Source organism: Ips typographus, linkage group LG13 (assembly GCF_016097725.1).
Source record: "Ips typographus isolate SLU linkage group LG13, UJ_Ityp_2.0, whole genome shotgun sequence".
Lineage (NCBI taxonomy): Eukaryota > Metazoa > Arthropoda > Insecta > Coleoptera > Curculionidae > Ips > Ips typographus.
Genome location: NC_138434.1, coordinates 7,176,467 through 7,753,182, shown reverse-complemented (window position 1 = coordinate 7,753,182; position 576,716 = coordinate 7,176,467). Strand labels below are relative to the sequence as shown.

The 576,716-nt window shown below is 35.0% G+C and overlaps 11 protein-coding genes and 3 long non-coding RNA genes across 35 annotated transcripts; 6 read left to right on the top strand and 8 right to left on the bottom strand.

The window, feature by feature from the left end:
- Positions 1–25,997: 25,997 nt before the first annotated feature.
- Positions 25,998–28,957, bottom strand: LOC145737000 (uncharacterized). The gene is made up of 4 exons (XM_081991582.1): positions 27,943–28,957; positions 26,671–26,827; positions 26,471–26,609; positions 25,998–26,137 (listed from the first exon to the last, which is right to left on the bottom strand). Exons 1-3 carry the CDS (start codon positions 28,039–28,041, stop codon positions 26,536–26,538), a joined length of 330 nt encoding a protein of 109 aa, XP_081847708.1. The 5' UTR covers positions 28,042–28,957; the 3' UTR covers positions 25,998–26,137; positions 26,471–26,535.
- Positions 28,958–64,109: 35,152 nt separating this feature from the next.
- Positions 64,110–64,679, top strand: LOC145737338 (protein CFDP2-like). The gene has a single exon (XM_081991978.1). It carries the CDS (start codon positions 64,110–64,112, stop codon positions 64,677–64,679), a length of 570 nt encoding a protein of 189 aa, XP_081848104.1.
- Positions 64,680–97,044: 32,365 nt separating this feature from the next.
- Positions 97,045–98,220, bottom strand: LOC145737337 (uncharacterized). Its single transcript, XM_081991976.1, has 2 exons — positions 97,681–98,220; positions 97,045–97,482 (listed from the first exon to the last, which is right to left on the bottom strand). The coding sequence occupies exons 1-2, from the start codon at positions 98,218–98,220 to the stop codon at positions 97,045–97,047; spliced, it is 978 nt and encodes a 325-aa protein (XP_081848102.1).
- A 16,521-nt stretch (positions 98,221–114,741) lies between these two features.
- Positions 114,742–125,323, top strand: LOC145737240 (uncharacterized). Its single transcript, XM_081991855.1, has 4 exons — positions 114,742–115,139; positions 120,641–120,776; positions 120,880–121,011; positions 124,988–125,323. The coding sequence occupies exons 1-4, from the start codon at positions 114,865–114,867 to the stop codon at positions 125,153–125,155; spliced, it is 711 nt and encodes a 236-aa protein (XP_081847981.1). The 5' UTR covers positions 114,742–114,864; the 3' UTR covers positions 125,156–125,323.
- Positions 125,324–127,710: 2,387 nt separating this feature from the next.
- On the top strand, positions 127,711–286,748 carry Mical (Molecule interacting with CasL). 17 transcript variants are annotated; one of them, XR_014180326.1, is made up of 39 exons: positions 127,711–127,930; positions 160,469–160,658; positions 162,243–162,480; positions 173,562–173,805; positions 175,503–175,643; positions 178,100–178,317; positions 184,180–184,437; positions 188,163–188,368; positions 192,108–192,256; positions 198,562–198,786; positions 209,112–209,239; positions 209,320–209,355; positions 209,555–209,702; positions 212,459–212,610; positions 212,668–212,799; positions 214,464–214,719; positions 216,449–216,687; positions 221,624–221,935; positions 226,130–226,333; positions 232,495–232,737; positions 234,930–235,086; positions 236,080–236,256; positions 240,327–240,478; positions 240,600–240,727; positions 243,865–244,016; positions 244,492–244,572; positions 244,630–244,810; positions 245,343–245,521; positions 248,474–248,595; positions 261,003–261,530; positions 265,623–265,958; positions 274,473–275,081; positions 276,052–276,084; positions 276,645–276,753; positions 276,820–276,940; positions 278,869–279,152; positions 279,309–279,423; positions 283,122–284,002; positions 284,644–286,748. XR_014180326.1 is itself a non-coding variant. In XM_081991835.1 (38 exons), the coding sequence occupies exons 2-38, from the start codon at positions 160,519–160,521 to the stop codon at positions 283,207–283,209; spliced, it is 7,167 nt and encodes a 2,388-aa protein (XP_081847961.1). In that variant the 5' UTR covers positions 127,711–127,930; positions 160,469–160,518; the 3' UTR covers positions 283,210–286,748. The 17 variants fall into 17 exon arrangements, 10 of the variants coding, with proteins under 10 accessions (XP_081847961.1, XP_081847959.1, XP_081847958.1 ...); XR_014180325.1 differs by having other exon boundaries at positions 284,483–286,748; XR_014180329.1 differs by having other exon boundaries at positions 283,122–284,405; positions 286,175–286,748.
- On the bottom strand, positions 259,372–260,503 carry LOC145737247 (uncharacterized). The gene is made up of 3 exons (XR_014180334.1): positions 260,318–260,503; positions 259,956–260,136; positions 259,372–259,593 (listed from the first exon to the last, which is right to left on the bottom strand). It is a non-coding gene; the product is annotated as an uncharacterized LOC145737247 (long non-coding RNA).
- Positions 286,749–289,411: 2,663 nt separating the features above from the next.
- On the bottom strand, positions 289,412–292,572 carry LOC145737246 (uncharacterized). Its single transcript, XR_014180333.1, has 2 exons — positions 292,404–292,572; positions 289,412–291,610 (listed from the first exon to the last, which is right to left on the bottom strand). It is a non-coding gene; the product is annotated as an uncharacterized LOC145737246 (long non-coding RNA).
- A 2,377-nt stretch (positions 292,573–294,949) lies between these two features.
- Positions 294,950–297,839, bottom strand: LOC145737243 (uncharacterized). Its single transcript, XM_081991857.1, has 4 exons — positions 297,395–297,839; positions 297,207–297,328; positions 296,243–296,290; positions 294,950–295,649 (listed from the first exon to the last, which is right to left on the bottom strand). The coding sequence occupies exon 1, from the start codon at positions 297,784–297,786 to the stop codon at positions 297,472–297,474; it is 315 nt and encodes a 104-aa protein (XP_081847983.1). The 5' UTR covers positions 297,787–297,839; the 3' UTR covers positions 294,950–295,649; positions 296,243–296,290; positions 297,207–297,328; positions 297,395–297,471.
- A 7,775-nt stretch (positions 297,840–305,614) lies between these two features.
- On the bottom strand, positions 305,615–396,820 carry Vps8 (vacuolar protein sorting 8). 5 transcript variants are annotated; one of them, XR_014180331.1, is made up of 19 exons: positions 396,597–396,819; positions 389,830–390,027; positions 386,617–386,813; positions 386,374–386,557; positions 371,490–371,624; positions 369,126–369,289; positions 368,960–369,063; positions 363,205–363,435; positions 361,522–361,590; positions 360,072–360,234; positions 358,317–358,516; positions 357,874–358,018; positions 355,907–356,092; positions 350,494–350,629; positions 348,436–349,116; positions 342,697–342,870; positions 318,275–318,476; positions 310,022–310,686; positions 305,615–305,835 (listed from the first exon to the last, which is right to left on the bottom strand). XR_014180331.1 is itself a non-coding variant. In XM_081991843.1 (18 exons), exons 1-18 carry the CDS (start codon positions 396,660–396,662, stop codon positions 310,406–310,408), a joined length of 3,516 nt encoding a protein of 1,171 aa, XP_081847969.1. In that variant the 5' UTR covers positions 396,663–396,819; the 3' UTR covers positions 305,615–310,405. The 5 variants fall into 5 exon arrangements, 3 of the variants coding, with proteins under 3 accessions (XP_081847969.1, XP_081847971.1, XP_081847970.1); XR_014180330.1 differs by having other exon boundaries at positions 305,615–310,235; positions 310,309–310,686; XM_081991843.1 differs by having other exon boundaries at positions 305,615–310,686.
- An 8,515-nt stretch (positions 396,821–405,335) lies between these two features.
- On the top strand, positions 405,336–443,225 carry LOC145737242 (adenosine 5'-monophosphoramidase HINT3-like). The gene is made up of 4 exons (XM_081991856.1): positions 405,336–405,522; positions 409,442–409,625; positions 426,731–426,924; positions 443,078–443,225. Exons 1-4 carry the CDS (start codon positions 405,469–405,471, stop codon positions 443,141–443,143), a joined length of 498 nt encoding a protein of 165 aa, XP_081847982.1. The 5' UTR covers positions 405,336–405,468; the 3' UTR covers positions 443,144–443,225.
- LOC145737245 (uncharacterized) lies at positions 435,428–435,774 on the bottom strand. The gene is made up of 2 exons (XR_014180332.1): positions 435,653–435,774; positions 435,428–435,597 (listed from the first exon to the last, which is right to left on the bottom strand). It is a non-coding gene; the product is annotated as an uncharacterized LOC145737245 (long non-coding RNA).
- Positions 435,588–437,248, top strand: LOC145737239 (uncharacterized). The gene is made up of 3 exons (XM_081991854.1): positions 435,588–436,031; positions 436,082–436,213; positions 436,358–437,248. The coding sequence occupies exons 2-3, from the start codon at positions 436,111–436,113 to the stop codon at positions 437,032–437,034; spliced, it is 780 nt and encodes a 259-aa protein (XP_081847980.1). The 5' UTR covers positions 435,588–436,031; positions 436,082–436,110; the 3' UTR covers positions 437,035–437,248.
- Positions 443,226–454,946: 11,721 nt separating the features above from the next.
- Positions 454,947–520,816, top strand: RhoGAP68F (Rho GTPase activating protein at 68F). 2 transcript variants are annotated; one of them, XM_081991849.1, is made up of 11 exons: positions 454,947–455,220; positions 455,271–455,393; positions 466,881–467,026; positions 488,426–488,580; positions 493,773–493,971; positions 496,266–496,384; positions 496,453–496,625; positions 513,771–513,968; positions 514,016–514,122; positions 518,635–518,816; positions 520,211–520,816. In XM_081991849.1, exons 1-10 carry the CDS (start codon positions 455,178–455,180, stop codon positions 518,803–518,805), a joined length of 1,434 nt encoding a protein of 477 aa, XP_081847975.1. In that variant the 5' UTR covers positions 454,947–455,177; the 3' UTR covers positions 518,806–518,816; positions 520,211–520,816. The 2 variants fall into 2 exon arrangements, with proteins under 2 accessions (XP_081847975.1, XP_081847974.1); XM_081991848.1 differs by having other exon boundaries at positions 454,948–455,220; positions 518,635–520,816.
- A 447-nt stretch (positions 520,817–521,263) lies between these two features.
- On the bottom strand, positions 521,264–569,352 carry LOC145737235 (armadillo repeat-containing protein 8-like). The gene is made up of 14 exons (XM_081991847.1): positions 569,149–569,352; positions 568,875–569,088; positions 562,584–562,787; positions 557,736–557,852; positions 556,509–556,701; positions 553,147–553,240; positions 552,913–553,079; positions 538,961–539,181; positions 538,602–538,697; positions 533,864–534,014; positions 533,376–533,535; positions 527,966–528,097; positions 521,595–521,737; positions 521,264–521,533 (listed from the first exon to the last, which is right to left on the bottom strand). Exons 1-14 carry the CDS (start codon positions 569,170–569,172, stop codon positions 521,497–521,499), a joined length of 1,953 nt encoding a protein of 650 aa, XP_081847973.1. The 5' UTR covers positions 569,173–569,352; the 3' UTR covers positions 521,264–521,496.
- Between the last annotated feature and the right edge of the window lie 7,364 nt (positions 569,353–576,716).

The following is a 576,716-nucleotide window of genomic DNA, read 5'->3' as shown; positions in this document are numbered from 1 at the left end:
TAGTGGCCAACCGGTATTATCAATCATCTCATGTGGGGATATTTTTGGAAAGCTTGTAATCTGCTCTATCTTTTGTTTTCTATGACATTTTGACGTATCTTGTCAAGTAAGGGAGTAAATTAGGGCGAAAGCAGCGGGTGTCTAAAAATATGCGATTTTATGGTGAAGCAACTTTGACGCCCTCTAGCGGCCAAACGGTATTATAAATCAACTCATGTGGGGATATTTTTGGAAAGCTTGAAATCTGCTCTATCTTTTGTTTTCTATGACATTTTGACGTATTTTGTCAAGTAAGGGACTAATTTAGATTCAAAGCAGCGAGTGTCACAAAATTTGTGATTTTTTAGTGAAGAAACTTTGACGCCCTCTAGCGGCCAACCGGTATTATCAATCATCTCATGTCGGGATATTTTTGGAAAGCTTGTAATCTGCTCTATCTTTTGTTTTCTATGACATTTTGACGTATCTTGTCAAATAAGGGAGTAAATTAGGGCGAAAGCAGCGGGTGTCTAAAAATATGCGATTTTATGGTAAAGCAACTTTGACGCCCTCTAGCGGCCAAACGGTATGATTAATCAACTCATGGGGGGATATTTTTGGAAAGCTTGAAATCTGCTCTATGTTTTGTTTTCTATGACATTTTGACGTATCTTGTCAAATAAGGGAGTAAATTAGGGTGAAAGCAGCGGGTGTCTAAAAATATGCGATTTTATGGTGAAGCAACTTTGACGCCCTCTAGCGGACAAGTCAATATTTTGACAGAAAATTCAAAATGGCGGCATGGAACGCCATTTTGTCTGTCATTTCTTGAAACAACGTAAAGTTTCTTTTAAAATGAGGTGCAAGTCAATATTTTGACATAAAATTCAAAATGGCCGCCTAGAACGCCATATTTTCTGTCATTTCTTGAAACTACGCGAAATTTCCTTTAAAATGAGGGGCAAGTCAATATTTTGACAGGAAATTCAAAATGGCGTCCCAGGGCGCAGGAAATTCAAAATGGCGGCCTTGAACGTCATTTTGTCAGTCATTTCTTGAAACTACGTGAAATTTCCTTTAAAATGAGGGGCAAGTCAATATTTTGACAGAAAATTTAATATGGCGGCCTTGAACGTCATTTTGTCAGTTATTTCTTGAAACTACGTGAAATTTCCTTTAAAATGAGGTGCAAGTCAATATTTTGACAGAAAATTCAAAATGGCGGCCTAGAACGCCATTTGTCTGTCATTTCTTGAAACTACGTGAAATTTCCTTTAATATGAGGTGCAAGTCAATATTTTGACAGAAAATTCAAAATGGCGGCCTGGAACGTCATTTTGTCAGTTATTTCTTGAAACTACGTGAAATTTCCATTAAAATGAGGTGCAAGTCAATATTTTGACAGAAAATTCAATATGGCGGCCTGGAACGTCATTTTGTCAGTTATTTCTTGAAACTACGTGAAATTTCCATTAAAATGAGGTGCAAGTCAATATTTTGACAGAAAATTCAAAATGGCGGCCTAGAACGACATTTTGTCAGTTATTTCTTGAAACTACGTGAAATTTCCTTTAAAATGAGGTGCAAGTCAATATTTTGACAGAAAATTCAAAATGGCGGTCTAGAACGTCATTTTGTCAATCATTTCTTGAAACTACGTGAAATTTCCTTTAAAATGAGGTGCAAGTCAATATTTTGACAGAAAATTCAAAATGGCGGCATGGAACGCCATATTTTCTGTCATTTCTGGAAACTAGGCGAAATTTCCTTTAAAATGAGGTGCGAGTCAATATTTTGACAGAAAATTCAAAATGGCGGCCTGGAACTGTCAAAAAATTTAACTTTTTTATTTGTCAAGTTAGAGTTTACGTCTCGGTGTCATTTTATGTTAGAATTTCTCGGAAAAGACGCTGGTGCAGTCGGTTTTTTGATATCTCAAAAACTAACAGAGTTAAATCTGAAATTTAACATTTTAACCATTTCTTTGCCAGAAACTCGGCCGGAATAAGAGATACATGAAATCTGACTAAAAAATATTAATAATATGCTCGTAATATGTGATATTATGGTAAAGGAAATTTGACGCCCTCTAGTGGCCGAACGGAATGACCAATCAACTCATGTGGGGATATTTTTGGAAAGCTTGAAATCTACTCTATCTTTTGTTTTCTATGACATTTTGACGTATTTTGTCAAGTAAGGGAGTAAATTAATGTCAAAGCAGGGGGTGTCTAAAAATATGCGATTTTATGGTGAAGCAACTTTGACGCCCTCTAGCGGCCAAACGGTATTCTCAATCAACTCATGTGGGGATATTTTTGGAAAGCTTGAAATCTGCTCTATCTTTTGTTTTCTATGACATTTTGACGTATCTTGTCAAGTAAGGGAGTAAATTAGGGCGAAAGCAGCGGGTGTCTAAAAATATGCGATTTTATGGTGAAGCAACTTTGACGCCCTCTAGCGGCCAAACGGTATGACCAATCAACTCATGGGGGGATATTTTTGGAAAGCTTGAAATCTGCTCTATCTTTAGTTTTCTATGACATTTTGACGTATCTTGTCAAGTAAGGGAGTAATTTAGATTCAAAGCAGCGAGTGTCACAAAATTTGTGATTTTTTAGTGAAGAAACTTTGACGCCCTCTAGCGGCCAACCGGTATTATCAATCATCTCATGTGGGGATATTTTTGGAAAGCTTGTAATCTGCTCTATCTTTTGTTTTCTATGACATTTTGACGTATCTTGTCAAATAAGGGAGTAAATTAGGGCGAAAGCAGCGGGTGTCTAAAAATATGCGATTTTATGGTGAAGCAACTTTGACGCCCTCTAGCGGCCAAACGGTATTATTAATCAACTCATGGGGGGATATTTTTGGAAAGCTTGAAATCTGCTCTATCTTTTGTTTTCTATGACATTTTGACGTATCTTGTCAAATAAGGGAGTAAATTAGGGTGAAAGCAGCGGGTGTCTAAAAATATGCGATTTTATGGTGAAGCAACTTTGACGCCCTCTAGCGGACAAGTCAATATTTTGACAGAAAATTCAAAATGGCGGCATGGAACGCCATATTTTCTGTCATTTCTTGAAACTACGCAAAATTTCCTTTAAAATGAGGGGCAAGTCAATATTTTGACAGGAAATTCAAAATGGCGTCCCAGGGCGCAGGAAATTCAAAATGGCGGCCTTGAACGTCATTTTGTCAGTCATTTCTTGAAACTACGTGAAATTTCCTTTAAAATGAGGTGCAAGTCAATATTTTGACAGAAAATTCAATATGGCGGCCTTGAACGTCATTTTGTCAGTTATTTCTTGAAACTATGTGAAATTTCCATTAAAATGAGGTGCAAGTCAATATTTTGACAGGAAATTCAAAATGGCGGCATGGAACGCCATATTTTCTGTCATTTCTTGAAACTACGCAAAATTTCCTTTAAAATGAGGGGCAAGTCAATATTTTGACAGGAAATTCAAAATGGCGTCCCAGGGCGCAGGAAATTCAAAATGGCGGCCTTGAACGTCATTTTGTCAGTCATTTCTTGAAACTACGTGAAATTTCCTTTAAAATGAGGTGCAAGTCAATATTTTGACAGAAAATTCAAAATGGCGGCCTGGAACGTCATTTTGTCAGTCATTTCTTGAAACTACGTGAAATTTCCTTTAAAATGAGGTGCAAGTCAATATTTTGACAGAAAATTCAAAATGGCGGCCTGGAACGTCATTTTGTCAGTCATTTCTTGAAACTACGTGAAATTTCCTTTAAAATGAGGTGCGAGTCAATATTTTGACAGAAAATTCAAAATGGCGGCCTGGAACTGTCAAAAAATTTAACTTTTTTATTTGTCAAGTTAGAGTTTACGTCTCGGTGTCATTTTATGTTAGAATTTCTCGGAAAAGACGCTGGTGCAGTCGGTTTTTTGATATCTCAAAAACTAACAGAGTTAAATCTGAAATTTAACATTTTAACCATTTCTTTGCCAGAAACTCGGCCGGATTAAGAGATACATGAAATCTGACTAAAAAATATTTATAATATGCTCGTAATATGTGATATTATGGTAAAGGAAATTTGACGCCCTCTAGTGGCCGAACGGTATGACCAATCAACTCATGTGGGGATATTTTTGGAAAGCTTGAAATCTACTCTATCTTTTGTTTTCTATGACATTTTGACGTATCTTGTCAAATAAGGGAGTAATTTAGATTCAAAGCAGCGAGTGTCACAAAATTTGTGATTTTTTAGTGAAGAAATTTTGACGCCCTCTAGCGGCCGAACGGTATGACCAATTAACTCATGTGGAGATATTTTTGGAAAGCTTGAAATCTGCTCTATCTTTTGTTTTCTATGACATTTTGACGTATCTTGTCAAGTAAGGGAGTAAATTAATGTCAAAGCAGGGGGTGTCTAAAAATATGCGATTTTATGGTGAAGCAACTTTGACGCCCTCTAGCGGCCAAACGGTATTATCAATCAACTCATGTGGGGATATTTTTGAAAAGCTTGAAATCTGCTCTATCTTTTGTTTTCTATGACATTTTGACGTATCTTGTCAAGTAAGGGAGTAAATTAGGGCGAAAGCAGCGGGTGTCTAAAAATATGCGATTTTATGGTGAAGCAACTTTGACGCCCTCTAGCGGCCAAACGGTATAATTAATCAACTCATGTGGGGATATTTTTGGAAAGCTTGAAATCTGCTCTATCTTTTGTTTTCTATGACATTTTGACGTATTTTGTCAAGTAAGGGAGTAAATTAGGGCAAAAGCATCGGGTGTCTAAAAATATGCGATTTTATGGTGAAGCGAATTTGACGCCCTCTAGCGGCCAAACGGTATTATCAATCAACTCATGTGGGGATATTTTTGGAAAGCTTGAAATCTGCTCTATCTTTTGTTTTCTATGACATTTTGACGTATCTTGTCAAGTAAGGGAGTAAATTAGGGCGAAAGCAGCGGGTGTCTAAAAATATGCGATTTTATGGTGAAGCAACTTTGACGCCCTCTAGCGGACAAGTCAATATTTTGACAGAAAATTCAAAATGGCGGTCTAGAACGTCATTTTGTCAATCATTTCTTGAAACTAGGCGAAATTTCCTTTAATATGAGGTGCAAGTCAATATTTTGACAGAAAATTCAAAATGGCGGCATGGAAAGCCATATTTTCTGTCATTTCTTGAAACTACGCAAAATTTCCTTTAAAATGAGGGGCAAGTCAATATTTTGACAGGAAATTCAAAATGGCGTCCCAGGGCGCAGGAAATTCAAAATGGCGGCCTGGAACGTCATTTTGTCAGTCATTTCTTGAAACTACGTGAAATTTCCTTTAAAATGAGGTGCAAGTCAATATTTTGACAGAAAATTCAAAATGGCGGCCTAGAACGCCATTTTGTCTGTCATTTCTTGAAACTACGTGAAATTTCCTTTAAAATGAGGTGCAAGTCAATATTTTGACAGAAAATTCAAAATGGCGGCCTGGAACTGTCAAAAAATTTAACTTTTTTATTTGTCAAGTTAGAGTTGACGTCTCGGTGTCATTTTATGTTAGAATTTCTCGGAAAAGACGCTGGTGCAGTCGGTTTTTTGATATCTCAAAAACTAACAGAGTTAAATCTGAAATTTAACATTTTAACCATTTCTTTGCCAGAAACTCGGCCGGATTAAGAGATACATGAAATCTGACTAAAAAATATTTATAATATGCTCGTAATATGTGATATTATGGTAAAGCAAATTTGACGCCCTCTAGTGGCCAAACGGTATGACCAATCAACTCATGGGGGGATATTTTTGGAAAGCTTGTAATCTGCTCTATCTTTTGTTTTCTATGACATTTTGACGTATCTTGTCAAATAAGGGAGTAAATTAGGGCGAAAGCAGCGGGTGTCTAAAAATATGCGATTTTATGGTGAAGCAACTTTGACGCCCTCTAGCGGCCAAACGGTATTATTAATCAACTCATGGGGGGATATTTTTGGAAAGCTTGAAATCTGCTCTATCTTTTGTTTTCTATGACATTTTGACGTATCTTGTCAAATAAGGGAGTAAATTAGGGTGAAAGCAGCGGGTGTCTAAAAATATGCGATTTTATGGTGAAGCAACTTTGACGCCCTCTAGCGGACAAGTCAATATTTTGACAGAAAATTCAAAATGGCGGTCTAGAACGTCATTTTGTCAATCATTTCTTGAAACTAGGCGAAATTTCCTTTAATATGAGGTGCAAGTCAATATTTTGACAGAAAATTCAATATGGCGGCCTGGAACGTCATTTTGTCAATCATTTCTTGAAACTAGGCGAAATTTCCTTTAATATGAGGTGCAAGTCAATATTTTGACAGAAAATTCAAAATGGCGGTCTAGAACGTCATTTTGTCAGTTATTTCGTGAAACTTCGTGAAATTTCCATTAAAATGAGGTGCAAGTCAATATTTTGACAGAAAATTCAAAATGGCGGCATGGAACGCCATATTTTCTGTCATTTCTTGAAACTACGCGAAATTTCCTTTAAAATGAGGTGCAAGTCAATATTTTGACAGAAAATTCAAAATGGCGGCATGGAACGCCATATTTTCTGTCATTTCTTGAAACTACGTGAAATTTCCTTTAAAATGAGGTGCAAGTCAATATTTTGACAGAAAATTCAAAATGGCGGTCTAGAACGTCATTTTGTCAATCATTTCTTGAAACTACGTGAAATTTCCTTTAAAATGAGGTGCAAGTCAATATTTTGACAGAAAATTCAAAATGGCGGTCTAGAACGTCATTTTGTCAATCATTTCTTGAAACTACGTGAAATTTCCATTAAAATGAGGTGCAAGTCAATATTTTGACAGAAAATTCAAAATGGCGGCCTGGAACGCCATATTTTCTGTCATTTCTTGAAACTACGCGAAATTTCCTTTAAAATGAGGTGCAAGTCAATATTTTGACAGAAAATTCAATATGGCGGCCTGGAACGTCATTTTGTCAATCATTTCTTGAAACTACGTGAAATTTCCTTTAAAATGAGGTGCAAGTCAATATTTTGACAGAAAATTCAAAATGGCGGTCTAGAACGTCATTTTGTCAATCATTTCTTGAAACTACGTGAAATTTCCATTAAAATGAGGTGCAAGTCAATATTTTGACAGAAAATTCAAAATGGCGGCCTGGAACGCCATATTTTCTGTCATTTCTTGAAACTACGCGAAATTTCCTTTAAAATGAGGTGCAAGTCAATATTTTGACAGAAAATTCAATATGGAGGCCTGGAACGTCATTTTGTCAATCATTTCTTGAAACTACGTGAAATTTCCTTTAAAATGAGGTGCAAGTCAATATTTTGACAGAAAATTCAAAATGGCGGCCTGGAACTGTCAAAAAATTTAACTTTTTTATTTGTCAAGTTAGAGTTTACGTCTCGGTGTCATTTTATGTTAGAATTTCTCGGAAAAGACGCTGGTGCAGTCGGTTTTTTGATATCTCAAAAACTAACAGAGTTAAATCTGAAATTTAACATTTTAACCATTTCTTTGCCAGAAACTCGGCCGGAATAAGAGATACATGAAATCTGACTAAAAAATATTTATAATATGCTCGTAATATGTGATATTATGGTAAAGGAAATTTGACGCCCTCTAGCGGCCAAACGGTATTATTAATCAACTCATGTGGGGATATTTTTGGAAAGCTTGAAATCTGCTCTATCTTTTGTTTTCTATGACATTTTGACGTATTTTGTCAAGTAAGGGACTAATTTAGATTCAAAGCAGCGAGTGTCACAAAATTTGTGATTTTTTAGTGAAGAAACTTTGACGCCCTCTAGCGGCCAACCGGTATTATCAATCATCTCATGTGGGGATATTTTTGGAAAGCTTGTAATCTGCTCTATCTTTTGTTTTCTATGACATTTTGACGTATCTTGTCAAATAAGGGAGTAAATTAGGGCGAAAGCAGCGGGTGTCTAAAAATATGCGATTTTATGGTGAAGCAACTTTGACGCCCTCTAGCGGCCAAACGGTATGATTAATCAACTCATGGGGGGATATTTTTGGAAAGCTTGAAATCTGCTCTATGTTTTGTTTTCTATGACATTTTGACGTATCTTGTCAAATAAGGGAGTAAATTAGGGTGAAAGCAGCGGGTGTCTAAAAATATGCGATTTTATGGTGAAGCAACTTTGACGCCCTCTAGCGGCCAAACGGTATGATTAATCAACTCATGGGGGGATATTTTTGGAAAGCTTGAAATCTGCTCTATGTTTTGTTTTCTATGACATTTTGACGTATCTTGTCAAATAAGGGAGTAAATTAGGGTGAAAGCAGCGGGTGTCTAAAAATATGCGATTTTATGGTGAAGCAACTTTGACGCCCTCTAGCGGACAAGTCAATATTTTGACAGAAAATTCAAAATGGCGGCATGGAACGCCATATTTTCTGTCATTTCTTGAAACTACGCAAAATTTCCTTTAAAATGAGGGGCAAGTCAATATTTTGACAGGAAATTCAAAATGGCGTCCCAGGGCGCAGGAAATTCAAAATGGCGGCCTTGAACGTCATTTTGTCAGTCATTTCTTGAAACTACGTGAAATTTCCTTTAAAATGAGGTGCAAGTCAATATTTTGACAGAAAATTCAATATGGCGGCCTTGAACGTCATTTTGTCAGTTATTTCTTGAAACTACGTGAAATTTCCATTAAAATGAGGTGCAAGTCAATATTTTGACAGAAAATTCAAAATGGCGGCATGGAACGCCATATTTTCTGTCATTTCTTGAAACTACGCAAAATTTCCTTTAAAATGAGGGGCAAGTCAATATTTTGACAGGAAATTCAAAATGGCGTCCCAGGGCGCAGGAAATTCAAAATCGCGGCCTTGAACGTCATTTTGTCAGTCATTTCTTAAAACTACGTGAAATTTCCTTTAAAATGAGGTGCCAGTCAATATTTTGACAGAAAATTCAAAATGGCGGCCTGGAACGTCATTTTGTCAGTCATTTCTTGAAACTACGTGAAATTTCCTTTAAAATGAGGTGCAAGTCAATATTTTGACGGAAAATTCAATATGGCGGCCTAGAACGCCATTTTGTCTGTCATTTCTTGAAACAACGTAAAGTTTCTTTTAAAATGAGGTGCAAGTCAATATTTTGACATAAAATTCAAAATGGCCGCCTAGAACGCCATATTTTCTGTCATTTCTTGAAACTACGCGAAATTTCCTTTAAAATGAGGGGCAAGTCAATATTTTGACAGGAAATTCAATATGGCGGCCTGGAACGTCATTTTGTCAGTTATTTCTTGAAACTACGTGAAATTTCCATTAAAATGAGGTGCAAGTCAATATTTTGACAGAAAATTCAAAATGGCGGCATGGAACGCCATATTTTCTGTCATTTCTTGAAACTACGCGAAATTTCCTTTAAAATGAGGGGCAAGTCAATATTTTGACAGGAAATTCAAAATGGCGTCCCAGGGCGCAGGAAATTCAAAATGGCGGCCTTGAACGTCATTTTGTCAGTCATTTCTTGAAACTACGTGAAATTTCCTTTAAAATGAGGGGCAAGTCAATATTTTGAGAGGAAATTCAAAATGGCGTCCCAGGGCGCAGGAAATTCAAAATGGCGGCCTAGAACGCCATTTTGACAGTTATTTCTTGAAACTACGTGAAATTTCCATTAAAATGAGGTGCAAGTCAATATTTTGACAGAAAATTCAAAATGGCGGCCTGGAACGTCATTTTGTCAGTCATTTCTGGAAACTACGTGAAATTTCCTTTAAAATGAGGTGCAGGTCAATATTTTGACAGAAAATTCAAAATGGCGGTCTAGAACGTCATTTTGTCAATCATTTCTTGAAACTACGTGAAATTTCCTTTAAAATGAGGTGCAGGTCAATATTTTGACAGAAAATTCAAAATGGCGGCCTGGAACTGTCAAAAAATTTAACTTTTTTATTTGTCAAGTTAGAGTTGACGTCTCGGTGTCATTTTATGTTAGAATTTCTCGGAAAAGACGCTGGTGCAGTCGGTTTTTTGATATCTCAAAAACTAACAGAGTTAAATCTGAAATTTAACATTTTAACCATTTCTTTGCCAGAAACTCGGCCGGAATAAGAGATACATGAAATCTGACTAAAAAATATTTATAATATGCTCGTAATATGTGATATTATGGTAAAGGAAATTTGACGCCCTCTAGTGGCCAACCGGTATTATCAATCATCTCATGTGGGGATATTTTTGGAAAGCTTGTAATCTGCTCTATCTTTTGTTTTCTATGACATTTTGACGTATCTTGTCAAGTAAGGGAGTAAATTAGGGCGAAAGCAGCGGGTGTCTAAAAATATGCGATTTTATGGTGAAGCAACTTTGACGCCCTCTAGCGGCCAAACGGTATTATAAATCAACTCATGTGGGGATATTTTTGGAAAGCTTGAAATCTGCTCTATCTTTTGTTTTCTATGACATTTTGACGTATTTTGTCAAGTAAGGGACTAATTTAGATTCAAAGCAGCGAGTGTCACAAAATTTGTGATTTTTTAGTGAAGAAACTTTGACGCCCTCTAGCGGCCAACCGGTATTATCAATCATCTCATGTCGGGATATTTTTGGAAAGCTTGTAATCTGCTCTATCTTTTGTTTTCTATGACATTTTGACGTATCTTGTCAAATAAGGGAGTAAATTAGGGCGAAAGCAGCGGGTGTCTAAAAATATGCGATTTTATGGTAAAGCAACTTTGACGCCCTCTAGCGGCCAAACGGTATGATTAATCAACTCATGGGGGGATATTTTTGGAAAGCTTGAAATCTGCTCTATGTTTTGTTTTCTATGACATTTTGACGTATCTTGTCAAATAAGGGAGTAAATTAGGGTGAAAGCAGCGGGTGTCTAAAAATATGCGATTTTATGGTGAAGCAACTTTGACGCCCTCTAGCGGACAAGTCAATATTTTGACAGAAAATTCAAAATGGCGGCATGGAACGCCATTTTGTCTGTCATTTCTTGAAACAACGTAAAGTTTCTTTTAAAATGAGGTGCAAGTCAATATTTTGACATAAAATTCAAAATGGCCGCCTAGAACGCCATATTTTCTGTCATTTCTTGAAACTACGCGAAATTTCCTTTAAAATGAGGGGCAAGTCAATATTTTGACAGGAAATTCAAAATGGCGTCCCAGGGCGCAGGAAATTCAAAATGGCGGCCTTGAACGTCATTTTGTCAGTCATTTCTTGAAACTACGTGAAATTTCCTTTAAAATGAGGGGCAAGTCAATATTTTGACAGAAAACTTAATATGGCGGCCTTGAACGTCATTTTGTCAGTTATTTCTTGAAACTACGTGAAATTTCCTTTAAAATGAGGTGCAAGTCAATATTTTGACAGAAAATTCAAAATGGCGGCCTAGAACGCCATTTGTCTGTCATTTCTTGAAACTACGTGAAATTTCCTTTAATATGAGGTGCAAGTCAATATTTTGACAGAAAATTCAAAATGGCGGCCTAGAACGCCATTTTGTCAGTTATTTCTTGAAACTACGCGAAATTTCCTTTAATATGAGGTGCAAGTCAATATTTTGACAGGAAATTCAATATGGCGGCCTGGAACGTCATTTTGTCAGTTATTTCTTGAAACTACGTGAAATTTCCATTAAAATGAGGTGCAAGTCAATATTTTGACAGAAAATTCAAAATGGCGGCCTAGAACGACATTTTGTCAGTTATTTCTTGAAACTACGTGAAATTTCCATTAAAATGAGGTGCAAGTCAATATTTTGACAGAAAATTCAATATGGCGGCCTGGAACGTCATTTTGTCAGTCATTTCTTGAAACTACGTGAAATTTCCTTTAAAATGAGGTGCAAGTCAATATTTTGACAGAAAATTCAAAATGGCGGTCTAGAACGTCATTTTGTCAATCATTTCTTGAAACTACGTGAAATTTCCTTTAAAATGAGGTGCAAGTCAATATTTTGACAGAAAATTCAAAATGGCGGCATGGAACGCCATATTTTCTGTCATTTCTGGAAACTAGGCGAAATTTCCTTTAAAATGAGGTGCGAGTCAATATTTTGACAGAAAATTCAAAATGGCGGCATGGAACGCCATATTTTCTGTCATTTCTTGAAACTACGCGAAATTTTCTTTAAAATGAGGTGCAAGTCAATATTTTGACAGAAAATTCAATATGGCGGCCTGGAACGTCATTTTGTCAGTCATTTCTTGAAACTACGTGAAATTTCCTTTAAAATGAGGTGCAAGTCAATATTTTGACAGAAAATTCAAAATGGCGGCATGGAACGCCATATTTTCTGTCATTTCTGGAAACTAGGCGAAATTTCCTTTAAAATGAGGTGCGAGTCAATATTTTGACAGAAAATTCAAAATGGCGGCCTGGAACTGTCAAAAAATTTAACTTTTTTATTTGTCAAGTTAGAGTTTACGTCTCGGTGTCATTTTATGTTAGAATTTCTCGGAAAAGACGCTGGTGCAGTCGGTTTTTTGATATCTCAAAAACTAACAGAGTTAAATCTGAAATTTAACATTTTAACCATTTCTTTGCCAGAAACTCGGCCGGAATAAGAGATACATGAAATCTGACTAAAAAATATTAATAATATGCTCGTAATATGTGATATTATGGTAAAGGAAATTTGACGCCCTCTAGTGGCCGAACGGAATGACCAATCAACTCATGTGGGGATATTTTTGGAAAGCTTGAAATCTACTCTATCTTTTGTTTTCTATGACATTTTGACGTATTTTGTCAAGTAAGGGAGTAAATTAATGTCAAAGCAGGGGGTGTCTAAAAATATGCGATTTTATGGTGAAGCAACTTTGACGCCCTCTAGCGGCCAAACGGTATTCTCAATCAACTCATGTGGGGATATTTTTGGAAAGCTTGAAATCTGCTCTATCTTTTGTTTTCTATGACATTTTGACGTATCTTGTCAAGTAAGGGAGTAAATTAGGGCGAAAGCAGCGGGTGTCTAAAAATATGCGATTTTATGGTGAAGCAACTTTGACGCCCTCTAGCGGCCAAACGGTATGACCAATCAACTCATGGGGGGATATTTTTGGAAAGCTTGAAATCTGCTCTATCTTTAGTTTTCTATGACATTTTGACGTATCTTGTCAAGTAAGGGAGTAATTTAGATTCAAAGCAGCGAGTGTCACAAAATTTGTGATTTTTTAGTGAAGAAACTTTGACGCCCTCTAGCGGCCAACCGGTATTATCAATCATCTCATGTGGGGATATTTTTGGAAAGCTTGTAATCTGCTCTATCTTTTGTTTTCTATGACATTTTGACGTATCTTGTCAAATAAGGGAGTAAATTAGGGTGAAAGCAGCGGGTGTCTAAAAATATGCGATTTTATGGTGAAGCAACTTTGACGCCCTCTAGCGGCCAAACGGTATGATTAATCAACTCATGGGGGGATATTTTTGGAAAGCTTGAAATCTGCTCTATGTTTTGTTTTCTATGACATTTTGACGTATCTTGTCAAATAAGGGAGTAAATTAGGGTGAAAGCAGCGGGTGTCTAAAAATATGCGATTTTATGGTGAAGCAACTTTGACGCCCTCTAGCGGACAAGTCAATATTTTGACAGAAAATTCAAAATGGCGGCATGGAACGCCATATTTTCTGTCATTTCTTGAAACTACGCAAAATTTCCTTTAAAATGAGGGGCAAGTCAATATTTTGACAGGAAGTTCAAAATGGCGTCCCAGGGCGCAGGAAATTCAAAATGGCGGCCTTGAACGTCATTTTGTCAGTCATTTCTTGAAACTACGTGAAATTTCCTTTAAAATGAGGTGCAAGTCAATATTTTGACAGAAAATTCAATATGGCGGCCTTGAACGTCATTTTGTCAGTTATTTCTTGAAACTACGTGAAATTTCCATTAAAATGAGGTGCAAGTCAATATTTTGACAGAAAATTCAAAATGGCGGCATGGAACGCCATATTTTCTGTCATTTCTTGAAACTACGCAAAATTTCCTTTAAAATGAGGGGCAAGTCAATATTTTGACAGGAAATTCAAAATGGCGTCCCAGGGCGCAGGAAATTCAAAATCGCGGCCTTGAACGTCATTTTGTCAGTCATTTCTTAAAACTACGTGAAATTTCCTTTAAAATGAGGTGCAAGTCAATATTTTGACGGAAAATTCAATATGGCGGCCTAGAACGCCATTTTGTCTGTCATTTCTTGAAACAACGTAAAGTTTCTTTTAAAATGAGGTGCAAGTCAATATTTTGACATAAAATTCAAAATGGCCGCCTAGAACGCCATATTTTCTGTCATTTCTTGAAACTACGCGAAATTTCCTTTAAAATGAGGGGCAAGTCAATATTTTGACAGGAAATTCAAAATGGCGGCCTGGAACTGTCAAAAAATTTAACTTTTTTATTTGTCAAGTTAGAGTTGACGTCTCGGTGTCATTTTATGTTAGAATTTCTCGGAAAAGACGCTGGTGCAGTCGGTTTTTTGATATCTCAAAAACTAACAGAGTTAAATCTGAAATTTAACATTTTAACCATTTCTTTGCCAGAAACTCGGCCGGATTAAGAGATACATGAAATCTGACTAAAAAATATTTATAATATGCTCGTAATATGTGATATTATGGTAAAGCAAATTTGACGCCCTCTAGTGGCCAAACGGTATGACCAATCAACTCATGGGGGGATATTTTTGGAAAGCTTGAAATCTGCTCTATCTTTAGTTTTCTATGACATTTTGACGTATCTTGTCAAGTAAGGGAGTAATTTAGATTCAAAGCAGCGAGTGTCACAAAATTTGTGATTTTTTAGTGAAGAAACTTTGACGCCCTCTAGCGGCCAACCGGTATTATCAATCATCTCATGTGGGGATATTTTTGGAAAGCTTGTAATCTGCTCTATCTTTTGTTTTCTATGACATTTTGACGTATCTTGTCAAATAAGGGAGTAAATTAGGGCGAAAGCAGCGGGTGTCTAAAAATATGCGATTTTATGGTGAAGCAACTTTGACGCCCTCTAGCGGCCAAACGGTATTATTAATCAACTCATGGGGGGATATTTTTGGAAAGCTTGAAATCTGCTCTATCTTTTGTTTTCTATGACATTTTGACGTATCTTGTCAAATAAGGGAGTAAATTAGGGTGAAAGCAGCGGGTGTCTAAAAATATGCGATTTTATGGTGAAGCAACTTTGACGCCCTCTAGCGGACAAGTCAATATTTTGACAGAAAATTCAAAATGGCGGTCTAGAACGTCATTTTGTCAATCATTTCTTGAAACTAGGCGAAATTTCCTTTAATATGAGGTGCAAGTCAATATTTTGACAGAAAATTCAATATGGCGGCCTGGAACGTCATTTTGTCAATCATTTCTTGAAACTAGGCGAAATTTCCTTTAATATGAGGTGCAAGTCAATATTTTGACAGAAAATTCAAAATGGCGGTCTAGAACGTCATTTTGTCAGTTATTTCGTGAAACTTCGTGAAATTTCCATTAAAATGAGGTGCAAGTCAATATTTTGACAGAAAATTCAAAATGGCGGCATGGAACGCCATATTTTCTGTCATTTCTTGAAACTACGCGAAATTTCCTTTAAAATGAGGTGCAAGTCAATATTTTGACAGAAAATTCAAAATGGCGGCATGGAACGCCATATTTTCTGTCATTTCTTGAAACTACGTGAAATTTCCATTAAAATGAGGTGCAAGTCAATATTTTGACAGAAAATTCAAAATGGCGGCATGGAACGCCATATTTTCTGTCATTTCTTGAAACTACGTGAAATTTCCTTTAAAATGAGGTGCAAGTCAATATTTTGACAGAAAATTCAAAATGGCGGTCTAGAACGTCATTTTGTCAATCATTTCTTGAAACTACGTGAAATTTCCTTTAAAATGAGGTGCAAGTCAATATTTTGACAGAAAATTCAAAATGGCGGTCTAGAACGTCATTTTGTCAATCATTTCTTGAAACTACGTGAAATTTCCATTAAAATGAGGTGCAAGTCAATATTTTGACAGAAAATTCAAAATGGCGGCCTGGAACGCCATATTTTCTGTCATTTCTTGAAACTACGCGAAATTTCCTTTAAAATGAGGTGCAAGTCAATATTTTGACAGAAAATTCAATATGGCGGCCTGGAACGTCATTTTGTCAATCATTTCTTGAAACTACGTGAAATTTCCTTTAAAATGAGGTGCAAGTCAATATTTTGACAGAAAATTCAAAATGGCGGTCTAGAACGTCATTTTGTCAATCATTTCTTGAAACTACGTGAAATTTCCATTAAAATGAGGTGCAAGTCAATATTTTGACAGAAAATTCAAAATGGCGGCCTGGAACGCCATATTTTCTGTCATTTCTTGAAACTACGCGAAATTTCCTTTAAAATGAGGTGCAAGTCAATATTTTGACAGAAAATTCAATATGGAGGCCTGGAACGTCATTTTGTCAATCATTTCTTGAAACTACGTGAAATTTCCTTTAAAATGAGGTGCAAGTCAATATTTTGACAGAAAATTCAAAATGGCGGCCTGGAACTGTCAAAAAATTTAACTTTTTTATTTGTCAAGTTAGAGTTTACGTCTCGGTGTCATTTTATGTTAGAATTTCTCGGAAAAGACGCTGGTGCAGTCGGTTTTTTGATATCTCAAAAACTAACAGAGTTAAATCTGAAATTTAACATTTTAACCATTTCTTTGCCAGAAACTCGGCCGGAATAAGAGATACATGAAATCTGACTAAAAAATATTTATAATATGCTCGTAATATGTGATATTATGGTAAAGGAAATTTGACGCCCTCTAGCGGCCAAACGGTATTATTAATCAACTCATGTGGGGATATTTTTGGAAAGCTTGAAATCTGCTCTATCTTTTGTTTTCTATGACATTTTGACGTATTTTGTCAAGTAAGGGACTAATTTAGATTCAAAGCAGCGAGTGTCACAAAATTTGTGATTTTTTAGTGAAGAAACTTTGACGCCCTCTAGCGGCCAACCGGTATTATCAATCATCTCATGTGGGGATATTTTTGGAAAGCTTGTAATCTGCTCTATCTTTTGTTTTCTATGACATTTTGACGTATCTTGTCAAATAAGGGAGTAAATTAGGGCGAAAGCAGCGGGTGTCTAAAAATATGCGATTTTATGGTGAAGCAACTTTGACGCCCTCTAGCGGCCAAACGGTATGATTAATCAACTCATGGGGGGATATTTTTGGAAAGCTTGAAATCTGCTCTATGTTTTGTTTTCTATGACATTTTGACGTATCTTGTCAAATAAGGGAGTAAATTAGGGTGAAAGCAGCGGGTGTCTAAAAATATGCGATTTTATGGTGAAGCAACTTTGACGCCCTCTAGCGGCCAAACGGTATGATTAATCAACTCATGGGGGGATATTTTTGGAAAGCTTGAAATCTGCTCTATGTTTTGTTTTCTATGACATTTTGACGTATCTTGTCAAATAAGGGAGTAAATTAGGGTGAAAGCAGCGGGTGTCTAAAAATATGCGATTTTATGGTGAAGCAACTTTGACGCCCTCTAGCGGACAAGTCAATATTTTGACAGAAAATTCAAAATGGCGGCATGGAACGCCATATTTTCTGTCATTTCTTGAAACTACGCAAAATTTCCTTTAAAATGAGGGGCAAGTCAATATTTTGACAGGAAATTCAAAATGGCGTCCCAGGGCGCAGGAAATTCAAAATGGCGGCCTTGAACGTCATTTTGTCAGTCATTTCTTGAAACTACGTGAAATTTCCTTTAAAATGAGGTGCAAGTCAATATTTTGACAGAAAATTCAATATGGCGGCCTTGAACGTCATTTTGTCAGTTATTTCTTGAAACTACGTGAAATTTCCATTAAAATGAGGTGCAAGTCAATATTTTGACAGAAAATTCAAAATGGCGGCATGGAACGCCATATTTTCTGTCATTTCTTGAAACTACGCAAAATTTCCTTTAAAATGAGGGGCAAGTCAATATTTTGACAGGAAATTCAAAATGGCGTCCCAGGGCGCAGGAAATTCAAAATCGCGGCCTTGAACGTCATTTTGTCAGTCATTTCTTAAAACTACGTGAAATTTCCTTTAAAATGAGGTGCCAGTCAATATTTTGACAGAAAATTCAAAATGGCGGCCTGGAACGTCATTTTGTCAGTCATTTCTTGAAACTACGTGAAATTTCCTTTAAAATGAGGTGCAAGTCAATATTTTGACGGAAAATTCAATATGGCGGCCTAGAACGCCATTTTGTCTGTCATTTCTTGAAACAACGTAAAGTTTCTTTTAAAATGAGGTGCAAGTCAATATTTTGACATAAAATTCAAAATGGCCGCCTAGAACGCCATATTTTCTGTCATTTCTTGAAACTACGCGAAATTTCCTTTAAAATGAGGGGCAAGTCAATATTTTGACAGGAAATTCAATATGGCGGCCTGGAACGTCATTTTGTCAGTTATTTCTTGAAACTACGTGAAATTTCCATTAAAATGAGGTGCAAGTCAATATTTTGACAGAAAATTCAAAATGGCGGCATGGAACGCCATATTTTCTGTCATTTCTTGAAACTACGCGAAATTTCCTTTAAAATGAGGGGCAAGTCAATATTTTGACAGGAAATTCAAAATGGCGTCCCAGGGCGCAGGAAATTCAAAATGGCGGCCTTGAACGTCATTTTGTCAGTCATTTCTTGAAACTACGTGAAATTTCCATTAAAATGAGGTGCAAGTCAATATTTTGACAGAAAATTCAATATGGCGGCCTGGAACGTCATTTTGTCAGTCATTTCTGGAAACTAGGCGAAATTTCCTTTAAAATGAGGTGCGAGTCAATATTTTGACAGAAAATTCAAAATGGCGGCCTGGAACTGTCAAAAAATTTAACTTTTTTATTTGTCAAGTTAGAGTTTACGTCTCGGTGTCATTTTATGTTAGAATTTCTCGGAAAAGACGCTGGTGCAGTCGGTTTTTTGATATCTCAAAAACTAACAGAGTTAAATCTGAAATTTAACATTTTAACCATTTCTTTGCCAGAAACTCGGCCGGAATAAGAGATACATGAAATCTGACTAAAAAATATTTATAATATGCTCGTAATATGTGATATTATGGTAAAGGAAATTTGACGCCCTCTAGTGGCCAACCGGTATTATCAATCATCTCATGTGGGGATATTTTTGGAAAGCTTGTAATCTGCTCTATCTTTTGTTTTCTATGACATTTTGACGTATCTTGTCAAGTAAGGGAGTAAATTAGGGCGAAAGCAGCGGGTGTCTAAAAATATGCGATTTTATGGTGAAGCAACTTTGACGCCCTCTAGCGGCCAAACGGTATTATTAATCAACTCATGTGGGGATATTTTTGGAAAGCTTGAAATCTGCTCTATCTTTTGTTTTCTATGACATTTTGACGTATCTTGTCAAATAAGGGAGTAAATTAGGGTGAAAGCAGCGGGTGTCTAAAAATATGCGATTTTATGGTGAAGCAACTTTGACGCCCTCTAGCGGACAAGTCAATATTTTGACAGAAAATTCAAAATGGCGGCATGGAACGCCATATTTTCTGTCATTTCTTGAAACTACGCAAAATTTCCTTTAAAATGAGGGGCAAGTCAATATTTTGACAGGAAATTCAAAATGGCGTCCCAGGGCGCAGGAAATTCAAAATGGCGGCCTTGAACGTCATTTTGTCAGTCATTTCTTAAAACTACGTGAAATTTCCTTTAAAATGAGGTGCAAGTCAATATTTTGACAGAAAATTCAATATGGCGGCCTGGAACGTCATTTTGTCAGTCATTTCTTGAAACTACGTGAAATTTCCTTTAAAATGAGGTGCAAGTCAATATTTTGACAGAAAATTCAAAATGGCGGTCTAGAACGTCATTTTGTCAATCATTTCTTGAAACTACGTGAAATTTCCTTTAAAATGAGGTGCAAGTCAATATTTTGACAGAAAATTCAAAATGGCGGCATGGAACGCCATATTTTCTGTCATTTCTGGAAACTAGGCGAAATTTCCTTTAAAATGAGGTGCAAGTCAATATTTTGACAGAAAATTCAAAATGGCGGCCTGGAAAACCATTTTGTCTGTTAATTCTTGAAACTACGTGAAATTTCCATTAAAATGAGGTGCAAGTCAATATTTTGACAGAAAATTCAAAATGGCGGCCTAGAACGCCATTTTGACAGTTATTTCTTGAAACTACGTGAAATTTCCTTTAAAATGAGGTGCAAGTCAATATTTTGACAGAAAATTCAAAATGGCGGTCTAGAACGTCATTTTGTCAATCATTTCTTGAAACTACGTGAAATTTCCTTTAAAATGAGGTGCAGGTCAATATTTTGACAGAAAATTCAAAATGGCGGCCTGGAACTGTCAAAAAATTTAACTTTTTTATTTGTCAAGTTAGAGTTGACGTCTCGGTGTCATTTTATGTTAGAATTTCTCGGAAAAGACGCTGGTGCAGTCGGTTTTTTGATATCTCAAAAACTAACAGAGTTAAATCTGAAATTTAACATTTTAACCATTTCTTTGCCAGAAACTCGGCCGGAATAAGAGATACATGAAATCTGACTAAAAAATATTTATAATATGCTCGTAATATGTGATATTATGGTAAAGGAAATTTGACGCCCTCTAGTGGCCAACCGGTATTATCAATCATCTCATGTGGGGATATTTTTGGAAAGCTTGTAATCTGCTCTATCTTTTGTTTTCTATGACATTTTGACGTATCTTGTCAAGTAAGGGAGTAAATTAGGGCGAAAGCAGCGGGTGTCTAAAAATATGCGATTTTATGGTGAAGCAACTTTGACGCCCTCTAGCGGCCAAACGGTATTATAAATCAACTCATGTGGGGATATTTTTGGAAAGCTTGAAATCTGCTCTATCTTTTGTTTTCTATGACATTTTGACGTATTTTGTCAAGTAAGGGACTAATTTAGATTCAAAGCAGCGAGTGTCACAAAATTTGTGATTTTTTAGTGAAGAAACTTTGACGCCCTCTAGCGGCCAACCGGTATTATCAATCATCTCATGTCGGGATATTTTTGGAAAGCTTGTAATCTGCTCTATCTTTTGTTTTCTATGACATTTTGACGTATCTTGTCAAATAAGGGAGTAAATTAGGGCGAAAGCAGCGGGTGTCTAAAAATATGCGATTTTATGGTAAAGCAACTTTGACGCCCTCTAGCGGCCAAACGGTATGATTAATCAACTCATGGGGGGATATTTTTGGAAAGCTTGAAATCTGCTCTATGTTTTGTTTTCTATGACATTTTGACGTATCTTGTCAAATAAGGGAGTAAATTAGGGTGAAAGCAGCGGGTGTCTAAAAATATGCGATTTTATGGTGAAGCAACTTTGACGCCCTCTAGCGGACAAGTCAATATTTTGACAGAAAATTCAAAATGGCGGCATGGAACGCCATTTTGTCTGTCATTTCTTGAAACAACGTAAAGTTTCTTTTAAAATGAGGTGCAAGTCAATATTTTGACATAAAATTCAAAATGGCCGCCTAGAACGCCATATTTTCTGTCATTTCTTGAAACTACGCGAAATTTCCTTTAAAATGAGGGGCAAGTCAATATTTTGACAGGAAATTCAAAATGGCGTCCCAGGGCGCAGGAAATTCAAAATGGCGGCCTTGAACGTCATTTTGTCAGTCATTTCTTGAAACTACGTGAAATTTCCTTTAAAATGAGGGGCAAGTCAATATTTTGACAGAAAATTTAATATGGCGGCCTTGAACGTCATTTTGTCAGTTATTTCTTGAAACTACGTGAAATTTCCTTTAAAATGAGGTGCAAGTCAATATTTTGACAGAAAATTCAAAATGGCGGCCTAGAACGCCATTTGTCTGTCATTTCTTGAAACTACGTGAAATTTCCTTTAATATGAGGTGCAAGTCAATATTTTGACAGAAAATTCAAAATGGCGGCCTAGAACGCCATTTTGTCAGTTATTTCTTGAAACTACGCGAAATTTCCTTTAATATGAGGTGCAAGTCAATATTTTGACAGGAAATTCAATATGGCGGCCTGGAACGTCATTTTGTCAGTTATTTCTTGAAACTACGTGAAATTTCCATTAAAATGAGGTGCAAATCAATATTTTGACAGAAAATTCAAAATGGCGGCCTAGAACGACATTTTGTCAGTTATTTCTTGAAACTACGTGAAATTTCCATTAAAATGAGGTGCAAGTCAATATTTTGACAGAAAATTCAATATGGCGGCCTGGAACGTCATTTTGTCAGTCATTTCTTGAAACTACGTGAAATTTCCTTTAAAATGAGGTGCAAGTCAATATTTTGACAGAAAATTCAAAATGGCGGTCTAGAACGTCATTTTGTCAATCATTTCTTGAAACTACGTGAAATTTCCTTTAAAATGAGGTGCAAGTCAATATTTTGACAGAAAATTCAAAATGGCGGCATGGAACGCCATATTTTCTGTCATTTCTGGAAACTAGGCGAAATTTCCTTTAAAATGAGGTGCGAGTCAATATTTTGACAGAAAATTCAAAATGGCGGCATGGAACGCCATATTTTCTGTCATTTCTTGAAACTACGCGAAATTTTCTTTAAAATGAGGTGCAAGTCAATATTTTGACAGAAAATTCAATATGGCGGCCTGGAACGTCATTTTGTCAGTCATTTCTTGAAACTACGTGAAATTTCCTTTAAAATGAGGTGCAAGTCAATATTTTGACAGAAAATTCAAAATGGCGGCATGGAACGCCATATTTTCTGTCATTTCTGGAAACTAGGCGAAATTTCCTTTAAAATGAGGTGCGAGTCAATATTTTGACAGAAAATTCAAAATGGCGGCCTGGAACTGTCAAAAAATTTAACTTTTTTATTTGTCAAGTTAGAGTTTACGTCTCGGTGTCATTTTATGTTAGAATTTCTCGGAAAAGACGCTGGTGCAGTCGGTTTTTTGATATCTCAAAAACTAACAGAGTTAAATCTGAAATTTAACATTTTAACCATTTCTTTGCCAGAAACTCGGCCGGAATAAGAGATACATGAAATCTGACTAAAAAATATTAATAATATGCTCGTAATATGTGATATTATGGTAAAGGAAATTTGACGCCCTCTAGTGGCCGAACGGAATGACCAATCAACTCATGTGGGGATATTTTTGGAAAGCTTGAAATCTACTCTATCTTTTGTTTTCTATGACATTTTGACGTATTTTGTCAAGTAAGGGAGTAAATTAATGTCAAAGCAGGGGGTGTCTAAAAATATGCGATTTTATGGTGAAGCAACTTTGACGCCCTCTAGCGGCCAAACGGTATTCTCAATCAACTCATGTGGGGATATTTTTGGAAAGCTTGAAATCTGCTCTATCTTTTGTTTTCTATGACATTTTGACGTATCTTGTCAAGTAAGGGAGTAAATTAGGGCGAAAGCAGCGGGTGTCTAAAAATATGCGATTTTATGGTGAAGCAACTTTGACGCCCTCTAGCGGCCAAACGGTATTATTAATCAACTCATGTGGGGATATTTTTGGAAAGCTTGTAATCTGCTCTATCTTTTGTTTTCTATGACATTTTGACGTATTTTGTCAAGTAAGGGACTAATTTAGATTCAAAGCAGCGAGTGTCACAAAATTTGTGATTTTTTAGTGAAGAAACTTTGACGCCCTCTAGCGGCCAACCGGTATTATCAATCATCTCATGTGGGGATATTTTTGGAAAGCTTGTAATCTGCTCTATCTTTTGTTTTCTATGACATTTTGACGTATCTTGTCAAATAAGGGAGTAAATTAGGGCGAAAGCAGCGAGTGTCTAAAAATATGCGATTTTATGGTGAAGCAACTTTGACGCCCTCTAGCGGACAAGTCAATATTTTGACAGAAAATTCAAAATGGCGGTCTAGAACGTCATTTTGTCAGTTATTTCGTGAAACTACGTGAAATTTCCATTAAAATGAGGTGCAAGTCAATATTTTGACAGAAAATTCAAAATGGCGGCATGGAACGCCATATTTTCTGTCATTTCTTGAAACTACGCGAAATTTCCTTTAAAATGAGGTGCAAGTCAATATTTTGACAGAAAATTCAAAATGGCGGCCTGGAACGCCATATTTTCTGTCATTTCTTGAAACTACGCGAAATTTCCTTTAAAATGAGGTGCGAGTCAATATTTTGACAGAAAATTCAAAATGGCGGCCTGGAACTGTCAAAAAATTTAACTTTTTTATTTGTCAAGTTAGAGTTTACGTCTCGGTGTCATTTTATGTTAGAATTTCTCGGAAAAGACGCTGGTGCAGTCGGTTTTTTGATATCTCAAAAACTAACAGAGTTAAATCTGAAATTTAACATTTTAACCATTTCTTTGCCAGAAACTCGGCCGGAATAAGAGATACATGAAATCTGACTAAAAAATATTAATAATATGCTCGTAATATGTGATATTATGGTAAAGGAAATTTGACGCCCTCTAGTGGCCGAACGGAATGACCAATCAACTCATGTGGGGATATTTTTGGAAAGCTTGAAATCTACTCTATCTTTTGTTTTCTATGACATTTTGACGTATTTTGTCAAGTAAGGGAGTAAATTAGGGCGAAAGCAGCGAGTGTCAAAATTAGTGATTTTTTAGTGAAGAAACTTTGACGCCCTCTAGCGGCCAAACGGTATTATCAATCAACTCATGTGGGGATATTTTTTGAAAGCTTGAAATCTACTCTATCTTTTGTTTTCTATGACATTTTGACGTATCTTGTCAAGTAAGGGAGTAAATTAATGTCAAAGCAGCGGGTGTCTAAAAATATGCGATTTTATGGTGAAGCAACTTTGACGCCCTCTAGCGGCCAAACGATATGACCAATCAACTCATGTGGGGATATTTTTGGGAAGCTTGAAATCTACTCTATCTTTTGTTTTCTATGACATTTTGACGTATCTTGTCAAGTAAGGGAGTAAATTAGGGTGAAAGCAGCGGGTGTCTAAAAATATGCGATTTTATGGTGAAGCAACTTTGACGCCCTCTAGCGGCCGAACGGTTTGACCAATCAACTCATGTGGGGATATTTTTGGGAAGCTTGAAATCTACTCTATCTTTTGTTTTCTATGACATTTTGACGTATCTTGTCAAGTAAGGGAGTAAATTAATGTCAAAGCAGCGGCCCAATAAACACAACTACGTTGAATAAACGTTATACTGCAATGCAACCTAACGTTGATTTTAGGTGATTGGACAACGTTAAAATCAAGTAAAAATGTCGCTTGATTCAACGTTGAATTAACTTGCAGCAGCAACGTTGATCTGCAATTGTAATTAAACGTTTGCAAAAAATGCTTATCAACGATTATTTAAACGTTACCGAATAACTACAACTACGTCGAAGAAACGTTGTACTGAAACGTAACCTAACGTTGATTTTGGTAGTGTGAGAAACGTTAAAATATAGTAAACATCTCGCTTGAATCAGTATGTATCAGCAACGTTGATTTGCAAATGTAATTAATCGTTTGCAATAAACGCTTATCAACGTTTATTTCACGTTACTTAATATGTATAACTACGTCGATGAAACGTTGTACTGAAACATAACCTAACGTTGAATTTTGTGTATTGAGAAACGTTAAAATATAGTACAACTTTCGCTTTAATCAATATGCAACCGCAACGTTGATTTGCAACTGTAATTTAACGTATGCAAGAAATGCTTATCAACGTCTGTTTAACGTTACTTTGCAAATGTTTTAATACGTTTATAAAGGATAATGAACAACGGTATTTTTCAAATGTATTTAAACGTTCGTAAAACGCGATTAACAGCGTTGTTGTGCAAATGTAATATAATATTTTATTATTATAAGTAACGCGCAGTAAATTTTGTATACATACGTGTGAAATAGACATTTACGCTAATTGTCATATGTAGACCTTTTACTTGAAATCGTTAAAGCAGGACGTCTGAGGAAAATATCTGATGCGACAATAATAATTAAGAACAAACGTAAATTCACACGTATGTATATTGAATTTTTTGTGGGTTTCCTAGATTGTAACATATACTGTTGGTGAAAAAATAAAATGGAAAAATGCAAGAAATGACTTATTATATTGTGAAAAGCTTGGTTAGTGATCAACATGTGATTTAAAGTAAAATTTAAACTAATACGGCTAAACAGAAAATCTACATCTAAAAAAATCCTTTGTTGTGTTCCCCATCAATTCTCAACCTGTAACAGAAAATAGAACTAAAGCAAAGCTGAATTTATAGATTGATGCAGCACAGCATCATAATAACAGCATATCATAACAGTGTTTCACGAATTAAAAGTATTTATTTTTCTCTCTTGACATTTGTAATTCACTTTGATAAGGAAGAAACAAGGTTTGGTGAGTTTTCGAATCATGACAAAGTAGGACTCTAATACCTGGTGAAGTATGTAAATTTAACTATGATTCACCGAGTATATATCTTCTATTTTTTTAATGCTGTGTTGTATCACTTTGTGGGTACATACATTTGAGAAAAAAGTTGTTTCTCTCAGTTTTTACTTTTTACTTACCAAGTTTTAAATTGTTGCCGAGTTACGCTTAGTCGACCGTCTAGTTCGACGAATTTTAGCAAATTTTAGCCAATCTTAATAGCGTTTTCGACGTTAAGGTCATTTTGTTCATCGATAGGGAAATGTATTTTTACCGCTTCTAAAAAGTAAGATAATTTAAAAGATACAAATATGTTTATACGGTTTGATAACTTTATTACTTCGGATAACGCCGACTAGATGGGTGTTTTCAAAGCTTAACTTTTCGCGGCCTTTCCAGTTGTACAGCTCTGCAACTTCATCACTTATCAAGAACTTTAATATTCGTCTAGTTAAGCTTTCCAGCCCTGATCCGCCTACTGCGGATAATCTTCGCACCTAAAATAATTAACTAGTAAAATTTAGATAAAACTAACCACCATGATTAACAAAGGCTAAATTAACTCTGATAATTTTTATAAAAATAAAATCAATTATCAATATCAATCAATAATAGGTGTGCATTATGTCTTTATGATTCAAAAATACATTGATTGTCATGTATTTGGTATCAATCAGTATTAAATTTGGCACTTTATGTAATTTTTTAACGTTTTTTATGTTGCTTTTTAAATAAATTTTATATTATTATCATTGTTAGCTTTGAATGTCTTTTACGTTCGAGTCGTTGTATATTTAATTTAACATTATCATAATATTATGACATTATTAATATAACATATTAGCGATCAATATTTCAACTGGATTTTATTAAAAGTTTGATAAGATTCTGATAAATGGTTGAAATTAAAATAGTATACAAACCCCGGTAGAAAGTACCTACCTACAATATATCATCACAATTATAATCATAAATCCAGAAGGCCAGAATTTTTGCGTTTTTATTTAAACGTGTTTTTTTTTCGGAAACTTTTATAATGGCCGCATTCATAATAACAAATTGATTAGTAATTGATTAGTAATTGATTTGCGATGAATGACGTCACACAGAATCATCGATTTGTACTTCTTATAAATGCGCTTATTTTGCAGCAATAATCGATTTCACGGTGGTTGTCATTAGTAGGAGCTCTCAGTTATTGTATTGAATTTAAATATTTACTTCATTCATTGGTGTGCTGCTTTGTCGAATGGGAAAATGAAATATATCGTTATAAACCTAACAAATAATTTTATTAGCGATTTCTAATCGAATTGGTCTTGTGAATGCGGCCAATGAAATCCCATAAAATGTAATATCGATCTCACAAAAAAATGTGGAATTTACGTGTCCACTATATTAGGGTTATGTCGATATTGACACATGGTAATTCCTCTTTCTGTTAAGAAAGTCACTAACTGGTAAATTATTTCTCTTTGTTTAATATACCTATTTTGTCCAGCTGTTTGAAATTGTTTTCTAAAGTTTACCCTTTTCTAAATAGTCACAAAATAGTATAAGTTCGTTCCCCTAACCTCAGCACACACAAGTAAACTAATGAATTCGTACTTACCTCAAGATGCACTATTACTATTATAAAAAAGGGCACTCGCGCAACGTGCAGCTTAAGATTGTGGAGCATGTGCAATGTGCAAACAAAAGCATACACCATACAAGACTAACACCAGGACACCAGCAATTAAGAACGCGTGCGTGAACGTTCCGTCAAAGCGAAACGCGAGTCGAGGAAAGAACGTGTACGGCGTACGCAGACGACGCGACACCCGACGGGGACGGGCAACGCCCTTCCCCTTCCTCATTAACGTCACCCGTCATCACGTCATTTGTCGCTCATCGAGCGTCATACGTCAATGGGTAAGTTCATATGGCGTAAGCGGCTTAGAAGCTAACCGCTATTTGCACCGTCGTACTTTAAGCAAAGCTTAAGTTAAGTGTGGCTTAGAGTGTGACATTTTTCACCTGTACTGTCACAGTCTGACCCATACTTAACTTAAGCTCGGCTTACAATACGACAGTGAGTTCTAGCACTTCTAGCGACTGTAATCAGTCTTAGCAGGTTAAACCCGACAGCTTACTTAACTTATAAGCCTCAGACGTCGAGTGAACGTACTCAATTACTAATATGTTTAAGACGTATGTATTTTGACAATAGTATTTACTAGATTGTTTACACATGTCATTTTAACTCATTATTTTAAAACATTTTATTTTGATTCCTCTCACGTGGGTCTTACGTGTTATTTGTTTACAGTAATCACGTGATAAAATTATCGTGACGTTAAAAAAGAAAGCAGTAAAAATAATTCAAGCCATATAATAAATTTATGCGGAAGCCGGAGTTATTGTCATTCATAGGATATCTGGATTCTATGATAGCCGACCAGCTGGCATTTCTGAACTGTTTCTCGTTGACTGAATTTGTTTTTATAGAAACGTATAACAAAACAGTTTTTTTTCTTTGAATTTAAAAATAGGTTACAACTAAAGTTTGTTTTAACATTGATATGCAACGTTGCATTTCGGTTTAATTTCAACGTACAAATCAACGTTGATTTTCTGTGTAGTAGAAACATAGTATAAAAATGCTGAACCTGAAACGTGGATTTTACTAGAATTCAGACACGTTGCATTTACGTATAAATTGCACATACAACTTAAAAAATACTTTATAAATTGTATAGAAACAATTGAAAAATGGTGGTCTTCTAACGTTGTTTCAACTTTGATCATGCAACGTTACATTTAGGTTTAAATATAACATACAAATCAACGTTGATTTTCTTTTTAGTAGAAACTTGATATAAAAATGGTGAACGTGCAACGTTGATTCAACTTTGATTATGCAACGTTACATTACCGTTTAAATTTAGCATACAAATTAACGTTGATTTTATATTTAGTCAAAACTTGATATAAAAATGGTGAACGTGCAAAGTTGATTCAATTTGGATTATGCAACGTTACATTCCCGTTTACATGTAACATACAAATTAACGTTGATTTTCTGTTTAGTAAAAACTTGATATAAAAATGGTGAGCGCACAACGTTGATTCAACTTTGATGATGCAACGTTACATTCCCGTTTAAATGTTACATACAAATTATCGTTGATTTCCTGTTTAGAAGAAACGGGATATAAAATTGGTGAACGTGCAACGTTGATTCAACTTTGATAGAGAAACGTTGCAATTACGTAGAAATTCTATATTTAAATAACCGTTGATTTTTAGTTATTGAGAAACAAGTTGTAAAATACGGTTATTATGTAACGTTGTTTTAACGTTATTTGATAACAGTTTTCTCTTCAACGTAAATTCAACCTAAAATGATCTAAAAAAACACAACCAAAAATCAACGAGTAACGTTAAAACAACGGCCACAACGTGGTTTCAACGTAGAATAAACGTGGGTGTGTTTATTGGGGGGTGTCTAAAAATATGCGATTTTATGGTGAAGCAACTTTGACGCCCTCTAGCGGCCGAACGGTTTGACCAATCAACTCATGTGGGGATATTTTTGGAAAGCTTGTAATCTGCTCTATCTTTTGTTTTCTATGACATTTTGACGTATCTTGTCAAATAAGGGAGTAAATTAAGGCGAAAGCAGCGGGTGTCTAAAAATATGCGATTTTATGGTGAAGCAACTTTGACGCCCTCTAGCGGACAAGTCAATATTTTGACAGAAAATTCAAAATGGCGGTCTAGAACGTCATTTTGTCAGTTATTTCGTGAAACTACGTGAAATTTCCATTAAAATGAGGTGCAAGTCAATATTTTGACAGAAAATTCAAAATGGCGGCATGGAACGCCATATTTTCTGTCATTTCTTGAAACTACGCGAAATTTCCTTTAAAATGAGGTGCAAGTCAATATTTTGACAGAAAATTCAAAATGGCGGCATGGAACGCCATATTTTCTGTCATTTCTTGAAACTACGCGAAATTTCCTTTAAAATGAGGGGCAAGTCAATATTTTGACAGGAAATTCAAAATGGCGGCCTTGAACGTCATTTTGTCAGTCATTTCTTGAAACTACGTGAAATTTCCTTTAAAATGAGGTGCAAGTCAATATTTTGACAGAAAATTCAAAATGGCGGCCTAGAACGCCATTTGTCTGTCATTTCTTGAAACTACGTGAAATTTCCTTTAATATGAGGTGCGAGTCAATATTTTGACAGAAAATTCAAAATGGCGGCCTGGAACTGTCAAAAAATTTAACTTTTTTATTTGTCAAGTTAGAGTTGACGTCTCGGTGTCATTTTATGTTAGAATTTCTCGGAAAAGACGCTGGTGCAGTCGGTTTTTTGATATCTCAAAAACTAACAGAGTTAAATCTGAAATTTAACATTTTAACCATTTCTTTGCCAGAAACTCGGCCGGATTAAGATTTACATGAAATCTGACTAAAAAATATTTATAATATGCTCGTAATATGTGATATTATGCTAAAGGAAATTTGACGCCCTCTAGCGGCCAAACGGTATTATCAATCAACTCATGTGGGGATATTTTTGGAAAGCTTGAAATCTGCTCTATCTTTTGTTTTCTATGACATTTTGACGTATCTTGTCAAGTAAGGGAGTAAATTAGGGCGAAAGCAGCGGGTGTCTAAAAATATGCGATTTTATGGTGAAGCAACTTTGACGCCCTCTAGCGGACAAGTCAATATTTTGACAGAAAATTCAAAATGGCGGTCTAGAACGTCATTTTGTCAATCATTTCTTGAAACTAGGCGAAATTTCCTTTAATATGAGGTGCAAGTCAATATTTTGACAGAAAATTCAAAATGGCGGCATGGAAAGCCATATTTTCTGTCATTTCTTGAAACTACGCGAAATTTCCTTTAAAATGAGGGGCAAGTCAATATTTTGACAGGAAATTCAAAATGGCGTCCCAGGGCGCAGGAAATTCAAAATGGCGGCCTGGAACGTCATTTTGTCAGTCATTTCTTGAAACTACGTGAAATTTCCTTTAAAATGAGGTGCAAGTCAATATTTTGACAGAAAATTCAAAATGGCGGCCTAGAACGCCATTTTGTCTGTCATTTCTTGAAACTACGTGAAATTTCCTTTAAAATGAGGTGCAAGTCAATATTTTGACAGAAAATTCAAAATGGCGGCCTGGAACTGTCAAAAAATTTAACTTTTTTATTTGTCAAGTTAGAGTTGACGTCTCGGTGTCATTTTATGTTAGAATTTCTCGGAAAAGACGCTGGTGCAGTCGGTTTTTTGATATCTCAAAAACTAACAGAGTTAAATCTGAAATTTAACATTTTAACCATTTCTTTGCCAGAAACTCGGCCGGATTAAGAGATACATGAAATCTGACTAAAAAATATTTATAATATGCTCGTAATATGTGATATTATGGTAAAGCAAATTTGACGCCCTCTAGTGGCCAAACGGTATGACCAATCAACTCATGGGGGGATATTTTTGGAAAGCTTGAAATCTGCTCTATCTTTAGTTTTCTATGACATTTTGACGTATCTTGTCAAGTAAGGGAGTAATTTAGATTCAAAGCAGCGAGTGTCACAAAATTTGTGATTTTTTAGTGAAGAAACTTTGACGCCCTCTAGCGGCCAACCGGTATTATCAATCATCTCATGTGGGGATATTTTTGGAAAGCTTGTAATCTGCTCTATCTTTTGTTTTCTATGACATTTTGACGTATCTTGTCAAATAAGGGAGTAAATTAGGGCGAAAGCAGCGGGTGTCTAAAAATATGCGATTTTATGGTGAAGCAAATTTGACGCCCTCTAGCGGCCAAACGGTATTATTAATCAACTCATGGGGGGATATTTTTGGAAAGCTTGAAATCTGCTCTATCTTTTGTTTTCTATGACATTTTGACGTATCTTGTCAAATAAGGGAGTAAATTAGGGTGAAAGCAGCGGGTGTCTAAAAATATGCGATTTTATGGTGAAGCAACTTTGACGCCCTCTAGCGGACAAGTCAATATTTTGACAGAAAATTCAAAATGGCGGTCTAGAACGTCATTTTGTCAATCATTTCTTGAAACTAGGCGAAATTTCCTTTAATATGAGGTGCAAGTCAATATTTTGACAGAAAATTCAAAATGGCGGTCTAGAACGTCATTTTGTCAATCATTTCTTGAAACTAGGCGAAATTTCCTTTAATATGAGGTGCAAGTCAATATTTTGACAGAAAATTCAAAATGGCGGTCTAGAACGTCATTTTGTCAGTTATTTCGTGAAACTTCGTGAAATTTCCATTAAAATGAGGTGCAAGTCAATATTTTGACAGAAAATTCAAAATGGCGGTCTAGAACGTCATTTTGTCAGTTATTTCGTGAAACTTCGTGAAATTTCCATTAAAATGAGGTGCAAGTCAATATTTTGACAGAAAATTCAAAATGGCGGCATGGAACGCCATATTTTCTGTCATTTCTTGAAACTACGCGAAATTTCCTTTAAAATGAGGTGCAAGTCAATATTTTGACAGAAAATTCAAAATGGCGGCATGGAACGCCATATTTTCTGTCATTTCTTGAAACTACGTGAAATTTCCATTAAAATGAGGTGCAAGTCAATATTTTGACAGAAAATTCAAAATGGCGGCATGGAACGCCATATTTTCTGTCATTTCCTGAAACTACGTGAAATTTCCTTTAAAATGAGGTGCAAGTCAATATTTTGACAGAAAATTCAATATGGCGGCCTGGAACGTCATTTTGTCAATCATTTCTTGAAACTAGGCGAAATTTCCTTTAATATGAGGTGCAAGTCAATATTTTGACAGAAAATTCAAAATGGCGGTCTAGAACGTCATTTTGTCAATCATTTCTTGAAACTAGGCGAAATTTCCTTTAATATGAGGTGCAAGTCAATATTTTGACAGAAAATTCAAAATGGCGGTCTAGAACGTCATTTTGTCAGTTATTTCGTGAAACTTCGTGAAATTTCCATTAAAATGAGGTGCAAGTCAATATTTTGACAGAAAATTCAAAATGGCGGTCTAGAACGTCATTTTGTCAGTTATTTCGTGAAACTTCGTGAAATTTCCATTAAAATGAGGTGCAAGTCAATATTTTGACAGAAAATTCAAAATGGCGGCATGGAACGCCATATTTTCTGTCATTTCTTGAAACTACGCGAAATTTCCTTTAAAATGAGGTGCAAGTCAATATTTTGACAGAAAATTCAAAATGGCGGCATGGAACGCCATATTTTCTGTCATTTCTTGAAACTACGTGAAATTTCCATTAAAATGAGGTGCAAGTCAATATTTTGACAGAAAATTCAAAATGGCGGCATGGAACGCCATATTTTCTGTCATTTCCTGAAACTACGTGAAATTTCCTTTAAAATGAGGTGCAAGTCAATATTTTGACAGAAAATTCAAAATGGCGGTCTAGAACGTCATTTTGTCAATCATTTCTTGAAACTACGTGAAATTTCCATTAAAATGAGGTGCAAGTCAATATTTTGACAGAAAATTCAAAATGGCGGCCTGGAACGCCATATTTTCTGTCATTTCTTGAAACTACGCGAAATTTCCTTTAAAATGAGGTGCAAGTCAATATTTTGACAGAAAATTCAATATGGCGGCCTGGAACGTCATTTTGTCAATCATTTCTTGAAACTACGTGAAATTTCCTTTAAAATGAGGTGCAAGTCAATATTTTGACAGAAAATTCAAAATGGCGGTCTAGAACGTCATTTTGTCAATCATTTCTTGAAACTACGTGAAATTTCCATTAAAATGAGGTGCAAGTCAATATTTTGACAGAAAATTCAAAATGGCGGCCTGGAACGCCATATTTTCTGTCATTTCTTGAAACTACGCGAAATTTCCTTTAAAATGAGGTGCAAGTCAATATTTTGACAGAAAATTCAATATGGAGGCCTGGAACGTCATTTTGTCAATCATTTCTTGAAACTACGTGAAATTTCCTTTAAAATGAGGTGCAAGTCAATATTTTGACAGAAAATTCAAAATGGCGGCCTGGAACTGTCAAAAAATTTAACTTTTTTATTTGTCAAGTTAGAGTTTACGTCTCGGTGTCATTTTATGTTAGAATTTCTCGGAAAAGACGCTGGTGCAGTCGGTTTTTTGATATCTCAAAAACTAACAGAGTTAAATCTGAAATTTAACATTTTAACCATTTCTTTGCCAGAAACTCGGCCGGAATAAGAGATACATGAAATCTGACTAAAAAATATTTATAATATGCTCGTAATATGTGATATTATGGTAAAGGAAATTTGACGCCCTCTAGCGGCCAAACGGTATTATTAATCAACTCATGTGGGGATATTTTTGGAAAGCTTGTAATCTGCTCTATCTTTTGTTTTCTATGACATTTTGACGTATCTTGTCAAATAAGGGAGTAAATTAGGGTGAAAGCAGCGGGTGTCTAAAAATATGCGATTTTATGGTGAAGCAACTTTGACGCCCTCTAGCGGCCAAACGGTATGATTAATCAACTCATGGGGGGATATTTTTGGAAAGCTTGAAATCTGCTCTATGTTTTGTTTTCTATGACATTTTGACGTATCTTGTCAAATAAGGGAGTAAATTAGGGTGAAAGCAGCGGGTGTCTAAAAATATGCGATTTTATGGTGAAGCAACTTTGACGCCCTCTAGCGGACAAGTCAATATTTTGACAGAAAATTCAAAATGGCGGCATGGAACGCCATATTTTCTGTCATTTCTTGAAACTACGCAAAATTTCCTTTAAAATGAGGGGCAAGTCAATATTTTGACAGGAAATTCAAAATGGCGTCCCAGGGCGCAGGAAATTCAAAATGGCGGCCTTGAACGTCATTTTGTCAGTCATTTCTTGAAACTACGTGAAATTTCCTTTAAAATGAGGTGCAAGTCAATATTTTGACAGAAAATTCAATATGGCGGCCTTGAACGTCATTTTGTCAGTTATTTCTTGAAACTACGTGAAATTTCCATTAAAATGAGGTGCAAGTCAATATTTTGACAGAAAATTCAAAATGGCGGCATGGAACGCCATATTTTCTGTCATTTCTTGAAACTACGCAAAATTTCCTTTAAAATGAGGGGCAAGTCAATATTTTGACAGAAAATTCAAAATGGCGGCCTGGAACGTCATTTTGTCAGTCATTTCTTGAAACTACGTGAAATTTCCTTTAAAATGAGGTGCAAGTCAATATTTTGACGGAAAATTCAATATGGCGGCCTAGAACGCCATTTTGTCTGTCATTTCTTGAAACAACGTAAAGTTTCTTTTAAAATGAGGTGCAAGTCAATATTTTGACATAAAATTCAAAATGGCCGCCTAGAACGCCATATTTTCTGTCATTTCTTGAAACTACGCGAAATTTCCTTTAAAATGAGGGGCAAGTCAATATTTTGACAGGAAATTCAATATGGCGGCCTGGAACGTCATTTTGTCAGTTATTTCTTGAAACTACGTGAAATTTCCATTAAAATGAGGTGCAAGTCAATATTTTGACAGAAAATTCAAAATGGCGGCATGGAACGCCATATTTTCTGTCATTTCTTGAAACTACGCGAAATTTCCTTTAAAATGAGGGGCAAGTCAATATTTTGACAGGAAATTCAAAATGGCGTCCCAGGGCGCAGGAAATTCAAAATGGCGGCCTTGAACGTCATTTTGTCAGTCATTTCTTGAAACTACGTGAAATTTCCTTTAAAATGAGGGGCAAGTCAATATTTTGACAGGAAATTCAAAATGGCGTCCCAGGGCGCAGGAAATTCAAAATGGCGGCCTTGAACGTCATTTTGTCAGTCATTTCTTGAAACTACGTGAAATTTCCATTAAAATGAGGTGCAAGTCAATATTTTGACAGAAAATTCAAAATGGCGGCATGGAACGCCATATTTTCTGTCATTTCTGGAAACTAGGCGAAATTTCCTTTAAAATGAGGTGCGAGTCAATATTTTGACAGAAAATTCAAAATGGCGGCCTGGAACTGTCAAAAAATTTAACTTTTTTATTTGTCAAGTTAGAGTTGACGTCTCGGTGTCATTTTATGTTAGAATTTCTCGGAAAAGACGCTGGTGCAGTCGGTTTTTTGATATCTCAAAAACTAACAGAGTTAAATCTGAAATTTAACATTTTAACCATTTCTTTGCCAGAAACTCGGCCGGAATAAGAGATACATGAAATCTGACTAAAAAATATTTATAATATGCTCGTAATATGTGATATTATGGTAAAGGAAATTTGACGCCCTCTAGTGGCCAACCGGTATTATCAATCATCTCATGTGGGGATATTTTTGGAAAGCTTGTAATCTGCTCTATCTTTTGTTTTCTATGACATTTTGACGTATTTTGTCAAGTAAGGGACTAATTTAGATTCAAAGCAGCGAGTGTCACAAAATTTGTGATTTTTTAGTGAAGAAACTTTGACGCCCTCTAGCGGCCAACCGGTATTATCAATCATCTCATGTGGGGATATTTTTGGAAAGCTTGTAATCTGCTCTATCTTTTGTTTTCTATGACATTTTGACGTATCTTGTCAAATAAGGGAGTAAATTAGGGTGAAAGCAGCGGGTGTCTAAAAATATGCGATTTTATGGTGAAGCAACTTTGACGCCCTCTAGCGGCCAAACGGTATGATTAATCAACTCATGGGGGGATATTTTTGGAAAGCTTGAAATCTGCTCTATGTTTTGTTTTCTATGACATTTTGACGTATCTTGTCAAATAAGGGAGTAAATTAGGGTGAAAGCAGCGGGTGTCTAAAAATATGCGATTTTATGGTGAAGCAACTTTGACGCCCTCTAGCGGACAAGTCAATATTTTGACAGAAAATTCAAAATGGCGGCATGGAACGCCATTTTGTCTGTCATTTCTTGAAACAACGTAAAGTTTCTTTTAAAATGAGGTGCAAGTCAATATTTTGACATAAAATTCAAAATGGCCGCCTAGAACGCCATATTTTCTGTCATTTCTTGAAACTACGCGAAATTTCCTTTAAAATGAGGGGCAAGTCAATATTTTGACAGGAAATTCAAAATGGCGTCCCAGGGCGCAGGAAATTCAAAATGGCGGCCTTGAACGTCATTTTGTCAGTCATTTCTTGAAACTACGTGAAATTTCCTTTAAAATGAGGGGCAAGTCAATATTTTGACAGAAAATTTAATATGGCGGCCTTGAACGTCATTTTGTCAGTTATTTCTTGAAACTACGTGAAATTTCCTTTAAAATGAGGTGCAAGTCAATATTTTGACAGAAAATTCAAAATGGCGGCCTAGAACGCCATTTGTCTGTCATTTCTTGAAACTACGTGAAATTTCCTTTAATATGAGGTGCAAGTCAATATTTTGACAGAAAATTCAAAATGGCGGCCTAGAACGCCATTTTGTCAGTTATTTCTTGAAACTACGCGAAATTTCCTTTAATATGAGGTGCAAGTCAATATTTTGACAGGAAATTCAATATGGCGGCCTGGAACGTCATTTTGTCAGTTATTTCTTGAAACTACGTGAAATTTCCATTAAAATGAGGTGCAAGTCAATATTTTGACAGAAAATTCAAAATGGCGGCCTAGAACGCCATTTTGTCAATCATTTCTTGAAACTACGTGAAATTTCCATTAAAATGAGGTGCAAGTCAATATTTTGACAGAAAATTCAAAATGGCGGCCTGGAACGCCATATTTTCTGTCATTTCTTGAAACTACGCGAAATTTCCTTTAAAATGAGGTGCAAGTCAATATTTTGACAGAAAATTCAATATGGAGGCCTGGAACGTCATTTTGTCAATCATTTCTTGAAACTACGTGAAATTTCCTTTAAAATGAGGTGCAAGTCAATATTTTGACAGAAAATTCAAAATGGCGGCCTGGAACTGTCAAAAAATTTAACTTTTTTATTTGTCAAGTTAGAGTTTACGTCTCGGTGTCATTTTATGTTAGAATTTCTCGGAAAAGACGCTGGTGCAGTCGGTTTTTTGATATCTCAAAAACTAACAGAGTTAAATCTGAAATTTAACATTTTAACCATTTCTTTGCCAGAAACTCGGCCGGAATAAGAGATACATGAAATCTGACTAAAAAATATTTATAATATGCTCGTAATATGTGATATTATGGTAAAGGAAATTTGACGCCCTCTAGCGGCCAAACGGTATTATTAATCAACTCATGTGGGGATATTTTTGGAAAGCTTGAAATCTGCTCTATCTTTTGTTTTCTATGACATTTTGACGTATTTTGTCAAGTAAGGGACTAATTTAGATTCAAAGCAGCGAGTGTCACAAAATTTGTGATTTTTTAGTGAAGAAACTTTGACGCCCTCTAGCGGCCAAACGGTATTATCAATCATCTCATGTGGGGATATTTTTGGAAAGCTTGTAATCTGCTCTATCTTTTGTTTTCTATGACATTTTGACGTATCTTGTCAAATAAGGGAGTAAATTAGGGCGAAAGCAGCGGGTGTCTAAAAATATGCGATTTTATGGTGAAGCAACTTTGACGCCCTCTAGCGGACAAGTCAATATTTTGACAGAAAATTCAAAATGGCGGCATGGAACGCCATATTTTCTGTCATTTCTTGAAACTACGCGAAATTTCCTTTAAAATGAGGGGCAAGTCAATATTTTGACAGGAAATTCAAAATGGCGGCCTTGAACGTCATTTTGTCAGTCATTTCTTGAAACTACGTGAAATTTCCTTTAAAATGAGGTGCAAGTCAATATTTTGACAGAAAATTCAAAATGGCGGCCTAGAACGCCATTTGTCTGTCATTTCTTGAAACTACGTGAAATTTCCTTTAATATGAGGTGCGAGTCAATATTTTGACAGAAAATTCAAAATGGCGGCCTGGAACTGTCAAAAAATTTAACTTTTTTATTTGTCAAGTTAGAGTTGACGTCTCGGTGTCATTTTATGTTAGAATTTCTCGGAAAAGACGCTGGTGCAGTCGGTTTTTTGATATCTCAAAAACTAACAGAGTTAAATCTGAAATTTAACATTTTAACCATTTCTTTGCCAGAAACTCGGCCGGATTAAGATTTACATGAAATCTGACTAAAAAATATTTATAATATGCTCGTAATATGTGATATTATGCTAAAGGAAATTTGACGCCCTCTAGCGGCCAAACGGTATTATCAATCAACTCATGTGGGGATATTTTTGGAAAGCTTGAAATCTGCTCTATCTTTTGTTTTCTATGACATTTTGACGTATCTTGTCAAGTAAGGGAGTAAATTAGGGCGAAAGCAGCGGGTGTCTAAAAATATGCGATTTTATGGTGAAGCAACTTTGACGCCCTCTAGCGGACAAGTCAATATTTTGACAGAAAATTCAAAATGGCGGTCTAGAACGTCATTTTGTCAATCATTTCTTGAAACTAGGCGAAATTTCCTTTAATATGAGGTGCAAGTCAATATTTTGACAGAAAATTCAAAATGGCGGCATGGAAAGCCATATTTTCTGTCATTTCTTGAAACTACGCGAAATTTCCTTTAAAATGAGGGGCAAGTCAATATTTTGACAGGAAATTCAAAATGGCGTCCCAGGGCGCAGGAAATTCAAAATGGCGGCCTGGAACGTCATTTTGTCAGTCATTTCTTGAAACTACGTGAAATTTCCTTTAAAATGAGGTGCAAGTCAATATTTTGACAGAAAATTCAAAATGGCGGCCTAGAACGCCATTTTGTCTGTCATTTCTTGAAACTACGTGAAATTTCCTTTAAAATGAGGTGCAAGTCAATATTTTGACAGAAAATTCAAAATGGCGGCCTGGAACTGTCAAAAAATTTAACTTTTTTATTTGTCAAGTTAGAGTTGACGTCTCGGTGTCATTTTATGTTAGAATTTCTCGGAAAAGACGCTGGTGCAGTCGGTTTTTTGATATCTCAAAAACTAACAGAGTTAAATCTGAAATTTAACATTTTAACCATTTCTTTGCCAGAAACTCGGCCGGATTAAGAGATACATGAAATCTGACTAAAAAATATTTATAATATGCTCGTAATATGTGATATTATGGTAAAGCAAATTTGACGCCCTCTAGTGGCCAAACGGTATGACCAATCAACTCATGGGGGGATATTTTTGGAAAGCTTGAAATCTGCTCTATCTTTAGTTTTCTATGACATTTTGACGTATCTTGTCAAGTAAGGGAGTAATTTAGATTCAAAGCAGCGAGTGTCACAAAATTTGTGATTTTTTAGTGAAGAAACTTTGACGCCCTCTAGCGGCCAACCGGTATTATCAATCATCTCATGTGGGGATATTTTTGGAAAGCTTGTAATCTGCTCTATCTTTTGTTTTCTATGACATTTTGACGTATCTTGTCAAATAAGGGAGTAAATTAGGGCGAAAGCAGCGGGTGTCTAAAAATATGCGATTTTATGGTGAAGCAAATTTGACGCCCTCTAGCGGCCAAACGGTATTATTAATCAACTCATGGGGGGATATTTTTGGAAAGCTTGAAATCTGCTCTATCTTTTGTTTTCTATGACATTTTGACGTATCTTGTCAAATAAGGGAGTAAATTAGGGTGAAAGCAGCGGGTGTCTAAAAATATGCGATTTTATGGTGAAGCAACTTTGACGCCCTCTAGCGGACAAGTCAATATTTTGACAGAAAATTCAAAATGGCGGTCTAGAACGTCATTTTGTCAATCATTTCTTGAAACTAGGCGAAATTTCCTTTAATATGAGGTGCAAGTCAATATTTTGACAGAAAATTCAATATGGCGGCCTGGAACGTCATTTTGTCAATCATTTCTTGAAACTAGGCGAAATTTCCTTTAATATGAGGTGCAAGTCAATATTTTGACAGAAAATTCAAAATGGCGGTCTAGAACGTCATTTTGTCAATCATTTCTTGAAACTAGGCGAAATTTCCTTTAATATGAGGTGCAAGTCAATATTTTGACAGAAAATTCAAAATGGCGGTCTAGAACGTCATTTTGTCAGTTATTTCGTGAAACTTCGTGAAATTTCCATTAAAATGAGGTGCAAGTCAATATTTTGACAGAAAATTCAAAATGGCGGTCTAGAACGTCATTTTGTCAGTTATTTCGTGAAACTTCGTGAAATTTCCATTAAAATGAGGTGCAAGTCAATATTTTGACAGAAAATTCAAAATGGCGGCCTGGAACGTCATTTTGTCAATCATTTCTTGAAACTACGTGAAATTTCCTTTAAAATGAGGTGCAAGTCAATATTTTGACAGAAAATTCAAAATGGCGGTCTAGAACGTCATTTTGTCAATCATTTCTTGAAACTACGTGAAATTTCCATTAAAATGAGGTGCAAGTCAATATTTTGACAGAAAATTCAAAATGGCGGCCTGGAACGCCATATTTTCTGTCATTTCTTGAAACTACGCGAAATTTCCTTTAAAATGAGGTGCAAGTCAATATTTTGACAGAAAATTCAATATGGAGGCCTGGAACGTCATTTTGTCAATCATTTCTTGAAACTACGTGAAATTTCCTTTAAAATGAGGTGCAAGTCAATATTTTGACAGAAAATTCAAAATGGCGGCCTGGAACTGTCAAAAAATTTAACTTTTTTATTTGTCAAGTTAGAGTTTACGTCTCGGTGTCATTTTATGTTAGAATTTCTCGGAAAAGACGCTGGTGCAGTCGGTTTTTTGATATCTCAAAAACTAACAGAGTTAAATCTGAAATTTAACATTTTAACCATTTCTTTGCCAGAAACTCGGCCGGAATAAGAGATACATGAAATCTGACTAAAAAATATTTATAATATGCTCGTAATATGTGATATTATGGTAAAGGAAATTTGACGCCCTCTAGCGGCCAAACGGTATTATTAATCAACTCATGTGGGGATATTTTTGGAAAGCTTGAAATCTGCTCTATCTTTTGTTTTCTATGACATTTTGACGTATTTTGTCAAGTAAGGGACTAATTTAGATTCAAAGCAGCGAGTGTCACAAAATTTGTGATTTTTTAGTGAAGAAACTTTGACGCCCTCTAGTGGCCGAACGGTATGACCAATCAACTCATGTGGGGATATTTTTGGAAAGCTTGTAATCTGCTCTATCTTTTGTTTTCTATGACATTTTGACGTATCTTGTCAAATAAGGGAGTAAATTAGGGCGAAAGCAGCGGGTGTCTAAAAATATGCGATTTTATGGTGAAGCAACTTTGACGCCCTCTAGCGGACAAGTCAATATTTTGACAGAAAATTCAAAATGGCGGCATGGAACGCCATATTTTCTGTCATTTCTTGAAACTACGCAAAATTTCCTTTAAAATGAGGGGCAAGTCAATATTTTGACAGGAAATTCAAAATGGCGTCCCAGGGCGCAGGAAATTCAAAATGGCGGCCTTGAACGTCATTTTGTCAGTCATTTCTTGAAACTACGTGAAATTTCCTTTAAAATGAGGTGCAAGTCAATATTTTGACAGAAAATTCAATATGGCGGCCTTGAACGTCATTTTGTCAGTTATTTCTTGAAACTACGTGAAATTTCCATTAAAATGAGGTGCAAGTCAATATTTTGACAGAAAATTCAAAATGGCGGCATGGAACGCCATATTTTCTGTCATTTCTTGAAACTACGCAAAATTTCCTTTAAAATGAGGGGCAAGTCAATATTTTGACAGAAAATTCAAAATGGCGGCCTGGAACGTCATTTTGTCAGTCATTTCTTGAAACTACGTGAAATTTCCTTTAAAATGAGGTGCAAGTCAATATTTTGACGGAAAATTCAATATGGCGGCCTAGAACGCCATTTTGTCTGTCATTTCTTGAAACAACGTAAAGTTTCTTTTAAAATGAGGTGCAAGTCAATATTTTGACATAAAATTCAAAATGGCCGCCTAGAACGCCATATTTTCTGTCATTTCTTGAAACTACGCGAAATTTCCTTTAAAATGAGGGGCAAGTCAATATTTTGACAGGAAATTCAATATGGCGGCCTGGAACGTCATTTTGTCAGTTATTTCTTGAAACTACGTGAAATTTCCATTAAAATGAGGTGCAAGTCAATATTTTGACAGAAAATTCAAAATGGCGGCATGGAACGCCATATTTTCTGTCATTTCTTGAAACTACGCGAAATTTCCTTTAAAATGAGGGGCAAGTCAATATTTTGACAGGAAATTCAAAATGGCGTCCCAGGGCGCAGGAAATTCAAAATGGCGGCCTTGAACGTCATTTTGTCAGTCATTTCTTGAAACTACGTGAAATTTCCTTTAAAATGAGGGGCAAGTCAATATTTTGACAGGAAATTCAAAATGGCGTCCCAGGGCGCAGGAAATTCAAAATGGCGGCCTTGAACGTCATTTTGTCAGTCATTTCTTGAAACTACGTGAAATTTCCATTAAAATGAGGTGCAAGTCAATATTTTGACAGAAAATTCAAAATGGCGGCATGGAACGCCATATTTTCTGTCATTTCTGGAAACTAGGCGAAATTTCCTTTAAAATGAGGTGCGAGTCAATATTTTGACAGAAAATTCAAAATGGCGGCCTGGAACTGTCAAAAAATTTAACTTTTTTATTTGTCAAGTTAGAGTTGACGTCTCGGTGTCATTTTATGTTAGAATTTCTCGGAAAAGACGCTGGTGCAGTCGGTTTTTTGATATCTCAAAAACTAACAGAGTTAAATCTGAAATTTAACATTTTAACCATTTCTTTGCCAGAAACTCGGCCGGAATAAGAGATACATGAAATCTGACTAAAAAATATTTATAATATGCTCGTAATATGTGATATTATGGTAAAGGAAATTTGACGCCCTCTAGTGGCCAACCGGTATTATCAATCATCTCATGTGGGGATATTTTTGGAAAGCTTGTAATCTGCTCTATCTTTTGTTTTCTATGACATTTTGACGTATTTTGTCAAGTAAGGGACTAATTTAGATTCAAAGCAGCGAGTGTCACAAAATTTGTGATTTTTTAGTGAAGAAACTTTGACGCCCTCTAGCGGCCAACCGGTATTATCAATCATCTCATGTGGGGATATTTTTGGAAAGCTTGTAATCTGCTCTATCTTTTGTTTTCTATGACATTTTGACGTATCTTGTCAAATAAGGGAGTAAATTAGGGTGAAAGCAGCGGGTGTCTAAAAATATGCGATTTTATGGTGAAGCAACTTTGACGCCCTCTAGCGGCCAAACGGTATGATTAATCAACTCATGGGGGGATATTTTTGGAAAGCTTGAAATCTGCTCTATGTTTTGTTTTCTATGACATTTTGACGTATCTTGTCAAATAAGGGAGTAAATTAGGGTGAAAGCAGCGGGTGTCTAAAAATATGCGATTTTATGGTGAAGCAACTTTGACGCCCTCTAGCGGACAAGTCAATATTTTGACAGAAAATTCAAAATGGCGGCATGGAACGCCATTTTGTCTGTCATTTCTTGAAACAACGTAAAGTTTCTTTTAAAATGAGGTGCAAGTCAATATTTTGACATAAAATTCAAAATGGCCGCCTAGAACGCCATATTTTCTGTCATTTCTTGAAACTACGCGAAATTTCCTTTAAAATGAGGGGCAAGTCAATATTTTGACAGGAAATTCAAAATGGCGTCCCAGGGCGCAGGAAATTCAAAATGGCGGCCTTGAACGTCATTTTGTCAGTCATTTCTTGAAACTACGTGAAATTTCCTTTAAAATGAGGTGCAAGTCAATATTTTGACAGAAAATTCAAAATGGCGGCCTAGAACGCCATTTGTCTGTCATTTCTTGAAACTACGTGAAATTTCCTTTAATATGAGGTGCAAGTCAATATTTTGACAGAAAATTCAAAATGGCGGCCTAGAACGCCATTTTGTCAGTTATTTCTTGAAACTACGCGAAATTTCCTTTAATATGAGGTGCAAGTCAATATTTTGACAGGAAATTCAATATGGCGGCCTGGAACGTCATTTTGTCAGTTATTTCTTGAAACTACGTGAAATTTCCATTAAAATGAGGTGCAAGTCAATATTTTGACAGAAAATTCAAAATGGCGGCCTAGAACGCCATTTTGTCAGTTATTTCTTGAAACTACGTGAAATTTCCATTAAAATGAGGTGCAAGTCAATATTTTGACAGAAAATTCAATATGGCGGCCTGGAACGTCATTTTGTCAGTCATTTCTTGAAACTACGTGAAATTTCCTTTAAAATGAGGTGCAAGTCAATATTTTGACAGAAAATTCAAAATGGCGGCATGGAACGCCATATTTTCTGTCATTTCTGGAAACTAGGCGAAATTTCCTTTAAAATGAGGTGCGAGTCAATATTTTGACAGAAAATTCAAAATGGCGGCATGGAACGCCATATTTTCTGTCATTTCTTGAAACTACGCGAAATTTTCTTTAAAATGAGGTGCAAGTCAATATTTTGACAGAAAATTCAATATGGCGGCCTGGAACGTCATTTTGTCAGTCATTTCTTGAAACTACGTGAAATTTCCTTTAAAATGAGGTGCGAGTCAATATTTTGACAGAAAATTCAAAATGGCGGTCTAGAACGTCATTTTGTCAATCATTTCTTGAAACTACGTGAAATTTCCTTTAAAATGAGGTGCAAGTCAATATTTTGACAGAAAATTCAAAATGGCGGCATGGAACGCCATATTTTCTGTCATTTCTGGAAACTAGGCGAAATTTCCTTTAAAATGAGGTGCGAGTCAATATTTTGACAGAAAATTCAAAATGGCGGCCTGGAACTGTCAAAAAATTTAACTTTTTTATTTGTCAAGTTAGAGTTGACGTCTCGGTGTCATTTTATGTTAGAATTTCTCGGAAAAGACGCTGGTGCAGTCGGTTTTTTGATATCTCAAAAACTAACAGAGTTAAATCTGAAATTTAACATTTTAACCATTTCTTTGCCAGAAACTCGGCCGGATTAAGATTTACATGAAATCTGACTAAAAAATATTTATAATATGCTCGTAATATGTGATATTATGGTAAAGGAAATTTGACGCCCTCTAGCGGCCAAACGGTATTATTAATCAACTCATGTGGGGATATTTTTGGAAAGCTTGAAATCTGCTCTATCTTTTGTTTTCTATGACATTTTGACGTATTTTGTCAAGTAAGGGACTAATTTAGATTCAAAGCAGCGAGTGTCACAAAATTTGTGATTTTTTAGTGAAGAAACTTTGACGCCCTCTAGCGGCCAACCGGTATTATCAATCATCTCATGTGGGGATATTTTTGGAAAGCCTGTAATCTGCTCTATCTTTTGTTTTCTATGACATTTTGACGTATCTTGTCAAATAAGGGAGTAAATTAGGGCGAAAGCAGCGGGTGTCTAAAAATATGCGATTTTATGGTGAAGCAACTTTGACGCCCTCTAGCGGCCAAACGGTATTATTAATCAACTCATGGGGGAATATTTTTGGAAAGCTTGAAATCTGCTCTATCTTTTGTTTTCTATGACATTTTGACGTATTTTGTCAAGTAAGGGACTAATTTAGATTCAAAGCAGCGAGTGTCACAAAATTTGTGATTTTTTAGTGAAGAAATTTTGACGCCCTCTAGCGGCCAAACGGTATTATTAATCAACTCATGGGGGAATATTTTTGGAAAGCTTGAAATCTGCTCTATCTTTTGTTTTCTATGACATTTTGACGTATCTTGTCAAATAAGGGAGTAAATTAGGGTGAAAGCAGCGGGTGTCTAAAAATATGCGATTTTATGGTGAAGCAACTTTGACGCCCTCTAGCGGCCAAACGGTATTATTAATCAACTCATGTGGGGATATTTTTGGAAAGCTTGAAATCTGCTCTATCTTTTGTTTTCTATGACATTTTGACGTATCTTGTCAAGTAAGGGAGTAAATTAGGGCAAAAGCAGCGGGTGTCTAAAAATATGCGATTTTATGGTGAAGCAACTTTGACGCCCTTTAGCGGACAAGTCAATATTTTGACAGAAAATTCAATATGGCGGCCTGGAACGTCATTTTGTCAGTCATTTCTTGAAACTACGTGAAATTTCCTTTAAAATGAGGTGCGAGTCAATATTTTGACAGAAAATTCAAAATGGCGGCATGGAACGCCATATTTTCTGTCATTTCTGGAAACTAGGCGAAATTTCCTTTAAAATGAGGTGCGAGTCAATATTTTGACAGAAAATTCAAAATGGCGGCATGGAACGCCATATTTTCTGTCATTTCTGGAAACTAGGCGAAATTTCCTTTAAAATGAGGTGCGAGTCAATATTTTGACAGAAAATTCAAAATGGCGGCCTGGAACTGTCAAAAAATTTAACTTTTTTATTTGTCAAGTTAGAGTTTACGTCTCGGTGTCATTTTATGTTAGAATTTCTCGGAAAAGACGCTGGTGCAGTCGGTTTTTTGATATCTCAAAAACTAACAGAGTTAAATCTGAAATTTAACATTTTAACCATTTCTTTGCCAGAAACTCGGCCGGAATAAGAGATACATGAAATCTGACTAAAAAATATTAATAATATGCTCGTAATATGTGATATTATGGTAAAGGAAATTTGACGCCCTCTAGTGGCCGAACGGAATGACCAATCAACTCATGTGGGGATATTTTTGGAAAGCTTGAAATCTACTCTATCTTTTGTTTTCTATGACATTTTGACGTATTTTGTCAAGTAAGGGAGTAAATTAATGTCAAAGCAGGGGGTGTCTAAAAATATGCGATTTTATGGTGAAGCAACTTTGACGCCCTCTAGCGGCCAAACGGTATTCTCAATCAACTCATGTGGGGATATTTTTGGAAAGCTTGAAATCTGCTCTATCTTTTGTTTTCTATGACATTTTGACGTATCTTGTCAAGTAAGGGAGTAAATTAGGGCGAAAGCAGCGGGTGTCTAAAAATATGCGATTTTATGGTGAAGCAACTTTGACGCCCTCTAGCGGCCAAACGGTATTATTAATCAACTCATGTGGGGATATTTTTGGAAATCTTGAAATCTGCTCTATCTTTTGCTTTCTATGACATTTTGACGTATTTTGTCAAGTAAGGGACTAATTTAGATTCAAAGCAGCGAGTGTCACAAAATTTGTGATTTTTTAGTGAAGAAACTTTGACGCCCTCTAGCGGCCAACCGGTATTATCAATCATCTCATGTGGGGATATTTTTGGAAAGCTTGTAATCTGCTCTATCTTTTGTTTTCTATGACATTTTGACGTATCTTGTCAAATAAGGGAGTAAATTAGGGCGAAAGCAGCGGGTGTCTAAAAATATGCGATTTTATGGTGAAGCAACTTTGACGCCCTCTAGCGGCCAAACGGTATAATTAATCAACTCATGTGGGGATATTTTTGGAAAGCTTGAAATCTGCTCTATCTTTTGTTTTCTATGACATTTTGACGTATCTTGTCAAGTAAGGGAGTAAATTAGGGTGAAAGCAGCGGGTGTCTAAAAATATGCGATTTTATGGTGAAGCAACTTTGACGCCCTCTAGCGGCCAAACGGTATAATTAATCAACTCATGTGGGGATATTTTTGGAAAGCTTGAAATCTGCTCTATCTTTTGTTTTCTATGACATTTTGACGTATTTTGTCAAGTAAGGGAGTAAATTAGGGCAAAAGCATCGGGTGTCTAAAAATATGCGATTTTATGGTGAAGCAACTTTGACGCCCTCTAGCGGACAAGTCAATATTTTGACAGAAAATTCAAAATGGCGGTCTAGAACGTCATTTTGTCAATCATTTCTTAAACTAGGCGAAATTTCCTTTAATATGAGGTGCAAGTCAATATTTTGACAGAAAATTCAAAATGGCGGCATGGAACGCCATATTTTCTGTCATTTCTTGAAACTACGCAAAATTTCCTTTAAAATGAGGGGCAAGTCAATATTTTGACAGAAAATTCAAAATGGCGTCCCAGGGCGCAGGAAATTCAAAATGGCGGCCTTGAACGTCATTTTGTCAGTCATTTCTTGAAACTACGTGAAATTTCCTTTAAAATGAGGTGCAAGTCAATATTTTGACAGAAAATTCAAAATGGCGGTCTAGAACGTCATTTTGTCAATCATTTCTTGAAACTACGTGAAATTTCCTTTAATATGAGGTGCAAGTCAATATTTTGACAGAAAATTCAAAATGGCGGCCTAGAACGCCATTTTGTCAGTCATTTCTTGAAACTACGTGAAATTTCCTTTAAAATGAGGTGCAAGTCAATATTTTGACAGGAAATTCAAAATGGCGGCATGGAACGCCATATTTTCTGTCATTTCTTGAAACTACGCAAAATTTCCTTTAAAATGAGGGGCAAGTCAATATTTTGACAGGAAATTCAAAATGGCGTCCCAGGGCGCAGGAAATTCAAAATGGCGGCCTTGAACGTCATTTTGTCAGTCATTTCTTGAAACTACGTGAAATTTCCTTTAAAATGAGGTGCAAGTCAATATTTTGACAGAAAATTCAAAATGGCGGCCTGGAACGTCATTTTGTCAGTCATTTCTTGAAACTACGTGAAATTTCCTTTAAAATGAGGTGCAAGTCAATATTTTGACAGAAAATTCAAAATGGCGGCATGGAACGCCATATTTTCTGTCATTTCTGGAAACTAGGCGAAATTTCCTTTAAAATGAGGTGCGAGTCAATATTTTGACAGAAAATTCAAAATGGCGGCCTGGAACTGTCAAAAAATTTAACTTTTTTATTTGTCAAGTTAGAGTTTACGTCTCGGTGTCATTTTATGTTAGAATTTCTCGGAAAAGACGCTGGTGCAGTCGGTTTTTTGATATCTCAAAAACTAACAGAGTTAAATCTGAAATTTAACATTTTAACCATTTCTTTGCCAGAAACTCGGCCGGATTAAGAGATACATGAAATCTGACTAAAAAATATTTATAATATGCTCGTAATATGTGATATTATGGTAAAGGAAATTTGACGCCCTCTAGTGGCCGAACGGTATGACCAATCAACTCATGTGGGGATATTTTTGGAAAGCTTGAAATCTACTCTATCTTTTGTTTTCTATGACATTTTGACGTATCTTGTCAAATAAGGGAGTAATTTAGATTCAAAGCAGCGAGTGTCACAAAATTTGTGATTTTTTAGTGAAGAAATTTTGACGCCCTCTAGCGGCCGAACGGTATGACCAATTAACTCATGTGGAGATATTTTTGGAAAGCTTGAAATCTGCTCTATCTTTTGTTTTCTATGACATTTTGACGTATCTTGTCAAGTAAGGGAGTAAATTAATGTCAAAGCAGGGGGTGTCTAAAAATATGCGATTTTATGGTGAAGCAACTTTGACGCCCTCTAGCGGCCAAACGGTATTATCAATCAACTCATGTGGGGATATTTTTGAAAAGCTTGAAATCTGCTCTATCTTTTGTTTTCTATGACATTTTGACGTATCTTGTCAAGTAAGGGAGTAAATTAGGGCGAAAGCAGCGGGTGTCTAAAAATATGCGATTTTATGGTGAAGCAACTTTGACGCCCTCTAGCGGCCAAACGGTATAATTAATCAACTCATGTGGGGATATTTTTGGAAAGCTTGAAATCTGCTCTATCTTTTGTTTTCTATGACATTTTGACGTATCTTGTCAAGTAAGGGAGTAAATTAGGGCAAAAGCATCGGGTGTCTAAAAATATGCGATTTTATGGTGAAGCGAATTTGACGCCCTCTAGCGGCCAAACGGTATTATCAATCAACTCATGTGGGGATATTTTTGGAAAGCTTGAAATCTACTCTATCTTTTGTTTTCTATGACATTTTGACGTATTTTGTCAAGTAAGGGAGTAAATTAGGGCGAAAGCAGCGAGTGTCAAAATTAGTGATTTTTTAGTGAAGAAACTTTGACGCCCTCTAGCGGCCAAACGGTATTATCAATCAACTCATGTGGGGATATTTTTTGAAAGCTTGAAATCTACTCTATCTTTTGTTTTCTATGACATTTTGACGTATCTTGTCAAGTAAGGGAGTAAATTAATGTCAAAGCAGCGGGTGTCTAAAAATATGCGATTTTATGGTGAAGCAACTTTGACGCCCTCTAGCGGCCAAACGATATGACCAATCAACTCATGTGGGGATATTTTTGGGAAGCTTGAAATCTACTCTATCTTTTGTTTTCTATGACATTTTGAAGTATCTTGTCAAATAAGGGAGTAATTTAGATTCAAAGCAGCGAGTGTCACAAAATTTGTGATTTTTTAGTGAAGAAACTTTGACGCCCTCTAGTGGCCGAACGGTTTGACCAATCAACTCATGTGGGGATATTTTTGGAAAGCTTGTAATCTGCTCTATCTTTTGTTTTCTATGACATTTTGACGTATCTTGTCAAATAAGGGAGTAAATTAAGGCGAAAGCAGCGGGTGTCTAAAAATATGCGATTTTATGGTGAAGCAACTTTGACGCCCTCTAGCGGACAAGTCAATATTTTGACAGAAAATTCAATATGGCGGCCTGGAACGTCATTTTGTCAGTCATTTCTTGAAACTACGTGAAATTTCCTTTAAAATGAGGTGCAAGTCAATATTTTGACAGAAAATTCAAAATGGCGGCATGGAACGCCATATTTTCTGTCATTTCTGGAAACTAGGCGAAATTTCCTTTAAAATGAGGTGCGAGTCAATATTTTGACAGAAAATTCAAAATGGCGGCATGGAACGCCATATTTTCTGTCATTTCTTGAAACTACGCGAAATTTTCTTTAAAATGAGGTGCAAGTCAATATTTTGACAGAAAATTCAATATGGCGGCCTGGAACGTCATTTTGTCAGTCATTTCTTGAAACTACGTGAAATTTCCTTTAAAATGAGGTGCGAGTCAATATTTTGACAGAAAATTCAAAATGGCGGTCTAGAACGTCATTTTGTCAATCATTTCTTGAAACTACGTGAAATTTCCTTTAAAATGAGGTGCAAGTCAATATTTTGACAGAAAATTCAAAATGGCGGCATGGAACGCCATATTTTCTGTCATTTCTGGAAACTAGGCGAAATTTCCTTTAAAATGAGGTGCGAGTCAATATTTTGACAGAAAATTCAAAATGGCGGCCTGGAACTGTCAAAAAATTTAACTTTTTTATTTGTCAAGTTAGAGTTGACGTCTCGGTGTCATTTTATGTTAGAATTTCTCGGAAAAGACGCTGGTGCAGTCGGTTTTTTGATATCTCAAAAACTAACAGAGTTAAATCTGAAATTTAACATTTTAACCATTTCTTTGCCAGAAACTCGGCCGGATTAAGATTTACATGAAATCTGACTAAAAAATATTTATAATATGCTCGTAATATGTGATATTATGGTAAAGGAAATTTGACGCCCTCTAGCGGCCAAACGGTATTATTAATCAACTCATGTGGGGATATTTTTGGAAAGCTTGAAATCTGCTCTATCTTTTGTTTTCTATGACATTTTGACGTATTTTGTCAAGTAAGGGACTAATTTAGATTCAAAGCAGCGAGTGTCACAAAATTTGTGATTTTTTAGTGAAGAAACTTTGACGCCCTCTAGCGGCCAACCGGTATTATCAATCATCTCATGTGGGGATATTTTTGGAAAGCCTGTAATCTGCTCTATCTTTTGTTTTCTATGACATTTTGACGTATCTTGTCAAATAAGGGAGTAAATTAGGGCGAAAGCAGCGGGTGTCTAAAAATATGCGATTTTATGGTGAAGCAACTTTGACGCCCTCTAGCGGCCAAACGGTATTATTAATCAACTCATGGGGGAATATTTTTGGAAAGCTTGAAATCTGCTCTATCTTTTGTTTTCTATGACATTTTGACGTATTTTGTCAAGTAAGGGACTAATTTAGATTCAAAGCAGCGAGTGTCACAAAATTTGTGATTTTTTAGTGAAGAAATTTTGACGCCCTCTAGCGGCCAAACGGTATTATTAATCAACTCATGGGGGAATATTTTTGGAAAGCTTGAAATCTGCTCTATCTTTTGTTTTCTATGACATTTTGACGTATCTTGTCAAATAAGGGAGTAAATTAGGGTGAAAGCAGCGGGTGTCTAAAAATATGCGATTTTATGGTGAAGCAACTTTGACGCCCTCTAGCGGCCAAACGGTATTATTAATCAACTCATGTGGGGATATTTTTGGAAAGCTTGAAATCTGCTCTATCTTTTGTTTTCTATGACATTTTGACGTATCTTGTCAAGTAAGGGAGTAAATTAGGGCAAAAGCAGCGGGTGTCTAAAAATATGCGATTTTATGGTGAAGCAACTTTGACGCCCTTTAGCGGACAAGTCAATATTTTGACAGAAAATTCAATATGGCGGCCTGGAACGTCATTTTGTCAGTCATTTCTTGAAACTACGTGAAATTTCCTTTAAAATGAGGTGCGAGTCAATATTTTGACAGAAAATTCAAAATGGCGGCATGGAACGCCATATTTTCTGTCATTTCTGGAAACTAGGCGAAATTTCCTTTAAAATGAGGTGCGAGTCAATATTTTGACAGAAAATTCAAAATGGCGGCATGGAACGCCATATTTTCTGTCATTTCTGGAAACTAGGCGAAATTTCCTTTAAAATGAGGTGCGAGTCAATATTTTGACAGAAAATTCAAAATGGCGGCCTGGAACTGTCAAAAAATTTAACTTTTTTATTTGTCAAGTTAGAGTTTACGTCTCGGTGTCATTTTATGTTAGAATTTCTCGGAAAAGACGCTGGTGCAGTCGGTTTTTTGATATCTCAAAAACTAACAGAGTTAAATCTGAAATTTAACATTTTAACCATTTCTTTGCCAGAAACTCGGCCGGAATAAGAGATACATGAAATCTGACTAAAAAATATTAATAATATGCTCGTAATATGTGATATTATGGTAAAGGAAATTTGACGCCCTCTAGTGGCCGAACGGAATGACCAATCAACTCATGTGGGGATATTTTTGGAAAGCTTGAAATCTACTCTATCTTTTGTTTTCTATGACATTTTGACGTATTTTGTCAAGTAAGGGAGTAAATTAATGTCAAAGCAGGGGGTGTCTAAAAATATGCGATTTTATGGTGAAGCAACTTTGACGCCCTCTAGCGGCCAAACGGTATTCTCAATCAACTCATGTGGGGATATTTTTGGAAAGCTTGAAATCTGCTCTATCTTTTGTTTTCTATGACATTTTGACGTATCTTGTCAAGTAAGGGAGTAAATTAGGGCGAAAGCAGCGGGTGTCTAAAAATATGCGATTTTATGGTGAAGCAACTTTGACGCCCTCTAGCGGCCAAACGGTATTATTAATCAACTCATGTGGGGATATTTTTGGAAATCTTGAAATCTGCTCTATCTTTTGCTTTCTATGACATTTTGACGTATTTTGTCAAGTAAGGGACTAATTTAGATTCAAAGCAGCGAGTGTCACAAAATTTGTGATTTTTTAGTGAAGAAACTTTGACGCCCTCTAGCGGCCAACCGGTATTATCAATCATCTCATGTGGGGATATTTTTGGAAAGCTTGTAATCTGCTCTATCTTTTGTTTTCTATGACATTTTGACGTATCTTGTCAAATAAGGGAGTAAATTAGGGCGAAAGCAGCGGGTGTCTAAAAATATGCGATTTTATGGTGAAGCAACTTTGACGCCCTCTAGCGGCCAAACGGTATAATTAATCAACTCATGTGGGGATATTTTTGGAAAGCTTGAAATCTGCTCTATCTTTTGTTTTCTATGACATTTTGACGTATCTTGTCAAGTAAGGGAGTAAATTAGGGTGAAAGCAGCGGGTGTCTAAAAATATGCGATTTTATGGTGAAGCAACTTTGACGCCCTCTAGCGGCCAAACGGTATAATTAATCAACTCATGTGGGGATATTTTTGGAAAGCTTGAAATCTGCTCTATCTTTTGTTTTCTATGACATTTTGACGTATTTTGTCAAGTAAGGGAGTAAATTAGGGCAAAAGCATCGGGTGTCTAAAAATATGCGATTTTATGGTGAAGCAACTTTGACGCCCTCTAGCGGACAAGTCAATATTTTGACAGAAAATTCAAAATGGCGGTCTAGAACGTCATTTTGTCAATCATTTCTTAAACTAGGCGAAATTTCCTTTAATATGAGGTGCAAGTCAATATTTTGACAGAAAATTCAAAATGGCGGCATGGAACGCCATATTTTCTGTCATTTCTTGAAACTACGCAAAATTTCCTTTAAAATGAGGGGCAAGTCAATATTTTGACAGAAAATTCAAAATGGCGTCCCAGGGCGCAGGAAATTCAAAATGGCGGCCTTGAACGTCATTTTGTCAGTCATTTCTTGAAACTACGTGAAATTTCCTTTAAAATGAGGTGCAAGTCAATATTTTGACAGAAAATTCAAAATGGCGGTCTAGAACGTCATTTTGTCAATCATTTCTTGAAACTACGTGAAATTTCCTTTAATATGAGGTGCAAGTCAATATTTTGACAGAAAATTCAAAATGGCGGCCTAGAACGCCATTTTGTCAGTCATTTCTTGAAACTACGTGAAATTTCCTTTAAAATGAGGTGCAAGTCAATATTTTGACAGGAAATTCAAAATGGCGGCATGGAACGCCATATTTTCTGTCATTTCTTGAAACTACGCAAAATTTCCTTTAAAATGAGGGGCAAGTCAATATTTTGACAGGAAATTCAAAATGGCGTCCCAGGGCGCAGGAAATTCAAAATGGCGGCCTTGAACGTCATTTTGTCAGTCATTTCTTGAAACTACGTGAAATTTCCTTTAAAATGAGGTGCAAGTCAATATTTTGACAGAAAATTCAAAATGGCGGCCTGGAACGTCATTTTGTCAGTCATTTCTTGAAACTACGTGAAATTTCCTTTAAAATGAGGTGCAAGTCAATATTTTGACAGAAAATTCAAAATGGCGGCATGGAACGCCATATTTTCTGTCATTTCTGGAAACTAGGCGAAATTTCCTTTAAAATGAGGTGCGAGTCAATATTTTGACAGAAAATTCAAAATGGCGGCCTGGAACTGTCAAAAAATTTAACTTTTTTATTTGTCAAGTTAGAGTTTACGTCTCGGTGTCATTTTATGTTAGAATTTCTCGGAAAAGACGCTGGTGCAGTCGGTTTTTTGATATCTCAAAAACTAACAGAGTTAAATCTGAAATTTAACATTTTAACCATTTCTTTGCCAGAAACTCGGCCGGATTAAGAGATACATGAAATCTGACTAAAAAATATTTATAATATGCTCGTAATATGTGATATTATGGTAAAGGAAATTTGACGCCCTCTAGTGGCCGAACGGTATGACCAATCAACTCATGTGGGGATATTTTTGGAAAGCTTGAAATCTACTCTATCTTTTGTTTTCTATGACATTTTGACGTATCTTGTCAAATAAGGGAGTAATTTAGATTCAAAGCAGCGAGTGTCACAAAATTTGTGATTTTTTAGTGAAGAAATTTTGACGCCCTCTAGCGGCCGAACGGTATGACCAATTAACTCATGTGGAGATATTTTTGGAAAGCTTGAAATCTGCTCTATCTTTTGTTTTCTATGACATTTTGACGTATCTTGTCAAGTAAGGGAGTAAATTAATGTCAAAGCAGGGGGTGTCTAAAAATATGCGATTTTATGGTGAAGCAACTTTGACGCCCTCTAGCGGCCAAACGGTATTATCAATCAACTCATGTGGGGATATTTTTGAAAAGCTTGAAATCTGCTCTATCTTTTGTTTTCTATGACATTTTGACGTATCTTGTCAAGTAAGGGAGTAAATTAGGGCGAAAGCAGCGGGTGTCTAAAAATATGCGATTTTATGGTGAAGCAACTTTGACGCCCTCTAGCGGCCAAACGGTATAATTAATCAACTCATGTGGGGATATTTTTGGAAAGCTTGAAATCTGCTCTATCTTTTGTTTTCTATGACATTTTGACGTATCTTGTCAAGTAAGGGAGTAAATTAGGGCAAAAGCATCGGGTGTCTAAAAATATGCGATTTTATGGTGAAGCGAATTTGACGCCCTCTAGCGGCCAAACGGTATTATCAATCAACTCATGTGGGGATATTTTTGGAAAGCTTGAAATCTACTCTATCTTTTGTTTTCTATGACATTTTGACGTATTTTGTCAAGTAAGGGAGTAAATTAGGGCGAAAGCAGCGAGTGTCAAAATTAGTGATTTTTTAGTGAAGAAACTTTGACGCCCTCTAGCGGCCAAACGGTATTATCAATCAACTCATGTGGGGATATTTTTTGAAAGCTTGAAATCTACTCTATCTTTTGTTTTCTATGACATTTTGACGTATCTTGTCAAGTAAGGGAGTAAATTAATGTCAAAGCAGCGGGTGTCTAAAAATATGCGATTTTATGGTGAAGCAACTTTGACGCCCTCTAGCGGCCAAACGATATGACCAATCAACTCATGTGGGGATATTTTTGGGAAGCTTGAAATCTACTCTATCTTTTGTTTTCTATGACATTTTGAAGTATCTTGTCAAATAAGGGAGTAATTTAGATTCAAAGCAGCGAGTGTCACAAAATTTGTGATTTTTTAGTGAAGAAACTTTGACGCCCTCTAGTGGCCGAACGGTTTGACCAATCAACTCATGTGGGGATATTTTTGGAAAGCTTGTAATCTGCTCTATCTTTTGTTTTCTATGACATTTTGACGTATCTTGTCAAATAAGGGAGTAAATTAAGGCGAAAGCAGCGGGTGTCTAAAAATATGCGATTTTATGGTGAAGCAACTTTGACGCCCTCTAGCGGACAAGTCAATATTTTGACAGAAAATTCAAAATGGCGGTCTAGAACGTCATTTTGTCAGTCATTTCTTGAAACTACGTGAGATTTCCTTTAAAATGAGGGGCAAGTCAATATTTTGACAGGAAATTCAAAATGGCGTCCCAGGGCGCAGGAAATTCAAAATGGCGGCCTTGAACGTCATTTTGTCAGTCATTTCTTGAAACTACGTGAAATTTCCATTAAAATGAGGTGCAAGTCAATATTTTGACAGAAAATTCAAAATGGCGGCATGGAACGCCATATTTTCTGTCATTTCTGGAAACTAGGCGAAATTTCCTTTAAAATGAGGTGCGAGTCAATATTTTGACAGAAAATTCAAAATGGCGGCCTGGAACTGTCAAAAAATTTAACTTTTTTATTTGTCAAGTTAGAGTTGACGTCTCGGTGTCATTTTATGTTAGAATTTCTCGGAAAAGACGCTGGTGCAGTCGGTTTTTTGATATCTCAAAAACTAACAGAGTTAAATCTGAAATTTAACATTTTAACCATTTCTTTGCCAGAAACTCGGCCGGAATAAGAGATACATGAAATCTGACTAAAAAATATTTATAATATGCTCGTAATATGTGATATTATGGTAAAGGAAATTTGACGCCCTCTAGCGGCCAAACGGTATTATTAATCAACTCATGTGGGGATATTTTTGGCAAGCTTGAAATCTGCTCTATCTTTTGTTTTCTATGACATTTTGACGTATCTTGTCAAATAAGGGAGTAAATTAGGGTGAAAGCAGCGGGTGTCTAAAAATATGCGATTTTATGGTGAAGCAACTTTGACGCCCTCTAGCGGCCAAACGGTATGATTAATCAACTCATGGGGGGATATTTTTGGAAAGCTTGAAATCTGCTCTATGTTTTGTTTTCTATGACATTTTGACGTATCTTGTCAAATAAGGGAGTAAATTAGGGTGAAAGCAGCGGGTGTCTAAAAATATGCGATTTTATGGTGAAGCAACTTTGACGCCCTCTAGCGGACAAGTCAATATTTTGACAGAAAATTCAAAATGGCGGCATGGAACGCCATATTTTCTGTCATTTCTTGAAACTACGCAAAATTTCCTTTAAAATGAGGGGCAGGTCAATATTTTGACAGGAAATTCAAAATGGCGTCCCAGGGCGCAGGAAATTCAAAATGGCGGCCTTGAACGTCATTTTGTCAGTCATTTCTTGAAACTACGTGAAATTTCCTTTAAAATGAGGTGCAAGTCAATATTTTGACAGAAAATTCAATATGGCGGCCTGGAACGTCATTTTGTCAGTCATTTCTTGAAACTACGTGAAATTTCCTTTAAAATGAGGTGCAAGTCAATATTTTGACAGAAAATTCAAAATGGCGGTCTAGAACGTCATTTTGTCAATCATTTCTTGAAACTACGTGAAATTTCCTTTAAAATGAGGTGCAGGTCAATATTTTGACAGAAAATTCAAAATGGCGGCATGGAACGCCATATTTTCTGTCATTTCTGGAAACTAGGCGAAATTTCCTTTAAAATGAGGTGCGAGTCAATATTTTGACAGAAAATTCAAAATGGCGGCCTGGAACTGTCAAAAAATTTAACTTTTTTATTTGTCAAGTTAGAGTTGACGTCTCGGTGTCATTTTATGTTAGAATTTCTCGGAAAAGACGCTGGTGCAGTCGGTTTTTTGATATCTCAAAAACTAACAGAGTTAAATCTGAAATTTAACATTTTAACCATTTCTTTGCCAGAAACTCGGCCGGAATAAGAGATACATGAAATCTGACTAAAAAATATTTATAATATGCTCGTAATATGTGATATTATGGTAAAGAAAATTTGACGCCCTCTAGCGGCCAAACGGTATTATTAATCAACTCATGGGGGGATATTTTTGGAAAGCTTGAAATCTGCTCTATCTTTTGTTTTCTATGACATTTTGACGTATCTTGTCAAATAAGGGAGTAAATTAGGGCGAAAGCAGCGGGTGTCTAAAAATATGCGATTTTATGGTAAAGCAACTTTGACGCCCTCTAGCGGACAAGTCAATATTTTGACAGAAAATTCAAAATGGCGGTCTAGAACGTCATTTTGTCAATCATTTCTTGAAACTAGGCGAAATTTCCTTTAATATGAGGTGCAAGTCAATATTTTGACAGAAAATTCAATATGGCGGCCTGGAACGTCATTTTGTCAGTCATTTCTTGAAACTACGTCAAATTTCCTTTAAAATGAGGTGCAAGTCAATATTTTGACAGAAAATTCAAAATGGCGGCCTGGAACGTCATTTTGTCAGTCATTTCTTGAAACTACGTGAAATTTCCTTTAAAATGAGGTGCAAGTCAATATTTTGACAGAAAATTCAATATGGCGGCCTAGAACGTCATTTTGTCAGTCATTTCTTGAAACTACGTGAAATTTCCTTTAAAATGAGGTGCAAGTCAATATTTTGACAGAAAATTCAAAATGGCGGCCTGGAACGTCATTTTGTCAGTCATTTCTTGAAACTACGTGAAATTTCCTTTAAAATGAGGTGCGAGTCAATATTTTGACAGAAAATTCAAAATGGCGGCCTGGAACTGTCAAAAAATTTAACTTTTTTATTTGTCAAGTTAGAGTTGACGTCTCGGTGTCATTTTATGTTAGAATTTCTCGGAAAAGACGCTGGTGCAGTCGGTTTTTTGATATCTCAAAAACTAACAGAGTTAAATCTGAAATTTAACATTTTAACCATTTCTTTGCCAGAAACTCGGCCGGAATAAGAGATACATGAAATCTGACTAAAAAATATTTATAATATGCTCGTAATATGTGATATTATGGTAAAGGAAATTTGACGCCCTCTAGTGGCCAAACGGTATGACCAATCAACTCATGTGGGGATATTTTTGGAAAGCTTGAAATCTGCTCTATCTTTTGTTTTCTATGACATTTTGACGTATCTTGTCAAGTAAGGGAGTAATTTAGATTCAAAGCAGCGAGTGTCACAAAATTTGTGATTTTTTAGTGAAGAAACTTTGACGCCCTCTAGTGGCCGAACGGTTTGACCAATCAACTCATGTGGGGATATTTTTGGAAAGCTTGTAATCTGCTCTATCTTTTGTTTTCTATGACATTTCGACGTATCTTGTCAACTAAGGGAGTAAATTAGGGCGAAAGCAGCGGGTGTCTAAAAATATGCGATTTTATGGTGAAGCAACTTTGACGCCCTCTAGCGGCCAAACGGTATTATTAATCAACTCATGGGGGGATATTTTTGGAAAGCTTGAAATCTGCTCTATCTTTTGTTTTCTATGACATTTTGACGTATCTTGTCAAATAAGGGAGTAAATTAGGGCGAAAGCAGCGGGTGTCTAAAAATATGCGATTTTATGGTAAAGCAACTTTGACGCCCTCTAGCGGACAAGTCAATATTTTGACAGAAAATTCAAAATGGCGGTCTAGAACGTCATTTTGTCAATCATTTCTTGAAACTAGGCGAAATTTCCTTTAATATGAGGTGCAAGTCAATATTTTGACAGAAAATTCAATATGGCGGCCTGGAACGTCATTTTGTCAGTCATTTCTTGAAACTACGTCAAATTTCCTTTAAAATGAGGTGCAAGTCAATATTTTGACAGAAAATTCAAAATGGCGGCCTGGAACGTCATTTTGTCAGTCATTTCTTGAAACTACGTGAAATTTCCTTTAAAATGAGGTGCAAGTCAATATTTTGACAGAAAATTCAATATGGCGGCCTAGAACGTCATTTTGTCAGTCATTTCTTGAAACTACGTGAAATTTCCTTTAAAATGAGGTGCAAGTCAATATTTTGACAGAAAATTCAAAATGGCGGCCTGGAACGTCATTTTGTCAGTCATTTCTTGAAACTACGTGAAATTTCCTTTAAAATGAGGTGCGAGTCAATATTTTGACAGAAAATTCAAAATGGCGGCCTGGAACTGTCAAAAAATTTAACTTTTTTATTTGTCAAGTTAGAGTTGACGTCTCGGTGTCATTTTATGTTAGAATTTCTCGGAAAAGACGCTGGTGCAGTCGGTTTTTTGATATCTCAAAAACTAACAGAGTTAAATCTGAAATTTAACATTTTAACCATTTCTTTGCCAGAAACTCGGCCGGAATAAGAGATACATGAAATCTGACTAAAAAATATTTATAATATGCTCGTAATATGTGATATTATGGTAAAGGAAATTTGACGCCCTCTAGTGGCCGAACGGTATGACCAATCAACTCATGTGGGGATATTTTTGGAAAGCTTGAAATCTACTCTATCTTTTGTTTTCTATGACATTTTGACGTATCTTGTCAAATAAGGGAGTAATTTAGATTCAAAGCAGCGAGTGTCACAAAATTTGTGATTTTTTAGTGAAGAAACTTTGACGCCCTCTAGCGGGCGAACGGTATGTCAAATTAACTCATGTGGGGATATTTTTGAAAAGCTTGAAATCTGCTCTATCTTTTGTTTTCTATGACATTTTGACGTATCTTGTCAAGTAAGGGAGTAAATTAGGGCGAAAGCAGCGGGTGTCTAAAAATATGCGATTTTATGGTGAAGCAACTTTGACGCCCTCTAGCGGGCGAACGGTATGTCCAATTAACTCATGTGGGGATATTTTTGGAAAGCTTGAAATCTACTCTATCTTTTGTTTTCTATGACATTTTGACGTATCTTGTCAAATAAGGGAGTAATTTAGATTCAAAGCAGCGAGTGTCACAAAATTTGTGATTTTTTAGTGAAGAAATTTTGACGCCCTCTAGCGGCCGAACGGTATGACCAATTAACTCATGTGGGGATATTTTTGAGAAGCTTGAAATCTGCTCTATCTTTTGTTTTCTATGACATTTTGACGTATCTTGTCAAGTAAGGGAGTAAATTAGGGCGAAACAGCGAGTGTCACAAAATTTGTGATTTTTTAGTGAAGAAACTTTGACGCCCTCTAGTGGCCGAACGGTTTGACCAATCAACTCATGTGGGGATATTTTTGGAAAGCTTGTAATCTGCTCTATCTTTTGTTTTCTATGACATTTTGACGTATCTTGTCAAATAAGGGAGTAAATTAGGGCGAAAGCAGCGGGTGTCTAAAAATATGCGATTTTATGGTGAAGCAACTTTGACGCCCTCTAGCGGACAAGTCAATATTTTGACAGAAAATTCAAAATGGCTGTCTAGAACGTCATTTTGTCAGTCATTTCTTGAAACTACGCAAAATTTCCTTTAAAATGAGGGGCAAGTCAATATTTTGACAGAAAATTCAATATGGCGGCCTTGAACGTCATTTTGTCAGTTATTTCTTGAAACTACGCAAAATTTCCTTTAAAATGAGGGGCAAGTCAATATTTTGACAGAAAATTCAATATGGCGGCCTGGAACGTCATTTTGTCAGTCATTTCTTGAAACTACGTGAAATTCCCTTTAAAATGAGGTGCGAGTCAATATTTTGACAGAAAATTCAAAATGGCGGCCTGGAACTGTCAAAAAATTTAACTTTTTTATTTGTCAAGTTAGAGTTGACGTCTCGGTGTCATTTTATGTTAGAATTTCTCGGAAAAGACGCTGGTGCAGTCGGTTTTTTGATATCTCAAAAACTAACAGAGTTAAATCTGAAATTTAACATTTTAACCATTCCGTGTGGGGTTGCTAGTCCCCCATCGGGCGCCTCCCCAGGTCGGACCCAGAGTGGGCGGCTGAACTACACTCGCCAACACGCTCGGCAAGCGAGGCGTTTTAAATGCCAAAAACCTTTCACATATCCCATGTGGCTGAAATGTCGAATTTAAACAAGTTACCCCAGGTGAGTAGTGTCAAACACGCAAAATCTCACACTGATGTCAGATCAGTCTGCCTCACGTCGGATTCTGGGGGAGGCAAAAATTCGATAAATCGGAACGAACAACACAAAATAAACGCCACAAAGATGTATATAGCTACATATAATATCAGAACAATGAGCAATCCAGAACACCTTGTCAAACTAGAAAAAGAACTTGAACACATAAAATGGGACGTCCTCGGTCTTTGCGAAACACGGCTGCCAGGAGAAAAAATCACTATTCTGAAATCGGGCCACATACTACACCAAAACAATTCCGTCGAACGCACAGGCCAAGGCGGAGTGGCATTTCTTATTAACAAGAAACTAAAACATTTGATAACTGAAGTAAACTCGATATCTCTGACAGGGTTATTTACATGATACTTAAACTAAACAAAAGATACAGTATCCAATTCATTCACGGATACGCACCGACAAGCCAGGCAGATGACGAACAGATGGAAACATTTCTCGAAGATATATCCAAAGCCATGGACTCACACAATACTCACTATAAAATAATAAGTGGTGATTTCAATGCTAAAATCGGCCAGAAGAGCGCAACCGACTCAAACAACATCGGAAATTTTGGTCTGGGTGTGAGAAACCAAAGAGGAGATATGCTCATAAACTACTTAAGTAAGGAAAACTTATACTGTCTGAACACCTTCTTCAAGAAACCCCAACAGAGGAAGTGGACGTGGAAAAGCCCTGATGGCAAAATCAGAAATGAAATCGATTTTATACTCTCGAACAACAGGAAAATATGCACAAACGTCTCAGTACTAAACCGGTTTGACACGAACAGCGATCATAGGCTGGTAAGAGCATCTCTTAGCTTCAATCTCAAAATCGAAAGAAACAAACTCATTCGAGCAGAAAGGTTTCCTACCGTTGAAGAACTTGAAGAGCGACAGAATATCAGGAAGAATTGGGAAAGAAACTAGAACCAACCGAAACTTTGGATAAAATGGAGGACATAAATGAACTTAACCGTAAAATCACTACTGACATCTGCATTGCGACGAAAAAGATTTGCGCGAAGTCAAAAACCGAAAAGAACTCTAAAATACAACCAGACACCTTGCAACTTATGGAACAAAGAAAAAGAACTCCCAGAGACACACCAGATTATCAGGAACTAAATAAAAGAATCCATAAAGAAATAAGAAAAGACATTCGAACGTATAACACCAGGATGATCGAAAACGCGATAGAGGACAATGCAAATATGAGGGTATTAAGGTCAAAACTATCCTCAGGCAAACACAAGATTACCAAAATGAAAAATCCCCAGGGTAACATGGTTTCGGACAACAGAAGTATCGCGGAACACATTAAAGAGTTTTACAGCTGTCTCTATACGTCTATTAGACCAGACCCAAGAGCTACGAACACAATTATATCCAACGTAGGATCGGAGAACGTTCCAGAAATATCAAGACAAGAAATACAGGTTGCCCTTACGCAAATGAAAAATAGAAAAAGCCCAGGAGAAGACAAAATCAGATGTGAAATGTTAAAAATGGGGGGAGCCGTCGTCGAGAAGTCTTTACAAATTCTTTTAAATAAATGTCTGCAAGATGGCAATATTCCGGACGCCTGGCAAAACGCAGAAGTAATTCTGCTATTTAAAAAAGGAGATAATACTAATATAGAAAATTATCGACCAATTAGTCTTCTCTCTCATCTGTATAAACTCCTCACCAAGATTATCACCAACAACAGGCTAACCAATAAATTGGACGCATATCAGCCAGTGGAGCAAGCGGGGTTTCGCAAGGGGTTCAGCACCATAGACCACCTACAATCTATTAGAACACTCATAGAAAAAACAACCGAATACAACGTACCCCTTCACTTGGCATTTATAGATTTTCACAAAGCGTTCGATTCTATTGAAACGTGGGCCTTTATACAAGCAATGGACGACGCTAGAATAGATTCCAGATATACAAATTTATTGAAAAATATATACGAAAATGCCACTTTTCATGTCAAAATAAATGAAGATTTAAAAACAGATAAAGTCAAAGTGAATAGGGGAGTACGTCAGGGTGACACCATATCTCCGAAATTATTTACCCTGGCGCTAGAGAACATCTTCAAATCATTACAGTGGGAAACAAAAGGCATTAACATCGACGGGTCCTACCTAAATCATCTCCGATTTGCCGACGACATCGTCCTGGTAAAACAACTGAATGATGCTTCAAAAAAGGTTGGCTTAAAAATGAACATCTCAAAAACCAAAATAATAAGTAACAACGAAGAACACATACTTATAGATGGGATAGAATTGGAAAACGTGGAAGAGTATATATATTTGGGACACACAATAAAAATAGGCAAAGAAAACCAGTCGGCGGAGATAAGACGAAGAATAAGACTAACTTGGGCAGCGTTCGGAAAAATGAAGCATATACTTAGAAATAGTACCATCCCTATTAACCCTAAAAGAAAAGTTTTCGACACCTGTATAATGCCGGTGGCGACCTATGGCCTCGAGACGATGGCAATGACCAAAAAAAACCGCAAATCGGCTCAGAATAATGCAAAGAGCGATGGAGCGGGCGATGCTGGGTATTAGTCTCAGGGACAGAAAGAGAAACGAAGAAATCCGAGAGAAGAAGAACCAAGGTCGTAGATATAATAGAACGTATTGCAGAGCTGAAATGGCAATGGGTAGGACATGTGGCCCGACAAGACCAAACTAAATGGTCAAATAGATTAACACACTGGCGACCAAGGGAAACCAAGCGCAGCACAGGAAGACCACAGACAAGATGGCTTGATGACATCAAAAAGCAAGCGGGAAATAGGTGGTTCCAGATGGCACAGGACAGGACGGCATGGAAAAACATGAAAGAGGCCTACGTCCAGGAGTGGACAGGAAGTGGCTGAAGAAGAAGAACCATTTCTTTGCCAGAAACTCGGCCGGATTAAGAGATACATGAAATCTGACTAAAAAATATTTATAATATGCTCGTAATATGTGATATTATGCTAAAGGAAATTTGACGCCCTCTAGCGGCCGAACGGTATGACCAATCAACTCATGTGGGGATATTTTTGGAAAGCTTGAAATCTGCTCTATCTTTTGTTTTCTATGACATTTTGACGTCTTTTGTCAAGTAAGTGACTAATTTAGATTCAAAGCAGCGAGTGTCACAAAATTTGTGATTTTTTAGTGAAGAAATTTTGACGCCCTCTAGCGGCCAACCGGTATTATCAATCATCTCATGTGGGGATATTTTTGGAAAGCTTGTAATCTGCTCTATCTTTTGTTTTCTATGACATTTTGACGTATCTTGTCAAATAAGGGAGTAAATTAGGGCGAAAGCAGCGGGTGTCTAAAAATATGCGATTTTATGGTGAAGCAACTTTGACGCCCTCTAGCGGCCAAACGGTATTATTAATCAACTCATGGGGGGATATTTTTGGAAAGCTTGAAATCTGCTCTATCTTTTGTTTTCTATGACATTTTGACGTATCTTGTCAAGTAAGGGAGTAAATTAATGTCAAAGCAGCGGGTGTCTAAAAATATGCGATTTTATGGTGAAGCAACTTTGACGCCCTCTAGCGGCCAAACGGTATTATTAATCAACTCATGTGGGGATATTTTTGGGAAGCTTGAAATCTGCTCTATCTTTTGTTTTCGATGACATTTTGACGATGACTTCATAAAATGAGGTGCAAGTCAATATTTTGACAGAAAATTCAAAATGGCGTCCTGGAACTGTCAAAAAATTTAACTTTTTTATTTGTCAAGTTAGAGTTGACGTCTCGGTGTCATTTTATGTTAGAATTTCTCGGAAAAGACGCTGGTGCAGTCGGTTTTTTGATATCTCAAAAACTAACAGAGTTAAATCTGAAATTTAACATTTTAACCATTTCTTTGCCAGAAACTCGGCCGGATTAAGAGATACATGAAATCTGACTAAATAGTATATTCTATATTAAGAGCGGAAAGTATATATTTGCCGCTTGCACATGAAATTTCATCATGTAAAAGCGGCAAAAGTACTTTTGGCTCGAAATATAGACGATATTTTTTCGACGACTGCTGTGGGGTGGATTAGAAGGACAACTCACATCATTTTCGTCGCTCGAACTCATTGTCACCGATAAATCACTTTGACGGAATGTGGTTATTTCAAACAGGTATGTCAAGCGTTGTTATGGAAACGCCGAAAAAAGTTGGTGAGTAGATTGTTAGTAGAAAGCGAAAACGCTCTAGAGCAGAAAATCTCTCTTTCTGCTCGCGCGCGGCAAATAACCCCTTTCTGCTTCTAAATGGAAGCGTACATGAGGTACTTTCAAAGTAAGTCGTCGAAAAAAATATTTATAATATGCTCGTAATATGTGATATTATGGTAAAGGAAATTTGACGCCCTCTAGTGGCCGAACGGTATGACCAATCAACTCATGTGGGGATATTTTTGGAAAGCTTGAAATCTACTCTATCTTTTGTTTTCTATGACATTTTGACGTATCTTGTCAAATAAGGGAGTAATTTAGATTCAAAGCAGCGAGTGTCACAAAATTTGTGATTTTTTAGTGAAGAAACTTTGACGCCCTCTAGCGGGCGAACGGTATGTCCAATTAACTCATGTGGGGATATTTTTGAAAAGCTTGAAATCTGCTCTATCTTTTGTTTTCTATGACATTTTGACGTATCTTGTCAAGTAAGGGAGTAAATTAGGGCAAAAGCAGCGGGTGTCTAAAAATATGCGATTTTATGGTGAAGCAACTTTGACGCCCTCTAGCGGCCAAACGGTATTATTAATCAACTCATGGGGGGATATTTTTGGAAAGCTTGAAATCTGCTCTATCTTTTGTTTTCTATGACATTTTGACGTATCTTGTCAAATAAGGGAGTAAATTAGGGTGAAAGCAGCGGGTGTCTAAAAATATGCGATTTTATGGTGAAGCAACTTTGACGCCCTCTAGCGGACAAGTCAATATTTTGACAGAAAATTCAAAATGGCGGTCTAGAACGTCATTTTGTCAATCATTTCTTGAAACTAGGCGAAATTTCCTTTAATATGAGGTGCAAGTCAATATTTTGACAGAAAATTCAAAATGGCGGTCTAGAACGTCATTTTGTCAATCATTTCTTGAAACTAGGCGAAATTTCCTTTAATATGAGGTGCAAGTCAATATTTTGACAGAAAATTCAAAATGGCGGTCTAGAACGTCATTTTGTCAGTTATTTCGTGAAACTACGTGAAATTTCCATTAAAATGAGGTGCAAGTCAATATTTTGACAGAAAATTCAAAATGGCGGCATGAAACGCCATATTTTCTGTCATTTCTTGAAACTACGCGAAATTTCCTTTAAAATGAGGTGCAAGTCAATATTTTGACAGAAAATTCAATATGGCGGCCTGGAACGTCATTTTGTCAATCATTTCTTGAAACTAGGCGAAATTTCCTTTAATATGAGGTGCAAGTCAATATTTTGACAGAAAATTCAATATGGCGGCCTGGAACGTCATTTTGTCAATCATTTCTTGAAACTAGGCGAAATTTCCTTTAATATGAGGTGCAAGTCAATATTTTGACAGAAAATTCAAAATGGCGGTCTAGAACGTCATTTTGTCAATCATTTCTTGAAACTAGGCGAAATTTCCTTTAATATGAGGTGCAAGTCAATATTTTGACAGAAAATTCAAAATGGCGGTCTAGAACGTCATTTTGTCAGTTATTTCGTGAAACTACGTGAAATTTCCATTAAAATGAGGTGCAAGTCAATATTTTGACAGAAAATTCAAAATGGCGGCATGAAACGCCATATTTTCTGTCATTTCTTGAAACTACGCGAAATTTCCTTTAAAATGAGGTGCAAGTCAATATTTTGACAGAAAATTCAATATGGCGGCCTGGAACGTCATTTTGTCAATCATTTCTTGAAACTAGGCGAAATTTCCTTTAATATGAGGTGCAAGTCAATATTTTGACAGAAAATTCAAAATGGCGACCTAAAACGCCATTTTGTCTGTCATTTCTTGAAACTGCGTGAAATTTCCTTTAATATGAGGTGCAAGTCAATATTTTGACAGAAAATTCAAAATGGCGGCCTAGAACGCCATTTTGTCAATCATTTCTTGAAACTAGGCGAAATTTCCTTTAAAATGAGGTGCGAGTCAATATTTTGACAGAAAATTCAAAATGGCGGCCTGGAACTGTCAAAAAATTTAACTTTTTTATTTGTCAAGTTAGAGTTGACGTCTCGGTGTCATTTTATGTTAGAATTTCTCGGAAAAGACGCTGGTGCAGTCGGTTTTTTGATATCTCAAAAACTAACAGAGTTAAATCTGAAATTTAACATTTTAACCATTTCTTTGCCAGAAACTCGGCCGGATTAAGAGATACATGAAATCTGACTAAAAAATATTTATAATATGCTCGTAATATGTGATATTATGGTAAAGGAAATTTGACGCCCTCTAGTGGCCAAACGGTATGACCAATCAACTCATGTGGGGATATTTTTGGAAAGCTTGAAATCTGCTCTATCTTTTGTTTTCTATGACATTTTGACGTATTTTGTCAAGTAAGGGAATAAATTAGGGTGAAAGCAGCGGGTGTCTAAAAATATGCGATTTTATGGTGAAGCAAATTTGACGCCCTCTAGCGGCCAAACGGTATTATTAATCAACTCATGGGGGGATATTTTTGGAAAGCTTGAAATCTGCTCTATCTTTTGTTTTCTATGACATTTTGACGTATCTTGTCAAATAAGGGAGTAAATTAAGGCGAAAGCAGCGGGTGTCTAAAAATATGCGATTATATGGTGAAGCAACTTTGACGCCCTCTAGCGGCCAAACGGTATAATCGATTTACTCATGTGGGGATATTTTTGGAAAGCTTGAAATCTGCTCTATCTTTTGTTTTCTATGACATTTTGACGTATTTTGTCAAGTAAGGGAGTAAATTAAGGCGAAAGCAGCGGGTGTCTAAAAATATGCGATTTTATGGTGAAGCAACTTTGACGCCCTCTAGCGGCCACACGGTATAATTAATCAACTCATGTGGGGATATTTTTGGAAAGCTTGAAATCTGCTCTATCTTTTGTTTTCTATGACATTTTGACGTATCTTGTCAAGTAAGGGAGTAAATTAGGGCAAAAGCATCGGGTGTCTAAAAATATGCGATTTTATGGTGAAGCAACTTTGACGCCCTCTAGCGGACAAGTCAATATTTTGACAGAAAATTCAAAATGGCGGTCTAGAACGTCATTTTGTCAGTCATTTCTTGAAACTACGCAAAATTTCCTTTAAAATGAGGGGCAAGTCAATATTTTGACAGAAAATTCAATATGGCGGCCTTGAACGTCATTTTGTCAGTTATTTCTTGAAACTACGTGAAATTTCCTTTAATATGAGGTGCAAGTCAATATTTTGACAGAAAATTCAAAATGGCGGCCCGGAACGTCATTTTGTCAGTCATTTCTTGAAACTACGTGAAATTTCCTTTAAAATGAGGTGCGAGTCAATATTTTGACAGAAAATTCAAAATGGCGGCCCGGAACGTCATTTTGTCAGTCATTTCTTGAAACTACGTGAAATTTCCTTTAAAATGAGGTGCGAGTCAATATTTTGACAGAAAATTCAAAATGGCGGCCTAGAACGCCATTTTGTCAATCATTTCTTGAAACTAGGCGAAATTTCCTTTAAAATGAGGTGCGAGTCAATATTTTGACAGAAAATTCAAAATGGCGGCCTGGAACTGTCAAAAAATTTAACTTTTTTATTTGTCAAGTTAGAGTTGACGTCTCGGTGTCATTTTATGTTAGAATTTCTCGGAAAAGACGCTGGTGCAGTCGGTTTTTTGATATCTCAAAAACTAACAGAGTTAAATCTGAAATTTAACATTTTAACCATTTCTTTGCCAGAAACTCGGCCGGATTAAGAGATACATGAAATCTGACTAAAAAATATTTATAATATGCTCGTAATATGTGATATTATGGTAAAGGAAATTTGACGCCCTCTAGTGGCCAAACGGTATGACCAATCAACTCATGTGGGGATATTTTTGGAAAGCTTGAAATCTGCTCTATCTTTTGTTTTCTATGACATTTTGACGTATTTTGTCAAGTAAGGGAATAAATTAGGGTGAAAGCAGCGGGTGTCTAAAAATATGCGATTTTATGGTGAAGCAAATTTGACGCCCTCTAGCGGCCAAACGGTATTATTAATCAACTCATGGGGGGATATTTTTGGAAAGCTTGAAATCTGCTCTATCTTTTGTTTTCTATGACATTTTGACGTATCTTGTCAAATAAGGGAGTAAATTAAGGCGAAAGCAGCGGGTGTCTAAAAATATGCGATTATATGGTGAAGCAACTTTGACGCCCTCTAGCGGCCAAACGGTATAATCGATTTACTCATGTGGGGATATTTTTGGAAAGCTTGAAATCTGCTCTATCTTTTGTTTTCTATGACATTTTGACGTATTTTGTCAAGTAAGGGAGTAAATTAAGGCGAAAGCAGCGGGTGTCTAAAAATATGCGATTTTATGGTGAAGCAACTTTGACGCCCTCTAGCGGCCACACGGTATAATTAATCAACTCATGTGGGGATATTTTTGGAAAGCTTGAAATCTGCTCTATCTTTTGTTTTCTATGACATTTTGACGTATCTTGTCAAGTAAGGGAGTAAATTAGGGCAAAAGCATCGGGTGTCTAAAAATATGCGATTTTATGGTGAAGCAACTTTGACGCCCTCTAGCGGACAAGTCAATATTTTGACAGAAAATTCAAAATGGCGGTCTAGAACGTCATTTTGTCAGTCATTTCTTGAAACTACGCAAAATTTCCTTTAAAATGAGGGGCAAGTCAATATTTTGACAGAAAATTCAATATGGCGGCCTTGAACGTCATTTTGTCAGTTATTTCTTGAAACTACGTGAAATTTCCTTTAATATGAGGTGCAAGTCAATATTTTGACAGAAAATTCAAAATGGCGGCCCGGAACGTCATTTTGTCAGTCATTTCTTGAAACTACGTGAAATTTCCTTTAAAATGAGGTGCGAGTCAATATTTTGACAGAAAATTCAAAATGGCGGCCTGGAACTGTCAAAAAATTTAACTTTTTTATTTGTCAAGTTAGAGTTTACGTCTCGGTGTCATTTTATGTTAGAATTTCTCGGAAAAGACGCTGGTGCAGTCGGTTTTTTGATATCTCAAAAACTAACAGAGTTAAATCTGAAATTTAACATTTTAACCATTTCTTTGCCAGAAACTCGGCCGGATTAAGAGATACATGAAATCTGACTAAAAAGTATTTATAATATGCTCGTAATATGTGATATTATGGTAAAGGAAATTTGACGCCCTCTAGCGGCCAAACGGTATGACCAATCAACTCATGTGGGGATATTTTTGGAAAGCTTGAAATCTGCTCTATCTTTTGTTTTCTATGACATTTTGACGTATCTTGTCAAGTAAGGGAGTAATTTAGATTCAAATCAGCGAGTGTCACAAAATTTGTGATTTTTTAGTGAAGAAACTTTGACGCCCTCTAGTGGCCGAACGGTATGACCAATCAACTCATGTGGGGATATTTTTGGAAAGCTTGTAATCTGCTCTATCTTTTGTTTTCTATGACATTTTGACGTATTTTGTTAAGTAAGGGACTAATTTAGATTCAAAGCAGCGAGTGTCACAAATATGTGATTTTTTAGTGAGGAAATTTTGACGCCCTCTAGCGGCCAAACGGTATTATTAATCAACTCATGGGGGGATATTTTTGGAAAGCTTGTAATCTGCTCTATCTTTTGTTTTCTATGACATTTTGACGTATCTTGTCAAGTAAGGGAGTAATTTAGATTCAAATCAGCGAGTGTCACAAAATTTGTGATTTTTTAGTGAAGAAACTTTGACGCCCTCTAGTGGCCGAACGGTATGACCAATCAACTCATGTGGGGATATTTTTGGAAAGCCTGTAATCTGCTCTATCTTTTGTTTTCTATGACATTTTGACGTATTTTGTTAAGTAAGGGACTAATTTAGATTCAAAGCAGCGAGTGTCACAAAATTTGTGATTTTTTAGTGAAGAAACTTTGACGCCCTCTAGTGGCCGAACGGTATGACCAATCAACTCATGTGGGGATATTTTTGGAAAGCTTGTAATCTGCTCTATCTTTTGTTTTCTATGACATTTTGACGTATCTTGTCAAGTAAGGGAGTAATTTAGATTCAAATCAGCGAGTGTCACAAAATTTGTGATTTTTTAGTGAAGAAACTTTGACGCCCTCTAGTGGCCGAACGGTATGACCAATCAACTCATGTGGGGATATTTTTGGAAAGCCTGTAATCTGCTCTATCTTTTGTTTTCTATGACATTTTGACGTATTTTGTCAAGTAAGGGAGTAATTTAGATTCAAAGCAGCGAGTGTCACAAAATTTGTGATTTTTTAGTGAAGAAACTTTGACGCCCTCTAGTGGACGAACGGTATGACCAATCAACTCATGTGGGGATATTTTTGGAAAGCTTGTAATCTGCTCTATCTTTTGTTTTCCATGACATTATGACGTATCTTGTCAAATAAGGGAGTAAATTAGGGCGAAAGCAGCGGGTGTCTAAAAATATGCGATTTTATGGTGAAGCAACTTTGACGCCCTCTAGCGGCCAAACGGTATTATTAATCAACTCATGGGGGGATATTTTTGGAAAGCTTGAAATCTGCTCTATCTTTTGTTTTCTATGACATTTTGACGTATTTTGTCAAGTAAGGGAGTAATTTAGATTCAAAGCAGCGAGTGTCACAAAATTTGTGATTTTTTAGTGAAGAAACTTTGACGCCCTCTAGTGGCCGAACGGTATGACCAATCAACTCATGTGGGGATATTTTTGGAAAGCCTGTAATCTGCTCTATCTTTTGTTTTCTATGACATTTTGACGTATTTTGTCAAGTAAGGGAGTAATTTAGATTCAAAGCAGCGAGTGTCACAAAATTTGTGATTTTTTAGTGAAGAAACTTTGACGCCCTCTAGTGGACGAACGGTATGACCAATCAACTCATGTGGGGATATTTTTGGAAAGCTTGTAATCTGCTCTATCTTTTGTTTTCCATGACATTATGACGTATCTTGTCAAATAAGGGAGTAAATTAGGGCGAAAGCAGCGGGTGTCTAAAAATATGCGATTTTATGGTGAAGCAACTTTGACGCCCTCTAGCGGCCGAACGGTATGACCAATTAACTCATGTGGGGATATTTTTGAGAAGCTTGAAATCTGCTCTATCTTTTGTTTTCTATGACATTTTGACGTATTTTGTCAAGTAAGGGAGTAATTTAGATTCAAAGCAGCGAGTGTCACAAAATTTGTGATTTTTTAGTGAGGAAATTTTGACGCCCTCTAGCGGCCAAACGGTATTATTAATCAACTCATGGGGGGATATTTTTGGAAAGCTTGAAATCTGCTCTATCTTTTGTTTTCTATGACATTTTGACGTATCTTGTCAAGTAAGGGAGTAATTTAGATTCAAATCAGCGAGTGTCACAAAATTTGTGATTTTTTAGTGAAGAAACTTTGACGCCCTCTAGTGGCCGAACGGTATGACCAATCAACTCATGTGGGGATATTTTTGGAAAGCTTGTAATCTGCTCTATCTTTTGTTTTCTATGACATTTTGACGTATCTTGTCAAGTAAGGGAGTAATTTAGATTCAAATCAGCGAGTGTCACAAAATTTGTGATTTTTTAGTGAAGAAACTTTGACGCCCTCTAGTGGCCGAACGGTATGACCAATCAACTCATGTGGGGATATTTTTGGAAAGCTTGTAATCTGCTCTATCTTTTGTTTTCTATGACATTTTGACGTATTTTGTTAAGTAAGGGACTAATTTAGATTCAAAGCAGCGAGTGTCACAAAATTTGTGATTTTTTAGTGAAGAAACTTTGACGCCCTCTAGTGGCCGAACGGTATGACCAATCAACTCATGTGGGGATATTTTTGGAAAGCTTGTAATCTGCTCTATCTTTTGTTTTCTATGACATTTTGACGTATCTTGTCAAGTAAGGGAGTAATTTAGATTCAAATCAGCGAGTGTCACAAAATTTGTGATTTTTTAGTGAAGAAACTTTGACGCCCTCTAGTGGCCGAACGGTATGACCAATCAACTCATGTGGGGATATTTTTGGAAAGCCTGTAATCTGCTCTATCTTTTGTTTTCTATGACATTTTGACGTATTTTGTCAAGTAAGGGAGTAATTTAGATTCAAAGCAGCGAGTGTCACAAAATTTGTGATTTTTTAGTGAAGAAACTTTGACGCCCTCTAGTGGACGAACGGTATGACCAATCAACTCATGTGGGGATATTTTTGGAAAGCTTGTAATCTGCTCTATCTTTTGTTTTCCATGACATTATGACGTATCTTGTCAAATAAGGGAGTAAATTAGGGCGAAAGCAGCGGGTGTCTAAAAATATGCGATTTTATGGTGAAGCAACTTTGACGCCCTCTAGCGGCCAAACGGTATTATTAATCAACTCATGGGGGGATATTTTTGGAAAGCTTGAAATCTGCTCTATCTTTTGTTTTCTATGACATTTTGACGTATTTTGTCAAGTAAGGGAGTAATTTAGATTCAAAGCAGCGAGTGTCACAAAATTTGTGATTTTTTAGTGAAGAAACTTTGACGCCCTCTAGTGGCCGAACGGTATGACCAATCAACTCATGTGGGGATATTTTTGGAAAGCCTGTAATCTGCTCTATCTTTTGTTTTCTATGACATTTTGACGTATTTTGTCAAGTAAGGGAGTAATTTAGATTCAAAGCAGCGAGTGTCACAAAATTTGTGATTTTTTAGTGAAGAAACTTTGACGCCCTCTAGTGGACGAACGGTATGACCAATCAACTCATGTGGGGATATTTTTGGAAAGCTTGTAATCTGCTCTATCTTTTGTTTTCCATGACATTATGACGTATCTTGTCAAATAAGGGAGTAAATTAGGGCGAAAGCAGCGGGTGTCTAAAAATATGCGATTTTATGGTGAAGCAACTTTGACGCCCTCTAGCGGCCGAACGGTATGACCAATTAACTCATGTGGGGATATTTTTGAGAAGCTTGAAATCTGCTCTATCTTTTGTTTTCTATGACATTTTGACGTATTTTGTCAAGTAAGGGAGTAATTTAGATTCAAAGCAGCGAGTGTCACAAAATTTGTGATTTTTTAGTGAAGAAACTTTGACGCCCTCTAGTGGACGAACGGTATGACCAATCAACTCATGTGGGGATATTTTTGGAAAGCTTGTAATCTGCTCTATCTTTTGTTTTCCATGACATTATGACGTATCTTGTCAAATAAGGGAGTAAATTAGGGCGAAAGCAGCGGGTGTCTAAAAATATGCGATTTTATGGTGAAGCAACTTTGACGCCCTCTAGCGGCCAAACGGTATTATTAATCAACTCATGGGGGGATATTTTTGGAAAGCTTGAAATCTGCTCTATCTTTTGTTTTCTATGACATTTTGACGTATTTTGTCAAGTAAGGGAGTAATTTAGATTCAAAGCAGCGAGTGTCACAAAATTTGTGATTTTTTAGTGAAGAAACTTTGACGCCCTCTAGCGGCCGAACGGTATGACCAATCAACTCATGGGGGGATATTTTTGGAAAGCTTGAAATCTACTCTATCTTTTGTTTTCTATGACATTTTGACGTATCTTGTCAAGTAAGGGAGTAAATTAGGGCGAAAGCAGCGGGTGTCTAAAAATATGCGATTTTATGGTCAAGGAACTTTGACGCCCTCTAGCGGCCAAACGGTATTATTAATCAACTCATGTGGGGATATTTTTGGAAAGCTTGAAATCTGCTCTATCTTTTGTTTTCTATGACATTTTGACGTATTTTGTCAAGTAAGGGAGTAATTTAGATTCAAAACAGCGAGTGTCACAAAATTTGTGATTTTTTAGTGAAGAAACTTTGACGCCCTCTAGCGGCCGAACGGTATGACCAATCAACTCATGGGGGGATATTTTTGGAAAGCTTGAAATCTACTCTATCTTTTGTTTTCTATGACATTTTGACGTATCTTGTCAAGTAAGGGAGTAAATTAGGGCGAAAGCAGCGGGTGTCTAAAAATATGCGATTTTATGGTCAAGGAACTTTGACGCCCTCTAGCGGCCAAACGGTATTATTAATCAACTCATGTGGGGATATTTTTGGAAAGCTTGAAATCTGCTCTATCTTTTGTTTTCTATGACATTTTGACGTATTTTGTCAAGTAAGGGACTAATTTAGATTCAAAGCAGCGAGTGTCACAAAATTTGTGATTTTTTAGTGAAGAAACTTTGACGCCCTCTAGCGGCCAACCGGTATTATCAATCATCTCATGTGGGGATATTTTTGGAAAGCTTGTAATCTGCTCTATCTTTTGTTTTCTATGACATTTTGACGTATCTTGTCAAATAAGGGAGTAAATTAGGGCGAAAGCAGCGGGTGTCTAAAAATATGCGATTTTATGGTGAAGCAACTTTGACGCCCTCTAGCGGCCAAACGGTATGATTAATCAACTCATGGGGGGATATTTTTGGAAAGCTTGTAATCTGCTCTATCTTTTGTTTTCTATGACATTTTGACGTATCTTGTCAAATAAGGGAGTAAATTAGGGTGAAAGCAGCGGGTGTCTAAAAATATGCGATTTTATGGTCAAGGAACTTTGACGCCCTCTAGCGGCCAAACGGTATTATTAATCAACTCATGTGGGGATATTTTTGGAAAGCTTGAAATCTGCTCTATCTTTTGTTTTCTATGACATTTTGACGTATTTTGTCAAGTAAGGGACTAATTTAGATTCAAAGCAGCGAGTGTCACAAAATTTGTGATTTTTTAGTGAAGAAACTTTGACGCCCTCTAGCGGCCAACCGGTATTATCAATCATCTCATGTGGGGATATTTTTGGAAAGCTTGTAATCTGCTCTATCTTTTGTTTTCTATGACATTTTGACGTATCTTGTCAAATAAGGGAGTAAATTAGGGCGAAAGCAGCGGGTGTCTAAAAATATGCGATTTTATGGTCAAGGAACTTTGACGCCCTCTAGCGGCCAAACGGTATTATTAATCAACTCATGTGGGGATATTTTTGGAAAGCTTGAAATCTGCTCTATCTTTTGTTTTCTATGACATTTTGACGTATTTTGTCAAGTAAGGGACTAATTTAGATTCAAAGCAGCGAGTGTCACAAAATTTGTGATTTTTTAGTGAAGAAACTTTGACGCCCTCTAGCGGCCAACCGGTATTATCAATCATCTCATGTGGGGATATTTTTGGAAAGCTTGTAATCTGCTCTATCTTTTGTTTTCTATGACATTTTGACGTATCTTGTCAAATAAGGGAGTAAATTAGGGCGAAAGCAGCGGGTGTCTAAAAATATGCGATTTTATGGTGAAGCAACTTTGACGCCCTCTAGCGGCCAAACGGTATGATTAATCAACTCATGGGGGGATATTTTTGGAAAGCTTGTAATCTGCTCTATCTTTTGTTTTCTATGACATTTTGACGTATCTTGTCAAATAAGGGAGTAAATTAGGGTGAAAGCAGCGGGTGTCTAAAAATATGCGATTTTATGGTCAAGGAACTTTGACGCCCTCTAGCGGCCAAACGGTATTATTAATCAACTCATGTGGGGATATTTTTGGAAAGCTTGAAATCTGCTCTATCTTTTGTTTTCTATGACATTTTGACGTATTTTGTCAAGTAAGGGACTAATTTAGATTCAAAGCAGCGAGTGTCACAAAATTTGTGATTTTTTAGTGAAGAAACTTTGACGCCCTCTAGCGGCCAACCGGTATTATCAATCATCTCATGTGGGGATATTTTTGGAAAGCTTGTAATCTGCTCTATCTTTTGTTTTCTATGACATTTTGACGTATCTTGTCAAATAAGGGAGTAAATTAGGGTGAAAGCAGCGGGTGTCTAAAAATATGCGATTTTATGGTGAAGCAACTTTGACGCCCTCTAGCGGACAAGTCAATATTTTGACAGAAAATTCAAAATGGCGGTCTAGAACGTCATTTTGTCAGTCATTTCTTGAAACTAGGCGAAATTTCCTTTAAAATGAGGTGCAAGTCAATATTTTGACAGAAAATTCAAAATGGCGGCCTGGAACGTCATTTTGTCAGTCATTTCTGGAAACTACGTGAAATTTCCTTTAAAATGTGGTGCGAGTCAATATTTTGACAGAAAATTCAAAATGGCGGCCTGGAACGTCATTTTGTCAGTCATTTCTGGAAACTAGGCGAAATTTCCTTTAAAATGAGGTGCGAGTCAATATTTTGACAGAAAATTCAAAATGGCGGCCTGGAACGTCATTTTGTCAGTCATTTCTGGAAACTAGGCGAAATTTCCTTTAAAATGAGGTGCGAGTCAATATTTTGACAGAAAATTCAAAATGGCGGCCTGGAACTGTCAAAAAATTTAACTTTTTTATTTGTCAAGTTAGAGTTGACGTCTCGGTGTCATTTTATGTTAGAATTTCTCGGAAAAGACGCTGGTGCAGTCGGTTTTTTGATATCTCAAAAACTAACATAGTTAAATCTGAAATTTAACATTTTAACCATTTCTTTGCCAGAAACTCGGCCGGATTAAGAGATACATGAAATCTGACTAAAAAGTATTTATAATATGCTCGTAATATGTGATATTATGGTAAAGGAAATTTGACGCCCTCTAGCGGCCAAACGGTATGACCAATCAACTCATGTGGGGATATTTTTGGAAAGCTTGAAATCTGCTCTATCTTTTGTTTTCTATGACATTTTGACGTATCTTGTCAAATAAGGGAGTAATTTAGATTCAAAGCAGCGAGTGTCACAAAATTAGTGATTTTTTAGTGAAGAAACTTTGACGCCCTCTAGTGGCCGAACGGTATGACGAATCAACTCATGTGGGGATATTTTTGGAAAAGCTTGTAATCTGCTCTATCTTTTGTTTTCTATGACATTTTGACGTATTTTGTCAAGTAAGGGAGTAAATTAGGGCAAAAGCATCGGGTGTCTAAAAATATGCGATTTTATGGTGAAGCAAATTTGACGCCCTCTAGTGGCCAAACGGTATAATCAATCAACTCATGTGGGGATATTTTTGGAAAGCTTGTAGTCTGCTCTATTTTTTGTTTTCTATGACATTTTGACGTATCTTGTCAAGTAAGGGAGTAAATTAATGTCAAAGCAGCGGGTGTCTAAAAATGTGCGATTTTATGGTGAAGCAACTTTGACGCCCTCTAGCGGCCAAACGGTATGACCAATCAACTCATGGGGGGATATTTTTGGAAAGCTTGAAATCTGCTCTATCTTTTGTTTTCTATGACATTTTGACGTATCTTGTCAAATAAGGGAGTAAATTAGGGCGAAATCAGCGGGTGTCTAAAAATATGCGATTTTATGGTGAAGCAACTTTGACGCCCTCTAGCGGCCAAACGGTATTATCAATCAACTCATGGGGGGATATTTTTGGAAAGCTTGAAATCTGCTCTATCTTTTGTTTTCTATGACATTTTGACGTTGTTTATTAAGGATAAAAACAAAGAACAAAGTTCTAAAACTCATTTGACATTAAAAACAGACATTGACAGCTTTTAACTTCCAAAAATACTATTACCTAACAAAACGGTAATTAAGGTAAATGGAATTAGAAACAAAAAGAAATATAACTAAGTTCAAACACAACATTTCTTCCTCCCTGTGGGAATTCTAAGTACAATCGCTTGTTGAACAGGCCCCGTGGTCAAAGTCACTACAAAATCGTTGTGGTGGTCTGTGTATTCGAGTGGATCTGCGTGGAACGTTGAGCGTTTCAGCTTTGTGGTTGGAAGACTCACTTCTTTCTGATGTATTTTTATTATGATGATTTGAATCTGGTGTAACTGTACATTCGATTAGAGGTAAATTGCTTCCAACTGATATCCTTTCTTCTCTGACAGGTGATTTGGTTCGGTTTCGTTCATTGCAGATGTTTTTGGCATAGCTTTTGAAGAAGTTGAGCTGGTTCCAGGAAAAGTCAACAATCGAGGATTCCATTTATCTCTAGTGATGCAACGATTAGATGTATCATTCTTGGCTTGTCCAGGTTGTAGCACAATTTTATCTCTTTGATTTGGCTCGAATTTGATCTACATGTCTCTTGAAACGATTTCCAAAATAATCAATTTCATAATGTATATCTCCTAGCTTTGAAATAATCGTCCCAGGGATCCATTTATCCATTCTCGGATTTCCAGATAAGAAATAAACCGCTTGTGTCGGATGGAAAACACGAAAAGAAGGTTCAAAAGTTGCTTGTTGTCTCTCTGTAATTTTTGTATACAGACTTTCAGGTTTAAGTAAATCAAGGCGAGTTCGCAGCGGACGACCAAGGAATAGCTGAGCTGGAGATTGCCCTGTAGTAGAGTGGGGAGCTTTCCGATACTGCCTCAACAATTCGTTTAAGTTACGCTGTAAGGTCCTTGGTGTTGTAGCCATAATTTTGAGATGATCTTTAACGGTTTGTACATTCCTTTCCGCTTGACCATTGGTTGAAGGATGGTAAGGTCCGACTTGTTGCAAAAATTCTTTAAATTCTACAGAGGTAAATTGAGTTCCGTTATCAGAGACCACCGTAATGGGAACTCCATAAGCTGCAAACACTTCGTCAAGCATCATTATTGTGGAAGTCGCTGTTGTACTGTTTGTAATTTTAACCTCGAGCCATTTACTGTAGGCATCAGAGACTATAAGCAACATTTCCAGTGATGATCATGATATTTCGGTGGCGCATGCGCATATCTAGCACAGTCACTACAGGATTTGGCGATCAATTCAATATCAGCATCAATTACGGGCCAGTATACAAAAGAACGAGCAATTCCCTTCATTTTTACAACGCCCAGGTGTGCTGTATGAAGATCATTCAAAACAGCCTGACGAAGCCTAGATGGCACAACGACTCGATGTTCAAAAACCAAGCAGTTTCCGACAAGCTTGTATTCCAGCTGGGGCGACTTATATCCAACGCGAGCAAGACTTTGTCCTGACTCCAATAACCGAAACATTTTTCCAAGATGAGGATCCTTTACCGTTTCCAGCAGAAGTTGGAAGTTGCTGAATCTGCTTTATTATAAAATTTTCGAATTCATCAAATTCTTCTTCTTTGTCAACTATGTTCCAAGTTGTTGGCCTAACAACATTTACTAAATTGGGTAACGGTACTCTTGAACAATAATCTGCATTAACATTCAATTTTGTAGATTTGAATTTAACCTCAAAGTCAAAATGTGCGAGATAATCAGCATAATTTGCCAATACGACTGATGCAAAGAACAGGTAGTGATTTTTCAGGATGTAAAATTTGCGACAGTGGTTTGTTATCCGTGTACAGAGTGAAATGTCGTGCATAAAGATAATGGAAAAATTTTTGTACGGCCCACACAATTGCAAGTGCTTCTTTGTCAATTTGAGGGTACTTCTGTTCAGTTGAGTTCATAGTTCTACTTGCGTAAGCAATTGGTCGTTCACGTCCGTCGTTAAGTTTGTGCGATAACACAGCACCAAGTCCTATTCGGCTGGCATCCGTTGCCAAAATCAAAGGTAGAGAGGGATCATACGGCATAAGGACTTGAGGTGAAATCAATGCATGTTTAATGTCTTCATATGCTTTTTCTGCTTCTCTAGTCCAAGTAAATGGTTCCTTCATGCACATGTCACGTAAAGGGCGAACTCTCGTTGACAAATCCGGAATGAATGAACTATACTATACGTAGCTTTCCCTAAAAATAGCTGCATATAATCTTTTGAAACTGGTTTTGGCGCATCTCGAACTGCTTGAACATGCTTATCTGATTTATGAATTCCCTGTGCATCAATTCGGTGGCCTAAAAACTCAATTGAAGTTGCTCCAAAAACGCATTTACTTTTATTTAGACGGAGCCCATGCATTTTTATTCGTTCCAGAACTAAGTCCAAAACTTCCAACAGCTTATCAAAGTCCTCTGCGAATACAACCACATCATCAAAGAAATTTTTAACGTTTTGGAGATTTTGTAGCACTGATTCCATACGACGTTGCCAAATAGCAGGAATATTTGCAGCTCCATATACTGCTCGTGTGGGTCGAACCAATCCATGAGTTGGCGTATTGAGGGTCAGAGCCTCGGCAAACTCTTCATTAATCGTAAGATGTGAATAAGCATCTGTAATGTCCAGGTGACAAAAGAATTTTGCATTCTTCATTTGATTGAAAATATTGTTACGATTTTCCCGTGGGTTCACACAAAGTCAGTTTAACTCAACAATTAATAAATTTATTACACGTTAAAACACTCCGTACAATAATTAACACAGCTACTAAAAACACTACTACAATTCCACAATTACTCCGCTATTTAAACTTTACCGCGTTCCCAGATTCACTACTACACTACTCTCTAACTACACTCTCCTTCTTTGTCGACGCCGCTTCTTTTATATTCACAAACCACGTTCTAGAATGACCGCGAAACGCTTCGCGATTTGCTTCGAATCTTCCAGGTGTGGCGCTTCCTAACTGTGGCCTACTTTAATACGCGCCCGGCCAGATATTGCGGCGCATCGGTTTCATCGAGTATCGAGCATAGTAGGCCCAAACCGTAACACTGCCCCCCTCTTAAAGCTGATCGTCCCGATCCGCTTCATCTAGTCCCTGGTATTTCTTGAGTCTGTCCAGATGGACAATTTTCATCTTGCCTTTGGGGCTGCGTTGGACTCTGTACGCGACGTCATTTAACCTTTTTACCACATGGTAAGGTCCCTCCCAGTGTCGTTGCCATCTTTGACTTAATCCTTTGCTCCTCCTGGGTTGAAACATCCACACTGCATCACCTTCCTTATAACTGCCACCAGTTGGTCTGTGGTCCAGTGTCATCTTCATACGGTCGTTGTTTGGTTTCATCTTCTCTCTCTCAAGTTCCCGAATTGTGCTGGATCCCTTCTGTAACGAACACTGGTCACACCGTTTACACCATTCCTCAACGTCCTTTCTGAAGTTAATCCAGTAAAATCGATCTCTTATTCTAGCCAAAGTCTGGTTTACTCCAAAGTGTCCTCTTCCGCGACTGTCATGTAGTTCTCGCAGCACATTCTCTTTGCAGGAATTGGGCACTATTGTTTGGTAAACAAAGCGTTTTCCGTCTGGACTTTCCCATTTGCGAGTAACTAAGTCATCTCGCAGTCGAAGCGAATTCCACTGCAACCAGTAACCCCTTACTGTTGGTCCATATCTGGAAATCTGTTGCCAATCCGGTTTCAAATCCTTCTCCAACCATCTTCTGATTACTTTCAAATCAGAGTCTGAGCGCTGCCCTTTTATTATGTCCTCCTTAGAAACGCAGCTCTTCATTCTTTTTGTAGCCTCTTTATCTGTAACCATCGCGATTTGACCAATCCTCCAACCATTATGAATTTGTCCTTTCCGGTACCTTAAGTCACTATCCAAAGCTTGACGATCCTCTACATATCGCGGTAAATGTCTTTCCGGATTCTTCATTTCCTGCTCCTGGTTACGCCAGTTCTGCGGGGTCGGTAAACGAGACTGCTGTCTGCAATTCCATTGGTAATGTCCTTTACGTCCACAAACATAACATGTAATGTTTCTTTTAGCAGAGGAGTTCCGGTGATTTGTTCTGATGTCCTGGTTTCGTCGACACTGTGGGTTTGGAGAACAAGACCGCTGTCTGCAATTCCTTCTAATGTGTCCCGTACGTCCGCATCGATAACACTCCACTCTCGTGATCGGGCGTGACCGTTCTAACTGTCTGGACTGACCATTTCCTAATGCTGCCATTTGTTGCACTAATTGGCCGAACATTGATTTAATTTCATCTATTAATGTAGCAACATGATCGGCTGGCGGTACTCTTTCCTCTGGAATAGGCTCTGGCTTTAAATCATTGCACGCAGCTTCAATTTCCAGCGCTCGAACCAGTAATTCGCTGTTGCTGCTCCCTTTGAACATCTTCAGCCATTTCTTTACCTCCGGATCTCGAATCCCATCTACAAAATACTGTGCCACAAGTTCTTCTTGGACTTCATCCGGGACGGCTGGGTAAGCCAGATGCACAAGGCGACGAATTTCGGTTTCAAACTCTTCTAGATTTTCACCAGTTTTCTGCTGTCTTGCCATTAATTGCGTTCGATACAGTCCTTTCTTATGTTGATCCCCATAACGACGTTCTAATGCAGCTACTAATGCGTCATAGTTGCTTTGTTGGGCGATAGGCAGAGTCTGTAACAGCTCCAATGCAGGTCCTCGTAATGCCACCACCAGTGCTACAGCCATTTCCTCGTTACTACATCGATTTGCATTTGCAGCGGCCTCAAATTGGAGTTGGTACGTTGCCCATGAAGTTTGACCATCGTATGTGGGAGGCTTGATCTTGTTTCCGGTGATCACTGTAGAGCTGGGTGCTGTCAATTTTCTGCTCTAAGTCGCGTAGCTTTATCTCAACATCATTCTGAATTTTATTAATGTCCTCCCGAACATCAATCTGAATTTTACTAATGTCATCCCGAACATCATTAATGTCTTCCCGAACATCCTTTAATTTTTCCTCAACATCACACTCCATCTTTTTAAGACTATGGGTTACATACTCTTGGATTTCTGTTTTGGTCCCCGCTAGAACGTTCAATATTTCTTCGTTACGCTTTTCTTACCGCTCTCTATCTTCTTCTTTGTCTTGTTGTCGAATTCTTTCTTCTTGTTGTCGAATCCTTTCTTGTTCTTCCTTGTTTCGTTTTCGAATCTTTTCTTGTTTTTCTTTGTCTAGTTGTCGAATTCTTTCTTCTTGTTGTCGAATCCTTTCTTCTTGTTGTCGAATCCTTTCTTGTTCTTCCTTGTTTTGTTTTCGCATCTTTTCTTGTTCTTCTTTGGCTTGTTTAAGCATAGCTTCAAGTTGGGCCTCCATGTTTGCACTTCGACGTCTTGTTATTGGCATAAAATAAATTTAACACACCACTGTTCCGAAAATCTCTAGTCCGGTTCTGAACACAAGTCTCTAACCCGAAGTTTAGTTCCAATTCACGACGCACTAAAGTCTGATCGCACTTCTGACACCAATTATTACGATTTTCCCGTGGGTTTACACAAAGTCAACTTAACTGAACAATTAATAAATTTATTACACTTCAAAACACTCCGTACAATAATTAACACAGCTACTAAAAACACTACTACAATTCCACAATTACTCCGCTATTTAAACTTTACCGCGTTCCCAAATTCACTAATCCACTACTCTACTCTCGTCGACGCCGCTTCTTTTATATTCACAAACCACGTTCTAGAATGACCGCAAAACGCTTCGCGATTTGCTTCGAATCTTCCAGGTGTGGCGCTTCCTAACTGTGGCCTACTTTAATACGCGCCCGGCCAGATATTGCGGCGCATCGGTTTCATCGAGTATCGAGCATACTAGGCCCAAACCGTAACAATATGTTCACACTTTGGAATTGGATATTCGTCAATGATCATTTGAGGATTCAGCGTAGGTTTGTAATTACCTGTGATGCGCAATTTCCCATTTTTCTTAGCAACTACATGCGTCGGTGAAGCCCATCTTGAGTAATCAACTTTCCTGTACAGTTCTGTCGCAATTTTAAATTCAATTTCCTTAACATAAGCGTCGCGCAATGCTAGAGGAATTTCTCTTGCTTTAGGAGAAGATTGGTGTTGCTCCTGGTTTTAAATGTAATTCTTCAGGTGGTCCTTTTAGTTGTCCGGCGGTATCACTAAAAATGTCTGTAAATTTGGCCAGTAGACCATCCAGGCGAATTTTGTTTTCTTCATTTAAACTTGGCACTGACGTTAAAATACCATTTACTTGTTCAGACTTCGAAAAGAGTTTGTTGAAATTTATTTCGTCAATAAAATGTACTATCCATTCTCGTCCTAGCAGAGCGTCAAAATTACCTTTAACCACATAAACATTTAATTTTCTTAATTTTTGTTCAATCTTAACTTGTACAGGAAGACGTCCAAGGCAGACTATTCTATGACGAGTATAGCTAGCAAATTGTCTGTCGGATCTTAGTAATGAAAACTTCGGCTTGATTGATCGCAATGTTTTTTCACTAATTATGGCACATGGTGCACCAGTGTCGAGTTCCATGTCTACTACACGTCCGTCAATTTCTACTTTAATCATACGACGATCAATTGTTCTTGTAGCACAAATATCGTTAATTGTTCTGAAATAGTCAATATGATCAGTACTTTCGGAACTAAGATCTTCGACAGGTTGTAGTATACTAGATGTTTTTTGAGATAGGTTGTTGTCTTTTTGACCTGCACACCCGACTAATGTGACCCTTTTTTCCACATGTATTACGATTTTGGTTTAAGAAAAAACATTGACTACGTAAGTGAAAACCTCCACAACCATTACATTTGAAACGAGAATTTTCATACTCGCCTGCTGCTCCATCACGCATTACAGACCTCTTGGGTACTTTAACAACTATTTTTTTCTCTCTCAGAGAAAAAAATAGTGTTAAAGTTTGAACTGACAGAAACACAGTTTAAAAGGACAGCCAGAGACAAAGCCACTTGTAAAACCCACTTGGAGTGAGAAAATTACTATTTTTTTCTCTGACTGTACCAATTTTTTTAGTGTTTTTTATGTTATTGGATAGGAAATTTAATAAGGATTCCAAAAATGTGCTTAAAACAGTAATTTTCTCACTCCAAGTGAGTTTTACAGGCAATTTTGCCTCTGACTGTCTTATGTTTTTTATTTTTTAGTAAATTTTTTAATTTTTGCAATGTTGCACAACTTACATTCTTCCTGGTTCTATTACCAAGTTTTGCAATGTTGCCAAATTGACATTTTTTCTAATTTTTAAATTTAGTTTGGTAATTTTAGTTGGCAAATAGTCAATTATTGACAATTTATAAACTTTGTATTTATGCTTAATTAGCTCACTTTTTTGACATTTTTGCTATAGACACTATACAGGGTGGTCAAATGAACATTTGAAGTCCTACAAATTGATGTATTGAACCACCCTGTAACTGTTAAAATAACCGAAGTAGAGGGTGTCAAAGTGGCAACTATCAAATGCAGTCCACTGTGTATTTATGCTTAAATAACCCAATTTTGACAGTCTTACTAAAAACACTATACCGGGTGGTGAGAAGAGCATTTCAAGGCCTACAAATTGGTATATTGAACCACCCTGTAACTGTCAAAATAACCGAGTTACAGGGTGTTAAAGAAACAACTGGCAAATGCTGTCCACTCTGTATTTATGCTTGAATAACTCAGTTTTGACAGTTTCACTGAAAACACCTCCAGGGTGGTCAAAAGAGAACTTCAAGGCCTACAAATTGGTATATTGAACCACCCTGTAGCTCTCAAAAAAACCTAGTTACAGGGTGGTCAAAAATGTTTTTTTCACGAGTGCGCAGAAAATGCATTTTGACATCTACAAGCCAAAAAAAAGTCATTCTTATCTTTTGACAGGTGACGGTTGAATGACGTCACTAAATATGACAAAGCAGCGATGCCAATTCGAATTAAACGTTGCCAAATTGACTATTTTTCCTAATTTATTACCAATAGTTACATTGTTGCCAAATTGGTCATTTTCCACCACCAAATTGCCATTATTCCTAATTTCGTACTCAATTATTGCAACGTTGTCAAACTTACATTTTCCCTAATTTATTACTAATTTTTGCAATGTTGTCGAATTGGTTCATTTTTTTAATTAATTCTCAAACTTTTCCAGTGTTGCCAAAATGTTCATTTTTGGTAATTCAGTCCAACTTTTTGCAATGATGCCAAAATGGTCATTTTTCTGGATTAATTTCCAAATGTCTGCATTGTTGCCAAAATGCCCATTTTTCGTAATTACTTCCCAAATGTTTGCAGTGTTGTCAAATAGGTCAAACTACTTTTTGCTATTTGACACTTAATGACAGCCAGATAAAGACAGTTTTAATAGATTAAGACACTTTGCAACCTGAATTTTGACATTTGCCCTTGAAAATTATAGTTTCAATGTAAAAATGACAGATTTTCTTGTTTTTTTAATTCCCCTATTTCTACTTCAAAATTTTACACTTTCATCAAGAAAATGACAGTTTTGACAGGTGGAATGACAGATTATAACACTTTGCTACCTGAAATTTGACTTAACTTTAAAAATTACAGTTTCAATGTCAAAATAACAGATTTTCTTGTTTTTATCATTTTTTAATTTGTACTTTCAAAAATTGTCACTTTCAGCCAGATAAAGACTGTTTTGACAGATTATGACACTTTGCTATCTGGATTTTGACATTTAACCTTAAAAATTAGAGTTTCAATGTCAAAATGACAGATTTTCTTGTTTTTTTTAAATATTTTTATTTTTATTTAAAAATTTGACATTTTCAGCCAGATAATGACAGATTTGTCAGATAAAATGACAGATTATGACACTTTGCTACCCGGATTTTGATATTTACATTGAAAATTACAGTTTCAATGTTAAAATGACAATTTTTATTGAATTTAAAATAAATTATTTTTATTTTAAAATTTGACACTTTCAGCAAGATTATGACAGTTTTGCCAGAGGAAATGACAGATTAAGACACTTTGCTACCTAAATTTTGATATTTGCCCTTGAAAATCACAGTTTCAATGTCAAAATGACTGATTTTCTAGTTTTTTTAATTTTCTTGTTTTTATTTCAAAATTTTTCACTTTCGGCCAGATAATGACAGTTTTGACAGGCGGAATGACAAGTTATGACAATTTTCTATCTAAATTATGACATAATTAACTTTGAAAATTACAGTTTTAGTGTCAAAATAACAATTTAATTTTCAAACTTTTACAGTGTTGCCAAAATGTTCATCTTTCGTAATTAATTCCAACTTTTTGCAATGTTGCCAATTTGGTCATTTTTCTGGATTAATTTCCAAATGTCTGCATTGTTGCCAAAATGATCATTTTTCGTAACTAATTTCCAAATGTTTACAGCGTTGTCAAATAGGTAGTAAACCACCCTGTAACTGTCAAAATAACCAAGTTACAAGGTGTCCAAGTGAAAAGTATCAAATTCAGTCTTATTCACTCTCTTCCACGTCTGTTTTTACTTCTTTTTTCAGTTTTTGTTTCTTCTTCCTTTTGTTTTTTGTTCATTTTCCTTTTCCAATTGTTTTTCTTTTTTCTCCTTCTTTGTTTTTTTATTATTCTTTTCTATTTAGCCCTATTTTCGTTCTGATTCTTCTTTTCAATTTTCTGTTTAGATTTCGTTTCTTATATTCCTATTTTTTCTATTTTTTTGCTTCCTTCATATTTTTTTCTTCTTTCTTTTCTTGCTTTTATCTTGAGAAAAGATGGATTTGTAAATCCTAACTTGTTAGTTGGTTCTGATATAGGTACATATGTTGGTGGTTTCACTTCGTTTGCAGTGAAATGTGTAGCTTCCAGGACGTGTACGATTTTGTAAGCATCTGAAAAGTTGTCTGGATTCTTTGCAATAATCTCATCACGCATTTCGCACGATCGCACCTTTCCTTAAACGGAGAACGTACTGTGCAACAGTTTCATTTTCTTGTTGGATAATTTGTCTAAATTTGATACTTTCAGCGTATTTATTTTTACTTCGATCAAAATGTTCAATAAGAATCGATTTAATTTCTGTGTATGAAAGACTTTCAGCAGAACGGGGACTGATTAGAAATTGTATCACATTATTTAGTTCTGCACCCATGTAAACTCGTGCATAATTACCATGTTCATCATCAGGTATTCTAGATAGTTGCAACGCCCAATCAAACCGCTTAAAATAATCTTGTATTATTGGTTCTTCAGAGGAACGGTATTGGTCCATAGAAAAGTTCGGGGGTTTGCTTGATGATCGGGAGAATGTACTGAATTCAGATGCATCACCAGCTGCCGGCGTTGGAACGTTTGTGGCGGCTGTTTGTACTAATAGAGCTTGAAGAAGTTTGGAAGGTATTTCGCTCATTGTTGGTATCCCACTTCTGACACCACTATTAAATCTGTTTATTAAGGATAATAACTAGAGTCCGGATTAAAAAGCACTAAAATTGTGAAAAAAAGCGCTTAAAAAGCAAAATCATTTTCCTCCAAAAATGCATAAAAATCTGTAAAAAAGCTTTAAAAAAGCAAAAACTCTTTCAGAGATACAATTTTTTTTACTATTTTTGAGTTCAACTTCTAAAAGTTTTCAAACTGCTTTAGAAGCATACGGAAGATTATAATTTGGAAGGTTTTTGAACTGTAAAGAGCATATTGAAAGTTCTGGAGGGCTTTAGAGGCATTTGGAAACTCTTACAGGGTTCTAGGATTTTTTGGAAGCTTCTAGACTGTTTTAAAAGACTTCCGAATGCTTTGGAGGTTCTGTAATGTTTTGAAATCTTTTTAGACTACTTTCGGAGCATTGAAGTTTCTGGACTGCTTTTAAGACATTTTACTTTGAACTTTTGGAAGCTTTTAAATTGCTCTTGAAGCATGCGGAAGCTTTTAGATTGCCTTGAAACTTTTTGAGAGCTTCTAGACTAGTTGAAGACTATTTGGAATGCTTTAGACTGCTTGAGAAGCATTTTGCAGTTTCTCCAGTGTTTTAAAACCTTTTTAGACTAATTTAGGAGCATTTGCAAGGTGTTTGGACAGTTTCAAGATCCTTGAAGGTTCTAAGGCATTTGAAACCTTGTAGACGTTTGAAGCTGTTACTGCTCTAGAAGTATACGGAAGCTGACTTCAAGACTGTCTTGAAATATTTTGAGAGCTTTTAGATAAATTGAAAAGCATTTGTTAGTGTTCTAAAAGCTTTTGGAAGCTTCTAGTCTGTTTTGTAAGCTTTTGTAAGGCATTTTAGAGCTTCTTTAGAGTTTTGGAATATTTTTAATTTTTTTTAGACTACTTTAGGAGCATTTGGAAATTTTTTGGTCAGTTTAAATTTGTAAATTGATACTTATACATTTTGCAGCATGTTTTTGTCGTTTAAATACAGCAAAAGTCAATATTACCACTTGGCCCAATGGCCTACTGTGCGACGTTACAGAACCAATAAGTGTACGTCAAAACTCCTGCGTTTTTCTGTCAAAGCAGTTATTAGTTTATTTTTAAAAACTTGAAAACTAGTTAAACCATACAAAAATAGCAGTAAATAAGCACAAAAAACTAAAATAAGCACAAAAAGAAGAAAAAAGCAAAAAAAGCATGAACAAAATCTGTCAAATGACGTGTTTTTGTATAAATCGTTCACATTAGATGTCAAAAGTTGGTTGCTTTTATTATTTACAAAAAGCTAAATTTCTAGAAATCCGGACTCTAATAATAACAAAGAACAAAGTTCTATAACTCATTTGACAATCAAAACAGACATTGACAGCTTAAAACTCCCAAAAATACTATTACCTAACAAAACGGTAATTAAGGTAAATGGAATTAGAAACAAAAAGAAATATAACTAAGTTCAAACACAACACAGTAAACAAAACAAATCAAATTGATTAATGACAGATGACAGATGAAAGACGTTGGACAATTCAACTTGTCAGTTTGGAGCGTCGTGTGTCAAAAATAAGCTCAAAAGTCAATTTCGGTGTCACTTCCAGGAAAGATACTTATCACTGGCGAGAGGTGGCGTTGTCGGCTGGCTTGATCGGTAAAGTAGGAAGCAGCTGGAACCGGAACAACTCACTTGAGTAACACTGGCGTCTTCGGGAGACAAAATGGACGTCACACCACAGGTAGAACTTGAAACGGCAAACTTTCTTCTTTCTTCGCAAAACTCTTCTTGATGGCTCCAAAGTTGGGCGCCAATTTGTTAGGGAGGATCCGAGTGGGCTCCTCACTTGTGTACGCGGGGGTTTTAAACCTTTTGCTTAAGGGGCAGCAGTATTTTCCCTCACGAGTAGGTTCGAAGGCCAACAAGGTTGCGATGCGGATACTCGAAGTAAAAGTCTCACTGTACACACTGGGGTTTATTTCCAATTAAACTGGCAAGAAAAACGTTAGTTTTACTTAAGTTAAAAAAAAACAATGAAAGCTAGGAACTTTAGTGACGACGCTTGGCATTGGTCAGCACGCCCTCTATATGCGGTGTTGCCAACGTTGCCAACAATTGGGTGTAACAGTGCTATGTGAAGTGAATATTTGTGTTAAATCACTTTAAAAGATGGTTTTCACAGCTTTTTGGTCAAAATTAGAAAAAATTATGTATGCAACACGTTTCGAAAATGTCTTATTGTGTAACTCATTCAAACATTCATTCGTTACACAAAATCGATAAAGAAAAAAAAACATTAAATATAATAAATAATAATATAAAAAAAATAAAAATAAAAAAAAAAAATAAATAAAAAAAATAAATAAAAAAAAAAAAAATAAATAAAAAAAAAAAAAAATAAATAAATAAATAAAATAAAAAAAAAACAAAAAAAATATAAAAAAAAAAAAAATAAAATAAATAAAATAAAAAATAAAAAAAAAATAAAAAAAAAAAATAAAAAAAAAAACAAATAAAAAAAAAATAAAATAAAAAAAAAATAAAAATAAAAAAAAAAAAAAAATATATATAATTAAAAAAAATTATATATATATAAATAATATATTATTATTATTATATTATTATTATTATTAAATATAATTTTATTTATATTATTTTTATTTCATTTTTTTTTTCATTTTTACATAAATAGCTATTTTTTGCTATAACTGTCAGACCGTTGGAGCAATTTTGATTAAATTTTCATCAAGTACTTATGAAATGAATGATCCGAGGAATGCTCATTATGTGATGTGAATGACGGTTTGTCAAACTTGTTCAGTGGCACTCTATTTTCTACGCTGACTGGATATTTCACAAAAATTACAGTTTTTTTAATTTTCGTCTTCAATTTAAGGAAAGATGTATCTGCTGTAAAATTTTGATTCAAAAATTCTTTTTACGAGATAACTGAGTTATGACGTTTTAAAACCCAAGAAAAGAGGGATATCCGGGCAGCAAAATATCATTTTATAAAAGTAAATCTGCCAGAAGTGGATTCTCCTTCAAAAAATAAGTTGACATGTTTTTTCGTCTTTTTTAAAAGACTTCAGACTAAGAGACATACAGCCCTCTAAAATTCGGAAAAATCGTTGTTTTTTGTTATAATCTCAGACCATTGAAAGTGAAAACCGATCAATTTTTTTTTCAATAACATCACGTAATGAGTATTAATTATATTTAATACTTGTTCCAAATTTGGGCAAAATTTGCGTCAAAGGTCTGACAGTTATGACAAAGAAACGATTTTTTTGAACTGAAATTTTGGACTTTCTTAGGAAGTATTTTTTACAAAAATGACATAATGCATGTCAACTTATTTTTTGATGGGCAATCGAATGGTGAATTATTGACATTTAAAACTGGACCACCCTGTATGTTGCAGGAAATCAAAACTGACCTTTATGCCATGTACAAGGGTATATTACAAAAGAAAATCTACAACGTTTACAATTAACAATTTACAAATATTAACAAAATTCACAAAGTTGCCAATCCAAAATATTGAAACAAAAGGAAAGAATTTTAAAAATAATTGATGAAACTGAATTAAAAAATAATGAAAACAGGAAAAGTTTTCCCAGTGCCAAACTGGTCTCTAACTGCCCTTACCAGTTTTTAAGGACGATGTTTGGGTCCTGGAACCTCCAGTATCCCCTTCCCAGTAGTCAGCAGTGGCCACCGCTGATTCTCAGGTAGGGAATGGGGTCCAGAGACTGGTGACAGGTACCTAAGACAGAAAACAGCAGAACACCAGGGAAAACGAACAAACAGCTTCAACACTTGTTCCGGCAACCCAAAAAGATGACCAGAGGCAATGACAAGTGTTGAAGCTGTTTAAAGCAAACTAATATTAACTAAAAAATAAAAATTAAATTAAATCAAGTAAGGAATTGACCTGGTGGCTCAATTCTGACTGAGGCTCTGACCTTCTTAAACTCTGTGGCTGCTGGTCGGCTTTTTCAACACGTGGGTTGGTCCGGAAAACTCTGGACGGAGCAGTCCCGGTTAGGTTTATTCAATCCCCGACTGAAAGTTTAGATCTTTGGTCGGGAAAACACTTAGATCTCTAGTCGAAAAGATGATCCAGGTTTAAAAAATGTTAAGTCACACACGTGCCACAACGCTTAGAACCTAGGTCAGATGTCGGCAATTCGGGTGCTGTAGTGGTAAAAGGACCGATATCACAAAGTGGGGTGATTAAATAGGCCACATGGCACCTGACACAAAGAAACACACGACCACAAACCGACGCTTCCCCGACAAAAATCGAAACGAATCACGTGACTACGGCACCTGATAACTCATCAGGTCACGCACCCACATTAACCACAAAATGTGCACCAAGTGCAAATGGAGCTATTAAGCGATCGGAATCGGTCTACTAGTGTAACTAGGCCCACGGACAGTACGTAACAGTGGTTCAAACGGAACTGGGAACAGACAACGTGTTTCCTCAGGGCTAGTCCTAGAGTGCCATCAAGATTTAGCTAACGCCTCGGTAGATAGGAGCAAAGGTAATCGCATTGCCGACACTTTAGGCAGGGAAGCGGCTGGACTAGAAATTTTAGGACTTAGTGACACCTACGGCCTGATGACTTCGACAATTGCGAAACCCATGCTCAATCCCTAAAGAGATAGGATGGAATCAAAGGATGCAGTCTTGCCAGGATCACCCTGGGAAGCTGGCGCCGAAGAAATATTTGGCGATGACCAGGAAAAACCTACGTTTAACAGTAGGATACCTCTATGCAGGATGTGTGAACAGGAAGATGAAACTGTCGGGCATGTCTTATGCGAGTGTCCGGAGTTATCGCCAATAAAAGAGTGTGTGTGTTCGGTGAGTCTTGGCCTACACCTGCCGACATAAAAGAGATGTCCCCTAGTGACCTGTCCATCTTCCTGGGAGAGGCAGGATGAACGGTGACAACTCGGGAGGATGTACAATGGATCACATGTGGTCTAAGTGCTGTGGATTACACTCACCCTCCCCACTCTACAGATACAGATATACTTAACTTTGGATTTCCTAGACAAACTTTTTTTTTTTTTTTTCTTTTTCCATGGGTCTGTCGGCTGTCAGCTCCAGATAGCACGTAAGCCTAATGGCTTATTGTACTGTCCCCATGTTTGTGGTACTTTAGTTACACCAGTCCATTATCCCTGTTTCCCGTACGAGGTGAAGAAGGTCCTTGCTTGGTGCTCTTTGTATCTCTTTCAGTACTAACTTAGTTTTCCCGAAGATTGTTTGTCGCCTTTGACCAAGTGCTTCACATTCTCATATGATGTGTTCAAACGTTTCGATTTCCTCCTCGCATAGTCTGCAGTCCAGGTTATCATCGAATAGTTTCATGGTGAACAGGTGTTGTCTCACAGGTCCATGCCCTGTGAGAAGCGCTGTTAGGTCTTTCAGTTCTTTCCTGCTGTACTTTAGCAGTTCTTGAGCCTTATTTTTATTTGGTCCTGCAATAGCTTGCTTCCCATGCTTATTTCCTGGGTACGTCTTCCAGCGTTCCAGGTGTTTTGTGTTGATCCATTCTCCAGTGACCCGTCTTGTTGAGCATCTAGGTATGCCTACAGATGGTTCTGGTCCAATCATGTTTGCATTTGAGCCTTGCCTGGCAAGTTCATCTGCTTTTTCATTTCCAGGAATGCCTGAGTGACCTGGTACCCATACAAGTTTTACCCTGTTACGTTCTGCCAGTTCCGTAATTCTCTGTAGACACTCATCTACCAGTCTTGACGATGTTTTGCACGTAAGCAGTGCTTACAAGGCCGCCTGGCTATCAGTTATTATTAGAATTTGCTTATTTTTGTAAGTCCTTCTAATGTTTTCTTCTATGCACCATAACAGAGCATATATTTCCGTTTGAAAAACTGTGGCGTGTTTTCCTAGTGGTATGCTGATGCTTACCTTAGGTCTCTCGCCATAAACTCCTGCACCACTTCCCCTTTCCTGTTTAGATCCATCTGTGAACCATATTAGACAGTCCTGGGTCAGTTTTTTCGCATTATTTACCCAGAATTTTTGATCCAGTATTACCTCAAATTTCCTCTGAATGTGATATTTAGGACACATGTAATCCGATCTCATTTCAAGAATTGGATCCCTTACTGTGTTCCAAATTGATGTTGTACCTGTCGTTGTTATGTTCCCCGGCAGGTCAATCAAGTCCCGGAGCCTTTGGTAAGCACATCTTGCCTCCCCTAAAATTATTAGGTCCAGTGGAGGCAGGTCTAATATAGTTTCCATGCTCGCAGTAGGAGTGGTTCTTATTGCACCAGTTATGCCTAGACAGGCCATTCGTTGAATCCTCTCTAGTTTGTGTATCGCAGTGTTTTGCATGACTTTTGGCCACCAGCTTACAGCTGCGTAAGTTATTGCTGGTCTGATCACCCTGGTGTACACCCAGTGCACCATACCAGGTCTGAGACCCCATGTTTTTCCATACATTCATCTAACCATTGCAAATGTGGTTACCGATTTGTTTATGACTTTTTCCAGATGCTGGTTCCAGGTTAGTTTTGAGTCTAGGATGACTCCTAAATACTTAACCTCTCCCTTGAATGTTAACTCTTCACCATGAAGAAAAATTGGTCCAATTCCATCCAATTTTTTCCTTCTGGTAAATGAGACGATGGTGGCTTTTGTGGGGCTTATATTCAGCCCTTCACTTGCAGTCCATCTTGCTACAGTATTTAGGGCCATCTGCATCCTTTCCCGTATTGTACTTGTGAACTTCCCTTTCACCATGATAACTATGTCGTCGGCATATCCATTAACATGGAAGCCTTCCCTGCTCAGCTTATTGAGCAGTCCGTCAACGACAAGGTTCCATAGGATAAGCGATAGGTTACCACCCTGGGGACATCCTCCAGCTACTTGCACTGAAAGACTTTCACCCATGAGTGAAGAATGTACCAATCTGTTTTTGAGCATGCCCTTGATCCACCTGCAGCAGGTCAAGTCCTCTTTCTTTGGCTGCCGTGAAGATTGATTTAAAAGAGGTATTATCAAAAGCACCTTCTATATCCAAGAAGGCACCCAATGTTATCTCTTTGTTTTCCAGGCCTTGTTCCAGTCGATGTACAACCTGGAAAAGCGCTGTTTCTGTTGACTTGCCTGTTGTGTACGCATATTGGTCGTGGTGTAGTGGTCTATTAACTAAAACACCATCCCTTATATGTCTGTCCACCAGTTTTTCCAATGTTTTTAAAATAAATGACATGAGACTGATTGGTCTAAATGATTTAGCCAATTTTAGGACTTAGTGACTCCTACGGCCTGATGACTTCGACAATTGCGAAACCCATGCTCAATCCCTAAAGAGATAGGATGGAATCAAAGGATGCAGTCTTGCCAGGATCACCCTGGGAAGCTGGCGCCGAAGAAATATTTGGCGATGACCAGGAAAAACCTACGTTTAACAGTAGGATTTCTGACTGGCCACTGTCAACTAAAGAAACACCTCCATACTATGGGGCTAGTGGACACACCTCTATGCAGGATGTGTGAACAGGAAGATGAAACTGTCGGGCATGTCTTATGCGAGTGTCCGGAGTTATCGCCAAAAAAAGAGTGTGTGTGTTCGGTGAGTCTTGGCCTACACCTGCCGTCCATCTTCCTGGGAGAGGCAGGATGAACGGTGACAACTCGGGAGGATGTACAATGGGTCACATGTGGTCTAAGTGCTGTGGATTACACTCACCCTCCCCACTCTACAGATACAGATATACTTAACTTTGGATTTCCTAGACAAACTTACGATCGAAGTAATTATTTTGACCACCTGGACAATTTGGCTTTTTTTAGACTCACCAAAACGACCTGTTTGGATTTACTTACCGAAATTGAGCCGGAATTGAAACATAATAATGACTTGTGAGTCCTATTGATGAATTCTTTAGATAAAATGTAATTTGTGGTTTTGTGTTTTTGGTTTAATTTTCAACATAATTATACATTTTTAGAAACAATAGTGTGTCACCAATAAATCAACTACTATCAACACTTCGGTTGTATGCGTGTGGTGGTCACCAAATAAGTATAGGTGACTTTATCATCAAACAACGGTTTCCAGAATTGTGAAAAAAGTTACTAATGCTATAGCAAGACTTAGACCAAGATATGTAACAATGCCAAATGATCATGAAGCTATACAAATTGGAACCAAGTTTCATAATACGGGCGGGTTTCCAAAAGTGTTAGGATGTATAGATGGAACACATATTAAAATACAAAGTGCAGATGAGTGAAGTATTTTAAGTGTCTAAACCCTAGAATAAGAAAAATTTTATTAGATTTATATAATTATTTACAGTTTCCTATATCACATGAAAAAAATGTCCATATTAAATATGTTTTTAGTGTAGTTTGAATTTGTTTGCGTGGGAGATTTCGAATTTTTTCAGGAATGTAATTATAGTTATTTACATTACTAGTGGAGTATGAGCATTTTTATAGTCACGAGTGGGAGTACGTTAATTTGCCATACCCCACGGGTGATGTACAACATTTTATCTACGACCATCAGAAGCAGCGTAAAGTAAGAAAAAAATTCATATTTTGTGCAATGTGAACTATTTAGGAACGTCTCGTATAATATGCTTGCTACGGGTAGTTATTTGTTACCCTTAAATCTTGTCATCTACGCTGTACTGTTTTGGTGTTGTTGCTATGGTGGCCATTTGTTTCCACATATCACTTAAGCGACAATTTAACAGTGTCAGTCACAAATTTTTAAAAGTGCATTTCGTTATGAACATGTCTGAAGAACTTCCGTCAGATATTGAAGAAGCTGCCGCAAACGTGGTATCTGGCTTGTTGCCTGCCAAGTCAAAGGAGAAATATGAAAAAATGTATCAAAGTTATGTTTAAATTCAATAAACAATTACAGCAGAAATTTTCATTTAAAGTTGTTTTATCGCACTATATTTTTGGAAAGCTTGAAATCTACTCTATCTTTTGTTTTCTATGACATTTTGACGTATCTTGTCAAATAAGGGAGTAATTTAGATTCAAAGCAGCGAGTGTCACAAAATTTGTGATTTTTTAGTGAAGAAACTTTGACGCCCTCTAGCGGCCGCACGGTATGACCAATTAACTCATGTGGGGATATTTTTGAGAAGCTTGAAATCTGCTCTATCTTTTGTTTTCTATGACATTTTGACGTATCTTGTCAAGTAAGGGAGTAAATTAGGGTGAAAGCAGCGGGTGTCTAAAAATATGCGATTTTATGGTGAAGCAACTTTGCCGCCCTCTAGCGGCCAAACGGTATTATCAATCAACTCATGTGGGGATATTTTTGAAAAGCTTGAAATCTGCTCTATCTTTTGTTTTCTATGACATTTTGACGTATCTTGTCAAATAAGGGAGTAATTTAGATTCAAAGCAGCGAGTGTCTAAAAATGTGCGATTTTATGGTGAAGCAACTTTGACGCCCTCTAGCGGACAAGTAAATATTTTGACAGAAAATTCAAAATGGCGGTCTAGAACGTCATTTTGTCAGTCATTTCTTGAAACTACGCAAAATTTCCTTTAAAATGAGGGGCAAGTCAATATTTTGACAGAAAATTCAATATGGCGGCCTTGAACGTCATTTTGTCAGTTATTTCTTGAAACTACGTGAAATTTCCATTAAAATGAGGTGCAAGTCAATATTTTGACAGAAAATTCAAAATGGCGGCATGGAACGCCATATTTTCTGTCATTTCTTGGAATTACGCGAAATTTCCATTAAAATGAGGTGCAAGTCAATATTTTGACAGAAAATTCAAAATGGCGGCCTAGAACGCCATTTGTCTGTCATTTCTTGAAACTACCTGAAATTTCCTTTAATATGAGGTGCAAGTCAATATTTTGACAGAAAATTCAAAATGGCGGCCTAGAACGTCATTTTGTCAGTCATTTCTTGAAACTACGTGAAATTTCCTTTAAAATGAGGTGCAAGTCAATATTTTGACAGAAAATTCAATATGGCGGCCTAGAACGCCATTTGTCAGTCATTTCTTGAAACTACGTGAAATTTCCTTTAAAATGAGGTGCGAGTCAATATTTTGACAGAAAATTCAAAATGGCGGCCTGGAACTGTCAAAAAATTTAACTTTTTTATTTGTCAAGTTAGAGTTTACGTCTCGGTGTCATTTTATGTTAGAATTTCTCGGAAAAGACGCTGGTGCAGTCGGTTTTTTGATATCTCAAAAACTAACAGAGTTAAATCTGAAATTTAACATTTTAACCATTTCTTTGCCAGAAACTCGGCCGGAATAAGAGATACATGAAATCTGACTAAAAAATATTTATAATATGCTCGTAATATGCGATTTTATGGTGAAGCAACTTTGACGCCCTCTAGCGGCCAAACGGTATTATTAATCAACTCATGTGGGGATATTTTTGGAAAGCTTGAAATCTACTCTATCTTTTGTTTTCTATGACATTTTGACGTATCTTGTCAAATAAGGGAGTAATTTAGATTCAAAGCAGCGAGTGTCACAAAATTTGTGATTTTTTAGTGAAGAAATTTTGACGCCCTCTAGCGGCCGAACGGTATGACCAATTAACTCATGTGGGGATATTTTTGAGAAGCTTGAAATCTGCTCTATCTTTTGTTTTCTATGACATTTTGACGTATCTTGTCAAGTAAGGGAGTAAATTAGGGCGAAAGCAGCGAGTGTCACAAAATTAGTGATTTTTTAGTGAAGAAACTTTGACGCCTTTGATCGATTATTATCGCACTAGTGCGGTAAAATCGCTCATTACGTAACTCAAAATGAGCTATGTAATGAATGATTACCATGCTAGGAGTAGATAAAATATTTTAGTTAATGAGTACTCCGCATTTCTTTGTAAATAACTAAAATTGTATCTTTTCCTTTCTAGACCTAGTTACATAATCATGTTTGACACGAAGTGACAAAAACAGATCTTCATTATCAACCGCAAACTTTACACAGTCTAGCAAAGACTTGTGTGGTTCGATGCAACAAATTTTCAAATGAGTTGAAATTTGAGCACCTTGTAATTTTCTGTTATTTTTGGGAATTCAGGGAGGTTGAACCACTCAAATTAACCGTCTTGAGCTCCTACTGGGCTTGGTCGTGTGCTCGATGAATTTTTATTAGAATATAATCCTGCATCAGGAAATTCACTCTCTCATGTTGGACACACCCCTACGATCTGATAATACAGAAATACTTAATAGTTTACTGGTTTTTAACGGTTTTTGTATCAATGTCCTGGTGGAAAATACGACTGATTGATAATAATCGATTATACTATTGTGCAAGATTTTTCAATTTTTTTCTAATATCATTTTTCAATTTGGGTCACTGGGTTTGTTTCACAAAGGTTTCAAATTCATGATGGGCGGAAATTTACCGGAAAAGAGAAAATTATCGTGACAGGAAAATTTACCAATTTTACCAGTAAATTTATTAATTTTATTAGTCATTTTCGGTCAATATTGTCAAAATAAAATCCTGAAAAAAGATATTTTGGTTTGTCAATAATTAACTAAATAAAGTAAAACTTTTCTCACAAACCGATTCTTGTACCAAATGAGTTCCGATCTTTGTTAAGAACAAGTTTTTTCATAACAAAAATATAATTTTAAGCTAATTGTCACTTTTACAAAGTTACAACTATCATATATCTCGGAAACACATCCTGTTTCAAAAACTGTGTTAAACTGTAATTGTTGGATTTTAAGCAAATTTTGACATTAGTGACAGATATCACGTGATTTTTGGAGGATAATTTAGCTAGGCGGTCGCGTAACCATTGTCATAAATCTCAAAAACACGTTTTGTACCGAATATTACAAGAAAACTTCTCTAAATCCTGATTTGTGCAATTTTTAAGCCTAATTTGACAGTCAAAGACAAAGTTGCTTATCAAACCCTCTTGGAGTCAAAAAATACTGTTTTAAGCACATTTTTGGAATCCTAACTAAATTTCCTATCCACTACCCTAAAAAAACACTACAAAACTTGGTACAGTCAAGCAAAAAAGCATTGTCAAAGTTTGAACTGCTAGAAACACAGTTTGACAGGACAGTCAGTGACAAAATCGCCTCTAAAATTCAGTTAGAGTGAGAAAATGACTGTTATAAACAAATTTTTGGAATCCTCACTAAATTTCCTATCCACTAACCTAAAGAAACATTACAAAACTTGGTACAGTCAAGCAGAAAAGCGTTGTCAAAGTTTGAACTGCCAGAAACACAGTTTGACAGGACAGTCAGGGACAAAATCACCTATAAAACCCACTTGGAGTGACAAAATGACTGTTTTAAGAACATTTTTGAAATCCTTACTAAATTTCCTATCCGATAACCTGAAAACACACTACAAAACTTAGTACAGTCAAGCAGAAAAGCGTTGTCAAAGTTTAAACTGCCAGAAACACAGTTTGAAAGGACAGTCAGGGACAAAATCGCCTATAAAACTCACTTACAGTGAGAAAATTACTGTTTTAAGCACATTTTTGGAATCCTCATTAAATTTCCTATCTAATAACCTGAAAAAACACTACAAAACTTGGTACAGCCAAAGAGAAAAGCGTTGTCAAAGTTTGAACTGCCAGAAACACAGTTTGACAGGACAGTCAGGGACAAAATCGCCTGTAAAACCGACTTGAAGTGATAAAATTATTGTTTTAAGCACATTTTTGGAATCCTCACTAAATTTCCTATCGAACAACCTGAAAAAACATAACAAAACTTGGTACAGTCAAGCAGAAAAGCGTTGTCAAAGTTTGAACTGCCAGAAACACAGTTTGACAGGACAGTCAGGGACAAAATCACCTATAAAACCCACTTGGAGTGACAAAATGACTGTTTTAAGAACATTTTTGAAATCCTTACTAAATTTCCTATCCGATAACCTGAAAACACACTACAAAACTTAGTACAGTCAAGCAGAAAAGCGTTGTCAAAGTTTAAACTGCCAGAAACACAGTTTGAAAGGACAGTTAGGGACAAAATTGACTGTAAAACCCACTTGGAGTGACAAAATGACTGTTTTAAGAACATTTTTGGAATCCTTACTAAATTTCCTATCCGATAACCTGAAAACACACTACAAAACTTGGTACAGTTAAGCAGAAAAGCGTTGTCAAAGTTTGAACTGCCAGAAACACAGTTTGACAGGACAGTCAGGGACAAAATCACCTATAAAACCCACTTAGAGTGACAAAATGACTGTTTTAAGAACATTTTTGGAATCCTTACTAAATTTCCTATCCGATAACCTTAAAAAACACTACAAAACTTGGTACAGTCAAGCAGAAAAGCGTTGTCAAAGTTTGAACTGCCAGAAACACAGTTTGACAGGACAGTCAGGGACAAAATCACCTATAAAACCCACTTAGAGTGACAAAATGACTGTTTTAAGAACATTTTTGGAATCCTTACTAAATTTCCTATCCGATAACCTGAAAACACACTACAAAACTTAGTACAGTCAAGCAGAAAAGCGTTGTCAAAGTTTAAACTGCCAGAAACACAGTTTGAAAGGACAGTTAGGGACAAAATTGACTGTAAAACCCACTTGGAGTGACAAAATGACTGTTTTAAGAACATTTTTGAAATCCTTACTAAATTTCCTATCCGATAACCTTAAAAAACACTACAAAACTTGGTACAGTCAAGCAGAAAAGCGTTGTCAAAGTTTGAACTGCCAGAAACACAGTTTGACAGGACAGTCAGGGACAAAATCGCCTGTAAAACCGACTTGAAGTGATAAAATTATTGTTTTAAGCACATTTTTGGAATCCTCACTAAATTTCCTATCGAACAACCTGAAAAAACATAACAAAACTTGGTACAGTCAAGCAGAAAAGCGTTGTCAAAATTTGAATTGCCAGAAACACAGATTGAAGGGACAGTTAGGGACAAAATTGCCTGTAAAACCCACTTGGAGTGACAAAATGATTGTTTTAAAAACATTTTTGAAATCCTTACTAAATTTCCTATCCAATAACCTGAAAAAACACTACAAAACTTGGTAAAGTTAAGCGGAAAAGCGTTGTCAAAGTTTAAACTGCCAGAAACACAGTTTGACAGGACAGTCAGGGACAAAATCGCCTGTAAAACCGACTTGAAGTGATAAAATTATTGTTTTAAGCACATTTTTGGAATCCTCACTAAATTTCCTATCGAACAACCTGAAAAAACATAACAAAACTTGGTACAGTCAAGCAGAAAAGCGTTGTCAAAATTTGAATTGCCAGAAACACAGTTTGACAGGACAGTCAGGGACAAAATCGCCTGTAAAACCGACTTGAAGTGACAAAATGACTGTTTTAAGAACATTTTTGAAATCCTTACTAAATTTCCTATCCGATAACCTTAAAAAACACTACAAAACTTGGTACCAGTGGTGTTGAGCAACAAATTCTATCTCAGATATTGCGTACAGGATGACCGAAAACAGGAAAACACCATAATTTTCATGCACACCCTGCATACTGGAAGCAAAAACGGTATGCAATTTTTTTATTTTTCCTCGTTTTCGAGTTATTTAGCAAAAACTGGTTAGATGCAGTTAAATTGCAGATGAAATTATGGTTTGAAACTTGATCACCCTGTAACTCAATTATTTTTGAGAGTTCAGGGTTAAAAAACCAGTTTTGAGCTCCTCTTTACAGTGATGTAAAATCTTAACGATAGAGTGCATAGTCAGTTGTCCTGCTGGAAGCTCTTCCGCAAGTACTTTTATGCAGGGACGGACGTCCTCGCAGGACACAAATTATTCATTAACAGTCCTTATGGTAGGACTTCATATGTCCTGCCAGCAGTGGGCCGTCCTTCTGGCAGGATTCCGTTTTCAAAAATTGAAAGGCCTACTACATATCATACTAGGAGGTTTTACTGGACCTGATTAGAAGATAGAATTAATTAAAACGACTTGTAACGAAAATAATTCCCACATCTCTATTATTTTGGTTGCCGGTAGAAGAGGCCGATCGCCAAGAAAACAAAGAGAAGAGAGAAGACTTAGGTTAGATTGAAGAAAATTAGATTAGTAGAGACTAGATGACTTGTGATAATTTATGGCTACAATAAATGTTACTTTATGTTCAGCCCTTAGTTTTTGAGCTTTTCTAAGTGAGTAACCCTCTACAAACGATTCCGCACCCCTAGGCGACCCCCAGCTCTCCACTGCCTCGCTACAGACTAATATTTCCAAAACTTTTAAAAAAACATTGGTAAACTCTACAGAAATGTCTTTCAGAGTGTTTGTTTTTGAACATTGTCATGTATAAATTAAAACTAAGCTGGAATTCCTTTTTGAATATGATAGGAAAAACAGTTCCTTCCAGTTGTTGGTGCGCAAAGGACAGCTCTCGGTCCACACTGTAAACATTGGTAACTGGCTTTTTGCTGAACTCTGCGTATCCTACTACAAATGATACATTTTCTTTGCACTCTCTTTTTTTCGGACTCAGAGCAATTAGGCTATGGGCGCCTGGATTACGAACTTTCTCTTCTTCTTCTTCTTAGGACGCCGTCTCCCTACGGAGGTTGGGGATCCAACTGGCTATAATGGTTCGTGAAACCGCACCCCTGAAGATCTCTATAGATGTACGTCCGCATCTTCCCTTCGATAAGGAGCCGGAGGAACTCGTACCGCTCCCCCCTCATATTGTCACGTTAAGTAGTAGCCCAGAGGGAGAAAAACTCAGGTTTCCACAGATATCCCACTTTATTTCAGTAGTTAAAACAATGGGTACAATAATCTTACTTGTGATGTGGGAGGATATTCCGGGTTGAAGGGAGGTTTACGAATGACGATGCTTTATCGGGGATGAATGAAGCCTAGACTCGTGTTCCAGGGCATTCACCGGCCCGGTAAAGACGTTATGTACCTAGCAAAGGGAGGTAAGAAGGTGCGGCAACTTTTGCTGCACGCCCACACTATTTTCTTTGCTAGGGCTGATACTTGGGTGTGGCACTTGGTCCACGTTGCGTTGCACAATAGGCGTACCCAGACTAACCCAGAAATCAGTCAGTAACCTCCCTCTGGAGAAGACCCCAGAGTTCGGTAATTTAGTCGAGCTACGGTGCATCTTTTATATTCTTCAGCGATCTCATTACCCTAACCTTGCTGACTGTGCTGGTTAGGTTATTCTCCTTAGCACTTCCTCGTTGGTTAGCCTGTCTACCCAGGATATGCGCAGTATACGGCGATACAAGTACATCGCAAAGGCGTCAATGCGGTTCTCCATTGCTTGGCGTAATGTCCAACTCTCGGAGCCATAGAGTAGCACTGGGAAGATATAACAACAGTCCAATATACGTATGCAGAGCTGTAGGTTTAGGTCTCTACTAGTGAGGAGGTTCTTCATGGAAATGAATGTCCTTCTGGCCTATCCTTGATCTGATTTCCATTTTAGCGTCACTCGGTGACGAGGGCTCCAAGATATTTAACGGACGGCACTTGTTCCACAGCCTGGTTGCTAATCTGAAGGATCGCCCGTCTTGGTCCCTTGGAGAACACGACCACCTTGGTCTTGGCAACGTTTCTGTGTAGACCATACTGTGTGCTATGTTCAACGATGAGTTCCATCATATTCTGGAGATGTGGGAAGCTGTCGGCGACCACGACCGGTACCTTGGGGAACACGACCACCTTGGTCTTGGCAGTTGTGCCACACGATCCTATAAAGGTGTGGATTTTCTTTTCCCTCCAAGCCAAAGAAATAAGTGTACAATTCTCATTTTTAGTTGATGTAGCGTATGTATATCCACTTTGTTCACGTCCAGTGCCATGCCAAGGAGAGATCAATCTCAATGTTGTAGCGGTTCCGGCCCTAGTTCACTTTGCCATTTTTTCTAAGACTTGAATTTTTTTTTTTCATTTATTTCGAGACCATGTATCACTCCAGACTGCACATCAGCAACTGTTTTGTATTCGCAACCAACTCCTCTTGGTTTTCGCGGCAATTTTGATTACGGATGACATGCCATCTGTTTCTCCGTTCAATCCTTTTCCATACCAGGCGAACATTGACTCATCTACTGTAATTTTGTAGCCTGGTGTAAAAATATATTGCCACGTAGGTATGTATCTCCTACTAAGGCATCATCCTCGTCAACCATTGAAAATTCCATGCATGATAAGATTTCTTCAAATCGGTTTATGCCCATTCTAAATCTTTTTCCAAACGCAGGAATCAATCCACTCTCAGACTATGAAGGCTTTCACGGCCGGTAAGGGCTTATAAGCCGTGGTCCAATGGAAGTTCTTTCTGACGTTTCGTCCACATCTGCGGATCCACATTATCAAAGGCGATGACGTAACGGTCAAAGTGCTCTTCCGTACCACTCGACGATGACTGACTCGACCGCTGGAGCGTCGGTCGTATTTATACCCGTGGGGGACTGCACATGCGCACAACGTTCTTGTATCGGCGTGCACGGTGTCTGGCGCAAGACATCTACACCAGTGGGGGGCTTCACATCGGCGCGCAAGAAGTCTGGCGCAAGGTGGTTTGTTTCCACTCCGGATCTAACAAGGTGATCTCTTCCTTTCTGTTGATGATGTTCTCGTGCTTAAAGATCTCAACGGCTTCTCTAGTTAATCTGGGGTAGTAACGCTGTAATCGATTCAAAACCTCCACCTCTTTAAAACGAATATCATGTCCTCTAGAACTTACATCTGGCGAACGAATTACATTGGAGCTAACTACGAAATTAACTACGAATTACATTGAAACTATTGTCAATCTTACTCAAAAGGAACTGTCTGCTGATGAACAGAGTGTTTTGAGTAAAGGAGGACATTTTGCGATAGTACCTGCAAAGCTGCCGGTAGAGGAAATCATTGAAAATGTGAAGAGTGGAATACGGTCGTTGCCAATACATACCGCGGAGCACATGAGAGCAGAAACGTCACGGATTCTGCAGCGAGCAAAGCCTCCGAAAGACAATCTCACTTTTGGAGAAAGAACAGCTCTTAAAACACTCAATCAAGACAGAGAGATCCTCATTTTACCTGCTGATAAAGGAAACGCAAACAGTGATCATACTAACAACTGACTACGAACGAAAGATCGAAACCCTTCCGGATCCCGTAACCTACAAGAAGTTGCCACGTGATTCGAATACTTAGAACCCTACAAACCAACTTATTAAAGATGCGATTTTCCACTGGACATAGCCAAATTGTTCAGACACTGCCTAACCAAATTGTTCAAACAGAATGATAGTGTAGTAATGGGCAGTCCTCTCAGTCCGGTAATAGCAAACTATTTTATGAAAATATTTGAAGTGACTGCCCTAGACACCGCTCCAAAGAAACCAAAGTGCTGGTTTCGATACGTTAACGATACCTTTGTAGTTTGGAGCCCCGGTGAAGACAAACTGCAGCGATTCTTGGTACATCTAAATCCAAGAATTCAATTTACTATGAAAAAGAAGGACGTCTACCTTTCCTGGATGTAATGGTGACAAGGAAACCTAATGGAACACTGGCTCACACGGTGTATCGAAAACCAACACACGCGGATCGTTATCTCAATAGTGGATATCCAATCATCACCCTAGCCAAAAAAGAGGAGTGATCAAAACCCTATCGGAGCGGGCAAAAAGGATTTGCAAACCATCGGAATTAGAAAAGGAGCTTAAACATCTGGAAAGGGTTTTCGGATGGAACGGATACAGTAGACAACAATTCAACAGAGCCACTCGTCCAAGAAACATCGAACTACGTAGACAACAAACGGGGGATGTTGAAGAGAAAGTTGGTTGGACTTGCTTACCATACATACACAAGGTCACGGATAGGATTGGAAGGATTTTAGAGAAGCACAAGGTGAAGACAGTCTTTAAAACACCCCGCACGAACAGTGTCTCAGATCGGCCAAGGACAAACAGGATCCCTTTCAGCTGTGGATCCGCATACATTGGAACGACTAAACGTAGTGTCAACACAAGAATAGCAGAGCACAAGAGAAGTTGCAGACTGGGACAGACCGAAAAATCAGCGGTGGCAGAACATGTACTTTCCAGAGGACATGATATTCACAGAAAAAAAAACGCATATACGTACGCCATCTGTACTTTCTAACTCATAGAGTTGAGTACAGATGTCACCAGATGTTGCACACAACTATCATTTCTGGCATCCAGTTGACTATACTGGAACGAAGGTTTTGTTCTTTGGTTATCAAGCCCTATAGCCTCTCTGATGAGCCGTAATACGGCGAAACCGGTCAGAGGATTGGGATTGATAAGCAAAAAACAAAACCTCACCATTTTCAACCAATCAGATCGGTGTTTACCGAATGATGCGGCATTAATGGTGCTGTTCCTAGATTTTGGAACGCCATCTGTACTTTCTAACTCATAGAGTTGAGTACAGATGTCACCAGATGTTGCACACAACTATCATGATATTCACACATATACAAAATACAAATACCACGTGATATTTCTCCGCCATTTTAACAATTTCTAAAGGTTAAGTAGTAACATTTTTTTGTTATTTTGACCGTTACTGAAGGTCACGTGACACTTTTCGCATTTTGATAGTTTTTCAAAGTCATGTGACATTTCTCTGCCATTATGAAAGTTCCTGAAGGTTACGCGACCCGTTTTGTCATTTTTGATAGTTTTTTAAGGTCACGTGACATTGTCAGCCATTTTGTAACATATTTCAAATTTGGCAACATTGCAACGAAATTAGGAAACTGATCATTTTGACAACATTGCAAAAATAAGAAAAAAAATTACAGTTTGGCAACTTTGCAACTAAATTATAACAATTTTGACAATTTCTGACGGTCACGTGACACTCTTTTGACATTTTTGACAGATTTCCAAATTAGGCGGTATATTTTTCGCTTTTTTAACAATTTTTTAATACGACGTAATATTTCTCCGCCATTTTAACAATTTTTGAAGGTCAAGAAACATTTTTTGTCATTTTGACAGTTACTGAAGGTCACGTGACACTTTTCTATTATTTTAGACAGTTTTTCCAAATCACGCGACATTTTTCGCATTTTTGACAGTTCCTGAAGGTCACGTGTCACTTCACCGATATTTAAATCATTTTCGAAGGTCACGCGACCCGTTTTGTCATTTTGATAGTTTTTTAAAGTCACGTGACATTGTCAGCCATTTTGTAACATATTTCAGATTTGGCAACATTGCAAAAATTTGCAACGAAATTAGGAAACTGATCATTTTGACAACATTGCAAAAATAAGAAAAAAAATGACAGTTTGGCAACTTTGCAACTAAATTATAACAATTTTGACAATTTCTGACGGTCACGTGACACTCTTTTGACATTTTTGACAGATTTCCAAATTAGGCGGTATATTTTTCGCTTTTTTAACAATTTTTTAATACGACGTAATATTTCTCCGCCATTTTAACAATTTTTGAAGGTCAAGAAACATTTTTTGTCATTTTGACAGTTACTGAAGGTCACGTGACACTTTTCTATTATTTTAGACAGTTTTTCCAAATCACGCGACATTTTTCGCATTTTTGACAGTTCCTGAAGGTCACGTGTCATTTCACCGATATTTAAATCATTTTCGAAGGTCACGCGACTCGTTTTGTCATTTTGATAGTTTTTTAAAGTCACGTGACATTGTCAGCCATTTTCTAACATTTTTCAGATTTGGCAACATTGCAAAAATTTGCAACTAAATTAGGAAAATAGTAAATTTAGCAACATTGCAAAAAATTTGGCAACAAAATTAGGAAAATGATCATTTTGACAACATTGCAAAAAGTAGGAAAAATGGCAGTTTGGCAACCCTGCAAAAACTAAGAAAAATGACAGTTTGGCAACATTGCAAAAATTAGGGAAAATGTCATTTTGGCAACACTGCAACAAGTAAGAAAAATGACAGTGTGACAACATTGAAAAAATTAGGAAAAATGTCATTTTGGCAACATGGTAAAAACTATGAAAAATTACAGTTTAAGGATGCATATTGCAAAAATTAGGAAAAAATTACAGTTTGGCAACATTGCAAAAATTAGGAAAAAGTGTCAGTTTGGCAACATTGCAAAAATTAGGAAAAATGTCAGTTTGGCAACACGGTACAAACTAAGAAAAGTTACAGTTTGGCAACATTGCAAAAATTAGGAAAAAGTGTCAGTTTGGCAACATTGCAAAAATTAGGAAAAATGTCAGTTTGGCAACACGGTACAAACTAAGAAAAGGTACAGTTTGGCAACATTGCAAAAATTAGGAAAAAGTGTCAGTTTGGCAACACGGTACAAACTAAGAAAAGTTACAGTTTGGCAACATTGCAAAAATTAGGAAAAAGTGTCAGTTTGGCAACATTACAAAAATTAGGAAAAATGTCAGTTTGGCAACACGGTACAAACTAAGAAAAGGTACAGTTTGGCAACATTGCAAAAATTAGGAAAAAGTGTCAGTTTGGCAACATTACAAAAATTAGGAAAAATGTCAGTTTGGCAACACGGTACAAACTAAGAAAAGGTACAGTTTGGCAACATTGCAAAAATTAGGAAAAAGTGTCAGTTTGGCAACATTACAAAAATTAGGAAAAATGTCAGTTTGGCAACACGGTACAAACTAAGAAAAGGTACAGTTTGGCAACATTGCAAAAATTAGGAAAAAGTGTCAGTTTGGCAACATTGCAAAAATTAGGAAAAATGTCAGTTTGGCAACACGGTACAAACTAAGAAAAGGTACAGTTTGGCAACATTGCAAAAATTAGGAAAAAGTGTCAGTTTGGCAACATTACAAAAATTAGGAAAAATGTCAGTTTGGCAACACGGTACAAACTAAGAAAAGGTACAGTTTGGCAACATTGCAAAAATTAGGAAAAAGTGTCAGTTTGGCAACATTACAAAAATTAGGAAAAATGTCAGTTTGGCAACACGGTACAAACTAAGAAAAGGTACAGTTTGGCAACATTGCAAAAATTAGGAAAAAGTGTCAGTTTGGCAACATTGCAAAAATTAGGAAAAATGTCAGTTTGGCAACACGGTACAAACTAAGAAAAGTTACAGTTTGGCAACATTGCAAAAATTAGGAAAAAAATACAGATTGGCAACATTGCAAAAATTAGAAAAAATGTCAGTTTGGCAACACTGCAACAACTAAGAAAAATTACAGTTTAAGGATGCATATTGCAAAAATTAGGAAAAAATTACAGTTTGGCAACATTGCAAAAATTAGGAAAAATGTCAGTTTGGCAACATGGTGAAAACTAAGGAAAATACATTTTGGAAACATTGCATAAATTAGGAAAAATATCAGTTTGGCAACATTGCAAAAAATAGGAAAAATGTCAGTTTGGCAACACGGTACAAACTAAGAAAAGTTACAGTTTGGCAACAATGCAAGAATTTAGTGAAAATTAGAAATAATGTTAATTTTGGAGTGTTGTAAAAAAATTGATAAAAACTTTGAAAATGGTGAGTTTGGCAACATTGCAATATGTTGGTAAAGTTTAGGAAAAATTGCAAGTTAGCAATATCACACAAATATTTGGTTAAAATTAAAACTACAGAAAATGACAACATTGCAAAAGTATGGAAATCCAAGTTGAAAACGGTACGCACCCAGCAAAACCGGCAACACTGCTTACTGTCGCAGCCATTGACGTACTGTGTGGCGTCTTGCTGAACTAGGGTTCGATTCCTGTGCTAATTGTCACGTGTTGTGTACCTAGGGTTCAACGAACTTGATCGCCAGCTGAGTTGTTTCTGATTAAGGATACACAGGGATATTAATTCCTTCACAACAGTTTATTGATAACACAACAAATTCCACTTGGAAAATAAAAATTATGATTTGTACAGGCTACACATATTGATTTGCACTCAGAAAAATGCAGAATGTTCATAACTGCTCATCATTGAAAAACGTGTTACTGTCCGCCAACTGCCAAAAGTCACACACTTCACCGTCTGTGTGTTTTCTGTCATCGTGGCTGGATACTCCATAACTGTCACAACTGTCGAAAATTTCTGACATAATTCACAGTTGACAGCCGAGAAATAAACAAAAACAACTAATTTGTTTATAGCCCCTTTAGTTTAACAGAAAAACCAGAATTGGCGAGAAAATTACGTGAAAATTAACCGGAAAAGCAATGTCGCACAGCGACAGCGAACTGAAAAGCGATATGCGCGACAAATACCGTAAACAATTGCAAATCCAGTTCAAAGCAACGAAAAAAATCCGCACACCCCAGGAATTCAAGGCTTTTAAGGAGAAAATGACTCCGTTTTACAGGGAATTACGATTTATAGAAGCGGTCAACACTCACAACACTGACGAGGTTAGGAAACTGTTGAACGAAGGTGTCAGTCCGAATACCACAGACAGTGAGTTCCGCAGTGCTTTACATTTGGCTGTTACCAAAGAGTAAGTACAATATTCTAGTTTTCTGTTTTTTTGCTGTCTCTTAACCTGTTTATGTTGGTTTTCCCAACATTGTGCTTAAAACAGTCATTTTTCTCACTCCAAGTGAGTTTTACAGGTGATTTTGTCTGTGACTGTCTTTTTAAGTTGTGTTTCTGGCAGTTCAAATTTTGACACCACTTTTCTCTCTGACTATACCAACTTTTGTAGTGTTTTTTTATGTATTTAGATAGGAAATTTAATAAGGATTCCAAAAATGTGCTTAAAACAGTAATTTTCTCACTCCAAGTGAGTTTTACAAGTGATTTTGTATCTGACTGTCCTTTCAAACTGTTTCTAGGTTATCAAACTTTGACACCACTTTTCTCCCTGACTGTACCAAATTTTGTAGTGTTTTTTATTGGATAGGAAATTTAATGAGGATTCCAAAAATGTGCTTTAAACAGTAATTTTCTCCCTCCAAGTGGGTTTTACAGTCGATTTTGTCCATGACTATCTTTTCAAACTGTGTTTCTGACAGTTCAAATTTTGACACTGCTGTTCTTGCTAACTGTACCAAATTTTGTAATGTTTTTTATGTCATTAGATAGGAAATTTAATGAGGATTCCAAAAATGTGCTTTAAAACATGATTTTGTCACTCCAAGTGGGCTTGACAGGCCATTTTGTCTCTGACTGTCCTTTTTAAAGCCGGTTTTTGGTAGTTCCAACTTTGACACCACTTTTCTCTGTGACTGTACCAACTTTTGTAGTGTTTTTTTATGTATTTAGATAGGAAATTTAATGAGGATTCCAAAAATGTGCTTAAAATAGTCATTTGGTCACTCCAAGTGGGTTTTACAGGCGATTTTGTCTCTGATTGTCCTTTTAAGTTGTGTTTCTGGCAGTTCAAACTTTGACACCAGTTTTCTAGCTGCCTGTATCAAATTTTGTAGTGTTTTTTAGGTTATTGGATAGGAAATTTAACGAGGATTCCAAAAATGTGCTTTAAACAGTAATTTTCTCACTCCAAGTGAGTTTTACAAGTGATTTTGTATCTGACTGTCCTTTCAAACTGTTTCTAGGTTATCAAACTTTGACACCACTTTTCTCCCTGACTGTACCAATTTTTGTAGTGTTTTTTATGTATTTTTAGATAGGAAATTTAATAAGGATTCCAAAAATGTGCTTAAAACAGTAATTTTCTCACTCCAAGTGAGTTTTACAGGCAATTTTGTCTATGACTGTTTTATCAAACTTTGACACTACTTTTTTCTGTGACTGTACCAACTTTTGTAGTGTTTTTTATGTATTTAGATAGGAAATTTAATAAGGATTCCAAAAATTTGCTTAAAACAGTCATTTTCTCACTCCAAGTGAGTTTTACAGGTGATTTTGTCTGTGACTGTCTTTTTAAGTTGTGTTTCTGGCAGTTCAAACTTTGACACCACTTTTCTCTCTGACTATACCAACTTTTGTAGTGTTTTTTATGTATTTAAATAGGAAATTTAACGAGGATAACAAAAATGTGCTTAAAAACTTGATTTGGTCACTCTAAGTGGGTTTTACAAGTGATTTTGTATCTGACTGTCCTTTCAAACTGTGTTTCTAGGTTTTCAAACTTTGACACCACTTTTCTCCCTGACTGTACCAAATTTTGTAGTGTTTTTTAGGTTATTGGATAGGAAATTTAATGAGGATTCCAAAAATGTGCTTTAAACAGTCATTTTCTCCCTCCAAGTGGGTTTTACAGTCAATTTTGTCCATGACTATCTTTTCACACTGTGTTTCTGACAGTTCAAATTTTGACACTGCTGTTCTTCCTGACTGTACCAAATTTTGTAATGTTTTTTTATGTCATTAGATAGGAAATTTAATGAGAATTCCAAAAATGTGCTTTAAAACATGATTTTGTCACTCCAAGTGGGCTTGACAGGCCATTTTGTCTCTGACTGTCCTTTTTAAAGCCAGTTTTTGGTAGTTCCAACTTTGACACCACTTTTCTCTGTGACTGTACCAACTTTTGTAGTGTTTTTTTATGTATTTAGATAGGAAATTTAATGAGGATTCCAAAAATGTGCTTAAAATGGTCATTTGGTCACTCCAAGTGAGTTTTACAGGTGATTTTGTCTCTGATTGTTTTTTCAAACTGTGTTTCTGTCAGTTCAAATTTTGAGACCGCTTTTCTCCCTGGCTGTATCAAATTTTGCAGTGCCATCAGATAGGAAATTTAATGAGGATAACAAAAATGTGCTTAAAAACTTGATTTGGTCACTCTAAGTGGGTTTTACAAGTGATTTTGTATCTGACTGTCCTTTCAAACTGTGTTTCTAGGTTTTCAAACTTTGACACCACTTTTCTCCCTGACTGTACCAAATTTTGTAGTGTTTTTTATGTATTTAGATAGGAAATTTAATAAGGATTCCAAAAATGTGCTTAAAACAGTCATTTTCTCACTCCAAGTGAGTTTTACAGGCAATTTTGCCTCTGACTGTCTTATGTTTTTTATTTTTTAGTAATTTTTTTAATTTTTGCAATGTTGCACAACTTACATTCTTCCTGGTTCTATTACCAAGTTTTGCAATGTTGCCAAATTGACATTTTTTCCTAATTTTAAAATTTAGTTTGGTAATTTTAGTTGGCAAATAGTCAATTATTGACAATTTATAAACTTTGTATTTATGCTTAATTAGCTCATTTTTGCTATAGACACTATACAGGGTGGTCAAATGAACATTTGAAGTCCTATAAATTGATGTATTGAACCACCCTGTAACTGTTAAAGTAGAGGGTGTCAAAGTGGCAACTATCAAATGCAGTCCACTGTATATTTATGCTTAAATAACCCAATTTTGACAGTCTTACTAAAAACACGATACCGGGTGGTGAGAAGAGCATTTCAAGGCCTACAAATTGGTATATTGAACCACCCTGTAACTGTCAAAATAACTGAGTTACAGGGTGTTAAAGAAACAACTGGCAAATGCTGTCCACTCTGTATTTATGCTTAAATAACTCAGTTTTGACAGTTTCACTGATAACACTATACAGGGTGGTCAAAAGAGAACTTCAAGGCCTACAAATTGGTATATTGAACCACCCTGTAGCTCTCAAAAAAACCTAGTTACAGGGTGGTCAAAAATGTTTTTTTCACGAGTGCGCAGAAACTGCATTTTGACATCTACAAGCCAAAAAAAAGTGATTCTTATCTTTTGACAGGTGACGGTTGAATGACGTCACTAAATATGACAAAGCAGCGATGCCAATTCGAATTAAACGTTGCCAAATTGACTATTTTTCCTAATTTATTACCAATAGTTGCATTGTTGCCAAATTGGTCATTTTCCACCACCAAATTGCCATTATTCCTAATTTCGTACTCAATTATTGCAACGTTGTCAAACTTACATTTTCCCTAATTTATTACTAATTTTTGCAATGTTGTCGAATTGGTTCATTTTTTTTTAATTAATTCTCAAACTTTTCCAGTGTTGCCAAAATGTTCATTTTTGGTAATTCAGTCCAACTTTTTGCAATGATGCCAAAATGGTCATTTTTCTGGATTAATTTCCAAATGTCTGCATTGTTGCCAAAATGCCCATTTTTCGTAATTACTTCCCAAATGATTGCAGTGTTGTCAAATAGGTCAAACTACTTTTTGCTATTTGACACTTAATGACAGCCAGATAAAGACAGTTTTAATAGATTAAGACACTTTGCAACCTGAATTTTGACATTTGCCATTGAAAATTAGATTTTCAATGTAAAAATGACAGATTTTCTTGTTTTTTTAATTCCCCTATTTCTACTTCAAAATTTTACACTTTCATCAAGAAAATGACAGTTTTGACAGGTGGAATGACAGATTATAACACTTTGCTACCTGAAATTTGACTTAACTTTAAAAATTACAGTTTCAATGTCAAAATAACAGATTTTCTTGTTTTTATCATTTTTCAATTTGTACTTTCAAAAATTGTCTCTTTCAGCCAGAAAATGACAGTTTTGCATACCATGACACTTTGCTATCTGGATTTTGACATTTAACCTTAAAAATTAGAGTTTCAATGTCAAAATGACAGATTTTCTTGTTTTTTTAAAATATTTTTATTTTTATTTAAAAATTTGACATTTTCAGCCAGATAATGACAGATTTGTCAGATAAAATGACAGATTATGACACTTTGCTACCCGGATTTTGATATTTACATTGAAAATTACAGTTTCAATGTTAAAATGACAATTTTTATTGAATTTAAAATAAATTATTTTTATTTTAAAATTTGACACTTTCAGCAAGATAATGACAGTTTTGCCAGAAGAAATGATAGATTAAGCTACTTTGCTACCTGAATTTGACATTTTCCCTTGAAAATGAGTGTTTCAATGTCAAAATGACTAATTTTCTAGTTTTTTTAATTTTCTTGTTTTTATTTCAAAATTTTTCACTTTCGGCCAGATAATGACAGTTTTGACAGGCGGAATGACAAATTATGACAATTTTCTATCTAAATTATGACAATTAACTTTGAAAATTACAGTTTTAGTGTCAAAATAACAATTTAATTTCCAAACTTTTACAGTGTTGCCAAAATGTCCATTTTTCGTAATTAATTCTCACTTTTTGCAATGTTGCCAATTTGGTCATTTTTCTGGATTAATTTCCAAATGTCTGCATTGTTGCCAAAATGACCATTTTTGTTCATGTTTACAGTGTTGTCAAATAGGTATTAAACCACCTTGTAATTGTCAAAATAACCGAATTACAGGGTGTCAAAGTGGCAACTGTCAAATGCAGTCCACTCTGTATTTATGCTTTAATAACTCAGTTTTGGTATCTTTATTATAGACACTATACAGGGTGATCAAAAAAGTATTTTAAGGGCTACAAATTGATATATTGAACCACCCTGTAACTTGGTTATTTTGACAGTTCAAGTGAAAAGTATCAAATTCAGTCTTATTCACTCTCTTCCACGTCTGTTTTTGTTTTTTTTTTCAGTTTTTGTTTCTTCTTCCTTTTCTTTTGTTTTTTGTTCCTTTTCCAATTATTTTTCTTTTTTCTCCTTCTTTGTTTTTTTCTTCTCTTTTGTCTTTTTTTCTGTTTTTCTTTTCTGTGTTTTTTTATTATTTTTGTTTTGATTCTTCTTTTCAATTTTCTGTTTTGCTTTCGTTTCTTATATTCCTCTTTTTCTTTTTTTTTGCTTCCTTCATATTTTTTATATCTTTGGTCTGTCTTCTTCCCGTTCTCGTTCTTCTTCTTTTCATTCTTTGTTTTGTCATCGGTTTTTATTTTTATTTTATTTTTCTCCAATTTTTGTCTTCTTGTTCACTTTGTGCTTCCTTATTTTATTTTTTCTATTTGTCTTTTTTTGTTTTCTCATTTTCTACTTTTTTTTCTTTTTTCGTCTTTGTCTTTCTATATTTTTGGTTTTTCTCTTCTTTAAACTATTATTACTATTAATATTATTATTTAAATTTGTTTTTATTTATTTTATTTTTTGTCATTTTTGTTTTGTTTTTCAGATACACTGACATAGTACAATTGTTGCTAAGTTACGGGGCGGACCCGAATAAACGCGATTTGGTCTACAACACTCCATTACATTTGGCCGCCTGTATTCACAATTTACCGATCGTCACCATGTTGATTACGTCAAAGGTAAATTAGAAAAAACACTGTCAAACTGACATATCGGCGGCTGTCAAAACAAAATTTGACAGTTTGACAGATGTCAATTTGACAAATGACAGTTGTTTTGCAGGCTGACGTGAGCAGTTTGGATTTGAAGGGTCGCAATCCGCTCGATTTGGCCACGAGTAAATTGCGCATACTGTTGCGCAACCTGCGCAGCGGCTCCATGGAAATGTTGAAACTGAAGGAACAGCTCTACCAGGTATATGTGCTATAAAAAAATCCGTATACAGGGTGTCCCAAAAATTTCCAAATTTGTTTTTTTTTTAGGACACCCTGTATACGGATTTTTTTCCGTTTGTATTTCTCATCCTGATGATCCGAGCGGGTCGAAACTTGGGACACTAAAAGACAACACGCTTTTTAGTCTGTCAATTCTGAAAATTTCAGTTTTCTCGCACACTCTCTGTATATACAGGGTGAATTTGAAAGTGCAAATAGGAAAATTTAAAAAACAAGAAAATCTGTCATTTTGACATTGAAACTGTAGTTTTCAAGTGCAAATGTCAAAATTCAGGTAGAAAAGTGTCATAATCTGTCATTATCTTGCTGAAAGTGTCAAATATTGAAATAAAAATAGGGAAATTAAAAAAAATAGAAATTCTTTCATTTTGACATTGAAACTGTAATTTTTAAAGAAATGTCAAAATTCAGGTAGCAAAGTGTCATAATCTGTCATTTTGCGTGTCAAAACTGTCATTATCTGACCGAAAGTGTCAAAATTTGAAATAAAAATAGGAAAATTAAAAAAAACTAGAAAATTTTTAATTTTGACATTGAAACAGTAATTTTTAAAGAAATGTCAAAATTCAGGTAGCAAAGTGTCATAATTTGTCATTTTGCGTGTCAAAACTGTCATTATCTGACCGAAAGTGTCAAATTTTGAAATCAAAATAGGAAAATTAAAAAAACTAGAAAATCTTTAATTTTGACATTGAAAATGTAATTTTTAAAGAAATGTCAAAATTCAGGTAGCAAAGTGTCATAATTTGTCATTTTGCGTGTCAAAACTGTCATTATCTGACCGATAATGTCAAATTTTGAAATCAAAATAGGAAAATTAAAAAAAACTAGAAAATCTTGAATTTTGACATTGAAACCGTAATTTTTAAAGAAATGTCAAAATTCAGGTAGCAAAGTGTCATAATTTGTCATTTTGCGTGTCAAAACTGTCATTATCTGACCGAAAGTGTCAAATTTTGAAATCAAAATAGGAGAATTAATAAAACTAGAAAATCTTTCATTTTGACATTGAAAATGTAATTTTTAAAGAAATGTCAAAATTCAGGTAGCAAAGTGTCATAATTTGTCATTTTGCGTGTCAAAACTGTCATTATCTGACCGAAAGTGTCAAATTTTGAAATCAAAATAGGAAAATTAAAAAAAACTAGAAATTCTTTCATTTTGACATTGAAACCGTAATTTTTAAAGAAATGTCAAAATTCAGGTAGCAAAGTGTCATAATTTGTCATTTTGCGTGTCAAAACTGTCATTATCTGACCGAAAGTGTCAAATTTTGAAATAAAAATAAAAAAAATTAAAAAAACTAGAAAATCTTTAATTTTGACATTGAAACTGTAATTTTTAAAGAAATGTCAAAATTCAGGTATCAAAGTGTCATAATCTGTCATTTTGCGTGTCAAAACTGTCATTATCTGGCCGAAAGTGTAAAATTTTGAAAAAGTGACAGTTTTTGAAAGTACAAATAGAAAAATTAAAAAAACAAAAAAAACTGTCATTTTGACATTGAAACTGTCATTTTCAAGGGCAAATGTCAAAATTCAGGTAGCAAAGTGTGATAATCTGTCAAAACTGTCTTTGTCTGGGTGTCATTAAGTGTCAAATAACATAAAAACTAGTTTGACATTTTGGCAACAATGCAGAAATTTGGAAATTAATCCAGAAACATGACCAATTTGGCAACATTGCAAAAAGTTGGAATTAATTACGAAAGATGAACATTTTGGCAACACTGTAAAAGTTTGAAAATTAAATTGTCATTTTGACACTAAAACTGTAATTTTGAAAGTTAATTATGTCATAATTTAGATAGAAAATTGTCATAACTTGTCATTCCGCCTGTCAAAACTGTCATTATCTGGCCGAAAGTGAAAAATTTTGAAATCAGTCATTTTGACATTGAAACTGTGATTTTCAAGGGCAAATATCAAAATTTAGGTAGCAAAGTGTCTTAATCTGTCATTTCCTCTGGCAAAACTGTCATTATCTTGCTGAAAGTGTCAAATTTTAAAATAAAAATAATTTATTTTAAATTCAATAAAAATTGTCATTTTAACATTGAAACTGTAATTTTCAATGTAAATATCAAAATCCGGGTAGCAAAGTGTCATAATCTGTCATTTTATCTGACAAATCTGTCATTATCTGGCTGAAAATGTCAAATTTTTAAATAAAAATAAAAATATTTAAAAAAAAACAAGAAAATCTGTCATTTTGACATTGAAACTCTAATTTTTAAGGTTAAATGTCAAAATCCAGATAGCAAAGTGTCATAATCTGTCAAAACAGTCTTTATCTGGCTGAAAGTGACAATTTTTGAAAGGACAAATTAAAAAATGATAAAAACAAGAAAATCTGTTATTTTGACATTGAAACTGTAATTTTTAAAGTTACGTCAAATTTCAGGTAGCAAAGTGTTATAATCTGTCATTTTGCGTGTCAAAACTGTCATTATCTGGCCGAAAGTGACAGTTTTTGAAAGTACAATAAGAAAAAGTTAAAAAACAAAAAAATCTGTCATTTTGACATTGAAACTATAATTTTCAAGGGCAAATGTCAAAATTCAGGTTGCAAAGTGTCTTAATCTATTAAAACTGTCTTTATCTGGCTGTCATTAAGTGTCAAATAACAAAAAGTAGTTTGACCTATTTGACAACACTGCAAACATTTGGGAAGTAATTACGAAAAATGGGCATTTTGGCAACAATGCAGACATTTGGAAATTAATCCAGAAAAATGACCATTTTGGCATCATTGCAAAAAGTTGGACTGAATTACCAAAAATGAACATTTTGGCAACACTGGAAAAGTTTGAGAATTAATTAAAAAAATGAACCAATTCGACAACATTGCAAAAATTAGTAATAAATTAGGGAAAATGTAAGTTTGACAACGTTGCAATAATTGAGTACGAAATTAGGAATAATGGCAATTTGGTGGTGGAAAATGACCAATTTGGCAACAATGCAACTATTGGTAATAAATTAGGAAAAATAGTCAATTTGGCAACGTTTAATTCGAATTGGCATCGCTGCTTTGTCATATTTAGTGACGTCATTCAACCATCACCTGTCAAAAGATAATAATGACTTTTTTTTGTGCTTGTAGACGTCAAACTTCATTTTCTGCGCAATTGTGAAAAAACAATTTTTGACCACCCTGTAACTCGGTTTTTTTGACGGTTACAGGGTGGTTCAATATATCAATTTATAGGCCTTGAAATGCTCTTTTGACCACCCTGTATAGTATTTTTAGTGAAAATGTCAACTAACCGAATTATTTGACTATAAGTACAGAGTGGACTAAATTTGACAGTTGTCACTTTGACACACTGTAACTTGGTTATTTTGACAGTTACGGGGTGGTTTACTATACCAAATTGTAGCCTTTGAAATTCTCTTTTGACCACCCTGTATAGTGTTTTTAGTGAAAATGTCAAATAACCGCGTTATTTGAGTACAAATACAGAGTGAACTGTATTTGACAGTTGTCACTTTGACACCCTGTAATTCTGTTATTTTGACAGCTACAGGGTGATTCTATATATCAATTTGCAGCAATTGAAATTCTCTTTTGACCACCCTGTATAGTGTTTTTAGTGAAAATGTCAAAACTGAGTTATTTAAGCACAAATACAGTGTGGCTAAAATTTGACAGTTATCACTTTAACAGCCTGTAACTCGGTTATTTTGACAGCTACAGGGTGATTCAATATACCAATTTGTAGCTCTTGAAATTCTCTTTTGACCATCCTGTATAGTATTTTTAGGGAAAATGTCAAAACTGAGTTATTTAAGCATAAATACAGAGTTTGTCAGTTTCCACTTTGACACCCTGTAACTCTGTTATTTTGACAGCCACAGGGTGATTCAATATACCGAATTGTAGCCCGTGAAATCCTCTTTTGACCGCCCTGTACAACGTTTTAAAATTTGCAGGTGGTCGAACTGTTGCTGTCCTTTTTCAATCGATCGCAAGGTGAGCAATCGCTCCAATTGGTCCAATTGGAATTGATGAAACAATCGATCGATTCGAGTGACGACGGCGATTTGGACGGCAAAATGACGCAACTTTTAGGCGACATCGAAAATCTGACAATCACGTAACGAACGTCGCCAGTGTTGCCACGTTGACGTAATCACGTGATGTTCGAACGTTGCCACGTTTATCTTATTTTTAGGTTAAGTACTGTTTTTTGACTGCTTCTTGGTGCTTGCGTTACCGAGTGAAAATTATGATTTTTTTTCTGAAAATTAAATGTTTTTTTTTTGTGTTGTTTGTGTACTTATTTATTACCTTTAAACTAAAAAATTTGACAGAGAACTTTGTTCAAGTTTAACGCCCTCTAGCGGCCAAACTGTCTAACCAATCAACTAATATTTATACATGATTGGAAAGCCCATTTCATTAGCAATTCATCGACATATAAAAGTTCATACCTTGTCAGTCAAATAAAGCAGTTTTTTTAATTTAAACGACACCGTGCATGGACATTGGGTAGAAAACTTTGGTCAAGTTTGAAGCCCTCTAGCGGCCAAACTCTTTAACCAATCAACTAATATTTATATATGGTTGGAAAGCCCATTTCATTAGCAATCCATCGACATATAAAAGTGCATACCTTGTGGAACAAATAAGGTAGTTTTTTAGGTTTGAACGGAACAGTGCACGAAAATTGAATAGAAAACTTTGGTCAAGTTTGAAGCGCTCTAACGGCAAAACTATATAACTTATCAACTAATGTTTTTATATGGTTAGAAAGCCCATTTTATTAGCTTTTCACTGACATATAAAAGTATACACTTTGTGGAACAAATAAGGTAGTTTTTTAGGTTTGAACGAAACAGTGTAAAAAAATGTTGAAACTAGTTTTCCCTAAGCAGATTAGTGCCTTAGGGTAGTTTTTGGCAAATATTTTCCTTGGATGACCACTTAGGGAAAAAGTACTCTAAACCAATCTAGTAGACAGTGAAATTCCCTACAACTTTCATTTAAACAGGTTTTCTGTACTTTTATCAGTAACGGAGATATGATTGGTTGAATTTGAAACTCCCTAAGTAATTTAGTGCCTTAGGGCAGTTTTGGCAACATTGTAAAAAACTAGAGAAAATATCCGTGTGGCAACAACGCAAAAAAATAGTCATAAATGAGGAAAAAAAGTCAATTTGGTAACATGGCAAAAAAAATATGGGGAGCTAATAATAGATGCGACGTTGCCCAATTTAAGTCGTTTTGTCATGAAAGGAAAAAAACAGACAATTTGGCGACGTTGAACGATTAAATGTCATTCGTAAACTGTCAAAATATTCGCTTGTACATGTTAAAAAGTATGACATTTTCAATCTGTCAAAAACATGACAAAACTATCGTTCTGACAGTTAAATGCAAATTGTCAATTTTAAAACTCTCAAAATTAAACTGAAACTGTCAAAAATTTAAACTAAAATATATCAGAATGTAAACAAAAGAAATGAAGTGAATAAGTTTGAAACAAAATTTGACAAATTTCAAGCTCAATCTGTCAAAACGTAGAAAATAAAATGTCAAATTATGTCACTCTATTTATCAAAACTGGCATTCAAAAGCTAAAACTCATGTCAATGTCAATTTTCGAATCGATTTATTCACCTGTCAAAACTTAAAATAAAACTATAATTTTCAATGAAAAACGTCAAAATTCAGGTAGCACAGTATCAAAATCTGTCATTTTACCTATCAAAACTGTCATTATCTGGCTGAAAATGTCAAAATTTAAAGTAAAAACTGGAAAATCACAAAATTTGCAAAACTGCCATTGTGACATTAAAACAGTAATTTTCAATGTTTAATGTCAAAATTCAGTCAATAAAGTGTCAAAATGTGTCATTTTATTTGTCAAAAATGTTACTATTATTTTCCTAAAGGTGTTAAAAGTCGATGTAAAAAAATAGGATATTTAAAAGAAGAAATACTGTCATTTTGACATTAAAACTATAAATTTCAAGGCTAAATGTCGAAATTCAGTCAACAACAAAGTGTCATTTTACCTGTCAAAATTGTCATTATCTGGCTGAAATTGTCCAAATTTACAGTAATAATTGGGAAATTAAGCAACCAAGAAAAACTTTTAATTTGATATTAAAACTCTCATTTTCAAGGTTAAATGTTCAAATTCAGTCAACAAAGTGTCAAAATGGTCATTATCTGGCTGAAAGTGTCAAAATTGAAAGTAAAAAGTAGGATATTAAAAAAACAAGTCATTTTGAATTTAAAACTGTAAGTTTCAAAGATAAATGTCAAACCTTAGGCAGTAAAGTGTCAAAATCTATTTTTGCGCCTGTCAAAACTGTCATTCTTATTGTCAAAATTTAAAATTAAACTCAGAAAAAAAAACAAACAATTAGTAGAGTATATTGGTTGTCCTCCAAGCATTAAAAAGAGCCTCCTAGAAAAATCAAATGTCACTCTACTGTCAAACATCAATCGACCGATTTTTTCCGAGTTACAAATTAAATAACAATTTAACTGTCATCCTTATGAAAGTATAATAATTAAACAAAAGCAACATTTAATAATAAATACTCGTAAATGGTTGTCCTCCAGGGACTAAAAACCAGCCGTCTAAGACAGTTTCACACAGCTGATCTGTCAAAAGTCAAACGTCACTTACCGAGCGGAGAACGTCACTCGGCTGTCAAACGGTAAACTTTTCCGGGGGGGAGAGAGAGTTTTCTTTCAGGAAATTTTCACTTTTTCCGGAGTTTTAAGCGTTTCAACGTCGTTTTCCTATTTTTGTGTGGTCCGCGTACTTTACCAGTGTTTTAGTCGTATTTTCGTTTATCGGTAGTCCAGTGACAGTGTTGTGTTTTCCTAATTGGATTTCCTTTATTTAAGAGAAAAAGGTGAGTGAAAATTTGCATTTTTGGGTGGGCGGAACCATTGTTTTCCCCTAAATTTCCTTCCCGTACAGTTTTCAAGACTTACACAAAGGGCTGAAGCATGGAAAAGCCCTTCAGACTGAAGCCAAAACAGTTTCATTGTTATTGTACTTTTCCTTGTAGTTTTTATCTGAAATTAAGCATTCCAAGTGGTTTGTTTGTTCTAATCAGTTCATTTTGCCGATTAACTGTGGTTGTTTAACTGAAAATAGTCAGAAAACCACTCGAAACGGTTGTTTTCTCACCCAGGGGGGTTTTACAAGCGATTTTCTCTCTGACTGTTTTTTCCAACTGTGTTTCTCTAGCATTTCGAACTTACACACCGCTTTTCTTCCTGACTGTACCAAGTTTTGTAGTGTTTTTAGTGTTATTGGATAGGAAATTTAATGTGGATTCCAAAAATGTGGTTAAAACAGTCATTTCTCCACTCCAAGTGGGTTTTACAAGCAACTTTCTCCCTGACTGTCCTTTTAAACTGTGTTTCTGTCAGTTCAAACTTTGACAGCATTTTTCTCCTTGACTGTACTTGATTTTGTAGTGTTTTTTATATCATCAGATAGGAAATTTAATGAGGATTCCAAAAATGTGCTTAAAACTGGCATTTTTTTTACTCGAAAGGGGTTTTACACTGGATTTTGTCCCTGACTGTCCTTTCAAACTGTGTTTCTGTCAGTTCAAACTTTGACAGCATTTTTCTCCCTGACTGTACTTGATTTTGTAGTGTTTTTTTATGGTATTGGATAGGAAATTTAATGAGAATTTCAAAAATGTGTTTAAAACAGTCATTTTCTCACTTCAAGTGGGTTTTACAAGTGATTTTGTCTCTGACTGTCCTTTCAAACTGTGTTTCTGTCAGTTCAAACTTTGACAGCATTTTTCTCCCTGACTGTACTTAATTTTGTAGTGTTTTTTTATGGTATTGGATAGGAAATTTAATGAGAATTTCAAAAATGTGTTTAAAACAGTCATATTCTCACTCCAAGTGGGTTTTACAAGTGATTTTGTCTCTGACTGTCCTTTCAAACTGTGTTTCTGTCAGTTCAAACTTTGACAGCATTTTTCTCCCTGACTGTACTTAATTTTGTAGTGTTTTTTTATGGTATTGGATAGGAAATTTAATGAGAATTTCAAAAATGTGTTTAAAACAGTCATATTCTCACTCCAAGTGGGTTTTACAAGTGATTTTGTCTCTGACTGTCCTTTCAAACTGTGTTTCTGTCAGTTCAAACTTTGACAGCATTTTTCTCCCTGACTGTACTTGATTTTGTAGTGTTTTTTTATGGTATTGGATAGGAAATTTAATGAGAATTTCAAAAATGTGTTTAAAACAGTCATTTTCTCACTTCAAGTGGGTTTTACAAGTGATTTTGTCTCTGACTGTCCTTTCAAACTGTGTCTCTGTCAGTTCAAACTTTGACAGCATTTTTCTCCCTGACTGTACTTGATTTTGTAGTGTTTTTTATATCATCAGATAGGAAATTTAATGAGGATTCCAAAAATGTGTTTAAAACAGTCATTTTCTCACTTCAAGTGGGTTTTACAAGTGATTTTGTCTCTGACTGTCCTTTCAAACTGTGTTTCTGTCAGTTCAAACTTTGACAGCATTTTTCTCCCTGACTGTACTTAATTTTGTAGTGTTTTTTTATGGTATTGGATAGGAAATTTAATGAGAATTTCAAAAATGTGTTTAAAACCGTCGTTTTCTCACTCCAAGTGGGTTTTACAAGTGATTTTGTCTCTGACTGTCCTTTCAAACTGTGTTTCTGTCAGTTCAAACTTTGACAGCATTTTTTTCCCTGACTGTACTTGATTTTGTAGTGTTTTTTATATCATCAGATAGGAAATTTAATGAGGATTCCAAAAATGTGCTTAAAACAGTCATTTTCTCATTCCAAGGGGGTTTTACACTGGATTTTGTCCCTGACTGTCTTTTCAAACTGTGTCTCTGTCAGTTCAAACTTTGACAGCATTTTTCTCCCTGACTGTACTTGATTTTGTAGTGTTTTTTTATGGTATTGGATAGGAAATTTAATGAAGATTCCAAAAATGTGCTTTAAAACATCATTTGGTCTGCCCCGAGTACAATTTTGTACACTAATTCCTAATATGCCAGTAATGCCCACTAATTTCTTGTAATGCTCAGTAATTCCTAATAATTCCCGTTAACTAACCTAACCTAGCCCAACAATATCCACTAACTTCCTGAATTACTACAAAATTTTAATTGAAAAAAATAAGACAATATCCCTGCAACAATTTAACCGGGAGTAGATATCGACTGCAGCTTATTCTAAATGTGACACCCTGTATATTTTTTCATTTTGGTGTTCTACGTCAAATTCGTGTTTTAATGTCATATACCTATCTGCTGTATCCGTTTCTGAGATATTTACCATTTTATGTAAAATTTGATATTTTCGGTCTCCAAAACATTTTTAATTTAGTATGGATATCAGGAAAGGTTTTTTTTTTGGTTTTTGTGTTTTGTCATGTTAGACAAGGTTTGTTCTAGGAATGGGTGCGGAAAAACGTCAAAATATATAATACAGTGTGGTCAAAAAATCAGTTCAAAAAAAGGACAGAAAGTCGTTCAATGTTCTTCAAAACTGTCTTTATGGTTACAAGCAACATTTTGTAAGTCGACTTTTATATGTCAATGGATAGAAAATAAAATGGGCTTTCAAAAAATATGGCCGCCTGTGTTGATAGGTTGCTTCGTTTAGCCGCCAGATGGCTCCAAAGCTAACTAAATGTTTTCCTTGACTCTAATATCTTTAAAGGATTTTGTTTTTAAATCGGGGCCGGTGCGGCCCTGATATTTGGCACAATGATTGCCAAACCTAGGGTAGTAGCAAAACTGTAGAAATACTAAATCATTAAGGTCGATTTTCGCTTGCACTAACTGGCCAACATAACGCGCAAAACCCATTAGGATAGTGGCGGTGTTTCGTGCAAATTCGACCCTTAAAACAGTTTTTCAAAAAATTGCCAAGCATTACGTCGTGGTAGATCTAAGTAAGTCACGTGACCGTGTTTTCCTAATTTTCTTTAGTCAAATTAGCCTTTAACCAGTCAAAAAATGTTTGTGGTGCACCGTAAATAGCACCTGTATTTGTAGCACTTTGTATAGACATTTATATGTCACTGGACAGCCAATGAAATGAACTGTCCATTGACGTATAAAAATCGATTGGTTTTAGTGGTACTGTTTCCCGCTAGAGGGCGTCAAAACGTCTGTCATTGGGGCCTCAGTCCAAGTGGGTTTTACGAATGAATTTGCCTCTGACTGTCCATTCAAACTGTGTTTCTGTTAGTTCCAACTAAGACAAATTTTGTAGTGTTTTTTTATGATATTGGATAGGAAATTTAATCCCTGACTGTCCTTTAAAGCATGTTTTTGGCAGTTCAAACTTTGACATCGCTTATCTTCCTGACTGTACCAAATTTTGAGGTGTTTTTGAAGTTGTTGGATAGGAAATTTAACGAGGATTTCAAAAATGTGAATAAAATCATAATTGAGTAACTCCAAGTGGGTTTTACAAGTGATTTTGTCCCTGTCTGTCCTTTCAAACTGGGTTTCTGTCAGTTCAATCTTTGACACCGCTTTTCTCTCTGATTGTACCAACTTTTGTGGTGTTTTTTTATGGTATTGGATGGGAAATTGAATGAGGATTCCAAAAATGTGCTTAAAACAGTCATTTTGTTACTCCAATTGTGTTTTACAGGCGATTTTGTCGCTGACTGTCCGTGTTCAAAGTTTAGATCACAATTTTACTAGATAAGTTGTAAATTTGTTGTACCAAACCAGTTTTTACTAAATAACTCAGAAATTTTCATTTCATTCATTTCAAGTCTCATTAAATTTCCTATTCAATAACCTGAAAAGACAAAAAGGCTTTAAAGGACAGTCAGGGACAAAATTGCCTGTAAAACCCACTTGAAGTGACTGAATCATGTTTTATGTACATTTTTAGAATCCTTACGAAATTTTCTATCTAATGACATAAAGAAACACTACAAAATTTGGTACAGTCGCGGAGAAAAGCGGTGTCAAAGTTTGAACTGCCAGAAACACAGTTTGAAAGGACAGTCAACAACAAAATCGCTTGTAAAACCCACTTGGAGTGAGAAAATGGCTGTTTTAAGCACATTTTTGGAATCCTCATTAAATTTCCTATCCGATAACCTAAAAAAACACTACAAAATTGGGTACAGTCGCGGAGAAAAGCGGTGTCAAAGTTTGAACTGCCAGAAACACAGTTTGAAAGGACAGTCAACAACAAAATCGCTTGTAAAACTGACTTGGAGTGAGATAATGACAGTTTTTAGCACATTTTTGAAATCCTCATTAAATTTCCTATCCGATAACCTAAAAAAACACTACAAAATTGGGTACAGTCGCGGAAAAAAGCGGTGTCAAAGTTTGAACTGCCAGAAACACAGTTTGAAAGGACAGTCAACAACAAAATCGCTTGTAAAACTCACTTGGAGTGAGATAATGACAGTTTTTAGCACATTTTTGAAATCCTCATTAAATTTTCTATCCAATACCATAAAAAAACACTACAAAATCAAGTACAGTCGCGGAGAAAAGCGGTGTCAAAGTTTGAACTGCCAGAAACACAGTTTGAAAGGACAGTCAACAACAAAATCGCTTGTAAAACCCACTTGGAGTGAGAAAATGGCTGTTTTAAGCACATTTTTGGAATCCTCATTAAATTTCCTATCCGATAACCTAAAAAAACACTACAAAATTGGGTACAGTCGCGGAGAAAAGCGGTGTCAAAGTTTGAACTGCCAGAAACACAGTTTGAAAGGACAGTCAACAACAAAATCGCTTGTAAAACTGACTTGGAGTGAGATAATGACAGTTTTTAGCACATTTTTGAAATCCTCATTAAATTTCCTATCCGATAACCTAAAAAAACACTACAAAATTGGGTACAGTCGCGGAAAAAAGCGGTGTCAAAGTTTGAACTGCCAGAAACACAGTTTGAAAGGACAGTCAACAACAAAATCGCTTGTAAAACTCACTTGGAGTGAGATAATGACAGTTTTTAGCACATTTTTGAAATCCTCATTAAATTTTCTATCCAATACCATAAAAAAACACTACAAAATCAAGTACAGTCGCGGAGAAAAGCGGTGTCAAAGTTTGAACTGCCAGAAACACAGTTTGAAAGGACAGTCAACAACAAAATCGCTTGTAAAACCCACTTGGAGTGAGAAAATGGCTGTTTTAAGCACATTTTTGGAATCCTCATTAAATTTCCTATCCGATAACCTAAAAAAACACTACAAAATTGGGTACAGTCGCGGAGAAAAGCGGTGTCAAAGTTTGAACTGCCAGAAACACAGTTTGAAAGGACAGTCAACAACAAAATCGCTTGTAAAACCCACTTGGAGTGAGATAATGACAGTTTTTAGCACATTTTTGAAATCCTCATTAAATTTCCTATCCGATAACCTAAAAAAACACTACAAAATTGGGTACAGTCGCGGAAAAAAGCGGTGTCAAAGTTTGAACTGCCAGAAACACAGTTTGAAAGGACAGTCAACAACAAAATCGCTTGTAAAACTCACTTGGAGTGAGATAATGACAGTTTTTAGCACATTTTTGAAATCCTCATTAAATTTCCTATCCGATAACCTAAAAAAACACTACAAAATTGGGTACAGTCGCGGAAAAAAGCGGTGTCAAAGTTTGAACTGCCAGAAACACAGTTTGAAAGGACAGTCAACAACAAAATCGCTTGTAAAACCCACTTGGAGTGAGAAAATGGCTGTTTTAAGCACATTTTTGGAATCCTCATTAAATTTCCTATCCGATAACCTAAAAAAACACTACAAAATTGGGTACAGTCGCGGAGAAAAGCGGTGTCAAAGTTTGAACTGCCAGAAACACAGTTTGAAAGGACAGTCAACAACAAAATCGCTTGTAAAACCCACTTGGAGTGAGATAATGACAGTTTTTAGCACATTTTTGAAATCCTCATTAAATTTCCTATCCGATAACCTAAAAAAACACTACAAAATTGGGTACAGTCGCGGAGAAAAGCGGTGTCAAAGTTTGAACTGCCAGAAACACAGTTTGAAAGGACAGTCAACAACAAAATCGCTTGTAAAACCCACTTGGAGTGAGATAATGACAGTTTTTAGCACATTTTTGAAATCCTCATTAAATTTCCTATCCGATAACCTAAAAAAACACTACAAAATTGGGTACAGTCGCGGAGAAAAGCGGTGTCAAAGTTTGAACTGCCAGAAACACAGTTTGAAAGGACAGTCAACAACAAAATCGCTTGTAAAACTCACTTGGAGTGAGATAATGACAGTTTTTAGCACATTTTTGAAATCCTCATTAAATTTCCTATCCGATAACCTAAAAAAACACTACAAAATTGGGTACAGTCGCGGAAAAAAGCGGTGTCAAAGTTTGAACTGCCAGAAACACAGTTTGAAAGGACAGTCAACAACAAAATCGCTTGTAAAACTCACTTGGAGTGAGATAATGACAGTTTTTAGCACATTTTTGAAATCCTCATTAAATTTCCTATCCGATAACCTAAAAAAACACTACAAAATTGGGTACAGTCGCGGAAAAAAGCGGTGTCAAAGTTTGAACTGCCAGAAACACAGTTTGAAAGGACAGTCAACAACAAAATCGCTTGTAAAACTCACTTGGAGTGAGATAATGACAGTTTTTAGCACATTTTTGAAATCCTCATTAAATTTCCTATCCGATAACCTAAAAAAACACTACAAAATTGGGTACAGTCGCGGAAAAAAGCGGTGTCAAAGTTTGAACTGCCAGAAACACAGTTTGAAAGGACAGTCAACAACAAAATCGCTTGTAAAACCCACTTGGAGTGAGAAAATGGCTGTTTTAAGCACATTTTTGGAATCCTCATTAAATTTCCTATCCGATAACCTAAAAAAACACTACAAAATTTGGTACAGTCAAGGAGAAAAGCGGTGTCAAAGTTTGAACTGCCAGAAACACAGTTTGAAAGGACAGTCAACAACAAAATCGCTTGTAAAACCCACTTGGAGTGAGAAAATGGCTGTTTTAAGCACATTTTTGAAATCCTCATTAAATTTCCTATCCGATAACCTAAAAAAACACTACAAAATTGGGTACAGTCGCGGAAAAAAGCGGTGTCAAAGTTTGAACTGCCAGAAACACAGTTTGAAAGGACAGTCAACAACAAAATCGCTTGTAAAACTCACTTGGAGTGAGATAATGACAGTTTTTAGCACATTTTTGAAATCCTCATTAAATTTCCTATCCGATAACCTAAAAAAACACTACAAAATTGGGTACAGTCGCGGAAAAAAGCGGTGTCAAAGTTTGAACTGCCAGAAACACAGTTTGAAAGGACAGTCAACAACAAAATCGCTTGTAAAACCCACTTGGAGTGAGAAAATGGCTGTTTTAAGCACATTTTTGAAATCCTCATTAAATTTCCTATCCGATAACCTAAAAAAACACTACAAAATTGGGTACAGTCGCGGAAAAAAGCGGTGTCAAAGTTTGAACTGCCAGAAACACAGTTTGAAAGGACAGTCAACAACAAAATCGCTTGTAAAACTCACTTGGAGTGAGATAATGACAGTTTTTAGCACATTTTTGAAATCCTCATTAAATTTCCTATCCGATAACCTAAAAAAACACTACAAAATTGGGTACAGTCGCGGAAAAAAGCGGTGTCAAAGTTTGAACTGCCAGAAACACAGTTTGAAAGGACAGTCAACAACAAAATCGCTTGTAAAACCCACTTGGAGTGAGAAAATGGCTGTTTTAAGCACATTTTTGGAATCCTCATTAAATTTCCTATCCGATAACCTAAAAAAACACTACAAAATTTGGTACAGTCAAGGAGAAAAGCGGTGTCAAAGTTTGAACTGCCAGAAACACAGTTTGAAAGGACAGTCAACAACAAAATCGCTTGTAAAACTCACTTGGAGTGAGATAATGACAGTTTTTAGCACATTTTTGAAATCCTCATTAAATTTCCTATCCGATAACCTAAAAAAACACTACAAAATTGGGTACAGTCGCGGAGAAAAGCGGTGTCAAAAGTTTGAACTGCCAGAAACACAGTTTGAAAGGACAGTCAACAACAAAATCGCTTGTAAAACCCACTTGGAGTGAGAAAATGGCTGTTTTAAGCACATTTTTGGAATCCTCACTAAATTTCCTATCTAATGACATAAAAAACACTACAGAGGTGGGAACAGAGGAGTCAGGAATGTAATTTGACAGCTGTCACGTTGAGAGCAACTGTCAAAATTTCAAAATTTGCGCCATCAAGCTATAAAACTACAAAAAGGCCGTGAAATTTGTGTAAATTCTCTGATAAGCATTTACAAGTTAATGGGGCTGAAATTTTTACAGTTTACAGTCGTTTGCTTGTTTTTAAGCGGCTGTCTGTCAAAGTGTCAACTGTCAAAAAGCACAATGGCGACCGGGCTGTCAAATTAGCCCAAACCAAAGTAAAGTTTTTTTATGCGCTTTGTTGTTTAAATTATCTAAATTACTGCCCTATTTGACCGACTTGGTAGGGATTTTTACACGTCGACGGATAGCCAATGACGTGGGCTTTCCACCGCTATGCAACATTGGTTGATTGGTTGCATGGTTTGGCCGCTAGAGGGCGTTCAATTTTCCCTCTGCATACCGAAAGAGTGTTGGCGTTAACCTCAAATAACTCGGTTATTTGGAAAGTTACGTCAAAAAGTCAAGGAAGACAAAAGATAGTACAGACTGTGCGGTTTCCAAAAATCTGGTTACATGACTTGAAACTTTGACGGTTCGGCCGCTAGAGGGCCTCAAAACTGCACAAAAACTTAGTCCAAATTAGACATTTTTGCGCTTACTAAACTAATGATTTTGTTCAATCAAAATTACTTCTTTTAAACTACTTTCAACCTGGGAAACACGAATCTAACGTCCATTTTGCTTTAACTGGACAGTATCAACGATGACCTATTTTTTCGAGTTTGAAAGAACAGTCAGGGACAAAATCGCCAGTAAAACCCACTTGGAATGAGAAAATGACAGTTTTAAGCACATTTTTGGAATCCTCATTAAATTTCCTATCTAATGACATAAAAAACACTAAAAAATGTAGAATAGTCAAGGAGAAAAGTTGTGTCAAAATTAGAATTGACAGAAACACAATTTGAAAGGACAGTCAGAGACAAAATGCAGTGTAAAACCCACTTGGAGGGAGAAAATGACTGTTTTAAGCACACTTTTGGAATTCTCATTACATTTTCTATTCAATAACATAAAAAACACTACAAAATTTGGTACAGTCGGAGAAAAAAGTAGTATTAAAGTTTGAATTGACAGAAACACAGTTTGAAAGGACAGTCAGAGACAAAATGCAGTGTAAAACCCAATTGGAGGGAGAAAATTAGAGTTTTAAGCACATTTTTGGAATCCTCATTAAATTTCCTATCTGATGGCATGAAAAAACACTACAAAGTTTAGTACAGTCAGGTAGAAAAGTGGTGTCAAAATTAGAATTGACAGAAACACAGTTTGAAAGGACAGTCAGAGAAAAAATGCAGTGTAAAACCCACTTGGAGGGAGAAAATGACTGTTTCAAGCACTCTTTTGGAATTCTCATTAAATTTCCTATTCAATAACATAAAAAAACACTACAAAATTTGGTACAGTCCGAGAAAAAAGTAGTATTAAAGTTTGAAAGGACAGTCAGAGACAAAATGTAGTGTAAAACCCACTTGGAGGGAGAAAATTACAGTTTTAAGCACATTTTTGGAATCCTCATTAAATTTCCTATCTGATGGCATGAAAAAACACTACAAAATTTAGTACAGTCAGGTAGAAAAGTGGTGTCAAAATTAGAATTGACAGAAACACAGTATGAAAGGACAGTCAGAGACAAAATGCAGTGTAAAACCCACTTGGAAGGAGAAAATTACACTTTTAAGCACATTTTTGGAATCCTCATTAAATTTCCTATTCAATAACATAAAAAACTACAAAATTTGGTACAGTCCGAGAAAAAAGTAGTATTAAAGTTTGAACTGACAGAAACACAGTTTGAAAGGATAGTCAGAGACAAAATGTAGTGTAAAATCCACTTGGAGGGAGAAAATTACAGTTTTAAGCACATTTTTGGAATCCTCATTAAATTTCCTATTCAATAACATAAAAAAACACTACAAAATTTGGTACAGTCAAAGAAAAAAGTAGTATTAAAGTTTGAACTGACAGAAACACAGTTTGAAAGGACAGTCAACAACAAAATCGCTTGTAAAACTCACTTGGAGTGAGAAAATGGCTGTTTTAAGCACATTTTTGGAATCCTCATTAAATTTCCTATCTGATGGCATGAAAAAACACTACAAAATTTAGTACAGTCAGGTAGAAAAGTGGTGTCAAAATTAGAACTGTCAGAAACACAGTTTGAAAGGACAGTCAGAGACAAAATGTAGTGTAAAACCCACTTGGAGGGAGAAAATTACAGTTTTTAGCACATTTTTGGAATCCTCATTAAATTTCCTATCTGATGGCATGAAAAAACACTACAAAATTTAGTACGGTCAGGGACAAAAGCCCTGTCAAAGTTTGAACTGCCAGAAACACAGTTTGAAAGGACAGTCAGAGACAAAATCCAGTGTAAAACCCACTTGAAGGGAGAAAATGACAGTTTTAAGCACATTTTTGGAATCCTTATTAAATTTCCTATCTGATGGCATGAAAAAACACTACAAAATTTAGTACAGTCAGGTAGAAAAGTGGTGTCAAAATTAGAATTGACAGAAACACAGTTTGAAAGGACAGTCAGAGACAAAATGCAGTGTAAAACCCACTTGGAGGGAGAAAATTAGAGTTTTAAGCACATTTTTGGAATCCTCATTAAATTTCCTATCTGAAGGCATGAAAAAACACTACAAAATTTGGTACAGTCCGAGAAAAAAGTAGTATTAAAGTTTGAACTGACAGAAACACAGTTTGAAAGGACAGTCAGAGACAAAATGTAGTGTAAAACCCACTTGGAGGGAGAAAATTACAGTTTTTAGCACATTTTTGGAATCCTCATTAAATTTCCTATCTGATGGCATGAAAAAACACTACAAAATTTAGTACAGTCAGGTAGAAAAGTGGTGTCAAAATTAGAATTGACAGAAACACAGTTTGAAAGGACAGTCAGAGACAAAATGCAGTGTAAAACCCACTTGGACGGAGAAAATTACAGTTTTAAGCACATTTTTGGAATCCTCATTAAATTTCCTATTCAATAACATAAAAAACTACAAAATTTGGTACAGTCCGAGAAAAAAGTAGTATTAAAGTTTGAACTGACAGAAACACAGTTTGAAAGGATAGTCAGAGACAAAATGTAGTGTAAAATCCACTTGGAGGGAGAAAATTACAGTTTTAAGCACATTTTTGGAATCCTCATTAAATTTCCTATTCAATAACATAAAAAAACACTACAAAATTTGGTACAGTCAAAGAAAAAAGTAGTATTAAAGTTTGAACTGACAGAAACACAGTTTGAAAGGACAGTCAACAACAAAATCGCTTGTAAAACTCACTTGGAGTGAGAAAATGGCTGTTTTAAGCACATTTTTGGAATCCTCATTAAATTTCCTATCTGATGGCATGAAAAAACACTACAAAATTTAGTACAGTCAGGTAGAAAAGTGGTGTCAAAATTAGAACTGTCAGAAACACAGTTTGAAAGGACAGTCAGAGACAAAATGTAGTGTAAAACCCACTTGGAGGGAGAAAATTACAGTTTTTAGCACATTTTTGGAATCCTCATTAAATTTCCTATCTGATGGCATGAAAAAACACTACAAAATTTAGTACGGTCAGGGACAAAAGCCCTGTCAAAGTTTGAACTGCCAGAAACACAGTTTGAAAGGACAGTCAGAGACAAAATCCAGTGTAAAACCCACTTGAAGGGAGAAAATGACAGTTTTAAGCACATTTTTGGAATCCTTATTAAATTTCCTATCTGATGGCATGAAAAAACACTACAAAATTTAGTACAGTCAGGTAGAAAAGTGGTGTCAAAATTAGAATTGACAGAAACACAGTTTGAAAGGACAGTCAGAGACAAAATGCAGTGTAAAACCCACTTGGAGGGAGAAAATTAGAGTTTTAAGCACATTTTTGGAATCCTCATTAAATTTCCTATCTGATGGCATGAAAAAACACTACAAAATTTAGTACAGTCAGGTAGAAAAGTGGTGTCAAAATTAGAATTGACAGAAACACAGTTTGAAAGGACAGTCAGAGACAAAATGCAGTGTAAAACCCACTTGGACGGAGAAAATTACAGTTTTAAGCACATTTTTGGAATCCTCATTAAATTTCCTATTCAATAACATAAAAAACACTACAAAATTTAGTACAGTCAGTGAGAAAAGCGGTGTCAAAGTTTGAACTATTGTAACAGTATTTATATGCAAAAAATACCAACTCGTTTGATTTGCACTGTATACCATGTTGAAAAACAAGGAAAGCATACTGATAAACAGTCGGATTGTAACTGTTTCAGGTCAATCACCCTGTATACGTTACCAAAATGCGTAATTACTCAATTTAAACGTTACTTCTGATGGAATCCATCCAATTTAGCCTAATTTAACCGCTCTGTTTGGCCATTTCCGAGTTCAAAGCCCCTTAAAACGGTTATTTTAAATGTGACACCCTGTGTATTATTACGTCATTTTGTAGCCCCAACTCGGGGCTATTTAATAAGCTAAAAAGTGATTTGCAAAAGTTTTATCGTTTCCGAGATATTTGAGGTTTAAACTTCATCTTCATTATGGAGTTAGTGAAGCGCGCAAACAGGTTTCGGCCTGTAACTCACTTAAATACGTTTTTAGGGCGAAATTGCTTAGAAGCTAACTTGTAGAGCGGGAAATTCCCTACAACTTTCGTTATTTGTACTTTTGCCGTAACTCGTCAAATAACGGAGTTACGCTCTGTTGAACTTACGCTTTGGCGAAATGAAAGGGATTGAAATGGCCACCGCGCGCCATCTTGGCTTTGACCGCCATTTTGTTTTTTTCGACTTGTCGAAAAAAAACAAAATGGCGTCTCCGGTCGCCATCTTGGATTTGTGTAAATTTCAAATTTAAAATACGTTATTTTGGTTGAATTTTGTGTCGTTGTGACAGCGGAACTTTTACTGCGATTTCTCAAAAATACAAAATGGCGGCAAAATTTAAATTATCTGTCAAAAATCCATGTTGCACCTGTTTTTAAAGGAAATTTATAGCAAATTTCAGGAAAAACGAACAAAATGGCGTCTAAGTCCGCCATTTTGAATTATCTGTCAAAAATCCATGTTGCATCTCTTTTTAACGGAAATTTCTATTACATTTTGAGAAAAATAAACAAAATGGCGTCTAAGTCCGCCATTTTGAATTTTCTGTCAAAAATCCATGTTACACCTCTTTTTAAAGGAATTTTATAGCAAATTTTGAGAAAAACGAACAAAATGCCGTTTGTGGCCGCCATTTTGAATTATCTGTCAAAAATCCATGTTGCACCTGTTTTTAAAGGAAATTTATAGCAAATTTCAGGAAAAACGAACAAAATGGCGTCTAAGTCCGCCATTTTGAATTATCTGTCAAAAATCCATGTTGCATCTCTTTTTAACGGAAATTTCTAGTACATTTTGAGAAAAATAAACAAAATGGCGTCTAAGTCCGCCATTTTGAATTTTCTGTCAAAAATCCATGTTACACCTCTTTTTAAAGGAATTTTATAGCAAATTTTGAGAAAAACAAACAAAATGCCGTTTATGGCCGCCATTTTGAATTTTCTGTCAAAAATCCATGTTGCACCTGTTTTTAAAGGAAATTTATAGCAAATTTCAGGAAAAACGAACAAAATGGCGTCTAAGTCCGCCATTTTGAATTATCTGTCAAAAATCCATGTTGCATCTCTTTTTAACGGAAATTTCTAGTACATTTTGAGAAAAATAAACAAAATGGCGTCTAAGTCCGCCATTTTGAATTTTCTGTCAAAAATCCATGTTACACCTCTTTTTAAAGGAATTTTATAGCAAATTTTGAGAAAAACAAACAAAATGCCGTTTATGGCCGCCATTTTGAATTTTCTGTCAAAAATCCATGTTGCACCTGTTTTTAAAGGAAATTTATAGCAAATTTCAGGAAAAACGAACAAAATGGCGTCTAAGTCCGCCATTTTGAATTATCTGTCAAAAATCCATGTTGCATCTCTTTTTAACGGAAATTTCTAGTACATTTTGAGAAAAATAAACAAAATGGCGTCTAAGTCCGCCATTTTGAATTTTCTGTCAAAAATCCATGTTACACCTCTTTTTAAAGGAATTTTATAGCAAATTTTGAGAAAAACGAACAAAATGCCGTTTGTGGCCGCCATTTTGAATTATCTGTCAAAAATTCATGTTGCACCTGTTTTTAAAGGAAATTTATAGCAAATTTCAGGAAAAACGAACAAAATGGCGTCTAAGTCCGCCATTTTGAATTATCTGTCAAAAATCCATGTTGCATCTCTTTTTAACGGAAATTTCTAGTACATTTTGAGAAAAATAAACAAAATGGCGTCTAAGTCCGCCATTTTGAATTTTCTGTCAAAAATCCATGTTACACCTCTTTTTAAAGGAATTTTATAGCAAATTTTGAGAAAAACAAACAAAATGCCGTTTATGGCCGCCATTTTGAATTTTCTGTCAAAAATCCATGTTGCACCTGTTTTTAAAGGAAATTTATAGCAAATTTCAGGAAAAACGAACAAAATGGCGTCTAAGTCCGCCATTTTGAATTATCTGTCAAAAATCCATGTTGCATCTCTTTTTAACGGAAATTTCTAGTACATTTTGAGAAAAATAAACAAAATGGCGTCTAAGTCCGCCATTTTGAATTTTCTGTCAAAAATCCATGTTACACCTCTTTTTAAAGGAATTTTATAGCAAATTTTGAGAAAAACGAACAAAATGCCGTTTGTGGCCGCCATTTTGAATTATCTGTCAAAAATCCATGTTGCACCTGTTTTTAAAGGAAATTTATAGCAAATTTCAGGAAAAACGAACAAAATGGCGTCTAAGTCCGCCATTTTGAATTATCTGTCAAAAATCCATGTTGCATCTCTTTTTAACGGAAATTTCTATCTAAGTCCGCCATTTTGAATTTTCTGTCAAAAATCCATGTTACACCTCTTTTTAAAGGAATTTTATAGCAAATTTTGAGAAAAACAAACAAAATGCCGTTTATGGCCGCCATTTTGAATTATCTGTCAAAAATCCATGTTGCACCTGTTTTTAAAGGAAATTTATAGCAAATTTCAGGAAAAACGAACAAAATGGCGTCTAAGTCCGCCATTTTGAATTATCTGTCAAAAATCCATGTTGCATCTCTTTTTAACGGAAATTTCTAGTACATTTTGAGAAAAATAAACAAAATGGCGTCTAAGTCCGCCATTTTGAATTTTCTGTCAAAAATCCATGTTACACCTCTTTTTAAAGGAATTTTATAGCAAATTTTGAGAAAAACAAACAAAATGCCGTTTATGGCCGCCATTTTGAATTTTCTGTCAAAAATCCATGTTGCACGTCTTTTTAAAGGGAATTTCTAATGGATTTAAGAGAAAAAAAACAAAATGGCGTCTAAGATCGCCATATTGGCCTTTTGCGAATACAAATCAATTTTAATGGATTTTAAAGGAGAATTTACGTTGGAATATTCCAGGCGTGGTGCATATAACGGATATCATCGTACTTTTTGGCCTAATCCAAGAATTTTGGGTCGGGGCCAATATTAAAAATAAAAATCGAATGCAACTAGGTCTGGAATAGGGTCAGGCCGGGTTGTTTCTAACCTCTCGCGTTACATCACTAAAACAAATATTCCGTTCCGTTCCATTTGGGCAGAACGTATCGGGTGTCCCATAAAGTTCAGTTAATTTGGTCAATTTGGCAACGTAGTTAACAGTCACAGTTTTTAGGGAATATCTCCATAAGGAGGCCCTTTAGGGCAAAAGTGCCCTAATGCAATTTTGTAGATGGTGAGATTCGCTATAACTTTGCCCTTTTATGGTTTTTTGATATTTGTCCAAATAACCGAGTTCTGCTTGGTTGAACTTGTTTAGGGTTTTTTTCAGCATTTTTTTGAGTTTTAACACAGTTTTTAGGGAATAATTTCCTAAGGAGGCCCTTTAGGGCAAAAGTGCCCCTATGGAATCTTGTAGAGAGGGAAATTCCCTACAACTTTGCTCTTTTAAACTTTTTTGATATTTGTTCAAATAACCGAGTTCTGCTTGGTTGAACTTGTTTAGGGTCTTTTACAGCACTTTTTTGTGCTTTGACACAGTTTTTAGGGAATAATTCCCTAAGGAGGCTTTTTAGGGCAAAAGTGCCTTTTTGGAATCTTGTAGAGAAGGAAATTCTCTACAACTTTGCTCTTTTACACTTTTTTGATATTTGTCCAAATAATAGAGTTATTCTTGGTTGAACTTGTTTAGGGTCTTTTACAGCACTTTTTTGAGCTTTGACACAGTTTTTAGGGAATAATTCGCTAAGGAGGCTTTTTAGGGCAAAAGTGCCCTAATGCAATTTTGTAGATGGTGAAATTCACTATAATTTTGCCCTTTTACACTTTTTTGATATTTGTCCAAATAATAGAGTTACTCTTGGTTGAACTTGTTTAGGGTCTTTTACAGCACTTTTTTGAGCTTTGACACAGTTTTTAGGGAATAATTCGCTAAGGAGGCTTTTTAGGGCAAAAGTGCCCTTTTGGAATCTTGTAGAGAGGGAAATTCCCTACAACTTTGCCCTTTTACACTTTTTTGATATTTGTTCAAATAACCGAGTTCTGCTTGGTTGAACTTGTTTAGGGTCTTTTACAGCATTTTTTTGAGCTTTGACACAGTTTTTAGGGAATAATTCCCTAAGGAGGCTTTTTAGGGCAAAAGTGCCCTTTTGGAATCTTGTAGAGAAGGAAATTCCCTACAACTTTGCTCTTTTACACTTTTTTGATATTTGTCCAAATAATAGAGTTATTCTTGGTTGAACTTGTTTAGGGTCTTTTACAGCACTTTTTTGAGCTTTGACACAGTTTTTAGGGAATAATTCGCTAAGGAGGCTTTTTAGGGCAAAAGTGCCCTAATGCAATTTTGTAGATGGTGAAATTCACTATAATTTTGCCCTTTTACACTTTTTTGATATTTGTCCAAATAATAGAGTTACTCTTGGTTGAACTTGTTTAGGGTCTTTTACAGCACTTTTTTGAGCTTTGACACAGTTTTTAGGGAATAATTCGCTAAGGAGGCTTTTTAGGGCAAAAGTGCCCTTTTGGAATCTTGTAGAGAGGGAAATTCCCTACAACTTTGCCCTTTTACACTTTTTTGATATTTGTTCAAATAACCGAGTTCTGCTTGGTTGAACTTGTTTAGGGTCTTTTACAGCATTTTTTTGAGCTTTGACACAGTTTTTAGGGAATAATTCCCTAAGGAGGCTTTTTAGGGCAAAAGTGCCCTTTTGGAATCTTGTAGAGAAGGAAATTCCCTACAACTTTGCTCTTTTACACTTTTTTGATATTTGTCCAAATAATAGAGTTATTCTTGGTTGAACTTGTTTAGGGTCTTTTACAGCACTTTTTTGAGCTTTGACACAGTTTTTAGGGAATAATTCGCTAAGGAGGCTTTTTAGGGCAAAAGTGCCCCTATGGAATCTTGTAGAGAGGGAAATTCCCTACAACTTTGCCCTTTTACACTTTTTTGATATTTGTCCAAATAACCGAGTTCTGCTTGGTTGAACTTGTTTAGGGTCTTTTACAGCACTTTTTTGAGCTTTGACACAGTTTTTAGGGAATAATTCGCTAACGAGGCTTTTTAGGGCAAAAGTGCCCCTATGGAATCTTGTAGAGAGGGAAATTCCCTACAACTTTGCCCTTTTACACTTTTTTGATATTTGTCCAAATAACCGAGTTATTCTTGGTTGAACTTGTTTAGGGTCTTTTACAGCACTTTTTTGAGATTTGACACAGTTTTTAGGGAATAATTCCCTAAGGAGGCTTTTTAGGGCAAAAGTGCCCTAATGCAATTTTGTAGATGGTGAAATTCACTATAATTTTGCTCTTTTACACTTTTTTGATATTTGTCCAAATAACCGAGTTATGCTTAGTTGAACTTGTTTAGGGTCTTTTACAGCACTTTTTTGAGCTTTGACACAGTTTTTAGGGAATAATTCGCTAAGGAGGCTTTTTAGGGCAAAAGTGCCCTTTTGGAATCTTGTAGAGAAGGAAATTCCCTACAACTTTGCTCTTTTACACTTTTTTTATATTTGTCCAAATAATAGAGTTCTGCTTGGTTGAACTTGTTTAGGGTCTTTTACAGCACTTTTTTGAGCTTTGACACAGTTTTTAGGGAATAATTCGCTAAGGAGGCTTTTTAGGGCAAAAGTGCCCTTTTGGAATCTTGTAGAGAAGGAAATTCCCTACAACTTTGCTCTTTTACACTTTTTTGATATTTGTCCAAATAATAGAGTTCTGCTTGGTTGAACTTGTTTAGGGTCTTTTACAGCACTTTTTTGAGCTTTGACACAGTTTTTAGGGAATAATTCGCTAAGGAGGCTTTTTAGGGCAAAAGTGCCCTAATGCAATTTTGTAGAGAAGGAAATTCCCTACAACTTTGCTCTTTTAAACTTTTTTGATATTTGTCCAAATAATAGAGTTACTCTTGGTTGAACTTGTTTAGGGTCTTTTACAGCACTTTTTTGAGATTTGACACAGTTTTTAGGGAATAATTCCCTAAGGAGGCTTTTTAGGGCAAAAGTGCCTTTTTGGAATCTTGTAGAGAAGGAAATTCCCTACAACTTTGCTCTTTTACACTTTTTTGATATTTGTTCAAATAACCGAGTTCTGCTTGGTTGAACTTGTTTAGGGTCTTTTACAGCACTTTTTTGAGATTTGACACAGTTTTTAGGGAATAATTCCATAAGGAGGCTTTTTAGGGCAAAAGTGCCCTTTTGGAATCTTGTAGAGAAGGAAATTCCCTACAACTTTGCTCTTTTACACTTTGTTGATATTTTTCCAAATAATCAAGTTATGCTTGGTTGTACTTGTTTAGGGTCTTTTAAAGCACTTTTTTGTGTTTTAAATGAGCAATTTGGACTTTTAATTGATTCAATTTTTGACAGCTATCAAAGTTTATCAAATTAGCAATTTTTAAGTCTTTTCCATTAACTTGATGTTTGACAGCTGTCAAAATTACCAAATTCGGTCTCATTTTGACAGCTGTCAAAATTTGTTAAATTAGATTTTTTTATTTTTTAATTGCTTTTATGTTTGACAGCTGTCAAAATCGGTTAAATCGACTAGTTCGCGTTTATACAATTGTCTTGACGTTTGACAGTTATCAAAATTTGTGACATTTTGTCTTTTTTTTTTAATTGATTCGTTTTTTGACGGCTGTCAAAATTATTCAAATCAACTTTTTTTTTCGATCTATTTTTGACAGATTTGTCATAGTAGAAGTTTTTTCCATTGACAATTTGCATTTAACTGTCAGAACGATAGTTTTGTCATGTTTTTGACAGATTGAAAATGTCATACTTTTTAACATGTACAAGCGAATATTTTGACAGTTTACGAATGACATTTAATTGTTCAACGTTGCCAAATTGTCTGTTTTTTTCCTTTCATGACAAAACGACTTAAATTGGGCAACGTCGCATCTATTATTAGCTCCCCATATTTTTTTTGCCATGTTACCAAATTGACCTTTTTTCCTCATTTATGACTATTTCTTTGCGTTGTTGCCACACGGATATTTTCTCTAGTTTTTTACAATGTTGCCAAAACTGCCCTAAGGCACTAAATTACTTAGGGAGTTTCAAATTCAACCAATCATATCTCCGTTACTGATAAAAGTACAGAAAACCTGTTCAAATGAAAGTTGTAGGGAATTTCACTGTCTACTAGATTTATTTAGAGTACTTTTTCTCTAAGTAGTCATCCAAGGAAAATATTCGCCAAAAACTACCCTAAGGCACTAAACTGCTTAGGGAAAACAAGTTTTAAAATGTTTTTACACTTTTCGTTCAAACCTAAAAAACTACCTTATTTGTTGCACAAAGTGTGTACTTTTATATGTCAATGGAAAGTTAATAAAATAGGCTTTCTAACCATATAAAAACATTAGTTGATAAGTTATATAGTTTTGCCGTTAGAGGGCTTCAAACTTGACCAAAGTTTTCTATTCAATTTTCGTGCACTGTTTCGTTCAAACCTAAAAAACTACCTTATTTGCTCCACAAGATATGCACTTTTATATGTCGATGGATTGCTAATGAAATGGGCTTTCCAATCATGTATAAATATTAGTTGATTGGTTAGACAGTTTTGCCGCTAGAGGGCGTTAAACTTGAACAAAGTTCTCTGTCAAATTTCAAATTTTATTTTTACAGTTGTTGACAATAATCTTATATTAACATGAAAAGTTTGCAATGTTGCCATATCGTCCATTTCTGCTAAAGTAAACAGTAATTCTTTTTCTACAGTGTTGCTAAACTGACAATTTTTCTAATTGAGTACGGAATATTTGCGATGTTGCCAAATCAACCATTTTCATCAAATTAAATGATTGCAGTGTTGCCAAGCTAACAATTATCGTAATTTAATATAAAATGTTTGCAATGTTGTCAAATCGTCAAATTTTGTATTAGATAATTTAAATTTTACAGTGTTGCCAAACTGACAATTTTTCTAAATTTAATTCGAAATGTTTACAACGTTGCCAAATCGACCATTTTTATCAAATTAAATGATTGCAGTGTTTTGCCAAGCTAACAATTATTTTAATTTAATTTTAAATGTTTGCAATGTTTTGTCAAATTATTAAATTTTGTAAAAACCTAAAATAATTTCACTTTTACAGTGTTGCCAAATTGACAATTCTTCTGAATAAGTGCGAACTGTTTACAATGTTGTCAAATCGACCATTTCCATCGAAACAAACAATTACAGTGTTGCCAAACTAACCATTATTTTAATTTAATTTTAAATGTTTGCAATGTGTTGTCAAATTATTAAATTTTGTAAAAACCTAAAATAATTTCACTTTTACAGTGTTGCCAAATTGACAATTCTTCTGAATAAGTGCGAACTGTTTGCAATGTTGCCAAATCGACCGTTTCCATCGAAACAAACAATTACAGTGTTGCCAAACTAACCATTATTTTAATTTAATTTTAAATGTTTGCAATGTGTTGTCAAATTATTAAATTTTGTAAAAACCTAAAATAATTTCACTTTTACAGTGTTGCCAAATTGACAATTCTTCTGAATAAGTGCGAACTGTTTGCAATGTTGCCAAATCGACCGTTTCCATCGAAACAAACAATTACAGTGTTGCCAAACTAACCATTATTTTAATTTAATTTTAAATGTTTGCAATGTGTTGTCAAATTATTAAATTTTGTAAAAACCTAAAATAATTTCACTTTTACATTGTTGCCAAATTGACAATTCTTCTGAATAAGTGCGAACTGTTTACAATGTTGTCAAATCGACCATTTCCATCGAAACAAACAATTACAGTGTTGCCAAACTAACCATTATTTTAATTTAATTTTAAATGTTTGCAATGTGTTGTCAAATTATTAAATTTTGTAAAAACCTAAAATAATTTCACTTTTACAGTGTTGCCAAATTGACAATTCTTCTGAATAAGTGCGAACTGTTTGCAATGTTGCCAAATCGACCGTTTCCATCGAAACAAACAATTACAGTGTTGCCAAACTAACCATTATTTTAATTTAATTTTAAATGTTTGCAATGTTTTGTCAAATTATTAAATTTTGTAAAAACCTAAAATAATTTCACTTTTACATTGTTGCCAAATTGACAATTCTTCTGAATAAGTGCGAACTGTTTACAATGTTGTCAAATCGACCATTTCCATCGAAACAAACAATTACAGTGTTGCCAAACTAACCATTATTTTAATTTAATTTTAAATGTTTGCAATGTGTTGTCAAATTATTAAATTTTGTAAAAACCTAAAATAATTTCACTTTTACAGTGTTGCCAAATTGACAATTCTTCTGAATAAGTGCGAACTGTTTGCAATGTTGCCAAATCGACCGTTTCCATCGAAACAAACAATTACAGTGTTGCCAAACTAACCATTATTTTAATTTAATTTTAAATGTTTGCAATGTTTTGTCAAATTATTAAATTTTGTAAAAACCTAAAATAATTTCACTTTTACAGTGTTGCCACACTGACAATTTTTCTAATTTAATAGGAAATGTTTACAATGTTGTCAAATCGACCATTTCCATCGAAACAAACAATTACAGTGTTGCCAAACTAACCATTATTTTAATTTAATTTTAAATGTTTGCAATGTTTTGTCAAATTATTAAATTTTGTAAAAACAAAAGATAATTTCAATTTTACAGTGTTGCCACACTGACAATTTTTCTAATTTAATAGGAAATGTTTACAATGTTGTCAAATCGACCGTTTCCATCGAAACAAACAATTACAGTGTTGCCAAACTAACCATTATTTTAATTTAATTTTAAATGTTTGCAATGTTTTGTCAAATTATTAAATTTTGTAAAAACCTAAAATAATTTCACTTTTACATTGTTGCCAAATTGACAATTCTTCTGAATAAGTGCGAACTGTTTGCAATGTTGCCAAATCGACCGTTTCCATCGAAACAAACAATTACAGTGTTGCCAAACTAACCATTATTTTAATTTAATTTTAAATTTTTGCAATGTTGTCAAATTATTAAATTTTGTAAAAACCTAAAATAATTTCACTTTTACAGTGTTGCCACACTGACAATTTTTCTAATTTAATAGGAAATGTTTACAATGTTGTCAAATCGACCATTTCCATCGAAACAAACAATTACAGTGTTGCCAAACTAACCATTATTTTAATTTAATTTTAAATGTTTGCAATGTGTTGTCAAATTATTAAATTTTGTAAAAACCTAAAATAATTTCACTTTTACAGTGTTGCCAAATTGACAATTCTTCTGAATAAGTGCGAACTGTTTGCAATGTTGTCAAATCGACCGTTTCCATCGAAACAAACAATTACAGTGTTGCCAAACTAACCATTATTTTAATTTAATTTTAAATGTTTGCAATGTTGTCAAATTATTAAATTTTGTAAAAACCTAAAATAATTTCACTTTTACAGTGTTGCCAAATTGACAATTCTTCTGAATAAGTGCGAACTGTTTGCAATGTTGTCAAATCGACCGTTTCCATCGAAACAAACAATTACAGTGTTGCCAAACTAACCATTATTTTAATTTAACTTTAAATGTTTGCAATGTTTTGTCAAATTATTAAATTTTGTAAAAACCTAAAATAATTTCACTTTTACAGTGTTGCCAAATTGACAATTCTTCTGAATAAGTGCGAACTGTTTGCAATGTTGCCAAATCGACCGTTTCCATCGAAACAAACAATTGCAGTGTTGCCAAACTAACCATTATTTTAATTTAATTTTAAATGTTTGAAATGTTTTGTCAAATTATTAAATTTTGTAAAAACCTAAAATAATTTCACTTTTACAGTGTTGCCACACTGACAATTTTTCTAATTTAATAGGAAATGTTTACAATGTTGTCAAATCGACCATTTCCATCGAAACAAACAATTACAGTGTTGCCAAACTAACCATTATTTTAATTTAATTTTAAATGTTTGCAATGTTTTGTCAAATTATTAAATTTTGTAAAAACAAAAGATAATTTCAATTTTACAGTGTTGCCACACTGACAATTTTTCTAATTTAATAGGAAAAGTTTACAATGTTGTCAAATCGACCATTTCCATCGAAACAAACAATTACAGTGTTGCCAAACTAACCATTATTTTAATTTAATTTTAAATGTTTGCAATGTTGTCAAATTATTAAATTTTGTAAAAACAAAAGATAATTTCACTTTTACAGTGTTGCCACACTGACAATTTTTCTAATTTAATAGGAAATGTTTACAATGTTGTCAAATCGACCGTTTCCATCGAAACAAACAATTACAGTGTTGCCAAACTAACCATTATTTTAATTTAATTTTAAATGTTTGCAATGTTTTGTCAAATTATTAAATTTTGTAAAAACAAAAGATAATTTCACTTTTACAGTGTTGCCAAATTGACAATTCTTCTGAATAAGTGCGAAATGTTTACAATGTTGTCAAATCGACCGTTTCCATCGAAACAAACAATTACAGTGTTGCCAAACTAACCATTATTTTAATTTAATTTTAAATGTTTGCAATGTTTTGTCAAATTATTAAATTTTGTAAAAACCTAAAATAATTTCACTTTTACATTGTTGCCAAATTGACAATTCTTCTGAATAAGTGCGAACTGTTTGCAATGTTGCCAAATCGACCGTTTCCATCGAAACAAACAATTACAGTGTTGCCAAACTAACCATTATTTTAATTTAATTTTAAATTTTTGCAATGTTGTCAAATTATTAAATTTTGTAAAAACCTAAAATAATTTCACTTTTACAGTGTTGCCAAATTGACAATTCTTCTGAATAAGTGCGAACTGTTTGCAATGTTGCCAAATCGACCGTTTCCATCGAAACAAACAATTACAGTGTTGCCAAACTAACCATTATTTTAATTTAATTTTAAATTTTTGCAATGTGTTGTCAAATTATTAAATTTTGTAAAAACCTAAAATAATTTCACTTTTACAGTGTTGCCACACTGACAATTCTTCTGAATAAGTGCGAACTGTTTGCAATGTTGCCAAATCGACCGTTTCCATCGAAACAAACAATTACAGTGTTGCCAAACTAACCATTATTTTAATTTAATTTTAAATGTTTGCAATGTGTTGTCAAATTATTAAATTTTGTAAAAACCTAAAATAATTTCACTTTTACAGTGTTGCCAAATTGACAATTCTTCTGAATAAGTGCGAACTGTTTGCAATGTTGTCAAATCGACCGTTTCCATCGAAACAAACAATTACAGTGTTGCCAAACTAACCATTATTTTAATTTAATTTTAAATGTTTGCAATGTTTTGTCAAATTATTAAATTTTGTAAAAACCTAAAATAATTTCACTTTTACATTGTTGCCAAATTGACAATTCTTCTGAATAAGTGCGAACTGTTTGCAATGTTGCCAAATCGACCGTTTCCATCGAAACAAACAATTACAGTGTTGCCAAACTAACCATTATTTTAATTTAATTTTAAATTTTTGCAATGTTGTCAAATTATTAAATTTTGTAAAAACCTAAAATAATTTCACTTTTACAGTGTTGCCAAATTGACAATTCTTCTGAATAAGTGCGAACTGTTTGCAATGTTGCCAAATCGACCGTTTCCATCGAAACAAACAATTACAGTGTTGCCAAACTAACCATTATTTTAATTTAATTTTAAATGTTTGCAATGTTTTGTCAAATTATTAAATTTTGTAAAAACAAAAGATAATTTCACTTTTACAGTGTTGCCAAATTGACAATTCTTCTGAATAAGTGCGAAATGTTTACAATGTTGTCAAATCGACCGTTTCCATCGAAACAAACAATTACAGTGTTGCCAAACTAACCATTATTTTAATTTAATTTTAAATGTTTGCAATGTTTTGTCAAATTATTAAATTTTGTAAAAACCTAAAATAATTTCACTTTTACATTGTTGCCAAATTGACAATTCTTCTGAATAAGTGCGAACTGTTTGCAATGTTGCCAAATCGACCGTTTCCATCGAAACAAACAATTACAGTGTTGCCAAACTAACCATTATTTTAATTTAATTTTAAATTTTTGCAATGTTGTCAAATTATTAAATTTTGTAAAAACCTAAAATAATTTCACTTTTACAGTGTTGCCAAATTGACAATTCTTCTGAATAAGTGCGAACTGTTTGCAATGTTGCCAAATCGACCGTTTCCATCGAAACAAACAATTACAGTGTTGCCAAACTAACCATTATTTTAATTTAATTTTAAATTTTTGCAATGTGTTGTCAAATTATTAAATTTTGTAAAAACCTAAAATAATTTCACTTTTACAGTGTTGCCACACTGACAATTCTTCTGAATAAGTGCGAACTGTTTGCAATGTTGCCAAATCGACCGTTTCCATCGAAACAAACAATTACAGTGTTGCCAAACTAACCATTATTTTAATTTAATTTTAAATGTTTGCAATGTGTTGTCAAATTATTAAATTTTGTAAAAACCTAAAATAATTTCACTTTTACAGTGTTGCCAAATTGACAATTCTTCTGAATAAGTGCGAACTGTTTGCAATGTTGTCAAATCGACCGTTTCCATCGAAACAAACAATTACAGTGTTGCCAAACTAACCATTATTTTAATTTAATTTTAAATGTTTGCAATGTTTTGTCAAATTATTAAATTTTGTAAAAACCTAAAATAATTTCACTTTTACATTGTTGCCAAATTGACAATTCTTCTGAATAAGTGCGAACTGTTTGCAATGTTGCCAAATCGACCGTTTCCATCGAAACAAACAATTACAGTGTTGCCAAACTAACCATTATTTTAATTTAATTTTAAATTTTTGCAATGTTGTCAAATTATTAAATTTTGTAAAAACCTAAAATAATTTCACTTTTACAGTGTTGCCAAATTGACAATTCTTCTGAATAAGTGCGAACTGTTTGCAATGTTGCCAAATCGACCGTTTCCATCGAAACAAACAATTACAGTGTTGCCAAACTAACCATTATTTTAATTTAATTTTAAATTTTTGCAATGTGTTGTCAAATTATTAAATTTTGTAAAAACCTAAAATAATTTCACTTTTACAGTGTTGCCACACTGACAATTCTTCTGAATAAGTGCGAACTGTTTGCAATGTTGCCAAATCGACCGTTTCCATCGAAACAAACAATTACAGTGTTGCCAAACTAACCATTATTTTAATTTAATTTTAAATGTTTGCAATGTGTTGTCAAATTATTAAATTTTGTAAAAACCTAAAATAATTTCACTTTTACAGTGTTGCCAAATTGACAATTCTTCTGAATAAGTGCGAACTGTTTGCAATGTTGCCAAATCGACCGTTTCCATCGAAACAAACAATCACCGTTTTTTTTTTGGCAAATCACGCCAAATTTTTCGGATTTGAGACTATTTTTGGGGATTTTTCATTCAATTTTCCTCTAATTAAATATTGATCGTTTTAGTCGAAAAATACGTTTTTTTTTTTCGCAATACACAGTGTTGCCAAGTGGTCATAATCGATGTTTACTGACTTTCTCTGACTTGAAATGTCATTCAGTCGACATTTTGAGAACCACCCGAGAAAAAAAACTCGGATTTGACACGTTTATCGTCTTTTTGACATTTTCAAGACATCTTCTAGTAACATTTGACAGTTAAATTATTAAACGTCAATTTTGACAACCCTTAGACACGAAAAACAATTGAAGCAGATAATTTGACTGTTTTAAACAAGTCTAACGTCAATTTTGACATTTCTAAACACAGAAGACAACTTTTAGTAATATTTGACAGTCAATTTGACTTTATCGTCAATTTTGACAATCCTAAGATACTGAAAACAATTGGAGCTGTGAATTTGACAGATTTAAACAAGTTTAACGTCAATTTTGACATTTCTAAACACAGAAGACAACTTTTAGTAATATTTGACAGTTAAATTGACTTGAACGTCAATTTTGACAATCCTAAGACACTAAAAACAATTGAAGCAGATAATTTGGCTGTTTTAAACAAGTCGAACGTCAATTTTGACATTTCTAAACACAGAAGACAACTTTTAGTAATATTTGACAGTCAATTTGACTTTATCGTCAATTTTGACAATCCTAAGACACTGGAAACAATTGAAGCAGTGAATTTGACAATTTTAAACCAATTTAACGTCAATTTTGACATTTCTAAACACAGAAGACAACTTTTAGTAATATTTGACGGTCTATCGTCAATTTTGACAATCCTAAGACACTGAAAACAATTGAAGCAGATAATTTGGCTGTTTTAAACAAGTCTAACGTCAATTTTGACATTTCTAAACACAGAAGACAACTTTTAGTAATATTTGACAGTCGATTTGACTTTATCGTCAATTTTGACAATCCTAAGACACTGAAAACAATTGAAGCTGTGAATTTGACAATTTTAAACCAATTTAACGTCAATTTTGACATTTCTAAACACAGAAGACAACTTTCAGTAATATTTGACAGTTAAATTGACTTGAACGTCAATTTTGACAACCCTTAAACACGAAAAACAATTGAAGCAGATAATTTGACTGTTTTAAACAAGTCTAACGTCAATTTTGACATTTCTAAACACAGAAGACAACTTTCAGTAATATTTGACAGTTAAATTGACTTGAACGTCAATTTTGACAACCCTTAGACACGAAAAACAATTGAAGCAGATAATTTGGCTGTTTTAAACAAGTCTAACGTCAATTTTGACATTTCTAAACACAGAAGACAACTTTTAGTAATATTTGACAGTTAAATTGACTACAACGTCAATTTTGACAATCCTAAGACACTGAAAACAATTGAAGCTGTGAATTTGACAATTTTGACATTTCTAAACACAGATGACAACTTTTAGTAATATTTGACAGTTAAATTGACTTTATCGTCAATTTTGACAATCTTAAGACACTGAAAACAATTGAAGCAGTGAATTTGACAATTTTAAACAAGTTTAACGTCAATTTTGACATTTCTAAACACAGAAGACAACTTTTAGTAGTATTTGACAGTTAAATTGACTTTATCGTCAATTTTGACAATCCTAAGACACTGAAAACAATTGAAGCAGTGAATTTGACAATTTTAAACCAATTTAACGTCAATTTTGACATTTCTAAACACAGAAGACAACATTTAGTGACATTTGACAGTCAATTTGACTTTATCGTCAATTTTGACATTTCTAAACACAGAAGATTACTTTTAGTAACATTTCACAATTAATTTGACTTAAACGTCAATTTTGACAACCTTAAGACACTAAAAACAATTGGAGCAGTGAATTTGACAATTTTAAACCAATTTAACGTCAATTTTGACATTTCTAAACACAGAAAACAACTTTTAGTAGTATTTGACAGTTAAATTGACTTGAACGTCAATTTTGACAAACCTTAGACACGAAAAACAATTGAAGCAGATAATTTGGCTGTTTTAAACAAGTCTAACGTCAATTTTGACATTTCTAAACACAGAAGACAACTTTTAGTAATATTTTTGACAGTTAAATTGACTACAACGTCAATTTTGACAATCCTAAGACACTGAAAACAATTGAAGCTGTGAATTTGACAAATTTGACATTTCTAAACACAGAAGACAACTTTTAGTAATATTTGACAGTTAAATTGACTACAACGTCAATTTTGACAATCCTAAGACACTGAAAACAATTGAAGCAGTGAATTTGACAATTTTAAACCAATTTAACGTCAATTTTGACATTTCTAAACACAGAAGACAACATTTAGTGACATTTGACAGTCAATTTGACTTTATCGTCAATTTTGACAATCCTAAGACACTGAAAACAATTGAAGCAGTGAATTTGACAATTTTAAACCAATTTAACGTCAATTTTGACATTTCTAAACACAGAAGACAACTTTTAGTAATATTTGACAGTTAAATTGACTACAACGTCAATTTTGACAATCCTAAGACACGAAAAACTATTGAAGCAGATAATTTGACTGTTTTAAACAAGTCTAACGTCAATTTTGACATTTCTAAACACAGAAGACAACTTTTAGTAATATTTGACAGTCAATTTGACTTTATCGTCAATTTTGACAATCCTAAGACACTGAAAACAATTGAAGCTGTGAATTTGACAAATTTAAACAAGTTTAACGTCAATTTTGACATTTCTAAACACAGAAGATTACTTTTAGTAACATTTCACAATTAATTTGACTTAAACGTCAATTTTGACAACCCTTAGACACTAAAAACAGTTGGAGCAGAGAATTTGGCAGTTTTAAACCAGTTTAACGTCAGTTTTGAAATTTCGTAACTAAATATGTCATTCTGACATATCTGAGACAGGCATAATGACTGTAAAGTCATTTTTAACAACTATTAGACAGTTTTTTCAATTTTGACATTTATGAGTTAATTTAAATGTCTGTGAGATAATTTTTTGACAATATTAAGACCACTTGACTGTTCTGACACTTTTTACATTCATTTTGACATTTCTAAACACAAAAGACAGCTTCTAGTGACATTCAACAGATATTTGACAGGTAGATTGACTTTGTCAACATTTGTGAACTAGATATGTCATTCTGACGTATGTGAGACAAAATGACAAAAAAAAAAATGATTTACTTTAACACCCTGTAACTCGGTTATTTTGACAGTTACAGGGTGGTTCAATATATCAATTTGTAGCCCTTGAAATCCTCTTTTGATCACCCTGTATAGTGTTTTTAATGAAATCGTCAAAACTGAGTTATTCAAGCATAAATACAGAGTGGCTAAAATTTGACAGTTGTCACTTTAACACCCTGTAACTCGGTTATTTTGACAGGTACAGGGTGGTTCAATATATCAATTTGCAGCCCTTGAAATCCCCTTTTGATCACCCTGTATAGTGTTTTTAATGAAATCGTCAAAACTGAGTTATTCAAGCATAAATAGAGAGTGGCTCAAATTTGACAGTTGTCACTTTAACACCCTGTAACTCGGTTATTTTGACAGTTACAGGGTGGTTCAATATATCAATTTGTAGCCCTTGAAATCCTCTTTTGATCACCCTGTATAGTGTTTTTAATGAAATCGTCAAAACTGAGTTATTCAAGCATAAATACAGAGTGGCTCAAATTTGACAGTTGTCACTTTAACACCCTGTAACTCGGTTATTTTGACAGTTACAGGGTGGTTCAATATATCAATTTGTAGCCCTTGAAATCCTCTTTTGATCACCCTGTATAGTGTTTTTAATGAAATCGTCAAAACTGAGTTATTCAAGCATAAATACAGAGTGGCTCAAATTTGACAGTTGTCACTTTAACACCCTGTAACTCGGTTATTTTGACAGTTACAGGGTGGTTCAATATATCAATTTGTAGCCCTTGAAATCCTCTTTTGATCACCCTGTATAGTGGTTTTAATGAAATCGTCAAAACTGAGTTATTCAAGCATAAATACAGAGTGGCTCAAATTTGACAGTTGTCACTTTAACACCCTGTAACTCGGTTATTTTGACAGTTACAGGGTGGTTCAATATATCAATTTGTAGCCCTTGAAATCCTCTTTTGATCACCCTGTATAGTGTTTTTAATGAAATCGTCAAAACTGAGTTATTCAAGCATAAATACAGAGTGGCTCAAATTTGACAGTTGTCACTTTAACACCCTGTAACTCGGTTATTTTGACAGTTACAGGGTGGTTCAATATATCAATTTGTAGCCCTTGAAATCCTCTTTTGATCACCCTGTATAGTGTTTTTAATGAAATCGTCAAAACTGAGTTATTCAAGCATAAATACAGAGTGGCTCAAATTTGACAGTTGTCACTTTAACACCCTGTAACTCGGTTATTTTGACAGGTACAGGGTGGTTCAATATATCAATTTGTAGCTTTTGAAATCCTCTTTTGATCACCCTGTATAGTGTTTTTAATGAAATCGTCAAAACTGAGTTATTCAAGCATAAATACAGAGTGGCTCAAATTTGACAGTTGTCACTTTAACACCCTGTAACTCGGTTATTTTGACAGTTACAGGGTGGTTCAATATATCAATTTGTAGCCCTTGAAATCCTCTTTTGATCACCCTGTATAGTGTTTTTAATGAAATCGTCAAAACTGAGTTATTCAAGCATAAATACAGAGTGGCTCAAATTTGACAGTTGTCACTTTAACACCCTGTAACTCGGTTATTTTGACAGTTACAGGGTGGTTCAATATACCAATTTGTAGCCCTTGAAATCCTCTTTTGATCACCCTGTATAGTGTTTTTAATGAAATCGTCAAAACTGAGTTATTCAAGCATAAATACAGAGTGGCTAAAATTTGACAGTTGTCACTTTAACACCCTGTAACTCGGTTATTTTGACAGGTACAGGGTGGTTCAATATATCAATTTGCAGCCCTTGAAATCCCCTTTTGATCACCCTGTATAGTGTTTTTAATGAAATCGTCAAAACTGAGTTATTCAAGCATAAATACAGAGTGGCTAAAATTTGACAGTTGTCACTTTAACACCCTGTAACTCGGTTATTTTGACAGGTACAGGGTGGTTCAATATATCAATTTGTAGCGCTTGAAATCCCCTTTTGATCACCCTGTATAGTGTTTTTAATGAAATCGTCAAAACTGAGTTATTGAACAGTAAATACAACATACGGTCAAAAATCGTTTTATGACAGCTAGGTCCTGTCATTGTGACGTCTGTCGTTCAATTCAGTGTCAAAAAATAAACGATCCGCAATTAATATAAATTCACTTTATTTCAGCGTTTTTCATTGGCTGGGCGCAATCTAACGTCACCGGGGTCGGCTGACCAATGGAGAGGCACGTGGGCGGGGCGCCGCCCCCCCACCATCGGGGGCGGCCCTTTTCCGGCACGGAGACGGCGCATGCCAACGAATACTTTGAACATTTTCTCAACGCCGCCACACTTAAAAACATTTTAGGTTATCACAGGTATTTATTTATAGTTTTTTTTCTTTTATTTATTGTTTTTCTTTTTTTTTATTTTCAATATTTTTGTTTTTTTAATTTTTTTTACAATATTGCTCTAATCAATACTGTCAAAACATAACACTCACATAGCTGTCAATAATGACAGCTCCTGAATATTTAACAGGTTTAAAAAAATTGGAAAAAAAGGAAAAAATAAAAAATTAATTCAGAAAAAAATAGAAAAAAATAAAAAAGTAAACTAAAAAATAAAATAAAATGGTTTGATTTACAAAGAAAGTAAAAAATAAAAATGAAAAAAAAAAAAACAATAAATAAAATAATAACAAAATAAAAAAAAAAGAAATTAAAAGCAAATAAAAAAAGTTAAGAAAACAAAAGAAAGTAGGAAATAAAGAAATTAATAAGAAAAAAGGAGAATAAAACCAAATAGTTTGATGTGTTTGCACTGTTGCCAAATTGTCACATTTTCAAGAAAATTTTTTTTTACAAATTATCAATTAATCACATTTTTACCCCGTTGCCAAATTGTCACTTTCTAAAAGTTGAATTTAGTTTAGACTCAGAAATGGGATGGGATCAGAAACTTCAGTTAGGATAGACAGCGTCGTTCTGAGCAAATTCTGATTTCAAAAAAACATATTTGCATTCAGAATGACTCTGAATTGTTGAGTTTAGATTTGACTCAGAAACTTGGGTTAGGATAGAAAGTGTCATTGTGAGTTACTTCTGATCCAAAAAACCCAGATTTGCACTCAGAATGGCTCGGAAAATTGAATTTAGATTTGATTCAGAAATGGGAACAGAAACTTGGGTTAGGATAGAAAGTGTCGTTCTGAGTCACTTCTGATCCAAAAAACCCAGATTTGCACACAGAATGGCTCGGAAACGTTCAATTTAGATTTGACTCACAAATAATGGGATCAGAAATTTAGGTTAGATTAAAAAGCGTAAAAGCTATTGATACAAAAAAAAAAATAAAAATTTGTGCTCAAAATGTTTAAGAAAAGTTAAAATTAGTTAGGCTCAGAAATGACATCAGAAATTTAGGTTAGGTTAAAGAGCGTTTTTTTTCGTATTGATTCTGATCCCAAACAAATCTAGATTTGTAATCAGAATGGCAAGGAAAAAAAGTAAAATTTAGATTAGACTCAGAAATAGGATCAGAAACTTAGGTTAGGTTAGGAAGCAAACAGTGAAATAAAAAAAAAGGAATGAAAAAAAAAGAAGGACGAAAGAATAATGAAATAAATAAAAGAACACGAAAATGAAAATAAAAAAGAGAAAGGAAAAAGTTAACATAAAAGGAAAAGAAAAGAAAGAAAAAATAAAAACAAATTAAAAAAGGAAGAAATAAAAAGTAGGAAAAGAAATATAAAAAAAAAATAATAGAAAAGGAAAGAAGAGGAAAAAAGATAAAGAAACAAAATTAAAAAAGTATATAGAAATGAAAGAAAAATTAAAAAAAGAAAGAAAAAAGAAATTAACACAAAAATAAAAATAAAATAAATTTCAAAAAAAAAAATATAAAATAAGAAAAAAAAAATTAAAAAAAAGAAAAATTAAAAAGGTATATTTAAATTTCAGGTCAATGTGCGAACTGCTCCACTTGAAACCGAACGTTTTCCCGCAATTTTACCCGAAACTGCGGTCGAGTTTGACGTCGTGGAAAGCGAAAGCGCTCTGGAAGAAATTCGATTCCCGCATTTCCCACAAATGCTACGGGAAAGGAAAAGCGTGTCACGGGACGCGAGTACTCGTAATCGGAGCGGGTCCGTGCGGTCTTCGTACCGCCATCGAGGCGCAACTACTCGGCGCCAAAGTGGTGAGTAATCGTCAGTAATCGATTTGCCCTATTTCGGCCTGTAACTCCCTTAATTGGTCCGTGAGAGGAAAAACGCTCGGAAGCAATCTTGTAGAGCGTGAAATTCCCTACAACTTTCGCTTTATACACTTTTGCTCTGACTCGTCAAATACCGGAGTTACAGCCTTGTAAAGTTTCGGAACTTTCCGGATCTTTGTAGAAGTTTCTAGAACTCTCCGGAACGTTGTAGAAACCTCTAAAGCGTTCTAAGATTTTTTGAAATGTTTCTGAAATTTCCGGATTTTTGTGAAAGCTTCTAGAACTTGCCGGAACGTTCTAGAAATCTCCAAAACGTTCTAGGAGTTTCTGGAAAGTTACACAACTTTTCGGATCTATGTAGAAGCTTCCAGAAGTTGACGGAATGTTCTAGAAACCTTTAAAAACTTTCTAAGACTTTCCGCAATGTTTCAGAACTTTTCGTATTTTTGTAGAAGGTTTTAGAACTAACCGGAATGTTCTAGAAACCTCTAAAACTTTGTAAAAGTTTCTAGAAAGTTTTACAACTTTCCGGATCTTTGTGGAAGATTCTAGATTTTGCCAGAGCGTTCTAGAAGCCTTTAAAGCGTTCTGGAACTTTCTGGAATGTTTCAGAACTTTCCGGATCTTTGTGGAAGCTTCTAGAACTTTCCGGAACGTTGTAGAAGCCTCTAAATTGTTCCCAAAGTTTCTGGAAAGTTTCAAAACATTCCCGATATTTGTGGAACCTTCTAGAACTTGCCGGAACATTCTTAAAATTTCTAAAACGTTCTAAGAGTTTCTGGAAAGTTACAGAACTTTTTGGACCTTTGTAAAAGCTTCCAGAAGTTGCCGGAATGTTCTAGAAACCTTTAAAACGTTCTAAGACTTTCTGGAATGTTTCAGAACTTTTCGAATCTTTGTAGAAGCTTCTAGAATTTGCTGGAACGTTCTAGAAATCTCTAAAACGTTGTAGAACTTTCTGGAATGTTTCAGAACGTGCCGTATCTTTGTAGAAGTTTTTAGAACTTGCCGAAATGTTCTGGAGATTTCTAAAACGTTCTAGAACTTTCTGGAATGTTTCAGAACTTTCCGGATCTTTGTAGAAGCTTCTAGAACTTGCTGGAACGTTCTAGAAATCTCTAAAACGTTGTAGAACTTTCTGGAATGTTTCAGAACGTGCCGTATCTTTGTAGAAGTTTTTAGAACTTGCCGAAATGTTCTAGAGACTTTTAAAACTTTTTAGAACTTCCTGGAATGTTTCAGAACTTTCCGGACCTTTGTAGAAGCTTCTAGAACTTGCCGAAATGTTCTAGAGAATTCTTAAACGTTCTAGAACGGTCTGGAATGATTCAGAACTTTCCGGATCTTTGTGGAAGCTTCTAGAACTTTCCGGAACGTTGTAGAAGCCTCTAAAGCGTTCTCAAAGTTTCTGGAAAGTTTCAAAACATTCCCGATATTTGTGGATCCTTCTAGAACTTACCGGAACATTCGTAAAATTTCTAAAACGTTCTCTCTTCTAAGTTACAGAACTTTTCGGCTCTTTGTAGAAGCTTCTAGAAGTTGCCGGAATGTTCTACAACTTGCCGGATCTTTGTAGAAGATTCTAGAATTTACCGGAACGTTCTAGAACTTTCCGGATTTTTGTTGAAGTTTATAGAACTTACCGGAATGTTCTAGAAACCTCTTAAACATTCTAAGAGTTTCTAGAAAGTTGTACAACTTTCCGGATCTTTGTGGAAGATTCTAGAATTTGCCAGAGCGTTCTAGAAGCCTCTAAAGCGTTCTAGAACTTTCTGGAATGTTTCAGAACTTTCCGGATCTTTGTGGAAGCTTCTAGAACTTTCCGGAACGTTGTAGAAGCCTCTAAAGCGTTCCCAAAGTTTCTGGAAAGTTTCAAAACATTCCCGATATTTGTGGAACCTTCTAGAACTTGCCGGAACATTCTTAAAATTTCTAAAACGTTCTAAGAGTTTCTGGAAAGTTACAGAACTTTTTGGACCTTTGTAGAAGCTTCCAGAATTTGCCGGAATGTTCTAGAAACCTTTAAAACGTTCTAAGACTTTCTGGAATGTTTCAGAACTTTTCGAATCTTTGTAGAAGCTTCTAGAATTTGCTGGAACGTTCTAGAAATCTCTAAAACGTTGTAGAACTTTCTGGAATGTTTCAGAACTTTCCGGATCTTTGTAGAAGCTTCTAGAACTTGCCGAAATGTTCTAGAGAATTCTTAAATGTTCTAGAACGGTCTGGAATGTTTCAGAACTTTCCGGATCTTTGTGGAAGCTTCTAGAACTTTCCGGAACGTTGTAGAAGCCTCTAAAGCGTTCTCAAAGTTTCTGGAAAGTTTCAAAACATTCCCGATATTTGTGGAACCTTCTAGAACTTGCCGGAACATTCTTAAAATTTCTAAAACGTTCTAAGAGTTTCTGGAAAGTTACAGAACTTTTTGGACCTTTGTAGAAGCTTCCAGAATTTGCCGGAATGTTCTAGAAACCTTTAAAACGTTCTAAGACTTTCTGGAATGTTTCAGAACTTTTCGAATCTTTGTAGAAGCTTCTAGAATTTGCTGGAACGTTCTAGAAATCTCTAAAACGTTGTAGAACTTTCTGGAATGTTTCAGAACTTTCCGGATCTTTGTAGAAGCTTCTAGAACTTGCCGAAATGTTCTAGAGAATTCTTAAATGTTCTAGAACGGTCTGGAATGTTTCAGAACTTTCCGGATCTTTGTAGAAGCTTCTAGAACTTGCTGGAACGTTCTAAAACGTTCTAGAACTCTCCGGAACGCTGTAGAACCACTAAAACGTTCTAAGACTTTCTGCAATGTTTTAGAACTTTTCGAATCTTTGTAGAAGCTTCTAGTACTTGCTGGAACGTTCTAGAAATCTCTAAAACGTTGTAGAACTTTCTGGAATGTTTCAGAACGTGCCGTATCTTTGTAGAAGTTTCTAGAACTTGCCGAAATGTTCTAGAGACTTTTAAAACGTTCTAGAACTTCCTGGAATGTTTCAGAACTTTCCGGATCTTTGTAGAAGCTTCTAGAACTTGCCGAAATGGTCTAGAGAATTCTTAAACGTTCTAGAACGTTCTGGAATGTTTCAGAACTTGTCGTATGTTTGTGGAAGTTTCTAGAACTTCCCGAAATATTCTGAAGATTTCTAAAACGTTCTGGAACTTCCTGGAATGTTTCAGAACGTGCCGTATCTTTGTAGAAGTTTCTAGAACTTGCCGAAATGTTCTAGAGACTTTTAAAACCTTCTGGAACTTTCTGGAATGTTTCAGAACTTTCCGGATCTTTGTAGAAGCTTCTAGAACTTGCTGGAACGTTCTAGAAATCTCTAAAACGTTGTAGAACTTTCTGAAATGTTTCAGAACTTTCCGGATCTTTGTAGAAGCTTCTAGAACTTGCCGGAACGTTGTAGAAGCTTCTAAAGCGTTCTCAAAGTTTCTGGAAAGTTTCAAAACATTCCCGATATTTGTGGATCCTTCTAGAACTTTCCGGAACATTCGTAAAATTTCTAAAACGTTCTCTCTTCTAAGTTACAGAACTTTTCGGCTCTTTGTAGAAGCTTCCAGAAGTTGCCGGAATGTTCTACAACTTGCCGGATTTTTGTAGAAGATTCTAGAATTTACCGGAACGTTCTAGAACTTTCCGGATTTTTGTTGAAGTTTCTAGAACTTACCGGAATGTTCTAGAAACCTCTTAAACATTCTAAGAGTTTCTAGAAAGTTGTACAACTTTCCGGATCTTTGTGGAAGATTCTAGAATTTGACAGAACGTTCTAGAAGCCTCTAAAGCGTTCTAGAACTTTCTGGAATGTTTCAGAACTTTCCGGATCTTTGTGGAAGCTTCTAGAACTTTCCGGAACGTTGTAGAAGCTTCTAAAGCGTTCTGAAAGTTTCTGGAAAGTTTCAAAACATTCCCGATCTTTGTGGATCCTTCTAGAACTTTCCGGAACATTCGTAAAATTTCTAAAACGTTCTCTCTTCTAAGTTACAGAACTTTTCGGCTCTTTGTAGAAGATTCTAGAATTTACCGGAACGTTCTAGAACTTTCCGGATTTTTGTTGAAGTTTCTAGAATTATAATTAAAATTATTAATAGTTTCAAAACATTCCCGATATTTGTGGAACCTTCTAGAACTTGCCGGAACATTCTTAAAATTTCTAAAACGTTCTAAGAGTTTCTGGAAAGTTACAGAACTTTTTGGACCTTTGTAGAAGCTTCCAGAATTTGCCGGAATGTTCTAGAAACCTTTAAAACGTTCTAAGACTTTCTGGAATGTTTCAGAACTTTTCGAATCTTTGTAGAAGCTTCTAGAATTTGCTGGAACGTTCTAGAAATCTCTAAAACGTTCTAGAACTTTCTGGAATGTTTCAGAACGTGCCGTATCTTTGTAGAAGTTTCTAGAACTTGCCGAAATGTTCTAGAGACTTTTAAAACGTTCTAGAACTTCCTGGAATGTTTCAGAACTTTCCGGATCTTTGTAGAAGCTTCTAGAACTTGCCGAAATGGTCTAGAGAATTCTTAAACGTTCTAGAACGTTCTGGAATGTTTCAGAACTTGTCGTATGTTTGTGGAAGTTTCTAGAACTTCCCGAAATATTCTGAAGATTTCTAAAACGTTCTGGAACTTCCTGGAATGTTTCAGAACGTGCCGTATCTTTGTAGAAGTTTCTAGAACTTGCCGAAATGTTCTAGAGACTTTTAAAACGTTCTAAGACTTTCTGGAATGTTTCAGAACTTTCCGGATCTTTGTAGAAGCTTCTAGAACTTGCTGGAACGTTCTAGAAATCTCTAAAACGTTGTAGAACTTTCTGGAATGTTTCAGAACGTGCCGTATCTTTGTAGAAGTTTCTAGAACTTGCCGAAATGTTCTAGAGACTTTTAAAACGTTCTAGAACGTCCTGGAATGTTTCAGAACTTTCCGGATCTTTGTCGAAGCTTCTAGAACTTGCCGAAATGTTCTAAAGAATTTTTAAACGTTCTAGAAAGGTCTGGAATGTTTCAGAACGTGCCGTATCTTTGTAGAAGTTTCTAGAACTTGCCGAAATGTTCTAGAGACTTTTAAAACGTTCTAGAGCTTCCTGGAATGATTCAGAACTTTCCGGATCTTTGTAGAAGCTTCTAGAACTTGCCGAAATATTATGAAGATTTCTAAAACGTTCTAGAACTTTCTGGAATGTTTCAGAATTTTCCGGATCTTTGTAGAAGCTTCTAGAACTTGCCGAAATATTATGAAGATTTCTAAAACGTTCTAGAACTTTCTGGAATGTTTCAGAACTTTCCGGATCTTTGTAGAAGCTTCTAGAACTTGCCGAAATATTATGAAGATTTCTAAAACGTTCTAGAACTTTCTGGAATGTTTCAGAACTTTTCGGATCTTTGTAGAAGCTTCTAGAACTTGCCGAAATGTTCTGGAGATTTCTAAAACGTTCTAGAACTTCCTGGAATGTTTCAGAACGTGCCGTATCTTTGTAGAAGCTTCTAGAACTTGCTGGAACGTTCTAAAACGTTCTAGAACTCTCCGGAACGCTGTAGAACCACTAAAACGTTCTAAGACTTTCTGCAATGTTTCAGAACTTTTCGAATCTTTGTAGAAGCTTCTAGTACTTGCTGGAACGTTCTAGAAATCTCTAGATCGTTGTAGAACTTTCTGGAATGTTTCAGAACGTGCCGTATCTTTGTAGAAGTTTTTAGAACTTGCCGAAATGTTCTGGAGATTTCTAAAACGTTCTGGAACTTTCTGGAATGTTTCAGAACTTTCCGGATTTTTGTAGAAGCTTCTAGAACTTGCTGGAACGTTCTAGAAATCTCTAGATCGTTGTAGAACTTTCTGGAATGTTTCAGAACGTGCCGGATCTTTGTAGAAGCTTCTAGAACTTGCTGGAACGTTCTAGAAATCTCTAAAACGTTGTAGAACTTTCTGGAATGTTTCAGAACGTGCCGTATCTTTGTAGAAGTTTCTAGAACTTGCCGAAATGTTCTAGAGACTTTTAAAACGTTCTAGAACGTCCTGGAATGTTTCAGAACTTTCCGGATCTTTGTCGAAGCTTCTAGAACTTGCCGAAATGTTCTAAAGAATTTTTAAACGTTCTAGAACGGTCTGGAATGTTTCAGAACGTGCCGTATCTTTGTAGAAGTTTCTAGAACTTGCCGAAATGTTCTAGAGACTTTTAAAACGTTCTAGAGCTTCCTGGAATGTTTCAGAACTTTCCGGATCTTTGTAGAAGCTTCTAGAACTTGCCGAAATATTATGAAGATTTCTAAAACGTTCTAGAACTTTCTGGAATGTTTCAGAACTTTCCGGATCTTTGTAGAAGCTTCTAGAACTTGCCGAAATATTTTGAAGATTTCTAAAACGTTCTAGAATTTTCTGGAATGTTTCAGAACTTTTCGGATCTTTGTAGAAGCTTCTAGAACTTGCCGAAATGTTCTGGAGATTTCTAAAACGTTCTAGAACTTCCTGGAATGTTTCAGAACGTGCCGTATCTTTGTAGAAGCTTCTAGAACTTGCTGGAACGTTCTAAAACGTTCTAGAACTCTCCGGAACGCTGTAGAACCACTAAAACGTTCTAAGACTTTCTGCAATGTTTCAGAACTTTTCGAATCTTTGTAGAAGCTTCTAGTACTTGCTGGAACGTTCTAGAAATCTCTAGATCGTTGTAGAACTTTCTGGAATGTTTCAGAACGTGCCGTATCTTTGTAGAAGTTTTTAGAACTTGCCGAAATGTTCTGGAGATTTCTAAAACGTTCTGGAACTTTCTGGAATGTTTCAGAACTTTCCGGATTTTTGTAGAAGCTTCTAGAACTTGCTGGAACGTTCTAGAAATCTCTAGATCGTTGTAGAACTTTCTGGAATGTTTCAGAACGTGCCGGATCTTTGTAGAAGCTTCTAGAACTTGCTGGAACGTTCTAGAAATCTCTAAAACGTTGTAGAACTTTCTGGAATGTTTCAGAACGTGCCGTATCTTTGTAGAAGTTTCTAGAACTTGCCGAAATGTTCTAGAGACTTTTAAAACGTTCTAGAACGTCCTGGAATGTTTCAGAACTTTCCGGATCTTTGTCGAAGCTTCTAGAACTTGCCGAAATGTTCTAAAGAATTTTTAAACGTTCTAGAACGGTCTGGAATGTTTCAGAACGTGCCGTATCTTTGTAGAAGTTTCTAGAACTTGCCGAAATGTTCTAGAGACTTTTAAAACGTTCTAGAGCTTCCTGGAATGTTTCAGAACTTTCCGGATCTTTGTAGAAGCTTCTAGAACTTGCCGAAATATTATGAAGATTTCTAAAACGTTCTAGAACTTTCTGGAATGTTTCAGAACTTTCCGGATCTTTGTAGAAGCTTCTAGAACTTGCCGAAATATTTTGAAGATTTCTAAAACGTTCTAGAATTTTCTGGAATGTTTCAGAACTTTTCGGATCTTTGTAGAAGCTTCTAGAACTTGCCGAAATGTTCTGGAGATTTCTAAAACGTTCTAGAACTTCCTGGAATGTTTCAGAACGTGCCGTATCTTTGTAGAAGCTTCTAGAACTTGCTGGAACGTTCTAAAACGTTCTAGAACTCTCCGGAACGCTGTAGAACCACTAAAACGTTCTAAGACTTTCTGCAATGTTTCAGAACTTTTCGAATCTTTGTAGAAGCTTCTAGTACTTGCTGGAACGTTCTAGAAATCTCTAGATCGTTGTAGAACTTTCTGGAATGTTTCAGAACGTGCCGTATCTTTGTAGAAGTTTTTAGAACTTGCCGAAATGTTCTGGAGATTTCTAAAACGTTCTGGAACTTCCTGGAATGTTTCAGAACGTGCCGTATCTTTGTAGAAGTTTTTAGAACTTGCCGAAATGTTCTGGAGATTTCTAAAACGTTCTGGAACTTTCTGGAATGTTTCAGAACTTTCCGGATTTTTGTAGAAGCTTCTAGAACTTGCTGGAACGTTCTAGAAATCTCTAGATCGTTGTAGAACTTTCTGGAATGTTTCAGAACGTGCCGTATCTTTGTAGAAGTTTTTAGAACTTGCCGAAATGTTCTGGAGATTTCTAAAACGTTCTAGAACTTTCCGGAACGTTGTAGAAGCCTCTAAAGCGTTCCCAAAGTTTCTGGAAAGTTTCAAAACATTCCCGATATTTGTGGAACCTTCTAGAACTTGCCGGAACATTCTTAAAATTTCTAAAACGTTCTAAGAGTTTCTGGAAAGTTACAGAACCTTTCGGACCTTTGTAGAAGCTTCCAGAATTTGCCGGAATGTTCTAGAAACCTTTAAAACGTTCTAAGACTTTCTGGAAGGTTTCAGAACTTTTCGAATCTTTGTAGAAGCTTCTAGAATTTGCTGGAACGTTCTAGAAATCTCTAAAACGTTGTAGAACTTTCTGGAATGTTTCAGAACGTGCCGTATCTTGGTAGAAGTTTTTAGAACTTGCCAAAATGTTCTGGAGATTTCTAAAACGTGCTAGAACTTTCTGGAATGTTTCAGAACTTTCCGGATCTTTGTGGAAGCTTCTAGAACTTTCCGGAACGTTGTAGAAGCCTCTAAAGCGTTCTCAAAGTTTCTGGAAAGTTTCAAAACATTCCCGATATTTGTGGAACCTTCTAGAACTTGCCGGAACATTCTTAAAATTTCTAAAACGTTCTAAGAGTTTCTGGAAAGTTACAGAACTTTTTGGACCTTTGTAGAAGCTTCCAGAATTTGCCGGAATGTTCTAGAAACCTTTAAAACGTTCTAAGACTTCCTGCAATGTTTCAGAAGTTTTCGGATCTCTCTAGAAGCTTCTAGAATTTGCTGGAACGTTCTAGAAATCTCTAAAACGTTGTAGAACTTTCTGGAATGTTTCAGAACGTGCCGTATCTTTGTAGAAGTTTTTAAAACTTGCCGAAATGTTCTGGAGATTTCTAAAACGTTCTAGAACTTTCTGGAATGTTTCAGAACTTTCCGGATCTTTGTAGAAGCTTCTAGAACTTGCTGGAACGTTCTAAAACGTTCTAGAACTCTCCGGAACGCTGTAGAACCACTAAAACGTTCTAAGACTTTCTGCAATGTTTCAGAACTTTTCGAATCTTTGTAGAAGCTTCTAGTACTTGCTGGAACGTTCCAGAAATCTCTAAAACGTTGTAGAACTTTCTGGAATGTTTCAGAACTTTCCGGATCTTTGTAGAAGCTTCTAGAACTTGCCGAAATATTATGAAGATTTCTAAAACGTTCTAGAACTTTCTGGAATGTTTCAGAACTTTTCGGATCTTTGTAGAAGCTTCTAGAACTTGCCGAAATGTTCTGGAGATTTCTAAAACGTTCTAGAACTTCCTGGAATGTTTCAGAACGTGCCGTATCTTTGTAGAAGCTTCTAGAACTTGCTGGAACGTTCTAAAACGTTCTAGAACTCTCCGGAACGCTGTAGAACCACTAAAACGTTCTAAGACTTTCTGCAATGTTTCAGAACTTTTCGAATCTTTGTAGAAGCTTCTAGTACTTGCTGGAACGTTCTAGAAATCTCTAGATCGTTGTAGAACTTTCTGGAATGTTTCAGAACGTGCCGTATCTTTGTAGAAGTTTTTAGAACTTGCCGAAATGTTCTGGAGATTTCTAAAACGTTCTGGAACTTCCTGGAATGTTTCAGAACGTGCCGTATCTTTGTAGAAGTTTTTAGAACTTGCCGAAATGTTCTGGAGATTTCTAAAACGTTCTGGAACTTTCTGGAATGTTTCAGAACTTTCCGGATTTTTGTAGAAGCTTCTAGAACTTGCTGGAACGTTCTAGAAATCTCTAGATCGTTGTAGAACTTTCTGGAATGTTTCAGAACGTGCCGTATCTTTGTAGAAGTTTTTAGAACTTGCCGAAATGTTCTGGAGATTTCTAAAACGTTCTAGAACTTTCCGGAACGTTGTAGAAGCCTCTAAAGCGTTCCCAAAGTTTCTGGAAAGTTTCAAAACATTCCCGATATTTGTGGAACCTTCTAGAACTTGCCGGAACATTCTTAAAATTTCTAAAACGTTCTAAGAGTTTCTGGAAAGTTACAGAACCTTTCGGACCTTTGTAGAAGCTTCCAGAATTTGCCGGAATGTTCTAGAAACCTTTAAAACGTTCTAAGACTTTCTGGAAGGTTTCAGAACTTTTCGAATCTTTGTAGAAGCTTCTAGAATTTGCTGGAACGTTCTAGAAATCTCTAAAACGTTGTAGAACTTTCTGGAATGTTTCAGAACGTGCCGTATCTTGGTAGAAGTTTTTAGAACTTGCCAAAATGTTCTGGAGATTTCTAAAACGTGCTAGAACTTTCTGGAATGTTTCAGAACTTTCCGGATCTTTGTGGAAGCTTCTAGAACTTTCCGGAACGTTGTAGAAGCCTCTAAAGCGTTCTCAAAGTTTCTGGAAAGTTTCAAAACATTCCCGATATTTGTGGAACCTTCTAGAACTTGCCGGAACATTCTTAAAATTTCTAAAACGTTCTAAGAGTTTCTGGAAAGTTACAGAACTTTTTGGACCTTTGTAGAAGCTTCCAGAATTTGCCGGAATGTTCTAGAAACCTTTAAAACGTTCTAAGACTTCCTGCAATGTTTCAGAAGTTTTCGGATCTCTCTAGAAGCTTCTAGAATTTGCTGGAACGTTCTAGAAATCTCTAAAACGTTGTAGAACTTTCTGGAATGTTTCAGAACGTGCCGTATCTTTGTAGAAGTTTTTAAAACTTGCCGAAATGTTCTGGAGATTTCTAAAACGTTCTAGAACTTTCTGGAATGTTTCAGAACTTTCCGGATCTTTGTAGAAGCTTCTAGAACTTGCTGGAACGTTCTAAAACGTTCTAGAACTCTCCGGAACGCTGTAGAACCACTAAAACGTTCTAAGACTTTCTGCAATGTTTCAGAACTTTTCGAATCTTTGTAGAAGCTTCTAGTACTTGCTGGAACGTTCCAGAAATCTCTAAAACGTTGTAGAACTTTCTGGAATGTTTCAGAACGTGCCGTATCTTTGTAGAAGTTTCTAGAACTTGCCGAAATGTTCTAGAGACTTTTAAAACGTTCTAGAACTTCCTGGAATGTTTCAGAACTTTCCGGATCTTTGTAGAAGCTTGTAGAACTTGCCGGAACGTTGTTTTTTTTTTTTTTGACAGGTAGTGGTGGAGAAACGCGACCGTTTGTCCCGTAACAATGTGCTCCATTTGTGGCCGTTTGTTATCGAAGATTTGCGCATGTTGGGCGCGAAAAAGTTTTTTGGAAAGTTCTGCGCGGGCGCCATCGATCACATCAGCATCCGCCAATTGCAGTGCATCCTGCTCAAGGTCGCGCTCCTATTGGGCGTCGAAATTCACACGGAAGTCAGTTTTGAGCGCTTGCGCGAACCTGACTTGTCCGAAAGTAAGTTTTGATACAATTTTGTCATTTTTACAATTTTTTAATAATTTTTTTATTAAAATCAATATTTTAGAGTTTTCAGAGTATTCTTCAAAATTTTCGAAAATTTGTAAATTTTTTAAAAAATTTCTGTTTTTATGTGGAAATTCTGGAGTAATTTAAGATTAATTTACTTAATTAACTTGGTTAATTTACTTTTACTTTTTTTTTTTTTTTGTTTTCAATTTGTTTTTCCATTTTCAAAATTTTTGAAAAGTTTCAAAATTTTTGTAAATTTTCAAAAAGTGTATTTTTTATGGAAATCGATTCTCTGGAATTTCTAGAGTAACCTAAGATTAATTTTCAATTTTTAAATTTTAATTTTCAATCTGTTTTTGAAAATTTTTAAAATCTCTTTCCATTTCAAAATTTTTGAAAATTTTCAAAAAGGGTAATTTGTATGAAAATAGGTTCTCTGAAATTTCTAGAGTAGAGAGTAGAGTTCTTAGATTAATTTTCAATTTTTAAATTTTCATTTTCAAAAAGATTGAAAATTTCATTTTCATTTCATTTTCAACATTTTTGAAAATTTACAAAATTTTTAAAAAGCATATTTTTTATGGAAATCGATTCTCTGGAATTTCTAGAGTAATCTAAGATTAATTTACTAATTTTGAATTGTTATTTTCAATCTGTTTTTCCATTTTCAAAATTTTTGAAAATTTTTAAAATTTAAAAAAAAAGTAATGTATTTTAGTAATTTATTTTTTATGGAAAACGATTCTTTGGAATTTCTAGAGTAATTCAAGATTAATTTTCAATTTTTAAATTTTAATTTTCAATCTCTTTCCATTTTCAAAATTTTTGAAAATTTTCAAAAAGGGTAATTTGTATGAAAATAGGTTCTCTGAAATTTCTAGAGTAGAGAGTAGAGTTCTTAGATTAATTTTCAATTTTTAAATTTTCATTTTCAAAAAGATTGAAAATTTCATTTTCATTTCATTTTCAAAATTTTTGAAAATTTACAAAATTTTTAAAAAGTATATTTTTTATGGAAATCGATTCTCTGGAATTTCTAGAGTAATCTAAGATTAATTTACTAATTTTGAATTGTTATTTTCAATCTGTTTTTCCGTTTTCAAAATTTTTGAAAATTTTTAAAATTTAAAAAAAAAGTAATGTATTTTAGTAATTTATTTTTTATGGAAAACGATTCTTTGGAATTTCTAGAGTAATTCAAGATTAATTTTCAATTTTTAAATTTTAATTTTCAATCTGTTTTTGAAAATTTTTAAAATTTTCAAAAAGTGTGTTTTTTTACGGAAATTGATTCTCTAGAATATCTAGAGTAATCTAAGATTAATTTTGCTAATTTTGAATTGTCATTTTTACTCTGGTTTTCAATTTTGAAATTTTTTTAAATTTAGTGTATAATTGTCAAATTGTGACGTTATTTTGACAGTTAACCGTCGACACTGTACATACAGAGCGATTGAAACACAATTTGACAGGTTACACGGTGGCGCAAACTAGACTTTTGTAACTGTTAAAATGAACCAAACAAATCAGTGTAGAGTTCTTGACGTTTGTCAATCAGCTGTCAGCTGTCAATTCAATTATGAAGGTTTGAAAGCGACGTTGCCGCGTCGACGGTCGCGAGTATTGCGCAGCGCGACAAATTGCGATGTTGCCGCGTTTTTCATTTTTTCGTTTGGCTCCAGAAATCGGTTGGAGGGCGGAAGTGCTGCCCAACGATCATCCGGTCGCCCAATACGAGTTCGATGTGATCGTCGGGGCCGATGGGAAACGCAACACTTTGCAGGGCTTCAAACGGAAGGAATTTCGCGGCAAATTGGCGATCGGTGAGTGACAGAACTGTCAAAATTGACATTTATGGAGAAAAGTTCAATTTTCGCCTCGAAAGACATTCTCAAGCTAACCACTGTACAGGGTGGTGAAAAGAGCTTTTCAAGGGCTACAAATTGGTATATTGAACCACCCTGTAACTGTCAAAATAACCGAGTTACAGGGTGTTAAAGTGACAACTATCAAACTCTGTATTTGTGTTTAAATAATTCGATTGTTGTGACATTCTCACTATAGACACTATACAGGGTGGAGTGGTGGAAAGTGATTTATAGAGAATTTCATGACCTACACGATGGTAAAAAATTCAACTCGCCAACTGTCAAAACAATCAAGTTATGAGCTGTCAAACTTCCAAGTTGTATTTGTTTTACTGAATTTTTTACTCTTGACATTTGAAGTCAAAATAACTCGGTTATTTGACAACTTTGCTCCACGAACTATAGAAAGTGATTTATAGAGACTTTCTTGGCCTACACGATGGTAAAAAAATCAACTCGCTAGCTGTCAAAATAACCGAGCCACGAGCTGTCAAAACTGTTCATATTTTTTTTCCTTTGTTTTAGCGTTTTTTTTTTCTTTTTTCTTTGTCTTCCTACTTTTCTTTTTTTTCTGTTTTAGCATCTTATTTTTGTCGTTATTTTTGTTTATTTGTTTTCTTTTTTTTTCTTGGACTTTATTTTATATTATTTTTGTGACGATTTGTACTACTGTCACTTTGACAGCTCATAACTCGGTTATTTTGACAGGTATCGAGTTGATTTTTTTGACAGTTTGTGGCTGACAATGGCCTCTACAAACTGTCTAATAATAAGTTTGTACGAGAAATGTCACGTGACCGAGTTATTGCACGAAATTTCCCCGGATGCACTAAATTGGCCCGATTTGTATTACTGTCACTTTGACAGCCATTAACTCGGTTATTTTGACAGATGTCGAGTTGATTTTTTTGACAGATTGTGGCCCAAAGTGTCTTCTACAAACTGTCAAATGTCATGTTTTTACGAGAAATGTCACGTGACTGAGTTATTGCACGAAATTTCTACGAATGTACTAGAACGTTACGATTTGTATTACTGTCACTTTGACAGCCAATAACCTGGTTATTTTGACAGGTATCGAGTTGATTTTTTTGACAGATTGTAGCTGACAATGGCATCTACAAACTGTCTAATAATAAGTTTGTACGAGAAATGTCACGTGACCGAGTTATTGCACGAAATTTCCTCGGATGCACTAAATTGGCCCGATTTGTATTACTGTCACTTTGACAGCCATTAACTCGGTTATTTTGACAGGTATCGAGTTGATTTTTTTGACAGATTGTGGCCCAAAGTGTCTTCTACAAACTGTCAAATGTCATGTTTTTACGAGAAATGTCACGTGACTGAGTTATTGCACGAAATTTCTACGGATGCACTAGAACCTCCCGATTTATACTACTGTCATTTTGACAGCCAATAACCTGGTTATTTTGACATTTATTGAGTTGATTTTTTTGACATATTGCGGCCTACAGTGTCTTCTACAAACTGTCAAATGTCATGTTTTTACGAGAAATGTCACGTGACCGAGTTATTGCACGAAATTTCCCCGGATGCACTAAATTGGCCCGATTTGTATTACTGTCACTTTGACAGCCATTAACTCGGATATTTTGACAGATATCGAGTTGATTTTTTTGACAGATTGTGGCCCAAAGTGTCTTCTACAAACTGTCAAATGTCATGTTTTTACGAGAAATGTCACGTGACTGAGTTATTGCACGAAATTTCTACGGATGCACTAGAACCTCCCGATTTATACTACTGTCACTTTGACAGCCAATAACCTGGTTATTTTGACATTTATTGAGTTGATTTTTTTGACATATTGCGGCCTACAGTGTCTTCTACAAACTGTCAAATGTCATGTTTTTACGAGAAATGTCACGTGACCGAGTTATTGCACGGAATTTACCCGGATGCACTAGAACGTTACGATTTGTATTACTGTCACTTTGACAGCCAATAACCTGGTTATTTTGACAGGTATTGAGTTGATTTTTTTGACAGATTGTAGCTGACAATGGCATCTACAAACTGTCTAATAATAAGTTTGTACGAGAAATGTCACGTGACCGAGTTATTGCACGAAATTTCCCCGGATGCACTAAATTGGCCCGATTTGTATTACTGTCACTTTGACAGCCAATAACCTGGTTATTTTGACAGGTAGCGAGTTGATTTTTTTGACAGATTGTAGCTGACAATGGCCTTTACAAACTGTCTAATAATAAATTTGTACGAGAAAGGTCACGTGACCGAGTTATTGAACGAAATTTACCCGGATGCACTAGAACGTTACGATTTGTATTACTGTCACTTTGACAGCCAATAACTCGGTTATTTTGACAGGTAGCGAGTTGATTTTTTTGACAGATTGTAGCCACGTGTTTTGTTTTTTTTTAAAGCGATCACCGCCAACTTCATCAACAAGAAATCGGAGGCGGAGGCGCGCGTCGAAGAAATAAGCGGCGTTGCCTTTATTTTCAATCAGAAATTCTTCAAAGATCTGCAAGCGGAGACTCGAATCGATCTGGAGAACATCGTTTACTACAAAGACGACACGCACTATTTCGTTATGACCGCGAAAAAGGCCAGTTTACTGGAAAAGGGCGTCATTAAGCAGGTTTGTTGCTATTTTTGCGACGTTGCCAAACTGACAAGTCGGTCAGAAAGTCGCGGAAAATTTTTATAATTTTTTTTTTGACTTTGTACTCGTTTTCCACAAAATCGAGAACGAGGAATTGAGTGGTGACGTTCGTTTTTGCGTAACTCTCTCCCAAACCAGAATTTATAGAAAAAATTAAGTTACTCAAATTGAGTGAGAAATACGCGCAAAATGATTGAAAATTTGGATTCCCTGACCCCAAATTAGTCGAAAACGAGTACAAACTCCATCCCTGTATCTAAATTCAAAATGGCGGCTCACGCGGCCATTTTGTTTTTTTTTTCAAAAAAATCGAGTTTGGACGTGTTTTCTACTAAACCCAGGACAAGGAATTCAATGGTAACGTTCATTTTTGCATTGTTTTGACAAAAACTCTTTCTGGAACATTCTAGATATCTCTTAAACGCTCTAGATTATTCGAGAGTTTTCTAGAACGTCCTGGATGCTTTCAGAACGTTCCAGATACTTCTGAAGCAATCTAGAAGCTTCCAGAAGGTAACAGATCTCTCTGAAACTTTCTAGAACGTTCTACAGGTTTATAGAACATTCTGGAGGCTTCTAGGACGTTCTAGATGTTTCTGAAACGTTCTAGAATATTCGAATGAGTTCTAAAACATCCTGGAGGCTTTCAGCACGTTTTAGATACTTCTAAAGAAATCTAGAATCTTCCAGAACGAACTAAATTTATCTGAAACGTTCTAGAGGTTTCTAGAATATTCGAGAGAGTTCTAGAACATCCTGGAGGCTTTCAGAACGTTCCAGATACTTTTAAAGCAATCTACAAGCTTCCAGAGCGTACTAGATCTCTCTGGAACTTCCTCGAACATTCTAGAGCATTCTGTAAGCTGCTAGAACGTTTCAAATATATCGGAAACGTTCTAGAATATTCGACAGAATTCTAGAACATCTTAGGGAGGTTCAGCACGTTCCAGAACGTACTAGATCTTTCTGAATTTTTCTACAACGTTCTAGAGTTTTCTAGAACATTCTGCAGGCTTCTAGAACGTTCTAGATGTGTCTGAAACGTTCTAGAATATTCGAGAGAGTTCTAGAACATCCTGGAAGCTTTTAGCACATTTTAGATACTTCTGAAGAAATGTAGAATCTTCCAGAACGTAACAGATTTTTCTGAAACTTTCTAGAATGTTCGAGAGATTTCTAGAACATCCTGGAGGCTTTCAGCACGTTTTAGATACTTCTAAAGATGTTCTAGAATCATCCAGAACGAACTAAATTTTTCTAAAACGTTCTAGAGGTTTCTAGAATATTTGAGAGAGTTCTAGAACATCTTGGAGGTTTTCAGTTGAAAGAATGAAATGAATGAAACGTTCTGGAATCTGCGAGAGTTTTCTAGAACATCCTGGAAACTTTCAGAACGTACTAGATCTCTCTGGAACTTTCTCGAATATTCTAGAGCATTCTGTAAGCTTCTAGAACGTTCCAGATATATCTGAAACGTTTTAGAATATTTGACAAAGTTTTAGAACATCCTGAAGGCTTTCAACACGTTCCAGATACTTTTAAAGTAACCTAAAAGCTTCCAGAAGTTACTAGATTCATCTGATACTTTCTAGAACGTTCTATAGGTTTTTAGAACATTGTGGATGCTTTCAGCACGTTCCAGATACTTTTGAAGCAATCTACAAGCTTCCAGAGCGTACTAGATCTCTCTGGAACTTCCTCGAACATTCTAGAGCATTCTGTAAGCTGCTAGAACGTTTCAAATATATCGGAAACGTTCTAGAATATTCGACAGAATTCTAGAACATCTTAGGGAGGTTCAGCACGTTCCAGAACGTACTACATCTTTCTGATTTTTTCTACAACGTTCTAGAGGTTTCTAGAACATTCTGCAGGCTTCTAGGACGTTCTAGATGTTTCTGAAACGTTCTAGAATATTCGAATGAGTTCTAAAACATCCTGAAGGCTTTCAGCACGTTTTAGATACTTCTAAAGAAATCTAGAATCTTCCAGAACGAACTAAATTTATCTGAAACGTTCTAGAGGTTTCTAGAATATTCGAGACGAGTTCTAGAACATCCTGGAGGCTTTCAGAACGTTCCAGATACTTTTAAAGCAATCTACAAGCTTCCAGAGCGTACTAGATCTCTCTGGAAATTCCTCGAACATTCTAGAGCATTCTGTAAGCTGCTAGAACGTTTCAAATATATCGGAAACGTTCTAGAATATTCGACAGAATTCTAGAACATCTTAGGGAGGTTCAGCACGTTCCAGAACGTACTAGATCTTTCTGAATTTTTCTACAACGTTCTAGAGTTTTCTAGAACATTCTGCAGGCTTCTAGAACGTTCTAGATGTGTCTGAAACGTTCTAGAATATTCGAGAGAGTTCTAGAACATCCTGGAAGCTTTTAGCACATTTTAGATACTTCTGAAGAAATGTAGAATCTTCCAGAACGTAACAGATTTTTCTGAAACTTTCTAGAATGTTCGAGAGATTTCTAGAACATCCTGGAGGCTTTCAGCACGTTTTAGATACTTCTAAAGATGTTCTAGAATCATCCAGAACGAACTAAATTTTTCTAAAACGTTCTAGAGGTTTCTAGAATATTTGAGAGAGTTCTAGAACATCTTGGAGGTTTTCAGCTGAAAGAATGAAATGAATGAAACGTTCTGGAAACTGCGAGAGTTTTCTAGAACATCCTGGAAACTTTCAGAACGTACTAGATCTCTCTGGAACTTTCTTGAATATTCTAGAGCATTCTGTAAGCTTCTAGAATATTCCAGATATGTCTGAAACGTTTCAGAATATTTGACAAAGTTTTAGAACATTCTGAAGGCTTTCAGCACGTTCCAGATACTTTTAAAGTAACCTAAAAGCTTCCAGAAGGTACTAGATTCATCTGATACTTTCTAGAACGTTCTATAGGTTTTTAGAACATTCTGGATGCTTTCAGCACGTTCCAGATACTTTTAAAGCAATCTACAAGCTTCCAGAGCGTACTAGATCTCTCTGGAACTTCCTCGAACATTCTAGAGCATTCTGTAAGCTGCTAGAACGTTCCAAATATATCGGAAACGTTCTAGAATATTCGACAGAATTCTAGAACATCTTAGGGAGTTTCAATACGTTCCAGAACGTACTAGATCTTTCTGATTTTTTCTAGAACGTTCTAGAGTTTTCTAGAACATTCTGCAGGCTTCTAGAACGTTCTAGATGTGTCTGAAACGTTCTAGAATATTCGAGAGAGTTCTAGAACATCCTGGAAGCTTTTAGCACATTTTAGATACTTCTAAAGAAATGTAGAATCTTCCAGAACGTAACAGATTTTTCTGAAACTTTCTAGAACGTTATAGAGATTTGTAGAACATTCTGGAAGGTTTTAGATGTCTCTGACACGTTCTAGAATATTCGAGAGATTTCTAGAACATCCTGGAGGCTTTCAGCACGTTTTAGATACTTCTAAAGATGTTCTAGGACTCTCTCGAATATTCTAGAATCATCCAGAACGAACTAAATTTTTCTGAAACGTTCTAGAGGTTTCTAGAATATTCGAGAGAGTTCTAGAACATCCTGGAGGCTTTCAGAACGTTCCAGATACTTTTAAAGCAATCTAGAAGCTTCCAGAGCGTACTAGATCTCTCTGGAACTTTCTCGAACATTCTAGAGCATTCTGTAAGCTGCTAGAACGTTCCAAATATATCGGAAACGTTCTAGAATATTCGACAGAATTCTAGAACATCTTAGAGAGTTTCAGCACGTTCCAGACCGTACTAGGTCTTTCTGAATTTTTCTACAACGTTCAAGAGTTTTCTAGAACATTCTGCAGGTTTCTAGAACGTTCTAGATGTGTCTGAAACGTTCTAGAATATTCGAGTGAGTTCTAGAACATCCTGGAAGCTTTTAGCACATTTTAGATACTTCTAAAGAAATGTAGAATCTTCCAGAACGTAACAGATTTTTCTGAAACTTTCTAGAACGTTATAGAGATTTGTAGAACATTCTGGAAGGTTCTAGATGTCTCTGACACGTTCTAGAATATTCGACAGAATTCTAGAACATCTTAGGGAGTGTCCGTACGTTCCAGACCGTACTAGGTCTTTCTGAATTTTTCTACAACGTTCTAGAGTTTTCTAGAACATTCTGCAGGCTTCTAGAACGTTCTAGATGTCTCTGAAACGTTCTAGAATATTCGAGAGAGTTCTAGAACATCCTGGAGGCTTTCAGTATGTTTTAAATACTTCTAAAGAAATCTAGAATCTTCCAGAACGAACTAAATTTATCTGAAACGTTCTAGAGGTTTCTAGAATATTCGAGAGAGTTCTAGAACATCCTGGATGCTTTCAGAACGTTCCAGATACTTTTAAAGCAATCTACAAGCTTCCAGAGCGTACTAGATCTCTCTGGAACTTCCTCGAACATTCTAGAGCATTCTGTAAGCTGCTAGAACGTTTCAAATATATCGGAAACGTTCTAGAATATTCGACAGAATTCTAGAACATCTTAGGGAGGTTCAGCACGTTCCAGAACGTACTAGATCTTTCTGAATTTTTCTACAACGTTCTAGAGTTTTCTAGAACATTCTGCAGGCTTCTAGAACGTTCTAGATGTGTCTGAAACGTTCTAGAATATTCGAGAGAGTTCTAGAACATCCTGGAAGCTTTTAGCACATTTTAGATACTTCTAAAGAAATGTAGAATCTTCCAGAACGTAACAGATTTTTCTGAAACTTTCTAGAACGTTATAGAGATTTGTAGAACATTCTGGAAGGTTCTAGATGTCTCTGACACGTTCTAGAATGTTCGAGAGTTGCGAGAACATCCTGGAGACTTTCAGAACACTCCGGATACTTCTAAAGCAGCCTAGAAGCTTCCAGAACGTATTAGATCTCTCTGAAACTTTCTAGAACGTTCTACAGGTTTCTATAACATTCTGGAGTCTTCTAGAACGTTCTAGACATCTCTGAAACGTTCTAGAATATTCGAGAGAGTTCTAGAACATCCTGGAAGCTTTCAGCACGTTTTAGATACATTTAAAGTAACCTAAAAGCTTCCAGAAGTTACTAAATTCATCTGATAATTTCTAGAACCTTCTATAAGGTTTTTTTTTTAATTCTGGATGCTTTCAGCACGTTCCAGATACTTTTGAAGCAATCTAGAAGCTTCCAGAGCGTACTAGATCTCTCTGGAACTTCCTCGAACATTCTAGAGCATTCTGTAAGCTGCTAGAACGTTCCAAATATATCGGAAACGTTCTAGAATATTCGACAGAATTCTAGAACATCTTAGGGAGTTTCAATACGTTCCAGAACGTACTAGATCTTTCTGATTTTTTCTAGAACATTCTGCAGGCTTTTAGAACTTTCTAGATGTCTCTGAAACGTTTTAGATCCATCCTGGAAGCGTTCAGAATGTTCTAGATCATTCTGAAGACTAAAGTGACGTTTCTCGATTTGGGTGACAGATACTGACAGCGGAAATGGATTCGCCGTCCCCGAATTAGTCGAAAACGAGTACAAACTTAACCCCTGTCTGTCAATCCAAAATGGCGAAAATTGCAAATGGCGGCTCAGGCAGCCATTTTGTTTTTTTCTAAAAAAATCAAGTTTGTACTGGTTTTCTACTAAATCGAGTACGGGGAATTCAGTGGTGAGGTTCGTTTTTGCATTGCTTTCGCAAAAACTTGATTTTCCCAAGAAAAACCTCACCAAAATGACGTTTCACGACTTGGGTGACAAGATACAGCAAAACTGACAACGGAAATGGATTTCCCGTCCCCGAATTAGTCGAAAACGAGTACAATCTCGACCCCTCTAACTCAATCCAAATGACTTGAGTTTTTTTTCCCCGTTTTTGACAGGACTTGAACGACACGGAAAAACTGTTGGCGGCGGAGAACGTCGATCGCGACGCTTTGCAAAATTATGCGCGCGAAGCGGCCGATTTCAGTACTAATTATCAATTGCCCGAGTTGGAGTTTGCGGTGAATCACTACGGCCAGCCCGACGTTGCCATGTTTGATTTTACGTCGATGTACGCTGCCGAATACGCGTCGAAAGTGATCGAACGTCATGGAACGCGACTATTGACAATTCTGGTCGGCGACAGTCTGTTGGAGGTGAGCAAGCACGATTTGGCAACCGCGCCATACGTTGGACGTATTTTCACATTTTGAGCCGCCATCTTGAAAATTGACTGGAAATGTTGCCAGTTTTACCATTTTCCTAAGTTCTTGTCTTAATTTTCAAGTTTTTGACTTTGGTTTCAACATTCCCAGTAAATTTTCAGGTTTTTGACTTTTTTCAAAATTTTTAGTCAATTTTCAAGTTTATAACCTTATTTACAACATTTTTAGTCAATGTTCATGTTTTTGACTTTACTTTCAATGTTTTTAGTCAATTTTTAGGTTTTTAACTTTGTTTTCAACATTTCCAGCCAATTTTCATGTTTTTGACTTTGTTTTTAACATTTCCAGTCAATTTCCAAGTTTTTGACTATGTTTTCAACATTTCTAGTCAATTTTCAAGTTTTGACTTTGTTTTTAACATTCCCAGTCAATTTTTATGTTTTTGACTTTGTTTTCAACATTTCCAGTTAATTTTCATGTTTTTGAATTTGTTTTCAACATTTCCAGTCAATTTTCATGTTTTTGAATCTGTTTTTAACATTCCGAGTCAATTTCCAAGTTTTTGACTATGTTTTCAACATTTCTAGTCAATTTTCAAGTTTTGACTTTGTTTTCAACATTCCTAGTTAATTTTCAAGTTTATGACTTTATTTTCAAAATTTCCAGTGAATTTTGAGGTTTTTTACTTTATTTTCAACATTTCCAGTCACTTTTTATGTTTTTGAATTTGTTTTTAACATTCCCAGTCAATTTCCAAGTTTTTGACTATGTTTTCAACATTTCTAGTCAATTTTCAAGTTTTGACTTTGTTTTCAACATTCTTAGTTAATTTTCAAGTTTATGACTTTATTTTCAAAATTTCCAGTGAATTTTGAGGTTTTTTACTTTGTTTTCAACATTTCCAGTCAATTTTCATGTTTTTGAATTTGTTTTTAACATTCCCAGTCAATTTTCATGTTTTCGACTTTGTTTTTAACATTCCCAGTCAATTTCCAAGTTTTTGACTATGTTTTCAACATTTCTAGTCAATTTTCAAGTTTTGACTTTGTTTTCAACATTCGTAGTTAATTTTCAAGTTTATGACTTTATTTTCAAAATTTCCAGTGAATTTTGAGGTTTTTGACTTTTTTCAACGTTTCCAGTTAATTTTCATGTTTTTGAATTTGTTTTCAACATTTCCAGTCAATTTTCATGTTTTTGAATCTGTTTTTAACATTCCGAGTCAATTTCCAAGTTTTTGACTATGTTTTCAACATTTCTAGTCAATTTTCAAGTTTTGACTTTGTTTTCAACATTCCTAGTTAATTTTCAAGTTTATGACTTTATTTTCAAAATTTCCAGTGAATTTTGAGGTTTTTTACTTTATTTTCAACATTTCCAGTCACTTTTTATGTTTTTGAATTTGTTTTTAACATTCCCAGTCAATTTCCAAGTTTTTGACTATGTTTTCAACATTTCTAGTCAATTTTCAAGTTTTGACTTTGTTTTCAAAATTTCCAGTGAATTTTGAGGTTTTTTACTTTGTTTTCAACATTTCCAGTCAATTTTCATGTTTTTGAATTTGTTTTTAACATTCCCAGTCAATTTTTATGTTTTTAACTTTGTTTTCAACATTTTCTGTCAATTATCAGGTTTTTGACTTTTTTCAACGTTTCCAGTCAATTTTCATGTTTTTAACTTTGTTTTCAACATTTTCTGTCAATTATCAGGTTTTTGACTTTTTTCAACGTTTCCAGTCAATTTTCAAGTTTTTGAATTTGTTTTCAACATTTCCAGTCAATTTTCATGTTTTTGACTTTGTTTTTAACATTCCCAGTCAATTTCCAAGTTTTTGACTATGTTTTCAACATTTCTAGTCAATTTTCAAGTTTATGACCTTATTTTCAACATTTCCAGTGAATTCTGAGGTTTTTGACTTTATTTTCAACATTTCCAGTCAATTTTTATGTTTTTAACTTTGTTTTCAACATTTTCTGTCAATTATCAGGTTTTTGACTTTTTTCAACGTTTCCAGTCAATTATCATGTTTTTGAGTTTGTTTTCAACATTTCCAGTCAATTTTCATGTTTTTGACTTTGTTTTTAACATTCCCAGTCAATTTCCAAGTTTTTGACTATGTTTTCAACATTTCTAGTCAATTTTCAAGTTTTGACTTTGTTTTCAACATTCCTAGTTAATTTTCAAGTTTATGACTTTATTTTCAAAATTTCCAGTGAATTTTGAAGTTTTTGACTTTATTTTCAACATTTCCAGTCACTTTTTATGTTTTTGAGTTTGTTTTCAACATTTCCAGTCAATTTTTATGTTTTTGACTTTGTTTTCAACATTTCCAGTCAATTTTCATGTTTTTGAATTTGTTTTTAACATTCCCAGTCAATTTTTATGTTTTTAACTTTGTTTTCAACATTTTCTGTCAATTTTTATGTTTTTGACTTTGTTTTCAACATTTCTAGTCAATTTTCAAGTTTTGACTTTGTTTTCAACATTCCTAGTTAATTTTCAAGTTTATGACTTTATTTTCAAAATTTCCAGTGAATTTTGAGGTTTTTGACTTTATTTTCAACATTTCCAGTCACTTTTTATGTTTTTGAGTTTGTTTTCAACATTTCCAGTCAATTTTCATGTTTTTGAATTTGTTTTTAACATTCCCAGTCAATTTTTATGTTTTTAACTTTGTTTTCAACATTTTCTGTCAATTTTTATGTTTTTGACTTTGTTTTCAACATTTCTAGTCAATTTTCAAGTTTTGACTTTGTTTTCAACATTCCTAGTTAATTTTCAAGTTTATGACTTTATTTTCAAAATTTCCAGTGAATTTTGAGGTTTTTGACTTTTTTATTTTCAACATTTCCAGTCACTTTTTATGTTTTTGAGTTTGTTTTCAACATTTCCAGTCAATTTTTATGTTTTTAACTTTGTTTTCAACATTTTCTGTCAATTATCAGGTTTTTGACTTTTTTCAACGTTTCCAGTCAATTTTCATGTTTTTGACTTTGTTTTTAACATTCCCAGTCAATTTCCAAGTTTTTGACTATGTTTTCAACATTTCTAGTAAATTTTCAAGTTTTGACTTTGTTTTCAACATTCCTAGTTAATTTTCAAGTTTATGACCTTATTTTCAACATTTCCAGTGAATTCTGAGGTTTTTGACTTTATTTTCAACATTTCCAGTCACTTTTTATGTTTTTGAGTTTGTTTTCAACATTTCCAGTCAATTTTCATGTTTTTGACCTTATTTTCACCATTTCTAGTCAATTTTCAAGTTTTGACTTTGTTTTCAACATTTTTAGTCAATTTTCAAGTTTATGACCTTATTTTCAACATTTTTAGTATATTTTTGAATTTTTGACTTGTTTCAACATTTCCAGTCAATTTTCAAAGTTTTTGACTTTGGTTTCAACGTTCTTAGTAAATTTTTGACATTTTGGGCCGCCATCTTGGATTTTCTGAAATGCAACGACAATCAATGGCAAATTGACAGTTGCAATCGATTTCCCATCCCCAAACTAGTCTACAACGAGTATAAACTCGATTTTTTGAAATATTGTGCTGGCGCCCCGTTTTGCTGTCAACCTAACCGTATTTCCGCCATATCTTCTGAACGGTTGATCCGATTTAAGTGCGATTTTGACTGTCCTACCGGGACGGTAAACGAGCATCATTTACCGCAAACTTAACCTAGAAAAATTCAGTTTTTCGTTTTTGTTTTTTCGCAGCCATTTTGGCCGACCGGATCGGGATGCGCGCGCGGTTTTTTGTCCTCGTTGGACGCGGCTTGGGCGATTCGTAGTTACTGTTCCGGACAAATGACGGCGCTGGACGTGTTGGCCGAACGCGAGTCCATCTATCGGCTGTTGGCGCAAACAACGCCCGACAATCTGAACAAGGACTGGAAAGCGTACACGTTGGATCCGGCCACCAGGTGACCGCCATTTACTTAATTTAACTTTCTGGATCTTTTTAGAAGCTTCTAGAACTTGCAGGAACACTCTAGAGACTTCTAAAACGTTCCAAGACTTCGTGGAATGTTTCAGAACTTTCCGGATCTTTCTAGAAGCTTCTAGAACTTGCTGGAACGTTCTAGAGGCTTCTAAAACGTTCCAAGACTTCGTGGAATGTTTCAGAACTTTCCGGATCTTTCTAGAAGCTTCTAGAACTTGCTGGAACGTTCTAGAAACTTCTAAATCGTTCCAAGACTTTGTGGAATGTTTCAGAACTTTCCGGATCTTTCTAGAAGCTTCTAGAACTTGCTGGAACGTTCTAGAAACTTCTAAATCGTTCCAAGACTTTGTGGAATGTTTCAGAACTTTCCGGATCTTTCTAGATCTTGCAGGAACGTTCTAGAGACTTCTAAAACGTTCCAAGACTTTGTGGAATGTTTCAGAACTTTCCGGATCTTTCTAAAAGCTTCTAGAACTTGCTGGAACGTTCTAGAAACTTCTAAATCGTTCCAAGACTTTGTGGAATGTTTCAGAACTTTCCGGATCTTTCTAGATCTTGCAGGAACGTTCTAGAGACTTCTAAAACGTTCCAAGACTTTGTGGAATGTTTCAGAACTTTCCGGATCTTTCTAGAAGCTTCTAGAACTTGCTGGAACGTTCTAGAAACTTCTAAATCGTTCCAAGACTTTGTGGAATGTTTCAGAACTTTCCGGATCTTTCTAGAAGCTTCTAGAACTTGCTGGAACGTTCTAGAAACTTCTAAATCGTTCCAAGACTTTGTGGAATGTTTCAGAACTTTCCGGATCTTTCTAGAAGCTTCTAGAACTTGCAGGAACACTCTAGAGACTTCTAAAACGTTCCAAGACTTCGTGGAATGTTTCAGAACTTTCCGGATCTTTCTAGAAGCTTCTAGAACTTGCTGGAACGTTCTAGAGGCTTCTAAAACGTTCCAAGACTTTGTGGAATGTTTCAGAACTTTCCGGATCTTTCTAGAAGCTTCTAGAACTTGCTGGAACGTTCTAGAAACTTCTAAATCGTTCCAAGACTTTGTGGAATGTTTCAGAACTTTCCGGATCTTTCTAGAAGCTTCTAGAACTTGCTGGAACGTTCTAGAAACTTCTAAATCGTTCCAAGACTTTGTGGAATGTTTCAGAACTTTCCGGATCTTTCTAGATCTTGCAGGAACGTTCTAGAGACTTCTAAAACGTTCCAAGACTTTGTGGAATGTTTCAGAACTTTCCGGATCTTTCTAGAAGCTTCTAGAACTTGCTGGAACGTTCTAGAAACTTCTAAATCGTTCCAAGACTTTGTGGAATGTTTCAGAACTTTCCGGATCTTTCTAGAAGCTTCTAGAACTTGCAGGAACACTCTAGAGACTTCTAAAACGTTCCAAGACTTCGTGGAATGTTTCAGAACTTTCCGGATCTTTCTAGAAGCTTCTAGAACTTGCTGGAACGTTCTAGAGGCTTCTAAATCGTTCCAAGACTTTGTGGAATGTTTCAGAACTTTCCGGATCTTTCTAGAAGCTTCTAGAACTTGCTGGAACGTTCTAGAAACTTCTAAATCGTTCCAAGACTTTGTGGAATGTTTCAGAACTTTCCGGATCTTTCTAAAAGCTTCTAGAACTTGCTGGAACGTTCTAGAAACTTCTAAATCGTTCCAAGACTTTGTGGAATGTTTCAGAACTTTCCGGATCTTTCTAGATCTTGCAGGAACGTTCTAGAGACTTCTAAAACGTTCCAAGACTTTGTGGAATGTTTCAGAACTTTCCGGATCTTTCTAGAAGCTTCTAGAACTTGCTGGAACGTTCTAGAAACTTCTAAATCGTTCCAAGACTTTGTGGAATGTTTCAGAACTTTCCGGATCTTTCTAGAAGCTTCTAGAACTTGCAGGAACACTCTAGAGACTTCTAAAACGTTCCAAGACTTCGTGGAATGTTTCAGAACTTTCCGGATCTTTCTAGAAGCTTCTAGAACTTGCTGGAACGTTCTAGAGGCTTCTAAAACGTTCCAAGACTTTGTGGAATGTTTCAGAACTTTCCGGATCTTTCTAGAAGCTTCTAGAACTTGCTGGAACGTTCTAGAAACTTCTAAATCGTTCCAAGACTTTGTGGAATGTTTCAGAACTTTCCGGATCTTTCTAGAAGCTTCTAGAACTTGCTGGAACGTTCTAGAAACTTCTAAATCGTTCCAAGACTTTGTGGAATGTTTCAGAACTTTCCGGATCTTTCTAGATCTTGCAGGAACGTTCTAGAGACTTCTAAAACGTTCCAAGACTTTGTGGAATGTTTCAGAACTTTCCGGATCTTTCTAGAAGCTTCTAGAACTTGCTGGAACGTTCTAGAAACTTCTAAATCGTTCCAAGACTTTGTGGAATGTTTCAGAACTTTCCGGATCTTTCTAGAAGCTTCTAGAACTTGCAGGAACACTCTAGAGACTTCTAAAACGTTCCAAGACTTCGTGGAATGTTTCAGAACTTTCCGGATCTTTCTAGAAGCTTCTAGAACTTGCTGGAACGTTCTAGAGGCTTCTAAAACGTTCCAAGACTTTGTGGAATGTTTCAGAACTTTCCGGATCTTTCTAGAAGCTTCTAGAACTTGCTGGAACGTTCTAGAAACTTCTAAATCGTTCCAAGACTTTGTGGAATGTTTCAGAACTTTCCGGATCTTTCTAGAAGCTTCTAGAACTTGCTGGAACGTTCTAGAAACTTCTAAATCGTTCCAAGACTTTGTGGAATGTTTCAGAACTTTCCGGATCTTTCTAGATCTTGCAGGAACGTTCTAGAGACTTCTAAAACGTTCCAAGACTTTGTGGAATGTTTCAGAACTTTCCGGATCTTTCTAGAAGCTTCTAGAACTTGCTGGAACGTTCTAGAAACTTCTAAATCGTTCCAAGACTTTGTGGAATGTTTCAGAACTTTCCGGATCTTTCTAGAAGCTTCTAGAACTTGCAGGAACACTCTAGAGACTTCTAAAACGTTCCAAGACTTCGTGGAATGTTTCAGAACTTTCCGGATCTTTCTAGAAGCTTCTAGAACTTGCTGGAACGTTCTAGAGGCTTCTAAAACGTTCCAAGACTTTGTGGAATGTTTCAGAACTTTCCGGATCTTTCTAGAAGCTTCTAGAACTTGCTGGAACGTTCTAGAAACTTCTAAATCGTTCCAAGACTTTGTGGAATGTTTCAGAACTTTCCGGATCTTTCTAGAAGCTTCTAGAACTTGCTGGAACGTTCTAGAAACTTCTAAATCGTTCCAAGACTTTGTGGAATGTTTCAGAACTTTCCGGATCTTTCTAGATCTTGCAGGAACGTTCTAGAGACTTCTAAAACGTTCCAAGACTTTGTGGAATGTTTCAGAACTTTCCGGATCTTTCTAGAAGCTTCTAGAACTTGCTGGAACGTTCTAGAAACTTCTAAATCGTTCCAAGACTTTGTGGAATGTTTCAGAACTTTCCGGATCTTTCTAGAAGCTTCTAGAACTTGCAGGAACACTCTAGAGACTTCTAAAACGTTCCAAGACTTCGTGGAATGTTTCAGAACTTTCCGGATCTTTCTAGAAGCTTCTAGAACTTGCTGGGACGTTCTAAAACTTTCTGCAATGTTTCAGCTCTTTCTGGATTTTTCTAGAAGCTTCTAGAACTTGCAGGAACGTTTTAGAAACTTCGAAAAAGTTCTAGAATTCGTCAAGATTAAATTCGTTTTTCTCTCTCTCTCTCTCTTTCAGGTATCCAAACCTTAACAAGAGCGTCGTGACGCCTCTTCAAACCGTTTGTTTGTACGACACCGACGCGCCGGAAATGATCGAAAAAATGAAACGAGCCTCGCTCGATTCCCTGACGAGACACGAGCACACGTCAAAGAAACGTCGTCGAGGTGAGATCGCATTTTTATCAATTTTACAAATTTCAAAAATTCTGAAATCGATGCTCAAATTGATTTAAAAATGATGAAATGGACAATTTTATAGTTTGAAAGTGCTAAAATTGATATTTAAAAATTTCAAAAATTCGGAAATCAACACCTTAAATGCTGAAATCAATATTAGAATTGCTGAAATAAAGATTAAAATTTCATATAAATGCTGGAATTGATACTTGAAATCGCTTAAAAATGGCTAAAATGCTGAAATTAATGTTAGATTGCTGAAAAAAAGATGAAATTGACACTTGAAATACAACATTTTTAAAATTGATTTAAAATGCTGAAATAAAGATTAAAATTTCATATAAATGTTGAAATTGATACTTAAATTGCTTAAAAATGCTAGAAACACTTAAAATGATGTAAAATATCAAATAAATGCTGAAATTGCTTAAGAATACTGAAATCGACACTTTAAATAAACATTTTCGAAATTGACTAAAAATGCTGAAATTGACGTTAAAGTGGTTTAGAAATGATGAAATTAATGCCTAAAATCGTTTAAAAATGTTGAAATCTGACACTTAAAGTGCTTGGAAAATGCTGCAATTAATGCCTGAAATCACTTGATAAAATTGACATTTTAAAATGCTGAAATCCTTGCTCAAACTGGCTTAAAATTGCTGAAATTAGCATTTACCGACTTTAAGTTGTAAAATAGTGGTGAAATCAACAGAAACACTTAACAATGTTAGAATTGCTTAAAAATGATGAAATCGACTTTAAAATTTCAATATATTGCTGAAATTGCTTCAAAATGCTAAAACATTTGAAATGCTGTAATTAATGTTAGAATTGCTTAAAAATGCTGAAATTGACACTTTGAATCAACGTTTTTAAAAAGAATGCTGAATTTGCTTAGAAAAACGCTAAAAGTCACTTCGAAATGCTGAAATTTATATTTGAAAAAGTTTACAAAAATGATACTAAAAATGATACAAATCCTGAATTCGATGTTAAAAGTAGTTTAAAAATGCTGAAATTGACATTCAGAAATGTCAAAAATGCTGAAATCCACACTTTGTCTTGAAAGTGCTAAAATTGATATTTGAAATTGTTTACAAAAATGCTGAAATCGACACTTAAGAACGCTGAAATTAGCATTTAAAATTGTCAAAAATTATGAAATTCCTTGAAAATGTTAGAAACACTTAAAACGCTGAAATTAATGTTACAATTGATTGAAAATGATGAAGTCGACAATAAAATTTCATAAAAATGCTGAAACTGCTTGAAAACGATGAAATCGGCACTTAAAACCAACATTTTCGATATTTATTAAAAATGCGTTAATTTACATGAAAATTTCATATAAATACTGAAATTGACATTTGAAAATGCTAGAAACCCTTAAAATGCTGAAATTAATGTTAAAATTGATTGAAAATGCTGGAATCGACATTACAATTTCAATATAAATGCTGAAAGTGTTGAAAACACTTAAAATGCTGAAATTAATGTTAGAATTGCTTGAAAATAATGAAATCTGCTTTTAAAATCACACATCAAAATTTCATATAAATGCTGAAATCGACATTAGAATTTCAATATAAATGCTAAAATTACTTAAAATTGCTAAAAACACTTAAAAAGCTGAAATTGTTGTTAGAATTGCTTAAAATGGTGAAATCGACAATACAATTTCAATATAAATGCTGAAAATGCTGAAAACACTTAAAATGATGAAATTAATGTTAGGATTGCTTAAAAATTATGAAATCGACACTAAAAATCAACATTTTTGAAATTGCTTAGAAAAATGCTGATATCAATACTTAAAATACTGAAATTATTGTTAGAATAACTTCAAAATGCTGAGATCGACATTAAAATTTCGTACAAATGCTGAAATTGACACTAGAAAATGCTAGAAACCCCCAAAATGCTAAATTAATGTTAGAATTATTTAAAAATGCTGAATAATTTCAATATAAATGCTGAAAGTGTTGAAAACACTTAAAATGCTGAAATTAATGTTAGAATTGCTTCAAAAAGATGAAATATACATTAAAATTTCATAAAAATGCTGAAATTGACATTTGAAAGAAGTAGAAACCCTCTAAATGCTGAATTAATGTTAGAATGACTTCAAAATGCTGAAATCGACATTAAAATTTCAATATAAATGCTGAAATTATTTGAAATTGCTGAAACCACTTAAAATGCTTAAATTAATGTTAGAATTGCTTAAAGATGATGAAATTGACATTAGAATTTCAATATAAATGCTGAAAATGCTGAAAACACTTAAAATGAGGAAATTAATGTCAGGATTGCTTAAAAATTATGAAATCGACACTAAAAATCAACATTTTTGAAATTGCTTAGAAAAATGCGGATATCAATACTTAAAATACTGAAATTATTGTTAGAATAACTTCAAAATGCTCATATCGACATTAAAATTTCGTACAAATGCTGAAATTGACACTAGAAAATGCTAGAAACCCCCAAAATGCTAAATTAATGTTAGAATTATTTAAAAATGCTGAATAATTTTAATATAAATGCTGAAAGTGTTGAAAACACTTAAAATGCTGAAATTAATGTTAGAATTGCTTAAAAACGATGAAATATACATTAAAATTTCATAAAAATGCTGAAATTTATTGAAAATGATGAAATCGGCACTTAAAATCAACATTTTCAACATTTACTAAAATCGACACTTAAAATGCTGAATTAATGTTAGAATTGCTTTAAAATGCTAAAATCGACATTAAAATTTCATATAAATGCTGAAATTGACATTTGAAAGAAGTAGAAACCCTCTAAATGCTGAATTAATGTTAGAATGACTTCAAAATGCTGAAATCGACATTAAAATTTCAATATAAATGCTGAAATTATTTGAAATTGCTGAAACCACTTAAAATGCTGAAATTAATGTTAGAATTGCTTAAAGATGATGAAATTGACATTAGAATTTCAATATAAATGCTAAAATTACTTGAAATTGCTAAAAACACTTAAAAAGCTGAAATTGTTGTTAGAATTGCTTAAAATGGTGAAATCGACAATACAATTTCAATATAAATGCTGAAAATGCTGAAAAAACTTAAAATGATGAAATTAATGTTAGGATTGCTTAAAAATTATGAAATCGACACTAAAAATCAACATTTTTGAAATTGCTTAGAAAAATGCTGATATCAATACTTAATATACTGAAATTATTGTTAGAATAACTTCAAAATGCTGAGATCGACATTAAAATTTCGAACAAATGCTGAAATTGACACTAGAAAATTTCAAAAAACCCCAAAATGCTAAATTAATGTTAGAATTATTTAAAAATGCTGAATAATTTCAATATAAATGCTGAAAGTTGAAAACACTTAAAATGCTGAAATTAATGTTAGAATTGCTTAAAAACGATGAAATATACATTAAAATTTCATAAAAATGCTGAAATTTATTGAAAATGATGAAATCGGCACTTAAAATCAACATTTTCAACATTTACTAAAATCGACACTTAAAATGCTGAATTAATGTTAGAATTGCTTTAAAATGCTAAAATCGACATTAAAATTTCATATAAATGCTGAAATTGACATTTGAAAGAAGTAGAAACCCTCTAAATGCTGAATTAATGTTAGAATGACTTCAAAATGCTGAAATCGACATTAAAATTTCAATATAAATGCTGAAATTATTTGAAATTGCTGAAACCACTTAAAATGCTTAAATTAATGTTAGAATTGCTTAAAGATGATGAAATCGACATTAAAATTTCAATATAAATGCTGAAATTATTTGAAATTGCTGAAACCACTTAAAATGCTTAAATTAATGTTAGAATTGCTTAAAGATGATGAAATTGACATTAGAATTTCAATATAAATGCTAAAATTACTTGAAATTGCTAAAAACACTTAAAAAGCTGAAATTATTGTTAGAATTGCTTAAAAAGGTGAAATCGACAATATAATTTCAATATAAATGCTGAAAATGCTGAAAATGCTGAAAACACTTAAAATGATGAAATTAATGTTAGGATTGCTTAAAAATTATGAAATCGACACTAAAAATCAACATTTTTGAAATTGCTTAGAAAAATGCTGATATCAATACTTAATATACTGAAATTATTGTTAGAATAACTTCAAAATGCTGAGATCGACATTAAAATTTCGTACAAATGCTGAAATTGACACTAGAAAATTTCAAAAAACCCCAAAATGCTAAATTAATGTTAGAATTATTTAAAAATGCTGAATAATTTCAATATAAATGCTGAAAGTTGAAAACACTTAAAATGCTGAAATTAATGTTAGAATTGCTTAAAAACGATGAAATATACATTAAAATTTCATAAAAATGCTGAAATTTATTGAAAATGATGAAATCGGCACTTAAAATCAACATTTTCAACATTTACTAAAATCGACACTTAAAATGCTGAATTAATGTTAGAATTGCTTTAAAATGCTAAAATCGACATTAAAATTTCATATAAATGCTGAAATTGACATTTGAAAGAAGTAGAAACCCTCTAAATGCTGAATTAATGTTAGAATGACTTCAAAATGCTGAAATCGACATTAAAATTTCAATATAAATGCTGAAATTATTTGAAATTGCTGAAACCACTTAAAATGCTTAAATTAATGTTAGAATTGCTTAAAGATGATGAAATTGACATTAGAATTTCAATATAAACGCTAAAATTACTTGAAATTGCTAAAAACACTTAAAAAGCTGAAATTATTGTTAGAATTGCTTAAAAATGGTGAAATCGACAATACAATTTCAATATAAATGCTGAAAATGCTGAAAACACTTAAAATGATGAAATTAATGTTAGGATTGCTTAAAAATTATGAAATCGACACTAAAAATCAACATTTTTGAAATTGCTTAGAAAAATGCTGATATCAATACTTAATATACTGAAATTATTGTTAGAATAACTTCAAAATGCTGAGATCGACATTAAAATTTCGTACAAATGCTGAAATTGACACTAGAAAATTTCAAAAAACCCCAAAATGCTAAATTAATGTTAGAATTATTTAAAAATGCTGAATAATTTCAATATAAATGCTGAAAGTTGAAAACACTTAAAATGCTGAAATTAATGTTAGAATTGCTTAAAAACGATGAAATATACATTAAAATTTCATAAAAATGCTGAAATTTATTGAAAATGATGAAATCGGCACTTAAAATCAACATTTTCAACATTTACTAAAATCGACACTTAAAATGCTGAATTAATGTTAGAATTGCTTTAAAATGCTAAAATCGACATTAAAATTTCATATAAATGCTGAAATTGACATTTGAAAGAAGTAGAAACCCTCTAAATGCTGAATTAATGTTAGAATGACTTCAAAATGCTGAAATCGACATTAAAATTTCAATATAAATGCTGAAATTATTTGAAATTGCTGAAACCACTTAAAATGCTTAAATTAATGTTCGAATTGCTTAAAGATGATGAAATTGACATTAGAATTTCAATATAAATGCTAAAATTGCTTGAAATTGCTAAAAACACTTAAAAAGCTGAAATTATTGTTAGAATTGCTTAAAAATGGTGAAATCGACAATACAATTTCAATATAAATGCTGAAAATGCTGAAAACACTTAAAATGATGAAATTAATGTTAGGATTGCTTAAAAATTATGAAATCGACACTAAAAATCAACATTTTTGAAATTGCTTAGAAAAATGCTGATATCAATACTTAATATACTGAAATTATTGTTAGAATAACTTCAAAATGCTGAGATCGACATTAAAATTTCGTACAAATGCTGAAATTGACACTAGAAAATGCTAGAAACCCCCAAAATGCTAAATTAATGTTAGAATTATTTAAAAATGCTTAATAATTTCAATATAAATGCTGAAAGTGTTGAAAACACTTAAAATGCTGAAATTAATGTTAGAATTGCCTAAAAACGATGAAATCGGCACTTAAAATCAACATTTTCAACATTTACTAAAATCGACACTTAAAATGCTGAATTAATGTTAGAATTGCTTTAAAATGCTAAAATTGACATTAAAATTTCATATAAATGCTGAAATTGACATTTGAAAGTACTAGAAACCCTCTAAATGCTGAATTAATGTTAGAATGACTTCAAAATGCTGAAATCGACATTAAAATTTCAATATAAATGCTGAAATTATTTGAAATTGCTGAAACCACTTAAAATGGTTAAATTAATGTTAGAATTGCTTAAAGATGATGAAATTGACATTAGAATTTCAATATAAATGCTGAAATTGTTTTTGCAGGAACCGTTGACGTAAAAGTGGTGTTGAGATGGTTAAGCGAACAGTTGCGAGCGTACGATGACGTCACCGTGACGGACCTAATTTCCGTTTTCCGGCCTGGCAAAGCGTTGTGCGCCCTACTTCATCATTACCGGCCGGATTTGCTCGATTACGCGCACGTCGTCAACAACAACGAACCGGCGCAACGCAACCAGTTGGCCATGGAAATTCTCGAAAAGGAATTGGGTACGCAAATATGTCAAACTGTCAACTTTTAAAACCATTTTTCACTTTTGACCGAATTGACAATTTTTAACTTTTGACATTTGACCAAATTAGCAATTTCTAAGTTTGACCAAATTGACAATTTTCAATTTTTGACATTTGACCAAATTGACGATTTTTAACTTTTGATATTAAAAATTTGAAAAATTAATTAATTAGACAATTTTCAATTGTTGACATTTTAAATTCGACCAAATTGACAGTTTTCTGTTTTAGACATTTGACTTTTAACAATTTGACTAAACTTACAATTTTTTGTTTTTGACATTTGACCAAATTGACAATTTTTAACTTTTGACATTTGAAATTTAAATATTTGTCAAAATGGACAATTTTTAACTTTTGACATTTGATAAATTTGCCCAAATTGACAATTTTTAATTTTTGACATTTGACCAAATTGACGATTTTTAACTTTTGACATTTGAAATTTAATTATTTGACAAAATGGATAATTTTTATCTTTTGATATTTGATAAATTTTCCCAAATTAGCAATTTTTAATTTTTGACATTTCACCAAATTGACAATTTTTAACTTTTGACTTAAAACGTTGACTAAACAGACAATTTTTAACTTTTACATTTGAAATTTGAAACCTTGACAAAATTGACAATTTTCAACTTTTGACATTTGACCAAATTGACAATTTTTTTAACTTTTGACATTTGACCAAATTGGCAATTTCTAAGTTTGACCAAATTGACAATTTTCAATTTTTGACATTTGACCAAATTGACGATTTTTAACTTTTGATATTAAAAATTTGAAAAATTAATTAATTAGACAATTTTCAATTATTGACATTTTAAATTCGACCAAATTGACAGTTTTCTGTTTTAGACATTTGGCTTTTAACAATTTGACTAAACTTACAATTTTTTGTTTTTGACATTTGACCAAATTGACAATTTTTAACTTTTGACATTTGAAATTTAAATATTTGTCAAAATGGACAATTTTTAATTTTTGACATTTTACCAAATTGACGATTTTTAACTTTTGCCTTAAAACGTTGGCTAAACAGACAATTTTTAACTTTTACATTTGAAATTTGAAACCTTGACAAAATTGACAATTTTCGACTTTTGACATTTGAAATTTGAAAATTCGACCAAATTGACAGTTTTCTGTTTTAGACATTTGACTTTTAACAATTTGACTAAACTTACAATTTTTTGTTTTTGACATTTGACCAAATTGACAATTTTTAACTTTTGACATTTGAAATTTAAATATTTGTCAAAATGGACAATTTTTAACTTTTGACATTTGATAAATTTGCCCAAATTGACAATTTTTAATTTTTGACATTTGACCAAATTGACGATTTTTAACTTTTGACATTTGAAATTTAATTATTTGACAAAATGGATAATTTTTATCTTTTGATATTTGATAAATTTGCCCAAATTGGCAATTTTTAATTTTTGATTTAAAACGTTGACATAACAGACAATTTTTAACTTTTACATTTGAAATTTGAAACTTTGACAAAATTGACAATTTTCAACTTTTGACATTTGAAATTCGAAAATTTTACTTAATCGACAATTTTCTGTTTTTGACATTGACATTTGAAATTTCAAATTTCATCAAATTGACAATTATTTTAAATAATTTACATTTGACCAAAGAGGCGTTTTTTAACTTTTGACATTTAAAAATTTGACAAAATTGACAATTTTCAATTATTGACATTTGAAGTTTAAAAATTTTATTAAATTGACAATTTTCAACTTTTGACATTTTACCAAATTGACAATTTGAGCTTTTGACATTTGAAATTCGAAAATTTTACTTAATCAACAATTTTCTGTTTTTGACATTTGAAATTTGAAAATTTGACTTTATCGTCAATTTTTTGCGTTTGACATTTGATAATTTGACCAAATTGACATTTTCAATTATTGACATTTGAAGTTTGTAAATTTTATTAAATTGACAATTTTTAATTTTTTTTTACCAAATTCACGTTTTTTAACTTTTTACATTTGAAATTTGAAAGATGGTCTAAATCAACAATTTTCTGTGTGAAATTTGAAAATTTGACTAAATTGACAATTTTCAATAAAATTGATGTAAATTGAAATTGATTTAAATTTCTGTTAATTTTCATAAATTTAATGTCAATTACATGAAATTGATGTAAATTTTACGAATTTTATGTCAATTTCATAATTTTGATCTGAATTTCATAAATTTGATGTAAATTTTGAACTTCAAATCATTTTTCATGAATTTGAAGTTAATTACATATTTTTCATATCAATTTCATAATTTTAATCTGAATTTAGTAAAATTGAGATAAATTTTATTGTTTTCATGTCAATTTCATAATTTTTCTCTGAATTTTTTGATTATTAATGTCAATTTTATGGTTTTTACGTCAATTTCATTGTTTCGATGTCAATTTCATAATTTTGACGTACATTTTCAGCTTTAAAGTAAATTTTCATGAATTTAATGACAATTTCCATTTTCCAAGTTAATTTCTACGAATTTGAGGTAAATTTGCGGTTTTTAAGCCTATTTTTATGAATTCCACGCCAATTTCGTAATTTTGATCTGAATTTCATAATTTTGTGGTCAATTTTGAATTTTCATGTCAATTTTCATTACTTTGATGTAAATTTTATGAATTTTATGTCAATTTAATAATTTTGATTTGAATTTCATAAAATTTATATAGATTTCATGGTTTTGATCTGAATTTCATAAATTTTATACCAATTTTGAATTTTGAAGTAAATTTTATGAATTTCATAATTTTGATCTGAATTTCATAAATTTGATGTAAATTTTGAACTTCAAATCATTTTTCATGAATTTGAAGTTAATTACATATTTTTTATATCAATTTCATAATTTTAATCTGAATTTAATGAAATTGAGATAAATTTTATTGTTTTCATGTCAATTTCATAATTTTTCTCTAAATTTTTTGATTATTAATGTCAATTGGTTTTTACGTCAATTTCATTGTTTCGATGTCAATTTCATAATTTTGACGTACATTTTCAGCTTTAAAGTCAATTTTCATGAATTTAATGACAATTTCCATTTTTCAAGTTAATTTCTACGAATTTGAGGTAAATTTGCGGTTTTTAAGCCTATTTTTATGAATTCCACGCCAATTTCGTAATTTTGATCTGAATTTCATAATTTTGTGGTCAATTTTGAATTTTAAAGTCAATTTTCATTACTTTGATGTAAATTTTATGAATTTTATGTCAATTTAAATTTCATAAAATTTATATAGATTTCATGGTTTTGATCTGAATTTCATAAATTTTATACCAATTTTGAATTTTGAAGTCAATTTTATGAATTTCATAATTTTGATCTGAATTTCATAAATTTGATGTAAATTTTGAACTTCAAATCATTTTTCATGAATTTGAAGTTAATTACATATTTTTCATATCAATTTCATAATTTTAATCTGAATTTAATGAAATTGAGATAAATTTTATTGTTTTCATGTCAATTTCATAATTTTTCTCTAAATTTTTTGATTATTAATGTCAATTTTATGGTTTTTACGTCAATTTCATTGTTTCGATGTCAATTTCATAATTTTGACGTACATTTTCAGCTTTAAAGTCAATTTTCATGAATTTAATGACAATTTCCATTTTCCAAGTTAATTTCTACGAATTTGAGGTAAATTTGCGGTTTTTAAGCCTATTTTTATGAATTCCACGCCAATTTCGTAATTTTGATCTGAATTTCATAATTTTGTGGTCAATTTTGAATTTTCATGTCAATTTTCATTACTTTGATGTAAATTTTATGAATTTTATGTCAATTTAAATTTCATAAAATTTATATAGATTTCATGGTTTTGATCTGAATTTCATAAATTTTATACCAATTTTGAATTTTGAAGTCAATTTTATGAATTTCATAATTTTGATCTGAATTTCATAAATTTGATGTAAATTTTGAATTTCAAATCATTTTTCATGAATTTGAAGTTAATTACATATTTTTCATATCAATTTCATAATTTTAATCTGAATTTAATGAAATTGAGATAAATTTTATTGTTTTCTTGTCAATTTCATAATTTTTCTCTAAATTTTTTGATTATTAATGTCAATTTTTTGGTTTTTACGTCAATTTCATTGTTTCGATGTCAATTTCATAATTTTGACGTACATTTTCAGCTTTAAAGTCAATTTTCATGAATTTAATGACAATTTCCATTTTCCAAGTTAATTTCTACGAATTTGAGGTAAATTTGCGGTTTTTAAGCCTATTTTTATGAATTCCACGCCAATTTCGTAATTTTGATCTGAATTTCATAATTTTGTGGTCAATTTTGAATTTTCATGTCAATTTTCATTACTTTGATGTAAATTTTATGTCAATTTAATAATTTTGATTTGAATTTCATAAAATTTATATAGATTTCATGGTTTTGATCTGAATTTCATAAATTTTATACCAATTTTGAATTTTGAAGTCAATTTTATGAATTTCATAAATTTGATGTAAATTTTGAACTTCAAATCATTTTTCATGAATTTGAAGTTAATTACATATTTTTCATATCAATTTCATAATTTTAATCTGAATTTAATAAAATTAAGATAAATTTTATTGTTTTCATGTCAATTTCATAATTTTTCTCTAAATTTTTTGATTATTAATGTCAATTGGTTTTTACGTCAATTTCATTGTTTCGATGTCAATTTCATAATTTTGACGTACATTTTCAGCTTTAAAGTCAATTTTCATGAATTTAATGACAATTTCCATTTTCCAAGTTAATTTCTACGAATTTGAGGTAAATTTGCGGTTTTTAAGCCTATTTTTATGAATTCGACGCCAATTTCGTAATTTTGATCTGAATTTCATAATTTTGTGGTCAATTTTGAATTTTCATGTCAATTTTCATTACTTTGATGTAAATTTTATGAATTTTATGTCAATTTAATAATTTTGATTTGAATTTCATAAAATTTATATAGATTTCATGGTTTTGATCTGAATTTCATAAATTTTATACCAATTTTGAATTTTGAAGTAAATTTTATGAATTTCATAATTTTGATCTGAATTTCATAAATTTGATGTAAATTTTGAACTTCAAATCATTTTTCATGAATTTGAAGTTAATTACATATTTTTCATATCAATTTCATAATTTTAATCTGAATTTAGTAAAATTGAGATAAATTTTATTGTTTTCATGTCAATTTCCTAATTTTTCTCTGAATTTTTTGATTATTAATGTCAATTTTATGGTTTTTACGTCAATTTCATTGTTTCGATGTCAATTTCATAATTTTGACGTACATTTTCAGCTTTAAAGTCAATGTTCATGAATTTAATGACAATTTCCATTTTCCAAGTTAATTTCTACGAATTTGAGGTAAATTTGCGGTTTTTAAGCCTATTTTTATGAATTCCACGCCAATTTCGTAATTTTGATCTGAATTTCATAATTTTGTGGTCAATTTTGAATTTTCATGTCAATTTTCATTACTTTGATGTAAATTTTATGAATTTTATGTCAATTTAAATTTCATAAAATTTATATAGATTTCATGGTTTTGATCTGAATTTCATAAATTTTATACCAATTTTGAATTTTGAAGTAAATTTTATGAATTTCATAAATTTGATGTAAATTTTGAACTTCAAATCATTTTTCATGAATTTGAAGTTAATTACATATTTTTCATATCAATTTCATAATTTTAATCTGAATTTAGTAAAATTGAGATAAATTTTATTGTTTTCATGTCAATTTCATAATTTTTCTCTGAATTTTTTGATTATTAATGTCAATTTTATGGTTTTTATGTCAATTTCATTGTTTCGATGTCAATTTCATAATTTTGACGTACATTTTCAGCTTTAAAGTCAATGTTCATGAATTTAATGACAATTTCCATTTTCCAAGTTAATTTCTACGAATTTGAGGTCAATTTGCGGTTTTTAAGCCTATTTTTATGAATTCCACGCCAATTTCGTAATTTTGATCTGAATTTCATAATTTTGTGGTCAATTTTGAATTTTCATGTCAATTTTCATTACTTTGATGTAAATTTTATGAATTTTATGTCAATTTAAATTTCATAAAATTTATATAGATTTCATGGTTTTGATCTGAATTTCATAAATTTTATACCAATTTTGAATTTTGAAGTCAATTTTATGAATTTCATAATTTTGATCTGAATTTCATAAATTTGATGTAAATTTTGAACTTCAAATCATTTTTCATGAATTTGAAGTTAATTACATATTTTTCATATCAATTTCATAATTTTAATCTGAATTTAATAAAATTGAGATAAATTTTATTGTTTTCATGTCAATTTCATAATTTTTCTCTAAATTTTTTGATTATTAATGTCAATTTTATGGTTTTTACGTCAATTTCATTGTTTCGATATCAATTTCATAATTTTGACGTACATTTTCAGCTTTAAAGTCAATGTTCATGAATTTAATGACAATTTCCATTTTCCAAGTTAATTTCTACGAATTTGAGGTAAATTTGCTGTTTTTAAGCCTATTTTTATGAATTCCACGCCAATTTCGTAATTTTGATCTGAATTTCATAATTTTGTGGTCAATTTTGAATTTTCATGTCAATTCATTACTTTGATGTAAGTTTTATGAATTTTATGTCAATTTAAATTTCATAAAATTTATATAGATTTCATGGTTTTGATCTGAATTTCATAAATTTTATACCAATTTTGAATTTTGAAGTCAATTTTATGAATTTCATAATTTTGATCTGAATTTCATAAATTTGATGTAAATTTTGAACTTCAAATCATTTTTCATGAATTTGAAGTTAATTACATATTTTTCATATCAATTTCATAATTTTAATCTGAATTTAATAAAATTGAGATAAATTTTATTGTTTTCATGTCAATTTCATAATTTTTCTCTAAATTTTTTGATTATTAATGTCAATTTTATGGTTTTTACGTCAATTTCATTGTTTCGATGTCAATTTCATAATTTTGACGTACATTTTCAGCTTTAAAGTCAATGTTCATGAATTTAATGACAATTTCCATTTTCCAAGTTAATTTCTACGAATTTGAGGTAAATTTGCTGTTTTTAAGCCTATTTTTATGAATTCCACGCCAATTTCGTAATTTTGATCTGAATTTCATAATTTTGTGGTCAATTTTGAATTTTAAAGTCAATTTTCATTACTTTGATGTAAATTTTATGAATTTTACGTCAATTTAATAATTTTGATTTGAATTTCATAAAATTTATATAGATTTCATGGTTTTGATCTGAATTTCATAAATTTTATACCAATTTTGAATTTTGAAGTAAATTTTATGAATTTCATAATTTTGATCTTAATTTCATAAATTTGATGTAAATTTTGAATTTAAAATCATTTTTCATGAATTTGAAGTTAATTACATATTTTTCATATCAATTTCATAATTTTAATCTGAATTTAGTAAAATTGAGATAAATTTTATTGTTTTCACGTCAATTTCATAATTTTTCTCTGAATTTTTTGATTATTAATGTCAATTTTATGGTTTTTACGTCAATTTCATTGTTTCGATGTCAATTTCATAATTTTGACGTACATTTTCAGCTTTAAAGTCAATGTTCATGAATTTAATGACAATTTCCATTTTCCAAGTTAATTTCTACGAATTTGAGGTAAATTTGCTGTTTTTAAGCCTATTTTTATGAATTCCACGCCAATTTCGTAATTTTGATCTGAATTTCATAATTTTGTGGTCAATTTTGAATTTTAAAGTCAATTTTCATTACTTTGATGTAAATTTTATAAATTTTATGTCAATTTAAATTTCATAAAATTTATATAGATTTCATGGTTTTGATCTGAATTTCATAAATTTTATACCAATTTTGAATTTTGAAGTCAATTTTATGAATTTCATAATTTTGATCTGAATTTCATAAATTTGATGTAAATTTTGAATTTCAAATCATTTTTCATGAATTTGAAGTTAATTACATATTTTTCATATCAATTTCATAATTTTAATCTGAATTTAGTAAAATTGAGATAAATTTTATTGTTTTCATGTCAATTTCATAATTTTTCTCTGAATTTTTTGATTATTAATGTCAATTTTATGGTTTTTACGTCAATTTCATTGTTTCGATGTCAATTTCATAATTTTGACGTACATTTTCAGCTTTAAAGTCAATGTTCATGAATTTAATGACAATTTCCATTTTCCAAGTTAATTTCTACGAATTTGAGGTAAATTTGCGGTTTTTAAGCCTATTTTTATGAATTCCACGCCAATTTCGTAATTTTGATCTGAATTTCATAATTTTGTGGTCAATTTTGAATTTTAAAGTCAATTTTCATTACTTTGATGTAAATTTTATGAATTTTATGTCAATTTAATAATTTTGATTTGAATTTCATAAAATTTATATAGATTTCATGGTTTTGATCTGAATTTCATAAATTTTATACCAATTTTGAATTTTGAAGTAAATTTTATGAATTTCATAAATTTGATGTAAATTTTGAACTTCAAATCATTTTTCATGAATTTGAAGTTAATTACATATTTTTCATATCAATTTCATAATTTTAATCTGAATTTAGTAAAATTGAGATAAATTTTATTGTTTTCATGTCAATTTCATAATTTTTCTCTGAATTTTTTGATTATTAATGTCAATTTTATGGTTTTTACGTCAATTTCATTGTTTCGATGTCAATTTCATAATTTTGACGTACATTTTCAGCTTTAAAGTCAATTTTCATGAATTTAATGACAATTTCCATTTTTCAAGTTAATTTCTACGAATTTGAGGTAAATTTGCGGTTTTTAAGCCTATTTTTATGAATTCCACGCCAATTTCGTAATTTTGATCTGAATTTCATAATTTTGTGGTCAATTTTGAATTTTAAAGTCAATTTTCATTACTTTAATGTAAATTTTATGAATTTTATGTCAATTTAAATTTCATAAAATTTATATAGATTTCATGGTTTTGATCTGAATTTCATAAATTTTATACCAATTTTGAATTTTGAAGTAAATTTTATGAATTTCATAATTTTGATCTTAATTTCATAAATTTGATGTAAATTTTGAACTTCAAATCATTTTTCATGAATTTGAAGTTAATTACATATTTTTCATATCAATTTCATAATTTTAATCTGAATTTAGTAAAATTGAGATAAATTTTATTGTTTTCATGTCAATTTCCTAATTTTTCTCTGAATTTTTTGATTATTAATGTCAATTTTATGGTTTTTACGTCAATTTCATTGTTTCGATGTCAATTTCATAATTTTGACGTACATTTTCAGCTTTAAAGTCAATGTTCATGAATTTAATGACAATTTCCATTTTCCAAGTTAATTTCTACGAATTTGAGGTAAATTTGCGGTTTTTAAGCCTATTTTTATGAATTCCACGCCAATTTCGTAATTTTGATCTGAATTTCATAATTTTGTGGTCAATTTTGAATTTTCATGTCAATTTTCATTACTTTGATGTAAATTTTATGAATTTTATGTCAATTTAATAATTTTGATTTGAATTTCATAAAATTTATATAGATTTCATGGTTTTGATCTGAATTTCATAAATTTTATACCAATTTTGAATTTTGAAGTAAATTTTATGAATTTCATAATTTTGATCTGAATTTCATAAATTTGATGTAAATTTTGAATTTCAAATCATTTTTCATGAATTTGAAGTTAATTACATATTTTTCATATCAATTTCATAATTTTAATCTGAATTTAGTAAAATTGAGATAAATTTTATTGTTTCGATGTCAATTTCATAATTTTGACGTACATTTTCAGCTTTAAAGTCAATGTTCATGAATTTAATGACAATTTCCATTTTCCAAGTTAATTTCTACGAATTTGAGGTAAATTTGCGGTTTTTAAGCCTATTTTTATGAATTCCACGCCAATTTCGTAATTTTGATCTGAATTTCATAATTTTGTGGTCAATTTTGAATTTTCAAGTCAATTTAATAATTTTGATTTGAATTTCATAAAATTTATATAGATTTCATGGTTTTGATCTGAATTTCATAAATTTTATACCAATTTTGAATTTTGAAGTCAATTTTATGAATTTCATAATTTTGATCTGAATTTCATAATTTTGATGTAAATTTTGAATTTTGAAATTAACTTTATGAAATTTATTTTAATTTTATAGTTTTGATCTAAATTTCATAAATTTTTTTATCAATTTCATGTTTTTTCATAATTTTTGTTTGTTTGTCTCATTTCGATCACGTTTACTTCGCAGGCGTGGCCCCGTTTATGACCGGTGACGAACTGACCAATAGCGACGACTTTCTCACGTTGACCGCGTTTCTCACGCAACTCTACGACACGTTTCGAGGCGAAATTCCCCACGTCAAACATCCGAAACTGGTAAGTACGACTTAGTACGGTGTAAACCTACTCATTTCCCCACCTCTCTCCTCTCCTCCTCTTTCTCCTCCACATTTTAGATTCTCCCGCCAAACGAATCGATTCGACGAAATCAGGTAAAAATTTACGATTTTATTTTTATTTTTTTAATTATTTTTTTTTTAATTTAAATTGTTTTTTTTTATTTTAAATATTTTTTTTTTATTTTATATATATTTTTTTAATTAATTTTTTTTTCTTTTAAATTTTTATTTTTTTATTTTATGTATGTTTTTTTAAAATTTCTTTTACGTTTGCATAAAAAAAAAACAAAAGATGAGCGACGTTTACGCGAGCGGTTTTAAAGAAGCGGACGCGAAACGGCTCAGAAAACGGTTCAGAAAGCGTTCTGAGGCGGCGAATTTGGTGAAAAACGAATTTTTCGATTTCACCTACCAGGAAAGTGCATCGAGGAATCGTACAGGTATGCACCTTTTGCGTTGTAACTCCTTGAGGAGGCCCTTAAGGGCAAAAACGCCTTAATACAATCTTATGGAGAATTAAATTTCCTACAATTTTCGTTTATTGCACTTTTTTGTAGCTCCGAAAATAACGGAGCTACGCTCAGTTTGTCAATGAGAGTAATAATTATTAAACATTGCTTACAGTTTGACCTCAAATTCATGAAAATTGACTTGAAAATTTGAAATTCACGTCGGATTCATGAAAATTTACTTAAAAACTGAAATTTGACCTCAAATTCATGAAAATGTACTCGAAAATGACAACTTGACCTTAAATTTATGAAAATTGACTTGAAACTAAAAATTGATATCAAATTCATGGAAATTGACTTAAAAAGTGAAAATTAATGTCAAAATCATAAAAATATTTTCTTGAAAATTAGAAATTGATTTCGAATTCACGCAAATTGACTTAAACACTCGAAAGTAACGAAAATGAAATTCATTCAAACTGACTTGAAAATTGCACATTGACGTCAAATTCATGAAATTTGACTTAAAAACTGTCAATTGATGTCAAATTCATCAAAATTGACTGGAAAACTAAAAATTGAGGTCGACTATGAAAATTTACTTAAAAACTCAAAATCGACGTCGAATTCATGAAAATTGACGTCGAATTTAAGAAAATTGACTTGAATATTGGAAATTGACGTCAAATTCATGAAATTTGACTTAAAAACTGCCAATTGATGTCAAATTCAAGAAAATTGACTGGAAAACTAAAAATTGACGTCGTATTCATAAAAATTGACAAAAACTGAAAATTGACATCAAATTCATGAAAATTGACTTGAAAATTGAATTTAAGAAAATTGACTTGAAAATTGGAAATTGACGTCAAATTCATTCAAACTGACTTGAAAACTGAAAATTGACGTCATTCATGAAATTTGACTTAAAAACTGTCAATTGATGTCAAATTCATCAAAATTGACTGAAAAACTGAAAATTTACATCAAATTCATGAAAATTGACTTGAAAATTGAATTTAAGAAAATTGACTTGAAAATTGGAAATTGACGTCAAATTCATAAAATTTGACTTAAAAACTGCCAATTGATGTCAAATTCAAGAAAATTTAGTGGAAAACTAAAAATTGGCGTCGAATTCATAAAAAAGACTTAAAAACTGAAAATTGACATCAAATTCATGAAAATTGACTTGAAAATTGAATTTAAGAAAATTGACTTGAAAATTGGAAATTGACGTCAAATTCATTCAAACTGACTTGAAAACTGAAAATTGACGTCATTCATGAAATTTGACTTAAAAACTGTCAATTGATGTCAAATTCATCAAAATTGACTGAAAAACTGAAAATTGACATCAAATTCATGAAAATTGACTTGAAAATTGAATTTAAGATAATTGACTTGAAAATTGGAAATTGACGTCAAATTCATAAAATTTGACTTAAAAACTGCCAATTGATGTCAAATTCAAGAAAATTTAGTGGAAAACTAAAAATTGGCGTCGAATTCATAAAAAATGACTTAAAAACTGAAAATTGACATCAAATTCATGAAAATTGACTTGCAAACTGAAAATCTTCTATTCATGAAAATTTACTTGACAACTCAAAATCGACGACGAATTCATAGAAATTGAGTTAAAAAATGCAAATTGACGTCGAATTTATGAAAATTGACTTAAAAACTGCAAATTGATGTCAAATTCATGAAAATTTACTTAAAAATTGGAAACGACGTCAAATTCACGAAAATTTACTTGAAAATGCAAATTGACATTAAATTCATGAAAATTTACTTAAAAACTGAAAATTGACGGCAAATTCATGAAAATTGATTTGAAAACTGCAAATTCACTAGAAAACTGAAAATCGACGTTGAATTCATGAAAATTGGTTTAAAAAGTGCCAATTGATGACAAATTCATAAAAATTGACTTGAATTGACGTCAAATTCATAAAAATTTACTTGAAAATGCAAATTGACGTCGAATTCATGAAAATGTACTCAAAAAGTGCAAATTGGACTGGAAAACTAAAAATTGACGTTCTTTATGAAAATTGACTTAAAAACTCAAAATTGACGCCGAATTCATGAAAAATTACATAAAAACTGCAAATTTATAACTAATTCATAAAAATTGACTTAAAAAGTGCCAATTGATGTCAAATTCATAAAAATTTACTTGAAACAACGTCGAAGTTATGAAAATTGACTTGAAAATGCGAATTGACGTCTACTTCATAAAAATTGACTTAAAAACTGCAAATTAATATCAAAATTTTGAAAATTGACTTTCAATTCTAGAAAATTGACTTGAAACTTAGAAATTGACGTCAAATTCATGAAATTTGGAAATGTTGAAACAAATGACGTTGAACTTATGAAAATTGACTTAAAAAGTGCAAATTGATGTCAAAATCTTGAAAATTGTCGTAAAAACTGAAAATAAATAATATATAAGAAAAACCGTGATCTTTCAAATAATATTTTGACATTTAAAACTGTCACGTGACATTATCAATTACATTTTTATGCTTAAAATAGTCACGTGACTTTAAAAAACGTCAGTCTAAACATAAAAACTGTCACCTGACAATATGATTTCTATTTTCACTGTGAAAAGAGTCACGTGACTTTTGAAAATAACATTTTGACATTTAAAACAGTCACGTGACCGTTAAAAATTAAATTTAATGATTGAAAATAGTGACGTCTTTTCACTTTATTTTGACAATTGACAGGTTGTCACGTTGACAAATTGAAAAAAGTCAAATCTAGGAACGTTTCTGTTAACGTCAATCTGATCAAGCCGCCTTGCGAAATGGAAAAGAAGAAGAAGAAGAAGAAAAGGAAACAATGTCAACTTTCCGCCATTTCGGAGACGTTAAACGACGTAAAAACCGGTCGAATTAATTAATTTAAAAAAAAAAATCAAAACGAATCAAATCAGGAACGCGCGCACGTCACGGAACGGAAAGACGCGTGCGTCAGTCCCGGACGGTCGACGAGGCCGTTTCGATGCGAAACGTTCGTACACGATTGTCCAGAACCGCGCCATCTACCGAGCGCTACCGAACTTGTGGTGAGTCAAAAAATTCAGTGCTATACAGGGTGTTTGAAAGAGAATTTCATGGGCTCCAAATTGGTGTATTGAACCACCCTGTAACTGTCAAAATAACCGAGTTACAAGCTGTCAAACTTTAAGTTGGATTAGTTTGACTGAATTTTTACTATTGACATTTTTGAAGTCAAACTAACTCGGTTATTTGACAACTTTGCTACTCGACCTATAGAAAGTGATTTATAGAGAATTTCACGGCCTACGCGATGATACAAGAATCAATACGCTAACTGTCAAAATAACCGAGTTACAAGCTGTCAAACTTTAGGTTGGATTTGTTTGACTGATATTTTCACTCTTGACATTTCAAGTCAAACTAACTCGGTTATTTGACAACTTTGCTACTCAAACTATAGAAAGTGATTTATAGATAATTTCACGGCCTTCGCGATGATACAAGAATCAATTCGCTAACTGTCAAAATAACCGAGTTACAAGCTGTCAAACTTTAGGTTGGATTAGTTTGACTGAATTTTTTACTCTTGACATTTTAAGTCAAACTAACTCGGTTATTTGACAACTTGGCTACTCGAACTATAGAAAGGGATTTATAGAGAATTTCACAGCCTACGCGATGATACAAGAATCAATTCGCTAACTGTCAAAATATCCGAGTTACGAGCTGTCAAACTTTAAGTTGTATTTGTTTGACTGAATTTTTTACTCTTGACATTTGACGTCAAAATAACTCGGTTATTTGACAACTTTGCTACTCGATCTGTAGAAAGTGATTTATAGAGAATTTCACGGCCTACGCGATGGTACAAGAATCAATACGCTAACTGTCAAAATAACCGAGTTACAAGCTGTCAAACTTTAGGTTGGATTTGTTTGACTGATTTTTTTACTCTTGACATTTGAAGTCAAAATAACTCGGTTATTTGACAACTTTGCTACTCGACCTATAGAAAGTGATTTATAGAGAATTTCACGGCCTTCGCGATGATACAAGAATCAATTCGCTAACTGTCAAAATAACCGAGTTACAAGCTGTCAAACTTTAGGTTGGATTAGTTTGACTGAATTTTTTACTCTTGACATTTTAAGTCAAACTAACTCGGTTATTTGACAACTTGGCTACTCGAACTATAGAAAGGGATTTATAGAGAATTTCACAGCCTACGCGATGATACAAGAATCAATTCGCTAACTGTCAAAATATCCGAGTTACGAGCTGTCAAACTTTAAGTTGTATTTGTTTGACTGAATTTTTTACTCTTGACATTTGACGTCAAAATAACTCGGTTATTTGACAACTTTGCTACTCGATCTGTAGAAAGTGATTTATAGAGAATTTCACGGCCTACGCGATGGTACAAGAATCAATACGCTAACTGTCAAAATAACCGAGTTACGAGCTGTCAAACTTTAGGTTGGATTTGTTTGACTGATTTTTTTACTCTTGGCATTTTTGAAGTCAAACTAACTCGGTTATTTGACAACTTTGCTACTCGAACTATAGAAAGTGATTTATAGAGAATTTCACGGCCTACGCGATGATACAAGAATGAATTCGCTAACTGTCAAAATAACCGAGTTACAGGGTGTTAAAGTGGAATTTTTTTTAATACACCCTGTATACATTGCGCGATTGATTTCTGCGGTTGGGTTTCTCTTTTTTGAAGTGCGCCGACAGTGACATCTGTCAAGCTGACGTCATCAGCAAAACGACGTTACAGCGGCAACGTCGCACGGGCGCGTCTGCAAAATCCGACAACGTCGCATCGATCAACATTCGAATCGTCCAGAAATCGAGGGGGCGTGACGATCGGGTCACGTGCCAACAGATCCAATGGCGGTCGTCCACGAACGAGTTGATTGTCGCCGACGTTTCGTTTTTGGACGTGCATCATCAGAGAACGAGGCCCTGGAACGAACCACGTAAATGCCCTGTTTCGACTTACTTTGACATTTTTTCCTGTCATTGGCCACTTTTACTGTACAGAGTGGTCAAAAGAGGATTTCAACGCCTTTAAATTGATATATTGAACCACCCTGTAACTGTCAAAATAACCGAGTTTCACTAGAACGTCTCGATTTGTGCTACTGTCACTTTGACAGTCGATAACTCGGTTATTTTGACAGGTATCGAGTTGATTTTTTTGGAAGATTGTAGCTCACGGTGTTCTCTACAAACTGTCAAATGTCATGTTTTTACGAGAAATGTCACGTGACCGAGTTATTACACGAAATTCACCCGGATTGTACTACTGTCACTTTGACAGCACATAACTCGGTCATTTTGACAGGTATCGAGTTGATTTTTTTGGCAGATTGTAGCTCACGGTGTTCTCTACAAACTGTCAGATGTCATGTTTTTACGAGAAATGTCACGTGACCGAGTTATAACCCGAAATTTGCCTGGATGCACTAGAACGTCACTTTTTGTGCTACTGTCACTTTGACAGTCGATAACTCGGTTATTTTGACAGGTATCGAGTTGATTTTTTTGGAAGATTGTAGCTCACGGTGTTCTCTACAAACTGTCAAATGTCATGTTTTTACGAGAAATGTCACGTGACCGAGTTATTACACGAAATTCACCCGGATTGTACTACTGTCACTTTGACAGCACATAACTCGGTCATTTTGACAGGTATCGAGTTGATTTTTTTTGACAGATTGTAGCTCACAGTGTCTTCTACAAACTGTTAAATAATAAATTTGTACGAGAAATGTCCCATGACTGAGTTATTACAGGAAATTTACCGGATTGTACTACTGTCAATTTGACAGCACATAACTCGCTTATTTTGACAGGTATCGAGTTGATTTTTTTGAAAGATTGTAGCTCTGCCTTCTACAGACTGTCAAATGTCATGTTTTTCCGAGAAATGTCACGTGACCGAGTTATAACCCGAAATTTACCCAGATTGTACTGCTGTCAATTTGACAGCACATAACTCGCTTGTTTTGACAGGTATCGAGTTGATTTTTTTGACAGATTGTAGCTCTCAGTGTCTACTACAAACTGTCAAATAATAAATTTGTACGAGAAATGTCACATGACTGAGTTATTACAGGAAATTTACCGGATTGTACTACTGTCAATTTGACAGCACATAACTCGCTTATTTTGACAGGTATCGAGTTGATTTTTTTGAAAGATTGTAGCTCTGTCTTCTACAGACTGTCAAATGTCATGTTTTTCCGAGAAATGTCACGTGACCGAGTTATAACCCGAAATTTACCCGGATTGTACTGCTGTCAATTTGACAGCACATAACTCGCTTGTTTTGACAGGTATCGAGTTGATTTTTTTGAAAGATTGTAGCTCTGTCTTCCACAGACTGTCAAATGTCATGTTTTTCCGAGAAATGTTACGTGACCGAGTTATAACCCGAAATTTACCCGGATTGTACTGCTGTCAATTTGACAGCACATAACTCGCTTGTTTTGACAGGTATCGAGTTGATTTTTTTGACAGATTGTAGCTCACAGTGTCTTCTACAAACTGTCAAATAATAAGTTGATACAAGAAATATCACCTGACCGAGTTACAGGGTGTTCAATTGAAAAGTGTCAAAGTTCACCCTGTTTATAGTGTTTTTGACTTATTTTGCTCTGTGTTCTCCCTCCCTCTCTCTCTCTCTCTCTCTGTCGTATGAAGATGACGCGCAAGTGACACCTGCGCACCGGCCATTAATCGCCAGGTTGACGGCTGTCAAACCGTCAAACCGAAGCGACGGCCATTTTGCGGTGGGCGGCAGTTTACGGGCGGCAAAACGATCGTTTTTGGGCGGCATCGGGCGGCAATTGAAAATGGCGCGCGGCCACGACGATATTTACGATCGCGTCCAGAATTGGATCAGCAAACACGATTTCAAGGAGGACAGAGACTCCGAAACGGTTAGTGTCTCTTCATCTCTCTCTTTTTTGACGAATATCTCTCTTTAACGACCATTTATGGCAAAATTGCTCTCCTTCATTTTTGTAGAGAATTAAATTTTCTATAATTCTTGTTTTTTTTCATTTTTTTGATATCTCTTCATATAATGGAGTTACGGCCAATTAAATTTGCTCTTCTTTATTTAGTACTCATGTGCATTTTTGTCTTCCTAGTCATTTGTTTTTTTCTTTTTTTGTTCTTTATTTTTTCTTTTTTTGTTTTTTCTTTGTTTTATTCTTCTTTTTCGTTTCTTCTTTTTCCTTTTCTTCCTGTTTTCATTCTTCCTCTCTCCAATTTTTGTTTTGTTTTTTCTCATTCGTCTGTTTTCTTCTGGTTTCTTTTCTTTGTTTGTTTCATGTTTTTGTTCTTTTCTTCATTTTTGTCTTTACGTTTTTTATCTGTATACTTTTTAAGTTGTTTATTGGATAGCTGTTATGCTAAATAAATACATATTATTATTATTAGTCTTATCTTTGTTTTCTATTTTGTCTTCTTCTCATTTCCTTTCTTCTTCTTTTTATTTTGATTATTGCTAATTTTTTTGTATTGTTTGTTTTCTTCGTCTTTTTCGTTTTCTTTTTCTTGTCTTCTTCAACGTTTTTTTTTTAATTTTTCATTTTGATTTTTTTTGGTGTTTTTCTTTTTCTCTTTCGTCTTTTCAATTTTTTTCTTCACTTTTGTCTTCTACGTTTCTGTTTTTGTTTTTTCCTTTTAATTATTCTTTTTCTTCTTCTCCTTTGTCTTTTTCGTTTATTTATTCTTTTTCCACTTCTTCGCGTTTTTTTCTTTTATTTCAGTCTTCGTTTCGTTTTTTTTTATTTTGATTTTTTTATTGTTCATTTTTTGTGTTACCCGTTTTCTTCGTTTTTTTTTTTCTTCTCTTTCGTCTTTTCTATATTTTGTTTTGTTTTTTGTTATCTTCTTCTCCTTCGTCTTCTTTCCTTTTTCTTTTTATTATTTTCTGGTTTATTGCGATTTTGTTTTTCCTTATTTTTTCGTTTTTTTTATTCTTCATTGTCTTCTTCTCTTTCGTCTTTTTTGTTCTTCTTCTCTTTCTTTTTATTTTCAGTCTTTGTTTTGTTTCTTTTTTGGTATTGTCCGTTTTCTTCGTCTTTTTTATTTTTCTCTTTCGTCTTCTTTTCAATATTTGTTTTATTTTTTTTTTGTCTTCTACTTCGTCTTCTTTCCATTTTCTCTTTGTTTTTTTGACGTTTTTGTTTTTCCTTATTTTTTCTTTTTTTTTCTCTTCTTCATTGGCTTCTTCTCTTTCCTCTTTTTTGTTCTTTATTTTCCCTTTTTTTGCTTTTTTGTCTGCTTTGTTTTGCTCTTCTTTTTCGTTTCTTCTTTTTCCTTTTCTTCCTGTTTTCATTCTTCCTCTCTCCAATTTTTGTTTTGTTTTTTCTCATTCGTCTGTTTTCTTCTGGTTTCTTTTCTTTGTTTGTTTCATGTTTTTGTTCTTTTCTTTTGCCTTCTTCCACGTGTCTCTGTTTTTTTTTGTTCTTTTCTTCATTTTTGTCTTTACGTTTTTTATCTGTATACTTTTTAAGTTGTTTATTGGATAGCTGTTATGCTAAATAAATACATATTATTATTATTAGTCTTATCTTTGTTTTCTATTTTGTCTTCTTCTCATTTCCTTTCTTCTTCTTTTTATTTTGATTATTGCTAATTTTTTTGTATTGTTTGTTTTCTTCGTCTTTTTTTGTCTCTTTCGTCTTCTTCTTTCCGTTCTTATTTTTGTTTCAATATTTGTTTTGTTTTTTTTTTTCTTTGTTGGCTTCTTCCTATTTTTCTCCTATCTCCTTCGTCTTTTTTGTTTTCTTTTTCTCTTTTGTCTTCTTCAACGTTTTTTCTGTTTTTTCTTTTAATTTTTCATTTTGATTTTTTTTGGTGTTTTCCTTTTTCTCTTTCGTCTTTTCAATTTTTTTCTTCACTTTTGTCTTCTACGTTTCTGTTTTTGTTTTTTCCTTTTATTTATTCTTTTTCCACTTCTCGTTTTTTTCTTTTATTTCAGTCTTCGTTTCGTTTTTTTTTTATTTCGATTTTTTTATTGTTCATTTTTTGTGTTGCCCGTTTTCTTCGTTTTTTTTTTCTCTTTCGTCTTTTCTATATTTTGTTTTGTTTTTTGTTGTCTTCTTCTCCTTCGTCTTCTTTCCTTTTTCTTTTTATTATTTTCTTGTTTATTGCGATTTTGTTTTTCCTTATTTTTTCGTTTTTTTATTCTTCATTGTCTTCTTCTCTTTCGTCTTTTTTGTTCTTCTTCTCTTTCTTTTTATTTTCAGTCTTTGTTTTGTTTCTTTTTTGGTATTGTCCGTTTTCTTCGTCTTTTTTATTTTTCTCTTTCGCGCTCTTTCGTCTTCTTTTCAATATTTGTTTTATTTTTTTTTTGTCTTCTACTTCGTCTTCTTTCCATTTTCTCTTTGTTTTTTTGACGTTTTTGTTTTTCCTTATTTTTTCTTTTTTTTTCTCTTCTTCATTGGCTTCTTCTCTTTCCTCTTTTTTGTTCTTTATTTTTCCTTTTTTTGCTTTTTTGTCTGCTTTGTTTTGCTCCTCTTTTTCGTTTCTTCTTTTTCCTTTTCTTCCTGTTTTCATTCTTCCTCTCTCCAATTTTTGTTTTGTTTTTTCTCATTCGTCTGTTTTCTTCTGGTTTCTTTTCTTTGTTTGTTTCATGTTTTTGTTCTTTTCTTTTGCCTTCTTCCACGTGTCTCTGTTTTTTTTTGTTCTTTTCTTTATTTTTGTCTTTACGTTTTTTATCTGTATACTTTTTAAGTTGTTTATTGGATAGCTGTTATGCTAAATAAATAAATTATTATTATTATTCTTATCTTTGTTTTCTATTTTGTCTTCTTCTCATTTCCTTTCTTCTTCTTTTTATTTTGATTATTGCTAATTTTTTTGTATTGTTTGTTTTCTTCGTCTTTTTCGTTTTCTTTTTCTTGTCTTCTTCAACGTTTTTTCTTTTAATTTTTCATTTTGATTTTTTTTGGTGTTTTCCTTTTTCTCTTTCGTCTTTTCAATTTTTTTTCTTCACTTTTGTCTTCTACGTTTCTGTTTTTGTTTTTTCCTTTTAATTATTCTTTTTCTTCTTCTCCTTTGTCTTTTTCGTTTATTTATTCTTTTTCCACTTCTTCTCGTTTTTTTTCTTTTATTTCAGTCTTCGTTTCGTTTTTTTTTTATTTTGATTTTTTTATTGTTCATTTTTTGTGTTGCCCGTTTTCTTCGTTTTTTTTTTTCTTCTCTTTCGTCTTTTCTATATTTTGTTTTGTTTTTTGTTGTCTTCTTCTCCTTCGTCTTCTTTCCTTTTTCTTTTTATTATTTTCTGGTTTATTGCAATTTTGTTTTTCCTTATTTTTTCGTTTTTTTATTCTTCATTGTCTTCTTCTCTTTCGTCTTTTTTGTTCTTCTTCTCTTTCTTTTTATTTTCAGTCTTTGTTTTGTTTCTTTTTTGGTATTGTCCGTTTTCTTCGTCTTTTTTATTTTTCTCTTTCGTCTTCTTTTCAATATTTGTTTTATTTTTTTTTTGTCTTCTACTTCGTCTTCTTTCCATTTTCTCTTTGTTTTTTTGACGTTTTTGTTTTTCCTTATTTTTTCGTTTTTTTTTCTCTTCTTCATTGGCTTCTTCTCTTTCCTCTTTTTTGTTCTTTATTTTCCCTTTTTTTGCTTTTTTGTCTGCTTTGTTTTGCTCTTCTTTTTCGTTTCTTCTTTTTCCTTTTCTTCCTGATTTCATTCTTCCTCTCTCCAATTTTTGTTTTGTTTTTTCTCATTCGTCTGTTTTCTTCTGGTTTCTTTTCTTTGTTTGTTTCATGTTTTTGTTCTTTTCTTCATTTTTGTCTTTACGCTTTTTATCTGTATACTTTTTAAGTTGTTTATTGGATAGCTGTTATGCTAAATAAATAAATTATTATTATTATTCTTATCTTTGTTTTCTATTTTGTCTTCTTCTCATTTCCTTTCTTCTTCTTTTTATTTTGATTATTGCTAATTTTTTTGTATTGTTTGTTTTCTTCGTCTTTTTTTGTCTCTTTCGTCTTCTTCTTTCCGTTCTTATTTTTGTTTTTTTTTTTCTTTGTTGGCTTCTTCCTATTTTTCTCCTATCTCCTTCGTCTTTTTTGTTTTCTTTTTCTCTTTTGTCTTCTTCAACGTTTTTTCTGTTCATTTTGATTTTTTTTGGTGTTTTCCTTTTTCTCTTTCGTCTTTTCAATTTTTTTCTTCACTTTTGTCTTCTACGTTTCTGTTTTTGTTTTTTCCTTTTAATTATTCTTTTTCTTGTTCTCCTTTGTCTTTTTCGTTTATTTATTCTTTTTCCACTTCTTTTCGTTTTTTTCTTTTATTTCAGTCTTCGTTTCGTTTTTTTTTTTTATTTTGATTTTTTTTATTGTTCATTTTTTGTGTTACCCGTTTTCTTCGTTTTTTTTTTCTTCTCTTTCGTCTTTTCTATATTTTGTTTTGTTTTTTGTTGTCTTCTTCTCCTTCGTCTTCTTTCCTTTTTCTTTTTATTATTTTCTGGTTTATTGCGATTTTGTTTTTCCTTATTTTTTCGTTTTTTTATTCTTCATTGTCTTCTTCTCTTTCGTCTTTTTTGTTTTTCTTCTCTTTCTTTTTATTTTCAGTCTTTGTTTTGTTTCTTTTTTTTTTCTTTTTTGGTATTGTCCATTTTCTTCGTCTTCTTTCCATTTTGTCTTTGTTTTTTTTTTACGTTTTTGTTTTTCCTTATTTTTTTTTTCTCTTCTTCATTGGCTTCTTCTCTTTCCTCTTTTTTGTTTATTTTTTCTCTTTTGTCTTCTCAATATTTATTTTCTCTTTTTGTTTTCTTTGTTTGCTTCTTCTTCGTTCCGTTTTTTTTTTCGTTTGTTATTTTCCCGGTTTTTTCTTTACGTTTTGTTTCTCGTTTGTTAGGGTGTCACGTGGGACGTTTCATCCGATTTGACGTCGATCACGCGCAGTTTGAACGCGACGACGCGCGGCGCCGAATACGCCGGCGTCAAGGTCGAGCAACGCACTGACGTCATCAATTGCGCCGAAGCCGAGTTCCGCTGTCAGTCGTCGTCGAACGAGGAACTGGCCGAATTGGTGAAGGCGCTGAAACAGCAAGGAAATGTCGGCGCAGGCGCATGCGCAACGAAAAAACCGCTTTCCAAATTCAATTTGATGAAATCGGTGTCCGCCCCTCCCGCCAATTTCTCCGTTATCGTGGAGGGGGAAGAATCCGTACGTTTCCCTCCTCTCCTTCCCTCTCCCCACCTTTTCTAACTGTCAAACGTGTAAAATTGCAAAATTTTCGAAAAAAATACGTATTTTTTGAAAATTTACTTTTCGAGTCACATTTTAGTCAAAATTGATTTGACAGTCTTGAAATTTGTGATGTTTTGATTATCAAGTCAATTTTGACTTAAAAAAAAAACAGTTTTAATTTTTTTTATTTTTTGGTTATTTTGTTACAAAAATTTTAACACTGCTAAAAAAACGAATTAATAAAAAAATACTAAAGATCAAAAAATGTTAAAAAAATAAAATACAAAAACAAGTGTGTGAAAAGTGTAAAAAGTACAAAAAAAAACAAAAAAGTATAAAACATTAACAAAAGTGAAAAGAAAATAACAATATTGGAGAAAATAACCTAAAAAACAAATTAATAAAAAAAATCAATGTAAGTTCAAAAAATTTAAAGAAATTACCTAAAAAAAATACTGAAAAAAATTAATAGAAAAGGGAAAAAGTAATACAAAAAAAATATATATGAAAATGACAAACTTGAAATTGAAAAGTATAAATGCTAATTTAAAAAAAAATTTGTTTTTTTTTGTTATTTTATTAAAAATTACAAAAATTAATTTAATAATTTTTTTTTTTTATTTAAATTTTTGGTCAATTTTTAACTTTTTTTCAAGTAATTTTTGACTTTTTTTGCTCTTGTTAATTCAAAAATTGACTTAATTATAAATAAGTACAGAATTTGATATCAAATAGCAGTTTTCAAGTCAATTTTCATGAATTTGAAGTCAATTTGCTAATTTTGAGTAAATTTGATGTCAATTTTCAATTTTCATTAATTTAAAGTCATGTTCAGATTTTTTGGTAAATTTCTATGAATTTGAGGTCAATTTGCATTATTAAAGGCAATTTTCGTCAATTTGAGGTCAATTTGCAGTTTTTAAGTCAATTTTCATGAATTTGACATCAATTTCCAGTTTTTAAGTCAATTTTTATGAATTTAAGTTTGAATTGAAATTTTCAAGTTAATTTCTATGTATTTGATGTCGATTTTTAGTTTTCAAGTCAATTTTCATAAATTTGACATCAATTTGCAATTTTTAAGTCAATATTTATGAATTTGGGGTCAATTTTCAGTTTTTAAATCAATTTACCACTTTTACAAAGTTTGACTCCTTTTCAATCGCAAATTGACCTTTAAATTCAAAAATTTCAGAAATTTTATGTCAATTTTCAAACTTAACAGTCAAATTTCAAGTAGTGTAGTTCAAGTCAATTTTTGAATTTGAAACAAATTGAGTCAATAACTCCCTTATTTGACATTTGAACTAAAAATATGTCATGTGACAATTTGTAAACGACATTTCGAGCTACAAAATTGGTCATGTGACATTTTGACGTAACTGTCAAAAGAACAAAGTTAGCGACTGTCAAAGTGCTGGAAATGCGTATTTGACAGTCTTGCTCGTTGAAGGCTTCCGCGTGCGATAGCTCCTTTATTTGACATTTGAACTAAAAACATGTCATGTGACAATTGGTAGAGGACATTGCGAGCTACAAAATTGCTCATGTGACATTTTGACGTAACTGTCAAAATAACTTGGGGTTTTATTAATTTTTTTTTCACTTTTCTTAATGTTTTATATATTTTTTTTTTGTTTTATTAACTGTTTCAACAATTATTTTTTATACTGGTTTTAAGTTTGTAATTTGTTTTTTTTTATTTGTTTGTATATTTTTTAAAATTTATTTATTAATTAAATTTTCTTGATTGGAAAATTGGAAATTAATTAACAAATGCAAGTAAAAATCAGAATCTGAAAAAATTGACTCAACGGACATAAAATGAAATCAAAATAAATAAATAAATATATTTTTTTCTTTTTTTATGGATTTTAATTTTAGTAAAATTTAAATTTATTTTTATGTATATTTTTTTATTAATTTGTTTTTTAGGCTATTTTTTCTAGTATTTTTATTTTTTTCACTTTTATTTGTGTTTTTATATATTTCTGAGTATCCTAATTTTTTTGTACGTTTGAATTGTTTTAATAATCACTTTTTTACTTGTTTCAAATTTGTAATTTTTTTTTGTTTTTTTTTTTAATTTTTTTTAATGTTTCCAGGCTTTATCATTTAAAAAAAATATATGTATATTTTATTAATTTGGTTTTTTTTTAGGCTATTCTTTCCAATAATTTAATTTTTTTTGTACTTTTTTTACTTTTACTTTTATTGTATTTTATTTTTTTTAATTGTTTCAAAAAATACTAAAAATCAAAAAATGTTAAAAAAATAAAATACAAAAACAAGTGTGTGAAAAGTGTAAAAAGTACAAAAAAAACAAAAAAGTATAAAACATTAACAAAAGTGAAAAGAAAATAACAATATTGGAGAAAATAGCCTAAAAACAAATTAATAAAAAAAATCAATGTAAGTTCAAAAAATTCAAAATCACCTAAAAAAAATACTGAAAAAATTAATAGAAAAGGGAAAAAGTAATACAAAAAAAAATATATATAAAAATGACAAACTTGAAATTGAAAAGTATAAATGCTAATTTAAAAAAAAAATTGTTTTTTTTTTGTTATTTTATTAAAAATTACAAAAATTAATTTAATAATTTTTTTTTTTAATTTAAATTTTTGGTCAATTTTTAACTTTTTTTCAAGTAATTTTTGACTTTTTTTGCTCTTGTTAATTCAAAAATTGACTTAATTATAAATAAGTACAGAATTTGATATCAAATAGCAGTTTTCAAGTCAATTTTCATGAATTTGAAGTCAATTTGCTGATTTTGAGTAAATTTTATGTCAATTTTCATTAATTTAAAGTCATGTTCAGATTTTTTGGTAAATTTCTATGAATTTGAGGTCAATTTGCATTATTAAAGGCAATTTTCGTCAATTTGAGGTCAATTTGCAGTTTTTAAGTCAATTTTCATGAATTTGACATCAATTTCCAGTTTTTAAGTCAATTTTTATGAATTTAAGTTTGAATTGAAATTTTCAAGTTAATTTCTATGTATTTGATGTCGATTTTTAGTTTTCAAGTAAATTTTCATAAATTTGACATCAATTTGCAATTTTTAAGTCAATATTTATGAATTTGGGGTCAATTTTCAGTTTTTAAATCAATTTACCACTTTTACAAAGTTTGACTCCTTTTCAATCGCAAATTGGCCTTTAAATTCAAAAATTTCAGTAATTTTACTGAAAAATTATTTAAATTATTATCGACTTAACAGTCAAATTTTAAGTAGTGCAGTTCAAGTCAATTTTTGAATTTGAAACAAATTGAGTCAATAACTCCCTTATTTGACATTTGAACTAAAAACATGTCATGTGACAATTTGTAGAGGACATTGCGAGCTACAAAATTGCTCATGTGACATTTTGACGTAACTGTCAAAATAACTTGGGGTTTTATTAATTTCTTTTCACTTTTCTTAATGTTTTATATTTTTTTTTTGTTTTTTTTTTAACTGTTTCAACAATTATTTTTTATACTGGTTTTAAGTTTGTAATTTGTTTTTTTTTATTTGTTTGTATATTTTTTAAAATTTATTTATTAATTAAATTTTCTTGATAAATTGATATTTTTTAAAAATTGGAAATTAATTAACAAATGCAAGTAAAAATCAGAATCTGAAAAAATTTACTCAACGGACATAAAATGAAATAAAAATAAATAAATAAATATATTTTTTTTCTTTTTTTATGTGTTTTAATTTTAGTAAAATTTAAATTTATTTTTATGTATATTTTTTTTATTAATTCGTTTTTTAGGCTATTTTTTCTAGTATTTTTATTTTTTTCACTTTTATTTGTGTTTTTATATATTTCTGAGTATCCTAATTTTTTTGTACGTTTGAATTGTTTTAATAATCACTTTTTTACTTGTTTCAAATTTGTAATTTTTTTTTGTTTTTTTTTTTTTAATTTTTTTTAATGTTTCCAGGCTTTATCATTTAAAAAAAATATATGTATATTTTATTAATTTGTTTTTTTTTTAGGCTATTCTTTCCAATAATTTAATTTTTTTTGTACTTTTTTTACTTTTACTTTTATTGTATTTTATTTTTTTTAATTGTTTCAATAATTGCTTTTTATACTTGTTTGAAATTTGTAATTATTTTTTTTTCTATTCATTTTTTTAAATTTTTTTTATCAATTAATTTTTTGTTTGCAGGAATTGCCGGAAAGCCAGAAACGTAGCGAGTTTTCGTTCAAAACGATCAAAACGTCGTCGCAAGCGAACAATCAAACGTCGCGTCCGTCGAGCAGACACAAACGTAACGTTGCCGACGTTGCCAACGTTCAAAAAGCGCCGTCCAGTCTCGATCGGAAACAACGAAAACGACGCACTTTCGAACGAATCGCCGGTCCGAGCGTGGTGAGTGCATTTTCATAAGCGCCCGCACGGAAATACTGCACAATTTGGCAAATGCGCGCTATTTTACTTTCAATCACACTATGTCAGGCTTGTTTAAGACATTTTAGGCTTTTCGACATGGTTTTCACAATTTTAAGTAAATTTTCTGCATTTTAGGCTTATTTAAGAAATTTTAGGTTAATTTGAAGTATTTTAGGCTTTTCGAGATAATTTTAACAATTTTAGGTCCATTTTCAGCATTTTAGGCTAATTTTCAACAATTTAGCTGAAATTAGTGCATTTTAGGCTAATTTAAGCTTTTTGACATAGTTTTGACAATTTTGCGAAAATTAAATTAAATTTACGTTAATTTTCAGTATTTTAGGCTTATTCAAGGCATTTTAAGCTCTTCTAAGACATATTAGGCTTTTTTAAGGCATTTTACACTGATTTGAGGCATTTTAGGCTTATTTAAGACATTTTATGCTAATTTTCAGCATTTTAAGATCATTTACGACAATTTAGATTCATTTATGGCATTTTAGGCTTATTCAATGCATTTTAAGCTCATTTAGGACATGTTAGGCTTATTTAAGGCATTTTAGGATAATTTGAAGCATTCTAAGCTCTTTGAGGACAATTTAGGCTCCTTTAAGACATTTTAGGCTAATTTAGGACATTTTACCCTCATTTAAAGCATTTTAGGCTTATTTAAGGCATTTTTAAGCTCATTTAGGACATGTTAAGCTAATTTAAAGTATTTTAGGCTAATTTAGGTCATTTTAACTTCGTATAAGTCAGTTTAGGATAATTTGAAGTATTCTAAGTTCATTTCGGACAATTTAGGTTCATTTAAGGCATTTTGGGCTATTTTAGGACATTTTAGGCTTATTCAAAGCATTTTAAGCTCTTTTAAGACATGTTAGGCTTATTTAGGACATTTTAGGCTAATTTTCAGCATTTTAAGATCATTTACGACAATTTAGATTCATTTATGGCATTTTAGGCTTATTCAATGCATTTTAAGCTCATTTAGGACATGTTAGGCTTATTTAAAGCATTTTAGGATAATTTGAAGCATTCTAAGCTCTTTGAGAACAATTTAGGCTCCTTTAAGGCATTTTAGGCTAATTTAGGACATTATCTCCTCATTTAAAGCATTTTAGGCTTATTCAAGGCATTTTTAAGCTCATTTAGAGCATGTTAAGCTAATTTAAAGTATTTTAGGCTAATTTAGGTCATTTTAGCTTCATTTAAGTCATTTTAGGATAATTTGAAGTATTCTAAGTTCATTTAGGACAATTTAGGTTCATTTAAGGCATTTTGGGCTATTTTAGGCTTATTCAAAGCATTTTAAGCTCTTTTAAGACATGTTAGGCTTATTTAGGACATTTTAGGCTAATTTTCAGCATTTTAAGATCATTTACGACAATTTAGATTCATTTATGGCATTTTAGGCTTATTCAATGCATTTTAAGCTCATTTAGGACATGTTAGGCTTATTTAAAGCATTTTAGGATAATTTGAAGCATTCTAAGCTCTTTGAGAACAATTTAGGCTCCTTTAAGGCATTTTAGGCTAATTTAGGACATTATCTCCTCATTTAAAGCATTTTAGGCTTATTCAAGGCATTTTTAAGCTCATTTAGAGCATGTTAAGCTAATTTAAAGTATTTTAGGCTAATTTAGGTCATTTTAGCTTCATTTAAGTCATTTTAGGATAATTTGAAGTATTCTAAGTTCATTTAGGACAATTTAGGTTCATTTAAGGCATTTTGGGCTATTTTAGGCTTATTCAAAGCATTTTAAGCTCTTTTAAGACATTTTAGGCTAGTTTTCAGCATTTTAAGATCATTTACGACAATTTAGGTTCATTTATGGCATTTTAGGCTAATTTGAGGCTTTTTAGGCTTATCTAAGACATTTTATGCTAATTTTCAGCATTTTAGGCTAAATCAAAGCAGTTTAGGCTTATTTAAAGCATTCTAGGCTCTTTTAGGATAATTTAGGTTTATTTAAGGCATTTTAGGTTATTTGAGGCTTATTTAAGACATTTTAGGCTAATTTTCAGCATTTTAAGATCATTTACGACAATTTAGATTCATTTATGGCATTTTAGGCTTATTCAATGCATTTTAAGCTCATTTAGGACATGTTAGGCTTATTTAAAGCATTTTAGGATAATTTGAAGCATTCTAAGCTCTTTGAGAACAATTTAGGCTCCTTTAAGGCATTTTAGGCTAATTTAGGACATTTTCCCCTCATTTAAAGCATTTTAGGCTTATTAAAGGCATTTTTAAGCTCATTTAGGACATGTTAAGCTAATTTAAAGTATTTTAGGCTAATTTAGGTCATTTTAGCTTCATTTAAGTCATTTTAGGATAATTTGAAGTATTCTAAGTTCATTTAGGACAATTTAGGTTCATTTAAGGCATTTTGGGCTATTTTAGGCTTATTCAAAGCATTTTAAGCTCTTTTAAGACATTTTAGGCTAATTTTCAGCATTTTAAGATCATTTACGACAATTTAGGTTCATTTATGGCATTTTAGGCTAATTTGAGGCTTTTTAGGCTTATCTAAGACATTTTATGCTAATTTTCAGCATTTTAGGCTAAATCAAAGCAGTTTAGGCTTATTTAAAGCATTCTAGGCTCTTTTAGGATAATTTAGGTTCATTTAAGGCATTTTAGGTTATTTGAGGCTTATTTAAGACATTTTAGGCTAATTTTCAGCATTTTAAGATCATTTACGACAATTTAGGTTCATTTATGGCATTTTAGGCTTATTCAATGCATTTTAAGCTCATTTAGGACATGTTAGGCTTATTTAAAGCATTTTAGGATAATTTGAAGCATTCTAAGCTCTTTGAGGACAATTTAGGCTCCTTTAAGGCATTTTAGGCTAATTTAGGACATTTTACCCTCATTTAAAGCATTTTAGGCTTATTCAAGGCATTTTTAAGCTCATTTAGGACATGTTAAGCTAATTTAAAATATTTTAGGCTAATTTAGGTCATTTTAGCTTCATTTAAGTCATTTTAGGATAATTTGAAGTATTCTAAGTTCATTTAGGACAATTTAGGTTCATTTAAGGCATTTTGGGCTATTTTAGGACATTTTAGGCTTATTCAAAGCATTTTAAGCTCTTTTAAGACATGTTAGGCTTATTTAAGACATTTTAGGCTAATTTTCAGCATTTTAAGATCATTTACGACAATTTAGGTTCATTTATGGCATTTTAGGCTAATTTGAGGCTTTTTAGGCTTATCTAAGACACTTTAGGCTAATTTTCAGTATTTTAGGCTTATTCAATGCATTTTAAGCTCTTTTAGGACATGTTAGGCTTATTTAAAGAATTTTAGGATAATTTGAAGCATTCAAAGCTCTTTGAGGACAATTTAGGCTCCTTTAAGGCATTTTAGGCTAATTTAGGACATTTTCCCCTCATTTAAAGCATTTTAGGCTTATTCAAGGCATTTTTAAGCTCATTTAGGACATGTTAAGCTAATTTAAAGTATTTTAGGCTAATTTAGGTCATTTTAGCTTCATTTAAGTCATTTTAGGATAATTTGAAGTATTCTAAGTTCATTTAGGACAATTTAGGTTCATTTAAGGCATTTTGGGCTATTTTAGGCTTATTCAAAGCATTTTAAGCTCTTTTAAGACATTTTAGGCTAATTTTCAGCATTTTAAGATCATTTACGACAATTTAGGTTCATTTATAGCATTTTAGGCTAATTTGAGACTCTTTAGGCTAAATCAAGGCAGTTTAGGCTTATTTAAAGCATTCTAGGCTCTTTTAGGATAATTTAGATTTATTTAAGGCATTTTAGGTTATTTGAGGCTTATTTAAGACATTTTAAGCTAATTTTCAGCATTTTAAGATCATTTACGACAATTTAGGTTCATTTATGGCATTTTAGGCTTATTCAATGCATTTTAAGCTCATTTAGGACATGTTAGGCTTATTTAAAGCATTTTAGGATAATTTGAAGCATTCTAAGATCATTTACGACAATTTAGGTTCATTTATGGCATTTTAGGCTAATTTGAGGCCTTTTAGGCTTATCTAAGACTTTAGGCTAATTTTCAGTATTTTATGCTTATTCAATGCATTTTAAGCTCATTTAGGACATGTTAGGCTTATTTAAGACATTTTAGGCAAATTTGAGGCATTTTAGGCCAAATCCAACGACTAACATACGCAAGTATTTCCGGGCGCGCGCTTTCTTTTTAACCCACCCTGTATATTCATATTCCTTCTCTCTCTCTCTCCTCACTACCACGTCCAATCTCGTCCGTCCTTTTTTCCAGATTTACTCCCGTTGGTTTTTGCCGTTGATGGAGACGCTCTTTGTCGGCATTTTACTGCTCACTTTTGACGTTTACGTCAATCCCGAACAGTACCGCGAGAAACCCGCCATTACGTCGTTTCTAGACCAATTTTGGACTCAATAAATCCACCCTGTATAATATTAAGACTGTCTTTTGTTTATTCTTGCTCTCTCTCTCTTTCGCAACGTAACTACGATGTCACAATGTAATTTGGCCAGTTTTGTAACAGCGTTACATAAATGTAACGTTGCCGCAACGTAACCGTCAAGCTTTAGATTGTATTTGACTGCATTTTTTACTCTTGACACTTTAACTGAAAATACCCCGACTATTTGACAACTTCGCTACTCGAGAGTGATGACTACTGTCACTTTGATAGCCCGTAGCTCGATCATTTTGACAGGTATCGAATTAATTTTTTTGACGGATTGTAGCTTAGAGTGTTCTCTACAAACTGTCAAATGTCATGTTTGTACGAAAAATGTCACCTGACCGGGTGATTGCACGAAATTTGCCTGAATCCACTAGAACGACACGATTTGTACTACCGTCACTTTGACAGTCAATAACTCGGTTATTTTGACAGGTATCGAGTTGATTTTTTTGTCAGATTGTAGTTCACCGTGTTCTCTACAAACTGTCAAATGTCATGTTTTTACGAGAAATGTCACGTGACCGAGTTATTGCCCGAAATTTACTCGAATGCACTAGAACATCCCGATTTATACTACTGTCACTTTGACAGCCCATAACTCGGTTATTTTGTCAGGTATAAACAGAAACGACATTTGTTACATTAGTGTAACGTTGTCGCATTGCAACGTGCACGTAGTCGACGTGTTACATAAATGTAACGTTTCCGTAATTTTTGCAATTTTAGTGATATGTCGGTTTGCAACGTTACCGCGACGTAACCGCAATGTAACACTTTACCACAGAATATTAGTTACGTTTTATTATAGTTGTTAATGTAACACTATTTATTGAGACAGCGTTTTCCTAATGTAACAGCGTAACAATGTTTTGTTGGGTACCGTTGAAATCATGTTACTAAATTTGCGATTACGTAACACTGTTCGAAAAACGGATTTGTTCAAAAATCGTGTTACATTGCAGTTACGTTGGGGCATTGTTGCAAACCGACGTGCATTTAAAAAATAACAACATAAAGTTACGACAACGTTACACTTATGCGACCACGGTTGTTTTTGGTTTGTTCCATTGTGGCAACGTTACATTTATGTAACACTGTTGGAAAACCGAATTAGTTACGGTAAAGGTAAATTTAAAGGTTATTGTTGCGTTTCAAAAATGTTGTTTTTATGTAAGGCCATTAGCAGGCAAAAACATTCAAAAATCGTGTTATATTGCAGTTACGTTGGGGCAACGTTGCAAACCGACGTACATTTCAAAAATTACGGCGTTACATTTATGCAAGCACAGTTGTTTTAGGTTGATTACATTGCGGCAACGTTACATTTATGTAACAAAGGTCGTTTTGGTTTGGTAACGTTGCGGCAACGTTACTTTTATGTAACAGGTCGTTTTTGTTGATTACATTGCGGCAACGTTACATTTATGTAACAAAGGTCGTTTTGGTTTGGTAACGTTGCGGTAACGTTACTTTTATGTAACAGGTCGTTTTTGTTGATTACATTGCGGCAACGTTACATTTATGTAACAAAGGTCGTTTTGGTTTGGTAACGTTGCGGTAACGTTACATTTATGCAAGCACAGTTGTTTTAGGTTGATTACATTGCGGCAACGTTATTTTTATGTAACAAAGGTCGTTTTCGGTTTGTTACGTTGCCGCAACGTAACGGAGCGATGTTTTCGGATGAATTTTTAGGAGGAACGACAGCGAACGCTCGAGGAGATCTCGACGAATCGTCAAGATCGACAAGAGAAACGAAAGCAGCAACGTCGAAGGCAAACGGAACAATTCGTGAAAAGCATGCAAATGTTGCAAACGAATCGAAAATCGGACGAATCGGAACCGTTCGAGGATTATTCGATTTTTTTGTATCGGCAAACTGCGCCGAAATTCGAGGATCGCGTCAAAGTGCTGGAGAAACAGTTTACTTACGTCCCAGTAAGATGGCGCTGTTTGTTGTGTTTGCCCGTCACTAACACTGATTTCGTTTTTTTGCTTGTTTTTCGTGTTTTTTTGACAGTTTTGAACGTCAATCTGACAGTTGCATTGAATTCCCCGACCCCAAATTAGACGAAAATGTATATAATGTTACTTTTTGACGTGTTATGCGGCCATCTTGGATTTTCTGTCATTCAATGACAGTTAACGTCAATTTGACTGTTGCATTGAATTCCCCGTCCTTAAATTCGTCGGAAAAGAGTATAATGTCACTTTCTGATATTTTGGGCGGCCATCTTGGATTTACTGTCATCCAATGACAGTTAACGTCAATCTGACAGTGGGATTGGATTCCCCGACCCCAAATTAGTCGAAAATGTATATAATGTTACTTTTTGACGTTTTATGCGGCCATCTTGGATTTTCTGTCATTCAATGACAGTTAACGTCAATTTGACTGTTGCATTGAATTCCCCGTCCTTAAATTCGTCGGAAAAGAGTATAATGTCACTTTCTGATATTTTGGGCGGCCATCTTGGATTTACTGTCATCCAATGACAGTTAACGTCAATCTGACAGTGGGATTGGATTCCCCGACCCCAAATTAGTCGAAAATGTATATAATGTTACTTTTTGACGTTTTATGCGGCCATCTTGGATTTTCTGTCATTTAATGACAGTTAACGTCAATTTGACTGTTGCATTGAATTCCCCGTCCTTAAATTCGTCGGAAAAGAGTATAATGTCACTTTCTGATATTTTGGGCGGCCATCTTGGATTTACTGTCATCCAATGACAGTTAATGTCAAACTGACAGTTGCATTGAATTCCCCGACCCCAAATTAGACGAAAATGTATATAATGTTACTTTTTGACGTTTTATGCGGCCATCTTGGATTTTCTGTCATTCAATGACAGTTAACGTCAATTTGACTGTTGCATTGAATTCCCCGTCCTTAAATTCGTCGGAAAAGAGTATAATGTCACTTTCTGATATTTTGGGCGGCCATCTTGGAATTACTGTCATCCAATGACAGTTAACGTCAAACTGACAGTTGAATTGGATTCCCTGACCCCAAATTAGTCGAAAAAGAGTGTAATGTCACTTTTTGGCAGCCATTTTGGATTTACTGTCATCCAGGGACAGTTAACGTCAAATTGACAGTTGAATTGGATTCCCCGACCCCAAACTACCTGAAAATTAGTATATTGTCAGTTTTTGACGTTTCGGGCCGCTATCTTGGATTTACTGTCATCCAATGACAGTTAACGTCAATCTGACAGTTGCATTGAATTCCCCGACCCCAAATTACCACAAAATGAGTATAATGTCGTTTTTTTGACGTTTTGGGCCGCCATCTTGGATCTTCTCCCATCCAATGACAGCTAACGTCAATCTGACAGTTGTAATTAATTCCCCAACCCCCATATAATGTCAGTTTTTTACGTTTTGGGCCACCATCTTGGATTTTCTGTCATTTAATGACAGTTAACAGAAAACTGACAGTTGTAATGGATTCCCCAACCCCCAATTACCAAAAAATGAGTGTAATGTCAAATTTTTGACATTTTGGGCCGCCAACTTGGATTTTACAGAATCCAATGGCTAACAAACTCAGAAAATAACATCAGAAACTTAGGTTAGATTAGAAAATGTCTTTCTGAGCCCATTCTGATCCAAAAATTCTTAATTTGTACTCAGATGACAAGAGATTGAATTAAGTAAATACGCATTTTCGTCACTTTGACAGCCGTTAATTCTGTTATTTTGACAGATACGTCAAAATGTCACAAGGCCGATATTGTAACTCGCAGCGTTCTCTATAAATTGTCACGTGACATGTTTTCCGTTAAAATGTCAAATAAGCGAGTTATCGCACGCGGAAGCTGTCAACGAGCAAGATTCTGTCATACACGCACTCCCGTTACTTTGACAGTCGCTACATCTGTTATTTTGACAGATACGTCAAAATGTCAAATGACCGATTTTGTAGCTCGCAGCGTCCCCTACAAATTATCAAATGACATGTTTTTCGTTAAAATGTCAAATAAGCGAGTTATTGACTGAATTGGTTTCAAATTTAATAATTGACTTGCATGACTTGAAGTTTGACTGTTTTTGTCGTAATTTGACTGTTTTTCAACGTTTTTTTTTTTTCGTTAAACATCGTTTTTTTTCGTGTTTTTGTTAGGATTACGACGCGAAATTGAGCGGTTTAAAGCCGCCGACCAATACGAACGCCGAAGAGGACATCGCATCAAAAATCAGAAGTTTGGAGGACAAATGGAGCAACCGACAACCGACCGAAAGGAAACCGAAAGATTTGATGAGAGCAATTGGAAAAATCGGTAAAAATCGAGTCAATTTTCGCGTTTTTAGCTTGAAAATTTACTTTTTAGTCAAATTTCTGCTTTGCAGGTCAATTTTTGAATTCGAAAGTCAATTTGTGAATGAAAAGAGTAGTAAATATTCGTGAAAATTGACTTGAAAACTTCAAATTTATGAAAATTGATTTGAAAAGGGAAAATTGACATCAAATTTATGAAAAATAACTTGACTGGAAATTGACGTCAAATTCTTGAAAATTAACTTAAATTTTTCAAATTGACTTCAAATTCAATCAAATTGACTTGAAAACCGGAAAATGGCGTCAAATTCATTAAAATTTACTTAAAATCTACAAATTGACGTCAAATTATTGAAAATTTACTTGAAAATGGCACTTTGACTTCAAATTCATGCAAATTGACTTGAAAATTAACTTAAATATTTCACATTGACTTCAAATTCATGCAAATTGACTTGAAAATTGGAAATTAACGTCAAATTCTTGAAAATTAACTTAAATATTTCCCATTGACTTCAAATTCATGCAAATTAACTTAAAATCTGCAAATTGACGTCAAATTATTGAAAATTTACTTGAAAATGGCACTTTGACTTCAAATTCATGCAAATTGACTTGAAAATTGGAAATTAACGTCAAATTCTTGAAAATTAACTTAAATATTTCACATTGACTTCAAATTCATGCAAATTGACTTGAAAATTGGAAAATTCATGAAAATTAACTTAAAATCTGCAAATTGACTTTAAAATTATGAAAATTAATTTAAAAACTGCAAATTAAGGTAAAATTCATGAAAATTGCAAATTACCCTCAAATTTATGTAGATTGACTGAAAAATGTGATACTGACTTGACGAACATGAAATTTCATTTTTCTAGTCAATTTTCATGATAAATCGACCTGAGAACGCATATTATTAGCACAAATTTGACTTTATATAGTCAAATATCAGTCACGTAAGTCAATTTTTGAATTTTGACTTTTGTTCCAGAAACGTCCGATTGGAACATCAAACAGATCGAAAAGAAAATTTTGGAAAACAAAATGGGAAAACCGTCGACGTTGAACGCGGACAAGGAAAGAGTGCCGCGCTGGAGTAAAGAGGAATTCAAAGCGAGACAGACAAAGATGGAGAAAAAACATTTGGACAGACAGGACAGCGGTGAAAGTGAGCACTTTTTAGTACAATTGAATTGAAAAATCCGGCTTCGAAGGACCAAATTGTACTTTTCTGACTGTTTAAGTACATTTTTTTTCAAAGTCCGGTTTGGAGGTCCCAATTGTACTTTTCTGACTAATTTCACGGCCTACACGATTGTAAAACAGTCAACTCGCTAACTGTCAAAATAACCGATTTACTAGCTGTCAAACTTAAAGTTGTCTAGTATTTGACTCAATTTTTTATTCTTGACATTTGAAGTCAAAATAACTCGGTTATTTGACAACTTTGCTACTCCAACTATGGAAAATGATTTAAAGAGAATTTCACGGCCTACGCGATGGTAAAAAAATCAACTCGCCAACTGTCAAAACAACCAAGTTACGAGCTGTCAAACTTCAAGTTGTCTTTGTTTAACTGAATTTTTACTCTTGACATTTGAAGTCAAATTACTCGGTTATTTGACAATTTCGTGACACGAACTATAGAAAGTGGTTTAAAGAGAACTTTACGGCCTACTTGATGGTAAAAAATCAACTGGCTAACTGTCAAAATAACCGAGTAACAAGCTGTCAAACTTCAAGTTGTAGTTATTTGACTGAATTTTTACTCTTGACATTTGAAGTCAAAATAATTCGGTTATTTGACAACTTTGCTACACGAACTATAGAAAGTGATTTACCGAGAATTTTACGGCCTACACGTTACACACACAAGCTGCAAAATCGGTCATGTGACATTTTGACGTAATTGTCAAAATAACGTTATAGCGACAAACATAGAGTTAGCGACTGTTAAAGTGACGATAACTCCCTTATTTGACGTTATAACTAAAAACATGTCATGTGACAATTCGTAGAGGACGCTGCGAGCTACAAAATCGGTCATGTGACATTTTGACGTATCTGTCGAAATAATAGAGTTACCGACTGTCAAAATGTCCAAATTTCTGTCAAAATGTCCCAAATTTAACAAATGACTTGTCAAAAAATTTACGATTGTCAAGAATTTTAAAAATTTTCAAAAATTTAAAAATCAAAGTTGTCAAACATTTTAAAGAGTGTCAAAAATTCTAAAACGAGGTGTCAAGATTTTTTAATGTTGTCAAAAATTTTAAGAATGACAGTTGTAAAAAGTTTGATTTTGTAAAAAAAATGACAAAATGACAGTTTCCAAAATATTTAAAGATGACAAATGTCAAATTAATTTAAATAATGTCAAAGTGATTTTTGAAATTTGTGACATTTTGACAGTCGGTAACTCTGTTATTTTGACAGTTACGTCAAAATGTCACATGATCGATTTTGTAGCTCGCAGCGTCCTCTACGAATTGTCACATGACATGTTTTTAGTTAAAATGGCAAATAAGCGAGTTATTTTGACTTCAAATGACAATAGTGTAAAATTCAGACAAAGACAACCTTAAGTTTGACAGCTCTTAATTTGGTTATTTTGACAGGTAGCGGGTTGATTTTTTTACCATTGCGTAGACCCTGAAAGTCTATATAAATCACTTATTATAGCTCGAGAAGCAAAGTTGTCAAAAAACCGAATTATTTTGACTTCAAATGTCAAGAGTAAAAATTTAGTCAAACAAATACAACTTGAAGTTTGACAGCTCATAACTTGATTGTTTTGACAGTTGGCGAGTTGAATTTTTTACCATCGTGTAGGTCATGAAATTCTCTATAAATCACTTTCAATAATTCGTGTCACGAAATTGTCAAATAACCGAGTTATTTTGACTTCAAATGTCAATAATAAAAATGCAGTCAAACAAAGACAACTTGAAGTTTGACAGTTCGTAACTTGATTGTTTTGACAGTTGTCGAGTTGAATTTTTTACCATCGTGTAGGTCATGAAATTCTCTATAAATCACTTTCAATAATTCGTGTCACGAAATTGTCAAATAACCGAGTTATTTTGACTTCAAATGTCATTAGTAAAAATGTAGTCAAACAAAGACAACTTGAAGTTTGACAGTTCGTAACTTGGTTGTTTTGACAGTTGGCGAGTTGAATTTTGTACCATCGTGTAGGTCATGAAATTCTCTATAAATTACTTTTTATAGTTCAAGTAACAAAGTTGTCAAATAACCGAGTTATTTTGACTTCAAATGTCAAGAGTAAAAATGCAGTCAAACAAAGACAACTTGAAGTTTGACAGTTCGTAACTTGATTGTTTTGACAGTTGGCGAGTTGAATTTTTTACCATCGTATAGGTCATGAAATTCTCTATAAATCACTTTCAATAATTCGTGTCACGAAATTGTCAAATAACCGAGTTATTTTGACTTCAAATGTCAATAGTAAAAATGTAGTCAAACAAAGACAACTTGAAGTTTGACAGTTCGTAACTTGGTTGTTTTGACAGTTGGCGAGTTGAATTTTGTACCATCGTGTAGGTCATGAAATTCTCTATAAATCACTTTCAATAATTCGTGTCACGAAATTGTCAAATAACCGAGTTATTTTGACTTCAAATGTCAATAGTAAAAATGCAGTCAAACAAAGACAACTTGAAGTTTGACAGTTCGTAACTTGATTGTTTTGACAGTTGGCGAGTTGAATTTTTTACCATCGTGTAGGTCATGACATTCTCTATAAATCACTTTCAATAATTCGTGTCACGAAATTGTCAAATAACCGAGTTATTTTGACTTCAAATGTCAATAGTAAAAATGCAGTCAAACAAAGACAACTTGAAGTTTGACAGTTCGTAACTTGGTTGTTTTGACAGTTGGCGAGTTGAATTTTGTACCATCGTGTAGGTCATGAAATTCTCTATAAATCATTGTCAATAATTCGTGTCACGAAATTGTCAAATAACCGAGTTATTTTGACTTCAAATGTCAATAGTAAAAATGCAGTCAAACAAAGACAACTTGAAGTTTGACAGCTCATAACTTGATTGTTTTGACAGTTGGCGAGTTGAATTTTTTACCATCGTGTAGGTCATGAAATTCTCTATAAATCACTTTCAATAATTCGTGTCACGAAATTGTCAAATAACCGAGTTATTTTGACTTCAAATGTCAAGAGTAAAAATGCAGTCAAACAAAGACAACTTGAAGTTTGACAGTTCGTAACTTGGTTATTTTGACAGTTGGCGAGTTGAATTTTTTACCATCGTGTAGGTCATGAAATTCTCTATAAATCACTTTCAATAATTCGTGTCACGAAATTGTCAAATAACCGAGTTATTTTGACTTCAAATGTCAATAGTAAAAATGCAGTCAAACAAAGACAACTTAAAGTTTGACAGTTCGTAACTTGGTTATTTTGACAGTTGGCGAGTTGAATTTTTTACCATCGTGTAGGTCATGACATTCTCCATAAATCACTTTCAATAATTCGTGTCACGAAATTGTCAAATAACCGAGTTATTTTGACTTCAAATGTCAATAGTAAAAATGCAGTCAAACAAAGACAACTTGAAGTTTGACAGCTCATAACTTGATTGTTTTGACAGTTGGCGAGTTGAATTTTTTACCATCGTGTAGGTCATGACATTCTCTATAAATCACTTTCAATAATTCGTGTCACGAAATTGTCAAATAACCGAGTTATTTTGACTTCAAATGTCAATAGTAAAAATGCAGTCAAACAAAGACAACTTAAAGTTTGACAGTTCGTAACTTGGTTATTTTGGCAGTTGGCGAGTTGAATTTTTTACCATCGTGTAGGTCATGACATTCTCCATAAATCACTTTCAATAATTCGTGTCACGAAATTGTCAAATAACCGAGTTATTTTGACTTCAAATGTCAATAGTAAAAATGCAGTCAAACAAAGACAACTTGAAGTTTGACAGCTCATAACTTGATTGTTTTGACAGTTGGCGAGTTGAATTTTGTACCATCGTGTAGGTCATGAAATACTCTATAAATCATTGTCAATAATTCGTGTGGCGAAGTTGTCAAATAACTGAATTATTTTGACTTCAAATGTCGAAGAGTAAAATTTGAGATTTTCTACTTGAACATCCTGTAACTCGGTTATTTTGACAGTTACAGGGTGGTTCAAAATACCAAATTGTAGCCCTCGCAAAGCCCTAATCGAATTTGGACCGTTTTCAGCAAAATTCGCGGACATTGACCGCAATATCAAGCAACTCGACCTCAAATTGCGCGAGGGCACCAACAGGGAATTGGGCCGCAGCAAAGTGGCCAAATTAACCGAAAAACTGGTCAAAGAAACGCCCCAAAACCAGAAAAAACACGAAAAACCGGTAAATTTTCACTTTTCTTTTTGTTTTTAGTTTTTTGTTTATTTATTTTTTATTTTCATTATAAATTTTTTTACTTTTTTTTTGTATCCAAATGTCTGATGATGGCGTGTTTTTTTGACAGGCACAACCGAAACCGGTAAACTTACCGATACAAAATGGCTCCGAAAACTGTCATTTTTGTGCTAAACGTGTCTATTTAATGGAGAGGCTGTCGGCCGAAGGACGATTTTTCCATCACGGCTGTTTCAAGTAAGCGAAACGATCGATAAGGTCGATTTTCCCGCGAAACGTTTCGCCGCAGTAACGCTAAGTTCCGTAAGAAGGCGCGGCGGTCGCAAGCGAAAATCGACCTTATTGACATTGAAAATTAAAAAAATTATAGCTCCGCTCCTGATGATCCGAACAAGTCGAAACTTGGGACACTTCAACAACACACTTTAGTCTGTTAATCCTGAAAATTTCAGTTTTTTTAGTTCACCCTGTATGTACAGAGTGAATTTTTTAATTTATTGTAGTCTTATTGTGTACGTTTTAGATGTTTCTCTGTCTGTGTTGTGTTGTCTTCCTTGTTTTATGCTTCTTTTTTCTTTATTCTTTTTATTTCTTAATCTTCTTTATTTTTTATTTTTTCTCACAACACAGTCTTCACAATTCGGTTTTTCTTCTTTTTTTCGTCTTTTAATTTTTTTTCGTGTCTTTAGTTGCGTCTTTGTCATTTTTGTTTATTCTTCTTGTTTTCTGTCTTTTCTTGCCTTTTTGTTTGTTTTTTTTATTATTCCACATTTTCATTTCTTCTGTTTTTCTCTTCTTTTTTTATTTTTTTTTGTATTTCTAGTTGTTTTTCTGTCTTTTTATTTGTCTTGTTTTTTGTTTGTTTTTTTCCTTTTCTTGTCTTTAATTGCGTATTTGTTTATTCTTCTTGTTTTTTGTCTTTTCTTGCCTTTTTCTTTGTCTTCGTTGTTTGTTTTTTTTATTATTCCACATTTTCATTTCTTCTGTTTTTCTCTTCTTTTTTTAATTTTTTTTTTGTATTTCTAGTTGTTTTTCTGTCTTTTTAATTGTCTTGTTTTTTGTTTGTTTTTTTTTCCTTTTCTTATCTTTAATTGCGTATTTGTTTATTCTTCTTGTTTTTTGTATTTTCTTGCCTTTTTGTTTGTCTTCTTCTTTGTTTGGTTTTTTTATTATTCCACATTTTCATTTCTTCTGTTTTTCTCTTCTTTTTTTAATTTTTTTTTTGTATCTCTAGTTGTTTTTCTGTCTTTTTATTTGTCTTGTTTTTTGTTTGTTTTTTTCCTTTTCTTGTCTTTAATTGCGTATTTGTTTATTCGTCTTGTTTTTTGTCTTTTCTTGCCTTTTTGTTTGTCTTCTTCTTTGTTTGGTTTTTTTTATTATTCCACATTTTCATTTCTTCTGTTTTTCTCTTCTTTTTTTATTTTTTTTTTGTATTTCTAGTTGTTTTTCTGTCTTTTTATTTGTTTGTTTTTTTTTTCTTTTCTTGTCTTTAATTGCGTATTTGTTTATTCGTCTTGTTTTTTGTCTTTTCTTGCCTTTTTGTTTGTCTTCTTCTTTGTTAGGTTTTTTTTATTATTCCACATTTTCATTTCTTCTGTTTTTCTCTTCTTTTTTTATTTTTTTTTTGTATTCCTAGTTGTGTTTCTGTCTTGTTTTTTTGTTTGTTTTTTTTTCTTGTCTTTAATTGCGTATTTGTTTATTCTTCTTGTTTTTTATCTTTTCTTGCCTTTTTGTTTGTCGTCTTCTTTGTTTGTTTTTTTTATTATTCCACATTTTCATTTCTTCTGTTTTTCTCTTCTTTTTTTATTTTTTTTTTGTATTTCTAGTTGTTTTTCTGTCTTTTTATTTGTCTTGTTTTTTGTTTGTGTTTTTTTTCGTTTTCTTGTCTGTAATTGCGTATTTGTTTATTCTTCTTGTTTTTTGTCTTTTCTTGCCTTTTTGTTTGTCTTCTTCTTTGTTTGTTTTTTTTATTATTCCACATTTTTATTTCTTCTGTTTTTCTCTTCTTTTTTATTTATTTTTTTTTGTATTTCTAGTTGTGTTTCTGTCTTTTTATTTGTCTTGTTTTTTGTTTCTTTTTTTTTTCCTTTTTTATTAGATTTTCTTTTCTTGTCTTTAGTTGCGTATTTGTTTATTCTTCTTGTTTTTTGTCTTTTCTTGCCTTTTTGTTTGTCTTCTTCTTTGTTTGTTTATTTTATTATTCCACATTTTCATTTCTTCTGTTTTTCTCTTCTTTTTTTATTTTTTTTTCATATTTCTAGTTGCGTTTTATCTTTTTATTTGTCTTGTTTTTTCCTTTTTTATTATTTTTTCTTTTCTTGTCTTTAGTTGCGTCTTTGTCGTTTTTGTTTATTCTTTTTGTTTATTCTTCTTGTTTTTTGTCTTTTCTTGCCTTTTTGTTTGTCTTCTTCTTTGTTTGTTTTTTTTATAATTCGACATTTCCATTTCTTCTGTTTTTCTCTTCTTTTTTTTTTTTTTTTTTTCGTATTTTTAGTGGCGTTTTTGTATTTTTATTCGTATGTTTTTTTTTCTTTTTTATTATTTTTCCTTCTTTACTTTTTATTTTTTCTGTCTTCACAATTCGGGTTTTCTTCTTTTTTTTTGTTTTAATTTTTTTTTCGTGTGTTTAGTTGCGTCTTTGTCGTTTTTGTTTATTCTTCTTGTTTTTTGTATTTTCTTGCCTTTTTGTTTGTCTTCTTCTTTGTTTGTTTTTTTTTATAATTCGACATTTCCATTTCTTCTGTTTTTCTCTTCTTTTTTATTTTTTTTTTTCGTATTTTTAGTGGCGTTTTTGTATTTTTATTCGTATGTTTTTTTTTTTCTTTTTTATTATTTTTCCTTCTTTACTTTTTATTTTTTCTGTCTTCACAATTCGGGTTTTCTTCTTTTTCTTTTCTTTAAATTTTTTTTTCGTGTGTTTAGTTGCGTCTTTGTCGTTTTTGTTTATTCTTCTTGTTTTTTGTATTTTCTTGCCTTTTTGTTTGTCTTCTTCTTTGTTTGTTTTTTTTATAATTCGACATTTCCATTTCTTCTGTTTTTCTCTTTTTTATTTTTTTTTTCGTATTTCTAGTTGTGTTTTTGTATTTTTATTTGTATGTTTTTTTTTCTTTTTTTATTATTTTTCCTTTTCTTGTCTTTAGTTGCGTATTTGTTTATTCTTCTTGTTTTTTGTCTTTTTGTAAGTCTTTATTTTTGTTTGTTTTTTTTTATTATTTTTCTTTTTCATTTCTTCTTTTCTTCTGTTTTTTTTTCTTCATTTTTTCTTTTATATCTTTCCGTATTTTTAGTTGCGTTTTTATCTTTTTTCTTTTTCTTTGTCAAATTTGTCTTTTTTGGTTGTTTTTTTCATTTTTTTTTTCGTTTTTTTTTTTCAGGTGTCAGTACTGTCATACGCAGCTTCGGCTCGGTTCGTACATGTTCGACAGAGACGGTCAATTCGGTTATCGATTTTACTGCATCCACCATTTTGGAATGCAGGGTGAACTGCCACGACCGACCAAAATCGCCAGAAAACCGAGTGAGAGAGGTATGTACGTGGAAAATGACATATAAACCCAATTTTTTTACAGACTGTCATTTGACAGGAAATGACAGGTCGAAATGTCAAAAATCGAGTTTATACTCGTTTCCGATTAATTCGAAGTCGACGAATTCAAAAAACGCCGAATCAGCTTGAAGAAATTATCCTTTCTACTTTAAATCATCGTAAAATGAGGTTTTTAAATGTCAAATTGACATTTGTCAGGTTAGGGGTGTCGTGACGTGCTTAATTTCAGTTGAATTCGATTCTCCACCCTCGATTTACCCGAAAACGAGTATAAACTCGATTTTTTGTCATTTTCATCTGTCATTTCCTGTCAAATGACAGCCTGTCAATGAATTGTCAAAAAATCGAGTTTATACTCGTTTTCGGGTAATTTGGGGATGCGGAATCCAACGCAGCTGAAATCAAGCGTCTTACTGCTACCCTAACCTCAAAAAATGGTTATTTCTTTTTGCAGGTTCTCGTGAGGTCGGTAGGAGCCCTCAAAAGAGGCCTCACCAGCTGTCCGGAGTGGCGGGCGTTGATCTGTTGGATCGAGGTTAGTTTTTTTTTTCTGTCAACTGTCAAACTTCAACAGCAGCGGCGAATTTGACAGGTGACGTTTCGTTTTTGACAGTTGAAACGCCCGAACGCGTCGAATTCGCCAATTTGTCGAGCGGTCACGTGTCCTCCGATCGGGACGAGCCGATGGACGAGGACGAGTGGACCGACAAAAATTTCGGAGCGTCCGCAAACGAATTGGATGACAGCGACGATGACTTTTCGTCCAGTTTAAGGTAAAAAAATTAAGTTTTTCGACAGTTACGTTTTTATTAAATATCTCAAAACCGGTAGGAGATATTGAAATGAAATTTTCAGGGTGTACACACCGTGAAAGAAGCCAACTTTTACTTTCTATAAATTTTTACCGAAAAACGGCTCATTTTGCCGTAAATAGCTTGAAAATGTTTGGTTTCTTGACTGTTACGTTTTTTCTCCGTTAAATGGCCCTTTAGGGCAAAATCACTTAGAAACAATCTTGTAGAGCGTGAAATTTCCTACTACATCACTTCAGTAGGTTTTTTTAATTAGTGGGCAAATAACCGAGTTGTGAAGGTTCAAAGTTGTGGGGTCACTTGCGCATTTGTGCACAATCGCACGGTTTTTGTTCGATAACTTCTTTGGGAGACTCTTTACGACAAAAACGCTTAGAAGCAATCTTGTAGAGCGTGAAATTTCCTACAATTCTCTAATTTACACTTTTGCTGTCACTCTTCGAATAACAGAGTTACGCTCGGTTAAAGTTTTTTTTTTTTTGACATTTGACAGCGATACGGACAGCGACGAGGAGGAGGCGTTCGACGACGCGTTGGAACAGCCCATGACCAAAGAGGGTACCATGAAATTGGCGCAAATGGTACGAAATACCCATCGTAAGTCACGTGACTCTGGTTCGGACGGTTACTCCAGCTCGGACCGGAGCAGTTACTATGAAAACACCAGCGACGGTAAGTTTTTTTGGGTTAAACCAGTCTCGCATTCGAGTTAGAGAAAAACAAACTTTACCACTGAATTCGCCGTCCTCAATTTAGTATAAAACCACCTCTCAGTCGTGCAATTAGCTAAAAGATCATGGTTTGCCGCAAATTGCCGTAGGGGTTGCCGTAGGGTCACCCTTACGGCAAATTTGAAATTTGTCCTAGAAAAGCGTGTGACGGTTCGTTTTCGACTAATTTGAGGACGCGGAATCCAACGGTAAAGTTTGTTTTCCGATATCTCCTAGCCAGACTGAGAAAGTTGGGTTAAACAAGTCTCGTACACGAGTTAGAGAAAAACAAACTTGATTACTGAATTCTCCGTCCCCGTTTTAGTATAAAACGACCTCTCACTCGTGCAATCAGCTAAAAGATCATGGTTTGCCGCAAATTGCCGTAGGGTCGCCCTTACGGCAAATTTGAAATTTGTCCTAGAAAAGCAAGTGATGGTTCGTTTTCGACTAATTTAAGGACGGGGAATCCAACGGTGATGTCCATTTTCCGATATCTCCTTTCTAGACCGAGAAACTTGGGTTAAACCAGTTTCGTACACGAGTTAGAGAAAAACAAACTTGATCACTGAATTCCCCGTCCTCAATTTAGTATAAAACCACCTCTCACTCGTGCAATTAGCTAAAAGTTCAGTGTTTGCCGCAAATTGCCGTAGGGTCGCCCTTACGGCAAATTTGAAATTTGTCCTAGAAAAGCGTGTGACGGTTCTTTTTCGACTAATTTAAGGACGAGGAATCCAACGGTGAGGTCCATTTTCCGATATCTTCTTTCTAGACCGAGAAACATGGGTTAAACCAATTTCGTACACGAGTTAAAGAAAAACAATCTTTACCACTGAATTTCCCGTCCTCAATTTAGTATAAAACGACCTCTCACTCGTGCAATTAGCTGAAAGTTTAGTGTTTGTCGCAATTTGCCGTAGGGTCGCCCTTACGGCAAATTTAAAATTTGTCCTAGAAAACCGTGTGACGGTTCTTTTTCGACTAATTTAAGGACGCGGAACCCAACGGTGAGGTCCATTTTCCGATATCTTCTTTCTAGACCGAGAAACTTGGGTTAAACCAGTTTCGTACACGAGTTAGAGAAAAACAAACTTGATCACTGAATTCCCCGTCCTCAATTTAGTATAAAACCACCTCTCACTCGTGCAATTAGCTAAAAGATCATGGTTTGCCGCAAATTGCCGTAGGGTCGCCCTTACGGCAAATTTGAAATTTGTCCTAGAAAAGCGTGTGACGGTTCGTTTTCGACTAATTTAAGGACGGGGAATCCAACGGTGAGGTCCATTTTCCGATATCTCCTTTCTAGATCGAGAAACTTGGGTTAAACCAGTTTCGTACACGAGTTAGAGAAAAACAAACTTGATCACTGAATTCTCCGTCCCCGTTTTAGTATAAAACGACCTCTCACTCGTGCAATTAGCTAAAAGTTCAGTGTTTGCCGCAAATTGCCGTAGGGTCGCCCTTACGGCAAATTTGAAACTTGTCCTAGAAAAACGAGTGACGGTTCGTTTTTGACTAATTTGAGAACGGGAAATCCAACGGTAAAGTCCGTTTTCCAATATCTCCTACGCAGACTGAGAAACTGAAGTATAACCAGTCTCGTACACGAGTTAGAGAAAAACAAACTTGATCACTGAATTCCCCGTCCCCGCTTTAGTATAAAACGACCTCTCACTCGTGCAATTAGCTAAAAGTTTAAGGTTTGCCGCAAATTGCCGTAGGGTCGCCCTTACGGCAAATTTGAAATTTGTCCTAGAAAAGCAAGTGATGGTTCGTTTTCGACTAATTTAAGGACGGGGAATCCAACGGTGAGGTCCGTTTTCCGATATCTCCTTTCTAGACCGAGAAACTTGGGTTAAACCAGTTTCGTACACGAGTTAGAGAAAAACAAACTTGATCACTGAATTCCCCGTCCTCAATTTAGTATAAAACGACCTCTCACTCGTGCAATCAGCTAAAAGTTCAGTGTTTGCCGCAAATTGCCGTAGGGTCGCCCTTACGGCAAATTTGAAATTTGTCCTAGAAAAGCGTGTGACGGTTCGTTTTCGACTAATTTAAGGACGAGGAATCCAACGGTAACGTCCGTTTTTCGATTTCTCCTAGCCAGACTGAGAAAGTTGGGTTAAACAAGTCTCGTACACGAGTTAGAGAAGAACAAATTTGATCACTGAATTCCCCGTCCTCAATTTAGTATAAAACCACCTCTCACTCGGGCAATTAGCTAAAAGATCATGGTTTGCCGCAAATTGCCGTAGGGTCACCCTTGCGGCATACCACAAATTTAACGCTAAAAAAACGCGCCAGGGGTCGTTTTAGACTAAATCGGGGTGGGGGAATTCAAAAATAACAAAATAAGTTAATTAAACTCAGAAATTAATGTTAGGTTGGAGAGCGTCGTTCTGAGCTAATTCTTAGCAAAAGGGGACTTTTTGACTCAGAAATTACATCAGAAATTTAGTTTAAGATATAGACCATGGTTCTGAGCAAAAATGAGTTAGATTAGACTCAGAAATAACAGAACTTTACTGTGAGTTATAGAGGGGTTGTTCTGAGCCTATTCTGATTCAGAAATTTGTACTCAGAACGCGAATGAAAAATTGAAAATTTACATTTTGTATGAATTGAAAAGTGAAAATTAGGTTAGACTCAGAAATGGTATCAGAAATTTACGTTAGGTTAGAAAACGCCTTTCTAAGCCGATTTTGATCCAAAAATTGTAAATTTACATTCAGGATGGATATGAAAAGTTGAAATTAGGTTAGAAATGACATCAGAAATTTACATTAGGTTAGAAAGCATCTTTCTGAGCTAATTCCGAACTAAATTTTATTCAGAAACATGGGAAATTTTAATTTAAACTAGAGAGCGTCGCGTTCTGAGCTTGCTAAGTAAAAACGTTTTCATTTTTCAGATTCAGACTCAGAAACGGCGACCGAAGGCGAGGACGAGATCAGAGCGAGGGAGCTCAGAAGACGCGAAGTATTGGTGGAGGCGCCGATCGTGCCGACCGACACCGAAACGGACGACACCGAGGTGCGTAAAATGAAAAAATCCTCCAGCTCAGAAGACGCGTTCAGAAGCGCCGAAAGCGATTTGGACGTTAACCGAAACGCGGTAGTCGCCGGTAAATTAACTTTCACCGCTAAAACCGAACCTAAAATCGGCAATTTCGCGAAACGCAACTTTCTGATCCGTCCTGATCCTCAGGTACAGTTAGACCAGCCTCTGTTAGTGATCAGAAGACCGCCGAATAAAGTTAACCTTCCGAAAGAAATCAAGCCTAAAGTGGCGGTTAACGCGACTAAATTCGATGCGAAAAAGTACTTTCGACTTCCGAGCAAACCTCTGAGTGAACCCCCGAGCAGCAAACCTCTGAGCAAGTGCAACAAGCTCCTGAGCAGCCAACCTCTGAGCAAAAAACCTCTAAGCAACCTCAGAAGCTTCAGTTTCGAGTTAAAAGACACCGATCTAGACGAAGCGGACTTGTACATAGATCAATTGCTCAGAAACGATCAGGAGGATCAGAAACCGTCCGCAGAGGCGCTGTCGAGCAGTATTGAAGATTTGCTTCAAACGCTCGACGCGGAGCCTCAGAAGGAGGTGGATCAGAAGGCCGACGAGCTGCTCAAGTGGATCGAAGAACTGGAGCATCAGAACACGAACGTCGAACACCGCAAGCCTCAGAAAGGTGGCGTGCGCAAACTCTCTACCGACTCGAGGCGGTTCTTTGAGAACGTTCTGAGCCCGCGCACGTTGCACCGATCCAAAACCGAGTCTCAGATTGCTCAGAAACGAGATTTGGACGCGACAATCGATGTCAAGTCGGTGCTCAAAAAGTTTGAGTCGTTCGATCAGTCTGATCCTGGCAAGACTTTTCCTCAAGCTCAGAAGGGCTTGTTAGCTAGGAAACGTTCTGATTCTGTGACTCAGAAGAACTATTTAGCTCAGAAACTGTATTTTAATCAGCCTGATCTCGTAAAAAGACATTCTCTAGGTCAGAAAGATTTTTTTGCTCAGAAAGAGTTTTCTGATCGGTGTAATCCTTTAAATACGTCTCAGAAGGACCTTTTAGCTCAAAAAGTGTCTTTAAATCAGTCTGATACTACAAAGTCGTTTTCTGAAGTTCAGAAAGTGGTTGCGGATCAACTTGATCTTGTAAATGAACCTTCCTCGGGTCAGAACGACTTTTTAGCTCAGAAAGTATCTTTAGTTCAGCCTAATCCTGTAAAAACGTCATTCCTGTCTCAGAAGGACGTTTCAGCTCAGAAAGAGTGTTCGAATCAACCCGATTTAGTAAAAACATCTTTTCCAGCTCAGAAAGTGCCTTCTGATCCTATGGAAAGGTCTTCTGAGGCTCAGAAGGACCCCTTAGCTCAGAGTGTGATTATGAATCAGCCTGATTACGTTACAGAACCTTTTTTGACTCAGAATGACGTTTTAGCTCAGAAAGTGTGTTTGAATAAACCTGATTCTGTAAAAACATCTTTTCCAGCTCAGAAAGTGTCTTATGATCCTTTAGAAAGATCTTCGGAAGCTCAGAATGACTTTTTACCTCAGAAAACGTTTTTGGATCATTCTGATGCCGTTCAGTCGTCTTCTGAGGCTCAGAAGGGAACAAAATCATTAGAAGAAAGCATGCAAGAACTGGAAAAGTCTGTCGATGAAACTCTAGAAAATATCGGAAAAGGAAAATGGTGCGGGAACGTGTCGGTGACGTCACGACTCAGTTCTGAGTACCTCGAAATGGCTCAGAAGGCTCAGAAAACGCGACCGCACGATTTCTCCAAAGCGGTCGAGTCGAGCTCGGACTCAGAAGACGCGGTACGGCGCGCGCCTGTGGCTCAGAAGCCGCAAACGCCAAAAATGGGCGGTCCTGCCAAATTTCCGCCCAAATTTGGGCGGAAAGATCCGGACAAAGACTGTTGCATCCAATAAGACGCGGTTTTAACTGGGCGGAATCGCGCCGCCCATTTTGTAATTTTTTTTTAGGTTAACCACAAAAACGGTCGTTGTTAATACTTGCTTTTTTTTGCTACCACCCTAGACAGTACTTTGACAGATGTCAAATGTCAAGAAAATGACAACCATGTCAACAGTAGAAATTCAGTCAAAGACAATCTAAACTTTGACAGCTCGTAACTCGGTTATTTTGACAGTTAGCGAGTTGATTTTTTTACCATCGCGTAGGCCGTGAAATTCTCTTTAAATCACTTTATATAGTTCGAGTAGCAAAGTTGTCAAATAACCGCGTTATTTTGACGGCAAATGTCAAGAGTAAAAATTCAGGCAAACAAAGAAAACCTTAAGTTTGACAGCTCTTAACTCGGGTATTTTGACAGTTAGCGCGTTGGTTTTTTTAGCATTGCGTAGGCCGTGAAATTCTCTTTAAATCACTTTCTATAGTTTGAGTAGCAAAGTTGTCAAATAACTGAATTATTTTGCTTGTAATTCGGTTATTTTGACAGTTAGCGAGTTGGTTTTTTTTCCATCGTGTAGGCCGTGAAATTCTCTATAATTAACCTTCTATAGTTCGAGTAGCGAAGTTGTCAGATAACCGAGTTATTTTGACGTCAAATGTCAAGAGTAAAAATTCAGTCAAACAAAGAAAACCTTTAGTTTGACAGCTCGTAACTCGGTTATTTTGACAGTTAGCGAGTTGGTTTTTTTACCATCGCGTAGGCCGTGAAATTCTCTATAATTAACCTTCTGTAGTTCGAGTAGCGGAGTTGTCAAATAACTGTTATTTTGACTTCAAATGTCAAAAGTAAAATTCCAGTCAAATACAACCTAAAGTTTGACGGCTCGTAAATCGGTTATTTTGGCAGTTACAGGGTGATTCAATACACCAATTTGTAGCCCTTGAAATCTTCTTTTGACCACCCTGTATAATCTACTAAAGCATCCGAATGCGTTGTTTTCCTTAGCGTTTTTCTCCAATTAATTGCGTTTTCTTTTCGTACGAGTTTGTTGTAGTTTTTGAGCGATTTGGCAACAGTGCGCCATCAACAGTCACGTGTTAAAGCAATGGTAAATCAAAAAGGTAACTATATCAGAGTGAGCGGGCTTTTTATGTGTCATTTTTCTTTAATCCATTGCTCACGTGAGTGTTGTTTAACATTGTTTTTTGTTATTTTGAGTGACACTAACTACTAATTATGACTGTTTTAACCGTGTGATTTAATAGTGTGAGTTCGGTTAATTAACGTGGTGAAAACCGCATTCGAATCGGACCGACCGTTCCTGAGATATCCGCAAAATGGCCGCCAAACGGGGCGCCGGTTGTCAGTTTTTACCCTGTAACTCCTTAAGGAGACCCTTAAGGGCAAAAACACTTTAATACAATCTTGTAGAGGATGAAATTTCTTACAACTTCTGTTATTTACACTTTTCTGTAGCTCCTCGAATAACGGAGATATGCTCAGTCAAAATTCAGTTAGGTAGTAGTTGGCAGTAAACCAGAATTTTTTCTAATAAATTTTCTAGTACGGCCCTGGTTTATACGTTAAATTTACTGGCTTCAGTGAAAATTTCAGGTCCGTACCTGCCCAATTACCCAAATTATGCTCAAAATTGTGTTTCAAGTCAGTTGAGTGGGTTTTCAGTCACTTTCTGTTTGGTTTCCCTGATTTAACCGAAACCAGGAATTTTTCTAAACATTTTCCAGTACGGCCCTGGTTTATACGTTAAATTTACTGGCTTCAGTGAAAATTTCAGGTCCGTACCTGCCCAATTACCCAAATTATGCTCAAAATTGTGTTTCATGTCAGTTGAGTGGGTTTTCAATAAATTTCTGTTTAGTTTCCCTGATTTAACCGAAACCAGGAATTTTTCTAAAAGTTTTCCAGTACGGCCCTGGTTTATACGTTAAATTTACTGGCTTTAGTGAAAATTTCAGGTCCGTACCTGCCCAATTACCCAAATTATGTTCAAAATTGTGTTTCATGTTAGTTGAGTGGGTTTTTAGTCACTTTCTGTTTGGTTTCCCTGATTTAACCGAAACCAGGAATTTTTCTAAAAATTTTCCAGTACGGCCCTGGTTTATACGTTAAATTTACTGGCTTCAGTGAAAATTTCAGGTCCGTACCTGCCCAATTACCCAAATTATGCTCAAAATTGTGTTTCAAGTCAGTTGAGTGGGTTTTCAGTCACTTTCTGTTTGGTTTCCCTGATTTAACCAAAACCAGGAATTTTTCTAAAAATTTTCCAGTACGGCCCTGGTTTATACGTTAAATTTACTGGCTTCAGTGAAAATTTCAGGTCCGTACCTGCCCAATTACCCAAATTATGCTCAAAATTGTGTTTCATGTCAGTTGAGTGGGTTTTCAATAAATTTCTGTTTGGTTTCCCTGATTTAATCGAAACCAGGAACTTTTCTAAACATTTTCCAGTACGGCCCTGGTTTATACGTTAAATTTACTGGCTTCAGTGAAAATTTCAGGTCCGTACCTGCCCAATTACCCAAATTATGTTCAAAATTGTGTTTCAAGTCAGTTGAGTGGGTTTTCAGTCACTTTCTGTTTGGTTTCCCTGATTTAACCGAAACAAGGAACTTTTCTAAACATTTTTCAGTACGGCCCTGGTTTTTGAATTCAATTTACTAGCTCCAGTAAAAATTTCAGGTCCGTACCTGCCCAATTACCCAAATTATGCTCAACATTGTGTTTCATGTCAGTTGAATGGGTTTTCAGTCACTTTCTGTTTGGTTTCCCTGATTTAAGCGAAACCAGGAATTTTTCTAAAAATTTTCCAGTACGGCCCTGGTTTATACGTTAAATTTACTGGCTTCAGTGAAAATTTCAGGTCCGTACCTGCCCAATTACCCAAATTATGCTCAAAATTGTGTTTCATGTCAGTTGAGTGGGTTTTCAATAAATTTCTGTTTGGTTTCCCTGATTTAACCGAAACCAGGAATTTTTCTAAAAATTTTCCAGTACGGCCCTGGTTTATACGTTAAATTTACGGGCTTTAGTGAAAATTTCAGGTCCGTACCTGCCCAATTACCCAAATTATGCTCAAAATTGTGTTTCAAGTCAGTTGAATGGGTTTTCAGTCACTTTCTGTTTGGTTTCCCTGATTTAATCGAAACCAGGAACTTTTCTAAACATTTTCCAGTACGGCCCTGGTTTATACGTTAAATTTACTGGCTTCAGTGAAAATTTCAGGTCCGTACCTGCCCAATTACCCAAATTATGTTCAAAATTGTGTTTCAAGTCAGTTGAGTGGGTTTTCAGTCACTTTCTGTTTTGTTTCCCTGATTTTACCGAAACCAGGAACTTTTCTAAACATTTTTCAGTACGGCCCTGGTTTTTGAATTCAATTTACTAGCTCCAGTAAAAATTTCAGGTCCGTACCTGCCCAATTACCCAAATTATGCTCAACATTGTGTTTCATGTCAGTTGAATGGGTTTTCAGTCACTTTCTGTTTGGTTTCCCTGATTTAACCAAAACCAGGAAGTTTTCTAAAAATTTTCCAGTACGGCCCTGGTTTATACGTTAAATTTACTGGCTTCAGTGAAAATTTCAGGTCCGTACCTGCCCAATTACCCAAATTATGCTCAAAATTGTGTTTCAAGTCAGTTGAATGGGTTTTCAGTCACTTTCTGTTTTGTTTCCCTGATTTTACCGAAACCAGGAATTTTTCTAAAAATTTTCCAGTACGGCCCTGGTTTATACGTTAAATTTACTGGCTTCAGTGAAAATTTCAGGTCCGTACCTGCCCAATTACCCAAATTATGCTCAAAATTGTGTTTCATGTTAGTTGAGTGGGTTTTTAGTCACTTTCTGTTAGATGTTGCGTAGGTTTGATGATTAATATCTCAGAAACTAGCTCCTGGACGAAACTGACTTTTTTGACAGCTGTCAACCTAACCTAGTACTATAATTGTATCAGATTTGACAGCTGTCACTTAAAAAAGTGTCACGTGACAGTTTTTCCTTTAAAACGAATCACGTGATTTTAGAAAACATTATTTTTAACTGAAAAACAGACACGTGACTTTCAGATTGCGTTTTGACGTTAAAAAAGTATCACGTGATCGTTAAATATAAATTTGTTGATTGACAATAGTCACGTGACAGTTTTTGCCCTTAAAAGAAGTCACGTGACTATAAAAAAAACCATCAGTTTAAACGGTCACGTGACCCTTCAAATAATACTCGGCCACACTTTTTTAAACTAATTCGCTATTGTTTGACAGCTTGTAATTTGGTTATTTTGACAGTTAGCGAGTTGATTTGTTTACCATCGTGTAGGCCGTAAAATTCTCTATAATTAACTTTCTATAGTTCAAGTAGTGGAGTTGTCAATTAATCGAGTTATTTTTACTTAAAATGTCAAGAGTATAAATTCAGTCAAACATGTACAACCTAAAGTTTGACAGCTCGTAACTCGCATATTTTGACAGTTAGCGAGTTGATTTTTCTACCATCGTGTAGGCCGTGAAATACTTTTTAAATCACTTTCTGTCGTTTGAGTAGCAAAGTTGTCAAATAACCGAGTTATTTTAACTTCAACTGTCAAAGTAAAGAATTACTGTCAAACATATACAATCTAAAGTTTGACAGCTTGTAACTCGGTTATTTTGTCAGTTAGCGAGTTGTTTTTTCTACCATCGTGTAGGCCGTGAAATACTTTTTAAATCACTTTCTGTTGTTTGAGTAGCAAAGTTGTCAAATAACCGAGTTATTTTAACTTCAACTGTCAAAGTAAAGAATTACTGTCAAACATATACAATCTAAAGTTTGACAGCTTGTAACTCGGTTATTTTGTCAGTTAGCGAGTTGTTTTTTTTACCATCACGTAGGCCGTGAAATACTCTTTAAATCACTTTCTGTCGTTTGAGTAGCAAAGTTGTCAAATAACCGAGTTATTTTAACTTCAACTGTCAAAGTAAAGAATTACTGTCAAACATATACAATCTGAAGTTTGACAGCTTGTAACTCGGTTATTTTGACAGTTAGCGAGTTGATTTTTCTACCATCACGTAGGCCGTGAAATACTCTTTAAATCACTTTCTGTTGTTTGAGTAGCAAAGTTGTCAAATAACCGAGTTATTTTAACTTCAAATGTCAAAGTAAAGAATTACTGTCAAACATATACAATCTAAAGTTTGACAGCTTGTAACTCGGTTATTTTGACAGTTAGCGAGTTGATTTTTCTACCATCGTGTAGGCCGTGAAATACTCTTTAAATCACTTTCTGTTGTTTGAGTAGCAAAGTTGTCAAATAACCGAGTTATTTTAACTTCAAATGTCAAAGTAAAGAATTACTGTCAAACATATACAATCTAAAGTTTGACAGCTTGTAACTCGGTTATTTTGACAGTTACCGAGTTGATTTTTTTACCATCGTGTAGGCCAAATTGATCATTTTCCTATTTTAGTATCAAATTTTTGCAGTGTTGCCAAATTTACCATTTTCGTATTTAATAAGGTTAATATTGGTGCAATATTGCCAAATTGTCAATTTTTCTAAAATTACTTAGAAATGATTGATAATCACATTTCTGCAACATTGCCAAATTAACGTTCTACTAATTTTCAGCAAACTTCTGCAACGTTGTCAAACTGACATATTTTCTAATTTATTTCTAAATTTTTCAATGTTGCCAAATTGCCTTTATTCCTAATTTTCGACCAATTTTAAAGAAAGAAAAGCATCAATTTGGCAACATTGTAACAATTTGGTAAATATCATCGAAAATGGCAATTTTATCATTTTGCAAAAATATGATTAAAATTGAGAATAACGTCAGTTTGGCAACGCCGCAAAAAAAAATCTTAAACGTTACAAAATGTGACAATGTGACACTTTTGTAAAAAAAAAAAATGATAAAAATGTCTGTGTGGCAACAACGTAAAAAATTAGTCATAAATTAGAAAAATTGATCAATTTGGCAACGTTGCTAGAGGACAGTTTCTAGAGTATTACAACAATTGAGACGTTGCCAAGTCGTTTTTTTCCCCACTTTATTTGTTCAGTTGAGGCTGGCAGAATTGGCAACGCTGTTATGCGCGCCACGTGGTGCAACGTTGTCAGTTCTTTTGCTAACACTAACTGTATTTTGATTAAGCATAGCTCGGTTATTTGGGGAGCTACAAAAAAGTGTAGAGAATGAAAGTTGTGTAGAATTTTATTCTCTACACGATTGTATTCAAGGGTTTTTGCCCTTAAGGGCCTCCTCAAGGAGTTACAAAGGAAAAAGAAATAGAATGCACTATACCGTTTTTTTTTTTGGAACAGAATTTTGAAAACAATTTGTGTATTTGTGTGTATTATATATATATAGTAATTTGGGTAATTGGGCAGGTACGGACCTGAAATTTTCACTGAAGCCAGTAAATTTAACGTATAAACCAGGGCCGTACTGGAAATTTTTTAGGAAAATTCCTGGTTTTGCTTAAATCAGGGAAACCAAACAGAAATTTATTGAAAACCCACTCAACTGACATGAAACACAATTTTGAGCATAATTCGGGTAATTGGGCAGGTACGGACCTGAAATTTTCACTGAAGCCAGTAAATTTAACGTATAAACCAGGGCCGTACTGGAAAATTTTTAGAAAAATTCCTGGTTTTGGTTAAATCAGGGAAACCAAACAGAAATTTATTGAAAACCCATTCAACTGACATGAAACACAATTTTGAGCATAATTCGGGTAATTGGGCAGGTACGGACCTGAAATTTTCACTGAAGCCAGTAAATTTAACGTATAAACCAGGGCCGTACTGGAAAATTTTTAGAAAAATTCCTGGTTTTGGTTAAATCAGGGAAACCAAACAGAAATTTATTGAAAACCCACTCAACTGACATGAAACACAATTTTGAGCATAATTCGGGTAATTGGGCAGGTACGGACCTGAAATTTTCACTAAAGCCAGTAAATTTAACGTATAAACCAGGGCCGTACTGGAAAATTTTTAGAAAAATTCCTGGTTTTGGTTAAATCAGGGAAACCAAACAGAAATTTATTGAAAACCCATTCAACTGACATGAAACACAATTTTGAGCATAATTCGGGTAATTGGGCAGGTACGGACCTGAAATTTTCACTGAAGCCAGTAAATTTAACGTATAAACCAGGGCCGTACTGGAAAATTTTTAGAAAAATTCCTGGTTTTGGTTAAATCAGGGAAACCAAACAGAAATTTATTGAAAACCCACTCAACTGACATGAAACACAATTTTGAGCATAATTTGGGTAATTGGGCAGGTACGGACCTGAAATTTTCACTGAAGCCAGTAAATTTAACGTATAAACCAGGGCCGTACTGGAAATTTTTTAGAAAAATTCCTGGTTTTGGTTAAATCAGGGAAACCAAACAGAAATTTATTGAAAACCCACTCAACTGACATGAAACACAATTTTGAGCATAATTTGGGTAATTGGGCAGGTACGGACCTGAAATTTTTACTGAAGCCAGTAAATTTAACGTATAAACCAGGGCCGTACTGGAAAATTTTTAGAAAAATTCCTTGTTTCGGTTAAATCAGGAAAACCAAACAGAAAGTGACTGAAAACCCATTCAACTGACTTGAAACACAATTTTGAGCATAATTTGGGTAATTGGGCAGGTACGGACCTGAAATTTTCACTGAAGCCAGTAAATTTAACGTATAAACCAGGGCCGTACTGGAAAATTTTTAGAAAAATTCCTTGTTTTGGTTAAATCAGGACAACCAAACAGAAAGTGACTGAAAACCCATTCAACTGACTTGAAACACAATTTTGAGCATAATTTGGGTAATTGGGCAGGTACGGACCTGAAATTTTCACTGAAGCCAGTAAATTTAACGTATAAACCAGGGCCGTACTGGAAATTTTTTAGGAAAATTCCTTGTTTCGGTTAAATCAGGAAAACCAAACAGAAAGTGACTGAAAACCCACTCAACTGACTTGAAACACATTTTTGAGCATAATTCGGGTAATTGGGCAGGTACGGACCTGAAATTTTCACTGAATCCGGTAAATTTAACGTATAAACCAGGGCCGTACTGGAAAATTTTTAGAAAAATTCCTGGTTTCGGTTAAATCAGGGAAACCAAACAGAAAGTGACTGAAAACCCACTCAACTGACTTGAAACACAATTTTGAGCATAATTTGGGTAATTGGGCAGGTACGGACCTGAAATTTTCACTGAAGCCAGTAAATTTAACGTATAAACCAGGGCCGTACTGGAAATTTTTTAGGAAAATTCCTGGTTTTGCTTAAATCAGGGAAACCAAACAGAAATTTATTGAAAACCCACTCAACTGACATGAAACACAATTTTGAGCATAATTCGGGTAATTGGGCAGGTACGGACCTGAAATTTTCACTGAAGCCAGTAAATTTAACGTATAAACCAGGGCCGTACTGGAAAATTTTTAGAAAAATTCCTGGTTTCGATTAAATCAGGGAAACCAAACAGAAAGTGACTGAAAACCCATTCAACTGACTTGAAACACAATTTTGAGCATAATTTGGGTAATTGGGCAGGTACGGACCTGAAATTTTCACTGAAGCCAGTAAATTTAACGTATAAACCAGGGCCGTACTGGAAAATTTTTAGAAAAATTCCTTGTTTCGGTTAAATCAGGAAAACCAAACAGAAAGTGACTGAAAACCCACTCAACTGACTTGAAACACATTTTTGAGCATAATTTGGGTAATTGGGCAGGTACGGACCTGAAACTTTCACTGAATCCGGTAAATTGAACGTATAAACCAGGGGCGTACTGGAAAATTATTAGAAAAATTCCTTGTTTCGGTTAAATCAGGACAACCAAACAGAAAGTGACTGAAAACCCATTCAACTGACTTGAAACACAATTTTGAGCATAATTTGGGTAATTGGGCAGGTACGGACCTGAAATTTTCACTGAAGCCAGTAAATTTAACGTATAAACCAGGGCCGTACTGGAAATTTTTTAGAAAAATTCCTGGTTTTGGTTAAATCAGGGAAACCAAACAGAAATTTATTGAAAACCCACTCAACTGACATGAAACACAATTTTGAGCATAATTTGGGTAATTGGGCAGGTACGGACCTGAAACTTTCACTGAATCCGGTAAATTGAACGTATAAACCAGGGGCGTACTGGAAAATTATTAGAAAAATTCCTTGTTTCGGTTAAATCAGGAAAACCAAACAGAAAGTGACTGAAAACCCACTCAACTGACTTGAAACACATTTTTGAGCATAATTTGGGTAATTGGGCAGGTACGGACCTGAAACTTTCACTGAATCCGGTAAATTGAACGTATAAACCAGGGGCGTACTGGAAAATTATTAGAAAAATTCCTTGTTTCGGTTAAATCAGGACAACCAAACAGAAAGTGACTGAAAACCCATTCAACTGACTTGAAACACAATTTTGAGCATAATTTGGGTAATTGGGCAGGTACGGACCTGAAATTTTCACTGAAGCCAGTAAATTTAACGTATAAACCAGGGCCGTACTGGAAATTTTTTAGAAAAATTCCTGGTTTTGGTTAAATCAGGGAAACCAAACAGAAATTTATTGAAAACCCACTCAACTGACATGAAACACAATTTTGAGCATAATTTGGGTAATTGGGCAGGTACGGACCTGAAACTTTCACTGAATCCGGTAAATTGAACGTATAAACCAGGGGCGTACTGGAAAATTATTAGAAAAATTCCTTGTTTCGGTTAAATCAGGACAACCAAACAGAAAGTGACTGAAAACCCATTCAACTGACTTGAAACACAATTTTGAGCATAATTTGGGTAATTGGGCAGGTACGGACCTGAAATTTTCACTGAAGCCAGTAAATTTAACGTATAAACCAGGGCCGTACTGGAAATTTTTTAGGAAAATTCCTGGTTTTGCTTAAATCAGGGAAACCAAACAGAAATTTATTGAAAACCCACTCAACTGACATGAAACACAATTTTGAGCATAATTCGGGTAATTGGGCAGGTACGGACCTGAAACTTTCACCGAATCCGGTAAATTGAACGTATAAACCAGGGCCGTACTGGAAAATTATTAGATAAAATCCTGGTTTACTGCTAACTACTAACTAACTAACTTAATTTTGACTGAGCATAGCTCCGTTATTTGACGAGCTACGGAAAAGTGTAAATAACAGAAGTTGTAAGAAATTTCATCTTCTACGAGATTGTATTAAAGTGTTTTTGCCCATAAGTGCCTCCTTAAGGAGTTACAAGGCCAAAAAGTAACTGGATGCAACACCAAACTGTTTCTTTTTTTAAGTAACTCCTTTTTGCGTAGCTCCGTTATTCAACGAGCTACAAAAAACTTGTAGAGAATGAAATTTGTAGGAAATTTCATTCTCTACAAGATTGTATTAAAGTATGTTTGCTCTTAAGGGCCTCCTTAAGGAGTTACAAGGCAAAAAGTGCCTTTTTGAAACTAACTGCTTTTGTTGATTTTTTGCGTACTTTTTTCTAATTAATTGTATTTTTCAGATGGTTTCGGACGAATCCAGTTCGGAGTCGAGCGAAATCCAAAACTCGGCGACCGAAATCTCGACCGATTCGGAGTTTGCGCAGGACGAACCGACGCCGACGCGCGAACGCGCGCAACGTTGCCAAATCACCAGTTCGTTCATTGGGCGCGACGTTGCGCTCCACATGCGCCCATTGGTCGTCGCCGGTGACGTCCTAACGCCGCCGCGACCAATGAACGCGCTGAATCGTACGCGCAGCACTGGCGGCATCGCTACCAAAGTGTCGTTGGAATTGAAGAAAAAGTATTTATTGGGCGACGGGGGTGGGGGCGCTGCGGGCGGCATCGGTTTGCAAAAGAGCGGCAGCGCGATCGCGCTAGACACGAAATTCAAACGGTTCCAGACGACCATCGCGGACTGTCAAAAGTTGCTGAAAGTGTCCGCGGAGGGCGCCACCGTACCGGAGAGCAGCAAGGAGCTGCCGCCTCCCGATTTGACTGTGGAAATTCCACGGGTGGAGGTGCATCCCGCCCAAGAGGAAGAGGAGGTGAGTTTGTGTCCAGATTTTGTCTCGGACTGTCTTTTCAAACTGTCTTTGTCTGGTTTTGACACTGCTTTTCTCCCTGACTGTACCAAGTTTTGTGGTGTTTTTTTTTTAGGTTATTGGATAAGAAATTTGATGAGAATTCCAAAAATGTGCTTAAAACTGTCATTTTCTCACTCCAAATGGGTTTTACGGGCGATTTTGTCTTTGACTGTCCTTTCAAACTGTCTCTTTGGCAGTTCAAACTTTGACACCGCTTTTCTCTCTGACTGTACCAAATTTTGTGGTGTTTTTTTAGGTTATTGGATAGGACATTTAATGAGGATTCCAAAAATGTGCTTAAAACTGTCATTTTTTCACTCCAAGTAGGTTTTACAGGCGATTTTGTCCCTGACTGTCCTTTCAAACTGTGTTTCTGTCAGTTCAAACTTCGCCATCGCTTTTCTCCCTGACTTTACCAAATTTTGGGGTGTTTTTTAGGTTATTGGAAAGGAAATTTAATGAAGATTCCAAAAATGTACATAAAAGAGTCATTTTCTCACTCCAACTGGGTTTTACAAGCGATTTTGTCCTTGACTGTCCGTTGAAACTGTGTTTCTGTCAGTTTAAACTTTGACACCGCTTTTCTCCCTGACTGTACCAAATTTCGTGGTGTTTTTTTAGGTTATTGGATAGGAAATTTAATGAGGATTCCAAGAATGTGCTTAAAACTGTCATTTTCTCACTCCAAATGGGTTTTACGGGCGATTTTGTTCCTGACTGTCCTTTTAAACTGTGATTCTGTCAGTTCAAACTTTGACACCGCTTTTCTCCCTGACTGTACCAAATTTCGGGGTGTTTTTTTAGGTTATTGGATAGGACATTTAATGAGGATTTCAAAAATGTGTTTAAAACTGTCATTTTCTCACTCCAAATGGGTTTTACGGGCGATTTTGTTCCTGACTGTCCTTTTAAACTGTGTTTCTCTCAGTTCAAACTTTGACACCGCTTTTCTCCCTGACTGTACCAAATTTCGGGGTGTTTTTTTAGGTTATTGGATAGGACATTTAATGAGGATTTCAAAAATGTGTTTAAAACGGTCATTTTCTCATTCCAGGTGGGTTTTACAGTCGATTTTGTCCCTGACTGTCCTTTCAAACTGTGTTTCTGTCAGTTCAAACTTTGACACCGCTTTTCCCCCTGACTGTACCAAATTTCGGGGTGTTTTTTTAGGTTATTGGAAAGGAAATTTAATGAGGATTCCAAAAATGTGCTTAAAACTGTCATTTTCTCACTCCAAGTGGATTTTACAATCAATTTTGTCCCTGACTGTCCTTTCAAACTGTGTTTCTGTCAGTTTAAACTTTGACACCGCTTTTCCCCCTGACTGTACCAAATTTCGGGGTGTTTTTTTAGGTTATTGGATAGGAAATTTAATGAGAATTCCAAAAATGGGCTTAAAACTGTCATTTTCTCACTCCAAGTGGGTTTTACAAGCGATTTTGTCTTTGACTGTCCTTTCAAACTGTGTTTCTGTCAGTTTAAACTTTGACACGGCTTTTCTCCCTGACTCTACCAAATGTTGTGGTGTTTTTTAGGTTATTGGATAGGAAATTTAATGAGGATTCCAAAAATGTGCATAAAATAGTCATTTTCTCACTCCAAGTAGGTTTTACAGGCGATTTTGTTCCTGACTGTCCTTTTAAACTGTGATTCTGACAGTTCAAACTTTGACACCGCTTTTCGACCTGACTGTAGCAAATTTTGTGGTATTTTTTTAGGTTATTGGATAGGAAATTTAATGAGGATTCCAAAAATCTGCTTAAAAACATGATTGGTCACTCCAAGTGGGTTTTACAGGCGATTCTGTCTCTAACTGTCCTTTCAAACTGTGTTTCCGTCAGTTCAAACTTTGACACCACTTTTCGGCTTGACTGTACCAAATTTCGGGGTGTTTTTTTAGGTTATTGGATAGGAAATTTAATGAGGATTCCAAAAATGTGCATAAAACAGTCATTTTCTCACTCCAAATGGGTTTTACGGCCGATTTTGTTCCTGACTGTCCTTTTAAACTGTGTTTCCGTCAGGTCAAACTTTGACACCGCTTTTATCCCTGACTGTACCAAATTTCGGGGTGTTTTTTTAGGTTATTGGATAGGAAATTTAATGAGGATTCCAAAAATGTGTTTAAAACTGTCATTTTCTCACTCCAAGTAGGTTTTACAGGCGATTTTGTCCCTGACTGTCCTTTCAAACTGTGTTTCTGTCAGTTCAAACTTATACACCGCTTTTCTCGCTGACTGTACCAAATTTCGGGGTGTTTTTTTAGGTTATTGGATAGGAAATTTAATTAGGATTCCAAAAATGTGCATAAAACAGTCATTTTCTCACTTCAAATGGGTTTTGCATGCGATTCTGTCCCTGACTGTCCTTTCAAACTGTGTTTCCGTCAGTTCAAACTTTGACACCACTTTTCGGCTTGACTGTACCAAATGTTGTGGTGTTTTTTAGGTTATTGGATAGGAAATTTAATGAGGATTCCAAAAATGTGCATAAAACAGTCATTTTCTCACTTCAAATGGGTTTTGCATGCGATTCTGTCCCTGACTGTCCTTTCAAACTGTGTTTCCGTCAGGTCAAACTTTGACACCACTTTTTGGCCTGACTGTACCCAATTTTGTGGTGTTTTTTTAGGTTATTGGATAGGAAATTTAATGAGGATTCCAAAAATGTGCTTAAAACTGTCATTTTCTCACTCCAAATGGGTTTTACGGCCGATTTTGTTCCTGACTGTCCTTTTAAACTGTGTTTCCGTCAGGTCAAACTTTGACACCGCTTTTATCCCTGACTGTACCAAATTTCGGGGTGTTTTTTTAGGTTATTGGATAGGAAATTTAATGAGGATTCCAAAAATGTGCTTAAAACTGTCATTTTCTCACTCCAAGTAGGTTTTACAGGCGATTCTGTCCCTGACTGTCCTTTCAAACTGTGTTTCCGTCAGTTCAAACTTTGACACCACTTTTTGGCTTGACTGTACCAAATTTCGGGGTGTTTTTTTAGGTTATTGGATAGGAAATTTAATGAGGATTCCAAAAATGTGCTTAAAACTGTCATTTTCTCACTCCAAGTAGGTTTTACAGGCGATTCTGTCCCTGACTGTCCTTTCAAACTGTGTTTCCGTCAGTTCAAACTTTGACACCACTTTTTGGCTTGACTGTACCAAATTTCGGGGTGTTTTTTTAGGTTATTGGTTAGGAAATTTAATGAGGATTCCAAAAATGTGCATAAAACAGTCATTTTCTCACTTCAAATGGGTTTTGCATGCGATTTTGTCCCTGACTGTCCTTTTAAACTGTGTTTCTGTCAGTTCAAACTTTGACACCACTTTTCGGCCTGACTGTACCAAATTTCGGGGTGTTTTTTTAGGTTATTGGATAGGAAATTTAATGAGGATTCCAAAAATCTGCTTAAAACTGTCATTTTCTCACTCCAAGTGGGTTTTACAATTGATTTTGTCCCTGACTGTCCTTGTCAAACTGGGTTTCTGTTAGAAACGGTCACGTGACCGTTCAAATATTATTTTGACATTTAAAACAGTCACGTGACCTTGAAGATTCCGTTTTGACGTAAGAAAAGGGGTACGTGACCTTTAAAATAACATCTCACGATTGAAAAGAGTGACACGTGACTTCACGTAACCATTTGCACTGCTCTTTTAAACCAACTCCAATTCGACTGAGCGCAGCTCCGTTATTTGGGGAGCTACAAAAAAAGTGTATAGAATGAAAGTTCTAGGGAATTTCATCCTCTACAAGATTGTATTAAGGGTGTTTTGCCCTTAAGGCTTTCCTTAAGGAGGTACAAAGCCACAAAATGACTGGATGCACTAAACTGTATTTTTTTAAGTAATCCTATTTTCACTGAGCGCAGCTCTGTTATTTGAGGAGCTACAAAAAAAGTGTATAGAATGAAAGTTGTAGGGAATTTCATCCTCTACAAGATTGTATTAAGGGTGATTTGCCCTTAAGGCTTTCCTTAAGGAGTTACAAGGCCAAAAAGTGACTGAATACACCAAACTGCTTCACTTGGATCAAACTCAATTGTTTCCGTTTGTAGGCGACCAAGAGCACCAAGAGCGAGAAGAAGACGTTAAACGAGCCGAAATCGTTGCCCGACTTGGAGGTGGCGCGTCACCAGAACTGTCACGTGTCAAAGAGCTCGCCCGAGGAGCCGGAAACGGAGCAATCTGATTGGGCGCTCGACGTTTTCGACAGTCTGATGAGTGTCACAGATCCGAAACCGGCGGAAGCGATCAATGTGACCAGTTTGGATGCGCATTTGGACAGTTTGGAGTACATGGACCGTTCTCCCTCAGGCGGTGGGGAGGAGGAGGAGGAGGATCTTCTCAAACCATTCGATATGGAACGGTTGCAACTCGCCGAACCCGCTGAGGTAAGTCGGTTATGGTCAAATTTCAAAAAGAAAGTTGAGGACTTACCTCAACTCAACAAGTTTTCGAGATATTCATCCGAAAAATACTGAATCAACTTTGACGCCCTCTAGCGGCCAAACGGTACAACTTAGCCTGGCCCGGTCAACGTCACGTGATAGCCCAGTTTATTAGCATTCTTTTGTTATTTGGCGTGTTTTACCAGAATGTTTCAAATAAACGAGTTATGGACGATTTTTTGAAAAAGTGCACGAAATTTTGAGACAAATATGCATCTTTCCAACAAAAGTCAAAAAAGTTGAATATCTCGGAAACGGTCAGAGTTACGGAAACTTTGCAAGAGACCGAAATTAAAGAAACTTTTATGACAAACATTTTGATTTTTTTTTGGTCACTGAAAGTCAAAAAATAACTAAGTTACTGAATTTTCAAAAAACAAATTTGATTATCTCAAAAATGATTAGAGTTACAGTAATTTTGCTAGAAACCAATTACAAAGATTATTTTAAGTTGAATATTTTGAGGTTTTTACGCTTGCTGAAATACCAACAATAACCGAAACATGGAATTTTAAAAATTGTTAAAGAAATTTTGAAAAAAAAATCTCAAAAAAACTAATTATTCAGAAAATGGTTAGAGTTACAAAAATTTTGCTAGGAACCAATTATAAAGAGCATTTTAAGTTGAATGTTTTGAGCTTTTTACGCTTGCTGAAACTTAAAAAATAACCGAGATACGGAATTTTGAAAATTATTCTATTCAATTTCCAAAAAAAAGCAAAAATGTTGAATATCTCGGGAATGGTTAGAGTTACGGAAATTTAGCAGGAGAAAGAAAATAAAGAGCATTTTAAGACAAACCCTTTGAGTTTTTCCTGCTCCCTGAAATTCAAAAAATAACTAAGGTACTGGATTTTCAAAAAACAAATTCAAAAAAATGGATTATCTCAAAAACGGTTAAAGTTGCAAAAACTGTGCTAGAAAGCAATTATAAAGCGCATTTTAAGTTGAATATTTTGAGCTTTGTACGCTTGCTGAAACTCAAAAAATAACCGAGATACGGGGTTTTGAAAATTATTGGATTTAATTTCCAAAAAAAAAGCAAAAATGTTGAATATCTGGGGAACGGTTAGAGTTACAGAAATTTTGCAAGAAACCAAAATTGTTTAGAATAACTTTTTGTACCTACGTGACAGAGTTTACACCAATTTCCGGTACTTAGAACGGTGTAAACGGTGTCATTTCTGGCCAAGCCATTTTGAATATTTCGTATCTCGGTTATGTTTTAGGTCTCAGTAAATGTAAAAAACTCAAAATGTTTATCTTGAAATTCTCTTTATGTTTGGTCATGTAAAACTGAAATTCGAACCGTTTTCAAGATATTCATGAAAATAACAAAAAAAAAAGATCAACTTTGACGCCCTCTAGCGGCCAAACGGGACAACTTAGCCCGGTCCGGTCCACGTCACGTGATAGCCCCATTTCTTAGCTTTCTTTTGTTATACGGTGTCTTTTACCAGAATGTTCTAAATAAGCGAGTTGTGGACGATTTTTTGAAAAAGTGCACGAAATTTTGAGACAAATATGCATCTTTCCAACAAAAGTCAAAAAAGTTGAATATCTCGGAAACGGTCACAGTTACGGAAACTTTGCAAGAGACCGAAATTAAAGAAACTTTTATGACAAACATTTTGATTTTTTTTTGGTCACTGAAAGTCAAAAAATAACTAAGTTACTGAATTTTCAAAAAACAAATTTGATTATCTCAAAAATGATTAGAGTTACAGTAATTTTGCTAGAAACCAATTACAAAGATTATTTTAAGTTGAATATTTTGAGGTTTTTACGCTTGCTGAAATACCAAAAATAACCGAAACATGGAATTTTAAAAATTGTTAAAGAAATTTTGAAAAAAAAAACTCAAAAAAACTAATTATCTCGAAAATGGTTAGAGTTACATAAATTTTGCAAGGGACCGAAAATAAAGAGCATTTTAAGACAAACATTTTTAATTTTTCTGCTCCCTGAAACTCAAAAAATAACTAAGATAATGGATTTTCAAAAAACAAATTAAAAAAAATGGATTATCTGAAGAATGGTAAGAGTTACAAAAATTTTGCTAGGAACCAATTATAAAGAGCATTTTAAGTTGAATGTTTTGAGCTTTTTACGCTTGCTGAAACTTAAAAAATAACCGAGATATGGGATTTTGAAAATTATTGGATTCAATTTCCAAAAAAAAGCAAAAATGTTGAATATCTCGGGAATGGTTAGAGTTACAGAAATTTTGCAAGAAACCAAAATTGTTTAGAATAACTTTTTGCACCTACGTGACAGAGTTTACACCAATTTCTGGTACTTAGAACGGTGTAAACGGTGTCATTTCTGGCCAAGCCATTTTTGAATATCCCGGTTATTTTTTAGGTTTCGGCAAACGTAAAAAATTCAAAATGTTTATCTTGAAATTCTCTTTATATTTGGTCAGATAAAACTGAAATTCAAACCGTTTTCAAGATATTCATGAAAATAACAAAAAAAACAGATCAACTTTGACGCCCTCTAGCGGCCAAACGGGACAACTTGGCCCGGCGCGGTCCACGTCACGTGATAGCCCCATTTCTTAGCTTTCTTTTGTTATACGGTGTGTTTTACCAGAATGTTCTAAATAAGCGAGTTGTGGACGATTTTTTGAAAAAGTGCACGAAATTTTGAGACAAATATGCATCTTTCCAACAAAAGTCAAAAAAGTTGAATATCTCGGAAACGGTCAGAGTTACGGAAACTTTGCAAGAGACCGAAATTAAAGAAACTTTTATGACAAACATTTTGATTTTTTTTTGGTCACTGAAAGTCAAAAAATAACTAAGTTACTGAATTTTCAAAAAACAAATTTGATTATCTCAAAAATGATTAGAGTTACAGTAATTTTGCTAGAAACCAATTACAAAGATTATTTTAAGTTGAATATTTTGAGGTTTTTACGCTTGCTGAAATACCAAAAATAACCGAAACATGGAATTTTAAAAATTGTTAAAGAAATTTTGAAAAAAAAAACTCAAAAAAAACTAATTATCTCGAAAATGGTTAGAGTTACATAAATTTTGCAAGGGACCGAAAATAAAGAGCATTTTAAGACAAACATTTTTAATTTTTCTGCTCCCTGAAACTCAAAAAATAACTAAGATAATGGATTTTCAAAAAACAAATTAAAAAAAATGGATTATCTAAAGAATGGTAAGAGTTACAAAAATTTTGCTAGGAACCAATTATAAAGAGCATTTTAAGTTGAATGTTTTGAGCTTTTTACGCTTGCTGAAACTCAAAAAATAACCGAGATACGGGGTTTTGAAAATTATTGGATTCAATTTCCAAAAAAAAGCAAAAATGTTGAATATCTCGGGAATGGTTAGAGTTACGGAAATTTAGCAGGAGAAAGAAAATAAAGAGCATTTTAAGACAAACCCTTTGAGTTTTTCCTGCTCCCTGAAATTCAAAAAATAACTAAGGTACTGGATTTTCAAAAAACAAATTCAAAAAAATGGATTATCTCAAAAACGGTTAAAGTTGCAAAAACTTTGCTAGAAAGCAATTATAAAGAGCATTTTAAGTTGAATATTTTGAGCTTTGTACGCTTGCTGAAACTCAAAAAATAACCGAGATACGGGGTTTTGAAAATTATTGGATTCAATTTCCAAAAAAAAGCAAAAATGTTGAATATCTGGGGAATGGTTAGAGTTACAGAAATTTTGCAAGAAACCAAAATTGTTTAGAATAACTTTTTGTACCTACGTGACAGAGTTTGCACCAATTTCCGGTACTTAGAACGGTGTAAACGGTGTCATTTCTGGCCAAGCCATTTTGAATATTTCGTATCTCGGTTATGTTTTAGGTCTCAGTAAATGTAAAAAACTCAAAATGTTTTTCTTGAAATTCTCTTTATGTTTGGTCATGTAAAACTGAAATTCAAACCGTTTTCAAAATATTCATGAAAATAACAAAAAAAAAAGATCAACTTTGACGCCCTCTAGCGGCCAAACGGGACAACTTAGCCCGGTCCGGTCCACGTCACGTGATAGCCCCATTCATTAGCATTCTTTTGTTATTTGGTGTGTTTTACCAGAATGTTTCAAATAAACGAGTTATGGACAATTTTTTGAAAAAGTGCAACGAAATTTTGTCCAAATGAAGGTTTTTCTTGGCCTACTATACTGACCGCCGCCATATTGGATTTAGTCCTGTCGAGGAGGCTATTTTAACTAATTTTGGCATGGAGGACACGCATCTGGTGTCCATTTTGCTGTAACAGCCGCCATTTTGTCACTGACTTTGAAATTATACGAAATTTTAATAATTGCAACGCAATTTTCAAAAAAAAAAGTCAAAAAAGTTGAATATCTTGGAAACGGTTAGAGTTGTGGAAATTTTCTAAAGAATCAATTATAAAGAGCATTTTAAGGTAAATATTTTGAGTTTTTCTTGTTCGCTGAAATACGAAAAATAACCGAGATATAGAATTTTCAAAAATTTGTGTCACTTTTCCAAAAAAAAAAATCAAAAATATTAAATATCTCGGAAACGGTTAGAGTAACTGAAATTTTACAAGAGACCATTTTAAGACAAACATTTTGAGTTTTTTCTAGTCCCTGAAACTCAAAAAATAACTAAGATACTGAATTTTCAAAAAACAAATCCAAAAAACCTGGATTAGCTCAAAAATGGTTAGAGTTACGGAAATTTTGCTAGGAACCAGTTATAAAGAGCATTTTTAGTTGAATATTTTGAGCTTGTTACGCTTGCTGAAACTCAAAAAATAACCGAAATACGGAATTTTGAAAATTATTGGATTCGATTTGCAAAAAAAAAAAAAAAACAAAAAAGTGGAATATCTCGGGAATGGTAAGAGTTACAGAAATTTTGCGAGAAACCAAAATTGTTTAGAATTATCTTTTATACCTATGTGACAGTTTCCGGTACTTAGAAGGATGTAAACGGTGTCATTTCGGACAAAGCCATATTAAAGGCACAGACAAATTTTGAATTTTTTGTATCTCGGTTATTTTTTAGATTTCAACAAACGTAAAAAACTCAAAATGTTTGTCTTGAAATGCTCTTCATTTTTGGTTTCTCGCGAAATTACCGTAACTCTAACCGTTTACGAGATTTTTTGAAAAGTTCACACAAACTTGGAAAATTCCATATCTCGGTTATTTTTTTGATTTTGGCCACCGTAAAAAACTCAAAATGTTTGCCTTGAACTGATCTTTAACGTTCCGTAAATTGCAACTCAATTAAATATACACAGGGTGTACAAAAAAATATTAAAAAAAAAAAACAAGAAAATTTGTTAACAAAATGCTCTGACTGTATTGACCGCGTTTACCTTGTTTTAGGTTAGTTGATGTAGTGTAAATCAAGTCATTTAGGTACAAAAAGTTATTCTAAACAATTTTGGTTTCTTGCAAAATTTCTATAACTCTAACTGTTCCCGAGATATTCAACTTTTTTGTTTTTTTTTGGAAATTGAATTAAATCTCGGTTATTTTTTGAGTTTCAGCAAGCGTAAAAAGCTCAAAACATTCAACTTAAAATGCTCTTTATAATTGGTTCCTAGCAAAATTTTTGTAACTCTAACCATTTTCTGAATAATTAGTTTTTTTGAGATTTTTTTTTCAAAATTTCTTTAACAATTTTTAAAATTCCATGTTTCGGTTATTTTTGGTATTTCAGCAAGCGTGAAAACCTCAAAATATTCAACTTAAAATAATCTTTGTAATTGGTTTCTAGCAAAATTACTGTAACTCTAACCATTTTTGAGATAATCAAATTTGTTTTTTGAAAATTCAGTAACTTAGTTATTTTTTGAGTTTCAGTGACCAAAAAAAAATCAAAATGTTTGTCATAAAAGTTTCTTTATTTTCGGTCTCTTGCAAAGTTTCCGTAACTCTGACCGTTTCCGAGATATTCAACTTTTTTGACTTTTGTTGGAAAGATGCATATTTGTCTCAAAATTTCGTGCACTTTTTCCAAAAATCGTCCATAACTCGCTTCTTTAGAACATTCTGGTAAAACACACCGTATAACAAAAGAAAGCTAAGAAATGGGGCTATCACGTGACGTGGATCGGGCCGGGCTAAGTTGTCCCGTTTGGCCGCTAGAGGGCGTCAAAGTTGATCTTTTTTTTTTTTGTTATTTTCATGAATATCTTGAAAACGGTTTGAATTTCAGTTTTACATGACCAAACATAAAGAGAATTTCAAGAAAAACATTTTGAGTTTTTTACATTTACTGAGACCTAAAACATAACCGAGATACGAAATATTCAAAATGGCTTGGCCAGAAATGACACCGTTTACACCGTTCTAAGTACCGGAAATTGGTGTAAACTCTGTCACGTAGGTACAAAAAGTTATTCTAAACAATTTTGGTTCCTTGCAAAATTTCTGTAACTCTAACCATTCCCCAGATATTCAACATTTTTGCTTTTTTTTGGAAATTGAATCCAATAATTTTCAAAATCCCATATCTCGGTTATTTTTTAAGTTTCAGCAAGCGTAAAAAGCTCAAAATATTCAACTTAAAATGCTCTTTATAATTGGTTCCTAGCAAAATTTTTGTAACTCTAACCATTCTTCAGATAATCCATTTTTTTTAATTTGTTTTTTTAAAATCCATTATCTTGGTTATTTTTTGAGTTTCAGGGACCAGAAAAATTAAAAATGTTTGTCTTAAAATGCTCTTTATTTTCGATCCCTTGCAAAATTTTTGTAACTCTAACCATTTTCGGAATAATTAGTTTTTTTAAGATTTTTTTTCAAAATTTCTTTAACAATTTTTAAAATTCCATGTTTCGGTTATTTTTGGTATTTCAGCAAGCGTGAAAACCTCAAAATATTCAACTTAAAATAATCTTTGTAATTGGTTTCTAGCAAAATTACTGTAACTCTAATCATTTTTGAGATAATCAAATTTGTTTTTTGAAAATTCAGTAACTTAGTTATTTTTTGAGTTTCAGTGACCAAAAAAAAATCAAAATGTTTGTCATAAAAGTTTCTTTATTTTCGGTCTCTTGCAAAGTTTCCGTAACTCTGACCGTTTCCGAGATATTCAACTTTTTTGACTTTTGTTGGAAAGATGCATATTTGTCTCAAAATTTCGTGCACTTTTTCAAAAAATCGTCCATAACTCGTTTATTTGAAACATTCTGGTAAAACACGCCAAATAACAAAAGAATGCTAATAAACTGGGCTATCACGTGACGTTGACAGGACCAGGCTAAGTTGTCCCGTTTGGCCGCTAGAGGGCGTCAAAGTTGATCTTTTTTTTTTGTTATTTTCATGAATATCTTGAAAACGGTTTGAATTTCAGTTTTACCTGACCAAATATAAAGAGAAATTCAAGATAAACATTTTGAGTTTTTTACGTTTGCCGAAACCTAAAAAATAACCGGGATATTCAAAATGGCTTGGCCAGAAATGACACCGTTTACACCGTTCTAAGTACCGGAAATTGGTGTAAACTCTGTCACGTAGGTGCAAAAAGTTATTCTAAACAATTTTGGTTTCTTGCAAAATTTCTGTAACTCTAACCATTCCCCAGATATTCAACATTTTTGCTTTTTTTTGAAAATTGAATCCAATAATTTTCAAAACCCCGTATCTCGGTTATTTTTTGAGTTTCAGCAAGCGTACAAAGCTCAAAATATTCAACTTAAAATGCTCTTTATAATTGGTTCATAGCAAAATTTTTGTAACTCTTACCATTCTTCAGATAATCCATTTTTAAAAATTTTTTTTTTTTTAAATCCATTATCTTGGTTATTTTTTGAGTTTCAGGGACCAGAAAAATTAAAAATGTTTGTCTTAAAATGCTCTTTATTTTCGATCCCTTGCAAAATTTTTGTAACTCTAACCATTTTCGGAATAATTAGTTTTTTTGAGATTTTTTTTCAAAATTTCTTTAACAATTTTTAAAATTCCATGTTTCGGTTATTTTTGGTATTTCAGCAAGCGTAAAAACCTCAAAATATTCAACTTAAAATACCTTTTATAATTGGTTTGTAGCAAAATTACTGTAACTCTAACCATTTTTGAGATAATCAAATTTGTTTTTTGAAAATTCAGTAACTTAGTTATTTTTTAAGTTTCAGTGACCAAAAAAAAATCAAAATGTTTGTCATAAAAGTTTCTTTATTTTCGGTCTCTTGCAAAGTTTCCGTAACTCTGACCGTTTCCGAGATATTCAACTTTTTTGACTTTTGTTGGAAAAATGCATATTTGTCTCAAAATTTCGTGCACTTTTTCAAAAAATCGTCCACAACTCGCTTATTTAGAACATTCTGGTAAAACACACCGTATAACAAAAGAAAGCTAAGAAATGGGGCTATCACGTGACGTGGACCGGGCCGGGCTAACTTGTCCGGTTTGGCCGCTAGAGGGCGTTAAAGTTGAGTCACTAGGTTTTGATGAATATCTCGAAAACGGTTTGAGTTAGGAGTGTGACATTTTTACTGATTTTTAGGTGACTAGCAGCGAGTCGACTGTGAAACGCGCTGAAGACCTTTATGACCCGAAACTGTCCGAATTGGACCGAAGTTTCCAACTTGCCGAATACACCGAACACTGTCAACGTTTGCAGTGCAAAGTGGAGTTTGGGAATGCGCGCGATTCGATTGACCTGCGCAAATCGAGGAAACCCGATCTGCTCCTCGGCAATCCTCGGATCTACTCCAAGGAGCACATCGACAAGGAACGCGACGTGACCAAAAAGGTGATCGAGCAAATGGTGATGGACAAAATGAAAGCGGAAAACAAGATTTTGGAAAAACGAAGAAGGCGACGGCCCGATTTGTTGGTAGCGCCGCCCCAACCGCCCCCGCGCCGCCCCAAATCGCTTCAGGTGACGCCGCTCAGCGTCGCGACGCCGGTAAAACGACCGAAATCGATTGCCGAACTCCCGAAGAAGCTCGAAATGCCGAAACTGTGCAAATCGGATACGAATTTGGTCGAAACGGGCAAGAAAAAGGAGCGGGAACGTCGCAAAAGCATCACGAAACTGATTGCGGGGATTTTCTGCAAAAAGAGCCCGACCGGGCTGTTTGCCAAGTTGTCGCCCAAGTCCAAGTCTAAGGTGAGTGAGACAAAATTGCTTGTAAAACCCACTTCGAGTGACCATATCATGTTTTTAAGCACATTTTTGGAATCCCCATTAAATTTCCTATCCAATAACCGAAAAAAATACTTCAAAATTTGGTACAGTCAGGGAGAAAAGCGATGGCAAAGTTTAAACTACTTGAAACACAGTTTGAAAGGACAGTCAGAGACTAAATCGTCTGTAAAACCCACTTGGAGTGACCAAATCATATTTTTAAGCACATTTTTGGAATCCCCATTAAATTTTCTATCCAATAACCTAAAAAAAACGCTTTAAAATTTAATACAGTCAGGAAGAAAAGTGATGTCAAAGTTTAAACTACTTGAAACTCAGTTTGAAAGGACAGTCAGAGACAAAATCGTCTGTAAAACCCACTTGGAGTGACCAAATCATGTTTTTAAGTACATTTTTGGAATCCTCATTAAATTTTCTATCCAGTAGCCTAAAAGACGCTTTAAAATTAAATACAGTCAGGAATAAAAGTGATGTCAAATTTTAAACTACTTGAAACACAGTTTGAAAGGACAGTCAGAGACAAAATTGCTTGTAAAACCCACTTGAAGTAACCAAATCATGTTTTAAGCACATTTTTGGAATCCCCATTAAATTTTCTATCCAATAACCTAAAAAAAACACTACAAAATTTGGTACAGTCAGGGAGAAAAGCGGTGTCAAAGTTTGAACTAAGAAAAAAACACAAACACTAAAAACAGGAATCTGGCCGGTAAAACAGATACCGCGCAGGTATTTTCAGTCAACGATCTGCTGGTGCAAAACTGTACACTCACCTCCAATTTAGGCAAAACGGGCAATATCTGAACTTTACGGTGCGCTAGTCGGTAAAACAGGAATCTGGCCGGTAAAACAGATACCGCGCAAGTTATCCCAATTTCAATTTATGACACTTTTGACACTGTAAAACTTTGTTTTTTCTTTTTTTTTACAGTCCTTAACCAGTTTGGACAACACGAGCAAACACGTAAGAAACTTTTTGTTTTTTGACGTTTTGTTTGTTTTTTTGCACCAAAATGTTTGTTTTGTGTTTTTGTTTTTGTATTTATCGAGCACAAATGTTTGTTCAATTTCCGTTTTTCTTGTGTTTGTCTTGCTACTAACAAGTTGTTTTGTGTGTGTATTTTAGATATTTTTTTGGAAAAAATTGATTTTTTAAAGAAAAACCCGAGGAAAAACCTTATCAAAGTGACGTTTCTCGACTTGGGTGACAGATACAGCAAAACTGACAGTTGGAATGGATTCCCCGTCCCCAAATTAGTCGAAAACGAGTACAAACACGGCTCTTGTATCTAAATTCAAAATGGCGGAAAATCAAAATGTCGGCTAACGCTGCCATTTTGTTTTTTTTGAGAAAAAAACGAGTTTGTACTGGTTTTCTACTAAATCGAGGACGGGGAATTCAATGGTAACGTTCATTTTTGCGAAATCTTACGTTTACTCTAAAATGTTCTCGTTTTTTTCGTTCACTCTGTTTTCTTCTGGTTTTCCGCTTATTTGGTTGTAACTTTCCACATTTTCGTGCAGGAAACTGTGATAGAAGAAGCGAGAAAGTGCGCTTCCCAATCGGACATCCAGAGACGGGAGAGTACCCCCCCACCGGTACCGCCTCTCCCCTCCAACTACACCCTAAAAGGTACAACTGACGGTTGATTGGTTGATTTAATCTAATTTAAAAAAATCCTGTAATTTGATTGGTCAGACGAGAGCAGCGACGGCGAGAACGTCACTTTGGACCAATCGGCTGGCAATGCGGAGTTGCCAAGTGGTGGGAAAAGGAGCGGCAAATCCAGGCGAACGTCCAGACAGGCGCAATTAAAACGGTGAGTAAACACCCAGTAACTCGGTTATTTTGACAGGTATCGAGTTGATTTTTTTGACAAATTGTAGTTCACGGTGTTCTCTATAAACTGTCAAATGACATGTTTGTAGGAGAAATGTCACCTGACTGAGTTATTGCACGAAATTTGCCGGAATGCGCTGGAATGGTACGATTTGTACTATAGTCATTTTGACAGTCCATAACTTGGTTATTTTGACAGGTATCAAGTTGATTTTTTTGACAAATTGTAGCCCAAAGTTTCTTCTACAAACTGTCTAATGACATATTTGTCCGTAAAATGTCAACTTACCGAGTTATTGAACAAAAATATTTGAGTTGCACGGACAGTTTGAAATTTTCCTTCCTGTCACTTTGACAGTCAATAACTCAGTTATTTAGGGGAATGTCAAATGATAAGTTTGTAAAATGTCAACTAACCGAGATATTGGATGAAAATATCCAAGTTGCACTAGCAGGTTCAGATTTTCCCTTCAGTCACTTTGACAGCTCATAACTCGGTTTTTTTGACAGGTATCGAGTTGATTTTTTTGACAGATTGTAGTTCACAGTGTTCTCTATAAACTGTCAAATGACATGTTTGTGGGAGAAATGTCATCTGACTGAGTTACTGCACGAAATTTTCCCGAATGCGCTAGAACGGTACGATTTGTACTATAGTCACTTTGACAGTCCATAACTTGGTTATTTTGACAGGTATCGAGTTGATTTTTTTAACAGATTGTAGACCAAAGTGTCTTCTACAAACTGTCTAATGACATATTTGTCCGTAAAATGTCAACTTACCGAGTTATGGACCATAAATATTTGAGTTGCATGGACAGTTTGAAATTTTCCTTCCTGTCACTTTGACACCCATCAACTCAATTATTTAGGGGAATGTCAAATGATAAGTTTGTAAGATGTCAACTAACCGAGTTATTGGATGGAAATATCCAAGTTGTACTAGCAGGTTCAGATTTTCCCTTCAGTCACTTTGACAGCTCATAACTCGGTTTTTTTGACAGGTATCGAGTTGATTTTTTTGACAGATTGTAGTTCACAGTGTTCTCTATAAACTGTCAAATAGTAAGTTTGTACGAGAAATGTCACCTGATGGAGTTATTGTACGAATCTTGCCCGAATGCGCTAGAACGTCATGATTTGTACTATGATCACTTTGACAGTCCATAACTTGGTTATTTTGACAGGTATCGAGTTGATTTTTTTAACAGATTGTAGACCAAAGTGTCTTCTACAAACTGTCTAATGACATATTTGTCCGAAAAATGTCAACTTACCCAGTTATTGAACAAAAATATTTTAGTTGCAGGGACAATTTGAAATTTTCCTTCCTGTCACTTTGACACCCATCAACTCAGTTATTTAGGGGAATGTCAAATGATAAGTTTGTAAGATGTCAACTAACCGAGTTATTGGATGAAAATATCCAAGTTGCACTAGCAGGTTCAGATTTTTCCTTCAGTCACTTTGACAGCTCATAACTCGGTTTTTTTGACAGGTATCGAGTTGATTTTTTTGACAGATTGTAGTTCACAGTGTTCTCTATAAACTGTCAAATAGTAAGTTTGTACGAGAAATATCACCTGACCGAGTTATTGTACAAAATTTGCCCGAATGCGCTAGAACGTCACGATTTGTACTATGGTCACTTTGACAGTCCATAACTTGGTTATTTTGACAGGTATCGAGGTAATTTTTGTGACAGATTGTAGCCCAGAGTGTCGTCCACAAACTGTCAAATGACACGTTTTTACGACAAACGTCACGTGACCGAGTTGATGCACGAAATTTGAAAAGTGTCCCGATTTGTACTAGTGTCACTTTGACAGCCCGTAACTCTGTCATTTTGACAGTTATCGCGGTGCAATTTTGACCGTTACGTGGCTGATTGTATTGTCGTTCCCGTAGGCACCGAATGGCGCAGGAAATCCAACGCAAACTGGAAGAGACCGAGGTGAAAACGCGCGAAGTGGAGCGGCGCGGCGTCGAGGTGGAAAAAGCGTTGCGCGGCGAGGCGGAAAGCGGCTGCGCGCGCGACGAAAGTGAATTGCTGCGCGAATGGTTCGATTTGATGCGCGACCGAACCGAATTGCGGCGCTACGAAAAGGAATTAACGGTCCGAGCGGAGGAATTGGAACTGGAAGATCGCCATCAACGACTACAAAACGAATTACTGGAACGACTCGAAAATTGTGAGTTTGACAGAAAAATTACATTTTTGACAGGCGCGGTGACATTTGACAGACACAGTGACATTTGACAGACAATTTAGAACTGTACTGTATTATTTTTTGTACGTAAATTGTCAGTAACAAATTTGATGACATTGTGTGACGTCACGATTTCAGCGGAAAACAAGACCGAAGATGACGTCACCACGGAACAGACCATCGTCGACCAGATGATGGACATTGTCGCGAAACGGGACTCGTTGATCGCGATCCTGAACGAAGATCGGCTCAAGTAAGTATTTGTTTAATTTGTCAACTGACAGTTAACTGTCATCCAATGACAGTTAACGTCAAACAGACAGTTGTATTGAATTCCGCGACCTTAAATTAGTCGGACATTTTGGGCCGCCATCTTGGATTTACTGTCATCCAATGACAGTTAACGTCAAACTGACAGTTGCATTGGATTCCCCGACCCCAAATTAGTCGAAAAAGAGTGTAATGTCACTTTTTCGCAGCCATCTTGGATTTACTGTCATCCAGGGACAGTTAACGTCAAATTGACAGTTGCATTGGATTCCCTGACCCCAAATTAGTCGAAAAAGAGTGTAATGTCACTTTTTGACATTTTGGGCAGCCATCTTGGATTTACTGTCATCCAATGACAGTTAACGTCAAACCGACAGTTGCATTGGATTCCCCGACCCCAAATTAGTCGAAAAAGAGTGTAATCTCACTTTTTCGCAGCCATCTTGGATTTACTGTCATCCAATGACAGTTAACGTTAAACCGACAGTTGCATTGGATTCTCCGACCCCAAATTAGTCGAAAAAGAGTGTAATGTCACTTTTTGACCTTTTGTGCAGCCATCTTGGATTTACTGTCATCCAATGACAGTTAACGTCAAACTGACAGTTGCATTGGATTCCCCGACCCCAAATTAGTCGAAAAAGAGTGTAATGTCACTTTTTGGCAGCCATCTTGAATTTTTTGCTATCCAGTGACAGCTAACGTCAAACTGACAGTTGCGTTGGATTCCCCGACCCAAAATTAGTCGGAAAAGAGTATAATGTCAGCTTTTGAGATTTTGGACCGCCATTTTGATTCATTTTTTCAAGATGGCGACCAGACACGCCATTTTGTTACTTTGTATAGACGAGGTGCATTTGTTTATTAGTAAATTTTAAAAATGGAGAAATTACAACATTAAAAAACAAAATGGCGTTTCTGGTAGCCATTTTAGAATTTTCTACTTCAGAATGACATTGTTAAAATGGCCGTTTGGATGGAAAAATCCAAGGTGGCTGCCCAAAATGTGAAAAACTGACATTATACTCGTTTTCGACTAATTTAAGGTCGCGGAATTCATTGCAACTGTCAGTTTGACGTTAGCTGTCATTAAATGTTAGAAAATTCAAGATGGCGGCCCAAAACGTGAAAAACTGACATTATACTCGTTTTCGACTAATTTAAGGTGGCGGAATTCATTGCAACTGTCAGTTTGACGTTAGCTGTCATTAAATGTTAGAAAATTCAAGATGGCGGCCCAAAACGTGAAAAACTGACATTATACTCGTTTTCGACTAATTTAAGGTCGCGGAATTCATTGCAACTGTCAGTTTGACGTTAGCTGTCATTAAATGTTAGAAAATTCAAGATGGCGGCCCAAAATGTGAAAAACTGACATTATACTCGTTTTCGACTAATTTAAGGTCGCGGAATTCATTGCAACTGTCAGTTTGACGTTAGCTGTCATTAAATGTTAGAAAATTCAAGATGGCGGCCCAAAATGTGAAAAACTGACATTATACTCGTTTTCGACTAATTTAAGGTGGCGGAATTCATTGCAACTGTCAGTTTGACGTTAGCTGTCATTAAATGTTAGAAAATTCAAGATGGCGGCCCAAAATGTGAAAAACTGACATTATACTCGTTTTCGACTAATTTAAGGTGGCGGAATTCATTGCAACTGTCAGTTTGACGTTAGCTGTCATTAAATGTTAGAAAATTCAAGATGGCGGCCCAAAATGTGAAAAACTGACATTATACTCGTTTTCGACTAATTTAAGGTCGCGGAATTCATTGCAACTGTCAGTTTGACGTTAGCTGTCATTAAATGTTAGAAAATTCAAGATGGCGGCCCAAAATGTGAAAAACTGACATTATACTCGTTTTCGACTAATTTAAGGTCGCGGAATTCATTGCAACTGTCAGTTTGACGTTAGCTGTCATTAAATGTTAGAAAATTCAAGATGGCGGCCCAAAATGTGAAAAACTGACATTATACTCGTTTTCGACTAATTTAAGGTCGCGGAATTCATTGCAACTGTCAGTTTGACGTTAGCTGTCATTAAATGTTAGAAAATTCAAGATGGCGGCCCAAAATGTGAAAAACTGACATTATACTCGTTTTCGACTAATTTAAGGTGGCGGAATTCATTGCAACTGTCAGTTTGACGTTAGCTGTCATTAAATGTTAGAAAATTCAAGATGGCGGCCCAAAATGTGAAAAACTGACATTATACTCGTTTTCGACTAATTTAAGGTCGCGGAATTCATTGCAACTGTCAGTTTGACGTTAGCTGTCATTAAATGTTAGAAAATTCAAGATGGCGGCCCAAAATGTGAAAAACTGACATTATACTCGTTTTCGACTAATTTAAGGTGGCGGAATTCATTGCAACTGTCAGTTTGACGTTAGCTGTCATTAAATGTTAGAAAATTCAAGATGGCGGCCCAAAATGTGAAAAACTGACATTATACTCGTTTTCGACTAATTTAAGGTGGCGGAATTCATTGCAACTGTCAGTTTGACGTTAGCTGTCATTAAATGTTAGAAAATTCAAGATGGCGGCCCAAAATGTGAAAAACTGACATTATACTCGTTTTCGACTAATTTAAGGTCGCGGAATTCATTGCAACTGTCAGTTTGACGTTAGCTGTCATTAAATGTTAGAAAATTCAAGATGGCGGCCCAAAATGTGAAAAACTGACATTATACTCGTTTTCGACTAATTTAAGGTCGCGGAATTCATTGCAACTGTCAGTTTGACGTTAGCTGTCATTAAATGTTAGAAAATTCAAGATGGCGGCCCAAAATGTGAAAAACTGACATTATACTCGTTTTCGACTAATTTAAGGTCGCGGAATTCATTGCAACTGTCAGTTTGACGTTAGCTGTCATTAAATGTTAGAAAATTCAAGATGGCGGCCCAAAATGTGAAAAACTGACATTATACTCGTTTTCGACTAATTTAAGGTGGCGGAATTCATTGCAACTGTCAGTTTGACGTTAGCTGTCATTAAATGTTAGAAAATTCAAGATGGCGGCCCAAAATGTGAAAAACTGACATTATACTCGTTTTCGACTAATTTAAGGTGGCGGAATTCATTGCAACTGTCAGTTTGACGTTAGCTGTCATTAAATGTTAGAAAATTCAAGATGGCGGCCCAAAATGTGAAAAACTGACATTATACTCGTTTTCGACTAATTTAAGGTCGCGGAATTCATTGCAACTGTCAGTTTGACGTTAGCTGTCATTAAATGTTAGAAAATTCAAGATGGCGGCCCAAAACGTGAAAAACTGACATTATACTCGTTTTCGACTAATTTAAGGTCGCGGAATTCATTGCAACTGTCAGTTTGACGTTAGCTGTCATTAAATGTTAGAAAATTCAAGATGGCGGCCCAAAATGTGAAAAACTGACATTATACTCGTTTTCGACTAATTTAAGGTGGCGGAATTCATTGCAACTGTCAGTTTGACGTTAGCTGTCATTAAATGTTAGAAAATTCAAGATGGCGGCCCAAAATGTGAAAAACTGACATTATACTCGTTTTCGACTAATTTAAGGTCGCGGGATTCATTGCAACTGTCAGTTTGACGTTAGCTGTCATTAAATGTTAGAAAATTCAAGATGGCGGCCCAAAATGTGAAAAACGTGACATTTTTTTCTAAATTTTCATGATTTTTTTTTATTGTTTTTTAGATATTCGCACGAGGACAAAGACTTGGAAGAACAAATGCTTGCTAAGGGATTGATGCTCACGCCGATACGCAAAGCTACACAAAATTAGATTAAATTTAATGTTTTTTTTATATTTTTGGTAAACGTAGTATATTAAGTGGTAATTTATACAGGGTGTCTCACAAAAAAGGATTTTCTTTGACAATTTGACAACAAGGCGAACCAGCCGAACTTTGCTAATTTTAAATATTAAACCACCCTGTATATTATTATTATTATTATTACATAATAATGTAAATTATATACAGGGTGGTAAAACAGAAAACATTAAATTAAAATAAAAACAAACAATGTTTCCTGTATTTGCTCACCTTATGTGTATGAATCGACTGAAATTGACATTTTGACAGATGTCAAGTGACACTTTGTTGTCTGAGATTTGACAGTTTGAGAAAATTTACAGTTTTACGGTTAAAGTGACAATTTTGTGCTTCCTAACAAATGTCCCAACTGACACTTGGAATTTTGACAGTTTCAGTTTCTGGATGACACTTTTACTTCAAATATCGACACTTTCAGCCAGCGAATGACAGTTTTGACAGGTAGAATAACAGATTATGACGCTTTTCTACCAGAAATTTGACATTTGACCTTGAAAATTTGCAGGGTCAATGTTAAAATGACAGTTTTGTCTTTTTTTAGTTTCACTTCAAATTTTGACACTTTTAATCAGCAAATGACAGTTTTGACAGGTGGAGTGATAGATTATGACACTTTGCTACATGAATTTTGACATTTGTTTCTGAAAATTTGCAGGGTCAATGTCAAAATTACAGTTTTAAATTTTTTACGTTTTATTTCAAATTTTGACATTTTTAACCAGCGAATGACAGTTTTGACAGGTGGAATGACAGACAGAGACACTTTGCTACTAGAAGTTTGACATTTGACCTTGAAAATGTGCAGTTTCAACGTCAAAATAACAGTTTTCTCTTTTTTTCAATTTTTTATGTTTTACTTCAAATTTTGACACTTTCAACCAGCGAATGACAGTTCTGACAGATGGAATGATAGATTATGACACTTTGCTACTTGAATTTTGACATTTGACCTTCAAAGTTTGCAGCGCTAATGTCAAAATGACAGTTTTATCTTTTTTTTAGTTTTTCATGTTTCACTTCAAATTCTGACACTTTCAACCCGCGAATGACAGTTTTGACAGGTGGAATGACAGATTATGACACTTTTTTACTAGAATTTTGACATTTGACTTTGAAAATGTGCAGTTTCAACGTCAAAATAACAGTTTTATCTTTTTTTTTGTTTTTCATGTTTTACTGAAAATTTTGACACTTTCAACCAGCGAATGACAGTTTTGACAGGTGGAATGACAGACAGAGACACTTTGCTACTAGAATTTTGACATTTGACCTTGAAAATTTGCAGGGTCAATGTCAAAATAACAGTTTTCTCTTTTTTTTCAATTTTTTATGTTTTACTTCAAATTTTGACACTTTTAACCAGCGAATGACAGTTTTGACAGGTGGAATGATAGATTATGACACTTTTTTACTAGAATTTTGACATTTGACTTTGAAAATGTGCAGTTTTAACGTCAAAATAACAGTTTTCTCTTTTTTTTTTCAATTTTTTATGTTTTACTTCAAATTTTGACACTTTCAACCAGCGAATGACAGTTTTGACAGGTGGAATGACAGATAGAGACACTTTGCTACTAGAATTTTGACATTTGACCTTGAAAATTTGCAGGGTCAATGTCAAAATGACAGTTTTGTCTTTTTTTTTAGTTTTTTATGTCTCACTTCAAATTTTGACACTTTCAACCAGCGAATGACAGTTTTGACAGGTGGAATGACAGACAGAGACACTTTGCTACTAGAATTTTGACATTTGACCTTGAAAATTTGCAGTTTCAACGTCAAAATAACAGTTTTCTCTTTTTTTCAATTTTCATGTTTCACTTCAAATTTTGACACTTTGAACCAGCGCATTACAGTTCTGACAGGTGGAATGATAGATTATGACACTTTGCTACTTGCATTTTGACATTTGACCTTCAAAGTTTGCAGCGCTAATGTCAAAATGACAGTTTTATCTTTTTTTTAGTTTTTCATGTTTCACTTCAAATTCTGACACTTTCAACCAGCGAATGACAGTTTTGACAGGTGGAATGATAGATTATGACACTTTTTTACTAGAATTTTGACATTTGACTTTGAAAATGTGCAGTTTTAACGTCAAAATAACAGTTTTCTCTTTTTTTTCAATTTTTTATGTTTTACTTCAAATTTTGACACTTTCAACCAGCGAATGACAGTTTTGACAGGTGGAATGACAGACAGAGACACTTTGCTACTAGAAGTTTGACATTTGACCTTGAAAATTTGCAGGGTCAATGTCAAAATGACAGTTTTGTCTTTTTTTTTAGTTTTTTATGTCTCACTTCAAATTTTGACACTTTCAACCAGCGAATGACAGTTTTGACAGGTAGAATGACAGACAGAGACACTTTGCTACTAGAAGTTTGACATTTGACCTTGAAAATTTGCAGGGTCAATGTCAAAATGACAGTTTTGTCTTTTTTTTTCAGTTTTTTATGTTTCACTTCAAATTTTGACACTTTCAACCAGCGAATGACAGTTTTGACAGGTGGAATGACAGACAGAGACACTTTGCTACTCGAATTTTGACATTTGACCTTGAAAATTTGCAAGGTCAATGTTAAAATGACAATTTTGTCTTTTTTTTAGTTTTTTATGTCTCACTTCAAATTTTGACACTTTCAACCAGCGAATGACAGTTCTGACAGGTGGAATGATAGATTATGACACTTTGCTACTTGAATTTTGACATTTGACCTTCAAAGTTTGTAGCGCTAATGTCAAAATGACAATTTTGTCTTTTTTTTAGTTTTTTATGTCTCACTTCAAATTTTGACACTTTCAACCAGCGAATGACAGTTCTGACAGGTGGAATGATAGGTTATGACAATTTTTTACTAGGATTTTGACATTTGACTTTGAAAATGTGCAGTTTCAACGTCAAAATAACAGTTTCCTCTTTTTTTTTCAATTTTTTATGTTTTACTTCAAATTTTGACACTTTCAACCAGCGAATGACAGATTATGACACTTTGCTACCTAAATTTTGTCATTTAACCTTGAAAATTATAATTTCAGTGTTAAAATGACAGTTTTGGCTTGCTCTTTTAGTTTTCCAATTTGTAGTTCAAATTCTGACATTTTTAGCCCGAGAATGACAGTTGTGACAGTTTGACCTTGATTTTGACATTTTGCTTCACAAATTTTGACCATGTTGTCGGCGTTCCGACGTTGCCAAATTGTCGGGTTATTCGTATTTTTCCCGTTTGCGAGACACCCCCATATGTACGGCTTTGCTCTTATTTATTATTAATAATAATTAGTTGATTTTATAATAATTACCGCTTTTAATTAATCGATTAATTAAGAAGGTTTTGCTCTAATTAACATTGATAAATCGGCCTTAGAAAGCGATTTTTGTGATTTTCGTCATAAGGAATTGTATAGAAACGTAAAAAATTAATGTATAAAAGATTTATTTTGTGAAAACTGTCCTTAATTGTGTGAATAAAGCTTTTTTACTCCATCGATGGTTAAATTTAATCTTCACGTTAACCGGCCGATTATTTTCTATACAGCAAGTATGCATTGCATTCGTGAAATTGCCAAGAAGGACAGGCAATGTTGCCAAATTAATCATTTTGTTGCAATGTTGCTAAAAATGATTATTTTCCAAATTTAGATGCAGATTGTTACAACGTGGCTAAATTAATCATTTTCCTAATTTTGGTGTGTAACACCAACCCTTACATTCGGCAACACCGCCATTGTACCGGATGCGCCACCTACCTTAAAACCGTCAACTGTGAGTCTCGCCATTTCCGCTTTCCGCCAGTCTACATTTTACACTCGGACAAGATCATCATCATCATCATGAATCGACCAATCGCGTCCACTGCTGGACATAGGTCTCCCGTAGCTTCATCCATCCTTGCCGATCCTGTGCTGCCTCCATCCAGTTGGACCTTATCCTCTTGATGTCGTCTGTCCATCTGGTTGGTGGACGGCCTCTACATTTTCTGTGTGACCTATGCAGTCAGTATCCATCAACCGAGAGGAGTAGGACACTTATCCAGGTACAGATCTCATTATAAAATTGCAATTTAAACAGCAAAAAAGAATTATAATGACAATTACATTTCAAGATCTCGCAATAAATCAAAAGGGGTGTGGGACATCATCAACAATAACAGGTCATCCAAAAAGAGAGAGACAAAAACGAACTGTACAATTACTCCGGACGAATTCAATTGTTATTTTACCGGAGTTGCGGAGTCCCTGCTTGAAGGTTCGGCGTCGGCCGATGACGTGCCTTTTCGTCCTGAGTGGGACGTCAGTGCTTCTTTTGCGTTTAGAGAGGTGACTTACATTGAGCTGCGAGATGTAATCAGAAATCTAAAAAATAAAAAGTCCAGGGACACATTTGGCATGACCGTTGAACTTTTAAAAATTACACGCGAGTTGCTTCTGACTCCATTGACAAAGCTCATCAATCTGAGCCTTATGGAAAAAATCTTCCCTTCCTGCCTCAAGGGGGCAATAGTGGTGCCAATTTTCAAGAAAGGTGATAAGAGTAATTTGTCCAACTACAGACCCATATCTCTCCTGCCGGTGCTCTCAAAAGTGATTGAAAAGTGCATGGCGATCCAGATTGCCTCGTTTTTAGAGGATAATTCAATGTTAAGCCCAGATCAATTCGGATTTCGTGAAGGCAGAAGCACTGTTCAGGCAATACTGAACTTGGTGAGTGCCATCCTCGAGGGATACGAGAGTAGGGAACACACAGTCACGGTTTTTTGCGATTTAAGCAAGGCTTTTGACTGTGTGTCTCATAATCTTCTCTTAAGAAAACTTTCTTATTACGGCTTCGGCCGGGACAGCATTGCCTTACTAACATCATATCTAAGTGGCCGGTCTCAGTGTGTATCCCTTAATGGTAAAATCTCAAAGAGGGAGACTATAAGGACGGGTGTCCCACAGGGCTCGGTTCTGGGGCCTCTTCTCTTCTTACTGTACATTAATAACCTAACCTCAATAGCCCATGATGAGAAATATATTCTATTCGCTGACGATACCACCTTTTCCGTCCGAAATGTCGACCTTAATGCGGCTGCTGAAGCCTCTCAAGCGGCTCTTGCTCGAGCGCGGGTCTGGTTTGAGAAAAACAACCTAGTTCTCAATGAGGACAAAACTTCCCGCACTGTATTCTCTCGTAGAGATACGGCCAGCATCCCACACCTTAATCAGGCAACCAGGTTTCTGGGCGTACAACTAGACACTGAATTGAGATTTGACTATCATATAGAAGAACTGGCTTCCCGTCTCCGGGGCGCGGTTTTCGCACTTCGAAGACTATCGGGTGCGGTGAACGTTCAGATTATGTGCACTGCTTACTTCGCCCTCTTTCATTCTGTCATGTCCTATGCTGCAATAATCTGGGGTCACTCCGCGGGTAGGCGACGTGTTTTCGCATCGACATGCATATCGATGTGCACCGCTGGGAGACTCGTTTCGGAGGTGACCTAGTGATACCTTTTCATAGGTTAGAGAGAACAAGAATAGGTCCAAATTACTGGGCACAAAAATTTTATAATAAACTTCCACACAGTTATAGGCTGCTTCCCGTAACCCGGTTCGAGAACCGACTTCGGGATTATTTGCTTCGAAACCCCTTCTATAGTCTTGATGACTTTTTGAATAGTAATAGCTTAGTATAGTGATATTTTATATATGATTGTAGTATATTAGTTCTAAATTCATTGTCAAGTCTTTTGTTTTTTGGATGTAATTGTCTAATTGTTCATTTTAACAAATCTAAATATTACTGATCAAGCTTTGTTTTAAACTATATTTTAGCACTTATTTTAGGAATTTTTTTAGCATCATATTTGCAATTACTTATCTATGTTAGTGATTGCTACTTTGTATCCTTGACGTGTGTAAACCATCTGGTGCTTAACATGAATAAAGTATTATTATTATTATTATTATTACTTCTGTATGCGTCTTGGCGCGGTCTCCACTCAAGTATTCTTTTCGTCCAGCGATTGTCCGAAAGTCGCGCCACATGACCGGCCCAGTTCCATTTTGAAGTTGTGTAACAATAGAATTTGCTAGATGGAAAGTACTAACCGAGAGATTCTATTTTACAAAACAAGATTGGGTGGTCACGGGACCTCTTTGTAATCGTTTTCTTAAATTTTTTCTTCTTCTCCAATTTTTTGTATTGTCTGTTTTTTTTTCGTTTTTTTTTTTTTGTTTTTTTCTTTTTCTTTATTTTCTTGGTTTTTTATTGTGTTTATTTGCTCTTTTATTTGTTCAATTCGTCTTTTTCATGTTTTTCTTTCTTCTTTTCTCTTCCTTTCTTTTTTTTCTTATTCGTTTTTTTTTTCGTTGTCTACTTTTTTTTTATTTTTTCTTTCTTTTCTTTTTCATATGTGTCTTTCTTTATTTTTGTTTTTTCTTCTATTTTATCTTCTATAATAACATAGTTTTGTAACTCAGACACCTTTACTATAGACACTATACAGGGTGGCCAAAGGAGAATTTCAAAGCCTACAAATTGGTATATTGAACCACCCTGTAACTGTCCAAATAACCGAGTTACAGGGTGTTTAAAGTGACAACTGTCAAATGCAACTCACTCTGCACTTGTGCCTAAATAACTCATTTTTGAAATTTTCACTTAAAACGCTATACAGGGTGATCAAAAGAGTATTTCATGGGCTACAAATTGGTATATTGAATCACCTTGTAACTGTCAAAATAACCGAGTTACAGGGTGTTCAAATGACAAGAGTCAAATTCAGTCTCATTCACTCTCTTCCATGTTTGTTTCTATTTTTTTTGTTCAGTTTTTGTTTTGTCTTCGCTTTCTTCTTTTTTCCTTCTCTTTCATCTTTTTCCTTTTCGTTTTGTTTTTTTTTTGTTTATTTCATCCCTTTCATCTACTTCTTTCCTTTTTTCCAAATTTGTCTTGTCCCTGTTTTGTCTTCTTTTTCTCTTTCTCCTCGTTTTTTTCGTGTTTTTATTGTTTTTTGTTTTCTTCTCCTTCGTCTTCATTGTTTTTTTTTGTATTTGGTTTGTCTGTTTTTCTGCTCTTTTGTATTTTTTCCTGTTTCTCTTTGTTCTTTTCAGTGTTTTCTTATTATTTTTTTCTATTTTGCCTTTTTCTCGTTTTGATTCTTCTTTTTAGTCTTTTAATTTTTTTAAAACCTTTCTATTTTTTTGTGTTCTCCTCCTTCTCTTTCGTCTGCTTCTTTTCTTGTTCTTTTTTTTTTCTTATTTGTTTTGTCTTCGTTTGAGTTGTTTTTCTTCTTCGTCATCTTTACTATCTTTTTTTTTTGCTTTCTTCATATTTTTTCTTCTTTTTTGTCTCTGTCTTCCTTTTCTTGTTTTCGTCTTTCTTCTTTGATTTATCTTCTTTTGTTTTCTTCCCGTCTTTTCAGTCTTTCTTTTGTAATCGTTTTCTTTAATTTTTTCTTCTTCTCCAATTTTTTGTATTGTCTGTTTTTTTTTCGTTTTTTTTTTGTTTTTTTCTTTTTATTTTCTTGGTTTTTTATTGTGTTTATTTGCTCTTTTATTTGTTCAATTCGTCTTTTTCATGTTTTTCTTTCTTCTTTTCTCTTCCTTTCTTTTTTTCTTATTCGTTTTTTTTTTTCGTTGTCTACTTTTTTTTTATTTTTTCTTTCTTTTCTTTTTCATTTGTGTCTTTCTTTATTTTTGGTTTTTCTTCTACAAGCCACGCGGTGAATGCCCCAGGCTAACTACTCACGGAGAGTGGTGTAGGTTAACAAGCTAAATTTCAATGGCGCCACCCACTTTGCACCGTCGTGTAGGGCTTGAGAAGAGCAGTAAACGAACGCTAAAGCGGGAAATCCCCAAACGCTAGACTAAATATCAGTAATGCAAAATACAAATCTTAAATAATACCACCAAGTACCCCGTTTTATGGCAAAGGCCTCTTCTTTATTTAAAAACAAAATTAACGACTGTCAAAAATCAGAAGTATACGGTTAATGTACTGAGTGACAATTCAGAACCTAACCTTAAAATGTCAAGTTTAAAAGCACAGCAATAGGTACCACTGTCGTGAAAACATAGTTTTCCGATGCGTGATCGTAAGATTCCTCGACCTTAATATAGATGGCGGGGTTGCGCTTCGGGAAAAAATCGATAATTTCATTGCGATCTGTTGCCACATGTTGGACATGTTGGAGATGGCCGCGAGAGGCCGTTGCTTGTACGGAAATGTAATTTTATTGTTGCCACGTGCTGGAATGTTGTGCGAAAAACGAAAAATTTTGACACTTTCAACCAGCGAATGACAGTTTTGACAGGTGGAATGACAGACAGAGACACTTTGCTACTAGAATTTTGACATTTGACCTTGAAAATTTGCAGGGTCAATGTTAAAATGACAGTTTTGTCTTTTTTTTCAGTTTTTTATATTTCACTTCAAATTTTGACACTTTCAACCAGCGAATGACAGTTCTGACAGATGTAATGATAGATTATGACATTTTGCTACTTGAATTTTGACATTTGACCTTCAAAGTTTGCAGCGCTAATGTCAAAATGACAGTTTTATCTTTTTTTTAGTTTTTCATGTTTCACTTCAAATTCTGACACTTTCAACCCGCGAATGACAGTTTTGACAGGTGGAATGACAGATTATGACACTTTTTTACTAGAATTTTGACATTTGACTTTGAAAATGTGCAGTTTCAACGTCAAAATAACAGTTTTCTCTTTTTTTCAATTTTTTATGTTTTACTTCAAATTTTGACACTTTCAACCAGCGAATGACAGTTTTGACAGGTGGAATGATAGATTATGACACTTTTTTACTAGAATTTTGACATTTGACTTTGAAAATGTGCAGTTTTAACGTCAAAATAACAGTTTTCTCTTTTTTTTTCAATTTTTTATGTTTTACTTCAAATTTTGACACTTTCAACCAGCGAATGACAGTTTTGACAGGTGGAATGACAGACAGAGACACTTTGCTACTAGAAGTTTGACATTTGACCTTGAAAATTTGCAGGGTCAATGTTAAAATGACAGTTTTAAATTTTTTACGTTTTATTTCAAATTTTGACATTTTTAACCAGCGAATGACAGTTTTGACAGGTAGAATAACAGATTATGACGCTTTTATACCAGAAATTTGACATTTGACCTTGAAAATTTGCAGCGTCAATGTTAAAATGACAGTTTTGTCTTTTTTTAGTTTCACTTCAAATTTTGACACTTTTAATCAGCAAATGACAGTTTTGACAGGTGGAGTGATAGATTATGACACTTTGCTACATGAATTTTGACATTTGTTCCTGAAAATTTGCAGTTTCAATGTCAAAATTACAGTTTTAAATTTTTTACGTTTTATTTCAAATTTTGACATTTTTAACCAGCGAATGACAGTTTTGACAGGTGGAATGACAGACAGAGACACTTTGCTACTAGAATTTTGACATTTGACCTTCAAAGTTTGCAGCGCTAATGTCAAAATGACAGTTTTATCTTTTTTTTTCAGTTTTTTATGTTTCACTTCAAATTTTGACACTTTCAACCAGCGAATGACAGTTTCGACAGGTGGAATGATAGATTATGACAATTTTTTACTAGGATTTTGACATTTGACTTTGAAAATGTGCAGGAAAAAATCGATAATTTCATTGCGATCTGTTGCCACATGTTGGACATGTTGGAGATGGCCGCGAGAGGCCGTTGCTTGTACGGAAATGTAATTTTATTGTTGCCACGTGCTGGAATGTTGTGCGAAAAACGAAATACTGGAATTTTTCGTCCGAGATAAAAAATTAAAAAAAAAGGATTTTTAAAGGGTCTCTTCTCTTTGGGACGTCGTGGAATAAAGACACGTGAAAAAGTTGTTTTTTTTTTTTTTTTGCTCTGATTAATGGCGTTACCAACTAGGGTATTCTGCCAGCTCGATACGAAAGAGGCTCAGATAGTCGGGCTTGTGCCCCTGAGCCCCAGATAGCTACTAAAAGTTCTAAAAAATCGCTTAAAGGCACGATCCGAGCAAAAGATGTAGTCCTTCCTCGTGGAAACTACAGGGTGTCCCGCGAGGTAAGGGACAAAATTTTACTACGAGTTCTTTAGGTAAATTCGAGTCGAAAATGTCCTATAAACATGGGTCCGCAAATGCTTCCTTACCAAGATATGATTTTTTTAAAATTAATAGTGTTAGTGTGCCGAAAACTACAATGCTATAATAATTATCCCTAGTATGACATTCTATCAACATCAAGTAGGCCGAGTGCCATGGATACTTCTTTTGTTTGTTATTTTGTTACAGTGTTGCGACAGTTTGACACACTAATCTGTGCAAACACAAATTATTGTCATGTTTGTTTTCGCAAATGAAGAATATGCAGACATGCTGCTAGTATAGGGATATTGTAACGGAAGTGGTAGAGCAGCAGTGGTTGAATACCGCCGTCGGTTTCCAAATCGAAGAATACCTGATAGACGAGTATTTGGGAGAGTTTTTAATCAACTGAGAGTAACAGGATCATTTCCAAATGCTTCTCTCATACGTCCATCAGCAGCTGCCCAAGATCTAATACTGGATAGTGTAGAACGGTCACCATCGACTAGTGTTCGCAGAATATCACGTCGCACTGGTCTTACCCGAATGACTGTATGGAGAACAATACATAACTTTGGTTTGTACCCATTTCATCTGCAACCAGTCCAAGCTGTGCAGCTCACTGATCTGGGCCTTCGTATGCAGTTCTGCAATTGGCTAATTACACATCGCAATTTGGTTAATGACATTTTGTTCACCGATGAGGCTACATTCACCCGAGACGGTGTCAATAATTTAAGGAATTCCCATTCTTGGCAGCTTGTAAAACCTCATGCAACAATCGAACGGAATTTCCAACACCGTTTTTCGGTTAATGTTTGGTGTGGTTTGTTAGGAGATCAGTTAGTCGGCCCTTATGTGTTTGACGGTCGTTTGACATCTGCAATTTACCTTCAGTTCTTACGAGAAGAACTACCTGTGTTGTTAGAGGATATTCCGATACAAAGAAGACAACAAATGTGGTTACAGCATGACGGTGCTCCGCCCCACAGTAGTAGAAACGTGACTGAATATTTAAATAACACTTTTCCTGGACGTTGGATTGGACGCAGGGGCGCAGTTTCTTGGCCCCCCCGCTCACCGGATTTAAATCCTTTGGACTATTACTTGTGGGGACATACGAAGAGTTTAGTGTATGCCGAGAAATCACATACCAGGGCTAAACTGCTTTGTAAAATTAATAATATCGCTAACGACCTAAGTAATAACAACCGTGATATTGGGAAAGCTATCAGCCACATTATTAAAAGAGCTAGACTATGCTTACAATGTGAAGGTGGACACTTTGAGCAATTATTGTAAACAGTTATTTTCAGAGTAGTATTAATTTTTTTTTTGTTAAATAAAATTATTTTTTGGCATTATTGTAGTTTTTGGCACAATAACACTATTAAATTTTAAAAAATCATATCTTGGTAAGGAACCATTTGCGGACCCATGTTCATAGGATATTTTCGACTCGAATTTACCTAAAGAACTCGTAGTAAAATTTTGTCCCTTACCTCGCGGGACACCCTGTATAACCGTCACTGTCACATCCACGTGGTCTTCTCCTAGGTTTTCACCCTTTCCGCCCTTTGGAAGTGCACCGCACAAGACAATTCCCCGTAGACTTTTAGGAATCGACTTTTCCACCCAGAGCTCCCACCATCTCCACTCGACCGGCTGCGGAGTTCGGTCGTCAACTTCAAATTTCTCAGAACACCGTTTCAAGAAACGTGGTTTCTTAGCGACACAAAATGGCGCCCACGAAACAGACGTGCGGTACGTTTCAAGTTGAAAATCGAACTGAAAAAAGTTGTTTTCTTAAAACCGAATTTTATTCGCGGAAAAGTCGTTTTTTTCTGTTCGAAAGAATAACCGTGGCCGTCATCTCGGGTGCGTGGAATCGCAGGCTTTCAGAATTGGCAACTTGAGTTGCATTTTCCTAATTAAAAAGGGAATATAGAAGGTTCTGGAAGGTTGCTGAAGGTGTGTGTGCCACCAAAAAGAAACCCTCTGAGCATCCTCTGAGTGACGTAATCGTCTGATTGGGGGCTGAGTGAGCAAAGGAGCGAAGGAAAAAATATTAAAGACGGTAACGATTTCAGGTTTTAGGAGAAAGAGGCAAGGAAGAGAAGGGGAAAAATAGAGCATCAGCTGCCCGATTGAGTTTTGCAGCCATTGAGGTCCCTTTTTATTAGTGCTAATTGTTTAGAGGTTTCTGCAACCCTCGTTTAACAAAAGTAGGGGTGATTGTTGCCTTTCCAGCTCGGATTGGATCCGGTGGCCGTCCTGTAATCCAGGGGTCGTCCAGTATAGCGCTGCAGCCACCTTACTTACTTTACTTTTTCGTGTCCGAGTCCAAAACTACAGCCTTTCAGCCCAAAAACGAGCTACGTCGACAGCTTCATTGTTAGCGAGCCATAAATCATCGAGGGTACATGTTGAGGGGCACAGCTCACATGTTGTTAGGTGTGTCATATTCTGTACTTCCCCACATTCACACAGGACGTCGTCGTTTGCTATTATACCCCACTTCGCCAAGTTTGATTTGACAGGGGCAACGCCGGTTCGCATACGATTAAGCATGCGCCAAGTTCTCCACTCCAGCTCCATTCCTTGGGAGGGTTCTTGGTCCAGGGGGCAGTTCTCCGGGGGCTCGATGTTGACAGATCTCATGAAACGTCTCCTGGACCTAAGCCGGCTTGGTTCATGAGGTTCCTCGAGCTGGTACAGAGGGTGTCTGTCATCAAACTTTTGTTTGAATCTTTCCTGGTATTGGGCACTGTCTCTTCGATCCTCCGGGGATGCGAAACCCGCTGCTCTGTATAGTAGTGGTAATGGAGCAGCCCTCATACAACCAGTAACTATTCGACAGGTATCATTTAAAGCCGTGGTGACGTCTTTTCGCATGCTGCAGCCACCAATTAAGGGGTTTTAGTCACTAAAGTTGGCTAAATTACTAACCAAACCTAAAATATTAGTTTACAGTATTAGTAATAGTATTGTTTGCATTTTGGGGGTTGCAGTCTTTTCATTTAGCTATGAATGCAGTGTTTTGCTATTACGTGTAGCGTATTACACAAAGACACCCCAAAGAAGGGTTGCTTAACTGCCTACCTCTAATTGAGAGGCCACTTTCAAGTGTTGTTACGTATAGAGTTTATTTATTCGTAGTTGGTGATTTTTCCATTTTTAAATACGTGTAGCCTAAGTCGGCGCCGACATATTTTAATTAAGTGTTAATTGCTTGGTTGCATATTTTGATTAAGTGCTAATTGCTTGGTTGCATATTTTGATTAAGTACTAATTGCTTGATTCCATATTTTGATTAAGTGCTAATTGCTTGATTGCATACTTACTTGAGTGTTAATTGCTTGGTTGCATACTTAATTAAGTGTTATTTGTTTGATTGCATATTAATGGAAGTTTAAAGGGGAATACCCCAATATCCCGACAGATTGTTCAGTCGGTTGTATAATATAATTCTTTCATTAATTATGCGTGGTTAAAGTGCCTTGTTATTTACATATTTTAAATTTAAATGCTATTTTCTTGTGCTTGAATTTGCACTAGTGTGTTGTGGATAAATTGGTGAACGGTTGCTTGCACTTATCTCATCGTTATAGCATACGATCCCTACTTGATTTAATTAATTCAAGTCTGGCTCCGTGTTGTCATTTTAGATAGCAAAGTTTATCTTTTCTTTGCAGGATTTAATTTTAGTCTTTTCGAAATTGATTAACTTTAATTAATTAATTTTCCATTATTAATGGGCTCCTAAGGTAACCTTAGTAAAGCCGGGTAGTGAAACGTTGGAGTGTGTTCGATTTGAGTCACTTAATTTGCGCGCGAATAGAGATTATAATTTCTTTTTTTTTAACGCACCTGCTCTGGTGACACAATGGGTGTTCCGTCATTTTAGGTTCGCTATACTCTGCTTCCTGCTGGTTTATTCCTTTTCTTTTCTACGCGTGGAGGTAGCATCACGTTAACTGCTCCTGGCATCCCTTAAAAATATTACTTTATCACAAAAGAGAAAGGAAAGGAAAGGGAATATAAAAAACAGCACTTACCTTCAATAGGCGCGATAATACCCTGCAGCGATGTATAGGGAAAGACAAAAGAGTTCGTCGCGTCGTGTGCCTCACAATTATAATACGCGTTCAAATCCCACAGAGGCATCCCTTACAGAGGACAACAATCGGCCACCGCCGTATGCTGAAGCGGGGGAGCTCGCCCCCCAAACGGTGAGCGGGGAGCGAGGGGGCGACAATTCGGGTTGTTCGCGGGCCGCGACGGTTTTACCCTTGTCCCGCGGGTCGTCTACTCCTCGTTCCAGTCGGTCCATCGTCCACGTGCTTGAGGAGGCACGAAAACCGTTCACGTTTCCGCGTACTCGCCACGAGGAATCGGACAACACTTGGATTCGTTGCGCAGGACGTCTCGGTCGCGGGCTGGATGGCATTCCGCGGACCGAGGGACAAACGACGCCGCCCGCAGCCGTTTGAACGACACCACATGTTGTGTATGCTATTTGTAATCAAATCAGTTTACAAAAAGGGAGATTAAATGGTTATTTTAATGACGGACTCAAAGTTGGATATTTGGGAATACGGAACCTTAACTACGGTACAAGTCTGGATAGGTGAGTGTTAGATTGTGTTCACAGAAGGTTGGCAAAAGAAAAAGGTAACCTTCAATCAAATATTTTAGATCAAATTAGACAAACTTGTGCTTTCAGGCAGCACTGGACCCCAACTAAATGCATTTAGTGTGAGCTTACAAACCCAAAAATTTTAGTAAGCACACTCTCACTGGTAATGGAGGATGACAAAGTTCCTTACTACTACTATATATCGACTGCTTGTGCTCAATGGTGAATCAGGGACCAAGAAACTGTGTTTGCAGCCTGCTTATGACTTCTTCTTGTGGTTCCTATCCGTTACGGATGTTGGCAATCAGCATGGCGAGCCTAACCTTGTTTACGGCAATGCGGAAGAGTTCGGTTGATGTTTTTCCGGTCCACTTCCTGAGGTTATGCAGCCAAGATATTCTTCTCCTTCCTGGACCTCTTCTTCCATTGATTTTTCCCTGGATGATTGTCTGGAGTAAGGAGTACCTGGAGTCGTTTCTCATGATGTGGCCCAGATATTGCAGTTTTCGGATCTTGATGGTGTTCATAATTTCTTTTTGTTTATTCATCCTTCTTAGTACCTCTTCATTAGTGATATTGTTCGGTCCATGATATCCTCATCATTCTTCGATAGAGTCGCATTTCGAAGGCTTCTATTTTCTTGGATGTGCTTTCATTGAGTGTCCAAGATTCCGTCCCGTATAAGAGGATAGAAAAGATGTAACATCTGACAAGTCTCATTTTTGTTTCCAGTGTAAGATCATGGCTTCTGAAGAGTTTGCTCATTTTGTTGTAGGCGGCTGTGGCTTTGGCGATTCGTGATTTGATTTCTTGAGTTGCGTCCCAGTTCTCGTTTATACGTGTTCCCAGGTACGTGATGTGTGGTACTCTCTCTATTGGTTGGTTGTTGATGGATAACTGGATGTTGTCAATCTTGTTCTTGCTAATGACCATAATTTTGGTCTTTTGTATGTTTATGTCCAAACCATATTCCTTACTAACTCTTGCTATTTTGTTGATAAGTTGTTGTAGTGCTTGTGGGCTATCTGCGAACACGATGGTGTCGTCCGCGTATCTTATATTACTCAATTTCTTCCCATTTATTGAGATGCCCTCCTCTTCTTCGTCGTCGAGCGCCTCTTTAAAAATCTGCTCGGAGTAGATGTTGAATAGCAGGGGTGAGAGTACACAGCCCTGCCTCACTCCTCGCATTATTTTGACGGCCTCAGTTGTTTCTCCGTCGACTCTTATTGTTGCCGACTGGCCCCAGTACAAGCTACTTATGATATTCAGGTCATTGGTATCGATCCCTGTCTTCTTTAATATTTTCATAATTTTGCCATGTTGAACCCGGTCAAATGCTTTGGCGTAGTCAATTAAACAACAGTAAACGTCAAGGTTAACGTCTCTGCATCTCTGGACAAGGACTTGGACAGCAAAGAGTGCTTCTCTGGTTCCCATCGCATTGACGAACCCGAACTGGTTTCGAGAGATTAGGTTCTCGCATCGATTGTATATTCTTTTATGGATGACTTTGAGAAAGGTTTTCAGCAGGTGGCTCATCAGACTTATCGTTCGATATTCTTCACATCGTTTTGCGCCTTGTTTCTTTGGCAGTGCAATGAACTCTGAGACTAGCCATTCTTGTGGTATTTTACCTGATTTGTAGATGTTGTTGAAAAGTTTGGTGATCTTCTTTAATCCATTTTCGTCTAGAAGTTTCAGGAACTCTGACTGGATGTTGTCAGGTCCTGCTGCTTTTCCCTCCTTGCTCTGCTCTATAGCTGCCCTCACTTCTGATTCCATTATTTCTGACCCACTCTGTGCGTTACTCCGGGGATCTGGGGGGCTCTCTCTATTATCCTCAAAGAGGTGCTCTACGTAATTAGTCCACATCTTCTTCTTCTCTTCCATGTCTACAATGATGTTTCCATTAGCGTCAACTAGTTTCCCTAAGTTGGGGTTGTCCTCGTTGGGGTTGGGGGTGTTTGCAGCCTGCTTATGACTAGACTGACCTTATTTCAAGATTGCTAATACTCCCTGGACACTTCAGTTAATGCTGCACAGGCAGGCCTAATGTGTCAATTAATCAGGACAGCTTAAACTCTCAACAAGGGCTGATTGCAAGTGTATGTGCTGGTGTTCGTTGAGTTGGTGATCGATTGTGTCAAGTGCTGTTTTCCTTGTGGAGCACCGGAGGTAAAAGTGGGAAAGGAAAAAGCCTAGAAAACATGTTCTAGTTACAATGACCGTCAAGCACGCTAGGATTGACAATAGCAACCTACATTAAGTGAGTATTTATAAGCACAATTGCAACTTAAACTTACCCGAGTTGTTGATGGGCTTTTCCTGGCAATACAAAATAGGAATTTACCAAAGTCTTTTCTTTAAATCCCCAAGAAGGTATTTCAGAAACTTAATTCTATAATATTTTTAAAGACTGATGAACCTACTTTGATTTGAAAAATCCGCTCAAGCGTTAATGGTTAATGTCCACCATGTGGAATCAAAACCCAAAAAGAAAATGGCAGTTTGCCTAAACTAGATTCTAGACCATTCTTAAGTTAAGCTGCAATTGGTCAAAATAGACACTTGTAATAAAACTATTTTACCATTGGTCGTTAATTTGAACTCTAAATATGACAGAATACAAAACCACAAAATCAATACAGTCAACCGTCGCTGAACCATCATGTCAATGTCAACCCAGAGAATGTTTACATGTATTTATTTATTGAAATTAAAGTTTTATGATATTACTATCTTTAATGTTAGATTACTTTAGAAGAAGTAAAACATTTTGCTTACTTGCTCAGATAGTGTGTGAATTAGTTAAAAAAAAGGTAATTTGTGACAGCCGGCCTACTGTAAATTGCAGTAGAATAGCAAAATGTAAGTACCCCCCCCAAAATCAAAGAAAACAAACCTTTTGCCAAAAAAAACCTGTAACAGTTGCTATACAGGCAACCGCGTCCTTCACTCCGGACCTCTCCCGTAATGTTGTATTTGGGATCCTGTCTCTTAGCGATATACCCAACATCGACCTCTCCATTTTCCTCTGCGCGATACTTATTCTATTTGTGGTGTTCTTTGTGAGGGTGAGTGTTTCAGCCCCGGCAACACGCACTGGTCGAACACTTTTCTCTTTAGGCACATTGGAATGTCTGATTTGAAGATATTTCGCAGCCTTCCAAAGGCCGCCCATGTTAGGCCTATTCTTCGCGATATTTCACGAGTTTGGTTGTCTCTACCAATAGAGATTTCGTGACCAAGGTATTTATAAGAGCCTACTTGTTCTATGCTTATTCCGTCTATCTTGATTGCCTCACTCATAACAAGATTTGTATGGTGTGTCGCTATTTACCTACTCTTATACCCGACAAAATCTGTTATAAGTTACAAGATCAATATACAGGGTGTCCCACGACGAAAGACATCGATTGATATTGGAAAAAGTATAAATAGGAGAGTTTTAAAAATTAGGGTGGATACTGATGTGGGCATGCCCAATCTAACTAAAATATTTTCAAGATGGTTGCACTTCCGTTTATACCGGAAGTCGATCACAACTTTCTTATTTTAAATAGAACACCCTATATATTATTACATATTTGGATTCCTCACAAAATTCTGACCAACTTTTGTGTACAATGCCCTATGCCGTTTTTTTTTTTTTTTTTATTCGTGTCAGAAGCATCATTATATAACAATAAATACTAGTTAATTAACACATTATATCAAATGTCTATAATCACAGACGTGAGCTAAACACTTTGTGCCCAGAAGCGGGCGACGTCAATTGCGTTCGGCTTTGCTGCCATAAGGTCCTCTATGGTACATCTAGCGGGGCACAGCGGGCAGGTGTACATATTGTTACGGTTTGGGCCTACTATACTCGAGTCAGGATGAAACGGATGCGCCGCAATATCTGGCCGGGCGCGTGTTAAAGTAGGCCACAGTTAGGAGGCGCCACCTGGAAGATTCGAAGCAAATCGCGAAGCGTTTCGCGGTCATTCTAGAACGTGGTTTGCGAATATAAAAGAAGCGGCGTTGACGACGGCGTAGTTAGTAGTGTAGTGTAGTAGTGAATTTGGGAACGCGGTAAAGTTTAAATAGCGGAGTAATTGTGGAATTGTAGTAGTGTTTTTAGTAGCTGTGTTAATTATTGTACGGAGTGTTTTGAAGTGTAAATAAATTTAATAATTGTTGAGTTAAACTGACTTTGTGTGAACCCACGGGAAAATCGTAACAATATGTTGCGTGGTTTGCAGTTCTCCACAATCACAGAGATCGGAGTCCACGGGGTAGCCCCACTTATTTAAGGTGTCTTTCGATCTCGCCGTGTCCGTCCGCAGTCTGTTCAGCGCCTTCCAGATTTCCCAGTTTTCACCGCCTGCCGGTGCCAGCTCTTCATTCGGCTTCATCCAGTGTTGATTTGAGGTCTTCCTCCAGAGGTCCACTCTGGTTTTAGGTTCTTCGTAATCTTCTGTCGATCTCAGGAAGCTTCGCCTTGATTTTAGTCGCTGGTGGGCCGGTTGAAGGCCGTAGAGGGGGTGGCGTTCAGATGTTGCTGCTTTGGATCGCTCTTTGAGTGCAGCTGCTTCCCTACGGATGGCAAGAGGAGCGATGCCAGCTAGGTGGTGGATTTTGTTCAGGCGAGTCGGCTTCAAGCATCCGGTGATGATTCTGCTTGTCTCGTTGAGGGCGACATCGACTTGTTTTGCATGCCCTATGCCGTATCTCTAGCCGTTTTCGAAATATTTGATGTTTTTCCAAAAAAGTGACAGTTGCAACGCTCAACATCTTTTTGTACCCTGTCAAAACCGTATTTCATTTTGCAATGAAACTTTGGGTTATTGTAAATAAAGGATCGTTTTATTAAACTGAGGGTACGTAATGACTGAAAAAAATGAAAAAAAAATCATAAACTTGCCACTAAAAAAAAATGAAAAATGTCAAGTTTTTTAAATAGAAACCCACATTTTTTACGACGGAATCATTTTGAGCATTAAAAATTACTATAAGTTTCAATTTACTTGCCTATACCTAAATCCAACCCATTTCGTTTTATTTGAGAATAAACATTTTTTATTATAAAAATTCCAGATTTCTTGAAAATTTCTCTCTCTAATTACGTGTGGATTTATGTCACAATTATGTCTATTGAACATTCCATTTTTAGTGAATTTGGCCTCGTCGCTCTAAATAACATTATTCTAAAACAATTCTTCTCCATAGTGACTAGTCAGCAAAAACTCACTAAAAACAACTCTCTTCGGAAAGTCAACCTCTTTTAAGTGTTGCACTAATTTAAATGAAAAAGGATGAAATTTATGTTTCTTCAGGATCCTCTGAATTGAGCTTTTGGATATGCCTGATTCTACGGAAACTTGTCTTATTGACAAAGTTGAATTTGCAACAAAATAGCCCAAAATTGCAATTTCTACATTTGTATTGGTAGGGATTGGTTTTGTCCCGTATTCTTAAAATTTTTGCAAATGTTGCCAAATTAATCTTTTTCCTAATTTGCAAGTTTTTGCAATGATGCCAAAATGATAATTTTCGTAATTTAAATGTGAATTTTTGCAATGTTGCCAAAATAATCATTTTCCTAATTTGTAAGTTTTTGCAATGTTGCCAAAATGGTCATTTTCCTAATTTAGTTGCAAATTTTTGCAATGTTGCCAAATTAATCATTTTCCTAATTTAGAAGTAAATTTTTGCAATGTTGCCAAAATTATCATTTTCCTAATTTTGTTGGAAATTTCAATGTTGCCAAATTGATCATTTTCCTAATTTAGTTGCAAATTTTTGCAATGTTGCCAAAATAATCATTTTCCTAATTTGCAAGTTTTTGATGCAATGTTGCCAAAATGATCATTTTCCTAATTTAGTTGCAAATTTTTGCAATATTGCCAAACTGATCATTTTGTTAATTTAACTGGAAATTTTTGCAATGTTGCCAAATTGATCATTTTTCTAATTTGGAAGTAAATTTTTGAAATGTTGCCAAATTAATCTTTTTCCTAATTTGCAAGTTTTTGCAATGTTGCCAAAATGATCATTTTCCTAATTTAGTTGCAATTTTTTGCAATGTTGCCAAAATGTTTATTTTCCTAATTTTATCGCAAATTTTTGCAAATGTTGCCAAATTGATCATTTTCCTAATTTTGCTGCAAATTGTTACAATGTTGCCAAATTGATCATTTTCCTAATTTTGCTGCAAATTGTTACAATGTTGCCAAATTGATCATTTTCCTAATTTTGCTGCAAATTGTTACAATGTTGCCAAATTGATCATTTTCCTAATTTTGCTGCAAATTGTTACAATATTGCCAAATTGATCATTTTCCTAATTTTGTTGCAAATTGTTACAATGTTGCCAAATTGATCATTTTCCTAATTTTGCTGCAAATTGTTACAATGTTGCCAAATTGATCATTTTCCTAATTTTGCTGCAAATTGTTACAATGTTGCCAAATTGATCATTTTCCTAATTTTGCTGCAAATTGTTACAATATTGCCAAATTGATCATTTTCCTAATTTTGTTGCAAATTTTTGAAATGTTGCCAAATTGATCATTTTGCCGATTTAAATTCAAATTTTTGCAATGTTGCCAACTTGATCATTTTCCTGATTTAGATGTAAATTTTTTCAATGTTGCCAAATTGATCATTTTCCTAATTTAAATGCAAATTTTTTCAATGTTTTTGCAGTTGAGAAATTGATCATCTTCCTAATTTTGCTGCAAATTGTTACAATGTTGCCAAATTGATCATTTTCCTAATTTGGATGTAAATTTTTGAAATGTTGCCAAATTGATCACTATCCTAATTTAAATATAAATGTTTGCAATGTTGCCAAATTGATCATTTTCCTAATTTTGTTGCAAATTTTCGCAATGTTGCCAAAATAATCATTTTCCTAATTTAGAAGTAAATTTTTGCAATGTTTCCAAAATTATCATTTTCCTAATTTTGTTGGAAATTTCAATGTTGCCAAATTGATCATTTTCCTAATTTAGATGTAAATTTTTGCAATGTTGCCAAAATAATCATTTTCCTAATTTGCAAGTTTTTGATGCAATGTTGCCAAAATGATCATTTTCCTAATTTTGTTGCAAATTTTCGCAATGTTGCCAAAATAATCATTTTCCTAATTTAGAAGTAAATTTTTGCAATGTTTCCAAAATTATCATTTTCCTAATTTTGTTGGAAATTTCAATGTTGCCAAATTGATCATTTTCCTAATTTAGATGTAAATTTTTGCAATGTTGCCAAAATAATCATTTTCCTAATTTGCAAGTTTTTGATGCAATGTTGCCAAAATGATCATTTTCCTAATTTAGTTGCAAATTTTTGCAATATTGCCAAACTGATCATTTTGTTAATTTAACTGGAAATTTTTGCAATGTTGCCAAATTGATCATTTTTCTAATTTCGAAGTACATTTTAGAAATGTTGCCAAATTAATCTTTTTCCTAATTTGCAAGTTTTTGCAATGTTGCCAAAATGATAATTTTCGTAATTTAAATGTGAATTTTTGCAATGTTGCCAAAATAATAATTTTTCTAATTTAGTTGCAAAATTTTGCAATGTTGCCAAACTGTTTAATCAGCGATAAGTTAGGTTAGGTTAGTGAAATAAAACAAAAACAATATCAACATATCTGGATTCTCCACATTTATAATAATTTTTTAATCCGTCAAAAGTCAATCAATATCACAGAGTAAACAAAATAAATACAAATGACTAAACAAACTCTTACTTTAAACATTCTCTTTCTACTGCGCTAGAGCTATCAATATACAGGGTGTCCCAACTCTCCCAATTTCTCCGTCCCTGTACATTTCAGAGAAAAAAACAAAAAAATTGTAAAACCTACTTGGAATGAGAAAATGACTGTTCATTAAATTTCCTATCTAATAACCAGAAAAAACACTACAAAATTTGGTACAGTCAGGGAGAAAAGCGGTGTTAAAGTTGGAACTGCCTGAAATACAGTTTGAAAAGACAGTCAGAGACAAAATCGCCTGTAAAACCCACTTGGAGTGATAAAATGACAGTTTTAACGACATTTTTGGAATCCTCATTAAATTTCCTATTTAATAACCAGAAACGTAAAAAAAAATTGATACAGTCAGGGAGAAAAGCGGTTTCAAAGTGTGAACTGCTAGAAACACAGTTTGAAAGGCAAAAATGCCTGAAAAATCCACTTGGAGTGACCAAATCATACATATTTTTGGAATCTTCATTAAATTTTCTATTCAATAATCTGAAAAACACACAAAACACACAATTTGAAAGGACAGTCAGTGACAAAATCGCTTGTAAAGCCGGCTTGGAGTGAGACGAGTGACTGTTTTAAGCACATTTTTGGAATCCTCATTAAATTTCCCATTAAACAACATGAAAAAACACTACAAAATTTAATACAGTCAGGTCACAGGGCAGTTGCTTATGGACGAACACTTGGGGCGGCTAGACCGAGGGGGCTTCTACGCGCACGACGGCCTAGTTCTCGTCAAAGGGAAATTCCTTGTCTGTGAGAGAATGCAGATAGCTTGTAAGATAATAGAGAGATGCCGGATTATCAGTTAATCCTAGCAAAACGGAGATCATGCTCTTTACAAAGAGAAGGCAAATTAAAGATTATAGGCCGCCAGTCTTGTACGGAAAACCTCTTACACTTGTGGGAGAGGTTAAGTACTTGGACGTAACCTTAGACAGTAAACTCCCGTGGACACCTCACGTAGACAAAGTCATACAAAAGGCCGCTGTCACTATGTGGCAGTTGCGCCGCCGTGCTCTGAGAAAAAAACTGTGGCCTAAAACCACACGTTATGAAGTCTGGTGGCCGGCGGTGGAGAAGGCCTTCGTATCCCGAAAACTGACGGGTTTGCAAAGACAAGCCTGTCTGGCATTAACCGGCGCAATGAGGACGACACTGAGTTACCTCTAGCCGCTGCAGTGGATGGAATGCGGCTCTACAAGACGTGACAACCACCTGCGTCAAGGACATACAAGTATAGCGGCCGCCATGCATCGGGATATTCCTATCCTGGGGGCAAAGGTGGTGTGGCACCTGACGTAAGAATCAGGTTCGAAAGGAAGTTTAAGGTAGAAATTCCAACCAGGGAAAGTTGGGATAGTAGGTAAGTGACTTCTCGAGAAGGGGTGCAAAGCTGGTACACCGACGGCTCAAAGTCTTCGAATACGGGATGGTCCGGGACGGGAGTGTACCGACAAGACACCAACAACGCGGCATGTTTTTCGCTGGGTGGGTGGGCGACCATCTTTCAGGCGGAATTATTTGCAATCCTCGAGGTCGCCACAAGCAAGCAAGTTACTCAACTCCGCAGATGTCTACGCCGAGGCCTATGCGGCCATGCGGAATATCCAGGCTGCCCTTCGATCCACACAGGTTTGGTGTGAGGAGGAGGGTCTCTCTGTGAACCCGGCCAACATTCTGGGGTACAAATCCCAGGTCAAATACCTAGGGGTCATTCTAGATTCCAGGCTGACCCCGGAACCCGGCCCCACTTGGCCGTCAAAACCGGGAAGGCCCGCAATACTCTCTGGTCGTGCAAAAGGGCCTTTGATACAACGTTGGGACTCCAGCTGAGAATCCTTCGATGGATCTAAGGCGCTGTTGTTCGCCCGATTATAACATACGGAGCGATTGTTTGGTCCGGAGCTATGGATACGGCCAAGTCACGCGCCTTGTTGGACAGTGTTGTGAGTTGAGTGCATTTCGCAATGTGGCAACGCGGCGTGCGAGGGTAGATGTGGCATCTCGGCTCTGTCACCCGTGAATTGAATTCGGACAGACCAAAAATGAAAAAAGACAGAAAAGTGGGGTTAAGAATGACAATTTTGTTGAAATCACTTTTGCTTTTGCACGCTTTTGTTTTTGTTCACGTTTCCGGCTAATAACCACGTTTTGTTCATAATTACAAAAATAAAATTAGCTAGTAAAACCACTTTTGTCGCAGTGTTTCGTTTTCTCGATACATAACAAGTTCCTCTGAAAAGTTAAGTTCAGAGTGGTCCTTCTAAAATCATCTAACAATTCCACGTAACCTCAACAGACAGGGTTCAAAGACTTGTCTGCGTCTGTATCACAGGTGCACTGAAAACTGCCCCAACAAGGGCACTGGAGTGGCTACGGATGCTCGAGCCGTTGCACCTGTTTATATAAAAAGAAGCCGCCAGGGCAGCCCACTGACTGGCAGGTCTCAATATGCTGAGATTACAGACTCAGCTGAATCGTGGGGTCATCTCTCGGGGGCTGTGGGGAGGCGTTGAGGGAGTGCCCGGAACTGTTGATGAAGCAGGATCGGGTGCCTCCGACGCCTCCGTCAAGCGGACCTCTAAAGTTTGTAGTACCCGAGAGGGAGGACTGGGAATTCTCTCAATACTCTATCCTCCCGTCGCATGGAGACGTCGGGTTTACAGATGGATCCAGAACCGTGACGGGGGCAGGGGCAGGTGTGTATGGTGCGACTTCGGGGACGAGGCTTACCTTCCCTCTAGGCTACCACTGTACCATCTTCCAAGCCGAGATCTTCGCGATAATCCGATGCGGGGAGTTCATTTTAAACTCACCGCTACGCCGATTCAACGACGTCTGGTGCTGGAGTGTAAGAAAACACTCTTGTCGCTCACGCGGATGGTCAAGGTACGTCTAACTTCGGTTTTAGGGCACTCCGGTGTTAGGGGAAACGAGGAGGCGGACAGGTTGGCTCTTCGTGGCTTCAAAGAGAGACCCATAGGGTGCGAACCTATTGTAGGACTAGCCGGCGCGGTCGGAACCGCCATTTTAGACCGTATCTTCTGGCAAAGATCCGATATTGCTTGGGAGGAGGCCGGAGGCATGCGGCAGTCGCAAAGTCTCATGGGCTTCTTTCCAAAAAAAAAAAGTCCCTGAAGGAATTCAGAAAAGACCTCAGATGTATGACAGGACATGGATCACTGTCAGATGAAAAGACACATGCACATTCGAGGTCTGTCACAGGATCCGGTATGTAGCTTGTGTCAGGAAGACGAGGAAACTCCGACACATGTTCTCACACAGTGCCCGGCACTTGCGACGATCAGAAAAGAGCTTTGGGGTAAGAGTGTGATCAACCCCTTAGATATTGAAGGTACCCGGCCAAGGAGGCCCTGCGGCTTTGTCAGGGCCACCGAACTGGAGGGGTACTAGCTTGTGATGGGTCACAATGGGCCCGGCTAGCGGCCTAAGTGTCTTCTCCGAAAATATTCGTTACAGAACAGCGAGAGGGAGTAATCAAGATCTACTCCGGCAGTTAGGCTGTCCTAAAAGCACTTTGTAGAGCCAGGATGGGCAACAGACTGATTCAGGAATGCCTTGAACAAAGTGGCAGAGCAGAATCCCACCTAGTGTGGATTCCGGCACATACGGGGTTTGCGGATGCTCTGGCCCGGCTCGGGTCTTCTGAGAGTTCAATAACTGTCAAACCTCACATAGGATTAAGCAACAGACAGGTAGCAAGCGTACTAAGTGACTGGGCGCTTGAAGGTACCACAGAGACGTGGATAAAGGCGGAAGGGTGCAAAGAAGCCAAGGAATTGATTGGAATCCCAAGCGCAAGGCAAAGTTCAAATGGTTGATGTCAGGGAGTCGCTGGGTCTTAAAAACACTGGTTGCGGTTCTGACAGGCCACTGTGGCCTAAACAGACATTAGCATCTACTAGGAATTGGTTTGTTCACAATGTGGAACGGCGGAGGAGACATTATATCACCTATTAGGAGTCTGCCAACGCTGGTTGTCTATCAGGAGGCGCTTTCTTGGGGCCTCCACACTCTCCTGCAGGAAAGTGTCTTCCTTGCCTTGGTCAGGGAGACGGAACGTCCGGGTGGCGTAGGTCAGGGGTGGTAAGGTGGGACGGGTTTGAGGGTAAACGGCGAAAAGGGCCTTAAAGCCTACTCGCCGGACCTTTTAGGGTCCCCCCCCGCATTATTACTACTACCACCAATAGAGTCAGGAAGAAAAGTGATCTCACAGTTTGAAAGGACAGTCAGAGAGAAAATCGCCTGTAAAACCCACTTGGAGTGAGAAAATGACTGTTTTAAGAGCATTTTTGGAATCCTCGTTAAAGTTTCGATCCAATAGACAGAAAAAAACAGTAAAAAATGGATACAGTCAGGGAGAAAAGTGATGTCAAATTTAAAACTGCCTGAAATACAGTTTGAAAGGACAGTCAGGGACAAAATCGCCTGTAAAACCCACTTGGAGTGAGAAAATGACAGTTTTAACCTAAAAATGCAGGGCGTTTCGTTGATCAATCCTTTTCTAATAAACGTTTCATCTACCAAACTTGTTTTTTCACTGAAATGTACAGGGACGGAGCAATTTTCCGTCTAAATAGAGTTGGGACATCCTGTATATTTTATATTAGTGTTAGTACAAAGTGAATAAATAATAATTTAAAAATGGCCTTCCAGGTCCGGCCTTAACGTAGCGCGCGTGCCCCGCGACAGGGTCGGACTCACCTTTTTCGTTAAGACAAACGGTGGCCTCTGATTGGTCGGACACTGCACGTGGTAGTCGTCCGATTCGGCGCAGTTCGCGTGGAAACCGAGTCCGCACGAGCAAACGTAAACGTCCGCGACGCCGGACTGGTAAGCGAACGACTTACCGCATCGCGTGCACGTCAATTTGCTTACCGCAATCGGTTTGCCGCTCTCGTGCAACGCTTTCGCTAAACCTGTACGGAAAAATTACATTTTTTTTACTGCAACACGGTTATAGAAAAAAATGAACAAATTTCACACACCTAACTCAAACCGTTTTCGAGATATTCATGAAAAACTAGAGTCAACTTTGACGCTCTCTAGCGGCCAAACCGGATAACTTAGCCCGGTCCGGTCAACGTCACGTGATAGCCCTATTCATTAGCTTTCTTTTGTTATGCGGTGTGTTTTACCAGAATGTCTCAAATAAGCGAGTTATGGACGATTTTCTGGAAAAGTGCACCGACATTTTGTCCGAATGAAGGTTTTACTTGGCCTACTATACTGACCGCCGCCATATTGGATTTAGACGTGTCAAGATGGTCATTTTAACTAATTTTGGCATGGAGAACACGAATCTGGTGTCCGTTTTGCTGTAACTGCCGCCATTTTGTCACTGACCTTGAAATGTTACGGAATTTCGAAAATTGCAATGCAATTTTCCAAAAAAGTTGAATATCTTGGAAACGGTTAGAGTTGCGGAAATAAGAAAGATACTGAATTTTCAAAAAACAAATTCAAAAAAATGAATTATCTAGAAAATGGTTAGAGTTACAGAAATTTTGCAAGAGACCGAAAATAAAGGAAAAATTAAGGTAAATATTTTCAGTTTTTTCTGGTCTCTAAAACTCAAAAAATAACAAAGCAACTGAATTATTTACTCTTGACATTTGAAGTCAAAATAACTCGGTTATTTGACAACTTTGCTTTCTATAGAAAGTGATTTAAAGAGAATTTCACGGCCTACACGATGGTAAAAAAATCAACTCGCTAATTGCCAAAAAAACCGAATTACCAGCTGTCAAACTTAAAGTTGTCTAGTGTTTGACTAAATGTTTTACTCTTGACATTTGAAGTCAAAATAACACGGTAATTTGACAACTTTGCTACTGGAACTATAGAAAGTGATTTAAAGAGAATTTCACGGCCTACGCGATGGTAGAAAAACCAACTCGCTAACTGTCAAAATAACCGAGTTACAAGCTGTCAAACTCCAGATTGTATATGTATGACAGGAATTCTTTACTTTTTACGTTTGAAGTCAAAATAACTCGGTTATTTTACAACTTTGCTACTCAAACTATAGAAAGTGATTTATAGAGAATTTCACGGCCTCCGCGATGGTAAAAAAATCAACTCGCTAACTGTCAAAATAACCGAATTACAAGCTGTCAAACTTTAAGTTGTATTTGTTTTGACTCTTGACATTTGAAGTTAAAATAACTTGGTTATTTGACAACTTTGCTACTGGAACTATAGAAAGTGATTTAAAGAGAATTTCACGGCCTACGCGATGGTAGAAAAACCAACTCGCTAACTGTCAAAATAACCGAATTACAAGCTGTCAAACTTTAAGTTGTATTTGTTTTGACTCTTGACATTTGAAGTTAAAATAACTTGGTTATTTGACAACTTTGCTACTCAAACTATAGAAAGTGATTTATAGAGAATTTCACGGCCTCCGCGATGGTAAAAAAATCAATTCGCTAACTGTCAAAATAACCGAATTACGAGCTGTCAAACTTTAAGTTGTATTTGTTTAGACTCTTGACATTTGAAGTTAGAATAACTTGGTTATTTGACAACTTTGCTACTGGAACTATAGAAAGTGATTTAAAGAGAATTTCACGGCCTACGCGATGGTAGAAAAACCAACTCGCTAACTGTCAAAATAACCGAGTTACAAGCTGTCAAACTCCAGATTGTATATGTTTGACAGGAATTCTTTACTTTTTACGTTTGAAGTCAAAATAACTCTGCTATTTTACAACTTTGCTACTCAAACTATAGAAAGTGATTTATAGAGAATTTCACGGCCTACACGATGGTAATAAAATCAACTCGTTAACTGTCAAAATAACCGAATTACGAGCTGTCAAACTTAAAGTTGTCTAGTGTTTGACAAAATTATTTAGTCTTGACATTTGAAGTCAAAATAACACGGTAATTTGACAACTTTGCTACTGGAACTATAGAAAGTGATTTAAAGAGAATTTCACGGCCTCCGCGATGGTAAAAAAATCAACTCGCTAACTGTCAAAATAACCGAGTTACAAGCTGTCAAACTCCAGATTGTATATGTTTGACAGGAATTCTTTACTTTTTACGTTTGAAGTGAAAATAACTCGGTTATTTTACAACTTTGCTACTCAAACTATAGAAAGTGATTTAAAGAGAATTTCACGGCCTCCGCGATGGTAAAAAAATCAACTCGCTAACTGTCAAAATAACCGAATTACGAGCTGTCAAACTTTAAGTTGCATTTGTTTAGACTCTTGACATTTGAAGTTAAAATAACTTGGTTATTTGACAACTTTGCTACTGGAACTATAGAAAGTGATTTAAAGAGAATTTCACGGCTTACGCGATGGTAGAAAAACCAACTCGCTAACTGTCAAAATAACCGAGTTACAAGCTGTCAAACTCCAGATTGTATATGTTTGACAGGAATTCTTTACTTTTTACGTTTGAAGTGAAAATAACTCGGTTATTTTACAACTTTGCTACTCAAACTATAGAAAGTGATTTATAGAGAATTTCACGGCCTCCGCGATGGTAAAAAAAATCAACTCGCTAACTGTCAAAATAACCGAATTACGAGCTGTCAAACTTTAAGTTGCATTTGTTTTGACTCTTGACATTTGAAGTTAAAATAACTTGGTTATTTGACAACTTTGCTACTGGAACTATAGAAAGTGATTTAAAGAGAATTTCACGGCCTACGCGATGGTAGAAAAACCAACTCGCTAACTGTCAAAATAACCGAATTACAAGCTGTCAAACTTTAAGTTGTATTTGTTTTGACTCTTGACATTTGAAGTTAAAATAACTTGGTTATTTGACAACTTTGCTACTCAAACTATAGAAAGTGATTTATAGAGAATTTCACGGCCTCCGCGATGGTAAAAAAATCAATTCGCTAACTGTCAAAATAACCGAATTACGAGCTGTCAAACTTTAAGTTGTATTTGTTTAGACTCTTGACATTTGAAGTTAGAATAACTTGGTTATTTGACAACTTTGCTACTGGAACTATAGAAAGTGATTTAAAGAGAATTTCACGGCCTACGCGATGGTAGAAAAACCAACTCGCTAACTGTCAAAATAACCGAGTTACAAGCTGTCAAACTCCAGATTGTATATGTTTGACAGGAATTCTTTACTTTTTACGTTTGAAGTCAAAATAACTCGGTTATTTGACAACTTTGCTACTCAAACTATAGAAAGTGATTTATAGAGAATTTCACGGCCTCCGCGATGGTAAAAAAAATCAACTCGCTAACTGTCAAAATAACCGAATTACGAGCTGTCAAACTTTAAGTTGCATTTGTTTTGACTCTTGACATTTGAAGTTAAAATAACTTGGTTATTTGACAACTTTGCTACTGGAACTATAGAAAGTGATTTAAAGAGAATTTCACGGCCTACGCGATGGTAGAAAAACCAACTCGCTAACTGTCAAAATAACCGAATTACAAGCTGTCAAACTTTAAGTTGTATTTGTTTTGACTCTTGACATTTGAAGTTAAAATAACTTGGTTATTTGACAACTTTGCTACTCAAACTATAGAAAGTGATTTATAGAGAATTTCACGGCCTCCGCGATGGTAAAAAAATCAATTCGCTAACTGTCAAAATAACCGAATTACGAGCTGTCAAACTTTAAGTTGTATTTGTTTAGACTCTTGACATTTGAAGTTAGAATAACTTGGTTATTTGACAACTTTGCTACTGGAACTATAGAAAGTGATTTAAAGAGAATTTCACGGCCTACGCGATGGTAGAAAAACCAACTCGCTAACTGTCAAAATAACCGAGTTACAAGCTGTCAAACTCCAGATTGTATATGTTTGACAGGAATTCTTTACTTTTTACGTTTGAAGTCAAAATAACTCGGTTATTTGACAACTTTGCTACTCAAACTATAGAAAGTGATTTATAGAGAATTTCACGGCCTCCGCGATGGTAAAAAAATCAACTCGCTAACTGTCAAAATAACCGAATTACGAGCTGTCAAACTTAAAGTTGTCTAGTGTTTGACAAAATTATGAAGTCTTGACATTTGAAGTCAAAATAACACGGTAATTTGACAACTTTGCTACTCGAACTATAGAAAGTGATTTAAAGAGAATTTCACGGCCTCCGCGATGGTAAAAAAATCAACTCGCTAACTGTCAAAATAACCGAGTTACAAGCTGTCAAACTCCAGATTGTATATGTTTGACAGGAATTCTTTACTTTTTACGTTTGAAGTCAAAATAACTCGGTTATTTTACAACTTTGCTACTCAAACTATAGAAAGTGATTTAAAGAGAATTTCACGGCCTCCGCGATGGTAAAAAAATCAACTCGCTAACTGTCAAAATAACCGAATTACGAGCTGTCAAACTTTAAGTTGCATTTGTTTAGACTCTTGACATTTGAAGTTAAAATAACTTGGTTATTTGACAACTTTGCTACTGGAACTATAGAAAGTGATTTAAAGAGAATTTCACGGCCTCCGCGATGGTAAAAAAATCAACTCGCTAACTGTCAAAATAACCGAGTTACAAGCTGTCAAACTCCAGATTGTATATGTTTGACAGGAATTCTTTACTTTTTACGTTTGAAGTGAAAATAACTCGGTTATTTTACAACTTTGCTACTCAAACTATAGAAAGTGATTTAAAGAGAATTTCACGGCCTCCGCGATGGTAAAAAAATCAACTCGCTAACTGTCAAAATAACCGAATTACGAGCTGTCAAACTTTAAGTTGCATTTGTTTAGACTCTTGACATTTGAAGTTAAAATAACTTGGTTATTTGACAACTTTGCTACTGGAACTATAGAAAGTGATTTAAAGAGAATTTCACGGCCTCCGCGATGGTAAAAAAATCAACTCGCTAACTGTCAAAATAACCGAATTACAAGCTGTCAAACTTTAAGTTGTATTTGTTTTGACTCTTGACATTTGAAGTTAAAATAACTTGGTTATTTGACAACTTTGCTACTGGAACTATAGAAAGTGATTTAAAGAGAATTTCACGGCCTCCGCGATGGTAAAAAAATCAACTCGCTAACTGTCAAAATAACCGAATTACGAGCTGTCAAACTTTAAGTTGTATTTGTTTTGACTCTTGACATTTGAAGTTAAAATAACTTGGTTATTTGACAACTTTGCTACTGGAACTATAGAAAGTGATTTAAAGAGAATTTCACGGCCTCCGCGATGGTAAAAAAATCAACTCGCTAACTGTCAAAATAACCGAATTACAAGCTGTCAAACTTTAAGTTGTATTTGTTTTGACTCTTGACATTTGAAGTTAAAATAACTTGGTTATTTGACAACTTTGCTACTGGAACTATAGAAAGTGATTTAAAGAGAATTTCACGGCTTACGCGATGGTAGAAAAACCAACTCGCTAACTGTCAAAATAACCGAGTTACAAGCTGTCAAACTCCAGATTGTATATGTTTGACAGGAATTCTTTACTTTTTACGTTTGAAGTGAAAATAACTCGGTTATTTTACAACTTTGCTACTCAAACTATAGAAAGTGATTTATAGAGAATTTCACGGCCTCCGCGATGGTAAAAAAAATCAACTCGCTAACTGTCAAAATAACCGAATTACGAGCTGTCAAACTTTAAGTTGCATTTGTTTTGACTCTTGACATTTGAAGTTAAAATAACTTGGTTATTTGACAACTTTGCTACTGGAACTATAGAAAGTGATTTAAAGAGAATTTCACGGCCTACGCGATGGTAGAAAAACCAACTCGCTAACTGTCAAAATAACCGAATTACAAGCTGTCAAACTTTAAGTTGTATTTGTTTTGACTCTTGACATTTGAAGTTAAAATAACTTGGTTATTTGACAACTTTGCTACTCAAACTATAGAAAGTGATTTATAGAGAATTTCACGGCCTCCGCGATGGTAAAAAAAATCAACTCGCTAACTGTCAAAATAACCGAATTACGAGCTGTCAAACTTTAAGTTGCATTTGTTTTGACTCTTGACATTTGAAGTTAAAATAACTTGGTTATTTGACAACTTTGCTACTGGAACTATAGAAAGTGATTTAAAGAGAATTTCACGGCCTACGCGATGGTAGAAAAACCAACTCGCTAACTGTCAAAATAACCGAATTACAAGCTGTCAAACTTTAAGTTGTATTTGTTTTGACTCTTGACATTTGAAGTTAAAATAACTTGGTTATTTGACAACTTTGCTACTCAAACTATAGAAAGTGATTTATAGAGAATTTCACGGCCTCCGCGATGGTAAAAAAATCAACTCGCTAACTGTCAAAATAACCGAATTACGAGCTGTCAAACTTTAAGTTGCATTTGTTTTGACTCTTGACATTTGAAGTTAAAATAACTTGGTTATTTGACAACTTTGCTACTGGAACTATAGAAAGTGATTTAAAGAGAATTTCACGGCCTACGCGATGGTAGAAAAACCAACTCGCTAACTGTCAAAATAACCGAATTACAAGCTGTCAAACTTTAAGTTGTATTTGTTTTGACTCTTGACATTTGAAGTTAAAATAACTTGGTTATTTGACAACTTTGCTACTCAAACTATAGAAAGTGATTTATAGAGAATTTCACGGCCTCCGCGATGGTAAAAAAATCAATTCGCTAACTGTCAAAATAACCGAATTACGAGCTGTCAAACTTTAAGTTGTATTTGTTTAGACTCTTGACATTTGAAGTTAGAATAACTTGGTTATTTGACAACTTTGCTACTGGAACTATAGAAAGTGATTTAAAGAGAATTTCACGGCCTACGCGATGGTAGAAAAACCAACTCGCTAACTGTCAAAATAACCGAGTTACAAGCTGTCAAACTCCAGATTGTATATGTTTGACAGGAATTCTTTACTTTTTACGTTTGAAGTCAAAATAACTCGGTTATTTGACAACTTTGCTACTCAAACTATAGAAAGTGATTTATAGAGAATTTCACGGCCTCCGCGATGGTAAAAAAATCAACTCGCTAACTGTCAAAATAACCGAGTTACAAGCTGTCAAACTCCAGATTGTATATGTTTGACAGGAATTCTTTACTTTTTACGTTTGAAGTCAAAATAACTCGGTTATTTTACAACTTTGCTACTCAAACTATAGAAAGTGATTTAAAGAGAATTTCACGGCCTACGCGATGGTAGAAAAACCAACTCGCTAACTGTCAAAATAACCGAGTTACAAGCTGTCAAACTCCAGATTGTATATGTTTGACAGGAATTCTTTACTTTTTACGTTTCAAGTCAAAATAACTCGGTTATTTTACAACTTTGCTACTCAAACTATAGAAAGTGATTTATAGAGAATTTCACGGCCTACGCGATGGTAAAAAAATCAACTCGCAACCTGTCAAAATAACCGAATTACGAGCTGTCAAACTTTAAGTTGTATTTGTTTTGACTCTTGACATTTGAAGTTAAAATAACTTGGTTATTTGACAACCTTGCTACTCGAACTATAGAAAGTGATTTAAAGAGAATTTCACGGCCTACGCGATGGTTAGAAAATCAACTCGCTAACTGTCAAAATAACCGAGTTTTGTCACTCACAACAGTGCAGGTCCGCATCGAGCACTTTTAAGATGGCGTCGAGTATGTCAATGTCGTTTCTGTAGTCGCCCAGTATTCCTTGCACCAAATACTTCACTTCGCCATAATTGACGTTTGACAGCAGCTCGAAAAGTTGATCGGGAGGCACGTGAGGCGCAGCCGCGTGCACTAAATGCCTCAATGACGTTTTCGGCGCGTTACGCTGTGAACAATGTGAGGTTAAGTTTATTTGTTATATTATTATACAGGGTGAATCTAGTCGAGTAAATGGGAAACAAAATCGTATTTTTACCAGTTCAACACTTTTTTCCAAAAATGTGCTTAGTCAAAAGCCATTAGCTGCCTAACCTAACCTAACCGACCAATGAGCATCGAGCACTAGACTAACCTAACCTAACATAACCTCATTTTCAACAACAGACGAGGAAAAAATCTGAAAAAATTCAGGAACGTAGCCGGAAAAAAACTAAGGTCAATATCTCAAAAACTAAATTTTTAAGACATTTTTGAAATTTCCTGAACCTTGTGACGCTATTTATTCGGGAGTTCGAATCAAAGTGTGTTCTAGAACAAAAGTTAATGAGAATTGCCTCGGGCGCCACCTGGTTTTAAGAAAGTATTTAGAGTTTTCGAAATGTGAACCAGGAAACACAATTCGTATGCCTTGGTAGCTTTTATACAGCTGGAGACAAGGTTTCCGACAATCTGTGGTAACAGTGGTTCAGTTGGTGACCAATCAACAAAAGTATATTCTAATTGCTTAACTTAAAATGCCAGCAAACTTAACTACACCAAATAATTAGGCAAATAAGCGTATTGTTGCGAAGCGAACTTTTGATAATTAGTTAGGATTTCTTTAGTTATTTGTTGTTACCCCTGTATGTTACGTTGCTTTGTTTACGTTCTACATTCTTTTAGGTTTGCGGCACTGCGATTGAATGTGCCCCTTTTCTCCACAGTTCCAGCATTCCAATGACCGAGTAAACGTGGTGGTTTGAGCGTTTCGGTTGTTCTGGCTTCTTCTATTTAACGCTCCCATTAGTTCTTTTCGAAATGTCTCCAGCTGACGATTCAAGTCTGACTGAGTGATTGTGTGATCTGAATTGGAAGATCGGTTTCTCGGTTCCGGTGTAAGGCTTCTGACTTGATGCACTCGAGTATGTCCTCGTGATACTTGCTTGACCGCCTCAAACTCCAAAGCGTAGGCAAGAGCATCATGCAATGTTTGGCATCTCGCTAATCGTATTGCTTGCTCTGTGTCACAATCTTTAAGACCTCGTACAAAAGCCCGTACTGCCATTCGCTCTCTAATGTCGTGAGAGGACGTTGGATAAGCCAGACAAACTAATCGAGCAATGTCGGCTTCATACTGTTGAAGTGTTTCCGTGCCTCTTTGGGTCCTACTAGACAACTGAGCTTCGTATACTTGTTCTAGGTGCTTATTTCCAAATCTCATCTCCAAATGTTGGATTAAGTCGTCGTAGTTTTTGTACTGGCTCTCGTCCAAAGTCTGCAAAACCTCCAGTGCTTCTTCTCGAAGTGACAAAACCAAGGCAGTGGCTTTGTCACTTGATGTCCAATTGTTGGCCTCTGCGGCAGCCTCAAACTGTTTTTTGTAAACCTGCCATGAGGTCTTACCGTCGAAAACTGGTGGCTTAATATTTGAGCAGACACTAGAACGGTTGGCGACTACGGTTGGCTTTGAAGACTTTTCCTGTAGTTTGTCAAATTCCTCTCGCAAGGTCTGAACGGTCTCCTCCATACCGCTTATCCTCTCATTTACCTTTTCTTCCAAAATTTCCATCCTTTTGTCCATTTCTCCTTTTATTTCATTTATTACTCGGTCTAATTTTTCATCTTGTCGTTGAAACTGGTTTTTAATTTGGTCTTGGCTTGCTTTGAACTGCTCTTGACTTATTTGGCTTGCTTTCATTTCTTGAATCATCTCCATAAGTTGTTTCATTCCTTCATCCATTTTGGCGCTTTGTTGTCGTGTACTCACAGGCATTCAACACACCTTCTGCTTTTGTCGGTTTATTCTGTCTTCCTCTGGATCTCTTCTTCGATTCTCCAATCCCACTTCTGACACCAAATGTACCGTCGTACTCCTTAATGACACACTTCTTGTACAACACTGTATATTGTTTACAAAACAATAAACTGACACTGACACTTAACCTCGTTATCTGACAACTTCGACTTCACTACAACCATCAACTCAACAACTAACTAACCAGGCCTGGTTCAGCTGCTTATATAGGCTTCCATGGTTTCTAGAAAATTCCCAAATATTCATGAAATTGACTTTTTCTCTCACACTCATTAAGCTATAACATAAATCTCTCTCTATATAAGCAACGGAGCCAGGATTTTCTAGAACACAGACAAAAGAATGTAGAACGTAAACAAAGCAACGTAACATACAGGGGTAACAACAAATAACTAAAGAAATCCTAACTAATAATCAAAAGTTCGCTTTGCAACACTGCCCCCCTCCTAGAGTTGATCGTCCCGATCATCAACTTCACCAGCTTTGGGTGGTCGGTAAGGTGCAAGTCGATCCACAATAAACTCTTCCCCAGGTCGTGGAAAAGCCAAAACTGGTTGAGAACAAAGGGTTACTTTCAGTTCTTCCATGGCTTCCTGACATGTTGTAGTCCATTCGAAAGGCTGGTTATTCTCCGTCAATTTGTGTAGGGGTCTGGCTATATCAGCAAATCCACGAACAAACCTTCTGTAATAGGAACACAATCCCAGAAAACTTCTTAATTCGTGCTTGTCTTTCGGAACAGGCCAATTTTTTACAGCTTCAGTTTTCTTCGGGTCGGTTTTTACTCCTTTTGTCGATATAACGTGTCCCAAGTATTCGACTTCTTCTTGGAAAAAGCTGCACTTCTTCGGATTTAATTTCAGGTTTGCCCCTCTGAACTTCTTGAAGATTTCTTCAACGTTTTGCAGGTGTTCTTCAAATGTTTTGCCCATAATAATGATGTCGTCTAAATAAACAAGACAGGTTTTCCAAGTCAATCCTCGTAGAATAGTTTCCATTAATCTTTCGAAGGTTGCCGGAGCATTGCAAAGTCCAAAAGGCATGACGTTAAAATGCCACAAGCCATTTCCTGTTGAGAAGGCAGTTTTCTCTTTGTCCCGTTGATCCATCTCCACTTGCCAGTATCCACTTTTTAGATCCAAGGTGGAAAACCACTTTGCGTTAGCCAGAGTGTCTATGGTGTCATCTATTCTGGGCAAGGGATAACTGTCTTTCTTAGTAACTTTATTTAATCTTCTATAGTCCACGCAGAATCTTGTCGACCCATCTTTCTTAGTAACAAGTACCACAGGAGAACTCCAAGGGCTGGTGGATGGCTCAATGACGCTGCGATCCGCCATGTCCTGTATAAGATTTTCCACTTCTGCCTGCTTAGCCAATGGGAGTCGTCTGGGTCTTTGCTTAATGGGCAAATAATCCCCTGTTTCAATTTTATGCCTCACTAAATGAGTTCTTCCCAAATCCGTTTCATTTAAGGCGAACACGTCCTTGTAGTCGTGAAGCAAACGGCCAAAAGTCTGTTTTTCTTGATCAGTCAAAATTGAGCTCGTCTTTTTCATTAAGTGCACCAAACACTCAGGAAGGTCACTGTCGGGGTTTGGTTTTGTTTCGTGCGACTCCTTAGTCACCATAAGTACTGGTTCGGATTTGGCTATTATATCGCCTTTTTTTAATCTTTGACCACATTCTTTCAAATTGGCGACTTTTACGTATGCTTGGCCGTTTTTCTGCTGGACTAGGGTGCGGGCTACAAGAACTCCCTTCTTCACAGCATCATCTTCCTCTTCATAACTCGGTTCTATCAGCTGAAGTTTGCTCAATTCCGTTTTTCTATCCAAATTAACTTTAACGATGGTCTCTGATCTTGCAGGTAAGTTGACATCTTCTTGCAACGTGACTTTCCTCACACGCATATCTTGGAGTACGACGGTACAGTATTTAGAGTTTTCGAAATGTGAACCAGGAAACACAATTCGTATGCCTTGGTAGCTTTTATACAGCTGGAGACAAGGTTGCCGTCAATCTGTGGTAACAGTGGTTCAGTTGGTGACAACGCTAATAAAAGCCAAAAGTACCAATCAACAAAAGTATATTCTAATTGCTTAACTTAAAATGCCAGCAAACTTAACTAAAGCAAATACTTATGCAAACAAACGTATCTTAAATCCCCCCCTCCCCTTAATTAAACAAGAACGAGAGTGAGAGTGTGCAACTTAGTTACGGTACGGGTCGGATGCGATGCAAGACAGGTCAACGGTATAATGCAGAAAGTTAAAAATCCACGCAATGCAATGAATGTTACAGGTAAAGGGTGTTTTTTTTCGAGGTATAGAACTTTAAATTGCAATAAAACAACGATGGATTATTCGATTGACATGAATTTTATTTATTCGAAAGATAATCTTGTGGCATTACATTTTAAATATGATTTCTGGCATATGACCGCCACGGCTGGCTCGGATGTAGTCCAATCTGGTTGTCCAATTTTCGATGACTTTTTCCAACATTTGTGGCCGTATATCGGCAATAACACGGCGAATGTTGTCTTCCAAATGGTCAAGCGTTTGTGGCTTATCCGCATAGACCAATGACTTTACATAGCCCCACAGAAAGTAGTCTAGCGGTGTTAAATCACAAGATCTTGGAGGCCAATTCACAGGTCCAAAACGTGAAATTAGGCGGTCACCAAACGTGTCTTTCAATAAATTGATTGTGGCACGAGCTGTGTGACATGTTGCGCCGTCTTGTTGGAACCACAGCTCCTGGACATCATGGTTGTTCAATTCAGGAATGAAAAAGTTAGTAATCATGGCTCTATACCGATCACCATTGACTGTAACGTTCTGGCCATCATCGTTTTTGAAAAAGTACGGACCAATGATTCCACCAGCCCATAAAGCGCACCAAACAGTAAGTTTTTCTGAATGTAACGGTGTTTCGACATACACTTGAGGATTAGCTTCACTCCAAATGCGGCAGTTTTGTTTGTTGACGTAGCCATTCAACCAGAAGTGCGCTTCATCGCTAAACAAAATTCGCTTATGAAAATCGGGAACAACGACAATCTCGTTTTGGGCCCATTCGACGAATCTACGCCTTACTTCATGATCGTTTGGCTTCAATTCTTGCACAAGTTGGATTTTGTAAGCACGCAAACCAAGATTCTTCCGTAAAATCGTCCATAAAGTGGATGGACACAGATCCAATTCCTGTGCTCGATGGCGGATATAATAGACGGATATTATAGACTCATTCGGGTCTTCCTCAATGCTACGCTCTACATCAGCAATAGCTTCTTCTGTACGCACCGTACGGCGTCTCTGGGGATGCGAGTTATCAATAAGAGTAAACGTGGTGCGAAAACGTTCCATGGTTAATCGAATTAACTGCTCTGATGGACGATTTTGTCGACGATAAAATGGACGTAGTGCGCGATACGTATTCCGCACAGAACCATTATTTTCGAAATAAAATTGTTCAGGCGTGAGTCTATTCATGATGAATTGCCAAACCAAACTGAGAATAAATCACTTGACAGCTGTTAAATCGGTCGCCATCTTGAACAGTAATGCCAACTTGAAGTTCTATACCTCGAAAAAAAACACCCTTTACAAGATGAATCAAAGTTAATTACAGGGACAATGCAGGTCTACGTTTACAACTAAGCAATTAACCGTCCTAGTGCAAATAAAGTTACGGTGTCACGGGTCGGTAAAAGAGTTGGAAAAGGGTATTACTGAACCACCCGGTCTATACGAGCCTTGTAGTGGTTCTTGTTGGCAACAGGATATAGAAACTTGCCTCCTACGCCCGGTCTAGCGAACCACGTAGCGTTTGTGTTGAATACGGAACTATCGTGTAGCGCCCGGTCTAGCGAACCTCGACGCTACAGAGTAAACTAGGGCCGGAAATTGGCCTATCGGGGAAAAGTATACAAACACCCGGTCTAGCGAACCATGTAGCGTTTGTATAGAAACCTACAGTGCCGGATCTATGGCGTAGCACCCGGTCTAGCGAGCCACGATGCTACTGAAGTAAAAGGGCCGGAAAAATGGCAGGGCTGGGACTAACGGTGCAAACGCCCGGTCTAGCGAACCATGTAGCGTTTGCAATGAAAACTGGTGACGTGAACGTTAAAGCAGCGCCCGGTCTAGCGAATCACGACGCTACAACAAACGGCGGTACAGGGTTGGAGTAAACAAGGAACGAACAACAATTCAGAAGATCTCCAGGACATCATCCAAACACCGTCTGGATCACATTACCTTTCTTACAAAGCAGATTATTATAGAGGCAAATGAATCCGACACGGTTGTGAAATTATGTTATGTGCCGAGCCACTGTGGCATTGCGGGTAATGAAAGGGCGGACCTCTTGGCCTGCCTGGGTAGGAATTTGAATGTACCCTTGCCCATTCAACTTGACTGGGATGAGTTTTACCCGGAGGTTAAGCGTAGGCATTTTGCTGGGTGGCAAACTGCTTGGAGGCGAACATTTTTGAGCAAGGGTCGTAGATATCTTGGGGAGTCTGATGCGTTTCCCTCTAAGCCTTGGTTCTCTGGACTGACTTATAAAGATAGAAGGCATATTACCACCATTATTCGCATTAGGACTGGGCATTGTTTGGTGCCTCAACATTTGTTTATGTTGGGAAGAGCGGACTCTTCATTATGTCATTGTGGTTCGCAGGGCACGTTGGAGCATATTTTGTTCCAATGTGACCGAATGAATGGTGATTTGTACCAGGAATTAATTAAAAATGGAATCCAGGCTCCTGTATGCCTGCGGGGTGTGTTGGGTTCGCCGTCATCCACCATAATTAAACTCATTTGTCATTTTTTGAAAGTTAACAATATTGATTTATGATTTGAACATTACTGGATCATTTCCAGATCTCTGACACCTTCCTTTCCATCCGAGGCTCTTCCAAAAGTGTGACAGCTCCTCCAGAGCCCGGGAGCGTGAAGAGTTTGAATCCTTTGTTGTGTTGTCTTGCTAACTTCGTAATCAGACCTAAGAGGAGGAGCTTAAGCTCCGACGTGGCGTAGGCCACCCTCGACCTAACCTAACTTGGCCTGGCTGAATACCCCAGTGGTGAAAGCCATAAAGAAAGTTAAAAAAAAAAAAAAAGGAACGAACACCCGGTCTAGCGAGCCTCGGTGTTTAAATAACAGGTACACAGTGCACTAGGAGGGCTAGCCACTAAACAGGTATACTTACTGTGATGCGGCGGTGCTGCTGGGAGGTTGAGATGTTGCTCGGGGAGAGCTAGTGATCTCAACACACCACAAACTGGCGGCGCACGCTAGTTTTATAGACAGTCCGATTCCCCACTTTCGGGTAGTGGGAAACACGGCCCTTCTTGAGTGCCGCGTACAGAACCGCAGTACTGCAGGAAAACGGTACGCTTCGGCCAACCTAGCCGGCTATGTCAACTCGCGAATTATAATTACAAGGAAAGTCGCAAACCACTAATTTCCTATTACGCGCTATCATACTGCAGCGTTGTTGTAAACCCTGTAATTCTACCAATTGTCTCCAACAAGAACGGTAAAAATCGGACTGGCCAATCCTGAGAAAATATAATAACTTAAAAATCCGGCTTATCGTATTTTGGCAAAGTACTAGCACTGGTTACTTTACTAAACGGCTTCTATTAATAGTTCCCTTATCTGCATATCGCCGCAAAACCAACGGTACTAACGGACGGCTTAGTAAACAAAACAGAAAAATATTCGTAACTTCGTTACAACCTTTACAAAACTCACGCAGCACCAAAAGGGCATTTTCTCGGGAACCAACAGTTGGAAAGTTCTGAAAAAAATTCCTGAATATACTCCAACAGTCCCTTTGACGTTTCTCAAAAATTCAAGCGTCTCACTGAAAACCAACATTTTTGAGAAATTTTTGACAAACTCACGCAGCACAAAAGGGCATTTTCTCGAAATCCAAGGGTTGGAAAATTCTAAAAAAAATTCCTGAAAGTACTCCAACAGTCTCTTTAATTTTTCTCAAAAATTCAAGTTTCTCAATGAAAATTAGAATTTTTGAGACATTTTTGAAATTTCGTGGATCTTTACAAAACTCATGCAGCACCAAAAGGGCATTTTCTCGAAAACCAAGGGTTGGAAAATTCTAAAAAAAAATCCTGAAAATACTCCAACAGTCCCTTTAACTTTTCTCAAAAATTCAAGTTTCTCAATGAAAATTAGAATTTTTGAAACATTTTTGAACTTTCGTGGATCTTTACAAAACTCATGCAGCACAAAAAGGGCATTTTCTCGAAATACAAGAGTTGGAAAATTCTAAAAAAAATTCCTGAAAATACTCCAACAGTCCCTTTAACTTTTCTCAAAAATTCAAGTTTCTCAATGAAAACCAGAATTTTTGAGACATTTTTGAAATTTCGTGGATCTTTACAAAACTCATGCAGCACCAAAAGGGCATTTTCTCGAAAACCAAGGGTTGGAAAATTCTAAAAAAAAATCCTGAAAATACTCCAACAGTCCCTTTAACTTTTCTCAAAAATTCAAGTTTCTCAATGAAAATTAGAATTTTTGAGACATTTTTGAAATTTCGTGGATCATTGCAAAACTCATGCAGCACCAAAAGGGCATTTTCTCGAAATACAAGGGTTGGAAAATTCAAAAAAAAATCCTGAAAGTACTCCAACAGTCCCTTTAACTTTTCTCAAAAATTCAAGTTTCTCAATGAAAACCAGAATTTTTGAGACATTTTTGAAATTTCGTGGATCTTTACAAAACTCACGCAGCACCAAAAGGGCATTTTCTCGGGAACCAACAGTTGGAAAGTTCTGAAAAAAATTCCTGAATATACTCCAACAGTCCCTTTAACTTTTCTCAAAAATTCAAGCTTCTCAATAAAAACCAGAATTTTTGAGACATTTTTGAAATTTCGTGGATCTTTACAAAACTCACGCAGCACCAAAAGGGCATTTTCTCGAAATCCAAGGGTTGGAAAATTCTAAAAAAAATTCCTGAAAATACTCCAACAGTCCCTTTAACTTTTCTCAAAAATTCAAGTTTCTCAATGAAAACCAGAATTTTTGAGACATTTTTGAAATTTCGTGGATTTTTACAAAACTCATGCAGCACCAAAAGGGCATTTTCTCGAAATACAAGGGTTGGAAAAATCAAAAAAAAAATCCTGAAAGTACTCCAACAGTCCCTTTAACTTTTTCAAAAATTCAAGCTTCTCAATGAAAACCAGAATTTTTGAGACATTTTTGAAATTTCGTGGATCTTTACAAAACTCATGCAGCACCAAAAGGGCATTTTCTCGAAATACAAGGATTGGAAAATTCTAAAAAAAATTCCTGAAAGTACTCCAACAGTCTCTTTAATTTTTCTCAAAAATTCAAGCTTCTCAATGAAAACCAAAATTTTTGAGACATTTTTGAAATTTCGTGGATCTTTACAAAACTCATGCAGCACCAAAAGGGCATTTTCTCGAAATACAAGGGTAGGAAAATTCTAAAAAAAATTCCTCAAAATACTCCAACAGTCCCTTTAACTTTTCTCAAAAATTCAAGCTGCTCACTAAAAACCAGAATTTTTGAGACATTTTTGAAATTTCGTGGATCTTTACAAAACTCATGCAGCACCAAAAGGGCATTTTCTCGAAATACAAGGGTTGGAAAATCCTAAAAAAAATTCCTGAAAGTACTCCAAGAGTCCCTTTAACTTTTCTCAAAAATTCAAGCTTCTCAATGAAAACCAAAATTTTTGAGACATTTTTGAAATTTCGTGGATCTTTACAAAACTCATGCAGCACCAAAAGGGCATTTTCTCGAAATACAAGGGTTGGAAAATTCTAAAAAAAATTTCTGAAAATACTCCAACAGTCCCTTTAACTTTTCTCAAAAATTCAAGCTTCTCAATGAAAACCAGAATTGTTAATTTCAAATTAACAAAGTAAAACTCCGGCCGGTATGTTTACCAGAACCTTCGTTGGTAGTTGGTACTTAATTTGTGTACGAAACAGCCATGGGTGCGTATTCTTGAAACGAGGGAAGGGAATTATCAAGAGAAAGACCTGTAGAATGTGACAGAAACCCGCCATTGTCAGCTTCTTCTGTCACATTCTATCAACACTTCTCTTGAGAATTCCGTTCTCTGCTTTCAAGAACAGGCCCCATGGCAGCTTTGTGGCGTTATTTTGAGGTTAGGTTGGTTCGTTTCGAGCCAATTGTGACGTCACTGGTTCACCAGTGACGTGTGTCAACCGTCGCACGCGTCACTACCGACAAACGTCACATCTGTCAACTGTCTGACGGTGAACAAGGTCGTTCAGCTTACTGAGAAGGTTTTGAGGTCTATAACTCGGTCACGTGACCAGTTATGAATTATCACTAAGCGAGCTGTTTTGTCCTAAATGACCACAGGAACAAAAAAGATTCAGTAACTCTACTGGCTAACTTTAACCATTACCGCGTTGAGCGGGCCTGGAAGTTTGGTTAGGGCACCGCGTAAGTTTGAACCTATCAAGTGGCTTCCAAGTCGAATATCTTGGAAACGATTAGGGTTACAGGAATTTTGCATAAGAACAAATGTAAAGAGCAGTCAAAAAACAAACATTTTGACTTTTTTTCGGTCGCTGAAATCTCAAAAACAACCGAGATACCGTATTTTGAAAATTTGGATGCAATTCCTAAAGAAAAAAATGACAAAATTTGACATTTCAACACTGTATTTTGACAATTTTAACTATGAGTTTATTGACGTGGCTGTCAAATGCGTTCTTGTGTCACTTGCCAACACTGTCAGACATGTCAAAACCAATTAAATGCGATGTGAAGAAAATATTGATTCTACTGTAAATTGTGTATTAGATACAGCTCAATGGTGTGGTTATTGACAGTTGTGTTGACAACTGTGAGAACTGTTGAAGAATGACGTAAAATTGATAAAAAAAAATACAGAAATTATTGGATTGTCTTTTACAGCTCCATGGTACCGTTTTGACAGTTCTCACGTGTCACGTCTATTTGGCATTGTAACGAAATTACGAATATTTTTTTGCTTTGTTTACTAACGGCCGTATTCACCATTCCACTATCAGACTGTTAAACCATTTAACAGTGTGTTAAACATAAACTTAGTATTCACCATTGTGAATTAGAACATTTAGTTAAATCTAACTATGTAAAATCGGCTTGTTAAATCCATAACAGAAGGTTAAACAGGAAGGGAAGAAAGTAGGGTTATGTTTAATATTTACATGAATGAATGAATGTAGTTTGATGGGCTCCCTACGGAGAAGACACTTAGGCCGCTAGCCGGGCCCATTGTGACCCATCACAAGCTAGCACCCCTCCAATTCGGTGGCCCTGACAAAGCTGCAGAGCCTCCTTGGCCGGGTACCTTGAATATCTAAGGGGTTGATCACACTCTTACCCCAAAGCTCTTTTTTCTGATCGTCGCAAGTGCCGGGCACTGTGTGAGAACATGTGTCGGAGTTTCCTCGTCTTCCTGACACAAGCGACATATCGGATCCTGTGACAGACCCAGAATGTGCATTCTGGGTCATTCTCATCTGACAGTGACCCGTGAGAAGTCCTGTCACACATCTGAGGTCCTTTCTGGATAATTCCATCAGTGACTTCGACTTGTTCTTTGAAAAGAAGCCCATGAGACATCGCGACTGCCGCATGCCTCCGGCCTCCTCCCAAGCAATATCGGATCTTTGCCAGAAGATACGGTCCACAATGGCGGATCCGACCACACCGGCAAGTCCTACAATAGGTTCGGGCCCTACGGGGCTCTCTTTGGAGCCACATAGGGCCAACCTGTCCGCCTCCTCGTTTCCCCTAACACCGGAGTGCCCCGGGACCCAAGTTAGGCGTACCTTGGCCATCCGCGCGAGCGACAAGAGTGTTTTCTTACACTCCAGCACCAGCGCAGACGTCGTTGAATCAGCCTTTAAGGCAGCCATTGCTGCCTTGCTCTCCGTACAGATAAATATATCCTTCCGGTATAGCGGTGAGTTTAAAATAAACTCCCCGCATCGGATGATCGCAAAGATCTCGGCCTGGAAGATGGTACAGTGGCAGCCTAGAGGGAAGCTAAGCCTCGTCCCCGAAGTTGCACCATACACCCCTGCCCCTGCCCCCGTCACGGTTTTGGATCCATCTGTAAACCAGACGTCTCCATGCGACGGGAATATTTACATATTCATATTCATAATATTGCCTTTTCCAATTTTTGTCGCCTTTTTAGAGCGGTTTGCTGATTATTAAAGTCATTATGGACAGAATGGATAGAGTAGACTTTCATCTGTTAGATTAATCAGAAAGTGAAGATGAAATGATGGTGGGAGTAATGAGACCAATTATAAGACCAAGAAATAACTTATTATCGGAATTAAATGATAAAGAATTTAAGAATAGATTTAGAATGAATAAGCACTCCTTCAGACACCTTGTAAATTTATTAGAAGGCATTGAGGATGATCCCAGAACCAAACTAAATAATCCGATATCAAAAGACAATCAAGTGTTAATTGCTCTCACGTTCTATGCAACTGGATCCTTCCAGATAAACATTTTAATGTTTCTCAACCAAGTGTATCCCGTATTGTGAGTAATGTTACTAAGCATATTGCATCACTCAGACCTATATTTATTAACATGCCACAAACTGATATTGAAAAGCAACAAGTGGCATTACCCTTTTTTGAACTCGCTGGATTACCAAGGGTTATAGGAAAGTGTGTTTTTGAAAAAAGTTTGTAAAGAGAATTTAATCTACAATATTTTTTAAGGAGCACTTGACTGTACCCACATAAAAAATCACTGGTCACCTGGAGGAGACAATAGTGAGGTTTATCGAAATCAAAAGGGATATTTCAGTATAGATACTCAGGTGATTGGAGATGCAAAGTTGAAAATAATGGATATTGTTTCTCGTTGGCCTGGGTCAGTTCATGACACCACTATTTTTAATGATTCCAACATTAGAGCCAGATTTGAAAACAATGAATTTTCGCCCATATACTCTAGTTGGTGATGGAGGGTATCCTTGCAGAACATATTTGTTGACACCACTCAAACAACCTCATACTCTACCAGAGGAAAGATACAATTCAAGCCAAATTAAAACTAGAAATCCTGTTGAAAAGTTATTTGGTGTATGGAAACGTAGATTTCCTTGTTTATCTCAGGGAATGAGGATTGATGTTCAAAAAGTTTGTGAAGTGATTGTAGCAACTGCTGTTTTGCATAACATGTGTTTGATGGCGAATGATAATGCTGAGTCCTTTGAAGGCGATGATAATGACATGGTAGAAAACATTGGAGAGGAAGTCCAACAGATACACAATGAGAATCATAACACAAGTGTACGAGATGCGTTAATCGCAAATGTGTTTGCTGTTTAGAAGATATAATATACGAGGAAGTATTGAAAAGTAAGGTCTCCTATTTTTTTTTTCATAGAAAATCAAAATTATTTACAACTTTGCGTACATCGTTAGAAAGGTTGAACATTTTGCTATTTTTCTACATAGTCGCCTTGTCGTTCAATCACTTGTCGCATCCTGGTAACCAGTTTTTTAATGCCGGCGTCGTAGAACTCTCCCGCCGCGTCGCAAAGCCAACTGACTACTGCTTTTTGCACTTCCTCATCTGACTTGAATTTCCGTCCTCCAAGGTGTTTTTTGAGAGCGGGGAACAAGTGATGATATCCCAGCCGAATCCATTAAGTAGGGTGGTCGTTTGGTGTGACACATGTGGGCGCGCATTGTCATGATGCAAACACACTCCTTTGGTGAGTCTACCCCTTCTTTTGTTTTGGATGGCTCGCCAAAGTTTCTTGAGAGTCTCGCAGTAGCTTTCTGAGTTGATTGTTGTTCCTTTCGGCATAAAATCCACCAACAGAACCCCGTTTCTGTCCCAGAAAACGGTCGCCATAACCTTTCCCGCTGACTTCTCTGTCTTGAACTTTTTGGGCTTCGGTGAGGTCGGGTGACGCCATTGTTTCGACTGTGCCTTCGTTTCCGGGGTGTAATGATGTGCCCAAGTTTCGTCTCCAGTCACAATCGAATCCAGAAAATCTTCACCCTCTTCTTCATAGCGGCGGAGAAATTCTGTGGCACTTTCCACGCGCTTTCTTTTGTGTTCGTCGGTAAGCTGCTTAGGGACCCACCTGGAGGACACCTTGTGGTAACCGAGGACCTCCGACACAATATTCTGCACAGAGAAGTAGCCACACTCTTCATTAAGACCTTCCCTTATTTCATGAAGAGTTATTCTCCGGTTATTGCGCACCATCTCGTCGATTCGAGCAGCCGTTGATTCCGGTAAACTAGGCCGCCCCGACCGCGGCTCATCGTGGACATTTTCGCGGCCTTCAGAAAACTCCCGGCACCACTTCCGCACGTTTTTTATGTCCATGCACTTCTCACCATATACTTCCACTAACTGGCGATGAATGTCTATAGGAGAAACCTTTTTTGCGTTCAAAAATCGAATGACTGAGCGCAGTTCGCACCTCGCGGGAGCTCCATCTTAAGCGACTGCTACGCAGGAACTGGCCGTCCCAAGGTATTGCGCATGATTATACACTGTGGTGGGGAAATCATGTCAAATTTCGCCTAGCAACTCACGTCCCAAAATGGCATCGTTGGAGACCTTACTTTTCGATACTCCCTCGTACTATATAATTTTTAGAAAACAAATGTGAGACTTGTTTTATAAGTCAACCGACAACAACCAAATACAAATTTTAATTTGAATTTGAAAGTTTGAAGTTTGAATAAGGAATAAATTGAGGTTAGATCGTCATTACAGCCATGTTGCCAAGAATAACTTTTTACTTATCAGTTTGTTTACTAATCCGTGGGTCTCTTGCGTGACATTTCGGACGATCTGGATAAGATTAAATTGTGGTGCGACGCAAATCGGCTTTGTCTGAACATGTCAAAGTCCCATTTGATGGCGTTCAACTGTGTTGTTGATGATTTGCCGATGGGCGGGGCTGCAATCGCGTCTGTAGAGGACGTTCGTTTTCTCGGTCTGAGTGTGGATAGAAACTTTAAATTTCATTGTCATATCGAACGTCTCAATAAAAAGTTGGCGCTCGGTTGTTACTGTGTTCGAACTACGCGCAGGGAGTTGGGCATTGATGTCGCCCGCACAGTATATTTCTCTCTAGTCGAATCACACTTGAGTTTTGGTCTGCCCTTTTGGGGCTCTTGTTCTAGAGCTTTATTTCATTCAGTTTTTGTACTACAAAAGAGGGCTGTTCGTTTCTTGTCTGGCGCTCATCCGAGAGCTCACTGCCGGCCTTTTTTTCTGTCACACAGAATTCTCACCCTGCCTTCATTGTTTATTCTGGACTCATTCACAAACATAGATTCCGCTTTCCTGATTACCGTGGGAGGATGGCCACACGTGGGTCTAACAATATCCCTCTGCCGATACCTCGTTCTGCTCTTGTCAAGGGTTCTCTTATTTATAATGGGGTCAAGATCTATAATAGGGTGGATCAGCAGATCAGGCTGCTGACTGATTTCCGGTTGTTTAGTGGGCGTCTAAAGCGGCTCCTCCTTGAGCGGGCAGTTTATTCGGTTGACGAGTTTCTCCAGTAGGGCTACATGTATATTTGTTTAAAATGTTTATTGTGGGTTTGTTTTAGTTACCGGTTTATTTATGCTGTTTTATGTATACTATTTGTTATTTTACTTATTTTATTTATTTATCTATAACCGCTTTGTCGATAAAGCTTATTAGTTTTGGACAATAAAGCACATTTATCTATCTATCTATCTATACGGACCAGCCAATAGCTTGGTGAATAAGTACATTTCTTAACAAGGGGTTATTTGCTATACCATTGTTAGCTAACAGTCTGTTAAGCGGGGTAATGGTGAATACAGCCGTAAGTCGTCCGTTAGTGCCGTTGGTTTTGCGACGATATGCAGATAAGGGAACTATTAATAGAAGCCGTTTAGTAAAGTAACCAGTGCTAGTACTTTGCCAAAATACGATAAGCCGTATTTTTAAGTTATTATATTTTCTCAGGATTGGCCAGTCCGATTTTTACCGTTCTTGTTGGAGACAATTGGTAGAATTACAGGGTTTACAACAACGTTGCAGTATGATAGCGCGTAATAGGAAATTAGTGGTTTGCGACTTTCCTTGTAATTATAATTCGCGAGTTGACGTAGCTAGGTTGGCCGAAGCGTACCGTTTTCCTGCAGTACTGCGGTTCTGTACGCGTCACTCGAGTAGGGCCGTGTTTCCCACTACCCGAAAGTGGGGGAATCGGACTGTCTATAAAACTAGCGTGCGCCGCCAGTTTGTGGTGTGTTGAGATCATTAGCTCTCCCCGAGCAACATCTCAACCTTCCAGCAGCACCGCCGCATCACAGTAAGTATACCTGTTTAGTGGCTAGCCCTCCTAGTGCACTGTGTACCTGTTATTTGAACACCGAGGCTCGCTAGACCGGGTGTTCGTTCCTTGTTTACTCCAACCCTGTACCGCCGCACAGTGGTCGATTTTTAAAAAATCTAGGCAATAATTAAAAGAGTTAAATACAGTTACCGTATCCGTGGAATTATTTACTTTTGGAGTATCTAATAACTGAAAAGTTTCAGGAAGGAAACATTTTAATTTTTTAATAGGTAGTTTACGTAAACTCGAGATGCAAGGATCTGACGAAACCAGAAGGCGATTTATTATATCTCGTATGTTATCTTTTCTGGATGTTTTTCTGGAAAAATCCGCTCTATACTTCTTGATATCCTTGTTGCGTGCCTCTTGTGCTTCCTCGGATAATTGTCCTATTGGCAAGCAAAATGATGTAATAACTTCAAAGTCATGTATTAAAATTTTGTGTATAGTTGGAGGCATGGCATACCAAGGATACAATGTCACAAAAAGTCTTGCAGTTGTTAACGCATATTCCTTAAACCTATCTGTATGACGATAAAGTTTGCATTACATGAAATTTTGTAATTAATTGTTTGTCAATTTTGGTTATATTTGATACTACTTCTACATTTTCAAAGCACCTACGAGCTGTGTTACCATCATTGGAGCTACCAAAACCGGGCTTGGGCTTATCAACAATGGGCCCTATCTGGTTGCGCAATTGCCCTGGAATACGCTTTTTGGTATCCAATACAATTTGTTTATCAATATCACTTCTAGCTTGCCATTTTTTAATATCCATTTTATAAGCTAAATGTAAGAGACATTCAAAAAAACGTATCCAAGCATGTAAAGTAGACAGGCCATACATAAAGTTATCAGTATTTGCTGGTCGTAGAACAATATTGTCGATATTATTAAAGTCGTTAGAACAGGCTCCACAAATATAACATCTTTGAGTAGATTTGTTTGAAGTTAAAGAATTGCAAACTTTACCCTCAATCATTGTAAAATGTAGTTCAAAATTAACAGTTACATTTGAGTTATTAATGGTACAAGTAAATGGAACGATATTATTAATTTGACGGTCCACAAACTCTTTTTCTAGTTTAATTAGCTCTGCTGTTTCGTGAATGAACTGTAATTTTAAAGGACGACAAAAACGAGGCGATGATGTTCTTAAATTTTGCCAAATTATTTGATTATTTTGAGTTGCTCATTTTTCGTCAGTTCTAAAATTTTATTTTCTAAAGTAGTGAATCTACTATTAATACTTTTATCGGAAAAACTCTGAACCATGTCAAAAAGGTCCTGGTAACTAATAATAAAAAAGTATTCGTCCACATCTGTAAGCAGAACAAAATATAGGTAAGTATAGCATTTTGAACTTTTGAAACGTCAGTAAAAAATTAACCCCGTATTTTAGACTTATGTGCAAATATGAGCAAGGTTTCTGTTTAGCATTAGTTTATTAAGTAAGTTTCTTCAACAAAACACTAAACAAACCCGTGGGATATTGGGCGGAACATAAAAAAAAACATTCAAAATTTTGTCTCTTAATAGTGACGTAAAAACGCATTTCCATTTTGAGTATATTAATATTTAAAAGTATACTTTTGAACAAACATTTTTATGTGAAAAACTTACTACTTACCCCTACAATTAGGATCCATTTTAAAACAAAAATGAAACTTGTCTTCTACTAAGTTAACAACAAAACCTTCGTAACGCATCCAAAAAAAACTTACTAGAAAAAAATAATGTATTTGAGTTTGACGAATCACTGTCAAACAATAATAAAAGAATGTGACATTCTATCATAGCCAACTTGTTCTTTGAAAACATTGTTTGACATTTGAATGACTTTTAGCCAAATATATAAAACTCCAAGTATTTCTTTTGTGCCAATGAAATTAAAAAAACTACCAAACAGTGCGCCGTTTGTTGTAGCGTCGTGGTTCGCTAGACCGGGCGTTTGCACCGTTAGTCCCAGCCCGGCCATTTTTCCGGCCCTTTTACTTCAGTAGCATCGTGGCTCGCTAGACCGGGTGCTACGCCATAGATCCGGCATTGTAGGTTTCTATACAAACACTACATGGTGTAGCGTCGAGGTTCGCTAGACCGGGCGCTACACGCTAGTTCCACCTTCAACACAAACGCTACATGGTTCGCTAGACCGGGCGTTTGTGTCATTTAGTAGTCCGGCCCCACTTCCTGGCCCTGTCTTTTGTTGACTACGCTACATGGTTCGCTAGACCGGGCGTTTGTGTCATTTAGTAGTCCGGCCCCACTTCCTGGCCCTGTCTTTTGTTGACTACGCTACATGGTTTGCTAGACCGGGCGTAGGAGGCAAGTTTCTATATCCTGTTGTCAACAAGAACCACTACAAGGCTCGTATAGACCGGGTGGTTTCAGTACTACCCTCTTCCGACTCTTTTACCGACCCGTAACACCGTAACTTTATTTGCACTAGGACGGTTAATTGCTTAGTTGTAAACGTAGACCTGCATTGTCCCTGTAATTAACTTTGATTCATCTTGTACCTGTAACATTCATTGCATTGCGTGGCTTTTTAACTTTCTGCATTATACCGTTGACCTGTTTTGCATCGCATCCGACCCGTACCGTAACTAAGTTGCACACTCTCACTCTCGTTCTTGTTTAATTAAGGGGAGGGGGGATTTAAGATACGCTTGTATAAACGCAGCTGTATAAAAGCTACCAAGGCATACGAATTGTGTTTCCTGGTTCACATTTCGAAAACTCTAAATACTGTACCGTCGTACTCCAAGATATGCGTGTGAGGAAAGTCACGTTGCAAGAAGATGTCAACTTACCTGCAAGATCAGAGACCATCGTTAAAGTTAATTTGGATAGAAAAACGGAATTGAGCACACTTCAGCTGATAGAACCGAGTTATGAAGAGGAAGATGATGCTGTGAAGAAGGGAGTTCTTGTAGCCCGCACCCTAGTCCAGCAGAAAAACGGCCAAGCATACGTAAAAGTCGCCAATTTGAAAGAATGTGGTCAAAGATTAAAAAAAGGCGATATAATAGCCAAATCCGAACCAGTACTTATGGTGACTAAGGAGTCGCACGAAACAAAACCAAACCCCGACAGTGACCTTCCTGAGTGTTTGGTGCACTTAATGAAAAAGACGAGCTCAATTTTAACTGATCAAGAAAAACAGACTTTTGGCCGTTTGCTTCACGACTACAAGGACGTGTTCGCCTTAAATGAAACGGATTTGGGAAGAACTCATTTAGTGAGGCATAAAATTGAAACAGGGGATTATTTGCCCATTAAGCAAAGACCCAGACGACTCCCATTGGCTAAGCAGGCAGAAGTGGAAAATCTTATACAGGACATGGCGGATCGCAGCGTCATTGAGCCATCCACCAGCCCTTGGAGTTCTCCTGTGGTACTTGTTACTAAGAAAGATGGGTCGACAAGATTCTGCGTGGACTATAGAAGATTAAATAAAGTTACTAAGAAAGACAGTTATCCCTTGCCCAGAATAGATGACACCATAGACACTCTGGCTAACGCAAAGTGGTTTTCCACCTTGGATCTAAAAAGTGGATACTGGCAAGTGGAGATGGATCAACGGGACAAAGAGAAAACTGCCTTCTCAACAGGAAATGGCTTGTGGCATTTTAACGTCATGCCTTTTGGACTTTGCAATGCTCCGGCAACCTTCGAAAGATTAATGGAAACTGTTCTACGAGGATTGACTTGGAAAACCTGTCTTGTTTATTTAGACGACATCATTATTATGGGCAAAACATTTGAAGAACACCTGCAAAACGTTGAAGAAATCTTCAAGAAGTTCAGAGGGGCAAACCTGAAATTAAATCCGAAGAAGTGCAGCTTTTTCCAAGAAGAAGTCGAATACTTGGGACACGTTATATCGACAAAAGGAGTAAAAACCGACCCGAAGAAAACTGAAGCTGTAAAAAATTGGCCTGTTCCGAAAGACAAGCACGAATTAAGAACTTTTCTGGGATTGTGTTCCTATTACAGAAGGTTTGTTCGTGGATTTGCTGATATAGCCAGACCCCTACACAAATTGACGGAGAATAACCAGCCCTTCGAATGGACTACAACATGTCAGGAAGCCATGGAAGAACTGAAAGTAACCCTTTGTTCTCCACCAGTTTTGGCTTTTCCACGACCTGGGGAAGAGTTTATTGTGGATCGACTTGCACCTTACCGACCACCCAAAGCTGGTGAAGTTGATGATCGGGACGATCAACTCTAGGAGGGGGGCAGTGTTGCAAAGCGAACTTTTGATTATTAGTTAGGATTTCTTTAGTTATTTGTTGTTACCCCTGTATGTTACGTTGCTTTGTTTACGTTCTACATTCTTTTGTCTGTGTTCTAGAAAATCCTGGCTCCGTTGCTTATATAGAGAGAGATTTATGTTATAGCTTAATGAGTGTGAGAGAGAAAGTCAATTTCATGAATATTTGGGAACTTTCTAGAAACCATGGAAGCCTATATAAGCAGCTGAACCAGGCCTGGTTAGTTAGTTGTTGAGTTGATGATTGTAGTGAAGTTGAAGTTATCAGATAACGAGGTTAAGTGTCAGTGTCAGTTTATTGTTTTGTAAACAATATACAGTGTTGTACAAGAAGTGTGTCATTAAGGAGTACGACGGTACATTTGGTGTCAGAAGTGGGATTGGAGAATCAAAGAAGAGATCCAGAGGAAGACAGAATAAACCGACAAAAGCAGAAGGTGTGTTGAATGCCTGTGAGTACACGACAACAAAGCGCCAAAATGGATGAAGGAATGAAACAACTTATGGAGATGATTCAAGCAATGAAAGCAAGCCAAATAAGTCAAGAGCAGTTCAAAGCAAGCCAAGACCAAATTAAAAACCAGTTTCAACGACAAGATGAAAAATTAGACCGAGTAATAAATGAAATAAAAGGAGAAATGGACAAAAGGATGGAAATTTTGGAAGAAAAGGTAAATGAGAGGATAAGCGGTATGGAGGAGACCGTTCAGACCTTGCGAGAGGAATTTGACAAACTACAGGAAAAGTCTTCAAAGCCAACCGTAGTCGCCAACCGTTCTAGTGTCTGCTCAAATATTAAGCCACCAGTTTTCGACGGTAAGACCTCATGGCAGGTTTACAAAAAACAGTTTGAGGCTGCCGCAGAGGCCAACAATTGGACATCAAGTGACAAAGCCACTGCCTTGGTTTTGTCACTTCGAGAAGAAGCACTGGAGGTTTTGCAGACTTTGGACGAGAGCCAGTACAAAAACTACGACGACTTAATCCAACATTTAGAGATGAGATTTGGAAATAAGCACCTAGAACAAGTATACGAAGCTCAGTTGTCTAATAGGACCCAAAGAAGCACGGAAACACTTCAACAGTATGAAGCCGACATTGCTCGATTAGTTTGTCTGGCCTATCCAACGGCCTCTCACGACATTAGAGAGCGAATGGCAGTACGGGCTTTTGTGCGAGGTCTTAAAGATTGTGACACAGAGCAAGCAATACGATTAGCGAGATGCCAAACATTGCATGATGCTCTTGCCTACGCTTTGGAGTTTGAGGCGGTCAAGCAAGTATCACGAGGACATACTCGAGTGCGTCAAGTCAGAAGCCTTACACCGGAACCGAGAAACCGATCTTCCAATTCAGATCACACAATCACTCAGTCAGACTTGAATCGTCAGCTGGAGACATTTCGAAAAGAACTAATGGGAGCGTTAAATAGAAGAAGTCAGAACAACCGAAACGCTCAAACCACCACGTTTACTCGGTCATTGGAATGCTGGAACTGTGGAGAAAAGGGGCACATTCAATCGCAGTGCCGCAAACCTAAAAGAATGTAGAACGCAAACAAAGCAACGTAACATACAGGGGTAACAACAAATAACTAGAGTCCGGATTTCTAGAAATTTAGCTTTTTGTAAATAATAAAAGCAACCAACTTTTGATACAAAAACACGTCATTTGACAGATTTTGTTCATGCTTTTTTTGCTTTTTTCTTCTTTTTGTGCTTATTTTAGTTTTTTGTGCTTATTTACTGCTATTTTTGTATGGTTTAACTAGTTTTTAACAAGTTTTCAAGTTTTTAAAAATAAACTAATAACTGCTTTGACAGAAAAACGCAGCAGTTTTGACGTAATCTTATTGGTTCTGTAACGTCGCACAGTAGGCCATTGGGCCAAGTGGTAATATTGACTTTTGCTGTATTGAAACGACAAAAACATGCTGCAAAATGTATAAGTATCAATTTACAAATTTAAACTGACCAAAAAATTTCCAAATGCTCCTAAAGTAGTCTAAAAAAATGTAAAAATATTCCAAAACTCTATAGAAGCTCTAAAATGCCTTACAAAAGCTTACAAAACAGACTAGAAGCTTTCAAAAGCTTTTAGAACACTAACAAATGCTTTTCAATTTATCTAAAAGCTCTCAAAATATTTCAAGACAGTCTAAAAGCTTCCGTATACTTCTAGAGCAGTAGCAGCTTCAAACGTCTACAAGGTTTCAAATGCCTTAGAACCTTCAAGGATCTTGAAACTGTCCAAACACCTTACAAATGCTCCTAAATTAGTCTAAAAAGGTTTTAAAACACTGGAGAAACTCCAAAATGCTTCTCAAGCAGTCTAAAGCATTCCAAATAGTCTTCAACTAGTCTAGAAGCTCTCAAAAAGTTTCAAGGCAATCTAAAAGCTTCCGCATGCTTCAAGAGCAATTTAAAAGCTTCCAAAAGTTCAAAGTAAAATGTCTTAAAAGCAGTCCAGAAACTTCAATGCTCCGAAAGTAGTCTAAAAAGATTTCAAAACATTACAGAAACTCCAGAGCATTCGGAAGTCTTTTAAAACAGTCTAGAAGCTTCCCAAAAATCCTAGAACCGTGTAAGAGTTTCCAAATGCCTCTAAAGCCTTCCAGAACCTTCAATATGCTCTTTACAGTTCAAAACAGTTCAAAAACCTTCCAAATTATAATCTTCCGTATGCTTCTAAAGCAGTTTGAAAACTTTTAGAAGTTGAACTCAAAAATAGTAAAAAAAATTTTATCTCTGAAAGAGTTTTGTGCTTTTTTAAAGCTTTTTTACAGATTTTTATGCATTTTTGGAGGAAAATGATTTTGCTTTTTAAGCGCTTTTTTTCACAATTTTAGTGCTTTTTAATCCGGACTCTACAAATAACTAAAGAAATCCTAACTAATTATCAAAAGTTCGCTTCGCAACAATACGCTTATTTGCCTAATTATTTGGTGTAGTTAAGTTTGCTGGCATTTTAAGTTAAGCAATTAGAATATACTTTAGTTGATTGGTACTTTTGGCTTTTATTAGCGTTGTCACCAACTGATCCACTCTTACCACAGATTGTCGGAAACCTTGTCTCCAGCTGTTTAAAAGCTACCAAGGCATACGAATTGTGTTTCCTGGTTCACATTTCGAAAACTCTAAATACTTTCTTAAAACCAGGTGGCGCCCGAGGCAATTCTCATTCACTTTTGTTCTAGAACACACTTTGATTCGAACTCCCGAATAAATAGCGTCACAGCATGTCACCTGTCTTAACACGTCACAACTATGAAAACTATCTAAGAAAAACGACATGGTTTAATAGATTGTGTTTTACATTTTAGTGGTGTCTCACGTAGCCGTCTATTTGACACGTCAACTGTCACAGACAGTCAGGGCGAAAATTGCCTGTAAAACCCGCTTGGAGTAACCAAATCATGTTTTTAAGCACATTTTTGGAATCCTCATTGAATTTTCTATTTCATAACCTAAAAAAAACACTACAAAATTTGGTACAGTCAGCTAGAAAAGCGGTGTTAAAGTTTGAACTGGTAAAAGCTTCACGGTGTACTTTTGGCAGTTCTGACGTGGCTGTCAAATTTAAACCGACTTTAGTGTTAGTTGACAACTGTCAGAAGTGTTTAAGAATGACATATAATCTCACAGTTTACTTTGACGTTTCGACAATGTTTAGTTACCTTGCTGCGCAACAGGGTGAGCCACAATCGTTGCGCGCCAGCTTGATCCAGATGTTCGGCGCCTCGAATACACAGCGCCGTCGCTTTTTCGATCAGATCGTTGGCCAAAAGTAGATCTAGAGCTTCCGACCATTCGCCGGATTGTTCTAGAAGCAGCGTGGTCGCTTCATGAGCCTAAAAAACGATTAAAAACGCTTTTTTCTTGGCAAATTGGTAAATTTTAAAAATGAGACAAGTTGGAAAGCCCATTTCACGAACATATAAAAGTCCATACCTTGTCAGTCAAATCAAGCAGTTTTTTAGGTTTAAACAAAACAGTGCACAAAAATTGGATAGAAAATTTTGGTTAAATTTAAAGCCCTCTAGCGGCCAAACCATATAACCGATCAACCCATGTTAGCACATCGTTGAAAAGCCTATTTCATTGTCTATCCATCGACATATAAAAGTCCATACGTTGTCGGTCAAATAAGACAGTTTTTTAGGTTTAAACAAAACAGTGCACAAAAACTGGATAGAAAATTTTGGTTAAATTTAAAGCCCTCTAGCGGCCAAACCATCTAACCGATCAACTCATGTTAGCACATCGTTGGAAAGCCTATTTCATTGTCTATCCATCGACATATAAAAGTTCATACGTTGTCGGTCAAATAAGACAGTTTTTTAGGTTTAAACAAAACAGTGCACAAAAACTGGATAGAAAATTTTGGTTAAATTTAAAGCCCTCTAGCGGCCAAACCATATAACCGATCAACCCATGTTAGCACATCGTTGGAAAGCCTATTTCATTGTCTATCCATCGACATATAAAAGTCCATACGTTGTCAATCAAATAAGACAGTTTTTTAGGTTTAAACAAAACAGTGCACAAAAATTGGATAGAAAATTTTGGTTAAATTTAAAGCCCTCTAGCGTCCAAACCATATAACGGATCAACCCATGTTAGCACATCGTTGGAAAGCCTATTTCATTGTCTATCCATCGACATATAAAAGTCCATACGTTGTCAATCAAATAAGACAGTTTTTTAGGTTTAAACAAAACAGTGCACAAAAATTGGATAGAAAATTTTGGTTAAATTTAAAGCCCTCTAGCGTCCAAACCATATAACGGATCAACCCATGTTAGCACATCGTTGGAAAGCCTATTTCATTGTCTATCCATCGACATATAAAAGTTCATACGTTGTCGGTCAAATAAGACAGTTTTTTAGGTTTAAACAAAACAGTGCACAAAAATTGGATAGAAAATTTTGGTTAAATTTAAAGCCCTCTAGCGGCCAAACCATGTAACCGATCAACCCATGTTAGCACATCGTTGGAAAGCCTATTTCATTGTCTATCCATCGACATATAAAAGTCCATACGTTGTCGGTCAAATAAGACAGTTTTTTAGGTTTAAACAAAACAGTGCACAAAAATTGGATAGAAAATTTTGGTTAAATTTAAAGCCCTCTAGCGGCCAAACCATATAACCGATCAACCCATGTTAGCACATCGTTGGAGAGCCCATTTCATTGTCTATCCATCGACATATAAAAGTCCATACGTTGTCAATCAAATAAGACAGTTTTTTAGGTTTAAACAAAACAGTGCACAAAAATTGGATAGAAAATTTTTGTTAAATTTAAAGCCCTCTAGCGGCCAAACCATATAACCGATCAACCCATGTTAGCACATCGTTGGAAAGCCTATTTCATTGTCTATCCATCGACATATAAAAGTCCATACGTTGTCGGTCAAATAAGACAGTTTTTTAGGTTTAAACAAAACAGTGCACAAAAATTGGATAGAAAATTTTGGTTAAATTTAAAGCCCTCTAGCGGCCAAACCATATAACCGATCAACCCATGTTAGCACATCGTTGGAAAGCCTATTTCATTGTCTATCCATCGACATATAAAAGTCCATACGTTGTCGGTCAAATAAGACAGTTTTTTAGGTTTAAACAAAACAGTGCACAAAAATTGGATAGAAAATTTTGGTTAAATTTAAAGCCCTCTAGCGGCCAAACCATATAACCGATCAACCCATGTTAGCACATCGTTGGAAAGCCTATTTCATTGTCTATCCATCGACATATAAAAGTTCATACGTTGTCGGTCAAATAAGACAGTTTTTTAGGTTTAAACAAAACAGTGCACAAAAATTGGATAGAAAATTTTGGTTAAATTTAAAGCCCTCTAGCGGCCAAACCATATAACCGATCAACCCATGTTAGCACATCGTTGGAGAGCCCATTTCATTGTCTATCCATCGACATATAAAAGTCCATACGTTGTCAATCAAATAAGACAGTTTTTTAGGTTTAAACAAAACAGTGCACAAAAATTGGATAGAAAATTTTGGTTAAATTTAAAGCCCTCTAGCGTCCAAACCATATAACGGATCAACCCATGTTAGCACATCGTTGGAAAGCCTATTTCATTGTCTATCCATCGACATATAAAAGTCCATACGTTGTCGGTCAAATAAGACAGTTTTTTAGGTTTAAACAAAACAGTGCACAAAAATTGGATAGAAAATTTTGGTTAAATTTAAAGCCCTCTAGCGTCCAAACCATATAACGGATCAACCCATGTTAGCACATCGTTGGAAAGCCTATTTCATTGTCTATCCATCGACATATAAAAGTCCATACGTTGTCGGTCAAATAAGACAGTTTTTTAGGTTTAAACAAAACAGTGCACAAAAATTGGATAGAAAATTTTGGTTAAATTTAAAGCCCTCTAGCGGCCAAACCATATAACCGATCAACCCATGTTAGCACATCGTTGGAAAGCCTATTTCATTGTCTATCCATCGACATATAAAAGTCCATACGTTGTCGGTCAAATAAGACAGTTTTTTAGGTTTAAACAAAACAGTGCACAAAAATTGGATAGAAAATTTTGGTTAAATTTAAAGCCCTCTAGCGGCCAAACCATATAACCGATCAACCCATGTTAGCACATCGTTGGAAAGCCTATTTCATTGTCTATCCATCGACATATAAAAGTCCATACGTTGTAAATCAAATAAGACAGTTTTTTAGGTTTAAACAAAACAGTGCACAAAAATTGGATAGAAAATTTTGGTTAAATTTAAAGCCTTCTAGCTGCCAAACCATATAACCGATCAACCCATGTTAGCACATCGTTGGAAAGCCTATTTCATTGTCTATCCATCGACATATAAAAGTCCATACGTTGTAAATCAAATAAGACAGTTTTTTAGGTTTAAACAAAACAGTGCACAAAAATTGGATAGAAAATTTTGGTTAAATTTAAAGCCCTCTAGCGGCCAAACCATATAACCGATCAACCCATGTTGCTACATCGTTGGAAAGCCTATTTCATTGTCTATCCATCGACATATAAAAGTCCATACGTTGTCGGTCAAATAAGACAGTTTTTTAGGTTTAAACAAAACAGTGCACAAAAACTGGATAGAAAATTTTGGTTAAATTTAAAGCCCTCTAGCGGCCAAACCATATAACCGATCAACCCATGTTGCTACATCGTTGGAAAGCCTATTTCATTGTCTATCCATCGACATATAAAAGTCCATACGTTGTCGGTCAAATAAGACAGTTTTTAAGGTTTAAACAAAACAGTTCACAAAAATTGGATAGAAAATTTTGGTTAAATTTAAAGCCCTCTAGCGGCCAAACCATATAACCGATCAACCCATGTTAGCACATCGTTGGAAAGCCTATTTCATTGTCTATCCATCGACATATAAAAGTCCATACGTTGTCGGTCAAATAAGACAGTTTTTTAGGTTTAAACAAAACAGTGCACAAAAATTGGATAGAAAATTTTGGTTAAATTTAAAGCCCTCTAGCGGCCAAACCATGTAACCGATCAACCCATGTTGCTACATCGTTGGAAAGCCGATTTCATTGTCTATCCATCGACATATAAAAGTCAATACGTTGTCGGTCAAATAAGACAGTTTTTTAGGTTTAAACAAAACAGTGCACAAAAATTGGATAGAAAATTTTAGTTAAATTTAAAGCCCTCTAGCGGCCAAACCATATAACCGATCAACCCATGTTAGCACATCGTTGGAAAGCCTATTTCATTGTCTATCCATCGACATATAAAAGTCCATACGTTGTCGGTCAAATAAGACAGTTTTTTAGGTTTAAACAAAACAGTGCACAAAAATTGGATAGAAAATTTTGGTTAAATTTAAAGCCCTCTAGCGGCCAAACCATGTAACCGATCAACCCATGTTGCTACATCGTTGGAAAGCCGATTTCATTGTCTATCCATCGACATATAAAAGTCGATACGTTGTCGGTCAAATAAGACAGTTTTTTAGGTTTAAACAAAACAGTGCACAAAAACTGGATAGAAAATTTTGGTTAAATTTAAAGCCCTCTAGCGGCCAAACCATATAACCGATCAACCCATGTTAGCACATCGTTGGAAAGCCTATTTCATTGTCTATCCATCGACATATAAAAGTCCATACGTTGTCGGTCAAATAAGACAGTTTTTTAGGTTTAAACAAAACAGTGCACAAAAATTGGATAGAAAATTTTGGTTAAATTTAAAGCCCTCTAGCGGCCAAACCATGTAACCGATCAACCCATGTTAGCACATCGTTGGAAAGCCTATTTCATTGTCTATCCATCGACATATAAAAGTTTATACGTTGTCAATCAAATAAGACAGTTTTTTAGGTTTAAACAAAACAGTGCACAAAAATTGGATAGAAAATTTTGGTTAAATTTAAAGCCCTCTAGCGGCCAAACCATATAACCGATCAACCCATGTTAGCACATCGTTGGAAAGCCTATTTCATTGTCTATCCATCGACATATAAAAGTCCATACGTTGTCGGTCAAATAAGACAGTTTTTTAGGTTTAAACAAAACAGTGCACAAAAATTGGATAGAAAATTTTGGTTAAATTTAAAGCCCTCTAGCGGCCAAATCATATAACCGATCAACCCATGTTAGCACATCGTTGGAAAGCCTATTTCATTGTCTATCCATCGACATATAAAAGTCCATACGTTGTCGGTCAAATAAGACAGTTTTTAAGGTTTAAACAAAACAGTGCACAAAAATTGGATAGAAAATTTTGGTTAAATTTAAAGCCCTCTAGCGGCCAAACCATATAACCGATCAACCCATGTTAGCACATCGTTGGAAAGCCTATTTCATTGTCTATCCATCGACATATAAAAGTCCATACGTTGTCAATCAAATAAGACAGTTTTTTAGGTTTAAACAAAATAGTGCACAAAAATTGGATAGAAAATTTTGGTTAAATTTAAAGTCCTCCAGCGGCCAAACCATATAACCGATCAACCCATGTTAGCACATCGTTGGAAAGCCTATTTCATTGTCTATCCATCGACATATAAAAGTCCATACGTTGTCGGTCAAATAAGACAATTATTCAAGTTTGAAAGATTTGGTCCTTCGAGCCGATTCGCAGATACACAGTCATAGAGATTTTATCCGTTTTTTGACTAAATTTCACCTGGCAAACGCGATTTTGCTGTCAGAATGACACCAAATTGGTCCAAAATTGAGGTTAAAACCACAAAAACTTACTTTATTTGTTTGACTGAATTTCTTACTTTTCACATTTGAAGTCAAAATAACTCGGTTATTTGACAACTTTGCTACTCGAACTATAGAAAGTGATTTATAGAGAATTTTACAGTCTACACTATGGTAAAAAAAATCAACTTGCTAACTGCCAAAATAACCGAGTTACAGGCTTTTTTAGACACTTACCCCGTGTTTTTTGGTAATCTCCAACGCGCGGTCGCTCAAACACGCGCCGGTCATTAGAAAGCGGCAAACTCCGGGCAAATCCCGCGAGCACAACAGCTCCAAGTAGGTTTCGGCCAGTCGCGGGCCCATTTTGTATTCGCCGATCGCGAGTTGCCGCAAAAAACGAAATTGCAACTCGCCGCGCAGCTCGCCGGTCAATCGTTCGACCAGTTCCGGAAACCGTTCGACCGTCACGGCTGTCGTTTTTGCGCAATCGCACTCGACCAATCGCACAAAGTTTAAGCGAATCTGTTCGGCGATTCGTCGCTCGGGCTCGTCCACGTGACGTAAAATGTAATCAAACACCTCAGCGCCACGAAGCGGATCGTTCAGGTAACACTCGACGATTTTCCCGTACTCGCCCAACGATTCCATCAGTAATTCGGCCACGCGGTATAATCGGGCACGCAGCGCCATCTCGAGCAATCGACGCGGTTCGAAACGAAGCAATTTTTGCGCTTGCAGCAACTCCAACAGCGCTTGCTCCATTTCCGTCTGGTCGCGCACGCTCAATTTGACATTGTCGGCGCTGTCACTTGTCAACGCATTGACAATGACGTTGAGTACTGATTGGTCGACTGACAGGTTGTCGCTGACGATCAGTCGGGCAATAAAACACGCCAAACTGATTACCTCGTTCGCCTGCAAGTTACACATCGCGTTGGTGGTTTTTTGTAAAATTTTCCTTGGAAAATAGTTGAAACTGCGACAACTATACCGAGTCGATTATAGAGAATTTTACGACCTACAATATGGTAAAAAAATCAGCTCGATTACTGTCAAAATAACCGAGTTACGAGCTGTCAAACTTTAGATTGTCTCTGACTGCATTTTTTACTCTTGACACCTTAAGTCAAAATAACTTGGTTATTTGACAACTGTCCTATTCGAACTATACGAAGTGATTTATAGAGAATTTAACGGTCTACAATTTAGTAAAAAAATCAGCTCGATTACTGTCAAAATAACCGAGTTACGAGCTGTCAAACTTTAGATTGTCTCTGACTGCATTTTTTACTCTTGACACCTTAATTCAAAATAACTTGGTTATTTGACAACTGTCCTATTCGAACTATACGAAGTGATTTATAGAGAATTTAACGGTCTACAATTTAGTAAAAAAATCAGCTCGATTACTGGCAAAATAAACGAGTTACGAACTGTCAAAATTCAGGTTGCACACGTTTGATAGTTATTCTACGCTTGACGCTTTAAGTCAAAATAACTTTGTTATTTGACAACTGTCCCACTCGAACTGTACAAAGTGATTTATAGAGAAATTCACGGTCTACAATTTGGTGAAAAAAGCAACTTGCTAACTGTCAAAATAACCGAGTGGCGAACTGTCAAACATTAGGTGGTAATTGTTAGATTGAATTTTTTTACTCTTAACATTTGAAGTCAAAATAACTCGGTTGTTTGACAACTTTGCTACTCGAAGTATAGGAAGTGATTTATAAAGAATTTCACGGTCTACAAGTTAGTAAAAAAATCAACACGCTAACTGTCAAAATAGGCGAGTTTCGAGCTGTCAAAATTCAGGTTGCACACTTAAACAAAGTAAACGTAGTTTCCGACAAACGGTGGTTTTCTTCCGCTTTTTAATGGACGCCCTGCCCTGTATATGGTGCGGCGTTGCCACATTAGCGAGAGGTGAAAAAGCGGTTCAGGACAAACATTTTAAGCTTTTTATCGGTCAGTAAAACCTCAAAACTAACCGAGATACGGAAATTTCAAAAACGGCCAATATCTCGGAAATGGTTAGAAATAGGGAAATTTGGCAAAGGAGCGAAAACATTTAGAATGCTTTTCTTATGCATGCTGACTGGATTTACACCAGTTTCACGCATTAACAATCGCGTAAACGCGGTTACTAATGTCCGTTTAGCCAATCCAATTCTAGGCCTACTTATTTCATCGATTTTACCGAACAAATTTCATGTTTTGTTGTATACAGGGTGTCCCAAACTATATAGCTCTACGTAAATGTAATTTTTTTTTTTGGTTTTTTAAACTTACTTTGAATTCGGGTGGGGCGACAATTTCCGTTAAAATGTTGATAAGTCGTTCGCGCTGTAAAACGCCCATTTCGCCGGTGAATTCCGCTTCCGTGAACGCCAACTTGATCACGTTGAGACATTCCCGCGTGTTGTACCTGAAATTTGCTGCGTTTACTACCCTGTATATGTACGATAAATTTACTATACAGGGTGGTCAAAAGAGAATTTCAAGGGCTACAAATTGGTATATTGAACCACCCTGTAACTGTCAAAATAACCGAGCTACAGGGTGTTAAAGTGACAACTGCCAAATGCAGTTCACTCTGTATTTGTGCTTAAATAACTCAGTTTTGACAATTTCACTAAAAACACTATACAGGGTGGTCAAAAGAGAATTTCAAGGCCTACAAATTGGTATATTGAACCACCCTGTAACTGTCAAAATAACCGAGTTACAGGGTGTTCAAATGACAAGAGTCAAATTCAGTCTCATTCACTCTCTTCCAAGTTTGTTTCTATTTTTTTTTTTTCAGTTTTTGTTTTGTCTTCGCTTTCTTCTTTTTTCCTTCTCTTTCATCTTCTTCCTTTTCGTTTTGTTTTTTTTTGTTTATTTCATCCCTTTCATTTACTTCTTCCTTTTTTCCAAATTTGTCTTGTCCCTGTTTTGTCTTCTTTTTCTCTTTCTCCTCGTTTTTTTCGTGTTTTTATTGTTTTTTGTTTTCTTCTCCTTCGTCTTCGTTGTTTTTTTTTGTATTTGGTTTGTCTGTTTTTCTGCTCTTTCGTATTTTTTCCTGTTTCTCTTTGTTCTTTTCAGTGTTTTTTTATTATTTTTTTCTATTTTGCCTTTTTCTCGTTTTGATTCTTCTTTTTAGTCTTTTAATTTTTTTAAAACCTTTCTATTTTTTTGTGTTCTCCTCCTTCTCTTTCGTCTGCTTCTTTTCTTGTTCTTTTTTTTTTCTTATTTGTTTTGTCTTCGTTTGAGTTGTTTTTCTTCTTCGTCATCTTTACTATCTTTTTTTCTTGCTTTCTTCATATTTTTTCTTCTTTTTTGTCTCTGTCTTCCTTTCCTTGTTTTCGTCTTTCTTCTTTGATTTATCTTCTTTTGTTTTCTTCCCGTCTTTTCAGTCTTTCTTTTGTAATCGTTTTCTTTAATTTTTTCTTCTTCTCCAATTTTTTGTATTGTCTGTTTTTTTTTCGTTTTTTTTTTGTTTTTTTGTTTTTCTTTATTTTCTTGGTTTTTTTATTGTGTTTATTTGCTCTTTTATTTGTTCAATTCGTCTTTTTCATGTTTTTCTTTCTTCTTTTCTCTTCCTTTCTTTTTTTCTTATTCGTTTTTTTTTTTCGTTCTACTACTTTTTTTCATTTTTTCTTTCTTTTCTTGCTTTTCTTTTTCATTTGTGTCTTTCTTTATTTTTGGTTTTTCTTCTATTTTATCTTCTATAATAACATAGTTTTGTAACTCAGACACCTTCACTATAGACACTATACAGGGTGGCCAAAGGAGAATTTCGAAGCCTACAAATTGGTATATTGAACCACCCTGTAACTGTCCAAATTACCGAGTTACAGGGTGTTTAAAGTGACAACTGTCAAATGCAGCTCACTCTGCACTTGTGCCTAAATGACTCATTTTTGAAATTTTCACTTAAAACGCTATACAGGGTGATCAAAAGAGTATTTCATGGGCTACAAATTGGTATATTGAATCACCTTGTAACTGTCAAAATAACCGAGTTACAGGGTGTTCAAATGACAAGAGTCAAATTCAGTCTCATTCACTCTCTTCTAAGTTTGTTTCTATTTTTTTTTTTCAGTTTTTGTTTTGTCTTCGCTTTCCTCTTTTTTCCTTCTCTTTCATCTTCTTCCTTTTCGTTTTGTTTTTTTTTTGTTTATTTCATCCCTTTCATTTACTTCTTCCTTTTTTCCAAATTTGTCTTGTCCCTGTTTTGTCTTCTTTTTTTCTTTCTCCTCGTTTTTTTCGTGTTTTTATTGTTTTTTGTTTTCTTCTCCTTCGTCTTCGTTGTTTTTTTTTGTATTTGGTTTGTCTGTTTTTCTGCTCTTTCGTATTTTTTCCTGTTTCTCTTTGTTCTTTTCAGTGTTTTTTTATTATTTTTTTCTACTTTGCCTTTTTCTCGTTTTGATTCTTCTTTTTAGTCTTTTAATTTTTTTAAAACCTTTCTATTTTTTTGTGTTCTCCTCCTTCTCTTTCGTCTGCTTCTTTTCTTGTCCTTTTTTTTTTCTTATTTGTTTTGTCTTCGTTTGAGTTGTTTTTCTTCTTCGTCATCTTTACTATCTTTTTTTCTTGCTTTCTTCATATTTTTTCTTCTTTTTTGTCTCTGTCTTCCTTTCCTTGTTTTCGTCTTTCTTCTTTGATTTATCTTCTTTTGTTTTCTTCCCGTCTTTTCAGTCTTTCTTTTGTAATCGTTTTCTTTAATTTTTTCTTCTCCAATTTTTTGTATTGTCTGTTTTGTTTTCGTTTTTTTTTTTGTTTTTTTCTTTTTCTTTATTTTCTTGGTTTTTTTATTGTGTTTATTTGCTCTTTTATTTGTTCAATTCGTCTTTTTCATGTTTTTCTTTCTTCTTTTCTCTTCCTTTCTTTTTTTCTTATTCGTTGTCTACTTTTTTTTTATTTTTTCTTCCTTTTCTTTTTCATTTGTGTCTTTCTTTATTTTTGGTTTTTCTTCTATTTTATCTTCTATAATAACATAGTTTTGTAACTCAGACACCTTCACTATAGACACTATACAGGGTGGTCAAAAGAGAATTTCAAGGCCTACAAATTAGTATATTGAACCACCCTGTATCTGTCAAAATAACCGAGTTGCAGGGTGTTTAAAGTGACAACTGTCAAATGCAGCTCACTCTGCACTTGTGCCTAAATAACTCATTTTTGAAATTTTCACTTAAAACGCTATACAGGGTGATCAAAAGAGTATTTCATGGGCTACAAATTCGTATATTGAACCACCCTGTATCTGTCAAAATAACCGAGTTACAGGGTGTTCAAATGACAAGAGTCAAATTCAGTCTCATTCACTCTCTTCCAAGTTTGTTTCTATTTTTTTTTTTTTTTTCAGTTTTTGTTTTGTCTTCGCTTTCCTCTTTTTTCCTTCTCTTTCATCTTCTTCCTTTTCGTTTTGTTTTTTTTTGTTTATTTCATCCCTTTCATCTACTTCTTTCCTTTTTTCCAAATTTGTCTTGTCCCTGTTTTGTCTTCTTTTTCTCTTTCTCCTCGTTTTTTTCGTGTTTTTATTGTTTTTTGTTTTCTTCTTCTTCGTCTTCGATGTTTTTTTTTGTATTTGGTTTGTCTGTTTTTCTACTCTTTTGTATTTTTTCCTGTTTCTCTTTGTTCTTTTCAGTGTTTTTTTATTATTTTTTTCTACTTTGCCTTTTTCTCGTTTTGATTCTTCTTTTTAGTCTTTGTTTAGCTTTAATTTTTTTAAAACCTTTTTATTTTTTTGTCTTCTCCTCCTTCTCTTTCGTCTGCTTCTTTTCTTGTTCTTTTTTTTTCTTATTTGTTTTGTCTTCGTTTGAGTTGTTTTTCTTCTTCGTCATCTTTACTATCTTTTTTTCTTGCTTTCTTCATATTTTTTCTTCTTTTTTGTCTCTGTCTTCCTTTCCTTGTTTTCGTCTTTCTTCTTTGATTTATCTTCTTTTGTTTTCTTCCCGTGTTTTCAGTCTTTCTTTTGTAATCGTTTTCTTTAATTTTTTCTTCTTCTTCAATTTTTTGTATTGTCTGTTTTTTTTTTATTTTTTTTTTCTTGGTTTTTTATTGTGTTTATTTGCTCTTTTATTTGTTCAATTCGTCTTTTTCATGTTTTTCTTTCTTCTTTTCTCTTCCTTTCTTTTTTTCTTATTCGTTTTTTTTTTTCGTTGTCTACTTTTTTTATTTTTTCTTTCTTTTCTTTTTCATTTGTGTCTTTCTTTATTTTTGGTTTTTCTTCTATTTTATCTTCTATAATAACATAGTTTTGTAACTCAGAACACCTTTACTATAGACACTATACAGGGTGGCCAAAGGAGAATTTCGAAGCCTACAAATTGGTATATTGAACCACCCTGTAACTGTCAAAATAACCGAGCTACAGGGTGTTAAAGTGACAACTGCCAAATGCAGTCCACTCTGTATTTGTGCTTAAATAACTCAGTTTTGACAATTTCACTAAAAACACTATACAGGGTGATCAAAAGAGGATTTCATGGGCTACAAATTGGTATATTGAATCACCTTGTAACTGTCAAAATAACCGAGCTACAGGGTGTTCAAATGACAAGAGTCAAATTCAGTCTCATTCACTCTCTTCCAAGTTTGTTTCTATTTTTTTTTTTCAGTTTTTGTTTTGTCTTCGCTTTCTTCTTTTTTCCTTCTCTTTCATCTTCTTCCTTTTCGTTTTGTTTTTTTTTGTTTATTTCATCCCTTTCATCTACTTCTTTCCTTTTTTCCAAATTTGTCTTGTCCCTGTTTTGTCTTCTTTTTCTCTTTCTCCTCGTTTTTTTCGTGTTTTTATTGTTTTTTGTTTTCTTCTCCTTCGTCTTCGTTGTTTTTTTTTTGTATTTGGTTTGTCTGTTTTTCTGCTCTTTCGTATTTTTTCCTGTTTCTCTTTGTTCTTTTCAGTGTTTTTTTATTATTTTTTTCTATTTTGCCTTTTTCTCGTTTTGATTCTTCTTTTTAGTCTTTGTTTAGCTTTAATTTTTTTAAAACCTTTTTATTTTTTTGTCTTCTCCTCCTTTACTTTCGTCTGCTTCTTTTCTTGTTCTTTTTTTTCTTATTTGTTCTGTCTTCGTTTGAGTTGTTTTTCTTCTTCGTCATCTTTACTATCTTTTTTTCTTGCTTTCTTCATATTTTTTCTTCTTTTTTGTCTCTGTCTTCCTTTCCTTGTTTTCGTCTTTCTTCTTTGATTTATCTTCTTTTGTTTTCTTCCCGTCTTTTCAGTCTTTCTTTTGTAATCGTTTTCTTTAATTTTTTCTTCTTCTTCAATTTTTTGTATTGTCTGATTTTTTTTTTTTTTTTCTTGGTTTTTTATTGTGTTTATTTGCTCTTTTATTTGTTCAATTCGTCTTTTTCATGTTTTTCTTTCTTCTTTTCTCTTCCTTTCTTTTTTTTCTTATTCGTTTTTTTTTTCGTTGTCTACTTTTTTTTTTTTTCTTTCTTTTCTTTCTTTTCTTTTTCATTTGTGTCTTTCTTTATTTTTGGTTTTTCTTCTATTTTATCTTCTATAATAACATAGTTTTGTAACTCAGAACACCTTTACTATAGACACTATACAGGGTGGCCAAAGGAGAATTTCAAAGCCTACAAATTGGTATATTGAACCACCCTGTAGCTGTCAAAATAACCGAGTTACAGGGTGTTCAAGTAGAGAGTGTCAAATTCAGTCCACTTTGTATTTGTGCTTAATTTGACATTTTCATTATACAGGGTGATTACTTACCGTAACAGTGCTCTCAAATAGGGATACGTTTTTTCGTCCGCAGTGCGATTAATGGAATGGACCGTTTCCAGGCAACGTAATACGTCACACTTGACACGTGACACGTCACTGGGGTCAATATACCCGGTGGGATAGCCTAAACCGGCCAGACACGACGACACGTACACCAGCAACGTGTTACCTAACCTGAAATTGTTAAATAACTACATATACAAGGTGAAAGGACAGTCAGGGACAAAATCGCCTGTAAAACTCCGTTGGAGTGAGAAAATGACTCTTTTAAGCACATTTTTGAAATCCCCATTGAATTTCCTATCCAATAACATGAAAAAACACTACAAAACTTGGTACACTCAGGAAAAAAAGTGGTGTCAAAGTTTGAACTGCCAGAAACACAATTGAAAAGAACAGTCAGGGACAAAATCGCCTGTAAACCCACTTGGGGTGGAGAAAATGACAGTTTTAAGCACATTTTTGAAATCCTCATTAGGTTTCCTATCCAATAACATGAAAAAACACCACAAAATTTGATACAGTCGGGGAGAAAAGCAGTGTCAAAGTTTGAACTGCCAGAAACACAACTTAAAAGGACAGTCAGCGACAAAATCGCCTGGAAAACTCACTTGGAGTGAGAAAATGACTGTTTTAAGCACATTTTTGGAATCCTCTTTAAATTTCCTATTTAACAAACTAAGACAACACTACAAAAGTTGGTACAGACAGGAAAAAAAGTGGTGTCAAAGTTTGAACTGCCAGAAACACAATTGAAAAGAACAGTCAGGGACAAAATCGCCTGTAAACCCACTTGGGGTGGAGAAAATTACAGTTTTAAGCACATTTTTGAAATCCTCATTAAGTTTCCTATCCAATAACATGAAAAAACACCACAAAATTTGATACAGTCGGTGAGAAAAGCAGTGTCAAAGTTTGAACTGCCAGAAACACAACTTAAAAGGACAGTCAGGGACAAAATCGCCTGTAAAACTCACTTGGAGTGAGAAAATGACTGTTTTATGCACATTTTTGGAATCCTCTTTAAATTTCCTATTTAACAAACTAAGACAACACTACAAAAGTTGGTACAGACAGGAAAAAAAGTGGTGTCAAAGTTTGAACTGCCAGAAACACAGTTTGAAAAGACAGTCAAAGACAAAATCGCCTGTAAAACGCACTTGGAGTGAGAAAATGACTGTTTTATGCACATTTTTGAAATCCTCATTGAATTTCCTATCCAATAACATGAAAAAACTCTGCAAAACTTGGTACAGTCAGAGAGGAAAGCGGTGTCAAAGTTTTAATTGACCAAAACACACTTTAGATGTTTATGGTTAATTATTTGACAGTGATGACGTAACTAACCAGTAGGAATGTCATCTGACAGCTGTCACGTAGACAGAAATTGCCAAAATCCGCGCCTTCAAGCTAGAAAACTACAAAACATGCTGTGTAATTTGTGTAAATTCTCTGATAAGCATTTACAAGTTGATAGGTAAGAAATTGTGACAGTTGTGACGACGTTTGCTTGTTTTTAAGCGACTGTCTGTCAAATAAAGTGACAACTGTCAAAAAAAACAAAATGGCGGCCGGGCTGTCAAATTTGGCAAAAACAAAGTAAAGTTATCATACACGTTTTCCTCATTCGACACTTTGTTGTTTAAGTCCAAATTACTGCCCTATTTGACCGACTTGGTATAGATTTTTATACGTCCATGGATAGCCAATAACGTGGGCTTTCCACCGATATGCAATATTGGTTGATTGGTTGCATAGTATGGCAGCTAGAGGGCGTCCAAATTCCTCGTCCTTAACCTCAAATAACTCGGTTATTTGGAAAGTTACGTCGAAAAGTTAGGGAAGGTAAAAGATAGTACAGACTGTGAGGTTTCCAAAAATATGACCTTGTAACTTTGACGATTCGGCCGCTAGAGGGCCTCAAAAAAACAAATAAATTAAGAATGACAGTTTACCTGTTATTGGCAGGTGTCAATTCCGTGTGAAATTCAACCAGAGGTGCCGTGTAGTCCCTTAAAGTTCTGGTGGTCACGTGGATCCAAGCGTTATAAAGTTTCAGTCTTTTACACATCTTCAGGACCTGATGGAGGTCTAAGCAATCTTAAAAACCAAAAAAAAAAATTTCATCACAAAAAAAAACAAAAATAGTAATTAAGAAATTAAAAAAAAAAACGGAATAAAAAAGATTAAAAATTAAAATCAACTAAAAATAATAAAAGCAAAAGAACAATTAAATATACAAACAAAAAAAATATAAACTGAAAAAAGAAGAAATATAAATTAAATAAAATAAACAATGACAAATGGGAAACAAACGAAATAAAAAATAATAACAAAATAAATAATAATAAGAACAGCAACAAAAAAAAATACAAATTAAAAAAATGTGTTTAATTACCTAAATCCAAAGAAAGTAAGACAGTTTCCAACAGTTGCGGATCGGATTTTTCCAAAAAATCGACCAAAATCTGACAAACTGACGGTGACAGCCTGCGCAAAGTACCGCGACAAATGTGATCGGCAACAATGGCGAAATACCAATCCAACGTGCACTGATCGGTGCGAACGGAGTCGAACAGTTCGTTGCACAAAATGTCCCTGAAACGGAACGCACGCTGTGACAGCTGTCACGTCAAACAACACGTTGACGCGCAGCACCAGTTTGACACGTTCTGACGTAGCCAACCCTGGGTGACCGCACTGTCACAGACACAGTGAAAACTGTCAAAATGTGCTCGAAAGTTGCAAAAATCACCGATTAGAAAAGAAAACGTGTTTCTGAGATTTATGACAGTTATTTTGACAATTGTCACGTGACCGTCTAGCTAAATAGTGTTCTAGCACCACGTGACAACTGTTACTGACGTCAAAACTGTCAAACTGCAATCAAAAGTTTCAAAAATCAGGGTTTAGACAAGGTTTCTGGCATTATTCGATATGAAACGTCTTTCTGAGATTTATGACAGTTGTCACGTGACCGTCTAGCTAAACAGTGTTCTAGCACCACGTGACAACTGTCACTAACATCAAAACTGTCAAACTGTTTCCAAAAGTCGCAAAAATCTGGGTTTAGACAAGGTTTCTTGCAGTATTCGCTATAAAACGTGTTTCTGAGATTTATGACAGTTATTTTGACAATTGCCACGTGATCGTCTGGATAAATAGTGTTCTAGAACCACGTGACAACTGTCATACATACGTCAAATTCAAAAACATATAGTGTTTCAACCACAAAGTTTGCTTGGTATCAAAAATTCATATTATCGCTTCACGGCGACTATTTTGACAGTTCTAACGTAGCTGTCATGGTGAGAATCACGTGACACCTGCCATACATACGTCAGAACTGTCAATATAACGGACGTATAGCGTTTCAACCACAAAGATTCCTTGCAGTATCAAAAACTCGTATCATCGCTTTACGGTGACTATTTCGACAATTCTAACGTAGCAGTCATGGTAAAAATCACGTGACAATTGTCGTAGATATTACGTACAAACATGATAATTGACCGTTTATAGAGGACACTGTAGGCTACAATTTGTCAAAAAAATCAACTCAATACCTGTCAAAATAACCGAGTTATGGGCCGTCAAAGTGACGGTAGTACAAATCGTGTCGTTTTAGTGCATCCAGGCAAATTTCGTGCAATAACTCGGTCAGGTGACATTTTCTGTACAAACATGACATTTGACAGTTTGTAGAAGACACTTTGAGCTACAATCTGTCAAAAAATCAACTCGATATCTGTCAAAATAACCGAGTTATTGACTGTCAAAGTGACGGTAGTACAAATCGTGTCGTTCTAGTGCATCCAGGCAAATTTCGTGCAATAACTAGGTCAGGTGAAATTTTCTGTACAAATATGACGTTTGACAGTTTGGAGAGGATACTTCGGGCTACAATTTGTCAAAAAAAAATCAAGTCGATACCTGTCAAAATAACCGAGTTATTGACTGTCAAAGTGACGGTAGTACAAATCGTGTTGTTATAGTGCATTCGGGCAAATTTCGTGCAATAACTCGGTCAGGTGACACTTTCTGTACAATCATGACATTGCACAGTTTGTAGAGGACACTTTGGGCTACAAGCTGTCAAAAAAGTCAACTCGATACCTGTCAAAATAACCGAGTTATCGGTATAAATACTTACATTTTATTTAATTTGACGCAGCAGCCGACGGCCGCCGCCAAACTGTCCCTGTCCACACGATTTTCGGTCAAATTGTCCAAATATTTCATTAACAGGTCAACGGTAAACGTCTCTTTGATTAGGCCCTCGTCAGACGCTAGATTTAACGCTTCCGGCCATCGACCTATGCATAAGATTTGATACGAGTTGGTAAAACTGGAAAATTAGCCTTTTATCTTGTTTCTCTTTTATTTGTTTTTTTTTATTTATTTTTTTATTTTTTATATATTTTTTATTCAAAAAATTTGATGCGATTTGGTACAACTGTCAAATTAGCCTTTTATCTTGTTTTGCTTGTTTCTCTTTTATTCGTTTTTTCTTTTAATTATTTTTTTCTTTTTTATGTATTTTTTATCCAAAAAATTTGATGCGATTTAGTAAAACCGTCAAATTAACCTTTTATATTGTTCTTCTTGTTTATCTTTTATTTGTTTTTTTTTATTTATTTTTTTATTTCTTATATATTTTTTATTCAAAAAATTTGATGCGATTTGGTAAAACTATCAAATTAGCCTTTTATCTTGTTTTTCTTGTTTCTCTTTTATTCGTTTTTTCTTTTAATTATTTTTTTATTATTTTTTTCTTTTTTATGTATTTTTTATCCAAAAAATTTGATGCGATTTAGTAAAACCGTCAAATTAACCTTTTGTATTGTTCTTCTTGTTTCTCTTTTATTTGTTTTTTTTTTAAATTATTTTTTATGTATTTTTTATTCAAAAAATTTGATGCGATTTGGTAAAACTGTCAAATTAGCCTTTTATCTTGTTTTTCTTGTTTCTCTTTTATTCGTTTTTTCTTTTAATTATTTTTTTTTTATGTATTTTTTATCAAAAAAATTTGATGCGATTTAGTAAATTAACCTTTTATATTGTTCTTCTTGTTTCTCTTTTATTTGCTTTTTTATTTAATTATTTTTTATGTATTTTTTATTCAAAAAATTTGATGCGATCTGGTAAAACTGTCAAATTAGCCTTTTATCTTGTTTTTCTTGTTTCTTTGTTTTTTTTATTTATTTTTTTATTTTTTATGTATTTTTTATTCAAAAAATTTGATGCGATCTGGTAAAACTGTCAAATTAGCCTTTTATCTTGTTTTTCTTGTTTCTTTGTTTTTTTTATTTATTTTTTTATTTTTTATGTATTTTTTATTCAAAAAATTTGATGCGATCTGGTAAAACTGTCAAATTAGCCTTTTATCTTGTTTTACTTGTTTCTATTTTATTTGTTTCTTTTAATTATTTTTTATGCATTTTTTATTCATAAAATTTGATTCGATTTGGTAAAACAGTCAAATTGTTTTTTTTTTCTTGTTTTTCTTCTTTTTTTTGTCTTTATTTTTTTCTTTTAATTGTTTTTTTTTCTTCATTGTTTCATACATATGTATACTCGCTTGAAACACCCTGTATAGTTACCTTGTTCGCTCAGAAACGCTATTCGCTCAGACCACGTGCGCAGTCTAACCATATGGACTGCTTTAGTGCCTGAAAAATTGTAATTAACTAATTATCAGCAAAAATATTTAATTAAGGTTAGGTTAGGTTCACAGTCAAGTTAAAGAGTGTCTTAATGTCACGTGACCACTGTCAATCACGTCACAACTGTCAAAATTAGCGTCAAACATAATGTGAAGCTATAAAATTGAAAAGAATAATCTCTGTTGAATAAAATGGAATTTATGGATGGGTGTTTGACAGTTGTGACGTCACAATTAAATAAAAAAGGATCTTATCGTCACGTGACAGCTGTCAATTACGTGACAACTGTCAAAATTACTCTAAATCAGGAACGTGAAGCTATAAAAGGAAACATCTTAGTTTTCGTTCATTGAAATGGATTTTGTAGCTTCATGGACAGGTTTTTGACAGTTGTGACGTCACAGTCAAGTTAAAAATGTGTCTTAATATCACGTGACAACTGTCAATCACGTCACAACTGTCAAAATTACCCTAAATCAGGAACGTGAAGCTATAAAAGAAAATATCTTAATTATCGTTCATTGAAATGGATTTTATAGCTTCATGGACAGGTTTTTGACAGTTGTGACGTCACAGTAAAGTTAAAAAGTGTCTTAATATCACGTGACAACTGTCAATCACGTCACAACTGTCAAAATTACCCTAAATCAGGAACGTGAAGCTATAAAAGAAAAAATCTTAGTTTTCGTTCATTGAAATGGATTTTATAGCTTCATGAACGGATTTTTGAAAATCCTATTTTTTTGTTGAGTGGAAATAGATTTTATACCTTCACGGACGAGTGTATGTATGATAGTTGTGACGTCACAGTCAGGTTGAAAAAAAGAACTGTATTTACTGTCACGTGACAGCTGTCAACCACGTCATTACTGTCAAAATTACCCTCAGAGAAGAAGTTCGATACAACTTTGTAGCTTGATGGACGCGGGTGTTTGACAGTTCTGACGTCACAATCCACTTATGGATGTTTTACTATTTCCAAGTCAATTTCAATTTTTCCTTCCTTTTTTTTGATTTTTGTTTAATTTTTCCTATTTTTTTAAATATTTTTTTCTTACTTTTTTAAATTGTTTTTAAATTCGTTTTTGTTTTTTTTCAATAATTTACTTTGTTTTATTTATTTAATTTTTTTAATATTGTTTTAATCACTTTTTTTAATTTTAAAAATGTCAAGAAACTTGTTTAAAACCAGATAAAAATAACTTTAAAAAAGTTAGGTTAGGTTAGCATAAATTAGTAACTATTTTTTTCATTTATTTCTGTTTTATTAATATGCTAATTTATTTGTATTTTTTTAGTTTTTTGTAATTTTTTTTTCTTTTTTTCTTGATTTTTAATAAATTTAATTGTTTGAATTAAAATTTTTTTTTTAATCTTTTAAATACTTTCTTTAATATTGAAAACGTGAAAAAACTCACCTAAAACCCGATAAAAATCAATTTAAAAAAAGTTAGGTTAAGTTACCATAAATTAGTTAGTATTTTAGTTATTAATATGTTAATTTATTTATTTGTTTTTTTTTATTGTTTGTTAAATTCGTTTTATTTTTTTTTAATAAATTTAATTTTGTTTAATATTTTTTTAATACTTTTTTTATATTAAAAAGGTGAAAAAACTAACCTAAAACCAACAATTGAGTACCGCGACTGCTCAAACTGTTGTAACAAGCGCGTTCGCCGGCCAATGCGAACGCTTCGCTCACTCCGCCGCCCACCGCCAACGCCTTGAAATGGGCGGAACCGTAAACGAGCCCGGTGCCGCCCATTTCCAGCACCTCCAATTCGCGCTGACTGCGCACCTCGATCAGATGCAAATTCTCGTTCGAATCCAACAGCGCCAAATGGCGGGTGCCTGCAAAAACAAAAAAAGTTTGCCAAAACCTGATTTCACCCAGAAACTAGTCTGAAACTTCACCACTCTGTATCTCGGTTATTTTCTGGAGTACAGGGTGGTTCAACCACTCAAAATAACCGTTTCGAGCTGCTCTTTCCAGTGGTGTTGAACAAAAAATTATATCTTGAAAATTGCATACAGGGTGCCCAAAAACAGTGACGCACTAACAGTTTTATCTCCACCCTGTATACCGGCAATTGAATTGAGGTTTGTGGGTCACGTGGATCGGTTCAGTGGTTCTTTGGGAACAGGTTTGCTCTCTTGCAGTTTTTTTGTTACTTTACCGGTTTTTGAGATTTTTGCCAAAAATTGGTTCAACGCATTTTAACCCAAAAATTGGTCTTGAAACTTGCACACTCTGTATCTCGGTTATTTTCTGAAGTACAGGGTGGTTCAACCACTCAAAATAACCGTATCGAGCTGCTGTTTCCAGTGGTGTTAAGCAAAAAATTATATCTTAAAAATTGCATACAGGGTGTCCAAAAACAGTGACCCACTAACAGTTTTGTGTCCACCCTGTATACCGGCAATTGAATTGAGGTTTGTGGGTTATCTGGATCAGTTTAGTGGTTCTTTGGGAACAGGTTTGCTCTCTTGCAGTTTTTTTGTAACTTTACCGGTTTTTGAGATTTTTCCCAAAAATTGGTTTAACGCATTTTAACCCAAAAATTGGTCTTGAAACTTGCACACTCTGTATGTCGGTTATTTTCTGGAGTACAGGGTGGTTCAACCACTCAAAATAATCGTCTCAAGCTGCTCTTTCCAGTGGTGGTGAGCAAAAAATTATATCTTGAAAATTGCATACAGGATGACCAAAAACAGTGACGCACTAACAGTTTTATCTCCACCCTGTATACCGGCAATTGAATTGAGGTTCGTGGGTTACGTGGATCGGTTCAGTGGTTCTTTGAGAACATTTTTGCTCTCTTGCAGTTTTTTTGTTACTTTACCGGTTTTTGAGATTTTTGCCAAAAATTGGTTCAACGCATTTTAACCCAAAAATTGGTCTTGAAACTTGCACACTCTGTATCTCGGTTATTTTCTGGAGTACAGGGTGGTTCAACCACTCAAAATAACCGACTTGAGCTGCTCTTTCCAGTGGTGTTGGGCAAAAAATTATATCTTGAAAATTGCATACAGGGTGCCCAAAAACAGTGACGCACTAACAGTTTTATCTCCACCCTGTATACCGGTAATTGAATTGAGGTTCGTGGGTTATATGGATCAGTTTAGTGGTTCTTTGGAAACATTTTTGCTCTCTTGCAGTTTTTTTGTTACTTTACCGGTTTTTGAGATTTTTCCCAAAAATTGGTTCAACGCATTTTAACCCAAAAATTGGTCTTGAAACTTGCACACTCTGTATGTCGGTTATTTTCTGGAGTACAGGGTGGTTCAACCACTCAAAATAACCGTCTCGAGCTGCTCTTTCCAGTGGTGTTGAACAAAAAATTATATCTTGAAAATTGCATACAGGGTGACCAAAAACAGTGACCCACTAACAGTTTTGTGTCCACCCTGTATACCGGCAACTGAATTGAGGTTCGTGGGTTACATGGATCAGTTTAGTGGTTCTTTGGAAACATTTTTGCTCTCTTGCAGTTTTTTTGTTACTTTACTGGTTTTTGAGATTTTTGCCAAAAATTGGTTTAACACACTTTGACCCAAAAATTGGTCTTCAAACTTGCACACTCTGTATCTCGGTTATTTTCTGAAGTACAGGGTGGTTCAACCACTCAAAATAACCGTCTCGAGCTGCTCTTTCCAGTGGTGGTGAGCAAAAAATTATATCTTGAAAATTGCATACAGGATGACCAAAAACAGTGACCCACTAACAGTTTTGTGTCCACCCTGTATACCGGCAATCGAATTGAAATTCGTGGGTCACGTGGATCGGTTCAGTGGTTCTTTGAGAACATTTTTGGCAGCACAAATGGCGGTTATTTTTGAACTAAGCACAGCTTGGGCAACGTTGCCTTTGACAGGCTGTCAAATCCGCCATTTTAAAGTTACAATCATGATTTTTGACTACAAAGTAGTCTTGGCAACACTGTATAACCAGAACAAATTTCAGAATTTTCACTGCTTTCACAAAGGAGATATTGAACTAAAATGGCAGTTGTTTTTGAACTAAGCACAGCTTGGGCAACATTGCCTTTGACAGGCTGTCAAATCCGCCATTTTAAAGTTACAATCATGATTTTTGACTACAAAGTAGTCTTGGCAACACTGTATAACCAGAACAAATTTCAGAATTTTCACTGCTTTCACAAAGGAGATATTGAACTAAAATGGCAGTTGTTTTAGAACTAAGCACAGCTTGGGCAACATTGCCTTTGACAGGCTGTCAAATCCGCCATTTTAAAGTTACAATCATGATTTTTGACTACAAAGTAGTCTTGGCAACACTGTATAACCAGAACAAATTTCAGAATTTTCACTGCTTTCACAAAGGAGATATTGAACCAAAATGGCAGTTGTTGTAGAACTAAGCACAGCTTGGGCAACGTTGCCTTTGACAGCCTGTCAAATCCGCCATTTTAAAGTAAAAATCATGATTTTTGACTACAAAGTAGTCTTGGCAACACTGTATAACCAGAACAAATTTCAGAATTTTCACTGCTTTCACAAAGGAGATATTGAACCAAAATGGCAGTTGTTGTAGAACTAAGCACAGCTTGGGCAAAGTTGCCTTTGACAGGCTGTCAAATCCGCCATTTTAAAGTTACAATCATAATTTTTGACTACAAAGTAGTCTTGGCAACACTGTATAACCAGAACAAATTTCAGAATTTTCACTGCTTTCACAAAGGAGATATTGAACCAAAATGGCAGTTGTTTTAGAACTAAGCACAGCTTGGGCAAAGTTGCCTTTGACAGGCTGTCAAATCCGCCATTTTAAAGTTACAATCATGATTTTTGACTACAAAGTAGTCTTGGCAACACTGTATAACCAGAACAAATTTCAGAATTTTCACTGCTTTCACAAAGGAGATATTGAACCAAAATGGCAGTTGTTGTAGAACTAAGCACAGCTTGGGCAAAGTTGCCTTTGACAGGCTGTCAAATCCGCCATTTTAAAGTTACAATCATAATTTTTGACTACAAAGTAGTCTTGGCAACACTGTATAACCAGAACAAATTTCAGAATTTTCACTGCTTTCACAAAGGAGATATTGAACCAAAATGGCAGTTGTTTTAGAACTAAGCACAGCTTGGGCAAAGTTGCCTTTGACAGGCTGTCAAATCCGCCATTTTAAAGTTACAATCATGATTTTTGACTACAAAGTAGTCTTGGCAACACTGTATAACCAGAACAAATTTCAGAATTTTCACTGCTTTCACAAAGGAGATATTGAACTAAAATGGCAGTTGTTTTTGAACTAAGCACAGCTTGGGCAACATTGCCTTTGACAGGCTGTCAAATCCGCCATTTTAAAGTTACAATCATGATTTTTGACTACAAAGTAGTCTTGGCAACACTGTATAACCAGAACAAATTTCAGAATTTTCACTGCTTTCACAAAGGAGATATTGAACCAAAATGGCAGTTGTTGTAGAACTAAGCACAGCTTGGGCAAAGTTGCCTTTGACAGGCTGTCAAATCCGCCATTTTAAAGTTACAATCATAATTTTTGACTACAAAGTAGTCTTGGCAACACTGTATAACCAGAACAAATTTCAGAATTTTCACTGCTTTCACAAAGGAGATATTGAACCAAAATGGCAGTTGTTTTAGAACTAAGCACAGCTTGGGCAACATTGCCTTTGACAGGCTGTCAAATCCGCCATTTTAAAGTTACAATCATGATTTTTGACTACAAAGTAGTCTTGGCAACACTGTATAACCAGAACAAATTTCAGAATTTTCACTGCTTTCACAAAGGAGATATTGAACCAAAATGGCAGTTGTTTTTGAACTAAGCACAGCTTGGACAACGTTGCCTTTGACAGGCTGTCAAATCCGCCATTTTAAAGTTACAATCATGATTTTTGACTACAAAGTAGTCTTGGCAACACTGTATAACCAGAACAAATTTCAGAATTTTCACTGCTTTCACAAAGGAGATATTGAACCAAAATGGCAGTTGTTGTAGAACTAAGCACAGCTTGGGCAAAGTTGCCTTTGACAGGCTGTCAAATCCGCCATTTTAAAGTTACAATCATAATTTTTGACTACAAAGTAGTCTTGGCAACACTGTATAACCAGAACAAATTTCAGAATTTTCACTGCTTTCACAAAGGAGATATTGAACCAAAATGGCAGTTGTTTTAGAACTAAGCACAGCTTGGGCAACATTGCCTTTGACAGGCTGTCAAATCCGCCATTTTAAAGTTACAATCATGATTTTTGACTACAAAGTAGTCTTGGCAACACTGTATAACCAGAACAAATTTCAGAATTTTCACTGCTTTCACAAAGGAGATATTGAACCAAAATGGCAGTTGTTTTTGAACTAAGCACAGCTTGGACAACGTTGCCTTTGACAGGCTGTCAAATCCGCCATTTTAAAGTTACAATCATGATTTTTGACTACAAAGTAGTCTTGGCAACACTGTATAACCAGAACAAATTTCAGAATTTTCACTGCTTTCACAAAGGAGATATTGAACCAAAATGGCAGTTGTTGTAGAACTAAGCACAGCTTGGGCAAAGTTGCCTTTGACAGGCTGTCAAATCCGCCATTTTAAAGTTACAATCATAATTTTTGACTACAAAGTAGTCTTGGCAACACTGTATAACCAGAACAAATTTCAGAATTTTCACTGCTTTCACAAAGGAGATATTGAACCAAAATGGCAGTTGTTGTAGAACTAAGCACAGCTTGGGCAACGTTGCCTTTGACAGCCTGTCAAATCCGCCATTTTAAAGTAAAAATCATGATTTTTGACTACAAAGTAGTCTTGGCAACACTGTATAACCAGAACAAATTTCAGAATTTTCACTGCTTTCACAAAGGAGATATTGAACCAAAATGGCAGTTGTTTTAGAACTAAGCACAGCTTGGGCAACGTTGCCTTTGACAGGCTGTCAAATCCGCCATTTTGAAGTTTCAACTTTGATTTTTGGCTACAAACAGCTTTGGCAACACCGTACAACCGTGTATAACACAATTTTTTCTCAGAATTTTTGAACGAGTTATTTAAGTAAAAACTGACTTTGACAGTTTCCACTTTGACACCCTGTAACTCGGTTATTTTGACAGTTACAGGATGGTTCAATATATCAATTTGTAGCCCTTGAAATCCTCTTTTGATCACCCTGTATAGTGACAATAGTGAAAATGTTAAAACTGAGTTATTTAAGCACAAATACAGGGTGGACTAAATTTGACAGTTGCCACTTTAACACCCTGTAACTCGGTTATTTTGACGGTTACAGGGTGGTTCAATATACCAATTTGTAGCCTTTGAAATGCTCTTTTGACCACCCTGTATGTTGTCTACAGTAAAAATGTCAAATCATAAATAAATCGAAACTTACCGAGCCAATGCAGGGCAGTCATACTGTACGGTAACTCCACTTTACGTAACGGCATCATCCTGATGCGATTGTTACTGTTTGCGGCACTGAAATTCGTTATTAGCCTGCAACACTTAAATCGATTAATCTCACCCGATTAAATAGAAATTTGCGGAAATCTGGCAACCTGGCGTAGTGTAAATGGTTGCCGCGCGCCCAGGCCAGGACCGGCTGAAACGTTTTTCCTATCGACACCAATTGCCACGAAATCAACGGCAACGCCGCCGATATTTTCGGCAATTGTTGATTAAAATGCACCTTTAGGCGCGGTTTCACCGATATCACGATAATCTGCAACCGACAAAACCACTTTAGGGCCACTTTTATTAATCCAAAGTTAACCTTTACCGACACTTTGTGAGCGTTTGCAATTTCACACCTTAAAACCTAACCTAACTTAATCTTTGACCGTTGTGACGCGGTTGACAGCTGTCGCGCGATATTAAGACACTATTTAACTTGACTGTGACGTCACAACTGTTAAAAACCTGTCCATGAAACTATAAAGCCCATTTCAGTAAACGAAAATTGAAGCTTTTCCTTTTATAGCTTTATGTTCCCAGATTTGGCAGTTGTAAAGTGATTGACAGCTGTCACATGATATTAAGACATTATTTAACTTGACTGTGACGTCACAACGGTCAAAAAACACGTCCATGAAGCTATAAAATCCATTTCAATCAACAAAAATTACATTTTTCCTTTTATAGCTCTACGTTCCTAGATTTGACAGTTGTGAAGTGATTGACAGCTGTCACATGATATTAAGACACTATTCAGCTTGACAGTGATGTCACAACTGTCAAAAAACACGTCCATGAAGCTATAAAATCCATTTCAATCAATAAAAATTAAAATTTTATCTTTTATAGCTTTACGTTCTTAGATTTGACAGTTGTGAGGTGATTGACAGCTGACATGTGACATTAAGACACTATCTAACTTAACTGTGACGTCACAACTGTCAAAAACACGTCCATGAAGCTATAAAAATCCATTTCAATCAACAAAAATTACATTTTTCCTTTTATAGCTCTACGTTCCTAGATTTGACAGTTGTAAAGTGATTGACAGCTGTCACATGACATTAAGACACTTTTTAACTTGACTGTGACGTCACAACTGTCAAAAACACGTCCATGAAGCTATAAAATCCATTTCAATAAACAAAAATTAAGATTTTTCCTGTTATAGCTCTACGTTCCTAGATTTGACAGTTGTGAAGTGATTGACAGCTGTCACATGATATTAAGACACTTTTTAACTTGACTGTGACATTAGAACTGTCAAAAACCCGTCTATGAAGCTATAAAATCCATTTCAATCAACAAAAATTACATTTTTCCTTTTATAGCTCTACGTTCCTAGATTTGACAATTGTGAAGTGATTGACAGCTGTCACATGATATTAAGACACTATTTAACTTGACAGTGACGTCACAACTGTCAAAAAACCCGTCCATAAAGCTATAAAATCCATTTCAATCAACAAAAATTAAGATTTTTCCTGTTATAGCTTTACGTTCCTAGATTTGACAGTTGTGAAGTGATTGACAGCTGACACGTGACATTAAGACACTATTTAACTTGACTGTAACATTAGAACTGTCAAAAACCCCTCCATGAAGCTATAAAATCCATTTCAATCAACGAAAATTAAGATTTTTCCTGTTATGGCTTTACGTTCCTACATTTGACAGTTGTGAGGTGATTGACAGCTGTCACGTGACAGTGAGATATTTATTTAACTTGACTGTGACGTCACAACTGTCAAATAACCTTCCATGAAGCTATAAAGTCCATTTCGACCAAAGGAAACTAAGACTTTCGATTTAATAGCTGCACGTTTATAATTGACGCTAATTTTGACATTTGTGACGTAGTTGATAAGGGTCACGTGACTGTTTTTAAGTCTGAAATAGCATCATTAAGATCACGTGACTGTTCTAAATCATTAAACTTAATTTTAGAGGTCACGTGACTGTTTTCAAGGGGTAAAATGATCATTTAAAGGTCCCGTGACTGTTTTCAAAGCTAAAATAGCATTCTTAATGTCACGTGACCGTTTTTACGGCTACAATGGCATCCTTTAAAACAGTCACGTGACTTTAAGGATGCCATTTTAAAAACCGTCACGTGACTATGTTTGCAGTCATTTTAGTCAATTTTTATAATATTTGACTATTTTTCAATGTTTTAGTTAATTTTAACCGACACTTTGTGAGTATTCGCAATTTAAGTTTGAAATTTGAACTTTTGACAGTTGTGACGTGAATGATAGCTGTCACACTGACAGACTAAGACGTTACGTCACATCACAACTGTTAAGCCCCGTTTTATTAACTCAAAAGTTAACTTTAACCGACACTTTGTGGGTATTCGCAATTTAGCCTTGAAATTGGAACTTTTGACAGTTGTGACGCGTGGCTGACAGACTCAAGAAACGTGACGTCACGCACAACTGTCAATCGGGCCTTATATAGGGAGTTACCTTGGACAGTGTTGCCATGGCGACCAACACGTGTTTACTGAGAAATTGAATGTCGTGGCCTTGAACTAGCGGCTCAAACGCGCACACCTCGCCTCTCGCTCCTGAAAAGAGACATTTCGAGTCCCAAGTCCGGACCTGGAACAATCCTTAAGTGACTTTCGGTCAATTTTTAGGTTTTTGACCTAATTTTTAACATTCCAAGTCAAATTTTAGATGTTTTACTTTGTTTTCAACCGCTCCAGTCAATTTTATTGTTTTTGACATTGTTTTCAACATTTTTAGTCAATTTTCAAGTTTTTTACTTTCTTTTCAACATTTTTAGTCAAGTTTCAGGTTTTTGACCTAATTTTGAACATTTCTAGTCAATTTTTAGGTTTTTGACCTAATTTTTAACATTCCTAGTCAAATTTTAGATGTTTTACTTTGTTTTCAACCGCTCCAGTCAATTTTATTGTTTTTGACATTGTTTTCAACATTTTTAGTCAATTTTCAAGTTTTTTACTTTCTTTTCAACATTTTTAGTCAAGTTTCAGGTTTTTGACCTAATTTTGAACATTTCTAGTCAATTTTTAGGTTTTTGACCTAATTTTTAACATTCCTAGTCAAATTTTAGATGTTTTACTTTGTTTTCAACCGCTCCAGTCAATTTTATTGTTTTTGACATTGTTTTCAACATTTTTAGTCAATTTTCAAGTTTTTTACTTTCTTTTCAACATTTTTAGTCAAGTTTCAGGTTTTTGACCTAATTTTGAACATTTCTAGTCAATTTTTAGGTTTTTGACCTAATTTTTAACATTCCTAGTCAAATTTTAGATGTTTTACTTTGTTTTCAACCGCTCCAGTCAATTTTATTGTTTTTGACATTGTTTTCAACATTTTTAGTCAATTTTCAAGTTTTTTACTTTCTTTTCAACATTTTTAGTCAAGTTTCAGGTTTTTGACCTAATTTTGAACATTTCTAGTCAATTGTTAGATTTTTGACCTAATTTTTAACATTCCTAGTCAAATTTTAGATGTTTTACTTTGTTTTCAACCGCTCCAGTCAATTTTATTGTTTTTGACATTGTTTTCAACATTTTTAGTCAATTTTCAAGTTTTTTACTTTCTTTTCAACATTTTTAGTCAAGTTTCAGGTTTTTGACCTAATTTTGAACATTTCTAGTCAATTTTTAGGTTTTTGACCTAATTTTTAACATTCCTAGTCAAATTTTAGATGTTTTACTTTGTTTTCAACCGCTCCAGTCAATTTTATTGTTTTTGACATTGTTTTCAACATTTTTAGTCAATTTTCAAGTTTTTTACTTTCTTTTCAACATTTTTAGTCAAGTTTCAGGTTTTTGACCTAATTTTGAACATTTCTAGTCAATTGTTAGATTTTTGACCTAATTTTTAACATTCCAAGTCAAATTTTAGATGTTTTACTTTGTTTTCAACCGCTCCAGTCAATTTTATTGTTTTTGACATTGTTTTCAACATTTTTAGTCAATTTTCAAGTTTTTTACTTTCTTTTCAACATTTTTAGTCAAGTTTCAGGTTTTTGACCTAATTTTGAACATTTCTAGTCAATTGTTAGATTTTTGACCTAATTTTTAACATTCCTAGTCAAATTTTAAATGTTTTACTTTGTTTTCAACCGCTCCAGTCAATTTTATTGTTTTTGGCATTGTTTTCAACATTTTTAGTCAATTTTCAAGTTTTTTACTTTCTTTTCAACATTTTTAGTCAAGTTTCAGGTTTTTGACCTAATTTTGAACATTTCTAGTCAATTGTTAGATTTTTGACCTAATTTTTAACATTCCTAGTCAAATTTTAAATGTTTTACTTTGTTTTCAACCGCTCCAGTCAATTTTATTGTTTTTGGCATTGTTTTCAACATTTTTAGTCAATTTTCAAGTTTTTTACTTTCTTTTCAACATTTTTAGTCAAGTTTCAGGTTTTTGACCTAATTTTGAACATTTCTAGTCAATTGTTAGATTTTTGACCTAATTTTTAACATTCCTAGTCAAATTTTAGATGTTTTACTTTGTTTTCAACCGCTCCAGTCAATTTTATTGTTTTTGGCATTGTTTTCAACATTTTTAGTCAATTGTCAAGTTTTTTACTTTGTTTTCAACGTTTTTAGTCAAGTTTCAGGTTTTTGACCTAATTTTGAACATTTCTAGTCAATTGTTAGATTTTTGACCTAATTTTTAACATTCCTAGTCAAATTTTAAATGTTTTACTTTGTTTTCAACCGCTCCAGTCAATTTTATTGTTTTTGACATTCTTTTCAACATTTTTAGTCAATTTTCAAGTTTTTTACTTTGTTTTCAACGTTTTTAGTCAAGTTTCAGGTTTTTGACCTAATTTTGAACATTTCTAGTCAATTGTTAGATTTTTGACCTAATTTTTAACATTCCTAGTCAAATTTTAAATGTTTTACTTTGTTTTCAACCGCTCCAGTCAATTTTATTGTTTTTGACATTGTTTTCAACATTTTTATTCAATTTTCAAGTTTTTTACTTTGTTTTCAACATTTTTAGTCAAGTTTCAGGTTTTTGACCTAATTTTGAACATTTCTAGTCAATTGTTAGATTTTTGACCTAATTTTTAACATTCCTAGTCAAATTTTAAATGTTTTACTTTGTTTTCAACCGCTCCAGTCAATTTTATTGTTTTTGACATTGTTTTCAACATTTTTATTCAATTTTCAAGTTTTTTACTTTGTTTTCAACATTTTTAGTCAAGTTTCAGGTTTTTGACCTAATTTTGAACATTTCTAGTCAATTGTTAGATTTTTGACCTAATTTTTAACATTCCTAGTCAAATTTTAGATGTTTTACTTTGTTTTCAACCGCTCCAGTCAATTTTATTGTTTTTGGCATTGTTTTCAACATTTTTATTCAATTTTCAAGTTTTTTACTTTGTTTTCAACATTTTTAGTCAAGTTTCAGGTTTTTGACCTAATTTTGAACATTTCTAGTCAATTGTTAGATTTTTGACCTAATTTTTAACATTCCTAGTCAAATTCTAGATGTTTTACTTTGTTTTCAACCGCTCCAGTCAATTTTATTGTTTTTGACATTGTTTTCAACATTTTTAGTCAATTTTCAAGTTTTTTACTTTGTTTTCAACGTTTTTAGTCAAGTTTCAGGTTTTTGACCTAATTTTGAACATTTCTAGTCAATTGTTAGATTTTTGACCTAATTTTTAACATTCCAAGTCAAATTTTAGATGTTTTACTTTGTTTTCAACCGCTCCAGTCAATTTTATTGTTTTTGGCATTGTTTTCAACATTTTTAGTCAATTTTCAAGTTTTTTACTTTGTTTTCAACGTTTTTAGTCAAGTTTCAGGTTTTTGACCTAATTTTAAACATTTCTAGTCAATTGTTAGATTTTTGACCTAATTTTTAACATTCCAAGTCAAATTTTAGATGTTTTACTTTGTTTTCAACCGCTCCAGTCAATTTTATTGTTTTTGACATTGTTTTCAAAATTTTTATTCAATTTTCAAGTTTTTTACTTTGTTTTCAACATTTTTAGTCAAGTTTCAGGTTTTTGACCTAATTTTGAACATTTCTAGTCAATTGTTAGATTTTTGACCTAATTTTTAACATTCCTAGTCAAATTTTAAATGTTTTACTTTGTTTTCAACCGCTCCAGTCAATTTTATTGTTTTTGACATTGTTTTCAACATTTTTATTCAATTTTCAAGTTTTTTACTTTGTTTTCAACATTTTTAGTCAAGTTTCAGGTTTTTGACCTAATTTTGAACATTTCTAGTCAATTGTTAGATTTTTGACCTAATTTTTAACATTCCTAGTCAAATTTTAGATGTTTTACTTTGTTTTCAACCGCTCCAGTCAATTTTATTGTTTTTGGCATTGTTTTCAACATTTTTAGTCAATTTTCAAGTTTTTTACTTTGTTTTCAACGTTTTTAGTCAAGTTTCAGGTTTTTGACCTAATTTTGAACATTTCTAGTCAATTGTTAGATTTTTGACCTAATTTTTAACATTCCTAGTCAAATTTTAGATGTTTTACTTTGTTTTCAACCGCTCCAGTCAATTTTATTGTTTTTGGCATTGTTTTCAACATTTTTAGTCAATTTTCAAGTTTTTTACTTTGTTTTCAACGTTTTTAGTCAAGTTTCAGGTTTTTGACCTAATTTTGAACATTTCTAGTCAATTGTTAGATTTTTGACCTAATTTTTAACATTCCAAGTCAAATTTTAGATGTTTTACTTTGTTTTCAACCGCTCCAGTCAATTTTATTGTTTTTGGCATTGTTTTCAACATTTTTAGTCAATTTTCAAGTTTTTTACTTTGTTTTCAACGTTTTTAGTCAAGTTTCAGGTTTTTGACCTAATTTTAAACATTTCTAGTCAATTGTTAGATTTTTGACCTAATTTTTAACATTCCAAGTCAAATTTTAGATGTTTTACTTTGTTTTCAACCGCTCCAGTCAATTTTATTGTTTTTGACATTGTTTTCAAAATTTTTATTCAATTTTCAAGTTTTTTACTTTGTTTTCAACATTTTTAGTCAAGTTTCAGGTTTTTGACCTAATTTTGAACATTTCTAGTCAATTGTTAGATTTTTGACCTAATTTTTAACATTCCTAGTCAAATTTTAAATGTTTTACTTTGTTTTCAACCGCTCCAGTCAATTTTATTGTTTTTGACATTGTTTTCAACATTTTTATTCAATTTTCAAGTTTTTTACTTTGTTTTCAACATTTTTAGTCAAGTTTCAGGTTTTTGACCTAATTTTGAACATTTCTAGTCAATTGTTAGATTTTTGACCTAATTTTTAACATTCCTAGTCAAATTTTAGATGTTTTACTTTGTTTTCAACCGCTCCAGTCAATTTTATTGTTTTTGGCATTGTTTTCAACATTTTTAGTCAATTTTCAAGTTTTTTACTTTGTTTTCAACGTTTTTAGTCAAGTTTCAGGTTTTTGACCTAATTTTGAACATTTCTAGTCAATTGTTAGATTTTTGACCTAATTTTTAACATTCCTAGTCAAATTTTAGATGTTTTACTTTGTTTTCAACCGCTCCAGTCAATTTTATTGTTTTTGGCATTGTTTTCAACATTTTTAGTCAATTTTCAAGTTTTTTACTTTGTTTTCAACGTTTTTAGTCAAGTTTCAGGTTTTTGACCTAATTTTGAACATTTCTAGTCAATTGTTAGATTTTTGACCTAATTTTTAACATTCCAAGTCAAATTTTAGATGTTTTACTTTGTTTTCAACCGCTCCAGTCAATTTTATTGTTTTTGGCATTGTTTTCAACATTTTTAGTCAATTTTCAAGTTTTTTACTTTGTTTTCAACGTTTTTAGTCAAGTTTCAGGTTTTTGACCTAATTTTAAACATTTCTAGTCAATTGTTAGATTTTTGACCTAATTTTTAACATTCCAAGTCAAATTTTAGATGTTTTACTTTGTTTTCAACCGCTCCAGTCAATTTTATTGTTTTTGACATTGTTTTCAAAATTTTTATTCAATTTTCAAGTTTTTTACTTTGTTTTCAACATTTTTAGTCAAGTTTCAGGTTTTTGACCTAATTTTGAACATTTCTAGTCAATTGTTAGATTTTTGACCTAATTTTTAACATTCCTAGTCAAATTTTAAATGTTTTACTTTGTTTTCAACCGCTCCAGTCAATTTTATTGTTTTTGACATTGTTTTCAACATTTTTATTCAATTTTCAAGTTTTTTACTTTGTTTTCAACATTTTTAGTCAAGTTTCAGGTTTTTGACCTAATTTTGAACATTTCTAGTCAATTGTTAGATTTTTGACCTAATTTTTAACATTCCTAGTCAAATTTTAGATGTTTTACTTTGTTTTCAACCGCTCCAGTCAATTTTATTGTTTTTGGCATTGTTTTCAACATTTTTATTCAATTTTCAAGTTTTTTACTTTGTTTTCAACATTTTTAGTCAAGTTTCAGGTTTTTGACCTAATTTTGAACATTTCTAGTCAATTGTTAGATTTTTGACCTAATTTTTAACATTCCTAGTCAAATTTTAAATGTTTTACTTTGTTTTCAACCGCTCCAGTCAATTTTATTGTTTTTGACATTGTTTTCAACATTTTTATTCAATTTTCAAGTTTTTTACTTTGTTTTCAACATTTTTAGTCAAGTTTCAGGTTTTTGACCTAATTTTGAACATTCCAAGTCAAATTTTAGATGTTTTACTTTGTTTTCAACCGCTCCAGTCAATTTTATTGTTTTTGGCATTGTTTTCAACATTTTTAGTCAATTTTCAAGTTTTTTACTTTGTTTTCAACGTTTTTAGTCAAGTTTCAGGTTTTTGACCTAATTTTAAACATTTCTAGTCAATTGTTAGATTTTTGACCTAATTTTTAACATTCCAAGTCAAATTTTAGATGTTTTACTTTGTTTTCAACCGCTCCAGTCAATTTTATTGTTTTTGACATTGTTTTCAAAATTTTTATTCAATTTTCAAGTTTTTTACTTTGTTTTCAACATTTTTAGTCAAGTTTCAGGTTTTTGACCTAATTTTGAACATTTCTAGTCAATTGTTAGATTTTTGACCTAATTTTTAACATTCCTAGTCAAATTTTAAATGTTTTACTTTGTTTTCAACCGCTCCAGTCAATTTTATTGTTTTTGACATTGTTTTCAACATTTTTATTCAATTTTCAAGTTTTTTACTTTGTTTTCAACATTTTTAGTCAAGTTTCAGGTTTTTGACCTAATTTTGAACATTTCTAGTCAATTGTTAGATTTTTGACCTAATTTTTAACATTCCTAGTCAAATTTTAGATGTTTTACTTTGTTTTCAACCGCTCCAGTCAATTTTATTGTTTTTGGCATTGTTTTCAACATTTTTAGTCAATTTTCAAGTTTTTTACTTTGTTTTCAACGTTTTTAGTCAAGTTTCAGGTTTTTGACCTAATTTTGAACATTTCTAGTCAATTGTTAGATTTTTGACCTAATTTTTAACATTCCTAGTCAAATTTTAGATGTTTTACTTTGTTTTCAACCGCTCCAGTCAATTTTATTGTTTTTGGCATTGTTTTCAACATTTTTAGTCAATTTTCAAGTTTTTTACTTTGTTTTCAACGTTTTTAGTCAAGTTTCAGGTTTTTGACCTAATTTTGAACATTTCTAGTCAATTGTTAGATTTTTGACCTAATTTTTAACATTCCAAGTCAAATTTTAGATGTTTTACTTTGTTTTCAACCGCTCCAGTCAATTTTATTGTTTTTGGCATTGTTTTCAACATTTTTAGTCAATTTTCAAGTTTTTTACTTTGTTTTCAACGTTTTTAGTCAAGTTTCAGGTTTTTGACCTAATTTTAAACATTTCTAGTCAATTGTTAGATTTTTGACCTAATTTTTAACATTCCAAGTCAAATTTTAGATGTTTTACTTTGTTTTCAACCGCTCCAGTCAATTTTATTGTTTTTGACATTGTTTTCAAAATTTTTATTCAATTTTCAAGTTTTTTACTTTGTTTTCAACATTTTTAGTCAAGTTTCAGGTTTTTGACCTAATTTTGAACATTTCTAGTCAATTGTTAGATTTTTGACCTAATTTTTAACATTCCTAGTCAAATTTTAGATGTTTTACTTTGTTTTCAACCGCTCCAGTCAATTTTATTGTTTTTGACATTGTTTTCAACATTTTTAGTCAATTTTCAAGTTTTTTACTTTCTTTTCAATATTTTTAGTCAAGTTTCAGGTTTTTGACCTAATTTTGAACATTTCTAGTCAATTGTTAGATTTTTGACCTAATTTTTAACATTCCTAGTCAAATTTTAGATGTTTTACTTTGTTTTCAACCGCTCCAGTCAATTTTATTGTTTTTGACATTGTTTTCAACATTTTTAGTCAATTTTCAAGTTTTTTACTTTGTTTTCAACGTTTTTAGTCAAGTTTCAGGTTTTTGACCTAATTTTGAACATTTCTAGTCAATTGTTAGATTTTTGACCTAATTTTTAACATTCCTAGTCACATTTTAGATGTTTTACTTTGTTTTCAACATTTTTAATCAATTTTCAGGTTTTTTATTTTGTTTTCAACATTTTTAGTCAAGTTTCAGGTTTTTGACCTAATTTTGAACATTCCTAGTCAATTTTCATGTTTTTGACCCAATTTTTAACATTCCGAGTCAAATTTCAGATGTTTTCAACATTTCTAGTCAATTTTTAAGTTTTTGACCTAATTTTGCACATTCTTAGTCAAATTTCAGATGTTTTACTTTGTTTTCAACATTTCTAGTGTCAATTTCCAGGTTTTTGACTTTGTTTTCAACATTTTTAGTCATTTTTCAGGTTTTACTTTGTTTTCAACATTTTTAGTCAATTTCCAGATTTTTGACTTTGTTTTCAAAATTCCTAGTGAATTTTCAGGTTTTCGACCTAATTTTGAACATTCCTAGTCAAATTTCAGATGTTTTACTTTGTTTTCAACATTTCTAGTCAATTTTCTGGTTTTTGACATTGTTTTCAACATTTTTAATCAAGTTTCAGATTTTTTACTTTGAAACATTACCAGTCAGTTTTCTAGTTTTCACCTAATTTGTAACATTTCTAGTCAAAATTGATTAAGTTGTCAATTCAACATTTTTGAGGTTTTTAATGTTGGAGTGGTGTGGTGACTTGACCGGTGTAATTGGGCTCCGCTTTTTTTCCGAGTTTTTCGCTGTAAAACTGGCTGGAAAATTGTGATTTTTTTGCCAGTGGTAAATCTGAGTCTGATCGGTCGATCTGTGTTTAAACTAAGAGTTTTCGATAACTACTCTCATGGTAAATTAAACATTCAATTTGAACAATAAGATCTCAAATAGATTTCTTCTGTGTAAACATTGATAACACAATATAAATAAACTGTGCTGCTTGAAGTGACCAACGAGTTCATAGTAATGGATGGAATTGATGATCCTGGAGGATCATTCAATAATAGTTGCTTTAAATGTAAGGCCTTTTTGGATGATATAAAAACCACAGTACAGTGTATGCTATGCAAAAATGATTTTCATGGAAGATGCGAAAATGTAGATTTTCGCGGCTTCCACTTGAGGAGAGCATCTTGGAGATGTAAACAGTGCTTCGATACTCATGGCGATGGAAAGTCTGATGGTCCAAATAGACCAAGAAAAAGAAGTAGAATCGAAGACCTTGAAGATCAGAGTGTGGTTGACGGAATAAATTACACCTTATCTATATTAGTGAAGACAACAAATGATTTAAATGAAAAAGTTGACAAGTTATTGGAAGAAAATAAAATGTTGAAGATGGAAATTGCCTCCTTGAAGAGCCAGCCAACGGTAAACGATTCTCAAAGCCAGACGGTACCGAACATCTCTTATGCAACTGCTGCCTCAAATCCACCGAATAACACTAAGGTATTAGTCGTAAAACAGAAGGGTTCGCAAAAAGACATTAAGCAAATCAAGAAAGACCTCCAGGAGAAGATTAAACCAGCTGAACTTGGCCTTGGTGTTTCAATGGGGCGGCCGACCAAAAATGGTGGGCTTATAATCAGTTGTGGTAATGAAAAGGAAATATCAACTGTCCGATCTGAAATACAGAAGAAACTTGGGGAGAACTATGAGGTTGATCAACCGAAAAAGCATGACCATAGGATTAAGGTAGTTGGAGTGCATGAGAGTGAGTATGAGGAAGACCTTATTATGAGTGTGATTAAACAAAACGAATTACAAGAAAACATTAAAGACTTTAAGTTAAAAATATTGCGGAAATCAAACGTTTTAAATAAAAGATTTAATATAATTTTCGAGGTAGACTCTAGTTCTTATAACTTGCTTATTAATAAAGAAATAATAAATATTGGTTGGAGTCGATGTAGGGTTTTTAACGATTATGGTATAGTACGTTGCTATAACTGCAATAAATATGGACATCTTCAGAAGGATTGTAAAAATAAAATAATGTGCGCTAAGTGTTCTGGCGATCATGATACAAAGCAATGCATGGACGATTCAGATAATTGTAAATGTGTAAACTGTATTGATTCAAATGATAAATTTAAAATGAACCTTGATATTAATCATCCCGCTTGGGACTATGCAAATTGCGAAACTTATAAACGAATAGAAAAAATTCGAAGAAATAAATTTTTGCAATAGCAATTAAATAAAAATATAGATCTAAATTCGAGCATTTTGTATTTGAATTGTCAGGGATATTTAAATAATAAAGATGACTTAATGTTACTGATAAATGATACTAGGCCATTGATGATATTTTTATCTGAGACTCATGTGACGGATGACGTAGAGTTGGTGGAATTGAAGGTGGATGGCTATGGTATTGAGCAGTGTGTATCTGATAACAAGAGGACGGGGGGAGTCATGGCTCTAATCAGAAGGGACATCAAATATAAAGTCAGTACAGTTGAGTGTGTTGGTAATTATGTGTGGTTGCTGTCAGTAGAGTTTTCTGTATCGCGAATTAAATATCTTTGTACCGTTTTGTATCATCCACCCCAAAATTGCAATGCTCAGTTTGTCGATTTCTTTAACGAATATCTTGATAGCGTTAATGAGTTTTCTGGTATTAATGTCATAATGGGGGATTTTAATTTTGATATATCAAAACCTTCATTTTATGGAGACAAAATTCTGTCATATATATATTCAAATGGATTTTCACAGGTTGTAGATAGTCCGACGCGCATTACTAACGTAAGTAAAACGCTAATCGATTATGTGGTAACAAATGATAAGAATCTAGCGGTATCAGTACATCATACACCCAGAATCGGTGATCATAGTATCTTGTCCGTCCAGCTTGGACACCGGGCATCAAATGAATGCAAAGATTTAATTGTTTATCGTAGATCAATGAAGGGTTATGATGCTGATCAATGGCGGAATTATCTTTTGGATGCTGAATGGACAAATGATAGTGGAGACGTAAATGTGTTGGCAAATATTTTTGTAGATAGCATTTGTGATGTTTTGAATGTTATGTGTCCAAAACAAAAATTTGTGTTTAAAGATAAATATTTGAACAAAGCGTGGATAACACCTGACATTAAACAAAATATACGAGTGAGGGATGAATTGTACATTAGAGCGGTTCGAGAGAATAACGAAGATGCATGGCGGGAATTTAAGATAATGCGTAATTTCATTGTAGGTCAAATTAGATCGGAAAAGGATGGACATTTTAGGAACATTATTGATGACAATAAATACAACCCACGTGAAATGTGGAAACAATTAAAAACTTTATTACCGAAAAAGAACTCTTCAGATCCGGACGAAATAATCTTTGAATCTGCTAAAACTAACGACGACTCGCTTATAGCGGAGGAATTCAATAGGTACTTTATAAGAAGCATAGAAGATATAATCAGTGGTGTTCCTGAGTGTAATGTCGGGGATCAAACCTTGTCTTATTTTCACGAACTTAAGTCTACATTCTCCAAGTTTGATAAAATTTCCATGAATGATTTGAAACGAATATTGAAGGATATGAATGATGTGGGTGGAGGAGTGAATGGCATATCTAAGAAGATTTTGTGTGACGTCTGTGGTGTGGCTGCTAACCGTTTGTTAGATGTTGTAAATGCGTCTCTTGCGAGTGGTGTCTTTCCGGATTCATGGAAGGAGTCCATGGTGATTCCTGTCCCTAAAGTGCAAGGTACAAAGCTTTTTAACGAATTTAGACCAATAAATACCGTTGAAGTCTACGAAAAGGTTTTGGAACTGGCTGTAAAAGAACAATTGCATAAGCATTGTACAGAAAATAATATTTTGATTGCGAATCAGTCAGGTTTTCGGAGTCACCACTCGTGTGAGTCTGTTGTTGTCAGTATTTGTAGTGAGTTTGTGAAGTCGATGGATGAGGGTGGTTTTGTGTTGGCGGTGTTTTTGGACCTTAAGAGGGCATTCGAGACAGTTGATAGGGGCATATTATTGAGGCGTCTAAGCAGCATGGGCATTGGGGGTAATGTTTTGAGGTGGTTTCAGTCGTACTTGCACGATCGACGACAGAGAGTTAAATACAAAGACTGTGTATCAGAATCTTTGCGGGTGCAACACGGAGTGCCGCAGGGAACTGTTCTTGGTCCCCTGCTTTTCCTCCTATACATAAATGACATGGTTAAGGTAGTGAAAATGTGTAAGGTCGAACTGTTTGCTGACGACACTATGATCTACTTTGTGGGAAGGGACATAATCCGGATGCAGGAGATTGTCAATAGAGATCTGAATAACTTGTTTGACTGGTTGTGCAACAACAAACTCTCCTTGAATGCATCAAAGTCAGGATTTTGTCTTTTTGGGAGGAGGGGCAGACTCAGTGGTGTCGATGTGAACAGCATTAATATTAACATAGATAATCAAAGAATTAAACATGAAGTTCAAATAAAATATTTGGGAGTCATTTTGGACTCGGAACTCAATTTCCATGCCCATGCTGATTATATAACTAGGAAGTTCTCCAGGAAAGTAAATTTTATAGCGAGAGTTGGCAAGCACTTGTCGTTTTACACAAAAAAACTTTTGTATAATAGTATAGCGGAGCCACACCTTCAGTTCTGTGCCACACTGCTTTATAGTCTACCGGCTTATAAAATTGAACAACTGCAAGTAATTCAGAATAGAGCCATGAGAACCATTTTAAAATATGACAGGTACGCGCATATTGCGACTATGCTTAGAGTTCTGGATATGTTGACCGTGAGGCAGAAGATTCTGTTTAATGTTTACGTATTTGTGTTTAAGATTAAAAACAAACTGTTGCCATCCTACATATGCGATAGGGTCAAGTTTTTTGGTGATGTACATAATTATCAAACTAGACACTGTAATGATTTCATACTACTCGAAAAGTGCAATAGCAGTCAAATGTTGAATACAGTATTGTTTAAGGGTTTGCACGATTTTAATGGACTACCGACTCATATCAAAAATACTAAAAAACTTGACACTTTTAAAATATTAATGCGAAACTTTTTGAAGGTGGACTAAATTTGTGATATTTTTACAGCAGTTAATGATAGATTTTTGGCAGTTTGTCTGGTTTTGTTGAGATTTGTTAGGTCGTGACTTTATTTAAATTTTAGATATTTAAGTGTTTAGTTTTAGCTTTTAATTGATTTTACACTGTACTTTTTTACATTTTTGCTTATTTACATATTTACTTATCTCTGTATTCCTTATAGCAAATTTGCTAAATAAACGTATTATTATTATTAAAATGTTGAAAAATTCTAACCGACTCGAAAACGCTATAAAAAGTGTTAAAAACGTCCCTGAACACTTGGAAACAACACTTTTGAGGTTTTTAGTGTAAAATGTTGAAATGTTCTAAAAATGTTCAAAAGTTCTACTGAGTCAAAAACATTGTAAAAAGCGTTAAACACATGGAAACAATATTTTTGGGGTTTCTGGTGTAAAATGTTCTACCAAGTCTAAAATGTTCAAAAATTCTACCAAGTCTAAAAATGTTGTCAAACGCTTGAAAACGACATTTTTGACGGTTTTAGTGTAAAATGTTCAAAAGTTCTACCAAGTTTAAAATGTTCAAAAATTCTACCAAGTCTAAAAATGTTGTCAAACACTTGAAAACGACATTTTTGACGGTTTTAGTGTAAAATGTTCAAAAGTTCTACTAAGTCTAAAAATGTTGTCAAACGCTTGAAAACGACATTTTTGACGGTTTTAGTGTAAAATGTTCAAAAATTCTACCAAGTCTAAAAATGTTGTCAAACGCTTGAAAACGACATTTTTGACGGTTTTAGTGTAAAATGTTCAAAAGTTCTACCAAGTTTAAAATGTTCAAAAATTCTACCAAGTCTAAAAATGTTGTCAAACACTTGAAAACGACATTTTTGACGGTTTTAGTGTAAAATGTTCAAAAGTTCTACTAAGTCTAAAAATGTTGTCAAACGCTTGAAAACGACATTTTTGACGGTTTTAGTGTAAAATGTTCAAAAATTCTACCAAGTCTAAAAATGTTGTCAAACGCTTGAAAACGACATTTTTGACGGTTTTAGTGTAAAATGTTCAAAAGTTCTACCAAGTCTAAAATGTTCAAAAATTCTACCAAGTCTAAAAATGTTGTCACACTTGAAAACGACATTTTTGACGGTGTTAGAGTGTAAACATGTTCAAAAGTTCTACCAAGCCTAAAATGTTCAAAAATTCTACCAAGTCTAAAAATGTTGTCAAACGCTTGAAAACGACATTTTTAACGGTTTTAGTGTAAAATGTTCAAAAGTTCTACCAAGTCTAAAATGTTCAAAAGTTCTACCAAGTCTAAAAATGTTGTCAAACGCTTGACAACGACATTTTTAACGGTTTTAGTGTAAAATGTTCAAAAGTTCTACCAAGTCTAAAATGTTCAAAAATTCTACCAAGTCTAAAAATGTTGTCAAACGCTTGAAAACGACATTTTTGACGGTTTTAGTGTAAAATGTTCAAAAGTTCTACCAAGTCTAAAAATGTTGTCAAACGCTTGACAACGACATTTTTAACGGTTTTAGTGCAAAATGTTCAAAAGTTCTACCAAGTCTAAAATGTTCAAAAATTCTACCAAGTCTAAAAATGTTGTCAAACACTTGAAAACGACATTTTTAACGGTTTTAGTATAAAATGTTCAAAAGTTCTACCAAGTCTAAAAATGTTGTCAAACGCTTGAAAACGACATTTTTGACGGTTTTAGTGTAAAATGTTCAAAAGTTCTACCAAGTCTAAAAATGTTGTCAAACGCTTGACAACGACATTTTTAACGGTTTTAGTGTAAAATGTTCAAAAGTTCTACCAAGTCTAAAATGTTCAAAAATTCTACCAAGTCTAAAAATGTTGTCAAACGCTTGAAAACGACATTTTTAACGGTTTTAGTGTAAACATGTTCAAAAGTTGTTCTTTTTTTTAGTAAATTGGAAATTTACTCACCCCCAGTCTTTTGTTGAAACCCAACGTGAACACGCACCCCGACGAATCACCGCACAGAGCGAAATTACTGAAAAAAGTGAATCGAAGATGAAGAACGGCCGTTTGGGGTGCGTGCGCGTCCGCCATTCGTCGTAACAAATCGCCATTTTTCGCATCCAACATGGTCACCAATCCGCGTTCGTAGCTGCGAAAAAGCTTAAGCGTTGGCAACGTCGCCCGCCCGTCCCATCAACTGTCACTCACCCGACCAATAAGCGTGCACTGTCCAAGTTGAAGGCGAGCGCCGACACGGCACCCTGATCGGCGCAGCAAGCGTCGCAGTGATACCAACGCAAATTTTGGTGTGCGTCGAAACACATGACGTAACCGTGTGACGTACCGATCGCGACATACTTCAAACTCGTGCAAATGACGGTTGGTAGACCGGTTTTGGCTCGGTCCTGTCAAATGCCAAAAAAAAACTGTCACAAACGTCAAATGTTGCCAATTTTTTAAAAAAATTTTGTATTTTGAGGTCAAATTGCAGTTTTCAAGTCAATTTTCATAAATTTAATGTCATTTTCAGATTTGTCGGTCAATTTTTATGAATCTGACGTCAACTAGCAGTTTTTAATTAAATTGTCATAAATTTGACGTCAATTCTCAATTTTCAAAAAAAATTTCATTAATTTAAAATCATTTTCAAATTTTTGGGTCAATTTTCATGCGTTTGACGCCAATTTTCATAAATTTAGTCATTTAGCAGACGTCAATCTTGAGTTTTCAAGTCAATTTATATGAATTTAATACCTTCATCAGGTTTTTTCTCAATTTTTATGAATTTGACACCAATTTGCAGGTGTCAAGTCAATTTTTATAAATTCTACACCAATTTGCAGTTTTCAAGTCAATTTTCATGAATTTGACGTCAATTTGCAGTTTTTATATCAGTTTGCAGGAATTTGGCATCAATTGCAGTTTTCTGTCAATTTTCATGAATTTGACTCCAATTTGCAGTGCTCAAGTCAATTTTCATAAATTTGACACCAATTTGCTGTTTTCAAGTCAATTTCTATGAATTTAATGTCATCATCAGGTTTGTTGGTGAATTTTCATGAATTTGACACCAATTTGCAGTTTTCAAGTCTTTTCATGATTTTGACGTCAATCTCGAGTTTTCAAGTCAATTTTTATGAATTTAATGCCATCATCAGGTTTTTTGCTCAATTTTCATAAATTTGACATCAAATTGCAGTTTTTAAGTCAATTTTCATAAATTCTACATGAATTTGCAGTTGTCTAAGTCAATTTTCATGAATTTGACGTCAATCTTGAGTTTTCAAGTCAATTTATATGAATTTAATGTCTTCATCAGGTTTTTTCTCAATTTTTATAAATTCTACACCAATTTGCAGTTTTCAAGTCAATTTTCATGAATTGGACGTCAATTTGCAGTTTTTATATCAGTTTGCATGAATTTGGCATCAATTGCAGTTTTCTGTCAATTTTCATGAATTTGACTCCAATTTGCAGTGCTCAAGTCAATTTTCATAAATTTGACACCAATTTGCTGTTTTCAAGTCAATTTCTATGAATTTAATGTCATCATCAGGTTTTTTGCTCAATTTTCATAAATTTGACATCAAATTGCAGTTTTTAAGTCAATTTTCATAAATTCTACATGAATTTGCAGTTGTCTAAGTCAATCTTCATGAATTTGACGTCAATCTTGAGTTTTCAAGTCAATTTATATGAATTTAATGCCTTCATCAGGTTTTTTCTCAATTTTTATGAATTTGACACCAATTTGCAGGTGTCAAGTCAATTTTTATAAATTCTACACCAATTTGCAGTTTTCAAGTCAATTTTCATGAATTGGACGTCAATTTGCAGTTTTTATATCAGTTTGCATGAATTTGGCATCAATTGCAGTTTTCTGTCAATTTTCATGAATTTGACTCCAATTTGCAGTGCTCAAGTCAATTTTCATAAATTTGACACCAATTTGCTGTTTTCAAGTCAATTTCTATGAATTTAATGTTATCATCAGGTTTGTTGGTGAATTTTCATGAATTTGACATCAAATTGCAGTTTTTAAGTCAATTTTCATAAATTCTACATGAATTTGCAGTTGTCTGTCAATTTTCATGAATTTGACACCAATTTGCAGTTTTCACGACAATCTCCAGTTTTCAAGTCAATTTTAATGAATTTGAGGTTAACTTGCAGTTTTCAAGTCAATTTTAATGAATTTAATGTTATCATCAGGTTTGTTGGTGAATTTTCATGAATTTGACATCAAATTGCAGTTTTTAAGTCAATTTTCATAAATTCTACATGAATTTGCAGTTGTCTGTCAATTTTCATGAATTTGACACCAATTTGCTGTTTTCAAGTCAATTTCTATGAATTTAATGTTATCATCAGGTTTGTTGGTGAATTTTCATGAATTTGACATCAAATTGCAGTTTTTAAGTCAATTTTCATAAATTCTACATGAATTTGCAGTTGTCTGTCAATTTTCATGAATTTGACACCAATTTGCAGTTTTCACGACAATCTCCAGTTTTCAAGTCAATTTTAATGAATTTGAGGTTAACTTGCAGTTTTCAAGTCAATTTTAATGAATTTAATGTCATCATCAGGTTTTTTGGTTAATTTCCAGTTTTCTAAGTCAATTTTTATAAATTTGAAATCAATTTGCAGTTTTCAAATCAATTTCTATGAATTGAATGTCATCATCAGGTTTTTTGGTGATTTTTCATAAATTTGACATGAATTTCCAGTTTTCTAAGCCAATTTTCATAAATTTGACATCAACTTGTAGTTTTCAAGTCAATTTTAATGAATTTAATGTCATTATCAGATTTTTTTTGATTAATTTCCATAAATTTCCAGTTTTCTAAGTCCATTTTCATAAATTTTACATCAATTTGCAGTTTTCAAGTCAATTTCTATGAATTTAATGTCATCATCAGGTTTTTTGGTCAATTTTCATGAATTTGACACCAATTTGCAGTTTTCAAGTCACCTTGAACGAATTTAATGTCATCATCAGGTTTTTTGGTTATTGTCCATGAATTTCCAGTTTTCAAACAAGTGACAAATATTAGCAGCGTTGCCAAATTCAGTAAAAATTGGTATTTTTAACAAAAAAATACAAATTGGAAAATTTTAGCAATGTTGCCAAATTTTGTTAAAAGTCGTAGACAAGGTCTCAACAATATTACTAACATTGTTGCCGGATTTAATAAAAACTCGTCTTTTCTGAAAAAAGACAAATAAAAAATCCCTGCGGTGTTGCCAAATTTAGTAAAAACTCCAAAGAAAATCTGACCACAAAAGTTACTAACATTGCTGCCATATTTCATCAAAGTTCATGTTATCTAAAAAAAAAGCCAAATGAAAAATAGTAGCAGCGTTGCCAAATTTACTAAAACATTACGTCACACGGTGGTTTGAACGATTTTGACTTACGGCTGCTGAGGAAATTTGAGTGGACACACCCTGTAGGATACAGTGTGACATCAACGAACGGAACCGAACGGTCATCGTGTGAACCGAGTGCAACGAGACGGTGTCGCTGCTGCTGCCCTCTTCCGACTCCAAATCGCCCAACACCGTTTCCAGAGAAGGGGGCGCCACTTCGGGTATGTCGAATTCCAGGTCGTCGATCTGAAATTTAGCGCCATCTATATGAGTGCTCGCTGAAAACTGCACTTAAATCGTGAGATATATGGGAAGAATACAGTGGCAACCAAACGGGACATCCCTGGCTGTCCTTTCAAACTGTGTTTCTGTCAGTTCAAGTTTTGACACCGCTTTTCTCCCTGACTGTACCCAATTTTGTAGTGTTTTTTATGTCATTAAATAGGAAATGTATTGAGGATTTCAAAAATGTGCTTAAAACTGTCATTTTTGCACTCTAAGTGGGTTTTACACGCGATTTTGTCCCTGATTGTCCTTTCAAACTGTCTTTCTGGTACTTCAAACTTTGACACCGCTTTTCTCCTTGACTGTACCGAATTTTGTGTTGTTTTATTATGTCATTAGATAGGAAATTTAATGAGGATTCCAAAAATGTGCTTAAAACAGTCATTATCTCACTCCAAGTGGGGTTTATAAGCAATTTTGTCCCTGACTATCCTTTGAAACTGTGTTTCTGGTAGTTAAAACTTTGACACCCCTTTTCTCCCTGACTGTACCGAATTTTGTAGTGTTTTTTATGTCATTAGATAGGAAATGTATTGAGGATTTCAAAAATGTGCTTAAAACTGTCATTTTTGCACTCTAAGTGGGTTTTACACGCGATTTTGTCCCTGATTGTCCTTTCAAACTGTCTTTCTGGTATTTCAAACTTTGACACCGCTTTTCTCCTTGACTGTACCGAATTTTGTAGTGTTTTATTATGTCATTAGATAGGAAATTTAATGAGGATTCCAAAAATGTGCTTAAAACAGTCATTATCTCACTCCAAGTGGGGTTTATAAGCAATTTTGTCCCTGACTATCCTTTGAAACTGTGTTTCTGGTAGTTAAAACTTTGACACCCCTTTTCTCCCTGACTGTACCGAATTTTGTAGTGTTTTTTATGTCATTAGATAGGAAATGTATTGAGGATTTCAAAAATGTGCTTAAAACTGTCATTTTTGCACTCTAAGTGGGTTTTACACGCGATTTTGTCCCTGATTGTCCTTTCAAACTGTCTTTCTGGTATTTCAAACTTTGACACCGCTTTTCTCCTTGACTGTACCGAATTTTGTAGTGTTTTATTATGTCATTAGATAGGAAATTTAATGAGGATTCCAAAAATGTGCTTAAAACAGTCATTATCTCACTCCAAGTGGGGTTTATAAGCAATTTTGTCCCTGACTATCCTTTGAAACTGTGTTTCTGGTAGTTAAAACTTTGACACCCCTTTTCTCCCTGACTGTACCGAATTTTGTAGTGTTTTTTATGTCATTAGATAGGAAATGTATTGAGGATTTCAAAAATGTGCTTAAAACTGTCATTTTTGCACTCTAAGTGGGTTTTACACGCGATTTTGTCCCTGATTGTCCTTTCAAACTGTCTTTCTGGTATTTCAAACTTTGACACCGCTTTTCTCCTTGACTGTACCGAATTTTGTAGTGTTTTTTATGTCATTAGATAGGAAATGTATTGAGGATTTCAAAAATGTGCTTAAAACTGTCATTTTTGCACTCTAAGTGGGTTTTACACGCGATTTTGTCCCTGATTGTCCTTTCAAACTGTCTTTCTGGTACTTCAAACTTTGACACCGCTTTTCTCCTTGACTGTACCGAATTTTGTGTTGTTTTATTATGTCATTAGATAGGAAATTTAATGAGGATTCCAAAAATGTGCTTAAAACAGTCATTATCTCACTCCAAGTGGGGTTTATAAGCAATTTTGTCCCTGACTATCCTTTGAAACTGTGTTTCTGGTAGTTAAAACTTTGACACCCCTTTTCTCCCTGACTGTACCGAATTTTGTAGTGTTTTTTATGTCATTAGATAGGAAATGTATTGAGGATTTCAAAAATGTGCTTAAAACTGTCATTTTTGCACTCTAAGTGGGTTTTACACGCGATTTTGTCCCTGATTGTCCTTTCAAACTGTCTTTCTGGTATTTCAAACTTTGACACCGCTTTTCTCCTTGACTGTACCGAATTTTGTAGTGTTTTTTATGTCATTAGATAGGAAATGTATTGAGGATTTCAAAAATGTGCTTAAAACTGTCATTTTTGCACTCTAAGTGGGTTTTACACGCGATTTTGTCCCTGATTGTCCTTTCAAACTGTCTTTCTGGTACTTCAAACTTTGACACCGCTTTTCTCCTTGACTGTACCGAATTTTGTGTTGTTTTATTATGTCATTAGATAGGAAATTTAATGAGGATTCCAAAAATGTGCTTAAAACAGTCATTATCTCACTCCAAGTGGGGTTTATAAGCAATTTTGTCCCTGACTATCCTTTGAAACTGTGTTTCTGGTAGTTAAAACTTTGACACCCCTTTTCTCCCTGACTGTACCGAATTTTGTAGTGTTTTTTATGTCATTAGATAGGAAATGTATTGAGGATTCCAAAAATGTGCTTAAAACAGTCATTATCTCACTCCAAGTGGGGTTTATAAGCAATTTTGTCCCTGACTATCCTTTGAAACTGTGTTTCTGGTAGTTAAAACTTTGACACCCCTTTTCTCTCTGACTGTACCGAATTTTGTAGTGTTTTTTATGTCATTAGATAGGAAATGTATTGAGGATTTCAAAAATGTGCTTAAAACTGTCATTTTTGCACTCTAAGTGGGTTTTACACGCGATTTTGTCCCTGATTGTCCTTTCAAACTGTCTTTCTGGTATTTCAAACTTTGACACCGCTTTTCTCCTTGACTGTACCGAATTTTGTAGTGTTTTATTATGTCATTAGATAGGAAATTTAATGAGGATTCCAAAAATGTGCTTAAAACAGTCATTATCTCACTCCAAGTGGGGTTTATAAGCAATTTTGTCCCTGACTATCCTTTGAAACTGTGTTTCTGGTAGTTAAAACTTTGACACCCCTTTTCTCCCTGACTGTACCGAATTTTGTAGTGTTTTTTATGTCATTAGATAGGAAATGTATTGAGGATTTCAAAAATGTGCTTAAAACTGTCATTTTTGCACTCTAAGTGGGTTTTACACGCGATTTTGTCCCTGATTGTCCTTTCAAACTGTCTTTCTGGTATTTCAAACTTTGACACCGCTTTTCTCCTTGACTGTACCGAATTTTGTAGTGTTTTATTATGTCATTAGATAGGAAATTTAATGAGGATTCCAAAAATGTGCTTAAAACAGTCATTATCTCACTCCAAGTGGGGTTTATAAGCAATTTTGTCCCTGACTATCCTTTGAAACTGTGTTTCTGGTAGTTAAAACTTTGACACCCCTTTTCTCCCTGACTGTACCGAATTTTGTAGTGTTTTTTATGTCATTAGATAGGAAATGTATTGAGGATTTCAAAAATGTGCTTAAAACTGTCATTTTTGCACTCTAAGTGGGTTTTACACGCGATTTTGTCCCTGATTGTCCTTTCAAACTGTCTTTCTGGTATTTCAAACATTGACACCGCTTTTCTCCTTGACTGTACCGAATTTTGTAGTGTTTTATTATGTCATTAGATAGGAAATTTAATGAGGATTCCAAAAATGTGCTTAAAACAGTCATTATCTCACTCCAAGTGGGTTTTACAAGCAATTTTGTCCCTGAATTAATTTTGGCACTGACAGACTGTGAAACTTCCAGGAATGAGTTTACCAGTTTAACGAACATTTTTGCTCTCATTCACACTTATTTTACCGTTTTCGAGTTTTTTGGGCAAAAACTGGTTTGATGCAACCAATTTTCAAATCAGTTGAAATTTGAACACCCTGTAACTTGATTATTTTTGGCATTTCAAAGAGGTTGAACCAAAATCTCAAAAATTGCGTACAGGGTGACCAAAAACAGTCAATCACCATACTTTTCCTGCACACCCTGTATACGGGAAGCAAAAACGGTCCTGCAAACTTACGGTGCTGCGTTAAGAAGTTGATTAAGAACATTTTTTGGTAACTTTTACCGTTTTTGAGTAATTCAGAAAAAAACTAGCTTGATCCAATAAACTTTCAAATAAGTTGAAATTGTGGTCTGAAATTTGAACACAGTTTAAAGGACAGTCAGCGACAAAATCACCTGTAAAACCCACGTGGAGTGAGAAAATGTCTGTTTTAAGCACATTTTTGGAACTCCCACTAAATTTCCCATCCAATAACCTAAAAACAGTTCAAAATTTAGTACAGTCAGGAAGAAATGCGGTGGCAAAGTTTGAACTACCAGAAAGACAGTTTGAAAGGACAGTCAGAGACAAAATCGCTTGTAAAACCCACTTGGAGTGAGATAATGACTGTTTTAAGCACATTTTTGGAATTCTCATTAAATTTCCCATCCAGTAACCTAAAAAAACACTACAAAATTTAGTACAGTCAGGGAGAAAAGCAGTGTTAAAGCTTGAACTGTCAGAAACACAGTTTGAAAGGACAGTCAGAGACAAAATCGCCTGTAAAACCCACTTGGAGTGACCAAATCGTGTTTTTAAGCACATTTTTGGAATCCTCATTAAATTTCCTATCCAATAACCTAAAAAAACACTACAAAATTTAGTACAGTCAGGAAGAAAAGCGGTGTCAAAGTTTGAACTGTCAGAAACACAATTTAAAAGGACAGTCAGGGACAAAATCGCTTGTAAACCCCACTTGAAGTGAAAAATTACAGTTTTAAGTACATTTTTGGAATCCTCATTAAATTTCCTATTCAATAACCTGAAAAACACTACAAAATTTGGTACAATCAGAGAGAAAACTGGTGTCAAAGTTTGAACTGTCAGAAACAGTTTGAAAACAGTCAGGGACAAAATCGCCTGTAAAACCCACTTGGGGTGAGAAATAACTGTTTTAAGCCCATTTTTAGAATTCTCATTAAATTTTCAATCTAATAACATGAAAAAACACTACAAAAATTGATACAGCCAGAAACACAGTTTGAAAGGACAGTCAGGGACAAAATTGCTTATAAACCCCACTTGGAGAGCACATTTTTGGAAACTTCATTAAATTTCCTATCCGGTAACCTGAAAAACACTACAAAATTTGGTACAGTCAAAGAGAAAAGCGGTGTCAAAGGTTGAACTACCAGAAACACAGTTTCAAAGGACAGTCAGGGACAAAATTGCTTGTAAACCCCACTTGGAGTGCAAAAATGGCAGTTTTAAGCACATTTTTGGAATCCTCTTCAAATTTCCAACAGAATAACTTAAAAAATCATTTCAAAAATTAGTACAGTCAGGGAGAAAAGCAGTGGCAAAGTTTGAACTGTCAGAAACACAGTTTGAACGGACAGTCAGGAACAAAATTGCTTGTAAAACCCACTTGGAGTGAAAAAATGTCTGTTTTAAGCGCAATTTTGGAATCCCCACTGAATTCCCCATCCAATAATGTAAAAAAACAGTTCAAAATTCAGTACAATCAGGGAGAAAAGCAGTGTCAAAGTTTGAACTGTCAGAAACACAGTTTGAAAGGACAGTCAGGGACCAAACCACTTGTAGTGAGAAAATGACTGTGTTAAGGGCATTTTTGGAATCCTCATTAAATTTCCCATCCAATAACCTGAAAAACCAGACTTTCTGGCTTTTTTTAGAACTGATTTTTTGACCACTCTGTATCATATATTTTGACGGTTTTCTGCACCCACTCTTAAGTAGTACAAACCTTGTTTAACGCAGCAAAACACAAAAAAACTCTTTGTGGTATTTGTGTAGACTGAAAATATGAAATTTTACATAAAATGGTAAATATCTCAGGAACAGACACAATGACATTATACTTACAATGAAATAAGTCTAGAATTTGGGGTAGAATTTGAAAATACAAAAATATACAGGGTGTCCCAATTGAAATAAGCAGCACTTGATATCTACTTTCGGTTAAGTTGTTGCACCTACATTTTCTTATTTTTACTTAAGAAATCCAGAAAATTAATGGGTTTTAATTGTTAGGTTAGTGATTTGGAATTACTGGGAATTAGTGAAATACAGTACAAAAATTGTACTCAGGGGTGTATAGCTTGCAGTCAATTTTGTTCAACTTTATTGGTTAATTTGCCACAATACAAACTTGACCAATTGGAAAAAACCCAAAATAGAGCATTGAGAATCATTCTAAAGTGCAATCGTTGTACTCCCGTTAAATCAATGTTAAATGTTTTAAATATACTGTCCGTTAGACAAAGACTTGAGTTCAACATGCATTTGTTTGCATTTAAGCTGAAACACAACTTGTTACCTGAATATATCTGTGATAGATTGAAACTTTTTAAGGATATTCATAAGTATAGTACTAGAAATTCCACTGATTTTATATTGCAGAAATGTAGCACCAGTCGAATGCAAAAATCTGTTTTGTATAAGGGCACAAGTGATTTTAACAAGTTGCCGGTACACATAAAGAACTGTGATAACTTAGTTCAGTAGAGTTTGTTATATTTTTTATCTGTTTTTATATGTAGCACACTTGCTAAATAAATAAACATTATTATTATTAAGCCAGACTCATTCTAATCACTCGAAACGACAAAAACCCCGTTGTAACCGCTTTTAACACAAAAATACACTTAAAAACAAGGCAAAACACTGGGAAAACACTAAACTAAAGCAGAAACAAGGTAAGTAAACAAACCTCTTTGAAATCCAGCAAAGATTCATCGGAATCCTCCACCGTAACTTCTTCACTTTCCGATGTCATTTTGATGGTTTAAGGAAATTACAAGTTTCCTGCAATAAACACTAGAAAATCCGGCATTAAAAACCCTTTAAATACACTTAAAATTTGAAAATTTAAGTAATTTTGAGGGGCAAAAACAAATCGACAAATGTCATTTGTTATTTTATTCAAACTGCCAACGTCAATCGTCAACTGTCAAAAGTAGGGATGGGTAAAGTAGATAATATTGCTTAGAGATGGGTTTTTATGTGATTTTTTTCAATTTTCAAAGATTTCAATCCCTTCTAACCTACAAATAACGTAAAAAACAACCAAAAAAGGAAATATAATGTAGTAATCTGTATGGAATATACCATTCACTGAGATTTAAACGTGTTTGTGTTAATTTTTCATTAGTTTTGACTGTTTTGAGGGTTTTGAAGATAAAACAAAACCATAAGCTGTAGTATTCGATTGTGCTAACATTTGGGTTAGGTTGTTTATAAGTTTACAATAAGGTGTCAACCCCGGGCGACTCCGGTTTAGCCGGAGATCCCCAAGTTACTAATATTCTTCGTGTTTAGATATTTATAATCTCAATAGCGCAATAGCCAAAAATACTGAATGTTTCTTGATACCTCTCTTATCACATCTATACAACACTTCTCTGGCCACCTCTGTTTCTCCCATGATGTTTAAGTGTGCCAAAGTAATTCCTATATTTAAAAAGGGTTCAAAGTCTGACTTAAATAATTACCGTCCGATTTCATTCCCATATTTGGCAAAATATTTGAAATTATATTGAAAAACTTGAAAAAAAATTGAACCGATAACTTGAAAAACACTACAAAATTTGGTACAGTCAAAGAGAAAAGCGGTGTCAAAGGTTGAACTACCAGAAACACAGTTTCAAAGGACAGTCAGGGACAAAATTGCTTGTAAACCCCACTTGGAGTGAGAAAGTGACTGTTTTAATCACATTTTTGGAATCCTCATTAAATTTCCTATCCGATAACCTGAAAAACACTACAAAATTTGGTACAGTCAGAAACACAGTTTGAAAGAACAGTCAGGGACAAAATTGCTTGTAAAACCTACTTGTAGTGAGAAAATTACTGTTTTAAGCACAATTTTGGAAACTTCATTAAATTTCCTATTCAATAACCTAAAGAACACTACAAATTTTGGTACAGTCAGAGAGAAAAGCGGTGTCAAAGTTTGAACTGTCAGAAACACAATTGGAAAGGACAGTCAGGGACAAAATCGCCTGTAAAACCCACTTGGAGTGAGAAAGTGACTGTTTTAATCACATTTTTGGAATCTTTATTAAGTTTCTAGTCAACTGTCAAAAGTAGGGATGGGTAAAGTCACCGCCCTCTGTACAAGAAAGCCAAGAAGGTGCATGCCAAAAATTCCAATATGGCCGAAATATGGGATTGACAGTTTGCATTTGTTTGTATTGTGGAAATTGAGTTTTTCGATGATTAAATTAATTTTTAAGGTTTAAAGTCAAGACTTGGGATTACTTGCCAAAGTAATTTTTGTTTGCTATTGCATATTGTTGTTTATATGTTTATTGTTCTAGTGAAAGTGTAGTTTGTGTTCATTTTATTGTGTTATCACTATTGTTATTGTTCCTTCATTGTTCTATAATTTGTTGTTGGTTTTTTAACTTAAATTCTATTGCCTCTACAATATGCCGTCCACTTGTTGTTTGCCAAATTTCTAAAAGCAATTTGGTGAAAGGCCTAAAAGTGTCAGTCATTTACTTTCCAAAAGACCCTGCTCGAACCCAAAAGTGGTTGAAAGCTTTGAACTGGAATGATTTTACTCCAACACAATACTCAGTGGTAAGTACAATATGCTTTCTCATTCAGTAAACTTATTGCCTCTTCCATACGTATGTGAGTTACATTTTGAGGCCGCTTGCATTTTGAGTGCAACAAAGGTTTACTCTGAAGAAACAGGACAGCTTTTAGAAGTTCCATTGGCACATTTACATTTTAAAAGAAAGGTCTTGGTAATAATATAAAACCCATTTACCAGTTTTGCTTACCTAGCTTCAAGGATTTACAAATTTTCTTTGATTGAGCAGTTTTTACATTAGTTTGTTGTACTTTCCAAGACAAAGGGTTCTAACCAAACTTGCTTTGGCTGGACTTTATTGGATATAAAAAGCCATATCTATACATATCTGGATCAGGAATGAAGCGTCCTTTGATTTTTCACTCACAACTTCTAATCAACTACACGAAAAAATAAAAAAAAAAACATATTTTCTACTGCATCTGCATTGGTTTGTGTGCAAAACGAAAACCGCTAAACGACCGCTAACGCCGCCATTAAAAGTGACATTCTAGGCTTTCTTGTACAGAGGGCGGTGGTATATATCATTGTGGTGTTCCCACTGGCAACATGTAAATTTAATCTGCCAGTTTTCATCAAGCTGTTAATTAGGAAGATGTATGTTATGATCAATGAATAAAAAAATGTAAACATAGCAGGAAGGAGCAATAGCAAACCAAGTGGGTGACAGAAACAAGGGCGAGGGGGGGGAGTAATAGATTTAGATTTAGATTTGATTTCCTATCCTCAATTACAATAGCCCAAAATATAACATTAGCACTCATAAAACTTATACATCACACATATACCAATACAAAATTACATACAGAACAATTCTCACTTTTTTTTAAAAAAACATAATTAAAATATTCCTGTTCCGAATAAAACGAAGCGTCAATAAAAACCTGCTTGACCGCCCTCTCAAAAGCACAACCCTCCAAGGCTTTAAAGCGATCAGGAAGCTTATTGTAAAATTTCAAGTTAGGGGAATTTTTAGCGGAAACTTGAAGTCGCCGGCGAGGTAAACGCTACAAACCAGCATTTCTGGTATTAAAGGAATGCACTTGAGAGTGCATAGTATAACGTGACATATTCTTATGAATTTCAATTATACAGCCAAACATATATTCAGATGGAAATGATAAGATTTTTAAATCTTTAAAATGTTGTCTACAAGATTCTCTAGGTCCAAGCCTCAACATAGTTCGGATCGCTCTTTTTTGGAGCCGGAAAATTACAATAAAATGGGGAGAGCCACCCCAAAGAGTTATCCCATACTGCATTTTAGAGTGAAACAACGCGAAATATACACTTCTTAAAACATTTAGCTCCAATGTGTCCCTCAGACGTCGCAACATAAATATGACGGTAGAAAGCTTCCTGGAAAGGCGTTCAATATGCACATTCCAACTCAAACGATCATCAATAGTGATTCCCATCAATGTAACGCTACTACCCTTAATCACGACGTCCGAAGTAGACACAATCAACTCTTGAGTTTTACTGTGATTCAAGATTAATTTATTATTAGAAAACCAAGACTCGACTCTTGCTTGCACCTCCCCAGAACGAGACAACAGCTCCGAGAGCGTAGCTCCGCCAGACATAACGGTCGTGTCGTCAGCGAACAGATAGCAGCTGGCTGGCCTTACATACTCTGAAAAATCATTGATGTAGATTATGAAAAGAAGAGGACCTAAAACTGATCCTTGGGGAACACCTCGCTTCAACGGCAAGACAGAGGACAGTCTCCCATTTGCCTCAACGCACTGAGAGCGGTCCAGCAGATAAGATTCAAAAAACCTAAGACAAGCAGGACTAAAACCTATCATTGTCAGTTTCTTCAACAGTAGGACGTGGTCAACGCAATCAAATGCTTTTGAGACGTCATAAAGAGACAACCGCACATGCTTATATATAATATGGCGGCCGTCAATACTTGTTAATCTTGTCCACTGTACAACTTAATTTAAATTTGCAAAACTCAACTGTTAAAGAACCACAAACAAACAAAACAAACTAACACTATACTACAACAAATACAAACAACAAATTTTTGCGGGTTTGAAACTCCAAACTTTCAATGACTTTGCGTCAATTCAACTGCGCAGTAGGCGAATGCGCAATCAAAGATGGTGGACTTCCGTCCCCCTCGCTTAATGCAAAAACGGGTTATAATTTGTATTAATACCTCCTGATACTTGTTCTTTTTACTCATTGGTTATGATTAGAGTCCGGATTTCTAGAAATTTTGCTTTTTGTAAATAATAAAAGCAACCAACCTTTGACATCTAATGTGAACGATTTATGCAAAAACGCGTCATTTGACAGACTTTGTTGATGCTTTTTTTGCTTTTTTCTTCGTTTTGTGCTTATTTCAGTTTTTTGTGCTTATTTACTGCTATTTTTGTATGATTTAACTAGTTTTTTACAAAACAAGCTTTTCAAGTTTTTAAAAATAAACTAAACTAATAACTGCTTTGAAAAAAATTGCTATATTGAGATATTTGAAACGACAAAAACATGTTGCAAATGAAGTATCAATTTAAAAAATTTAACCTAACCTAACCTAACCTAACCCCCTTATATAACTGACCAAAAAATTTCCAAATACTCCTGAAGTAGTCTAAAAAAATGTAAAAACATTCCAAAACTCTATAAAACCTCTAAAATGCATTGCAACACTTACAAAGCAGCCTAGAACAGTCTAAAAGCTTCCAAATGCTTTCAATTTATCTAAAAACTCTCAAAAGCTTCCGTAGGCTTCTAAAGCAGTTTAACAGCTTCCAAAAGTTCCTGAAACCGTCTAATACAAGGTTTAAAATGTCTTAAAGGCAGTCCAAAACCTTCAAGGCTCTTTAAACTGCCCAAATACCTTTTAAATGCTTCTAAAGTAGTCTAAAAAGGTTTTAAAACACTACAGAAACTGCAAAATATGTCTAAAGCCTTCCAAATAATCTTTAACTAGTCTAGAAGCTCTCAAAAAATTTCAAGGCAGTCTAAAAGCTTCTGTATGCTTCTAGAGCAGTTTAAAAGCTTCCAAAAGTTCAAATTCACATGTTTTAAAAGCAGTCCAGAACCATCAATGCTCCTAAAGTAGTCTAGTAAGATTTCAAAACACTACAGAAACTCCAAAATGCTTCTAAAGCAGTAGGAAGTCTTTCAAAACAGTCTAGAAGCTTCCAAAAGCTTTTAAAACACGCTAAAGGCTTCCAAATAATCTTCAACTAGTCTAGCAGCTCTCAAAAAATTTCAAGGCAGTCTAAAAGCTTCCGTATGCTTCTAGAGCAGTTTAAAAGCTTCCAAAAGTTCAAATTCACATGTTTTAAAAGCAGTCCAGAACCTTCAATGCTCCTAAAGTAGTCTAAAAAGATTTTAAAACACTACAGAAACTCCAAAATGCTTCTAAAGCAGTAGGAAGCGTTTCAAAACAGTCTAGACGCTTTCAAAATCATTTAGAACAGTCTAAAAGATTCCAAACGCTTTTCAACTAATCTAGAAGCTCCCAGAAGATATTAAAGCAGTTTAGAAACTTCCAAAAAATTTTGTGAACCGTGTAAGAGATTCCAAATGCCTCTAAAGCATTCCAGAACCCACAATATGCTGTTTAAACAGTACAAAAACCTTCCAAATGCTCTCAAGTAGTTCAAAAACCTTTTGTTTCAAAACAGTCTAAAATCTTCCGTATACTTCTAAAGCAATTTGAAATCTTCAAAAAATGTGTAGAAGTAAAACTTAAAAAAAATTTGCATCTCTGAAAGAGTTTTGTGCATTTTTACAGATTTTTATGCTTTTTTGAAGAAAATAATTTTGCTTTTTAAGCGCTTTTTTTCACGACTTTAGTGCTTTTTAATCCGGAGTCTAGTTATGATTGTCATGTTATCGATATTGTCATTTTTCCGTTTTTTGACATTAAACAGGGACAATTTATACATTATACTTTTCCTAGGTCAGATTATAATATTTTCTCCGGGGCATTCTAAATCATTTTTAATCTAAAAAATATACATGTGATCATCCAATTACAATTACAAGGAAACAATAAATAATAAAGTTGATGTTGTTAGTGTTTACCTGCAGCGTTTATTATCACAAAGAACAAATCATTTAGCCAAGCAATTTTGTATCCAAAATTTGAAAATTCAAAAATAATTCGTGTCACTGACACTGACCACCACGAGTGACAATAAAAATGCTCATACCACACTAGTAACGTAAATAAATAACTATTACAGTAGTCACCGCCTTCTTCACAAGAAAGCCTAGAATGTAACTTTTAATGGCGGCGTTATCGGATTTTTTTTTGTACACAAACCTATGGAGATGCAGTAGAAAATATGTTTTTTTTTATTTTTTCGTGTAGTTGATTAGAAGTTGTGAGTGAAAAATCAAACAACGCTTCATTCCTGATCCAGATATGTATAGATATGGCTTTTTATATCCAATAAAGTCCAGCCAAAGCAAGTTTGGTTAGAACCCTTTGTCTTGGAAAGTACAACAAACTAATGTAAAAACTGCTCAATCAAAGAAAATTTGGAAATCCTTGAATCTAGGTAAGCAAAACTGGTAAATGGGTTTTATATTATTACCAAGACCTTTCTTTTAAAATGTAAATGTGTTAATAGAACTTCTAAAAGCTGTCCTGTTTCTTCAGAGTAAACCTTTGTTGCTCTCAAAATGCAGGCGGCCTCAAAATGTAACTCACATAAGTCGCATACCAATGTATGTAAGAGGCAATAAGTTTACTGAATGAGAAAGCATATTGTATTTACCACTGAGTATTGTGTTGGAGTAAAATCATTCCAGTTCAAAGCTTTCAACCACTGTTTTGGGTTCGAGCAGGGTCTTTTGGAAAGGAAAAGACTGACACTTTTGGGCCTTTCACCAAATTGCTTTTAGAAATTTGGCAAACAACCAGTGGACGGCATATTGTAGAGGCAATAGAATTTAAGTTAACAAACCAACCACAAATTATAGAACAATGAAGGAACAATAACAATAGTGATAACACAATAAAATGAACACAAACTACACTTTCACTAGAACAATAAACATATAAACAACAATACAGGGTGTCCCGCGAGGTAAGGGACAAAATTTTACTACGAGTTCTTTAGGTAAATTCGAGTCGAAAATGTCCTATGAACATGGGTCCGCAAATGCTTCCTTACTGATATGATTTTTTTTAAATTAATAGTGTTATTGTGCCGAAAACTACAATGCTATAATAATAAATATCCCTAGTATGACATTCTATCAACATCAAGTAGACCGAGTGCCATGGATACTTCTTTTGTTTGTTATTCTGTTACAGTAGTTGCGTCAATTTGACACACTAATCTGTGCAAACACAAATTATTGCCATGTCTGTTTTCACAAATGAAGAATATGCAGACATGCTGCTAGTATACGGATATTGTAACGGAAGTGGTAGAGCAGCAGTGGTTGAATATCGCCGTCGGTATCCAAATCGAAGAATACCTGATAGACGAGTATTTGGGAGAGTTTTTAATCAACTGAGAGTAACAGGATCATTTCCAAATGCTTCTCTCATACGTCCATAAGCAACTGCCCAAGATCTAATACTGGATAGTGTAGAACGGTCACCATCGACTAGTGTTCGCAGAATATCACGTCGCACTGGTCTTACCCGAATGACTGTATGGAAAACAATGCTTAACTTTGGTTTGTACCCATTTCATCTGCAACCAGTCCAAGCTGTGCAGCTCACTGATCTGGGCCTTCGTATGCAGTTCTGCAATTGGCTAATTACACATCGCAATTTGGTTAATGACATTTTGTTCACCGATGAGGCTACATTCACCCGAGACGGTGTCAATAATTTAAGGAATTCCCATTCTTGGCAGCTTGAAAATCCTCATGCAACAATCGAACGGAATTTCCAACACCGTTTTTCGGTTAATGTTTGGTGTGGTTTGTTAGGAGATCAGTTAGTCGGCCCTTATGTGTTTGACGGTCGTTTGACATCTGCAATTTACCTTCAGTTCTTACGAGAAGAACTACCTGTGTTGTTAGAGGATATTCCGATACAAAGAAGACAACAAATGTGGTTACAGCATGACGGTGCTCCGCCCCATAGTAGTAGAAATGTGACTGAATATTTAAATAACACTTTTCCTGGACGTTGGATTGGACGCAGGGGCGCAGTTTCTTGGCTCCCCCGCTCACCGGATTTAAATCCTTTGGACTATTACATGTAGGGACATATGAAGAGTTTAGTGTATGCAGAGAAATCACATACCAGGGCTGAACTGCTTTGTAAAATTAATAATATCGCTAACGACCTAAGTAATAACAACCGTGTTATTGGGAAAGCTAGCAGCCACATTATTAAAAGAGCTAGACTATGCTTACAATGTGAAGGTGGACACTTTGAGCAATTATTGTAAACAGTTATTTTCACAGTAGTATTAATTTTTTTTCTTTAAATAAAATTATTTTTCGGCATTATAGTAGTTTTTGGCACAATACCACTATGAAATTTAAAAAAGTCATATCTTGGTAAGGAAGCATTTGCGGACCCATGTTCATAGGACATTTTCGACTCGAATTTACCTAAAGAACTCGTAGTAAAATTTTGTCCCTTACCTCGCGGGACACCCTGTATATAATAGCAAACAAATAATCCCAAAAAGGCAAGTAATCCCAAGTCTTGACTTTAAACCTTAAAAATTAATTTAATCATCCAAAAACACAATTTCCACAATACAAACAAATGCAAACTGTCAATCCCACATTTCGGCCATATTGGAATTTTTGGCATGCACCTTCTTGGCTTTCTTGTACAGAGGGCGGTGTATACATCAAACATCTCTACTTTTGACAGTTGACAGTGTCAGCACTGACAGCGTCAATACCACCTAACCTACAAAAATTCAAAGGTGCAAAAGTTCAAGATTTTATTGTTTTGCTTAAGATTTTAAAGTAATTTTGTTTAGTAATTACGCAAAAATAGCGTATAAACCAAATTGTCATTGTGTACATGCGGAAATTGCTGTATTTTAAACGTATCGAGCTAACTGACGACTGGATAAAGGTTAGTAATAATGCCCCTTTTTCCCAAGTTGAGTTTAAGTACAGCTTAGATAAGTTCAGTTTAGACTGTGTTATTATGCCTCTGATCTGTCACATTCAAACCTCATCTTAGCTCAAGTTAAGTACTTAAAATCCACTTGGAAGTGTGTGGGAAACAGGCTTTTTATTGTTTGTAAACCAATAAGGTTTACAAAGCCCCCCAGGAGAAAGAGTTTTACTTTTTGCTTACCCTATGCAGGGTGGTCAAAAGAGCATTTCAAGGCCTACAAATTGGTATATTAAACCACCCTGTAACTGTCAAAATAACCAAGTTACAGGGTGCCAAAGTGGCAACTGTGAAATTTGGTCCACTTTGTATTTGTGCTTAAATAACTCAGTTTTGACATTATCACTAAAAACACTATACAGGGTGGTCAAAAGAGCATTTCAAGACCTACAAATTGGTATATTCAACCACCCTGTAACTGTCAAAATAACCCAGTTACAGGGTGCCAAAGTGGCAACTGTGACATTTAGTCCACTCTGTATTTGTGCTTAAATAACTCAGTTTTGACATTTTTACTAATAACTCTATACAGGGTGGTCAAAAGAGCATTTTAAGGGCTACAAATTGGTATATTGAACCACCCTGTAACTGTCAAAATAACCAAGTTACAGGGTGTCAAAGTGGCAACTGTCAAATTTATTCCACTCTGTATTTGTGCTTAAATAACTCAGTTTTCACATTTTCACTAATAACTCTATACATGGTGGTCAAATAAGCATTGCAAGGCCTACAAACTGGTATATTGAACCACCCTGTAACTGTCAAAATAACCAAGTTACAGGGTGTCAAAGTGGCAACTGTGAAATTTAGTCCACTTTGTATTTGTGCTTAAATAACTCAGTTTTGACATTTTTACTAATAACACTATACAGGGTGGTCAAAAGAGCATTTCAAGGCCTACAAATTGGTATATGGAATCACCCTGTAACTGTCAAAATAACCAAGTTACAGGGTGTGAAAGTGGCAACTGTAAAATTTAGTCCACTCTGTATTTGTGCTTAAATAACTCAGTTTTGACATTTTTACTAATAACACTATACAGGGTGGTCAAATAAGCATTTCAAGGCCTACAAACTGGTATATTGAACCACCCTGTAACTGTCAAAATAACCAAGTTACAGGGTGTCAAAGTGGCAACTGTGAAATTTAGTCCACTTTGTATTTGTGCTTAAATAACTCAGTTTTGACATTTTTACTAATAACACTATACAGGGTGGTCAAATAAGCATTGCAAGGCCTACAAATTGGTATATGGAATCACCCTGTAACTGTCAAAATAACCAAGTTATAGGGTGTCAAAGTGGCAACTGTCAAATTTATTCCACTCTGTATTTGTGCTTAAATAACTCAGTTTTGACATTTTTACTAATAATTCTATACAGGGTGGTCAAAAGAGCATTTTAAGGGCTACAAATTGGTGTTTTGAACCACCCTGTAACTGTCAAAATAACCAAGTTACAGGGTGTCAAAGTGGCAACTGTGAAATTTAGTCCACTTTGTATTTGTGCTTTAATAACTCAGTTTTGACATTTTCGCTATTGTCACTATACAGGGTGGTCAAAAGAGCATTTCAAGACCTACAAATTGGTATATTGAACCAGCCTGTAACTGTCAAAATAACCCAGTTACAGGGTGCCAAAGTGGCAACTGTGAAATTTAGTCTACTCTGTATTTGTCTCGGTATTTGTGCTTAAATAACTCAGTTTTGACATTTTTACTAATAACTCTATACAGGGTGATCAAAAGAGCATTTCAAGGCCTACAAATTAGTATATTGAACCACCCTGTAACTGTCAAAATAACCCAGTTACAGGGTGCCAAAGTGGCAACTGTGAAATTTAGTCCACTTTGTATTTGTGCTTAAATAACTCAGTTTTGACATTTTTACTAATAACACTATACAGGGTGGTCAAAAGAGCATTTCAAGGCCTACAAATTGGTATATGGAATCACCCTGTAACTGTCAAAATAACCTAGTTACCGAGTGTCAAAGTGGCAACTGTGACATTTAGTCTACTCTGTATTTGTGCTTAAATAACTCAGTTTTGACATTTTTACTAATAACACTATACAGGGTGGTCAAACGAGCATTTCAAGGCCTACAAATTGGTATATTGAACCACCCTGTAACTGTCAAAATAACCAAGTTACAGGGTGTCAAAGTGGCAACTGTGACATTTAGTCCACTCTGTATTTGTGCTTAAATAACTCAGTTTTGACATTTTTACTAATAACACTATACAGGGTGGTCAAAAGAGCATTTCAAGGCCTACAAATTGGTATATTAAACCACCCTGTAACTGTCAAAATAACCAAGTTACAGGGTGTCAAAGTGGCAACTGTCAAATTTATTCCACTTTGTATTTGTGCTTAAATAACTCAGTTTTGACATTTTCGCTATTGTCACTATACAGGGTGGTCAAAAGAGCATTTCAAGGGCTACAAATTGGTATATTGAACCACCCTGTAACTGTCAAAATAACCAAGTTACAGGGTGTCAAAGTGGCAACTGTGAAATTTAGTCCACTTTGTATTTGTGCTTAAATAACTCAGTTTTGACATTTTCACTAAAAACACTATACAGGGTGGTCAAATAAGCATTTCAAGGCCTACAAATTGGTATATTGAACCACCCTGTAACTGTCAAAATAACCAAGTTACAGGGTGTCAAAGTGGCAACTGTGAAATTTAGTCCACTTTGTATTTGTGCTTTAATAACTCAGTTTTGACATTTTTGCTAATAACACTATACAGGGTGATCAAAAGAGCGTTTCAAGGCCTACAAATTGGTATATTGAACCACCCTGTAACTGTCAAAATAACCTAGTTACAGGGTGTCCAAGTGGCCACTGTGAAATTTAGTCCACTTTGTATTTGTGCTTTAATAACTCAGTTTTGACATTATCACTAAAAACACTATACAGGGTGGTCAAAAGAGCATTTCAAGGCCTACAAATTGGTATATTGAACCACCCTGTAACTGTCAAAATAACCCAGTTACAGGGTGTGAAAGTGGCAACTGTGACATTTAGTCCACTCTGTATTTGTGCTTAAATAACTCAGTTTTGACATTTTTACTAATAACACTATACAGGGTGGTCAAACAAGCATTTCAAGGCCTACAAATTAGTATATTGAACCACCCTGTAACTGTCAAAATAACTGTCATAAATTTCAGAGACACGTTTGGTATTGAAAACTATAAGAAACCTTTTCCAAGCCCTAATTTTAGCAACTTTTGAGCAGCAAGTTTGACATTGTTGACATTAGTGACAGTTGTCACGTGTTTCTAGGACACTATTCAGCTAGACAGTCACGTGATAATTGTCAAAATAACTGTCATAAATCTCAGAAATAGATCTTGTTTCGAAAACTGTGTTAAAATGTTTTAATTCTTGCAAGTCACACTGTCTAGCCAAATTATTCTCTAATACCACACAATATGTGTAACTTTGACAGTGACAGATATCGTGTGGTATTAGAGGATAGTTTGGCTAGACAGTTACGTGACTACTGTCAAAATAACTGTCATAAATCTCAGAGTTTTACATTGAACACTACAAGAAAACTGTACATCTTTCAGATTCTACAAAATTTGGTACAGTCAGGTACAAAATCGCCTGTAAAACCCACTTGGAGTCACCAAATCATGTTTTTAAGCACATTTTTGGAATCCTCATTAAATTTCTTATCTAATAACCTAAAAAAACACTACAAAATTTGGTACAGTCAGGGAGAAAAGCGGTGTCAAAGTTTGAACTGCCAGAAACACAGTTTGAAAGGACCTGGCAGCAGTGTCTAAACACACTCTTAAATCCGACGTCTAAATGTCACACAGTAACCATGAAAACCGTCTTTTTTTTTTTGCTTGCAGATGTCAAAATGCCTTTTCTGCGACATTGTACAAAAACAATCGCCCGCCAAAATCAAATACGAAAACGACGACTTGATGGTGTTTGAGGACATCAAACCGGCCGCGACCCATCACTATCTCTCAGTACCGAAAGAGCACATTGACAGCGTGCACAGTCTCAGCACTAGCGACCATAAAGGACTGCGTAAGTCGATTCACAAACGACCACCGAAAAACCAACCGATTACGTCATACACTAAATATGATAAGTATAGACAGACAGCGACAATGGAACTGTAAAACCCACTTAGAGTGAAAAAATTACTATTTTTAGCTCATTTTTGGAATCTTCATTAAGTTTCCTATCCAATAACCTGAAAAACACTACAAAATTTGGTACAGTCAGCTAAAAAAGTGTTGTCAAAGTTTAAACTGCCAGAAACACAGTTTGAAAAGACAGTCAAGGACAAAATCGCCTCTAAAACCCACTTAGAGTGAGAAAATTACTATTTTTAGCTCATTTTTGGAATCTTCATTAAGTTTCCTATCCAATAACCTGAAAAACACTACAAAATTTGGTACAGTCAGCTAAAAAAGTGTTGTCAAAGTTTAAACTGCCAGAAACACAGTTTGAAAAGACAGTCAAGGACAAAATCCCCTCTAAAACTCACTTAGAGTGAGAAAATTACTTTTTTTAGCTCATTTTTGGAATCCTCATTAAATTTCCTATCCAATAACCTGAAAAACACTACAAAATTTGGTACAGTCAGCTAGAAAAGTGGTGTCAAAGTTTGAACTGCCAGAAACACAGTTTGAAAGGACAGTCAGGGACAAAATCGCCTGTAAAACCCACTTGGAGTGAGAAAGTGACTGTTTTAATCACATTTTTGGAATCTTTATTAAGTTTCCTATCCAATAACCTAAAAAACACTACAAAATTTGGTACAGTCAGAGAGAAAAGTGGTATCAAAGTTTAAACTGCCAGAAACACAGTTTGAAAGGACAGTTAGGGACAAAATCGCCTGTAAAACCCACTTGGAGTGAGAAAGTGACTGTTTTAAGCACATTTTTGGAATCTTCATTAAGTTTCCTATCCAATAACCTAAAAAACACTACAAAGTTTGGTACAGTCAGCTAAAAAAGTGGTGTCAAAATTTGAACTGCCAGAAACACAGTTTGAAAGGACAGTCAGGGACAAAATCGCCTGCAAAACCCACTTGGAGTGAGAAAGTGACTGTTTTAAGCACATTTTTGGAATCTTCATTAAGTGTCCTATCCAATAACCTAAAAAACACTACAAAGTTTGGTACAGTCAGCTAGAAAAGTGGTGTCAAAGTTTAAACTGCCAGAGACACAGTTTGAAAAGACAGTCAAGGACAAAATCGCCTCTAAAACCCACTTAGAGTGAGAAAATTACTATTTTTAGCTCATTTTTGAAATCCTCATTAAATTTCCTATCCAATAACCTGAAAAACACTACAAAATTTGGTACAGTCAGCTAAAAAAGTGGTGTCAAAGTTTGAACTGCCAGAAACACAGTTTGAAAGGACAGTCAGGGACAAAATCGCCTGCAAAACCCACTTGGAGTGAGAAAGTGACTGTTTTAAGCACATTTTTGGAATCTTCATTAAGTGTCCTATCCAATAACCTAAAAAACACTACAAAGTTTGGTACAGTCAGCTAGAAAAGTGGTGTCAAAGTTTAAACTGCCAGAGACACAGTTTGAAAAGACAGTCAAGGACAAAATCGCCTCTAAAACCCACTTAGAGTGAGAAAATTACTATTTTTAGCTCATTTTTGAAATCCTCATTAAATTTCCTATCCAATAACCTGAAAAACACTACAAAATTTGGTACAGTCAGCTAGAAAAGTGGTGTCAAAGTTTGAACTGCCAGAAACACAGTTTGAAAGGACAGTCAGGGACAAAATCGCCTGTAAAACCCACTTGGAGTGAGAAAGTGACTGTTTTAATCACATTTTTAGAATCTTTATTAAGTTTCCTATCCAATAACCTAAAAAACACTACAAAATTTGGTACAGTCAGAGAGAAAAGTGGTATCAAAGTTTAAACTGCCAGAAACACAGTTTGAAAGGACAGTTAGGGACAAAATCGCCTTTAAAACCCACTTGGAGTGAGAAAGTGACTGTTTTAAGCACATTTTTGGAATCTTCATTAAGTTTCCTATCCAATAACCTAAAAAACACTACAAAGTTTGGTACAGTCAGCTAAAAAAGTGGTGTCAAAATTTGAACTGCCAGAAACACAGTTTGAAAGGACAGTCAGGGACAAAATCGCCTGCAAAACCCACTTGGAGTGAGAAAGTGACTGTTTTAAGCACATTTTTGGAATCTTCATTAAGTGTCCTATCCAATAACCTAAAAAACACTACAAAGTTTGGTACAGTCAGCTAGAAAAGTGGTGTCAAAGTTTAAACTGCCAGAGACACAGTTTGAAAAGACAGTCAAGGACAAAATCGCCTCTAAAACCCACTTAGAGTGAGAAAATTACTATTTTTAGCTCATTTTTGAAATCCTCATTAAATTTCCTATCCAATAACCTGAAAAACACTACAAAATTTGGTACAGTCAGCTAAAAAAGTGGTGTCAAAGTTTGAACTGCCAGAAACACAGTTTGAAAGGACAGTCAGGGACAAAATCGCCTGTAAAACCCACTTGGAGTGAGAAAGTGACTGTTTTAATCACATTTTTAGAATCTTTATTAAGTTTCCTATCCAATAACCTAAAAAACACTACAAAATTTGGTACAGTCAGAGAGAAAAGTGGTATCAAAGTTTAAACTGCCAGAAACACAGTTTGAAAGGACAGTTAGGGACAAAATCGCCTTTAAAACCCACTTGGAGTGAGAAAGTGACTGTTTTAAGCACATTTTTGGAATCTTCATTAAGTTTCCTATCCAATAACCTAAAAAACACTACAAAGTTTGGTACAGTCAGCTAAAAAAGTGGTGTCAAAATTTGAACTGCCAGAAACACAGTTTGAAAGGACAGTCAGGGACAAAATCGCCTGCAAAACCCACTTGGAGTGAGAAAGTGACTGTTTTAAGCACATTTTTGGAATCTTCATTAAGTGTCCTATCCAATAACCTAAAAAACACTACAAAGTTTGGTACAGTCAGCTAGAAAAGTGGTGTCAAAGTTTAAACTGCCAGAGACACAGTTTGAAAAGACAGTCAAGGACAAAATCGCCTCTAAAACCCACTTAGAGTGAGAAAATTACTATTTTTAGCTCATTTTTGAAATCCTCATTAAATTTCCTATCCAATAACCTGAAAAACACTACAAAATTTGGTACAGTCAGCTAAAAAAGTGGTGTCAAAGTTTGAACTGCCAGAAACACAGTTTGAAAGGACAGTCAGGGACAAAATCGCCTGCAAAACCCACTTGGAGTGAGAAAGTGACTGTTTTAAGCACATTTTTGGAATCTTCATTAAGTGTCCTATCCAATAACCTAAAAAACACTACAAAGTTTGGTACAGTCAGCTAGAAAAGTGGTGTCAAAGTTTAAACTGCCAGAGACACAGTTTGAAAAGACAGTCAAGGACAAAATCGCCTCTAAAACCCACTTAGAGTGAGAAAATTACTATTTTTAGCTCATTTTTGAAATCCTCATTAAATTTCCTATCCAATAACCTGAAAAACACTACAAAATTTGGTACAGTCAGCTAGAAAAGTGGTGTCAAAGTTTGAACTGCCAGAAACACAGTTTGAAAGGACAGTCAGGGACAAAATCGCCTGTAAAACCCACTTGGAGTGAGAAAGTGACTGTTTTAATCACATTTTTGGAATCTTTATTAAGTTTCCTATCCAATAACCTGAAAAACACTACAAAATTTGGTACAGTCAGCTAAAAAAGTGGTGTCAAAATTTGAACTGCCAGCCAGTAACACAGTTTGAAGAGACAGTCAAGGACAAAATCGCCTCTAAAACCCACTTAGAGTGAGAAAATTACTATTTTTAGCTCATTTTTGAAATCCTCATTAAATTTCCTATCCAATAACTTGAAAAACACTACAAAATTTGGTACAGTCAGCTAGAAAAGTGGTGTCAAAGTTTGAACTGCCAGAAACACAGTTTGAAAGGACAGTCAGGGACAAAATCGCCTGTAAAACCCATTTGGAGTGAGAAAGTGACTGTTTTAATCACATTTTTGGAATCTTTATTAAGTTTCCTATCCAATAACCTGAAAAGCACTACAAAATTTGGTACAGTCAGCTAGAAAAGTGGTGTCAAAGTTTGAACTGCCAGAAACACAGTTTGAAAGGACAGTCAGGGACAAAATCGCCTGTAAAACCCACTTGGAGTGAGAAAGTGACTGTTTTAATCACATTTTTGGAATCTTTATTAAGTTTCCTATCCAATAACCTGAAAAACACTACAAAGTTTGGTACAGTCAGCTAGAAAAGTGGTGTCAAAGTTTAAACTGCCAGAGACACAGTTTGAAAAGACAGTCAAGGACAAAATCGCCTCTAAAACCCACTTAGAGTGAGAAAATTACTATTTTTAGCTCATTTTTGAAATCCTCATTAAATTTCCTATCCAATAACCTGAAAAACACTACAAAATTTGGTACAGTCAGCTAAAAAAGTGGTGTCAAAGTTTGAACTGCCAGAAACACAGTTTGAAAGGACAGTCAGGGACAAAATCGCCTGCAAAACCCACTTGGAGTGAGAAAGTGACTGTTTTAAGCACATTTTTGGAATCTTCATTAAGTGTCCTATCCAATAACCTAAAAAACACTACAAAGTTTGGTACAGTCAGCTAGAAAAGTGGTGTCAAAGTTTAAACTGCCAGAGACACAGTTTGAAAAGACAGTCAAGGACAAAATCGCCTCTAAAACCCACTTAGAGTGAGAAAATTACTATTTTTAGCTCATTTTTGAAATCCTCATTAAATTTCCTATCCAATAACCTGAAAAACACTACAAAATTTGGTACAGTCAGCTAGAAAAGTGGTGTCAAAGTTTGAACTGCCAGAAACACAGTTTGAAAGGACAGTCAGGGACAAAATCGCCTGTAAAACCCACTTGGAGTGAGAAAGTGACTGTTTTAATCACATTTTTAGAATCTTTATTAAGTTTCCTATCCAATAACCTAAAAAACACTACAAAATTTGGTACAGTCAGAGAGAAAAGTGGTATCAAAGTTTAAACTGCCAGAAACACAGTTTGAAAGGACAGTTAGGGACAAAATCGCCTTTAAAACCCACTTGGAGTGAGAAAGTGACTGTTTTAAGCACATTTTTGGAATCTTCATTAAGTTTCCTATCCAATAACCTAAAAAACACTACAAAGTTTGGTACAGTCAGCTAAAAAAGTGGTGTCAAAATTTGAACTGCCAGAAACACAGTTTGAAAGGACAGTCAGGGACAAAATCGCCTGCAAAACCCACTTGGAGTGAGAAAGTGACTGTTTTAAGCACATTTTTGGAATCTTCATTAAGTGTCCTATCCAATAACCTAAAAAACACTACAAAGTTTGGTACAGTCAGCTAGAAAAGTGGTGTCAAAGTTTAAACTGCCAGAGACACAGTTTGAAAAGACAGTCAAGGACAAAATCGCCTCTAAAACCCACTTAGAGTGAGAAAATTACTATTTTTAGCTCATTTTTGAAATCCTCATTAAATTTCCTATCCAATAACCTGAAAAACACTACAAAATTTGGTACAGTCAGCTAAAAAAGTGGTGTCAAAGTTTGAACTGCCAGAAACACAGTTTGAAAGGACAGTCAGGGACAAAATCGCCTGCAAAACCCACTTGGAGTGAGAAAGTGACTGTTTTAAGCACATTTTTGGAATCTTCATTAAGTGTCCTATCCAATAACCTAAAAAACACTACAAAGTTTGGTACAGTCAGCTAGAAAAGTGGTGTCAAAGTTTAAACTGCCAGAGACACAGTTTGAAAAGACAGTCAAGGACAAAATCGCCTCTAAAACCCACTTAGAGTGAGAAAATTACTATTTTTAGCTCATTTTTGAAATCCTCATTAAATTTCCTATCCAATAACCTGAAAAACACTACAAAATTTGGTACAGTCAGCTAGAAAAGTGGTGTCAAAGTTTGAACTGCCAGAAACACAGTTTGAAAGGACAGTCAGGGACAAAATCGCCTGTAAAACCCACTTGGAGTGAGAAAGTGACTGTTTTAATCACATTTTTGGAATCTTTATTAAGTTTCCTATCCAATAACCTGAAAAACACTACAAAATTTGGTACAGTCAGCTAAAAAAGTGGTGTCAAAATTTGAACTGCCAGCCAGTAACACAGTTTGAAGAGACAGTCAAGGACAAAATCGCCTCTAAAACCCACTTAGAGTGAGAAAATTACTATTTTTAGCTCATTTTTGAAATCCTCATTAAATTTCCTATCCAATAACTTGAAAAACACTACAAAATTTGGTACAGTCAGCTAGAAAAGTGGTGTCAAAGTTTGAACTGCCAGAAACACAGTTTGAAAGGACAGTCAGGGACAAAATCGCCTGTAAAACCCATTTGGAGTGAGAAAGTGACTGTTTTAATCACATTTTTGGAATCTTTATTAAGTTTCCTATCCAATAACCTGAAAAGCACTACAAAATTTGGTACAGTCAGCTAGAAAAGTGGTGTCAAAGTTTGAACTGCCAGAAACACAGTTTGAAAGGACAGTCAGGGACAAAATCGCCTGTAAAACCCACTTGGAGTGAGAAAGTGACTGTTTTAATCACATTTTTGGAATCTTTATTAAGTTTCCTATCCAATAACCTGAAAAACACTACAAAATTTGGTACAGTCAGCTAGAAAAGTGGTGTCAAAGTTTGAACTGCCAGAAACACAGTTTGAAAGGACAGTCAGGGACAAAATCGCCTGTAAAACCCGCTTGGAGTGAGAAAGTGACTGTTTTAATCACATTTTTGGAATCTTTATTAAGTTTCCTATCCAATAACCTGAAAAACACTACAAAATTTGGTACAGTCAGCTAAAAAAGTGGTGTCAAAGTTTGAACTGCCAGAAACACAGTTTGAAAGGACAGTCAGGGACAAAATCGCCTGTAAAACCCACTTGGAGTGAGAAAGTGACTGTTTTAATCACATTTTTGGAATCTTTATTAAGTTTCCTATCCAATAACCTGAAAAACACTACAAAATTTGGTACAGTCAGCTAGAAAAGTGGTGTCAAAGTTTGAACTGCCAGAAACACAGTTTGAAAGGACAGTCAGGGACAAAATCGCCTGTAAAACCCACTTGGAGTGAGAAAGTGACTGTTTTAATCACATTTTTGGAATCTTTATTAAGTTTCCTATCCAATAACCTGAAAAACACTACAAAATTTGGTACAGTCAGCTAAAAAAGTGGTGTCAAAGTTTGAACTGCCAGAAACACAGTTTGAAAGGACAGTCAGGGACAAAATCGCCTGTAAAACCCACTTGGAGTGAGAAAGTGACTGTTTTAATCACATTTTTGGAATCTTTATTAAGTTTCCTATCCAATAACCTGAAAAACACTACAAAATTTGGTACAGTCAGCTAGAAAAGTGGTGTCAAAATTTGAACTGCCAGAAACACAGTTTGAAAGGACAGTCAGGGACAAAATCGCCTGTAAAACCCACTTGGAGTGAGAAAGTGACTGTTTTAATCACATTTTTGGAATCTTTATTAAGTTTCCTATCCAATAACCTGAAAAACACTACAAAATTTGGTACAGTCAGCTAGAAAAGTGGTGTCAAAGTTTGAACTGCCAGAAACACAGTTTGAAAGGACAGTCAGGGACAAAATCGCCTGTAAAACCCACTTGGAGTGAGAAAGTGACTGTTTTAATCACATTTTTGGAATCTTTATTAAGTTTCCTATCCAATAACCTGAAAAACACTACAAAATTTGGTACAGTCAGCTAAAAAAGTGGTGTCAAAGTTTGAACTGCCAGAAACACAGTTTGAAAGGACAGTCAGGGACAAAATCGCCTGTAAAACCCACTTGGAGTGAGAAAGTGACTGTTTTAATCACATTTTTGGAATCTTTATTAAGTTTCCTATCCAATAACCTGAAAAACACTACAAAATTTGGTACAGTCAGCTAGAAAAGTGGTGTCAAAATTTGAACTGCCAGAAACACAGTTTGAAAGGACAGTCAGGGACAAAATCGCCTGTAAAACCCACTTGGAGTGAGAAAGTGACTGTTTTAATCACATTTTTGGAATCTTCATTAAGTTTCCTATCCAATAACCTAAAAAACTACAAAGTTTGGTACAGTCAGCTAAAAAAGTGGTGTCAAAATTTGAACTGCCAGAAACACAGTTTGAAAGGACAGTCAGGGACAAAATCGCCTGTAAAACCCACTTGGAGTGAGAAAGTGACTGTTTTAATCACATTTTTGGAATCTTTATTAAGTTTCCTATCCAATAACCTGAAAAACACTACAAAATTTGGTACAGTCAGCTAAAAAAGTGGTGTCAAAGTTTGAACTGCCAGAAACACAGTTTGAAAGGACAGTCAGGGACAAAATCGCCTGTAAAACCCACTTGGAGTGAGAAAGTGACTGTTTTAATCACATTTTTGGAATCTTTATTAAGTTTCCTATCCAATAACCTGAAAAACACTACAAAATTTGGTACAGTCAGCTAAAAAAGTGGTGTCAAAATTTGAACTGCCAGCCAGTAACACAGTTTGAAGAGACAGTCAAGGACAAAATCGCCTCTAAAACCCACTTAGAGTGAGAAAATTACTATTTTTAGCTCATTTTTGAAATCCTCATTAAATTTCCTATCCAATAACTTGAAAAACACTACAAAATTTGGTACAGTCAGCTAGAAAAGTGGTGTCAAAGTTTGAACTGCCAGAAACACAGTTTGAAAGGACAGTCAGGGACAAAATCGCCTGTAAAACCCATTTGGAGTGAGAAAGTGACTGTTTTAATCACATTTTTGGAATCTTTATTAAGTTTCCTATCCAATAACCTGAAAAGCACTACAAAATTTGGTACAGTCAGCTAGAAAAGTGGTGTCAAAGTTTGAACTGCCAGAAACACAGTTTGAAAGGACAGTCAGGGACAAAATCGCCTGTAAAACCCACTTGGAGTGAGAAAGTGACTGTTTTAATCACATTTTTGGAATCTTTATTAAGTTTCCTATCCAATAACCTGAAAAACACTACAAAATTTGGTACAGTCAGCTAGAAAAGTGGTGTCAAAGTTTGAACTGCCAGAAACACAGTTTGAAAGGACAGTCAGGGACAAAATCGCCTGTAAAACCCACTTGGAGTGAGAAAGTGACTGTTTTAATCACATTTTTGGAATCTTTATTAAGTTTCCTATCCAATAACCTGAAAAACACTACAAAATTTGGTACAGTCAGCTAAAAAAGTGGTGTCAAAGTTTGAACTGCCAGAAACACAGTTTGAAAGGACAGTCAGGGACAAAATCGCCTGTAAAACCCACTTGGAGTGAGAAAGTGACTGTTTTAATCACATTTTTGGAATCTTTATTAAGTTTCCTATCCAATAACCTGAAAAACACTACAAAATTTGGTACAGTCAGCTAGAAAAGTGGTGTCAAAGTTTGAACTGCCAGAAACACAGTTTGAAAGGACAGTCAGGGACAAAATCGCCTGTAAAACCCACTTGGAGTGAGAAAGTGACTGTTTTAATCACATTTTTGGAATCTTTATTAAGTTTCCTATCCAATAACCTGAAAAACACTACAAAATTTGGTACAGTCAGCTAAAAAAGTGGTGTCAAAGTTTGAACTGCCAGAAACACAGTTTGAAAGGACAGTCAGGGACAAAATCGCCTGTAAAACCCACTTGGAGTGAGAAAGTGACTGTTTTAATCACATTTTTGGAATCTTTATTAAGTTTCCTATCCAATAACCTGAAAAACACTACAAAATTTGGTACAGTCAGCTAGAAAAGTGGTGTCAAAATTTGAACTGCCAGAAACACAGTTTGAAAGGACAGTCAGGGACAAAATCGCCTGTAAAACCCACTTGGAGTGAGAAAGTGACTGTTTTAATCACATTTTTGGAATCTTTATTAAGTTTCCTATCCAATAACCTGAAAAACACTACAAAATTTGGTACAGTCAGCTAGAAAAGTGGTGTCAAAGTTTGAACTGCCAGAAACACAGTTTGAAAGGACAGTCAGGGACAAAATCGCCTGTAAAACCCACTTGGAGTGAGAAAGTGACTGTTTTAATCACATTTTTGGAATCTTTATTAAGTTTCCTATCCAATAACCTGAAAAACACTACAAAATTTGGTACAGTCAGCTAAAAAAGTGGTGTCAAAGTTTGAACTGCCAGAAACACAGTTTGAAAGGACAGTCAGGGACAAAATCGCCTGTAAAACCCACTTGGAGTGAGAAAGTGACTGTTTTAATCACATTTTTGGAATCTTTATTAAGTTTCCTATCCAATAACCTGAAAAACACTACAAAATTTGGTACAGTCAGCTAGAAAAGTGGTGTCAAAATTTGAACTGCCAGAAACACAGTTTGAAAGGACAGTCAGGGACAAAATCGCCTGTAAAACCCACTTGGAGTGAGAAAGTGACTGTTTTAATCACATTTTTGGAATCTTCATTAAGTTTCCTATCCAATAACCTAAAAAACTACAAAGTTTGGTACAGTCAGCTAAAAAAGTGGTGTCAAAATTTGAACTGCCAGAAACACAGTTTGAAAGGACAGTCAGGGACAAAATCGCCTGTAAAACCCACTTGGAGTGAGAAAGTGACTGTTTTAATCACATTTTTGGAATCTTTATTAAGTTTCCTATCCAATAACCTGAAAAACACTACAAAATTTGGTACAGTCAGCTAAAAAAGTGGTGTCAAAGTTTGAACTGCCAGAAACACAGTTTGAAAGGACAGTCAGGGACAAAATCGCCTGTAAAACCCACTTGGAGTGAGAAAGTGACTGTTTTAATCACATTTTTGGAGTCTTCATTAAGTTTCCTATCCAATAACCTAAAAAACACTACAAAATTTGGTACAGTCAGAGAGAAAAGTGGTATCAAAGTTTAAACTGCCAGAAACACAGTTTGAAAAGACAGTCAAGGACAAAATCGCCTCTAAAACCCACTTGGAGTGAGAAAAACCAACCGATTACGTCATAGACTAAATATGATAAGTATTTATAGACAAACAGCGACAATGGAACTGAAAATTAATTTAAGTAAGCGGCGAGAGATGGTACCACAAAACGAATATTCTTCTTCTTCTTCATGTACCATCTCCGCGACGGAGGTTGGTAATCATCACAGCTATTCGGACTTTTGAAGCGGCCGCTCTAAAAAGATCGATCGATGTGCAGCCGTACCACTCTCTCAGATTGCGCAGCCACGACTTTTTCCTTCTTCCTATACTTCTTTTCCCAAGGATTTTTCCCTGCATTATAAGTTGAAGTCTGGCGTATTTTGTCCCACGTGTGATATGTCCAAGATATTGTAGCTTTCTGGTTTTAATAGTTTCTATGATTTCCATTTCTTTGTTTATCCTCCTCATTACCTCGTTGTTTGTAGCATGTTCTGTCCAGGGTATCTTCAAAATTCTTCTACAGGGTGTCCCGCGAGGTAAGGGACAAAATTTTACTACGAGTTCTTTAGGTAAATTCGAGTCGAAAATATCCTATGAACATGGGTCCGCAAATGGTTCCTTACCAAGATATGATTTTTTAAAATTTAATAGTGTTATTGTGCCAAAAACTACAATAATGCCAAAAAATAATTTTATTTAACAAAAAAAAAATTAATACTACTCTGAAAATAACTGTTTACAATAATTGCTCAAAGTGTCCACCTTCACATTGTAAGCATAGTCTAGCTCTTTTAATGATGTGGCTGATAGCTTTCCCAATATCACGGTTGTTATTACTTAGGTCGTTAGCGATATTATTAATTTTACAAAGCAGTTTAGCCCTGGTATGTGATTTCTCGGCATACACTAAACTCTTCGTATGTCCCCACAAGTAATAGTCCAAAGGATTTAAATCCGGTGAGCGGGGGGGCCAAGAAACTGCGCCCCTGCGTCCAATCTAACGTCCAGGAAAAGTGTTATTTAAATATTCAGTCACGTTTCTACTACTGTGGGGCGGAGCACCGTCATGCTGTAACCACATTTGTTGTCTTCTTTGTATCGGAATATCCTCTAACAACACAGGTAGTTCTTCTCGTAAGAACTGAAGGTAAATTGCAGATGTCAAACGACCGTCAAACACATAAGGGCCGACTAACTGATCTCCTAACAAACCACACCAAACATTAACCGAAAAACGGTGTTGGAAATTCCGTTCGATTGTTGCATGAGGTTTTACAAGCTGCCAAGAATGGGAATTCCTTAAATTATTGACACCGTCTCGGGTGAATGTAGCCTCATCGGTGAACAAAATGTCATTAACCAAATTGCGATGTGTAATTAGCCAATTGCAGAACTGCATACGAAGGCCCAGATCAGTGAGCTGCACAGCTTGGACTGGTTGCAGATGAAATGGGTACAAACCAAAGTTATGTATTGTTCTCCATACAGTCATTCGGGTAAGACCAGTGCGACGTGATATTCTGCGAACACTAGTCGATGGTGACCGTTCTACACTATCCAGTATTAGATCTTGGGCAGCTGCTGATGGACGTATGAGAGAAGCATTTGGAAATGATCCTGTTACTCTCAGTTGATTAAAAACTCTCCCAAATACTCGTCTATCAGGTATTCTTCGATTTGGAAACCGATGGCGGTATTCAACCACTGCTGCTCTACCACTTCCGTTACAATATCCCTATACTAGCAGCATGTCTGCATATTCTTCATTTGTGAAAACAAACATGACAATAATTTGTGTTTGCACAGATTAGTGTGTCAAACTGTCGCAACACTGTAACAAAATAACAAACAAAAGAAGTATCCATGGCACTCGGCCTACTTGATGTTGATAGAATGTCATACTAGGGATAATTATTATAGCATTGTAGTTTTCGGCACACTAACACTATTAATTTTAAAAAAATCATATCTTGGTAAGGAAGCATTTGCGGACCCATGTTCATAGGACATTTTCGACTCGAATTTACCTAAAGAACTCGTAGTAAAATTTTGTCCCTTACCTCGCGGGACACCCTGTATACGTCCACCTCTCGAATGATTCAAGTTTTCTGATAGTTGCCGCATTCAGGGTCCAGGCTTCCATTCCGTAAAGTAAGGTTGAGAAGACATAGCACTTCAATAGTCTGACTCTTAGGTTTAACTTCAGATCTCTTGTGCAGAGTACTCTTTTTAATTTGTTAAAATTTGCTCGTGCTATTTCTATTCTTGCTCTAATCTCTCTAGAGTAGTCATTTGTGGAGTCAATTAGTGTACCCAGGTATTTGTATTTATCTACTTGTTCGATCTTAGTGCCGTTAATTGTCAGCTGCTCGTTATATCTCTGTGTTTTTGATATTCTCATGAATTTTGTTCTCTTAGCATTCATTGTTAGTCCATATTCTTGACCACACTCGGCTATTCTGTTCATTAGTCTGAAGATCGTCGATATTTTCCGCTATAATTATGGTGTCATCCGCGTATCTAATGTTGTTTACCGGTATTCCGTTTATTTTTATTCCTGCTGTCTCTTCCTCCAGTGCTTCTCCACCTCCACTGCTTCTTTTTTCTTCCTCAAAACGAATATTCGCGTAATTTTAATCTTCAAACAGTCACGTGACCATTTGTACGTTGACATGTCACGTGATTTGGAGTTTAAAACAAAAAAAAACGGTCACGTGAGTTCCGTATGGTATTAGAAAAGAGTCACGTGATCTTTAAAAATAAATTTTATTATTGAAAATCGCCATGCGACTTGTATACAAACTGTAAAAATTGTCACGTGACTCTTCAAATAATATTTTTATTTAGGGTCCTTACGTGACCTTTAGGATTTCGGTTTTGACGTTGAAATGATTGGAAATCGTCACGTGGCCATTTGCACTGTAAAGAAGGTCACGTGTCTCTAAAAATATCAGTTTAAATTGAAAAACGATCCCATACGTTTCTTTAAATGACATTTTGATATTTAAAACTGTCATGTGACATTATAAAATCCATTTTTACTCTTAAAAGAGTCACGTGACCATTTGCACATCGAAAAGGAGTGAGGACCAAACAGTTGGTGGTTTGCTTCCGTAAGTACTAATTATACAGGGTGTCTCAAACTCGTGGTGGCTAAAACGAGGACTACAAATCGCCTTAAAACCCACTTGGAGTGAGAAAGTGACTGTTTTAAGCACATTTTTGAAATCTTCATTAAGTTTCCCATCCAATAACCTAAAAAACACTACAAAATTTGGTACAGTCAGTTAGAAAAGTGGTGTCAAAGTTTAAACTGCCAGAAGCACAGTTTGAAAAGACAGTCAGGGACAAAATCGCCTCTAAAACCCACTTAGAGTGAGAAAATGACTGTTTCAAGCACATTTTTGGAAAATCCATTAAATTTCATATCTAATAACCTGAAAAACACTACAAAATTGGGTACAGACAGCTAGAAAAGTGGTATCAGGTTTGAACTGCCAGAAACACAGTTTGAAAGGACAGTCAGGGACAAAATTGCCTGTAAAACCCACTTGGAGTTAGAAAGTGACTGTTTTAAGCACATTTTTGAAATTTTCCTATCCAATAACATAAAAAACACTACAAAATTTGGTACAGTCAGCTAGAAAAGTGGTGTCAAAGTTTGAACTGCCAGAAGCACAGTTTGAAAAGACAGTCAGGGACAAAATCGCCTCTAAAACCCACTTAGAGTGAGAAAATGACTGTTTCAAGCACATTTTTGGAAAATCCATTAAATTTTATATCTAATAACCTGAAAAACACTACAAAATTTGGTACAGACAGCTAGAAAAGTGGTATCAGGTTTGAACTGCCAGAAACACAGTTTGAAAGGACAGTCAGGGACAAAATTGCCTGTAAAACCCACTTGGAGTTAGAAAGTGACTGTTTTAAGCACATTTTTGAAATCTTCATTAAGTTTCCTATCCAATAACATAAAAAACATTACAAAATTTGGTACAGTCAGCTAGAAAAGTGGTGTCAAAGTTTGAACTGCCAGAAGCACAGTTTGAAAAGACAGTCAGGGACAAAATCGCCTCTAAAACCCACTTAGAGTGAGAGAATGACTGTTTCAAGCACATTTTTGGAAAATCCATTAAATTTTATATCTAATAACCTGAAAAACACTACAAAATTTGGTACAGACAGCTAGAAAAGTGGTATCAGGTTTGAACTGCCAGAAACACAGTTTGAAAGGACAGTCAGGGACAAAATTGCCTCTAAAACCCTCTTAGAGTGAGAAAATTACTATTTTTAGCTCATTTTTGGAATCTTCATTAAGTTTCCTATCCAATAACATAAAAAACACTACAAAATTTGGTACAGTCAGCTAGAAAAGTGGTGTCAAAGTTTGAACTGCCAGAAGCACAGTTTGAAAAGACAGTCAGGGACAAAATCGCCTCTAAAACCCACTTAGAGTGAGAGAATGACTGTTTCAAGCACATTTTTGAAAAATCCATTAAATTGTATATCTAATAACCTGAAAAACACTACAAAATTTGGTACAGACAGCTAGAAAAGTGGTATCAGATTTGAACTGCCAGAAACACAGTTTGAAAGGACAGTCAGGGACAAAATTGCCTGTAAAACCCACTTGGAGTGAGAAAGTGACTGTTTTAATCACATTTTTGGAATCTTCATTAAGTTTCCTATCCAACAACCTAAAAAACACTACAAAATTTGGTACAGTCAGTGAGAAAAGTGGTATCAAAGTTTGAATTCCAAGAAACACAGTTTGAAAGAACAGTCAACGATCCCGTACGTTTCTTTAAATGACATTTTGACATTTAAAACTGTCATGTGACATTATAAAATCCATTTTTAATCTTCAAAGAGTCACGTGACCTTTTGGATCTGTTTTGACGATAAAAAAATGGAGTCACGTGAACTAAAAATTAAATTTGGCTATTGAAAATCGTCACGTGACCATTTGCACATCGAAAAGGAGTGACGTAATTTGAAAAATCTCAGTTCAAAGTGAAAAACGGTCACGTGACCTTGTAAACAGTGTTTTACCATTTACAGTCACGTGATTTTCCGGATTCCGTTTTGGCTTTAAAAAAGAGTCACGTGATCTTTTAAAATATATTTGATTATTGAATATCGTCATGCGACTTTATGGACTGTAAAAACAGTCACGTGACCTTTATGATTCCGGTTTTGACGTTAAAATGATTCAAAATCGTCACGTGACCATCTGCACTATAAAGAGAGAGTGAACAAATTACAGTTTGACAACATTGCAAAAATTAGGAAAAATTACAGTTTGGCAACATTGCAAAATTTAGGATAAATTACAATTTGGCAACATTGCAAAATTTAAGATAAATGTCAGTTTGAGAACATGGTAAAAATTATGAAAAGTTACAGTTTGGCAACATTGCAAAAATTAGGAAAAAATACAGTTTGACAACATTGCAAATATTTGGAAAAGTTACAGTTTGGCAATATTGCAAATATTAGGAAAAACGTCGGTTTGGCAACATGGTAAAAACTGAAAGTTACAGTTGGCAACATTTAGGAAAAATTACAGTTTGGCACTGTGTCTTTAAAAATATCAGTTTAAACTGAAAACCGATCACGTGTTCCATTAAATAACATTTTGACATTCAAAACTGTCACGTGACGTCATAATCTACCATAGGAAATTGGCATAAAAAAAAAATGGAAAGTTGGCAACTATGTCTGCAATGACGAGCTGTATTAGCGCCATCTCTTAGAGTTTACCTACAACTGAGCAGTTTTAAAAACTTTAACTTAAAAAAAATAAAGAATAATTAATAATTGAAATTTACACTTTTTTTACAACTTTTTTTTTGGGCGACTTTCATTACATTGCTCTGGTTATCTGTACTTATCATTTTAGTCTACATACAGGGTGGTCCAGTTTCCATGGCGGAAACTTCAGAGAGCGATAGAGAATCGAAAAATAATTTGAGTTTGCATTATAAACTATAAATTATATAAACATTTTAATTTTTTTTTGTTTTTTATATCCAGTGATGTAAAGGCATGACCAAATCTGAGCTAAATATCTCTTAAACTGTAAGAGCTATAAAGCAAAAAACTAAAAAATATATAAAACTTGAACCTGTATTTTTTTAACGAAGCTTTTCTCGAATATAGTTTATAATGCAAACTCATATTATTTTTCGATTCTCTATCTCTCTCTCTCTCAAGTTTCCGCCATGGAAACTGGACCACCCTGTATACTAAAACTAAAAAAGAAAAAAAAACTTAAACTAACTAATTACGTTGACTTAATAGTGGAAAAACTGATTGCGGCGGGTCGTAAAGCGGTCCAAGACAACGGCGGGGACGTAAACGATTTGAGGTTAGGGTTTCACTTACCGCCCTTTAACAGTATCGGCCATTTGCATTTGCACGTTATTTCGCCGGCCGGAGAAATGTCGTTCTTGCACCGATTGATGTTTCGACCAAACAGTTGGTGGTTTGCTTCCGTAAGTACTAATAATAGAGGGTGTCTCAAACTCGTGGTGGCTAAAACGAGGACTACAAATCGCCTGTAAAACCCACTTGGAGTGAGAAAGTGACTGTTTTTAGCTCATTTTTGGAATCCTCATTAAATTTCCTATCTAATAACCTGAAAAACACTACAAAATTTGGTACAGTCAGCTAGAAAAGTGGTGTCAAAGTTTGAACTGCCAGAAACACAGTTTGAAAGGACAGTCAGGGACAAAATCGCCTCTAAAACCCACTTGGAGTGAGAAAGTGACTGTTTTAATCACATTTTTGGAATCCTCATTAAATTTCCTATCCAATAACCTGAAAAACACTACAAAGTTTGGTACAGTCAGCTAGAAAAGTGGTGTCAAAGTTTGAACTGCCAGAAACACAGTTTGAAAAGACAGTCAAGGACAAAATCGCCTCTAAAACTCACTTAGAGTGAGAAAATGACTATTTTTAGCTCATTTTTGGAATCCTCATTAAATTTCCTATCCAATAACCTGAAAAACACTACAAAGTTTGGTACAGTCAGCTAGAAAAGTGGTGTCAAAGTTTGAACTGCCAGAAGCACAGTTTGAAAGGACAGTCAGGGACAAAATCGCCTGTAAAACCCACTTGGAGTGAGAAAGTGACTATTTTTAGCTCATTTTTGGAATCCTCATTACATTTCCTATCCAATAACCTGAAAAACACTACAAAATTTGGTACAGTCAGCTAGAAAAGTGGTGTCAAAGTTTGAACTGCCATAAACACAGTTTGAAGGGACAGTCAGGGACAAAATCGCCTGTAAAACCCACTTGGAGTGAGAAAGTGACTGTTTTAATCACATTTTTGGAATCTTCATTAAATTTCCTATCCAATAACCTGAAAGACACTACAAAATTTGGTACAGTCAGCTAAAAAAGTGGTGTCAAAGTTTAAACTGCCAGAAACACAGTTTGAAAAGACAGTCAAGGACAAAATCGCCTCTAAAACTCACTTGGAGTGAGAAAATTACTATTTTTAGCTCATTTTTGAAATCCTCATTAAATTTCCTATCCAATAACCTGAAAAACACTACAAAATTTGGTACAGTCAGCTAGAAAAGTGGTATCAAGTTTGAACTGCCAGAAACACAGTTTGAAAGGACAGTCAGGGACAAAATCGCCTGTAAAACCCACTTGGAGTGAGAAAGTGACTGTTTTAATCACATTTTTGGAATCTTCATTAAATTTCCTATCCAATAACCTGAAAAACACTACAAAATTTGGTACAGTCAGCTAAAAAAGTGGTGTCAAAGTTTAAACTGCCAGAAACACAGTTTGAAAAGACAGTCCAGGACAAAATCGCCTCTAAAACCCACTTAGAGTGAGAAAATGACTGTTTTAATCACATTTTTGGAATCTTCATTAAGTTTCCTATCCAATAACCTAAAAAACACTACAAAATTTGGTACAGTCAGCTAAAAAAGTGGTGTCAAAGTTTAAACTGCCAGAAACACAGTTTGAAAGGACAGTCAAGGACAAAATCGCCTCTAAAACCCACTTGGAGTGAGAAAGTGACTGTTTTAATCACATTTTTGGAATCTTTATTAAGTTTCCTATCCAATAACCTGAAAAACACTACAAAATTTGGTACAGTCAGCTAAAAAAGTGGTGTCAAAGTTTAAACTGCCAGAAACACAGTTTGAAAGGACAGTCAGGGACAAAATCGCCTGTAAAACCCACTTGGAGTGAGAAAGTGACTGTTTTAATCACATTTTTGGAATCTTCATTAAATTTCCTATCCAATAACCTGAAAAACACTACAAAATTTGGTACAGTCAGCTAAAAAAGTGGTGTCAAAGTTTAAACTGCCAGAAACACAGTTTGAAAAGACAGTCCAGGACAAAATCGCCTCTAAAACCCACTTAGAGTGAGAAAATGACTGTTTTAATCACATTTTTGGAATCTTCATTAAGTTTCCTATCCAATAACCTAAAAAACACTACAAAATTTGGTACAGTCAGCTAAAAAAGTGGTGTCAAAGTTTAAACTGCCAGAAACACAGTTTGAAAGGACAGTCAAGGACAAAATCGCCTCTAAAACCCACTTGGAGTGAGAAAGTGACTGTTTTAATCACATTTTTGGAATCTTTATTAAGTTTCCTATCCAATAACCTGAAAAACACTACAAAATTTGGTACAGTCAGCTAGAAAAGTGGTATCAAGTTTGAACTGCCAGAAACACAGTTTGAAAGGACAGTCAGGGACAAAATCACCTGTAAAACCCACTTGGAGTGAGAAAGTGACTGTTTTAATCACATTTTTGGAATCTTTATTAAGTTTCCTATCCAATAACCTGAAAAACACTACAAAATTTGGTACAGTCAGCTAGAAAAGTGGTATCAAGTTTGAACTGCCAGAAGCACAGTTTGAAAGGACAGTCAGGGACAAAATCGCCTGTAAAACCCACTTGGAGTGAGAAAGTGACTGTTTTAATCACATTTTTGGAATCTTCATTAAGTTTCCTATCAAATAACCTAAAAAACACTACAAAGTTTGGTACAGTCAGCTAGAAAAGTGGTGTCAAAGTTTGAACTGCCATAAACACAGTTTGAAGGGACAGTCACGGACAAAATCGCCTGTAAAACCCACTTGGAGTGAGAAAGTGACTGTTTTAATCACATTTTTGGAATCTTCATTAAATTTCCTATCCAATAACCTGAAAAACACTACAAAATTTGGTACAGTCAGCTAAAAAAGTGGTGTCAAAGTTTAAACTGCCAGAAACACAGTTTGAAAGGACAGTCAGGGACAAAATCGCCTCTAAAACCCACTTGGAGTGAGAAAGTGACTGTTTTAATCACATTTTTGGAATCCTCATTAAATTTCCTATCCAATAACCTGAAAAACACTACAAAGTTTGGTACAGTCAGCTAGAAAAGTGGTGTCAAAGTTTGAACTGCCAGAAACACAGTTTGAAAGGACAGTCAGGGACAAAATCGCCTCTAAAACCCACTTGGAGTGAGAAAGTGACTGTTTTAATCACATTTTTGGAATCCTCATTAAATTTCCTATCCAATAACCTGAAAAACACTACAAAGTTTGGTACAGTCAGCTAGAAAAGTGGTGTCAAAGTTTGAACTGCCAGAAACACAGTTTGAAAAGACAGTCAAGGACAAAATCGCCTCTAAAACTCACTTAGAGTGAGAAAATGACTATTTTTAGCTCATTTTTGGAATCCTCATTAAATTTCCTATCCAATAACCTGAAAAACACTACAAAGTTTGGTACAGTCAGCTAGAAAAGTGGTGTCAAAGTTTGAACTGCCAGAAGCACAGTTTGAAAGGACAGTCAGGGACAAAATCGCCTGTAAAACCCACTTGGAGTGAGAAAGTGACTATTTTTAGCTCATTTTTGGAATCCTCATTACATTTCCTATCCAATAACCTGAAAAACACTACAAAATTTGGTACAGTCAGCTAGAAAAGTGGTGTCAAAGTTTGAACTGCCATAAACACAGTTTGAAGGGACAGTCAGGGACAAAATCGCCTGTAAAACCCACTTGGAGTGAGAAAGTGACTGTTTTAATCACATTTTTGGAATCTTCATTAAATTTCCTATCCAGTAACCTGAAAAACACTACAAAATTTGGTACAGTCAGCTAAAAAAGTGGTGTCAAAGTTTAAACTGCCAGAAACACAGTTTGAAAAGACAGTCCAGGACAAAATCGCCTCTAAAACCCACTTAGAGTGAGAAAATGACTGTTTTAATCACATTTTTGGAATCTTCATTAAGTTTCCTATCCAATAACCTAAAAAACACTACAAAATTTGGTACAGTCAGCTAAAAAAGTGGTGTCAAAGTTTAAACTGCCAGAAACACAGTTTGAAAGGACAGTCAGGGACAAAATCGCCTGTAAAACCCACTTGGAGTGAGAAAGTGACTGTTTTAATCACATTTTTGGAATCTTCATTAAATTTCCTATCCAATAACCTGAAAAACACTACAAAATTTGGTACAGTCAGCTAAAAAAGTGGTGTCAAAGTTTAAACTGCCAGAAACACAGTTTGAAAAGACAGTCCAGGACAAAATCGCCTCTAAAACCCACTTAGAGTGAGAAAATGACTGTTTTAATCACATTTTTGGAATCTTCATTAAGTTTCCTATCCAATAACCTAAAAAACACTACAAAATTTGGTACAGTCAGCTAGAAAAGTGGTGTCAAAGTTTGAACTGCCATAAACACAGTTTGAAGGGACAGTCACGGACAAAATCGCCTGTAAAACCCACTTGGAGTGAGAAAGTGACTGTTTTAATTACATTTTTGGGATCTTCATTAAGTTTTCTATCAAATAACCTAAAAAACACTACAAAGTTTGGTACAGTCAGCTAGAAAAGTGGTGTCAAAGTTTGAACTGCCATAAACACAGTTTGAAGGGACAGTCACGGACAAAATCGCCTGTAAAACCCACTTGGAGTGAGAAAGTGACTGTTTTAATCACATTTTTGGAATCTTCATTAAATTTCCTATCCAATAACCTGAAAAACACTACAAAATTTGGTACAGTCAGCTAAAAAAGTGGTGTCAAAGTTTGAACTGCCAGAAACACAGTTTGAAAGGACAGTCAGGGACAAAATCGCCTCTAAAACCCACTTGGAGTGAGAAAGTGACTGTTTTAATCACATTTTTGGAATCCTCATTAAATTTCCTATCCAATAACCTGAAAAACACTACAAAATTTGGTACAGTCAGCTAGAAAAGTGGTGTCAAAGTTTGAACTGCCAGAAGCACAGTTTGAAAGGACAGTCAGGGACAAAATCGCCTGTAAAACCCACTTGGAGTGAGAAAGTGACTATTTTTAGCTCATTTTTGGAATCCTCATTACATTTCCTATCCAATAACCTGAAAAACACTACAAAATTTGGTACAGTCAGCTAGAAAAGTGGTGTCAAAGTTTGAACTGCCATAAACACAGTTTGAAGGGACAGTCAGGGACAAAATCGCCTGTAAAACCCACTTGGAGTGAGAAAGTTACTGTTTTAATCACATTTTTGGAATCTTCATTAAATTTCCTATCCAATAACCTGAAAAACACTACAAAATTTGGTACAGTCAGCTAAAAAAGTGGTGTCAAAGTTTAAACTGCCAGAAACACAGTTTGAAAAGACAGTCCAGGACAAAATCGCCTCTAAAACCCACTTAGAGTGAGAAAATGACTGTTTTAATCACATTTTTGGAATCTTCATTAAGTTTCCTATCCAATAACCTAAAAAACACTACAAAATTTGGTACAGTCAGCTAAAAAAGTGGTGTCAAAGTTTAAACTGCCAGAAACACAGTTTGAAAGGACAGTCAGGGACAAAATCGCCTGTAAAACCCACTTGGAGTGAGAAAGTGACTGTTTTAATCACATTTTTGGAATCTTCATTAAATTTCCTATCCAATAACCTGAAAAACACTACAAAATTTGGTACAGTCAGCTAAAAAAGTGGTGTCAAAGTTTAAACTGCCAGAAACACAGTTTGAAAAGACAGTCCAGGACAAAATCGCCTCTAAAACCCACTTAGAGTGAGAAAATGACTGTTTTAATCACATTTTTGGAATCTTCATTAAGTTTCCTATCCAATAACCTAAAAAACACTACAAAATTTGGTACAGTCAGCTAAAAAAGTGGTGTCAAAGTTTAAACTGCCAGAAGCACAGTTTGAAAAGACAGTCAGGGACAAAATCGCCTCTAAAACCCACTTAGAGTGAGAAAATTACTATTTTTATCTAATTTTTGAAATCCTCATTAAATTTCCTATCCAATAACCTGAAAAACACTACAAAATTTGGTACAGTCAGCTAGAAAAGTGGTGTCAAAGTTTGAACTGCCAGAAGCACAGTTTGAAAGGACAGTCAGGGACAAAATCGCCTGTAAAACCCACTTGGAGTGAGAAAGTGACTGTTTTAATCACATTTTTGGAATCTTCATTAAGTTTCCTATCAAATAACCTAAAAAACACTACAAAGTTTGGTACAGTCAGCTAGAAAAGTGGTGTCAAAGTTTGAACTGCCATAAACACAGTTTGAAGGGACAGTCACGGACAAAATCGCCTGTAAAACCCACTTGGAGTGAGAAAGTGACTGTTTTAATCACATTTTTGGAATCTTCATTAAATTTCCTATCCAATAACCTGAAAAACACTACAAAATTTGGTACAGTCAGCTAAAAAAGTGGTGTCAAAGTTTAAACTGCCAGAAACACAGTTTGAAAAGACAGTCAAGGACAAAATCGCCTCTAAAACCCACTTAGAGTGAGAAAATGACTGTTTTAATCACATTTTTGGAATCTTTATTAAGTTTCCTATCCAATAACCTGAAAAACACTACAAAATTTGGTACAGTCAGCTAGAAAAGTGGTATCAAGTTTGAACTGCCAGAAGCACAGTTTGAAAGGACAGTCAGGGACAAAATCGCCTGTAAAACCCACTTGGAGTGAGAAAGTGACTATTTTTAGCTCATTTTTGGAATCCTCATTACATTTCCTATCCAATAACCTGAAAAACACTACAAAATTTGGTACAGTCAGCTAGAAAAGTGGTGTCAAAGTTTAAACTGCCAGAAACACAGTTTGAAAGGACAGTCAAGGACAAAATCGCCTCTAAAACCCACTTGGAGTGAGAAAGTGACTGTTTTAATCACATTTTTGGAATCTTTATTAAGTTTCCTATCCAATAACCTGAAAAACACTACAAAATTTGGTACAGTCAGCTAGAAAAGTGGTGTCAAAGTTTGAACTGCCATAAACACAGTTTGAAGGGACAGTCAGGGACAAAATCGCCTGTAAAACCCACTTGGAGTGAGAAAGTGACTGTTTTAATCACATTTTTGGAATCTTCATTAAATTTCCTATCCAATAACCTGAAAAACACTACAAAATTTGGTACAGTCAGCTAAAAAAGTGGTGTCAAAGTTTAAACTGCCAGAAACACAGTTTGAAAAGACAGTCAAGGACAAAATCGCCTCTAAAACCCACTTAGAGTGAGAAAATGACTGTTTTAATCACATTTTTGGAATCTTCATTAAGTTTCCTATCCAATAACCTAAAAAACACTACAAAATTTGGTACAGTCAGCTAGAAAAGTGGTATCAAGTTTGAACTGCCAGAAACACAGTTTGAAAGGACAGTCAGGGACAAAATCACCTGTAAAACCCACTTGGAGTGAGAAAGTGACTGTTTTAAGCACATTTTTGGAATCTTCATTAAGTTTCCTATCCAATAACCTAAAAAACACTACAAAATTTGGTACAGTCAGCTAGAAAAGTGGTGTCAAAGTTTAAACTGCCAGAAACACAGTTTGAAAAGACAGTCAGGGACAAAATCGCCTCTAAAACCCACTTGGAGTGAAAAAATGACTGTTTTAATCACATTTTTGGAATCTTCATTAAATTTCCTATCCAATAACCTGAAAAACACTACAAAATTTGGTACAGTCAGCTAGAAAAGTGGTGTCAAAGTTTGAACTGCCAGAAGCACAGTTTGAAAGGACAGTCAGGGACAAAATCGCCTGTAAAACCCACTTGGAGTGAGAAAGTGACTATTTTTAGCTCATTTTTGGAATCCTCATTAAATTTCCTATCCAATAACCTGAAAAACACTACAAAATTTGGTACACTCAGCTAGAAAAGTGGTGTCAAAGTTTGAACTGCCAGAAACACAGTTTGAAAAGACAGTCAAGGACAAAATCGCCTCTAAAACCCACTTGGAGTGAGAAAGTGACTGTTTTAATCACATTTTTGGAATCTTCATTAAGTTTCCTATCCAATAACCTAAAAAACACTACAAAATTTGGTACAGTCAGAGAGAAAAGTGGTGTCAAAGTTTAAACTGCCAGAAACACAGTTTGAAAAGACAGTCAGGGACAAAATCCTGACAAATTAAAGAAGACCAAAGTATGTAAAGCAGTGACGTAATAATTGTCGTTCCTTTTCTATTGTGAACTGAGAGAGATGGAAAGTTGACAATGTATTATCGTCTGATCTGATCGACATATTTAAAAAACGAACCGGTGTCACGTGACACCTTCACTGACGCCGCATTCGTTTTCAAGCTCTATGCAGCGAGCAGAGCGTTTTTGACGTCACGATGACGTAATTCAGCAAATTCATAATTTGAACAACTGTCAAATTACGTCATTGTGACGCCAAAAAAGCTCTGCTCGCTCCATGCAGCGTGAAAACGAATGCGGCCTCAGTGTATCATTATCCTGACAACTGTCACAATCGCATTCATGAAGCTGTTAAGTTCCGTTCAGCTTATTTATACTCATTTACACTGTTTTCAAGTATGTTTTGTAGCTTTACAGCTCTATGAACAGTATTTTTAAGAGTTGTCACGTTCGTGACAGATCAAGCTGCGTTCAAAATTGACAGCTGTATGTCACATCCGTCAAAATCCAGCACAAAATAACAATTGTAGACGGGATTTTTTGTTAATCCCGTGCTACCAGGGTGGAAGAGTTTTAAGCAGTCAAAAAAATGAGTAAATCACTTTTAAACTTGGAAAACTTTATTCTACCATGCTTATCACACATGCTAGTCCTACTTAACCCCAAAAAAACATCTTATATTATATTAATTCATTCGCCGGAGGCGAATTCTACTTTAGGGTACAAACATACTGGAGTAGTTCATCTCGCCGCGCTGCTCGCCGCACGGCGACTATGAAACAATACCATTTGAAACGAATTAGGAAAAACATACTGGAGTAATGCACCTAGCCTTTCACCTCGCCGCGACTCCAAGAACAAAATGTTTTGTTTTTTAGCAGGCAGCTGCCTGGAACTCGCTCTGTGATTGGTCCGCTGAAGGTCACACACCACAGTGCGCGGATTTTTCCAGACTACAAGAAGTTGTCAACAAGTAGCAGTCGGTGTATTCATTGATTTTTTCGAGCGTTGGTGTGTAAAGATTTATAGCGTTTTCGGCTTACGGCTTTTAGATTGATCTGCGATCGCTCGACAAGCGATTTGTGACGTCAGAGATTTGATTTCGGTCAACCGCGCTGCAATCTGGAGTGATTTATTTCAGAGTCAATGCAGCAACGCGAACATGGGAAACATGCGATCGAGATCTGTCATGTGTCACTTTGCGCGGTAAATATTCAGAAAATAAATATTCAAAACTTTTTAGTGTTTTTTTGTAGAAATTTCAGCTCTGTTTTATTCAGCTATAATGGAAAAACAAGAAACACTCTATGTAAATAGAATTATTTTAGGGGCTGACGGCCAACCTATCTCCCAAGACAATAATCTTTTATGTGAAGTGACGGAGAATGGTAGGAATCTTTTACTTATTTGAATAATGTTATAACATATTCTTGCTACTTTTGTATTACTCAATTTTTCTTTTTGTATTACTTTTGTATATACTTTTGTATATATATTATACTTTTGTATTACTCAATCTCATTTTATTGTAGGCATTGATAAAATACTGTACATAGACCAATCATTATTGGAAGATAACAATAAGTTATCTTTATCTTTAAGTGAAGCAAATTTTTGTCCATCCAATAGTAGCATGGAAGAAACAAGTCAGAAAACGACGGATCTATTGTACCAACAAAAAGATGTAAAATTCGAATGGGGGGATAGCGAAACAAAGTTACTATTGGATTTATATCATGAATACTTACCTTTAGTTGGACCTCTAAAAAAATTTAGAAACAAAAAAACTATGTGGCAAAAGATTAGTGATGAAATAAAATTACACATGAATCTGGTAAGAACTCCTGGTCAGTGTGAGACCAGGTACAAAACAATAATAAAAAGAAAAGTGAATGCTATTGGAAATAACAGAACTTCTGGAGAAGTTAGAGTTGAAGTCCCTTTTGCTACTGAAATAGAAAAAATTCAGTCAATTGATGATAGCATCCAACCAGAGATTTTAATTAGTGGTAATAAAGAAGAATTATTAAAAAATATCTCTAGTAATCCTACAATAAAAGTTAATAAAAGAAAATCTTCCACAAATGAAAAAGAAATGATTAAATTCTTGAAGGAACTACATGATGAAAAGGAACAAAATAAAGAAAGGAGACATCAAGAGAAGTTAAAGCTTATTAAAGAACTTTTTGGGTCTGAGAAAAAGGACTAAGTACTAAGCTGACTTTTCAAAAGAGAATGTATTACCTGTTTTTTTAACATTTCTAGTCCTGCATTTTTTTAAGACTGTAGTATGTAGAGTTTAATTTTTTATAAGAATATTTGTTCATGTTTGGTTTTGTAGTTTTTACGTTTTGAGTTTATAAAATTTTATTTTTGATATATTTTTAATACTCACCTGTTTTATAATAAAAAGTAAAATAATCATAGTTTTTGTTTTTAAAAGGAATAAAAAATGAAACCCATTAAATATAATTCATCTATATATTCATTGAAATGTAAAGGAATTATTCCCTATTTGAGAGTAACACAGCAATATTATCCCTTTTAATCATTCCCTGCTCTCTATTGCCATGAACTTCAGGTGCATAATTTTCTTGACCTATATCTTCAGAACATGGCTCCTCTTGAAACAAATCACCATTATCTATACAGGCATTGTGTAAGACACAACAGGCAATTATAAATGAAGCCAATTTTCTGACAGAGTGATATTCCAGTTTCATCAACTGTCGAAACCGCCCTTTCAACATACCGAATGCGTTTTCAATTCTCACTCTTGTAGCTGAGAATTTGTAATTATAGGTTTTCTGACTTGGGGTTAAGTTCCCATAGTCCCTATAAGGAGTCAGAAGATTTTCCGATAATGGATAGGCACTATCGCCCAAAACATGGAATTGAGGACCTAAACTATTCACTTTGGAAGAAATAAATGAGAGTCTAAAAATCCTCGCATCATGAATTTTTGATGGAACACCGGTAAATACGTCTAGAAAACGACGTCGGCTATTCCCTGTAGAGTCATGGACTGCATGTCATGCCTGTTGGTGTAAGTTGACCTCAGTTTGTTGGCTGGGGTCCTTATATTGATGTAAGTTCCATCAATGCAGCCTACTACTCCAGGAAATCCAGATATCTGATTTGAAGTCATAGAAGAGGTTAGTTAGAACCACAGTACAGCTATACTGTGTTAGAACTCTATTACAATATTATAAATATAAGAATGATATACCTGTTCAAATTCTGTGGCTACTTGGTTCTTTTCTTCTTCCGTTTCAGGAAAACGTATAATATTGGGTGCAATTGAAAGCAGAAAATTAATCACCCGCCTTGTGATCACATGTAAAGTTGATAAACTAATATTGAACCGATCTCCAACACTTCTTAAAACAGTTTTATTCCCAGCAATCCTTCAAAGAGTTTGAATTGTTAGTTATTTTATACAGTACAACATATAACATAAGGAACTAACCACAAGAATGAGAGAATATGAGTTTCTGCACTGTGCACTTTTGAACCATGCCTTCCCTTTGGAAAAAACCTGCTTCTCTTAAATAACCTCACAAGCTTTTTGTATGTGGCTCTCGTTATACGAAAATGCTCTTTAAACTGAAAGAATCAACAGTTATTTTAACGCATAGATATTATTAAAGTGCAACTTACTTGATCATCTGAGTATTTCTCAACTACATCTTTCACGTAGTTGCGTATCTTCATTTTTTCGGTAACTTTACCATAGCACACAACCTTTGAAATGAATTCTTCTTCATCAGAACTTTCTGAGGAAGACAATAATTCTAATATCTGCAGGATTTGCTGAGACCGATTCATATTCAAAAACACCAAACGCGACATACAACCAAAACAGAAATAAAAATGTTAGGTTATATTTCTTATGGTGGCTCGTCGCTCCGTCAAATAATTCGGAGCTGCCGAGAGCGATCGCAATTCGATTTTCGAGCGGGTTTAGTCCAAGCCGAACGTACAGCTCGCAAACGGATTGATCGACATATCCAAGTCGAACACAGCGATCGCGAGTAGAGCGATCTCCGATTGCCCGAGAGCAACAAGCCGAAAACGCTATTATTAATCAGCGAGATTTACCGAAAGCCTCCAATTTGGGATCAGCGTCATAAATCTCACCATAATAGATACGTTCTAGATAAGTGCTGGGTAGAGGAGAGGAGGAGAGGAAGAGATTAAGTTGGGCAACATTTGAAAAACTTTTATATTTCGGAAAATTGACGGGAATTATCGGTTTTAACTAGTTGTAAGGTTAGGATAATGTACTAGTTTATTAATGTTGTATTACATTAATATGTATTAGTTAATTTATGTCTTATAAAGGCATTTTTTCGTAACACCAATTTTAGTACCTAATATCTGTAAATATTACTGTAATTACATCCTAGGTTTATGGTCTCCTCCGGAAGTATTCTTTGAAAGCATTTCTGACTGCAACAGACTCCACTGATGCGCGATTGTTTCTTCTTGTTGCTTCAATATCAGGAAGTATTGCACTATCCGTTGGTGCCTCAGTCTCAATGTTATTTACTATGTTTTCTCTGTCAATTATGGTGTTATGAAGAATACAAACAGCTTTAATAATGATATCAGCTGTGTCAGGATGTGTTTCAATAGCTTTGCACAATATTCTCCATTTCATTGTCAAAATTCCAAAACTGCATCCAAAACTGCGTCTTACGTGCTCTTGACAACCTCTTATTAAATAATTCGTTGTCATCGGTGAGATGGTTTCTTGGAAATGGCTTCATCAAGTTTTTTAATAAGGGATATGCTTCATCGCCAATAAATACAAAAGGGGCTTTAATATCGGATTGTGGAAGCAGACTTTCATCTGGGATGTTTAGTTTTTTTTTCTCGATTAACTTGTAAAGTTGCGAATTCCGAAACGTTCCTCCGTCGCTTTGCTTTCCGTATGCTCCAACTTCAATACAAGTAAATCTACAATTGGCATCGCTAACTGCTTGCAGTACGATAGAAAAATAAGATTTGTAATTGAAAAACATTGTTCCTGAGTGCGTAGGACACTTTACTCGAATGTGCTTCCCGTCTATGGCACCAATGCAGTGTGGAAACTGCCATTTTTCATTGAAATTTGTTGCTATGTTCTTAAAAGTTTCTTCGGTGGGTGTCTTCATATGCAGAGGTTGCAAACAGTCCCATAATAAAGTCGTTATTTCCTTCACAATTATTGCAACAGTGGTTGCTCCCATTCGAAAAGAAAATGCCAGGCTTTTAAATGAGTTTCCCGTAGCTAAAAACCGAAAAAATACAATATTCAATTATAATTATTTAAAAAATTTAGTTTTACTAAGTAAAAGTGAATTTGCAATTCAGTTCTGTAAGAATTACATATTGCATTAATTATCAAAAGTGTGCCATGCAGATTTAAGAAAATTAGGCAGCCCAAAATAATTTTGTTTGATCGAGTTTTTGGTTTTTTTTTATCGCTTTGAATTTAATCTTATTTCTCACTTTTCGGATCAATTAGTGCTTAGTCGGGTTTTTAATTACTTTTTTTAAGTTTCTAAATATTTTTCAGTTGCAGTAGCTAAAAAGACATGGAAGGTACTACGACAACAGTTTAAAGTGCATTTTGATAAGCTTCCGGTTATGCGTTCAGGAGGAGAACCGCCTGAAGATACTGTGGAATGGCCTTATTTCAAAAGTTTATTGTTTTTGAGAGACATTTTTGAAAAAAGGACTACAGCTGGTAATTTGAGCGATTTGGAAGAAAACAATGGAAATTTGGTTGATAACAGCGACGAGGACCCAGACAGACAAATAACGGACAATGAAATTACATCGCCATCGTCCCACATATCAAGTATTGGATGTTCTTCGAAAGCTACCATAAATGTTCATTCCTGCTCTACAAATTAAGCTTCGATCCCTTCAAGAAAAGTTGATCTTGGATACAGAAAACGTTCAAGTCAGATTGATATTATAGGAAAGAATTTGTTGGCTTTAGAAAAAGAAAAAATAGAAATGAAAAAATCAAAAGTGGTCTCAAATATAGACAGGAATGATGAAGACGTAGCATTCTTTACTTCTCTATTGCCGCACGTCAGAAAATTATCACCTGTTGAGAAGTTGCAGTTTAGAATTAAAGTTCAAACCATCCTTATGGAGACTGCCTATAAAAATACAATCTCGGATACAACAGAGAATAGGCAGGCTACGACAAGTACAACGTTCCACTCCAGACCAACACCAGAACCTCCGACTACAATGATGTACTCTACAACAGATCTGCCACAGATGGAACAGCAAATCGTGGAGTTTGATTATACAACTTTGCAGCCTAGGGGATTTGATTACAATAATTATAATGATCATTAGAAAATTTTTTGCTTGGCGGATTTTGATTTTTCTGATTAAATAAATACATGTGTTTACATCTTACCTCAATGTTATTACTAATCTTTCTTCAACACTGATTGGCTGCTTATGTACGTTGGTATATACTTTTACAACTTTCGATTCTATAAGTTCCAAGATGTAACTGAACGTTGATTGGGTCATTCGTAAGTAGTCAAAATATCGATCTGGATAATTTTTTAGCTGGCAGTAGAAATGATAGAATTCACCACGTCTAGTGCGTTTCTTATTTATCGGGTGCACATTCCATCTCCTATTTCCTTTCTGGGTGAGTAATAACCACCATTTCAAAGCAATTGGAGAGTCGCTATCACTGCTGTCACTGTCTGAATCTGCGAACATTTTTAATACCACTCTATACAATATTATAACTAGACCGAACTAGCGTCGAGTTCACGGCGATGTGAACAACTCCAGTATGTTTGGTAGCGGCGAGCCTCGATGCATGGCGAGATGAAACGGCGAGCAGCGCGGCGAGATGAACTACTCCAGTATGTTTGTACCCTAAAGGTACGCGTCCACTAATCGGTATCGGCACGGACGGTACGCATCGCACGAATCGCATTTCCAATCAACTACATAGAATCAAATACGACTGCGTTCACCTATCGTCATCGGACCCACCGCACTTCGGCATTTCTGATCGGGATTCCAAAGATGAAATCAAAATCCGTCGGTACCGATACTGCCGATGCTGATTATTGCTGATAGTGCGAATACCGACAAGTAGACGCATGCAAACTGTACTTTCTTTTAAGATTTTTATAGAAGGTAACAATATTATTGCAAATTGTTAGTTTTTTAACGTTTGCCTTTATGGATGTTGTAAAGAAGAAACTTACGATCTCTATGGATGTATGAAAGCTTATCATTATTGTTCAGAAATATGAAGAACTGTATAATATTGGGCATTCAGAATATTCCAATATTCTTCGCAGGGATAATATTTAGGATGAAATTGGAATGAAAATGAATCAATCTTTATTCAGGGACGACATCGCTTGTGTTCAACACCACCAAGTAAAAATGGCAGATAGAAAATGCTGATGCGAATTACCGATTCCGATAATCCGTGGTAGTGAACGCAGTACACCAAAAAATCCGATGCCTACGATGCGTACCGTCCGTACCGATACCGATTAGTGGACGCGTACCTTTAGTGTTGCACATATAGAAAAGGCAGGTCCATAAAGTTGATTAACCGTATAAAAAGTATTTTATATTTTTATGGTTGTGATTTTGACAATTTTGACGAGTGATTATTACTTTGACATTATTATTTGATCTGTCATCGCCTTAACAACTGTCAAAATTGTATTAATAAAGCTATAAAGTACCATTCAGCTGGTTAATACTAATATACACTAGAGATATAAAGGTTTATTATAGAGAGTTTCTTTATAGTTTTATTGTTAGGTTGGGCTGGCTTTTGACGGATATGACATGTAGCTGTCAATTTTGAGCGCAACTTAATCTGTCACAAACTTGACAACTCAAAAATCCTGTTCATGGAGCTGTGTAAAACATACTTGAAAACAATGCAAATGAGTACAAATAAGCTGAACAGTACTTTATAGCTTCATGAAAGCAGTTTTGACAATTTTTAAAGAGGGGCCATTTATGACATTTATAAGTAGTTTTAAAAATTACAGTTTTTATCAATTTGGCAACATTGCATACATTTGATACTCAACTATTCTTAAATATGTTTTGATTTAAATACTATTATTTAAGATTAAAATTTCAAATTTAGTGTTTACATTGAGTTTTGGGACACCCTGTGCATATTATGGTAATATGGTTATACCGGGTGGTCACAGTCAAATAATATAATTTTGTGTGTTTTTCAGGCAGATCAGATCCAGCAGAAACTGGCGACCATCGAAGACTCTAAAAACCTTCAAAATAAATTATAATTGTTGTGTTTTTAGGTTATAATTGAGGGTATTTTGTACATTTATTAGTTTTAATTATATTAAACTGGATGCATACATCAACGATGCATGGTCTTAATATCAATCCTAAATCATATAAAAACAGTAACCATTTCAACAAGTGGCGGCACTGCAATTGAATGTACTGTGGCAGAAAGACAGTTTGAAAGGACATTCAGGGACAAAATTGCCTGTAAAACCGCCTTGGAGTGAGAAAATGACTGTTTTTAGCACATTTTTGGAATCCGCATTAAATTTCCTATCCAGTATCCTGAAAAACATACAAAATTTGGTACAGTCAGCTAGAAAAGTGGTATCAAGTTTGAACTGCCATAAACACAGTTTGAAAAGACAGTCGGGGGCAAAATCGCCTGCAATACCCACTTGGAGTGAGAAAATCACTGTTTTAAGCACATGTTTGAAATCCTCATTAAATTTCCTATTCAATAACCTCAAAAAAAACTACAAAATTTGGTACAGTCAGGGAGAAAAACGGCGTCAAAGTTTGAACTACCAGAAAGACAGTTTGAAAGGACAGTCAGCGACAAAATCGCTTGTAAAACTCACTTGGAGTGAGAAAATGACTGTTTTAAGCACATTTTTGGAATTCTCATTAAATTTCCTATCCAGTATCCTGGAAAACACTGCAAAATTTGGTACAGTCAGCTAGAAAAGTTGTATCAAATTTGAACTGCCATAAACACAGTTTGAAAGAACAGTCAGGGACAAAATCGCGTATAAAACCCACTTGGAGTGAGAAAATGACTGTTTCAAGCACATTTTTGGAATCCTCATTAAATTTCTTGTCCAGTATCCTGAAAAACACTACAAAATTTGGTACAGTCAGCTGGAAAAGTTGTATCAAATTTGAACTGCCAGAAACACAGTTTGAAAGAACAGTCAGGGACAAAATCGCGTGTATAACTCACTTGGAGTGAGAAAATGACTGTTTTAAGCACATTTTTGGAATTCTCATTAAATTTCCTATCCAGTATCCTAAAAAACACTGCAAAATTTGGTACAGTCAGCTAGGAAAGTGGTATCAAGTTTGAACTGCCATAAACACAGTTTGAAAAGACAGTCGGGGGCAAAATCGCCTGCAATACCCACTTGGAGTGAGAAAATGACTATTTTAAGCACATTTTTGGAATCCTCATTAAATTTCCTATTCAAAAACCTCAAAAAAAACTACAAAAATTTGGTACAGTCAGGGAGAAAAACGGCGTCAAAGTTTGAACTACCAGAAAGACAGTTTGAAAGGACAGTCAGCGACAAAATCGCTTGTAAAACTCACTTGGAGTGAGAAAATGACTGTTTTAAGCACATTTTTGGAATCCCCATTAAATTTCTTGTCCAGTATCCTGAAAAACACTACAAAATTTGGTACAGTCAGCTGGAAAAGTTGTATCAAATTTGAACTGCCATAAACACAGTTTGAAAGGACAGTCAGCGACAAAATCGCTTGTAAAACTCACTTGGAGTGAGAAAATGACTGTTTTAAGCACATTTTTGGAATTCTCATTAAATTTCCTATCCAGTATCCTAAAAAACACTGCAAAATTTGGTACAGTCAGCTAGGAAAGTGGTATCAAGTTTGAACTGCCATAAACACAGTTTGAAAGAACAGTCAGGGACAAAATCGCGAATAAAACCCACTTGGAGTGAGAAAATGACTGTTTTAAGCACATTTTTGGAATCCTCATTAAATTTCTTGTCCAGTATCCTGAAAAACACTACAAAATTTGGTACAGTCAGCTGGAAAAGTTGTATCAAATTTGAACTGCCATAAACACAGTTTGAAAGAACAGTCAGGGACAAAATCGCCTCTAAAACCCACTTAGAGTGAGAAAATGACTGTTTTAAGCACATGTTTGAAATCCTCATTAAATTTCTTATCCAGTATCCTGAAAAACACTACAAAATTTGGTACAGTCAGCTGGAAAAGTTGTATCAAATTTGAACTGCCATAAACACAGTTTGAAAGGACAGTCAGCGACAAAATCGCTTGTAAAACTCACTTGGAGTGAGAAAATGACTGTTTTAAGCACATTTTTGGAATTCTCATTAAATTTCTTATCCAGTATCCTGAAAAACACTACAAAATTTGGTACAGTCAGCTGGAAAAGTTGTATCAAATTTGAACTGCCAGAAACACAGTTTGAAAGAACAGTCAGGGACAAAATCGCGTGTAAAACCCACTTAGAGTGAGAAAATGACTGTTTTAAGCACATTTTTGGAATCCTCATTAAATTTGCTATTCAACAACATACAAAAACACTACAAAATTTGGTACAGTCAGGGAGAAAAGCGGCCTCAAAGTTTGACCTGCCAGAAACATAGTGTATTTGTAATTTACCAGTAATTAATCTGGTAAATTACAGGTATTTGTCTGCTGCTTTATTGTTTCGGCAATTTGTGCTACAATCTGTAATAATGTAATGTAAGTTGTCAATTTAGCGACGGCTACTTAAAAAATTATAACATTATGACAGAATTTGAGGGGTAGAACTGGTAGAAGTCGTTAGAGTAGAACTAGTTTTTAAGGTTAAAATCAGAACGGATCAGAACCCCCATTTGCATCGTCGTACTTCTAGCTTAGCTCTTAAGTTAACCGTAGTCCAGACTGTGACTTTTTCCATCCGTATTGTCACAGCCTGAACCAAACTTAATTTAAGTTTAGCTTAAAGAGTACGAGTGCAAATAAGGGTTAGATACTAGAAAACCCCCTAGTTAGGGAAGAGTTCAAGAGCTTTTTCGATGTTTTATGTTTCCTTAAGTTAATACACACATTAAGTTTAATAAGCTCCCTTTTATTGATCCAACCAACACAGTAAAGTAAAATATTTACTTTAAAGATAATTTAGCCATCACTAGTTTTAATTAATACACCGGTGTTGATAAATCAACCATTAAATTAACATCAATTTTAAAATCATAGAACAAGTGACAGAAAGTTACCCCGATTGGGGGTAGATCTACCTCATTATTCTCTAAAACCACGTGATGTCTATCACTATTGTCAGAATTGTTAAAATGTTACTAGAATTTGCAAGAATTACATTTTAACACAGTTTTCGTAACGAGCCGTGTTTCTGAGATTTATGACAGTTATTTTAGTCCAGCTAAATAGTTTACTGAGATCATGTGACAACGTCAAATAACGTCAAAACTGTCAAACCATGCTCCAAAGTTGCAAGGGTTTAGGAACGTTTTCTTGCAGTATTTGATATAAAACGTGTTTCTGAGATTTATGACAGTTGTTTTGCCAATTGTCACGTGACGGTCTAACTAAATAGTGTTCTACAATCACATGGCAACTGTCACTAACGTCAAAACTGTCAAACCATGCTCTAAAGTTGGAAAAATCACAGTTTAGAAAGGTTTTCTTGTAGTGTTTGATATAAAACGTGTTTTTGAAATTTATGACAGTTATTTTGACAATTATCACGTGACCGTCTAGCTAAATAGTGTTCTACAATGACGTGACAACTTTCACTAACGTCAAAACTGTCAAACCATGCTCTAAAGTTGCAAAAATCAGGGTTTAGGAACGTTTTCTTGTAGTGTTTGATATAAAACGTGTTTTTGAAGCTTATGACAGTTATTTTGACAATTGTCACGTGATTGTTTAACTAAATAATGTTCTACAATCACGTGACAACTGTCACTAACGTCAGAACTGTCAAACTGTGTTGAAAAGTTTCAAAATTCCGGGTTTAGAAACGTTTTCTTGCAGTATTTGATATAAAACGTGTTTCTGAGATTTACGACAGTTATTTTGACAATTGTCACTTCATAGTCTAGCTAAATAGTCTTCTGAGATCACGTGATAACTGTCACTAACGTCAAAACTGTCAAACTATGCTCTAAAGTTGCAAAAATCAGGGTTTAGAAACGTTTTCTTGTAGTATATTTGATATAAAACGTGTTTCTGAGATTTATGACGGTTATTTTAACAATTGTCACGTGACCGTCTAGTTAAACAGTGTTCTACAATCAAGTGACAACTGTCACTAACGTCAAACCTGTCAAACCAAGTTGCAAAAATTGGGGTTTAGGATCGTTTTCTTGTAGTATTTGATAATAAAACGTGTTTCTGAGATTTATGACCGTTATTTTCCCAATTGTCACGTCACCGTCTAGCTAAATAGTGTTCTACAATCACGTGACAACTGTCACTAACGTCAAAACTGTCAAACCATGCTCTAAAATTGCAAAAATCGGGGTTTAGGAACGTTTTCTTGTAGTATTTGATATATAACGTGTTTTTGAGATTTATGACAGTTATTTTGTCAATTGTCACGTGACCGTCTAACTAAATAGTGTTCTACAATCACGTGACAACTGTCACTAACGTCAAAACTGTCAAACTATGATTTAAAGTTGCAAAAATCAGGGTTTAGAAATGTTTTCATTTAGTATTCGATGTAAAGAGTGTTTTTGAGATTTATGATTTTGAGTTTGGCCACGTGACTGTTTAGCTAAATTATCCTTTAAATCCACGTGATCTTACAATTATTATTAAAAAAAATGAAAAATCTGTATTTTTGAAGTAACGGTTTTTATATTATTTATAGCAAGAATCGATGATAAACATTTTTGACAACTATTAAAAGACACCCTTTAAAATAATGTAAAATGAATGAATCTTTGATCTACCGTTTTTTTCTTTAAATATTTTGACTTGACAACATTGCCAATAATAACAAACCGAAACGGTGTGAACTCAGCAGGAGTAGGAATTCATCCTGGTCTGGCCTAAAGCCTGATCGTCACTGTTCTTAAAAAAATCTATATGATATTTAAATAAATCTACCCCGCAAAATATCTGAACTGCCTCAACGTATTCAAATTCAACCAACGCCCTCTGTGCCTAGAATGTCACTTTTAATGGCGGCGTTAGCGGTTTTCCTTTTGTACACAAACCTATGCAGATGCAGTAGAAAATATGTTTTTTTTTTATTTTTTCGTGTAGTTGATTAGAAGTTGTGAGTGAAAAATCAAAGAACGCTTCATTCCTGATCCAGATATGTATAGATATGGCTTTTTATAACCAATCCAGCCAAAGCAAGATTGGTTAGAACCCTTTGTCCTGGAAAGTACAACAAACTAATGTGAAAACTGCTCAATCAAAGAAAATTTGGAAATCCTTGAATCTAGGTAAGCAAAACTGGTAAATGGGTTTTATATTATTACCAAGACCTTACTTTTAAAATGTAAATGTGCCAATGGAACTTCTAAAAGCTGTCCTGTTTCTTCAGAGTAAACCTTTGTTGCACTCAAAATGCAGGCGTCCTCAAAATGTAACTCACATACGTATGTAACAGGCAATAAGTTTACTGAATGAGAAAGCATATTGTACTTACCACTGAGTATTGTGTTTTCACTGAGTATTATCTACATGGACTAATAAAATAATGTAGTGGCGCCCAAGAGCCACAAAAAGAAATGCAGGGAGACCCCCAAAGCGATGGCGGGATGACATCCAGAAGATAGCAGGTAGAAACTGGTTTCAAACTGCCCTGGATAGACGGACATGGAAATCATTGGAAGAGGCCTACATCCAGGAGTGGATGGACATAGGCTAAAGAAGAAGAAGATTGTGTTGGAGGAAAATCATTCCAGTTCAAAGCTTTCAACCACTGTTGGGTTCGAGCAGGGTCTTTTGGAAAGGAAAAAACTGACACTTTTAGGCCTTTCTCCAAATTGCTTTTACAATTTGGCAAACAACAAGTGGACGGCATATTGTAGAGGCAATAGAATTTAAGTTAAAAAACCAACAACAAATTATAGAACAATGAAGGAACAATAACAATAGTGATAACACAATAAAATGAACACAAACTACACTTTCACTAGAGCAATAAACATAATAATAATAATAATTTATTTGTTCTAATTGTACAATGATAGTATACAACATGGACCTCATGCGAGGTGTAGAACGTGTCACATAGTCAAGAAAAATAGTGAATTATTTACATCAAAATACCTATTTAAAGCTAAATTATAATTATAAAATTATAAAAATATACACAATTACACAACATTACGCAATTTTAACAAATTCTGACTGAACGCATACACACGCTGTTAATAACAATATCACAGATTTCTATTCATCAGGGGCTCTTTAGCATGAATTAAAGGAAAAGGAAAAATATTCCCTCACACTATAAAAGGGGTTATTCAATAAGGCATTTTTGATTGTTCTTAGAAACACTCGTTCCTCGAGAGATCTCAAATCAGACGGTACATGATTCCAAATCTTGAGAAGACTATAATGAACATTCCTTTGCACAAACGAGTACTTGGTCCTATCCAACAGAAAGTCGTCCCCATGCCTAGTATCATATCCATGTACTTTAACGTTAGATTGAAATAATGTTTTGTTTTGAAGAATGAATTTTATTGATTCATAGACATAGAGACCGACCACAGTGAACAATTTCATATCTTTAAAAACTGATCTACAACTCTCCCTAAACCTCGGTCCACAAATAGCTCTGACACATCTTTTCTGCAGTACCTGCACCCTCAAAACATCAGACGAATTACCCCAAAAAATAATTCCATACCTGAACCTGGAGACAACATATGCATGGTATGCATTACTGACCAACCTCGCCTGCAAGAACCCTAAGAGCATAGCAATACTTGGAGAGATCACTCACCAATCCATCGACCTGAGTCTTCCAGTCTAGACGATGATCAATAGTCACGCCCAAGAAGGATACTGATTTTGATGTATCTATTTTAACGTTATTTATTATGTATGAGCTTTCCTCCTTTATGCTTGATCTGAATTGTATTAGCTGAGTTTTTTCGACATTCATTAACAAATTGTTTCGCGTAAACCAGTCTTGCAGAATATTTACAGAGTCCGTGAGGTGTTCCTGTACATCGTTTTCCTCAGAGATGACAATAGAGGTATCGTCAGCATACATCACCAAATGATCCTTTACCAGCGATGGCAGTTCATTGGTATAGAGAATGTAGAGCAGTGGGCCAATGATAGACCCCTGTGGCACTCCTTTAGTAATTAAGCAATAATTTGATTTAATTATTTCCCCGCGTTCATTGGTGTCCACTACACATTGGACTCTTCCAGTTAAATATGTCGATATGATTCTAAAAGACATACTCAGTTACCTAATCAACAGCTCGTTTGTGAATGGTAAATTTCCCACTGAGTTGAAAACCGCGCTAATAAAACCACTTTATAAGAAGGGCGATCCTCAAAGCTTTGACAGCTACAGACCTATCAGTTTACTGCCAAGTTTTTCAAAGCTCTTTGAACTCGCCATGGCTAAAAGAATTGTCGATTTTATGATCACTAATGAAATATTTAGCACTAGCCAACATGGATTTCTAAAAGGCAAATCAACTCAAACAGCCATATTTGACTTCAGCAAAAGGGTTTTGAATTTCATGGAGAATGGTAGGCCAGCAATGGGGATATTCCTCGACTTATCAAAAGCATACGACTCTCTTGATATAGATTTGTTGATGTTAAAGCTTGAAGCGTATGGAGTGCGGGGATGCGCTTTGGGGTGGCTGTCATCTTTTCTAGAAAATAGAAAACAGGTTGTCGCTATAGAAAAACACTCGGTTTATGCCAAATCTAATTCACTGGTTAATAACATAGGAATCCCACAAGGCAGTATCTTAGGACCCACTTTATTTTTGATTTTTATTAATGACTTACATTTCACTGCAATGAAGCCTGATCAGTACGTTATAAGTTTCGCGGATGATACAAACTTAATTTTAGGCAACACAACTGCAGCTAAATTAATAATGGATACGAAATATTTAACTGAAGACATCCTCAATTGGTTTACTAAAAACAAATTAATAATAAATACAGATAAAACTAATGTAGTATATTTTAAAACAAAGCAATCAAGGCGAGACAGTATCAATGAAGTGGAGATCTTAAATAGTACAATCAAAACAGTGGACAATGCAAAATTTTTGGGTATTTATATCAATAAAAATATGGATTGGTCAACTCATATTGAACACTTGCTGGGAAAGCTTAGCTCGATAACTTATGGTATTAGAGTAGTGGGAAAATATCTAAACGAAAAATCATTGAAAATCCTTTATTTTGCAAATCTGGAATCTATAATGAGATATGGAATAATTTTCTGGGGAAGGGACAGCCATGTTAGGAGCGTCTTTGTCGCACAAAAACGATGTTTACGGATAGTAAAAAGAATGGACTTTAGACAATCGTGTAGATCAGTTTTCAGAAGCAGCGGTATCATGACAGTCTATGCCTTATACATATTTGAGTGTTTGATGTTTGTCAGTAAGAATAAAAGCTTATTTGAAAAACAACATGAAACTGGATATTTTACCAGAGCGGAACATCTTACTTATGCTCAGCACAGACTCCAGCTATCAGAAAAAAACCCGGAATATATGTGCGTAAAATTGTATAATAAGTTGCCTTTAAGTATAAAAAAAATCAATGGATGTAAACGTTTTAAAAATGAAGTAAGGAAACTGTTGCTTGAATTAGAGCCATATTGTATTGAGGATTATTTAAGATAGTAGAATTTTGATATTGTATACTGTAATTTTTCTACATTATTTATTTTTCTTGACGTTATTTCTATTTGTTATTGTAATAACCAATTGGAAATAAAGATTATTATTATTATTATTATTATTATTAAGCTTTTTTGCCACTCCTCTTATACCATATCGATCCAGTTTTTCCAAAAGTATTGAGTGATCTACGCTGTCAAAAGCCTTTGACAGGTCCACCAAAACAGCTACTGTATTTTTGTTCTGATTGATTGAATCCAGTGTCTTTTTCAATGTTTCATAGGTGGCTTTTACTGTTTATCGACCCCTTTGAAAGCCATACTGACTGTCTGACGTATAATACCCCTTCCGTCCAGATACCTAATAAACCTTTCATAGATCATTTTTTCAAAGATCTTGCTTAAATTTGATAGTAAAGAAATTGGTCTATAGTTCTTGAGATTATCAATATCACCTTTCTTTTTATATATTGGCTTTATATGTGCAATTTTCAATTTACTTGGGAAGGTACCTGTTTGAAAACAAATATTTATTATATGTGTTAAAGGCTCTGCTATTATGTCTGCCACCTTTTTTAACAGTGATACCGGAAGATCATCTTCTCCCACTGATTTTTTGTTTTTAAGACTATTAATGCATTTAATCACTTCCCGCTCTGTTACTGCCTCTAGAAATATAGATGTCTCACTATATTTCAGATGTGCGTAATCTGGTTCTAGCTGCTTTCTTGTGTCTGGACATGACTCAATGAAGTAATTGTTAATAAACAACAATATATAATAGCAAACCAAAATTACTTTGGCAAGTAATCCCAAGTCTTGAGTTTAAACCTTAAAAATTAATTTAATCATGGAAAAACTCAATTTTTTTTTTTTTTTTTTTTCTGTTCTTTGGCTCTGCTATAAGGCAATTCGCCAGCACGATTTGAGAGGGGGCTGAGATAATCGAGTTTGCACTCCCCAACCCCCAGAATTTTTCACAAAAGTTACTTTACACACATAAAAAAGACTAAAAATCGCTTAAGGGCACGATCCGAATGAAAGATGTAGTCATTCCTCGTAGAAACTATAACCGTCACTGACACATCCACGTGGTCTTGACCTAGGTTTTCACCCTTTCCGCCTCCTGGAAGTGCACCGCACAAGACAATTCCCCGTAGACTTTTAGGAATCGACGTTCCCACTTAGAGATCCCACCATCTCCACTCGACCGGCTGCGGAATTCGATCGTCAACTTCAAACTCCTCTGAACACCGTTTCAAGAAACGTGGTTTCTTAGCAACAAAAAATGGCACCCACGAAACAGACGTGCGATACGTTTCAAGTTGAAAATCGAACTGAAAAACTCAATTTCCTTCCTTCCTTCCTGAATCCCCTATCCAACTAGGGGAATATGGCTTCTGCTCCCTATAAGGGGCAATTTGCCAGGGGTTTTCTTTCTGTCCAGGATTTGTCTGACTCTAGGTCATCCCCAGACGGGCCTCTTGGTGCTTCGGTATATATGTATCAATTGGTCGTCTTGTGTGGTTTCTGAGCTTTGCCTCCTCCTTGGTATGGGCGGTGCGCACGGCGCAGAGGGTTAGAAAGACAACACAACAAAGGAGGACAACACAACTACTGGGATGACAGCAAAATGGGTCCAGGAGCCTTATCTATAAACAATAGAGGAGTATCATTCAAAATCAGCTGTCCACAATCACACTATTTTAATCCCTAGATCTCTATAACTATTAAATCAGCTCACAAAGTCAAAGTACAAACATAATTGTGTGTGTGTTTTTTTTTTTCTTAATCTTAAATATAGGTAATTTTATTTTTGATGCTATTAGACAATATATATATATTTTAAATTAAAAACTATTTGGTAATTATTGTTATTTTGCGCCATTATTTTCGCTCTTATTCTACATTAAATGGATATTTCATAATAATTTATGTATTTGTTTAGACGGTTAACCAACTTGTTTGTTGGACTCTCAATCAGACTAGGAAAACCCATGGGGTATGATGCACCACCACTCTGCAGGTCTCTATAAAGGTCAAAGACTCCATCATAGTTGATAGGGCACTGGAAAAATATGTGATTTAAGTCCTCAATTGCTCCACATTCACAAAATGGTGAATCTGCAATCCCAATTCTAAATTGATGTTCCTTAGTAAGGCAATGCCCTGTTCGCATTCTTATAATGGTTGTGATAATTTTTCTGTTTTTATATTTTATTTTTTTGAACCAGGGTACTCGGTTTAAGGCATCCTTCTTTCCCACGTAATGTATACCTTTTGTTCTAAAGCCAATCTGCATCTCGTTCCTCTCTCTATTCATCAATTCTTGCCTTGTGTAAGGCAAGATGTGACTTATGCTTAGTTCTAGTTGCTTAGGTACATTAAGGTTTCTCCCTTAATTTTTGCCAATTGATCCACTTTTTCATTGCCGTTTATTTTGGAATGGCTTGGTATCCAAGCTAAAGAAATCTCAAATCCTGCGTCTCTTGCCTCAATTAAAAGTCTTTTTGTTTTTAAAGTGATATGGTCATTTTTTGGGTTTATGGTACAATCATCCAACTTTTGTATGGCACTCTTAGAGTCGGTGAGAATTAAGGCCTTCCTGATATTTTTCTTCAGTGCATAGTTAGCGGCCTCATTTATTGCCACTATCTCAGCTGAACATATATCTAGTTCATTTGGTAAACGTGAAGTGTAGCTGTGGTTATTTGTGGGGCAATATACTGCATATCCCGTGCGTCCGTCTTTTTTTGAACCGTCTGTGTATATAAAGATGTTTTCCTTTCTCAGTTTCTCTGTTCTTTCTCTGAACATAATTGAGGCATCATTGGATTTTGGGATGAGTAGATGTATCTGGGGGATGGTCTGTATTTGGGTTTCTCGGTCCATTTCGAAGCATGGTAGAGTAGGATTCTACCAAATATGGGCCCTCTTCACCCTTCCAATAATTGACATTTCTTTGTTTGTGTTTTAATATGTTTGTTAACATTGGGATAATTGGATGATCTTTTATTTTGATTATTTTTGACAAAAAATTGTTGGCAAGTAATTTCCACAATACAAACAAATGCAAACTGTCAAACCACTATTTCGGCCATATTGGAATTTTTGGCATGCACCTTCTTGGCTTTCTTGTACAGAGGGCGGTGATTCAACACATTTACCCCGAAAAAGAAAATACGTTTGGCAACACTGATGACTGACGACAACTGACAACTATGATGACATTTGACAGTAACAAAAACAACATCCTAATAGTTTATGAGAATTCCTGTTTCAAAGTATATTTTCGCCTTTTTTTCTTAAACAAACCACTAAATTAAACAATGCAAATAACATTCTAACCTACATTTGGGTAGGACATCGCAGTTTGTGTACAAATTCCACCATTTTGGGTGTACTTGAAATGTTTACATTATCCTGAATAGTTTAAAAGTGGTTTTTTTTGTTCTACAATGGATAATACAACCAAATGTGTCCCATCTAAAAGTGGTCCAGGTAATGTTTCAACTCAATTGACTGTATTTGGTGATAATGTTCATTCACAGCTAGTGTTATGGTTGATAATGAGGAACCTTATCCCAGTCTCTCCGACTACCACGATTATGAACCAAACTTGGAGTTTGATGATTCCGAATTGCAGCAAACTCCGAATTCTGGCTCTTTGTCGGGTAAGCTCAGTTTTTACAGTTTTATTGAGTGTTGTTGTTTATTTGAGTATTTGCTTTTGTTTAGCCAGTCATTTTATTTATTTATTTGATTACAAACCCCACAGAAATACATCCAATTATAGGGTAGGTTGGTTAAAGACAATTATTAATGTACATAGCAAATATATACAAAGTAACAAGCAATAAGTTTACAGCATTTCTTGAATCATCTTTCTAAATCGATTCAAATCTACACTAAAAATATCACATTGGTCCCTAACTTGATTATATAATTTTTTAAAAATTTTGGTATGGTTTGATGTGGATTTCGTAAATTTGATGCAAATTTTCTGCTTCTAAGTGAATTTTCACCTTTTAAAACATGGAAAATGCCTTGTTGATTAAGTTTTTAAGTAGTGCTTGGTAAATTACAAATACAGTAAAATTTCAAACTTTGACCCAGCGTTTCATCCTGACTGTACCAAATTTTGTAGTGTTTTTTATGTCATCAGATAGGAAATTGAATGAGGATACCAAAAATGTGCTTTGAACAGTCATTTTCTCACTCCAAGTGGGGTTTATAAGCAATTTTATCCCTGACTGTCCTTTCAAACTGTGTTTCTGGCATTTCTAACTTTTCTCCCCGACTGTTCCAAAATTTAGAGTGTTTTTTAAGGTTATTGGATAGGAAATTTAATGAGGATTTTAAAAATGTGCTTAAAAACACGATTTGGTCACTACGAGTGGGTGTTACAGGCAATTTTGTCCTTGACTGTGCTTTCAAACTGTGTTTTTGGCAGTTCAAACTTTAACACCGCTTTTCTCCCTGACTGTACCAAGTTTTGTAATGTTTTTTCATGTTATTGAATAGGAAATTTAATAAAGATTCCAAAAATGTGCTTAAAACTGTCATTTTCTCACTTTAAGTGGGTTTTACAAGCAAATATTGTTCTTGACTGTTGTTTCAAACTGTGTTTCTGGTAGTTCAAACTTTAACACCGCTTTTCTCTCTCACTATACCAAATTTTGTAGTGTTTTTGAGGTTATCAGATAGGAAATTTAATAAGGATTCCAAAAATGTGCTTAAAACAGTCAGTTTCTCACTCCAAGTGGGTTTTACAAGCAATTTTGTCCTTGACTGTCCTTTCAAACTGTGTTTCTGGTAGTTCAAACTTTAACACCGCTTTTCTCCCTGACTGTACCAAATTTTGTAGTGTTTTTGAGGTTATCAGATAGGAAATTTAATAAGGATTCCAAAAATGTGCTTAAAACAGTCAGTTTCTCACTCCAAGTGGGTTTTACAAGCAATTTTGTCCTTGACTGTCCTTTCAAACTGTGTTTCTGGTAGTTCAAACTTTAACACCGCTTTTCTCCCTGACTGTACCAAATTTTGTAGTGTTTTTCAGGTTATCGGATAGGAAATTTAATAAGAATTCCAAAAATGTGCTTAAAACTGTCATTATCTCACTTTAAGTGGGTTTTACAAGCAAATATTGTTCTTGACTGTTGTTTCAAACTGTGTTTCTGGTAGTTCAAACTTTAACACCGCTTTTCTCTCTCACTATACCAAATTTTGTAGTGTTTTTGAGGTTATCAGATAGGAAATTTAATAAGGATTCCAAAAATGTGCTTAAAACAGTCAGTTTCTCACTCCAAGTGGGTTTTACAAGCAATTTTGTCCTTGACTGTCCTTTCAAACTGTGTTTCTGGTAGTTCAAATTTTAACACCGCTTTTCTCCCTGACTGTACCAAATTTTGTAGTGTTTTTTTATTTTGTTTAATAGGAAATTTAATAAGGATTCCAAAAATGTGCTTAAAACTGTCATTTTCTCACTCCAAGTAGGTTTTACAAACAATTTTGTCCTTGACTGTCTTGAACTGTGTTTCTGGGAGTTCAAACTTTGACGCCACTTTTTTCCCTGACTGTACCAAGTTTTGTAATGTTTTTTCATGTTATTGAATAGGAAATTTAATGAGAATTCCAAAAATGTGCTTAAAACTGTCATTTTCTCACTTTAAGTGGGTTTTACAAGCAATTTTGTCCTTGACTGTCCTTTCAAATTGTGTTTCTGGTAGTTCAAACTTTAACACCGCTTTTCTCTCTCACTGTACCAAATTTTGTAGTGTTTTTTTAGGTTATCAGATAGGAAATTTAATAAGGATTCCAAAAATGTGCTTAAAACTGTCATTTTCTCACTTTAAGTGGATTTTACAAGCAAATATTGTTCTTGACTGTTCTTTCAAACTGTGTTTCTGGTAGTTCAAACTTTAACACCACTTTTCTCTCTCACTGTACCAAATTTTGTAGTGTTTTTTTAGGTTATCAGATAGGAAATTTAATAAGGATTCCAAAAATGTGCTTAAAACTGTCATTTTCTTACTCCAAGTAGGTTTTACAAGCAATTTTGTTCTTGACTGTCTTGAACTGTGTTTTTGGGAGATCAAACTTTGACACCGCTTTTCTCCCTGACTGTACCAAGTTTTGTAATGTTTTTTCATGTTATTGAATAGGAAATTTAATGAGAATTACAAAAATGTGCTTAAAACTGTCATTTTCTCACTTTAAGTGGGTTTTACAAGCAATTTTGTCCTTGACTGTCCTTTCAAACTGTGTTTCTGGGAGATCAAACTTTGATACCGCTTTTCTCCGCTACTGTACCAAGTTTTGTAATGTTTTTTCATGTTATTGAATAGGAAATTTAATGAGAATTCTAAAAATGTGCTTAAAACAGTCATTTTCTCACTCCAAGTAGGTTTTACAAGCAATTTTGTTCTTGACTGTCTTTAACTGTGTTTCTGGGAGATCAAACTTTGACACCGCTTTTCTCCCTGACTGTACCAAGTTTTGTAATGTTTTTTCATGTTATTGAATAGGAAATTTAATGAGAATTACAAAAATGTGCTTAAAACTGTCATTTTCTCACTTTAAGTGGGTTTTACAAGCAATTTTGTCCTTGACTGTCCTTTCAAATTGTGTTTCTGGTAGTTCAAACTTTAACACCGCTTTTCTCCCTGACTGTACCAAATTTTGTAGTCTTTTTTTAGGTTATCAGATAGGAAATTTAATAAGGATTCCAAAAATGTGCTTAAAACTGTCATTTTCTCACTTTAAGTGGGTTTTACAAGCAATTTTGTCCTTGACTGTCCTTTCAAATTGTGTTTCTGGTAGTTCAAACTTTAACACCGCTTTTCTCCCTGACTGTACCAAATTTTGTAGTCTTTTTTTAGGTTATCAGATAGGAAATTTAATAAGGATTCCAAAAATGTGCTTAAAACTGTCATTTTCTCACTTTAAGTGGGTTTTACAAGCAATTTTGTCCTTGACTGTCCTTTCAAATTGTGTTTCTGGTAGTTCAAACTTTAACACCGCTTTTCTCCCTGACTGTACCAAATTTTGTAGTCTTTTTTTAGGTTATCAGATAGGAAATTTAATAAGGATTCCAAAAATGTGCTTAAAACTGTCATTTTCTCACTTTAAGTGGGTTTTACAAGCAATTTTGTCCTTGACTGTCCTTTCAAATTGTGTTTCTGGTAGTTCAAACTTTAACACCGCTTTTCTCCCTGACTGTACCAAATTTTGTAGTCTTTTTTTAGGTTATCAGATAGGAAATTTAATAAGGATTCCAAAAATGTGCTTAAAACTGTCATTTTCTCACTTTAAGTGGGTTTTACAAGCAATTTTGTCCTTGACTGTCCTTTCAAATTGTGTTTCTGGTAGTTCAAACTTTAACACCGCTTTTCTCCCTGACTGTACCAAATTTTGTAGTCTTTTTTTAGGTTATCAGATAGGAAATTTAATAAGGATTCCAAAAATGTGCTTAAAACTGTCATTTTCTCACTTTAAGTGGGTTTTACAAGCAATTTTGTCCTTGACTGTCCTTTCAAATTGTGTTTCTGGTAGTTCAAACTTTAACACCGCTTTTCTCCCTGACTGTACCAAATTTTGTAGTCTTTTTTTAGGTTATCAGATAGGAAATTTAATAAGGATTCCAAAAATGTGCTTAAAACTGTCATTTTCTCACTTTAAGTGGGTTTTACAAGCAATTTTGTCCTTGACTGTCCTTTCAAATTGTGTTTCTGGTAGTTCAAACTTTAACACCGCTTTTCTCCCTGACTGTACCAAATTTTGTAGTCTTTTTTTAGGTTATCAGATAGGAAATTTAATAAGGATTCCAAAAATGTGCTTAAAACTGTCATTTTCTCACTTTAAGTGGGTTTTACAAGCAATTTTGTCCTTGACTGTCCTTTCAAATTGTGTTTCTGGTAGTTCAAACTTTAACACCGCTTTTCTCCCTGACTGTACCAAATTTTGTAGTCTTTTTTTAGGTTATCAGATAGGAAATTTAATAAGGATTCCAAAAATGTGCTTAAAACTGTCATTTTCTCACTTTAAGTGGGTTTTACAAGCAATTTTGTCCTTGACTGTCCTTTCAAATTGTGTTTCTGGTAGTTCAAACTTTAACACCGCTTTTCTCCCTGACTGTACCAAATTTTGTAGTCTTTTTTTAGGTTATCAGATAGGAAATTTAATAAGGATTCCAAAAATGTGCTTAAAATTGTCATTTTCTCACTCCAAGTAGGTTTTACAAGCAATTTTGTTCTTGACTGTCTTGAACTGTGTTTCTGGGAGATCAAACTTTGACACCGCTTTTCTCCCCGACTGTACTAAATTTTGTAGTGTCTTTTTAGGTTATCGGATAGGAAATTTAATGAGGATTTCAAAAATGTGCAAAAAACAGCCATTTTCTCACTCCAAGTGGGTTTTACAAGCGATTTTGTTGTTGACTGTCCTTTCAAACTGTGTTTTTGGTAGTTCAAACTTTAACACCGCGTTTCTCTCTCACTGTACCAAATTTTGTAGTCTTTTTTTAGGTTATCAGATAGGAAATTTAATAAAGATTCCAAAAATGTGCTTAAAACTGTCATTTTCTCACTCCAAGTAGGTTTTACAAGCAATTTTGTTCTTGACTGTCTTGAACTGTGTTTCTGGGAGATCAAACTTTGACACCGCTTTTCTCCCTGACTGTACTAAGTTTTGTAATGTTTTTTCATGTTTTTGAATAGGAAATTTAATGAGAATTACAAAAATGTTCTTAAAAGTGTCATTTTCTCACTCTAAGTGGGTTTTACAGTCGATTTTGTCCCTGAATGTCCTTTCAATCTTTCTGCCACAGTACATTTAATTGCAGTGCTGCCACTTGTTGAAATGGTTACTGTTTTTATATGATTTTTGATTTAGGATTGATATTAAGACCATGCATTGTTCTATAAAGTACCGTTCAGCTTATTTGTACTCAATTGCATTGTTTTCAAGTATGTTTCATACATTTATAGCTCTATGAACAGGATTTTTGACAGTTGTCACGTTTGTGACAGATTAAGCTGCGCTCATAATTGGCAGCTACATGTCACATCTGTCAAAACTCAAAAGCCAATAACAATAAAACTATAAAGAAACTCTATAATAAACCTTTATATCTCTAGTGTATATTAGTATTAACCAGCTGAATGGTACTTTATAGCTTTATTAAATGACAGATCAAATAACAATGTCAAAGTAATAATCATTCGTCAAAATTGTCAGAATCACAACCATAAAAATATATAAAATAATTTTTATAGGGTTAATCAACTGTCAGGATTTCTTTACAGTTTCACTGTTATTTTGTGCTGGATTTTGACGGATATGACATGTAGCTGTCAATTTTGGACGATGCTTGATCTGTCACAACTGTGACAACTCTCAAAAATACTGTTCATAGAGCTGTAAAGCTACAAAATACCGGTTCGTTTTTTAAATATGTCGATCAGATCAGATAATACATTTTCAACTTTCCATCTCTCTCAGATCACATGTTATAGAAAAGGAACGACATTTATTACGTCACTGCCACTAGTTCTGGGACGAACTTTACATACTTTATTTTTCTTTCATTTGTCAGGATTTTGTCCCTGACTGTTCTTTCAAAGTGTGTTTCTAGCATTTCAAACTTTGACACCACTTTTTTCCCTGACTGTACCAAATTTTGTAGTGTTTTTTCAGGTTGTTGGATATGAAATTTAATGAGGATTCCAAAAATGTGCTTGAAACAATCATTTTCTCACTCCAAGTGGGTTTTACAGACGATTTTGTCTCTGACTGTCCTTTAAAACTGTGTTTCTGACAGTTCAAACTTGATACCAGTTTTCTAGCTGACTATACCAAATTTTGTAGTGTTTTTCAGGTTATTGGATAGGAAATTTAAAGAGGATTCCAAAATGTGCTAAAAACAGTCACTTTCTCACCCCAAGTGGGTTTTACAGTCGATTTTGTCCTTGACTGTCCTTTCAAACTGTGTTTCTGGCAGTTCAAACTTTAACACCGCTTTTCTCCCTGACCGTACCAAATTTTGTAGTGTTTTTCAGGTTATCGGATAGGAAATTTAATAAGGATTCCAAAAATGTGCTTAAAACTTTCATTATTTCACTTTAAGTGGGTTTTACAAGCAATTTTGTCGTTGACTGTCTTGAACTGTGTTTCTGGGAGATCAAACTTTGACACCGCTTTTCTCCCTGACTGTACCAAGTTTTGTAATGTTTTTTCATGTTATTGAATAGGAAATTTAATGAGAATTCTAAAAATGTGCTTAAAACAGTCAGTTTCTCACTCCAAGTGGGTTTTACAAGCAATTTTGTCCTTGACTGTCCTGTCAAACTGTGTTTCTGGCAGTTCAAACTTTGACACCGCTTTTCTTCCTGACTGTACCAAGTTTTGTAATGTTTTTTCATGTTATTGAATAGGAAATTTAATGAGGATTCCAAAAATGTGCTTAAAACTGTCATTATCTCACTTTAAGTGGGTTTTACAATCAATTTTGTCCTTGACTGTCCTTTCAAACTGCGTTTCTGGCAGTTCAAACTTTAAAACCGCTTTTCCCCCTGACTGTACCAAATTTTGTAGTGTTTTTTTAGGTTATCAGATAGGAAATTTAATAAGGATTCCAAAAATGTACTTAAAACTGTCATTTTCTCACTTTAAGTGCCTTTTACAAGCAATTTTGTCCTTGACTGCCTTGAACTGTGTTTCTGAGTGATCAAACTTTAACACCGTTTTTCTCCTTGACTGTACCAAATGTTGTAATGTTTTTTCATGTTATTGAATAGGAAATTTAAAGAGAATTCCAAAAATGTGCTTAAAACAGTCATTTTCTCACTCCAAGTGAGTTTTACAACCAATTTTGTCTTTGACTGTCCTTTCAAATTGTGTGTTTCTGGTAGTTCAAACTTTAACACCGCTTTTCTCCCTGACTGTAGCAAATTTTGTAGTGTTTTTTAATGTTATTGAAGAGGAAATTTAATGAGAATTCCAAAAATGTGCTTAAAACAGTCATTTTCTCACTCCATGTGGGTTTTACAAGCAATTTTGTCCTTGACTGTCCTTTCAAACTGTGTTTCTGGGAGATCAAACTTTGATACCGCTTTTCTCCCCTACTGTACCAAGTTTTGTAATGTTTTTTCATGTTATTGAATAGGAAATTTAATGAGAATTCCAAAAATGTGCTTAAAACAGTCATTTTCTCACTCCAAGTGAGTTTTACAACCAATTTTGTCTTTGACTGTCCTTTCAAATTGTGTGTTTCTGGTAGTTCAAACTTTAACACCGCTTTTCTCCCTGACTGTAGCAAATTTTGTAGTGTTTTTTAATGTTATTGAAGAGGAAATTTAATGAGAATTCCAAAAATGTGCTTAAAACAGTCATTTTCTCACTCCATGTGGGTTTTACAAGCAATTTTGTCCTTGACTGTCCTTTCAAACTGTGTTTCTGGGAGATCAAACTTTGATACCGCTTTTCTCCCCTACTGTACCAAGTTTTGTAATGTTTTTTCATGTTATTGAATAGGAAATTTAATGAGAATTCCAAAAATGTGCTTAAAACAGTCATTTTCTCACTCCAAGTGAGTTTTACAACCAATTTTGTCTTTGACTGTCCTTTCAAATTGTGTGTTTCTGGTAGTTCAAACTTTAACACCGCTTTTCTCCCTGACTGTAGCAAATTTTGTAGTGTTTTTTAATGTTATTGAAGAGGAAATTTAATGAGAATTCCAAAAATGTGCTTAAAACAGTCATTTTCTCACTCCATGTGGGTTTTACAAGCAATTTTGTCCTTGACTGTCCTTTCAAACTGTGTTTCTGGGAGATCAAACTTTGATACCGCTTTTCTCCCCTACTGTACCAAGTTTTGTAATGTTTTTTCATGTTATTGAATAGGAAATTTAATGAGAATTCCAAAAATGTGCTTAAAACAGTCATTTTCTCACTCCAAGTGGGTTTTACAGACGATTTTGTCCCTGACTGTTCTTTCAAACTGTGTTTCTGGCAGTTCAAACTTGATACCACTTTTCTAGCTGACTATACCAAATTTTGTAATGTTTTTTCACGTTATTGAATAGGAAATTTAAAGAGGATTCCAAAAGTGTACTTAAAACTGTAATTTTCTCACTTTAAGTGCATTTTACAAGCAATTTTGTTCTTGACTGCCTTGAACTGTGTTTCTGGGTGATCAAACTTTAACACCGTTTTTCTCCTTGACTACCAAATGTTGTAATGTTTTTTCATGTTATTGAATAGGAAATTTAATGAGGATTCCAAAAATGAGCTAAAAATAATCATTTTCTGACTCTAAGTGGGTTTTAGAGACGATTTTGTCCTTGAATGTCCTTTCAAATTGTGTGTTTCTGGTAGTTCAAACTTTAACACCGCTTTTCTCCCTGACTGTAGCAAATTTTGTAGTGTTTTTTTAGGTTATCAGATAGGAAATTTAATAAGGATTCCAAAAATGTGCTTAAAACTGTCATTTTCTCACTTTAAGTGGGTTTTACAAACAATTTTGTCCTTGACTGTCTTGAACTGTGTTTCTGGGAGTTCAAACTTTGACGCCACTTTTTTCCCTGATTGTACCAAGTTTTGTAATGTTTTTTTATGTTATTGAATAGGAAATTTAATGAGAATTCTAAAAATGTACTTAAAACAGTCATTTTCTCACTCCAAGTGGGTTTTACAAGCAATTTTGTCCTTGACTGTCCTTTCAAACTGTGTTTCTGGTAGTTCAAACTTTAATACCACTTTTCTCCTTGACTGTACCAAATTTTGCAATGTTTTTTTATTTTGTTTAATAGGAAATTTAATAAAGATTCCAAAAATGTGCTTAAAACTGTCATTTTCTCACTCCAAGTATGTTTTACAAGCAATTTTGTCCTTGACTGTCCTTTCAAACTGTGTTTCTGGGAGATCAAACTTTGATACCGCTTTTCTCCCCTACTGTACCAAGTTTTGTAATGTTTTTCCATGTTATTGAATAGGAAATTTAATGAGAATTCCAAAAATGTGCTTAAAACTGTCATTTTCTCGCTTTAAGTGGGTTTTACAAGCAATTTTGTCCTTGACTGTCCTTTCAAATTGTGTTTCTGGTAGTTCAAACTTTAACACCGCTTTTCTCCCTGACTGTACCAAATTTTGTAGTGTTTTTTTAGGTTATCAGATAGGAAATTTAATAAGGATTCCAAAAATGTGCTTAAAACTGTCATTTTCTCGGTTTAAGTGGGTTTTACATACAATTTTGTCGTTGACTGTCTTGAACTGTGTTTCTGGGAGATCAAACTTTGACACCGCTTTTCTCCCTGACTGTACCAAGTTTTGTAATGTTTTTTCATGTTATTGAATAGGAAATTTAATGAGAATTCCAAAAATGTGCTTAAAACAGTCAGTTTCTCACTCCATGTGGGTTTTACAAGCAATTTTGTCCTTGACTGTCCTTTCAAATTGTGTTTCTGGTAGTTCGAACTTTAACACCACTTTTCTCCTTGACTGTACCAAATTTTGCAATGTTTTTTTATTTTGTTTAATAGGAAATTTAATAAAGATTCCAAAAATGTGCTTAAAACTGTCATTATCTCACTTTAAGTGGGTTTTACAGTCAATTTTGTCCTTGACTGTCCTTTCAAACTGTGTTTCTGGCAGTTCAAACTTTGACACCGCTTTTCTTCCTGACTGTACCAAGTTTTGTAATGTTTTTTCATGTTATTGAATAGGACATTTAATGAGAATTCCAAAAATGTGCTTAAAACAGTCATTTTCTCACTCCAAGTGGGTTTTACAAGCAATTTTGTCCTTGACTGTCCTTTCAAATTGTGTTTCTGGTAGTTCGAACTTTAACACCACTTTTCTCCTTGACTGTACCAAATTTTGCAATGTTTTTTTATTTTGTTTAATAGGAAATTTAATAAAGATTCCAAAAATGTGCTTAAAACTGTCATTATCTCACTTTAAGTGGGTTTTACAGTCAATTTTGTCCTTGACTGTCCTTTCAAACTGTGTTTCTGGCAGTTCAAACTTTGACACCGCTTTTCTTCCTGACTGTACCAAGTTTTGTAATGTTTTTTCATGTTATTGAATAGGACATTTAATGAGAATTCCAAAAATGTGCTTAAAACAGTCATTTTCTCACTCCAAGTGGGTTTTACAAGCAATTTTGTCCTTGACTGTCCTTTCAAACTGTGTTTCTGGGAGATCAAACTTTAACACCGCTTTTCTCCCTGACTGTACCAAATTTTGTAGTGTTTTTTTAGGTTATCAGATAGGAAACTTAATAAGAATTCCAAAAATGTGCTTAAAACAGTCATTCTCTCACTCTAAGTGGGTTTTACAGGCAATTTTGTCCCTGACTGTCCTTTAAACTGTGTTCAAGTTTCGGATCACAAATTTAACTGATTTGAAAATGTCTTCAATCAAACCAATTTTTCCTAAATAACTCAGAAACGGTAAAAGTTACGAAAAATTTGCAAGAGATCAAAAATGTTCTTAATGAACTCCTTAACCCAACACCGTAACTTTGCAGGACCGTTTTTGCTTCCAGTATACAGGGTGTGCATGAAAGTATGGTGATTGACTGGTTTTTGGTCACCCTGTACGCAATTTTTCAAATAGAATTTTTTGCTCAACAACACTGGAAAGAAGCGCTCAATACGGCTCATTAGAGTGGTTCAACCGCCAAAAATAACCGAGTTACAGGGTGTTCAAATTTCAACTGACTTGAAAATTGGTTGCATCAAACCAGTTGTTGCTAAATAACTCGAAAACGGTGAAAGTTACGAAACATTTGAAAGAGAGCAAAAATGTTTGAAAAGAACTGCTCAACTCATTGCCGCTACTATACAGGGTGTTACAAATTCGATGCATTAGCATTGCTATCTCAAAAACTGTAGTTGATGATATCAAATTTGTAACAGGAAAAAAAAATATTGCGGAAAAGGGGCAGTTTTTTGGGTCACCGTGTAGCGCTGACTGTGCGCAATCCACTGATTTACAAATATACAGGGTGTCCCAGTTCAATTTCAGCACTGTGACCGTCATTGAACTAGCGCTGTTGCCACAACAACACCTTAGTGATTATAGTAACTGTCAAATTTTCACTGCGGTTTGGTTGCGTGTGTGTTATATTTCACATTTTTTGTTTTTTTTTTTCCGTTTCAGCCGAATTCATTCACATTGAATCAAATGGAGTGATGGCAACGTCGCCGGTGGCCGAGTTTATCGATGAAAATTACGAGGAAGAATTGGCGGATGCGCGCGACGAAAATTTTGACAGTCTGATTTTCACTACTTCTTCCTATCCTGAAGTAAGTTGAAGCCCTCTGGCGGCCAAACTAGTTAACTAATCAACTAATGTTTATATATGGTTAGAAAGCCCATTTTATTAGCTTTCCATTGACATATAAAAGTGCACACTTTCTGGAACAAATAAGGTAGTTTTTTGGGTTTAAACAAAAGAGTGCACGAAAATTGGATAGAAAACTTTGGTCAACTTTGAAGCCCTCTAGCGGCAAAACTATTTAACTAATCAATTAATATTTTTGTATGGTTAGAAGGCCCATTTTATTAGCTATCCATTGACATATAAAAGTACCCACTTTCTGGAACAAATAAGGTAGTTTTTTGGGTTTAAACGAAACAGTCCAGGAAAATTGGATAGAAAACTTTGGTCAAATTTAAAGCCCTCTAGCGGCCAAACTATTTAACTAATCAACTAATGTTTTTGTATGGTTAGAAGGTCCATTTTATTAGCTTTCCATTGACATATAAAAGTACACACTTTGTGGAACAAATAAGGTAGTTTTTTGGGTTTAAACGAAACCGTGCAGGAAAATTGGATAGAAAACTTTGGTCAACTTTGAAGCCCTCTAGCGGCCAAACTATTTAACTAATCAACTAATGTTTTTGTATGGTTAGAAAGTCCATTTTATTAGCTTTCCATTGACATATAAAAGTGCACACTTTGTGGAACAAATAAGGTAGTTTTTTAGGTTTAAACAAAAGAGTGCACGAAAATTGGATAGAAAACTTTGGTCAACTTTGAAGCCCTCTAGCGGCAAAACTATTTAACTAATCAACTAATGTTTTTATATGGTTAGAAGGTCCATTTTATTAGCTATCCATTGACATATAAAAGTACCCACTTTGTGGAACAAATAAGGTAGTTTTTTGGGTTTAAACGAAACCGTGCAGGAAAATTGGATAGAAAACTTTGGTCAAATTTAAAGCCCTCTAGCGGCCAAACTATTTAACTAATCAACTAATGTTTTTGTATGGTTAGAAAGTCCATTTTATTAGCTTTCCATTGACATATAAAAGTGCACACTTTGTGGAACAAATAAGGTAGTTTTTTAGGTTTAAACAAAAGAGTGCACGAAAATTGGATAGAAAACTTTGGTCAAATTTAAAGCCCTCTAGCGGCAAAACTATTTAACTAATCAACTAATGTTTTTATATGGTTAGAAGGCCCATTTTATTAGCTTTCCATTGACATATAAAAGTACACACTTTGTGGAACAAATAAGGTAGTTTTTTGGGTTTAAACGAAACCGTGCAGGAAAATTGGATAGAAAACTTTGGTCAAATTTAAAGCCCTCTAGCGGCCAAACTATTTAACTAATCAACTAATGTTTTTGTATGGTTAGAAAGTCCATTTTATTAGCTTTCCATTGACATATAAAAGTGCACACTTTGTGGAACAAATAAGGTAGTTTTTTAGGTTTAAACAAAAGAGTGCACGAAAATTGGATAGAAAACTTTGGTCAAATTTAAAGCCCTCTAGCGGCAAAACTATTTAACTAATCAACTAATGTTTTTATATGGTTAGAAGGCCCATTTTATTAGCTATCCATTGACATATAAAAGTACACACTTTGTGGTAGAAATAAGGTAGTTTTTTGGGTTTAAACGAAACCGTGCAGGAAAATTGGATAGAAAACTTTGGTCAACTTTGAAGCCCTCTAGCGGCAAAACTATTTAACTAATCAACTAATGTTTTTATATGATTAGAAAGCCCATTTTATTAGCTTTCCATTGACATATAAAAGTACCCACTTTGTGGAACAAATAAGGTAGTTTTTTGGGTTTAAACAAAAGAGTGCACGAAAATTGGATAGAAAACTTTGGTCAAATTTAAAGCCCTCTAGCGGCAAAACTATTTAACTAATCAACTAATGTTTTTATATGGTTAGAAAGCCCATTTTATTAGCTTTCCATTGACATATAAAAGTACACACTTTGTAGAACAAATAAGGTAGTTTTTTGGGTTTAAACGAAACCGTGCAGGAAAATTGGATAGAAAACTTTGGTCAACTTTGAAGCCCTCTAGCGGCAAAACTATTTAACTAATCAACTAATGTTTTTATATGGTTAGAAAGCCCATTTTATTAGCTTTCCATTGACATATAAAAGTACCCACTTTGTGGAACAAATAAGGTAGTTTTTTGGGTTTAAACAAAAGAGTGCACGAAAATTGGATAGAAAACTTTGGTCAACTTTGAAGCCCTCTAGCGGCCCAACTATTTAACTAATCAACTAATGTTTATATATGGTTAGAAAGCCCATTTTATTAGCTTTCCATTGACATATAAAAGTACCCACTTTGTGGAACAAATAAGGTAGTTTTTTGGGTTTAAACAAAAGAGTGCACGAAAATTGGATAGAAAACTCTGGTTAACTTTAAAGCCCTCTAGCGGCCCAACTATTTAACTAATCAACTAATGTTTATATATGGTTAGAAAGCCCATTTTATTAGCTTTCCATTGACATATAAAAGTACCCACTTTGTGGAACAAATAAGGTAGTTTTTTGGGTTTAAACAAAAGAGTGCACGAAAATTGGATAGAAAACTTTGGTCAACTTTGAAGCCCTCTAGCGGCAAAACTATTTAACTAATCAACTAATGTTTTTATATGGTTAGAAAGCCCATTTTATTAGCTTTCCATTGACATATAAAAGTACACACTTTGTGGAACAAATAAGGTAGTTTTTTAGGTTTAAACAAAAGAGTGCACGAAAATTGGATAGAAAACTTTGGTCAACTTTGAAGCCCTCTAGCGGCAAAACTATTTAATTAATCAACTAATGTTTATATATGGTTAGAAAGCCCATTTTATTAGCTTTCCATTGACATATAAAAGTACACACTTTGTGGAACAAATAAGGTAGTTTTTTGGGTTTAAACAAAACCGTGCAGGAAAATTGGATAGAAAACTTTGGTCAACTTTGAAGCCCTCTAGCGGCCAAACTATTTAACTAATCAACTAATGTTTTTATATGGTTAGAAAGCCCATTTTATTAGCTTTCCATTGACATATAAAAGTACACACTTTGTGGAACAAATAAGGTAGTTTTTTAGGTTTAAACAAAAGAGTGCACGAAAATTGGATAGAAAACTTTGGTCAAATTTAAAGCCCTCTAGCGGCCAAACTATTTAACTAATCAACTAATGTTTTTATATGGTTAGAAAGCCCATTTTATTAGCTTTCCATTGACATATAAAAGTACACACTTTGTGGAACAAATAAGGTAGTTTTTTAGGTTTAAACAAAAGAGTGCACGAAAATTGGATAGAAAACTTTGGTCAAATTTAAAGCCCTCTAGCGGCCAAACTATTTAACTAATCAACTAATGTTTTTATATGGTTAGAAAGCCCATTTTATTAGCTTTCCATTGACATATAAAAGTACACACTTTGTGGAACAAATAAGGTAGTTTTTTAGGTTTAAACAAAAGAGTGCACGAAAATTGGATAGAAAACTTTGGTCAAATTTAAAGCCCTCTAGCGGCCAAACTATTTAACTAATCAACTAATGTTTTTATATGGTTAGAAAGCCCATTTTATTAGCTTTCCATTGACATATAAAAGTACACACTTTGTGGAACAAATAAGGTAGTTTTTTAGGTTTAAACAAAAGAGTGCACGAAAATTGGATAGAAAACTTTGGTCAACTTTGAAGCCCTCTAGCGGCAAAACCATTTAACTAATCAACTAATGTTTTTATATGGTTAGAAAGCCCATTTTATTAGCTTTCCATTGACATATAAAAGTACACACTTCGTGGAACAAATAAGGTAGTTTTTTAGGTTTAAACAAAAGAGTGCACGAAAATTGGATAGAAAACTTTGGTCAACTTTGAAGCCCTCTAGCGGCAAAACTATTTAACTAATCAACTAATGTTTTTATATGGTTAGAAAGCCCATTTTATTAGCTTTCCATTGACATATAAAAGTACACACTTTGTGAAACAAATAAGGTAGTTTTTTGGGTTTAAACGAAACCGTGCAGGAAAATTGGATAGAAAACTTTGGTCAAATTTAAAGCCCTCTAGCGGCAAAACTATTTAACTAATCAACTAATGTTTTTATATGGTTAGAAAGCCCATTTTATTAGCTTTCCATTGACATATAAAAGTACACACTTTGTGAAACAAATAAGGTAGTTTTTTGGGTTTAAACGAAACCGTGCAGGAAAATTGGATAGAAAACTTTGGTCAAATTTAAAGCCCTCTAGCGGCAAAACTATTTAACTAATCAACTAATGTTTTTATATGGTTAGAAAGCCCATTTTATTAGCTTTCCATTGACATATAAAAGTACACACTTTGTGAAACAAATAAGGTAGTTTTTTGGGTTTAAACGAAACCGTGCAGGAAAATTGGATAGAAAACTTTGGTCAACTTTGAAGCCCTCTAGCGGCAAAACTATTTAACTAATCAACTAATGTTTTTGTATGGTTAGAAAGCCCATTTTATTAGCTATCCATTGACATATAAAAGAACCCACTTTCTGGAACAAATAAGGTCGTTTTTTGGGTTTAAACGAAACCGTGCAGGAAAATTGGATAGAAAACTTTGGTCAAATTTAAAGCCCTCTAGCGGCCAAACTATTTAACTAATCAACTAATGTTTATATATGGTTAGAAGGCCCATTTTATTAGCTTTCCATTGACATATAAAAGTACCCACTTTCTGGAACAAATAAGGTAGTTTTTTGGGTTTAAACGAAACCGTTCAGGAAAATTGGATAGAAAACTTTGGTCAAATTTAAAGCCCTCTAGCGGCCAAACTATTTAACTAATCAACTAATGTTTTTATATGGTTAGAAAGCCCATTTTATTAGCTTTCCATTGACATATAAAAGTACACACTTTTTGGAACAAATAAGGTAGTTTTTTAGGTTTAAACAAAAGAGTGCACGAAAATTGGATAGAAAACTTTGGTCAACTTTGAAGCCCTCTAGCGGCAAAACTATTTAACTAATTAATTAATATTTTTATATGGTTAGAAGGTCCATTTTATTAGCTATCCATTGACATATAAAAGTACCCACTTTGTGGAACAAATAAGGTAGTTTTTTGGGTTTAAACAAAAGAGTGCACGAAAATTGGATAGAAAACTTTGGTCAACTTTGAAGCCCTCTAGCGGCAAAACTATTTAACTAATTAATTAATATTTTTATATGGTTAGAAGGTCCATTTTATTAGCTATCCATTGACATATAAAAGTACCCACTTTGTGGAACAAATAAGGTAGTTTTTTGGGTTTAAACAAAAGAGTGCACGAAAATTGGATAGAAAACTTTGGTCAACTTTGAAGCCCTCTAGCGGCAAAACTATTTAACTAATTAATTAATATTTTTATATGGTTAGAAGGCCCATTTTATTAGCTATCCATTGACATATAAAAGTACCCACTTTGTGGAACAAATAAGGTAGTTTTTTGGGTTTAAACAAAAGAGTGCACGAAAATTGGATAGAAAACTTTGGTTAACTTTGAAGCCCTCTAGCGGCCCAACTATTTAACTAATCAACTAATGTTTATATATGGTTAGAAAGCCCATTTTATTAGCTTTCCATTGACATATAAAAGTACACACTTTGTGGAACAAATAAGGTAGTTTTTTAGGTTTAAACGAAACAGTCCAGGAAAATTGGATAGAAAACTCTGGTTAACTTTAAAGCCCTCTAGCGGCCCAACTATTTAACTAATCAACTAATGTTTATATATGGTTAGAAAGCCCATTTTATTAGCTTTCCATTGACATATAAAAGTACCCACTTTGTGGAACAAATAAGGTAGTTTTTTGGGTTTAAACAAAAGAGTGCACGAAAATTGGATAGAAAACTTTGGTCAACTTTGAAGCCCTCTAGCGGCAAAACTATTTAACTAATCAACTAATGTTTTTATATGGTTAGAAAGCCCATTTTATTAGCTTTCCATTGACATATAAAAGTACACACTTTGTGGAACAAATAAGGTAGTTTTTTAGGTTTAAACAAAAGAGTGCACGAAAATTGGATAGAAAACTTTGGTCAACTTTGAAGCCCTCTAGCGGCAAAACTATTTAACTAATCAACTAATGTTTATATATGGTTAGAAAGCCCATTTTATTAGCTTTCCATTGACATATAAAAGTACACACTTTGTGGAACAAATAAGGTAGTTTTTTGGGTTTAAACAAAACCGTGCAGGAAAATTGGATAGAAAACTTTGGTCAACTTTGAAGCCCTCTAGCGGCCAAACTATTTAACTAATCAACTAATGTTTTTATATGGTTAGAAAGCCCATTTTATTAGCTTTCCATTGACATATAAAAGTACACACTTTGTGGAACAAATAAGGTAGTTTTTTAGGTTTAAACAAAAGAGTGCACGAAAATTGGATAGAAAACTTTGGTCAAATTTAAAGCCCTCTAGCGGCCAAACTATTTAACTAATCAACTAATGTTTTTATATGGTTAGAAAGCCCATTTTATTAGCTTTCCATTGACATATAAAAGTACACACTTTGTGGAACAAATAAGGTAGTTTTTTGGGTTTAAACGAAACAGTCCAGGAAAATTGGATAGAAAACTTTGGTCAAATTTAAAGCCCTCTAGCGGCAAAACTATTTAACTAATCAACTAATGTTTTTATATGGTTAGAAAGCCCATTTTATTAGCTTTCCATTGACATATAAAAGTACACACTTTGTGGAACAAATAAGGTAGTTTTTTAGGTTTAAACAAAAGAGTGCACGAAAATTGGATAGAAAACTTTGGTCAAATTTAAAGCCCTCTAGCGGCCAAACTATTTAACTAATCAACTAATGTTTTTATATGGTTAGAAAGCCCATTTTATTAGCTTTCCATTGACATATAAAAGTACACACTTTGTGGAACAAATAAGGTAGTTTTTTGGGTTTAAACAAAACCGTGCAGGAAAATTGGATAGAAAACTTTGGTCAACTTTGAAGCCCTCTAGCGGCCAAACTATTTAACTAATCAACTAATGTTTTTATATGGTTAGAAAGCCCATTTTATTAGCTTTCCATTGACATATAAAAGTACACACTTTGTGGAACAAATAAGGTAGTTTTTTAGGTTTAAACAAAAGAGTGCACGAAAATTGGATAGAAAACTTTGGTCAACTTTGAAGCCCTCTAGCGGCAAAACCATTTAACTAATCAACTAATGTTTTTATATGGTTAGAAAGCCCATTTTATTAGCTTTCCATTGACATATAAAAGTACACACTTTGTGGAACAAATAAGGTAGTTTTTTAGGTTTAAACAAAAGAGTGCACGAAAATTGGATAGAAAACTTTGGTCAACTTTGAAGCCCTCTAGCGGCAAAACCATTTAACTAATCAACTAATGTTTTTATATGGTTAGAAAGCCCATTTTATTAGCTTTCCATTGACATATAAAAGTACACACTTTGTGGAACAAATAAGGTAGTTTTTTGGGTTTAAACGAAACCGTGCAGGAAAATTGGATAGAAAACTTTGGTCAAATTTAAAGCCCTCTAGCGGTCAAACTATTTAACTAATCAACTAATGTTTTTGTATGGTTAGAAGGTCCATTTTATTAGCTATCCATTGACATATAAAAGTACCCACTTTGTGGAACAAATAAGGTAGTTTTTTGGGTTTAAACAAAAGAGTGCACGAAAATTGGATAGAAAACTTTGGTCAACTTTGAAGCCCTCTAGCGGCAAAACTATTTAACTAATTAATTAATATTTTTATATGGTTAGAAGGCCCATTTTATTAGCTATCCATTGACATATAAAAGTACCCACTTTGTGGAACAAATAAGGTAGTTTTTTGGGTTTAAACAAAAGAGTGCACGAAAATTGGATAGAAAACTTTGGTTAACTTTGAAGCCCTCTAGCGGCCCAACTATTTAACTAATCAACTAATGTTTATATATGGTTAGAAAGCCCATTTTATTAGCTTTCCATTGACATATAAAAGTACACACTTTGTGGAACAAATAAGGTAGTTTTTTAGGTTTAAACGAAACAGTCCAGGAAAATTGGATAGAAAACTCTGGTTAACTTTAAAGCCCTCTAGCGGCCCAACTATTTAACTAATCAACTAATGTTTATATATGGTTAGAAAGCCCATTTTATTAGCTTTCCATTGACATATAAAAGTACCCACTTTGTGGAACAAATAAGGTAGTTTTTTGGGTTTAAACAAAAGAGTGCACGAAAATTGGATAGAAAACTTTGGTCAACTTTGAAGCCCTCTAGCGGCAAAACTATTTAACTAATCAACTAATGTTTTTATATGGTTAGAAAGCCCATTTTATTAGCTTTCCATTGACATATAAAAGTACACACTTTGTGGAACAAATAAGGTAGTTTTTTAGGTTTAAACAAAAGAGTGCACGAAAATTGGATAGAAAACTTTGGTCAACTTTGAAGCCCTCTAGCGGCAAAACTATTTAACTAATCAACTAATGTTTATATATGGTTAGAAAGCCCATTTTATTAGCTTTCCATTGACATATAAAAGTACACACTTTGTGGAACAAATAAGGTAGTTTTTTGGGTTTAAACAAAACCGTGCAGGAAAATTGGATAGAAAACTTTGGTCAACTTTGAAGCCCTCTAGCGGCCAAACTATTTAACTAATCAACTAATGTTTTTATATGGTTAGAAAGCCCATTTTATTAGCTTTCCATTGACATATAAAAGTACACACTTTGTGGAACAAATAAGGTAGTTTTTTAGGTTTAAACAAAAGAGTGCACGAAAATTGGATAGAAAACTTTGGTCAAATTTAAAGCCCTCTAGCGGCCAAACTATTTAACTAATCAACTAATGTTTTTATATGGTTAGAAAGCCCATTTTATTAGCTTTCCATTGACATATAAAAGTACACACTTTGTGGAACAAATAAGGTAGTTTTTTGGGTTTAAACGAAACAGTCCAGGAAAATTGGATAGAAAACTTTGGTCAAATTTAAAGCCCTCTAGCGGCAAAACTATTTAACTAATCAACTAATGTTTTTATATGGTTAGAAAGCCCATTTTATTAGCTTTCCATTGACATATAAAAGTACACACTTTGTGGAACAAATAAGGTAGTTTTTTAGGTTTAAACAAAAGAGTGCACGAAAATTGGATAGAAAACTTTGGTCAAATTTAAAGCCCTCTAGCGGCCAAACTATTTAACTAATCAACTAATGTTTTTATATGGTTAGAAAGCCCATTTTATTAGCTTTCCATTGACATATAAAAGTACACACTTTGTGGAACAAATAAGGTAGTTTTTTAGGTTTAAACAAAAGAGTGCACGAAAATTGGATAGAAAACTTTGGTCAACTTTGAAGCCCTCTAGCGGCAAAACTATTTAACTAATCAACTAATGTTTTTGTATGGTTAGAAGGTCCATTTTATTAGCTTTCCATTGACGTATAAAAGTACACACTTTGTGGTAGAAATAAGGTAGTTTTTTAGGTTTAAACAAAACAGTGGACGAAAATTGAATAGAAAACTTTGGTCAACTTTGAAGCCCTCTAGCGGTAAAACTATTTAACTAATCAACTAATGTTTTTATATGGTTAGAAAGCCCATTTTATTAGCTTTCCATTGACATATAAAAGTACACACTTTGTGGAACAAATAAGGTAGTTTTTTAGGTTTAAACAAAAGAGTGCACGAAAATTGGATAGAAAACTTTGGTCAACTTTGAAGCCCTCTAGCGGCAAAACTATTTAACTAATCAACTAATGTTTTTGTATGGTTAGAAGGTCCATTTTATTAGCTTTCCATTGACGTATAAAAGTACACACTTTGTGGTAGAAATAAGGTAGTTTTTTAGGTTTAAACAAAACAGTGGACGAAAATTGAATAGAAAACTTTGGTCAACTTTGAAGCCCTCTAGCGGTAAAACTATTTAACTAATCAACTAATGTTTTTATATGGTTAGAAAGCCCATTTTATTAGCTTTCCATTGACATATAAAAGTACACACTTTGTGGAACAAATAAGGTAGTTTTTTAGGTTTAAACAAAAGAGTGCACGAAAATTGGATAGAAAACTTTGGTCAACTTTGAAGCCCTCTAGCGGTCAAACTATTTAACTAATCAACTAATGTTTTTGTATGGTTAGAAGGTCCATTTTATTAGCTTTCCATTGACGTATAAAAGTACACACTTTGTGGTAGAAATAAGGTAGTTTTTTAGGTTTAAACAAAACCGTGCAGGAAAATTGGATAGAAAACTTTGGTCAATTTTGAAGCCCTCTAGCGGCAAAACTATTTAACTAATCAATTAATATTTTTATATGGTTAGAAGGCCCATTTTATTAGCTATCCATTGACATATAAAAGTACACACTTTGTGGAACAAATAAGGTAGTTTTTTGGGTTTAAACGAAACCGTGCAGGAAAATTGGATAGAAAACTTTGGTCAAATTTAAAGCCCTCTAGCGGTCAAACTATTTAACTAATCAACTAATGTTTTTGTATGGTTAGAAGGTCCATTTTATTAGCTTTCCATTGACGTATAAAAGTACACACTTTGTGGTAGAAATAAGGTAGTTTTTTAGGTTTAAACAAAACAGTGGACGAAAATTGGATAGAAAACTTTGGTCAACTTTGAAGCCCTCTAGCGGCAAAACTATTTAACTAATCAATTAATATTTTTATATGGTTAGAAGGCCCATTTTATTAGCTGTCCATTGACATATAAAAGTACCCACTTTCTGGAACAAATAAGGTAGTTTTTTGGGTTTAAACAAAAGAGTGCACGAAAATTGGATAGAAAACTCTGGTTAATTTTAAAGCCCTCTAGCGGCCCAACTATTTAACTAATCAACTAATGTTTTTATATGGTTAGAAAGCCCATTTTATTAGCTTTCCATTGACATATAAAAGTACACACTTTGTGGAACAAATAAGGTAGTTTTTTAGGTTTAAACAAAAGAGTGCACGAAAATTGGATAGAAAACTTTGGTCAATTTTGAAGCCCTCTAGCGGCAAAACTATTTAACTAATCAATTTATATTTTATATGGTTAGAAGGCCCATTTTATTAGCTATCCATTGACATATAAAAGTACACACTTTGTGGAACAAATAAGGTAGTTTTTTGGGTTTAAACGAAACCGTGCAGGAAAATTGGATAGAAAACTTTGGTCTAATTTAAAGCCCTCTAGCGGTCAAACTATTTAACTAATCAACTAATGTTTTTGTATGGTTAGAAGGTCCATTTTATTAGCTTTCCATTGACATATAAAAGTACCCACTTTGTGGAACAAATAAGGTAGTTTTTTGGGTTTAAACGAAACCGTGCAGGAAAATTGGATAGAAAACTTTGGTCAACTTTGAAGCCCTCTAGCGGCAAAACTATTTAACTAATCAATTAATATTTTTATATGGTTAGAAAGCCCATTTTATTAGCTTTCCATTGACATATAAAAGTACCCACTTTGTGGAACAAATAAGGTAGTTTTTTGGGTTTAAACAAAAGAGTGCACGAAAATTGGATAGAAAACTCTGCTTAACTTTAAAGCCCTCTAGCGGCCCAACTATTTAACTAATCAACTAATGTTTTTATATGGTTAGAAGGCCCATTTTATTAGCTTTCCATTGACATATAAAAGTACCCACTTTCTGGAACAAATAAGGTAGTTTTTTGGGTTTAAACGAAACAGTCCAGGAAAATTGGATAGAAAACTCTGGTTAACTTTAAAGCCCTCTAGCGGCCCAACTATTTAACTAATCAACTAATGTTTTTATATGGTTAGAAAGCCCATTTTATTAGCTTTCCATTGACATATAAAAGTACACACTTTGTGGAACAAATAAGGTAGTTTTTTAGGTTTAAACAAAAGAGTGCACGAAAATTGGATAGAAAACTTTGGTCAATTTTGAAGCCCTCTAGCGGCAAAACTATTTAACTAATCAATTTATATTTTTATATGGTTAGAAGGCCCATTTTATTAGCTATCCATTGACATATAAAAGTACACACTTTGTGGAACAAATAAGGTAGTTTTTTGGGTTTAAACGAAACCGTGCAGGAAAATTGGATAGAAAACTTTGGTCTAATTTAAAGCCCTCTAGCGGTCAAACTATTTAACTAATCAACTAATGTTTTTGTATGGTTAGAAGGTCCATTTTATTAGCTTTCCATTGACATATAAAAGTACCCACTTTGTGGAACAAATAAGGTAGTTTTTTGGGTTTAAACGAAACCGTGCAGGAAAATTGGATAGAAAACTTTGGTCAACTTTGAAGCCCTCTAGCGGCAAAACTATTTAACTAATCAATTAATATTTTTATATGGTTAGAAAGCCCATTTTATTAGCTTTCCATTGACATATAAAAGTACCCACTTTGTGGAACAAATAAGGTAGTTTTTTGGGTTTAAACAAAAGAGTGCACGAAAATTGGATAGAAAACTCTGCTTAACTTTAAAGCCCTCTAGCGGCCCAACTATTTAACTAATCAACTAATGTTTTTATATGGTTAGAAGGCCCATTTTATTAGCTTTCCATTGACATATAAAAGTACCCACTTTCTGGAACAAATAAGGTAGTTTTTTGGGTTTAAACGAAACAGTCCAGGAAAATTGGATAGAAAACTCTGGTTAACTTTAAAGCCCTCTAGCGGCCCAACTATTTAACTAATCAACTAATGTTTTTATATGGTTAGAAAGCCCATTTTATTAGCTTTCCATTGACATATAAAAGTACACACTTTGTGGTAGAAATAAGGTAGTTTTTTAGGTTTAAACAAAACAGTGGACGAAAATTGAATAGAAAACTTTGGTCAACTTTGAAGCCCTCTATCGGCCAAACTATTTAACTAATCAACTAATGTTTTTATATGATTAGAAAGCCCATTTTATTAGCTTTCCATTGACATATAAGAGTGCACACTTTGTGGAACAAATAAGGTAGTTTTTTGGGTTTAAACGAAACCGTGCAGGAAAATTGGATAGAAAACTTTGGTCAACTTTGAAGCCCTCTATCGGCCAAACTATTTAACCAATCAACTAATGTTTATATATGGTTAGAAAGCCCATTTTATTAGCTTTCCATTGACATATAAAAGTACACACTTTGTGGAACAAATAAGGTAGTTTTTTAGGTTTAAACAAAAGAGTGCACGAAAATTGGATAGAAAACTTTGGTCAACTTTGAAGCCCTCTAGCGGAAAAACTATTTAATTAATCAATTATTATTTTTATATGGTTAGAAGGCCCATTTTATTAGCTATCCATTGACATATAAAAGTACCCACTTTGTGGAACAAATAAGGTAGTTTTTTGGGTTTAAACGAAACAGTCCAGGAAAATTGGATAGAAAACTTTGGTCAAATTTAAAGCCCTCTAGCGGCCAAACTATTTAACTAATCAACTAATGTTTTTATATGGTTAGAAAGCCCATTTTATTAGCCTTTCATTGACGTATAAAAGTACACACTTTGTGGTAGAAATAAGGTAGTTTTTTAGGTTTAAACAAAAGAGTGCACGAAAATTGGATAGAAAACTTTGGTCAAATTTGACGCCCTCTACCGGCTAAACGGGACGACACATTCGTGCCCGCTCGGGGTCACGTGATAGCCCCGTTAATTATCTTTCTTTCGTTATACGATGTGTTTATACAGGGTGTTTCAAATAAGCGAGTTATGGACGATTTTCTGGAAAAGTGTACCAGAATTTAATCTAAATTAGGGATTTTTTGGGCCTACTATACTAGCGGCGATCATTTTGAATTTTCCTGAATCAAAGTGATTTTTTTAACTAATATGAACCTGGGGAACACAAATCTGACGTCCATTTTGCTCTAACTGGCACCATTTCGGCGATGACCTTGAAATTATGTCAATTTTGACACTTTAGGGCGTGGCACCCTTGCAAAATGACATTTTGACAAATGACACTTTGCGTCATTTTTGTACTATTAACCTGAAGGTGTTTAAGCAGTTGAGGTTAATTTTGAAAATACAAAATTTTCTGAAAAAAATTGGAAGGTGAAAATTCTTGACAATTCTAGTTTTAAATTTTTCAAGGTAAAGCGGTGCATGGTACCAAAAAAGTGTATAGAAGGTAAAAGTTGCATCCCATCGAGGTGCATTTGTGGTCAAAATTTCGGACCTCTAAACGGAAACGTTCCGGAGATACTGAGTAAAAACTGCAAAAAACGAGAGTCAACTTTTACACCCTCTAGCGGCTAAACGGGACAACTTAGCCGTGCCCGCTCAACGTCACGTGATAGCTCCGTTTATTAACTTTCTTTCGTTATACGATGTGTTTATACAGGGTGTTTCAAATAAGCGAGTTATGAACGATTTTCTGGAAAAGGAGGGTGGTCAAAGTAAGGCTGCTAGAGCAAAAACAATTGAATATCGATACAAACATTTTACATCAAGTAGGCCTAGAATTTGACGTAGATTCCAAAAATCGAATAAAAAATTATAAGTTTGCTTTGTTGCTCAAATTTGGGTCACCCTGTATACTGTAATTCATATTTGGTATTTTTTAGTTACAGGGATGTTAAAAATTGATTGAATCACCCTGTAAACTACTCCATTGTATTGTCAATAACTCGGTTATTTTGACAATTTGTAGGGTGGTTCGATATAAATTTGTTTGTCAATTTGTAGCCCTTGAAATTCTCTTTTGACCACCCTGTATAGCGTTTTTACCTGAAACGTCGAATAAGTGAGTTAAGCTGAATTCATAGTTTGGAATCCGCAAGAAGTAAGCAGTAAGCCGAATTAAAAATAAACAATATACTTGTAGCACTTTCATTCATAGTTTTTCATTTCTTACCTTGCTTCTTACTGCTTCGTGCATCGTCGGCTGCCTGTTTCACCCATTCGTGGGTTTTCGAATTGTCATTTGTCAAGTATCCGATCTTTACTGGTTTTCACTTGGCTTACTTGCAGCTACTATGATAGAATAGTTATCGACAAAATCTCCAACGATGCCATTTTGGGACGTGAGTTGCTAGGCGAAATTTGACAACAGCGCTACATTCCTCGATTTCCCCATCACAGTGTATAATCATGCGCAATACCTTAGGACGGCCAGTTCTTGCGTAGCAGTCGCTTAAGATGGAGCTACCGCTGAGCTCGCCCGCGAGGTGCAAACTGCGCTCAGTCATTCGATTTTTGAACGCAAAAAAGGTTTCTCCGATAGACATTCATCGCCAGTTAGTGGAAGTATATGGTGAGAAGTGCATGGACATAAAAAACGTGCGGAAGTGGTGCCGGGAGTTTTCTGAAGGCCGCGAAAATGTCCACGATGAGCCGCGGTCGGGGCGGCCGAGTTTACCGGAATCAACGGCTGCTCGAATCGACGAGATGGTGCGCAATAACCGGAGAATAACTCTTCATGAAATAAGGGAAGGTCTTAATGAAGAGTGTGGCTATTTCTCTGTGCAGAATATTGTGTCGGAGGTCCTCGGTTACCACAAGGTGTCCTCCAGGTGGGTCCCTAAGCAGCTTACCGACGAACACAAAAGAAAGCGCGTGGAAAGTGCCACAGAATTTCTCCGCCGCTATGAAGAAGAGGGTGAAGATTTTCTGGATTCGATTGTGACTGGAGACGAAACTTGGGCACATCATTACACCCCGGAAACGAAGGCACAGTCGAAACAATGGCGTCACCCGACCTCACCGAAGCCCAAAAAGTTCAAGACAGAGAAGTCAGCGGGAAAGGTTATGGCGACCGTTTTCTGGGACAGAAACGGGGTTCTGTTGGTGGATTTTATGCCGAAAGGAACAACAATCAACTCAGAAAGCTACTGCGAGACTCTCAAGAAACTTTGGCGAGCCATCCAAAACAAAAGAAGGGGTAGACTCACCAAAGGAGTGTGTTTGCATCATGACAATGCGCGCCCACATGTGTCACACCAAACGACCACCCTACTTAATGGATTCGGCTGGGATATCATCAACCACCCTCCTTACAGTCCGGACGTTGCCCCCAGCGACTACCACTTGTTCCCCGCTCTCAAAAAACACCTTGGAGGACGGAAATTCAAGTCAGATGAGGAAGTGCAAAAAGCAGTAGTCAGTTGGCTTTGCGACGCGGCGGGAGAGTTCTACGACGCCGGCATTAAAAAACTGGTTACCAGGATGCGAAAAGTGATTGAACGACAAGGCGACTATGTAGAAAAATAGCAAAATGTTCAACCTTTCTAACGATGTACGCAAAGTTGTAAATAATTTTGATTTTCTATGAAAAAAAAAATAGGAGACCTTACTTTTCAATACTTCCTCGTATATTCATTGCGAAAACTCAGTTGTTTTGTGATTTTGACAATTTTTACTGTGACAGCCCGTAACTCTGTTATTTTGACAGTTACAGGGTGGTTCAATATACCAATTTGTAGCCGTTGAAATTGTCTTTTGATCACCCTGTATATCATATACAGGGTAATTCAAATTCGACCCTCACCATTGGGATCTCAGAAACTATAGGAGATACGAGAATGTTTAAATTGGGGCAAAGTTGCGCAATGTAAAGCTCAACCAAATGCAGTTTTAAAAATTTCGGTTTTCCGAGTACTTCCGAAGATATCCGAAAAAAACTGAAAATTTGATTTTTTGTTTTTATTTATTTCTAATCTTATTTGAAGAGATATCCCAAAACTAAAAGCATCTTTTCATTGCCACTTTTTCCTAGCTATTCGATGATGGATTCAAATTTGCCACACGATGTTTCGTTTTCTGTCAGTCATCATCAACTTTCTTTTTTCTTATGGATTTTTATCCCACCAAATATTACGTTTTATTCTGATTTTAGTGATGTATAATAACTTATGATTTGCTTCATAAATAACAAAATAATTCAATAAAAACTATTTTTACTTTAGTTATTGGTTTTGAGTTAATGGGCCGTTTCAAAAAATGTCATTATTTGACAGTACTTATCAAACACGATATGTCGGACGATCATTAGAGCAAATCAATCATAGTTAAAAATGTATCTAGAAAAGAAATCCCCGCAGAAAATGTTATTATTATACAAGCATTGCTAAACTATTTAGGTTAATCAGAAAAAGAGATTTGTTAGCATTATCTCTAACTTAAAAGGCTTATTTATGTTTCCAAGAGAAAGATCATCATTTTAGGAACTTCATTTTTTGCCAAATTCCAATTTTTTATATTGTTAAGTGCAAGTTTATAGTTATTTATTTTGGAAGGGACAAACCATTCATTCATATTTATTCGAGTGAATAAAACGGTTTAAGTCACGTGTCTTATACAGTATTTTATTAAATTTCGACTTCTTATATTAAAAAAAAAAACGAAAATTACAGGAGGTGAACTCCGTAACGATGTAGGAAATAGAAAACGCATAGAAATAGACAAGAAAGAAAATTTCTTTCTATTAACTGTTGGTACTCTCTAACCTATTTTCTATCACATTCGGCTGACACCGTCAACAGAAAACGGGAACTTATCGGTCCTAAAAACATTGGCTAATTTCTAGTAATAAATCTAGGACTTTTACTTGTTTCGTCGTATTCAGGGTTAATGACAAGTATCAATGACAATAATTTGAATAATTCTACGTTTTTTACTTTCTTTTTCAGTAATTAATCATATTTTTAAGTTTACATTCTAAAATAATTCGTTTTGTTGCCATTTTTGTTGTTGGTTTTATTTATTGTAGTTCTGTCTCTTCAGTTTCTTATTTTCTTGTTGGACCATTAATATTTTTCAGTTGCTTGTAAACAATTTTTATGCATTTCGTGAAGAAAGTAGAGTGGGACTTTAGAATGTGTTGATGGAACCCATATAGCCATAACACAACCATTCCATCATGAACAGCTTACACCTCAAAAACAATAACTAATAGATACATTGCAAACACAATCAATTGGTCCCCAACCCAACCTTATTGACACAATGTTGACACTGACGGGCATAAAGGTTAAAAAACAAAACATTTGAATTTTAGAAGACGACGGAAGAGAAAGATTGGTAAATACAAAATTTCATAGCCGCAAGAGAGATAAAATCATAGCAAGACCTCATTTGGTCTTTCTATTTTACACTACCCGAATAGCTACGTTGAGTGCCGATCTTCACCAATTGAAACGTAGAGAGTACCATATATTACGATAGAGAAGGGTTTTCTATGATAGCAAAGAAATTTCCTTGCTATTCGTTAGAGAGTTCGCCTTCAGTTCTATTAAATTTGCACCGCGCCCCGTAGATGCAACATTGATGTTTGTTTGTTTACATCTGTAAATAGGCGAATGTCATTCAGAGTGATTTAATAGTTACTTTGCAGCAAGTGACTTAAACCATTTTTTATTACTGATGTGAACTTAGCAGCCAATTTGGCGGAAACACCCGAATGACCAGTGGCGTCGAGTATTTTTTAAATCATCATCTAATTGCGTCAGAGGATTAGTTATGTTTATCATAACTAAATGTTTTGTCATTAACAACTGAAAAAACGTCTTGTCAAACCACTTGTTATATAATATACTTATAATATTCGAATGCTATTAATGATAAATATTCAAATGCTAATATCTCAAAATCTACACATACTAACACCTTCCAAATTTCAGGACTAATAAAGTACTACCCGAGGTAACAGAATCTGTAGAGAACAGCCCTTGGACAGCCGTCAGACATTTGTTATAACACATTGTTTATATCGGTCGATAAATATTCAAATGCTAATATCTCAAAATCTACACATACTAACACCTTCCAAATTTCAGGACTAATAAAGTACTACCCGAGGTAACAGAATCTGTAGAGAACAGCCCTTGGACAGCCGTCAGACATTTGTTATAACACATTGTTTATATCGGTCGATAAATATTCAAATGCTAATATCTCAAAATCCACACATACTAACACCTTCCAAATTTCAGGACTAATAAAGTATTTTTTCTAATGTAACAATTCTGATATTATCGCCATATCGTGATACATCAGTAGAGGCAGCTTATAAGTTTTTATTAGAAATGGATCATTCTCTTGGAGAACCTTCGATACATAATAATTTGAAAAGTGAGAACCTCTATACACATCTTGACGATAATGATCCTTTATATTTGAAAAGTCCATTTTATCACCATTTTAATGATATAAAAAACGAAATGCAAGTTGCCAAAAGCGGGGTAACCAACTCCTTTTATAGCTTAGAGTTCCACGAAATACTTTTAAATCACTACATGCCCTACGTACCTCTATGGAGTGCTTTAATGATAACAGATCCTGTTAAAAACCGGTACAGTAACTCGTATGTAGAAAATTATTTTATGAATTTGAAAATTGGCTCACTGGATTAAGTGTGTCCTTACTAATGCACATACTAAACGAAGATTCTCGTACACAAATAGTAGATGAAATAATAGCCACAAAAATATTTTCTGATACAATGTACAGCGATTATTTTCTTAAAAATATTTATTTAGATAAACCAAAAATAGTAATGCCGCATATTGTTAATGGAAATCACTTCTGCCTAGCAATGGTCGACTTACAAAACCAAACATTCAGTAATATTGACCCTTATAGAAGCTCCTATGAAAAATCTAAAACAAAATTATTAATTCTACAAAACTTTCTTAACAGGTATAATCATTATCATAATACTAATATACAATTTCAAAACTTAAAAATCAAAATAGAAAAACTCTTTTTACAAAAGGACAGTTTTAATTGCGGTCCTCTAATTATATACTTTTTTGAACAACTTCACAAAGGAAGGGATGCAGAAGTCCAATGTAACTTGGTGGAATATAGAAAGTATTTAAAGACCAAAATTTTGAATAACGCCACCTGTGTCAATACAGTATGTATGTTCTGTTCCAGAAATTGTTTGTCAACCGACAGTGTTGTCAAATGTCAATCTTGTTTAAGAAAAATGCATTCGAAATGTATAAAGCTTGGTGATCATTGTTGTATTAAAAACGGAATATGCGAGTTGTGCTATTTGTATTAATAATTACCTTACAAAATAGTGAAGGTAAGTAGGTACCGAGTTTATAATACAGATCCTAATTTTTTTAATATGTACATAAAGTTAACCTAATCGAACATTTTGATTACTTCTTTTTTTTTTAAATGCTGCAGTGTTTTTAAAATTCTTACTGTTAGTATACCTAAGTATACAGGGTATTCCATGACGAAAGACTACTACCGATAGGTAAGTTTTGAAAATTTGGTAACATAGTAAAGTCAGCATGCTCAATCCAACTAAAACATTTTCAACCTTATAACATTACCGGTTATACCGGAAGTACCAACTGACATATTTTAAATGGAACACCCTGTATATTATTATATTTTTGAATACTCCTATCGCTTTAAAATCTTTTTTGTCTGTCATAACCTATAATTACCTGCAACGGTTTTCGAGATACTGACATTTTCAAAATTAAAAATGTTACCAAATGACTGATTTTACTATGGAATCCAATTTTCAAAACTTTCCTATCGGTAGTTTTTCTTATATCGATCGATGTCTTTAACAAATTTCTGACGGCTGTCCAAGGGCTGTTCTCTACAGATTCTGTTACCTCGGGTAGTACTTTATAAGAGCAAGTGACTTAAACCATTTTTTATTCACGAAAAGAACAACCAGGTCCACAAGCGTAGCGAGTGGCCTAAGCTCTTCGAGTGAATAAACCGGTTTAAGTTACGTGTACACCTTTGTGACTAAGTATGTTCAGGCCAATTGCGTGTGACAAGTACTACCAAGTAATCTTCATAAAACGTCTCATTAACTCAAAGCTAACTAAGGTAAAATCTCTAAAAGCTCTAATGATCGTCCGAATTATCGTGTTTGACAAGTACTGTCAAATAATGACATTTTATGAAACGGCCCATTAACTCAAAGCCAATAACTAAAGTAAAAATAGTTTTTATTGAATTATTTTGTTATTTATGAAGCAAATCATAAGTTATTATACATCACTAAAATCAGAATAAAACGTACTATTTGGTGGGCTAAAAATCCAATATGGCGCCCATAAGAAAAAAGAAAGTTGATGATGGCTGCCAAAAAACGAAACGTCGTGTGGCAAATTTGAATCCATCATCGAATAGCTGAGGAAAAGTGGCAAAAAAGTGGTGCTTTTAGTTTTGGAATATCTCTTCAAATAAGACTAGAAATAAATAAAAACAAAAAATCAAATTTTCAGTTTTTTTCGGATATCTTCGGAAGTAGGTACTCGGAAAATCGAAATTTTTAAAACTGCATTTGGTTGAGCTTTACATTGCGCAACTTTGCCCCAATTTAAACTTTCTCGTATCTCTTATGGTTTCCGAGATCCCAATGGTGAGGGTCGAATTTGAATTACCCTGTATAGTAGACATTTCCGACTCGAAAATTACCGTTTTTACATCTCTGGATCTGATGAACTTGCAATTATTACGCTGTCATTTTCTTGCATTTTTTCGCTTTTCTATGTAGTTTTGTGTTCATACCGAGTCGATTTTCAGGTGGGAGAAGAAACGAGCACCGACAAATTTAGCGAAATCGCCCAGTACAATATCGTCGACGTAAAAGGGGACGATTCTATTGGTCGTAAAGTCATTGTACTCTACGCTTGTAGGTTACCGCCAATCAAGGATATCGACCACGGTCGGTTTTTAAGGTAAGAATTTTGGGGGGAAAAAAACCGTGTAATTGGCAGAGAAATATTGACAATTGCGTGGGCAAGACAAAGACAGAAACCTGGATGTATCTTCTCTACTGATGATTTGAGGTCACGTGACAGCCAAACGGTTTAGCGTATCAACGTCAAAAATTTCACCGCATACTCTGACAGATACTGGATGCGTTTGACAGTTTTGACATTAATGACAGTTGTCATGTGATTTTAGAACACTATTTGGCTAGACTGTCATGTGACAACTGTCAAGATAACTGTGTCATAAATCTCAATAATACGTTTGGTTCCGAAAACTGTGTTTAACTGTAACTCTTGCAAATTTTGACAGTTTTGACATTGGTGACAGTTGCCACGTGATTTTAAAAGACTTTTTATCTAGACGGTCACGTGACAACTGTCACTAACGTCAAAACTGTCAAACCATGCTCTAAAATTGCACAAATCAGGGTTTAGGAACGTTTTCTTGTAGTATTTGATATATAACGTGTGTCTGAGATTTATGACAGTTATTTTGACAATTCTCACGTGACCGCCTAGCTAAATAGTGTTTTAAAATCACGTGACAATTGTCACTAACGTCAATACTGTCAAAATTTGGATGGAATCTGCAAGAATTACAGTTTAACACAATTTTCGTAACGAGACGTGTTTTTTAGATTTATGACAGTTATTTTGACATTTGTCACGTGACCATATAGCTAAATAGTGTTTTAAAATCACGTGACCTGTCACTAATGTTAAAACTGTCAGAATTGGCCTAGAATCTGCAAGAATTACAGTTTTCTAACGAGACGTGCTTTTGACATTTATTACAGTTATTTTTGACATTTGTCGCGTGACCGTCTAGCTAAATAGTGTTCTAAAATCACGCGACAACTGTCAAAACTGTCAAAATTTGGATGGAATCTGCAAGAATTACAGATTAACACAGTTTTCGTAACGAGACGTGTTTTTGAGGTCTATTACAGTTATTTTGACATTTGTCACGTGACCGTCTAGCTAAATAGTGTTTTAAAATCACGCGACAACTGTCACTAATGTCCAAACTGTCAAAATTTGGATGGAATCTGCAAGAATTACAGTTTTAACACAATTTTCGTAAAAAACTGTTTTCTGTGAAAATTTCAAGTTCGTCAGTTGGACAGTTTTTGAGATATTTACGAAAAAGTATAAAACTAAATAACTAATTTTGGCGCCATCTAGCGGCCAAACGGGACCGCCGTACTCGCTCAGCGTCACGTGATAGCCCCATTCATTGGCTATCTACGGTCCTATGATGTGTTTATACTAGTGATGGGTAAATTTGACCAGTAAATTACTGGTACAAATACTGGGTTTCTGGCAGTTCAAAATTTAACACCGTTTTTCTCCCTGATTGTACCAAATTTTGTAGTGTTTTTTTAGGTTATCGGATAGGAAATTTAATGAGGATTTCAAAAATGTGCTTAAAACAGCCATTTTCTCACTCCAAGTGGGTTTTATAAGCGATTTTGTCGTTGACTGTCCTTTCAAACTGTGTTTTTGGCAGTTCAAACTTTGACACCGCTTTTCTCCGGGACTGTACCCAATTTTGTAGTGTTTTTTTAGGTTATCGGATAGGAAATTTAATGAGGATTTCAAAAATGTGCTAAAAACTGTCATTATCTCACTCCAAGTGAGTTTTACAAGCAATTTTGTCGTTGACTGTCCTTTCAAACTGTGTTTCTGGCAGTTCAAACTTTGACACCGCTTTTCTCCGCGACTGTACCAAATTTTGTAGTGTTTTTTTAGGTTATCGGATAGGAAATTTAATGAGGATTTCAAAAATGTGCTAAAAACTGTCATTATCTCACTCCAAGTGAGTTTTACAAGCAATTTTGTCGTTGACTGTCCTTTCAAACTGTGTTTTTGGCAGTTCAAACTTTGACACCGCTTTTCTCCGCGACTGTACCCAATTTTGTAGTGTTTTTTTAGGTTATCGGATAGGAAATTTAATGAGGATTTCAAAAATGTGCTAAAAACTGTCATTATCTCACTCCAAGTGAGTTTTACAAGCAATTTTGTCGTTGACTGTCCTTTCAAACTGTGTTTCTGGCAGTTCAAACTTTGACACCGCTTTTCTCCTTGACTGTACCAAATTTTGTAGTGTTTTTTAGGTTATCGGATAGGAAATTTAATAAGGATTCCAAAAATGTGCTAAAAACAGTCATTATCTCACTCCAAGTGAGTTTTACAAGCAATTTTGTCGTTGACTGTCCTTTCAAACTGTGTTTTTGGCAGTTCAAACTTTGACACCGCTTTTCTCCGTGACTGTACCAAATTTTGTAGTGTTTTTTTAGGTTATCGGATAGGAAATTTAATGAAGATTTCAAAAATGTGCTTAAAACAGCCATTTTCTCACTCCAAGTGGGTTTTATAAGCGATTTTGTTGTTGACTGTCCTTTCAAACTGTGTTTCTGGCAGTTCAAACTTTGACACCGCTTTTCTCCGTGACTGTACCAAATTTTGTAGTGTTTTTTTAGGTTATCGGATAGGAAATTTAATGAAGATTTCAAAAATGTGCTTAAAACAGCCATTTTCTCACTCCAAGTGGGTTTTACAAGCGATTTTGTCGTTGACTGTCCTTTCAAACTGTGTTTCTGGCATTTCAAACTTTGACACCGCTTTTCTCCTTAACTGTACCAAATTTTGTAGTGTTTTTTTAGGTTATCGGATAGGAAATTTAATGAGGATTTCAAAAATGTGCTTAAAACAGCCATTTTCTCACTCCAAGTGGGTTTTATAAGCGATTTTGTTGTTGACTGTCCTTTCAAACTGTGTTTCTGGCAGTTCAAACTTTGACACCGCTTTTCTCCGCGACTGTACCAAATTTTGTAGTGTTTTTTTAGGTTATCGGATAGGAAATTTAATGAGGATTTCAAAAATGTGCTAAAAACTGTCATTATCTCACTCCAAGTGAGTTTTACAAGCAATTTTGTCGTTGACTGTCCTTTCAAACTGTGTTTTTGGCAGTTCAAACTTTGACACCGCTTTTCTCCGGGACTGTACCCAATTTTGTAGTGTTTTTTTAGGTTATCGGATAGGAAATTTAATGAGGATTTCAAAAATGTGCTAAAAACTGTCATTATCTCACTCCAAGTGAGTTTTACAAGCAATTTTGTCGTTGACTGTCCTTTCAAACTGTGTTTCTGGCAGTTCAAACTTTGACACCGCTTTTCTCCGCGACTGTACCAAATTTTGTAGTGTTTTTTTAGGTTATCGGATAGGAAATTTAATGAGGATTTCAAAAATGTGCTAAAAACTGTCATTATCTCACTCCAAGTGAGTTTTACAAGCAATTTTGTCGTTGACTGTCCTTTCAAACTGTGTTTTTGGCAGTTCAAACTTTGACACCGCTTTTCTCCGCGACTGTACCCAATTTTGTAGTGTTTTTTTAGGTTATCGGATAGGAAATTTAATGAGGATTTCAAAAATGTGCTAAAAACTGTCATTATCTCACTCCAAGTGAGTTTTACAAGCAATTTTGTCGTTGACTGTCCTTTCAAACTGTGTTTCTGGCAGTTCAAACTTTGACACCGCTTTTCTCCGCGACTGTACCAAATTTTGTAGTGTTTTTTTAGGTTATCGGATAGGAAATTTAATGAGGATTTCAAAAATGTGCTAAAAACTGTCATTATCTCACTCCAAGTGAGTTTTACAAGCAATTTTGTCGTTGACTGTCCTTTCAAACTGTGTTTCTGGCAGTTCAAACTTTGACACCGCTTTTCTCCGTGACTGTACCAAATTTTGTAGTGTTTTTTTAGGTTATCGGATAGGAAATGTAATAGGGAAAATGTGCTTAAAACAGCCATTTTCTCACTCCAAGTGGGTTTTACAAGCGATTTTGTCGTTGCCTGTCCTTTCAAACTGTGTTTCTGACAGTTCAAACTTTGACACCGCTTTTCTCCCCGACTGTACCAAATTTTGTAGTGTTTTTTCAGGTTACCGGATAGGAAATTTAATGAGGATTTCAAAAATGTGCTAAAAACTGTCATTATCTCACTCCAAGTGGGTTTTACAAGCGATTTTGTCGTTGACTGTCCTTTCAAACTGTGTTTTTGGCAGTTCAAACTTTGACACCGCTTTTCTCCACGACTGTACCAAATTTTGTGGTGTTTTTTTAGGTTATCGGATAGGAAATTTCATGAGGATTTCAAAAATGTGCTAGAAACTGTCATTATCTCACTCCAAGTGAGTTTTACAAGCGACTTTGTCGTTGACTGTCCTTTCAAACTGTGTTTCTGGCAGTTAAAACTTTGCCACTTCTTTTCTCCTTGACTGTACTAAATTTTGTAGTGTTTTTTAGGTTATCGGATAGGAAATTTAATGAGGATTTCAAAAATGTGCTTAAAACAGCCATTTTCTCACTCCAAGTCGGTTTTACAAGCGATTTTGTTGTTGACTGTCCTTTCAAACTGTGTTTCTGGCAGTTAAAACTTTGACACCGCTTTTCTCCGTGACTGTACCCAATTTTGTAGGTTTTTTTTAGGTTATCGGATAGTAAATTTAATAAGGATTTCAAAAATGTGCTAAAAACTGTCATTATCTCACTCCAAGTGAGTTTTACAAGCAATTTTGTCGTTGACTGTCCTTTCAAACTGTGTTTTTGGCAGTTCAAACTTTGACACCGCTTTTCTCCGCGACTGTACCCAATTTTGTAGTGTTTTTTTAGGTTATCGGATAGGAAATTTAATGAGGATTTCAAAAATGTGCTTAAAACAGCCATTTTCTCACTCCAAGTGGGTTTTACAGGCTATTTTGTCCTTTAAACTGTGTTCAAATTTCAGATCACAATTTTAACTGATTTGAAAATTTGTCCCATCAAACCAATTTTTTCTAAATAACTCAGAAACGGTGAAAGTTACGAAAAATTTGCAAGAGACCAAAAATGTTCCTAATCAACTGTTTAACTCAGCACCATAAGTTTGCAAGGCCGTTTTTGTTTCCAATATACAGGGTGTCCATGATAAGTATGGTGGTTGACTGTTTTTGGTCATCCTGTACGCAATTTTTCAGATAGAACTTTTTGCTCAACACCACCGGAAAGAGGAGCTCAAGCCGGTTAATTTGAGTGGTTCAACCTCCCTAAACCCCCAAAAATAACAGGGTTACAGGGTGCTCAAATTTCAGTGTTTTTTTTTTTTTTTTGGTTTAAGCTACCTGAAAAGCACATTAGACCAGTACGTGAACCAAGACTACAGCTTAATCTACTTTCATTTTGGCTTAACGAGCAAAAATAAGCCGAGTTTAGGCTGGTTAGTGCAGGCGTACAAAGCGTTCGATAGGAATTACAAGAAGAACTTGAAGGCCCTGTATCTGGTCCATCCCACCAATTTCCTCAAGATTGTTTCGCAGGTATGTCGTTTTTTTTGTAAAACACTACAAATCGCGTTTTTTGAGGTTAGGATTGGAGTTACAGGATTCATTTTGGCGGCGTTGGATTCCCCGTCCCCGAATTAGTCGAAAACGAGTATAAAGTCGGTTTTTTGACATTTCATTGACATACTGTCATTTGACAGCTCGAACTGTCAAAAAGTCGAGTTTATACTCGTTTCCGGCTAATTCGGGCATGGGAAATCCAACTCTACCAAAATAAACCTTATAGTTTCAACCCTAACCTCAAAAACGTCAAATTGACAGCTAACAATAAAAAAAACGGGTGTTTGGACCTGATTTAACATTTTTTAAACTCTCCATCCCCGATTTACTAGAAAATGCGTATAAACTCAATTTTTTTACATTTTGACCTGTCATTTGCCACTAAATGACAATTGAATGTCAAAAAAATGGAGTTTGTACTCAATTTTGGCTTATTCGGGGATGAAGAATCGATCGCAACTGAAATTAATTACGTAACTATCACTCTACTGTCAGTAATGTCAAATTGACAGCTAAAAACCTGTCAAAATAACCGAGTTATAATCTCTTAAAGTGACGGTAGTACAACATGATGTTCTAGTGCATCGGGACAATTTTCGTGCAATAACTCGGTCAGGTGACATTTTTCGTACAAACTTGACATTTGACATTTTGTAGAGGACACAGTGGGTTACAATCTGTCAAAAAAATCAACTCGATATCTGTCAAAATATCCGAGTTATTGTCTGTCAAAGTGACAGAAGCACAAATCGTAACGTTCTAGTGCATCCTGGTAAATTTTGTGCAATAGCTCGGTTAGATAACATTTCTCGCACAAACATGATATTTGACATTTTGTAGAGTACACAGTGGATTACAATCTGTCAAAAAGAACAACTCGATACCTGTCAAATTAACCGAGTTATGGACTGTCAAAGTGACGGTAGAACAAATCGTGACGTTTTAGTGCATCCGGACAAATTTCGTGCAATAACTCGGTCAGGTGACATTTTTCGTACAAACTTGACATTTGACATTTTGTAGAGGACACACTGGCGTACAATCTGTCAAAAAAATCAACTCGATATCTGTCAAAATATCCGATTTATTGTCTGTCAAAGTGACAGAAGCACAAATCGTAACGTTCTAGTGCATCCTGGTAAATTTTGTGCAATAGCTCGGTTAGATAACATTTCTCGCACAAACATGATATTTGACATTTTGTAGAGGACACAGTGGATTACAATCTGTCAAAAAGAACAACTCGATACCTGTCAAATTAACCGAGTTATGGACTGTCAAAGTGACGGTAGAACAAATCGTGACGTTTTAGTGCATCCGGACAAATTTCGTGCAATAACTCGGTCAGGTGACATTTTTCGTACAAACTTGACATTTGACATTTTGTAGAGGACACACTGGCCTACAATCTGTCAAAAAGAACAACTCGATACCTGTCAAATTAACCGAGTTAGGGACTGTCAAAGTGACGGTAGAACAAATCGTGACGTTTTAGTGCATCCGGACAAATTTCGTGCAATAACTCGGTCAGGTGACATTTTTCGTACAAACTTGACATTTGACATTTTGTAGAGGACACACTGGCCTACAATCTGTCAAAAAGAACAACTCGATACCTGTCAAATTAACCGAGTTATGGACTGTCAAAGTGACGGTAGAACAAATCGTGACGTTTTAGTGCATCCGGACAAATTTCGTGCAATAACTCGGTCAGGTGACATTTTTCGTACAAACTTGACATTTGACATTTTGTAGAGGACACAGTGGGTTACAATCTGTCAAAAAAATCAACTCGATATCTGTCAAAATATCCGAGTTATTGTCTGTCAAAGTGACAGAAGCACAAATCGTAACGTTCTAGTGCATCCTGGTAAATTTTGTGCTATAGCTCGGTTAGATAACATTTCTCGCACAAACATGATATTTGACATTTTGTAGAGGACACAGTGGATTACAATCTGTCAAAAAGAACAACTCGATACCTGTCAAATTAACCGAGTTAGGGACTGTCAAAGTGACGGTAGAACAAATCGTGACGTTTTAGTGCATCCGGACAAATTTCGTGCAATAACTCGGTCAGGTGACATTTTTCGTACAAACTTGACATTTGACATTTTGTAGAGGACACACTGGCCTATAATCTGTCAAAAAAATCGACGCGATACTTGTCAAAATAACCGAGTTATGGATTGTCAAATTGACCGGAGCACAAATCGTGACGTTCTAGTAGGGATTTTGACAATTGACAGTGTAAAAATGACTTTTGACAGATTTTCCGACCGTTAATCAGCGCCAAATTCGGCAAAAAAATCAACTACATCCAAAGCCTGAACGAACTGAACAGCGTGGTACCGGTAGGAAAATTGGACATTCCCCAGGAAATAATCGAGCAAGTACCATCAAGTACCGATTTCCGGACATTTTTGATTATACAGGGTGTCCGCGTTTTTCCAACAGATACGACCGGAAAATCAACGGAAACGTCACAGTGACCAATCAGAGTGACGTCATCGAACCGGTACTGCCCACCCAACAATTCGGTGTCACTCTGGAATTTATCAAGGAAAACTACCAAGTTACCATACCACCTGTAGTGAAACAATGCGTGGAATACCTGGAACAACCAGATGGTAAGCAAAATCGACCATTTTTATTTTTATAACTTTTCTGGTTTACCCTGTAGTAATTGGAAAAAATTCTCTACAAAAAAGGTTTAATGGGTTTTTGCTCTACGAAGGCTTGTTAAAAAGTTACGCTCCCAAAACCGTATTTCATTGATTTGTGTTTTTTTTTTTAAACTTTCTGGAACTGGGTGCACGGTACGGCCAAAATGACAGTTGGAATGGATTCCCCGTCCCCAAATTAGTCGAAAATGAGTACAAACACGACCATCGTATCTAAATTCAAAATGGCGGAAAGTTAAAATGTCGGTTAACGCTGCCATTTTGTTTTTTTCGTAAAAAATCAAGTTTGTACTGGTTTTCTACTAAATCGAAGACGGGGAATTCAATGGTTACCTTTATTTTTGCGTAGCTTTAAAACAAACCGAGTTTTTAAAGGAGAAACTTTGCTTAAATGACGTTTCTCGACTTGAGTGACAGATACACCAAAAATGACAGTTGGAATGGATTCCCCGTCCCCAAATTAGTCGAAAACGAGTACAAACACGACCATCGTATCTAAATTCAAAATGGCGGAAAGTTAAAATGTCGGTTAACGCTGCCATTTTGTTTTTTTCGTAAAAAACCGAGTTTGTAATGGTTTTCTACTAAATCGAAGACGGGGAATCCAATGGTTACCTTTATTTTTGCGTAGCTTTAACACAAACCCAGTTTTTTAAAGGAGAAACTTTGCTTAAATGACGTTTCTCGACTTGGGTGACAGATACACCAAAAATGACAGTTGGAATGGATTCCCCGTCCCCAAATTAGTCGAAAACGAGTACAAACACGACCATCGTATCTAAATTCAAAATGGCGGAAAGTTAAAATGTCGGTTAACGCTGCCATTTTGTTTTTTTTTCGAAACAACCGAGTTTGTACTGGTTTTCTACTAAATCGAAGACGGGGAATTCAATGGTTACCTTTATTTTTGCGTAGCTTTAACACAAACCCAGTTTTTTAAAGGAGAAACTTTTCTTAAATGACGTTTCTCGACTTGGGTGACAGATACACCAAAAATGACAGTTGGAATGGATTCCTCGTCCCTAAATTAGTCGAAAATGAGTACAAACACGACCACCGTATCTAAATTCAAAATGGCGGAAACTTAAAATGTCGGCTAACGCTGCCATTTTGTTTTTTTCGTAAAAAATCAAGTTTGTACTGGTTTTCTACTAAATCGAAGACGGGGAATCCAATGGTTACCTTTATTTTTGCGTAGCTTTAAAACAAACCGAGTTTTTAAAGGAGAAACTTTGCTTAAATGACGTTTCTCGACTTGGGTGACAGATACACCAAAAATGACAGTTGGAATGGATTCCTCGTCCCTAAATTAGTCGAAAACGAGTACAAACACGACCACCGTATCTAAATTCAAAATGGCGGAAACTTAAAATGTCGGTTAACGCTGCCATTTTGTTTTTTTTTCGAAAAAATCAAGTTTGTACTGGTTTTCTACTAAATCGAAGACGGGGAATTCAATGGTTACCTTTATTTTTGCGTAGCTTTAAAACAAACCGAGTTTTTAAAAGAGAAACTTTGCTTAAATGACGTTTCTCGACTTGGTTGACAGATACAGCAAAAATGACAGTTGGAATGGATTCCCCGTTGTCAAATTAGTCGAAAACGAGTACAAACACGACCATCGTATCTAAATTCAAAATGGCGGAAGCTTAAAATGTCGGTTAACGCTGCCATTTTGTTTTTTTTCGTAAAAAATCAAGTTTGTACTGGTTTTCTACTAAATCGAAGACGGGGAATTCAATGGTTACCTTTATTTTTGCGTAGCTTTAAAACAAACCGAGTTTTTAAAAGAGAAACTTTGCTTAAATGAAGTTTCTCGACTTGGGTGACAGATACACCAAAAATGACAGTTGGAATGGATTCCTCGTCCCTAAATTAGTCGAAAACGAGTACAAACACGACCATCGTATCTAAATTCAAAATGGCGGAAAGTTAAAATGTCGGTTAACGCTGCCATTTTGTTTTTTTTTCGAAAAAATCAAGTTTGTACTGGTTTTCTACTAAATCGAAGACGGGGAATCCAGTGGTGACGTCCGTTTCGCAGTCGCTCTCACACAAACCCAGTTTTTTAAAGGAGAAACTTTGCTTAAATGACGTTTCTCGACTTGAGTGACAGATACACCAAAAATGACAGTTGGAATGGATTCCTCGTCCCTAAATTAGTCGAAAATGAGTACAAACACGACCATCGTATCTAAATTCAAAATGGCGGAAAGTTAAAATGTCGGTTAACGCTGCCATTTTGTTTTTTTCGTAAAAAATCAAGTTTGTACTGGTTTTCTACTAAATCGAAGACGGGGAATCCAATGGTTACCTTTATTTTTGCGTAGCTTTAAAACAAACCGAGTTTTTAAAAGAGAAACTTTGCTTAAATGAAGTTTCTCGACTTGGGTGACAGATACACCAAAAATGACAGTTGGAATGGATTCCTCGTCCCCAAATTAGTCGAAAATGAGTACAAACACGACCATCGTATCTAAATTCAAAATGGCGGAAAGTTAAAATGTCGGTTAACGCTGCCATTTTGTTTTTTTCGTAAAAAATCAAGTTTGTACTGGTTTTCTACTAAATCGAAGACGGGGAATCCAATGGTTACCTTTATTTTTGCGTAGCTTTAAAACAAACCGAGTTTTTAAAAGAGAAACTTTGCTTAAATGAAGTTTCTCGACTTGGGTGACAGATACACCAAAAATGACAGTTGGAATGGATTCCTCGTCCCTAAATTAGTCGAAAACGAGTACAAACACGACCATCGTATCTAAATTCAAAATGGCGGAAAGTTAAAATGTCGGTTAACGCTGCCATTTTGTTTTTTTTTTCGAAAAAATCAAGTTTGTACTGGTTTTCTACTAAATCGAAGACGGGGAATCCAGTGGTGACGTCCGTTTCGCAGTCGCTCTCACACAAACCCAGTTTTTTAAAGGAGAAACTTTGCTTAAATGACGTTTCTCGACTTGAGTGACAGATACACCAAAAATGACAGTTGGAATGGATTCCTCGTCCCTAAATTAGTCGAAAATGAGTACAAACACGACCATCGTATCTAAATTCAAAATGGCGGAAAGTTAAAATGTCGGTTAACGCTGCCATTTTGTTTTTTTCGTAAAAAATCAAGTTTGTACTGGTTTTCTACTAAATCGAAGACGGGGAATCCAATGGTTACCTTTATTTTTGCGTAGCTTTAAAACAAACCGAGTTTTTAAAAGAGAAACTTTGCTTAAATGAAGTTTCTCGACTTGGGTGACAGATACACCAAAAATGACAGTTGGAATGGATTCCTCGTCCCTAAATTAGTCGAAAACGAGTACAAACACGACCATCGTATCTAAATTCAAAATGGCGGAAAGTTAAAATGTCGGTTAACGCTGCCATTTTGTTTTTTTTTTCGAAAAAATCAAGTTTGTACTGGTTTTCTACTAAATCGAAGACGGGGAATCCAGTGGTGACGTCCGTTTCGCAGTCGCTCTCACACAAACCCAGTTTTTTAAAGGAGAAACTTTGCTTAAATGACGTTTCTCGACTTGAGTGACAGATACACCAAAAATGACAGTTGGAATGGATTCCCCGTCCCCAAATTAGTCGAAAATGAGTACAAACACGACCATCGTATCTAAATTCAAAATGGCGGAAAGTTAAAATGTCGGTTAACGCTGCCATTTTGTTTTTTTCGTAAAAAATCAAGTTTGTACTGGTTTTCTACTAAATCGAAGACGGGGAATCCAATGGTTACCTTTATTTTTGCGTAGCTTTAAAACAAACCGAGTTTTTAAAAGAGAAACTTTTCTTAAATGACGTTTCTCGACTTGGGTGACAGATACACCAAAAATGACAGTTGGAATGGATTCCCCGTTGTCAAATTAGTCGAAAACGAGTACAAACACGACCATCGTATCTAAATTCAAAATGGCGGAAAGTTAAAATGTCGGTTAACGCTGCCATTTTGTTTTTTTCGTAAAAAATCAAGTTTGTACTGGTTTTCTACTAAATCGAAGACGGGGAATCCAATGGTTACCTTTATTTTTGCGTAGCTTTAAAACAAAACAAGTTTTTAAAGGAGAAACTTTTCTTAAATGACGTTTCTCGACTTGGGTGACAGATACACCAAAAATGACAGTTGGAATGGATTCCCCGTCCCCAAATTAGTCGAAAATGAGTACAAACACGACCATCGTATCTAAATTCAAAATGGCGGAAAGTTAAAATGTCGGTTAACGCTGCCATTTTGTTTTTTTCGTAAAAAACCGAGTTTGTACTGGTTTTCTACTAAATCGAAGACGGGGAATCCAATGGTTACCTTTATTTTTGCGTAGCTTTAAAACAAACCGAGTTTTTAAAAGAGAAACTTTGCTTAAATGAAGTTTCTCGACTTGGGTGACAGATACACCAAAAATGACAGTTGGAATGGATTCCTCGTCCCTAAATTAGTCGAAAACGAGTACAAACACGACCATCGTATCTAAATTCAAAATGGCGGAAAGTTAAAATGTCGGTTAACGCTGCCATTTTGTTTTTTTTTTCGAAAAAATCAAGTTTGTACTGGTTTTCTACTAAATCGAAGACGGGGAATCCAGTGGTGACGTCCGTTTCGCAGTCGCTCTCACACAAACCCAGTTTTTTAAAGGAGAAACTTTGCTTAAATGACGTTTCTCGACTTGAGTGACAGATACACCAAAAATGACAGTTGGAATGGATTCCTCGTCCCTAAATTAGTCGAAAATGAGTACAAACACGACCATCGTATCTAAATTCAAAATGGCGGAAAGTTAAAATGTCGGTTAACGCTGCCATTTTGTTTTTTTCGTAAAAAATCAAGTTTGTACTGGTTTTCTACTAAATCGAAGACGGGGAATCCAATGGTTACCTTTATTTTTGCGTAGCTTTAAAACAAACCGAGTTTTTAAAAGAGAAACTTTGCTTAAATGAAGTTTCTCGACTTGGGTGACAGATACACCAAAAATGACAGTTGGAATGGATTCCTCGTCCCTAAATTAGTCGAAAACGAGTACAAACACGACCATCGTATCTAAATTCAAAATGGCGGAAAGTTAAAATGTCGGTTAACGCTGCCATTTTGTTTTTTTTTCGAAAAAATCAAGTTTGTACTGGTTTTCTACTAAATCGAAGACGGGGAATCCAGTGGTGACGTCCGTTTCGCAGTCGCTCTCACACAAACCCAGTTTTTTAAAGGAGAAACTTTGCTTAAATGACGTTTCTCGACTTGAGTGACAGATACACCAAAAATTACAGTTGGAATGGATTCCCCGTCCCCAAATTAGTCGAAAATGAGTACAAACACGACCATCGTATCTAAATTCAAAATGGCGGAAAGTTAAAATGTCGGTTAACGCTGCCATTTTGTTTTTTTCGTAAAAAATCAAGTTTGTACTGGTTTTCTACTAAATCGAAGACGGGGAATCCAATGGTTACCTTTATTTTTGCGTAGCTTTAAAACAAACCGAGTTTTTAAAAGAGAAACTTTTCTTAAATGACGTTTCTCGACTTGGGTGACAGATACACCAAAAATGACAGTTGGAATGGATTCCCCGTTGTCAAATTAGTCGAAAACGAGTACAAACACGACCATCGTATCTAAATTCAAAATGGCGGAAAGTTAAAATGTCGGTTAACGCTGCCATTTTGTTTTTTTCGTAAAAAATCAAGTTTGTACTGGTTTTCTACTAAATCGAAGACGGGGAATCCAATGGTTACCTTTATTTTTGCGTAGCTTTAAAACAAACCGAGTTTTTAAAGGAGAAACTTTGCTTAAATGACGTTTCTCGACTTGAGTGACAGATACAGCAAAAATGACAGTTGGAATGGATTCCCCGTCCCCAAATTAGTCGAAAATGAGTACAAACACGCCCATCGTATCTAAATTCAAAATGGCGGAAACTTAAAATGTCGGCTAACGCTGCCATTTTGTTTTTTTTGTAAAAAATCAAGTTTGTACTGGTTTTCTACTAAATCGAAGACGGGGAATTTAATGGTTACCTTTATTTTTGCGTAGCTTTATAACAAACCGAGTTTTTAAAGGAGAAACTTTGCTTAAATGACGTTTCTCGACTTGGGTGACAGATACACCAAAAATGACAGTTGGAATGGATTCCCCGTCCCCAAATTAGTCGAAAATGAGTACAAACACGACCATCGTATCTAAATTCAAAATGGCGGAAAGTTAAAATGTCGGTTAACGCTGCCATTTTGTTTTTTTCGTAAAAAATCAAGTTTGTACTGGTTTTCTACTAAATCGAAGACGGGGAATTCAATGGTTACCTTTATTTTTGCGTAGCTTTAAAACAAACCGAGTTTTTAAAGGAGAAACTTTGCTTAAATGACGTTTCTCGACTTGAGTGACAGATACACCAAAAATGACAGTTGGAATGGATTCCCCGTCCCCAAATTAGTCGAAAACGAGTACAAACACGACCATCGTATCTAAATTCAAAATGGCGGAAAGTTAAAATGTCGGTTAACGCTGCCATTTTGTTTTTTTCGTAAAAAACCGAGTTTGTAATGGTTTTCTACTAAATCGAAGACGGGGAATCCAATGGTTACCTTTATTTTTGCGTAGCTTTAACACAAACCCAGTTTTTTAAAGGAGAAACTTTGCTTAAATGACGTTTCTCGACTTGGGTGACAGATACACCAAAAATGACAGTTGGAATGGATTCCCCGTCCCCAAATTAGTCGAAAATGAGTACAAACACGACCATCGTATCTAAATTCAAAATGGCGGAAAGTTAAAATGTCGGTTAACGCTGCCATTTTGTTTTTTTCGTAAAAAATCAAGTTTGTACTGGTTTTCTACTAAATCGAAGACGGGGAATTCAATGGTTACCTTTATTTTTGCGTAGCTTTAAAACAAACCGAGTTTTTAAAGGAGAAACTTTGCTTAAATGACGTTTCTCGACTTGAGTGACAGATACACCAAAAATGACAGTTGGAATGGATTCCCCGTCCCCAAATTAGTCGAAAACGAGTACAAACACGACCATCGTATCTAAATTCAAAATGGCGGAAAGTTAAAATGTCGGTTAACGCTGCCATTTTGTTTTTTTCGTAAAAAACCGAGTTTGTAATGGTTTTCTACTAAATCGAAGACGGGGAATCCAATGGTTACCTTTATTTTTGCGTAGCTTTAACACAAACCCAGTTTTTTAAAGGAGAAACTTTGCTTAAATGACGTTTCTCGACTTGGGTGACAGATACACCAAAAATGACAGTTGGAATGGATTCCCCGTCCCCAAATTAGTCGAAAACGAGTACAAACACGACCATCGTATCTAAATTCAAAATGGCGGAAAGTTAAAATGTCGGTTAACGCTGCCATTTTGTTTTTTTTTTCGAAACAACCGAGTTTGTACTGGTTTTCTACTAAATCGAAGACGGGGAATTCAATGGTTACCTTTATTTTTGCGTAGCTTTAACACAAACCCAGTTTTTTAAAGGAGAAACTTTTCTTAAATGACGTTTCTCGACTTGGGTGACAGATACACCAAAAATGACAGTTGGAATGGATTCCTCGTCCCTAAATTAGTCGAAAATGAGTACAAACACGACCACCGTATCTAAATTCAAAATGGCGGAAACTTAAAATGTCGGCTAACGCTGCCATTTTGTTTTTTTCGTAAAAAATCAAGTTTGTACTGGTTTTCTACTAAATCGAAGACGGGGAATCCAATGGTTACCTTTATTTTTGCGTAGCTTTAAAACAAACCGAGTTTTTAAAGGAGAAACTTTGCTTAAATGACGTTTCTCGACTTGGGTGACAGATACACCAAAAATGACAGTTGGAATGGATTCCTCGTCCCTAAATTAGTCGAAAACGAGTACAAACACGACCACCGTATCTAAATTCAAAATGGCGGAAACTTAAAATGTCGGTTAACGCTGCCATTTTGTTTTTTTTTTCGAAAAAATCAAGTTTGTACTGGTTTTCTACTAAATCGAAGACGGGGAATTCAATGGTTACCTTTATTTTTGCGTAGCTTTAAAACAAACCGAGTTTTTAAAAGAGAAACTTTGCTTAAATGACGTTTCTCGACTTGGTTGACAGATACAGCAAAAATGACAGTTGGAATGGATTCCCCGTCCCCAAATTAGTCGAAAACGAGTACAAACACGACCATCGTATCTAAATTCAAAATGGCGGAAAGTTAAAATGTCGGTTAACGCTGCCATTTTGTTTTTTTCGTAAAAAACCGAGTTTGTACTGGTTTTCTACTAAATCGAAGACGGGGAATTCAATGGTTACCTTTATTTTTGCGTAGCTTTAAAACAAACCGAGTTTTTAAAAGAGAAACTTTGCTTAAATGAAGTTTCTCGACTTGGGTGACAGATACACCAAAAATGACAGTTGGAATGGATTCCTCGTCCCTAAATTAGTCGAAAACGAGTACAAACACGACCATCGTATCTAAATTCAAAATGGCGGAAAGTTAAAATGTCGGTTAACGCTGCCATTTTGTTTTTTTTTTCGAAAAAATCAAGTTTGTACTGGTTTTCTACTAAATCGAAGACGGGGAATCCAGTGGTGACGTCCGTTTCGCAGTCGCTCTCACACAAACCCAGTTTTTTAAAGGAGAAACTTTGCTTAAATGACGTTTCTCGACTTGAGTGACAGATACACCAAAAATGACAGTTGGAATGGATTCCCCGTCCCCAAATTAGTCGAAAATGAGTACAAACACGACCATCGTATCTAAATTCAAAATGGCGGAAAGTTAAAATGTCGGTTAACGCTGCCATTTTGTTTTTTTCGTAAAAAATCAAGTTTGTACTGGTTTTCTACTAAATCGAAGACGGGGAATCCAATGGTTACCTTTATTTTTGCGTAGCTTTAAAACAAACCGAGTTTTTAAAAGAGAAACTTTTCTTAAATGACGTTTCTCGACTTGGGTGACAGATACACCAAAAATGACAGTTGGAATGGATTCCCCGTTGTCAAATTAGTCGAAAACGAGTACAAACACGACCATCGTATCTAAATTCAAAATGGCGGAAAGTTAAAATGTCGGTTAACGCTGCCATTTTGTTTTTTTCGTAAAAAATCAAGTTTGTACTGGTTTTCTACTAAATCGAAGACGGGGAATCCAATGGTTACCTTTATTTTTGCGTAGCTTTAAAACAAAACAAGTTTTTAAAGGAGAAACTTTTCTTAAATGACGTTTCTCGACTTGGGTGACAGATACACCAAAAATGACAGTTGGAATGGATTCCCCGTCCCCAAATTAGTCGAAAATGAGTACAAACACGACCATCGTATCTAAATTCAAAATGGCGGAAAGTTAAAATGTCGGTTAACGCTGCCATTTTGTTTTTTTCGTAAAAAACCGAGTTTGTACTGGTTTTCTACTAAATCGAAGACGGGGAATTCAATGGTTACCTTTATTTTTGCGTAGCTTTAAAACAAACCGAGTTTTTAAAAGAGAAACTTTGCTTAAATGAAGTTTCTCGACTTGGGTGACAGATACACCAAAAATGACAGTTGGAATGGATTCCTCGTCCCTAAATTAGTCGAAAACGAGTACAAACACGACCATCGTATCTAAATTCAAAATGGCGGAAAGTTAAAATGTCGGTTAACGCTGCCATTTTGTTTTTTTCGTAAAAAACCGAGTTTGTACTGGTTTTCTACTAAATCGAAGACGGGGAATTCAATGGTTACCTTTATTTTTGCGTAGCTTTAAAACAAACCGAGTTTTTAAAAGAGAAACTTTGCTTAAATGAAGTTTCTCGACTTGGGTGACAGATACACCAAAAATGACAGTTGGAATGGATTCCTCGTCCCTAAATTAGTCGAAAACGAGTACAAACACGACCATCGTATCTAAATTCAAAATGGCGGAAAGTTAAAATGTCGGTTAACGCTGCCATTTTGTTTTTTTTCGTAAAAAATCAAGTTTGTACTGGTTTTCTACTAAATCGAAGACGGGGAATTCAATGGTTACCTTTATTTTTGCGTAGCTTTAAAACAAACCGAGTTTTTAAAAGAGAAACTTTGCTTAAATGACGTTTCTCGACTTGAGTGACAGATACACCAAAAATGACAGTTGGAATGGATTCCCCGTCCCCAAATTAGTCGAAAACGAGTACAAACACGACCATCGTATCTAAATTCAAAATGGCGGAAAGTTAAAATGTCGGTTAACGCTGCCATTTTGTTTTTTTTTCGAAAAAATCAAGTTTGTACTGGTTTTCTACTAAATCGAAGACGGGGAATCCAGTGGTGACGTCCGTTTCGCAGTCGCTCTCACACAAACCCAGTTTTTTAAAGGAGAAACTTTGCTTAAATGACGTTTCTCGACTTGAGTGACAGATACACCAAAAATGACAGTTGGAATGGATTCCTCGTCCCTAAATTAGTCGAAAATGAGTACAAACACGACCATCGTATCTAAATTCAAAATGGCGGAAAGTTAAAATGTCGGTTAACGCTGCCATTTTGTTTTTTTCGTAAAAAATCAAGTTTGTACTGGTTTTCTACTAAATCGAAGACGGGGAATCCAATGGTTACCTTTATTTTTGCGTAGCTTTAAAACAAACCGAGTTTTTAAAGGAGAAACTTTGCTTAAATGACGTTTCTCGACTTGAGTGACAGATACAGCAAAAATGACAGTTGGAATGGATTCCCCGTCCCCAAATTAGTCGAAAATGAGTACAAACACGCCCATCGTATCTAAATTCAAAATGGCGGAAAGTTAAAATGTCGGTTAACGCTGCCATTTTGTTTTTTTTCGTAAAAAATCAAGTTTGTACTGGTTTTCTACTAAATCGAAGACGGGGAATCCAGTGGTGACATCCGTTTCGCAGTCGCTCTCACACAAACCCAGTTTTTTAAAGGAGAAACTTTGCTTAAATGACGTTTCTCGACTTGGGTGACAGATACACCAAAAATGACAGTTGGAATGGATTCCTCGTCCCTAAATTAGTCGAAAACGAGTACAAACACGACCATCGTATCTAAATTCAAAATGGCGGAAAGTTAAAATGTCGGTTAACGCTGCCATTTTGTTTTTTTTCGTAAAAAATCAAGTTTGTACTGGTTTTCTACTAAATCGAAGACGGGGAATTCAATGGTTACCTTTATTTTTGCGTAGCTTTAAAACAAACCGAGTTTTTAAAAGAGAAACTTTGCTTAAATGACGTTTCTCGACTTGAGTGACAGATACACCAAAAATGACAGTTGGAATGGATTCCCCGTCCCCAAATTAGTCGAAAACGAGTACAAACACGACCATCGTATCTAAATTCAAAATGGCGGAAAGTTAAAATGTCGGTTAACGCTGCCATTTTGTTTTTTTTTTCGAAAAAATCAAGTTTGTACTGGTTTTCTACTAAATCGAAGACGGGGAATCCAGTGGTGACGTCCGTTTCGCAGTCGCTCTCACACAAACCCAGTTTTTTAAAGGAGAAACTTTGCTTAAATGACGTTTCTCGACTTGAGTGACAGATACACCAAAAATGACAGTTGGAATGGATTCCTCGTCCCTAAATTAGTCGAAAATGAGTACAAACACGACCATCGTATCTAAATTCAAAATGGCGGAAAGTTAAAATGTCGGTTAACGCTGCCATTTTGTTTTTTTCGTAAAAAATCAAGTTTGTACTGGTTTTCTACTAAATCGAAGACGGGGAATCCAATGGTTACCTTTATTTTTGCGTAGCTTTAAAACAAACCGAGTTTTTAAAAGAGAAACTTTGCTTAAATGAAGTTTCTCGACTTGGGTGACAGATACACCAAAAATGACAGTTGGAATGGATTCCCCGTCCCCAAATTAGTCGAAAACGAGTACAAACACGACCATCGTATCTAAATTCAAAATGGCGGAAAGTTAAAATGTCGGTTAACGCTGCCATTTTGTTTTTTTTTCGAAAAAATCAAGTTTGTACTGGTTTTCTACTAAATCGAAGACGGGGAATCCAGTGGTGACGTCCGTTTCGCAGTCGCTCTCACACAAACCCAGTTTTTTAAAGGAGAAACTTTGCTTAAATGACGTTTCTCGACTTGAGTGACAGATACACCAAAAATGACAGTTGGAATGGATTCCTCGTCCCTAAATTAGTCGAAAATGAGTACAAACACGACCATCGTATCTAAATTCAAAATGGCGGAAAGTTAAAATGTCGGTTAACGCTGCCATTTTGTTTTTTTCGTAAAAAATCAAGTTTGTACTGGTTTTCTACTAAATCGAAGACGGGGAATCCAATGGTTACCTTTATTTTTGCGTAGCTTTAAAACAAACCGAGTTTTTAAAGGAGAAACTTTGCTTAAATGACGTTTCTCGACTTGAGTGACAGATACAGCAAAAATGACAGTTGGAATGGATTCCCCGTCCCCAAATTAGTCGAAAATGAGTACAAACACGCCCATCGTATCTAAATTCAAAATGGCGGAAACTTAAAATGTCGGCTAACGCTGCCATTTTGTTTTTTTTGTAAAAAATCAAGTTTGTACTGGTTTTCTACTAAATCGAAGACGGGGAATTTAATGGTTACCTTTATTTTTGCGTAGCTTTATAACAAACCGAGTTTTTAAAGGAGAAACTTTGCTTAAATGACGTTTCTCGACTTGGGTGACAGATACACCAAAAATGACAGTTGGAATGGATTCCCCGTCCCCAAATTAGTCGAAAATGAGTACAAACACGACCATCGTATCTAAATTCAAAATGGCGGAAAGTTAAAATGTCGGTTAACGCTGCCATTTTGTTTTTTTCGTAAAAAATCAAGTTTGTACTGGTTTTCTACTAAATCGAAGACGGGGAATTCAATGGTTACCTTTATTTTTGCGTAGCTTTAAAACAAACCGAGTTTTTAAAGGAGAAACTTTGCTTAAATGACGTTTCTCGACTTGAGTGACAGATACACCAAAAATGACAGTTGGAATGGATTCCCCGTCCCCAAATTAGTCGAAAACGAGTACAAACACGACCATCGTATCTAAATTCAAAATGGCGGAAAGTTAAAATGTCGGTTAACGCTGCCATTTTGTTTTTTTCGTAAAAAACCGAGTTTGTAATGGTTTTCTACTAAATCGAAGACGGGGAATCCAATGGTTACCTTTATTTTTGCGTAGCTTTAACACAAACCCAGTTTTTTAAAGGAGAAACTTTGCTTAAATGACGTTTCTCGACTTGGGTGACAGATACACCAAAAATGACAGTTGGAATGGATTCCCCGTCCCCAAATTAGTCGAAAACGAGTACAAACACGACCATCGTATCTAAATTCAAAATGGCGGAAAGTTAAAATGTCGGTTAACGCTGCCATTTTGTTTTTTTTTTCGAAACAACCGAGTTTGTACTGGTTTTCTACTAAATCGAAGACGGGGAATTCAATGGTTACCTTTATTTTTGCGTAGCTTTAACACAAACCCAGTTTTTTAAAGGAGAAACTTTTCTTAAATGACGTTTCTCGACTTGGGTGACAGATACACCAAAAATGACAGTTGGAATGGATTCCTCGTCCCTAAATTAGTCGAAAATGAGTACAAACACGACCACCGTATCTAAATTCAAAATGGCGGAAACTTAAAATGTCGGCTAACGCTGCCATTTTGTTTTTTTCGTAAAAAATCAAGTTTGTACTGGTTTTCTACTAAATCGAAGACGGGGAATCCAATGGTTACCTTTATTTTTGCGTAGCTTTAAAACAAACCGAGTTTTTAAAGGAGAAACTTTGCTTAAATGACGTTTCTCGACTTGGGTGACAGATACACCAAAAATGACAGTTGGAATGGATTCCTCGTCCCTAAATTAGTCGAAAACGAGTACAAACACGACCACCGTATCTAAATTCAAAATGGCGGAAACTTAAAATGTCGGTTAACGCTGCCATTTTGTTTTTTTTTTCGAAAAAATCAAGTTTGTACTGGTTTTCTACTAAATCGAAGACGGGGAATCCAATGGTTACCTTTATTTTTGCGTAGCTTTAAAACAAACCGAGTTTTTAAAAGAGAAACTTTGCTTAAATGACGTTTCTCGACTTGGTTGACAGATACAGCAAAAATGACAGTTGGAATGGATTCCCCGTCCCTAAATTAGTCGAAAACGAGTACAAACACGACCATCGTATCTAAATTCAAAATGGCGGAAAGTTAAAATGTCGGTTAACGCTGCCATTTTGTTTTTTTCGTAAAAAACCGAGTTTGTACTGGTTTTCTACTAAATCGAAGACGGGGAATTCAATGGTTACCTTTATTTTTGCGTAGCTTTAAAACAAACCGAGTTTTTAAAAGAGAAACTTTGCTTAAATGAAGTTTCTCGACTTGGGTGACAGATACACCAAAAATGACAGTTGGAATGGATTCCTCGTCCCTAAATTAGTCGAAAACGAGTACAAACACGACCATCGTATCTAAATTCAAAATGGCGGAAAGTTAAAATGTCGGTTAACGCTGCCATTTTGTTTTTTTTTCGAAAAAATCAAGTTTGTACTGGTTTTCTACTAAATCGAAGACGGGGAATCCAGTGGTGACGTCCGTTTCGCAGTCGCTCTCACACAAACCCAGTTTTTTAAAGGAGAAACTTTGCTTAAATGACGTTTCTCGACTTGAGTGACAGATACACCAAAAATGACAGTTGGAATGGATTCCCCGTCCCCAAATTAGTCGAAAATGAGTACAAACACGACCATCGTATCTAAATTCAAAATGGCGGAAAGTTAAAATGTCGGTTAACGCTGCCATTTTGTTTTTTTCGTAAAAAATCAAGTTTGTACTGGTTTTCTACTAAATCGAAGACGGGGAATCCAATGGTTACCTTTATTTTTGCGTAGCTTTAAAACAAACCGAGTTTTTAAAAGAGAAACTTTTCTTAAATGACGTTTCTCGACTTGGGTGACAGATACACCAAAAATGACAGTTGGAATGGATTCCCCGTTGTCAAATTAGTCGAAAACGAGTACAAACACGACCATCGTATCTAAATTCAAAATGGCGGAAAGTTAAAATGTCGGTTAACGCTGCCATTTTGTTTTTTTCGTAAAAAATCAAGTTTGTACTGGTTTTCTACTAAATCGAAGACGGGGAATCCAATGGTTACCTTTATTTTTGCGTAGCTTTAAAACAAACCGAGTTTTTAAAGGAGAAACTTTGCTTAAATGACGTTTCTCGACTTGAGTGACAGATACAGCAAAAATGACAGTTGGAATGGATTCCCCGTCCCCAAATTAGTCGAAAATGAGTACAAACACGCCCATCGTATCTAAATTCAAAATGGCGGAAACTTAAAATGTCGGCTAACGCTGCCATTTTGTTTTTTTTGTAAAAAATCAAGTTTGTACTGGTTTTCTACTAAATCGAAGACGGGGAATTTAATGGTTACCTTTATTTTTGCGTAGCTTTATAACAAACCGAGTTTTTAAAGGAGAAACTTTGCTTAAATGACGTTTCTCGACTTGGGTGACAGATACACCAAAAATGACAGTTGGAATGGATTCCCCGTCCCCAAATTAGTCGAAAATGAGTACAAACACGCCCATCGTATCTAAATTCAAAATGGCGGAAACTTAAAATGTCGGTTAACGCTGCCATTTTGTTTTTTTCGTAAAAAATCAAGTTTGTACTGGTTTTCTACTAAATCGAAGACGGGGAATTTAATGGTTACCTTTATTTTTGCGTAGCTTTATAACAAACCGAGTTTTTAAAGGAGAAACTTTGCTTAAATGACGTTTCTCGACTTGAGTGACAGATACACCAAAAATGACAGTTGGAATGGATTCCCCGTCCCCAAATTAGTCGAAAACGAGTACAAACACGACCATCGTATCTAAATTCAAAATGGCGGAAAGTTAAAATGTCGGTTAACGCTGCCATTTTGTTTTTTTCGTAAAAAACCGAGTTTGTACTGGTTTTCTACTAAATCGAAGACGGGGAATCCAATGGTTACCTTTATTTTTGCGTAGCTTTATAACAAACCGAGTTTTTAAAGGAGAAACTTTGCTTAAATGACGTTTCTCGACTTGGGTGACAGATACACCAAAAATGACAGTTGGAATGGATTCCCCGTCCCCAAATTAGTCGAAAATGAGTACAAACACGACCATCGTATTTAAATTCAAAATGGCGGAAAGTTAAAATGTCGGCTAACGCTGCCATTTTGTTTTTTTCGTAAAAAACCGAGTTTGTACTGGTTTTCTACTAAATCGAAGACGGGGAATTCAATGGTTACCTTTATTTTTGCGTAGCTTTATAACAAAACGAGTTTTTAAAGGAGAAACTTTGCTTAAATGACGTTTCTCGACTTGAGTGACAGATACACCAAAAATGACAGTTGGAATGGATTCCCCGTCCCCAAATTAGTCGAAAACGAGTACAAACACGACCATCGTATCTAAATTCAAAATGGCGGAAACTTAAAATGTCGGTTAACGCTGCCATTTTGTTTTTTTCGTAAAAAATCAAGTTTGTACTGGTTTTCTACTAAATCGAAGACGGGGAATTCAATGGTTACCTTTATTTTTGCGTAGCTTTAAAACAAACCGAGTTTTTAAAGGAGAAACTTTGCTTAAATGACGTTTCTCGACTTGAGTGACAGATACACCAAAAATGACAGTTGGAATGGATTCCCCGTCCCCAAATTAGTCGAAAACGAGTACAAACACGACCATCGTATCTAAATTCAAAATGGCGGAAAGTTAAAATGTCGGCTAACGCTGCCATTTTGTTTTTTTTGTAAAAAATCAAGTTTGTACTGGTTTTCTACTAAATCGAAGACGGGGAATTCAATGGTTACCTTTATTTTTGCGTAGCTTTAAAACAAACCGAGTTTTTAAAAGAGAAACTTTGCTTAAATGAAGTTTCTCGACTTGGGTGACAGATACACCAAAAATGACAGTTGGAATGGATTCCCCGTCCCCAAATTAGTCGAAAACGAGTACAAACACGACCATCGTATCTAAATTCAAAATGGCGGAAACTTAAAATGTCGGTTAACGCTGCCATTTTGTTTTTTTCGTAAAAAATCAAGTTTGTACTGGTTTTCTACTAAATCGAGGACGGGGAATCCAGTGGTGATGTCCGTTTCGCAGTGGCTCTCACACAAACCCGATTTTTTCGGTAAAAAAAACCATTTTTTTGCGTTCTTGCAGCACTGGAAACGGAAGGAATCTTCCGAAGATCGGCGAACGCGAGCAAAGTGAGAACGCTGAAGGACGCGGCCAATTTGGGGCAAATTTTGCAGTTCGACGATCCTCACGAGGCTGCGGTGTTGCTGAAAAAGTTTCTCAGAGAATTGAAGGAGCCATTGTTGACCTACGCCCTCTACGATGAAATTATGCACTTTCAAAGTGAGTTTTTCTTTTGTTTTTTTGACATAAATGTCAATGTCGTTCAGGTTGGAGCAAAGACGAACAGCTGCGCAACGTGTCCATTTTGGTGATGGAAAAGTTACCGGAAGACAACTACAAAATACTCAAGTACATTGTGGGATTTTTGTCTAGGGTGAGTTGATTTTTCTTAACACTATACAGGGTCATCAAAAGAGCATTTCAAGGCCTACAATTTGGTATAGTGGACCACCCTGTAACTGTCAAAATAACCGAGTTACAGGCTGTTAAAGTGGCAACTGTCAAATTCAGTCCACTCTGTATTTGTGCTTAAATAACTCAGTTTTGACATTTTTACTAAAACAGTATACACGGTGATCAAAAGAGCATTTCAAGGCCTACAATTTGGTATAGTGAACCACCCTGTAACTGTCAAAATAACCGAGTTACAGGGTGTTAAAGTGGCAACTGTCAAATTCAGTCCACTCTGTAATTATGCTTAAATAACTCAATTTTGACATTTTCACTATTGTCACTATACAGGGTGGTCAAAAGAGCATTTCAAGGCCTACAATTTGGTATAGTGAACCACCCTGTAACTGTCAAAATAACCGAGTTACAGGGTGTTAAAGTGGCAACTGTCAAATTCAGTCCACTCTGTATTTATGCTTAAATATCTCAATTTTGACATTTTCACTAAAAACACTATACAGGGTGATCAAAAGAGCATTTCAAGGCCTACAATTTGGTATAGTGAACCACCCTGTAACTGTCAAAATAACCGAGTTACAGGGTGTTAAAGTGGCAACTGTCAAATTCAGTCCACTCTGTAATTATGCTTAAATAACTCAATTTTGACATTTTCACTATTGTCACTATACAGAGTGATCAAAAGAGCATTTCAAGGCCTACAATTTGGTATATTGAACCACCCTGTAACTGTCAAAATAACCGAGTTACAGGCTGTTAAAGTGGCAACTGTCAAATTCAGTCCACTCTGTATTTATACTTAAATAACTCAATTTTGACATTTTCGCTATTGTCACTATACAGGGTGGTCAAAAGAGCATTTCAAGGCCTACAATTTGGTATAGTGAACCACCCTGTAACTGTCAAATGAACCGAGGTACAGGGTGTTAAAGTGGTAACTGTCAAATTCAGTCCACTCTGTATTTATACTTAAATAACTCAATTTTGACATTTTCACTATTGTCACTATACAGAGTGATCAAAAGAGCATTTCAAGGCCTACAATTTGGTATATTGAACCACCCTGTAACTGTCAAAATAACCGAGTTACAGGGTGTTAAAGTGGTAACTGTCAAATTCAGTCCACTCTGTATTTATACTTAAATAACTCAATTTTGACATTTTCACTATTGTCACTATACAGAGTGATCAAAAGAGCATTTCAAGGCCTACAATTTGGTATAGTGAACCACCCTGTAACTGTCAAAATAACCGAGTTACAGGCTGTTAAAGTGGCAACTGTCAAATTCAGTCCACTCTGTATTTGTGCTTAAATAGCTCAGTTTTGACATTTTCACTAAAAACACTATACAGGGTGATCAAAAGAGCATTTCAAGGCCTACAATTTGGTATAGTGAACCACCCTGTAACTGTCAAAATAACCGAGTTACAGAGTGTCAAAGTGGTAACTGTCAAATTCAGTCCACTCTGTATTTGTGCTTAAATAACTCAATTTTGACATTTTCACTATTGTCACTATACAAGGTGGTCAAAAGAGCATTTCAAGGCCTACAATTTGGTATAGTGAACCACCCTGTAACTCTCAAAATAACCGAGTTACAGGCTGTTAAAGTGGCAACTGTCAAATTCAGTCCACTCTGTATTTATGCTTAAATAACTCAATTTTGACATTTTCACTATTGTCACTATACAGAGTGATCAAAAGAGCATTTCAAGGCCTACAATTTGGTATAGTGAACCACCCTGTAACTGTCAAAATAACCGAGTTACAGGCTGTTAAAGTGGCAACTGTCAAATTCAGTCCACTCTGTATTTGTGCTTAAATAACTCAGTTTTGACATTTTCACTAAAAACACTATACAGGGTGATCAAAAGAGCATTTCAAGGCCTACAATTTGGTATAGTGAACCACCCTGTAACTGTCAAAATAACCGAGTTACAGGGTGTTAAAGTGGTAACTGTCAAATTCAGTCCACTCTGTATTTGTGCTTAAATAACTCAGTTTTGACATTTTCACTAAAAACACTATACAGGGTGATCAAAAGAGCATTTCAAGGCCTACAATTTGGTATAGTGAACCACCCTGTAACTGTCAAAATAACCGAGTTACAGGGTGTTAAAGTGGTAACTGTCAAATTCAGTCCACTCTGTATTTGTGCTTAAATAACTCAGTTTTGACATTTTCACTAAAAACACTATACAGGGTGATCAAAAGAGCATTTCAAGGCCTACAAATTGGTATATTGAACCACCCTGTAACTGTCAAAATAACCGAGTTACAGGCTGTTAAAGTGGCAACTGTCAAATTCAGTCCACTCTGTATTTGTGCTTAAATAACTCAATTTTGACATTTTCGCTATTGTCACTATACAGAGTGATCAAAAGAGCATTTCAAGGCCTACAATTTGGTATAGTGAACCACCCTGTAACTGTCAAAATAACCGAGTTACAGGCTGTTAAAGTGGCAACTGTCAAATTCAGTCCACTCTGTATTTGTGCTTAAATAACTCAATTTTGACATTTTCGCTATTGTCACTATACAGAGTGATCAAAAGAGCATTTCAAGGCCTACAATTTGGTATAGTGAACCACCCTGTAACTGTCAAAATAACCGAGTTACAGGCTGTTAAAGTGGCAACTGTCAAATTCAGTCCACTCTGTATTTGTGCTTAAATAACTCAATTTTGACATTTTCGCTATTGTCACTATACAGAGTGATCAAAAGAGCATTTCAAGGCCTACAATTTGGTATAGTGAACCACCCTGTAACTGTCAAAATAACCGAGTTACAGGGTGTTAAAGTGGTAACTGTCAAATTCAGTCCACTCTGTATTTGTGCTTAAATAACTCAGTTTTGACATTTTCACTAAAAACACTGTACAGGGTGATCAAAAGAGCATTTCAAGGCTTACAATTTGGTATAGTGAACCACCCTGTAACTGTCAAAATAACCGAGTTACAGGGTGTTAAAGTGGTAACTGTCAAATTCAGTCCACTCTGTATTTGTGCTTAAATAACTCAGTTTTGACATTTTCACTAAAAACACTGTACAGGGTGATCAAAAGAGCATTTCAAGGCCTACAAATTGATGTATTGAACCACCCTGTAACTGTCAAATGAACCGAGTTACAGGGTGTTAAAGTGGCAACTGTCAAATTCAGTCTACTCTGTATTTATGCTTAAATAACTCAATTTTGACATTTTCACTAAAAACACTATACAGGGTGATCAAAAGAGCATTTCAAGGCTTACAATTTGGTATAGTGAACCACCCTGTAACTGTCAAAATAACCGAGTTATAGGGTGTTAAAGTGGTAACTGTCAAATTCAGTCCACTCTGTATTTATGCTTAAATAACTCAATTTTGACATTTTCACTATTGTCACTATACAGGGTGATCAAAAGAGCATTTCAAGGCCTACAAATTGGTATATTGAACCACCCTGTAACTGTCAAAATAACCGAGTTACAGGGTGTTAAAGTGGTAACTGTCAAATTCAGTCCACTCTGTATTTATGCTTAAATAACTCAATTTTGACATTTTCACTAAAAACACTATACAGGGTGATCAAAAGAGCATTTCAAGGCCTACAATTTGGTATAGTGAACCACCCTGTAACTGTCAAAATAACCGAGTTACAAAGTGTCAAAGTGGCAACCGTCAAATTTAGACAGTTTGTCATAAACAGTCATTTTGAATTGTCAGTGCCAGATACGTCAAAGTCGCATAAACAAATTTGACATACAGTTGACAGGTCTATCCGAAACTGACAATTGTCATTTTTTTGACATCTGTCAAGGTTTTGATTAAGGTGATGAGAACAAGAAAACGGGCCGCCATTTTGTTTTTTCATTTTCCTGATTAAAAAGCTATATTTGCAGTGTCATGTGACTGTTGCTTGCAAAAATGTAATAATTAGTGATAATTTCTGATTAATTTTAGGTAAATAGACAATTTGGCGACATTGCAACAGTTCAGGCTTAAATTAAGAAAAAAATTACAATTTGGCAACAAATTAGGGAAAACGGTTAACTTTGGCAACGTTGCTAAAATTTTTTGAAAATTGAAATAATGGCAACTTGGCAACGTTGGATTTTGGATTTGTTTTTAATTTACGAGTAATGTCAGTTTACTAAATTATTAATAATTCAATAAACATTTGGTCAAAAATGTTAGTTTGGCAACGTTGCCGATTATGGCTCGTTCACGGGCAAATTTTGGAAAAATGTTAATGTGGCAACGTTGGAAACATTTGCATTTCCAACAACATTTATTTTCTACACTTTGTTGTAGCTCCGTCAAAATGGAGTTTATGTTGCATCCCGTCACTTTGTAGCTTTGTAACTTCTTAAGGAGGCTCTTAAGGGCAAAATCACTTGAATACAATCTTGTAGAGGATGAAATTCCCTACAACTTTCATTCTTTATACTTTTTTCGTTACTCGCCAAATAAGCTCGTTTTTTTCCATATTTTTAGGTTATGGAACGTTCCGATTTAAACAAAATGAACGCGCAAAATCTGGCGGTCGTTTTCGGTCCGAATCTGATCTGGTCCGAGCTTGTGTCAATGTCATTGGCCGCCATCGGACCAATCAACATGTTCACCCACTTTTTGTTACAGCATCACAACGACGTTTTTATGATTTAGGCCATCATCAGGTAAACCGCAGCCATATTTTAATACACACACACACACACAAGTGATTCTATTATTAATTATTATTGATTTAATGCGAAAAATACGCTTTTAAGCGAATTATTATACAGGGTGTGCTGTTCCAATCAATTTAAGAATTTTCTTTTTTTTTTCTGTTATTAGAAAGTTATCGCGCTATTAATTTTTTTTGTTTCTTCCTGTATATACCACTATTTTACCTAAACACTGTGTATAATATTAAACTATAATAACTTTCAGATTATTTAAAATAGATTTGGTTTAATGGCGGAAATGTTGCGTAATCGTGGCTTTGATAAAATGACATTTAGAAAACGTTTGATACGTCAAATGTCAAAAGTCAGGATGCCAAGTGTCACAACTGTCATTTTCACGCCAAAAACTGTCGAATTTCAAAGTGACCTTTGGGCAATACAAAAACGTAATTTTGCCATTGAAACAAGGTAAAATGTCACAATTCAGGTAGTAAAGTGTCAAAATCTGTCATTCCACTTGTCAGAACTGTCAATTTTTGACTAAAAGTGCCAAAATTTTATTTTATTATATATTTATTTTAAGTGAAAATAAAACAAAGACAAAACTATTATTTTGACAATAAAACTGCAATTTTTCAAGGTTAAACGTCAAAATTCAGTAAACAAAGTGTCATATTCTGTCATTCCACTTGTCAGAACTGTCATTCTCTGAGTAAAAGTGCCAAACATTTTAAGTGAACTGTCAATTTCTGATTGAAAGTGTCAAAAAATAAAGTGAAAGTTGATAAATAAAAAAAAAACAAAATTGTCATTGACACTGCACATTTTAAAGGTCAAATGTTAAAATTTAGGTAGAAAAGTGTCATATTCTGTCATTCCACTTGTCAGAACTGTCATTCTCTGACTGAAAGTGTCAAAATTTTAAGAGAAAATAAAAAAAAGACAAAAAGGTTAAACAAAGGTTAATCATCAAAATTCAGTTAGAAAGTATCATAATCTGTCAGAACTGTCATTTTCTAACTGAAAGTGTCAAAATTTCATATGAAAATTGGAAAATTAAAAAAAAATAACTGTCATTTTGACACTGAAACAGTTACATTTTAAAAGTCAAATGTTAAAATTCAGTTAGAAAAGTGTCATATTCTGTCATTTCACCTGTCAGAACTGTCATTCTCTGACTGAAAGTGTCAAAGTTTCAAGTGAAAAGTGGCAGAATGTAAACAAACAAGTTTCAAGGTCAAACTGACATTCTACTTGTCAAAAGTGTCAAGTTCTGCAGCTGAAACTGTCAAAATTTGAAATGACAGTTGGGCTAGACAAAGAAAAAATTAAATTGAAAAATTTTGTTTTTTGAAAATATCTGAAAAACAGAAATGACGTTTTCTAATTGTAATTTTTTTAAGGATTCCACGATTATTCTGGACACACTGTATAAATATAATAAATAAATATTAAAGTTGCTGTAGAAAAGTCCATTAATGGTAAAAAGAGTGAGTGAGAGAGAGAGAGAGAATGCTTTAAATTGACGTGCGTCACTTGACAGAGTTGGTCTGTCACTTGCGCGCTAAATATCTCAGAAACTGAATCGATTTTTGTATAAAACAATATTTTGGGTCACCGTGTAGCTCTGAGTAAAATATACAGAATGTCCCATTAAAAATAGGCTTGACTTTCCAGTCAAACTGTTTCTGGCGCAGTCTGCTGGATTTGTGCGTGACCACCTAAAAAAACTTCCGTCTTTGTCTTGCTCATTGATGTACTAATAGCTCTCTCTCTCTTTACTTAGTTAAGTGTAAACTCGAAATGTAATTAATTGTTAGGTAATTTAGTCCATAATACCAAAGAAAAAAGTATATTGTTTATAACATATTATACAAAAAAAAATTCCTTTTTTACGTGAATTCCATAAAAATGTTAATCTTCAGTATTAATTTGTTCTGTTTATTTTTATAATGTAACTTTGTTTAACAAACCTTAAATAAAGAAAAAAAAACAGTTTAAACTTACAAGTTGATTTATTTACTGTTCTCTAATAAAGACGCAATGGTGCAGTTTTTTTGACATTTTGGGTCGCCATCTTGGATTTCCTTCCAACCGGTGACAGTTAACGTCAAATCGACAGTTGTAATGAACTTACCGAACCTAAATTAGTCGAATGAGATTATTTATTTTTACATACAGAATTCCATGTTGCACCTCTTTTTAAAGGTAATTCCTAGTAGATTTAAGGAAGAACCAACAAAATGGCGTCTAAGGCCTCCATTTTGAATTATCTGTCAAAAATCCATGTTGCAACTCTTTTTAAAGGTAATTCCTAGTAGATATAAGAGAAAACCAACAAAATGACGTCTAAAGACGCCATTTTGAATTATCTGTCAAAAATCCATGTTGCACCTCTGTTTAAAGATAATTCCTAGTAGAAGGCCACCATTTTGAATTTTCTAATGAAACAAAAATTCCAATATCTGAAAAGCGGATGTATTTAGATACAAATATTTCTAGAAATATACCACAAGAGTGCAGCTGTAGTTCCCTACAATAGCTTTTTTTTGAGAAAAACTAATTTTTTTTGTATAATTAACCACTGATAATATGCTTTGCGCTTTTTGAAGAAATTGCGAGTAACTTACAAATAGTAACTTTTACAGTAAAATCGTATTTACATTGGAAAACAAAACGACAAATTAAATTAAAGATCGGTAAAGTTGGAAAGCGTGGCTTTTACCCTGAAACAAGCAAAAATGGTAAAAAAACAAGGGAAAGCGACAAAAAAAAACCAAAACTCACCGATTAAACAAAATGGTGTCCGCGGTGCCCATCAATTGTTGCAGAATATTGACCACGCCCAAATCGCGTAATTTTGATTGGCGCTCGATGACGCCCGGCTCACCCTTCCGGCTCAAATTGCCGAAACAAAACACGGCCGATTCCTGGAAAAAAATACGAAAATTGTCGGTTTGGCAACGTTACATTTATACCTATAAGTATCACGTTTAACTTAATCTAAAGCAGTGTTGTCATGTTGCTGTCAAAATTGGCAAAACTGTCAAAAAATAAACAGCTTAACCTAACCCAACTGTTTCTAATCCAGTGTTGTCATTTTTCCTGTCAAAACATTTAAAAGAAAACCATTTCAACGTAATCTAAAGCGGTGTTGTCATGTTACTGTCAAAATTGGCAAAACTGTCAAAAAATAAAACAGCTCAACCTAACTTAACTATTGAAAAAACATTTTAACCTAAAATCGAATACAGTGTTGTCATTTTTCCTGTCAAAATTGTCAAAATATTTAAAAGAAAACCATTTCAACATAGCCTAAAGCGGTGTTGTCATGTTACTGTCAAAATTGGCAAAACTGTCAAAAAATAAACAGATTAACCTAACCCAACTGTTTCTAATCCAGTGTTGTCATTTTTCCTGTCAAAACTGTCAAAATATTTAAAAGAAAACCATTTCGACGTAATCTAAAGCAGTGTTGTCATGTTGCTGTCAAAATTAGCAAAACTGTCAAAAAATAAACAGCTCAACCTAACTTAACTATTGAAAAAACATTTTAACCTAAAATCTAATACAGTGTTGTCATTTTTCCTGTCAAAACTGTCAAAATATTTAAAAGAAAACTATTTCGACGTAATCTAAAGCAGTGTTGTCATGTTGCTGTCAAAATTGGCAAAACTGTCAAAAAATAAACAGCTTAACCTAACCCAACTGTTTCTAATACAATGTTGTCATTTTTCCTGTCAAAACATTTAAAAGAAAACCATTTCAACGTAATCTAAAGCGGGGTTGTCATGCTACTGTCAAAATTGGCAAAACTGTCAAAAAATAAACAGCTTAACCTAACCCAACTGTTTCTAATCCAGTGTTGTCATTTTTCCTGTCAAAATATTTAAAAGAAAACCATTTCGACGTAATCTAAAGCGGTGTTGTCATGTTACTGTCAAAATTGGCAAAACTGTCAAAAAATAAACAGCTTAACCTAACCCAACTGTTTCTAATACAATGTTGTCATTTTTCCTGTCAAAACATTTAAAAGAAAACCATTTCAACGTAATCTAAAGCGGGGTTGTCATGCTACTGTCAAAATTGGCAAAACTGTCAAAAAATAAACAGCTTAACCTAACCCAACTGTTTCTAATCCAGTGTTGTCATTTTTCCTGTCAAAATATTTAAAAGAAAACCATTTCGACGTAATCTAAAGCGGTGTTGTCATGTTACTGTCAAAATTGGCAAAACTGTCAAAAAATAAACAGCTTAACCTAACCCAACTGTTTCTAATCCAGTGTTGTCATTTTTCCTGTCAAAACTGTCAAAATATTTAAAAGAAAACCATTTCGACGTAATCTAAAGCAGTGTTGTCATTTTTCCTGTCAAAACTGTCAAAATATTTAAAACAAAACCATTTCAACGTAATCTAAAGCAGTGTTGTCATGTTGCTGTCAAAATTGGCAAAACTGTCAAAAAATAAACAGCTCAACCTAACTTAACTATTGAAAAAACATTTTAACCTAAAATCGAATACAGTGTTGTCATTTTTCCTGTCAAAACTGTCAAAATATTTAAAAGAAAACCATTTCGACGTAATCTAAAACAGTGTTGTCATGTTACTGTCAAAATTGGCAAAACTGTCAAAAAATAAACAGCTTAACCTAACCCAACTGGTTCTAATCCAGTGTTGTCATTTTTCCTGTCAAAATATTTAAAAGAAAACCATTTCGACGTAATCTAAAGCGGTGTTGTCATGTTACTGTCAAAATTGGCAAAACTGTCAAAAAATAAACAGCTTAACCTAACCCAACTGGTTCTAATCCAGTGTTGTCATTTTTCCTGTCAAAATATTTAAAAGAAAACCATTTCGACGTAATCTAAAGCGGTGTTGTCATGTTACTGTCAAAATTGGCAAAACTGTCAAAAAATAAACAGCTTAACCTAACCCAACTGTTTCTAATACAATGTTGTCATTTTTCCTGTCAAAACATTTAAAAGAAAACCATTTCAACGTAATCTAAAGCGGGGTTGTCATGCTACTGTCAAAATTGGCAAAACTGTCAAAAAATAAACAGCTTAACCTAACCCAACTGTTTCTAATCCAGTGTTGTCATTTTTCCTGTCAAAATATTTAAAAGAAAACCATTTCGACGTAATCTAAAACAGTGTTGTCATGTTACTGTCAAAATTGGCAAAACTGTCAAAAAATAAACAGCTTAACCTAACCCAACTGGTTCTAATCCAGTGTTGTCATTTTTCCTGTCAAAATATTTAAAAGAAAACCATTTCGACGTAATCTAAAGCGGTGTTGTCATGTTACTGTCAAAATTGGCAAAACTGTCAAAAAATAAACAGCTTAACCTAACCCAACTGGTTCTAATCCAGTGTTGTCATTTTTCCTGTCAAAATATTTAAAAGAAAACCATTTCGACGTAATCTAAAGCGGTGTTGTCATGTTACTGTCAAAATTGGCAAAACTGTCAAAAAATAAACAGCTTAACCTAACCCAACTGTTTCTAATACAATGTTGTCATTTTTCCTGTCAAAACATTTAAAAGAAAACCATTTCAACGTAATCTAAAGCGGGGTTGTCATGCTACTGTCAAAATTGGCAAAACTGTCAAAAAATAAACAGCTTAACCTAACCCAACTGTTTCTAATCCAGTGTTGTCATTTTTCCTGTCAAAATATTTAAAAGAAAACCATTTCGACGTAATCTAAAGCGGTGTTGTCATGTTACTGTCAAAATTGGCAAAACTGTCAAAAAATAAACAGCTTAACCTAACCCAACTGGTTCTAATCCAGTGTTGTCATTTTTCCTGTCAAAATATTTAAAAGAAAACCATTTCGACGTAATCTAAAGCGGTGTTGTCATGTTACTGTCAAAATTGGCAAAACTGTCAAAAAATAAACAGCTTAACCTAACCCAACTGTTTCTAATCCAGTGTTGTCATTTTTCCTGTCAAAATATTTAAAAGAAAACCATTTCAACGTAATCTAAAGCAGTGTTGTCATGTTGCTGTCAAAAATGGCAAAACTGTCAAAAAATAAACAGCTTAACCTAACCCAACTGTTTCTAATACAATGTTGTCATTTTTCCTGTCAAAACATTTAAAAGAAAACCATTTCAACGTAATCTAAAGCGGGGTTGTCATGCTACTGTCAAAATTGGCAAAACTGTCAAAAAATAAACAGCTTAACCTAACCCAACTGTTTCTAATCCAGTGTTGTCATTTTTCCTGTCAAAATATTTAAAAGAAAATCATTTCGACGTAATCTAAAGCAGTGTTGTCATGTTACTGTCAAAATTGGCAAAACTGTCAAAAAATAAACAGCTTAACCTAACCCAACTGTTTCTAATACAATGTTGTCATTTTTCCTGTCAAAATATTTAAAAGAAAACCATTTCAACGTAATCTAAAGCAGTGTTGTCATGTTGCTGTCAAAAATGGCAAAACTGTCAAAAAATAAACAGCTTAACCTAACCCAACTGTTTCTAATACAATGTTGTCATTTTTCCTGTCAAAACATTTAAAAGAAAACCATTTCAACGTAATCTAAAGCGGGGTTGTCATGTTACTGTCAAAATTGGCAAAACTGTCAAAAAATAAACAGCTTAACCTAACCCAACTGTTTCTAATACAATGTTGTCATTTTTCCTGTCAAAATATTTAAAAGAAAACCATTTCAACGTAATCTAAAGCAGTGTTGTCATGTTGCTGTCAAAAATGGCAAAACTGTCAAAAAATAAACAGCTTAACCTAACCCAACTGTTTCTAATACAATGTTGTCATTTTTCCTGTCAAAACATTTAAAAGAAAACCATTTCAACGTAATCTAAAGCGGGGTTGTCATGTTACTGTCAAAATTGGCAAAACTGTCAAAAAATAAACAGCTTAACCTAACCCAACTGTTTCTAATACAATGTTGTCATTTTTCCTGTCAAAATATTTAAAAGAAAACCATTTCAACGTAATCTAAAGCAGTGTTGTCATGTTGCTGTCAAAATTGGCAAAACTGTCAAAAAATAAACAGCTTAACCTAACCCAACTGTTTCTAATCCAGTGTTGTCATTTTTCCTGTCAAAATATTTAAAAGAAAACCATTTCGACGTAATCTAAAGCGGTGTTGTCATGTTACTGTCAAAATTGGCAAAACTGTCAAAAAATAAACAGCTTAACCTAACCCAACTGTTTCTAATCCAGTGTTGTCATTTTTCCCGTCAAAATTGTCAAAATATTTAAAAGAAAACCATTTCGACGTAATCTAAAGCAGTGTTGTCATGTTGCTGTCAAAATTGGCAAAACTGTCAAAAAATAAACAGCTCAACCTAACTTAACTATTGAAAAAACATTTTAACCTAAAATCGAATACAGTGTTGTCATTTTTCCTGTCAAAACTGTCAAAATATTTAAAAGAAAACCATTTCGACGTAATCTAAAACAGTGTTGTCATGTTGCTGTCAAAATTGGCAAAACTGTCAAAAAATAAACAGCTTAACCTAACCCAACTGTTTCTAATCCAGTGTTGTCATTTTTCCTGTCAAAATATTTAAAAGAAAACCATTTCGACGTAATCTAAAGCGGTGTTGTCATGTTACTGTCAAAATTGGCAAAACTGTCAAAAAATAAACAGCTTAACCTAACCCAACTGTTTCTAATCCAGTGTTGTCATTTTTCCTGTCAAAATATTTAAAAGAAAATCATTTCGACGTAATCTAAAGCAGTGTTGTCATGTTACTGTCAAAATTGGCAAAACTGTCAAAAAATAAACAGCTTAACCTAACCCAACTGTTTCTAATCCAGTGTTGTCATTTTTCCCGTCAAAATTGTCAAAATATTTAAAAGAAAACCATTTCGACGTATTCGAAAGCAGTGTTGTCATGTTGCTGTCAAAATTGGCAAAACTGTCAAAAAATAAACAGCTTAACCTAACCCAACTGTTTCTAATACAATGTTGTCATTTTTCCTGTCAAAACATTTAAAAGAAAACCATTTCAACGTAATCTAAAGCGGGGTTGTCATGCTACTGCCAAAATTGGCAAAACTGTCAAAAAATAAACAGCTTAACCTAACCCAACTGTTTCTAATCCAGTGTTGTCATTTTTCCTGTCAAAATATTTAAAAGAAAACCATTTCGACGTAATCTAAAGCGGTGTTGTCATGTTACTGTCAAAATTGGCAAAACTGTCAAAAAATAAACAGCTTAACCTAACCCAACTGTTTCTAATCCAGTGTTGTCATTTTTCCTGTCAAAATATTTAAAAGAAAATCATTTCGACGTAATCTAAAGCAGTGTTGTCATGTTACTGTCAAAATTGGCAAAACTGTCAAAAAATAAACAGCTTAACCTAACCCAACTGTTTCTAATCCAGTGTTGTCATTTTTCCCGTCAAAATTGTCAAAATATTTAAAAGAAAACCATTTCGACGTAATCTAAAGCAGTGTTGTCATGTTGCTGTCAAAATTGGCAAAACTGTCAAAAAATAAACAGCTCAACCTAACTTAACTATTGAAAAAACATTTTAACCTAAAATCGAATACAGTGTTGTCATTTTTCCTGTCAAAACTGTCAAAATATTTAAAAGAAAACCATTTCGACGTAATCTAAAACAGTGTTGTCATGTTGCTGTCAAAATTGGCAAAACTGTCAAAAAATAAACAGCTCAACCTAACTTAACTATTGAAAAAACATTTTAACCTAAAATCGAATACAGTTTGTCATTTTTCCTGTCAAAACTGTCAAAATATTTAAAAGAAAACCATTTCGACGTAATCTAAAACAGTGTTGTCATGTTGCTGTCAAAATTGGCAAAACTGTCAAAAAATAAACAGCTCAACCTAACTTAACTATTGAAAAAACATTTTAACCTAAAATCGAATACAGTGTTGTCATTTTTCCTGTCAAAACTGTCAAAATATTTAAAAGAAAACCATTTCGACGTAATCTAAAGCAGTGTTGTCATGTTACTGTCAAAAAACAGATTAAAGTTAAAATAGCGTCCCTCCAGTCACGTGACCATATTTAAGGTCACATTGTTGTTCTGAAGGTCACGTGACCAATTTTTACGATTAAAAGACATTTCTCATTCATTTTTTTTTCGATTTAAAGGAATTTCTGTAGGTCACGTGACTGTTTTCAACTATCATCATTTCATCTAGAAGGCTTACCTGCAAACAAGGCGCCGAATGACTCATATAATCCAGCAATTTTTTCAAAATGTCCTCGTTCATCATAATGTGATCTTTGGCCCGTTCGCCGTCCGCTATATTGCACAGTATGAGCAACGCTTGTTCTTTAACCTAACAAAATGGAAAAAAACAAAACAATTGCCAAACGCCATATCTCTGCGTCGCAAAAATTGACCAAATCACGTGACCAAAGATCACGCCTTCTCTTTCATAACTGAAATGTCAGGTTGCAGCAAAAATGTCTCATTTTTCTTGACACTGACATTCAATTAACGAACTTAATGATATTTGACAGTCAAGGTCCGCGTTGTCTCTGTCAAAACATTGGACCAATATTTGTCAGTCTTGCATTGACTGAACTGTCAGAAATGACGTTCGAGTGACGACTTGAGCAAGGTCATGTGATTATTTTCCGACACTTGACTTTTGAATGATGTGTGATTGTGCGTGACAGCTCGCAAACAATGGCAGTTGTGACAGATTCCGCGAGAGAAACATCTTCACTATTTCTAGTACAGTTACATATTGATGCATTTAATGTCAAATATCTCGGTTAATTGTAATTTTTCAAAGAAAATTGTCTTTAAGTAAAATAAAGGCAGAATTACGAGCTACATTTTGACGTTTGAATGAACCTTCTAACTGTCATAGGAACCAAGTTAGAGAAGCTGTCAAATTGTGACATATTCACTATTTCTAGTACAGTTACATATTGATGCATTTAATGTCAAATATCTCGGTTAATTGTAATTTTTCAAAGAAAATTGTCTCTAAGTAAAATAAAGGCAGAATTACGAGCTACATTTTGACGTTTGAATGAACCTTCTAACTGTCATAGGAACCAAGTTAGAGAAGCTGTCAAACTGTCACATATACACTATTTCTAGTACAGTTACATATTGATGCATTTAATGTCAAATATCTCGGTTAATTGTAATTTTTCAAAGAAAATTGTCTTTAAGTAAAATAAAGGCAGAATTACGAGCTACATTTTGACGTTTGAATGAACCTTCTAACTGTCATAGGAACCAAGTTAGAGAAGCTGTCAAATTGTGACATATTCACTATTTCTAGTACAGTTACATTGATGCATTTAATGTCAAATATCTCGGTTAATTGTAATTTTTCAAAGAAAATTGTTTTTAAGTAAAATAAAGGCAGAATTACGAGCTACATTTTGACGTTTGAATGAACCTTCTAACTGTTATAGGAACCAAGTTAGAGAAGCTGTCAAATTGTGACATATTCACTATTTCTAGTACAGTTACATATTAATGCATTTAATGTCAAATATCTCGGTTAATTGTAATTTTTCAAAGAAAATTGTTTTTAAGTAAAATAAAGGCAGAATTACGAGCTACATTTTGACGTTTGAATGAACCTTCTAACTGTCATAGGAACCAAGTTAGAGAAGCTGTCAAATTGTGACATATTCACTATTTCTAGTACAGTTACATTGATGCATTTAATGTCAAATATCTCGGTTAATTGTAATTTTTCAAAGAAAATTGTTTTTAAGTAAAATAAAGGCAGAATTACGAGCTACATTTTGACGTTTGAATGAACCTTCTAACTGTTATAGGAACCAAGTTAGAGAAGCTGTCAAATTGTGACATATTCACTATTTCTAGTACAGTTACATTAATGCATTTAATGTCAAATATCTCGGTTAATTGTAATTTTTCAATGAAAATTGTTTTTAAGTAAAATAAAGGCAGAATTACGAGCTACATTTTGACGTTTGAATGAACCTTCTAACTGTCATAGGAACCAAGTTAGAGAAGCTGTCAAATTGTGACATATTCGCTATTTCTAGTACAGTTACATATTGATGCATTTAATGTCAAATATCTCGGTTAATTGTAATTTTTCAAAGAAAATTGTCTCTAAGTAAAATAAAGGCAGAATTACGAGCTACATTTTGACGTTTGAATGAACCTTCTAACTGTCATAGGAACCAAGTTAGAGAAGCTGTCAAATTGTGACATATTCGCTATTTCTAGTACAGTTACATATTGATGCATTTAATGTCAAATATCTCGGTTAATTGTAATTTTTCAAAGAAAATTGTCTTTAAGTAAAATAAAGGCAGAATTACCAGCTACATTTTGACGTTTGAATGAACCTTCTAACTGTCATAGGAACCAAGTTAGAGAAGCTGTCAAATTGTGACATATTCACTATTTCTAGTACAGTTACATTAATGCATTTAATGTCAAATATCTCGGTTAATTGTAATTTTTCAAAGAAAATTGTCTTTAAGTAAAATAAAGGCAGAATTACGAGCTACATTTTGACGTTTGAATGAACCTTCTAACTGTCATAGGAACCAAGTTAGAGAAGCTGTCAAATTGTGACATATTCACTATTTCTAGTACAGTTACATATTGTTGCATTTAATGTCAAATATCTCGGTTAATTGTAATTTTTCAAAGAAAATTGTTTTTAAGTAAAATAAAGGCAGAATTACCAGCTACATTTTGACGTTTGAATGAACCTTCTAACTGTCATAGGAACCAAGTTAGAGAAGCTGTCAAATTGTGACATATTCGCTATTTCTAGTACAGTTACATATTGATGCATTTAATGTCAAATATCTCGGTTAATTGTAATTTTTCAAAGAAAATTGTCTCTAAGTAAAATAAAGGCAGAATTACGAGCTACATTTTGACGTTTGAATGAACCTTCTAACTGTCATAGGAACCAAGTTAGAGAAGCTGTCAAATTGTGACATATTCACTATTTCTAGTACAGTTACATTGATGCATTTAATGTCAAATATCTCGGTTAATTGTAATTTTTCAAAGAAAATTGTTTTTAAGTAAAATAAAGGCAGAATTACCAGCTACATTTTGACGTTTGAATGAACCTTCTAACTGTCATAGGAACCAAGTTAGAGAAGCTGTCAAATTGTGACATATTCACTATTTCTAGTACAGTTACATTGATGCATTTAATGTCAAATATCTCGGTTAATTGTAATTTTTCAAAGAAAATTGTTTTTAAGTAAAATAAAGGCAGAATTACCAGCTACATTTTGACGTTTGAATGAACCTTCTAACTGTCATAGGAACCAAGTTAGAGAAGCTGTCAAATTGTGACATATTCGCTATTTCTAGTACAGTTACATATTGATGCATTTAATGTCAAATATCTCGGTTAATTGTAATTTTTCAAAGAAAATTGTTTTTAAGTAAAATAAAGGCAGAATTACGAGCTACATTTTGACGTTTGAATGAACCTTCTAACTGTCATAGGAACCAAGTTAGAGAAGCTGTCAAATTGTGACATATTCACTATTTCTAGTACAGTTACATATTGATGCATTTAATGTCAAATATCTCGGTTAATTGTAATTTTTCAAAGAAAATTGTTTTTAAGTAAAATAAAGGCAGAATTACGAGCTACATTTTGACGTTTGAATGAACCTTCTAACTGTCATAGGAACCAAGTTAGAGAAGCTGTCAAATTGTGACATATTCGCTATTTCTAGTACAGTTACATATTGATGCATTTAATGTCAAATATCTCGGTTAATTGTAATTTTTCAAAGAAAATTGTTTTTAAGTAAAATAAAGGCAGAATTACGAGCTACATTTTGACGTTTGAATGAACCTTCTAACTGTCATAGGAACCAAGTTAGAGAAGCTGTCAAATTGTGACATATTCACTATTTCTAGTACAGTTACATTGATGCATTTAATGTCAAATATCTCGGTTAATTGTAATTTTTCAAAGAAAATTGTCTTTAAGTAAAATAAAGGCAGAATTACGAGCTACATTTTGACGTTTGAATGAACCTTCTAACTGTCACAGGAACCAAGTTAGAGAAGCTGTCAAATTGTGACATATTCACTATTTCTAGTACAGTTACATTGATGCATTTAATGTCAAATATCTCGGTTAATTGTAATTTTTCAAAGAAAATTGTCTTTAAGTAAAATAAAGGCAGAATTACGAGCTACATTTTGACGTTTGAATGAACCTTCTAACTGTCACAGGAACCAAGTTAGAGAAGCTGTCAAATTGTGACATATTCACTATTTCTAGTACAGTTACATATTGATGCATTTAATGTCAAATATCTCGGTTAATTGTAATTTTTCAAAGAAAATTGTCTTTAAGTAAAATAAAGGCAGAATTACGAGCTACATTTTGACGTTTGAATGAACCTTCTAACTGTCATAGGAACCAAGTTAGAGAAGCTGTCAAATTGTGACATATTCACTATTTCTAGTACAGTTACATATTGATGCATTTAATGTCAAATATCTCGGTTAATTGTAATTTTTCAAAGAAAATTGTTTTTAAGTAAAATAAAGGCAGAATTACGAGCGACATTTTGACGTTTGAATGAACCTTCTAACTGTCATAGGAACCAAGTTAGAGAAGCTGTCAAATTGTGACATATTCACTATTTCTAGTACAGTTACATATTGATGCATTTAATGTCAAATATCTCGGTTAATTGTAATTTTTCAAAGAAAATTGTCTTTAAGTAAAATAAAGGCAGAATTACGAGCTACATTTTGACGTTTGAATGAACCTTCTAACTGTCATAGGAACCAAGTTAGAGAAGCTGTCAAATTGTGACATATTCACTATTTCTAGTACAGTTACATATTGATGCATTTAATGTCAAATATCTCGGTTAATTGTAATTTTTCAAAGAAAATTGTCTTTAAGTAAAATAAAGGCAGAATTACGAGCTACATTTTGACGTTTGAATGAATCTTCTAACTGTCATAGGAACCAAGTTAGAGGAGTTGTCAAACTGTCACATATTCACTATTTCTAGTACAGTTACATTGATGCATTTAATGTCAAATATCTCGGTTAATTGTAATTTTTCAAAGAAAATTGTTTTTAAGTAAAATAAAGGCAGAATTACGAGCTACATTTTGACGTTTGAATGAACCTTCTAACTGTCATAGGAACCAAGTTAGAGAAGCTGTCAAATTGTGACATATTCACTATTTCTAGTACAGTTACATATTGATGCATTTAATGTCAAATATCTCGGTTAATTGTAATTTTTCAATGAAAATTGTTTTTAAGTAAAATAAAGGCAGAATTACGAGCTACATTTTGACGTTTGAATGAACCTTCTAACTGTCATAGGAACCAAGTTAGAGAAGCTGTCAAATTGTGACATATTCACTATTTCTAGTACAGTTACATTAATGCATTTAATGTCAAATATCTCGGTTAATTGTAATTTTTCAAAGAAAATTGTCTTTAAGTAAAATAAAGGCAGAATTACGAGCGACATTTTGACGTTTGAACGAACTTTCTAACTGTCATAGGAGCTGTCAAATTGTGACATCTTCGTATGATTTGCCTTTGTCACGTGATGGTCACCTTTCGAGAGCGTAGTTTGTTTAGTTACCTCGGGCGAATGGATTCCCTCCAGAACCAAGACGACACCCGCCATCACTTGGGCGCCGTGCAACGTCATCATGGCGTCGGTGTGCGGACGCGGCGATACCAAATTTCTCAACAAACCGAGCGTTTTCATTAACACTGCCGCATCCGAATCGGCCAGTAATCTACCACCGACCAATCATTATATTTTGACCGTGTAACTGAGACAGAGACACAGCATATTGAGCAATGAACGGGCGAGACAAAGACAAAAAAACTTAAAAGCGACGTTGCCAGAAGCTTATCTCGATTAATCCGAATGGATTAGTGACATAACTTTGTTTTCAAACAAGTAAAGAGAAACGTTTGACAACATCGCATCAAAATTTCAGCCTACTTGGATTTTTTTTGGGTTTTCTGTCTTTGTCTCGCGCGTGCATTTATCAATAGGTTTCTCTGTCGGTTACACGGTGTTCCTATGGTCAGTTTAAGTTTTGCCAGTAGTTAAAGTACCTGAACACTTGATCGGTTCCTAAAGACGTCAATATTTGGCTTTTAACCCGCTGCTCGGCCTTAAAAGCCAAATTCATTAGCGCCCACACTCCGTTCAGTCTTAAAGCTGGTTCCGGCGATGAGGTTAGGTTTACCAATAGTTGAATAGCACCTGAAATATCAACAATCATATATTACAATGTTTCAGGCCTCTGACAATTTAAGACAAGTCTGGGAAGGTTTAAAACACTTGTAGAAGCCTCTGGAACTTTCTAGAAGGTTCTCAATAACATTTAGAGGTATATGAAACTTTCAAAATGATCCTAGAGGTCTCTGACAATTTAAGACAAGTCTGGGAAGGTTTAAGACACTTGTAGAGGCTTCAGGCACTTTCCGGAAAGTTCTCAATAACATTTAGAGGTCTATGAAACTTTCAAAATGATCCTAGAGGTCTCTGACAATTTAAGACAAGTCTGGGAAGGTTTAAGACACTTGTAGAGGCTTCAGGCACTTTCCGGAAAGTTCTCAATAACATTTAGAGGTCTATGAAACTTTCAAAATGATCCTAGAGGTCTCTGACAATTTAAGACAAGTCTGGGAAGGTTTAAGACACTTGTAGAGGCTTCTGGAACTTTCTAGAAGGTTCTCAATAACATTTAGAGGTCTATGTAACTTTCTACGTAGCCTTAGAGGCCACTGGCAACTTAAAACAGTTTTAGGAAGATTTAAGACACTTGTAGAAGCCTCTGGAACTTTCTAGAAGGTTCTCAATAACATTTAGAGGTCTATGAAACTTTCTACGTAGCCTTAGAGGCCACTGGCAACTTAAAACAGTTTTAGGAAGGTTTTAGACACTTGTAGAAGCCTCTGGAACTTTCTAGAAGGTTCTCAATAACATTTAGAGGTCTATGAAACTTTCTACGTAGCCTTAGAGGCCACTGGCAACTTAAAACAGTTTTAGGAAGGTTTTAGACACTTGTAGAAGCCTCTGGAACTTTCTAGAAGGTTCTCAATAACATTTAGAGGTCTATGTAACTTTCTACGTAGCCTTAGAGGCCTCTGGCAACTTAAAACAGTTTTAGGAAGATTTAAGACACTTGTAGAAGCCTCTGGAACTTTCTAGAAGGTTCTCAATAACATTTAGAGGTCTATGAAACTTTCTACGTAGCCTTAGAGGCCACTGGCAACTTAAAACAGTTTTAGGAAGGTTTTAGACACTTGTAGAAGCCTCTGGAACTTTCTAGAAGGTTCTCAATAACATTTAGAGGTCTATGTAACTTTCTACGTAGCCTTAGAGGCCACTGGCAACTTAAAACAGTTTTAGGAAGGTTTTAGACACTTGTAGAAGCCTCTGGAACTTTCTAGAAGGTTCTCAATAACATTTAGAGGTCTATGAAACTTTCTACGTAGCCTTAGAGGCCACTGGCAACTTAAAACAGTTTTAGGAAGGTTTTAGACACTTGTAGAAGCCTCTGGAACTTTCTAGAAGGTTCTCAATAACATTTAGAGGTCTATGTAACTTTCTACGTAGCCTTAGAGGCCTCTGGCAACTTAAAACAGTTTTAGGAAGATTTAAGACACTTGTAGAAGCCTCTGGAACTTTCTAGAAGGTTCTCAATAACATTTAGAGGTCTATGAAACTTTCTACGTAGCCTTAGAGGCCACTGGCAACTTAAAACAGTTTTAGGAAGGTTTTAGACACTTGTAGAAGCCTCTGGAACTTTCTAGAAGGTTCTCAATAACATTTAGAGGTCTATGAAACTTTCTACGTAGCCTTAGAGGCCACTGGCAACTTAAAACAGTTTTAGGAAGGTTTTAGACACTTGTAGAAGCCTCTGGAACTTTCTAGAAGGTTCTCAATAACATTTAGAGGTCTATGTAACTTTCTACGTAGCCTTAGAGGCCACTGGCAACTTAAAACAGTTTTAGGAAGGTTTTAGACACTTGTAGAAGCCTCTGGAACTTTCTAGAAGGTTCTCAATAACATTTAGAGGTCTATGTAACTTTCTACGTAGCCTTAGAGGCCACTGGCAACTTAAAACAGTTTTAGGAAGATTTAAGACACTTGTAGAAGCCTCTGGAACTTTCTAGAAGGTTCTCAATAACATTTAAAGGTCTATGAAACTTTCAAAATGATCCTAGAGGTCTCTGACAATTTAAGACAAGTCTGGGAAGGTTTAAGACACTTGTAAAGGCTTCTGGCACTTTCCGGAAAGTTCTCAATAATATTTAGAGGTCTAAGAAACTTTCAAAATGATCGTATAGGCCTCTGGCCGTTTAAAACAGTTCTGAGAAAGTTTGAAACAGTCGTAGAAGCCTCTAGAACATCCTAGAAGGTTCTCAATAACATTTAGAGGTCTATGAAACTTTCAAAATGATCCTAGAGGTCTCTGACAATTTAAGACAAGTCTGGGAAGGTTTAAGACACTTGTAGAGGCTTCTGGAACTTTCTAGAAGGTTCTCAATAACATTTAGAGGTCTATGTAACTTTCTACATAGCTTTAGAGGCCACTGGCAACTTAAAACAGTTTTAGGAAGATTTAAGACACTTGTAGAAGCCTCTGGAACTTTCTAGAAGGTTCTCAATAACATTTAAAGGTCTATGAAACTTTCAAAATGATCCTAGAGGTCTCTGACAATTTAAGACAAGTCTGGGAAGGTTTAAGACACTTGTAAAGGCTTCTGGAACTTTCTAGAAGGTTCTCAATAACATTTAGAGGTCTATGAAACTTTCAAAATGATCCTAGAGGTCTCTGACAATTTAAGACTAGTCTGGGAAGGTTTAAGACACTTGTAAAGGCTTCTGGAACTTTCTAGAAGGTTCTCAATAACATTTAGAGGTCTATGAAACTTTCAAAATGATCCTAGAGGTCTCTGACAATTTAAGACAAGTCTGGGAAGGTTTAAGACACTTGTAGAGGCTTCTGGAACTTTCTAGAAGGTTCTCAATAACATTTAGAGGTCTATGTAACTTTCTACGTAGCCTTAGAGGCCACTGGCAACTTAAAACAGTTTTAGGAAGATTTAAGACACTTGTAGAAGCCTCTGGAACTTTCTAGAAGGTTCTCAATAACATTTAAAGGTCTATGAAACTTTCAAAATGATCCTAGAGGTCTCTGACAATTTAAGACAAGTCTGGGAAGGTTTAAGACACTTGTAAAGGCTTCTGGAACTTTCTAGAAGGTTCTCAATAACATTTAGAGGTCTATGAAACTTTCAAAATGATCCTAGAGGTCTCTGACAATTTAAGACTAGTCTGGGAAGGTTTAAGACACTTGTAAAGGCTTCTGGAACTTTCTAGAAGGTTCTCAATAACATTTAGAGGTCTATGAAACTTTCTACATAGCCCTAGAGGCCACTGGCAACTTAAAACAGTTTTAGGAAGGTTTAAGACACTTGTAGAAGCCTCTGGAACTTTCTAGAAGGTTCTCAATAACATTTAAAGGTCTATGAAACTTTCAAAATGATCGTATAGGTCTCTGGCCGTTTAAAACAGTTCTGAGAAAGTTTGAGACAGTCGTAGAATCCTCTAGAACTTCCTAGAAGGTTCTCAATAACATTTAGAGGTCTATGAAACTTTCAAAATGAACCTAGAGGTCTCTGACAATTTAAGACTAGTCTGGGAAGGTTTAAGACACTTGTAGAAGCTTCTGGAACTTTCTAGAAGGTTCTCAATAACATTTAGAGGTCTATGTAACTTTCTACGTAGCCTTAGAGGCCACTGGCAACTTAAAACAGTTTTAGGAAGATTTAAGACACTTGTAGAAGCCTCTGGAACTTTCTAGAAGGTTCTCAATAACATTTAGAGGTCTATGAAACTTTCAAAATGATCCTAGAGGTCTCTGACAATTTAAGACTAGTCTGGGAAGGTTTAAGACACTTGTAGAGGCTTCTAGAACTTTCTAGAAGGTTCTCAATAACATTTAGAGGTCTATGTAACTTTCTACGTAGCCTTAGAGGCCACTGGCAACTTAAAACAGTTTTAGGAAGATTTAAGACACTTGTAGAAGCCTCTGGAACTTTCTAGAAGGTTCTCAATAACATTTAGAGGTCTATGAAACTTTCAAAATGATCCTAGAGGTCTCTGACAATTTAAGACTAGTCTGGGAAGGTTTAAGACACTTGTAGAGGCTTCTAGAACTTTCTAGAAGGTTCTCAATAACATTTAGAGGTCTATGTAACTTTCTACGTAGCCTTAGAGGCCACTGGCAACTTAAAACAGTTTTAGGAAGATTTAAGACACTTGTAGAAGCCTCTGGAACTTTCTAGAAGGTTCTCAATAACATTTAAAGGTCTATGAAACTTTCAAAATGATCCTAGAGGTCTCTGACAATTTAAAGACAAGTCTGGGAAGGTTTAAGACACTTGTAGGGGCTTCTGGCACTTCCCAGAAAGTTCTCAATAATATTTAGAGGTCTATGAAACTTTCAAAATGATCCTAGAGGCCTCTCGCAGTTTAAAACAGTTCTGAGAAAGTTTAAGACAGTCGTAGAAGTCTATGGAACTTTCTACGTAGTCTTAGAGGCCTCTGGCAATCAAAAACAGTTCTCTATAAGCTAAGCATGTGACGTCACAACTGTCAAAAGTTAAGACACAGTCACAAAGTGAGAGTTCAAGTAAACTGTCGAGTCAATAAAACTGTGGTTGATTTTGTATTTTTGCGCCTTTAGTTATAAACCTTATTTTGGCTGTAGAATTACCTCGTTGCACCTTTTCCGCATCACCCTATATAAAGTATAGTAATTGACGTGAAACTTACCCTGCTGAATAATCGGTTCCTTGGCCGGTGAAAATTCTAATAACAAATTGCACAAAGTCGATGACGCAGCAAGCAACAGTTCCGGACTAGGACGATCTGCACATTAAAATAAAATCAAAAATTTGAGGCACTCTAGCGGCCAAACGGGGCGTTTTAGTAACATAGTTCACATAACCTAAAAGTTGCATCTCTTGAGATCTACAACTGGAAAAAACTTTTCAAACTCGAAATCAATTTTCATAATTTTTTAAATTATTTTCTAACTAATCTAGCAAATTTTCGATTTTTTTAAATAGATTTATAGAAAAACGCAGCCAATTAAAAAAATCCTTTGAGCTAAAAAAAAAATTTTAAAATACCTGACAACAACGTCATCAACGGTCGCCACACCGAGTGATCCTGAAAAGTGGTCCGCAACTGTTGCACCGAACGGCTCAACGAGTGCAAACACCTCACAGACGCCAAATTAATTTCCTTGTTCGGATCGGTGAGTCCATCGACCACCTGCTCCATCAGAAACTTCGTATCGATGATACGTTTTCGGATATCCTCGTCGTTGGCACCCAATGACGCGAACGCCCTGTACAAATACACAACGTTTATTATTTTTTCTACGAATGTTTGCAAATAAGCTACTTTGCATACGTAAAAGTGTGTGCAAAGTGGCACTTTGACGCACACTTTTTAAAATGCTGATTATACCTTGCAACAGTGGTTTTATATAGACTATTATACATAAAATCTGCTTAGAAGGGGTTTCATATAAAAAAACACGACTTTTTTCACATTATTCTTCCGTACAGTTTAGGTAAATAAACCACCTTGTCTCTGTCTTTGAAAATGAGGCTTGTTTCCTTAGAAACCAAAGCTCATTATCAAACAACGCATTTATATGCAATTTAAAGTCTACAACAGTGTTTATTCTTACTTATTTAAGTTAAAAAAACTATTTTAATAATGGATATCACTGAAGATGAACTTCCGGAAGATGTTCTAAAAGCCGCCAACATGGCTAATTTGCAATTGCTGCCTCTCAAATCGCGAGAAAAATACGAGAAACAGTACGAGTTGTTTACCCAATGGTGCGAACAAAAGGGGATAAAAACCTTAAAGGAAGAGGTACTTTTAGCGTATTTTGTTACTTTAAACAAAGAATTCAAACCTAACACAATGTGGTCAAAGTATTCGATGCTCAAAAATGTAATAAAAATAAAAAGAGACATCGATATCGGTGAATTTTATAAGCTCACTGCATTTCTGAAAAAGCAGAATGTTGGTTTTAAACCTAAAAAGGCGAAAATTTTTACAAAAGAAGAAATATTCAGTTTTATGAACTCCGCACCAGATGGAATTTACTTGTTAATTAAAGTTGCCACTATATTCGGACTTGCTGGTGCATGTCGAAGGGAAGAGCTAGCCAATTTAACCACTACAGATATTGAAGACAAAGGAAACCTCATAATTGTTAAAATTAGGGATTCCAAAAATCATACAGCAAGAAACTTTATAATATCAGAAGAAGTTCATAACGGAACCTACCTGCAACTGTACAGAAGATACACCGGCCTACGTCCAAAAAAGTCAAACAATCGTTTTTTCCTAGTTTATGTTTTTCGCAAAGTGTTGGAGTAAACACGAGGGGTGTGACACTTCAATAATATTTGGGTCACTCACCAAATAATATTAATAATATGCAATAATCTTACTAATCTTGATAATACGACATAATCCAATAATATAGTACATAATGCAATAATACTAATAATAATCTGAATAATACGAATAATACCAAATAATATAAATAATGCAGCATAATCTTGATAATACCACATAATCCAATAATATAGTAAATAATCTGAATAATACGAATAATACGGCATAATATGAAAAATCATAAAGCGGTGGGAATTGTTGGTTATTAAGAATAAATATAAACATTTTAAACCAACTAAACCAACTGAAGATTGAAAAGTGTAGAAATAATTATGCAGGTATGTTTTTTTTTTGCTTGGTTATTATAAGGAGCTTTTTGCTCGGCTTGTGACAATAATAAACTGACAATTTTTTTTATTTTATTTATTTATTCCCTAAGTATTTTGCCAAAATGTATTTATCGTCTTTAAATTAATAATTTATGCAATTACATATTAAATTACTAGCGGGTGATTAAATAAGAAACAACATGGGCAGTATTGAGGAAATTGAAACTGATACATGTTCGAAACAAAAATGAAATAAAAAAATATGACCATAAAAACCTGGATCAAAACACATTCAAAATATTGAAGTTATTGAAGTTATCGGCAACGTTCCTGGCCGATTCTGGAGAAGGAATCACTGACATAAAATGCTTGGGGGGTTGGAAATCGACTACGGTAGCTGAAGAATACATTGATGAATCCACAAGTTATAAAAAAGGATTAAGTAACAAAATTCTGACCTTCAATCCTAAAGAAAGTGAAGCAGTTTCAAGTACCAGTATTTTACCTTCAGTTGCTCAATCGGCGATCAATTTAAAAAACGCGACCAACCGTACATTTAACATTAATGTTGTTAATAACAATAAATAGTTATAAGTTGTTGTTTTTAATATCAATAAAAATTAAAAACAAAATGTATAGATATTTCATTCGTAGAAAAAATATTGTTCCTAACACGTGTGCAAAGTAGTTTTCCCGCACTTGAAGCTTATCCGTCTAACTGCTTTCGCGTGTGGGAAAACATAACTTTGCACACTGAATAGGAAAACTACTATTTTCTACTCCTACAGGGATATTGGTTCATTTTTTAACAGTTTAGAGAACGGATAAGTAGGCAATTGCCAACGGTTGAACGAATACAGAATCCTAGACACTCTTCAGCGTGCGTAAAAAAATAGACCAATCACAGACACTCTTCAGCGGGCGTAAAGAAATAAACCAATTACAGCTAATTTTGAACGTAAACAAAATAATTCTTCTGATTGTCATCCTCACTGACAGTTGGCATCAAAACATTGCATTTTGGCTTATGTTTTGAGGCAATGAAACAGCCGTTCAAGTTTCAGTTATACTGTTCAATTAAAGAATAAATACATCTACTTTATTATATGATAAAGCAAATGATACAAACTTACAATTTACAATTCATTCAACATCTCAACCTAAAAGACGAAGTTAATCAGCTGTCACCCGGTGACAATCCGGGACACCGGTCAAACTTTGGCTGATAAGGAGGACTAGATAAGGAACTCTCAAAAGATTTCAAAACAGTCTAAAAGCTTCCAAATGCTTCTGAAGTAGTCTAAATAGTATATTATAAACCTTAGCGAATTGTACAAACCTTTCGCCGCGGGCTTAAAAGAACCACTTTAGTCACGAGGTTTATATACTATTTTATGCACTTTAGAATGCGAGAAACTAACAGATTAGAAATAGTAGTTTTCCTATTCAGTGTGCAAAGTTATGTTTTCCCACACGCGAAAGCAGTTAGACGAACGACGCGAAGCGGAGTTCGGATAAGCTTCAAGTGCGGGAAAACTACTTTGCACACGTGTTAGGAACAATATTTTTTCTACGAATGAAATATCTATACATTTTGTTTTTGTGGATTCATCAATGTATTCTTCAGCTACCGTAGTCGATTTCCAACCCCCCAAGCATTTTATGTCAGTGATTCCTTCTCCAGAATCGGCCAGGAACGTTGCCGATGATCGACGATTACTGTGCCCTGTGTAGAGTTCTGGATTTGGCAACTTCAAAAAAATAACTATTTCAGAAGGCATTTTTCCAAAACTGTTTACTCCAACACTTTGCGAAAAACATTTACCCTTTCTGTAAACTAGGAAAAAACGATTGTTTGACTTTTTTGGACGTAGGCCGGTGTATCTTCTGTACAGTTGCAGGTAGGTTCCGTTATGAACTTCTTCTGATATTATAAAGTTTCTTGCTGTATGATTTTTGGAATCCCTAATTTTAACAATTGTGAGGTTTCCTTTGTCTTCAATATCTGTAGTGGTTAAATTGGCTAGCTCTTCCCTTCGACATGTACCAGCAAGTCCGAATATAGTGGCAACTTTAATTAACAGGTAAATTTCATCTGGTGCGGAGTTCATAAAACTGAATATTTCTTCTTTTGTAAAAATTTTCGCCTTTTTAGGTTTAAAACCAACATTCTGCTTTTTCAGAAATGCAGTGGGCTTATAAAATTCACCGATATCGATGTCTCTTTTTATTTTTATTACATTTTTGAGCATTGAATACTTTGACCACATTGTGTTAGGTTTGAATTCTTTGCTTAAAGTAACAAAATACGCTAAAAGTACCTCTTCCTTTAAGGTTTTTATCCCCTTTTGTTCGCACCATTGGGTAAACAACTCGTACTGTTTCTCGTATTTTTCTCGCGATTTGAGAGGCAGCAATTGCAAACTAGCCATGTTGGCGGCTTTTAGAACATCTTCCGGAAGTTCATCTTCAGTGATATCCATTATTAAAATAGTTTTTTTAACTTAAATAAGTAAGAATAAACACTGTTGTAGACTTTAAATTGCATATAAATGCGTTGTTTGACAATGAGCTTTGATTTCTAAGGAAACAAGCCTCATTTTCAAAGACAGAGACAAGGTGGTTTATTTACCTAAACTGTACGGAAGAATAATGTGAAAAAAGTCGTGTTTTTTATATGAAACCCCTGAATATTATTACATTTTTGAATTCTACGCAAAATTCTAAGCAGATTTTATGTATAATAGTCTATATAAAACCACTGTTGCAAGGTATAATCAGCATTTAAAAAAGTGTGCGGGAAAAAATTTTTCCCGCATAGTGTGCGGAAAAGTGCCACTTTGCACACACTTTTACGTATGCAAAGTAGCTTATTTGCAAACATTCGTAGAAAAAAAAACTAACAGTGGTTACAACGGTACTCTCGTATTACTGATAGTTGTTATTGATTGTTGTTGGCATGGTGGATTCACTTAAAATTTATTGTGCCCTGGAAGTGTTGCTATGGCACAAAACAAATGTCAATCAGTTGTTATCAAACGGTGAGTCCAGAAAAATCGTATTTTTTGAAAATGAACATTGAAGAGGCCGCCCAAGAGGAAAGGCCTTCTTCCAGAAAAATCTCGCGAGGCTTACAAAAAACAGTTTCTTGTTTACCAAAAATGGTGCGTTGAACAGAATGCAGAGAATTTTACGGATGAAAAGATGCTCCTGGCTTAATTCCTGCAGAAGTCTAAGAAGCTCAAGGCATCTTCTCTATGGAGCCAATATTCCCATGATCAAAGCCACGATAATATCTGAAGCAAACGTCGACATCAGCAAATACAGTAAACTACAGGCATTTCTAAAGAGACAGAATGACCATTATAAGCCGAAGAAGTCCAAGACATTGGATTTCGACCATATAAGAGATTTTCTTCAAAATGCTCCAGATGAACAATCTTCTTCTTATGATGCCATCTCTTTATGGAGGTTGGCTATCATTACAGCTATTTTTACTTTGGATGCCGCGGCTCTGAAGAGTTGGAGGGATGTGCATCCAAACCATTCTCTGAGGTTTCTTAGCCAGGACATACGTCTTCTGCCTATCGATCTCTTTCCTGCGATCTTTCCCTCCATTATCAGTCGTAGTATACCGTATCTCTCTCTACGCATAATATGACCGAAATATTCTAATTTTCTGGCTTTAATCACGTTCGCCAGTTCTCTTTCTCTTTTTACTCTGCGTAGAACTTCCTCATTGGTAATCTTTTTTGTCCATGATATTCTTAGTACCCGCCGGAAGATCCACATTTCAAAAGACTGGAGCTTTCTCATTGCGATTTTGTTGATTGTCCATGATTCCAGTCCATACAGAAACACTGGGATTACGTAGCATCTAATCATTCTCAGTCTGAGTTGGAGATTTAAGTGGGGATTAGTGAATAGTTGTTTCATTTTGAAGAAAACATTTCTCGCCTTCTCAATTCTAACTTTAATCTCCATAGTCTGATCATGTTTGTCGTTGATCCACGTGCCAAGATACTGGTACTGCTCAACTCTTTCGATCAACAATGAATTGACTTTGATGTTGGTATTAGGATGGCATGATTGATTTTTACTTATGACCATATATCTCGTTTTCTTATAGTTCATTTTTGGACCGTACTCCCTGCTGACCCGGTCGATTTCTTGAAGTATTATTTGAAGGTCATGCATGCTGTCAGTTATGATCAGGGTGTCGTCAGCGTAGCGCACGTTGTTAATGGTCTTTCCATTTATAATTATGCCCTCTTTTCTGTTCCCAAGAGCCTCCTTGAAAATGGCCTCCGAATAGTAGTTAAACAGAAGTGGCGACAAAACACATCCCTGTCTCACTCCTCGTTGTATTTTGATGTCTTCTGATGTCGTTCCTTCGGAGCTGATCACAGCAACTTGATTCCAATAGAGATTCTTTATTATTCTAACATCCTGCTCATCAAGTTGGCTTTCTCGTAAAAGATTAATTAGCCTCTCGTGTCTCACCCTGTCGAACGCTTTCTCGTAGTCGATAAATCCCATATATATTTCCTTATTCATATCCAAACATTTTTGTATTATTACATTCACTGCGAATAAGGCTTCACGTGTGCCCATTCCATTTCGGAATCCAAACTGATTTTCACTAATATAACAATACAAGCAATATCTAGCCCAAAAGGTAAGATTATTTTCTTTACTTTGAATATTTTCCTGATAGTACTACTAAAAATAACACCATTGATTATTTTTGTCTACAAAACTACAAAATGTACTGACAGGAGACAATTTTGTTGCAGGTGGTGCTGATTATGGAAGTCGCTGGAGCATGTCGAGGAAAGGAGCTCTGCCAGCTAGACTGCAACGATGTCTCGGATCATAAAAGCTTTTTTCCGGTAAATCTACGGGGTACAAAAATCAGGAAAGGATCGCTTGTTTGTGATAAAAACGTCTGGCGAAAACTCTACGAATGTAGTGGAATTAGTGAGAAAGTATATTGGTCTAAGGCCACCTACAAAGCAGACACGATTTTTTGTGTCTTACAAAAATGGGAAATGCATGACTCAGCCCATAGGAAAAAATACATTTGGACAGCTATCAAGCAGAGCCGGGCAATAGCTAGCTACTAAGTAGTTAAGCTACTAACTTAGTTACAATTTATGTAGTTTGTAGTTGTATTCTAGTTACTTTTTCAAATAAGTAGCTTTAGCTGTAGCTTTCTGCATTTTGGCATTGGTATTCATAAAGCTCCATTTGAAGTAACTTAAGTTACTGCAGTAACTTGAATACAGAAAAGTAGCTGAAATATTCAAGTAGCTTAAGCTTCTGTTGGTAGCTTTAGCTACTGATAGTAGCTTTAGCTACATAGATTATTTAAATTGTTTTGGGCAACGAATGTAAGTCTAACATTACTCGACTAGACAAGGGGGGAGGGGGGTATAGTGAGATCACGTGGTGGTGGCGGCTTCCTTTGGATTTTAGATAGACGTTAACTGTTGTTTTTACGTTTACTTTTTCTGTGTTGTGTGTTGCAGGTTGCAGTGCTTTGAAGGTCTTCATGAACAGTGTCAGTGTCTAGTTTCAATTCAAAGGTGTTTTTTTACTTTATATTGCCTAAATAAAACTAGGAGCTAGCACCAATGTTTACTAACCACTTTCAGGTAAGAAAAAAATGAAATTTAGTTATATTCTGAAAAAGATTTTTACTACTTGAAAAGTAATTATTACCTACAGTAAAATCGTATCTTGCTCTTAATATCACCTCTGTATTATTACTTATACATCATGCTCCCAGTTTTTCTTCACTAATATACTGGGACTGGGTATCCCCGCGGTCCCACCGGAAACTACCGCTGTCTATATTTCGAGAACTACAAAAGATTACTTTTTGAAAATTCCAGAGTTTTGATTTTTTTTTTGGGGCCTTAACATTTTTAGATCTATAACCAGGAAACATTTTTAATTTTAACATGTGTCAAAACTTTGTTGGTGTCTATTTTCGGTATAACCGGAAGTACCACAACATTGAAAATATTTTAGATGTGGTGGTCCCAACAAAGTTTCTGAACAGAATTTTCAAAAAGTTAAAGTAGTTTGTAGTTCTCAATATATAGAACGCAGTAGTATCCGGTGGGACAGGATACTCTGTATAGTTCTGTACTCTTACATTATGCACGTGCACGTATATTTCAGAAGCGTAAAAAGTCTGCAACTAATGAAGATGAAGGCGAATTAACGGATCAATCTGACCACACGGATTCGTTTATTAATGAAAGTGATGATGATCCTGATTATTGTCCGGAAAATGCCAAAAAACAGAAAAAAATGACTACATATTTTAACTTCGATTTTGCTAAAAAGATGAAACTGAACAAGATTAATGATGCACGGAGTCAGGAAGAGCAAATAGAACCCGAAGCAAGTGGCACTAGTGGGAGGTAGTTATAGTAACTAGTTCATTATATTATAGGGTGAGCCTAGTGAGCCATACAGGGTGATATTTTAACGTGCTGTACCATACGTTATTAAGGTATGGACACAAAAAACTTCTCATTTAAACTTCTTATGGGCCAAAGTTTGAAAATTCTCATGCAAATTTTTTCTATTTTAGTGAATTATCTTCTAATGGAAACTTACCAATAAATTCATCAATAAGTCAGAATAAGAGCGACGATGAAGCGAAATTTAAAAGCCATGCTTTATTTGATGGAACATTTTTCTTGTTTGTTAAAATAAAAGGTAAAAATGTAGAAGCAAAATGTCAGCTTTGTAAACCCGTTGACTGTCGAATAAGAGGACCATCAAACAGCACTTCCAACTTTTTAAAACATATGCGTATAAAACATCCCTGCAGTTTGAAAGATTATAATGCGTACAAAGAAAGGAGAAAATCTTCCAAACGGTCTTCTACTCCTATGAAGCAATTAAACTCTGACTGAAAATAAACTGCAACAAGCCACATTTCAGCATACAGGAACACTCAGTTTAAAGGCAAATTCAAATTTTAGTCAAAGACAATTCGACAGTGATGTTGTTTCTTACATTGTCGAATCTATATCTCCTACGACAACTGTTGAATACAATAGTTTCAAAAAGTTGATATCTTATACAAATTACTCTCTAATGAGCAGAAGAACATTAGGACGCCGAATAAACGATTGATTAAAAAGTCCGTTAGTAAAATTCAAGAGGAACTAAATAAGACTAAATATGTTTGCACAACGGCTGATATTTGGTCCGCAAAAAGAAGAAGTTTTTTAGGTGTTACATGCCACTGGTTGGATGACAATTTACAAAGAAAATCGGCAGCTCTGGCTTGTACCAGGTTTAAGGGCACTCACTCATACGATAAAATCAGCGAAATGCTTGATAATATACACATGAAATTCAATTTAGATATGCAAAAACTTGTGTCGACGATAACAGATAATGGATCAAACTTTGTCAAAGCGTTTCAAGAGTATGGAATTAAAATACCCATTTATCCAGTCTCAGCCGACAACATCGATGAAGAATCTGCAATCGAATCCGAAGAAGACGAAGTCGATGAAGTGGAAGTGGACTTGTTTTACTATGTTCCAAACAGTTCCAACGAAGTGGAATTTACATTGCCAAAGCATTTGAGATGCGCTAGCCACACTCTAAATCTTCTTGCAACCACTGATTTTCATAATGCAATTAATACGAATGCATCGTTAAAATCTCGACATGAAAGAGTAGTACAAAAGTGCAACAAGCTATGGAAAAAGGCTAGCAAACCAAAAAGTGCAGAAATAATCCAAGAAATGTTGGGGCACACGTTATCGTATCCTTGCATTACGAGATGGAATTCTTTTTATAACTCCATGTCACAAATCTTGAAATGCAAAAGTCAATTAAAAGATTTGTTTGATAAATTAGATTTAAGTAAGGATTGTTTCAGAGATACTGAATTGCAGTATTTAGAAATTACTTAGTGCCTCAAGACAAAAAAGATGGAGTGAAACCCTCGAAAAGATGGACATGACACATAGTAGTAAACAGGCCTGGAATACAATAAAAAAACTCAGTGGTGACCCCACAGAAATCAAACAACCGTGCGCAGTAAGACCAGATCAGGTTGCACACCAACTTCTCGTGAACGGTAAAACCAACAAATGCAGAGCCTCAAAAATCAATAGAAGACCGGAAATAGAAACAGATCTACTCATGGACCCATTTACCATCGAAGAACTTGAAAAAGGGATAAACTGCATGAAAAATGGAAAATCACCTGGGGTGGATGAGATGTTGACGGAACAAGTCAAACACTTCGGACCCAAGACAAAAACATGGCTGCTAGACCTCTATAACAACTGTAAGAATACCTATCAAATTCCAAAATCATGGCGCAAATCAAAAGTAATTGCCCTCCTCAAGCCAGGAAAAGACCCAGAGTTGCCAAGTAGCTATCGTCCGATATCCTTGTTGTGCCATCTGTACAAACTGTATGAACGCCTCATCCTAAATCGTATCCAGGACTACCTGGATCCGAAACTTATTCCCCAACAGGCGGGCTTTAGGCCAGGAAAATCTTGTACAGGTCAGATATTGAACATTACTGAATTTATAGAGGACGGTTTCGAGCGGAAAGAAATGACTGGGGTGGCCCTGATCGACCTTACGGCTGCGTATGATACCATCAACCATAAGACGCTCCTGACCAAGACATACAATACACTAATGGACTACAATCTTACCAAAATAGTCGAGTCACTGCTATGCAACAGGCGCTACTACGTTGTGTTAAATGGGAAAAAAAGTAGGTGGAGAACTCAAAGAAATGGCTTACCACAGGGAAGTGTACTAGCTCCTTCCCTTTTTAACATATACACCAACGACCAACCAATACACCCACAAGCAGAACATTTTATATATGCTGATGATCTTGGCATCGCCGTACAAGTCAGAACACATGAACAGCTCGAAAATAAACTGGAAAAAGCCCTAAAAATGATGTCAAACTACTACAAGCAGAACTCACTCAAACCAAATCCTACTAAAACCCAGGTAACTGCCTTCCATCTAAACACTCGCTTGGCAGACAAAAAACTAAATGTAACTTGGGAAGGACAGGCCCTAGAGCACACAGATAAGCCTAAGTACCTGGGAGTTGTTCTAGATCGATCTCTCACGTACAAATACCACTGCCAAAACACTAGACAGAAGGTCACTTCTAGAAACAACCTCCTTAAAAAACTAGCTGGGAGCAAATGGGGAGCAAACCCAAACGTTCTGAGGACAACGGCTGAGGCTTTGAGTTTCTCAACCGCAGAATATGCCTGCCCAGTATGGGGTAGATCCAGGCATGCGAAAGACGTCACCACGGCTTTAAATGATACCTGTCGAATAGTTACTGGTTGTATGAGGGCTGCTCCATTACCACTACTATACAAAGCAGCGGGTTTCGCATCCCCGGAGGATCGAAGAGACAGTGCCCAATACCAGGAAAGATTCAAACAAAAGTTTGATGACAGACACCCTCTGTACCAGCTCGAGGAACCTCATGAACCAAGCCGGCTTAGGTCCAGGAGACGTTTCATGAGATCTGTCAACATCGAGCCCCCGGAGAACTGCCCCCTGGACCAAGAACCCTCCCAAGGAATGGAGCTGGAGTGGAGAACTTGGCGCATGCTTAATCGTATGCGAACCGGCGTTGCCCCTGTCAAATCAAACTTGGCGAAGTGGGGTATAATAGCAAATGACGACGTCCTGTGTGAATGTGGGGAAGTACAGAATATGACACACCTAACAACATGTGAGCTGTGCCCCTCAACATGTACCCTCGATGATTTATGGCTCGCTAACAATGAAGCTGTCGACGTAGCCCGTTTTTGGGCTGAAAGGCTGTAGTTTTGGACTCGGACACGGAAAAGTAAAGTAAGGCAGTATTTAGAAGAATACTGTATTATATTGAAACCCATTGCTGAAACTCTGGACTTCTTACAGGGAGAAAACAATACATTTTACGGTTACTTCATGCCTAGCATATTATCTTTAAAAGTGAAACTCACTAAACTTGCTAAAAGGTTTGAGAAATATTTTTTTAGAAACCATGATTCCGAAGGTGCTATTATTGCAGCGGCAACACTGCCTTCGATCAAACTTCGATGGCTCACAATATTTAACGAAAGCGATTCACTCAACACAGACAAAAAATGTATACAGGAACTTATTATCAACACTGCCCTGCATATTTTACCTCATTTGGATATAGATGCAAGTCTTAGTCCTGACAACGAAAACAAGGACACAAGTTTTTCCGACTTTTTCGATTTTAATGAACCTGAGCCAACAATATCTACAGCACCTGAGTCTACTTTTCCAAGAGTTAATTTATCAGCACCAGCAGAATCTTCTACCGTTACAGCTTCAACATGGAGCGAGCACAATATTCTTGAAAGTCGTACTGCTCTCAAAAATAAAATTGAACTTCAATTATTAAAGTATTTTGGTGATAACCGACAAGATCTTAGAATGCTTGATGACTATCCGTATATAAAAGAGATCTTCAAAAAATTTAATACATCCTTAACGTCCTCAGCTCCCGTAGAACGATTATTCTCATTTGCAACTTTAGTTAATTCTCCAAGGAGGCATGGGCTATCTGATAAACTGTTCGAAAAACTCGTTTTGCTAAAAGCAAATACAATAAATAATAAATAATAGGTATAGGGTGTTAAGTGTATATATCTTTAACGTTTCTCATATGTGTTGCTTTAGTTTGCATTTTTTGTTAAAAAAGTGTCTGAATATTCTGAATGAAAAATTGATTTAATTTAAAATTTTATGTCATGAATGATGAATGTTTAGTTTTTGTTTTAATTTACTGTTATACAGGCTACTAATGTTATATTTATGCAGAAGCAAGATATGCTATCTATATCCATATTTTAATCTGAAAACATAAATGTTTGAAATATATCTTTACATATTGTTTTTCTTTATTTTATTTATCCCTGTTTTACTTTGCTAATTATTTTTTTGTCCTCTCCAGCCTCCAGCACAATAAGACTAATAAGACGAACTATTTTAAAAGTTACAATTCACACGACTATTAAGTTGATTAAAAGCTTTGTTATACATACAGGGTGACCCAGTGGTTAGTCAAATCCGCAAATCGATAGAATGACTAGAAAAATAGTTATGAACCAATTACGCACTCCTGAGTCACGTATTATATAAAAATTTGTAGGAAGTAACTTAAAAAGTAACTAGATTAAACTAACTAGTAGCTTCAGTTACTTTGTAGTTTAACTAGTTTTTTTCAGAAAGTAGCTATCCAAATTGTAGCTTGAATAATAGAATAACAATGTAGCTTGTAGCTGTAGCTAGCTACTTAATTTCAGTAGCTTGCCCGACTCTGCTATCAAGGAGAATTGCTGGCTACTTGAGACTACCAAACGCAAACCTATATACTGGGCATTGTTTTCGTAGAATCAGCTTCTTTACTTGCCGACTCTGGATCAACCATAATGTGTTGAAAAGACATGGTGGCTGGAAAAGCAGTTCTGTTGCTGAAGGTTATGTTGAAAATTCATTGTATCAAAAGAAGAATGTTGCCGATCAAATATTCACCAATGTCTTCTCCGATGTTGATATGGCATCAGAATCAACCATAGAAAGATCAATTTCAGAAAATGAGACAACGGCAACGGCGACTGCTACGTATGTGCAGAATATGTTTACTACTAAAAATGTTGCTTCCAATTGTCCACCCTTCGTTAGCCTTGCAAATTGCACCAAAGTCAATATAAATGTAAATATATATAATAATAAGAACTAGATTTAAGTTATGTTAATGTTAATTATCCTTTTTCGTCCTTACACTTTAACAAATAAATAAAATTTCAATAAAATCATTGTTTAATTTGGAAGAATTTACTTTAAATCCCCCAGATCGGCAAAAAAGATTTTAAAAGCTTCCAAAACACTATAGAAGCTCCAAATGCTCTTCAACTAGTCCAGAAGCTTTCAAAAGATTTCAAACCGTCTTAAATTAAAACAGTAAAACGTCATTACTATCAAAATTTTACGCATAGAACTACAAAATGCAATTTATTTGATTTTCTATCAATTACCAACTTGTTTAGTATGTTTTGTAGTTTTATAGATTCACGGACCGAATTTAGACAATTCATGACAGATTAATCAACGTCTCAAGTCAAAACAGTCAAACGTTGTTACTGTCAAAATTTTACAGTAAGCAAAAAAAAATGTTAAGGAAAATCCAACAAAAACCCACTGTAAGATGGGACTTTTTGTATGATCCCATTTTTGTTGACACCCTGTATTTGACGGTTTACGTGACGTACCTGAAAGCAGCGGTGCGAGCCGAAACGCTCGAACAACCCAACAGATCGACTAGAGCGCTCACCAGCTGATTGCTGATGGCGGCGATTTGCTGCAAATTGCTGTCGACTTCCGTCAAATAGGCCAAAGTTTCGGCCGCGACCGCTCGATGCGCTTCCGTATGTTCCATCTGAAATTAACACGCACAATGTCTGCGTCTGTCAAAATGGTCCGACTGTCTGAAGATGACGACATACCTGACATAACCTCACTAGACACGGCAACGTTTTGTAGGTGACGATCGGATCGAAAGCGGAAATGGCGCCTGCCCGATGTATGTTCGTTAAACATCTGCAAACGTAAGTTTAAAAAACATCAAAATTTGATACAGTCAGGTAGAAAAAAGCTGTCAAAGTTTAAACTGCCAGAAACACAGTTGGAAAAGACAGCCAGAAACAAAATCGCCTGTAAAACCCACTTGGAGTGAGAAAATAACAGTTTTAAGCACATTTTTGAAATCCTCATTCAATAATATGAAAAAACACTACAAAATTTGGTACAGTTAGGGAGAAAAGCGGTTTCAAAGTTTAAAAGGACAGTCAGGGACAAAATCCCCTGTAAAACGCACTTGCAGTGAGAAAATGACTGCTTTAAGCACATTTTTGGAATCCTGATTAAATTTCCTAGCTAATGACATAAAAAAACACTACAAAATCAGGTAAGTTCTTCCAAAGTTCTAAAAGCTTTCAAAAGATTTTAGAACGGTCTAAAAGGCTCGATAAGGCTCTTAAAGCTTCCAAAAGGTTGTAGAATGTTCTAAAATGTTCTCGAATGTTTCTTCAAGGTTCGAGAATGTTCTACAAGCCTCTAAATGATTCTCGAATGTTCTAAAAGCTTTCAGACTATTGTTTATCAAATGTTCTAAAAGCTTTCTTCTAAAACTCTCTGCGTTGTTTCAGAACTATTCCAGATTTTTGTGAAAGCTTTTAGAATTTGCCGGAACATTCTAAAGACTTCTAAAACGTTCTGAAATGTTTCACAACTTTCCGGAGTTGTGTAGAAGTTTCTAGAACTTGCCGAAACGTTCTAAAGCCTTCTAAAACGTTCTAGAACTGTCTGCAATGTTTCAAAACTTTCCGGATCTTTGTAGAAGCTTCTACATCTTGCCGGAACGTTCTAGAGATCTCTAAAACGTTCTGGAACGTTTGAAAGGACGGTCAGAGACAAAATCGTCTGTAAAATTTACTTGGAGTGAGAAAATGACAGTTTTGGAATTTGAAGACATAAAACAACACTACAAAATTAAATACTGTCATTAATAATACTGTCATTTTAAAAGTGAAACTGTCAAAAATTGGAACATTTACAGAACAAGATCGAATCAATTAGAGATGTAAAAGCGGTAATTTTCGAGTCGGAAAATTTTCATTTTGGGAAATTACCGGAAATTGACTTTCCTTATCATGGACAATGTTTAAATAAAAATTGTCCATGATAAGGAAACCAATTGTCAAACTTATCATGCATTCTAATAAGACAATTTAAGACATCTAACCGCCATTTGCACCGTTGTACTCTAAGAATAGCTTAAGTTAAGTGTGGTTTAGAATGTGACTTTTTTTACCTGTACTGTCACAGTCTGACCCACACTTAAATAATTAAGCTCGCGGCTTACAAAACGACGGTGCAAACGGGGGTAAATGATTAAAAGTACATTCAACTTTATTTCATTTGATATTGAATTGTTGTACAATTAATTAAAAAACGAATTATTTTCAAAAATTTCAGATTTTTCCGGAAAATTACCGGAAACTTTCTGAAAAATGTTGTATACCCAACCTTGACACTTTTCAAAATGATATGAATTTAAAAAAAAATATTATTTATAAATTTATCCCTTCTGGACAACACATTCCTGGTATAAAAGCTTTAATCTTTCGGTATCGTGACATTTCTACTATAGGTATATGGTATACAGGGTTATCAAAAGACAATTTCAAGGGCTACAAATTGGTATATTGAACCACCCTGTAACTGTCAAAATAACAGAGTTATGGGCTGTCACAGTAAAAACTGTCAAAATTAAACAACCCAGTTTTAACAGTAAATAACTCATTTATTCGACGTTTTAGGTAAAAAAGCTATACAGGGTGGTCAAAAGAGAATTTCAAGGGCTCAAAATTGGTATATTGAACCACCCTATAAATTGTCAAAATAACCGAGTTATTGACAATACAATGGAGTAGTTTACAGGGTGATTCAATGAATTTTTAACATCCTTGTAACTTATTTAATTTTCATTTTATAAAAAAATACCAAATATGAATCGTAGATATTTGCATATACTTTATTCCTAGATAAACAATCAGTATACAGGGTGTCCTAAATTTGAGCAACAATCCAAACTATTTATTGACTCACACTCAACTTACAGAGTACATACTCTTTTCTTTGAGAGCTTCAAACAGACTCGCTTATTTGAAACACCCTGTATAAACACACCGTATAACAAAACAAAGCTAACGAACGGAGCTATCACGTGACGTTGAGCGGGCACGGCTAAGTTGCCCCGTTTAGCCGCTAGAGGGTGTAAAAGTTGGCTCTCGTTTTTTGTAGTTTTTGATTAATATCTCAGGAACGTTTCAGGTTAGAAGTCTGAAATTTGGACCACAAATGCACCTCGAGGGAATTCAAGTTTTACCTTTTATACTTTTTACACTTTTTTGGTACCACGCACCGTTTGACCTTGAAAAATTAAAAACTAGAATTGTCAAAAAATTTCAGTTGATACCTTCTAATTTTTTTTAAAAAGTTTTTTATTTTCAGAATATACCTCAACTGCAAAATTGTCAAGTGTCAAAATTGGCATCATTTCAAGGTCATCTCCGAAACGGTGCCAGTTAGAGTAAAATGGACGTGAGATTTGTGTTTCCCAGGTTCAAATTAGTTAAAAAAATCACTTTGATCAAGGAAAATCTAAAATGATTGCCGTTAGTATAGCAGGCCCATAAAATCCCTAATTTAAATCAAATTTCCGTGCACTTTTCCAAAAAATCGTCCATAACTCGCTTATTTGAAACACCCTGTATAATCACACCGTTTAACAAAAGAAAGCTAATAAACGGGGCTATCACGTGACGTTGAGCGGGCACGGCTAAGTTGCCCCGTTTACCCGCTAGAGGGTGTGTGAAAGTGGACTATCGTTTTTTGCAGTTTTTGCTCAATATCTCAGGAACGTTTCAGGTTAGAGGTCTGAAATTTTTACCTTCTATACACTTTTTTGGTACCACGCACCATTTGACCATGAAAAATTAAAAACTAGAATTGTCACAAAATTTCACCTGATTTTTTTTATTTTCAAAATTAACCTTAACTGCCAGAATACCTTCAAGTTAACAGTACAAAAATATAAAAAACGAATTATTTTTGAATTTTCAAACTTTCCAATTTTTCCAGAAAATGTTCTGGAAAAATTTCCATAAATTTAATTTTCCTGAAATTTTACATCCCTGAAATCAATCATCATCATTTTGACAGTAAAACAAAAAGTCAAATTCAGTTATTTTATCTATCAAAACTGTCATTTTTATACTGAAACTGATTATTATTTAAAACTTACCTTGCAGCTTCCAGTTGCATCTCGACCGGTTTGCCCCTGGATATCATCATCGACAAGTAACCGATTATTTTCGTGTCCTTGTACGAAGTGTGGACTACTTCCTCGGCCACGTTCGCATTATTAAAACACATCACGGTCAAACAAGTCGCGACCGGAATACGAACCGACGGATGATCCACCGAGAGCAGAGATGCTGCAAAAAATACACAAATTGTTTGGAAAAAATCAAGTTTGTGTCAAAGCGATGCAAAAATGAACGTTACCATGGAATTCTCCGTCCTCGATTTAGTAGAAAACCAGTAGAAACTCGAGTAAAAAAAACAAAATGGCCGCACTAACCGCCATTTTGGATTGAGACACGGCGAGTCGTGTTTGTACTCGTTTTCGACTAATTCGACAGTTTAGTGACAGATTAAGTTGCGTCCAAAATTGACAGCTACACGTCACATCTGTCAAAACCCATACCAAAATGACAGTAAAACTATAAAGAAACCCTGAATGTTGTTGATTAACTCTATGGAAAGTATATTATTAAAATCATTTTATAGAGTTATAATTGTGATTCTGACAGTTTTAAAGTATGATTGGTACAATGACGTTGTCATTTGAACTGTCACTACCTTAACAACTGTCAAAATTGTATTCATTCAGTTCACGTGATAGTTTTGACTATACTTTGACAGATATAATTCGACGTCTGAGATTATTTTCAACGCCAAAACTGCATTATACTGTTTTAATGATTTTTTAAACACAGTTTGAACTTTGACAGATTTGAGCCCTGTCAGGTGTCAAATGTCAATAAGCGGTTATGATTATTCTGCTTAAAAACATCAAAAATACAAATAAGCAAAACATAAAGAAGGAATAACTTCAGTTTGTTTATTTATTTATTGTCTGATCAATGTGCCATTTGACAGTTCTGTCATTGTAGTGTCATCGGTCAAACAGTCTGTCGACGCTGATGACGTAACAACAGAAAATTGAATGCGCCCGGTGTTTACACATTCCTAATTGTCACTCCCCGACGTTGCCATATCTCCAATTTTAACTTCAAAGAATATGAATTTAAAAAAATATTGCAACACTTTGTGACACTTTTGGACTGTTGAAGTTAAGTTGGGTTAGAACCTTAAAAACTGACATTTTTTTCCGCACATTTTAGGAACAACATCCTGTGTTTTACGCATTAAAAACGGCAAAAACAAATGACGCCATTGAACTTACCCAAAACTTTAGGAGCTCCGATTGCACACAAATTGTTCTGTTCCGTGCTGGTTTTACACGCCGAAGTTAAAATGGTCGCCACGCACGACTGTCGCTGTATGGACTCTGCAGGACTAACTGTAGGACGAGACAAATAACAAATGTTAGAAAAATGACGTGTGATGATGAATGACAGCTGTCAACTACGCAGCAACTGTCAAAACCTGTGTCTCAATTACGAACGCAAAGGTATAAGAGTGAAAGTTTTAATTGCCCTTAAAGGAAATGGAGTTTACAGCTTCACGGACGATCCAGTTAAAAAGTGTCTTAATATCACGTGACAGCTGTCAATCACGTCACAACTGTCAAAATTAGTCTCAACTGGGAACAAACACTATAAAAGTGAAAATATTAAGTTTGTTTGATTAAAGTGAACTCATAGCTTCATGGAAGGTTATTTGACAGTTGTGCCAGTAAAATCCAGTTAAGAAGTGTCTTAATAACACGTGACAGCTGTCAATCGAGACACAACTGTCAAAATTAGTCTCAATTAGGAACAAAAACTATAAAAGTGAAAATATTAAGTTTCGTTGATTGAAATGAACTTATAGCTTCATGGAAGGTTATTTGACAGTTGTGCCGGTAAAATCCAGTTAAATAGTGTCTTAATAACACGTGACAGCTGTCAATCACGTCACAACTGTCAAAATTAGTCTCAACTGGGAACAAACACTATAAAAGTAAAAATATTAAGTTTCTTTGATTAAAGTGAACTTATAGCTTCATGGAAGGTTATTTGACAGTTGTGACGGTAAAATCCAGTTAAGAAGTGTCTTAATAACACGTGACAGCTGTCAATCACGTCACAACTGTCAAAACTAGTCTCAACTGGGAACAAAAACCATAAAAGTAAAAATATTAATTTTCTTTGATTAAAGTGAACTTATAGCTTCATGGAAGGTTATTTGACAGTTGTGCCGGTAAAATCCAGTTAAATAGTGTCTTAATAACACGTGACAGCTGTCAATCACGTCACAACTGTCAAAATTAGTCTCAACTGGGAACAAAAACTATAAAAGTGAAAATATTAAGTTTCGTTGATTGAAATGAACTTATAGCTTCATGGAAGGTTATTTGACAGTTGTGCCGGTAAAATCCAGTTAAATAGTGTCTTAATAACACGTGACAGCTGTCAATCACGTCACAACTGTCAAAATTAGTCTCAACTGGGAACAAACACTATAAAAGTGAAAATATTAAGTTTCGTTGATTGAAATGAACTTATAGCTTCATGGAAGGTTATTTGACAGTTGTGCCGGTAAAATCCAGTTAAGAAGTGTCTTAATAACACGTGACAGCTGTCAATCATGTCACAACTGTCAAAATTAGTCTCAATTAGGAACAAAAACTATAAAAGTGAAAATATTAAGTTTCGTTGATTGAAATGAACTTATAGCTTCATGGAAGGTTATTTGACAGTTGTAACGGTAAAATCCAGTTAAGAAGTGTCTTAATAACACGTGACAGCTGTCAATCACGTCACAACTGTCAAAACTAGTCTCAACTGGGAACAAAAACTATAAAAGTAAAAATATTAAGTTTCTTTGATTAAAGTGAACTTATAGCTTCATGGAAGGTTATTTGACAGTTGTGCCGGTAAAATCCAGTTAAGAAGTGTCTTAATAACACGTGACAGCTGTCAATCGTGTCACAACTGTCAAAATTAGTCTCAATTAGGAACAAACACTATAAAAGTAAAAATATTAAGTTTGTTTGATTAAAGTGAACTTATAGCTTCATGGAAGGTTATTTGACAGTTGTGCCGGTAAAATCCAGTTAAATAGTGTCTTAATAACACGTGACAGCTGTCAATCATGTCACAACTGTCAAAACTAGTCTCAACTGGGAACAAAAACTATAAAAGTGAAAATATTAAGTTTCGTTGATTGAAATGAACTTATAGCTTCATGGAAGGTTATTTGACAGTTGTGCCGGTAAAATCCAGTTAAGAAGTGTCTTAATAACACGTGACAGCTGTCAATCATGTCACAACTGTCAAAATTAGTCTCAACTGGGAACAAACACTATAAAAGTGAAAATATTAAGTTTCGTTGATTGAAATGAACTTATAGCTTCATGGAAGGTTATTTGACAGTTCTGACGGTAAAATCCAGTTAAGAAGTGTCTTAATAACACGTGACAGCTGTCAATCGTGTCACAACTGTCAAAACTAGTCTCAATTAGGAACAAAAACTATAAAAGTGAAAATATTAAGTTTCGTTGATTGAAATGAACTTATAGCTTCATGGAAGGTTATTTGACAGTTGTGCCGGTAAAATCCAGTTAAGAAGTGTCTTAATAACACGTGACAGCTGTCAATCATGTCACAACTGTCAAAATTAGTCTCAACTGGGAACAAACACTATAAAAGTGAAAATATTAAGTTTCGTTGATTGAAATGAACTTATAGCTTCATGGAAGGTTATTTGACAGTTCTGACGGTAAAATCCAGTTAAGAAGTGTCTTAATAACACGTGACAGCTGTCAATCGTGTCACAACTGTCAAAACTAGTCTCAATTAGGAACAAAAACTATAAAAGTGAAAATATTAAGTTTCGTTGATTGAAATGAACTTATAGCTTCATGGAAGGTTATTTGACAGTTGTGACGGTAAAATCCAGTTAAGAAGTGTCTTAATAACACGTGACAGCTGTCAATCGTGTCACAACTGTCAAAATTAGTCTCAATTAGGAACAAACACTATAAAAGTAAAAATATTAAGTTTGTTTGATTAAAGTGAACTTATAGCTTCATGGAAGGTTATTTGACAGTTGTGCCGGTAAAATCCAGTTAAGAAGTGTCTTAATAACACGTGACAGCTGTCAATCATGTCACAACTGTCAAAATTAGTCTCAACTGGGAACAAAAACTATAAAAGTGAAAATATTAAGTTTCGTTGATTGAAATGAACTTATAGCTTCATGGAAGGTTATTTGACAGTTGTGACGGTAAAATCCAGTTAAGAAGTGTCTTAATAACACGTGACAGCTGTCAATCGTGTCACAACTGTCAAAATTAGTCTCAATTAGGAACAAACACTATAAAAGTAAAAATATTAAGTTTGTTTGATTAAAGTGAACTTATAGCTTCATGGAAGGTTATTTGACAGTTGTGCCGGTAAAATCCAGTTAAGAAGTGTCTTAATAACACGTGACAGCTGTCAATCATGTCACAACTGTCAAAATTAGTCTCAACTGGGAACAAACAGTATAAAAGTGAAAATATTAAGTTTCGTTGATTGAAATGAACTTATAGCTTCATGGAAGGTTATTTGACAGTTGTGCCGGTAAAATCCAGTTAAATAGTGTCTTAATAACACGTGACAGCTGTCAATCATGTCACAACTGTCAAAACTAGTCTCAACTGGGAACAAAAACTATAAAAGTGAAAATATTAAGTTTCGTTGATTGAAATGAACTTATAGCTTCATGGAAGGTTATTTGACAGTTGTGACGGTAAAATCCAGTTAAGAAGTGTCTTAATAACACGTGACAGCTGTCAATCATGTCACAACTGTCAAAATTAGTCTCAACTGGGAACAAACAGTATAAAAGTGAAAATATTAAGTTTCGTTGATTGAAATGAACTTATAGCTTCATGGAAGGTTATTTGACAGTTGTGACGGTAAAATCCAGTTAAGAAGTGTCTTAATAACACGTGACAGCTGTCAATCGTGTCACAACTGTCAAAATTAGTCTCAATTAGGAACAAACACTATAAAAGTAAAAATATTAAGTTTGTTTGATTAAAGTGAACTTATAGCTTCATGGAAGGTTATTTGACAGTTGTGCCGGTAAAATCCAGTTAAGAAGTGTCTTAATAACACGTGACAGCTGTCAATCATGTCACAACTGTCAAAATTAGTCTCAACTGGGAACAAACAGTATAAAAGTGAAAATATTAAGTTTCGTTGATTGAAATGAACTTATAGCTTCATGGAAGGTTATTTGACAGTTGTGCCGGTAAAATCCAGTTAAATAGTGTCTTAATAACACGTGACAGCTGTCAATCATGTCACAACTGTCAAAACTAGTCTCAACTGGGAACAAAAACTATAAAAGTGAAAATATTAAGTTTCGTTGATTGAAATGAACTTATAGCTTCATGGAAGGTTATTTGACAGTTGTGACGGTAAAATCCAGTTAAGAAGTGTCTTAATAACACGTGACAGCTGTCAATCGTGTCACAACTGTCAAAACTAGTCTCAATTAGGAACAAAAACTATAAAAGTGAAAATATTAAGTTTCGTTGATTGAAATGAACTTATAGCTTCATGGAAGGTTATTTGACAGTTGTGTGGGTAAAATCCAGTTAAGAAGTGTCTTAATAACACGTGACAGCTGTCAATCCCGTCACAACTGTCAAAACTAGTCTCAATTAGGAACAAAAACTATAAAAGTGAAAGTCTTAAGTTTCAAAATGTAAATAAAACTTTCTAGCTTTATGGAAGGTTATTTTTTGTTGTGACGTTACAATTGCAAGAAAAAGCGTCTTAAGGTCATGCGTCAGCTGTCAATTACGTCACAACCATCCAAGTGACATACGAAAAATTAAATATTCCCCAATGAAACAAAGTACATTGTCAGTTTATGCGTTTTTTTTTTTGAGGTTTTAGACAAAGAAGAAAACACATTCTGAACGCTATATAATGACTGAATTACCGAAATTGGGTAATATGACTGACTATAGTGTGTTGGAAATATTGTATTATGATCGGTATGTTTAGACCATACTGTCACATGTTACAGTCATTTTGTTTTCTTAACAAAATGGGTTTTATTATGTCCGATCCAGTGGAAGTATACTTACTGAGTGAAAGTAGCGTTTGCATATCTTTTAGGCCAAATTTCGAATTGATCGGCTGATACTCTTGGCTGCCTAACGTACGCAAACAACACAAACACGCGTCTATCAGTTTCGGTTCTTCCTCCTCCAACGCTTCCAGCAACGTTTCTACGATACCGGAATTAATTAGTAGCTCGATGTGATCTTCGGTTCCTTTGGCTAGTGATCCTGTAAATTAATCAAAACCTATAAAAGTGACCGTAAAATGTACGAAAATAGCCAGGAAAGCACATTTTGGTCCTTCGAGCCGGATTTTTCAAAAATGTACTGAAATACTCCGTTTTCACGGTCCATGTAGTGGGATGTCACAATGACAGTTGGTTCTAATTAACCGGCTCGAAGCACCCCGAAATGTTTCCTTTGTTCTGTACAGAGTGTCCGGATTTAGTGTGTTTTGACAGGAAAACCCTATTTCCCGGCTAAATAGGAAAAAAATAGTATGCGTGTCTGGAGCTCAATTTCCGAAAAAAAAACTCTTCACAACTTTTTGTTTATGAAAATATCGAAGTAAAACAAAAAAAAAATTTAAGGCACTATTCAACGCTTAGTTTTTGCTGCTACTTTCCGTTTTCTCAATAATTGACATAACTCTCTTATTTTAAATATTAATATAACTTGTCTAAAATTCTCTATTTTTAAACATTTACTACGATGTAAGTATATCTAAAGAAGAAAGAAATGCTGAAGATGGGAGGAATAACGCTTGAACATGCCCTTTGTGTCCTTCTAAACAAATGTATTAGCGAAGAGAAAATACCAAAACCTTGGCAAAACGCTGAAGTTATTTTAATCTTCAAAAAGGGCGACAATACCAATATTGCAAACTACCGACCAATCAGCCTTCTTTCACACCTGTACAAGCTCCTCACAAAAATTTTGACCAACCGACTGACAAATAAGCTCGATTTTTACCAGCCAGTCGAGCAAGCAGGATTCAGAAAAGAATATGGTACAAATGATCACCTACAAACCGTCCGCACTCTAATAGAGAAATGCACCGAGTACAACGTACTCCTACATCTGGCGTTCGTCGACTACGAAAAGGCCTTTGACTCGGTTGAGACCTGGGCGGTTCTGAACGCAATGAACGAGGCAAGAATAGACACAAGATACTCCAATCTTATAAAACACATCTACGAAAACGCTACATTGCAAGTAGCCATTGACGAAGATACATCAACGGATAAGATTAAAATAGAAAAAGGAGTCCGCCAAGGGGATACCATATCCCCTAAACTATTCACATTGGCATTGGAAAGCGCCTTTAAAAACATGGCCTGGGAAAACAAAGGTATCAATGTAGATGGAACCCGACTGAATCATCTACGTTTTGCTGACGATATTGTTGTCATCAGTAACGACATCAATCAGCTGAAAGATATGTTGGAAGAACTGCAGGAAACATCAAAACAAATCGGGCTCAAGATGAATTTAAACAAAACCAAAATAATGACCAGCGAAGAGACGGCAATAACCATAGAAGGCTGCACTCTAGAACACGTTGAGCAATACATATACCTGGGCCACGCTATCAGACTGGGAAAACAAAACCAAACAAACGAAATATCCCGGAGAACAAGACTCAGCTGGGCAGCATTCGGTAGGCTAGGCTACATTCTAAAATCCCAAAGTATCCCAATCAACCTTAAGCGGAAAGTCTATGAGGCCTGCATTTTACCCGTCACAACATACGGACTGGAGACTATGACACTTACAGAGAGAAGTGCAGAGAGGCTCAGAACAACTCAAAGAGCCATGGAGCGCGCCATGCTGGGAATCAGCCTCAGAGATCGAATAAGAAACGAAGAGATCCGAAAAAGAACAAGGGTAACCGATGTTATGAGAAGAGCAGCCGAACTAAAGTGGCGATGGGCGGGTCATGTTGCAAGGCAGGATCCATCTAGATGAACTAATAAAATAATGCAGTGGCGCCCAAGAGCCACAAAAAGAAATGCAGGGAGACCCCCAAAGCGATGGCGGGATGACATCCAGAAGATAGCAGGAAGAAACTGGTTCCAAACTGCCCTGGATAGACGGACATGGAAATCATTGGAAGAGGCCTACATTCAGGAGTGGATGGACATAGGCTAAAGAAGAAGAAGAAGTATATCTATAGTTATTCCTACAAATAACTGAAATATGAAGTTAACTTGCAATGAGTAACAGATATAGACCCAATAACAAATTACTTTGAAAAAGTTAAAAAAAAAACAAAAAATTAAAACTTTGAATCCAAAGTTAAAAAAGCAGAAATTTTGAGCATTCAAGTGTTGTCATAGAAACAAGAAATAAACAAACGTCACTTTTGACAGCTGATGTCAAAACCTGACTCAAAGCCTACTTGAATAAAAACAAAAAAGTGTAATATCTCAGTTATATTTAAGATTAACTATAGACATACTTATATTGTAGTAAAGTAAGCATAAAAGGGACATTTTACTAAAGTTATAACCAACTGTCATTTCCATTTCAAATAATAAAGATAGGTAAATTTTCAAGAAAACGGAAGGTAGCAGCAAAAAACTATGCACGCCACATCAAAAAAGTGTCTCAAGACATGTTTTTGCTTTATTTCAATATTTTAATAAACATAAAAGTTGTGAGAAGTTTTCAAAATGGCTGAAATTTGAAAAACGCCGTCTAGCGCTGCAAACTGACAAGATATAGAAATACAGGTTTTTTCAGAAATTGACCTCTAGACACGTATACTAGTTTTTTCCTATTTAGCCGGGAATTTAAATACCTATTCCTTGATCTAATGTCAGAAGTGTCAAAGTTGGCTCCATGGAGCTGTAAACACAACTTACAGTGCAATTCCTCAATTAAACACACCAAAATTGGCATTTTTTACTTTCAGGTTACTGATGAGTGAGTTTTGACAGTTATGACAGCTGTCCCGTGACGCAAGCAAAGTATCAAAATGTTTCTTAACGTCAGAATTGTCAAATTTGCTTTCATGGAGCTGTAAACATAAATTACAGTGTAATTTCACAAAAAAACACACCAAATTAGTATTTTATACTTTCAGATTACTGGTAAGTGCGTTTTGACAATTATGACAGCTGTCACGTGACACAAACAAAATATTAGTGTTACTTAATGTCAAAAGTGTCAAATTTGGCTTGAAAGCGCTGTAAACATAAATTACAGTGTAATTTCTCAAAAAAAACACATCAAATTAGTATTTATTTTAAACTTTCAGATAACTGGTAAGTGCATTTTGACAGTTATGACAGCTGTCACGTGACGCAAACAAAATTTTAGTGTTACTTAATGTCAAAAGTGTCAAATTTGGCTTCAAAGCGCTGTAAACATAAATTACGGTGTAATTTCTAAAAAAAACACACCAAATTAGTATTTTATACTTTCAGATTACTGGTAAGTGCGTTTTGACAATTATGACAGCTGTCACGTGACACAAACAAAATATTAGTGTTACTTAATGTCAAAAGTGTCAAATTTGGCTTCAAGGAGCTGTAAATATAAATTACAGTGTAATTTTACAAAAAAACACACCAAATTAGTGTTTTATACTTTCAGATTACTGGTAAGTGCATTTTGACAGTTATGACAGCTGTCACGTGTCACTTAATGTCAGAACTGTCAAATTTGGCTTCAAGGAGCTGTAAACAGAAATTACGGTGTAATTTCTCAAAAAACACACTAAATTAGTATTTTATACTTTCAGATTACTGGTAAGTGCGGTTTGACAATTATGACAGCTGTCACGTGACGCAAACAAAATATTAGTGTTACTTAATGTCAAAAGTGTCAAATTTGGCTTCAAGGAGCTGTAAACATAAATTACGGTGTAATTTCTAAAAAAAAAACACACCAAATGAGTATTTTATACTTTCAGATTACTGGTAAGTGCATTTTGACAATTATGACAGCTGTCACGTGACGCAAACAAAATATTAGTGTTACTTAATGTCAAAAGTGTCAAATTTGGCTTCAAGGAGCTGTAAACATAAATTACAGTATAATTTCACAAAAAAACACACCAAATTAGTATTTTATACTTTCAGATTACTGGTAAGTGCATTTTGACAATTATGACAGCTGTCACGTGACGAAAACAAAATATTAGTGTTACTTAATGTCAAAAGTGTCAAATTTGGCTTCAAGGAGCTGTAAACATAAATTACAGTATAATTTCACAAAAAAACACACCAAATTAGTATTTTATACTTTCAGATTACTGGTAAGTGCATTTTGACAATTATGACAGCTGTCACGTGACGAAAACAAAATATTAGTGTTACTTAATGTTAAAAGTGTCAAATTTGGCTTCAAGGAGCTGTAAACATAAATTACGGTGTAATTTCTAAAAAAAACACACCAAATTAGTATTTTATACTTTCAGATTACTGGTAAGTGCGTTTTGACAATTATGACAGCTGTCACGTGACGAAAACAAAATATTAGTGTTACTTAATGTCAAAAGTGTCAAATTTGGCTTCAAGGAGCTGTAAACATAAATTACAATATAATTTCACAAAAAAACACACCAAATTAGTATTTTATACTTTCAGATTGCTGGTAAGTGCGGTTTGACAATAATGACAGCTGTCACGTGACACAAGCAAAATATTAGTGTTACCTAATGTCAAAAGTGTCAAATTTGGCTTCAAGGAGCTGTAAACATAAATTACGGTGTAATTTCTAAAAAAAAACACACCAAATTAGTATTTTATACTTTCAGATTACTGGTAAGTGCGTTTTGACAATTATGACAGCTGTCACGTGACGCAAACAAAATATTAGTGTTACTTAATGTCAGAAGAGTCAAATTTGGCTTCAAAGAGCTATAAACATAAATTACAGTGTAATTTCTCAAAAAACACACTAAATTAGTATTTTCATACTTTCAGATTACTGGTAAGTGCATTTTGACAAGTATGACTGCTGTCACGTGACGCAAACAAAATATTAGTGTTACTTAATGTCAGAACTGTCAAATTTGGCTTCAAAGAGCTGTAAACATAAATTACAGTATAATTTCACAAAAAAACACACCAAATTAGTATTTTCATACTTTCAGATTACTGGTAAGTGCATTTTGACAGTTATGACAGCTGTCACGTGACACAAACAAAATATTAGTGTTACTTAATGTCAAAAGTGTCAAATTTGGTTTCATGGAGCTGTAAACATAAATTACGGTGTAATTTCACAAAAAAACACACCAAATTAGTATTTTATACTTTCAGATTACTGGTAAGTGCGTTTTGACAATTATGACAGCTGTCACGTGACGCAAACAAAATATTAGTGTTACTTAATGTCAAAAGTGTCAAATTTGGCTTCAAGGAGCTGTAAACATAAATTACGGTGTAATTTCTAAAAAAAACACACCAAATTAGTATTTTATACTTTCAGATTACTGGTAAGTGCGTTTTGACAATTATGACAGCTGTCACGTGACGCAAACAAAATATTAGTGTTACTTAATGTCAAAAGTGTCAAATTTGGCTTCAAGGAGCTGTAAACATAAATTACGGTGTAATTTCTAAAAAAAACACACCAAATTAGTATTTTATACTTTCAGATTACTGGTAAGTGCGGTTTGACAATTATGACAGCTGTCACGTGACGCAAACAAAATATTAGTGTTACTTAATGTCAAAAGTGTCAAATTTGGCTTCAAAGAGCTGTAAACATAAATTACAGTGTAATTTCACAAAAAAACACACCAAATTAGTATTTCATACTTTCAGATTACTGGTAAGTGAGGTTTGACCATTATGACAGCTGTCACGTGACACAAACAAAGTATTAGTGTTACCTAACTTCAGAAGTGTCAAATTTGGCTTCATAGAGCTGTAAACACAATTTACAGTGCAATTCCTCAATAAAACCAACCAAATTGGCATTTTATACTTTCAGGTTACTAGTGAGTGAGTTTTGACAGTTATGATAGCTGTTACGTGACACAAGCAAAGTATGAAAAGGAGTATTTTGGCGGCAGTATTAACCTGAGTTTTAAGCTGTAGTAACATAGGCTATCTTTTTTTTATCAGAATGAGTTAAAACTAGACAGGCATTGTATATACTCCAGTAAAACACTGATGCCAAAATATATCATAAATGCTCCTTAACATCCCAAATGTCAAATTTCCAAAAAAATGCATTGGAATTCAAGAAAGTTCAGATAAACACTCTGTAACTGGTACGCTGGCTCGCTGGTACGTTTTCCACACAAAACCCCATCAATTTGCTGTGAATGTCCAAACGAAGAAAAACAAAACTCACCAATAGTTAGAGCAGCTTCCACCCTCACATCATTCTTCATAGTTTTATCCCTAAGCAGATAAATCAGCCTGGGAACGATGCCTTGTTCGATTACACTCTGTTTTTGCCTGTTTGACCCAATCACTGAATTCTTAATGCACATAATCGACATTAGACACTTGTTCGCGTCTTGGGAGTACAAATCGTCCATATACGAGCGGCAACTTTCCACCGACTGGAAAAATAATGGAAAACCTACATTCAGTGAAATTTATGTGAGGTTAGGTTACATTACCATAAAAGCGGTAAAAGGCTGCATTTTTTCCACGGCAACAAACAAATAAGTGATATTAATTCACACAATTTTTTTTTTGTGTTTAATAACAATTATGACCGGTTATTAGAGGAAAACTTAGAGTTGTTACCAAACTTGTTTGGGTTTTCCGGTCTGGTTCAGAATTTCAGAATTATTCACCAATCACCATTGACGTTTCGTTTGACGACTTTGACGTATTAATAACTTTGACATTTGACATTTTCAATTCTTTTACCTACTAGGGATGTCTTCGGTGAGATGTTTTTTTTTTTAGTCTGATTGTTTATTGATTAACCGCCAGTGTTATAAATTGAGTTTAATTACGAGGTCATAGAAAAACTCCGAGTAATCCATATTTTGCGGTTTTATATTTCGCTGCTCGCTTTTCTTGTTTCCCAAATTGTCAATTTTCGAACCAGAATAACTGACAAAAGTGAAACCCTAATCGATTTTATAGTTATAAATGAAAAGTCTTTAAAGTGCACAGTACATTTAACTCCCAGAATTGGAGACCACTGTTTGTTGTCAATTAATCTGGAAAACACAATTTAAAAGGTGCACAAAAAATTATAATACAGATTACCTACAAAATTCATTGTTAAACACCACTTATAATAATGATACAGTAGATGTAAATGTTCTAGCAAATAATTTTACAGAAAGCATAAGCCAAATTCTTGATGAAATGTGCCCTATGAAGAAAGTTAAGTTCAAACAGAAATACGCAAACAAAAAATGGATAACAACGGAAATTAAAGAATTAATGAAAAAGAGAGATACACTTTATCGTAGGGCGGTTTATGAGAAGACAAAGGAGAATTGGAATGAATTTAAAAGAGTCAGGAATCAAATTGTGAAACAAATAAAAATCGAAAAGGATAATTACTTTCATAGAATGATTGATCAAAATAAGGGAAACCCAAAAGAGCTATGGAAAAATTTAAAAGTCCTTCTTCCTGGAAAAAACAACGGATTCCCTAATGAAATTTTATTTGGACAAGAAGTGTGTACAGACGAGGTGTTGATCTCTAAACGATTTAATGAATACTTTGTTAATAGTATTGCTGATATTGTGTCCGTCATTCCACAATTTAATGGTGTAGAAAATACTATGACAGCCATCTCCACCTTTACTGAGTTTTCTAAATTTGAAAGTGTGTCATTGTCAACTATAAAGAATAGTAGTTTTCCTATTCAGTGTGCAAAGTTATGTTTTCCCACACGCGAAAGCAGTTAGACGAACGACGCGAAGCGGAGTTCGGATAAGCTTCAAGTGCGGGAAAACTACTTTGCACACGTGTTAGGAACAATATTTTTTCTACGAATGAAATATCTATACATTTTGTTTTTAATTTTTATTGATATTAAAAACAACAACTTATAACTATTTATTGTTATTAACAACATTAATGTTAAATGTACAGTTGGTCGCGTTTTTTAAATTGATCGCCGATTGAGCAACTGAAGGTAAAATACTGGTACTTGAAACTGCTTCATTTTCTTTAGGATTGAAGGTCAGAATTTTGTTACTTAATCCTTTTTTATAACTTGTCGATTCATCAATGTATTCTTCAGCTACCGTAGTCGATTTCCAACCCCCCAAGTGTTTTATGTCAGTGATTCCTTCTCCAGAATCGGCCAGGAACGTTGCCGATGATCGACGATAGCTGTGCCCTGTGTAGAGTTCTGGATTTGGCAACTTCAAAAAAATAGCTATTTCAGAAGGCATTTTTCCAAAACTGTTTACTCCAACACTTTGCGAAAAACATTTACTGTTTCTGTAAACTAGGAAAAATCGATTGTTTGACTTTTTTGGACGTAGGCCGGTGTATCTTCTGTACAGTTGCAGGTAGGTTCCGTTATGAACTTCTTCTGATATTATAAAGTTTCTTGCTGTATGATTTTTGGAATCCCTAATTTTAACAATTGTGAGGTTTCCTTTGTCTTCAATATCTGTAGTGGTTAAATTGGCTAGCTCTTCCCTTCGACATGCACCAGCAAGTCCGAATATAGTGGCAACTTTAATTAACAGGTAAATTTCATCTGGTGCGGAGTTCATAAAACTGAATATTTCTTCTTTTGTAAAAATTTTCGCCTTTTTAGGTTTAAAACCAACATTCTGCTTTTTCAGAAATGCAGTGGGCTTATAAAATTCACTGATATCGATGTCTCTTTTTATTTTTATTACATTTTTGAGCATTGAATACTTTGACCACATTGTGTTAGGTTTGAATTCTTTGCTTAAAGTAACAAAATACGCTAAAAGTACCTCTTCCTTTAAGGTTTTTATCCCCTTTTGTTCGCACCATTGGGTAAACAACTCGTACTGTTTCTCGTATTTTTCTCGCGATTTGAGAGGCAGCAATTGCAAACTAGCCATGTTGGCGGCTTTTAGAACATCTTCCGGAACTTCATCTTCAGTGATATCCATTATTAAAATAGTTTTTTTAACTTAAATAAGTAAGAATAAACACTGTTGTAGACTTTAAATTGCATATAAATGCGTTGTTTGACAATGAGCTTTGATTTCTAAGGAAACAAGCCTCATTTTCAAAGACAGAGACAAGGTGGTTTATTTACCTAAACTGTACGGAAGAATAATGTGAAAAAAGTCGTGTTTTTTATATGAAACCCCTGAATATTATTACATTTTTGAATTCTACGCAAAATTCTAAGCAGATTTTATGTATAATAGTCTATATAAAACCACTGTTGCAAGGTATAATCAGCATTTTAAAAAGTGTGCGGGAAAAAATTTTTCCCGCATAGTGTGCGGGAAAGTGCCACTTTGCACACACTTTTACGTATGCAAAGTAGCTTATTTGCAAACATTCGTAGAAAAACATGTTTATGGTATGAAAAACGTAGGCGGTGGGGAAACTGGAATCTCAACTAGTGTACTTAAGGACGTTTTCTGTGTGATAGGAAATCGCCTCCTAGACATTATAAATACTTCACTCTCTGCTGGCGTCTTTCCGCAAGAGTGGAAAACATCGACGGTGATTCCAGTTCCAAAGATTCCAGGCACAACTAACCATGTGGAGTTTAGACCGATTAATACAGTCGCTGCCTATGAGAAGGTCCTAGAGATGGTGGTCAAAGAACAACTTCAGTCATTCTGTGATAGTAATAACATTTTAGTATCTAACCAATCTGGTTTTTGACAACGTCATTCTTGTGAGTCTGTGATAATTAATGTATGTGATGATTTCCTCAAAGCTGCGGACGGTGATAATTTTGTTTTGGCTGTGTTTTTGGACTTCAGAAGAGCTTTCGAAACTATCGATAGGTTTACATTGGTGAAGAAAATGGAAAAGTTGGGAATACGAGGTTCAGGTCATATTTATTCGAAAGAAGTCAAAAAGTCAGATTTAAGAACAGTGTGTCTAATTCAATAAATACAATGTATGGGGTGCCGCAAGGAACTGTATTGGGGCCTTTATTATTTTTACTGTACATTAATGACATTGTTAGCGTAATTAATGGTAGTAATATTGAATTGTTTGCAGACGATACAATGTTATATGTAGTTGGAAATGATGTAAGTGAAATGGCTAGGACAATTAACAGTGATTTGGACCGCATTTTTGAATGGTTATGTGTAAATAAATTAAGCATTAATACCTCGAAATCTAAATTTTGCATATTTGGGAAAAAATATATGTTGCGTAGTCTTCATATAGAAAACATAAACATTAAAATCAACAACGACAGGTTAATACATGAAAGTAGAATTAAATATCTTGGAGTTATGTTGGATTCTGAACTAACTTTTCGTCCGCATGCTGACTATATCATGAGAAAATTTTCACAAAGAGTTGGATTTATTTATAGAATTGGCAGAAATCTTTCTATGTATACCAAATATCTTATGTATAACTGTCTGGCGGCACCCTATCTTAAATTTTGTTCTGCATTGTTATATAATTTGCCAAACTACAAAATGAATGAATTTCAAGTAATTCAAAATAGAGCATTAAGAACAATTTTAAAATGTAACAGATACATTCCTGTAAAGTTGATGTTGAGTGTTGCCAATGTCATGTCGGTTGAACAAGGAATTATCTATGATGCCTATGGTTTTCTCTATAAATTAAGAAATAAATTACTACCTGCCTATATCTGTGATAGAGTAACATATTTATATTAGATTTTATCTTAGTTGATGGGTATCGCTCAAACAAAATGTCAAACTCCATCTTATGTAGAGGACTATCTGAGTACAATAAGCTACCAAATGATTTGAAAAACTGTGCTAATTTTAAAAATTTTAGTACAATGTTGAGGAAATATGTGCTGTCCAACGTGTAAGGTAGTCGCTTCATGGATTTATCGGTTAAATTTTTTTTAAAATGTATTGTATTGTAAATTGTATTTTAATTCTATTGAATATTTTGTACTATATGTTTACACTGTTTACTTTTTAATCGTTTTTTGTATATAGCATTTGGCTAAATAAATAAACATTATAACACAGTTTTTAGGAAATATTTCCCTTAAATGACCCTTTAGAGCCAAAGTACCTATATTCTTATGCAATCTGAAATACAAAACTGAATTTGTAGTGAATTTTCAAAGTTTCAGTTTAAACTATAAACTTTGTTTTGGTGCAATCACTTGGTTAACGCTCTGTAATTTCCATATTTAAGTAGAGAGATTTACGAAAATCTTACACAATATTCTGCACACAGTTTTCGGAAAAAAACTGGAAAATTCAAAAATTCAAAAATAATTCGTTTTTTAATTAATTGTACAACAATCCAATATCAATTGAAATGTGCTTCCAATCATTTACCCCCGTTTGCACCGTCGTTTTGTAAGCCGAGCTTAATTATTTAAGTGTGGGTCAGACTGTGACAGTACAGGTGAAAAAAGTCACACTCTAAACCACACTTAACTTAAGCTATGCTTAAGCAGGTTTTACACCACGTTTTGATGTCAAAGAAATTCATGAAGCTGCTTCATCCAAAACTGCATCACCAAATTTGACAGTTCTGACGTTAAGAAACATTTTTATACTTTGCTTGCGTCACGTGACAGCTGTCATAACTGTCCAACCGCACTTACCAGTAATCTGAAAGTATAAAGTACTAATTTGGTGTGTTTTTTTTAGAAATTACACCATAATTTATGTTTACAGCTCTTTGAAGCCAAATTTGACACTTTTGACATTAAGTAACACTAATATTTTGTTTGCGTCACGTGACAGCTGTCATAATTGTCAAAATGCACTTACCAGTAATCTGAAAGTATAAAGTACTAATTTGGTGTGTTTTTTTTAGAAATTACACCATAATTTATGTTTACAGCTCTTTGAAGCCAAATTTGACACTTTTGACATTAAGTAACACTAATATTTTGCTTGCGTCACGTGACAGCTGTCATAATTGTCAAAATGCACTTACCAGTAATCTGAAAGTATAAAGTACTAATTTGGTGTGTTTTTTTTAGAAATTACACCATAATTTATGTTTACAGCTCTTTGAAGCCAAATTTGACACTTTTGACATTAAGTAACACTAATATTTTGTTTGCGTCACGTGACAGCTGTCATAATTGTCAAAATGCACTTACCAGTAATCTGAAAGTATAAAGTACTAATTTGGTGTGTTTTTTTTAGAAATTACACCATAATTTATGTTTACAGCTCTTTGAAGCCAAATTTGACACTTTTGACATTAAGTAACACTAATATTTTGTTTGCGTCACGTGACAGCTGTCATAATTGTCAAAATGCACTTACCAGTAATCTGAAAGTGTAAAGTACTAATTTGGTGTGTTTTTTTTAGAAATTACACCATAATTTATGTTTACAGCTCTTTGAAGCCAAATTTGACACTTTTGACATTAAGTAACACTAATATTTTGTTTGCGTCACGTGACAGCTGTCATAATTGTCAAAATGCACTTACCAGTAATCTGAAAGTATAAAGTACTAATTTGGTGTGTTTTTTTTTAGAAATTACACCATAATTTATGTTTACAGCTCTTTGAAGCCAAATTTGACACTTTTGACATTAAGTAACACTAATATTTTGTTTGCGTCACGTGACAGCTGTCATAATTGTCAAAATGCACTTACCAGTAATCTGAAAGTATAAAGTACTAATTTGGTGTGTTTTTTTTAGAAATTACACCATAATTTATGTTTACAGCTCTTTGAAGCCAAATTTGACACTTTTGACATTAAGTAACACTAATATTTTGTTTGCGTCACGTGACAGCTGTCATAATTGTCAAAATGCACTTACCAGTAATCTGAAAGTATAAAGTACTAATTTGGTGTGTTTTTTTTAGAAATTACACCATAATTTATGTTTACAGCTCTTTGAAGCCAAATTTGACACTAAGTAACACTAATATTTTGTTTGCGTCACGTGACAGCTGTCATAATTGTCAAAATGCACTTACCAGTAATCTGAAAGTATAAAGTACTAATTTGGTGTGTTTTTTTTTAGAAATTACACCATAATTTATGTTTACAGCTCTTTGAAGCCAAATTTTACACTTTTGACATTAAGTAACACTAATATTTTGTTTGCGTCACGTGACAGCTGTCATAATTGTCAAAATGCACTTACCAGTAATCTGAAAGTATAAAGTACTAATTTGGTGTGTTTTTTTTAGAAATTACACCATAATTTATGTTTACAGCTCTTTGAAGCCAAATTTGACACTTTTGACATTAAGTAACACTAATATTTTGTTTGCGTCACGTGACAGCTGTCATAATTGTCAAAATGCACTTACCAGTAATCTGAAAGTATAAAGTACTAATTTGGTGTGTTTTTTTAGAAATTACACCATAATTTATGTTTACAGCTCTTTGAAGCCAAATTTGACACTTTTGACATTAAGTAACACTAATACTTTGCTTGCGTCACGTGACAGCTGTCATAACTGTCAAACCGCACTTACCAGTAATCTGAAAGTATAAAGTACTAATTTGGTGTGTTTTTTTTAGAAATTACACCATAATTTATGTTTACAGCTCTTTGAAGCCAAATTTGACACTTTTGACATTAAGTAACACTAATATTTTGTTTGCGTCACGTGACAGCTGTCATAATTGTCAAAATGCACTTACCAGTAATCTGAAAGTATAAAGTACTAATTTGGTGTGTTTTTTTTTAGAAATTACACCATAATTTATGTTTACAGCTCTTTGAAGCCAAATTTGACACTTTTGACATTAAGTAACACTAATATTTTGTTTGCGTCACGTGACAGCTGTCATAATTGTCAAAATGCACTTACCAGTAATCTGAAAGTATAAAGTACTAATTTGGTGTGTTTTTTTAGAAATTACACCATAATTTATGTTTACAGCTCTTTGAAGCCAAATTTGACACTTTTGACATTAAGTAACACTAATATTTTGTTTGCGTCACGTGACAGCTGTCATAATTGTCAAAATGCACTTACCAGTAATCTGAAAGTATAAAGTACTAATTTGGTGTGTTTTTTTAGAAATTACACCATAATTTATGTTTACAGCTCTTTGAAGCCAAATTTGACACTTTTGACATTAAGTAACACTAATATTT

Coding starts and splice junctions, on each gene's coding strand:
- LOC145737338 (XM_081991978.1), top strand. CDS start 64,110: ATGATACTTAAACTAAACAAAAGATACAGTATCCAATTCATTCACGGA.
- LOC145737243 (XM_081991857.1), bottom strand. CDS start 297,786: ATGCCATCCAGCCCGCGACCGAGACGTCCTGCGCAACGAATCCAAGTG.
- LOC145737240 (XM_081991855.1), top strand. CDS start 114,865: ATGTCGCACAGCGACAGCGAACTGAAAAGCGATATGCGCGACAAATAC. Junction 120,777..120,879: donor CCATGTTGATTACGTCAAAG/GTAAATTAGAAA, acceptor GTTGTTTTGCAG/GCTGACGTGAGCAGTTTGGA. Junction 121,012..124,987: donor TGAAGGAACAGCTCTACCAG/GTATATGTGCTA, acceptor TAAAATTTGCAG/GTGGTCGAACTGTTGCTGTC.
- LOC145737239 (XM_081991854.1), top strand. CDS start 436,111: ATGGAAAAACAAGAAACACTCTATGTAAATAGAATTATTTTAGGGGCT. Junction 436,214..436,357: donor ATGTGAAGTGACGGAGAATG/GTAGGAATCTTT, acceptor ATTTTATTGTAG/GCATTGATAAAATACTGTAC.
- LOC145737242 (XM_081991856.1), top strand. CDS start 405,469: ATGCGGAAATTGCTGTATTTTAAACGTATCGAGCTAACTGACGACTGG. Junction 409,626..426,730: donor TAGCGACCATAAAGGACTGC/GTAAGTCGATTC, acceptor TTGACTTAATAG/TGGAAAAACTGATTGCGGCG. Junction 426,925..443,077: donor ACAGTTGGTGGTTTGCTTCC/GTAAGTACTAAT, acceptor TGTGTTTTTCAG/GCAGATCAGATCCAGCAGAA.
- RhoGAP68F (XM_081991849.1), top strand. CDS start 455,178: ATGGATAATACAACCAAATGTGTCCCATCTAAAAGTGGTCCAG. Junction 455,221..455,270: donor CCCATCTAAAAGTGGTCCAG/GTAATGTTTCAA, acceptor GTTCATTCACAG/CTAGTGTTATGGTTGATAAT. Junction 496,385..496,452: donor ATTCCCCAGGAAATAATCGA/GCAAGTACCATC, acceptor TTTTTCCAACAG/ATACGACCGGAAAATCAACG.
- Mical (XM_081991832.1), top strand. CDS start 160,519: ATGGAGAGGCACGTGGGCGGGGCGCCGCCCCCCCACCATCGGGGGCGG. Junction 212,611..212,667: donor TTTCGGAGACGTTAAACGAC/GTAAAAACCGGT, acceptor GAATCAAATCAG/GAACGCGCGCACGTCACGGA. Junction 279,153..279,308: donor ACTGGAACGACTCGAAAATT/GTGAGTTTGACA, acceptor TCACGATTTCAG/CGGAAAACAAGACCGAAGAT.
- LOC145737000 (XM_081991582.1), bottom strand. CDS start 28,041: ATGGTGTATGCTTTTGTTTGCACATTGCACATGCTCCACAATCTTAAG. Junction 26,828..27,942: donor TAGTAATAGTGCATCTTGAG/GTAAGTACGAAT, acceptor TAATTATTTTAG/GTGCGAAGATTATCCGCAGT. Junction 26,610..26,670: donor TCTAGTCGGCGTTATCCGAA/GTAATAAAGTTA, acceptor CTTACTTTTTAG/AAGCGGTAAAAATACATTTC.
- LOC145737337 (XM_081991976.1), bottom strand. CDS start 98,220: ATGTATGGAAAAACATGGGGTCTCAGACCTGGTATGGTGCACTGGGTG. Junction 97,483..97,680: donor TTTATGGCGAGAGACCTAAG/GTAAGCATCAGC, acceptor GAGTGTCTACAG/AGAATTACGGAACTGGCAGA.
- Vps8 (XM_081991843.1), bottom strand. CDS start 396,662: ATGACATCGGAAAGTGAAGAAGTTACGGTGGAGGATTCCGATGAATCT. Junction 349,117..350,493: donor TCGCCCCACCCGAATTCAAA/GTAAGTTTAAAA, acceptor TGTAACTTGCAG/GCGAACGAGGTAATCAGTTT. Junction 318,477..342,696: donor TCACCCTGTTGCGCAGCAAG/GTAACTAAACAT, acceptor CATTGTTCACAG/CGTAACGCGCCGAAAACGTC.
- LOC145737235 (XM_081991847.1), bottom strand. CDS start 569,172: ATGCAGCCTTTTACCGCTTTTATG. Junction 569,089..569,148: donor AGCCTTTTACCGCTTTTATG/GTAATGTAACCT, acceptor TTATTTTTCCAG/TCGGTGGAAAGTTGCCGCTC. Junction 562,788..568,874: donor GGAAGCTGCTCTAACTATTG/GTGAGTTTTGTT, acceptor ATTAATTTACAG/GATCACTAGCCAAAGGAACC.